This window comes from Neoarius graeffei, chromosome 26 (assembly GCF_027579695.1).
Source record: "Neoarius graeffei isolate fNeoGra1 chromosome 26, fNeoGra1.pri, whole genome shotgun sequence".
NCBI classification, from domain to species: Eukaryota; Metazoa; Chordata; class Actinopteri; order Siluriformes; family Ariidae; genus Neoarius; species Neoarius graeffei.
In genome coordinates, this window is record NC_083594.1 from 37,496,227 (window position 1) to 37,963,475 (window position 467,249).

A 467,249-nucleotide genomic window follows, 5' to 3' on the forward strand; every position below is an offset into this window, starting at 1 on the left:
AGGGAGAGCATTGTTAGCTACCTAGACAGGGCTTTTTCTATTTGTTCAAAACTGAAGACATGGAAGGACATCAGAATGTTTACAGTGCTACACATATGCTCTGCACATGTGCTCAAGACTGTCACTCAGTCAATTTCAAGAAAAACAGTAGACAAAGGATTGAAGGATTTTGCAACATTTGGTTTTGCCAGGTTACAAAACACTACCTCAATGACGGCAGCACTCAAAATCTTCCACTCACTGTGCACTGTAATAATTGGCAAATACAACAACGACACTGTCCTGTGTAATCTGAAGGTCATGCAGGACTTAATAAAGAAATGCAACATTCCTGACATGGAAGAAACTGAAAAATTAGATGACAGCCCCTTAGCTCAGGAGGAAGATGATGAAGAAAGAAGAAATGCCCACACAATTGTTGGCAGATCTCCCATCACATATGAGTTCAAGAGGGTCCTGAAGGAGGTACAGAGAGAGCTCAAAAAAACAGATGCCGAGAGCCCACATGATGAGAAAAATCCATACTTCTGCCCAGGCATTGTTGATGTACTTCTTGAGAACTACCTCAGCATTTTTCCCCTGTGGAGTGGTCTGCTTTTGGGGAATTTGAAAAGATATGCATCTAACAAAGAAGGTGACACATTTGGCCCAGGTAAGACAAGGGGGACAAACTGCCATGTGAAGAGATGGTTTGGAATTGTCAAACAGTCAATTCTGAAAAAGCAGAGGCGACTGAGGCCAGGGACATTTGTCAGGAAAATGTATGGCTCTCTGCAGGGGAGATACAGAGAACACATCATGTCTCATAACTTCTCTGAGCAGTTACTCTTTAAACTCATGCTACCAAAAGACCTCACTCAATCTCAGGAGAGTTGGGCAAAGCGAGATGGAGCAAAGCCCCAGACTTCCAGTTCCAAATTTTATACTGCTCCAACCACTATTCCAGTTCCAAAGAGACCAAAGTCAACTCTGAACACTGGCAAAGATCTTCAAAAGAGCGCAGATGGGAAGAACAGCAGCCAGCGATGTCCTCACAAGTAAAGGGTCCACGTCTGCCACAGAGGTACTTTTTTGCTGATCACTAAAATGAAATGACTGCTCTAAACAGATTAAAACCAAGTCAGTGTAATTTGCACTTTCCAGAACTATACAAGCATTGTTAAGGAAGCATTTAGAAACATTAAGCATCAGTGAGGCAGTTGTATTCACATCCATGGCTGTCCGATAAAAGTATGTTTTAAGAAGGGACTTAAAAAAGATCACAGACTCAGGACAGTTTAATGTTGAAAGTATTGCAAATGCTTTATGAAGTGATTACAGTTTCATTGTAGGTTGACGCCCTTTGGACATGCAAACCAACTGAAGTTATTGTGGCTGTTGTACGACATGCTGAACATACCCCGTAAGCACAATTACACCCTGTGGCACAGAGAACTTCAGAGTTTGAGGCCTGATGAACTCATCATAGGCAAGGCAAGTTTCTCATTAGAACTGATGTCACAGATTTATCTAAAAGTAATCTACCATATTTTCCGGACTATACGTCACTCCGGAGTTTAAGTCGCATCAGCCAAAAAATGCATTATGAAGATGAAAAAAAACATATATACGTCGCACCGGACTACAAGTTGCACTTTTTTGAAGGGTTATTCTATCCATAGAATCTGTGATTCTATCTGATAAGCGGCACGTGGTTACTGCGCGACTGCATTGTTTATTTAATAAACGAACAGCTGAGCAGTGATAACGCGCCCTTTGCCCTGTAAGTAGCCTAGTCTGATTATTTTAAATATCTACTACTATCTTTAATACTATCACTATCGTTATTACTAATAGCCTATATTATTATAACTAATATTAGTAGCCTATTACTGATGCATTAATCAGTTTGCTTTTAGAATATTTTTACCGGTAGGGCTTATTATCGCCCCATGGCTCTTTCATCTTTGTTATTAAAGCTGTAGTCATCATCGAGGAGTGTCATTCTTCATTTTTGTCGAATTTTATTTCATCAAATCAGAGGTCAAGTAGGCTATAGGTATATCATCTCCAAAGACAGGCACGGTAGTAAAAACAACCGTCTAGTGAAAAAAACAACAACAACCGCTCAGAGAAAAAAACAGGCAGAAAGTGCGCCTGCCAGTTAACGTCATATCCAATGCCGGGGTGGCCCTATATTTAGCCGGGACCATCCCCGGTCCAAACCATCAATGGTGGCCTGCTTGGAACATGGGGAAAATAATTTTCACTAATTTTGGTCACTGATCTTATTCTTGCATTAATCATCAATTCAACTGCACTCTGCATTTTCACATGGCAGCCCAGACGCCGACAGCATCGCAGCAGATTAAATAGGCGCTACCAAATAAGGAAATTCTCCCCTCCCCTCTATTGCAGTTGGTTTGGTCCAAGACTCCTCCTCTGTATTGCGGGGAACTTAAACAACATTGGCGCGAAACAGCGCGCGTCAGTGATGGAGGGCAGAAAGAGGCCAGGTGGAACCGAAAGGGCGAAGCTTAAAAAAAGGAAGGAGGTGGCAGCAAAATGTGCCAAATTGACAGATATATTCTCAAGACCAGCTGGTAGGTTACGAAAGATATGGAGTATGATAACCCTGTTTGTCGATTTTATCAGTCTATGCTAGGCCTATAATGTGTCGATAGTTTGCGATGTCAATTCAGCTTTTTGATGTCATGTGAAATCTCGCAATTTACACGGTATAGATGTGGTGTATGTCTTAATTCTAAGAAGAACCGGACATTGCTTTACATTATTAACAATTTTAGATGAACAGGTCCCAAATGTGCTGTTGCGCGTTATTTCCTCATCCAGCCTATTTCATCTCGCTGTCACACCGTGCATTTCCACAGGCGTGCGCACATTGTGGTTATGAACACATAGGCCTAGAAGTCATATTTGATGTTAAATAATTGTTGTTAAATATATAACTTAGAAGAGGTGTATGCGTATGCCAATATTCTAAGCAGAATCGAACACTTGCTTTAGCCTACATTTCATTTAACCATTTTTGAGTTGCCTAATGCGCCCTCACGCTTTATCTGCCGGTTGCTGAGTACCCAGCATTGTTGATTTGACATTATTTTCGAGGCGTATGCGGCATGTAATGCACAAGCATTGGTTCAAATGCACGCGAGATGGGTGCTTTCGTTATTTTAAGACTATGTGACTAAAAATGTGTTGTGTAATTCGTCTTAAATAACGTGAAACAATCAGCCATACTCGCTGCTTTGCTATTTGGAGTGGCAGTCAGCTGGATTTCGCACCCGACGTAAAAGTTCATTCCCACACCCGGGCCGAAGATGCCGATTTCTGAAGATGCATGTCCTTTGGATGTGTTTTCAAATATTTTCAAATTCCTCCTCCATTTCAAAGTGGCCTGAATGTGAATTAAACTCCCGGACTGAAAACAGGGCCCACTCCGGCCCTGGTCATATCAGATAAAAACATTAAACGTTATTCAGACCATTAACACCATAACATCAGAGACGAAGAATAAAGTTCATCTTGGAAGGAGAGTTATTTTTAAAAATGCAAAACAAAATCATTTATAATAGCCCAGAGAAAAACTGGCTGAATATGTACCGTAACATCAAGTTATTCAATAGCCTATAGACCCTTTTCACTCACGTGACCTTCGTAAACGTGACCGCCATTTTGGACATGAAGAAATAACGGTTTATGGCACAGACCCTTTCGGTTCTCGCTCATCTAGCTGCTACAATGACTGCTTAGACTGCAACAATAATACCTAACACACATTTAAGTATCCGTCGTAAAGACATGAAACTCGTCGAGTGACGAGTGTGTTCATTGATAAGCTAACACAATCTAAAAGTAGACATACCATCACACTGCCCTGGCGCTGTGTACAGTTTACCTTCTATGGTTTGTGCACTCACTATTTGCCATTACTTTCTCCAACCCAATGTTCGAACTATGCCGATATTTTCGGGGGGTCCCTTTTTTCCCTTGGGGGGTGCTTGCGCTTGTCTCAGAGCGCGGATCTCCAAACACATAAGAAGCCTATCTTACTTACATATCACGCGGACTCCACACCTCCACACACGCATCGCGTCTGAAGTCATAACTCATCAGGGGAAATCGTGTCCACATTGGCATGTTCAAAAAACAACCTCGCGTCAACAATGATACCACACGCAAAAAAAAAAAAAAAAAACAGTCAGGCTACTCAACACATCTGATCCACAGCAGCACCAAAGCATCACTGGAAATCATGTCAACAACCAATCTTCCATTTCAACATGCGTCAACAAACAAATGGCACCACAAACATGAACGAATTGGTCAGGCTACCGATTCCAAACCCACAGCAGACGAATAATTAAATGCATCTTACCTTAAAGCAGAATCGACCACAAAGGAAGTCTGTTGGCACACTTCCTTTCTACTAGTTTGTGTCCCCAACCTGGCAGCAGCAGTCGTTGTCATATCGGTTTATTTTATCTTTGATGTAAACACAACACTTCAGATATGCAAATGCTTCCCGTTACACACGATTGCTATGTCAATAGACATCATTTTGCCAGTATTTTAGAGACCATCCATCTTCTCCGTCGGTCAGCATCTGTCGGGATCCGATAAAATGATAAATCTTGCCTTGTGTGTTGATGGTTACTGCATCCAGGTGCACAACAATATAATGGCATGATGGAAGTCTTGCTGAAAGTAAAAACTTTCTTTGATGGCTATATTCCTTTCGATGCTTCACCGTCGTTCCTCGTTGTTGGCTGTGGTAGACTACTGGTAGTTCATGTCCAAAATGGCGGCCGCGTTTGTCATGACGTCACATGAAAAGGGTCTATAGGCCTAAAATCAGGGCTTAATTTGAGCCGGAACATGACAGAACAAGATCCGTAACCTCCGTTGTCGGATCCGGCAGCTATTTTCATTTCATTCGGTGTTCCGGCAGCTATTTAAATGGATCAGATCACCTCCGTGACCATCACAAAGGGAAAAAAATCAAACAATAAATTAAATAAGTAAATAAAAATTTGTTTAGTGTTCGGTTTTGATTTTGATATCTGTTGTTGATTTCTCTCCTATGACATCCACAAAATCTATGCGAAAGGGGAAGAGGGAGGAACATGGGGTGTATACTTCCGCTCAATAGAACACCGGGTTTTTTGTAGCCGTTAGCTTGCGCTGTGGAAAAAATGGCAAAAAAACAAGAAAGCTTACTAAAATTTTTAAAATGAATTATCCAACTTGTTTTGTAAACCCTTTATTTCTTAATTATTACTTGAATTGATTGCACTTATGTTTGCTGGCACTGCTTTTAATGAACAGGAGAAAAACAGGGAGGCAGGGCTCGAAATTAACTTTTTTTCTTTGTGTCCCCCAGTGGTCCCGAATTCTGTGTTGTATTGTCCCGAATGGAAGCAATAGTGTCCCCATTTTTTTCCTCTCTGAAATAACCAGTGGTTAATATTATCATATGAAGTTACTATTATATTTGTAACTATGCAATTTTGAACCCTTTATATCATTTTTACAATAAGTCACAAGACACAAGCGACACATGTCCTATACATCATCTACTTCAAAATTACAGTTATTGCATTTTCAGTTTATTAAACTTTGGCGATCTCACAAAGGGGCCAACTAGCTCATTCAGAAAATGTTTCAACTCCCTACATCTGCAGTACACTTTAGTTGAAAATAAGACCCCTTTTATGTTCATTTCATCTACTTATACCTTGAATATCTGTTGGCACTTATAAGGCCAACTTATAATTTTCACCATTACCGTTATCCATAGCCCTGTGATGACCTGGCGACTTGTCCAGGGTGTACCCCGCCTTTCGCCCGTAGTCAGCTGGGATAGGCTCCAGCTTGCCTGCGACCCTGTAGAACAGGATAAAGCGGCTAGAGATAATGAGATGAGATGAGACCGTTATCCATTTTTATGAACTTTCCGTTATCCATTACCGTTATCCATTTTTATGAACTTTCCGTTATCCATTTTATGAACTTTCGCTGCCGAAAGCAACATCAACATAGTGCCAGGTCCGAGCCTAGTTGTGCTGCTGACTGACTAAACTTTCTGAACTATAAAGACACCAAGAAAACTCACTTATTCTGTTGAACGGTATCTTCCGTCAATATCATCCACATCATTCCTGTTGTATTTTATAACGTTAACGTTTTATAACGTTAACAGTGTTCATTAAGTTCATTCAGTTGCTAGCGTTGCCTGCAGACCAGGCGATGACACTTTGGATCCTGAAGGTCCCGGAGACGTTATGTCTGGGCTTTCAGTTTCTTCCCCGCGGTCGGTCCGCTTCAACCACTTAAGCATTTTTGTTCTGGCAAGAGTCGGCGCAGCGTGTGCGGTAGCAATTCCATTCCAAGTCCATATAATGCGGACTCCGGCCGAAGATTCTAGAACAGAATAATGCGCTGCTCTGTAGCCTCCGGATGCAGGTGCATCGAAAGTGTAGCTACTATGTATTTTTCGCTGTTAACGTTTTAAAATTAAAATTGACAAATTAGGTGAATGTCTACGTATGTGTTACGGCTTTGTCAATAATATTAATGTAGAACTTTTTTTCTAGATCTATTTTTTTTCCATTGTCCCAGATATGATAATTTTGTGTCCCAATGACATTTTTTATGGTCCCCGGGACCTCGGGACACCGTTAGTTTCGAGCGCTGCAGGGAGGGCTCGGAAAATGACCGCAGGTTGGAATCGAGCCCGGATCCCTGGATTTATGGTATGGCACCTGAGCCACAAAGTCCCACTGGCACTGTTTTTAAATACCCTACTTAAATCCTTAAAATGAGTCATTTAACTCATGTCTTGTGTGATCTGATCTCCAATGGTGAAATAAACCGGTTGTGATATGAGTACAGTCTTATTTTAGAAGATAAATTTAATATATAATTGAATATATAGCCTAATAAAAAATAATATTTTATAACATAATATCACGACATATTACTGTCTGTAACTGTTCGTCACTAAAGCGTTTTCTAAGATCATAATGTCTGATATTATTATTATTATTTTTTTTTTTTACATACACAATAAGCGTGTGTGCGTAAAGTTATAGTAAACCTAGCCTGGGCCCGCCCATCCTAAGCGTGACGCAACACGAGGGCCTGTTGCGAGCTTAGTCTGACCAGGCAAGCTATCTACAGCTCTTCCAAGCTCCCGAAAAATCGGGAACCAATCAACTTTGAGCATCTCCAACGGCCCTGGGTAGAGGCGTGTTCAAGGCACTGACGTAGTAGAACTGCGACCGGAAGCCATAGATTGTTTACAGAATCTATGCAGGAAGCGCTTCATTCACGCTTCCGCATCTATTACGCATAGATGCTGTATTGAAAGCATTCAACGGGAAGTTCTCATTGAAAACGGAGCAAAGAGCAGCCCTGGAGGTATTTATTGAAAGGAAGGAAGGTTTCACCTTGCTCCCGACTGGCTTCGGTAACAGTTTAATCTACCAGTTAGCCCCGTCGCGTCGCATACGTCAGAGGAAAGAGTGATGTGATTGGTTTAAGCTTCGTCACAGCCTTTTCTGGCTTCGACCAGTAGCAAACTGAGGCATTTCAGGGAGGCGGGTCAACCACAGGCTCTGGGAAACGGTTGGGCTTAATATCTTGGCCAGACCAATAGCTCGGAGAGCTTTGAAGTCGCGTTAGCCAGGCTATAGACCCCTTTCACATGACGTCACCGCGCCGCGAGATTTTGTTAGGCACCATATTGGAAGACCAAGTACATGCACTCACAATATAAAACAAAGTACGAGCGAGAGTAAAGTGACACGATGGTTGATAATTCTGGTTATGTGAGTACATTACCAGTTGCAGAAAGGGCACGGTATGTGGAGAAACTGGCTGTGATTGATGGGTTTGACCCATATGATAAGACTCAGAAAAAATTATGTGAATCCAAGCACACAGTTTAACGCAAAAGTTCGTTTATATCCCGACCTTGTCAGCTGTCAGATTTATGTTAATGGACCCAGTAAGCTGGTAAATAATATTTTTTTTTTCTTTACCAAATTCTAACAGAAAACGAGAGCGCCCGAAAGGGAAAACCGAGCCGAGCCGCCTCACGGCTGTAATGCAAATTGCTTTCCTCCTCGGTATACAAGTGCGCTTCCATGGTAGGGAAAAAGAAACTACATTCTGCCACCTATGTAGTCCCCTATTTAAACAAATAGGAGTCATTCAGGATTCAGCCATGTTTTTGCTCCGTGTTTTTACTCGACCAAAGTTATACAGTATTATGAGCTTTAAATTGCATAAATAAAACCATTTGGTGAAACTTTGAAGAAGAGATTGTACTGGTTTAAAGTTTTTACCTAACGTTTTCATGTCGACTCCAATTAATACACTAGTAGAATCGATGACTAGTTTAGTAGGCCAAAACCTTTCAATTTTTGACTGTACCAGCCTGAAAAAACTTGCGACAGTCAAATGGAAAAAAAGCAAGCTGGTCATGTTGTACTGGACTAATCTATGACTGATGAGTATAGTAAGTGATACTAGTACTGATACAATAAAACAGACGACTGTAATCTGGTAGGCAGCACGATTTATATAATTTCTCTGTGTCAGATACATAAGGAGGACCGGACACCAATTCTGCCATCTGTTTGCTACCCAGACATTGTAAACTATTTGTTGTTTACACCCAGTGCCTACACTGCTGATGACTTGAAAGCCTACAAAGGGCTACAGGCTTACAATTATGTTGTTAGTGGCTTGGTTCATGATATTACAGCTGTTATTAAGAATAACCTACACATAGTTATGGCCAAGGTAATCTTGTTGATATTTATCTTTTAATAATATATCTTTTCAGTTGAAAAATTAATACTTTTTGTTACTATTAAGGTATCCATAATTTAGGTTAATTTATCCAAATTATACATATGTATTTATGATATATGCCTACACAACAACTATGTTTTATTTATATAATAGGAGGGAGAGCAAGCCCCAAACCATCCTAAATTATTATTATTATTATTATCTCATCTCATTATCTCTAGCCGCTTTATCCTTCTACAGGGTCGCAGGCAAGCTGGAGCCTATCCCAGCTGACTACGGGCGAAAGGTGGGGTACACCCTGGACAAGTCGCCAGGTCATCACAGGGCTGACACATAGACACAGACAACCATTCACACTCACATTCACACCTACGGTCAATTTAGAGTCACCAGTTAACCTAACATGCATGTCTTTGGACTGTGGGGGAAACCGGAGCACCCGGAGGAAACCCACGCGGACACGGGGAGAACATGCAAACTCCACACAGAAAGGCCCTCGCCGGCCCCGGGGCTCGAACCCAGGACCTTCTTGCTGTGAGGCGACAGCGCTAACCACTACACCACCGTGCCGCCCATTATTATTATTATTATTATTAAATTGTAGAAGTCTGGGAGGCTTGCTCCTCATACAGTTATCAACTTGAGGCCAATTTAGCATGTTTTAAATCTGAATTTCTTGCGTTTGCTTACCTCAAAGTGTCTGCAGATCATGCACAGACTTATCCATTATATCCACAGTTTTTTTGCTAAGTCTCACACAGGTTTCTTTCAAGTCTACTGTTGGGCCAATAAATCATAAATAAAACAGCTCAGATTTGTTTGTTTAAGTCGTTTGCCACTCCACTTTATTCTCGTGGGTTCACATACCGCTGCCGTTATTTCCCCCTAATCACGAGTTTGGTCTTCCAAAATGGTGCAGGGTCTGTTTACTTCCGGTTTTGGGTGACGTCAGTGAAAGGGGTCTATAGTAAACCACCCCCTGCCTTTTTTTTTTTGAGTCGCCGGACCCACCCACCTCCTGCGTTCCGGGACCTCCCACTTCACAAATTAAGCACTGCCTAAAATCATTACATAACTTATTTAAATAACTATAGGCCTATCATTAATAAACACAGGTCAATCAAGTTGACGATTTCACTCCAAATCAGCAAATCCATTGAATTCCTCATCCTCGGTGTCGCTTCTGAACAACTCTGCCAACTCCAGCGGCAGACGAAGCGCCATTTCCTCTTCTTCTGCGTAGCTGTCGTCAGACTCGGCATCAGCTCCAGTTATTCCGCGGTGAAAAAAAAAACATATATACGTCGCACCGGAGTATAAGTCGCATGGCCAGCCGAACCATGAAAAAAAGTGCGACTTATAGAGGGATCCCGCATGACGTCACCGCGCCGCGAGATTTCGGTAGTCGCCATATTGGAAGACCAAGTACACATCTATGCAAGTACATACATACATAAAACAAACTACACCTGAAATGTAGCCAGGGCCGGTTCTGTCCTAATCTGGACCCGGGTGCAACATCGCGCAACCCCCCCCCCCCAAAAAAAAAAAAAACACACCAGTCTAAATCAGGACAACCAGTGTTTGAACTACGGGGGTACTCGGGGGATCCGAGATCCCCTGAAACAGACATGAGATCCCTTGAAAACATGATTTGGGAAATGTTGGGGGGTCTCTAAAATATTGGCAAAATGATGTTTATTGACATAGCAATCGTGTGTAACGGGAAGCATTTGCATATCCGAAGTGTTGTGTTTACATCAAAGATAAAATAAACCGATATGACAACGACTGCTGCTGCCAGGTTGGTTGTTGAGTAGCCTGACTGTTTTTTTTCTTGCGTGTGGTATCATTGTTGACGCGAGGTTGTTTTTTGAACATGCCAATGCGGACACGATTTCCCCTGATGAGTTATGACTTCAGACGCGATGCGTGTGTGGAGGTGTGGAGTCCGCGTGATATGTGCGTAAGATAGGCTTCTCATGTGTTTGGAGATCCGCGCTCCAAGACAAGCGCAAGCACCCCCCAGGGAAAAAAAGGGACCCCCCGAAAATATCGGCATAGTTCGAACACTGAGGACAACCATCACATAACTATAACTATAAACATTTTAGATCAACTATTTTAACTAAATGGGCTATAATAAATAAGCCTGCAGGCAGCCGCGGCGGGCTGCCTCAGAAAAGTAACCATTTGTCCTACCTTAAAACTCGTTTTGCATTTTCTGCCTCCTTTTTTGTATTTTCGACCCTGCGTTTATTTTCTTTCCTTTTCTGAAAACCCGATTTGTGTCCAGACATTTTGTTCTGCTACCAACGAACTAACTCGTCAGGTCTCGTCTCTCGAGTCCGCAATGAAGGGCAACAATTGATACATTTTTACAAACAGCCAATAGGGAGGTTGCAACGTTCAGGCTCTCCTTTGCTCACAGACACTCAGTAATGCACTTATTCTCTGTCTCCTGGCAGAAAACTCCTTAGTTTGCTCCCCTTGTGTCTCAATCACAGCTGGTATTCTGAAGAACGACTTCTTTTCACCTTTCCCATCAGCTTTGTTAGAACACCCTAACACAGCACAAAAGTTTACCATTGTAGGTTTATGATGAATCAAGTGCCTCGTGGGTTTAAATTCCGCGCGCTGCCATTATTTCCCCCTGATCACGAGTTTGTTGGTCTTCCAATATGGCGCAGGGTCTGTTTACTTCCAGTTTCCGGTGACGTCAGTGGGAAGGGTCTATAGTCCGAAAAATACGGTACTTGTTGATGGATCAATCCTTTAAAAAATTATGTGAAAATGTTATGAGTTGTGCTGCATAAAATGATTTAACAAGTTAATTGTCGTGAAAGAAGGTCTGAAGTGTGACTTCGGACAAACCAGTCTTTAGCTAAAGTATTCAACAATGTGATTAAATATGACTTTAGACTCTACATTGCCATTACCAACACACCAATATTTTTGTGTGATTAATTTTCTCCAAAAGGTGATAGAATGTTACATTAGAGCCATCCTCAATTCTAAGGATACTGCTGGCCGACTGTACCTCATGAATCACTACACCGTGGGTGCAATTGTACATGGCACAGAAGAGCAGAAGGCAAGGCAAGGGTTAAAAAAGGTGAGTATAACTGTAATAATTATTATGTTATCACTGTAGTAGTCTTGCTTTTAATCAATACATTTACAATAGCCACTTCACCTTTTTGGTTGGTCCTGTGGAGGAAAATACATAATATATTCTCATCATGAAATCTTTGTTTTTTGTCCGGTCACATTTGATGACTATGATGGAGCCACTGGATTTGTCAACATAGAAAATGTGCACGAAGTTTGTGGTGAGTATAAAGCTACTTATAGTACTATGTACTATAACAGCATTTATTTATGGCTCATGGTTTGTCCTAGGGTTGGGCGGTATTACGGTAAGAAGGTATCCCGAGGTATCCAAAAGTACCAACGGTATCGGTCTCATTCCCGTCATTTTAAAAAAATATATAATATCTAAATAAATATGGAGTACATGAGGTCATAATATAAAATAATAAATTGAAGATCATCCCGAATAACTGTGTGATCGTATTTTCACTAATTCTATCAATTTCCTAAAGAAGTTCTCATCGCGTGCAGGGTTGTTTATGTCGTTACCATGGCAACCCTGCATGACATTTGGAGTCTGACAGAAAGCTTCGCAAGAGACTGAGACCGCGGTTGAAAGATGGCAAGTCAAGATAACGAGTTAGTGGCAAAAAAAAAAATACAACATCGGCAGTGTGGCAGTATTTTGGTTTCAAACCAAACGAAAAGGAAGAGCCAGCAATAATGTAAATGACCGCGCAAAATCGAAAAAAATCTAATATGTCCCCTAAGGCACACCATAGCCTGGGGTACTCCACTTCCACGAGATCTCTCCAATGAGTTGTGTTTTGAGTAGGTTACATGAGTAACAACAAGGTAAAATAATATAACGTATGACATTTGGGATGTGGGTAATAAACGTTTGAAATGTCATCTACTGAAGAAACGGAAGAAAACATCGTAGCGTAAACTGTTCGGTTTCTGGTGGGAATTAGCAATGCGCTTGCTATCTTTGTTGGGTGTGTTAAACCGTATGGATTTAAGTGGAATAATTGTAAGGAGTTATGTGATCAAGACAACGTTTTAAGCAAGGTAAGGCCATTTGATTATTAATTCCCCCGCCATGGCATGACGTGGGCCCATATGATTTTGCCTTGTGCAGCTATCACGCATTTGAATTAGGTTCGCCTCATTTGCGCTGAAGAATATGGTTTATCGCGCAGTCTAAACGGACTTGGGTGTTGGTTGATTCTTTTTCTTTTCTTTTTTTATTTCCCATGCTTGAAAGGGTATGATCCTGCTCATCGTGTACTTTTTTTTGATGGAGTAGGTGAAATAGTGCTGCAAATGGCGTTTCAACGCAGACGTGTGTAAACGACAGTTGAATGCTATTTTCAAGATGAAGGAAGAGTTGCGTGATGCTTTGAAATATCTCTTAATCCATCCATCAATGCACAAAATTCGCTTTGCTGCTTAATCCATACCACAATGCACATAATTCGCTATGCTGCTTTTAAATAGTACATTTGAGGCATAGGCGCAGGTCTGGACAAGGTCCGCCGGTATCGGCGCACGTTACACAGTAGGCCGAAACAAAATATTTTTTTCTCGGTAATACCGTATACCCCGGGAAAACACAGAGACAGTTTAAAGGTATCAAAATTTGGATACCGCCCAACCCTAGTTTGTCCATTTAAAAGTTATCAACCTTGTAATTGCTATAAAGGTTTATGAATACCTATAATCAAGTAAATACATCTACATAGATTACTATGAGTTGAATCTTCTTTTAATAAAAAGTTCATGTACTTTTGTCAAATTTTAGAATTAATTAACTCACAGACAATGAGAGGCTTACTGTGCATCAATTTGTCAACTGCAGTTTTGAAGTTTTACATAAATAAAGCTTATTGTTTTATTATTGTTGCTGTTGTTGTTAACGACACATTCGAAGATGGTATATGGTTTAATGATGCTACCTTTTCATATTACAGTATCTTCATGCCCTTTCAAACCACATTTTTGTGATTGATCCTCTGCAAGGGTCAAATGAAGTTGAGGACTCCAGAAAGGCTGGCTACAGATTTGGGTAATATTAAATAGATTACGGGAAGTAAATAGGTTACACACACATTCTGTATAGCCATAGAGTAAGTGCAAAGGTAAAGCAAAAATGTATTTTACTTTCAACCTGTGTAGACAGTATTTCAAGATGCGCCGGAACAGACTAGGAAAGGAGGACTGGGTTAACATCAAGTGGCAGCCTGGCAAGATAACCCACACCTTCCAGAAAGATGTCACCAGTTGTGGGATCTTTGTCATGCAGGTGATTCTTGTGTTTTCTTTATGATAAAAAAGCATGTCGTTTTACTATGTAAGATGATCATACACAGTACATGTGGTGTTTTGCCATCTCTACAGATGGCCAAGATGACGGTGACACAGTTTCCAAACATCCCAAAGAGGTTTCACATTAATGCATCAAAAAAATCTCTTCAAAAACTAAGAGGAGACATGGCAGAAGACATTCTGAAAGGATCAGGTATTGCTCAAAATATTACATTGATATGTCAAACACTTCCTACAAATTTAACAGTAATAAAGGCCTGTATTTTTTTTTTCAGTTTCAAAGGATGAGTTCTGTTCCTTCTGTGGCAATGAAGACCTGCCCAAGACTGCTGTTGATGCTGTCTGGGTGAGACTTAGACATCAATAGATAATCTGAATAGTGGATAATCAGTAGATAATCTGGGGTTAAGAACCAGACACAACATTAAAGTATTCAAATATTATATACTTTTATGCATTACGTAGAGGTAACATTTTCTTAATATGTTTAATAAATTTATCCCTGTAGATTCAGTGTGGAACTTGCACAAGATGGTTTCACATGCAGTGCCTTGGAATGACAGCGGCAACGACACCAAACAAAGATACCCCTTGGTATGGTGTACTGTGCAACAACCCTAAATAAAGAGGCTGTAGGTGAGTTTGGTGAGGTCTTACCTGAGATAGGAGACTTTCTATGTAAAAATAGGACTGTGGATTTCTATCATTATGTGTGTGTCTATTCTAGGAGCGTTCATTTTGCCGTAGTTATTTTCCATATAATTGTATTGTATCACAGATAATCAAAATGTTGTTTTTCAGTCTCAGGTCTCAGTTCATGTCTTATGGCCACTGAGTGACTGAATTTCTTTGTTTGTTTTTTTGCCGTGTGTGTGTATATACTGTACATGTATATTTTATATATAATATGTGCGTTACTTGAAGATGAAAAGAGTAAACTAGTTTTGATGGCTATTATCTTTATGTATGTGTGAGTATATTTCTATTCAAGGCAAAGACAATACAAAATGTCATAGCTGCACCGGTTAAAACCAAATCACGTGGTACTTTATACCAATGTAACTTGTAATCAGTGCTTGTCAAAAGTGATTGCATATATTTCACTCATTGGTAATAAAAACAAATGAAGGTTCACAAATAATTTCCTTGAAATTATTTTTCATTTGAGACTGTAAGGCATGAGTAAACTGTTCAGAGTGAATCACACTTCAACTCCTGACCACAGGAAGGCCTCCCAAACCAAACTTTCATCCTTCACAGAAGACGCAGTTTAGTAAATATAAGATGGATTGTGTGTTTGAATCTGTACGTCAATTTAACCAGTGTTCTGGTTTGCTGAAAGCAAATGGGGCAGCTTCTTATATGGTTTTGTTAAAATAAATCAAAGTAAAACTGTTTTAAAAAGTAGATTTTGACTGACCACCAGGGATCTCCTGGTGTTTGAGGAGAATTTGCGGCCACTACACTTTATCTTACAATTAAAAAGGAAGACATTTCTCATAGGCGGCACGGTGGTGTAGTGGTTAGCGCTGTTGCCTCACAGCAAGAAGGTCCGGGTTCGAGCCCTGTGGCCGGCGAGGGCCTTTCTGTGTGGAGTTTGCATGTTCTCCCCGTGTCCGCGTGGGTTTCCTCCGGGTGCTCCGGTTTCCCCCACAGTCCAAAGACATGCAGGTTAGGCTAACTGGTGACTCTAAATTGACCGTAGGTGTGAATGTGAGTGTGAATGGTTGTCTGTGTCTATTGCCGCTTTTCCACTACCAACTCGGCTGAGTTGGGCTGAGCCGTGCCGTGCTGAGTTGGGCTGAGTCAAGCTGAGTGGGGCTGTTGGAGTTGCATTTCGACTACAACCGCGCTGAACCGTGCTGGCTGGAAGTGGGTGGACACATTGGGTGGAGTTAGCGAAAGTGGGTGGACGTCAGGTGATGTCGTTAGGCGGCGCAAACAGTGACATCAGTGATCTTTTAAGCAGTAGTCTCACGACCCGGATAGTAAACAATAAACATGGAGGACATGGAGTCGTTAGTGTTGCTGGTCTTGGTGCTGTGGCTTGTTGTCACCAACAACGCCAACAGATACTGGCAAGAGCGTATAGATGAGGCGAGGCGCATAAGGCTTCAGAAATTCTCGTAATTCGTAATTCTCCTTCTTCCGGGTTTACGGTGTTTACAGATCCCAGCGTGCTCGCGGGGCATGTGAGGACACTCCTCCTCACCAATCAGTGCACAGGGGAGTGTCTCCTCACGCCCCTAGCCTCACTCAGCTCGGTTTGGCTCACTTCAGCCCCACTCCAAAACCGTGCGAGGGGTGCTGAGCAGGGCTGAAGCGAGCCGAGTCGTGCTGTTCTTAGATAGTCGAAACGCGAGCCATGTCGGGCTGAAGTGAGCTGAAGCGAGCTGAAGTGAGCTGAAAAAGGGTAGTGGAAAAGGGCCATAAGTGTCAGCCCTGTGATGAGCTGGCGACTTGTCCAGGGTGTACCCCGCCTCTCGCCCGTAGTCAGCTGGGATAGGCTCCAGCTTGCCTGCGACCCTGTAGAACAGGATAAATCGGCTAGAGATAATGAGATGAGATGAGACATTTCTCATACCAAGTGTTGTAGTGTAATCTGTAGGGGATCAATGAAGTGTTTAGTGAGTTTGGTGACACTACACTGTATCGTAGTGAAGTTATTGATTAATATTCCTATTAAAAATTCCCAGAAATTATGAAAAATGCCTTTCTTTCAAACCAAGTATTGTAGTGTAATCTGTAGGAGATCAATGAAGTGTGTAGCGAGTTTGGTGACACTACACTGTATCATAGTGAAGTTATTGATTAATATTCCCATTAAAAATTCCCAGAAATTATGAAAAATGCCTTTCTTTCAAACCAAGTGTTGTAGTGTAATCTGTAGGGGATCAATGAAGTGTTTAGTGAGTTTGGTGACACTACACTGTATCGTAGTGAAGTTATTGATTAATATTCCTATTAAAAATTCCCAGAAATTATGAAAAATGCCTTTCTTTCAAACTAAGTATTGTAGTGTAATCTGTAGGAGATCAATGAAGTGTGTAGCGAGTTTGGTGACACTACACTGTATCATAGTGAAGTTATTGATTAATATTCCCATTAAAAATTCCCAGAAATTATGAAAAATGCCTTTCTTTCAAACCAAGTGTTGTAGTGTAATCTGTAGGGGATCAATGAAGTGTTTAGTCAGTTTGGTGACACTACACTGTATCGTAGTGAAGTTATTGATTAATATTCCTATTAAAAATTCCCAGAAATGATGAAAAATGCCTTTCTTTCAAACCAAGTGTTGTAGTGTAATCTGTAGGAGGTCAATGAAGTGTGTGTTGTGAGTTTGGTGACACTACACTGTATCGAATTGAAGTTATTGATTAATATTCCTATTAAAAATTCCCAGAAATGATGAAAAATGCCTTTCTTTCAAACCAAGTGTTGTAGTGTAATCTGTAGGAGACCAATGAAGTGTGTAGTGAGTTTGGTGACACTACACTGTATCATAGTGAAGTTATTGAATATTTTTTGTAATGTCTCTTTTCGGTGTTGCACTTTGTAGACGGTCCCTGCGCGCTGCTCTCACAGCCGGCTGCACATGAACACTAATGTTGCTGGTGTGGCTCCGAGGATGGCTCGTTTTGATGAAAGTTAGGTTGTAGCTCGTTGTCTATCTTACTACGGTTGAAAATATGCGTGTTTTTTTTTTTTTTTTAACGTTTAAGAGTTATTGATCCCGGAAGTTCGAATCTGCCTATATCTTTCCAACTTTACTGAACTCAAAATAGCCAAAGCATCTGTGTCTACTGTTGTACAAATAGCAGTTCCTCGAGGAACTAGGGTTAGTTTAATTTTCCTCCCTCCATCCCTCTTTGGATTTTAAATATAGTTTTTCCCCATGTCCAAATAATGAGGTAGGGTGGCATTTAGAAACCCATAGCCTGAAGCTGACTTTCTTTATCAATGCTGCATCAAATTAATTTTGGTTATGTTTTTCTGTTTCCATGTACAGGTGTCTGCGCCGCAGGAGGAATATAGGCCACAATTATAAATTATAAATAAATCATAAAATGTTTCTAAGAACTTGTTCAAGTGTGTTCTGTTCCTTATAAATGTTAAAAGTTATGCCTCATTAGATAGCTTGACAAACATTAGGAGAGGTGCATTGTTGCATGCATTTTTATATCCTGTTGTACATTAAACAGGACGTAGCCTACGCACATTGATATAAATTAAGTTTCACTTTCATGGTTGAAGTATGCATGTGTGTGTTCATCCTAGGCAAGAGCCCCGATGCTTTATTGTTAGCTAGTTTAATTTAGCCTGTTTTGCTTAATTTGTAGCCTTCCTGTTGTACATAAAACAGGAAGTAAAGTTGGATGAATCATCGCCGAAAATTAAACTATAAATCGACCGAAATCCGTAGTTGAATAAAGAGTGAAAGGGGGTCTATTCTCTGTCGGCCACCATCCACTTTTCAACGTCGTTTCAACGCAAACTCGTATGAGCAAAGCGGTGTTGAATCAACGCCGGTGATCCACGATGATTCGACGGCGTATGGTCGAAGAACATCCCGATGATTCCCCGTCGAATCAACACCCTTTTGCTATCTGGGTCCTTATTCAAATACTGCATCATCGGCACAAACAGAAACCGCCTTTCCACCCTCTGCTTCAACTACAGCAGGGGTCACCAAACTTTTTTCTCTGGGGGCCACATTGTCGTTCCTGACTGTGATGGGGGCCGGGGTCGGGTCAGCTATATCACATAGAATTGTATAACCCAGACAAATATGACCACCAGCAGGCCTCATTGTGTAGTAGAGATTACTAGCCTGGCACAGCCATCCCCGCTACTATATCCCCACTACTATATCCCCACTACTATATCCACACTACTATATCCATACTACTATATCCCCACTACTATATCCATACTATTATATCAACACTTGATTCCTGGCACATATTTGTTTATCTTTACAAGTGGTTTGCAAAAGTAGTAATCAAGTCTTCACACTTTGTTTTAATTTGAAATACCACAGATATTCCATTTATTTATTTTCTAATAAAAATAATATCAAAGCTGTCAAGGTAAGAAACATCTGCCTAGTTGAGGTGATTGACACTGGCAAAGGTGAGTGGAAAATTATAAATTGTAGGTAAGCCTGTTGATATTATTAATAATTGTATGCAGCACTTAATAAAGGTCAAATAAATAGGCCTATAAAATAAATACATTTTAAAAAACAGTGAAATTATAATAATATGAGCAATAGATCACAGCAGTTGTGCTGTGTCCTGCACGTCATTGCTCTCATCCATAGCCAAAGCAAAAAACTCGAATTCTGATGCTTTCTCATTCAGCTGGTCAGACACGGTGTCCCCCAAATCTTCGGTTCGCCTGGTCATAGCAGGTGCGGAGAGACTCACCGCGTTGAGCGCATCCTTCTTGTCGGGACACACCTCCTCGGCCACAGCAAGCATGCATACTTTAACAAAGTCCCCATCAGTAAACAGCTTTCCATGGCTAGTAGGTGAGCTACCTTATAGCTAGCTCGGAGAGCAGCCTGGTTGATCTGGGTTTGGCGAAGGAATACATTCTGTTGTGCAGCCAGTCCGCATTTCATCCTCCGAATCCTGTCTTCTCTTGTTTGCCCTCGCAAACTAGCATACTCTTTGTGGCATAGTTCGAATTACGTGGGAGCCAATGGGAGCTGAGCTCCCATTCCCTCAGGCTCCCATGAAAGAAGCAAACTTAATTTTCTGTGGAAGTCTCTCAAATACGTCATATATCACCATAATAAGCTTGAATAGCCTATATCACCATATAAATATAAATAAAACTCATTTCATTTCCGATCACCATGCAGCCATAACTTTGTATTGAACGTGTTATTAAACCGCAACATGTACGGCTGTACTTCACCACCACACCACTATGCGCGCAAACTGAAATCTGCAGCCTGCGAAATCAATGTGAAGTTAAGTCCGAAGAAGACTTGTCCTCTATCTCACAACGATCTTACTTTGTTTAACTATATTATATATATAATTTGTTTAACTATATATATATATATGTGCAACATCGCGTGTGTGTGTGCATGCGCGCGCCTGTATGTGAAAGCTGTGCACTGCAGTGCGCTGGTCCAGGAGAGCGAGTATGCATTGCTTTTTTTTTTTTTTTAAATAGAGACCCCCATAGGGTCAAATTTATAATTCGAACCCTGCTTTGTGGCGGGTTTCGTAGTGACGACGCAGATTATATTCTTTGAAAACCGGCACACTTTCTTTACATACAAGACAAACTGCACGGTCCTTACACTGAACGAAAAAATAATCGGTGGTCCACTGTTCTTTAAAAACTCTGCACTCTCTGTCACCTTTTCGCTGACCGCTAGCCATTTTGCTGTCCTGAACACTGACAGTTCTTTGCGCATGCGCTGCCTGTCACTGCTTGATCGCGAGCATATGACGAAAATTCGGAAAATATGAATAGTTCATTTTATAACTAAATATCAATTTTAATTGATAAAATCAACAAAATACAAGATGCAGACATGTTATTATTTGCCAAAAAGCAATTTAAAAAAATAGGCCATGACCACTTTTGGGGATTGCCTCATAGGGCCGGTTCAAGTGGTGGGGGGCAGAGGGGCTGGGGGCCGGTCAAAGGGGGGTGGCGGGCCGGATCTGGCCCGCGGGCCGTAGTTTGGTGACCCCTGAACTACAGCATCTGAATTTTAGTATTTAAAAAAAAAAAACGTAAATAACGGTAATTGCGTGCTGACCCCAACACACACACACACACACACCAACATTATAGCACAAAATAGAAAGGGTCTACATAGTCCTAATTGGTACTGTTAGAACCAGAAAAGGTTGTAGTTTTATGAGCAACTTTTTGGAGGTGAACCCGAACAAATTCCTGGCTGTTGTGCACTCGCTGCACACAATGCATATATAGCACAATGCGCCACCCACTCCTGCCAGCTCCACTACGGAAAGTGAAAGTGTCTAATTACTGCCATTATTTAGCCTTGTATAAAACTTCAGAACTGCTATCAGTTAAAAGGACAACAGACTAAGGACAACTAATAAATTTAAGCAACAAGCCAAACACAAGCTTGACACTTATTGTGCAATGAGTTCTTTGGGATGGCACTTCTGTTTCCAGATAGGAACTGCTCCACGTAGAAGACGTTGCTCCTTCTATGTAAATTTGCCTCACAAATTTATCTTTTTATGTATTAATTTATGTATGGAGCAGACATCAAACCAAATCAAACCCGTTCATTCTGTAAGTGTCCTGCCGACTTTAGGCCATAATGGATCAAAACTCCACTTTTTTTAATTTAACTTTTTTTTTTATCGGCTACACTTTAACAGCCTTGAACAACACGCCTCTTGAGAGGCATGCTTTGGTTAGTATTGTTGTGGAATTTAAAAAAAAAATCATTAAAAACATGCTACACTTTGCGAAGCAGAAATGCGGCAAACTTTCAAGCATATGATGTCACTTCCTTTGAATTAACAGTAACTTACCAGGAATGCATTCATGTAATGGTGGACTCAAAGAGCCAAATTTTAACAACTAAACAGAACATGGTCCCGGTCTCGTATTAAAATACAATTTAGACAATAAACTATTGAACATGTTTAGTTTTATAAGGTATCATTTCCAGGAGTGGTGTCATTTTCGTAAATTGACCCACGGAGGGGTCAATTGACCTTTTTACCTAAAAGGCCCACAAGAGGGTCATTTGACCCTTTTTACCTAAAAGGCCCACAAGAGGGTCATTTGACCCTTTTTACCTAAAAGGCCCACAAGAGGGTCATTTGACCCTTTGGACCCCCTGTGGACACTCCTTTTGTTGTGGAAATGTGGCTGTTAGCGGCTCACAGAAGTCACTTGAGTCACAGAGTCGCTTGAGCCGTGTTTTTGCATGTGTGTGTGTGTGTGCCCATATGGTGGATTTATAAACATATGGTGGATTTTTATGCAGTGAATCATCAGGATGAACGAGAATTTGGGATCAAAACTCTTGACATTTATTGTTAAAAAAAATCAAAACAAAACATATTTACAATGAATGAAAAAGCAACTGTTTTCCCAGTTTTCGTGTGGAAAGTTTTCGTGTGGAAGTTTTTCCAAGCCAGGTGTTAAGACTGAAGAGTCGAGAAAATGCAAAAATTCCTCTCGCTGGGAGTGGGCCACTAATAAAAGATTGTATTCCAGTCTTATAGAGATCAGAAAAAAGTTTTCTGAAATCATCTTGGACAAACAGCTGTTCTCTGAAAACATCATTTGCTCCCACATGCACAACAATACGTTTGATAGTTTTGTGCTTGGACATTTACATACAATTACACACACATTGTAAGGTGTGACCCCCTCACCCCTCACCTCACACACTGCCCCTAACAGCCTCATTACCATAACAAACTGTTTTCCCAGTTTTCGTGTGGAAAGTTTTTGCAGAAGTAACTGTTATTTTTGTGTGCCAAAAATAGAAAAAATATATTTACAAAGAAAAAAGCATATTTACAAAGAATGCAAATGAGTGAAATACATTTGAGCAGTCACTCACAATTCTGGCACAGCCATTGCTCCTTTCTGCATTTCCCACATGTATATTTATAACAGCCAACACAGCGCACAGTTGCACGATTGTCCTTGCATTTGATTTTAGCCTGACACTTGGCTCTTTGTCCGAATTGTGGTGTGGAGGGTTGTTGCCGAAGCAATTGCTCCTTTTGGACCTTTTTCATACCCACGTGGGAGTGAGCCAACTCTCTTGCCAGTTCAAACAGGAAATCCACCCGTCTTTCCTTTCTCCCAGTGCATAATTGATAGAGCACGTGGGCATTCAGTGCTGCAATGTCTATCATGTTGTAGAACACTGATATTGGCCAGCGCCTTGTTCCTGCGCGGACAGTGTATTCCCGCACCATCTGGTCCATGATATCGACGCCGCACTTTGTTGTGTTGTAGAGTGTGATGGTGTTTGGCTTCTTTTTGGCGGTTTCCTGTGTCTGAATCGTGCTGTGCATGCTGCTGAGAACATATACTGTCTTCTTCCGCTTGGGCGCATACACAGTCAGTGTGGCACCAGTGGATGAAAATACCTGGGTGGTAAATTCATCGCGGTGCATCTGTCGAGTTGATGGTGGAATTTCTTGGCGAATCCTGTTGACTGTGCCGAGGATGGTTGAATTCCGGCTAAGTAGTCGTTTTGCAAGTGACAGTGATGTAAAGAAATTGTCTGTGGTAACATTTCTGCCCTTGTCCAAGAATGGTTCCATCAGCCTCATGACTACACTCTCAGACACTCTCTCCCCACGAGGCCGAGTGGGGTCCTTGCCAAGATATGGGAGGATGTTGCAGACGTATTTGGTTTTCAAGTCACACGCCACCCAAAACTTGATACCAAACTTGTCTGGTTTAGTTGCAATGTACTGTAGGAAACAGCAGCGAGTCTTGCACGGGAAAAGTTGTTCGTCAATGGTGATGTGTTGACCAGGGATGTAGGATGTGATGCAGTTGGTGACAAACAATCCCCATATGTTTGAAATTGCAGCAAACCTATCAGTCTGTACTCGCTCGCTGCGGGTGTCTCTGTCATCAAAGCGCAGGTGATGCATCCTCTCCCCTCCTTTACTCTCTCCTGCCTTTCACTTTCTCCTCTGTGCCCTCCTCCCTCTCTTATCTGCCCTCCTCAAATCCAAACTTACTCAGTTTCCCTCCACTTCTCACCTCTATCCTCTGCTCTTCTTCTCTCTTCTCTTTCTCTACTCCTGGACCCCTTTCTCTCTCCACTCCACTCCACACCACTCCTTTCTCTCTTCCAGACTCTCTTCCGTGTCCTCTCCACTCCTCAGTTCTCCACCACCCTGCTCTGTGCTCCACTCCTCTCTTTGCCTCTCCTCATACCCCCTCTCCTCTCTTCTCCTCTCCACCACCCTCCTCTGTGCTCCTCTCCTTTCCTCTCCTCTCTTCTCCTCTCCTCTGTGGTCCTCTCATTTCCTTTCCTCTCCATCCCTTTCCTCTGCTCTGCTCTCCTCTCCTCATCTCTCCTCTCTTCTCCTCTTCTCTCCTCTTTTTTCCTTTCCTCTACTCTCCTCGTCTCTTCTCTCCTCATCTTTCCTTTCCTTTCCTTTCCTTTCCTTTCCTATCCTTTCCTTTCCTTTCCTCTCCTCTCTTCGTCTCTCTTCTCTTCTATTTTCTTCTCTCCTCTGTGCTCCTCTCATTTCTTCTCTTCTCTTCTCTTCTCTTCTCTTCTCTTCTCTTCTCTTCTCTTCTCTCTCCTCTCCTCTCCTCTCTCCTCCATGCTCCTCTCCTCTCCTCTCTCCTCTCTCCTCTGTGCTCCTCTCCTCTCCTCTCCTCTCCTCTCCTCTGTGCTCTCCACTGAACCTAACGCTTCAGAAAATCAGTGATCATGTTTCATGTCCAAGCAAAACGTTTAATTCATAATATTATATGTATTATATACAGTATACTGTATTAGTTACTATTTACCTGTGGTGATTTCAGAGGCTGACAGCCCTTCGGAAGAAGCTGTCTGCCCCTGTTTGTCTTGGCTGTTACCAACACAGAAACAACTGTTTTCTTCAATGCTGGCTGAGAAAAGATTGCAAGTCTGTAATGGTCTACTAAGACTTTGTTCAGAACACCAGACGATTTATTTGCAGACGATTTATGTGTAATTCTAAGCTCATACCAAATGAAAAACAAGTTTTTCCAAGCCAGGTGTTAAGACTGAAGAGTCGAGAAAATGCAAAAATTCCTCTCGCTGGGAGTGGGCCACTAATAAAAGATTGTATTCCAGTCTTATAGAGATCAGAAAAAAGTTTTCTGAAATCATCTTGGACAAACAGCTGTTCTCTGAAAACATCATTTGCTCCCACATGCACAACAATACGTTTGATAGTTTTGTGCTCGGACATTTACATACAATTACACACACATTGTAAGGTGTGACCCCCTCACCCCTCACCTCACACACTGCCCCTAACAGCCTCATTACCATAACAAAATGAGTGATTAGTGTATTCGGCAAAAGCTGTGTGGGTCAAATGACCCCTCTCTGGTCCTTCTAGGTAGGCAAGCTGTGTGGGTCAAATGACCCCTCTCTGGTCCTTCTAGGTAGGCAGAAAAATTGTGGTCTTTGTAGTGTTAACAAACTTAATGCAACTTCAGGTGTATCTATCTGGACTGGTGTATCGGGCGTTTCTGTGTAGTGTTGCTGTTGCATGCAGGTGCTGCTACCATACTAATGTGTTTAACATTATGTGAATGTTCCTGTCTATGTGTATGTGTATCATCAGGTGTGTGTGTGTGTGTGTGTTACCTCCCCTGTTCTCTGTGTGGGGCCCGTTCCCGGAGTCCGCCCGTCAGTCTGCTTTGCTGTACTCCTCACAGGGCCTCTGTTTGCTACTGTGGAGACAATCTGGAGCAATGTGTCCCTTCTGATTGCAGCTGTAGCAGGTTGCGCCTTTTATCCAGGACGGGTCACCCCAGGTCATCCTGCCTTGGCCCCTACCTCGACTTCTTCCTCTTTGTCCAGGCTGAGCAGTCTGGAGAAGAGTGAGAGTGGCGGCATGTAGGTCTTGGTCTCTTTGTGTTGACTTTGTCTTCTCCTTCTCTTTCATCAGCCTTTCTGCATGCACAGCGTACTGCTCGATCTTGGTGAGACTGGCAGTTTCCCACAGGAGACAGAGCTGCTTTACTGACTTGGCCACTGCTGGATTCAGACCGTTCATGAAACTGTTCCGCAGGTGCGCTTCCCAGACCTCAGGAGTGCCTTCCACTCCAGCCAGGGTCACAGGTCTGGTCAGGCCACTGTGTTTCTCATGCGCGGCGGTGAGACGGGCAAGAAACGCTGACACCACTTCACCATCTTCTTGCTTACACATACTGATCTTAGTAATGTCTATGTTCAAGGGAAAAGCTTCGATCAGATGAGCACAGATAGCAGTGAGGGTATTTCTATACTCACTATTGCCATCCACTGGTCAGCTTCTGGCCGCTCTCTGGAAACCTTGCTCCAATCTATACCCATCTTGGTCATGAGTAGGTGACGAAGTTCATGGGTGGTCGGTCGGAATTCTCTGCAAAACATCAACAGTTTGTTACCAAATCTCTTTCCTCCTACCTCTCTCAGATTGGGAAGAGAAGCCTTGCTTTCCTTCATGTCAGCTGTCATCCAGGGTCTGTGGACTTGAAGCATGCTGTCAGCTCCAGCCACTTCCACCATTGGAAGATGAAGGACTTCAGACTTTAGGTTACGGCCTTGTGGACCCACTGGTGAGCATGTGGTCAGGTCCAGGAGGGTGTCTCTTCTGTCGCCATATGCAAGACCGGATCTCGTGTGTGACGGAGAAGCAAGGAGAGGCGCTGATGCTGGAGGCGGCTGGTAGAGATTCCAGAGGCTCAGTTTTTTTTCTTTGTCTCGACTTCTCCCCCTTTCTGTGGGTGAGGCACTTGTGGGAGTGATGCTCCGTCTTGCTGAGGAGGTAGTGTGTGTTGGGGTGGTGGGGCAGATTCCAGGTCAGGGTCCATCTGAAATTTCAAACACTGAGAAGAGGGTGAGAGCCCTGCCTGTCGCTTCTCTCTTTTGTACTCTCTTTTAAGTGTTTCTTCTTTCCATGCAGAAAACTCCCTCCAGTCCCCTAAGAACTTAACATTATCTGCAGACTCTTCTTTTTCTTTCCGTTTCAACTTTTCTTCTAACTGTTCTATCTGCCTGGGACTAAAACTACCCTTCTCAGGGAATCCTAAGTCCTTTACCCATATATCAAACTGTGCTAAGCAATCCTCGCCATATGAGGTTTTCATAAACTGGATGTTTGGGCTGTCATAGGAACACCCAATTCTTATTATAGCACATGTAGCCTCAGGCTTACTTGCTTTTTCTTTTCTTTCCCTAACTTACCGTTTCTGTTCCCCATTGTACACTGTTATATCAATAGGTTATGAGAACAATGGCTGAGTTTTTATCAGGATCACAAGAAGAACAAGTTGGACTATGTCCAAAAATGCAACACAATAATCCTTTAGGTATGTTCTTATTAGTAAACAATTTATCTGACATTTGCCTTAAACTAAAGTAGGTATCATTTAGCACAACAACCTCAAAGACAACTCACGTATGTGTACAAAATCTATTTCTCTGTTTCAGAATTTGGAGGAGGACAGTACTATGTTAATTCATCAATATTTTGCATGCACACCGGTGTGTCTTGGCGACTTCGTGACTGAACCTCTCTATCCCGTTCCTACGATGGGCCACTTGTTCACACAAAACAAAGGGAGCAAGATTCAATTCTTTCCCAGTTACGAATCGCTGAACGTGAATCCGTCGAAACACGCACCCGTACTTCCCTCGCTCAAGTAGGTGAGCCGTTACCCAGTTGTCACTTAGGCGGATTTTCTCTTACACAACCCAATAAACTACTCACGGTATATTGTCTCAAAATTGTGTTTTATCCCATAACCCAAAGTCTGAACAAAAATGTTCTTAAAGTGATTAGTTCAGAGTTTAGTAAAGAGAAAAGAATTCATGATGATGTTTTCATGGAGATGTACCTCACTCAAAATATCATGAAGGAATGTGACTCCAAATTTCACAAGATGCCTGGCTACATACAGCACTTTCAAGTTGACCCCTTTGGTGTACACATGCATACTGAAAGAGGAGTAAGCATAGTTGTGCAACACCTGAAAAAGAAGATCCCGCTGATGTTATACCTAGATGCTACAGGTAATGTTGCATCCAAAGTTCCCGGGCAGACCAAAAAAGTCCTTTACTACTCACTCTTCCTGGAGGGGGTCAGAATGCACCTCCCTTCCCAGTCTGTGAAATGCTGACAAACGAACACTCTGTACCACCAATCACATTCTGGCTAATGTAGTTCTTCAGAAAACTGTCGCAGTACACAAAACTAAGAATACATCAAGTTGAAACAGATTACAGCTGGGCACTAATGCAAAGTGTTCTTCTGTAATTCAACAGGGAGAGCATTGTTAGCTACCTAGACAGGGCTTTTTCTATTTGTTCAAAACTGAAGACATGGAAGGACATCAGAATGTTTACAGTGCTACACATATGCTCTGCACATGTGCTCAAGACTGTCACTCAGTCAATTTCAAGAAAAACAGTAGACAAAGGATTGAAGGATTTTGCAACATTTGGTTTTGCCAGGTTACAAAACACTACCTCAATGACGGCAGCACTCAAAATCTTCCACTCACTGTGCACTGTAATAATTGGCAAATACAACAACGACACTGTCCTGTGTAATCTGAAGGTCATGCAGGACTTAATAAAGAAATGCAACATTCCTGACATGGAAGAAACTGAAAAATTAGATGACAGCCCCTTAGCTCAGGAGGAAGATGATGAAGAAAGAAGAAATGCCCACACAATTGTTGGCAGATCTCCCATCACATATGAGTTCAAGAGGGTCCTGAAGGAGGTACAGAGAGAGCTCAAAAAAACAGATGCCGAGAGCCCACATGATGAGAAAAATCCATACTTCTGCCCAGGCATTGTTGATGTACTTCTTGAGAACTACCTCAGCATTTTTCCCCTGTGGAGTGGTCTGCTTTTGGGGAATTTGAAAAGATATGCATCTAACAAAGAAGGTGACACATTTGGCCCAGGTAAGACAAGGGGGACAAACTGCCATGTGAAGAGATGGTTTGGAATTGTCAAACAGTCAATTCTGAAAAAGCAGAGGCGACTGAGGCCAGGGACATTTGTCAGGAAAATGTATGGCTCTCTGCAGGGGAGATACAGAGAACACATCATGTCTCATAACTTCTCTGAGCAGTTACTCTTTAAACTCATGCTACCAAAAGACCTCACTCAATCTCAGGAGAGTTGGGCAAAGCGAGATGGAGCAAAGCCCCAGACTTCCAGTTCCAAATTTTATACTGCTCCAACCACTATTCCAGTTCCAAAGAGACCAAAGTCAACTCTGAACACTGGCAAAGATCTTCAAAAGAGCGCAGATGGGAAGAACAGCAGCCAGCGATGTCCTCACAAGTAAAGGGTCCACGTCTGCCACAGAGGTACTTTTTTGCTGATCACTAAAATGAAATGACTGCTCTAAACAGATTAAAACCAAGTCAGTGTAATTTGCACTTTCCAGAACTATACAAGCATTGTTAAGGAAGCATTTAGAAACATTAAGCATCAGTGAGGCAGTTGTATTCACATCCATGGCTGTCCGATAAAAGTATGTTTTAAGAAGGGACTTAAAAAAGATCACAGACTCAGGACAGTTTAATGTTGAAAGTATTGCAAATGCTTTATGAAGTGATTACAGTTTCATTGTAGGTTGACGCCCTTTGGACATGCAAACCAACTGAAGTTATTGTGGCTGTTGTACGACATGCTGAACATACCCCGTAAGCACAATTACACCCTGTGGCACAGAGAACTTCAGAGTTTGAGGCCTGATGAACTCATCATAGGCAAGGCAAGTTTCTCATTAGAACTGATGTCACAGATTTATCTAAAAGTAATCTACCATATTTTCCGGACTATACGTCACTCCGGAGTTTAAGTCGCATCAGCCAAAAAATGCATTATGAAGATGAAAAAAAACATATATACGTCGCACCGGACTACAAGTTGCACTTTTTTGAAGGGTTATTCTATCCATAGAATCTGTGATTCTATCTGATAAGCGGCACGTGGTTACTGCGCGACTGCATTGTTTATTTAATAAACGAACAGCTGAGCAGTGATAACGCGCCCTTTGCCCTGTAAGTAGCCTAGTCTGATTATTTTAAATATCTACTACTATCTTTAATACTATCACTATCGTTATTACTAATAGCCTATATTATTATAACTAATATTAGTAGCCTATTACTGATGCATTAATCAGTTTGCTTTTAGAATATTTTTACCGGTAGGGCTTATTATCGCCCCATGGCTCTTTCATCTTTGTTATTAAAGCTGTAGTCATCATCGAGGAGTGTCATTCTTCATTTTTGTCGAATTTTATTTCATCAAATCAGAGGTCAAGTAGGCTATAGGTATATCATCTCCAAAGACAGGCACGGTAGTAAAAACAACCGTCTAGTGAAAAAAACAACAACAACCGCTCAGAGAAAAAAACAGGCAGAAAGTGCGCCTGCCAGTTAACGTCATATCCAATGCCGGGGTGGCCCTATATTTAGCCGGGACCATCCCCGGTCCAAACCATCAATGGTGGCCTGCTTGGAACATGGGGAAAATAATTTTCACTAATTTTGGTCACTGATCTTATTCTTGCATTAATCATCAATTCAACTGCACTCTGCATTTTCACATGGCAGCCCAGACGCCGACAGCATCGCAGCAGATTAAATAGGCGCTACCAAATAAGGAAATTCTCCCCTCCCCTCTATTGCAGTTGGTTTGGTCCAAGACTCCTCCTCTGTATTGCGGGGAACTTAAACAACATTGGCGCGAAACAGCGCGCGTCAGTGATGGAGGGCAGAAAGAGGCCAGGTGGAACCGAAAGGGCGAAGCTTAAAAAAAGGAAGGAGGTGGCAGCAAAATGTGCCAAATTGACAGATATATTCTCAAGACCAGCTGGTAGGTTACGAAAGATATGGAGTATGATAACCCTGTTTGTCGATTTTATCAGTCTATGCTAGGCCTATAATGTGTCGATAGTTTGCGATGTCAATTCAGCTTTTTGATGTCATGTGAAATCTCGCAATTTACACGGTATAGATGTGGTGTATGTCTTAATTCTAAGAAGAACCGGACATTGCTTTACATTATTAACAATTTTAGATGAACAGGTCCCAAATGTGCTGTTGCGCGTTATTTCCTCATCCAGCCTATTTCATCTCGCTGTCACACCGTGCATTTCCACAGGCGTGCGCACATTGTGGTTATGAACACATAGGCCTAGAAGTCATATTTGATGTTAAATAATTGTTGTTAAATATATAACTTAGAAGAGGTGTATGCGTATGCCAATATTCTAAGCAGAATCGAACACTTGCTTTAGCCTACATTTCATTTAACCATTTTTGAGTTGCCTAATGCGCCCTCACGCTTTATCTGCCGGTTGCTGAGTACCCAGCATTGTTGATTTGACATTATTTTCGAGGCGTATGCGGCATGTAATGCACAAGCATTGGTTCAAATGCACGCGAGATGGGTGCTTTCGTTATTTTAAGACTATGTGACTAAAAATGTGTTGTGTAATTCGTCTTAAATAACGTGAAACAATCAGCCATACTCGCTGCTTTGCTATTTGGAGTGGCAGTCAGCTGGATTTCGCACCCGACGTAAAAGTTCATTCCCACACCCGGGCCGAAGATGCCGATTTCTGAAGATGCATGTCCTTTGGATGTGTTTTCAAATATTTTCAAATTCCTCCTCCATTTCAAAGTGGCCTGAATGTGAATTAAACTCCCGGACTGAAAACAGGGCCCACTCCGGCCCTGGTCATATCAGATAAAAACATTAAACGTTATTCAGACCATTAACACCATAACATCAGAGACGAAGAATAAAGTTCATCTTGGAAGGAGAGTTATTTTTAAAAATGCAAAACAAAATCATTTATAATAGCCCAGAGAAAAACTGGCTGAATATGTACCGTAACATCAAGTTATTCAATAGCCTATAGACCCTTTTCACTCACGTGACCTTCGTAAACGTGACCGCCATTTTGGACATGAAGAAATAACGGTTTATGGCACAGACCCTTTCGGTTCTCGCTCATCTAGCTGCTACAATGACTGCTTAGACTGCAACAATAATACCTAACACACATTTAAGTATCCGTCGTAAAGACATGAAACTCGTCGAGTGACGAGTGTGTTCATTGATAAGCTAACACAATCTAAAAGTAGACATACCATCACACTGCCCTGGCGCTGTGTACAGTTTACCTTCTATGGTTTGTGCACTCACTATTTGCCATTACTTTCTCCAACCCAATGTTCGAACTATGCCGATATTTTCGGGGGGTCCCTTTTTTCCCTTGGGGGGTGCTTGCGCTTGTCTCAGAGCGCGGATCTCCAAACACATAAGAAGCCTATCTTACTTACATATCACGCGGACTCCACACCTCCACACACGCATCGCGTCTGAAGTCATAACTCATCAGGGGAAATCGTGTCCACATTGGCATGTTCAAAAAACAACCTCGCGTCAACAATGATACCACACGCAAAAAAAAAAAAAAAAAACAGTCAGGCTACTCAACACATCTGATCCACAGCAGCACCAAAGCATCACTGGAAATCATGTCAACAACCAATCTTCCATTTCAACATGCGTCAACAAACAAATGGCACCACAAACATGAACGAATTGGTCAGGCTACCGATTCCAAACCCACAGCAGACGAATAATTAAATGCATCTTACCTTAAAGCAGAATCGACCACAAAGGAAGTCTGTTGGCACACTTCCTTTCTACTAGTTTGTGTCCCCAACCTGGCAGCAGCAGTCGTTGTCATATCGGTTTATTTTATCTTTGATGTAAACACAACACTTCAGATATGCAAATGCTTCCCGTTACACACGATTGCTATGTCAATAGACATCATTTTGCCAGTATTTTAGAGACCATCCATCTTCTCCGTCGGTCAGCATCTGTCGGGATCCGATAAAATGATAAATCTTGCCTTGTGTGTTGATGGTTACTGCATCCAGGTGCACAACAATATAATGGCATGATGGAAGTCTTGCTGAAAGTAAAAACTTTCTTTGATGGCTATATTCCTTTCGATGCTTCACCGTCGTTCCTCGTTGTTGGCTGTGGTAGACTACTGGTAGTTCATGTCCAAAATGGCGGCCGCGTTTGTCATGACGTCACATGAAAAGGGTCTATAGGCCTAAAATCAGGGCTTAATTTGAGCCGGAACATGACAGAACAAGATCCGTAACCTCCGTTGTCGGATCCGGCAGCTATTTTCATTTCATTCGGTGTTCCGGCAGCTATTTAAATGGATCAGATCACCTCCGTGACCATCACAAAGGGAAAAAAATCAAACAATAAATTAAATAAGTAAATAAAAATTTGTTTAGTGTTCGGTTTTGATTTTGATATCTGTTGTTGATTTCTCTCCTATGACATCCACAAAATCTATGCGAAAGGGGAAGAGGGAGGAACATGGGGTGTATACTTCCGCTCAATAGAACACCGGGTTTTTTGTAGCCGTTAGCTTGCGCTGTGGAAAAAATGGCAAAAAAACAAGAAAGCTTACTAAAATTTTTAAAATGAATTATCCAACTTGTTTTGTAAACCCTTTATTTCTTAATTATTACTTGAATTGATTGCACTTATGTTTGCTGGCACTGCTTTTAATGAACAGGAGAAAAACAGGGAGGCAGGGCTCGAAATTAACTTTTTTTCTTTGTGTCCCCCAGTGGTCCCGAATTCTGTGTTGTATTGTCCCGAATGGAAGCAATAGTGTCCCCATTTTTTTCCTCTCTGAAATAACCAGTGGTTAATATTATCATATGAAGTTACTATTATATTTGTAACTATGCAATTTTGAACCCTTTATATCATTTTTACAATAAGTCACAAGACACAAGCGACACATGTCCTATACATCATCTACTTCAAAATTACAGTTATTGCATTTTCAGTTTATTAAACTTTGGCGATCTCACAAAGGGGCCAACTAGCTCATTCAGAAAATGTTTCAACTCCCTACATCTGCAGTACACTTTAGTTGAAAATAAGACCCCTTTTATGTTCATTTCATCTACTTATACCTTGAATATCTGTTGGCACTTATAAGGCCAACTTATAATTTTCACCATTACCGTTATCCATAGCCCTGTGATGACCTGGCGACTTGTCCAGGGTGTACCCCGCCTTTCGCCCGTAGTCAGCTGGGATAGGCTCCAGCTTGCCTGCGACCCTGTAGAACAGGATAAAGCGGCTAGAGATAATGAGATGAGATGAGACCGTTATCCATTTTTATGAACTTTCCGTTATCCATTACCGTTATCCATTTTTATGAACTTTCCGTTATCCATTTTATGAACTTTCGCTGCCGAAAGCAACATCAACATAGTGCCAGGTCCGAGCCTAGTTGTGCTGCTGACTGACTAAACTTTCTGAACTATAAAGACACCAAGAAAACTCACTTATTCTGTTGAACGGTATCTTCCGTCAATATCATCCACATCATTCCTGTTGTATTTTATAACGTTAACGTTTTATAACGTTAACAGTGTTCATTAAGTTCATTCAGTTGCTAGCGTTGCCTGCAGACCAGGCGATGACACTTTGGATCCTGAAGGTCCCGGAGACGTTATGTCTGGGCTTTCAGTTTCTTCCCCGCGGTCGGTCCGCTTCAACCACTTAAGCATTTTTGTTCTGGCAAGAGTCGGCGCAGCGTGTGCGGTAGCAATTCCATTCCAAGTCCATATAATGCGGACTCCGGCCGAAGATTCTAGAACAGAATAATGCGCTGCTCTGTAGCCTCCGGATGCAGGTGCATCGAAAGTGTAGCTACTATGTATTTTTCGCTGTTAACGTTTTAAAATTAAAATTGACAAATTAGGTGAATGTCTACGTATGTGTTACGGCTTTGTCAATAATATTAATGTAGAACTTTTTTTCTAGATCTATTTTTTTTCCATTGTCCCAGATATGATAATTTTGTGTCCCAATGACATTTTTTATGGTCCCCGGGACCTCGGGACACCGTTAGTTTCGAGCGCTGCAGGGAGGGCTCGGAAAATGACCGCAGGTTGGAATCGAGCCCGGATCCCTGGATTTATGGTATGGCACCTGAGCCACAAAGTCCCACTGGCACTGTTTTTAAATACCCTACTTAAATCCTTAAAATGAGTCATTTAACTCATGTCTTGTGTGATCTGATCTCCAATGGTGAAATAAACCGGTTGTGATATGAGTACAGTCTTATTTTAGAAGATAAATTTAATATATAATTGAATATATAGCCTAATAAAAAATAATATTTTATAACATAATATCACGACATATTACTGTCTGTAACTGTTCGTCACTAAAGCGTTTTCTAAGATCATAATGTCTGATATTATTATTATTATTTTTTTTTTTTACATACACAATAAGCGTGTGTGCGTAAAGTTATAGTAAACCTAGCCTGGGCCCGCCCATCCTAAGCGTGACGCAACACGAGGGCCTGTTGCGAGCTTAGTCTGACCAGGCAAGCTATCTACAGCTCTTCCAAGCTCCCGAAAAATCGGGAACCAATCAACTTTGAGCATCTCCAACGGCCCTGGGTAGAGGCGTGTTCAAGGCACTGACGTAGTAGAACTGCGACCGGAAGCCATAGATTGTTTACAGAATCTATGCAGGAAGCGCTTCATTCACGCTTCCGCATCTATTACGCATAGATGCTGTATTGAAAGCATTCAACGGGAAGTTCTCATTGAAAACGGAGCAAAGAGCAGCCCTGGAGGTATTTATTGAAAGGAAGGAAGGTTTCACCTTGCTCCCGACTGGCTTCGGTAACAGTTTAATCTACCAGTTAGCCCCGTCGCGTCGCATACGTCAGAGGAAAGAGTGATGTGATTGGTTTAAGCTTCGTCACAGCCTTTTCTGGCTTCGACCAGTAGCAAACTGAGGCATTTCAGGGAGGCGGGTCAACCACAGGCTCTGGGAAACGGTTGGGCTTAATATCTTGGCCAGACCAATAGCTCGGAGAGCTTTGAAGTCGCGTTAGCCAGGCTATAGACCCCTTTCACATGACGTCACCGCGCCGCGAGATTTTGTTAGGCACCATATTGGAAGACCAAGTACATGCACTCACAATATAAAACAAAGTACGAGCGAGAGTAAAGTGACACGATGGTTGATAATTCTGGTTATGTGAGTACATTACCAGTTGCAGAAAGGGCACGGTATGTGGAGAAACTGGCTGTGATTGATGGGTTTGACCCATATGATAAGACTCAGAAAAAATTATGTGAATCCAAGCACACAGTTTAACGCAAAAGTTCGTTTATATCCCGACCTTGTCAGCTGTCAGATTTATGTTAATGGACCCAGTAAGCTGGTAAATAATATTTTTTTTTTCTTTACCAAATTCTAACAGAAAACGAGAGCGCCCGAAAGGGAAAACCGAGCCGAGCCGCCTCACGGCTGTAATGCAAATTGCTTTCCTCCTCGGTATACAAGTGCGCTTCCATGGTAGGGAAAAAGAAACTACATTCTGCCACCTATGTAGTCCCCTATTTAAACAAATAGGAGTCATTCAGGATTCAGCCATGTTTTTGCTCCGTGTTTTTACTCGACCAAAGTTATACAGTATTATGAGCTTTAAATTGCATAAATAAAACCATTTGGTGAAACTTTGAAGAAGAGATTGTACTGGTTTAAAGTTTTTACCTAACGTTTTCATGTCGACTCCAATTAATACACTAGTAGAATCGATGACTAGTTTAGTAGGCCAAAACCTTTCAATTTTTGACTGTACCAGCCTGAAAAAACTTGCGACAGTCAAATGGAAAAAAAGCAAGCTGGTCATGTTGTACTGGACTAATCTATGACTGATGAGTATAGTAAGTGATACTAGTACTGATACAATAAAACAGACGACTGTAATCTGGTAGGCAGCACGATTTATATAATTTCTCTGTGTCAGATACATAAGGAGGACCGGACACCAATTCTGCCATCTGTTTGCTACCCAGACATTGTAAACTATTTGTTGTTTACACCCAGTGCCTACACTGCTGATGACTTGAAAGCCTACAAAGGGCTACAGGCTTACAATTATGTTGTTAGTGGCTTGGTTCATGATATTACAGCTGTTATTAAGAATAACCTACACATAGTTATGGCCAAGGTAATCTTGTTGATATTTATCTTTTAATAATATATCTTTTCAGTTGAAAAATTAATACTTTTTGTTACTATTAAGGTATCCATAATTTAGGTTAATTTATCCAAATTATACATATGTATTTATGATATATGCCTACACAACAACTATGTTTTATTTATATAATAGGAGGGAGAGCAAGCCCCAAACCATCCTAAATTATTATTATTATTATTATCTCATCTCATTATCTCTAGCCGCTTTATCCTTCTACAGGGTCGCAGGCAAGCTGGAGCCTATCCCAGCTGACTACGGGCGAAAGGTGGGGTACACCCTGGACAAGTCGCCAGGTCATCACAGGGCTGACACATAGACACAGACAACCATTCACACTCACATTCACACCTACGGTCAATTTAGAGTCACCAGTTAACCTAACATGCATGTCTTTGGACTGTGGGGGAAACCGGAGCACCCGGAGGAAACCCACGCGGACACGGGGAGAACATGCAAACTCCACACAGAAAGGCCCTCGCCGGCCCCGGGGCTCGAACCCAGGACCTTCTTGCTGTGAGGCGACAGCGCTAACCACTACACCACCGTGCCGCCCATTATTATTATTATTATTATTAAATTGTAGAAGTCTGGGAGGCTTGCTCCTCATACAGTTATCAACTTGAGGCCAATTTAGCATGTTTTAAATCTGAATTTCTTGCGTTTGCTTACCTCAAAGTGTCTGCAGATCATGCACAGACTTATCCATTATATCCACAGTTTTTTTGCTAAGTCTCACACAGGTTTCTTTCAAGTCTACTGTTGGGCCAATAAATCATAAATAAAACAGCTCAGATTTGTTTGTTTAAGTCGTTTGCCACTCCACTTTATTCTCGTGGGTTCACATACCGCTGCCGTTATTTCCCCCTAATCACGAGTTTGGTCTTCCAAAATGGTGCAGGGTCTGTTTACTTCCGGTTTTGGGTGACGTCAGTGAAAGGGGTCTATAGTAAACCACCCCCTGCCTTTTTTTTTTTGAGTCGCCGGACCCACCCACCTCCTGCGTTCCGGGACCTCCCACTTCACAAATTAAGCACTGCCTAAAATCATTACATAACTTATTTAAATAACTATAGGCCTATCATTAATAAACACAGGTCAATCAAGTTGACGATTTCACTCCAAATCAGCAAATCCATTGAATTCCTCATCCTCGGTGTCGCTTCTGAACAACTCTGCCAACTCCAGCGGCAGACGAAGCGCCATTTCCTCTTCTTCTGCGTAGCTGTCGTCAGACTCGGCATCAGCTCCAGTTATTCCGCGGTGAAAAAAAAAACATATATACGTCGCACCGGAGTATAAGTCGCATGGCCAGCCGAACCATGAAAAAAAGTGCGACTTATAGAGGGATCCCGCATGACGTCACCGCGCCGCGAGATTTCGGTAGTCGCCATATTGGAAGACCAAGTACACATCTATGCAAGTACATACATACATAAAACAAACTACACCTGAAATGTAGCCAGGGCCGGTTCTGTCCTAATCTGGACCCGGGTGCAACATCGCGCAACCCCCCCCCCCCCAAAAAAAAAAAAAACACACCAGTCTAAATCAGGACAACCAGTGTTTGAACTACGGGGGTACTCGGGGGATCCGAGATCCCCTGAAACAGACATGAGATCCCTTGAAAACATGATTTGGGAAATGTTGGGGGGTCTCTAAAATATTGGCAAAATGATGTTTATTGACATAGCAATCGTGTGTAACGGGAAGCATTTGCATATCCGAAGTGTTGTGTTTACATCAAAGATAAAATAAACCGATATGACAACGACTGCTGCTGCCAGGTTGGTTGTTGAGTAGCCTGACTGTTTTTTTTCTTGCGTGTGGTATCATTGTTGACGCGAGGTTGTTTTTTGAACATGCCAATGCGGACACGATTTCCCCTGATGAGTTATGACTTCAGACGCGATGCGTGTGTGGAGGTGTGGAGTCCGCGTGATATGTGCGTAAGATAGGCTTCTCATGTGTTTGGAGATCCGCGCTCCAAGACAAGCGCAAGCACCCCCCAGGGAAAAAAAGGGACCCCCCGAAAATATCGGCATAGTTCGAACACTGAGGACAACCATCACATAACTATAACTATAAACATTTTAGATCAACTATTTTAACTAAATGGGCTATAATAAATAAGCCTGCAGGCAGCCGCGGCGGGCTGCCTCAGAAAAGTAACCATTTGTCCTACCTTAAAACTCGTTTTGCATTTTCTGCCTCCTTTTTTGTATTTTCGACCCTGCGTTTATTTTCTTTCCTTTTCTGAAAACCCGATTTGTGTCCAGACATTTTGTTCTGCTACCAACGAACTAACTCGTCAGGTCTCGTCTCTCGAGTCCGCAATGAAGGGCAACAATTGATACATTTTTACAAACAGCCAATAGGGAGGTTGCAACGTTCAGGCTCTCCTTTGCTCACAGACACTCAGTAATGCACTTATTCTCTGTCTCCTGGCAGAAAACTCCTTAGTTTGCTCCCCTTGTGTCTCAATCACAGCTGGTATTCTGAAGAACGACTTCTTTTCACCTTTCCCATCAGCTTTGTTAGAACACCCTAACACAGCACAAAAGTTTACCATTGTAGGTTTATGATGAATCAAGTGCCTCGTGGGTTTAAATTCCGCGCGCTGCCATTATTTCCCCCTGATCACGAGTTTGTTGGTCTTCCAATATGGCGCAGGGTCTGTTTACTTCCAGTTTCCGGTGACGTCAGTGGGAAGGGTCTATAGTCCGAAAAATACGGTACTTGTTGATGGATCAATCCTTTAAAAAATTATGTGAAAATGTTATGAGTTGTGCTGCATAAAATGATTTAACAAGTTAATTGTCGTGAAAGAAGGTCTGAAGTGTGACTTCGGACAAACCAGTCTTTAGCTAAAGTATTCAACAATGTGATTAAATATGACTTTAGACTCTACATTGCCATTACCAACACACCAATATTTTTGTGTGATTAATTTTCTCCAAAAGGTGATAGAATGTTACATTAGAGCCATCCTCAATTCTAAGGATACTGCTGGCCGACTGTACCTCATGAATCACTACACCGTGGGTGCAATTGTACATGGCACAGAAGAGCAGAAGGCAAGGCAAGGGTTAAAAAAGGTGAGTATAACTGTAATAATTATTATGTTATCACTGTAGTAGTCTTGCTTTTAATCAATACATTTACAATAGCCACTTCACCTTTTTGGTTGGTCCTGTGGAGGAAAATACATAATATATTCTCATCATGAAATCTTTGTTTTTTGTCCGGTCACATTTGATGACTATGATGGAGCCACTGGATTTGTCAACATAGAAAATGTGCACGAAGTTTGTGGTGAGTATAAAGCTACTTATAGTACTATGTACTATAACAGCATTTATTTATGGCTCATGGTTTGTCCTAGGGTTGGGCGGTATTACGGTAAGAAGGTATCCCGAGGTATCCAAAAGTACCAACGGTATCGGTCTCATTCCCGTCATTTTAAAAAAATATATAATATCTAAATAAATATGGAGTACATGAGGTCATAATATAAAATAATAAATTGAAGATCATCCCGAATAACTGTGTGATCGTATTTTCACTAATTCTATCAATTTCCTAAAGAAGTTCTCATCGCGTGCAGGGTTGTTTATGTCGTTACCATGGCAACCCTGCATGACATTTGGAGTCTGACAGAAAGCTTCGCAAGAGACTGAGACCGCGGTTGAAAGATGGCAAGTCAAGATAACGAGTTAGTGGCAAAAAAAAAAATACAACATCGGCAGTGTGGCAGTATTTTGGTTTCAAACCAAACGAAAAGGAAGAGCCAGCAATAATGTAAATGACCGCGCAAAATCGAAAAAAATCTAATATGTCCCCTAAGGCACACCATAGCCTGGGGTACTCCACTTCCACGAGATCTCTCCAATGAGTTGTGTTTTGAGTAGGTTACATGAGTAACAACAAGGTAAAATAATATAACGTATGACATTTGGGATGTGGGTAATAAACGTTTGAAATGTCATCTACTGAAGAAACGGAAGAAAACATCGTAGCGTAAACTGTTCGGTTTCTGGTGGGAATTAGCAATGCGCTTGCTATCTTTGTTGGGTGTGTTAAACCGTATGGATTTAAGTGGAATAATTGTAAGGAGTTATGTGATCAAGACAACGTTTTAAGCAAGGTAAGGCCATTTGATTATTAATTCCCCCGCCATGGCATGACGTGGGCCCATATGATTTTGCCTTGTGCAGCTATCACGCATTTGAATTAGGTTCGCCTCATTTGCGCTGAAGAATATGGTTTATCGCGCAGTCTAAACGGACTTGGGTGTTGGTTGATTCTTTTTCTTTTCTTTTTTTATTTCCCATGCTTGAAAGGGTATGATCCTGCTCATCGTGTACTTTTTTTTGATGGAGTAGGTGAAATAGTGCTGCAAATGGCGTTTCAACGCAGACGTGTGTAAACGACAGTTGAATGCTATTTTCAAGATGAAGGAAGAGTTGCGTGATGCTTTGAAATATCTCTTAATCCATTCATCAATGCACAAAATTCGCTTTGCTGCTTAATCCATACCACAATGCACATAATTCGCTATGCTGCTTTTAAATAGTACATTTGAGGCATAGGCGCAGGTCTGGACAAGGTCCGCCGGTATCGGCGCACGTTACACAGTAGGCCGAAACAAAATATTTTTTTCTCGGTAATACCGTATACCCCGGGAAAACACAGAGACAGTTTAAAGGTATCAAAATTTGGATACCGCCCAACCCTAGTTTGTCCATTTAAAAGTTATCAACCTTGTAATTGCTATAAAGGTTTATGAATACCTATAATCAAGTAAATACATCTACATAGATTACTATGAGTTGAATCTTCTTTTAATAAAAAGTTCATGTACTTTTGTCAAATTTTAGAATTAATTAACTCACAGACAATGAGAGGCTTACTGTGCATCAATTTGTCAACTGCAGTTTTGAAGTTTTACATAAATAAAGCTTATTGTTTTATTATTGTTGCTGTTGTTGTTAACGACACATTCGAAGATGGTATATGGTTTAATGATGCTACCTTTTCATATTACAGTATCTTCATGCCCTTTCAAACCACATTTTTGTGATTGATCCTCTGCAAGGGTCAAATGAAGTTGAGGACTCCAGAAAGGCTGGCTACAGATTTGGGTAATATTAAATAGATTACGGGAAGTAAATAGGTTACACACACATTCTGTATAGCCATAGAGTAAGTGCAAAGGTAAAGCAAAAATGTATTTTACTTTCAACCTGTGTAGACAGTATTTCAAGATGCGCCGGAACAGACTAGGAAAGGAGGACTGGGTTAACATCAAGTGGCAGCCTGGCAAGATAACCCACACCTTCCAGAAAGATGTCACCAGTTGTGGGATCTTTGTCATGCAGGTGATTCTTGTGTTTTCTTTATGATAAAAAAGCATGTCGTTTTACTATGTAAGATGATCATACACAGTACATGTGGTGTTTTGCCATCTCTACAGATGGCCAAGATGACGGTGACACAGTTTCCAAACATCCCAAAGAGGTTTCACATTAATGCATCAAAAAAATCTCTTCAAAAACTAAGAGGAGACATGGCAGAAGACATTCTGAAAGGATCAGGTATTGCTCAAAATATTACATTGATATGTCAAACACTTCCTACAAATTTAACAGTAATAAAGGCCTGTATTTTTTTTTTCAGTTTCAAAGGATGAGTTCTGTTCCTTCTGTGGCAATGAAGACCTGCCCAAGACTGCTGTTGATGCTGTCTGGGTGAGACTTAGACATCAATAGATAATCTGAATAGTGGATAATCAGTAGATAATCTGGGGTTAAGAACCAGACACAACATTAAAGTATTCAAATATTATATACTTTTATGCATTACGTAGAGGTAACATTTTCTTAATATGTTTAATAAATTTATCCCTGTAGATTCAGTGTGGAACTTGCACAAGATGGTTTCACATGCAGTGCCTTGGAATGACAGCGGCAACGACACCAAACAAAGATACCCCTTGGTATGGTGTACTGTGCAACAACCCTAAATAAAGAGGCTGTAGGTGAGTTTGGTGAGGTCTTACCTGAGATAGGAGACTTTCTATGTAAAAATAGGACTGTGGATTTCTATCATTATGTGTGTGTCTATTCTAGGAGCGTTCATTTTGCCGTAGTTATTTTCCATATAATTGTATTGTATCACAGATAATCAAAATGTTGTTTTTCAGTCTCAGGTCTCAGTTCATGTCTTATGGCCACTGAGTGACTGAATTTCTTTGTTTGTTTTTTTGCCGTGTGTGTGTATATACTGTACATGTATATTTTATATATAATATGTGCGTTACTTGAAGATGAAAAGAGTAAACTAGTTTTGATGGCTATTATCTTTATGTATGTGTGAGTATATTTCTATTCAAGGCAAAGACAATACAAAATGTCATAGCTGCACCGGTTAAAACCAAATCACGTGGTACTTTATACCAATGTAACTTGTAATCAGTGCTTGTCAAAAGTGATTGCATATATTTCACTCATTGGTAATAAAAACAAATGAAGGTTCACAAATAATTTCCTTGAAATTATTTTTCATTTGAGACTGTAAGGCATGAGTAAACTGTTCAGAGTGAATCACACTTCAACTCCTGACCACAGGAAGGCCTCCCAAACCAAACTTTCATCCTTCACAGAAGACGCAGTTTAGTAAATATAAGATGGATTGTGTGTTTGAATCTGTACGTCAATTTAACCAGTGTTCTGGTTTGCTGAAAGCAAATGGGGCAGCTTCTTATATGGTTTTGTTAAAATAAATCAAAGTAAAACTGTTTTAAAAAGTAGATTTTGACTGACCACCAGGGATCTCCTGGTGTTTGAGGAGAATTTGCGGCCACTACACTTTATCTTACAATTAAAAAGGAAGACATTTCTCATAGGCGGCACGGTGGTGTAGTGGTTAGCGCTGTTGCCTCACAGCAAGAAGGTCCGGGTTCGAGCCCTGTGGCCGGCGAGGGCCTTTCTGTGTGGAGTTTGCATGTTCTCCCCGTGTCCGCGTGGGTTTCCTCCGGGTGCTCCGGTTTCCCCCACAGTCCAAAGACATGCAGGTTAGGCTAACTGGTGACTCTAAATTGACCGTAGGTGTGAATGTGAGTGTGAATGGTTGTCTGTGTCTATTGCCGCTTTTCCACTACCAACTCGGCTGAGTTGGGCTGAGCCGTGCCGTGCTGAGTTGGGCTGAGTCAAGCTGAGTGGGGCTGTTGGAGTTGCATTTCGACTACAACCGCGCTGAACCGTGCTGGCTGGAAGTGGGTGGACACATTGGGTGGAGTTAGCGAAAGTGGGTGGACGTCAGGTGATGTCGTTAGGCGGCGCAAACAGTGACATCAGTGATCTTTTAAGCAGTAGTCTCACGACCCGGATAGTAAACAATAAACATGGAGGACATGGAGTCGTTAGTGTTGCTGGTCTTGGTGCTGTGGCTTGTTGTCACCAACAACGCCAACAGATACTGGCAAGAGCGTATAGATGAGGCGAGGCGCATAAGGCTTCAGAAATTCTCGTAATTCGTAATTCTCCTTCTTCCGGGTTTACGGTGTTTACAGATCCCAGCGTGCTCGCGGGGCATGTGAGGACACTCCTCCTCACCAATCAGTGCACAGGGGAGTGTCTCCTCACGCCCCTAGCCTCACTCAGCTCGGTTTGGCTCACTTCAGCCCCACTCCAAAACCGTGCGAGGGGTGCTGAGCAGGGCTGAAGCGAGCCGAGTCGTGCTGTTCTTAGATAGTCGAAACGCGAGCCATGTCGGGCTGAAGTGAGCTGAAGCGAGCTGAAGTGAGCTGAAAAAGGGTAGTGGAAAAGGGCCATAAGTGTCAGCCCTGTGATGAGCTGGCGACTTGTCCAGGGTGTACCCCGCCTCTCGCCCGTAGTCAGCTGGGATAGGCTCCAGCTTGCCTGCGACCCTGTAGAACAGGATAAATCGGCTAGAGATAATGAGATGAGATGAGACATTTCTCATACCAAGTGTTGTAGTGTAATCTGTAGGGGATCAATGAAGTGTTTAGTGAGTTTGGTGACACTACACTGTATCGTAGTGAAGTTATTGATTAATATTCCTATTAAAAATTCCCAGAAATTATGAAAAATGCCTTTCTTTCAAACCAAGTATTGTAGTGTAATCTGTAGGAGATCAATGAAGTGTGTAGCGAGTTTGGTGACACTACACTGTATCATAGTGAAGTTATTGATTAATATTCCCATTAAAAATTCCCAGAAATTATGAAAAATGCCTTTCTTTCAAACCAAGTGTTGTAGTGTAATCTGTAGGGGATCAATGAAGTGTTTAGTGAGTTTGGTGACACTACACTGTATCGTAGTGAAGTTATTGATTAATATTCCTATTAAAAATTCCCAGAAATTATGAAAAATGCCTTTCTTTCAAACTAAGTATTGTAGTGTAATCTGTAGGAGATCAATGAAGTGTGTAGCGAGTTTGGTGACACTACACTGTATCATAGTGAAGTTATTGATTAATATTCCCATTAAAAATTCCCAGAAATTATGAAAAATGCCTTTCTTTCAAACCAAGTGTTGTAGTGTAATCTGTAGGGGATCAATGAAGTGTTTAGTCAGTTTGGTGACACTACACTGTATCGTAGTGAAGTTATTGATTAATATTCCTATTAAAAATTCCCAGAAATGATGAAAAATGCCTTTCTTTCAAACCAAGTGTTGTAGTGTAATCTGTAGGAGGTCAATGAAGTGTGTGTTGTGAGTTTGGTGACACTACACTGTATCGAATTGAAGTTATTGATTAATATTCCTATTAAAAATTCCCAGAAATGATGAAAAATGCCTTTCTTTCAAACCAAGTGTTGTAGTGTAATCTGTAGGAGACCAATGAAGTGTGTAGTGAGTTTGGTGACACTACACTGTATCATAGTGAAGTTATTGAATATTTTTTGTAATGTCTCTTTTCGGTGTTGCACTTTGTAGACGGTCCCTGCGCGCTGCTCTCACAGCCGGCTGCACATGAACACTAATGTTGCTGGTGTGGCTCCGAGGATGGCTCGTTTTGATGAAAGTTAGGTTGTAGCTCGTTGTCTATCTTACTACGGTTGAAAATATGCGTGTTTTTTTTTTTTTTTTAACGTTTAAGAGTTATTGATCCCGGAAGTTCGAATCTGCCTATATCTTTCCAACTTTACTGAACTCAAAATAGCCAAAGCATCTGTGTCTACTGTTGTACAAATAGCAGTTCCTCGAGGAACTAGGGTTAGTTTAATTTTCCTCCCTCCATCCCTCTTTGGATTTTAAATATAGTTTTTCCCCATGTCCAAATAATGAGGTAGGGTGGCATTTAGAAACCCATAGCCTGAAGCTGACTTTCTTTATCAATGCTGCATCAAATTAATTTTGGTTATGTTTTTCTGTTTCCATGTACAGGTGTCTGCGCCGCAGGAGGAATATAGGCCACAATTATAAATTATAAATAAATCATAAAATGTTTCTAAGAACTTGTTCAAGTGTGTTCTGTTCCTTATAAATGTTAAAAGTTATGCCTCATTAGATAGCTTGACAAACATTAGGAGAGGTGCATTGTTGCATGCATTTTTATATCCTGTTGTACATTAAACAGGACGTAGCCTACGCACATTGATATAAATTAAGTTTCACTTTCATGGTTGAAGTATGCATGTGTGTGTTCATCCTAGGCAAGAGCCCCGATGCTTTATTGTTAGCTAGTTTAATTTAGCCTGTTTTGCTTAATTTGTAGCCTTCCTGTTGTACATAAAACAGGAAGTAAAGTTGGATGAATCATCGCCGAAAATTAAACTATAAATCGACCGAAATCCGTAGTTGAATAAAGAGTGAAAGGGGGTCTATTCTCTGTCGGCCACCATCCACTTTTCAACGTCGTTTCAACGCAAACTCGTATGAGCAAAGCGGTGTTGAATCAACGCCGGTGATCCACGATGATTCGACGGCGTATGGTCGAAGAACATCCCGATGATTCCCCGTCGAATCAACACCCTTTTGCTATCTGGGTCCTTATTCAAATACTGCATCATCGGCACAAACAGAAACCGCCTTTCCACCCTCTGCTTCAACTACAGCAGGGGTCACCAAACTTTTTTCTCTGGGGGCCACATTGTCGTTCCTGACTGTGATGGGGGCCGGGGTCGGGTCAGCTATATCACATAGAATTGTATAACCCAGACAAATATGACCACCAGCAGGCCTCATTGTGTAGTAGAGATTACTAGCCTGGCACAGCCATCCCCGCTACTATATCCCCACTACTATATCCCCACTACTATATCCACACTACTATATCCATACTACTATATCCCCACTACTATATCCATACTATTATATCAACACTTGATTCCTGGCACATATTTGTTTATCTTTACAAGTGGTTTGCAAAAGTAGTAATCAAGTCTTCACACTTTGTTTTAATTTGAAATACCACAGATATTCCATTTATTTATTTTCTAATAAAAATAATATCAAAGCTGTCAAGGTAAGAAACATCTGCCTAGTTGAGGTGATTGACACTGGCAAAGGTGAGTGGAAAATTATAAATTGTAGGTAAGCCTGTTGATATTATTAATAATTGTATGCAGCACTTAATAAAGGTCAAATAAATAGGCCTATAAAATAAATACATTTTAAAAAACAGTGAAATTATAATAATATGAGCAATAGATCACAGCAGTTGTGCTGTGTCCTGCACGTCATTGCTCTCATCCATAGCCAAAGCAAAAAACTCGAATTCTGATGCTTTCTCATTCAGCTGGTCAGACACGGTGTCCCCCAAATCTTCGGTTCGCCTGGTCATAGCAGGTGCGGAGAGACTCACCGCGTTGAGCGCATCCTTCTTGTCGGGACACACCTCCTCGGCCACAGCAAGCATGCATACTTTAACAAAGTCCCCATCAGTAAACAGCTTTCCATGGCTAGTAGGTGAGCTACCTTATAGCTAGCTCGGAGAGCAGCCTGGTTGATCTGGGTTTGGCGAAGGAATACATTCTGTTGTGCAGCCAGTCCGCATTTCATCCTCCGAATCCTGTCTTCTCTTGTTTGCCCTCGCAAACTAGCATACTCTTTGTGGCATAGTTCGAATTACGTGGGAGCCAATGGGAGCTGAGCTCCCATTCCCTCAGGCTCCCATGAAAGAAGCAAACTTAATTTTCTGTGGAAGTCTCTCAAATACGTCATATATCACCATAATAAGCTTGAATAGCCTATATCACCATATAAATATAAATAAAACTCATTTCATTTCCGATCACCATGCAGCCATAACTTTGTATTGAACGTGTTATTAAACCGCAACATGTACGGCTGTACTTCACCACCACACCACTATGCGCGCAAACTGAAATCTGCAGCCTGCGAAATCAATGTGAAGTTAAGTCCGAAGAAGACTTGTCCTCTATCTCACAACGATCTTACTTTGTTTAACTATATTATATATATAATTTGTTTAACTATATATATATATATGTGCAACATCGCGTGTGTGTGTGCATGCGCGCGCCTGTATGTGAAAGCTGTGCACTGCAGTGCGCTGGTCCAGGAGAGCGAGTATGCATTGCTTTTTTTTTTTTTTTAAATAGAGACCCCCATAGGGTCAAATTTATAATTCGAACCCTGCTTTGTGGCGGGTTTCGTAGTGACGACGCAGATTATATTCTTTGAAAACCGGCACACTTTCTTTACATACAAGACAAACTGCACGGTCCTTACACTGAACGAAAAAATAATCGGTGGTCCACTGTTCTTTAAAAACTCTGCACTCTCTGTCACCTTTTCGCTGACCGCTAGCCATTTTGCTGTCCTGAACACTGACAGTTCTTTGCGCATGCGCTGCCTGTCACTGCTTGATCGCGAGCATATGACGAAAATTCGGAAAATATGAATAGTTCATTTTATAACTAAATATCAATTTTAATTGATAAAATCAACAAAATACAAGATGCAGACATGTTATTATTTGCCAAAAAGCAATTTAAAAAAATAGGCCATGACCACTTTTGGGGATTGCCTCATAGGGCCGGTTCAAGTGGTGGGGGGCAGAGGGGCTGGGGGCCGGTCAAAGGGGGGTGGCGGGCCGGATCTGGCCCGCGGGCCGTAGTTTGGTGACCCCTGAACTACAGCATCTGAATTTTAGTATTTAAAAAAAAAAAACGTAAATAACGGTAATTGCGTGCTGACCCCAACACACACACACACACACACCAACATTATAGCACAAAATAGAAAGGGTCTACATAGTCCTAATTGGTACTGTTAGAACCAGAAAAGGTTGTAGTTTTATGAGCAACTTTTTGGAGGTGAACCCGAACAAATTCCTGGCTGTTGTGCACTCGCTGCACACAATGCATATATAGCACAATGCGCCACCCACTCCTGCCAGCTCCACTACGGAAAGTGAAAGTGTCTAATTACTGCCATTATTTAGCCTTGTATAAAACTTCAGAACTGCTATCAGTTAAAAGGACAACAGACTAAGGACAACTAATAAATTTAAGCAACAAGCCAAACACAAGCTTGACACTTATTGTGCAATGAGTTCTTTGGGATGGCACTTCTGTTTCCAGATAGGAACTGCTCCACGTAGAAGACGTTGCTCCTTCTATGTAAATTTGCCTCACAAATTTATCTTTTTATGTATTAATTTATGTATGGAGCAGACATCAAACCAAATCAAACCCGTTCATTCTGTAAGTGTCCTGCCGACTTTAGGCCATAATGGATCAAAACTCCACTTTTTTTAATTTAACTTTTTTTTTTATCGGCTACACTTTAACAGCCTTGAACAACACGCCTCTTGAGAGGCATGCTTTGGTTAGTATTGTTGTGGAATTTAAAAAAAAAATCATTAAAAACATGCTACACTTTGCGAAGCAGAAATGCGGCAAACTTTCAAGCATATGATGTCACTTCCTTTGAATTAACAGTAACTTACCAGGAATGCATTCATGTAATGGTGGACTCAAAGAGCCAAATTTTAACAACTAAACAGAACATGGTCCCGGTCTCGTATTAAAATACAATTTAGACAATAAACTATTGAACATGTTTAGTTTTATAAGGTATCATTTCCAGGAGTGGTGTCATTTTCGTAAATTGACCCACGGAGGGGTCAATTGACCTTTTTACCTAAAAGGCCCACAAGAGGGTCATTTGACCCTTTTTACCTAAAAGGCCCACAAGAGGGTCATTTGACCCTTTTTACCTAAAAGGCCCACAAGAGGGTCATTTGACCCTTTGGACCCCCTGTGGACACTCCTTTTGTTGTGGAAATGTGGCTGTTAGCGGCTCACAGAAGTCACTTGAGTCACAGAGTCGCTTGAGCCGTGTTTTTGCATGTGTGTGTGTGTGTGCCCATATGGTGGATTTATAAACATATGGTGGATTTTTATGCAGTGAATCATCAGGATGAACGAGAATTTGGGATCAAAACTCTTGACATTTATTGTTAAAAAAAATCAAAACAAAACATATTTACAATGAATGAAAAAGCAACTGTTTTCCCAGTTTTCGTGTGGAAAGTTTTCGTGTGGAAGTTTTTCCAAGCCAGGTGTTAAGACTGAAGAGTCGAGAAAATGCAAAAATTCCTCTCGCTGGGAGTGGGCCACTAATAAAAGATTGTATTCCAGTCTTATAGAGATCAGAAAAAAGTTTTCTGAAATCATCTTGGACAAACAGCTGTTCTCTGAAAACATCATTTGCTCCCACATGCACAACAATACGTTTGATAGTTTTGTGCTTGGACATTTACATACAATTACACACACATTGTAAGGTGTGACCCCCTCACCCCTCACCTCACACACTGCCCCTAACAGCCTCATTACCATAACAAACTGTTTTCCCAGTTTTCGTGTGGAAAGTTTTTGCAGAAGTAACTGTTATTTTTGTGTGCCAAAAATAGAAAAAATATATTTACAAAGAAAAAAGCATATTTACAAAGAATGCAAATGAGTGAAATACATTTGAGCAGTCACTCACAATTCTGGCACAGCCATTGCTCCTTTCTGCATTTCCCACATGTATATTTATAACAGCCAACACAGCGCACAGTTGCACGATTGTCCTTGCATTTGATTTTAGCCTGACACTTGGCTCTTTGTCCGAATTGTGGTGTGGAGGGTTGTTGCCGAAGCAATTGCTCCTTTTGGACCTTTTTCATACCCACGTGGGAGTGAGCCAACTCTCTTGCCAGTTCAAACAGGAAATCCACCCGTCTTTCCTTTCTCCCAGTGCATAATTGATAGAGCACGTGGGCATTCAGTGCTGCAATGTCTATCATGTTGTAGAACACTGATATTGGCCAGCGCCTTGTTCCTGCGCGGACAGTGTATTCCCGCACCATCTGGTCCATGATATCGACGCCGCACTTTGTTGTGTTGTAGAGTGTGATGGTGTTTGGCTTCTTTTTGGCGGTTTCCTGTGTCTGAATCGTGCTGTGCATGCTGCTGAGAACATATACTGTCTTCTTCCGCTTGGGCGCATACACAGTCAGTGTGGCACCAGTGGATGAAAATACCTGGGTGGTAAATTCATCGCGGTGCATCTGTCGAGTTGATGGTGGAATTTCTTGGCGAATCCTGTTGACTGTGCCGAGGATGGTTGAATTCCGGCTAAGTAGTCGTTTTGCAAGTGACAGTGATGTAAAGAAATTGTCTGTGGTAACATTTCTGCCCTTGTCCAAGAATGGTTCCATCAGCCTCATGACTACACTCTCAGACACTCTCTCCCCACGAGGCCGAGTGGGGTCCTTGCCAAGATATGGGAGGATGTTGCAGACGTATTTGGTTTTCAAGTCACACGCCACCCAAAACTTGATACCAAACTTGTCTGGTTTAGTTGCAATGTACTGTAGGAAACAGCAGCGAGTCTTGCACGGGAAAAGTTGTTCGTCAATGGTGATGTGTTGACCAGGGATGTAGGATGTGATGCAGTTGGTGACAAACAATCCCCATATGTTTGAAATTGCAGCAAACCTATCAGTCTGTACTCGCTCGCTGCGGGTGTCTCTGTCATCAAAGCGCAGGTGATGCATCCTCTCCCCTCCTTTACTCTCTCCTGCCTTTCACTTTCTCCTCTGTGCCCTCCTCCCTCTCTTATCTGCCCTCCTCAAATCCAAACTTACTCAGTTTCCCTCCACTTCTCACCTCTATCCTCTGCTCTTCTTCTCTCTTCTCTTTCTCTACTCCTGGACCCCTTTCTCTCTCCACTCCACTCCACACCACTCCTTTCTCTCTTCCAGACTCTCTTCCGTGTCCTCTCCACTCCTCAGTTCTCCACCACCCTGCTCTGTGCTCCACTCCTCTCTTTGCCTCTCCTCATACCCCCTCTCCTCTCTTCTCCTCTCCACCACCCTCCTCTGTGCTCCTCTCCTTTCCTCTCCTCTCTTCTCCTCTCCTCTGTGGTCCTCTCATTTCCTTTCCTCTCCATCCCTTTCCTCTGCTCTGCTCTCCTCTCCTCATCTCTCCTCTCTTCTCCTCTTCTCTCCTCTTTTTTCCTTTCCTCTACTCTCCTCGTCTCTTCTCTCCTCATCTTTCCTTTCCTTTCCTTTCCTTTCCTTTCCTATCCTTTCCTTTCCTTTCCTCTCCTCTCTTCGTCTCTCTTCTCTTCTATTTTCTTCTCTCCTCTGTGCTCCTCTCATTTCTTCTCTTCTCTTCTCTTCTCTTCTCTTCTCTTCTCTTCTCTTCTCTTCTCTCTCCTCTCCTCTCCTCTCTCCTCCATGCTCCTCTCCTCTCCTCTCTCCTCTCTCCTCTGTGCTCCTCTCCTCTCCTCTCCTCTCCTCTCCTCTGTGCTCTCCACTGAACCTAACGCTTCAGAAAATCAGTGATCATGTTTCATGTCCAAGCAAAACGTTTAATTCATAATATTATATGTATTATATACAGTATACTGTATTAGTTACTATTTACCTGTGGTGATTTCAGAGGCTGACAGCCCTTCGGAAGAAGCTGTCTGCCCCTGTTTGTCTTGGCTGTTACCAACACAGAAACAACTGTTTTCTTCAATGCTGGCTGAGAAAAGATTGCAAGTCTGTAATGGTCTACTAAGACTTTGTTCAGAACACCAGACGATTTATTTGCAGACGATTTATGTGTAATTCTAAGCTCATACCAAATGAAAAACAAGTTTTTCCAAGCCAGGTGTTAAGACTGAAGAGTCGAGAAAATGCAAAAATTCCTCTCGCTGGGAGTGGGCCACTAATAAAAGATTGTATTCCAGTCTTATAGAGATCAGAAAAAAGTTTTCTGAAATCATCTTGGACAAACAGCTGTTCTCTGAAAACATCATTTGCTCCCACATGCACAACAATACGTTTGATAGTTTTGTGCTCGGACATTTACATACAATTACACACACATTGTAAGGTGTGACCCCCTCACCCCTCACCTCACACACTGCCCCTAACAGCCTCATTACCATAACAAAATGAGTGATTAGTGTATTCGGCAAAAGCTGTGTGGGTCAAATGACCCCTCTCTGGTCCTTCTAGGTAGGCAAGCTGTGTGGGTCAAATGACCCCTCTCTGGTCCTTCTAGGTAGGCAGAAAAATTGTGGTCTTTGTAGTGTTAACAAACTTAATGCAACTTCAGGTGTATCTATCTGGACTGGTGTATCGGGCGTTTCTGTGTAGTGTTGCTGTTGCATGCAGGTGCTGCTACCATACTAATGTGTTTAACATTATGTGAATGTTCCTGTCTATGTGTATGTGTATCATCAGGTGTGTGTGTGTGTGTGTGTTACCTCCCCTGTTCTCTGTGTGGGGCCCGTTCCCGGAGTCCGCCCGTCAGTCTGCTTTGCTGTACTCCTCACAGGGCCTCTGTTTGCTACTGTGGAGACAATCTGGAGCAATGTGTCCCTTCTGATTGCAGCTGTAGCAGGTTGCGCCTTTTATCCAGGACGGGTCACCCCAGGTCATCCTGCCTTGGCCCCTACCTCGACTTCTTCCTCTTTGTCCAGGCTGAGCAGTCTGGAGAAGAGTGAGAGTGGCGGCATGTAGGTCTTGGTCTCTTTGTGTTGACTTTGTCTTCTCCTTCTCTTTCATCAGCCTTTCTGCATGCACAGCGTACTGCTCGATCTTGGTGAGACTGGCAGTTTCCCACAGGAGACAGAGCTGCTTTACTGACTTGGCCACTGCTGGATTCAGACCGTTCATGAAACTGTTCCGCAGGTGCGCTTCCCAGACCTCAGGAGTGCCTTCCACTCCAGCCAGGGTCACAGGTCTGGTCAGGCCACTGTGTTTCTCATGCGCGGCGGTGAGACGGGCAAGAAACGCTGACACCACTTCACCATCTTCTTGCTTACACATACTGATCTTAGTAATGTCTATGTTCAAGGGAAAAGCTTCGATCAGATGAGCACAGATAGCAGTGAGGGTATTTCTATACTCACTATTGCCATCCACTGGTCAGCTTCTGGCCGCTCTCTGGAAACCTTGCTCCAATCTATACCCATCTTGGTCATGAGTAGGTGACGAAGTTCATGGGTGGTCGGTCGGAATTCTCTGCAAAACATCAACAGTTTGTTACCAAATCTCTTTCCTCCTACCTCTCTCAGATTGGGAAGAGAAGCCTTGCTTTCCTTCATGTCAGCTGTCATCCAGGGTCTGTGGACTTGAAGCATGCTGTCAGCTCCAGCCACTTCCACCATTGGAAGATGAAGGACTTCAGACTTTAGGTTACGGCCTTGTGGACCCACTGGTGAGCATGTGGTCAGGTCCAGGAGGGTGTCTCTTCTGTCGCCATATGCAAGACCGGATCTCGTGTGTGACGGAGAAGCAAGGAGAGGCGCTGATGCTGGAGGCGGCTGGTAGAGATTCCAGAGGCTCAGTTTTTTTTCTTTGTCTCGACTTCTCCCCCTTTCTGTGGGTGAGGCACTTGTGGGAGTGATGCTCCGTCTTGCTGAGGAGGTAGTGTGTGTTGGGGTGGTGGGGCAGATTCCAGGTCAGGGTCCATCTGAAATTTCAAACACTGAGAAGAGGGTGAGAGCCCTGCCTGTCGCTTCTCTCTTTTGTACTCTCTTTTAAGTGTTTCTTCTTTCCATGCAGAAAACTCCCTCCAGTCCCCTAAGAACTTAACATTATCTGCAGACTCTTCTTTTTCTTTCCGTTTCAACTTTTCTTCTAACTGTTCTATCTGCCTGGGACTAAAACTACCCTTCTCAGGGAATCCTAAGTCCTTTACCCATATATCAAACTGTGCTAAGCAATCCTCGCCATATGAGGTTTTCATAAACTGGATGTTTGGGCTGTCATAGGAACACCCAATTCTTATTATAGCACATGTAGCCTCAGGCTTACTTGCTTTTTCTTTTCTTTCCCTAACTTACCGTTTCTGTTCCCCATTGTACACTGTTATATCAATAGGTTATGAGAACAATGGCTGAGTTTTTATCAGGATCACAAGAAGAACAAGTTGGACTATGTCCAAAAATGCAACACAATAATCCTTTAGGTATGTTCTTATTAGTAAACAATTTATCTGACATTTGCCTTAAACTAAAGTAGGTATCATTTAGCACAACAACCTCAAAGACAACTCACGTATGTGTACAAAATCTATTTCTCTGTTTCAGAATTTGGAGGAGGACAGTACTATGTTAATTCATCAATATTTTGCATGCACACCGGTGTGTCTTGGCGACTTCGTGACTGAACCTCTCTATCCCGTTCCTACGATGGGCCACTTGTTCACACAAAACAAAGGGAGCAAGATTCAATTCTTTCCCAGTTACGAATCGCTGAACGTGAATCCGTCGAAACACGCACCCGTACTTCCCTCGCTCAAGTAGGTGAGCCGTTACCCAGTTGTCACTTAGGCGGATTTTCTCTTACACAACCCAATAAACTACTCACGGTATATTGTCTCAAAATTGTGTTTTATCCCATAACCCAAAGTCTGAACAAAAATGTTCTTAAAGTGATTAGTTCAGAGTTTAGTAAAGAGAAAAGAATTCATGATGATGTTTTCATGGAGATGTACCTCACTCAAAATATCATGAAGGAATGTGACTCCAAATTTCACAAGATGCCTGGCTACATACAGCACTTTCAAGTTGACCCCTTTGGTGTACACATGCATACTGAAAGAGGAGTAAGCATAGTTGTGCAACACCTGAAAAAGAAGATCCCGCTGATGTTATACCTAGATGCTACAGGTAATGTTGCATCCAAAGTTCCCGGGCAGACCAAAAAAGTCCTTTACTACTCACTCTTCCTGGAGGGGGTCAGAATGCACCTCCCTTCCCAGTCTGTGAAATGCTGACAAACGAACACTCTGTACCACCAATCACATTCTGGCTAATGTAGTTCTTCAGAAAACTGTCGCAGTACACAAAACTAAGAATACATCAAGTTGAAACAGATTACAGCTGGGCACTAATGCAAAGTGTTCTTCTGTAATTCAACAGGGAGAGCATTGTTAGCTACCTAGACAGGGCTTTTTCTATTTGTTCAAAACTGAAGACATGGAAGGACATCAGAATGTTTACAGTGCTACACATATGCTCTGCACATGTGCTCAAGACTGTCACTCAGTCAATTTCAAGAAAAACAGTAGACAAAGGATTGAAGGATTTTGCAACATTTGGTTTTGCCAGGTTACAAAACACTACCTCAATGACGGCAGCACTCAAAATCTTCCACTCACTGTGCACTGTAATAATTGGCAAATACAACAACGACACTGTCCTGTGTAATCTGAAGGTCATGCAGGACTTAATAAAGAAATGCAACATTCCTGACATGGAAGAAACTGAAAAATTAGATGACAGCCCCTTAGCTCAGGAGGAAGATGATGAAGAAAGAAGAAATGCCCACACAATTGTTGGCAGATCTCCCATCACATATGAGTTCAAGAGGGTCCTGAAGGAGGTACAGAGAGAGCTCAAAAAAACAGATGCCGAGAGCCCACATGATGAGAAAAATCCATACTTCTGCCCAGGCATTGTTGATGTACTTCTTGAGAACTACCTCAGCATTTTTCCCCTGTGGAGTGGTCTGCTTTTGGGGAATTTGAAAAGATATGCATCTAACAAAGAAGGTGACACATTTGGCCCAGGTAAGACAAGGGGGACAAACTGCCATGTGAAGAGATGGTTTGGAATTGTCAAACAGTCAATTCTGAAAAAGCAGAGGCGACTGAGGCCAGGGACATTTGTCAGGAAAATGTATGGCTCTCTGCAGGGGAGATACAGAGAACACATCATGTCTCATAACTTCTCTGAGCAGTTACTCTTTAAACTCATGCTACCAAAAGACCTCACTCAATCTCAGGAGAGTTGGGCAAAGCGAGATGGAGCAAAGCCCCAGACTTCCAGTTCCAAATTTTATACTGCTCCAACCACTATTCCAGTTCCAAAGAGACCAAAGTCAACTCTGAACACTGGCAAAGATCTTCAAAAGAGCGCAGATGGGAAGAACAGCAGCCAGCGATGTCCTCACAAGTAAAGGGTCCACGTCTGCCACAGAGGTACTTTTTTGCTGATCACTAAAATGAAATGACTGCTCTAAACAGATTAAAACCAAGTCAGTGTAATTTGCACTTTCCAGAACTATACAAGCATTGTTAAGGAAGCATTTAGAAACATTAAGCATCAGTGAGGCAGTTGTATTCACATCCATGGCTGTCCGATAAAAGTATGTTTTAAGAAGGGACTTAAAAAAGATCACAGACTCAGGACAGTTTAATGTTGAAAGTATTGCAAATGCTTTATGAAGTGATTACAGTTTCATTGTAGGTTGACGCCCTTTGGACATGCAAACCAACTGAAGTTATTGTGGCTGTTGTACGACATGCTGAACATACCCCGTAAGCACAATTACACCCTGTGGCACAGAGAACTTCAGAGTTTGAGGCCTGATGAACTCATCATAGGCAAGGCAAGTTTCTCATTAGAACTGATGTCACAGATTTATCTAAAAGTAATCTACCATATTTTCCGGACTATACGTCACTCCGGAGTTTAAGTCGCATCAGCCAAAAAATGCATTATGAAGATGAAAAAAAACATATATACGTCGCACCGGACTACAAGTTGCACTTTTTTGAAGGGTTATTCTATCCATAGAATCTGTGATTCTATCTGATAAGCGGCACGTGGTTACTGCGCGACTGCATTGTTTATTTAATAAACGAACAGCTGAGCAGTGATAACGCGCCCTTTGCCCTGTAAGTAGCCTAGTCTGATTATTTTAAATATCTACTACTATCTTTAATACTATCACTATCGTTATTACTAATAGCCTATATTATTATAACTAATATTAGTAGCCTATTACTGATGCATTAATCAGTTTGCTTTTAGAATATTTTTACCGGTAGGGCTTATTATCGCCCCATGGCTCTTTCATCTTTGTTATTAAAGCTGTAGTCATCATCGAGGAGTGTCATTCTTCATTTTTGTCGAATTTTATTTCATCAAATCAGAGGTCAAGTAGGCTATAGGTATATCATCTCCAAAGACAGGCACGGTAGTAAAAACAACCGTCTAGTGAAAAAAACAACAACAACCGCTCAGAGAAAAAAACAGGCAGAAAGTGCGCCTGCCAGTTAACGTCATATCCAATGCCGGGGTGGCCCTATATTTAGCCGGGACCATCCCCGGTCCAAACCATCAATGGTGGCCTGCTTGGAACATGGGGAAAATAATTTTCACTAATTTTGGTCACTGATCTTATTCTTGCATTAATCATCAATTCAACTGCACTCTGCATTTTCACATGGCAGCCCAGACGCCGACAGCATCGCAGCAGATTAAATAGGCGCTACCAAATAAGGAAATTCTCCCCTCCCCTCTATTGCAGTTGGTTTGGTCCAAGACTCCTCCTCTGTATTGCGGGGAACTTAAACAACATTGGCGCGAAACAGCGCGCGTCAGTGATGGAGGGCAGAAAGAGGCCAGGTGGAACCGAAAGGGCGAAGCTTAAAAAAAGGAAGGAGGTGGCAGCAAAATGTGCCAAATTGACAGATATATTCTCAAGACCAGCTGGTAGGTTACGAAAGATATGGAGTATGATAACCCTGTTTGTCGATTTTATCAGTCTATGCTAGGCCTATAATGTGTCGATAGTTTGCGATGTCAATTCAGCTTTTTGATGTCATGTGAAATCTCGCAATTTACACGGTATAGATGTGGTGTATGTCTTAATTCTAAGAAGAACCGGACATTGCTTTACATTATTAACAATTTTAGATGAACAGGTCCCAAATGTGCTGTTGCGCGTTATTTCCTCATCCAGCCTATTTCATCTCGCTGTCACACCGTGCATTTCCACAGGCGTGCGCACATTGTGGTTATGAACACATAGGCCTAGAAGTCATATTTGATGTTAAATAATTGTTGTTAAATATATAACTTAGAAGAGGTGTATGCGTATGCCAATATTCTAAGCAGAATCGAACACTTGCTTTAGCCTACATTTCATTTAACCATTTTTGAGTTGCCTAATGCGCCCTCACGCTTTATCTGCCGGTTGCTGAGTACCCAGCATTGTTGATTTGACATTATTTTCGAGGCGTATGCGGCATGTAATGCACAAGCATTGGTTCAAATGCACGCGAGATGGGTGCTTTCGTTATTTTAAGACTATGTGACTAAAAATGTGTTGTGTAATTCGTCTTAAATAACGTGAAACAATCAGCCATACTCGCTGCTTTGCTATTTGGAGTGGCAGTCAGCTGGATTTCGCACCCGACGTAAAAGTTCATTCCCACACCCGGGCCGAAGATGCCGATTTCTGAAGATGCATGTCCTTTGGATGTGTTTTCAAATATTTTCAAATTCCTCCTCCATTTCAAAGTGGCCTGAATGTGAATTAAACTCCCGGACTGAAAACAGGGCCCACTCCGGCCCTGGTCATATCAGATAAAAACATTAAACGTTATTCAGACCATTAACACCATAACATCAGAGACGAAGAATAAAGTTCATCTTGGAAGGAGAGTTATTTTTAAAAATGCAAAACAAAATCATTTATAATAGCCCAGAGAAAAACTGGCTGAATATGTACCGTAACATCAAGTTATTCAATAGCCTATAGACCCTTTTCACTCACGTGACCTTCGTAAACGTGACCGCCATTTTGGACATGAAGAAATAACGGTTTATGGCACAGACCCTTTCGGTTCTCGCTCATCTAGCTGCTACAATGACTGCTTAGACTGCAACAATAATACCTAACACACATTTAAGTATCCGTCGTAAAGACATGAAACTCGTCGAGTGACGAGTGTGTTCATTGATAAGCTAACACAATCTAAAAGTAGACATACCATCACACTGCCCTGGCGCTGTGTACAGTTTACCTTCTATGGTTTGTGCACTCACTATTTGCCATTACTTTCTCCAACCCAATGTTCGAACTATGCCGATATTTTCGGGGGGTCCCTTTTTTCCCTTGGGGGGTGCTTGCGCTTGTCTCAGAGCGCGGATCTCCAAACACATAAGAAGCCTATCTTACTTACATATCACGCGGACTCCACACCTCCACACACGCATCGCGTCTGAAGTCATAACTCATCAGGGGAAATCGTGTCCACATTGGCATGTTCAAAAAACAACCTCGCGTCAACAATGATACCACACGCAAAAAAAAAAAAAAAAAACAGTCAGGCTACTCAACACATCTGATCCACAGCAGCACCAAAGCATCACTGGAAATCATGTCAACAACCAATCTTCCATTTCAACATGCGTCAACAAACAAATGGCACCACAAACATGAACGAATTGGTCAGGCTACCGATTCCAAACCCACAGCAGACGAATAATTAAATGCATCTTACCTTAAAGCAGAATCGACCACAAAGGAAGTCTGTTGGCACACTTCCTTTCTACTAGTTTGTGTCCCCAACCTGGCAGCAGCAGTCGTTGTCATATCGGTTTATTTTATCTTTGATGTAAACACAACACTTCAGATATGCAAATGCTTCCCGTTACACACGATTGCTATGTCAATAGACATCATTTTGCCAGTATTTTAGAGACCATCCATCTTCTCCGTCGGTCAGCATCTGTCGGGATCCGATAAAATGATAAATCTTGCCTTGTGTGTTGATGGTTACTGCATCCAGGTGCACAACAATATAATGGCATGATGGAAGTCTTGCTGAAAGTAAAAACTTTCTTTGATGGCTATATTCCTTTCGATGCTTCACCGTCGTTCCTCGTTGTTGGCTGTGGTAGACTACTGGTAGTTCATGTCCAAAATGGCGGCCGCGTTTGTCATGACGTCACATGAAAAGGGTCTATAGGCCTAAAATCAGGGCTTAATTTGAGCCGGAACATGACAGAACAAGATCCGTAACCTCCGTTGTCGGATCCGGCAGCTATTTTCATTTCATTCGGTGTTCCGGCAGCTATTTAAATGGATCAGATCACCTCCGTGACCATCACAAAGGGAAAAAAATCAAACAATAAATTAAATAAGTAAATAAAAATTTGTTTAGTGTTCGGTTTTGATTTTGATATCTGTTGTTGATTTCTCTCCTATGACATCCACAAAATCTATGCGAAAGGGGAAGAGGGAGGAACATGGGGTGTATACTTCCGCTCAATAGAACACCGGGTTTTTTGTAGCCGTTAGCTTGCGCTGTGGAAAAAATGGCAAAAAAACAAGAAAGCTTACTAAAATTTTTAAAATGAATTATCCAACTTGTTTTGTAAACCCTTTATTTCTTAATTATTACTTGAATTGATTGCACTTATGTTTGCTGGCACTGCTTTTAATGAACAGGAGAAAAACAGGGAGGCAGGGCTCGAAATTAACTTTTTTTCTTTGTGTCCCCCAGTGGTCCCGAATTCTGTGTTGTATTGTCCCGAATGGAAGCAATAGTGTCCCCATTTTTTTCCTCTCTGAAATAACCAGTGGTTAATATTATCATATGAAGTTACTATTATATTTGTAACTATGCAATTTTGAACCCTTTATATCATTTTTACAATAAGTCACAAGACACAAGCGACACATGTCCTATACATCATCTACTTCAAAATTACAGTTATTGCATTTTCAGTTTATTAAACTTTGGCGATCTCACAAAGGGGCCAACTAGCTCATTCAGAAAATGTTTCAACTCCCTACATCTGCAGTACACTTTAGTTGAAAATAAGACCCCTTTTATGTTCATTTCATCTACTTATACCTTGAATATCTGTTGGCACTTATAAGGCCAACTTATAATTTTCACCATTACCGTTATCCATAGCCCTGTGATGACCTGGCGACTTGTCCAGGGTGTACCCCGCCTTTCGCCCGTAGTCAGCTGGGATAGGCTCCAGCTTGCCTGCGACCCTGTAGAACAGGATAAAGCGGCTAGAGATAATGAGATGAGATGAGACCGTTATCCATTTTTATGAACTTTCCGTTATCCATTACCGTTATCCATTTTTATGAACTTTCCGTTATCCATTTTATGAACTTTCGCTGCCGAAAGCAACATCAACATAGTGCCAGGTCCGAGCCTAGTTGTGCTGCTGACTGACTAAACTTTCTGAACTATAAAGACACCAAGAAAACTCACTTATTCTGTTGAACGGTATCTTCCGTCAATATCATCCACATCATTCCTGTTGTATTTTATAACGTTAACGTTTTATAACGTTAACAGTGTTCATTAAGTTCATTCAGTTGCTAGCGTTGCCTGCAGACCAGGCGATGACACTTTGGATCCTGAAGGTCCCGGAGACGTTATGTCTGGGCTTTCAGTTTCTTCCCCGCGGTCGGTCCGCTTCAACCACTTAAGCATTTTTGTTCTGGCAAGAGTCGGCGCAGCGTGTGCGGTAGCAATTCCATTCCAAGTCCATATAATGCGGACTCCGGCCGAAGATTCTAGAACAGAATAATGCGCTGCTCTGTAGCCTCCGGATGCAGGTGCATCGAAAGTGTAGCTACTATGTATTTTTCGCTGTTAACGTTTTAAAATTAAAATTGACAAATTAGGTGAATGTCTACGTATGTGTTACGGCTTTGTCAATAATATTAATGTAGAACTTTTTTTCTAGATCTATTTTTTTTCCATTGTCCCAGATATGATAATTTTGTGTCCCAATGACATTTTTTATGGTCCCCGGGACCTCGGGACACCGTTAGTTTCGAGCGCTGCAGGGAGGGCTCGGAAAATGACCGCAGGTTGGAATCGAGCCCGGATCCCTGGATTTATGGTATGGCACCTGAGCCACAAAGTCCCACTGGCACTGTTTTTAAATACCCTACTTAAATCCTTAAAATGAGTCATTTAACTCATGTCTTGTGTGATCTGATCTCCAATGGTGAAATAAACCGGTTGTGATATGAGTACAGTCTTATTTTAGAAGATAAATTTAATATATAATTGAATATATAGCCTAATAAAAAATAATATTTTATAACATAATATCACGACATATTACTGTCTGTAACTGTTCGTCACTAAAGCGTTTTCTAAGATCATAATGTCTGATATTATTATTATTATTTTTTTTTTTTACATACACAATAAGCGTGTGTGCGTAAAGTTATAGTAAACCTAGCCTGGGCCCGCCCATCCTAAGCGTGACGCAACACGAGGGCCTGTTGCGAGCTTAGTCTGACCAGGCAAGCTATCTACAGCTCTTCCAAGCTCCCGAAAAATCGGGAACCAATCAACTTTGAGCATCTCCAACGGCCCTGGGTAGAGGCGTGTTCAAGGCACTGACGTAGTAGAACTGCGACCGGAAGCCATAGATTGTTTACAGAATCTATGCAGGAAGCGCTTCATTCACGCTTCCGCATCTATTACGCATAGATGCTGTATTGAAAGCATTCAACGGGAAGTTCTCATTGAAAACGGAGCAAAGAGCAGCCCTGGAGGTATTTATTGAAAGGAAGGAAGGTTTCACCTTGCTCCCGACTGGCTTCGGTAACAGTTTAATCTACCAGTTAGCCCCGTCGCGTCGCATACGTCAGAGGAAAGAGTGATGTGATTGGTTTAAGCTTCGTCACAGCCTTTTCTGGCTTCGACCAGTAGCAAACTGAGGCATTTCAGGGAGGCGGGTCAACCACAGGCTCTGGGAAACGGTTGGGCTTAATATCTTGGCCAGACCAATAGCTCGGAGAGCTTTGAAGTCGCGTTAGCCAGGCTATAGACCCCTTTCACATGACGTCACCGCGCCGCGAGATTTTGTTAGGCACCATATTGGAAGACCAAGTACATGCACTCACAATATAAAACAAAGTACGAGCGAGAGTAAAGTGACACGATGGTTGATAATTCTGGTTATGTGAGTACATTACCAGTTGCAGAAAGGGCACGGTATGTGGAGAAACTGGCTGTGATTGATGGGTTTGACCCATATGATAAGACTCAGAAAAAATTATGTGAATCCAAGCACACAGTTTAACGCAAAAGTTCGTTTATATCCCGACCTTGTCAGCTGTCAGATTTATGTTAATGGACCCAGTAAGCTGGTAAATAATATTTTTTTTTTCTTTACCAAATTCTAACAGAAAACGAGAGCGCCCGAAAGGGAAAACCGAGCCGAGCCGCCTCACGGCTGTAATGCAAATTGCTTTCCTCCTCGGTATACAAGTGCGCTTCCATGGTAGGGAAAAAGAAACTACATTCTGCCACCTATGTAGTCCCCTATTTAAACAAATAGGAGTCATTCAGGATTCAGCCATGTTTTTGCTCCGTGTTTTTACTCGACCAAAGTTATACAGTATTATGAGCTTTAAATTGCATAAATAAAACCATTTGGTGAAACTTTGAAGAAGAGATTGTACTGGTTTAAAGTTTTTACCTAACGTTTTCATGTCGACTCCAATTAATACACTAGTAGAATCGATGACTAGTTTAGTAGGCCAAAACCTTTCAATTTTTGACTGTACCAGCCTGAAAAAACTTGCGACAGTCAAATGGAAAAAAAGCAAGCTGGTCATGTTGTACTGGACTAATCTATGACTGATGAGTATAGTAAGTGATACTAGTACTGATACAATAAAACAGACGACTGTAATCTGGTAGGCAGCACGATTTATATAATTTCTCTGTGTCAGATACATAAGGAGGACCGGACACCAATTCTGCCATCTGTTTGCTACCCAGACATTGTAAACTATTTGTTGTTTACACCCAGTGCCTACACTGCTGATGACTTGAAAGCCTACAAAGGGCTACAGGCTTACAATTATGTTGTTAGTGGCTTGGTTCATGATATTACAGCTGTTATTAAGAATAACCTACACATAGTTATGGCCAAGGTAATCTTGTTGATATTTATCTTTTAATAATATATCTTTTCAGTTGAAAAATTAATACTTTTTGTTACTATTAAGGTATCCATAATTTAGGTTAATTTATCCAAATTATACATATGTATTTATGATATATGCCTACACAACAACTATGTTTTATTTATATAATAGGAGGGAGAGCAAGCCCCAAACCATCCTAAATTATTATTATTATTATTATCTCATCTCATTATCTCTAGCCGCTTTATCCTTCTACAGGGTCGCAGGCAAGCTGGAGCCTATCCCAGCTGACTACGGGCGAAAGGTGGGGTACACCCTGGACAAGTCGCCAGGTCATCACAGGGCTGACACATAGACACAGACAACCATTCACACTCACATTCACACCTACGGTCAATTTAGAGTCACCAGTTAACCTAACATGCATGTCTTTGGACTGTGGGGGAAACCGGAGCACCCGGAGGAAACCCACGCGGACACGGGGAGAACATGCAAACTCCACACAGAAAGGCCCTCGCCGGCCCCGGGGCTCGAACCCAGGACCTTCTTGCTGTGAGGCGACAGCGCTAACCACTACACCACCGTGCCGCCCATTATTATTATTATTATTATTAAATTGTAGAAGTCTGGGAGGCTTGCTCCTCATACAGTTATCAACTTGAGGCCAATTTAGCATGTTTTAAATCTGAATTTCTTGCGTTTGCTTACCTCAAAGTGTCTGCAGATCATGCACAGACTTATCCATTATATCCACAGTTTTTTTGCTAAGTCTCACACAGGTTTCTTTCAAGTCTACTGTTGGGCCAATAAATCATAAATAAAACAGCTCAGATTTGTTTGTTTAAGTCGTTTGCCACTCCACTTTATTCTCGTGGGTTCACATACCGCTGCCGTTATTTCCCCCTAATCACGAGTTTGGTCTTCCAAAATGGTGCAGGGTCTGTTTACTTCCGGTTTTGGGTGACGTCAGTGAAAGGGGTCTATAGTAAACCACCCCCTGCCTTTTTTTTTTTGAGTCGCCGGACCCACCCACCTCCTGCGTTCCGGGACCTCCCACTTCACAAATTAAGCACTGCCTAAAATCATTACATAACTTATTTAAATAACTATAGGCCTATCATTAATAAACACAGGTCAATCAAGTTGACGATTTCACTCCAAATCAGCAAATCCATTGAATTCCTCATCCTCGGTGTCGCTTCTGAACAACTCTGCCAACTCCAGCGGCAGACGAAGCGCCATTTCCTCTTCTTCTGCGTAGCTGTCGTCAGACTCGGCATCAGCTCCAGTTATTCCGCGGTGAAAAAAAAAACATATATACGTCGCACCGGAGTATAAGTCGCATGGCCAGCCGAACCATGAAAAAAAGTGCGACTTATAGAGGGATCCCGCATGACGTCACCGCGCCGCGAGATTTCGGTAGTCGCCATATTGGAAGACCAAGTACACATCTATGCAAGTACATACATACATAAAACAAACTACACCTGAAATGTAGCCAGGGCCGGTTCTGTCCTAATCTGGACCCGGGTGCAACATCGCGCAACCCCCCCCCCCCCAAAAAAAAAAAAAACACACCAGTCTAAATCAGGACAACCAGTGTTTGAACTACGGGGGTACTCGGGGGATCCGAGATCCCCTGAAACAGACATGAGATCCCTTGAAAACATGATTTGGGAAATGTTGGGGGGTCTCTAAAATATTGGCAAAATGATGTTTATTGACATAGCAATCGTGTGTAACGGGAAGCATTTGCATATCCGAAGTGTTGTGTTTACATCAAAGATAAAATAAACCGATATGACAACGACTGCTGCTGCCAGGTTGGTTGTTGAGTAGCCTGACTGTTTTTTTTCTTGCGTGTGGTATCATTGTTGACGCGAGGTTGTTTTTTGAACATGCCAATGCGGACACGATTTCCCCTGATGAGTTATGACTTCAGACGCGATGCGTGTGTGGAGGTGTGGAGTCCGCGTGATATGTGCGTAAGATAGGCTTCTCATGTGTTTGGAGATCCGCGCTCCAAGACAAGCGCAAGCACCCCCCAGGGAAAAAAAGGGACCCCCCGAAAATATCGGCATAGTTCGAACACTGAGGACAACCATCACATAACTATAACTATAAACATTTTAGATCAACTATTTTAACTAAATGGGCTATAATAAATAAGCCTGCAGGCAGCCGCGGCGGGCTGCCTCAGAAAAGTAACCATTTGTCCTACCTTAAAACTCGTTTTGCATTTTCTGCCTCCTTTTTTGTATTTTCGACCCTGCGTTTATTTTCTTTCCTTTTCTGAAAACCCGATTTGTGTCCAGACATTTTGTTCTGCTACCAACGAACTAACTCGTCAGGTCTCGTCTCTCGAGTCCGCAATGAAGGGCAACAATTGATACATTTTTACAAACAGCCAATAGGGAGGTTGCAACGTTCAGGCTCTCCTTTGCTCACAGACACTCAGTAATGCACTTATTCTCTGTCTCCTGGCAGAAAACTCCTTAGTTTGCTCCCCTTGTGTCTCAATCACAGCTGGTATTCTGAAGAACGACTTCTTTTCACCTTTCCCATCAGCTTTGTTAGAACACCCTAACACAGCACAAAAGTTTACCATTGTAGGTTTATGATGAATCAAGTGCCTCGTGGGTTTAAATTCCGCGCGCTGCCATTATTTCCCCCTGATCACGAGTTTGTTGGTCTTCCAATATGGCGCAGGGTCTGTTTACTTCCAGTTTCCGGTGACGTCAGTGGGAAGGGTCTATAGTCCGAAAAATACGGTACTTGTTGATGGATCAATCCTTTAAAAAATTATGTGAAAATGTTATGAGTTGTGCTGCATAAAATGATTTAACAAGTTAATTGTCGTGAAAGAAGGTCTGAAGTGTGACTTCGGACAAACCAGTCTTTAGCTAAAGTATTCAACAATGTGATTAAATATGACTTTAGACTCTACATTGCCATTACCAACACACCAATATTTTTGTGTGATTAATTTTCTCCAAAAGGTGATAGAATGTTACATTAGAGCCATCCTCAATTCTAAGGATACTGCTGGCCGACTGTACCTCATGAATCACTACACCGTGGGTGCAATTGTACATGGCACAGAAGAGCAGAAGGCAAGGCAAGGGTTAAAAAAGGTGAGTATAACTGTAATAATTATTATGTTATCACTGTAGTAGTCTTGCTTTTAATCAATACATTTACAATAGCCACTTCACCTTTTTGGTTGGTCCTGTGGAGGAAAATACATAATATATTCTCATCATGAAATCTTTGTTTTTTGTCCGGTCACATTTGATGACTATGATGGAGCCACTGGATTTGTCAACATAGAAAATGTGCACGAAGTTTGTGGTGAGTATAAAGCTACTTATAGTACTATGTACTATAACAGCATTTATTTATGGCTCATGGTTTGTCCTAGGGTTGGGCGGTATTACGGTAAGAAGGTATCCCGAGGTATCCAAAAGTACCAACGGTATCGGTCTCATTCCCGTCATTTTAAAAAAATATATAATATCTAAATAAATATGGAGTACATGAGGTCATAATATAAAATAATAAATTGAAGATCATCCCGAATAACTGTGTGATCGTATTTTCACTAATTCTATCAATTTCCTAAAGAAGTTCTCATCGCGTGCAGGGTTGTTTATGTCGTTACCATGGCAACCCTGCATGACATTTGGAGTCTGACAGAAAGCTTCGCAAGAGACTGAGACCGCGGTTGAAAGATGGCAAGTCAAGATAACGAGTTAGTGGCAAAAAAAAAAATACAACATCGGCAGTGTGGCAGTATTTTGGTTTCAAACCAAACGAAAAGGAAGAGCCAGCAATAATGTAAATGACCGCGCAAAATCGAAAAAAATCTAATATGTCCCCTAAGGCACACCATAGCCTGGGGTACTCCACTTCCACGAGATCTCTCCAATGAGTTGTGTTTTGAGTAGGTTACATGAGTAACAACAAGGTAAAATAATATAACGTATGACATTTGGGATGTGGGTAATAAACGTTTGAAATGTCATCTACTGAAGAAACGGAAGAAAACATCGTAGCGTAAACTGTTCGGTTTCTGGTGGGAATTAGCAATGCGCTTGCTATCTTTGTTGGGTGTGTTAAACCGTATGGATTTAAGTGGAATAATTGTAAGGAGTTATGTGATCAAGACAACGTTTTAAGCAAGGTAAGGCCATTTGATTATTAATTCCCCCGCCATGGCATGACGTGGGCCCATATGATTTTGCCTTGTGCAGCTATCACGCATTTGAATTAGGTTCGCCTCATTTGCGCTGAAGAATATGGTTTATCGCGCAGTCTAAACGGACTTGGGTGTTGGTTGATTCTTTTTCTTTTCTTTTTTTATTTCCCATGCTTGAAAGGGTATGATCCTGCTCATCGTGTACTTTTTTTTGATGGAGTAGGTGAAATAGTGCTGCAAATGGCGTTTCAACGCAGACGTGTGTAAACGACAGTTGAATGCTATTTTCAAGATGAAGGAAGAGTTGCGTGATGCTTTGAAATATCTCTTAATCCATTCATCAATGCACAAAATTCGCTTTGCTGCTTAATCCATACCACAATGCACATAATTCGCTATGCTGCTTTTAAATAGTACATTTGAGGCATAGGCGCAGGTCTGGACAAGGTCCGCCGGTATCGGCGCACGTTACACAGTAGGCCGAAACAAAATATTTTTTTCTCGGTAATACCGTATACCCCGGGAAAACACAGAGACAGTTTAAAGGTATCAAAATTTGGATACCGCCCAACCCTAGTTTGTCCATTTAAAAGTTATCAACCTTGTAATTGCTATAAAGGTTTATGAATACCTATAATCAAGTAAATACATCTACATAGATTACTATGAGTTGAATCTTCTTTTAATAAAAAGTTCATGTACTTTTGTCAAATTTTAGAATTAATTAACTCACAGACAATGAGAGGCTTACTGTGCATCAATTTGTCAACTGCAGTTTTGAAGTTTTACATAAATAAAGCTTATTGTTTTATTATTGTTGCTGTTGTTGTTAACGACACATTCGAAGATGGTATATGGTTTAATGATGCTACCTTTTCATATTACAGTATCTTCATGCCCTTTCAAACCACATTTTTGTGATTGATCCTCTGCAAGGGTCAAATGAAGTTGAGGACTCCAGAAAGGCTGGCTACAGATTTGGGTAATATTAAATAGATTACGGGAAGTAAATAGGTTACACACACATTCTGTATAGCCATAGAGTAAGTGCAAAGGTAAAGCAAAAATGTATTTTACTTTCAACCTGTGTAGACAGTATTTCAAGATGCGCCGGAACAGACTAGGAAAGGAGGACTGGGTTAACATCAAGTGGCAGCCTGGCAAGATAACCCACACCTTCCAGAAAGATGTCACCAGTTGTGGGATCTTTGTCATGCAGGTGATTCTTGTGTTTTCTTTATGATAAAAAAGCATGTCGTTTTACTATGTAAGATGATCATACACAGTACATGTGGTGTTTTGCCATCTCTACAGATGGCCAAGATGACGGTGACACAGTTTCCAAACATCCCAAAGAGGTTTCACATTAATGCATCAAAAAAATCTCTTCAAAAACTAAGAGGAGACATGGCAGAAGACATTCTGAAAGGATCAGGTATTGCTCAAAATATTACATTGATATGTCAAACACTTCCTACAAATTTAACAGTAATAAAGGCCTGTATTTTTTTTTTCAGTTTCAAAGGATGAGTTCTGTTCCTTCTGTGGCAATGAAGACCTGCCCAAGACTGCTGTTGATGCTGTCTGGGTGAGACTTAGACATCAATAGATAATCTGAATAGTGGATAATCAGTAGATAATCTGGGGTTAAGAACCAGACACAACATTAAAGTATTCAAATATTATATACTTTTATGCATTACGTAGAGGTAACATTTTCTTAATATGTTTAATAAATTTATCCCTGTAGATTCAGTGTGGAACTTGCACAAGATGGTTTCACATGCAGTGCCTTGGAATGACAGCGGCAACGACACCAAACAAAGATACCCCTTGGTATGGTGTACTGTGCAACAACCCTAAATAAAGAGGCTGTAGGTGAGTTTGGTGAGGTCTTACCTGAGATAGGAGACTTTCTATGTAAAAATAGGACTGTGGATTTCTATCATTATGTGTGTGTCTATTCTAGGAGCGTTCATTTTGCCGTAGTTATTTTCCATATAATTGTATTGTATCACAGATAATCAAAATGTTGTTTTTCAGTCTCAGGTCTCAGTTCATGTCTTATGGCCACTGAGTGACTGAATTTCTTTGTTTGTTTTTTTGCCGTGTGTGTGTATATACTGTACATGTATATTTTATATATAATATGTGCGTTACTTGAAGATGAAAAGAGTAAACTAGTTTTGATGGCTATTATCTTTATGTATGTGTGAGTATATTTCTATTCAAGGCAAAGACAATACAAAATGTCATAGCTGCACCGGTTAAAACCAAATCACGTGGTACTTTATACCAATGTAACTTGTAATCAGTGCTTGTCAAAAGTGATTGCATATATTTCACTCATTGGTAATAAAAACAAATGAAGGTTCACAAATAATTTCCTTGAAATTATTTTTCATTTGAGACTGTAAGGCATGAGTAAACTGTTCAGAGTGAATCACACTTCAACTCCTGACCACAGGAAGGCCTCCCAAACCAAACTTTCATCCTTCACAGAAGACGCAGTTTAGTAAATATAAGATGGATTGTGTGTTTGAATCTGTACGTCAATTTAACCAGTGTTCTGGTTTGCTGAAAGCAAATGGGGCAGCTTCTTATATGGTTTTGTTAAAATAAATCAAAGTAAAACTGTTTTAAAAAGTAGATTTTGACTGACCACCAGGGATCTCCTGGTGTTTGAGGAGAATTTGCGGCCACTACACTTTATCTTACAATTAAAAAGGAAGACATTTCTCATAGGCGGCACGGTGGTGTAGTGGTTAGCGCTGTTGCCTCACAGCAAGAAGGTCCGGGTTCGAGCCCTGTGGCCGGCGAGGGCCTTTCTGTGTGGAGTTTGCATGTTCTCCCCGTGTCCGCGTGGGTTTCCTCCGGGTGCTCCGGTTTCCCCCACAGTCCAAAGACATGCAGGTTAGGCTAACTGGTGACTCTAAATTGACCGTAGGTGTGAATGTGAGTGTGAATGGTTGTCTGTGTCTATTGCCGCTTTTCCACTACCAACTCGGCTGAGTTGGGCTGAGCCGTGCCGTGCTGAGTTGGGCTGAGTCAAGCTGAGTGGGGCTGTTGGAGTTGCATTTCGACTACAACCGCGCTGAACCGTGCTGGCTGGAAGTGGGTGGACACATTGGGTGGAGTTAGCGAAAGTGGGTGGACGTCAGGTGATGTCGTTAGGCGGCGCAAACAGTGACATCAGTGATCTTTTAAGCAGTAGTCTCACGACCCGGATAGTAAACAATAAACATGGAGGACATGGAGTCGTTAGTGTTGCTGGTCTTGGTGCTGTGGCTTGTTGTCACCAACAACGCCAACAGATACTGGCAAGAGCGTATAGATGAGGCGAGGCGCATAAGGCTTCAGAAATTCTCGTAATTCGTAATTCTCCTTCTTCCGGGTTTACGGTGTTTACAGATCCCAGCGTGCTCGCGGGGCATGTGAGGACACTCCTCCTCACCAATCAGTGCACAGGGGAGTGTCTCCTCACGCCCCTAGCCTCACTCAGCTCGGTTTGGCTCACTTCAGCCCCACTCCAAAACCGTGCGAGGGGTGCTGAGCAGGGCTGAAGCGAGCCGAGTCGTGCTGTTCTTAGATAGTCGAAACGCGAGCCATGTCGGGCTGAAGTGAGCTGAAGCGAGCTGAAGTGAGCTGAAAAAGGGTAGTGGAAAAGGGCCATAAGTGTCAGCCCTGTGATGAGCTGGCGACTTGTCCAGGGTGTACCCCGCCTCTCGCCCGTAGTCAGCTGGGATAGGCTCCAGCTTGCCTGCGACCCTGTAGAACAGGATAAATCGGCTAGAGATAATGAGATGAGATGAGACATTTCTCATACCAAGTGTTGTAGTGTAATCTGTAGGGGATCAATGAAGTGTTTAGTGAGTTTGGTGACACTACACTGTATCGTAGTGAAGTTATTGATTAATATTCCTATTAAAAATTCCCAGAAATTATGAAAAATGCCTTTCTTTCAAACCAAGTATTGTAGTGTAATCTGTAGGAGATCAATGAAGTGTGTAGCGAGTTTGGTGACACTACACTGTATCATAGTGAAGTTATTGATTAATATTCCCATTAAAAATTCCCAGAAATTATGAAAAATGCCTTTCTTTCAAACCAAGTGTTGTAGTGTAATCTGTAGGGGATCAATGAAGTGTTTAGTGAGTTTGGTGACACTACACTGTATCGTAGTGAAGTTATTGATTAATATTCCTATTAAAAATTCCCAGAAATTATGAAAAATGCCTTTCTTTCAAACTAAGTATTGTAGTGTAATCTGTAGGAGATCAATGAAGTGTGTAGCGAGTTTGGTGACACTACACTGTATCATAGTGAAGTTATTGATTAATATTCCCATTAAAAATTCCCAGAAATTATGAAAAATGCCTTTCTTTCAAACCAAGTGTTGTAGTGTAATCTGTAGGGGATCAATGAAGTGTTTAGTCAGTTTGGTGACACTACACTGTATCGTAGTGAAGTTATTGATTAATATTCCTATTAAAAATTCCCAGAAATGATGAAAAATGCCTTTCTTTCAAACCAAGTGTTGTAGTGTAATCTGTAGGAGGTCAATGAAGTGTGTGTTGTGAGTTTGGTGACACTACACTGTATCGAATTGAAGTTATTGATTAATATTCCTATTAAAAATTCCCAGAAATGATGAAAAATGCCTTTCTTTCAAACCAAGTGTTGTAGTGTAATCTGTAGGAGACCAATGAAGTGTGTAGTGAGTTTGGTGACACTACACTGTATCATAGTGAAGTTATTGAATATTTTTTGTAATGTCTCTTTTCGGTGTTGCACTTTGTAGACGGTCCCTGCGCGCTGCTCTCACAGCCGGCTGCACATGAACACTAATGTTGCTGGTGTGGCTCCGAGGATGGCTCGTTTTGATGAAAGTTAGGTTGTAGCTCGTTGTCTATCTTACTACGGTTGAAAATATGCGTGTTTTTTTTTTTTTTTTAACGTTTAAGAGTTATTGATCCCGGAAGTTCGAATCTGCCTATATCTTTCCAACTTTACTGAACTCAAAATAGCCAAAGCATCTGTGTCTACTGTTGTACAAATAGCAGTTCCTCGAGGAACTAGGGTTAGTTTAATTTTCCTCCCTCCATCCCTCTTTGGATTTTAAATATAGTTTTTCCCCATGTCCAAATAATGAGGTAGGGTGGCATTTAGAAACCCATAGCCTGAAGCTGACTTTCTTTATCAATGCTGCATCAAATTAATTTTGGTTATGTTTTTCTGTTTCCATGTACAGGTGTCTGCGCCGCAGGAGGAATATAGGCCACAATTATAAATTATAAATAAATCATAAAATGTTTCTAAGAACTTGTTCAAGTGTGTTCTGTTCCTTATAAATGTTAAAAGTTATGCCTCATTAGATAGCTTGACAAACATTAGGAGAGGTGCATTGTTGCATGCATTTTTATATCCTGTTGTACATTAAACAGGACGTAGCCTACGCACATTGATATAAATTAAGTTTCACTTTCATGGTTGAAGTATGCATGTGTGTGTTCATCCTAGGCAAGAGCCCCGATGCTTTATTGTTAGCTAGTTTAATTTAGCCTGTTTTGCTTAATTTGTAGCCTTCCTGTTGTACATAAAACAGGAAGTAAAGTTGGATGAATCATCGCCGAAAATTAAACTATAAATCGACCGAAATCCGTAGTTGAATAAAGAGTGAAAGGGGGTCTATTCTCTGTCGGCCACCATCCACTTTTCAACGTCGTTTCAACGCAAACTCGTATGAGCAAAGCGGTGTTGAATCAACGCCGGTGATCCACGATGATTCGACGGCGTATGGTCGAAGAACATCCCGATGATTCCCCGTCGAATCAACACCCTTTTGCTATCTGGGTCCTTATTCAAATACTGCATCATCGGCACAAACAGAAACCGCCTTTCCACCCTCTGCTTCAACTACAGCAGGGGTCACCAAACTTTTTTCTCTGGGGGCCACATTGTCGTTCCTGACTGTGATGGGGGCCGGGGTCGGGTCAGCTATATCACATAGAATTGTATAACCCAGACAAATATGACCACCAGCAGGCCTCATTGTGTAGTAGAGATTACTAGCCTGGCACAGCCATCCCCGCTACTATATCCCCACTACTATATCCCCACTACTATATCCACACTACTATATCCATACTACTATATCCCCACTACTATATCCATACTATTATATCAACACTTGATTCCTGGCACATATTTGTTTATCTTTACAAGTGGTTTGCAAAAGTAGTAATCAAGTCTTCACACTTTGTTTTAATTTGAAATACCACAGATATTCCATTTATTTATTTTCTAATAAAAATAATATCAAAGCTGTCAAGGTAAGAAACATCTGCCTAGTTGAGGTGATTGACACTGGCAAAGGTGAGTGGAAAATTATAAATTGTAGGTAAGCCTGTTGATATTATTAATAATTGTATGCAGCACTTAATAAAGGTCAAATAAATAGGCCTATAAAATAAATACATTTTAAAAAACAGTGAAATTATAATAATATGAGCAATAGATCACAGCAGTTGTGCTGTGTCCTGCACGTCATTGCTCTCATCCATAGCCAAAGCAAAAAACTCGAATTCTGATGCTTTCTCATTCAGCTGGTCAGACACGGTGTCCCCCAAATCTTCGGTTCGCCTGGTCATAGCAGGTGCGGAGAGACTCACCGCGTTGAGCGCATCCTTCTTGTCGGGACACACCTCCTCGGCCACAGCAAGCATGCATACTTTAACAAAGTCCCCATCAGTAAACAGCTTTCCATGGCTAGTAGGTGAGCTACCTTATAGCTAGCTCGGAGAGCAGCCTGGTTGATCTGGGTTTGGCGAAGGAATACATTCTGTTGTGCAGCCAGTCCGCATTTCATCCTCCGAATCCTGTCTTCTCTTGTTTGCCCTCGCAAACTAGCATACTCTTTGTGGCATAGTTCGAATTACGTGGGAGCCAATGGGAGCTGAGCTCCCATTCCCTCAGGCTCCCATGAAAGAAGCAAACTTAATTTTCTGTGGAAGTCTCTCAAATACGTCATATATCACCATAATAAGCTTGAATAGCCTATATCACCATATAAATATAAATAAAACTCATTTCATTTCCGATCACCATGCAGCCATAACTTTGTATTGAACGTGTTATTAAACCGCAACATGTACGGCTGTACTTCACCACCACACCACTATGCGCGCAAACTGAAATCTGCAGCCTGCGAAATCAATGTGAAGTTAAGTCCGAAGAAGACTTGTCCTCTATCTCACAACGATCTTACTTTGTTTAACTATATTATATATATAATTTGTTTAACTATATATATATATATGTGCAACATCGCGTGTGTGTGTGCATGCGCGCGCCTGTATGTGAAAGCTGTGCACTGCAGTGCGCTGGTCCAGGAGAGCGAGTATGCATTGCTTTTTTTTTTTTTTTAAATAGAGACCCCCATAGGGTCAAATTTATAATTCGAACCCTGCTTTGTGGCGGGTTTCGTAGTGACGACGCAGATTATATTCTTTGAAAACCGGCACACTTTCTTTACATACAAGACAAACTGCACGGTCCTTACACTGAACGAAAAAATAATCGGTGGTCCACTGTTCTTTAAAAACTCTGCACTCTCTGTCACCTTTTCGCTGACCGCTAGCCATTTTGCTGTCCTGAACACTGACAGTTCTTTGCGCATGCGCTGCCTGTCACTGCTTGATCGCGAGCATATGACGAAAATTCGGAAAATATGAATAGTTCATTTTATAACTAAATATCAATTTTAATTGATAAAATCAACAAAATACAAGATGCAGACATGTTATTATTTGCCAAAAAGCAATTTAAAAAAATAGGCCATGACCACTTTTGGGGATTGCCTCATAGGGCCGGTTCAAGTGGTGGGGGGCAGAGGGGCTGGGGGCCGGTCAAAGGGGGGTGGCGGGCCGGATCTGGCCCGCGGGCCGTAGTTTGGTGACCCCTGAACTACAGCATCTGAATTTTAGTATTTAAAAAAAAAAAACGTAAATAACGGTAATTGCGTGCTGACCCCAACACACACACACACACACACCAACATTATAGCACAAAATAGAAAGGGTCTACATAGTCCTAATTGGTACTGTTAGAACCAGAAAAGGTTGTAGTTTTATGAGCAACTTTTTGGAGGTGAACCCGAACAAATTCCTGGCTGTTGTGCACTCGCTGCACACAATGCATATATAGCACAATGCGCCACCCACTCCTGCCAGCTCCACTACGGAAAGTGAAAGTGTCTAATTACTGCCATTATTTAGCCTTGTATAAAACTTCAGAACTGCTATCAGTTAAAAGGACAACAGACTAAGGACAACTAATAAATTTAAGCAACAAGCCAAACACAAGCTTGACACTTATTGTGCAATGAGTTCTTTGGGATGGCACTTCTGTTTCCAGATAGGAACTGCTCCACGTAGAAGACGTTGCTCCTTCTATGTAAATTTGCCTCACAAATTTATCTTTTTATGTATTAATTTATGTATGGAGCAGACATCAAACCAAATCAAACCCGTTCATTCTGTAAGTGTCCTGCCGACTTTAGGCCATAATGGATCAAAACTCCACTTTTTTTAATTTAACTTTTTTTTTTATCGGCTACACTTTAACAGCCTTGAACAACACGCCTCTTGAGAGGCATGCTTTGGTTAGTATTGTTGTGGAATTTAAAAAAAAAATCATTAAAAACATGCTACACTTTGCGAAGCAGAAATGCGGCAAACTTTCAAGCATATGATGTCACTTCCTTTGAATTAACAGTAACTTACCAGGAATGCATTCATGTAATGGTGGACTCAAAGAGCCAAATTTTAACAACTAAACAGAACATGGTCCCGGTCTCGTATTAAAATACAATTTAGACAATAAACTATTGAACATGTTTAGTTTTATAAGGTATCATTTCCAGGAGTGGTGTCATTTTCGTAAGATTAGCAGTTTAAATGTCTTGGAATGGCCTAGTCAAAGCCATACCTCAAGCCAATTGAGAATCTGTGGCATAACTTGAAAATTGCTTTACACCAATGCAACCCATCTAACTTGAAGGAGTTGGAGCAGTTTTGCTTTGAGGAATGGGGAAAAAATCCCAATGGCTAGATGTGCTAAGCTAATCAAAACATACCCCAAGAGACTTGCAGCTGTAATTGCAGCAAAAGGTGGCTCTACAAAGAGTTGACTTTGGGGGTGAATAGCTAAGCACACTCCAGATTTCTGTTTTTTCATCTTGAAAATTGTTTTTATTGTAACACAAACAATAATTATCTTTAAAGTGGTAGGCATGTTGTGTAAATCAAATGGTGCTAACCCAACAAAATCCATTTTAATTCCAGTTTGTAATGCAACAAAACAGGACAAACACCAAGGGGGATTAATACTTTCACAAGACACTGTATATCGAAGATGCGCATTGCAAAGAAGTTCTTAGCAAAGCTGCTCTTAAGACTCCTTCTTACGAGTGAGTTCAGGAAAACTGTGTACAGAGACAATGTTCATTGCTTAAGCGCATCTTTAAACTTGCTCTTTTGCCCTAAAGTGCAATATTATCAGGAAACCTACCCCAGCTAACCACTGCACCACCCTGCTGCCCCAATCAGATAAATCAGTAGGAAAATACAGGTGGAGAAGCCACTAGCTGTCATGACAGAGTTAAATGAAGCATGTTGAAGCATGAGGCGACTTCACACAGCTCCAGGGATCTATTAAAGATCTGGGTGAAGATGGGAGCCAGCTGGTCAGCACAGACCTTCAGACAAGAGGGTGTGTCACCCTCTTGTCTGAAGGTCTGTGCTGACCAGCTGGCTCCCATCTTCACCCAGATCTTTAATAGATCCTTGGAGCTGTGTGAAGTCCCCTCATGCTTCAAACACTCCACAATAATCCCGGTTCCTAAGAAAACCAATATCACAGGACTGAATGACTACAGGCCTGTTGCCCTCACATCTGTAGTCATGAAGTCCTTCGAGAGACTGGTGTTGTCACACCTGAAGGACATCACAGACCCCCTGCTGGACCCCCTGCAGTTTGCCTACCGGGCAAACAGGTCAGTGGATGATGCAACAAATAGGGTCTACACTACATCCTGCAACACCTTGACACTGCAGGGACGTACGCCAGGATCCTGTTCATGGACTTCAGTTCGGCATTCAACACCATTGTTCCAGACATCCTCCACACCAAGCTCACCCAGCTCACTGTGCCCTCCTCCACCTGTCAGTGGATTACAAACTTCTTGACTGACAGGAAGCAGCAGGTGAGGATGGGGAGCATCATATCCAGCACTCAGACTATCAGCACTGGCGCCCCCCAAGGGTGTGTGCTCTCCCCACTGCTCTTCTCCCTTTATACCAATGACTGCACCTCAAGAGACCCATCTGTTAAACTCCTGAAATTTGCGGACGATACAACGGTCATCGGCCTCATCCGAGATGGTGACGAGTCTGCATACAGATGGGAGGTTGAACGGCTGGTCTGTTGGTGCAGTCAGAACAATCTGGAGCTGAACACGCTCAAAACTGTGGAGATGACAGTGGACTTTAGGAGGAGCCCCCCCACTCTGCTGCCCATCACCATCACCAACAACACTGTGACTGCTGTTGAAAGCTTCAGGTTTCTGGGTTCCACAATCTCTCAGGACTTGAAGTGGGAGACCAACACAGTCACTATCATCAAAAAGGCTCAGCAGAGGTTGTACTTTCTGCGCCAGCTCAGGAAGCTCAACCTGCCTAAGGAGCTGCTGACACAATTCTACTCTGCCATCATTCAGTCTGTTCTTTGCTCTTCCATCACCGTTTGGTTTGGATCGGTCACCAAACAGGAGAAGAACAGACTGCAACGGACAATAAGGTCTGCAGAGAAAATTATTGGTGTCAACCTGCCCTCCATCCAAGACCTATACTTGTCCAGAGTCAGGAAACAGGCAGGTAACATCTCTGCGGACCCATCACACCCTGGTCACAATCTGTTTAATCTTCTCCCCTCAGGGAGGCGATATAGATCATCTCTCTCATCTCTCGTTATCTCTAGCCGCTTTATCCTTCTACAGGGTCGCAGGCAAGCTGGAGCCTATCCCAGCTGACTACGGGTGAAAGGCGGGGTACACCCTGGACAAGTCGCCAGGTCATCACAGGGCTGACACATAGACACAGACAACCATTCACACTCACATTCACACCTACGGTCAATTTAGAGTCACCAGTTAACCTAACCTGCATGTCTTTGAACTGTGGGGGAAACCGGAGCACCCGGAGGAAACCCACTCGGACACGGGGAGAACATGCAAACTCCACACAGAAAGGCCCTCGCCGGCCATGGGGCTCGAACCCGGACCTTCTTGCTGTGAGGCAACAGCGCTAACCACTACGCCACCGTGCCGCCCCTACTTATATTATATTTATACTTATTTATATTTACTATTTCATCTTTGCACTATGCACCATATTGCACCAAAAGGGAAAATCATTTCTGTGATGAACAGCTAAAATCCAGATTCATATATCAGTAATATCACTTGTAAAATATCTGCACACTCATACCATCATTCTGTGCACACTGTATACTTTATATTTATTTATCTATTTCATACTTGACTTACCTGGATTACTTTGCACTATGCACCTATTGCACCATGTTTTTTTGTTTGTTTGTTTTGTGTATATGCTTTTTATCTGTTTTGTACTATGAGAGCTAAGTGAAACCGGAGTCAAATTCCTCGTGTGTGTCCACATACCTGGCAATAAAAGTGTTTCTGATTTCTGAAAATACAAGTTATGATAATGTCTTTAGAAACACAGGTATCTCCCCTTCTGACTATGACTATTGCTAGATATGTTGTAAACAATTATCTTGTCTTGGAGTAGTGGTTAATCATGGGAACTTATCATAACTATATATAATTGCAGATATAATATGGACACAAGTGTTTTACTGGTGTCAGTAACAGCGTGGAGGGCATAAGCTCGAAACAACCTGCAAACATGGCCACCACGGACTACACTTCCCAATAATCACAGCGCCCTCTGTCTCCAAACTATTAATTACACCTATCTCTCATTACTTCTGTAATCAATGCCTCTACTTAAACTCCATTCTCACTCACAGTCAGTGTGAAGTATCGTTCAGTGTTTACTCTCCTGTTATTACCAAGCCGTTTACTTTCTGCCTGCCAGTTCACTTCTCGACCTTTGTTTATGTTTTCCTGACCTCGTCTCTCAGTCTCACCTTCCACATTCTGTTTGCTGATTGACCGACCCTTGCCCGTTTCTTCAACCACATCTCCAGTCTATCATCTTGGCTTTGTCTACAGTCTGTTTCTCCCGCTATCCCCTGTGCTTGCATCCGTAAGTGCCTGCACCCTGACAGGATACTTTGCCATCGATGGATGCAGCAGAGGAGGCAAAGCAGACTGCTCTAAGTGCTCAAGGGCCCCTCTTAGGAGAACAACAGATGTTCAGCGACCTCAACACCAGGATGGCGCAGCTTGCTGCTGTGATGTCACAGGCCCTCCTAACACATCCTGAGTCCTCCATGAGCTCCCCTAAGCTTCTCTCACCACCCGAGAAACACGCTGGTGATGCAGTCAGCTGTAAAGGATTTCTGCTCCAGTGCTTTCTGTATTTTTCTGCATTCTCCATCATCTCTGAGGAATAGAAAGTTGCCCAATTTCTCTCACTGCTGACTGGTAAAGCCCTGCAATGGGCCAGTGCTGTCTGGGAATGTGGAGGTGATCACACAACCTCTTATGACCACTTCCGAGAGCTATTTAAACAAGTATTTGACCATGAACCAGAGGGTATCAAAGTCGGAGAAAGTCTGCTGACCATCAAGCAGGGAGAAAGAAGTGTTGCAGAACATGCTCTGGACTTCCACCCCTCGCTGCAGGCAGCAGTTGGAATGAGCCAGCTCAAAAGGCAGTGTTTTGTCAGGGTTTGCACCCGGAAGTGTTGAGTGAAATCGCATGTTGGGATGAACATCTAACACTGGACTCCCTCATAGATCTCGCCATTCGTTTGGAGCATCTACTCAGCAGTCACCTGTCTTTGCAAGGTGCTATCACGCTCAATCCCATCACCAACATGCCCACACTGATGGAGATATCACGGGCTCAGCTAAAATGCTCTAAGAGCGAGAGAAGGAGGTGTGAAGGCTTATGTTTCTACTGCAAGGATCCCAATCATCCCATCTCCAAGTACCCTGTTCGTCTGCCTCGCCCCAGTTCAGCAGAAACCTCGTCATGCCTCAGTCATCCCCAACTGATCCTGTCCTCCACGTCTGTAGAAAGTTCTCAGCCTGATTCTCTGGACAAGTTCCCACATGCTACATGGACTTGAAGGAAGTATTTAGTAAAGGTAAGGCCTGTGGCCTATCTCTTCATTGCACTTATGACTGCACCATAGATCTCCTCCCAGGTACCACTCCACCATGCAATTGAATCTACCCACTGTCCCAAAAGGATCAGGCAGCCATGGAGAAGTATGTACAGGAAGCTCTGAACCAAGGGTACAGCCACCCTTCCATGTCTCCTGCATTGGCTGGTGTGGCAGCGGGGGCGTGGCCAAGCATCGGTCTGTGACAGGAGGGCAGAGTCAGGGAAGGTAAGTGGCAGAATCACTACACCTGATGTCAATTAACCTGTGTTTGTGTGTCTTCCCAGTGACCGTGCCCTATATAAAGAGAGAGAGAGCAGAGGAAGGCAGCTCTCTCTGGAACCAGTCAACTGGTGTGTTCTGTGTGACTGGATATATTTGTCTCTGAAAAGAACAAATAAATAGCATTATGGAACTTTATTCTGGCCTGCCGTCTTTCTGTGCTCCTCCCCCTCCTACGAACTGCCACAGTGGTGCCGAAACCCGGGACGGAGCACAGGAAAAGAACAGCCCCATGGAGTCCTCCCCCTTCACAGACCTGGTCCACGCCCTCGCCACGGCCCAGCAGAGCCAGCACCAGGCGCTAATCACCCTCTGGAAGGAGCAAGAGCGCCGGTTCGAGGCCCTGGTGCTGGCGCAGCAGGAAGATCGTCAGGCGTTCCGGCACCTCCTCGCGTCGGCGGGGTCCACCAGCGCTCCCACCGCGGGCCCGTCCCCCCTCACCCTAACCAAGATGGGCCCGCAGGATGACCCCGAGGCGTTCATCACGCTCTTCGAGCAAGTCACGGAGACCTCGGGGTGGTCGATGGAGCAGTGCGCGGCGCGCCTTCTCCCCCTGCTAACGGGAGAGGCGCAGCTGGCCATGCTACAGCTCCCCGCCAACCGCCGGCTGGCCTATGCGGACCTTCGCCGGGCCGTCCTCCAGCGGGTGGGGCGCACCCCCGAACAACAACGACAGCGCTTCCGCGCTCTGCGGCTGGAGGAAGTCGGCCGGCCGTTCGCGTTTGGCCAGCAGCTCCGGGACGTCTGCTGGCGGTGGTTGAGGGCCAACAACCACGACGCCGAGGGAATCCTCGATCAGGTGGTGCTGGAGCAGTTCATCGGCCGCCTGCCAGAGGGAACCGCGGAGTGGGTCCAGTGCCACCGCCCGGCGTTGCTGGATCAGGCCATCGAGTTGGCGGAGGACCATTTGGCGGCTGTTCCGACGGCAGGACAGCGGACATCCTCTTCTCTCCTCTCCTCTCTCTCTCTCCCCTTCTTTCCTCCTGTGTCTCGTCCTCGCCCCGTTCCCCCACCGCGGAGGCGGGGGCCGGCCCCACCCCAGCCGGCCCGTCGCACCCACGGTGTCCTCCCGTCTTTCCCTTCTGTGTCTGTCTCTTCCCCCCCCTCAGGTGAGTGAGCCCCAGGGTGCCGGTGCAGAGAGTAAGCCCGGGCCGGTTTGCTGGCGCTGCGGGGAGCCGGGCTACCTCCAACAGCAATGTTTGGCAATGGAAGCGGGCGCGGTGGTTCGGATCCCCGACACGCCAGGAGCTGCCCTCAATCGGGCCGGAGCATATCGCATACCGGTGAGTATCCAAGGGGATACATATCAGGCATTGGTGGATTCTGGTTGTAATCAGACCTCAATTCACCAACGCCTGGTGCAAGATGATGCATTGGGGGGAGCACAGGGGGTGAAGGTGTTGTGTGTGCACGGGGATGTTCACAGCTACCCGTTGGTGTCGGTCCACATTTTGTTCCGAGGGGAAAAATTTATAGTAAAGGCGGCGGTTAATCCTCGCCTCACCCACTCGATAATTTTGGGGACTGATTGGCCAGGATTCAGGGAGTTGATGAGTCATCTAGTGAAGAGTGGGTCCTGCCGTAGGTCAGCAAGGGGAGGTCCCGGTGTCGCTTTGGCGGGAGCAGCTGTCGCAGAGCCGTCCACGTCATCTTTGCGTCAGAGTGAGGAGCCACAGGCTCCTCCTCCCTCTCTTGGGGAATCCCTTGCGGATTTCCCATTAGAGCAGTCGCGAGACGAGACTCTGCGGCATGCGTTTGACCAAGTGAGAGTAATCAATGGTCAAACGCTCCCACCAAACGCCACCCCATCCTTCCCCTATTTTTCTATTATGAAAGATAGATTATACCGAGTGACGCAGGACACTCAGACGAAAGAGCAAATCACCCAGCTTTTGATTCCAAAAAGCCGACAGGAATTGGTATTCCAGGCGGCTCACTTTAATCCCATGGCTGGACACTTAGGGCAGGATAAGACACTAGCCCGAATAATGGCCTGATTCTATTGGCCGGGGATTCGCGGCGACGTCCGTAGGTGGTGTACGGCGTGCCGCGAATGCCAGTTAGTAAATCCAGCGGCCATTCCAAAAGCGCCTTTGCGCCCCCTACCATTAATCGAGACCCCGTTCGAAAGAATTGGGATGGCTCTCGTCGGGCCATTAGATCGGTCAACACGGGGTACCGCTTTATATTAGTTCTGGTGGACTATGCAACGTGATACCCGGAAGCGGTGCCTCTTCGCAATATCTCAGCACACAGTATTGCGGAGGCACTCTTCCGCGTCATCTCCCGAGTTGGAATCCCGAAAGAGATTCTGACTGACCAAGGCACCTCGTTTATGTCACGAACACTGAGCGAACTGTATGGGCTATTAGGTATTAAGCCAATCCGCACCAGCGTTTATCACCCACAAACGGATGGTTTAGTTGAACGGTTCAATCGCACCCTCAAGAATATAATTAAAAATTCGTGAGGACGCACGTACCTGGGATAAATGGCTTGAACCCTTGTTATTTACAGTGTGAGAGGTCCCCCAAGCCTCCACGGGGTTCTCCCCGTTTGAATTGTTATACGGGCGTAAGCCGCGTGGCATTTTAGATGTGCTGCGGGAAAATTGGGAGGAGGGACCTTCACCCAGTAAAAATGAAATTCAATACGTTATTGACCTGCGTGCAAAACTTCACACACTCACACACCTAACCCAGGAGAATTTGCGGCAGGCCCAAGAACGGCAAACCCGCCTGTATGACAGGGGTACGCGCCTTAGGGAGTTCACACCGGGAGATAAAGTACTCGTACTGTTGCCCACATCGAGCTCCAAATTGATCACCAGGTGGCAAGGACCCTTTGAGGTCACACGGCAAGTCGGGGACGTCGACTATGAGGTGAGGCGAACGGAGAGGGGTGGGGTGCTACAAATTTACCACCTCAATCTACTCAAACTCTGGAACGAGGAGGTCCCCATAGCGTTGGTGTCGGTGGTTCTGGAGAAGGCGGAGCTGGGGATGGAGGTTCAAAAGGGCGCATTGGCATCGCATACCTCTCCAGTCCCCTGTGGAGACCACCTCTCCCCGACCCAACTCGCGGAGGTCGCCCAGTTGCAGACCGAGTTTTCGGACGTGTTCTCGCCCCTGCCCGGCCACACCGACCTCATAGAGCACCACATTGAGACACCCCCGGGGGTGGTAGTGCGTAGCCGCCCTTACAGGCTGCCCGAACACAAGAAAAAAAGTGGTTCGGGAAGAACTCGAGGCCATGTTCAAGATGGGCATCGTCGAGGAGTCCCACAGTGACTGGAGTAGCCCAGTGGTCTTGGTTCCCAAGGCTGACGGGTCGGTCCAGTTCTGTGTGGACTACAGAAAAGTCAACGCGGTGTCTAAATTCAACGCGTACCCAATGCCTCGTATTGATGAGTTGCTCGATCGGCTAGGCACGGCTCGCTTTTACTCGACACTGGATTTGACAAAGGGTTATTGGCAGATCCCCTTGACTCCATTATCCCGAGAAAAAACGGCCTTTTCCACACCGTTCGGCTTACACCAGTTTGTCACACTTCCTTTTGGGCTGTTTGGGGCGCCCGCTACGTTTCAGCGGCTGATGGACAGGGTCCTCCGCCCCCACGCCACCTATGCGGCCGCATACCTCGATGATATCATTATTTATAGTAATGACTGGCAGCGGCACTTACAACACCTGAGGGCCGTCCTTAAATCGCTGAGGCGGGCGGGTCTCACAGCCAACCCAAAGAAGTGTGCGATTGGGTGGGTGGAAGTACAGTATCTGGGCTTCCACTTGGGCAACGGGCAGGTGCGTCCCCAAATTAACATGACAGCAGCAATTGCGGCCTGCCCGAGGCCCAAGACCAAAAAGGGGGTGAGACAGTTCCTGGGGCTGGCTGGCTACTATCGTAGGTTTATACCTAATTATTTGGACGTCACCAGCCCGCTGACTGATCTCACTAAAAAGGGGGCACCAGATCCGGTCCAGTGGACGGAGCAATGCCAGCGGGCTTTCTCTGAGGTAAAGGCTGCACTGTGCGGGGGGCCACTATTACACTCCCCTGACTTTCCTCTCCCTTTTATGTTACAGACGGATGCGTCGGACAGAGGGCTGGGGGCCGTGTTGTCCCAGGAGGTGGAGGGGGAGGATCGTCCCGTGCTGTACATCAGCAGAAAGCTGTCGGTACGTGAGGGGTGCTACAGCACGATAGAAAAGGAGTGCCTCGCGATCAAGTGGGCGGTCCTCGCCTTCCGCTACTACCTGCTGGGACGCCCTTTCACCCTCTGTTCGGACCACGCGCCCCTCCAGTGGCTCCACCGCATGAAGGATGCCAACGCGTGGATCACCCGTTGGTATCTGGCACTCCAACCCTTTAATTTCAAGGTGATCCACAGGCCGGGGGTGCAGATGGTTGTGGCGGACTTTCTCTCCCGTCAAGGGGGGGGGGGGGGAGTCGGCTGCAGGCCGGACGGCCGCCCGGCCTGAGTCAGGCGGTGGGGGTATGTGGCAGCAGGGGCGTGGCCAAGCATTGGTCTGTGACAGGAGGGCGGAGTCAGGGAAGGTAAGTGGCAGAATCACTACACCTGATGTCAATTAACCTGTGTTTGTGTGTCTTCCCAGTGACCACACCCTATATAAAGAGAGAGAGAGCAGAGGAAGGCAGCTATCTCTGGAACCAGTCAACTGGTGTGTTCTGTGTGACTGGATATATTTGTCTCTGAAAAGAACAAATAAATAGCATTCTGGAACTTTATTCTGGCCTGCCGTCTTTCTGTGCTCCTCCCCCTCCTACGAACTGCCACAGCTGGTTTCTTCTTTGTGGAGAAGAAAAGAGGTGGTCTTCGGCTATGCATTGATTACAGAGGTCTCAACCTAATCATTGTCAAATACCCCTATCCTCTTCCTCTGGTCCCTTCAGCCATCAAACAACTATGGTTTGCAAAGGTTTTTTCCAAACTGGACTTACGCAGCACTTACAACTTGATCTGACTCAAAGAAGGGGATGAGTGGAAGATGGCCTTCAGCACCACTGCCAGCCATTTTGAGTACCAGGTAATGCCGTATGGCCTTTCTTCAGCTCCCAGTGTATTCCAATGCCAAATAAATGATGTGCTCTGAGACATGCTGGGGAGGTATGTCATAGGCTACATCTGGGAAATATGTTACTCATATTTTTCATATGAGCTACATCCAGGATATGGAGAACCAAAGAGGAAATCAATTAATTGTTTTGATAAATTTGGATACTTTTTGTTGGTGAATGTGTCTATATAATTAAAAGAAAATCACACGTTGGCTTGAAGATATGAAGCTAATCTTCTTGTGTTGAAAATTTTGCATTTTTCATATGAAATACATTGTGCATCTGAGTGATATATTTTTTTCAGATATTTCAGTCCAATGACGTCACTCTCAGTGTTTTCCCACTGACTGGACGTGTGTTTGTCAAAATGGCGAACCGGTTCAAAATTAAAAGTCTTTTGATTAATGTACGTTTGTTTTTTTGTAGATATGTCTATATAGTATAAAGAACATTACACAGTGCCGTGAATACATCACTCGTTTGCTTAGCTCAATCGTGATTATATATATATATATATATATATATATATATATATATATATATATACACATACTGGGTGCGATTTGCTGGGGGGGATGGTGGGGATCATCCCCCCCCCCCCCCCCCCCCTGGTTTTTATCTCTGCTGAAAAAAAATCCTCGGGGACAACCCCGTCAATAAAACAAACAAACCAAAAAAAAAGTTGACATGACAGGCATGTTGTGACACAGTTTTCTATGGTCTACATTGCACTCACTTTCAAAATGACCCGAAGTGGCAGCTTTGATGTTCACGAACGTCCCCAGCAAATAGATACATTGTAGATAATAACAATATCTTTGCGTTCTATCGCAGGGATGCAAACAGCGTGCCTTTTGGCGGATGCCGCCTTTTTCACGGCCGATTTTTTTTTTTTATTTGGGGGGGGGGCGTTGGAGTGTCTGATTATAATTTCAAAGTAAATTCTGTATTAAAATTACTAAATAAGCAAATCAGTTACAGTCCATGAAACAGGAAGTATAAGGATGAGAAAAAACAGTTTAAATCGGAAAGCTGCGCACAATGTGAACTGCGCCATCAGAGCAAACTGTTCATTTAGTATTCATGTATTTTAGTGATTTTCGAGTCACTGTCCATTTAATCCGGAGGGAGAGAAACATCACAGCAATGCGGCAAGCAATGCGAACTTTGTTGTGTGTTAGTGTTCGTGTATTTAGTCAGAGAGATAGGAAGATGAATTTACTATCTCTGGTTTAGTGTTCGTTTTCATTTAGTGTTATTCATTTGATATCATCGGATGTTATTGAGCTGTTAGCCTATTGTTACCTTAATTTGTGATGTTTCATGATTAAAAAAAAAAAACATCCCCCCTTCTGGTTTTTTTTTGACAAATCGCACCCTGTATATATATATATATATATATATATATATATATATATATATATATATATATATATATATATACATACTGACTGATTCACCACTCAGATAAACTTCATATCTTCAGGCAACCATGTAAAATCCTCTATGTATAAAAGAGAGGTATATGGCCTTTGGTTAAAAGCTCAAGGAAGTTCACCTAATGGGTCCTTTGTTTTAGAACTTGTAAATATAAAGGAAATTCATATGTTTGAATAATCAACAATTGTTTATCAGTGCAAATAAGTTCAAAAGTATATATCATGATCTTAATATTACAAGGTTCTATCTCAATGAAGAGCCATTTTGGGATAGCTAGCTAGCAAAACTAGCCAGCAAAACTGTAAAGTACTGAAATCTGCAAGACCAGTGTTTCTCAACCACTGGGCCGTGGCCCATTAGTGGGCTGCAATTTTTTTTTTCCAAGTTTAAAGCCAAATACTAAATAGTTCAGGATGCCGTAGTGTCCCAAATTCAGTAGCTGGTTTGCCGTACACTTTTCAAGTAGAATAAATACATTTGTGGGTAAATTAAGAAGCCTTTATTTTTGTCTCTCACACACACACAAACCCAGAGAGAGAGAGCAAGGATAAATAAATAGGTTTGTGGGTAAATTATATGGCTCTATGATGCCTGCTGGAAGAGCAGGGAGGATTGAGAATTGAGCGGCTGTGGTTTGTTTACACCCAATATTACAACTTGTAGCGTCCTAGCAAACATCTCAAAGATGCAGACCAAAAGCCCAGAAATTCCTCCTTACCCGGGAATACTATACACAATTTATCTTGTAGTGTCCTGATCCCCAGATCTTTAACCCATCCGCATATAAAAAGTTGTACACCTCCATGACCTTCCAGGTTTTCATCTGTTTGTCTATGTAGAACAATGTCTGCAGCACCAGGTAGTTTGAGATGTCGGGAAACTCAATGGATGGATAATTTTCCAACTCATACTGAATAACTTTATTTAAACACTAAGTTGATCAGCAGAGCTGGTGGGGTCATGCATGTACAGATACAAATAATTACAAATACAAAAGACTAAAAATATACACATATCTTAAAAAAACCCTTAAACTCTATTGATTTTCTGTTAATTATCATATTAAATGTATTAATAGTATGCATACAGTGGTGCTTGAAAGTTTGTGAACCCTTTAGAATTTTCTATATTTCGGCATAAATATGACCTAAAACATCATTGGATTTTCACACAAGTCCGAAAAGTAGATAAAGAGAACCCAGTTAAACAAATGCGACAAAAATATGATACTTGGTCATTTATTTATTGAGGAAAATGATCCAATATTACATATCTGTGAGTGGCAAAAGTATGTGAACCTCTAGGATTAGCAGTTAATTTGAAGGTGAAATTAGTCAGGTGTTTTCAATCAATGGGATGACAATCAGGTGTGAGTGGGCACCCTGTTTTATTTAAAGAACAGGGATCTACCAAAGTCTGATCTTCACAACACATGTTTGTGGAAGTGTATCATGGCACGAACAAAGGAGATTTCTGAGGACCTCAGAAAAAGCGTTGTTGATGCTCATCAGGCTGGAAAAGGTTACAAAACCATCTCTAAAGAGTTTGGACTCCACCAATCTACAGTCAGACAGATTGTGTACATATGGAGGAAATTCAAGACCATTATTACCCTCCCCAGGAGTGGTCGACCAACAAAGATCACTCCAAGAGCAAGGCGTGTAATAGTCGGTGAGGTCACAAAGGACCCCAGGGTAACTTCTAAGCAACTGAAGGCCTCTCTCACATTGGCTAATGTTAATGTTCATGAGTTCACCATCAGGAGAATGCTGAACAACAATGGTATGCATGGCAGGGTTGCAAGGAGAAAGCCACTGCTCTCCAAAAAGAACATTGCTGCTCATCTGCAGTTTGCTAAAGATCACATTGACAAGCCAGAAGGCTATTGGAAAAATTTTTTGTGGACGGATGAGACCAAAATAGAAATTTTTGGTTTAAATGAGAAGCGTTATGTTTGGAGAAAGGAAAACACTGCATTCCAGCATAAAAACCATGCTTCATTCATAAAAACTTGCCATCATTGATGGAACAATGAATTCTGCCAGCGAATTCTAAAGGAAAATGTCAGGACATCTGTCCATGAACTGAATCTCAAGAGAAGATGGGTCATGCAGCAAGACAACGACCCTAAGCACACAAGTTGTTCTACCAAAGAATGGTTAAAGAAGAATAAAGTTAATGTTTTGGAATGGCCAAGTCAAAGTCCTAACCTTAATCCAATCGAAATGTTGTGGAAGGACCTGAAGCGAGTGATTCATGTGAGGAAACCCACCAACATCCCAGAGTTGAAGCTGTTCTGTATGGAGGAATGGGCTAAAATTCCTCCAAGCCGGTGTGCAGGACTGATCAACAGTTACCGGAAACGTTTAGTTGCAGTTATTGCTGCACAAGGGAGTCACACCAGATACTGAAAGCAAAGGTTCACATACTTTTGCCACTCACAGATATGTAATATTGGATCATTTTCCTCAATAAATAAATGATCAAGTATAATATTTTTTCTCATTTGTTTAACTGGGTTCTCTTTATCTACTTTTAGGACTTGTGTGAAAATCTGATGATGTTTTAGGTCATATTTATGCAGAAATATAGAAAATCCTAAAGGGTTCGCAAACTTTCAAGCACCACCGTAACTATTGTCTTTGTATTTATTTACAGCTACAATAGGATCAAAATTTATTCTACTAATGTCAAATTTAGCTAGTAAATTTTTCTTTCACAGGAAAAATCCTTCTTTACTAGCATGTAAGGATCTATCCCATTGAGTGGTTCCTGTATCCACTTCATTTGAGTGTACTTCTTGGTTTTAATAACTTGCTTGTTTGCTGTACACAAACATGGCAATAACTTATCATGTTAATCAGCCAGACTCCACTTTTGGATCATTAATCCCTTTTGACTGAGAATGCCCTGGGTGCATGATTTGACTTCTGGCAAATCCATACAGTTTTAAATACAATACCTACAATTAAAAGAACTGGTTTTATTGCATTTATTTAATACCCGGGCTCCCATCTGTAAATGGGATGTTGCATCACATTAATACACTTTACAATAGATTATTAGATTCTAATAGAATAGATGAGCCAAAATAACTGGGGATCTTTTTTAATGGACCCGGACTCATTGCAAGTATGAATAGGTGGGCCTCAGTGCAGAAAAGGTTGAGAACCCCAGTGCAAGACCTACTTTAAGATTACTTCAAACTTCCATTTTGGAAAGTCTGAGACAATTACAAAATACACTAGCCACAGATAGAAACTTATTATTCTGTAAGATCAAATACTGTTTGGTTTTATAAGGTTGTTTCCATTCCTAATTTTGAATTAAATAAATTTTAGTTTAATTTTAACAATATTAAATTACATTACAACTAAAAAACCTATACAAATTAAAATGCATTAGAACATATAGTGCATATTTCTGTGCAACCACACAAACATGACTTACTAGTTACATGTCATGCTAGTAAACCAGTTCCTGGTTACGATGGAAACTTCAGTTTAAGAAGCACATTGCATGTAGCGTTCTAATATCTGTAATATATCTGATGTTAGCTTTCTGCTGCACAGAAGTCTTTATGTGGCAAAATATTTATATATTATAAAACCAATAAGACACCAGGTTTAGCTGTGATTTAACTTTTCAAATATTACACCAGATACTTTGCAAAATGTAAAACACACACACACAAAAAAAAAAAACCAGGAGGAAAAAAAAAAAAGAGTGATGAAGTTTGTGCTTAACACATTTTCTTTTTACCAAAATGCCAGAGTACATTTTTGAAGGAATGATATGCCATTATTCATTTTTAGTATCATACTTTAAAATTAAAAATTAGCACAGACACAAAAGGTAGAGAAAATGACAGCTTTACTATAAAGAAAGGATTTTTTTCTAGCAGATTCATTTGCAGCATCTCATCGTACATGGTGAATCACGCATGGTCATATATCATTTTTCTTTTTACTACAATTAGGAGTAACCATTTGGAGTGGTGTTCCTAGACAAATGACTCAGAAGACAGTATTAATAATTATAATAATAATAATAATAATAATGTGAAAAACAGAAGTCTGATTCAGGATGTCTTCCCAAGTCCCGTACAATGTTTCTGGTACAGGCTCAGAATCCACCCCAAAACTGATCAGGATGAAAAGGTTACCAAAGGTGAAAGAATAGCTGAATGAATTATTATTATTATTATTACTACTGATAATAATAATAATAATAATAATAATAATAATAATAATAATAATAACTTAATTAACAATTATGAAATGTGATTATGTTTTGGATTAATCAGATTTTTCAGACAAAATCAATTTAAGATTAAAGGTATTTGTTTAAATGTTGATATGTGTTATTGGATTTCAGTTCTTTGACACTCATTATTTAAACACACCTTTTCTTTAATTTAGTAGCATATGCTGACTATAGTATGCATTTTTCCAGAAAATCAGTGCCCAGACAAACTGAACATGTACAAAAAAAGGGGAAAAAATATTGAAATATAATATACTGTTATAAACCTGGCCAGTCCACTAGTTCCTTCTCTCTACTCCATGGAAAAGGAAATAGTTTATGACGGCATAATTCATGTGCTTTCGTTTAATCAATGCATGCAAGTCATCAGGCTGCACCTTCATTTTAGTGACACTGATGATAAGGAAAAACAAGACAGGCAGAATAGTTGGTAGTTAAGGTATTGGAGAAAGCTGAATGATGTCCAGCAATACTGTATTCAACATACCCTAACCGACTTTTTCTCGCCATTTTTCATTTTGTACAAATCCCTACTGCCATGCTGAAGTCTATTTCAATGTTTCATTTCCTCAAGGGATGTCTGTTAGTTGGCCCTTGGAAGTCTGAGGAACTGCCAAGAAGGTATTAAGTTCTGATGATGCAATTCCCTGATTGGGGGGGTGGGGGTGTTTAAGCAAGTGTATAAACATTTGTTCATAAAAATAAACAAGAGCAATTAAATATTACAACAATTACACAGAGTTTATGTGTAAACAATAGCTATAAAATAAAAAAAACATACAACAAAACAGAGCTTTATTATGGAGTCAGTACTTGACACTAGCATTAATTTACTCTGCTAGTTAGTTAGCATACCAACTGGTTAGCATTCTTGTTATTTAGCAAACTGATATGGTTGTACATGGTTTACAGGAAATAGAGTGCATAAACTGCCAAAGAAATCTTTTTAATTACATTGTGCTTGCTGCCCACCGAAAGAGCCACTGCCCACCACAAGTGCCGCATGTGGCCACTCGTGATGCATGAATCATGACAGAAAGTCAATGAGGGTGTGTTAAAGGCAGTATTAGAACACAGGGTAGGTAAGTGGATGTCACAGGAGGAGTATATTATGAAGAAGCAAGCCCAAGTGTGATATTGAGGTATAGTGATGGTGTGAAAATTGAAGGGACAAAAATCTTGCTTCCCATAGTAACATATGCATACCAAGAGAAAGGTAAACCCCAGAGATAGGGCAAAATGCTACAATAGCAAAGCCTTTCAGCTTTCAAATTTCCTGTCCATAGATTTGTGAAACTAACAGGCTATGGAAAGGACAAATATGCACAAAAGAAAAAGAAAAATTGGCTAAACAAGGTGACATCATTCAGGAGACCAAGACTGAGGTAAGAATAAAAGCTGAATCCAAAAAAATTTCCAATCCAAGTGTATGATTTTGAACTGCATTCAGTCCAAAATAGGCTATATTTGAAACTCACATAGTATTTAACAACACAAATAAGATAGATAACATTACAGACCTAATAAATTGAGAAACAAAGACATAACTTAGTTTCAAAGCAAACTCGTTTGCGGAAGCTGACCAGCAATTTGATTAATAAAAATAAACAAATGTTGCAGTCAGTGTCAACTATCAATTTATTACAGCTGGTCTTTAGCTTAGCTAGATGTGGACACACCTGTCTTCCGCTGACTTTATATATAACTACTTTTGTCATAAAGTTAATATACAGACACACACGTTTATGATATATATGACTTTATGATATTTGGCCTAATACATTAACAATGTGGATCTGCTCTGACAGATTTGTATGAAAACTGGGGGCGGGGGGCGCTCTTGCTGGATCTTGGGGGAATCAGCACTGTCCAGATCCCATAATTAAAACACTGTTACTGTTCCATTTCTAAATGCGAAGTCAAAAATCTACAGATGGGTGACAAAGAAAACAAAACAAAAACATACATGCATACTTTGGCAACCACAAATCACCAGAACAGCTTCAGTGGACACAGGTGTAGACTATACTGGAACTGTATTGGAGGAATGAATGCTATTCATCCAGTGGATAAGTGAATGCACTCAAGTAATATTTTAAGAATGGTGGTAGAGTGCATTGTCTGACTGTTACTCCAAAAATTCCCATAGGTGTCCATTTGAGTTGAGATCTGTTGATTGTGAAGGCCACAGCATATGCTTTCATCATTTTCATCCTCATCAAATTAGTGAGTGAACTTAGTCACAGTCTTGTGAACTGTGGATGGGGGTGGTTTCATCCTTGAAACATATCACATCCATCAGGTTAGAAATATTTAATAACTGAATAAAGACGGTCAATCAGAGCAACTTTGTATTGATTTGTGATAATGCTTCCTTCTAAGGGAATAAGTGTACCCAAATCATGCAAGCAAAATGACCTCCACAGCATAAAAGAACCACCAGGTTTCCCTTTAATTTGCCACCCATCTGTAAATCAGTATTTACATTAATGAAAGACAGCACAAAGCTGTATCTGAGTAAAATAAACAAACAATATTTTTTCTGTGGCATGTAAAAGTGATAAGAAACTGAGATATATCAACACATTGGAACAGTAATACGATAACAGTAATACAAAAAAAAACCAGCACAATTAACATTTAAAACGTACATTTAATCGCAACATCCACTGTCCTTGTCCCACCATCCATTATTACACAGTATGGGTCTAATATGTATATTTTTAAAGTACATATTACTGTACCTTACATTCGGTGAGAAACTATTCAGTGACCTCATGAGACAAGCAGTTAAAATTGGGTGTTCAATAAGTTAATCAGTAATATATTAACTATATAAATTGTAAAATTAAATACAAATAAATATTTAATTATACATACACTGAGCCCTCTGCCTGAAGTAACTTGATTGGTGCTATGATACTACATTTGCAGAAGCCAGGTGGTCAAGCCCACCACTGTGAGTGGTACTTCAAGTTGCTTTTTAGGCAGTGCTGAAACCAAATTCTGAAAAAAAAAAAAGCATGCTAAATTGTATGGTCACCTGTTTAAGCAATTTAAATAATCTTTTCATATAACCTCTCACAATGCAATGTTTTAATAGTAAAATGAGACCTGTGTCTGGATCCAATTTTTTGTTTGTTTCTGTAAGATGTGGGAGATATAAAAGATTAAAATGGTTGCTAATATCAAGCATGGTTTTGATGTTAAAAATGTTCAATAATGACTTAAGTTTTCTTATGCAAACCATATAGCATTACTGCTTCCACATCTATCCATCTATTTTGTGCCTAAACACCCTATAACAAACTTACTAAAACAAGAAGACCACAGCCCAAAATATTAGGAAAAAATAGTGGATGTCAGATTAATCATCATCATCATCATCATCAGCAGCAGCAGCAGCAGCAGCCCCATAATCCAATATATAGCGCCAGCTATTAAAAAAAGAAAATTCATACAATTGTGTTTTATCGAGCTAACAGAGATAGACTTCTTTTTAACCTCTCTATTGTCTCTTGCACAAACATGACCATGCTCCAAAATAATGTGTTTTTCGTTTGTTTGTTTGCTCTGTTTTTTTTTTTGTTTGCTTTTTTGATAAATGATGATGCTTGCCTACGGCTCCATAAACATCAGCGGTGATAATTAGAAATGCTATAGATGCAGCCAATGGAAATATATTTGCAAAAATAGGCATCAAACTACAGCAGACATGCCCACTGCTAGGGCATGGGTGCCAGGAAGTATAGCATTTCAATGACTTAACAGTGGCTTAACACTAACTTAATGTTTTTTGCATTATGGAAGAAAAAAAGAAATTTGACCACCCAATTTCAACCAAAAGTAAATTATGGAAATGCATAGTGCATAGATTTTTTTAATGATACAGCAAGCTGTGCCAGCACTAATTACAGCATTCATATATCTTTTATTGATACATCTATCATATTTTTGGCATTTGCCAATGTTCCTTTGTTGATTTGGCCCACTACTGATATGTCACAGGACTGCTGCTTGTGTCTGCTTTTCTCTGATATTAGAAAGTGTGAAGGTGGGTTCAGGATTTTGAAAAATAAAAAATAAACCCCAGAAAATGCTTGAAAGTCTCAGGTTTCAATTGTCTTCCCTGTGCCCCATTGCCATAAAGGCACACTGAAGTCCAAGTTCTGAATTCCCTCCACAAGGGGTTTGTTTTCTCACCCCTGCTTTCTTCATAGGGACTGTGCATCTCAACATTAAGTGTGTATATGTGGTTCCAGATTTCTCTCTATATATATTGAATTAACTGTGTGTGCATTTGGCCTTCTGTTCATTCTGGAAGAATCTACGCCAGAGAATAGATGGCATTGACAGGTGATGTAGCCTCTGAGCTCTCATTCCCCTCCGTCTCCTCCTTATCCTTCCTGACTGTGTATTGACCTATGAAGGAGCCATCCTCATTGAACTGGCCATCTCCTCCCTCTCCATAGTCTACTAGACTGTCGTCACTTTCCTTGACATTGCCATCTAGAGAGGTCTGACTTCCCTGCAAAGGCTTGTTGTCCTCATCGCTGCTGTTGGGGTAGAAAAAAAGACAAATGGTTATGCTAACATCCCACTTTGCAGCTCTTCCAAATCTTATATTCATGAAACTGAATTTCAGTTTGAATGACAAGTACTGTAAACTGAAGCACGGACACCGCAAAGGCCGTCTATTCTTATGCTCACAAAGCAGAATTGCAGCTAGTAGTATGTAGTCTGTAAACTGAATTGTATCCACTGAATTGCACCGTTCCATTCCTATGCTTACTGCAACTAGAACAACAAGTGAAGAGTATACAGAACGGGGTAATTCAAGCTGCCATTCTCCTTTGTTACCTCTACATTTTTTCAAGCACAAAGGAGAATCTGTACTAGATAGCAAAGAGGCAACCCCCTATGTTTTACCTGTAGTTCAGGAGAAAAACAATAGTGCAAATGAATTCGAAACTAAAACATGAAAACAAAAGATTAATTTAAAAAAGACTTTCAAAGTAAACAAAGGAGGTTATGGGTCAGAGAAGTAGGTGGGGTAGATCTTTTATTTATGAACTAACTGTGTGGTTTATACAGAATCATTCTTCATGGTTCAGGCATTATTTAGTAAATAATTAGGACATGTATGTCCTTTTAACTGCACGTGGGTGCTCTTTATGAGGAGAAAGCCTAATCATGCAAGAAGTTTAATACCTCAGCAAGGTGCCAAAAAAGATGCACATTAAAAAATGCTGATGTTAACCCAAGCTTTTACCATACATTTTTAAATGAATTGATTGCTCTCATTTTGTAGAATATCATTGGGCCATGCACTTATTTACAGGAAACAAGTCAGATTGTTTTTTTTCCCCTGTGAGAACCAATAATACTGTTAATTCCTCTATACTAAAACACATTAATTTAATTTAAACTTCACATAAGCAATAAGCATTGCCTCAATATACCATATATTGTAACTTTTGCTTATGAAAATTATGATAAGGCTAGAAGACATGGTTCCTTGCTCTAACAACTCATCAGTTTCAGACCCACACCAATATCAGTGATACTGTGATTATAGGATCAGTGGAAAAACATTGGGAACAATATTAAAGTGAATTTATTAATTCCTTAATTTAAACTAGATTTAAACCATATTGGTTTCGTAGGTATACCACAATCGTCTAGCCTCTATCAAAATGAGATACAGACCAACCTGAAACTGGTTATCTAGAGTTTTTGTTTTAATCGATTAACCACCAGTTATGAGCGATACCGTAATGAGGTTCCAAGAGAAATATCTTACTGTATATGACTTAATGGGAAAAAAAATCATAAACCTTAAATGATATCCTCTATGTTAATAATGCATTAATGGATTATGTGCTTGAAGACTGAAAATGAACACTGAGATTATTCAGGCATGTCAGGGTTAACTAATAGCCAGAGATTGAAAACCTCTGAGGTGAAAAACGTGAAATACAATCTTACTATATTTTACAATGTTTAAAAAAAATTATTTAGTTGATGCATAGGGTCAAACCAGAGGTCTAACAAAGAATTATAGTAAAGAATCTCAGTGAAATTCACATTTCTTAAATAACTCACTCCAATACTGTCTATGATGGGTTGTACTGACCAACATGGTAATTGATTAAAACCAAAAACTCAAGGCAGTCAATGTATAAACTGGGAAGTAGTAAGTCTAAAGCAGCTGTTTCCTTTACTTTCATACCTTTTTCTTTCAAGAGACCTTCATGGACCAAGAGGGAAAAATGACAGTTAGAAAGAAAATAGTTAGAAGAAGCCACTGCAAAGGGACCGAAAATGTACTAATAGCTGAACATATACATCTATCCAGCATTTTATTTTCTGTTACCTTTGTTTCCCTAACAGTTTGTTCAAGCTAAAAGCTACACAGATGTTGTTTCTTCTGCTATATACTCTCGTGAATATAAAAATACTATAACAAAATAACAGTAAAATATGCCTTCTAAAACTCAAGATAGTGGTCACACTTTCACAGAACCTGGAAAAGTGAATATTTTACCATGCATAATCCATAGCTTTGAATTAATTTTGCTGCAGGCCAGATTAGAGCAGTGCCATCGTTCAACCACATGCAGGAAAACCGGTCTGTTTCAAGTTGTTAGCTGTCTTGCCAGATACAAGAACAGTACCTCAAGGGTCTCAAACCCTGACAAATGGAAAGGCACATTTGCCTTCACTGATACTGCAGTAAATCAAATTGAGCTCTGTGTCACAGGCTTTTTAAAAGTACTGTCTTCAAACAAGAAAGTAATCACTCACTTACAGTAAACTGTCTTTTATGGAAAGTGCTTCTGCACCTGATTACCTGTTTTGATTCACCATTATTCAATGTTGCTGTTACTGTAATTTGTACTAGACTCTAAGAACTCTATCACTGACTATAATTGCATTGAATTAAAGATATGTTTAACAAGTGTTTGACACCCTTGAAGAACTAGACCATGGATCTGATATCAGCTGTAGCACCTCCCATCTAGCTGTCCAGAAACAACCAATAGCTGACATGCTCAGGCTCAGAGGGATGCTGTGTGGAAAACAAATACCTGTCTTCGTTCCTTAACAATGTTTGTTGATTGGGGGGGACAAGGATTTAATTTGAGAGGGACAGAGGTGTTAGTACCAGAACTATTAATTTCTTGCAAAATACTGAGCCACTCATCATAAAATATGTAATATATAGTGATTATATTAAGATGAATTCTAAAAAGGTGATAAAACTCATAATTGGCTGCACTTTTTCCTTTTTAGTGCACCAGTTACCTCATGTTTATGACTTGCTTTGTGACGTTCCACAGAAGTAAACCACCTTTATCATAGTTTCTGCATAACATACAGTGCCTATTCATGCAGTTATAAAAATATTATGGTCTAGGTTATTTCATAAAGGCATTGGAAAACATTCCTGCCCATATTGCTAATGATTTTCTCTCATGACTACTGCTTAGAATAAAGCCATAGATATGATTAGTGCCACACTGCAAAGTCCTGTTAGCTTCTAAACAATGCATACACCATCTGTGTGGTCACACACTATGCTATATGTTATATAATGACAAAAGGAACTTATTGTTTGGTTTTAAGGTCCAGGTCAGACTTTTTAGAGCTGACATCAGCAATGCAATATGGTTCCCTTCTATAATAACAGCACTGATACACTGGTGAACCACTCCAGGGTCATTACCCAAGTACCTCTCTCAGCAAAGCTTGAGCTTACCTAATGAAACCTTTTTTTTTTTTTTTATGAATATGATCTAACAGTATTGTGGTTAGTGTAAAACACTGGGTTAAAGTTTGTTTAATTAATTAATGTTAAAATGTGTTACCAATCTTTAAATTAGATATGTTTGCAAAGTTAATTATTATTTATTAGTTTTGATTAGAATATAGAAAGTAATGTCCCCCTCGTGTCTCTACGTTTTCCAAGCTAACCTGAAACAGGCAGAAAAAGGCACTCACCATCAGGTAAAGTACACATACATGCACAACATAATATCCATATAATCATAAAGCAGAATAGAGATCAAACTGGAAACTTAATTGTGATTATATGAAGCTACTGTTAAAGCAGGACACACACTTACTGGTAATCAAATGATCCATCCTGGTCTTTGTGGTCCACATGGTCCAAAGGCAGGTCCTTTTTATCTCTCACTGAGGTCAGTGAAGGGGAATGAGCTCAGAATTAGCAAATAAATTTCAGTTCAATGAATCCAAATCTTTTATGTACCAGATCTACTGAATTACATTGTAGTGAAACACAGTGAAATATATTGTATACTGCATGGCATTCTGTATGTTACCTGGATATTTCCCTCCTCGGCTCCTCTTGATAAAGCAAACAATGAGCAGGATGAGAATGAGAAGTGCAAGGGCACACATGAGACCAATGAACCAACCCTGTGTGGCAATGTCGACTTGGTCTGTACTATAGGCTGTCAGATAACACACACACACACACACACACACACACACACACACACACACACACACACACACACAAATTGAGGAGGGATTTGGAGAGCACATAAAAGACAGATTGTGCAAGAGAAAGAAAGGAAACTGAGGTTTCTGACATTGAACCATAAGAATAATATGAGGCTAAATTTATTGATGCTGAATGAACCTAAATTATTTTCCTAAGATTTATGACCACAAAACCAAACCTGAGTCTTTAATTAATCTCTTAATCTTTCTGTAGGCAGAGGCTTCACTGAGAACTACTCTTTATCAAAAACAGATTAGCAATAAGAAGACTGAATTTGGATCTGCATTATCAAACCCTGATCTGTGATAGCAAAATTAGCCCAGAAACCACATTCTCTCCAGAGTTCTGAAGAAAACACACATAGACACACACACACACAGACACACTAACCAAAGAGAACACTTCCTTGATGCATTCTACTACTACCCCATTCAAATTACTGCATCCTGTTTGCCTGTAATATGGGGCCATGCTTCTTAGCGCTATAAACAACATTAGCTTTTGTGTTTTGCAAGCAATGTTAGCTTTTGTGTTTGTGCTTTGTAATCTTAAATTTAATCTTGACTGTCCCTGCATGTGTTTTTGTGCTTGTGGCATATTATGCTAAGAAAGGCCTATAAAGCTACTCTGAACCAGATACACTCATGTCATAAACCAGTCCAAGCCTTAGGGAAAACAAGTCTCAGAGAGAAACTGAGGATCGATATCATATTCTGCATGTTATTACAAGAGATGACCTTGAGGATTTCATTTGGTTGACCACACCCAAGGCACACAAGCATTTCAGGATGACAGGATCATCTTAAAAACTACTATGCACATTTTGATTTTCAGTACCGCACTAAAAACCACCATAATCAATAAAACCTGGTGGTATTTACAAAAGCAAAAGAGGCCTAACTGAATGATTCATTTATCTATGAAACTTTAAAAGTGACCTTTATAACTTACTTAAACTTACTTTATGATTTCACAGTAGAACATTTTCAATTGTGCAATGAGTGTGATTATTACTTTTGGATGGCAGTAACTGTACAGTTAAGAACATTTAAGTGTACCAGGATAATGTCGTTGTGCAAAATATTACAGTTGCTACAGGCTTTAGTCACCTATTACTATTCACACAACTCTCAGTGGATATGTTTTACTAATGGCTACAATAGGTAGAGCAATTTTTCTGCTACAAGAAAGGGATTCTGGGATAATTAGATTTCATTCCTTATATTATAGACTATGTCTGTGATAAGATGAATGATAATAAACCCCATTATACTTGACTTTTTGATAAACTACAGCCTGTTGCAACTAGAATCACCAATCGTACAAAATGAAATCAATTTTAGAAATCAGCTGTTCATAATATCCAAATATTTCTTCACCAGACATTGAACGAAACAACTAAACCCAGCATTGCATCCTTTATATGGCCAGCCCTCACCTCCGCTGGTTTCGAAGCTGACATACTCGCTGGTGATGCTGGGCTGTTCGTGGGAATACACACGGAGCCGGTATTTAGCTCCAGCTATCAATCCAGCCAGCTTAATGGGGGGTTCATGTTTTAACAGCACACTTTTCATAGACCCATTACCTTAGGAGGAGATACAAGACAAATTGTCTGTGAATCCAGGACACAACAACCTGCCAAAAGCCATGACTGGAAGCAGCCTTTACTTCCATGAGATGGAAGGTGCTGTGGATGTATTGAGACTAGAAGATGAAAGTCAGTACTCATACTGTGTGTCAATTACGTAACTTTTAAGACTGATCATTTGAGGAATTTCAAAAGTGTCTAAAGAAGTCACAGCCTAATAGAAATGTCACCCTAGACAGTATGGCACAGTACAGCATGGTAACAAATTGAATTCAGAGGTATCTATATCCATATACACTGATCAACCATAACATTAAGACCACTGACAGGTGAAGTGAATAACATCTCATTACAATGGCATCTGTCAAGGGGTGGGATATATTAGGCATCAAGAGAACAGTCAGTTCTTGAAGTTGATGTGATGGAAGCAGGGAAAATAGGCAAGCATAAGGATCTGAGCAACTCTTACAAGGGCCAAATTGTGATGGCTCAATGACTGGGTCTGAGCATCTCCAAAATGGCACATCTTGTGGGGCATTCCCGGTATGCAGTGGTTAGTGCCTACCACAAGTGGTCCAAGGAAGGACAACTGGTGAACCAGTGACAGGGTCGTGAGTGTTGAAGGCTTACTGATTTGCATTGGGCATGAAGGCTAGCCCAAATGGTCCAATCCCACAGAACAACTACTGTAGCACAAACTGCTCAAAAAGTTAATGTTGGCTAAAAAAAGAAAGTTTTCAGCATTAACGCTTTGGGGTCTGAGGATATTTTCTGGCACTAATGATTTTGGCATGCTCTGATTTTGTTGTCAGTTTCAACAAATCTAAGCAGTATTTTCAAGGTCATATGACTTTTTTGTATTCAGCTCAAGTTCAGCTACAATAATATCTATGTAGTATGTATGTCCTGATTGTACTTAAAAAAAATTACAGTTAAATGAATATGTTGTTAAAAGCAGTTTTAGAATTTTGTTGGAATGTATGAAAAAACTGACCTTACCCATTGTGACGAACTCTTTTGATCACGAGGTGATTCTCTTCAGTCTTAGGCATGTATCAAGCACAAAAACTTAAATCTGCTCCATTGATTTGGACAATTAACTGGCCATCAAAAAAAAAAATATATGTCCTATTGTTTTGGGATAAAGAGTTGGCAGTGGGAGGGGATTCAATGAGAAGGGTGAAAATCTCCATTCCATTCAGTGAGATGAGTGAAAACCCTTCCCACTGCCAACTCTTAATCCCATCAGGTCAAGTCACAATGGGTAAGGTAATGTTTTTTCGCACATTCCAACACAGTTCTAAAACTACTTTTTACAACAGCTTCATTTATCTGGTATTTGACTTTATTTTGGTATTTGACTCTATTCAGTGTGTCTTGAAATGAACTCTTGTACTATTTTTGCTCAGTTCAGAGCCACAACCTATTCTGTTACTCTGTTACACAATTACTCTGCAATTTTGTTCCCACTTCAACTCCAAATTTTACTCTCTAAACTCAAAATAGAGCAAAATTAACTATTTTTGATGAAAATACTTTTAACTCTGGAAAAACTGCTCAGTCATTTTTCCTGTGCATGCACTACAGCACACGCATATCAACCGATCTGCTCATAATAAACAGAAGAAATATTTACACTTACCCAAGTTGATATTCTGCTGGATTGAGTCTCTCTCTCTCCCTCTCTACATGTATACAGTATATATATATAATTTTTTAAAAAAGGCACTACTCTTCATCAGTGTCTCAGTTCTCAAGATTGAATTGAATCGCTGTCCTGATTCATCCGAAGCGCATTAAATCCGCATGCCATCTCGCAACAACTTTTACCACCAAATAGCCTGAATTATGTCTGACAGATTTTATCCTGTTTACAGTAGGCGTTCTCACTGCGAAAGAGAAACCAATGGAAACCGAAAGAGTGAAAGTGATTATCATGCCGTTACCATGTGAATAGTCTTTTATGAATACATAAGTGGGCGCTCAGCACTCCGACTCCGGTGTGACTGAATAAGGTGACAAGTTTTATGTTTCATCTAATTTAGGTAATTTTAAAAATATAATATTATTTGGCAGTGGGCACATAGAAAAGTGTAAAGTATAAAGTTTGTCAATATGTTTATCATGCTTGTATGATAAAAACTCAAAGATATTTATCTAAATACATGGCCTACTCATTCTAAACCTGTCGAGTTTTCCTGGCGAAGCTCTTGACCCCAAAGGGTTAACTTTTTCAGCAGTTTGTGCTACAGTAGCTCTTCTGTGGGATTGGACCATCTGGACCAGCCTTCGTGCCCCATGCAAATTAAATGAGCCTTCGACATCCATGACCCTGTTGCCGGTTCACCGGTTGTCCTTCCTTGGACCACTTTTGGTAGGTACTAACCATTGCATATCGGGAACACCCCACAAGATGTGCTATTTTGGAGGTGCTCAGACTCAGTCATCGAGTCATCACAATTCGGCCCTTGTCAAAGTCGCTCAGATCCTTACGCTTGCCCATTTTCCCTGCTTCCTTCACATTAACTTCAAGAACTGACTGTTCGTTTGCCGCCTAATATATCCCACCCCTTGACAGATGCCAATGTAATGAGATTATCGATGTTATTCACTTTGCCTGTCAGTGGTGTTATGGCTGATTGGTGTACAAAGCCAAGTGTGCCAACAGTTTAGATTGTATTTACAATGCTAATTTACATTTAATTTTAGTAAGCAACAAGAAAGCATTACTATAAATAAATAAATACAATTGTATATTAAAACTGTGATATTGCCAAGCAATTTTGATAAAGCATATTTTAAACAAGAAAACTCTGGCAGATAATTACTATGCTAATGAGCCATATTGAGACATTATCAGAACATTAATGGTCAGAACATTTATATTAATGTTCTTTGATTCTGAATCAGGACTGCCAATCAAGGGTTAATAGAAACAATTGAGCAACAGTCTCAAATGTCTACAGACCTTTCTCAAATGAAAATGCACACCAACATCACATCATGCCTTCTCAGAGAAAAGCCAAGCTAGCATAATGGTGTTAAGAGCATGATCATTACTTGAGTGGTATTCCAGAAGCTGGTGACAGCATGCAACATGCTAAAATATGAAGCAGTTACACAATGCTTGTCAAGAATTCAGCCTTTTCCACTCCCTGAATTTTACCACAGCACATGCCTTTACTGTGAACAACCACAGCAACAATAAATTATGGGGCAAGGGTGATGACTAGCTAAAGCTACAAGGTGAGCCAAACTGAGGATATTTGCTCAGTGCTGTTCATTTTTAGTGTCCCACAGAAACGTAATGAAATACTGACCTATCATTTGTAGCTTTAGCCTTTTTTTTGGGGGGGGGGGGGGAGAGAGAAAAAAACCTAATGGTTTTTCCATTAAAAAAAATGATGGGCATGCTATATTTTCTTGGTTGTCTTCATGAGCATATTAACGCACAGAGAATGTATAATGCATTGAAAAGCAGTATATAATGTGTTAAATTTTTGTGTGAGGTATAAACTACAACAAATCAAGGCAACGCCAGACAATCAATTCTCCTGTCCACCTTCACAAGCCATTTCACAGTATGGCACACACAGAGCATGTGGTAGCCAGGTACTTCACAGGACTAGAGTGTAGGAGAAAGGGAGAGAGATAGAAGGTAGGCTCATCAATTATCTAATTACATATCCTGTTTTGTGAGTGGAGAAGTCTGCAGAGGTTACTTTGCAATGTTTTTGTGTGTGTTTGCTTGATACCATACCATGATATCTAATCCACCCACTACTCCTCTCCACAAAATACAGGTTCATATTCATATTTTGTAAGGCCTACTTAGATGAAACCACTAACCAGCATACATTTACACCATCTCAGAGTGTGATTGCATCATCATACCCTCATGTACATGTTTCAAGATCGAGCCTGTGATTCTGATAGCCCCCTTGAGATAAAGTTGGATTGAAAACCTTTACCCCTTCATTATCCCTCTCCCCTAAAAGACAAAAGAGGAATACAGTAAAGACCTAGGTTGTGCATTAGATGCCAGCCAGGTTGTTGCAGTTTGCTCACTAGACAAGAACTGTGAGCCAAGCTAAGCAGCAGTGAGGCAGCCATACAAAGAAATATTAGCGTAAAAGGCACATGGGGTGGAGGTAGACAATCAGATTCAAATGGTAGTGAAAAATATAGAGATGTGAAGAAGGAAAGACCAAGAGAGAAAGAGGAGAGAGAGAATGAGACAAAGGGAGACTGTTATCCACCATCAGCTTCTTACTACATAGCTCCTGAATCGCCTGCATAAATGCAGTGAAACTTTTGTATCACAAGAGCGAGCTTTAATTATATGTCATATGTTAATCCCAAAGTACTATATGAAAACATACAGGATTAAAATTAGGGATATAGTTACAAGCATCTGTCATCTGTATCCTAATCCTAATCTGTAAATTAGGCAGAAATGTATAATGGTTGTTAGTTACATAAGGAAGGGGAGATTTTCATCAGAGAGAAATGTTTTGAGTGGTGATATCTCTAAGCATTTGGTTTAATGAAGATTTTTCTCTTTTGGGACATTTTACTACCTGCTCACTCAAAATAAGTGGTCCTTTTTATTACTATTTGTCTCGTTCTCTCATTTTCTTTCCTCTTAATCACACTTTCTTTGTCCCACATTTACTCAAATCTCTCCGTTTCTGCAAGCCACCAGAAAGAATAGGAGCTTCCTAAAAGGAACTTTAAAGACTTGTGAGGACACAAACCCAAAGCCCAGCGAAATTACTAAGACAGGCTCGTTTCACCTCTCAGAGATGGCAGATGAAACAGCACTGCTGCTTTGTTCTTTCTAAAGTGCATGGATTGAATACCTATAAGGGTCTTTGTAAAAGAATGTGCATAATACGTGTAGCTGTTAGATATGATAAATGGTCCACTTTCTAAACTTTCACAGAACAAATGGAGCTGGAATTCACAGCAGTATCTGTGACTAAGCCTAACTCTGCAACAAACTTGGCAAGTTTTTCAGATGATACTGGTCTTGATTTATGTCCTAGCAAGCCCAATCAAAAGTACTGAGGTTCCCTTCATAAGCTCTCAGTGAGAGAATCTGGGTCTTACTGTCCAATGTGAACTCTAGCACAAACTCGCTGCTGTCAACCGTGAAGTTGTGCTTCCAGCTGACGTTAGCATAGTCACTGTTAGCATCCACGGTCAGATTCCAGATCTTTACATGCGGAACTAAGCAGAACAGGTGGGAGAGGAGTACATTTCACAAATTTCAACCACTGGAGGAAAGTGACAAGAGCGAATACTTACTACACCAGCATGTTAGAGTCACACTACTTTAATACCATTTTGTTAAAATTTCCAAATTTAATGTGATGAAGGCCCTTCTAAAGCCTCTACATCACATTCTGTAGGGACTATCTTTTAATCTCATAAAGGAATAACAAGTGAACTGGCTGACAGAGTACAAATAATTATATATATATACATATATATATACACAGTGGGGCAAAAAAGTATTTAGTCAGCCACCAATTGTGCAAGTTCTCCCACTTAAAAAGATGAGAGAGGCCTGTAATTTTCATCATAGGTACACTTCAACTATGAGAGACAGAATGGGGGGAAAGAATCCAGGAAATCACATTGTAGGATTTTTAATGAATTAATTGGTAAATTCCTCGGTAAAATAAGTATTTGGTCACCTACAAACAAGCAAGATTTATGGCTCTCACAGACCTGTAACTTCTTTAAGAGGCTCCTCTGTCCTCCACTCGTCACCTGTATTAATGGCACCTGTTTGAACTTATCAGTATAAAAGACACCTGTCCACAACCTCAAACAGTCACACTCCAAACTCCACTATGGCCAAGACCAAAGAGTTGTCAAAGGACACCAGAAACAAAATTGTAGACCTGCACCAGGCTGGGAAGACTGAATCTGCAATAGGTAAGCAGCTTGGTGTGAAGAAATCAACTGTGGGAGCAATTATTAGAAAATGGAAGACATACAAGACCACTGATAATCTCCTTCGATCTGGGGCTCCACGCAAGATCTCACCCTGTGGGGTCAAAATGATCACAAGAATGGTGAGCAAAAATCCCAGAACCACACAGGGGGACCTAGTGAATGACCTGCAGAGAGCTGGGACCAAAGTAGCAAAGGCTACCATCAGTAACACACTACGCCGCCAGGGACTCAAATCCTGCAGTGCCAGACGTGTCCCCCTGCTTAAGCCAGTACATGTCCAGGCCTGTCTGAAGTTTGCTAGAGAGCATTTGGATGATCCAGAAGAGGATTGGGAGAATGTCATATGGTCAGATGAAACCAAAATAGAACATTTTGGTAAAAACTCAACTTGTCATGTTTGGAGGAGAAAGAATGCTGAGTTGCATCCAAAGAACACCATACCTACTGTGAAGCATGGGGGTGGAAACATCATGCTTTGGGGCTGTTTTTCTGCAAAGGGACCAGGACGACTGATCCATGTAAAGGAAAGAGTGAATGGAGCCATGTATCGTGAGATTTTGAGTGAAAACCCCCTTCCATCAGCAAGGGCATTGAAGATGAAACGTGGCTGGGTCTTTCAGCATGACAATGATCCCAAACACACCGCCTGGGCAACGAAGGAGTGGCTTTGTAAGAAGCATTTCAAGGTCCTGGAGTGGCCTAGCCAGTCTCCAGATCTCAACCCCATAGAACATCTTTGGAGGGAGTTGAAAGTCCGTGTTGCCCAGCGACAGCCCCAAAACATCACTGCTCTAGAGGAGATCTGCATGGAGGAATGGGCCAAAATACCAGCAACAGTGTGTGAAAACCTTGTGAAGACTTACAGAAAACGTTTGACCTCTGTCATTGCCAACAAAGGGTATATAACAAAGTATTGAGATGAACTTTTGTTATTGACCAAATACTTATTTTCCACCATAATTTGCAAATAAATTCTTTAAAAATCAGACAATGTGATTTTCTGGATTTTTTTTTCTTCTAATTTTGTCTCTCATAGTTGAGGTATACCTATGATGAAAATTACAGGCCTCTCTCATCTTTTTAAGTGGGAGAACTTGCACAATTGGTGACTGACTAAATACTTTTTTGCCCCACTGTGTGTGTATATATAAAATTATCAATAGTAATTTGGGGAAAATGTCTTTAAGGGCAAAGGTCAACTCTCATTCAAGCCACTGGTCAAAAAAGGCCATTTAAGCTTGCCAAGACATCCATATCATGAATACATCATATGCAATGTCAAACTTAGTTCAGTCAGCTAGAACTGCAATTGAATAAACTGCCTTCTACTTTTACACTGGCTTTCTATCCTGAAGTCTGTGCAAATACCCAGCATGAAAGGCAGGGTGGGGTGGGTTGTAGTGGTCGTGGTAGTACTGGTAGTGGTAGTTGTAGGAGTAGCTGTAGTTGGAGCAGGAGTAGTGGGGATGGCATCTGTTGTAGGGGCAATGGTAGTAGTTGTTGAGGTTGTAATGGTTGCACTTGGGATGGTAAGTAGGGAAAAGGGGGGAAGAAGAGTTGCAAACACCACAGCATCTGTAGAATCAATTGCTGAGAGAGGAAGAGAACAGCAGTTAAGCATATCAAAATGTAGTTAGCAGCACAAAAGAGACACAAGCAGAGACCATGAACTACAATGCTGGACAGAATTCCCACAACTATAATTTAGAAATTCTTCTACTTCTGCCATACAAAATAAATTGTAAGGAAGCTTCTAACTTGCAATGAAATTACAGACAGACAGACAGACAGACAGACAGACAGACAGATAGATAGATAGATAGATAGATAGATAGATAGATAGATTCAGTTTATTACAAAGTATTCTGAATTGCATACCGGCACCAGATTTCACACTTTCCACTCATTTAAGATAAGTACACTGGATTTCAGTTCCAGTCCTGGAGAACCCCAGCTCTGCTCTTGATGGGTTTGTTAATTAGCTGATTAGTTGAGTCAGGTCTATTAGTCTTTATGCATTAGAAATATATTGCGACATATTAACAGCACAATTCAACGTGATATTAATATACTGTATGTCAAAATTTATATTGAAGATATACACACTGGCCATTTTATTAGGAACACCTGTGTCCCTGCTCATTCATGCAGTCATCCAGTCACGTGGGAGTAGTGCAATGTATAAAATCATGCAGCTACACGTCGAGCTTCAGTTAATGTTCAAATCAAACAGAGTGGGGGAAAATGTGATCTCTATAACTTTGATTTTTGGTGCCAGATATGCTGGTTTGGGTATTTCAGAATCTGCTGCCATTTTCATGCACAACAGTTTCTACAGTTTATATAGAATGGTACAAAAATAAATAAATACAGTAAGCAGCAGTTCTGCCAGAGGAAATGCCATGTTGGTGATTGAGGTCAGAGAAAAATGGACAGACTGGTTTGAGCTAACTCAAATAACAACTCTTTACAACTGTGGTGAGCAGAAAAGCATTTCAGAACGCACAAAATGTTATGCAAAACTAGGTTTGTGTGATAAACAAAATGATCATCCCTACATGATATTACATTGCCATGATATCCAGTGACATTTATTACAAATTATATTCACAGACCTGCCTTTTATGCATTTTCCATAGGAATTGTGCAAAAACATTGGAGAATGCTAATACAAGTTATCACTCAAACATATGTCAGATGAGCAGTCTTTGTCTTCCCAATAAAATGAGTCAAGTAACATACAAATCTGGAATGATTTGTGCAGGTATTTTGAACTTTATTATATATTTAAGAGTGTGCTACTTGCATAATTACATAAATATATAGATACTGCACAATGTAGAACTGACAGATGCAACCGTCTAGTTTATTTTATTTTATTCTATTATTGTATTCTATTGTTAAGCTTAATTTGTGCTGGACAGTGCTGTTGTGACACTCGATTTTCCCTTAGTATTAATAAAGTATTCTGTATTTGTATTCGTAAATCTTCAATTAACAAACATTTCCTGGAAACCCCATACCCTTCCCCAATCTCATGTGCTCTTGTCTCATGTTGAGATGTTTGCATGGGCAGGTAAATAGAGAATATTTTAAGTTCATTAATGTTGAAATAAAATCCATCAATGTATGTTCAAGTTAGCTAACATTAGACAAGCATATATTTAACATTGATGTACAATGTTTATTAAGTATGGAACATGTTGGAACATTTAGAGTGGCCTGAGTGTTTTCTGAAAGAAAAGAAACATCAAATATTGGGTGTGGCAGACTCAAGAGTTACTTCATTTTGGTTGTTTGAATTACCACATGAACTGATGCAAAACTGCCACCAAGTGGTGATATTGTTTAAATGTTGTTCCTCATTGGATAATATAGTTGTGGGAAATCCATCACGGAAAACATGTCCACCACCATTAACCATACCATTTTACAACAATTCAGAAGGGGTCAAAGTATCTCTGTACACAACATTAATGAAAATATAGTGAATAATATATGATTGAAAAGAGACTAGACACCCTTACTCTTTCAGATCTTCAGCTAGTCAAAGCCTTCAAAATAATGCAACATCACAGAACCACACCTTTCCTTTTATTAATCCATGCAAATGCAGCCACAGAGACTAAGCATTAAAGCAAAGCTCAACAATTCTGACATCTCATTAGAGCCACTCAGCAGGCAAAATGTGAAATATGTATGATGGTTAAGAACAGCCAGCAGGATATGAAACTGCATAAACACTAAGGTTATGCCTATCAGAGCTCAGTGACAGTACTATTTACCAAATCATTATGCTTTCTACAAAATACAGTGGATGTGAGCTCTGCATTCCCAATGGCCAGCAAGCAAGCATCTCACTGCAATCTTACCTTTAGAATACCCTGGAGTAACAAAAGATAAATATGGAGCTAACTATAACTGTATAGAATAAAATGAAATAAAAGCATAGAGGCAAAAGTGCAAGCATTGATTGTACATGAATTTAAGCAGTGAATAAACAATTCCTAAACTTCTTACTTAAAGGAAGTTGTAGGAAGCATGCTCAGATATTAAGATGAAGATCTTTAAAGCCTTTGAAGCAAAGCAATTTACTCAATGAGTAAGAGTTGAGTTTTTCAAAACGGCATTAAACCTTAAATACTCCTACATGGTATTTGTGGTTATACAACCCCAATTTACAAAAAGTAGGGACAGTAAATTGAAATTTAAATTAAAACTGAAAACAATGATGTTAAATAATCTTTGACCTGTATTGCATTCAAAACAACACAGATGCACTTTTTTTATGTTTTACCTCATAAATTTTATTGTTTTGTCAAAAATAAACATCTCAATTTTGATTCTTGCAACAAATTTCAAAAGAAAGTTGGGACAGTAAAGCATTTACCAATTTGTAATGTTGCCATTCCTTCTCACAACACTGAAAGGCTGTTCAGGGACTTAAGACACCAAGTAATGAAGCATTTCAGGTGTTATTTTGTCCCATTCTTCCTGCAAACAGGCCTTAAGGCGTGCAACAAGATGGGGTCATCGTTGTTATATTTTTCATTTCAAAATTTTCCATACAATTGTCTATTGGGCGGCACGGTGGTGTAGTGGTTAGCGCTGTTGCCTCACAGCAAGAAGGTCCTGGGTTCGAGCCCCGGGGCCGGCGAGGGCCTTTCTGTGCGGAGTTTGCATGTTCTCCCCGTGTCCGCGTGGGTTTCCTCCGGGTCCTCCGGTTTCCCCCACAGTCCAAAGACATGCAGGTTAGGTTGACTGGTGACTCTAAATTGATCGTAGGTGTGAATGTGAGTGTGAATGGTTGTCTGTGTCTATGTGTCAGCCCTGTGATGACCTGGCGACTTGTCCAGGGTGTACCCCGCCTTTCGCCCGTAGTCAGCTGGGATAGGCTCCAGCTTGCCTGCGACCCTGTAGAAGGATAAAGCGGCTAGAGATAATGAGATGAGATGAGATTCTCTATTGGGGACAGACACCCTCTCCTTCCACAGCCATGATTTTTGTAATGTATGCAGAATGTGTTTTTGCATTGTCTTGTTGAAATAACCCTGGAAAACATGTCATCTTGAAGGCAGCATATGTTGCTAATGATGGTCCTTTTCATCTTTGCTCTGGAGCACATGGTATCCGTTTCTTCCAAAAAAGACCTGAAATACTGATTTCTCTGACAACAATACATGTTTCCACTGTGTGATGGTCCATCCCAGATGTCTCCAAGCCCAGAGAAGTCGACGGCGCTTCTGGACACAGTTAACATAAGGCTCCCTTTTTGCATAGTAAATTTTAACTGGCATTTGTGGATTGCTTGAGAAAGGTTTGCCAAAGTAATCTTAAGCCCACATGGTTATATCAGCTATAGATAAATGATGGTTCTTGATGCAGTGCCTTCTGAGGGATCGAAGACCACAGGTGTTCAGCTTAGGCTTGCACCCTTGCCCTTTAGATACCGAAATTCCTCCAGACTCCTTAAATTGTTTTATTATTATTATTATTATTATTACTACTACTACTAATAATAATAATAATAATAATGATGATAATAAAAATAAATGTTTATTACTTATATAGTGCATTTCGCATGCATATATGATCAAATGTGCTTAAAATACCATACATAAAAAATAAAAGAATACACATATAAATGAAATTATATCCTAAAAAAATAATATAAAAAACATAAAATATTGCTTAGCTGTAATATTATAATTGAGAAATATCAATTACTAAAAGCTAAATTAATGTGTTTTAAGTTTAAAACTAGATAAATTATAAGCATCTCTTATACGCTACCAAATTAACTTGGTAGTGTATTCCAAAGCTTTGGAGCTGCTGATGCAAATGCCCTATCACCTAATGTCTTTTTAGTTATGAATGGTAATTGTTTCAATAAAAGCTCATTATTAGATCTTAAACGATACTTGAACACCTCTTTGATCTCAATTAAACTAGATATATAATTGGGGCACAGTACTTAATAGCTTTAAAAGTAATTACTAAAATTTTAAAATTTATCCTTAATTTAACTGGTAGCCAGTGCAAGGAACATTAAAATTAATCATAATTATGCACCATAGAGGGTGAAATATCCAAATCCCTTCCAATCTTTCTTTATGGAACATTGTTTTTAAACATTTCAATATTTTTCTCCTGTATTTTTTGACAAACTGGAGATCCTGAGCCCATCTTTGCTCCTCAAAGACGAGGCCTTTCCTGGATACTGATTTTGTACCAAATCATAATTACAATCACTTGTTGACATCACATGTTTCAAATCACATCATTATTTGTTTTACCTCATTTTTAGCCCTAAACTGACCCATCCCAACATTTTTTTTTCCAAAAGTGTTGCAGGCCTGAAATGCAGGGATGGATGTATATTAACAAATGAAATGAAGCTGACCAGAGAAAATATGAAATATCTTGGGTTCATACTGTCTGCAATGAAATACAAGTTAAAGTAAATTTAGAAATCACTGCTTTCTTTTTATATTTGCATTTTCCATACCCTCCCAACATTTTCTGATTTGGGGTTGTATAACATTGATGGAGACACTTATCTCAGCAGTAATACCCAACAGCTCTCTGTTTCTAAGGCATTTCACAATATAAAACCCTTATAGGAAATCGCTCATTCATGAAGGCATCATTTCCTGCATGCTTAAGTGTGAAATGAGAAGAGCATGCTGGGACAGGCCACATGAGACATGTGACAGTAAGGGGCTCCATGATAATGGTGCTCTCAGGGATCAGGGGTCAACTGAAAAGGAATTACTGTAAAAGTAAGAAGTAAAAGAAAACTCTTATTTACCTGAAACTAAATCTCAAACCTATAAGCAAGTATAGGCTAGTAAAAACAATCTTGCTGGTGAACATAACACCATTTATTTAAGCAAGTATTAGTGTCAGTAAGTGGTAACAGCCGTGCAATGAATGTGTCCCATCCCTGAAAGCACATAGTGATATGGACAGAAATATAAGGGCTGACATACAAACTGAAAGATAGCCATTATAGTAGCCAGTGCAGTTAAGACCACTTCATTAAAGTGTACATGTTTTTGTGGAATACTCCATCACACCAACATGTACACCTCACTGTGTAAATCATCAGCATTTTTCATCCCCAAGTCTTTGATAAGTTAAGCATAACGGACTGTATTCAGTGTTGAGTTAAAGTAGCATTAAGTAAGAATTTTACCTTAAAATATCACCTTCAAAAGCATTCTGATGGTACACTGACTTGTAATAGGGAGAATGGCTTGTTTTCCATCTTGTCTCCGTGCCTGGTTCACCAGTTATAGCACGATGTAATTCTGGTGGCATGTCCTGGAGACATCTCGTGAGAACTGTGAAAAACTTTACAGCACAATGAGAACTGCATAACGCTTTACAGTACCACAGCTATGTACATCAGTACGAACATCATGGCTGAGGCAAAGAAACCAAACACTGTTGGAGGAAGCCAGGAAGAGAAAAAGAGAGAGTGACTGAGCAAAAGACCAGACAAGATTAACCTTGGACTGGCTTTTACTCATTGGTATGAGCTAAGAGAGAAAAAAAGGCTACAAGACACTAGATTTTGATCATAAGCCAAATCAGTCCATTTCAACAGAGGTTTAGCTGCTAGCTACATCTCAAGGTGATGTTAGCAAAGATAATCGGCACTGCTAAGGGCTCTTGCGTTGGTTGCTTTTTAGCTTTGTTGCCAAGCCTGCCACCCAAGTAACTTTGCCAGTCTCACGCCAAATAAGCCATGAAAGCTTACAACTTTGCAAACCTATCTTGGCTAGCTTGTAATAAATTACACTGCCCAATGTATATTGTGTACAATATGTGCCTATATTATGTCGCCAACAACATTTTATTGTTCCAGTAAAATATAACAACCTATTAACTAAAGTAATCCTTTTATTAAAAATGAAAAAAAAAGAATAACAGATGGGCCTTTTCTTAATAAATTTTTATAAACATTTCTATTACCTCCATTTGCTTCTCTTTTCAGCAGTCTGTAAAATGATAGCTCTGATTTCTTATTAAATCTATTTGTATAGTCAAGTGACAACACCCCCTTCCTATCTTAGATCTGTTTTTGTTGTTGCTGTTTTGTGTGTGTGTGTGTGTGTGTGTGTGTGTGTGTGTGTGTGTGTGTGTGTGTGTGTGTGCGCGTGTGTGTGTAGTGTTTTTTTGCAGCATTATAGCCGTGTTATTGCTGTCTATTGTACATTATTGCACCCACTGTTCTCTAAACAATGTAATTACAGCAAGGAAAAACTAAGAGATTACTCAGCCTGATAATTATTGTGGTTCATTTTTTTATTTCATTGATTCAAATCATCATAAATTCAGATCAAGATTTATCACTGCATGATTTATTATGACATGGCTAATGGTCAGAGCTTTTTTTTTTCAATCAAAGTTTGCACAAGTATTGCACACAACTCGGAATACTATCAGCTAAGTTAACATAACCAGAACCATACTAACACTGATGTATCTAATGCTGGGTGATGTTAATGGACAAAACTAGTCAAATAAATTAACCTTACAAATCTTGGATGCCCCTGACACAAAGTGAGGCAAACTTGGGTGGAAAGCTAACCAAAAAAGCTTGACAGCAAACGATGAAAAAGCACTTATTATCAGTGCCGATGTCCGAGTGTTATCTAATTAACAATAGCTAACTTTGCTAACATCACCTCAAGGTGTAGCTAGCGGCTAAACCTCTATTGAGATGGACTGATTTGGCTTATGATCAAAATATAGCGAATCAACAACTTTGATACCAAAGCCAAACACCAAGCAAGTGCAACAGCACAAGACATAGAAAGGCAGCTAATGTAATATTACTTACTAGTTCAACAGAAAGAGGGCCAGCTTGGCATGGGTCTTTCAGCTTTTTATCTCTCTTAGCTCTCGCAAGCCAGTCCAAGGTTTACTCTTGTCTCTTTTTTGGCCACTCTCCCTTTTTTTCTTCCTGGCTTCCTCTGACAAGGTCTTCTTTGGTCTTTTGGCCTCAGCCATGATGCCCATACTGAGAATACCAATCTAACTGTCTGAAGACCCATAGTTGTTGATGTGTGACATGGTGCCATAAAGTGTTACACAGTTCTTGCAAGAGGTCTCTGGGACATGCCACCAGAGTTACCCAATGCTATAACTGGCAAACCACGCATGGAGACAAGATGGAAGAAAAGCCATTTTCCCTATTACAAGTCAACGTATCATCAAATTGATTTTTGAACCTGATATTTTAAGGTAAAATTCCTACATAATGCTGCTTTAAAAAAGAGGACTATCTCAGTTATTCACTATTATCCATTATGTTAAACATAAATACTACAATATTTCAACCTGAAATTCAAACTCAAACTGAAATTTTGTTCCTTTTGCTGTCTGAGGGAGTTTTTCCTTGCCACTGTCACCTGTGAGATCTGACTTTATATCTGGAGTTCGGAAAAGCAGCTTTTGACGATGTCCATTGCTGAAAGTGTTGACAAATAATATTGAATCAAAATGTTAATAATTATGAAAAAAATATCTTAAAATCACAACTTTTCACAGCTTAAAATAAGTTGCTTGTTTTATAGGGGATGGCTTTGACACAATAAAAGATCTCTTTCCCTAATACATGTATTTTAGAAAAACCTGGCAACTTGAAGGCACGTTAACTTTAGGTTCCTGTATAACAGATGTTTGAACTTGTATTTATTGGTGCATTTTTGAACTTCAATGTCATCAGCTCTGAATACAGCCCAAAGAGCACTGTAATTTTACAGCCATAGTGGTGTTGAGTGAACAAAGCAAGCAAAATCTATTCAGAAATGTCCTTGTTATCTGGTTACAACTGCACAGTGCCAGAAGGGAAAACAGGGAGACAACCAGAAAAAAAAAAAAACATATAGGCAAATTTACAGACCATTCCTCATTACCTACACCTGTAGGGTCAGTACCTGAAGTCATAAAGTCTTCTTTTCACACCAAGGGAGAGACAGACAAGAAAGGAAGGAGGAAGGGGACAGGTCAGAGCATACTGAGAAAACACAGAAGAGGTAAGCAGTATGAAAAAGAAAGGACAGAAAGAGAGAGAAAGAGAGGATTCTCACAAAGAAGACAAGAAAATGACAGACAGAACCACAGAAAAGAATGCTGCACAGCAAATTCCCCAGTGTTGAATTAACACCCAGAGTGTTTATATTGGTCCAATTGGACCAATATAAACACTCTGGGTGTTAATTCAACACTGGGGAATTTGCTGTGTGGGTGATTGTGCTCTCAGCAGCCGTCCATTCACTGACCCTAACAAGAGTCAACAGTAGCAACTGACTTGAGCTGACCTAGATGATGTCACCTTTCAGTGAAAGGCATTCTTTATACTATTTTAGTATTACAAAACAGGCTTCTGTTCAGTGAGCATAAGAGCAAAGATGCCCCAAGAGGGACCTCTTACATGCTTTCCTTGTTCTTGCCTAATTCTCTATTTACACAGGCTGATGCACCCACACTTATGAACCAGAGTTTGTAGCAGTGAGTCTGTGCTCTAGTACTGAAAATTAATACAGTTTCATAGCAGGATTAGTTTCTTAAAATGTAAAAAGGTGTGTAGGTACATGGATTTACTTTTTCGCACTGAGAAAGTGCAAGTTTCTCAAAAAAGCAAGAAAAGCAAGTTCTACATTCCAGTGTAAAGTAGTACACATATTATAAACTGCTCTAACTTGTGATTATGCAACAATTTGCAATTTGACTCTTGTGTATGCCATTCTTTGTTGAAGCGCCCACTAACTCATGAGAAATATCTTCCCAAGTTTACTGGCATTAATAACAAGGATTTTTCATTCCACACTAACACATACAGCATATGCTGTATGTGTAACAGCTCACCTTCATTGGCAAAGTGAGGCGATTCCTCAGCATAGGCCTCGCCAGAGCCGACCTGCGTCCGAGCAGACAGGGAAAATTTGTATCGGGTAAAGCGGTCAGGCAGGCGCATGGTGTACTCTGTCTCATTAGGGAAGAAACTCAGGACCTGCACATTGCCCTCCTGTGTCCCATTCACTAGAAATTACAAAAGGTGATTTGACAATTTTCAGAAAATTGGTGTAGTCATGTCATTTGTCAAGTTTGAATTATTTTTAGGTTAGAGTAGCACAAGTTAATTCCTTTGCACATCCTTACTTCTAAATTAAGAAACCAAGGCTGATAATGTAACAATTATGTTATTGCTATGTTATTGTTATGTATGTGAAAGGTCAATATTTTGTGCTTTAGATCTTGGGATAGCTTGACTGCTTGAGAGTTTGAACTTGTTTGAACTTTTTATGCCCTTAATAAAGTAATCAGGTAAATATACTGATGATTTTGCAGCATTACACACATTCTTGAGATGCCATCAAATCAAAAAAACAAGAAAAAAAAAACGTCAACAGCAATGCAAACTTTTGAGCTTGCTAATAAAGACAATCACTTATTTACACTTAACTGCAGTAATAACTGGGCCATATTATAACTGGCACCATTAAGTACACCATTAACTAAAAGCACCAGGTAACTAAAACACAATCAAACAGTGAGTAAACTGAGTTTTGAAGATTAGCTTTAAATTACTGGTAAATGATTTATATGTTCATTTATTTATTTCATTTTAGCAACAAGATGTATACATTAGATTAGATTAGATAAATACCTGGAATTAATACAATTTAACACAAATCTATATTTATAGTCAGACTTGAACGAAAAGAAATTCTGACTCTTATAATGGCAGGCAATAATCAAATCTTTCCTGGATGACACTGATTTTTCAGATTAGAAGTAAGCTAACCTGTCTTGTATTGGAGTGTGTATCCGATTAGAATGCCATTCGGCTCTAGAGGTTTATTCCACTCTAGGCGAATGGTGCTGCTGCTCCTCTGGACAATCTTGAAGAACTTAGGAGCCCCTGGCACTATTGAGCATTCAGAAAAGAGTTCATTATTCATTTGTAAAATTTAGGATTCAAGATGATAGTAAAAAACATTACTGCTGTACGGCAAAGACTTCAATGACATTTTAGGCTTTTTTTTTTAATTCAGTCCTTTCATTTTAAAAACAAATAAAGGGAAAGTAAGTATAAAGGAATGTCCTACAGCCTTCCTTGGTCTGAAACTCCACAGTGATGCTATGTGGTCCCTCAAATTTATTGTTGGCCACCACCATATACATCTTGTATTTGCTGTAAGGAACGAGTTCCATTAGAACGCCACTGTTCCGAGACACATCGTTGAAGAAACTTTTAATTTTCTTCTCCTTGTTGACCTTCAAATCTTTCACCAGGCTGGCCTCCCTCCAGTAATATAGCTAAAAGAGTGTACAAGAAAAGTGAATAAAGTTCAGATAGATAGATAGATAGATAGATAGATAGACAGATAGACAGACAGACAGACAGACAGACAGACAGACAGACAGACAGACAGACAGATAGATAGATATTACAGGTGCAAAGATATGAAGTTTATCTTCGAGTGGTGAATGTATATATCATGAGTTCACTTCACTTACTCATGATATATTTTTCAACATGAAAAGACAAACTTTGTATCTTTGTGTCACTGTGTAATGTTCTTTATATTATATGGATACATCCACACACAAAAAAAATTCGCCATTTTGAGAATGTGCCATTTTGAGAATGTGCATCAAGTCAGCAGGAAAACACTGGGAGTGACATCATTGGAGTTAAATATTGGTAAATATGTAATTCCGGGGTGGCACGGTGGTGTAGTGGTTAGCGCTGTCGCCTCACAGCAAGAAGGTCCGGGTTCGAGCCCCGTGGCCGGCGAGGGCCTTTCTGTGCGGAGTTTGCATGTTCTCCCCGTGTCCGCGTGGGTTTCCTCCGGGTGCTCCGGTTTCCCCCACAGTCCAAAGACATGCAGGTTAGGTTAACTGGTGACTCTAAATTGACCGTGAGTGTGAATGGTTGTCTGTGTCTATGTGTCAGCCCTGTGATGACCTGGCGACTTGTCCAGGGTGTACCCCGCCTTTCGCCCGTAGTCAGCTGGGATAGGCTCCAGCTTGCCTGCGACCCTGTAGGACAGGATAAAGTGGCTAGAGATAATGAGATGAGATGCAATTCCGGTCCACAATGTATTTTGTATGAAAAATGCAAGTTTTTCAACACGAGAAGATGAACTTCATATCTTCAAGCCAACATGTGATTTACTTTTTATGATACACAGTCACACACAAAAAGTACCCAAATTTACCAAAACAATTCATATTGAGAAATATGTCACAGTTGCCATCCGAATGTAGTTTGGATGAAAAGTACAAGTGGTGTCTTTCCCAGTGAAACACTCATGTCCATATATATATATATATATATATATATATATATATATATATATATATATATAAATAAATATAAATACACACACACACACACACACACACACACACACACACACACACACACACACACACACACACACAGCCTCATTAAATGCACTCATTGGACATGAATCCAGCTCAAATAGGTGCAGTAGGCCCTGAGCCATTTTAAACTATGGTTCACATACTTTGATTAGAAGTCGCACAATAAAACCTTTTCTTTCCTGATACAAATAATATTAGTATAAATATGAATATGATTATAAAAAATCGCGCATGCTGATTGATTGAGAAATTCAGACTATTTCACGATAATCACCTAGAGTGGCTTGGCAAAATGGCAGCCAATTACTTTGTCGCCATAAGCGAGGAAGAATTACAAATTATGAAAGAAAATGTTCCTAAAAGCACTAAAGATACTATGTATTTTGGTCTAAAACTATTCAAAGGTAAGGTGGAATTGTGATATATTTTATCTATTTCAAAGCAAAGTATTTTATGTGACTTGGCAAAGATAAGTGGCAAGTCTGTGCCATGTCATTATTACATTTGCATAGTGCTTTTGAAGTTTTAAATAAGATTTTTTTTAATATAATTTGTTTTATTTTTTTTAATAATCACCTGTGTATTTATACTAAAACAATGAGCTGCCTCAGGCTCAGTGAATATCAGTGAAAAACTTATTATTATTATTATTATTATTATTAATATTAATTTTTATAGCACCTTTCACAATCCCAAGGTCGCCTTTACAAAAGGGATGGGGAAAAAAGACTAAGCAGTAAGAGAGGAAGAGAAATGTTCATGGAAAAGATAAGTCTTCAACTGAGATTTGAAAGTAGGGAAAGAAGAGCAGTCATGGAAAGGCTGAGGAAGAGAATTCCAGAGTTTGAAGGGAATGGCACTGAAGGAGCTGCCCCTATGGTGGAAAGTCTGGTGCGTGGGACAGCAAATAAATTGTTGCTGGAAGACCTTAGTGAGTGAGTGGGGGTGTAGGGGGTCAGCAGTTCCCTAAGGTATGCCAGAGCAAGATTATGCATGGCTTTGAAAGTGACAAGCAAAATTTTAAATTTAATACAGGACAGAACCCGTAGCTACTGTAGCTGAGAAAAGATGAGGGTGATGTGAACAGAGCATTTAGTATGGATTAAGAACTCTCACTGCAGACTTCTGAATATATTGTAGTTTTTGCAAAGACTTTGCAGGAAGGCCTATGAAGAGTGAATTACAGTAATCTAAACGGGACAAAATGAAAGCATGAACCAGAGTTTGTCCATCATCACTAGTCAGAAGGGGACAGAGACGAGCAATGTTATGGAGATGAAAGAATAACAGTTTGGTGAGTGACTTATATGAAAATCAAAACTGAATGATGGATCAAATAGTTTGCCAAGATTTCTGACAACAGGAGCAGGCTTAACAAGCACATCATCAATACTAATAGAAAAGTTGGATGATTCAGATAATAGGGATTTGAGACCAACCAGTAAGACTTCAGTTTTATCAGTGTTTAACTCAACAAAGTTTTCTTGCAATCAAAGCTGTAAATCTGAGATACAGATAGTTAGTGTTCTGGGACAGGAGTCTGCAGATGAGTCTGTACTAAGATATAGCTTTATATCATCTGCATAGCAGCAAAAGTTAAGGCCATGATTACAAATAATTTGACCGAGAGGTAAGAGGTAGATTAAAAAGAGAAGAGGTCCAAGAACTGATCCCTGAGGGACCCCACACTTAACAGAAGAGGTGTTAGACTTGTGTGAACCTAGTCTGATAAACTGTTGTCTGTTTGTAAGATACAACCTGAACCATTGAAGAGCTATGTCAGCAATATCAATAGAAGAGAGATGGAAAATGAGTACCTCATTGTTAACAGTATCAAAGGCAGCACTTACAACCCCAATTCCCAAAAAGTTGGGACAAAATACAAATTGTAAATAAAAACGGAATGCAATAATTTACAAATCTCAAAAACTGATATTGTATTCACAATAGAACATAGACAACATATCAAATGTCTAAAGTGAGACATTTTGAAATTTCATGCCAAATATTGGCTCATTTGAAATTTCATGACAGCAACACATCTCAAAAAAGTTGGGACAGGGGCAATAAGAGGCTGGAAAAGTTAAAGATGCAAAAAAGGAACAGCTGGAGAACCAAATTGCAACTCATTAGGTCAATTGGCAATAGGTCATTAACATGACTGGGTATAAAAAGAGCATCTTGGAGTGGCAGCGGCTCTCAGAAGTAAAGATGGGAAGAGGATCACCAATCCCCCTAATTCTGCGCTGACAAATAGTGGAGCAATATCAGAAAGGAGTTCGACAGTGTAAAATTGCAAAGAGTTTGAGCATATCATCATCTACAGTGCATAATATCATCAAAAGATTCAGAGAATCTGGAAGAATCTCTGTGCGTAAGGGTCAAGGCTGGAAAACCATACTGGGTGCCCGTGATCTTCGGGCCCTTAGACGGCACTGCATCACATACAGGCATGCTTCTGTATTGGAAATCTCAAAATGGGTTCAGGAATATTTCCAGAGAACATTATCTGTGAACACAATTAACCGTGCCATCCGCCGTTGCCAGCTAAACCTCTATAGTTCAAAGAAGAAGCTGTATCTAAACATGATCCAGAAGCGCAGACGTCTTCTCTGGGCCAAGGCTCATTTAAAATGGACTGTGGCAAAGTGGAAAACTGTTCTGTGGTCAGACGAATCAAAATTTGAAGTTCTTTATGGAAATCAGGGACGCCGTGTCATTCGGACTAAAGAGGAGAAGGACGACCCAAGTTGTTATCAGCGTTCGGTTCAGAAGCCTGCATCTCTGATGGTATGGGGTTGCATTAGTGCGTGTGGCATGGGCAGCTTACACATCTGGAAAGACACCATCAACACTGAAAGGTATATCCAGGTTCTAGAGCAACATATGCTCCCATCCAGACGACATCTCTTTCAGGGAAGACCTTGCATTTTCCAACATGATAACGCCAAACCACATACTGCATCAATTACAGCATCATGGCTGCATAGAAGAAGGGTCCGGGTACTGAACTGGCCAGCCTGCAGTCCAGATCTTTCACCCATATAAAACATTTGGCGCATCATAAAACGGAAGATACGACAAAAAAGACCTAAGACAGTTGAGCAACTAGAATCCTACATTAGACAAGAATGGGTTAACATTCCTATCCCTAAACTTGAGCAACTTGTCTCCTCAGTCCCCAGACGTTTACAGACTGTTGTAAAGAGAAAACGGGATGTCTCACAGTGGTAAACATGGCCTTGTCCCAACTTTTTTGAGATGTGTTGTCATGAAATTTAAAATCACCTAATTTTTCTCTTTAAATGATACGTTTTCTCAGTTTAAACATTTGATATGTCATCTATGTTCTATTCTGAATAAAATATGGAATTTTGAAACATCCACATCATTGCATTCCATTTTAATTTACAATTTGTACTTTGTCCTAACGTTTTTGGAATCAGGGTTGTACATCAAGGAGAAGAATGTTGAGAGAACTGTTATCAGCAGACCAGTGGAAATCATTAACAACATGAAGAAGAGCTGTGTCAGTGCTGTGTGTATGGAAACCAGATTGAATGGGCTCAGAATGTGTGTTAGGTTTTGATCTGTCTGCAGTGAAGGAAGTTGAATTGACAAAGTATGACCTAGGAATGTAGACCTCTGCCGCTGAAGAGATTCTGCCTCATGGACATTCGGGAGAGTCTGCCTCACAGATCGATCCAGGAGCAAACAGACACTGACACAGACACAGCTGTTCAGAGATGTTTCTCCCGAATCAATCCAGGAGGCAGAATCTCTTAGGTGGCAGAGGTCTACATTTTTAGATCAGACTTTGTCAATTCAACTTCCTTCGGTACAGACAGATCAAAACCTAACACACATTCTGAGCCCATTCAATCTGGTTTCCATACACATCACAGCACTGACAGCTTTTCTGCATGTCATTAATTATTTCCACTGGTCTGCTGATAATGATTCTCTCAACATTCTTGAACCTAACAGTTTTCTGGGGGCTCAAGTCCGGGATCTCCACGTAGAAGGTAAGAGAATTTTTTTTTCATTAAGTTCATTGGGTTCTCTTCTTCCATCTGAAGAGCTGAAATCTGGTTATCCAAATTTCCAGGAATAAGAAGGTTGTTGAGTCTTACTCAACCACGTATATTCTAAAGCTGCTATATACTGTGTGGATATGGTCACAATGGTGTTCCCAGAGACAGGTTGAGAGGTTTATACACTCTAAGCTGAGAATTATTTCCCAATATTATAATTTGTTGAAATTTTACGTCACTCCGTCTAGGAAATTCTCCTCCTTTGTGCTTTGTCTTTTGTGTGTGTTATGTTTTGTGTGCGTCAGAATAGGTGGAAGTGGTCAGTCTAAGAATGAACAGAGGACTCCAAATTGATTCATATACGACAAAGTTATTTTGTGGAACCTTTTGTTGATAATTTGATCGGATGGACAGGCGGTCAACTCAACCTGGGTAAATTTTGATGAGAGCTATTTTTTTTAAGTTTGATGGTAAATGATAAGCTACCATAACCATGCTCATAAGAAAAAGGTTTATAACACTGACAGAGAAAAGCGTAACTCAAAAAGTGTAAAGTTGACTAAATCTGTAAATTTACGTGCGTGCAGGCTTCACTGACTCCTTCAGTCCCACTGTTAAAAATATCTGAGTTTTATTCAGCACATCACTATCAGTCCTGAGCATGACTCTCTGAGCTGACTCTCCCTGCTGAAAAAAAATAATAAAATAAAATTAAAAAATAATTAAAAAAAACAAATGTAAAGGCTGTCCACTTTAAGCAAGCTATAATGTTTGAACAGTTAAGAATAAATTTCAATCTGCTTCTGATCTTGTTCAAGTAACAGGTGTTAAACCACCTCAAAACTGCATGGAACGAGCATGCTTCGGATGGTCGGCATTTCACTATGCTTTTCATAAAAATCTTTTTGAATAACTTGCTTTGTGAAAATGCTTCTGTTTTGAGAATTTCCACTGCAGGTGCCCTCAATGACAAGAGCCACAAGGCTCAAGACTTGGCATGGAATTTGAAGTTGGAATATTTCTTACGTCACTGGATGGCATGAGCTCAAATTGTTAGATTGAGTAGTTTTTCTAGGAAAATTAAAATACAACCTTGTTATAGAAGAGTTTCTAATGTGAAGAAAAAAAATTCGAGTAACTACAAGATTTCTCTCTAGAACACTGCATTAACAGCTATTGTACTGGATATTCAGAAATGAAAGAAATGCAATATACAACCTTAGTTCGAAAAAAGTTCGGACACCGTGTAAAACAAATAAAAACAGAATGTGAAGATTTGCAAATCATGGAAACCCTATATTTCATTACAAATATTACAAAGACAAATGTTGAAACTGAGAATCTTTTTTTTTTAATATATGCTCATTTTGAATTTGATGTAAGCAGTAGGGAGAGCGGGGTAAGATGAGCCAGGGGGTAAGATGAGCCACCCCCTGTTTCTAAGAAACAGTAAACAAATGTGACCATGTGACCACATTCAAAGGGGGCGGGACCATTTACTTACACTTGTGGAGAGGAGCACCACATGTCAAACTAGGTGAGGGAGATATTTATAAAAATGTGTTTTTGTGCTTTCTAAGTCAATTCCATGTTTGTCCACAGTGAAGATGATTTAGAGAAGACAAAAGTAGAATAATATTTAGACACATTAGGGTTAAGTTAGTGGCTTTCTAAGCTATGATATGAATGCTAATAAAAATAATTTTGATTAGCCTAATCCCCTTTATTAGCATTTTTCTACAAAATGGTGGCCACGGGGTAAGATGAGACATTAGATGTGGGGCAAGTTGAGCCACTGGCTCAACTTACCCCATTGGTGGCTGAGCTTACCCAATATGGATGACACTTAAGTTTTCACATTTACTGGTCATATATGACAACAACAACAACAAATAAACAAACAAATAAATAACATGTTAATATAAATAATATGTTTAAAAGGTTTTTAATAAATAAAATAATGCCCTCTGTTATTACAGGTGTGCATGATGCCACGCTCATACAAAAGAAAAACAGACAGGGCCGCACAGTCCTGTGCAGTTTTGGAGAGAGCCGCAGAGGAAGTCAGGAAAGGCAGGCCTATTTGGGCTGTGGCGAGGGATATGCATTTGGACAGGATGACTCTGACTAGGTTCATTGAAAAGATAAAGAACGGAGAGGTAGAGACAGGTTATACCAAGTTGGCATCAGCTCATATGGTATTCATTCACATTATGGAGGCAGACCTTGCCAGCCACATTAAGACAATGTCTTTTCAGTTCCACGGGTTAAGCCCTGTAAAATGCAGGCAGCTTGCTTATGAATTTGGAAAACTAAACAATGTGACAATGCCAGACAACTGGTACAACAAGGAAAGAGCAGGTCAGTTTTTGAAAGAAACAATCGAAAAGATAGAGCTGTTAGTATATATATAAGTAATTGTACGATTCATTGCATTGAATTAATTGTATGTCAAAATCTATGAATAGGAAAGGACTGGTTCCTCTCTTTCATGAAACGACAAAATTTGTCTTGCCGAATGCCAGAGGCAACTTCAATTGGCAGACAAACGGCCTTCAACAGACATACTGTGGGAGAGTTTTTTGACAACCTCGCCACAGTGATGGACAGGTAGGCCTATACCATAATAATAACAACAACAAAAACAACAACAACATATCAATATAGGCCTATGTTTATTTTATTTCTAGAAAAAAATTAGCATGTTTTTATTTTGATTTTTATAAGTTGTTTACTTTGTTAACCTAACATGTTTTGTGTTGGCTCAATTTACCCCACACAGTGGCTCATCTAACCCCGTGCATGGGGTAAGTTGAGCCACTTGACATTTTTTTTTTCAAGAGGTAATATCACTCTAACCATAAGAGCTAATCAATTATTTTTTGCTCAGATAGTAACAGTACACTTTGAAATTTGGTATGGTGTGTAGACTGGAAGCAAAAATGGCTTTAACATGTAGTTATGATGAAAAATGTAAAAAGTGGCTCATCTTACCCCGCTCTCCTACATTTCAGAAAATTTGGGACAGGGCAACAAAAGACTGAAAAAGTTGTGCAATGCTATTAAAAAAATCCTAATTTGGTTAATTGGCAACAGGTGAGGAACATGATTGGGTATAAAAAGAGCATCCCAGAGAGGCTGAGACAGTCAGAAGTAAAGATGAGAAGGGGTTCACTGCTCTGTGAAAGACTGCATGGGCAAACAGTACAACAATTTAAGAATAATGTTCCTGAATGTAAAATTGCAAAGAATTTGAGGATCACATCATCTATAGTACATAATATAATAAAAAAAGACTCAGAGAATCTGGAGAAATCTCTGTATGCAAGAGACAAGGCTGAAAACTGGCATTGGATGCCTGTGATATTCAGGCCCTCAGGTGACACTGCATTAAAAGCAGACACATATCTGTAGTGGAAATCACTGTATGGGCTCAGGAACACTTCAGAAAACTGTTATGGGTAGCAAGATGTGGTGAGTTTGGATCCAAAAGCAGAACACAGACCAGAAAATCAAATCAATAAAAAATGATTTAATTGAAGTCAAAGAGTAAACGAACAAAAATAGCAAAATAATCCAGACAAAAAACGAGGCAGGCAAGGACAAAAATGCTAGCATGAAAAAACATGAAAAATAGTCCTGACAAAAAAAAAAAACTGGAGACAAAAAAACGTAGAACAAAAAAACATGAAAAAAATGACAAGCTGAGAGTGCAAAAAACTGTGGCAATGAACAGGCAAAACAGAGAGCAAAAATCCAAGAAGCAATAAGGACACAGAGACGACGTGAAAAACCAACGAGACATTCTGGCAAAGTCCCCTTCTGAGAACGGCGTTTAAATACACAGCACAGAAAACCAGGAAGTGAATACAGGCCAGATGGAAGTCCCGTCCTGGATCCAGATTAGCGCTGAACTGGGAGAGAATAAATCTCTGGAGTGGAAGTCCAGGGCGGAGCATGACACCATCAGTGAAAATAGTTCATTACTGCATCCACAAATGCAAGATAAAAGCATATATAACCAATATCCAGAAACACCGCCACTTTCTCTGTACCCGAGCTCTTTTAGGATGGACTGAGGCGACGTGAAAAATTGTCCCAAGGTCTGATAAGACAAAAGTAGAAATTCTTTTTAGAAAATAATGGACACCACGCCCTCCAGGATAAAGAGGAGAGGGACCATCCAGCTTGTCATCAGTGCACAGTTCAAAAGCCAGCATCTGTGATGGTATGAGGGTGTATTGTACATGCCATTGGGACAGTGGTGCTTGAAAGTTTGTGAACCCTTTAGAATTTTCTATATTTCTGCATAAATATGACCTAAAACATCATCAGATTTTCACACAAGTCCTAAAAGTAGATAAAGAGAACCCAGTTAAACAAATGAGACAAAAATATTATACTTGGTCATTTATTTATTAAGGAAAATGATCCAATATTACATATCTGTGAGTGGCAAAAGTATGTGAACCTCTAGGATTAGCAGTTAATTTGAAGGTGAAATTAGAGTCAGGTGTTTTCAATCAATGGGATGACAATCAGGTGTGAGTGGGCACCCTGTTTTATTTAAAGTACAGGGATCTATCAAAGTCTGATCTTCACAACACATGTTTGTGGAAGTGTATCATGGCACGAACAAAGGAGATTTCTGAGGACCTCAGAAAAAGTGTTGTTGATGCTCATCAGGCTGGAAAAGGTTACAAAACCATCTCTAAAGAGTTTGGACTCCACCAATCCACAGTCAGACAGATTGTGTACAAATGGAGTAAATTCAAGACCATTGTTACCCTCCCCAGGAGTGGTCGACCAACAAAGATCACTCCAAGAACAAGGCGTGTAATAGTCGGCGAGGTCACAAAGGACCCCAGGGTAACTTATAAGCAACTGAAGGCCTCTCTCACATTGGCTAATGTTAATGTTCATGAGTCCACCACCAGGAGAACACTGAACAAGAATGGTACAGTATGCATGGCGGAGTTGCAAGAAGAAAGCCAATGCTCTCCAGAAAGAACATTGCTGCTCGTCTGCAGTTTGCTAAAGATCACGTGGACAAGCCAGAAGGCTATTGGAAAAATGTTTTGAGGACAGATGAGACCAAAATAGAACTTTTTGCTTTAAATGAGAAGCATTATGTTTGGAGAAAGGAAAACACTGCATTCCAGCATAAGAACCTTATCCCATCTGTGAAACATGGTGGTGGTAGTATCATGGTTTGGGCCTGTTTTGCTGCATCTGGGCCAGGACAGCTTGCCATCATTGATGGAACAATGAATCCTGAATTATACCAGCAAATTCTAAAGGAAAATGTCAGGACATCTGTCCATGAACTGAATCTCAAGAGAAGGTGGGTCATGCAGCAAGACAATGACCCTAAGCACACAAGTCGTTCTACCAAAGAATGGTTAAAGAAGAATAAAGTGAATGTTTTGGAATGGCCAAGTCAAAGTCCTGACCTTAATCCAATGGAAATGTTGTGGAAGGACCTGAAGCGAGCAGTTCATGTGAGGAAACCCACCAACATCCCAGAGTTGAAGCTGTTCTGTACGGAGGAATGGGCTAAAATTCCTCCAAGCTGGTGTGCAGGACTGATCAACAGTTACTGGAAATGTTTAGTTGCAGTTATTGCTGCACAAGGGGGTCACACCGGATACTGAAAGCAAAGGTACATACTTTTGCCACTCGCAGATATGTAATATTGGATCATTTTCCTCAATAAATAAATGACGAGTATAATATTTTTGTCTCATTTGTTTAACTGGGTTCTCTTTATCTACTTTTAGGACTTGTGTGAAAATCTGATGATGTTTTAGGTCATATTTATGCAGAAATATCGAAAATTCTAAAGGGTTCACAAATTTTCAAGCACCACTGTAGGTTGTACATCTGGGAAGGCATCATTAATTCTGAATGATGTATACACATTTCAGAGCAATATGCTGCCATCCAGAAAAAAAAATCATTTTCAGGGAAGGCCTTCCTTCTTTCAGCAAGACAATTCCAAACCACTTTCTGCACATATTAAAACTGCATGACTCTGTCGTAAAAGAGTCTGGGTGCTAAACTGGCCTGCCTGCAGTCCAGACCTGTCTCCCATTTAAAACATTTGGCACATTATGAAGTGCAAAATATGACAAAGGAGACCCCAAACTGTTGAGCAACTGAAATTGTATACCAGGCAAGAATGGAACAACATCTCTCTTTCAAAACTACAGCAACTGGTCTCCTCAGTTTCCAAATGTTTACAGAGTGTTGTTAAAAGTAGAGGTGATGCAACACAGTGGTACACATACCCCTGTCCCAACTTTTTTGAAATGTGTTGCTAACATCAAATTCAAAATGAGGATATATTTTTCAAAAAAAAAAATTCTCAGTTTCAACATTTGATATGTTCTTTGTACTATTTTCAGTGAAATATAGGGTGTCCATGATTTGCAAATTTTTTGCATTCTGTTTTTATTTACAGTATACACAGTGCCCCAACTTTTTTGGAATTGGGATTGTAAAAAATTAATAAAACAATAAACTCCACAAAAGCATACTCATTATAAATTAGATATCACTTCAGTAAAATTATGGTAAGTGCTCATCATTTTGTTATTATTCCTAGCTCCCCTTTAATCTATTAGGTTGTGACATTTTGACGAAGCTCAGTTGTTCCATCTCTTTTGAACAAAGCCATACTCTTCTGTGCACACCAGATAATCTACAACCCCAATTCCAAAAAATGGTGGGACATGGCGTTGTCGTTGTTGTCGTCGCAGCCACTCACAGGCAAGTATGGTGGCTCAATGGATTAGCAGCACAGAGACTCAGCTGTCACAGGCCAAATGACCATAGGTGCTGACTACACCCAAAAGCAGACTCACGGGAGCTAGCACAAAACAAGAAGAGTAGACGTCCCAGATGAGTGCGGAAGCAGGTTTAAAAAAAAAAAAAACTCACAGAGTCCTGAATGCAACCCTGCAGCAGGAAAAAGAGCTTGCAGTACAAAACAAAAGTGAAGAGTCCAGAGCACTTCCACGACAGGAGAAATGTGCTCGCAGCCCCAAAATCGAACAGGAAAAGTAATCCAGAAAGGGGGAGCAGAGTAATCCCAAAGCACACAACAAAGTAACCCGGGTTCTGCCCAACTGCATGGGTTCCAGTTCAGGGGACGCAGTGGCCTCAGACGAGGAAACTGCGGCCTTAGGTTCAAACCTGAGGCTCCTGCTCAGGTTCCATTGGCATAACTGGGTATCCATCCAACCAGCTAGGTACACGAGGCCATCCAGAGTCTTGGGGAGGTTGTGAGGGATGATCTCATCCAATACAGAGCTGTTTAGTCCATGAAAAAATGCATCATACAGGGGCACTGGCATTCCAGTCCACAGCTGCAGCCAAGGTACAATACTCAATGGCATAGTTGTAAACTGGCTGGCTTCCTTGCTTGAGCCCCAATACTCAAAGGAATGAGCAGCAGGACCCAGGCTCCCCATTTAAGGCTGTGAGGCAGGCAGGCATGGCTCTCGGTGGGGTTGTGGAGCCGGAATGACTGTTGGACCAATGGGTGAGCTGACTGGCACAGGTGCCGGTTGACTGGAGATCACATGCTGAAGGCTTTCTATCTGAGAGGAGAGTTTCTGTAATGTGTCTGTGATGGCCATCATGCTCTGGCAGACAGCTGCAATCTCCTGCTGATGGTAACTCAGAATAGAGCCTTGTTTGGTCAATGCTGCTCTGACTGTTTCTAAGTCTGCTGGGACCATTCCCCTTGGCAGGATTGTTAATCCTTGAAGTGTGAGGCACAGGAAGAGGAGAGTAGCAGCCAGGGAAAAAATTCCAGAATGGAAAATTAGGGAAACGGGAGCTAGCGCAAAACAGGAAGCGTAGAAGTCCCAGATGAGCGCGGAGGCAGGGAAAAAAGTCACAGAGTCCTGAATGCAACCCGCAGCAGGAAAAAAAAGAGCTCACTGCATAAAAGTGAAGAGTCCTGAGCACTTCTGTGATGGGAGAAATGCATTTGCAGTCCCAAAAAACAAACATGGAAAAGTAATCCAAAAAGGGGGAGCGGCGTAATCCCAAAGTGCACAGTAAAGTAGCAATGTAACAGAGTCTGAAGCAAAAATGGGGGGGGGGGGGGGCACAGGCGAAATAACAGTGTGAGGCGAAGACAATCTCGCACCAAGAGAATCTCTAAGCGGTATAATATAGAGTCATAGATGAGCTGATGAAAGACAGGTGTGCTGGCCGCAGTGCAGGGGAGGCTCAGAGAAAACCAGGGAGTGGAGTAAAAGACCAGATCAGGACCTACACGTTCTCAGCTAGCTCATGAAACTCAACCATGTCCTAGCTGCAGGGTCCGAGAGTGCCGTTGAGCGGTGGCATTCCTCCATTCACAATGCGCAGTTTCCTCAACAAGTCAGGTGTTTTCAAAATGTAGAACACCTTTCCGAGTTGTATTTCTCCAGATCTGTCTATCTGCCGTGAGTTGTTCCCACTCGTTAAGGGTGATTCTGCACTTCAACAAGGAGTGCTTTAAAAGGTCCTTGTGTCTTTTCTTTGGAGCACCAACTGATCTAGTACCATGAGACAGCTGTGAGAAGTACAGTTGTTTTGGTAGGCGATAGTTCAGCATTCTGTAGATGTGTCCAACCCATCTGAGCCAATGAAGGAAGATGGTTGATTCCAGGCTGGAAGAAGACACTCTCTCAAGTACAGCAACACAACCTTGTTTAACACCAGCATTGACTGAAAAAGGCTCACTGGGTTTACCATCGTGTAGAACAGCAGTAGTCATGTCATCGTGCAGGAGATGGATCATTTTCACAAGCTTCTCTGGATATCTGTACTTTACAAGAATTTGCCATAGAGTATCCCGATGAACAGTGTGAAATGCTTTCATGAGATCTCTTTAAGTAATGTAGAGTGGGGAGCGTTGTTCCCTACACTTTTCCTGTATCTGGCAGAGGGCAAAGATCATAATAATGGAATCATGTGAGGGTCTGAACCCACACTGACTTTCTGGATGCACCTCTTCGGCAAGTGGAGTCAGGTGATTCAACAGGATCTTTGCAAAGCGCTTGCCCATTGCTGACAGAAGTGAGATACTGCAATAGTTACTGCAGGAAGATTTATCACCCTTCTTGAACAAAGTCACAATTAGGGCATTTCTGAGGTCAGGGGGAATTTGTTCTTCTGTCCAGAACCTCTGAATGAGCAAAAAAAGATGCTCAGTGAGTTTGAGGTCCACCCAATTTGATCACTTCAGCAGGAATGCCATCAGGTCCTGAAGCTTTACCATTCTTCAAAGACATAAGTGCTTTTTCAACTTCCTCAAGGGATGGAGATGTGGCTAGTTCATGTCTTACAGAGTGCTGTTCAAGTTCATCCAGTGCATTTGGATCCACCTGAGCACTGCGGTTCAGCTGGTTGCTAAAATGTTCTCTCCAGCGCAATCTAATTGAGTCAGGGTCCTTAACAAGTTTGTTGGTAGAGGTCCTAAGAGTCGGCCTATGAGTGCTAGGACCATAAACCATCTTGGTTGCTGCAAAAAAAAAAAGCATGGCTCTTGTGATTATCTGCAAGCTTTTATAGTTCAGCTGCTTTTATCTGCCACCATTGATTATTGAGTTCTCTAATGTGCCTCTGTAGATCAGATTTTGCATTAGTGAGTTCCTGTCTGCAGGAGTGTGTCTTTGGATGTTGTTGCCAGTTGATAAAGGCAGCTCAATATCAACTAATGAGTTTAAGAAGTTCTTCGTCGTTATCGTCAAACCAGTCTCTGTGTTTTTTCCTCTTTAGTCCAATCATCTCGGAGCAAGCATCGAGAATAGCATCTTTGAGAGTGTTCCACATAGTATCAACAGGTTTCTCCTCCTCTAGGGCAGGGAGTTTATCATTTAGTGATGCCTGAAAATCTTGTTTAACTGCATGCTGGTTGAGGGCTTCCACATTAAGTTTGATACGGGGGTGCTGTGGGATCTTCTTCCGAAATTTCCACCTAAAAACAGACTTAACCATGTGGTGATCAGTGAAGCAGCTACTGCTACCAGTAACTGCACGTGTACCCATCAGACACTGTCTTTCTTTCTGTCTAGTAATTATAGTCAATGATGTGCCAATGGCGTGAGCATGGATGTCGCCATGTACCCTTGTGCCTATCTTTCATGCAAAATAAACAGTTGGTGATGAGTAAACTATGCTCTGTGCATATAGTAAGTAGCAGGAGTCCATTCGAATTCATCTTACCTATTCCATTTGATCCTATGGGAGGCCACAAATGTTTATCTTGTCCAACATGGACGTTAAAGTTGCCAAGTAATAACAAGTTGTCAGCAACTGGTGTATCTGTGGGGAGTTGGTCCAGTGCGGTGTAGAAGGCTTCCTTGATGTCATCGTCTGCATCTAGCATTGGAGCATAGGCGCTAATGACTGTCATATACTGATTGTGTGCCAGCTCAAGTTGCGTGATCATAAGTTGTTCGCTAATGAAAGAGGCAGCTCTTTCAAGTTTCCAATCAGTTTTGTACATATCGTGAAACCAACCCCATGTACATGGCAGTCTGATTTAGGAAGCCCCTTCCAAAAGAAGATGTATCCAGCACTATCTTTGCGCAGCTGACCTTCGTCCGGTAACCTTGTCTTGCTGAGGGCAGCCACATCAATGTTCAGTCGCTTTCGCCACGCTGAGCTTTGTTAACCTGGCCTTTGTATACTTTTCACCATCGCCAGGTGAGACGATGTGCCGGCTACTGTAATATAGATTCTCATCAGGATCAAGTGGATAGGGGTGGGTCCCTCAGCAATGCGCACTGCTACCACTGTGGTCAAGCCCTTAGGCCAAACGGATAGGGGAAAGGCCCGTGATTAATACCTAGTCCTGGGTGCGGCAGAGGTTTTCTCTGATGGCGTACCACAGCTGCAGCCTCTCTCCTTTCCCAGTGTCTCAACTGTCTTGCCCCGGATCAAGAAAGTCGAAAAGCCAAGTTTAGTTCCAGTTTGTGTGCCCAGTGCCATTTACATGCACACACTGCTAAATGGATTACACTTCAGGGATTACAGACCATGCTATCACATATGGGGTTTTAACCAATGCGCTGGCACCGGCATCAGTGAGACATGAGCGAAGTCCAGACAGCGAGCTGAGGCAGCATTGCGGGTGTCCAGGCAGCCTATTTAGGGACAGCACTGCCTGTCCTGGAAAGGGAAGCCCCTAGAAAAGGTGGGGTAAAGAAAGCTTACCTGGCTGGCTCACCATGGCCAGCAGGTCTCCATAATAGTGGTAGAAAGATGAAGAATATGAAATTGATACAGTAGTTGGGACTTGTCCAGGGTGTACCCCGCCTTTCGCCCGTGGTCAGCTGGGATAGGCTCCAGCTTGCCTGCGACCCTGTAGAACAGGATAAAGCGGCTAGAGATAATGAGATGAGAATAAGATGAGACTTGAAATGTCCACACCATGTCGGACAATGGTAAGAGACCTGAGTGTGGAACAGCTCATTGCAAAGGAACTAGGTCGCTACAGCATCAACATTGCTGCACTCCAAGAGACAAGGCTTGAAGGCCAAGGACAAGTGCAAGAGAATGACTACACCTTCTTCTGGAGTGGGAACACGGATGGAAGAAAAAAAACACAGGAGTTGCTTTTGTCGTTTTGCATAAGAGAGCTGGCAAACTGCCATCACTACCAGTGGGAATATCTAAGCAAATCATAAGTTTACATGTACCCACAGGGAATGATCACTACCTAAACCTGATTGTGGCAGCGGGGGCGTGGACAAGCGCCGGCCTGTGACAGGAGGGCGGAGTCAGGGAAGGTAAGTGGCAGAATCACTACACCTGACGGCAATTAGCCTGTGTTTGTGTGTGTCTTCCCAGTGACCGCGCCCTATTTAAGGAGGGAGAGTGAGAGCAGAAGGGAGCTTCCCCAGAGGAGACTACAGTGTGTGTGTGTGTCTCTGATTGTTGATTTAAATTGTCAGACTGAAAAGTACGGCAATAAAGCCTTCTGTTCACCCTGATCTCTGTCCTGCCGTCCTCTGTGCTCCACCCACCCGCAGGGAACATTTACAGTGGTGACGAAACCCGGGAAAAGTGGAGCACCAAGCAAGCAGCCCCATGGAATCCTCCCCGTTCGCCGAACTGGTCCATGCCCTCGCCACGGCTCAGCAAAGCCAGCACCAGGCGCTCATCGCACTCCGAAAGGAACAAGAGCGGCGCTTCGAAGCCCTGGTTCTGGCCCAGCAGAAAGACCGCGAGGCGTTCTGGCACCTCCTCGTGTCGGCGGGGTCCACCAGTGCTTCGGCCGCGGGCCCGTCCCCCCTCACTGTCACCAAGATGGGCCCGCAGCACGACCCCGAGGCATTCATCACGCTGTTCGAACAGGTCGCAGAAGCCTCGGGGTGGCCGATGGAGCAGCGCGCGGTGCGCCTTCTCCCCCTCCTAACGGGAGAGGCACAGCTGGCCGCGCTACAGCTCCCCGCCGACCGCCGGCTGGCCTACGCGGACCTTCGCCGGGCCGTCCTCCAGCGCGTGAGGCGCACACCTGAGCAACAGCGCCAGTGCTTCCATGCTCTGCGCTTGGAGGAAGTCGGCCGGCCATTCGCGTTCGGCCAGCAGCTCCGGGACGCCTGCTGGCTGTGGTTGAGGGCCAACGATCGCGACGCCGAGGGGATCATCGACCAGGTGGTGATGGAACAGTTCATCGCCCACTTACCAGCAGGAACCGCGGAGTGGATCCAGTGCCACCGCCCGGCGTCGCTGGATCAGGCAGTCGAGCTGGCGGAGGATCATTTGGCGGCTGTTCCGGCGGCAGGACAGCAGATGACGTCGACCCTTCTCTCCTCTTCTCTCTCTCTCACTCCCCCTCCTTCTGTGTCCCGTCCTTGCCCCATTCCCCCACCGCGGAGACAGAGGCCGGCTCCACCCCAGCCGGCCCGCCGCACCCGCGGTGCCCTCCCGTTTCTCCCTTCTGCGTCTGTCTCTCCCTCCCCCTCAGGTGAGTGAGCCCCAGAACACCGGTGCAGAGGGAAAGCCCGGGCCGGTTTGCTGTCGCTGCGGGGAGCCGGGCCACCTTCAACAACAGTGCACGGCAATGGAAGTGGATGCGGTGGTTCGGATCCCCGACACGCCAGAGGCCGCCCTCGATCGGGCCGGAGCGTATCGCATACCGGTGAGTATCCAAGGGGATACATGTCAGGCGTTGGTGGATTCTGGTTGTAACCAGACCTCAATTCACCAAAGCCTGGTGCAGAACGAGGCATTGGGGGGAGCACAGGGGGTGAAGGTGTTGTGTGTGCACGGGGATGTTCACCGCTACCCTTTGGTGTCGGTCCACATTATTTTCAGAGGGGAAAAATTTATAGTGAAGGCGGCGGTTAATCCTCGCCTTACCCACTCTTTGATCTTGGGGACTGATTGGCCGGGATTTCGGGGTTTAATGACACGCCTAGTAAACAGTGGGTCCTGCCATTTGACAGGGGGAGGTCCCGGTGTCGCTTTGGCGGGAGCAGCTGTCACAGAGCCATCTATGTCATCTCCGCGTCAGAGTGAGGAGCCGCCGGCTCCTCCTCTCTCTATTGGGGAATCCCTTGCGGATTTCCCATTAGAACAATCGCGAGACGAGACTCTGCGACATGCGTTTGACCAAGTGAGAGTAATCGATGGTCAAACGCTCCAGCCGAACGCCACCCCATCCTTCCCCTACTTCGCAGTTATGAAGGATAGATTATACCGTGTGACGCAGGACACTCAGACGAAAGAGCGAGTCACACAGCTTTTAATTCCGAAGAGCCGCCGGGAATTGGTATTCCAGGCGGCTCACTTTAATCCCATGGCTGGACACTTAGGGCAGGATAAGACACTAGCCCGAATAATGGCCCGATTCTATTGGCCGGGGATTCGCAGCGATGTTCGTAGGTGGTGTACGGCATGCCGTGAATGCCAGTTAGTAAATCCAGCGGCCATTCCAAAAGCGCCTTTGTGCCCTCTTCCGTTAATCAAGACCCCGTTTGAGAGAATTGGGATGGATCTCGTCAGGCCATTAGATCGGTCAGCACGAGGGTACCGCTTTATATTAGTTCTGGTGGACTATGCAACGCGATACCCGGAAGCAGTGCCTCTGCGCAATATCTCAGCATGCAGTGTTGCAGAGGCGCTCTTCCGCGTCATCTCCCGAGTTGGAATCCCGAAAGAGATTCTGACTGATCAAGGCACTACATTTATGTCACGAACACTACGCGAACTGTATGGGTTATTGGGGATTAAGCCGATCCGCACCAGCGTGTATCACCCACAAACGGACGGTTTAGTGGAACGGTTTAACCGCACCCTCAAAAATATTATCAAAAAATTCGTAAGTGAGGATGCACGTAATTGGGATAAGTGGCTCGAACCCTTGTTGTTCTCAGTGCAAGAGGTTCCCCAAGCCTCCACGGGGTTCTCCCCGTTCGAATTATTATATGGGCGTAAGCCGCGCGGCATCCTGGATGTGCTGCGGGAAAATTGGGAGGAGGAACCTTCACAAAGCAAAAACGAAATTCAATACATTATGGACCTGCGCGCAAAACTCCACACGCTCACCCACCTAACTCAGGAGAATTTGCGGCAGGCCCAGGAACGGCAAGCCCGCCTGTACAACAAGGGTTCGTGCCTTAGAGAATTCACTCGTACTCGTACTGTTGCCCACGTCAAGCTCCAAATTGATCGCCAAGTGGCAAGGACCCTTTGAGGTCACACGGCGAGTCGGGGACGTTGACTATGAGGTGAGGCGAACGGACAGGGGTGGGGCGCTACAGATTTACCACCTCAGTCTGCTTAAACTCTGGAACAAGGAGGTCCCCGTGGCGATGGTGTCAGTAGTTCCAGAGAAGGCGGAGCTGGGGCTGGAGGTTCAAAAAGGAACATTGGCATCACATACCTCTCCGGTCCCCTGTGGAGACCACCTCTCCCCGACCCAACTCACGGAGGTCGCCCAGTTGCAGGCCGAGTTTTCGGATGTGTTCTCGCCCCTGCCCGGCCGCACTAACCTCATAGAGCACCACATAGAGACGCCCCCAGGGGTGGCAGTGCGTAGCCGCCCTTACAGGCTACCTGAACACAAAAAAAAGGTGGTTCGGGAAGAACTTCAGACCATGCTCGAAATGGGCATCGTCGAGGAGTCCCACAGTGACTGGAGCAGCCCGGTGGTCTTGGTCCCCAAGGCCGACGGGTCGGTCCGGTTCTGTGTGGACTATAGAAAAGTCAACGCGGTGTCTAAATTCAACGCATACCCAATGCCTCGGGTTGATGAGTTGCTCGATCGACTAGGCACGGCTCGCTTTTATTCAACACTGGATTTGACGAAGGGATATTGGCAGATCCCCTTGACTCCATTATCCCGGGAAAAAACAGCCTTTTCCACACCGTTCGGCTTGCACCAATTCGTCACACTTCCTTTTGGGCTGTTTGGGGTGCCCGCTACGTTTCATCGGCTGATGGACAGGGTCCTCTGCCCCCATGCCACCTATGTGGCCGCATACCTCAATGATATCATCGTTTATAGTAATAACTGGCAGCGGCACTTACAACACCTGAGGGCCGTCCTTAAGTCGCTGAGGCGAGCGGGTCTCACAGCCAACCCGAAGAAGTGTGCGATTGGGCGGGTGGAAGTACGGTATCTGGGCTTCCACTTGGGCAACGGGCAGGTGCGTCCCCAAATTAACAAGACAGCAGCAATTGCGGCCTGCCCGAGGCCCAAGACCAAAAGGGGGGTGAGACAGTTCCTGGGACTGGCTGGCTACTATCGTAGGTTTATACCTAATTATTCGGACGTCACCAGCCTGCTGACTGATCTTACTAAAAAGGGGGCACCAGATCCAGTCCAGTGGACGGAGCAATGCCAGCGGGCTTTCGCTGAGGTAAAGGCTGCACTGTGTGAGGGGCCACTATTACACTCCCCTGACTTTTCTCTCCCTTTTGTGTTGCAGACGGACGCGTCGGACAGAGGGCTGGGGGTGGTTTTGTCCCAGGAGGTGGAGGGAGAGGACCGCCCCGTCCTGTACATTAGCAGGAAGCTGTCAGTGTGTGAGGGGCGCTACAGCACAATTGAAAAAGAGTGTCTAGCGATCAAGTGGGCGATCCTTGCCCTCCGTTACTACCTGCTGGGGCGCCCTTTCACCCTCTGGTCAGACCACGCGCCCCTCCAGTGGCTCCACCGCATGAAGGATGCCAACGCGCGGATCACCCATTGGTATCTGGCACTCCAACCCTTCAATTTCAAGGTGGTCCACAGGCCGGGGGCGCAGATGGTCATGGCGGACTTCCTCTCCCGTCAAGGGGGGGGGGGGGGGGGGGGGGTCGGCTGCAGGACGGACAGCCGCCCGGCCTGAGTCGGGCGGTGGGGGTATGTGGCAGCGGGGGCGTGGTCAAGCGCCGGTCTGTGACAGGAGGGCGGAGTCAGGGAAGGTAAGTGGCAGAATCACTACACCTGACGGCAATTAACCTGTGTTTGTGTGTGTCTTCCCAGTGACCGCACCCTATTTAAGGAGGGAGAGTGAGAGCGGAAGGGAGCTTCCCCAGAGGAGACTACAGTGTGTGTGTCTCTGATTGTTTATTTAAGTTGTCAGACTGAAAAGTACGGCAATAAAGCCTTCTGTTCACCCTGATCTCTGTCCTGCCGTCCTCTGTGCTCCACCCACCTGCAGGGAACGTTTACACTGATCAATGTGCATGCACCTACCATGACCTATCCTGATGAAGAAAAAGAAGCCTTCTATCATGAATTAGCTGATGTGGTAGACAGGGTACCTCAAGTAGAGAAGCTTCTTTGACAAAACTCAATTGTTCCATCTCTTTTGAACAAAGCCAGACTCTTCTGTGCACACCAGATAACCTACAACCCCAATTCCAAAAAAAGTTGGGATGCTGTTTAAACTGTAAATAAAAACAAGATATGATAATTTGCAAATCATGGAAACCCTATATTTCCTTGAAAATACTACAAAGACAACACATCAAATGTTGAAACTGAGAAATTATACTTAAAAAATGCATGCTTATTTTGAATTTGAGGTCAGCAACACATTTCAAAAAAGTTGGGACAGGGGAATGTTTACCACTGTGTTACATCACCTCTACTTTTACCAACACTGTAAATGTTTGAGAACTGAGGAGAGCAATTGATATAGTTTTGAAAGAGAAATGTTGTCCCATTCTTGCCTGATATACAATTTCAGTTGCTCAACAGTTCAGCGTGCTAACCACTACACCACCATGCCACCCCCTAAAACAAGTGTCCTTTGTTATTGAGATGAAGATAGGTTGCAGAGTCCTGGCCTCAGGAACTGGCTGTCCTGTGTTGAGCAGCCATGCACTTGTGAAGCGGTTGTTTTGTTTTCCCCAATGTACAGGTCTGTGCATTCCTCACTGCATTGAATTTGTGTTTGTGTCTGGGTATTATGTCCTGAGGGTGGACCAATTTCTGCCCCAGAGTGTTACTGGGTCTGAACTGTACAGGGATGTTGTGTGCAGGCATGCCAGTTTAGCACCCAGACTCTTATTACAGAGCCATGCAGTTTTAATATGTTACAGTGCTTTGAAAAAGTATTCATACCCTTTGAATTTTTTCACATTTTTCCACTTTACAACCACGAACTTAAAAGTTTTTTATTGAGATTTTATGTGCTAGACCAACACAGAGTAGCACATAATTGTGACGTGAAACAAAAATGATAAATGGTCTTCAAAATTTTAAACAAATAAAAATCTGAAAAATGTGATGTGCATTTAGTATTCAGCCCCCCTGCGTCAATACTTTGTAGAGCCACCTTTTGCTGCAATTACAGCTGCAAGTCTTTTGTGGTATGTCTCTACCAGCTTTGCACATCTAGACACTGAAATTTTTGCCCATTCTTCTTTGCAAAATAGCTCAAGCTCAGGCAGATTGGATGGAGAGCGTCTGTGAACAACAATTTTCAAGTCTTGCCACAGATGCTCAATGGGATTTAGGTCTGGACTTTGACTGGGCCATTCTAACACATGAATATTCTTTGATCTAAATCATTCCATTGTAGCTCTGGCTGTATGTTTAGGGCAGACCTGGGCATTTTACGGCCCACGGGCCACATCCAGCTCTTTGGTTCATTCTGACCGGCCCATGTAAGGTTAATTAGAAATTACAAAATAAACTTATTTTCTAATTTTACCCCATGCATTAACTGAATGTGCATTGCTTTTATTTTGAAGTTGAGTTCAACAAAAATGCAATGCGCGCGACATGAACATGACATGAAATCCCACGAAACCTAATCCCGCAATAACTACTTCCGTAATTTGTCCAGACCAACCACAAACTTGTACGTCATCCTTCAAACGGTCCAGCCAATCACATCATGTGACGTCACCAGCAGGCGCCGGAGCCCGAGCCGATCTGTAGATCTTATACCTACACCGAATCGACATTGTTGGGAGCAGATCACAAGAAGACTTTAGCCCCCAAAATGTCCACAAAAAGAAGAAAGGTAGATGCCGAATGCAGGGCTTTCAACAAAACATGGACTGATAAGTATTTATTTACTGAAGTCAGAGATAAAGCCGTGTATTTAGTTTGCAGAGAGCAGATCGCCGTGTTCAAAGACTTCAATTTGAGTCGGCATTACCAGACAAAGCACGCTGAGAAATACTGAAACTTGACTGATGCTGAAATAGCGCGGACATCGGAAGCTTTGCTGGCTAAGCTAGAAAAGCAGCAAGGCTTTTTTACCAAGCGTCACACATCCAGGGATGCAGCAACTAAGACCAGCTTTGTGCTTTCCCACAAAATCGCTAAAAACAGTAAGCCATTCTCGGAGGGGGAATTTGTGAAAGAGTGCTTGGTGGACTTGGTGCTTGATATTTGGAGTAGAAAGACATAGACCAGTGGCGAGGAGCTGAAAATAAAGGGCATACCCCTCCAGGCAGTAGAACAAAGTGGGACCTGTTTTATTTGAAGGGTATGGGTGTCTACTTCATAAAAAACATGGTTGTACAAAATTAATATTGTAACAACATATGGTCCTTATTTGCCGGACCATCTGCAAAATTCTGTATCGCTATACCAGAGGCATTTCCTCTGCAATGAATGCACATATTGATGTGTGGGCATCAATATACTGTATCATTTACGTCCATGATATGCTAATGCAACCTTTCTGGGCGTTTAATTTGATTTTCATCAATTTATGGGTGTATTAACCCCTTAGAATCCAAATATTTTTGAGTTTTTTTCAGGTTGTTCGTTGAATATTTCAATTATAAATGATTAATTGTCAGGAAAATAAGGGAAAACTTATATCATTCTATAGTTTTAGATGTCTTTTATTCAAAAATACCAGTTTGAATTGTTCAGAATGGGTACAACACTGCCAATTAACCCTTTGTTTGCGACTGCGCATAAACCCAGATTTAACGTTGAAATCACAATTTGAGAAAATGAAGCCGATATTTTCTCTATGGATGGGTTGTACATTACTAAGGAGAGAAATCATTATTTCAAAGATGCAAATGTAGTCTGAGACATGTTTTCAAGCAATTTAACCCCTTCCTAGCTAATACAGGTTGATCGGGTCATTGGTCATACAAAACATTGCCGACATCTTTGATCATGAAATTAGGTTTGCTAGCATAAGATATTTTTGAAAAGCACTATCTTACTAAACATCTGCTTCATCTTCTATAAAAACCTGTTGATGTTTTTGTATTGAAACAATACACACATATTATTTGGATGGTGTGTACAACAACACGAAAACGAATAGAATATATTTTGTTCATTTTGTGCAGATCTGGGGATTCTTTTGTGCTGTTAACCCTGAACAGTTACTAGTAAATAATAGGCCTTCATTTCGATCAAACATGACTTTCAATAATTATAACCCTTTTTATTCTCAGGTTGAAATCTAGTTCACTCATTATGTCAAGGGGTGGTCAAGTAGAGATTCATGTAGAAAATGCCATGCTGTATGTCATTCACATCTCTGCCAATGTCTCCTGATCATGGGGGACATTCGGACAGGAAACACACTCACAAATGTCAATGCAGAAGAGCCCTGCCGACACACAAACACACTCGGTACCTTCTGAGCAGTTACCGTCCGTACAGTAGAGGTGAGTGATATCACAGACTTCGGCTGGTGCTGATTCTTTCGTGTACAGAACCTGATGCAATCCTGGGATAGTGGCCAGACTGAGGTTTGGTGGCCACAGCAATTACATAATCCAGCGTTGGCTGCCCATAGAAACACAGAGTTCCAATCACTGTGCATGAAGCCATGTGCTGCTTAGGACTGTTCAGCATGCAGTAATTAATATGGCCATAGGCCTTCCTCCCACAACTCTTACCTTAGTTGGGATGAGAATTAGGTTCAAATTACAGAAAACTTTGGCCATACAGAATTTTGCAGATGGTCCGGCAAATAAGGGGTTAATCCATATGTTGTTACAATATTAATTTTGTACAACCATGTTTTTCATGAAGTAGACACCCATACCCTTCAAATAAAACAGGTCCCGCTTTGTTCTACCGCCTGGAGGGGTACCACCTCTTTTTAGAGGGCTTTTCAAGGGTTGGCCGCTGCACTAACAACATTGTGATGTCTTTATTGTGTTTTGGGGTGAATGCGACTGAAAAAAATGGTACAAATGTTCACATTTTGTTAACCATTGTTTTGGGAAATTTGATTGAATAAATGACATTTTTTGTAAGGCAACCTCGTTTTTTCCATACTCTTACCAGTCTTAGCAGCTTGTAAAAACAAATGTTATTTACTGCTTTATATAAAGAAATACAATTAATATTATACAGAATTTAGTTCAGCCTTTTGGTCCGGCCCTCCACAAAATTTTCTGTTTCTAATGTGGCCCCATGGAAAAAATAATGGCCCACCCCTGGTTTAGGGTCATTGCCTTGCTGGAAGGTGAATCTCCTTCCCAGTCTCAAGTCTTTTGCAGCCTCCAACAGGTTTTCTTCCAGGATTGCCCTGTATTTAGCTCCATCCATCTTCCCATCAACTCTGACCAGCTTCCCTGTCCCTGCTGAAGAAAAGCATCCCCATAGCATGATGCTGCCACCACCACGTTTCACAGTGGGGATGGTGTGTGCAGGGTGATGGGCAGTGTTAGTTTTCCGCCACACATAGCGCTTTGCATTTAGGCCAAAAAGTTCAACTTTGGTCTCATCTGACCAAAGCACCTTCTTCCACATGTTTGCTGTGTCCCCTACATGGCTTCTGGCAAACTGCAAACGGGACTTCTTATGCCTGTCTTTCAACAATGGCTTTCTTCTTGCCACTCTTCCAAAAAGGCCAGATTTTTTTTTTCTCTTTTTTATCAGACATCTAGTTTTTGGGTTTGTTTACCTGACATGTTTCGACGTACAACTGTCGTCTTCCTCAGAGTGTCCCCGGATGTTATTGGTGACGCATCTTTTATCAGCTGATGTTTCTGAAGGCGATAAAAGATGTACGACTTATAGTTGTCCTGTGCACAGATTCTCCCACCTGAATTCTCCCATTCTCAGTGGAGTCAAGCAAAACTCCTTGTCACCAACGAAGGCAACTAAGCCCCCAGCAACTACAGAGGATCATGCTGACTCATCTGCCCCCAATACAGTTCAGGAAAATGATCAGAGGGTGGATCTATCACCACACACATCCCCGTCACTTTCCAAGGCTAGCAACATGATATCTGAGCTAACGGGTAAGCTGGCAGAACTATCAGAAAGACAATCAGATAAACAAGCATCACCACAACCTCCTGAGACTGGCAATAGGCAATCACCAACAACAACAGTGGATGTAACCCCAAGCCCCTCTGTATCTCCTTCACCCCCCAGACTGCGTTTTCCTGAGAAAATGGAGAGACTATTGTCTTTAAGCTGAGTGTCTTTGGCAAGCCCAAGAGGACACTCAAATCAAGTATCGTACACAGAGCTGTCTCATGGTCAGGCCTTGTGTACCCCAATATCTTTAATGATATATCCTACTGCTACAGCACCCAAGAAACGGAGGGCACCACCTCCCCCTGTGATTACAGATAAGACTCAAGGACCATGTGCACAGCTACAGTTCACCGGCAGCAGTGAAGACCTTCATGTTGGAACGAACTGATATAATCTGGGTCTAGATGGTAGTTTTGAAAATAAGCTGGGACCCACAACGTACTTTTCTATTCCTGTGCTAACAAGAAGGAGAGGTGTTCTTATTCATCCTATCAATGGGGTAAACTTGTCAAATCTCCTTCCAGTTCCAAAACAACCACAGAACGCTTCTGTGGAAATTATCCCCACATTCACTGTAAAACTAGCTCTTCAGAATGTAAGATCACTTAATAAGCCTTTTTTAATTAATGACTTCATCGGTACACACAAACTGGGTTTTATGCTTCTTACTGAAACTTGGCTTGAACAATCAAGTAGCTCTATTACTCTTATTGAAGCAACTCCCCCACTCTTTGATTTCATGAGTGTTGGAAGAGCCAATAAACGGGGAGGAGGAATAGCAAATATATACAAGGCATGTTTTCAGTACAAACAGACAACTCTTGGTGATTTTACATCTTTTGAATACCTAAGTGCAATCCTAAAATGTTCTTCTAACATATTAGTGTTGACTATTTACAGACCACCAAGACTTTCTGCACCACTGTTCCTAGAGGAGTTTGGGGAACTGTTGTCAAATATTTATTTAGAGTTTGACAATCTTATTATTTCTGGGGATTTTAACTTCCATGTTGATAATCCAGATAACACGTATGCAAATGAATTTCTTACACTGATTGATGCCTTCAACCTAACACAACATGTACAAGGGCCAACACACTCCCATGGCCACACCCTCGGCCTTGTCATCACTAAGGGTCTTAATGTATCTACTAATGTCATGGACCTGGGTATATCTGATCATTTCTGTGTTTTCTTTGATGTTTCCATTTCCCCTCACTTTCAAAACAAGTCTGTGACTGTAAAAAAGAGGGTAATTACCAATGGTACAGCAGCTCTTTTTGAGCAGGCACTCTCAGAACTCCCATGTCAATCTTCAGATTGTGCAGATGATCTAATGGAAATTTTTAATTCAAGAATGAATCATATTATGGATGCTATTGCTCCTTTAAAAACCAAAAGAGTCATAGACAAAGGAAAAGCACCCTGGAAACTAAATCCAACAGTTAAAATGTTAAAGAGGGAATGTAGAAAGTCTGAAAGAAAATGGCGTAAATCTAAACTCCAGATTCATTATCAAATCTACAAAGGGATGTTATGTAAATACAACTTAGAAATTTCTAAAGCAAGACAGTCTTTTTTTGCTGACATTATTAATAGGAATATCAACAATACCCGTGTGCTATTTTCTACAGTTGAAAAGCTAACAAACCCATCAAAACAAATGCCTTCTGAATTTCTCTCAGTTAATACATGCAACAACTTTGCATCTTTTTTCAAAGGAAAGATTGATAAAATACGTATGAATATAGCCACACAGGTGCAAACACTTCAAAATCTGGAACCATTGGATAAAGAGAGAGGGGGTTGTAATACAATGTCAACATTTAGTTTAATTGATGTTGAGACTCTGAGAAAAACAGTACAAAGTCTCAGCTCCTCCACATCTGAACTGGACATTTTACCTACAGTCTTTTTCAAATCTGTTCTTCACCTAATATCAGACGAGGTACTTCAGATTATCAACACCTCCTTACGAACTGGCATGTTTCCCTCATCTCTGAAAAAAGCGGTTGTAAAACCCCTACTGAAAAAGAATAACCTAGATGTCTCAGTACTCAACAACTACAGGCCCATATCCAATTTGCCATTCGTTGGTAAAATAATTGAAAAAAATGTTTTTAATCAATTAACTACCTTCCTGACATTAAACGGATGTTTTGATAAGTTTCAGTCAGGTTTTCGTGCCAATCATAGCACTGAAACAGCTCTTACTAAAGTAATGAATGACCTACGTCTTAATTCTGATGCTGGTAGAACATCAGTCTTGGTGCTTTTAGACTTAAGTGCTGCATTTGACATGGTAGATCATTCCATACTGTTACATCAACTGGAGCATTGGGTTGGGTTTACTGGTATAGTAATCAACTGGTTAAAATCTTACCTACAACAAAGATTTTTTTATGTGGCCATTGGAGGCCACAGTTCATCACCCGTGTCCTTGAACTGTGGGGTTCCCCAGGGCTCAATCCTGGGACCATTACTATTCAACCTTTATATGCTCCCACTTGGACAAATTTATTAAGAATAACTCAATAAACTTCCATAGCTATGCAGATGACACTCAGCTTTACTTAGCTATGTCACCTAATGACTATGCCCCTCTTGAGTCTCTTCATAGATCCATTGACCAAATTAACACATGGATGTCTCACAATTTTCTTCAGCTGAATGCAGATAAAACTGAAGCAATTATATTTGGCAAAAAGGAAGAAAGGCTTAGGATTGCCACTGTTCTTGAAACTAAGGGGCTTAAAGCAAAGGATACTGTCAAAAACCTTGGTGTCCTTATTGACAGCGAACTTAACTTCAACAGTCATATGAAAGTGGTAAAAAAGTTTGCATTCTATCACCTAAAAACATTTCTAAACTCAGGGGTCTCATGTCAAATCATGATCTAGAAAAACTTATTCATGCTTTCATCTCCAGTAGGGTTGATTACTGCAATAGCCTTTTCACAGGTCTTCCAAAAAAGACCATCAAAGAGCTTCAACTAATCCAAAATGCAGCAGCAAGGGTTCTTACAAGAACAAAAAGGGTAGTCCATATCACTCCAATCCTAAGGTCTCTGCACTGGCTCCCAGTGAGCTATAGAATTGACTTTAAAGCATTACTTCTTCTATTTAAAACATTAAATGGGATGGGACCCAGCTACCTACTGGATATGTTTCAATTATATGCACCAACTAGGTCTCTAAGATCACAAGAGAAAAACTTGCTAGTAATACCAGCTGTCAAAACGAAGTGTGGTGAAGCAGCCTTTAGTTGCTATGCTGCTAAGCTTTGGAACCAACTTCCAGATGATATTAAAAATGCTCCTACTGTTGTTAGTTTTAAATCCAGGCTCAAGACAAAGCTGTTTTCAGATGCTTTCACTTGATTAATTTTTATCTAAAGTGTAATTAATTTCCTTTAATATAATTTCTTTTAGGGCGGCACGGTGGTGTAGTGGTTAGCGCTGTCGCCTCACAGCAAGAAGGTCCTGGGTTCGAGCCCCGGGGCCGGCGAGGGCCTTTCTGTGTGGAGTTTGCATGTTCTCCCCGTGTCCACGTGGGTTTCCTTCGGGTGCTCCGGTTTCCCCCACAGTCCAAAAGACATGCAGGTTAGGTTAACTGGTGACTCTAAATTGACCATAGGTGTGAATGTGAGTGTGAATGGTTGTCTGTGTCTATGTGTCAGCCCTGTGATGACCTGGCGACTTGTCCAGGGTGTACCCCGCCTTTCGCCCGTAGTCAGCTGGGATAGGCTCCAGCTTGCCTGCGACCCTGTAGAAGGATAAAGCGGCTAGAGATAATGAGATGAGATAATTTCTTTTAATTTTGATTTTAATGATTTTACTTTATTTTAATTTCTTTTTAATCTTGGATTTTAATGATTTTACTTTTACTTTAATTCTTTGTTACTGTTCTTATGCTTTTATTTTTTGTGAAGCACATTGAATTGCCTGTGTGTATGAAATGCGTTATACAAATAAACTTCCCTTGCCTTGCCTTGAGCTGTGGATTTCTGCAGCTCCTCCAGAGTGATCATGGGCCTCTTGGCTGCTTCTCTGACCAGTGCTCTCCTTGCTCGCTCTGTCAGTTTAGGTGGACGGCCATGTCTTGGTAGGTTTGCAGTTGTGCCATACTTTTTCCATTTTTGAATGATGGATTGAACAGTGCTTCTTGAGATGTTCAGAGCTTGGGATATTTTTTATAACCTAACCCTGCTTTAAACTTCTCCAGAACTTTATCCCTGACCTGTCTGGTGAGTTCTTTGGTCTTCATGATGCTGTTTGTTCTTCAGTGTTCTCTAACAAACTACTGAGGCCTTCACAGAACAAGTGTATTTATGCTGAGAGTAAATTACACACAGTAGGACTCTATTAACTAATTAGATGACTTCTGAAGGCAATTGATTGCACTGGATTGTATTTAGAGGTATCAGAGTACAGGGGGCTGAATACTAATGCACACCACATTTTTCAGATTTTTATTTGTTTAAAATTTTGAAGATCATTTATCATTTTCGTTTCACTTCACAATTATGTGCTACTCTGTGTTGGTCTGTCACATAAAATCTCAATAAAAAACTTTTAAATTCGTGGTTGTAAGGTGGAAAAAATGTGAAAAAGTTCAAGGGGTATGAATACTTTTTCAAGGCACTGTACATTACATTAATGGCATTTAGCTCTAATCCAGAGCGACGTACAACATACCCAGAGCAGTCTGTGGAGCAGTTTGGGGTTCGGTGCCTTGCTTAAGGGCACTTCAGCCAGTCCTGCTGGTCCAGGGAATCGAACCAGCACTCTTAAAGCTGCTTCTCTAACCATTAGGTCATGGCTTCCCCATGGTGTAGAAAGCAGTTTGGCATTGTCTTGCTGAAAGAAGGAAGGCCTTCTCTGAAAAAGATATTGTCTGGATGGTAGCATATTGCTCTGAAATGTGTATACATCATTCAGCATTAATTATGCCTTCCCAGATGTACAAGCTCCCCATGTCATGTGCACTAATGCACCTTCATACCGTCACAGATGCTGGCTTTTGAACTGTGCACTGATAACAAGCTGGATGGTCCCGCTCCTCTTTAGCCTGGAAGACATGTTGTCCATGATTTCTAAAAAGAATTTCTAATTTTGATTCATCAGTCCTCGGGACAATTTTCCATGTCGTCTCAGTCCATTGTAAAAGAGCTTGGGCCCAGGGAAGGTGGCAGTGTTTCTGAATATTGTTTATATCTGGTTTTATCTTGCATTTGTGGATGCAGTAATGAACTGTTTTCACAAATAATGGTTTTCTGAAGTGTTCCTGAGCCCATACAGTGATTTCCACTACAGACACGTGTCTGCTTTTAATGCATTGTCACCTGAGGGCCTGAAGATCACAGGCATCCAATGTCAGTTTTCAGCCTTGTGTCTTGCATACAGAGATTTCTCCAGATTCTCTGAATCTTTTAATAATATTATATACCATAAATTATATGATTCTTTGCAATTTTACATTGAGGAATATTATTCTTAAATTGTTGCACTGTTTGCCCACGCAGTCTTTCACAGAGTGGTGAACCCCTCCCCGTCTTTACTTCTGAGAGACTCAGCCTCTCTGGGATGCTCTTTTTATACCCAATCATGTTACTGACCTGTTGCCAATTAACCAAATTAGGTTTTTTAGCGTTACACAACTTTTTCAGTCTTTTGTTGCCCCGTCCCAAATTTTCTTAAACGTGTTGCTGACATCAAATTCAAAATAAGCATATATTTTCAAAAAACAATAAAATTTCTCAGGTTCAACATTTGATATGTTATCTTTGTACTATTTTCAATGAAATATAGGATTTCCGTGATTTGCAAATCTTCACATTCTGTTTTTATTTGTATTTTACACAGTGTCCTAACTTTTTTGGAATTGGGGTTGTATTTTTTGCTTCTGCTGTTTTCTTTGGGTATGACCTGAAGAACAACAAATGAGCTGAAGTCTCTGTTCCTCAAATTTTGAATCAGGTCCCTCAAAATCTCTGGGTGTCACACCCCAAAAAAGGCAGACATGTACAGGTACCATTATACACTGCCAGTCTGAAAACATCTGTTTCTGTGTATGTATTAATCAACTGGTTATATTTGTCAGGCCTTGTATATCAAACATCATTTTTTTAAATCTATTTCTAGTCAACATACCCACTTTACTGTCATTGAGCTTTGCAGTGCATTTTTCAGTGTCCCTGTGAGTGTTGACACTCAACCCATATTTCAACAACAATATACATGGACCCGCCTACCTCAAGGGTTCATTGACTCCCCTGCAGTTTTCTCTGTTGTTTGAGACTCACTGAATTCTCTGACCTTCCTTGATGGCTGTAAATTGCTCTAATTTGCAGATGACATTCTATTCTCAGCTGAAGATGAGTCCAAGTGTGAACAAGCCTCTCTGGCTCTTCTTGTGCACCTGGCTAGGTGTGGACGATACCTCGGCTTTGACACCTCTCAAGGTGAACATCATCTCTCATCTGACAGAGTCTCCGTCATACTTGAGGTGGCTCCTCCCTCAAATAAGACTGCCATGTTGTCTTTTCTTGGACTCATTATCTATTGTTGTCAGTACATTTCAGACTGTTCTCATCATGACAAGCTCCTGAGAAAGTCCTGTCTCAAAGAGCAGCCCAGTGACATTGTATGGTCCTCTGAAATGATGCACTCATCCAGTTATCTGAATGATCATCAGCTATCACATCAGCTCCAGCACTGGGTCTACCTGACTCCAGTCTGCTATTCTGCCTGTACATTTTGGAGGACGGTGTGATCGCAGCGGGGGTCTTGGCCCAAGAGCTTGGCAAAGGTTATCGTCCTGTAGCTCATCTATCAAAGACCCTGGACTCAGTGGTCCAGGGCATGCCCACATGTTTACGTACTGTTGCAGCCTTTGCGCTCATGGTGACTAATGCTGAAAAACTGCTACTGTCTCATCCTCTGATTTTACATGCATCACATCAGGTACGCTCAGTTTTAAACAATATTCAGACAGAACATATGGCTGCTCAGCGACTTTCTGGTTATTAGTCTATTCTGTGTTCCACTCAAACTTTGTCTATTAAAGCTGTTGCATCAGATAATACCCCAGCTCTTTTGTTACACTGCCTGTCATCTTCCTGCAGGGACAGCCCAGATTCAGTATGGTTGGAACATGACTGTATAAATGAAACTGACACATTTCTTCCTGGTATTAGAAAACAGCTGATGAGAACAGTCATCCTCACTGACTCCCAGCCACAGTGGATACATGCAAGTCATCTGAAAAACAGTGTCCTCTATCATCCCTACCTCTTCTCATCTCACCCAAAAAGACAGGAGCAATACAGCAATCAAAAAGTCCTTAAGGGACCTCATCTAATCTGACCTTTGACAGGAGTGATTCAGCAATGAAGAAGTCATTAGGGGATCTCTTCTCAGCTCACCATTTCCCATACACATATAGCAATCTTTGTATTAGCTTTCTCATAACACTCACTTATGACCCCTATGCTGGCACGACTTGTGAATGCCATTTATATAGCCGTACCATTGCAAGACCTCAAACTTAAAGACAAAGAAAGTCCAGTGTGAGCAAGCATACATCAGATCCTTTCAGGATCTAAGAGGGCACTGATCTAAATATATGTTTGGCATGCTTGGAACTGGAACAGGCTGTTCTGATTGCTACCTGTTTTGGTTGGTTAAATCCTTGAGATTTATCTTCGCTCACACATTCTGCTCTCTGCTTAATGAAGGTTACTTTGACCAGTAATGTCTTTCTTCTTTTCATAAGATTATGGTCCTAACGGGTGATGTAATGGTGCAGTACATAATGTCTCTCTTCTTTCATAAAGTTGTGTAGTCTAAACCAGTGATGTAAATGGGTGAAGAAGCATTACATTACTCTGTCTCACACAGACAACTCAGCTTCTTAAAGCATCATCATCCAGTCACATAGCTACAACACACTCTTCAATGTGAATATATACTCATGTTTGTCCTACAGTAAACTGAGAAACATCTCTGAACAGCTGTGTCTGTGTCAGTGACTGTTTTCTCCCGGATATCCATAAGGCAGAATCTCTTAGGCGGCAGAGATCTACATTCCTAGATCATACTTTGTCGATTCAACCTCCTTTGATAAAGACAGATCAAAACCTAACAGTGTTTTTTTCATTAACTCATTCCCTACGGCAAGCCACTGACAGTGGCTCAGCGAATTTTCCCATTCCCTACGGAAAGCCGGTACTATCGGCTTTGGTAACGTCATACGGAATTCCCTCGGAAACTCCCATAATAAAGCAGTACACGTGAATTTGACCAATCAGAGCCGTAGAGGACTGCACATAGACCACATTTGGATATTATAATTAGCGGGAAACCCCAGAAGTCACGCGTAGGGAAGGTTTATTATAGCAGGGATAGACTGCTATAATATTATTATAGTATTATAATATTATAATATAATATTATGACTGATGCTTGTGAAACCTACCTACTTGTAAAAAGTATGAATACTTTTTAAACCTGTGCACAACGTGTGGACTTTTATATGTGTCAATGTATCTGCCATGGCTTGTCTTTGGTTTTGTTTGTGTACCGTCCCTGTTCACTCACACTATATTACCCAAAATGCACCACACCGTTAGTTACATCGGCACGCTAATTGCATGTATCTCCATTGAACCGGCAGTGGCATCTACCCGGTGAGTTTTGATCATTAGCGGCACACATTACAAACCATAAACACAGTTACTTTACCATTTAAATGCAGTTTAATCCAAACATCCTAGCGAACAGTAAGATAACTTCTGATTCTGCTCCATTTTCCATTCCGTTGTTGATATTGGTTTCTCCACAACTCACACACTTGCATTCATTAGCACTGATGTCTCCCTGGTCCGTCTGACATGGATTCCCCGTAGGAAGCGCGCGCCTCGGGTGAGCGATGTTTTTAAGTTCCACCTTGGGCTAGGGAAAGTTTACTGGTTGTAGGGGTGAGTGTTGTGTCTTTTGTGATGTTTGTGTCATTTATGTTAACTGTGGGGATGGGAAATGTATGTAGGTATAGTGGTAGATGTTTGTTATGCATTTTAATGGTGAATGGAATGTTGACATTTTTAATCTTCACTGTCAATGTTGATTTGTTTTGGTTTGTACCTCTGTGGTGAATGGATTCATCCAATCATTTACACTGGTTTTCATTGGTGGTTGTGTTTAGGAGGTAAGTTGGCCAATTATAGGATTATTACTTTTCCTATCCCTGTCAATTATCGTATTACTGTGCATTGTATTTCAGCCAATCATAGCACTCCACATATTGTGGGCTCAGCCAATCAGAGGGTAATTGGTGGGATATTTAAAGGGCTGTATTTTCTTTGTTGTTAGTTTTTTTTTTTTGACAGGCTCTGGTGGAGGTGAGACCCTTGTAATTCAGAATTGAGAATTGAGAACTGTGAACTGTAAGCACTGTTGTTGCAACTTGTCGTGAGGTTGCCTTCCAGTTCTATGTGTGTTTATTTAGTTATGCCTATGATGGCCCGTTTGGTTTCATTTTGAGTCTTTTTGTTTGCATTTTGAGTACTTCTCCGCATTGTAAAATAAATTACACTCATTTACTTTTAAAACTTTCGTTCTCGTTGTACTCATTTGGTGGTGACGCTTAGTGGAAGTGGGACAGCAACGGTACCCTTTCACATTTTGGTGTCAGAAGTGGGATCCTAATGCTCTCCAGGTGGAGCAAAGGAGAAAGCTCACCACCAGTGGGTCATGTATCGGCGCCTAACAAGGCAAACCAGTGCGATGAACGAGCCAATTGACGAGGGGAAGTTGGAGCTACAGGAGGGGTGAAAGAGGTCATTTTGGCGGGAGAGCCAGAGACTCCAGGCCTGCAAGCCCTCTTCCAGCTCATCCACAAGTCAGTGGCGGCCCAGGAGAAGGAGTCAATCAAACAGGAGCAGAGGTGGCGCAGGGTGCAGATACAGATGAACCAGTTTCGGGAGGATCTGGAGGAGGGGCGAAGGACTGCTAGGGATGGAGGTCAGCGGCGAACCGAACAGGGTTACGACCAGAGGGAGGAGGACGAGGAACATCCGTTCCCAGTAGAAGAGCTAGCCGCGCCAGAGGACCAACATGCAGACCAGCCTGCCCCAGCAGCACCGTGCGTCCCACCACCATCACCACCACCACCAGCGGCAACACCAGTAGCCTGGACGCGAGCAGCTGTTCCAAAGTTGGAAGAAGGTGACGACATCGAACAGTATCTCACCACTTTTGAGAGGCTTGCCGCGGCCTACAGGTGGCCACGAACAGATTGGGCGGTGTACCTGATCCCTTACCTGACGGGCCAGGCACGTGCGGCTTATGTAGCAATGGACGTTGATGAGGCGATGGACTACAGCAAAGTCAAAGAGGCCATACTCATGAAATATGACATTAATGAGGAGATCTACAGGGAGAGGTTCCGTGAGCCAGATATCTGCCCAGGGGAGACGCCCAGGGAGCTCTATCATCAGCTGAAGGACCTCTACAAGAAGTGGATCAAGCCAGCAGGGAAGACTGTGGAAGATGTCGGGGAAATCATCATTTTGGAGCAGTATCTGCGTTCCCTGGCCCCAGATGTGCATGTGTGGGTGAAGGAGCATAGACCGACAACAGGCCAGCAAGCTGCAGAGTGGGTGGAGGCGTTCCTGTCGGCCAGACGTGGACCCAAGACCTTCAGGTTCCAGAGGGCCAACCGACCAGTGGCTCGAGGTAAACCTGGGGGGTTTGGTAGTGGAGTTGGTCCTAGTACATCTGGGCAGGGTAGGCCTACAGACACCACCACACACCCTAGTACACACTCTGCACAGCGTAGGATATACACAACACCCACCACACACGGTAAACCACCTACGACATCCACCAATACACCTGCTAGAGTCCCTTTTGTGTGCCATTTTTGTAGTCAGGCAGGACACATAGCCAGAAATTGCCCCGTTCGAGTAGCCAAGGGGACAGGTATGTGTGGGCTACCTAGGCCTGGGGGGGAGCAGGTAGATTGTTTGGGGAAAGTACAGACCGCCCCTGTTGTTGTTAATGGCCATTCTACTGTAGCATTGCTGGATACTGGTAGCACCCAAACCCTTGTACAGCCCCATCTAGTGGAGGCCCATGAAGCCTTGGGGGAAAGGAAACTGCGGGTGTGCTGTGTAAATGGGGATGAGCATACTTACCCGGTTGCAGATGTATGTGTGGAGGTTGGAGGTCAGGCCTATAGGCTAGCTGCTGGGGTAGTGAAGGGGTTAAGCCATCCTGTGGTGTTGGGCCAGGATGTGCTGATACTACCTGAACTGGTGCAGGCCTCAAAGTCAGTTAGCATGGTGGTGACCAGAGCCCAAGCGAAGGGGGGTGCAGCGGAAACCCCTGGGCAGGCTGTGAACAAAAGCCTCCTAGACCTCATGCCATACAGCAACACAGAGATTGATCCCCCAAAGCAGCCCAAAGTTCTAAAAACCCGCAGGCAGAGGAGGAGAGAGATGATGTTGGGCACAGTGCAGAACATGCCACTAGAGGGGGCGGGTCAAGAGTTACAGGGGGCTGGATTTTGGGAGTTACCTAGTGATTTTGCTACTTTGCAGAAGGGTGATGTTTCTTTGAAGGATGTTTTTAAGAAAGTGGTTGAAATTGATGGAGTCAAAACTGGTGTAGCCAAAGAGTTAACTGGGGAGTACTATTTTGTGAGGGAGGGTCTGCTCTATTACCAACCAGAAGAGGGCAGAGTAGAGCAGCTTGTGGTGCCAAAGACTTTGAGAGCGAAAGTGCTAGCATTGAGCCATGACATTCCATGGGCAGGACATCTAGGTAGCGTGAAGACCCTTGAGAGGTGTGGGTGCAATCAGTTAATTATTGATATTAAGTGATCAAGCTCGTTAAATCAGTCTCATTAAATTTTGAAGGTTAATAATTAAAATGAATCAATCCCATTGAATCATTTACTTTGACTCACTTGAAGTGAATCATACCATAGAATCAGTCTCATTTGAAGTGAATCATTTAGTGAATTGTTCAATGAATCGTTTAGTGAATCATTTAGTGAATCGTTCAATGAATCATTTAGTGAATCATACCATTAATCCTGGTGCTTAATAAATTACCAAACAGCTAAATTATGGTACATTTCCAAATTATTAAGATCACTTACCATATTATATAACATTTGCACCCTTTTGAATTCTTTGAGAAGATTGGGGACTTCAGATATTGTTCACAAATAAACAGTTTGTTTAATAAATGAATTTATTATACAAAGAAAAATAATAAATCAATATATACAAGCAGTGAGGTGTGTGTGGGTGTGTGTGTAGGACTTGACCATGTGTTTAGCCTCGTGTAGCTAACTACACGTGGTGGAGGCCTAGCTTGTTGGTAGCTAAACAAAAGAATGTTATCTAAACAGAACAAAGGATTAGCTCTGTGTTTAGCCTTGTGTTGCTAGTGTGAGTTTGCTAAAGGCCCTATGGCCTAGCTAAAGTGTGTTTGTTAGGCCTTATGAGGCCTACTGAGCACGTGTTGCTAAAGACAAAGGGAAACTGTAGCTAATCCACTAGCTCATAACCATACTGAATCCACTGAAATCTTAATGAGATCAAGATGTATAATAATGAAATTATAATGTTAGTAAGAATAAAAGAGAGAAGCATGCGCAGCCTAGCTATTAAACAATTGAGAGAACATAGAACCAAATTAAATCAACACGCTGCGTGTCTAACAGTGTAACAGATAAACCTGGGTTTAAATTCACACCATTTCAAATAAAAGCAAATTCCTAAGACTATCCTAATTATGCCCAAATGCCAAAATCTTACTTAATCCTGCCTTTAGCAAGATATGAAGAACTATTCGCCGGTGTAGTTTCGGGCCTCGCCGTGGGAGCACGTGAGCCGCTCGTGATGGAGGCGCAGAAAACTTTCAGGTCCAGCGGAGCACTTGGGTGGTTCCCGTGGAAAGCAGAGGATTCTTGGTCCGAACCTCAGCGTTCGTGAGGAAAAGTCTCTGATCAGAATAAGATGCACAGCGCTTTTGAGTTAAAAAGGATTCAATCGCTTCTTAACTTTTAACTGCCTGGGCTGCAGTCGTGACGTCACTTCTAATGCAAGTAAACCGGTTGTAACTCAGGTTGAGTTTAAAGATCGCGTGACTCTAGAGTTTACCTTTGCCAAGGGTAAGAAAGAAAATCGCGCTGAGTGATGGATCTTGCAAGAAAGAAGACGTCTTTTTGGGTGGAGGGCATCCCTTTGGTGCGTCTAGCTCCCTTGAAAACCGGACGCGAGAGACAAAATGGCAGAGCTTCCGCTTGGATTTATGCGTGCATGGCAGACTGACGTAGATGATCCCGCCCACGCGTGACATAGGTCACGCGGAAGTTGCCTGGGAATTGTAGTTCTGACACAAGATGGCGGCATGATACCTACAGAGGATAGCCGCACGTTTCCACTGGCCAGGGTTGTACGTAGATGTCCAGCAGTACTGCAGGAGTTGTCCCACATGCCAGCTAGCCAGGTCAAGGTCAAACAAGGTCAAACCCTCACCACTCATGTCACTACCCATTATAGGCATACCATTTCACCACATAGCAGTCGACATTGTAGGACCACTAGAACGCACACAGTCTGGTCACAGATTCATACTGGTAGTATGTGATTACGCAACACGATACCCTGAGGCATTCCCATTGCGTAAAGTCACGGCAGGTGCCATTGCACGTACATTACTACAGTTGTTTTCACGTGTAGGCCTACCACGGGAAGTGCTTACAGACCAAGGCACAAACTTTTTGTCAAAAACACTCAGACAAATGTACAGTCTGTTAGGCATTAAGGGTATTAGGACCACTCCCTACCACCCCCAGACCGATGGGCTGGTGGAGAGGTATAACCGTACGCTGAAAAGTATGCTGCGGAAGTTTGTGGCGGCAAATGCAAAGGATTGGGACCAGAGGCTGCCCTATCTTCTATTTGCCTATCGGGAGGTGCCCCAAGCATCCACTGGATTTTCCCCCTTTGAACTTTTGTATGGCCGCCAGGTGAGGGGGCCGTTGGACCTCCTGAGAGAGGCCTGGGAAAATCCTCGACCAGAAGGGGGCAGCAGCGTCATCAGCTATGTCCTACATATGCGGGACAAGATGGAGGAGCTGGCAGACCTGGTCAAGGACAACATGCAGCATGCCCAGCAGACTCAGGCCAAGTGGTACGACCAGAGAGCCAGGCAGCAGACTTTGCAGCTGGGCCAGAAGGTTCTCCTGCTCCTGCCAACCTCAGAGAACAAGCTCTTGGCCAAGTGGCAGGGGCCCTACCGTGTGTGTCATCAGCTGGGTCCAGTGAATTATGAAATTGAGATGCCTGAGCGACGAAAGGCAAAGCAGACGTTCCACGTCAACTTGTTGAAGGAGTGGCACGAACGGGACCTGCCACTCAGCCATCAGCTGCTGGTGCGAGCGGTGGCGGAGGAAGATGATCCATCTGAGCAGTTCTTCCCGTCCAGGGCGGCCTCGGCAGAGCTGGACTACAGCCACCTTACACCACAGCAGCAGCAGGAGTTGCAGGCAGTCATTCCAGAGGGCCTGTTTCAGGACCGGCCGAGCCGGACGTCTCTGGAGCACGATGTCCCGCTGAGGGACTCCACGCCAGTGAGGCAGCAGATGTACCGCGTTCCTGAGCGCCTGTGGCCCATTCTCCAGGAGGAGTTGGCCGTGATGCAGCGCCTGGGGGTCATCGAGCGGTCAAGCAGCAGCTGGAGTAGTCCGGTTGTCCTGGTTCCTAAAAAGGATGGGACCCTCTGCTTCTGTGTCGACTTTCGTCAGGTGAATGCGCAGTCACAGTTTGATGCCTACCCCATGTCGAGGCTGGAGGACCTCATTGAGCGGCTGGGGAAGGCTCGGTACATCACCACAGTGGATTTATGTAAGGGTTACTGGCAGGTGCCAATGGCTGAAGGAGCTAAGCCATACACTGGCTTCAGAACCCCTCAGGGACTGTTCCAATTCATGGTAATGCCCTTTGGTCTCCAGGGGGCGCCGGCCACTTTCCAGAGGCTAATGGACCAGGTCCTGGAGGGCACGTGGGCCTTTGCAGCAGCCTATCTGGACGATATTGCCATCTACAGCGCCACCTGGGAGCAGCACTTGGAATACTTGCGGGAGGTGCTGCATCGGTTGCACCAGGCGGGCCTCACCATCCAGCCCAAGAAGTGTGCTCTTGCTCAGCAGGAGGTGCACTATCTGGGGCACGTTTTGGGCAGTGGGGTGATTCGTCTGCAGAAGGACAAAGTGGACGCCATCCGTGACTGTGACACACCGCAGACCAAGAAGGATGTACACTCGTTCCTGGGTCTGGAGGGATGGTACAGGCGATTCATCTCCAACTTCGCTGCTCGAGCTGCACCTCTCACGGACCTGACTAGGAAGTCGGGGTCGAACTCTGTGCCGTGGGAGGAGGGGCACGAGCGGGCGTTCATGGATTTGAAAGGGGCACTGCTCTGCGAACCTGTCCTGCAGAGTCCGGACTTCAATAAGCACTTCACAGTGCAAACTGATGCCTCTGGGGTAGGGCTTGGGGCAGTCCTGCTTCAGGGGGAGGCAGAGGATCAGAGACCTGTGGCTTATATAAGCTGAAAGCTTTTCCCACGTGAGACCCGGTATTCGGTGGTGGAGTTGGAGTGCCTGGCGGTTAAGTGGGCGTTGGACACATTCAAATACTATTTGCTGGGGAGGGAGTTCACTCTGGAAACTGACCACAGGGCTCTGCAGTGGTTGGGGAAGATGAAGGACTCCAATGCACGGGTGACCAGGTGGTTTTTGGCTTTGCAACCATTTAGGTTTGAGGTGAAGTACAGGGCTGGCAAGTTAAACCCTGTTGTGGACTTTCTGTCTCGTCACCCCGGTGCCGAGCCATCAGAGGGGGAAGGAAATGTAAAAAGTATGAATACTTTTTAAACCTGTGCACAACATGTGGACTTTTATATGTCTCAATGTATCTGCCATGGCTTGTCTTTGTCTTTGGTTTTGTTTGTGTACCGTCCCTGTTCACTCACACTATATTACCCAAAATGCACCACACCGTTAGTTACATCGGCACGCTAATTGCATGTATCTCCATTGAACCGGCAGTGGCATCTACCCGGTGAGTTTTGATCATTAGCGGCACACATTACAAACCATAAACACAGTTACTTTACCGTTTAAATGCAGTTTAATCCAAACATCCTAGCGAACAGTAAGATAACTTCTGATTCTGCTCCATTTTCCATTCCGTTGTTGATATTGGTTTCTCCACAACTCACACACTTGCATTCATTAGCACTGATGTCTCCCTGGTCCGTCTGACATGGATTCCCCGTAGGAAGCGCGCGCCTCGGGTGAGCGATGTTTTTAAGTTCCACCTTGGGCTAGGGAAAGTTTACTGGTTGTAGGGGTGAGTGTTGTGTCTTTTGTGATGTTTGTGTCATTTATGTTAACTGTGAGGATGTGTCATTTATGTTAACTGTGGGGATGGGAAATGTATGTAGGTATAGTGGTAGATGTTTGTTATGCATTTTAATGGTGAATGGAATGTTGACATTTTTAATCTTCACTGTCAATGTTGATTTGTTTTGGTTTGTACCTCTGTGGTGAATGGATTCATCCAATCATTTACACTGGTTTTCATTGGTGGTTGTGTTTAGGAGGTAAGTTGGCCAATTATAGGATTATTACTTTTCCTATCCCTGTCAGTTATTGTATTACTGTGCATTGTATTTCAGCCAATCATAGCACTCCGCATATTGTGGGCTCAGCCAATCAGAGGGTAATTGGTGGGATATTTAAAGGGCTGTATTTTCTTTGTTAGTTTTTTTTTTTTTTGACAGGCTCTGGTGGAGGTGAGACCCTTGTAATTCAGAATTGAGAATTGAGAACTGTGAACTGTAAGCACTGTTGTTGCAACTTGTCGTGAGGTTGCCTTCCAGTTCTATGTGTGTTTATTTAGTTATGCCTATGATGGCCCGTTTGGTTTCATTTTGAAAGTCTTTTTGTTTGCATTTTGAGTACTTCTCCGCATTGTAAAATAAATTACACTCATTTACTTTTAAAACTTTCGTTCTCGTTGTACTCATTTGGTGGTGACGCTTAGTGGAAGTGGGACAGCAACGGTACCCTTTCACACTACTTCAGAATTATACAAAAATAATTCCATATTTAGAAAGGATAGGTTTCAAGGACTCGGTAAATGTATACTTTTCTACCTCTAAAATAATTTGTTATGGAGATAGAGACATTTAACTGAATGTACCTATTAAATTCGTGATTTTCACAAAAAGTATTCCATCAAAACGTGACTGAAAAAAATTGAAGTATTCCGTAAGGAATGAGTTAAGAAAGGTACAGAGTTGCATAGCTACCACTCTTTCCATCAATTTTGCTAGAAAGGATAGATTTGAGATGGATGTATAACTGGAAAGAGATGTTGGATCCAACTCAGGAGGGGTAATTGCAGCAGTTTTAAGGGCACTAGGGACAGAGCCAGAAGAGAGACATGTATTTATCACTACGGCAATAGGAGTACTAATCAGGGTTTTTTCTAGAAAAATTTAGTATGAGGGCGCTCACCATGGCGAGGGAGCGAAGCGGGGGGGATGGTGCCGGTTGTCCCCCCCTGCCGTGCAAAGCCTTTGAAAAATGCTCCAATGGGACATTCTGAGGCTATCTGAGAGGGAAATTGTAACAAATTGTCTGTCAACATTGAAAAAGAAAGAAGTAATCTTCTTCTGCCCCGGACAGTCTTTGGCTTTCTTCCGTTTCGTGCCGCGGGATGACATCTTTTTGATGACACTTGGGCATTTAAACAACTCGCGCACTACTTCTGTCAAAAGCTCCCGCGCTGGTGGGTGAAAGGTCATTCAGTCTTCAGAAATCTCGCTCTACAAGTCAGCTGACCTTATATGTAACCCATGTCAAATCTCGTGAGAGCAGCCGTGACAACTAAACAACATGGCGCCTCAGTCTGGAAAACGCCAATTCGGATTGTTTTTGCATCGTCTGGCGGTGTATCTACTATGATTGGAATATTTTTGGAGCAATTATAATGTATTTGATGATCAGACACATTGTCACATAGTGTTGCTGGGATGTTTTCACGGAGTCGGTAAGGGGGCGCACGCCGAGAGTAAGAGGGCGCAGCGCCCCTGTTCCCCCGTTTAGACGAAAGCCTGCTAATTATAGATGAACGTGTCTTAAGTAGTGGGGTGAGGACAGGGTCAAGCAGACAGGAGGAAGGATTAGACTTAATGAGGAGTTCAGTGACAGAGAGTCAACAGGTGTACAGCAAGTGAGTTTTGTAGGTGGAATAGGAACATCAATGGGTGAAAATGAATGGGAACTAGAAGGAAAACATCAATAGATTTGGTCAAGTTTGTTATTAAAATAATGTAAAAATGCCTCACATTACTTAGCTGTATTAGAGCATGCTAGTACAGGAGGTTGAAGGAGTTAGTTAACAGTTCTGAAGTGTGTTCTTGGCCTAGAAATAGCACTATTTCTTATGGAGGAGTTATAGTTGGATCGAGCAGCATTTAGGACATCCCTATACTTGTGGATATGTTCAGTGTATAGTAGTGAGTGGACAGTGAGGCCAGTTTTCTTAAAAAAATGCTCAAGGCTAGTGACCTTCATTACTCTAAACTCAGAAGTAAACCAAGGACAAGTGCAAGTGGCTGGAACAAGCTTATTCTTTAAAGGGGCTAGATCATTGAGTAATGCAGAGATAGTGTAAAGGGAAACCATATCATCAGGGGAGAAGAGTTTATGTAAGTCAGACAGGGATGGGGACAGAAGAGAAGCAGGAAACCAACTGGAATTGATAGACCTAAGATTACAGAAAGTGATAGAGATTTAATCTAGAGGAGGAGATGTAATGTGAAAGATGCATTCAATAAGTTTACAATCAGAGATACCAGAAACTGAACCAGAGACAGAGATGCCACTCAAATCAGTTGAACAGATCAAATCAAGAATATGACCATGAATGTGAGTTGAAAAGTCAATATGCTGTACGATGTCAAAACACTCTAATACTGAAATGAACTTGAATGTGAAGGAGCAGTGAGTGTCAACATGTCACCAAGGATAATTATGTCAGGGCAAAGGGATGAGATAATTGTAAGGAGTTGATTAAAGTCTGACAAAAAGCTAGCAGCAGCTTGGGGAGGGTAATAGACTAACAACAACAGGAGGGGAGGAAATAACCTTCAGATCAACATATTCAAAAGATTTCACATCAAATAATTAAAGTTCTTTAACTTTTAAACCAGACTGATAAACCACAGCCAAGCCACCTTCTCTTCCTTTTAATCTGAGTTTTGATAGGTAGCTGTAGCCAGCAGGAACCATCATGTTTAAATGTAAATAGGTCACCAGGTTCTTGCCAACTTTCTGGAAGAAAAACATGTCTATGTTTTTATGGGTGGTGAGGTCATAGGTCAGCAAGGCTTTATTGGTAAAGGACAGAGTGATCAACAGGGTGAGACTGAAGTTGAGACAGCTGGATGGGGAAGGTGCAGATAGTTTTGGAAGAGGACAAAAGATAGTCATGATTAATTTCTCAGATGACTTTAGTGTTGCACTGGCAAATTTGATCGTATATCAATACATAGTGGATGTTCATTATGTCTAACTATTACAAATATTTTAAGTTCGTTTCTTAGACAAGTATATTTTTTAAGTTTGTTACCTTGTTAACAGTTTCGGCGAGAATCTCCCGCCTTCTTCAGAAACAGTCACCAGATGTCGAGTGGTGACGTGCCTTATCAGCTGATGTTGCGTGCAGGAGGCGTGAACGTCCCGCCCAATTTGACAGGTAGTCCACGCCTCCTGCTGTCAGGTCGCTCCTCCAGGATGGCGCTCCAGGTGTGCGACAGTGCATACGCTCCCTCGTCCCGGTTCATCGTCCTCTGTGCCCGCTTGCGTATCTCCACTGCCTCTAAAATCCAACGCTGGAATCTATTTTCTTCAGCGCGAATGACTCTGGCCTCTTCCCAATTCATTATGTGATTTTGCCGTTTGCAGTGGTCTGAAATGGCTGATTTTAGGTTTTCTTGGTGTGCTTTTTCTTTTTCGGATCTTGTGAGTCTTCTTGTTGTTTCTTTTTCACATTCTAATTGGTGTTCTTTCCTTCGAGTATGGAAGCATCTGCCCGTTTCACCAATATAGACTTTATTACATGAACGGCAAGGGATTTCATAGATGACGTTGCATTTATTGTCCAGTTGTATTTTGTCTTTGGGGTGAACTAGCAGCTGTCGGAGGTTCTTGTATGGTTTGACCGGGGTGTTGATGTGGTATTTCCTCATGGATCGTTGGATGCGTTCTGTGACTCCTTTTATGTACGGTAGTGTGACAAAGCCTCGGTTTGTTTTGTCGGTGTTTTTTCTTGTTTGTTTATTTTCTTTTATTTGTGTCTGTAATTTCCCTTTCCGAATTGCCCACGGTGGATATTGGCAGTTTTTTAATGCCTGTTGGATGTGTTGTTCCTCCTCCTGTCTGTCTTTCTCCTCCGTGATGGTCTGTGCTCGGTCGTATAGTGTTCTGATTACTGACATTTTGTGTGCGATGGGATGTTCAGATGTCCAGAGAAGATATTGGTCTGAAGAAGGCGGGAGATTCTCGCCGAAACTGTTAACAAGGTAACAAACTTAAAAAATATACTTGTCTAAGAAACGAACTTAAAATATTTGTAATAGTTAGACATAATGAACATCCACTACGTATTAAAAATAAGTTATGGAGAAGATTGTGCCAAAGAGGTACGCTACCTGGAAAAGCTAGGAAAAAAATTGGCGCGACAAAGAAACCATCTCCGCTTCAATCTCCGCTGCCGCGACGAAGGCGTCATTCCAGCAAGCCTCTACATAAAAAATCCGATACCAACAAGAAACGCGGAAAGGACCATCGAAAGAGCGCGAATGACTCTGGTAAGAGAAAGAATCAGATGCACGACTAACAAAATCAACAATTTAAACACAGAAATAGCACAAAGAAAACAAGAATTCAAACGCCGGTTCAAATTCAGCAGTGACATGGAAAAAAATATGGAAGAACATCTGAATGCAATACAAGAACAAGAGTTTTCAAAAACAAAAACACGCCATATTAAAAAACTGAACAGACTTATCAATAAGAAACAAAATAAATGCAAGGACAAGCAAACAAACGAAAACTGGATTTGCAACCTGTCTAAACATACACTAACAACAGCAGAACGCACTATACTCTCACGGGGACTAAACTATGCCATCACACCAAATAAAATCCCGCATGAAGAATTCGTATTAGCCACGGAACTAGCGTGCAACATGATACAGGACCAAGGACAGAAGGCCGCATTAAGGAATGAAATAGCAGGCATCCTCACCTCAGCTAAACCGCCACCCAGAAACATAACCAAACAGGAAATGGAAGCCATCAGAACACTCACAAAGAACAAGAAAATAACAATATTACCGGCTGATAAAGGGAGGACCACGGTTATCATGGACACTAATCAATATGCAAAACAAATGAATGAAATGCTCACGGACCCAAACACATATGAAGTATTAAAAAAAGACCCGACGGAGGAAAAGAAAAGAAGACTAAAGCTATTACTCAAACCGTTACTGGATGACAACAAAATCGATAAACAAACATACAACCACCTCATCCCCACAGCAAACATCACCCCCCGGATATACGGCACACCGAAAATTCATAAACCCGGAGCACCACTAAGACCCATAGTAGACAGTATAGGATCAGTTACTTACAACCTTTCCAAGACGTTGGCAGACATAATCAAACCACTCCTCGGACTCACGGAATACCACTGCAAAAACTCAAAACAACTGGCGAAAGAATTAAAGGAAATCAAGATAAAAAAGGATGAAATGTTTGTATCGCATGACGTCATATCCCTCTTTACAAAAACACCGGTCACAAACACTCTCAACATAGTAGAAAACCGGTTAAAAGCAGACAGAACCCTGAAAAAACGCACAAAACTTACAGTACAGGACATAACAAAACTATTACATTTCATTTCCACTTCCACATTTTTCCAATTTAGAGGCATAATCTATAGACAAAAAGAGGGATTTGCAATGGGGGACCCGCTATCTGCCACTCTATGTAACTTTTTTATGGAGGATCTGGAAACCCGAGCCATAGAAACAGCACCGGATGACTGCAAACCTATCTTCTGGAAAAGATACGTTGATGACATTCTTGAAATAACCAAAACAGGCCACACACAACAACTCACGGATCATTTAAACTCCATAGACAAGACAGGCAACATCAAATTCACACACGAAGAGGAAACGGACAAGACAATAGCTTTTTTGGACTTAAAAATACACCACACAGAAGAAGGGAACATTAGAATTACAACATACAGAAAACCTACACACACCGACCAATATCTTCTCTGGACATCTGAACATCCCATCGCACACAAAATGTCAGTAATCAGAACACTATACGACCGAGCACAGACCATCACGGAGGAGAAAGACAGACAGGAGGAGGAACAACACATCCAACAGGCATTAAAAAACTGCCAATATCCACCGTGGGCAATTCGGAAAGGGAAATTACAGACACAAATAAAAGAAAATAAACAAACAAGAAAAAACACCGACAAAACAAACCGAGGCTTTGTCACACTACCGTACATAAAAGGAGTCACAGAACGCATCCAACGATCCATGAGGAAATACCACATCAACACCCCGGTCAAACCATACAAGAACCTCCGACAGCTGCTAGTTCACCCCAAAGACAAAATACAACTGGACAATAAATGCAACGTCATCTATGAAATCCCTTGCCGTTCATGTAATAAAGTCTATATTGGTGAAACGGGCAGATGCTTCCATACTCGAAGGAAAGAACACCAATTAGAATGTGAAAAAGAAACAACAAGAAGACTCACAAGATCCGAAAAAGAAAAAGCACACCAAGAAAACCTAAAATCAGCCATTTCAGACCACTGCAAACGGCAAAATCACATAATGAATTGGGAAGAGGCCAGAGTCATTCGCGCTGAAGAAAATAGATTCCAGCGTTGGATTTTAGAGGCAGTGGAGATACGCAAGCGGGCACAGAGGACGATGAACCGGGACGAGGGAGCGTATGCACTGTCGCACACCTGGAGCGCCATCCTGGAGGAGCGACCTGACAGCAGGAGGCGTGGACTACCTGTCAAATTGGGCGGGACGTTCACGCCTCCTGCACGCAACATCAGCTGATAAGGCACGTCACCACTCGACATCTGGTGACTGTTTCTGAAGAAGGCGGGAGATTCTCGCCGAAACTGTTAACAAGGTAACAAACTTAAAAAATATACTTGTCTAAGAAACGAACTTAAAATATTTGTATATCAATACAGTCGGGATCAGTGAATCAGAGCCATACAGTGTCTTGCAAAAGTATTTATCCCCCTTGGTGTTTGTTCTGTTTTGTTGCATTACAAGATGGAATTAAAATTGATTTTTGGAGGGTTAGTACCATTTTATTTACACAACATGCTTACCACTTTAAAGGTGCAAATTGTTGTTTTATTGTGACACAAACAATCATTAAGATGAAAAAACAGAAATCCGGAATGTACATAGGTATTCACCCCCTTTAGTTTGGAACCCCTAAATAAGAACCGGTCCAACCAATTCACTTCATAAGTTATATAATTAGTTGATTAAGATCCACCTGTGTGCAATCAAAGTATCACATGATCTGTCACATAATGTCTGTATAAATCACTGGTTACGAATGTAACCGTGGTTCTATGACTAAGTGGAAGACCGCCAGGGCGGTGCTGAAAGCACTAGTGGAAGCATCTTTGCATCCGTGCGTTTCGAGAACCGCATACAAAAGTTGTCATCTCATGACGTATGACGTGCCTGCCTACATAAGGCAACATCCCACGTCATTTGGCCTCAAGATCATTCTCGCACAATCCGAGTGACCAAAGACCCTGGCGGTCTTCCACTTAGTCATAGAACCACAGTTACATTCGTAACCAGCGTTCTATTTCCTTCACTCCAGACCGCCAGGGCGGTGCTGAAAGCACTACTGGAAGACAAATACCAACCCAGTCACGAGGAATTCAGAAGAGCATCACCACCTTCTGGAATAACAGCTGCACACAGCAATGGCATGGACGCAACATTTAGCCTGTAGTACCAGGCAAATGTACATGTATTGGACCAAGCTGCAGCAGCACAAATGTTAGAGAGTGGTACGCCCCGGAGAGCTGCCCATGATGTTGCCTGAGCATGCGTCAAATGGCAGCGGACAGGAGAGGGCACAGTACGTCCCATAGATTCACAGGCATAGGTGATTGCCTTCACAACCCAACGGGAGAGCCGCTGCTTGGACAGAGGCCTTGCTCTCTGAGCACCACCAAAACAAACAAACAATTGGTCTGTCATACGAAAGGCTGCCGTCCTATCAAAATAAAACCTCAGAGCCCTGACAGGGCACAAGTCTGCACGTACGTACGTCCTGTCCGCCGGTATAGCAGTCAGCAAAATCGGCTGGTTGCTAAACTGGGGAGATAAGACTTTCAGGAGGAAAGCTGGGTTAGGCCACAATGAAACACTGTCAAACATAGGACCCCAACGAAGACAAACAGTACTCACTGAGAGGGCATGTAGCTCACTCACATGCTGGGCTGTTGTGATGGCAAGAAGAAAAGCTGTTTTAACAGATAGCCACTTAATGTCAGCTGCTGACAGGGCCTCATAAGGAGGCAAGCAAAGGGATTCGAGCACAGTGTTCAGATCCCATGACGGACTCCACACAAAATGAGGAGGATTAAGACGAAATGGCCCTCTCAAAAAGGCTATCACTAGCCGGTGGGACCCAAGTGAAACATCTCCAACCTCTGAACGGTGGGCTGTTAGTGCTGCAACATACACCTTAAGTGTAGATGCAGCCCTGCCAAGCTCTAAAAGGTGCTGCAGGAAATCTAAAGTCTGTGGAACAGAGCAGCTTCGGGGGGGGTCGATGTTGCGTTCCGCACACCAATCACAGAGCACCTTCCACTTGCCTGCATACAAGCGTCGGGTAGATTCTGCACGTGCATTCACCACAGTGTTCCTGGTCCCTTCTGAAAACTCCAGTAGTAGCCCCAGGGCCCCAAGGGCCACACCCAGAGCTTCAGGCATTCGGAACATGGGTGTTGAATCCTGCCCTCCATCTGCATCAGCAAGTCGGGCCTGTTGGGCAGCTGACAAGGGGGTCCCACTAGTAGTGACAGCAGGAGCTGGAACCATGGCCTAGATGGCCAATGACGGGCTATCAATAGCACATGGTGACTGTGATCGCGCATACGGCAGAGAGTCCTCCACAACAGTGGTAGAGGGGGAAAGGCATAAAAGATGGCCCACGGCCAGTCGTGGGCCAGAGCATCCTGGCCCAACGCTGTCGTTTCTTTCCCCAGGGAAAACCATGTTGGACAATAAGTTGTCTGACTGCTCGCAAACAGGTCCACAGTCGCTCTCCCATAGGTTTTCCAGATCTGTTCCACCGTGTCTGGATGCAGTTTCCAATCCCCTTGAGACACCTTGCCGCGTGACAGAGCATCTGCCACACTGTTTAGGCATCCAGGTAGATAAGATGCTCTTATGGAAAGGAGGTTGTCCTGAGCCCATACTAGGAGACTGTGAGCCACCTGAAGCGCAGCTACAGACCTTGTGCCCCCCTGATGATTCATATAGAAAACAGTTGCCACATTGTCTGTACGTACCAATACATGTTTGCCCTGTAGCACTTCCTGAAAGTGGCGCAACGTCAGAAACACCGCCATCAACTCCAGTGTGTTGATGTGGGACGTGCGCCACGGAGCAGGCCAGGTGCTGTTTACACCTTGCCGACGCCAGACTCCACCCCAACCCATGAGGGAAGCATCTGTCCGGATAACCTCCCACCTTCCCAGTGGGGGACCAAGTGGAACTCCATGAGTGAGAAAGTGTGCCTGGGACCAAGGTCTTAGCGTGAGCATGCAACAGCGTGTTATTCTCACCCTCATGTGTCTGTCTCGCACTGGACACCGACGTAGTTGAAGAAACCATCTCTGAAAAGCCCTTAGCCACAGAAGACCCAGAGGAATGACTACTGAGGCCGCTGTGAGTTTCCCCAACAGCTGAAGGAGAGAAACATAACGCTGAGTTCCCCCGACATGAAGGTGGTTCACTCCAGTGAGAATTGAACTTATTCTGTCTGGCGTGGGACTGGCCAGCATAGTGTTTGAATCCAGGGCAAGGCCAATGAAATGTGTTGCCTGGACTGGGACCAGTTTGCACTTCCTCTGGTTCACCCTGAACCCCAGAGCCGTAATGTGTAGTAGCAACCGGTGAGCATGTTCCCTGGCCTGTTCAGGCGATGCCGCACAAAGAAGCCAGTCGTCCAAGTAAGGGAGCACTCTTATGCCCTCCTTCTGAAGGGGTTCTAGTGCTACTTGGACGCATTTTGAGAACACCCTTGGTGCCAGAGAAAGTCCAAAGGGGAGAACTCTGAACTGAAAAATCTTTCCCATGAACGAAAAACGAAGGAAGCGCCTGTGGTCCGCGGCAATGGGTATGTGAAAATAGGCGTCCTCGAGATCTACGGTCACAAACCAGTCCTGGTTTGTGACCGCTTGCAGTACATCTGATGTTCGTAGCATTCGAAAAGGAAGCACCTTCAAGAAACGGTTTACCCTTCTTAAATCTAAAATCGGCCTGAACCCGCCGTCTTTCTTTGGAACGAGAAAATAAACTGAAAAGAACCCCCCTGGGTGAACAATGGGGTCGACCATCTCTATGGCTCCTTTTTGTAGTAACAACTGAACTTCTCTCGACAAGGCTTCTGTCTGTCTTGGATTGGTTACAACTGTCTGCCTCACACCCGAATGCACTGGTGGCCGGCGGCGGAATTGCAGGTGGTACCCTTCTGAGAGGGTTGTGAGTAGCCATTGGTTGGTTGTTATTTCACACCAACGCACTAGCTGGCTGCCTGTAAAAACTCCTGCTACTGGCCCTGACCTGTCAGTGGTCCTGTCTACGTTTTTCGGAAGGGATGGGGGGGGGGACGGCGGGGAGGACCTGTCTGTCAAAAAGGGCGAAAACTCACGTGTGGCTGAGCGCCACCCTGCCTGGCCGAGGGAGGTGAGGGATTGGGGGCCCACTGCTGGGGTCGATGGGGAGACCTTTGTGCAGCTCTAGGGGCCACATGCCTAAAGCGTAAGGCAGAAGGGTTGGGCGGAGCTCTGAAGGTGGGTGCTACGCCCACATGACGGGAGTGAGACTCTGTAACAGACACACGTCTGTCAAGGGCCTCTTGTGCTGCTGGCTCAAAGACCTGTCCAGGTGCCAGTGGGAGGTGCCTCAGGTTGTTCCTGCATACTTCTGGCAGAGGCGATTGAGCCAACCACACTTGTTGACGGGCTTGCAGCAAGGTGCCCAAGGTAGTGCCACACTGGTTGGCAATGACACCCATAGCGTGCAATGCAAGTTCCAGTACCTCAGCCATCAGTGGGTCTGCCGATGATGTGTTGAGTGTTGAGTGCAGCATAACAAGCATGTGTGCCAGTGAGTTAGACACCCTGCCAAGAAAGGCAGTAGAGTTGTAAGCACGAGAAAGTAGCTCGTCTGTGCGGCGGCACTCAGCGTTAGGGCAACGCACCTGCTCCCAAAGTGCTTCATCGGGAGACACAATGAGCGAAGCAACGCTTGATTTGACTACTGGCATGCTACCCAAACCAACAGCACCGGGGTCCTGCATCGCCACAAGCATGCGAGACATCTGGTCTGGACGGGCAGATTTCGTAGCAGCCTCCAGGGCTCACGACATTGTGGAATTACCAGAGAGGCGCGCTGAACACGGCACAGGAACATGTTCTCAGATCCAGTAGGAGGCGCTGGGGTGTCCAACTGGAAACGTGCAAGCAAAGTCTTCAGTGTAGCCTCCACCAAACCCACCACTGAGGCAGACTCCCCAGATCGCCCAGAGGTAACATCACTTCCTGAATCACGGGGCTCAACACCTGGCAGGACTTCGCTTGGTGGCTACACCAAGGAAGAAGACTGACTGAAAAAGGTGTCTGAGGCAGCCACAGACATCACTTCCTCTTGATCAGGTGGCTGAGAACATGAGCCAACGGGTGACAAGGAGGCAGGCAGTGCAGGCTGTTCCTCTACAGTACTTACCTGTGCCCCTACTGTAGGGGGGGGGCCTTGCAAGCAGAGGCAGCAGACGCTCCACTGTAGATGAGAGCAGTTCCACTTTACGCTCTAACTCAGAAGACTTAGATTTTTTGCGCTGTTTTGCATGCACTGGTAGTGAAAGCCTACGCTTACGCTGTGTCTGAGAATCCAAGAGAAGAAAACTGCTAGACGCACGTTCCATACCAGCCAACCACGCCTGTCTAACAGTAAGCGGCATTAACGCACAGGAAGGGCATGGATCAGACATTGCCTCCCTTAGATGTTGCATGCCAAGGCACTCTGCGCAGCGATCATGTGCATCCAGCACCTCCATTAGGTTGGGGCAAGTGGAACACCTCACTGAGTAGACACTGAACTCAGTGTCTACTCACCCACAATTTTTTTTTTTTTTAAGAAAAGAAGCAAGGTGTAGCGCTGCTTGCTAGCCTGGCAACCAAGGCTAGTGAGTTCGCAAGCGCAACTTTACCGCTACAGACAACGATTTACTAGCAACCAGAAAACCGATGCTCATGTAAAATTGTAAGTACACATTAACGTTATTGGCAACCAATTCGCTAACTCACTCAACACTGACAAACCTGCCGGCAACCGAACAGTTTGTGACAAGACCAATATAATAGCTGTCCCTGAAAACTTGGCAGCCAAGATTCAGTGACTATCGATACATAAAACAATCTCAAAATAATGTTAACCAAGTTACCTTAGCGACCAAACAGCTCACGTGGAGTCGAGTCCCACTGAAGTCCTCTTCAGTCATGAGCTGCACTGTAGATTGTCGCAGGTATTCCCACAGTTAACTGATAACACACACAGAATTCCAATAGAAGAGATGCGATTCCAACGCAAGAAAAAAGAAGAGGCCAAATGACGTGGGATGTTGCCTTATGTAGGCAAGCACGTCATACGTCATGAGATGACAACTTTTGTATGTGGTTCTCAAAACGCGCAGATGCAAAGATGCTTCCACTAGTGCTTTCAGCACCGCCCTGGCGGTCTGGAGTGAAGGAAATAGAACAACCTGTTCTGGAAGGACCCTGACTCTGAACCACTACTAAGCAAGCAACAGGAAAACCAAGGAGCACTCCAAACATGTCAGAGACAAAGTTATGAAGAAGTATAGGTCAGGGTTGGGTTATAAAAACAATACCCCAAACTTTGGGATATTGTTTTTATAACAGACCACCATTAAATCCATTATAGCAAAATGGAAAGAATATGGCACCACTACAAACCTGACAAGAGAAGGCCACCTACCAAAACTCACAGACCAGGCAAGGAGGGCATTAATCAGAGATGCAATAAAGACACCAAAGATAACTACTGAAGGAGCTGCAAAGATCCACAGAGGACATGGAAGTATCTGTCCATAGGACCACTTTAAGCCATACACTCCACAGACTAGGGCTTTATGGAACAGTGGTCAGAAAAAAGCCATTGCTGAAGAAAACACATTTGGAGTTTGCCCAACAGCATGTGGCAGACTCCCCAAACACATGGAAAAAGCCTCTCTGGGCAAATGAGACTAAAATGGATATTTTTGGCCATCATGGGAAATGCCATGTGTGGCGCAAACCCAACACCCTGAGAACACCTTTCCTACATTGAAGCATGGTGGTGGCAGCATCGTGATGCGAGGATGTTTTTCATCTGCAGGGACAAGAAAGCTGGTCAGAACTGAAGGAAAGATGGATGTCACGAAATACAAGGCAATTCTTTAGGAAAACCTGTTTGAGTCAGCCAGAGGTTTGAGATTGGGACAAAGGTTCACATTCCAGCAGGACAATGACCCTAAACATACTACTAAAGCTACACTGGAGTGGTTTAAAGGGAAACATTTAAATGTCTTGGAATGGCCTAATCAAAGCCCAGGCCTCAATCCAATTGTGAATCTGTGGCATAACTTGAAGATTGCTGTACACCAACGCAACCCATCTAACTTGAAGGAGTTGGAGCAGTTTTGTCTTGAGGAATGGGCAAAAATCCCAGTGGCTAGATGTGCTAAGCTAATAGAGACATACCTCAAGAGACTTGCAGCTGTAATTGCAGCAAAAGGTGGCTCTACAAAGTACTGACTTTTTTGGATTTTTTTTGGGGGGGGATACCTATGCACACTCCAGATTTCTGTTTATTCATCTTAATTATTGTTTGTGTCACAATAAAACAACAATTTTCACCTTTAAAGTGGTAGGCATGTTGTGTCAATCAAATGTTGCTTAACCCCCCCAAATCCATTTTAATTCCAACTTGTAATACAATAAAACAGGACAAACACCAAGGGGGATGAATACTTTTGCAAGACACTGTTGATAAGTGAGGGTCCTCTTCTCAAGCGGTGGATGTAACTTGGGTGTCGCACAATTCCAAGTGACCAGCGCAGATTATACAACATGAAATCCAGGCGGGTATGGCAATCAAGGTATTAAAGTTTGGTCTGAGAGTATATGAGCTGCAGTGCCATTTAGTAAAGTATACAAATACGCTGCACAGCTCCAGGCTGAAAACAAAAACAGGTGGTGATACTCTATGCCAGCAGTTGTCATAAGGAGAGATGGGGGGGAAAAGCCACACAGCAACACAATGCTAACTTATACAATGCATGTTAGCCAACAAAAAACTCACTACACGACCTGCTAGAAACGGTGAAAAATGCAACCAGGTAAAGCTGCACTTTCAACAAACAAAACTGGCAACAGTGATGAAGCAAGAAAGTAGAGGTACCGTATGCTCTCAACCAGTGTTTCTCAACACTGCCATCTAGTGGGCTGCAATTTTTTTCCCCAAGTTGAAACAAATTTTTACTCCTAGTAGGGTACAATTGCTGGTTTGCATCCGACATCACATCCGCCTCATTAAGCTCCGGTTACATTACAGCTCACAGTGCTTTATTGATGAAAATGAGGCATTTTGGTGATGATGCATGGCAATATACACGTGGGCTAAAAGTTGTGGTCACACAATAGGTGAACACTTGACTATCATGCCTTTGTGCACTTGAGTCTGGTGCAGCTCGAGCAGCCACTCACGGAGCGCATTGTGCATGCTCTTGGGACCCAGTCGTTATGGGAAACACCTGATACTAATTTGCATGCAATCAGCATGCAAAGATATGGACACTGTTTTCAAAGAGGCTTTGCAAAGTATTTTCACTGTCATGTTTGTTTCTATCTATGTTTATAACGCTGTTTAAATACTCTGCTTTCGTTTGTGTTTTGTTTTTGTAAATATCACGTGTGCTAATAAACACACTTCCTGCACTTCGATCCATCTATCTTGTAGTATCCTGATCCCCAGATCAAACTCAGCCACATATAAAAAGTTGTTCGCCTCCATGCTCTTCCAGATTTTCATCTGTTTGTACATGTAGAATGATGTCTGCAGCACCAGGTAGTTTGAGATGTTGGGGAACTCAACGGATGGATAACTTGTAGGAAAAACCCTTCTTTGTTAACATGTAAGGATCTATCCCACTGAGTGGTTTCTATATCCACTTCTTTTGAGTATACTTCTTGATTTTAATAACTTGCTTGTTTGTTGTACACAAACCTGGCAATGAGTTCTTGTGTTAATAGACCAGACTCCACTTTTGGATCATTAATCCCTTTTGACTGAGAATGTCATGCATGCATGGTTTTATGTTGGCTTCTGGCACATTCATATAGTTTTAAATACAATACCTACAATTAAAAACAGTTTTTTTATTGCATTTATTTAATTCCTGGGCTCCCATTTACAACAGGGAGTAATGTTGCATTCCATTAATACACTTTACAATAGACTGTTAGATTCTAATATAATAGATGACTCAAAATAATTGGGGATCTTTTTTTTAACGGGCCCCAACTTGTTACAAGTATGAATAGGTGGGCCTCAAAGCAGAAAAGGTTGAGAACCCCTGCTCTAGACAAGAAGGTATGTTATAGACAAGCAAAATTAAACTGCCAAAGCAAGTGGAAAGGCAGAGCGAAAAGTCAACAAAACAAAAGCAAACACCGGTGAGAAGCAGCAGCCAAGTGCACACGGCATACTCTCAAATGGAAATGACAAAAAACCCTGAAGCTTTGAATGCTAGATGATGATGATGATACTAATCCACTCATTTTTAAGGACAAGGCTTTAAAATAAGAAAGTTGTATGTTAATGTTGTTATATTGTTAGATATATATTGTTTAGCTGTATCTAAATATAATAACTTTTCACTAATTGATTACTAATTTATTAGTAAAATAAATATGTAAATAAACAATATGTATGTGTCCATTAAAACATTAACAGTAAAACATAAAGAAGACATCTCCATATATCTTTAAAAGGGAAAAAAAGAGTATGTTAGCTTATTACATAATTGAACTGGATTTGCTTTCTGCTGGATATTGTATCTGTGACATCTCTAACACTGATGTGACAGATTTTAAAGTAGCAGTGCTGAACATTCTTTCTTTTTGCTCCAGTGCAATGATAGACATGGAGGCTATATCCACTTCATGAATGTCAGTAAGGAGGGTAAGAACTCACCCTGTACTCTTTAAATTCTCCATTAATGGATCTGGTCTCAACTGGGGTCCAGTGTACATTCACTTTATTGCTGTTTAACTTTGACACCCTGAGGTCTCTAGGTGCCTCTGTAGGCCCTGGCAGAAAAGTGCAAAAACTGAAGCATATGGTATTCCAAGTACATATAAGATAACATAATTAAAATGCAAGTACTTACTGTCCTCCCCTGAATAGCCAATGACAACGCTTGACTCAGGGCCTGGACCAAAGTCATTAACTGCCTGGATCTTGATCTCATAGGGGACATAAGTGTCTGTATCACCAACCACATGCTTTGTATTGGAAGTGGTGATGTTATTCCATTCCTCCTCCAAGTCCTTCCTCCTCCATGAAACCACATAACGTAGATTAGGTCCATTCCTTTGGTTATCATGTAGGGGCTGTGATCAAAAATGTTCATATTAGTTCAAAGAAAGTGTTATTGCAGTAAATAGTTAAGCCTTGTTACATATTTTATATAGGTATTATAAAAGTTAAGTGATGTACACAAAGTTTCTATTTTGCACTTGCTTCTGGTCTGTTGTTAGTTTTGTGGTATATGTATCATTGTTAGCTACTTGAACAACAAGATACTTGAATTGTATTCTGCTTCACTTGTAAATCATTTTGGAAAAAAAGCCTGTGCCAATGAAATAAAAGTACACAAAAGTACTATAAAGAGTATCCCCAAGAATGGGATTTTGTGTGTTTCTTTCCATTAACAATGTTTCTGTTGCTAATGACTAATACCTAGGAACATAAAATATACTGATTAAAAGATAACCTTTCTCCAGCTGTAATGCTATATAAACCAAATTTATTAGTATGTTTAAAGAGATGAACAGAAGATGAGGGATAAACTAGAAACAGATTACATCACGAATTACCTGCCAAGTGATCTCCATGTTGGTTTTCTTGGTACCCCACCCTTTGAGGCCACTGGGGTAAAGAAAAGGAGCTACAAAACAGAAAGCTACACATTAGCATCCTACTAACAGTTTTCAAACATAAAACTCTGTGCAATTCCTTTAAAATAATTTCTAAAAATTATTCATTATATAATCATATTTGAGATCGCATTAGAGGTCATTTCAACCCCCAAAAATCTCACCATATTTTATTTTAAGGCACACAATTTAGTAACTATTTTAAATTTGATAAATAAGATAAATCATTTTAACAACAGTGAGCAAGATCAACCTGGAATCACCATCACTCCTGGGAATTTAAGGGGTTAAAATAAATTTGTTCAAAATTATTTTAGTCCTCATCACATGACCTACATCTATTATCTGCTTGAACAATGCCCACACACCTAACCTCAATACAGTGGTGCTTGAAAGTTTGTGAACCCTTTAGAATTTTCTATATTTCTGCATAAATATGACCTAAAACATTATCAGATTTTCACACAAGTCCTAAAAGTAGATAAAAAGAACCCAGTTAAATGAGACAAAAAATATCATACATGGTCATTTATTTATTGAGGAAAATGATCCAATATTACATATCTGTGATTGGCAAAAGTATGTGAACCTCTAGGATTAGCAGTTCATTTGAAGGTGAAATTAGAGTCAGGTGTTTTCAATCAATGGGATGACAATCAGGTGTGAGTGGGCACCCTGTTTTATTTAAAGAACAGGGATCTATCAAAGTCTGATCTTCACAACACGTTTGTGGAAGTGTATCATGGCATGAACAAAGGAGATTTCTGAGGACCTCAGAAAAAACATTGTGGATTCTCATCAGGCTGGAAAAGGTTACAAAACCATCTCTAAAGAGTTTGGACTTCACCAATCCGCAGTCAGACAGATTGGGTACAAATGGAAGAAATTCAAGACCATGGTTACCCTCCCAGGAGAGGTCGACCAACAAAGATCACTCCAAGAGCAAGGCATGTAATAGCGAGGTCACAAAGGACGCCAGGGTAACTTGTACGCAACTGAAGGCCTCTCTCACATTGGCTAATGTTAATGTTCATGAGTCCACCATCAGGAGAACACTGAACAACAATGGTGTGCATGGCAGGGTTGCAAGCAGAAAGCCACTGCTCTCCAAAAAGAACATTGCTGCTCGTCTGCAGTTTGCTAAAGATCACATGTACAAGCCAGAAGGCTATTGGAAAAATGTTTTGTGGATGGATGAGACCAAAATAGAGCTTTTTGGTTTAAATGAGAAGTGTTATGTTTGGAGAAAGGAAAACACTGCATTCCAGCATAAGAACCTTATCCCATCTGTGAAACATGGTGGTGTCAGTATCATGGTTTGCTGCATCTGGGCTAGGATGGCTTGCCATCATTGATGGAACAATTAATTCTGAATTATACCAGCGAATTCTAAAGGAAAATGTCAGGACATCTGCCCATGAACTGAATCTCAAGAGAAGGTGGGTCATGCAGCAAGACAATGACCCTAAGCACACCAGCTATCAAAGAATGGTTAAAGAAGAATAAAGTTCATGTTTTGGAATGGCCAAGTCAAAGTCCTGACCTTAATCCAATCGAAATGTTGTGGAAGGACCTGAAGCGAGCAGTTCATGTGAGGAAACCCACCAACATCCCAGAGTTGAAGCTATTCTGTACGGAGGAATGGGTTAAAATTCCTCCAAGCCGGTGTGCAGGACTGATCAACAGTTACTGGAAACATTTAGTTGCAGTTATTGCTGCACAAGGGGGTCACACCAGATACTGAAAGCAAAGGTTCACATACTTTTGCCACTCACAGATATGTAATATTGGATTATTTTCCTCAATAAATAAATGACCAAGTACAATATTTTTGTCTCATTTGTTTAACTGGGTTCTCTTTATCTACTTTTAGGACTTGTGTGAAAATCTGATGATGTTTTAGGTCATATTTATGCAGAAATATAGAAAATTCTAAAGGGTTCACAAACTATCAAGCACCACTGTAGGAATATGAGGATTTTTTTGTGCATCTATAAATATTGTTGAAAATATGAAAGTCAGTCTCTTAATTATACTGTATTTGACAAAAAATATTTCTGAATAAATGTGACAATGCAGTCAGTATAGCCACTGCTAAGAGCAATGGAGCAGGAACAGGAATATTTTTCTTAGTATTCTACTGTAATATTTTCCCCTTCGCCCTCAGTCACTTACGTGCTCCACTGGTCTGGTAGCGGGATGATGGCTGGCTCGGTCGGCTCTGACCCACATTATTGATGGCAATCACTCTGAACTGGTAGTTCACAAATGGAGACAGATTCAAGTTCACAGAGTTCTGATCACCTGCGTAACTGGACATATTTTGCCATTCGCCTGGTCTCCACCGGTCCTCTTCATATTGAACAAGGAATTCTGCAAAAATGGGGCAACCCAAATTCTACAACTGTTTGCTCGTCTATAAATTCTTAGAATGTTAGATATTAAAGTAATATCTGAATATTCACATGAAATATTTCTGTATTTGTGCATGAAGAGTAATGACGGAATCATACGTGTAACAGGACTGTTGTTCTCATTGCCAGGGATCCAGGTGAGCCGGACAGAGCGTGCTGATAGATCAGAGAGCTCCAGATCCTGTGGAGGATCAGGACGATCTGGGGGAAATGCAGGACAAATGTGAGCAATAATATATTTTAGCATTCTATGTCGTCTTTCCAAAGGGTACTGTTAATAAAGTCAGCATCTGAATTATTATTACCAATTATCAGAACTTGAAATTAACAGCTATCCATCAGCAAAAAGATTAAAAAAAAAAAAGTCATCAGCAGCTGGTGGCAACTCACTAGCCACTTTTGTCTGTTTGATAACCTTGTTATATTGGTCATAAAATAAATAAATCAGTGCTATAAAAGGACATCTCCATGCACATGCACATTTTCTGGGTTATCTCAGAGAAAGATAGATTTAGAGAGACATTAAGACAAAGCTAGCTCAGAAAAATGTGCAAATATATAGCTGCTATGAAAATGCCAGGTCAAGTGATAATTGAAGAGTGTTAAATAAATAAATAAATAAATAAATTGAGGGGGGCATGAAACTATCAATGAAAGGTTGTGTGTGTGGCATCTGTATGACCCAGCTAAAAGCTAACATTTTGTCAAAATGTTCAGTGTGCTGGAAAAGTACAATAAAATTTATGATGCTCGTGTTAACCTCCATATCCATAGTTAATATATTTGCACACACTCGTATGTGCACAGTGTTGTTGCACAAAGAGTTTGCTACAGGCTCATCTCATCTCATTATCTCTAGCCGCTTTATCCTTCTACAGGGTCGCAGGCAAGCTGGAGCCTATCCCAGCTGACTACGGGCGAAAGGCGGGGTACACCCTGGACAAGTTGCCAGGTCATCACAGGGCTGACACATAGACACAGACAACCATTCACACTCACATTCACACCTACGGTCAATTTAGAGTCACCAGCTAACCTAACCTGCATGTCTTTGGACTGTGGGGGAAACCGGAGCACCCGGAGGAAACCCATGCGGACACGGGGAGAACATGCAAACTCCACACAGCAGCTGATGGGATTTGGAATACAGAATCAGGTCCATAAATATTTGGACACCAACAAAGTTATTGTTATTTTAGCTGTCTAGCACAGGATCTTGGAGTTTAAATTAAATAATCAATGCAAGCTCAAAGGGCAGGCTGTCATTAGGCTTGAATTCTCAGTCTACTGATGGCTTGCTTCACTGGAAGGGATAGCTCTTTGGATGTCACTTTGCGAGTTAACAGCAACAGACTCCAAATGCAAATGCTACACCTGAAATCAACTTTTACTTTATCCACTTACTTGCAAGTCAATTAATGAAGGAATAACACACACATGGCCGTGGAACAGCTAAGCCAACTGTCCATTTACTTTAAGTAATTGTCCAATTAATTTTTTTTAGAAAGTGGGGGACCACAAATGAAACATGCTGTGATTCCTACATCATTTACCAGCTTTGGATATAAATAGCTTCAAATTAAAGCTGGAACTCTGCAATTTTAGATAATTTTCATGATTTCATTTCAACTCCTATATACAGTGGTAGACAGCTAAAATAAAAATAATTTTGTCAGTATCCAAATATATGTACCGTATTTTCTGGACTATAAGCCGCTACTTTTTTCCTAGGTTTTGAACCATGCGGCTTATACAAAGGTGCGGCTATTCTGTGGATTTTTCTTCCACCGCTAGGGGCGCTCTAACCGGAAGTAGAATCAAAAATAAGATAGACGAAAAATCAATGCAAAGAAGAATTAGCAGATCTTTAGCAGATAGAACACGCACGACAAATTACTAACTGGTAATTATTTTCAAATCCAGCGAAGATGATTAAAGTGACTTGTGGTTTCAAACACAGGAGAAATGAAGGTAAATAAATACCGGTTATTTTCTCTTGGTTCTGTTCCGTTTTAATCAGCAAAGTTGCTGCCGTGTTAAAAGGCACTGTTTGGAAAGAATCTGTTCAGGTACATACATGTACATTTACAGTACAAAATCGTTCTGTACATGCAGTAAATATCTAATTTTTCAACATGGATATCTGCGGCTTATAGCCCGGTGCGGCTTGTATATCTTTTTTTTTAATTTTTTAAAAAAAATAGAGCGGATGCGGCTTATATACAGGTGCGCTCTATAGTCCAGAAAATACGGTACCTAACTATGTATACAATCCTGATTCCAAAAAAGTTGGGACAAAGAACAAATTGTAAATAAAAATGGAATGCAATGATGTGGAAGTTTCAAAATTCCATATTTTATTCAGAATAGAACACAGATGACATAAATGTTTAAACTGAGAAAATGTATAATTTAAAGAAAAAAATTAGGTGATTTTAAATTTTATGACAACAACACATCTCAAAAAAGTTGGGACAAGGCCATGTTTACCATTGTGAGACATCCCCTTTTCTCTTTACAACAGTCTGTAAACGTCTGGGGACTGAGGAGACAAGTTGCTCAAGTTTAGGGATAGAAATGTTAACCCATTCTTGTCTAATGTAGGATTCTAGTTGCTCAACTGTCTTAGGTCTTTTTTGTCGTATCTTCCGTTTTATGATGCGCCAAATGTTTTCTATGGGTGAAAGATCTGGACTGCAGCCTGGCCAGTTCAGTACCCGGACCCTTCTTCTACGCAGCCATGATGCTGTAATTGATGCAGTATGTGGTTTGGCATTGTCATGTTGGAAAATGCAAGGTCTTCCCTGAAAGAGACGTCGTCTGGATGGGAGCATATGTTGCTCTAGAACCTGGATATACCTTTCAGCATTGATGGTGTCCTTCCAGATGTGTAAGCTGCCCATGCCACATGCACTAATGCAACCCCATACCATCAGAGATGCAGGCTTCTGAACTGAGCGCTGATAACAACTTGGGTCGTCCTTCTCCTCTTTAGTCCGAATGACACGGCATCCCTGATTTCCATAAAGAACTTCAAATTTTGATTCGTCTGACCACAGAACAGTTTTCCACTTTGCCACAGTCCATTTGAAATGAGCCTTGGCCCAGAGAAGACGTCTGCGCTTCTGGATCATGTTTAGATACGGCTTCTTCTTTGAACTATAGAGTTTTAGCTGGCAATGGCGGATGGCACGGTGAATTGTGTTCACAGATAATGTTCTCTGGAAATATTCCTGAGCCCATTTTGTGATTTCCAATACAGAAGCATGCCTGTATGTGATCCAGTGCCGTCTAAGGGCCCGAAGATCACGGGCACCCAGTATGGTTTTCCAGCCTTGACCCTTACGCACAGAGATTCTTCCGGATTCTCTGAATCTTTTGATGATATTATGCACTGTAGATGATGATATGTTCAAACTCTTTGCAATTTTACAGTCAAACTCCTTTCTGATATTGCTCCACTATTTGTCGGCGCAGAATTAGGGGGATTGGTGATCCTCTTCCCATCTCTACTTCTGAGAGCCGCTGCCACTCCAAGATGCTCTTTTTATACCCAGTCATGTTAATGACCTATTGCCAATTGACCTAATGAGTTGCAATTTGGTCCTCCAGCTGTTCCTTTTTTGTACCTTTAACTTTTCCAGCCTCTTATTGCCCCGTCCCAACTTTTTTGAGATGTGTTGCGGTCATAAAATTTCAAATGAGCCAATATTTGGCATGAAATTTCAAAATGTCTCACTTTCGACATTTGATATGTTGTCTATGTTCTATTGTGAATACAATATCAGTTTTTGAGGTTTGTAAATTATTGCGTTACGTTTTTATTTACAATTTGTACTTTGTCCCAACTTTTTTGGAATCGGGGTTGTATACGATTTCATTTAGCAGCAGGTAACAGCTTGCTAGGTTTTAGTCCCCTTTGTATAATCATAAGTGGCCAATTCTTCACAAGTTACAGATAACACAAACAGTATAATAAGACTATAGATGCACATATTGCTGATGCTTTGTGATGATGTGCCCTGTCAAGTGCTTATTGAAAACAAATTGATGATGACAGCCATGTTTTTAGCATAGTCTAGATATAGGGTGACCAGACGTCCCGGTTTTACCGGGACAGTCCCGATTTGGGGTTGTGTGTCCCGAGTCCCGACAAAAGTCTGTCGGGACACGGATATGTCCCGGTTTTCGCCACTCGTGACGATTGCGACTGAGCAGCGTGGGAATCATTAGCGGAGAAATGTCTGCATTTACTATTTTGATGAATTGACAGGAATCGCAAACTTTCCTGGTTACTGCCCCCTGGCCCTGTGGCATGGGTGTTTATTTAGCCACATTATTCCAGACAACAGAACGTGTTGCCATGCAACAATAAAATAAACATTAACTGGCGCGAATGTTCTTTGTCTAGCAGTTAGCAGCAGTAATGCCGCAGCAATTATGCCGAAAAGAAAATGTACCTTTTCCAAAGATTTACAGGGCACCTACCCCTTCCTCCGAGAGGTGCAGAACAATGTGCACGAAGCCTACTGCACACACTAAGTATTTTGTTCTCGTACTGAGTTGGGTAGCCTATGTTGCAAATGCTGTGCGCTCCTGTGGGGGCTTTCCTTGGGCTGTCGCCCCTCTCCTCCTTTATTGCTGTTTTGTTTGAGTGTATATTCTCAAATCACTTGTCTCTTTTTTGTTTCTGTTTAACATACCATTCTGACAGTTTGGCCATATTGCTGTGTTGAACAGCTTGTTGCACCTTCCATTAAAGTGTTCACTTTTGTACACATCATCTTGCTTTATTCATTCAGTTGTGGGGAATGGTTAGTAAGGTTGATTCTGACCTAGGCTATGTTGAGGTCACATATCTACTTTTTAAGTTCATGCTATAGTGCATACAATTTTAGAGATATAGCCTACATATGCATATGCATTATTCTTGGTGTTCTCACAAACAGGTGAAATAAATCAGTTTAAATTTGGCCTATGGACATAGCCTGGCCTATTCTCAGCCATTACAAAATCTGTTGTCTGACCATAATTTAACTGATCTGTATACCACTATGCTATTAAATAACAAAATGCCTGTTTGTTTAATTTCATGTGAGATGTTGATAAATGTGAGCTTCAACAAAATGATAAGAGCACCTCTCTGAGTGTCATATTTACGTAAAAAAAAGGTGTGCGTGCACGAGCATGGTCGCGCGCAAAAGTGTCCCGGTTTCAGACTAGGGAAATCTGGTCACCCTATCTAGATATCATTGTGATTCACTTACATTCAGTTACAGATACGCAAAGAAGGGGTATTGCATGTTTTCCACCTGTAACCTTCTGCACATGTTCAGGACACCTTTGCAAAGTGATGTTTTATTGAAACAAAAGTAGCATGTGGTAATATAAAGTGTTTATCTATTCCAATTGTACAATTGGGACATATTAACTTGCATCTCTCCAACTACTTTCAAGTAGCATGTGGTAATATAAAGTGTTTATCTATTCCAATTGTACAAATGGGACATATTAACTTGCATCTCTCCAACTACTTTCATGTAAACAGTATGTTCGGAATTGCCCAAAGACAGAATTCATTCTATATATATATATATATATATATATATATATATATATATATATATATATCTCAGCTGGATAGTACAGTGGTAATGCTCACTGACTACGATGCGGGAGATCGGGGTTCGAATCCCGGTCGGGGCAAAACATCATCCAGTAAGGGTCCTTAGGCAAGACCCCTCATGATATATCAGCCTACCTCAGGAATGAGTGAAGATGTCACCTGGGTCAACAAGGTCTGCGTCAGTTGCTAGGGAACCAGGGCAAATGGACGATGGACGATGGACGAGGACAGAAAATACAGAATTGCTGGAATGCTACTATACAAGCAATCCCAGAGAGAGGGGATACATGCAGCAAATGTGGGACCATTGGATACTTCGAAACCCACAATCAAGGCTAACAAAGAAACGGCTATTAGCCCAGTGTTCCAACATCCGTAATCGAAATCTACTATCACAACTAGAGATTAATGAAATACAATGTACAGTACACAGTACAGTAATCAAGGTGGGCTCGGGACATAACAAACAGTATCCACCATGGAAGAGACGATTAGAAGCCAAGATAAAGGCAGCACGGAGAGAAGTTAGCCAGCTAGCCGAACTACAGAAAGGGAACATGGTGAATAAAGGGGCACCCAGGAAGTACAACTCACTCTCCATACCAGAGGCACTCAAAACTGCCAAACAGTAACTAACTGGCAAGGAGGGAGAGGCCAGGTTGCTGGACAGCACCAGCAACAGCAAGGAGGGAGAGGCCAGGAGAATAAACAAGCTGTTCTCCACTGAACCAGCCAAGGTGTAACCAGCCAAGGTGGCAGGGAAACAACAACCGGTCAGACCCACCAAGAGCTGAGGTGGAATACTGGAAAGACATATGGGAAAGAAAGGCACCACACAACACCGATGCCAATGGTTAGTGGACCTAAGAGCTGACCACAGCAACCTCCCAGAACAAGAACCAGTAACCATCTCAATGGCAGACGTCCAAGAAAGAGTGTCAAAGATGAAGAGCTGGACAGCACCAGGCCCCGATATGATCCATACGTACTGGCTGAAGAAGCTAACTGCACTCCATGAACGCCTAGCAGCACAGATGAACCAGCTGCTGAGGGATGGAACCCACCCAGAATGGCTAACCCAAGGCAGGACAGTCCTAATCATGAAGGACCCCCAGAAGGGACCCATCCCATCCAACTACCGGCCAATTACCTGTCTCTGCACAACATGGAAGGCCCTGTCAGGCATCATTGAGGCAAAAATGAGTAAGCATGTGGCTCAATACATGAGCGAGGCACAGAAAGGAATTGGCAGTAACACCAGAGGAGCCAAGCACCAGCTACTGGTCGATAGAACAGTCACCCGAGACTGTAAGAAGAGACAGACCAACCTGTGCACTGCCTGGATTGACTACAAGAAAGCCTACGACTCAATGCCACACACATGGATACTGGAATGTCTGGAACTGTATAAGATCAACAGGAACCTAAGGACCTTCATCCAGAACTCAATGGAAATGTGGAAGACAATTGTCTTTTTACAAATTTGACAATTTTGACAATTGAAGACAAGTCAACATCAAGTGTGGCATATACCAAGGAGATGTGCTATCACCACTGCTGTTCTGCATAGGCCTGAACCCCCTCAGTCAGATCATCACGAAGAGCGGCTACGGGTACCGATTCCATAGTGGGGCAACAATCAGCCACCTGCTCTACATGGATGACATCAAGCTGTATGCCAGGAACGAGCGAGAAATAGACTCGCTGATCCACACCACCCGGATCTACAGCGATGACATAGGGATGTCATTCGGATTGGACAAGTGTGGCCGGATGGTCTCAAAGAGAGGCAAGATGATCCGGACTGAGGGGATTGACCTACCAGAGGGCAACATAGGTGATATCCAAGACAGCTACAAGTACCTTGGCATCCCACAGGCTAATGGAAACCATGAAGAGGCCACAAGGAAGTCAACCACAGCCAAATACCTCCAGAGAGTAAGGCAGGTCCTGAAAAGTCAGCTGAATGGTAAGAACAAGGTCCGAGCCATCAACATGTACGCACTACCAGTCATCAGATACCCCGCTGGTATCATAAACCGGCCAAAGGAGGAGATAGAAGCCACAGATATCAAGACTAGAAAGCTCCTCACCATGCATGGAGGGTTCCACCCCAAGTCCAGCACCCTGAGACTATACACTAAGCGGAAAGAGGGAGGCCGAGGGCTAGTGAGCATCAAGACCACAGTCCAGGATGAAACATCGAAAATCCAAGAATACATCAGAAAGATGGCCCCAAAGGATGAACTGCTAAGTGAATGTCTCAGGCAGCAGAACCCTGATGAGAGTGCAGAGGAGGAACAGACAACCTGGAGGGACAAACCCCTACATGGCATGTACCACCGTCAGATAGAGGAAGTGGCTGATATCAAGAAATCCTACCAGTGGCTGGATAATGCAGGACTGACAGACAGCACAGAGGCACTAATCATGGCAGCATAAGAACAGGCCATAAGCACAAGATCCATAGAGGCCAGGATCTACCAGAGTAGATCAGACCCAAGATGCAGACTGTGCAAAGAAGCCCCTGAAACAGTCCAGCACATAGTAGCAGGGTGTAAGATGCTAGCTGGATCAGCGTACATGGAGAGGCACAACCAAGTGGCTGGGATAGTATACAGGAACATCTGCAACCAGTATGGAATAGAAGTACCCAAGTCCCAATGGGCCATACCACAGAAGGTGGCTGAGAACAACAGGGCCAAGGTTCTGTGGGACTTCAGCTTCCAGACTGACAAACAGATCCTGGCTAACCAACCGGACATAGTGGTGGTGGACAAAGAGCAGAAGAGGGTGGTGGTAGATGTAGCGATCCCAGCTGACGCCAACATCAGGAAGAAGGAACATGAGAAACTTGAGAAGTATCAAGGGTTGAAAGAGCAGCTGGAACGGATGTGGAAGGTCAAGGGTTGCGTGGTCCCCGTGGTAGTGGGGGCACTTGGGGCAGTAACCCCCAAACTGGGAGAGTGGCTCCAGCAAATCCCAGGAACAACATCTGAAGCCTCAGTCCAGAAGAGCGCAGTCCTAGGAACATCGAAGATACTGCGCAGAACCCTCAAACTCCCAGGCCTCTGGTAGAGGACCCGAGCTTGAGGATGACATGATACCACCCCCCGCCGGGGGTGAGAAGGAGATTATATATGGTTATCAATCGCAACATTTACATGCACACATTTTTATATATATATATATATATATATATATATATATATATATATATAAAAATAATGTAGAATAGAAAAATTTCACTCTGACACCCAACTTTTGAACATGATTAAAAATTTATTCTCGACAAACGTTTCAACCTTTGGCCTTCTTCAGTGTCATAAAAAACTACATAGTACTATGGGCATGGTCTTATATATACAAAATTGTAAATTCTATACACTTCAAAATAAAAGACAAAGACAAAAATAAACTATTAATTACAAAATTTAATAATTAAATATTATTAAAAATAGGGCGGCACGGTGGTGTAGTGGTTAGCGCTGTCGCCTCACAGCAAGAAGGTCCGGGTTCGAGCCCCGTGGCCGGCGAGGGCCTTTCTGTGCGGAGTTTGCATGTTCTCCCCGTGTCCGCGTGGGTTTTCTCCGGTTTCCCCCACAGTCCAAAGACATGCAAGTTAGGTTAAATGGTGACTCTAAATTGACCGTCGGTGTGAATGTGAGTGTGAATGGTTGTCTGTGTCTATGTGTCAGCCCTGTGATGACCTGGCGACTTGTCCAGGGTGTACCCCGCCTTTCGCCCGTAGTCAGCTGGGATAGGCCCCAGCTTGCCTGCGACCCTGTAGAACAGGAGAAAGCGGCTAGAGATAATGAGATGAGATGAGATTATTAAAAATAATGCGATTTTTAGATTTATATTCTTTTCGCTTGTTTAACCCATAAGGGGCTAAAGTAAACAATTGCGACATCCAGTACGCTTCCCTATTCAGAAGCACATTGTCTAAACTATCTTGAGCAGTGTTAACTATTGTTTCTATACAAATGAATTCAAAATCATTCAAATTATGGGGATTTTTTATCCCAAATTATGGCTACACGTTTTTTTGTTGTTTTTCATACTAGATTTATGGTTACGAAAACGTACTTTAAACTCTGTAGTACAAGAGCCAACATACTGGAGATTACATTTACGGCAAGTTGCTAAATATGTTGTGTTGCGGGAAGTACAAGAAAGATGCTGGCGGATTTTGTATTTCCTTCCGGTTACGAAGCTGACAAAAAAATTTGACTCTGCGAAAAAAAAAAAAAAAAAAAAAAATATATATATATATATATATATATATATATATATATATATATAAAATGTGTGTATGTAAATGTTGCAATTGATAACCTTGTCCCAAACATAGCAGACATCATGTGAATAAGAGCTTTTAAGTTTAGATGGTTGATTCAAAGCTATTTGAGAAAACCAAGTGTGGCAGCAGCGGAGGGGTGTCAAGTGCCAGTTTGTGAATGGAGTGCAAGGCCGGGGAAGGTGAGTGGCAAAACAATCACACCTGTGTCTAACTGATGTGGTGTGTGTGTGCCTTGCAGTGATGGCCAAGGGCTGATAAGGGGAGAGACAGCTGAGAGGAGGGAGTTCTCCCGACCATACTGTTCATGCACGTGTGTATGTGCGTGTCACTCACTCCTTAAAAGCAGAAAAGCTACATGTAAAATAATTAAAACATGGAAATTAGTAACCACGACGCGCCTGTCCTGTGCTTCAGTGTTCCACCAACACTCAGGGACTTTCACACTAAGCTCTGCCAAGGAAGGATTGATTGGCATTTTAAAAAAATACTACTGAGTTTCAGACTTTCCTGAGTATCTGGATAGCTATTTTGTGAAGATAAGCTAAAATATTATACTACCATTATGCAAAAGTAAGTTTTGAAGATTGTGCAATTAGGATGAAATTTACTGACTGGAATTAATTTTTTTGGACTAAGCCAAGGACTCAGACAAAATAATTTTTCGTGTAACATAGTGAAATGTATAGTGCACTTAAAAAAAACTGAATATAGTGCACAATGAGAAAAGTAAATCTGTCAATCATACAGTCATTCATTTTCAAAAATAAATAAGCAAAAACAAATCCACAACAACAAATAGCATTTGGGGCGCAGACAGAAGAAGAATCATTACCTGCTAAGGCACTAGGTTTTGAGGGAGCTAGGGATTCATCCTCTGTGAGGTCAAAGGTAAAATGTTATGGGTTAGTGAGTCTATTAGTAAAGCAAATTAACCTTATATACAGTGTTGATGCTGCTGGGCATAGAAAAGAGAATATATACTATAAATAGAATAGATACATATCAAGTGTCAGTTAAGATGAAAAAAGAAGCTTTACAGGCATGCATTCTATCTTATTACAATGTCTATAGGTCAACAAACTAATTTAACTAAAAGAAAATAAATATTCAAAAAAAACCTTAATTTAACACAGATAGTTAAGAGTAAATACTGGCATCTTTTAGTTACCTATACATGACAATATCCTAAGTAATGTGTTAAAATGGTCAATAATGAACGTTAAAGGAAAAGTCCAGGATTTTTAAATTTGGGCCCTATTTTCATGTTTTGGGGTCCAAATATTTACTAGGGACAAAAACAACTGAAATTGGTCCAGTATTGAGTTAAAACACTACAACCAGTAACCGCAAAATGGCTATACAATGTAATCCTGTAGGGCAAACATCTGTATCAAAGTAAAGTGCTTGTTTTTACCACTGGCAGGCTCATAATGTTATTACAGTGCCTTGAAAAAGTATTCATACCCCTTGAACTTTTTCACATTTTTCCACCTTATAACCACGAACTTAAAAGTTTTTTATTGAGATTTTATGTGATAGACCAACACAGAGTAGCGCATAATTGTGGAGTGAAATGAAAATGATAAATGGTCTTCAAAATTTTAAACAAATAAAAATCTGAAAAATGTGGTGTGCATTAGTATTCAGCCCCCCTGCATCAATACTTTGTAGAGCCACCTTTTGCTGCAATTACAGCTGCAAATCTTTTGTGGTATGTCTCTACCAGCTTTGCACATCTAGACACTGAAATTTTTGCCCATTCTTCTTTGGAAAATAGCTCAAGCTCAGCCAGATTGAATGGAGAGCATCTGTAAACAGCAATTTTCAAGTCTTGCCACAGATGCTCAATGGGATTTAGGTCTGGACTTTGACTGGGCCATTCTAACACATGAATATTCTTTGATCTAAACTATTCCATTGTAGCTCTAGCTGTATGTTTAGGGTCATTGTCTTGCTGGAAGGTGAATCTCCTTCCCAGTCTCAAGTCTTTTGCAGCCTCCAACAGGTTTTCTTCCAGGATTGCCCTGTATTTAGCTCCATCCATCTTCCCATCAACTCTGACCAGCTTCCCTGTCCCTGCTGAAGAAAAGCATCCCCATAGCATGATGCTGCCACCACCATGTTTCACAGTGGGGATGGTGTGTGCAGGGTGATGAGCAGTGTTAGTTTTCCGCCACACATAGCGCTTTGCATTTAGGCCAAAAAGTTCAACTTTGGTCTCATCTGACCAAAGCACCTTCTTCCACATGTTTGCTGTGTCCCCTACATGGCTTCTGGCAAACTGCAAATGGGACTTCTTATGCCTGTCTTTCAACAATGGCTTTCTTCTTGCCACTCTTCCAAAAAGGCCAGATTTGTGGAGTGTATGACTTATAGTTGTCCTGTGCACAGATTCTCCCACCTGAGCAGTGGATTTCTGCAGCTCCTCCAGAGTGATCATGGGCCTCTTGGCTGCTTCTCTGACCAGTGCTCTCCTTGCTCGCTCTGTCAGTTTAGGTGGACGGCCATGTCTTGGTAGGTTTGCAGTTGTGCCATACTTTTTCCATTTTTGAATGATGGATTGAACAGTGCTTCTTGAGATGTTCAAAGCTTGGGATATTTTTTTATAACCTAACCCTGCTTTAAACTTCTCCAGAACTTTATCCCTGACCTGTCTGGTGAGTTCTTTGGTCTTCATGATGCTGTTTGTTCTTCAGTGTTCTCTAACAAACCACTGAGACCTTCACAGAACAAGTGTATTTATGCTGAGAGTAAATTACACACAGTAGGACTCTATTAACTAATTAGATGACTTCTGAAGGCAATTGATTGCACTGGATTGTATTTAGAGGTATCAGAGTACAGGGGGCTGAATACTAATGCACACCACATTTTTCAGATTTTTATTTGTTTAAAATTTTGAAGACCATTTGTCATTTTCGTTTCACTTCACAATTATGTGCTACTCTGTGTTGGTCTGTCACATAAAATCTCAATAAAAAACTTTTAAGTTTGTGGTTGTAAGGTGGAAAAATGTGAAAAAGCTCAAGGGGTATGAATACTTTTTCAAGGCACTGTATGTGTCTGACAACATGGAAAGCATCCCTACAGAGATACACCTGTGTCTGTTTACCTCAGCAAAAGATAACTGAGTAGAAGATGACTTTTTCTCCACTCATTGTTTTACCTTTCACTCCATTCAGTGTCTGTAGTCGATTATTGCACAGGGGATATTTTCTGATGTTTACAAAAAGGAGACGTCGTGCAGAATTTGTGAATAAGTCTATTTCTAAAGTAATAAGCCTGATTATTTAGCTGATTATTACAATATGAATGAGTGTCTGATAACATGGAAAAATTCACTTTTAGAAACATCAGAAAACAGCCCCTGTGTAATAATCGACTATAGGCACTGAATGGGGTAGCTGTGTCAGAGACTGGAGGAAGAGGAAAGTAAACCAATGAGTGTAGAAACAGCCATTTTCTACAGTTTGCATACAGTTATTGAGTTAATCCTGGAATTTTCCTTTAACACTGAAACAGGACAATTTCTGCTTTAATTCTGTAACTTTACTTTAATCCAATGTGTGCTTGTGTAAGACTGCATGAGCATATGTACAGACAGGTGACAAATTAAATGAAAGACAATAAAGTGTATTAATAAGATGTTATTTTTATTTATGTCTCACTTTTCAAGCTATTTCAATTTCTCAATTTAAGAAAATTTTGCGCTCATTTCTCTAAAGATAACATGCCCATGATTAAGTGTAATGGATAAGCTGGCGAAGCACTCAGCTGGTACTGCAGGGCTGCAGCTCAGGTGTCGTTCATGAGTCTCTGTTTTGACAAATCTATAATTAAGGCGTAGGTTTTCATTCCCTCTAAGAGGACAAGTGAAACAAAACCTCGCCAGGGAAATGCCTACAGCATAACAGAGCCACCATTTTTTTTCTTTTAATTTATCACCTATGTGTGTAGTGTATGCATAGTGTGTCCATGTGACCAAGAATGTATGCATGTCTATAAAAATCTTTGCGCACGTGTGTGTGTGTGTGTGTGTGTGTGTGTGTGTGTGCGCGCGTGTGCGTGTATATGCACACGCGCACATGTGCATACCTAAAACAGTAAGGCGAGCCGAGGCAGAGTCGTGATCCAACTCTGTAGTAACTGTGCAAGTGTATGTTCCCTCATCATCAGGCTGGATGTTGCTAAAGGACAGAGAGTCTTCCTCCTTCTTAAACTTGCTCCTAAGTACAGCACACATTTTCAGTTAGATATAAATTACATACAATAAATCAATATGAACTGAGTGTGGTGGTAATGCATGTCACAATGGAAGAGTGTCATGAGGACTGTAGTGTGTATTGCATACAGCCAGGTAAAATGCAGGGGCTTGTCATTTTTGAGCCAAGTGACAGTAATGGGGAGTGTGGAATCGTGTTTAATCTTGCAATCAAAACGAGCCACACTTCCTCTATTGGCAGAGAGGTGCTCTGGAGCACGGACAATTCGCGTTGGCTCTGGAAGGAAACAACAAAAGTAAACATTGTTATATCCTTAACCTAGCTCTTTTGATTGTATAGCAATAGCACTGAATTTTTAATTTTTTTTTAAAAATTGAAAAAACTGCCTTCTGAAATTACCTTAATCTCACATTTTAGCAATATAAAAAAATAATCATCAAAAGAGGCACACAAAAATCACCTTGTTTTTTCTCAGATCTACAGTGTCTTGCAAAAGTATTCATCTCCCTTGGTGTTTGTCCTGTTTTGTTGTATTACAAGTTGGAATTAAAATGGATTTTGGGGGTTTAGCACCATGTGATTGACACAACATGCCTACCACTTTAAAGGTGAAAATTATTGTTTTATTGTGACACAAACAATAATTAAGATGGAAAAAAACAGAAATCTGGAGTGTGCATAGGTATTCACCCCATTTCGTATGAAACCCCTAAATAAGAGCTGGTCCAGCCAATTAACTTCAGAAGTCACACAATTAGTTGATTAAGATCCACCTGTGTGCAATCAGTGTCACATGATCTGTCACATGATGTCTGTATAAATCAACCTGTTGTGGAAGGACCTTGACTCTGAAACACTACTAATTGAGCTATATGAAAACCAAGGAGCACTCCAAACATGTCAGAGACAAAGTTGTGAAGTATAGATCAGGATTGGGTTATAAAAAATATCCCAAACTTTGAATATCCCAGGGAGCACCATTAAATCCATTATAGCAAAATGGAAAGAATATGGCACCACTACAAACCTGACAAGAGAAGGCTGCCCACCAAAACTCACAAACCAGGCAAGGAGGGCATTAATCAGAGATGCAACAAAGACACCAAAGACAACACTGAAGGAGCTGCAAAGATCCACAGCGGAGATGGGAGTATCTGTTCATAGGACCGCTTTAAGCCATACACTATGCAGAGTGGGGCTTTATGGAAGAGTGGCCAGAAAAAAGACACTGCTTAAGAAAACACATTTGGAGTTTGCCCAACAGTATGTGGAAGACTCCCCAAACACATGGCAGAAGATTCTCTGGTCAGATAAGACTAAAATTGATCTTTTTGGCCATCATGGGAAATGCCCTGTGTGGCGCAAACCCAACACCCTGAGAACACCATTCCTACAGTGAAGCATAGTGGTAGCAGCATCATGCTGTGGGGATGGTTTTCATCTGCAGAGACATGAAAGCTGGTCAGGATTGAAGGAAAGATGGATGTCACAAAATACAGGGCAATTCTAGAAGAAAATCTGTTTGAGTTGGCCAGAGGTTTGAGACTGGAACGAAGGTTCACATTCCAGCAGGACAATGACTCTAAACATACAGGTAGTCGTCGACTTACGACTGCGTTTGGTTACGACTGACCGGTTGTAAACCGATCTGGTCGTAAGTTGGCCTATGTTAAATGAACGTAAGTATATTGTGATGTGTAATGATATTGTAATCATCTTAAAGTCTTATTTTATCAACATTCTCTTATTTCATTACCTTGGGTCATTATTTGGTTTAAGTCAAACACTGCATACTACACTGCGTACAGTACAATTCGTTTAATATGTGCAAAACAAAAAATATGAAATACAGGTGTGAAAAATAGAAAACATTTTAGTTTGAAACATACCAAAATACAAATGTAAAACATAGCAAAATACAAAACTTAGTGACCGCTGGCATGACTGGTGCTTGGCTGTGGGTCGTCTACATCATCATCATCAGCTGTTGCAGCGGTCGGGCTGGCGGGAGGATTTGCTCTTTTCATAAACACGATAAGCCTCGTCTGAATTGTTTGTTTTCTTTTTCTCCTCATAAATTTCATGATATGGACGAAGCGCGTCATGTACCATCCGTTCAATCCTTGCAAATTGTTCTATGTTTGGGTCCATTGCTTCAAACAGACACGGGATAAGTTTACTGTACTGGGATACTGCTCACACTGAGAGGCTGGATGCTGGGCGATGCCAAGAGCTGGGGCGGAAACTGTCATACGCTCAGCTAGCTCAGCTGGGAAACACTCGCTAGTCGTAACCAGACAGTCATAAAGTCGATCGGTTGTAAGTTGCATAGGTCGTAAGTCGACGACTACCTGTACTGCTAAAGCTATACTGCAGTGGTTTAAAGGGAAACGTTTAAATGTCTTGGAATGGCCTAATCAAAGCCCAGACCTCAATCCATTTGAGAATCTGGCATAACTTGAATATTGCTGTACACCAACGCAACCCATCTAACTTGAAGGAGTTGGGGCAGTTTTGTCTTGAGGAATGAGCAAAAATCCCAGTAGCTAGATGTGCTAAGCTAATACAGACATACCCCAAGACACTTGCAGCTGTAATTGCAGCAAAAGGTGGCTCTACAAAGTATTAACTTTTTTTTTGGGGGGGGGAATACATACGCACACTTCAGATTTCTGGTTTTTTTTCCCCCCTCTTAATTATTGTTTGTGTCACAATAAAACAACTTGCACCTTTAAAGTGGTAGGCATGTTATGTAAATCAAATGGTGCTAACCCCCCAAAAATCCATTTTAATTCCAGCATGTAATGCGACAAAACAGGACAAACAGCAAGGGGGATGAATACTTTTGCAAGACCCTATATATATATATATATATATATTTTTTTTTTTTTAATTCAAAACATAATCAGTGGCATTTATTACAAAAATTTGGCCAAGCAAGTTTTATTGCTAAGTATTATTCCACTTTTAGTAATTTATTTTCTTTATTTATTGTTTGTTTGACTCAAGCAGTGTAATATTATTCTGTCAGCCTTGGATCCAAATACACCTTTTTTTTTTTTAACAAATTTTCTTTAGTTAACTTGATTTTTTAAAGTCTCTGGAGTTGAAGGGCTAATATTTAGAGTTGAAAATATAATTCAGCTTCGCATGAATGTTTGAACAAAATTCACACTTTTAGACATTAAATTCACACTTTGTCTTGGCATTAAGGCCTAATTTATTTGGACAATTCTGTAATACTTTATTTTAGATTCCTCACCTTTGACTTCCAAACGGACCTGATCTTCAGCTTTGCCCAGGATGTTGCTTGCCACAAAAGTGTAAGTTCCCTGGTCTTCAACTCGAACTTGCTTGATCTCCAGGGTACCATTTTCATGCAAGCTATACTTCCCACCATTAGGAACTATACCCTGGCCATTCTTAAACCTGGATGAACACACACACTTGGCATGGCACATTCTGAATCTCAACCTTACACAATTGTACAACTTCTTTATAACTTACCACCGCACAAATGGGTAAGGTGAGCCAAAAAATGGACAATCCAGAAAGGCTTGTTTGTTCTCGATCACCTTAATCAACTGGTTCTTGGGTCCCAATAACCGGGGTGCCATATCTGTAAATAACCGGAGTGCCATATTAGTTGCTATAAATCAGTTACAGTACTTTTCACTTCCATTTATAGTTCAGCACTGTAATGTGCCATCCCTCTACTCCTACACTGAATTCAGCTCTAAATACTTAGTTCTTCAATAGATCTCTCACCCAATATGTTGACAAATGCATTGGCCAGCAAGTAGCCATGTTCGTTTGAGGCATTGCACTGGTATACAGCACTGGTGCCAATTTGCACTGAGCTGAAAATGATTGCATCACCAACTACCTCCCTGCTTGGATTTTCCAGTGAACCTGAAGTTTCAAACATAAAAAAACCAGACAAAAAGTTTGTGTTGGGCAGCATAGTGTTGTGTTATAAAAAGTAAGGACTGAAGTGCAGACTCACCCTCTATTGGCTCTCCATTTACGAGCCACTGGATGCTGGGTTTGGGGTTTCCACTGGCTAAACACTGCAGCTGACCATTCTCATTGGGAGCTAACACAAGGTTAGATGGCTTATGTAGCCAAAAAGGAGCAGCTAAGGGAGGTAAAACATAAAACTTACAAATGCATCTGGATATACTTGACTTTTTTTTTCTAGGTCGCTTTATTAATTGCCAAGCACATCAAAATGCATCAAACAATATTCTTTGGGTCTGACCTTTGACCTGAACAGAGATGGTGTGGCGGATGCTGCCTATCTTATTACTGGCCATGCAGATGTAGTCTCCAGAATCCTCATCCGACACAGGCACTATACACAGGGTTTTATTGAAGTTCTCAAATTTGACCTTTCTCTCTGGCAAATCCCCTCCTTTCTTAAACCATTTGATTATAGGAGTAGGACTGTGAGTGGATCAGAAAGCACGTGTCAAAAGGCATAATTTTGCACATAAACATCAGAACAGCTACCTATTGTGTTTGTCTTCAGAATAACTCACACTCCAGCAGCTATACACTCCAGGAGAAGCTCCTCTCCACGGAGCACCATCTTAGAGCTGGACATTCCCGAGGGAGAGAGAAAGGTAGGTGTTGATTCTTGAATATTACGTGCTGCAGGACAGGAGAAGATTCATTTACTGTACTATACTGAATACACAGAACTAATGACAAAAATACCAAGAACCAGGGTTAGGATCAAGGTTCTATGCCTTATGGTCTGTGCTCCCCATTGTGTTTTAGCAAAGCAGAAGAAGAAGAAGAAGAAGAAGAAAAAGAAAAAGAAGAAATAATTCTAATAGCACGCACGCACACACACACGTCTACATTTGTGGGGACACTCACTGATATAATGCATTCCCTGGCTACTTACCCTAACCTTAAGCATTACAACTAAATTCCCAGCCCAAACCTTTACCCTAACCCTACCCTAAACTTAATTCAAACCTAAAGTAAACCTTCCCTAAACTTTATTCAACCCTAAAACAGATTGATTTTTATTTATTTATTTTTTTAAGAATTGAAGACCAGGCAAAATGTCCTCACTTCCCAAAAATGTCCTAACTCTGTTGGTAAGAAACATGCTCTAGTCCCATACACGTCAAGTTATACGTTTTCCCCGTATTTTGTATGGGAAAATGCAATTTTTTGGCTAATACGGCATACACTGATTTTCATACGGCAAATTTACGTTTTGTATCGGAGATTTTTTCCGTTACTCCAAGAAAATTTTCTTAGCATCCACCATTTATTTTTTCAAACACACATGCACAATGAAATGGAACTATTTTTGATTTGTGGTTTTATAGTGGCACGTGATTTTCTCGTTAAGTCCAGTGGCTCAAACTACCCAGACTTCTGTGATGGCTGCAGAAGTTATGTTCTGCCAATTTCTCGTGGAACATAATATCCCCCGACTGTGGCAGACCATTTTTCGCAGCTAGCAAAAAAAAAAAGTTTCCCGATTCAAAGACTGCACAGGTAAGCATTTGTGTTTTGTTTTTTAATTTAAAAAAAATGTTTTTACTGTTTGCATGTAGGAAAGCTTCCTCCATTATCATGATAATTTAGGGAGGCGATACTGGGAGTTGCCGTTTATACAACGGCAACTGTAGTTACCCGGCGATTTCTGGTTTCGCTTCCCTAAACATTTTAATTGCTGATAGACATTATATGTAGACACAGATGACCAACACCCGTTACTACCATCAGTCGTCAGTAAACTGGAAAAGTATTGAATGAAGAGTAATGATGGTAACAACTGTTGGTAACCTGTCTCTAAAATGTGTAGTAGGGGATGGAAGCAATTTAACACCATCTACATGTTTGCCGTGCTCTGATTTTCTTTTATTGACCAGGAAAATAATAGATGTATATTGGGGAAAGGTCTTTGATGTAAAAACTGCTCTGGGTGTTGCCAGGTTTCCAATGCTGAAACAACTTTTTACTACTTTGCTGTGCCTCCCACATAGCAATGCAGCTAGTGAGAGGGCTTTTTCATTGGTTAGGAAAATTCATAATGAGTACAGAAAAAATATGGCTACAGACACATTAATTGCATATCTGCAAATTAAAATGAACTGTGATGAGGAGCTACAACTGCTACCCAAGCAGTGATGTTATAGCTAGTGCCAAATTTTATTTAATTTCCCTTTGGGGATGAATAAAGTTATCTATCTATCTGCAACATCTTTGTACAACAAAGAACATTCCAAAAAAGAATAAGATTTAAATTCTTGTTATAAATTACTGGGAAGATTTTCAATTTTGACTTCATAATTTATTAATATTTTCACTTATCCTTGTTTACATAATATACTTGATGTGGTTCAATCATCTTTAGTTGGGTCTAACACTGCTTGTGGTGTCAACACTTTTTTCTCAAATGGAACTTTTACTAACCTTCATTTACTGTTTGACATGATTATATACAATTTATTACATGTAACCTACTATTTTAATTAACATACCTACTTAGTACTGCTGTTATAGTTCAAGTAATTTTCTTTGGTGGAATGTAATATTGTAGGTGATATCAACAGTTGTCAAATAGAACTTTGTGTAATTTTTATGAACTATTTAATATTAATACATTTTATCTGCAAAATTTACATCAATAATTCTGGTATTACTGATACAATGTATATTAAATAATTAAGTTTATAGTTCAGTCATTCTCTTTAGTAGATAACTGTTTACTTGACTGGACATATAGTCCTTTTTAATTCAGTTGTTTTCTCCGGGATCTAAAATGTCTTTTTATTCAGTACATGCTTATTTGATCCCTTTAACTTGATGCAGTGTGATAAATATGCCTATTATGAGTGTATAATGTGGAATAAAACAATCGGTGCTTTGGATTATATATTGGAATTTTTTCTTGTGTATAAGGGCTCATGGGTGTATGTAAGGGAAAAGTACAGATTTTGTAAGGGCATGGGTAACTAAAGGTTGACATGTATGTAGTCCTCAATATGTAGCTAGTATAACACACACACGGCAAGGTTGTAACATTCTGTAATAACTGGAACAAGGCCTGTTAGTGACACAGTGACATTAGCTTATAAACGTGACAAACACATGTTGTACAACTTTCTTCTGATCACATAGAACCTGATCTGATTCATGGAAGAATTTCCAAGGCGGTCAGATCTTAATAGGGAAAATTAATTAATTAAACATAAAAGTAGTTGTAAAAAGTCTGTTGAGTCTTCTTGGGTGAACTAATGTACTTTGCAATTCTTGTATTCTTTCAAGGTAATTAACCTAAACTTACATCAGAAAGAAAAATTAATGATAGATGTAGCTGAATGGCTTGTGGTGATTTTAATGATTTGTGGCTGAAATATGCACTACCATTTAAGGTGAGTTCCAACAGAAAGTCTTTGCAAGTTATTTGAGTCATAGCATGCCACAAAACCCACTACAATGCTTATGGTTCTAAGTGTATTTATATTTGAAACCATTGTTGTTTCTATGGGTTTTTTTTTTATTTGTCCTATTGCTGGTTTGATTTGTATTTTATATCTGTTTTTTCCATATTTTATCCTGTTCAAAAATATATGGGTTGAATTAAGTGGCTCTTCATGGCTATTTGAATATACTGTACTGTATGTTCTCCAGCCAACACTGTATGCTGAAAAGTTATGTTCTCTCAAGGTTTTTAACCCTTTCACCACTACCTAACTTTTCCAGAAGGGGTTTACCTACTACAATGATACCAGAATAGTGGTTTGCAGTGGTGAAAGGGTTAAATAAAATACAGGGAGCATTCATACAACATAGAGCATTGTCCTGCATATGTTAGCCACAAACTACGGCTCAGCTATAGTTGTAGCTTACATTAAAATTAAGATTATTGTGAAATCATTACAGTGTTAGTTAATTATTCTCTTCATCTACATCCCCTTGGAAATTTGCATATTACTCAGATCAAGTGTTATGTTACTCGAAAAAAGGTGACTGGTTGAGCATGACTAATCATAGTTGTGGAACCCTCTTATCTCCACCCCAAAGTCTCATAAATCAATTACTTACCATTTCACACTCATGAGATACTCTCTTTCAATAACCACACTCGCTGATACTACTCTGTGCATTCATGTTGGCCACTCCCTATTAAAGATCCCATTTAAAAATTGTAGTAATATCAGTTACCTCATCACACTAGCATGCTAGCTAACGGAGCTCACATCAACTAACTACAGGTTTTTGTTGTTGTTTCTAACTGATGTTAGTTAGCCAACAAGCTAGCTAACTAACTATAACCAGAGCTAACATTAGCTAAGTTAGATAGCTAACTGAAACTTCTTTTGATTTGTTTTGTCATAATTATGGTACTGTAATAACTAATAATTATAGGATATGTTATGAAATGTACATGACATTAAATTAGTAGAAACCTTGGTTATTATTAACCTGTAGGACTGCTGGAGTTGGACCTGTGCTCCTTGTGTTGTTTTGTTAGGATTTCATTCCATGTGCTTTTGTTTTTGGTATGTCATGTGCTTTCTGTTTCTATTTATGTTCTAGTCCTTTTTCCACCCTGTCCTCTCATTGGTTGATTGCCCTAATGTGTTCATCTGTTCTGTGTTTCACCTTGGTTAGTTTGGTTGTTTGCTTCTGTTTTTTTTTGTTTTGTTTGGCCTGTTTTTTCCTTCTGTGCAAAGTCTTACTGTGCATTTTTAGCAGAGGTGGGTAGTAACGCGCTACATTTACTCCGTTACATTTACTTGAGTAACTTTTTGGATGAATTGTACTTGTAAGAGTAGTTTTAATGCAGCATACTTTTTACTTTTACTTGAGTATATTTGTGAAGAAGAAGCGGTACTTTTACTCCGTTACATTGGGCTATATTCTGCTCATTACTTGCTACTTTATTTTTATTGATCCGTGCGATGCGTGGTCTGTTTGTTTATGTTTTGTCAAGACTTCCAGCAGAGGCTCTGTCACATGACAGCATCTCACCGATCAAATGTAGCAGCCAGAGCCATAGTGGTAGCAACTATGGTTTAACTCCGTTTCGCCAATCAAACAGAGCCAAGCCGCCGCGCGCGCCCGCCCGCCCGCACACAAAATTCCCGCGGCAAGACCAGTCCAGGTGGAAAAGAGCACGGAAGCAGAAGAAAAATGGCAGAGACAACAGCCTGCGTTTCTCATCAAGCCGAAGAGGCACACCCCTGGCCACACATACAAACCATGTTCACTCTCCAAACAACAAAAAACAATAGTTATGTTATGCGGTGTCACATGTGTCTCCCCAAACCAGTGGACGTTTCAGCTTATAAAAACTCAACGTCGAATTTGAGGAAACACATTGCGGTAAGTAGGCTATGTGCTTTTGGCTGTCTTCGTACGCAGACGTTAGCCCTGTTGTAACATCATAAATAACTGTAAAATACATTGTTTTGTGGAAATGTATTGACGCACTGCGGCCTCAGACGGCAAGATAACACACACACACACACACACACACACACACACACACACCAGAGAACCAAGAAATAAAACTACAAAAAAATCTTCCTAACAATCACTTTTTATTGATGTGAAACCAAAAAATGCTCATGAAAATAAGGTTGCTCGCCTAATGTCAGCTCCTCAATAGCGTTACAGTTGTACACGGCTCTGGTCAAAAACTGGGAATGGAAGACTAGTGAAAACTTACTAAATAACAAAATGCGTAACATATTGTTTGTGAAATCTCCATTTTTCAAGCTACTGTATTTGTTGTGGATTAGAGGGATTTATGAAGACTTTAGGCGTTTTTTTCTGTGAGATTTGTTTTATTATTTGTCTACAAGTGCTTGTTCACAAAAGGAAGGGCATTAGCTTGTTAGCTTGACTGCTTGCTAGCTTGACTGCCTTTTTCTTCTTTTTCTTTGTAACCTCTACCCATTGTTTTGTTATGATGTTACTTTGTAAAGATTTAATTAATTAATATTTAATTTATTATTGTTTTCACCTGTTCACGGCTTAAAGGTCACAGCTTCACAGTGCAAAATTGAGAGCCAGCTGCTGTTAAAGCTGAACAGTCACTTCATGGAGTGAACATGCACGTGCACGCACACATGCGCGCGCGCACACACACACACACACACACACACACACTCAGTGTTATTATTTATGTGCAGACTGCCTTGAGCTTCTTGTTGTTATTGTTAATACACAGAACTACACACGCACAGTTTAAATATATATGAAATCTCTGCCTGTTATGACATCCTGATCAATAAACAAAGAAGTTACCCAGCAGTTACTCAGTACTTAAGTAGTTTTTTCACTTAGTACTTTTTACTCGTACTCAAGTAATTAATTGGACGACTACTTTTTACTTTTACTTGAGTAATATTATTCTAAAGTAACAATACTCTTACTTGAGTACAATTTTTGGCTACTCTACCCACCTCTGATTTTTAGCATTAAGTCTGAGGCTTATAGTCAGTTGTTATTTCCTGCTTCCATGTTTTAGTTTTGACCCATGCTAGAGTTTTCATTTTCTGATTATGAATTGACCTTGTTTAACTTGATCTACCAGTGCTCAGACCCCTGCTACAGACATTGACAAGGATTCTTAGAGTTCCCAAAATAAAACACATTCAGTAACTGCAGGTTATACATATTTGTCAGCTAACCAAATAACAGCTGACAGAGAGCACTATTAAAGTTTTGGATAAAATGTGGCTTAATTAGAACAGGTACAGCTAAATGTCTCCTATCTAAAATACATTCTTGTAATAATAACCAGAACAGATGGTCGGGCAATTACTGTGACATGACAATGTTATATTGGCGCATGGTTATTAGAGGCATAAATACTAGCCATGTTAATAAACAGAAAACTGAAGCTAGGACTGGTTAGCGAGAAAGAAGATATGCTGAAGCTGTAGATAACCTTTCTGGGACTCACCACCATATGTGTAAGTGTCATTTGAAGAATATACAGTGTCATTATAAGGTTCCTCTGTGGACAGAATTAGATTATCAACATCCAGAAAATTTGTTGTGCTCTGACACTGCTTGAGACTATTTATTCATCCTGATTCTGTTCCTTTTAACCATAACAACTGAGTGGGAAACTATCAGAATTAATTAGCAAACTTTCTACACAAAGTTCTACTCTGGACTAATAAGCCCTGTCTTTTTATTTTACGAGTCTGAGATTTTGGGCACCAGATTCAGGTCATATATCAATATTAGCATGCACACAATTGGAAAAAGATTGAATAAATAATAAACTGGAGGAAAATCATTAACAATATAACCATTATTTCATCTGAAAAATAAATCTGCAACAAAAAAAAAGTATAAACAATTTACACAGAATTCCATACAAGTGAGTAGTGGTCTCATCCATTAATGGCTTTCTGCAAAGGTCCAGTAAAAAGAAGAGCTCAGTCAGCTTTCAGGAAGTTGGGATTGGGCTCCTTTTGTCATACGCCTCATGCTAAGAGCTGATTGGATCAATTGCATCAATTCTGTATAACACTCAATAGCCCTCGGTGAAAACCCCACATCATGTTACATCTCTGACTTGCAATAAACAGCCTCATCATATTTCAAAAGGTGCAATTATGTACTGGCAGACTTTAAAAACCAGGAAATGTTTTACTGGTAAGATTATAACTATGTGATTGATCTTTTTGGATGGACAATTATCTCAAAACTTTTCACAGATATTCCTTCATCCACAAGCCATGTGAAAGAAATCTGAAGGGGGAAAGGATACAACCAACCCCAATTCCAAAAAGGTTAGGACACTGTGTAAAGTGTAAATAAAAACAGATGATGATAATTTGCAAAATCATGGAAACCCTATATTTCATTGAAAATGCTACAAAGACACATTGAATGTTGAAACTGAGAAATTTTATTATTTATTGTTTTTTTTGTTTGTTTTTATAATATATGCTCTTTTTGAATTTGATACAAGCAACACATTTCAAAAAAGTTAGGACGGGGCATGTTTACTACTGTGTTACATCACCTCTACTTTTAACAACAGTGTTATTATTTTGGAACTGAGGAGACCAATTGTTGTAGTTTTGAAAGAGAAATGTTATCCCATTCTTGCCTGATATACAATTTCAGTTGCTCAACAGTTCAGTGTCTCCTCTGTCAAATTTTGTGCTTCATAATGTGCCAAATGTTTTAAATGGGAGACAGGTCTGGAATGCAGGCAGGCCAGTTTAGCACCTGGACTCTTTTACTACACAGCCATGCAGTTTTAATATGTGCAGAAAGCAGTTTGGCATCGTCTTGCTGAAAGAAGGAAGGCCTTCCCTGAAAAAGATTCTGTCTGGTTGGCAGCATATTGCTCTGAAACGTGTATATATATCATTCAGCATTAATGATGCCTTCCTAGATGTACAAGATACCCATGGTCATGTGCACTAATGCACCCTCATACCATCACAGGTGCTGGCTCTTGAACTGTGCACTGATAACAAGTCGGATAGTCCCTCTCCTCTTTACTCGAGGATGTGGTGTCCATGATTTCTAAAAAGAATTTCTACTTTTGATTTGTCAGACCTCGGGACAATTTTCTACTTCACCTCAGTCCATCATAAAAGAGCTTGGGCCCAGAGAAGGTGGCAGTGTTTCTGGATATTGTTTATATATAGTTTTAACTTGCATTTGTGGATGCAGTAATTAACTGTTTTCACAAATGATGGTTTTCTGAAGTGTTCCTGAGCCCATACAGTGATTTCCACTACAGATATGTGTCTGCTTTAATGCAGTGTCACCTGAGGGCCTGAAGATCATAGGCATCCAATGTCAGTTTGCAGCCTTGTCTCTTGCATACACAGATTTCTCCAGATTCTCTGAATCTTTTCATGATATTATGTGCCATAGAAGATGTGATCCCCTAAATTATTTGCAATTTTACATTCAGGAACATTTATTCTTAAATTGTTGCACTGTTTGCCCACACAGTTTTTCACAAAGCAGTGAAACCCTCCCCATCTTTACTTCTGAGAGACTCCACCTCTCTGGGATGCTTTTTTTTATACCCAATCATGTTCCTGACCTGTTGCCAATTAACCAAATTAGGGTTGGTTTTTTTTAGGATTACACAACTTTTTCAGTCTTTTGTTGCCCCTGTCTGTCAGGGTGCAGGCACTTATGGATGCAGGCACAGGGGAGAGCAGGAGAAGTAAACTCTAGACACAGCCAAAACAGTAGACAAGAAGCATAGTCAAAGAAACGGGTGGAGGTCGGTCGATTGGCAAACTGGATAATGTAGACAAGACTAGGAGACATGGTCGAGGTAAACATAAACAAAGGTTGAATACTAGAAGGCAGGCAGAAAGTAAACAGCCTGGTAATGACAGGAAGGAAACACTGAACGATACTTCGCAGTGCATGAGAGTGAGAATGGTGTTTATAAAGGGTTGTTGATAATGACAGTGAGAGACAGGTACAATTAATAAGCTGGAGACAGAGGGTGCTGTGGTTCTTGGGAGTTGTAGTTCATGGTGGCCATGCTTGAAGGCTGTTTTGAGCTTGTACTCTCAATGCTGTTACTGACAGAACCCCCCCGAGGAGCTCTCTCTGGGAGGAACATTCTTCCTTGGACGTCCTCTCCCTCTTGGTGCCGGTTTTCTGGGGTGTTGGCTATGAAATTTCTGTATCAGGAGAGGATCCTGGATGTCCCTTACGCCTACCCAACTTCGCTCCTCGGGTCCATAGCCCTCCCAGTCTACCAGGTACTCTAGTTGTCCTTGTCTATGTCAGAAGTTCAGGATCTTGTTTACCTGGTAGATGGGTTCCCCCCCTCAAAGTTTGGGGGGGGTGGCTTTTGGGTGGGATTGTTAGCTGATAGTGGGCCTTGGATTGCTGGTTTCGAACAGGAGACATGAAAAGTGGGTGCAACTCGGCTGTGAGGTGGAAGCTCTAGTATTTAAATGAGACTTCATTGATGCGACAAAGAACCTTGTACAGACCAATATAGTGAGCCTGTAGCTTCTTACATGTGTTGGGTTCTTTCAGGTCCCTTGTGGAGACCCATACTTGATCTCCTGGAGTGCATTCCAGGTTCTTGCTCCTGTGTTTGTCAGTGTATTGCCTGTATTTAACACTGACTGTTTCTATTCTCTGGTGTACCTCCTCCCATACCTGTTGGCTCCACTTGAACCAGGTGTTAACTGCTTGTACCTGGATGGGTGCATCACCCCATGGGAACAGGGAGGTTGGTAGCCGAGTATGCACTAGAATGGGGTTAGTTGAGTGGCAGAGTGAGTTCTGTACATACTCAGCCTATGGAAGGAATTGTGCCCAATCCCCTGGTTCCGCATGCAGAAGATTCGCAGGAAGCACCCTATTTCCTGGTTGGCCTGTTTGACTTGGCCACTGGATTGCGGGTAGTAGCCAGAGGTAAGACTTACTGAAATTCCCAATCTTTTCATGAAGCATGACCAGAGTCTGGAAATGAACTGGGTGCCCCGGTCACTGGCAATGTCCTCCGGAATGCCAAAATATCTGAAAACATGATGGAAGATAAGTTCGGTGGTTTGGAATGCCATGGGTAGACCTGATAACGGGATGAGTCTGAGAGCCTTGGAAAACCTGTCGATGATGGCCATGATAACTGTGTTGCCTTGGGAAGGTGGAAGATCAGTGATGAAGTTGACGGCCAGATGTGACCAGGGTCTTAGAGATACAGGGAGGGGGTTTCATTTTTTGGTGGGTGGGGTTCATGGTACCTTGGCTTGTGCAAGCTCTGAACATAAGGAGATAAAGTGGTTGATTTCAATCACCATATCCTCCCACCAATATTTATTCCTAAGTAGCTGGTGTGTACGTTGGCTGCTGGGATGGCCTGTGGCAGGGGATGCATGAGCCCAAGTGATGAGTCTGCCTCTGAGGTTGTGCAGGATGTACAGGAAGCTGGGGGGAATTCTCTAGAGGGGTCTGTGGTTGAGATCTTTTGATTTCTTTGTCTAAGTCCCAGGTAATGGCCTGAACAAAACACTCAGGTGATAGGAGGGGGTGTGGTTCGGAGTTGTGTAGTTCGGAGCTGTGGATTCTGGAAAGTACATCAGCCTTGGTGTTCTTGGTGCCTGGACAATATGATATCGTGAATTTAAAATGAGTAAAAAACAGAGCCCATCTGGCTTAATGTGGGTTGAGGTGCTTTGCTTTCTTGAGATATTCAAGGTTCTTGTGATCGGTTAGGATTACAAAGGGGTGTGTGGCTCCCTCCAGCCAATGTCTCCATTCTTCAAGGGCTAACTTAATGATGAGTAGTTCTCTATTGCCGATGGCATAGTTCCTCTCTGCGGGTGTGAGCTTCTTAGAGAAGAAAGCCACTGGGTGCAGTTTGGGCTTTTCCCTGAATTGCTGAGAGAGCACTCACCCTACTCCAGTCTCTGATGGAGTAGGGTGGTACTTCTGCAACAAAAGGCTTAGTGGGGTCAGGATGCTGAGTATGGGAGCCGTGGTGAAAGCAACCTTGACTTTTCTGAAGGCCTCCTTGGCTGCTGGATTCCACTGGAGGCATTGAGACCTGTTCTTTAGGAGAGAGGTCAGAGGTGCAGCAATGGTGCTAAAGCCCCTAATGAAGCACCAGTAAAAAGTGGTGAAGCCCAGAAAATGCTGTAGTTCCTTAACCGAAGCAGGGGCAGGCCAAGACATGATGGCTGAGACTTTAGATTTGTCCATGCTGAATCCCTCAGCACTGATAATGTATCCCAGAAATGAGATCTGGTGTACATGAAATTCACACTTCTCGGCTTTTACATACAGATGATTTTTGAGGAGGCGGGAAAGTACAGATCTGATGTGTTTTTGATGGCTTTCGTTGTCATGGGAGTAAATTAAGATGTCATCAATGCAGGCAATGATATACTTCCCCAAAATGTCTCTGAGAACGTCATCGATCAGGCACTGAAATACACTTGGTGCCTAAGAAAGGCCATAAGGTATTACCTGGTATTCAAAATGGCTGGTGGTGGTACTGAAGGCCATCTTCCCTTCATCCCCCTCTCTGATTCTGATCAGGTTATACACACTACGCAAGTCCAGTTTGGAGAAGGTTCTAGCAGAGCGTAGTTGCTCAAGGGCCGAAGATACAAGTGGAAGAGGGTTGGGGTATTTCACTGTGATTTGGTTGAGACCCCTATAATCGATGCACGGATGAAGACCTCCTCCCTTCTTCTCCACAAAGAAGAAGCCAGCAGATGCAGGTGAGGTGGAAGGTCGAATGTACCCCTGGTTCAAGGCTTCCTGTACATATTCTTCCATGGCTGCTTGCTCAGTCTGGGAAAGTGGATAAATATGATTGTGTGGAAGAGTGGTATCTGGGAGATCAATTGCCCAGTCATATGGGTGGTGAGGAGGTAGGCCACATGCCTTACCCTTGCTGAATACTTCCTTTAGGTCCATATAACATTCAGGAACGTTGTCGAGTGAGTCGGGCTGTGGACTCTCCACTGATGTAGATGAGAGGGTTAGTTGGGGATGAAGCAAAGAGTTTTGAAAACAGGTTAATGACCATTAAAGAATGTATTTATGCTGCCAGGATATCAGTGGATCATGTAATTGAAGCCAAGGTTAGCCTAAGATGATGTCGTGGTGTGCTATCGGTGTGACATACAGTGAAAGAAGTTCTGAGTGAAGAGCTCCCACCTGAATTTGAAGGGGGTAGTGTGAGTGGTGACAAGTCCATCCCCTATAGTGGTGTTTCTCAATCTATGGGCCGTGGACCGGTACCGGTCCGTGAGAAGATTACCGTCGGTCCGCAAGCCTGCCTCTGCACTAGTAGTCAGTATTATAGTTTCAAACTACTGGTCACTGTCAATCAGATTATGTAGAAGAGCGATTGGCTGGCTATGCTCTCAGTGCTTTTGTCACTGTGTGCCACATAGCGTAAGTCCCGCCCCCCCCATTCTAGAATGTTAAGCGTTCCTGCCCGCGCGAGGTTGCACACTTGCACTTATTCATTCATTCTGTCCCAAGTCCAGCCATTCGCACACACAAACTTTATGAGAGCAATATCATGGCATGTTCAAAGCAAGCTACTCTTGACTCTTTCTTTGGAAAGCGCCCATCTGACAGTGCAGATACACAACATGAGCCAGAGGCAAAAAAATATCGCCCATTCACTCACAATTACGACCCTTCATACATACAATTCGGCTTTATTTCAAGTGATAGTTGTCCCCCGAAACCAATCTGTGTTATCTGCCAAACCATGCTAAGCAATGAAGCTATGAAGCAATCCAAATTATGCTGGCATTTGGAAACGAAACATTCGCATCTCAAGGATAAATCAGAGGATTTTTACAGAAGAAAACGTGATGAATTGGCCACCCAAACTAAAGTGTTGAAAAGTAATTTGACCGAGAATGAAAAGCTAACAAAGGCATCATACATGATTTCACACCACATTTCCAAATGTCAGGCACCCTTCACAATTGGGGAGAAGCTAATCATGCCTTCGATTGTTACTGCTTGTAGTGAGGTGTTGGGTCCGGCTGCTGCAGCCAAAGTAAAAGAGATTCCTCTGTCAAATGACACGGTCTGTCGTCGAATTGATGATATGGCGGCAGACACCGAAATGCAAATTTTAGAAAGGGCGAAGTCATCTGACTGGTTTGCCATTCAATTGGATGAGACCACGGATCTCTCTAACTTGGCTATGCTTCTGGTCTACATCAGATATGCTCATGAGGGCCGGTTTCATGAGGATTTTTTGTTTTGTAAGGTGCTTCCAGGGACCACAACCGCTGGAGAAATATTCCGTATGCTTGATGGGTACATCTCTGGGCATGGGTTGATATGGGGGTGTTGCATCGGTGTCTGCACAGATGGGGCAGCGGCTATGACCGGCAGGCACAACGGAGTTGTTGCTCGGGTAAAAGCCGTTTCACCATCAGTGAAACGTTATTCATCGAGAGGTACTTGCCTCTAAACGCCTGTCCACAGAGCTTAATGAAGTTTCAAATCAAGTGGTCAAAATAATGAACTTCATTAAGGCCAATCCGACAAATTCCCGTCTATTTACAGCTCTGTGTGATGAGATGGGTGCAGATCATGTTCATCTGCTCTTGCACTCTGAAGTTTGTTGGCTGTCATGGGGTAAAGTGGTGAACAGAGTGTACGAGTTGAGGCATGAGGTTGAGGCATTCTTGATAAATAAACAGTCCAATCTTGCCGATCACCTGCGAGATCAGCCTTGACTTATAAAGGCAGCTTATCTTTCTGACATCCTGGACCATTTCAATATGCTAAACCTGTCGATCCAAGGCCAAGCGTGTGACATTTTTCAAACCAATGATAAAATCATGGCTTTCAAAAAGAAGCTCTCAGTCTGGACCAACAGAGTTAATAGAGGTGTATTTGACGTGTTTGTCTGTCTGTCGTCTCTGGCTGATGAAGGTGTGGATTTGGGGCAGGTGCCGGCAGTGATCGCGCAACACCTTACCGAAACACTGTGTCATTTTGATTCATACTTCCCCTCAAAATCCCATCTCATGGAAAAGCAAATGGGGAAGAGATCCGTTCACCAACCCAGAAACGAACGCTCTGTCACCTGTGGTGCAGGATAAACTTCTGGAGCTTTTGTGCGATGCTGGTCTGCAGTCGAGATTTGGTTGACTTTCTCTGTCTGAATTCTGGCTGTCATGCTGCGATGAATATCCCCAGCTAAGTGAGATGGCAGTGAAAACACTAATGTCTTTCCATTCAACGTACCTCTGTGAGACCGCATTTTCACATTTGACAGCCACAAAGACAAAATACAAAAACAGGCTCAACTCAGAAAACACACTCCAAGTGGCCTTGTCACCCTGTCTTCCTTGTTTCAACCTGTTAGTGGCGAGAAAGCAGGCACATCCTTCGCATTAGAATGCTGACTTTTCTTTTACCAAATCTCTGTGGGTGACTGAGCCTGTCATTTGAGGTTAAAAGTCAGCACGTAGCCTATGTTCAGTTCTCCCTTCTTCATACTGGGACTGTGTAATCAGTCAGTATTAGGGCTACAGTGGGTCTTTAGGTTTCTCGGTTTGAGGCCCCATGTTTCTGGTAGACCTTTTTATAAGTGTATGTTATTGAGGCACTGTTTGGCAGTGCTTCAAGTTCAAAGGTGTAGTTTAAAACAGGGCTTTTCAAAGTGTGGGGTGCGCCTCCCCTAGGGGGCGCCAGAGTTCTTCAGGGGGGGGCGCAACGTCAGGAAAAATAAACCAGAATAAGTTACTATTGCGGACATTTAGCGAACTTCAGCTAGCCTTTGCCAGAGACAAAATGGATCGATTTTTAGTACCTAAAGCTACAGTGAGTGAGGAGACAGAGTCTGGGCCAAGCAAAGAAAGAAGGAAGTATGACCACGATTATTTAAAGTTTGGATTTTCATGGACTGGATCTGAAGATGCTCCACTGCCACAGTGTGTTGTCTGCCAAGAGGTGCTAGCTAACGATGCTATGAGATGTTTAAAATGTGTAAAACAAGATTTTTTTTTTTTTAAAGCACAGATGTTTAAAATGTGTAAAAAAAGATGTTTTCAAAAAGCACAGATGTTTAAAATGTGTAAAAAAAGATGTTTTAATAAAGCTCATGTTTAAAATGTGTAAAAAAAAGATGTTTTCAAAAAGCACAGATGTTTAAAATGTGTAAAAAAAGAGGTTTTAAAAAAGCACAGATGTTTAAAATGTGTAAAAAAAAGAGGTTTTAAAAAAGCTCATGTTTTAAATGTGTAAAAAAAGAGGTTTTAATAAAGCTCATATGTTTTAAATGTGTAAAAAAAGAGGTTTTCAAAAAGCACAGATGTTTAAAATGTGTAAAAGAAAAAAAGTGTACAACAACCATTTTTTTAAAATACGAATGGAACATTAAGTATAGCAACAACAAAAATTGTGTGTGTGGGGGGGAGGGGGGGCACTGTTGTTTATTTGCGCTCTGAGGAAGGGCTGACTCTCCCACACTTTGAAAACCCCTGGTTTAAAAAAAAAATCTAAAACACAAAAGTAAAAAAAAAAATCTTGGTTTAATGGTTCTTACACAAATGGTAATAAGAGATTAATAATAATAATAATTATTATTATTATTGGGCCTACATATCAGTATATTTATGTAATTTGGCAATAATCTCAAAGCCAAAGTGGCAAATCTCAATGGCCTGGTCGATAATTCAGCAGGACGTGTAGAATTGCCGCGAGGCAGATGAACAGGGCATTTAGAAATAAGATGATTAGGATCACCACAGTAGAAACACAAATCCTCACATTTTCTTTCCTCTCTCTCTGAATGTTTTAGATGAGTCTGATATACCTCCATGGGCGTGTTAGTGGCTGGAGGCACCGTGGCAGCAATTTGTAAAGCTGGTCTACTGCTGATTAGATGATCCAACTGAATAGCTAGATTGATGAGAGAGAGTTTAGAGTTAAGTGTTCATCTCGACATACCAGCTCACTCAACACTTCTGGGCACAGACCTTGGCGAAAAGCAGCCTTTAAAGCTGGCTCATTCCAGCCACTGCCAGCAGCTAGAGTTCGAAAGTCCAGCGTGTCTTCGGTGACTCTTTCATTTCCCTGCTTAATGGTCAACAGACTCTGTCCAACTTCGATGCCCTCAAATTCATGATTGAAGATTCGCTTAAATAATTCCAGGAAATGATCATAAGATGTAGTGTGCTCACCTCCGCGCTCCCAGACAGCACTTGCCCACTGAAAAGCCTTGCCAGTCAGCAGCATGAGAAACTTTGGAATCTTATGATCATCGGAAATGCCAGGGAGGGATGAGAAATAAAGGGAGCATTGGAGAAGAAATCCCTTATAGCTGGCAGCAGCGCCAGCATATTTCTTGGATAATGGGAGGAGCTTTGTGGAGCTTACGGAGGCTTCGGGGTGTGTTAGGAGTGCCTGCAACATCACAGCAGCGAGCTGCGCCATCTTGGTGTTGAGGTCGCTGAGCATCTGCTGGTGTTCTCCTAAAAGGCACCCTTGAGCGTTAAGGGCAGCCTGCTTTTCCTCCTCTGCTGCATCCATTTGACAGTGACGTATCCTGTCAGGGTGCAGGCACTGACGGATGCAGGCGCAGGGGAGAGTGGGAAAAGCAAACTGTAGACAGAGCCAAAACAGTAGACAAGAAGTGTAATCAAAGAAACGGGCAGAGGTAGGTCGATCGGCAAACTGGATAACATAGATGAGACTAAGAGACGTGGTCGAAGTAAACATAAATAAAGGTCGAATACTAGAAGGCAGACAGAAAGTAAACGGCTTGGTAACGACTGGAAGGAAACACTAAACAATACTTCGCAGTGAGTAAAAGTGGTGTTTATTATATAGGGTTGTTGGTAATGACAATAATGAGAGACAGGTATATTTAATAAGCTAGAGACAGAGGGCATTGTGGTTCTTGGGAGTTGTAATTCATGGCAGCCATGTTTGAAGGCTGTTTCAAGCTTGTGCTCTCAACACTGTTACTGACACTGTCCTCACTTTTCTGAAACGTGTTGCTGACATCAAATTCAAAATGAGCATATATTTTTCAAAAAACAATAAAATTTCTCAGTTTCAACATTTGATATGCTGTGTTTGTACTATTTTGATTAAATATAGGGTTTCCATGATTTGCAAATCTACATATTCTGTTTTTATTTATGTTTTACAGTGTTCCAACATTTTGGAATTGGGGTTGTAAAATATGACAACATATCCAATCTGAAACATGAAGCAATGCACTGTAGTAAATACACACCATCAATAGATGGCCACATTCTACCTCAGTATTCATTATCTGATGCACATACTTAAATCTTAAATCCAATACGATGATAATATACACAAATACTCACTAATCAGCTGATCCTGAGTCAGCCCTTACTCACTTGTCTGCACTTTGAGGATAAAAGGATTCTTCTGTTGGATTGTGTGTGTGAAGAGAAATCGGGCATTGCAGCTGTAATCAGTGTTAGCATCCTTAGCGAGCACATTAGAGAAGTAAAGATCTCCATTCAGACCCATGGACACTCGAGTGTCCTGCAGTATCGGCATCATTCCTGGGAAAAATGAGCAAAAAACATTCATCAACTGTAGCCTTTAGAAATGAAAGCCTTTGTGATTCTGAAAGCTTCTGAAACTAATGTGAATTACACTGTGACAATGGTCTGTCTCATGGCTAGATAATAAGATTTGATTTTTAAAAGGAATATCAGAGGTTCTCAAGCTTTTTGCAGCCAATGACCCCTTTAACTATAAAATTATTGTTACAGCCTCATCAGAATACATATACATTTTATTAACATAATCCAACTATTTATATATCTGACTCATTCCTTAAGCATGTAAAATAATATTCTGGCTATTTATTTAAGCCACAGAGCTTTTTATTCCTGAAATTATTTGAGATCCAACGCAGATTTTTACCCAATCTGCATGTCTTTGAACTGTGGGGGAAACCAGAGCAAACAGAGGAAACCCACGCAGACACAGGGAAAACACACAAACTTCATACAGAAAGGTCCCTGTCGACCACAAGATTCAAACCCTGAACCTTCTTGCTGTAACATGACAGCGCTAATCACTTCACCACTAACAATGTGACTTTGCTAACCATAACATATTACACCGAGTGTACCTTGATAATAATAAACTATGCATATATGGGCTCATGTGCACTTGCTGTTAGTATCCTGATTGCAGATCTACTAAAATATCCCAGGGGTCTTATTTCTGTTCTCTCAGCAGTTTGCCAAGCAATGCAGTCATACACAGACATGCACTCACACACAAATTCACTACCTCAGCAGTAACACAGGCACACGGGAATGAGACACACACACACACACACACACACACACACACACACACACACACACACACACACAAATCAAGAGAGACAAATATAAATTAAGATAGGGACAGGTGGCTCATACAATCAAGTCAGGCTGAAAGAGAGTGAAGGAAAGTGTTGACTTACTACTGTCCATCCAGAATGTTTTAGGTGGGGGAAGGCCAGGAGGGGGATTACAGGCCAGGACCAAAGATGATCCCTCATTTACTACCACTGGCTCCAAAACCTCTTTAGGCCACAGTGGTGCCTCTGAGGACCAAAGAAAAGTGTTAGAGCTGGTCATTTCATCACAGAAAGCATTGCAAGTTACTGTACTTCAGTGCCACACCCTTGGGTTGTTGTACTGCCAATGATTTGTATGTCATCTTTTCTACAGGTATCATGAATGCCAGTTATTATTTGATTAATGCCTCAGTAAGCATGATCTGTAACGTTATCTTGGTGATATTAAAGACCAGTAACTTCAGAAAGGTTAATCATGAGTACATTCTAGAAATATAATGTATATTCCTGACAACAATTTAACTATTGTCATTGTGTACAGTGTTGGGGAGTAACGAGATGCATGTAACGGCGTTACGTAATTTAATTACAAAATAAATGTAACAGTAATACATTACAGTTACTGGAGAAAAATGTGTAATTCAATTACAGTTACGAAAATATTCAGAATTACAATTTGAATTATATCTGAATATTGTCAGTAAAACCTTGCCAAAATCTCATCTCATCTCATCATCTCTAGCCGCTTTATCCTGTTCTACAGGGGCGCAGGCAAGCTGGAGCCTATCCCATCTGACTACGGGCGAGAGGCAGGATACACCCTGGACAAGTCGCCAGGTCATCACAGGGCTGACACATAGGCACAGACAACCATTCACACTCACATTCACACCTACGGTCAATTTAGAGTCACCAGTTAACCTAACCTGCATGTCTTTGGACTATGGGGGAATCCGGAGCACCCGGAGGAAACCCACACGGACACGGGGAGAACATGCAAACTCCGCACAGAAAGGCCCTCGCCGGCCACGGGGCTTGAACCCGGACCTTCTTGCTGTGAGGCGACAGCGCTAACCACTACACCACCGTGCCGCCCCCTTGCCAAAATATTAAATAATAATATTTTTACTGTTTCGCACGTTTTCCTTATAAACATCCTTCTTTGCCATTTCCCTCCACAGCCAATATTTTGATAGCCATTCTGGACCTTCTGATAGGCTCTCCTATCACGTCTACATTTGCAGCGCCATCACTTCTGTTACTTGCCTGTGCATGCAGCGACCTGAATTTCAGTTGCCATACTACCAGAAATGTCACATAAAAATGCATTCCACTGCTGGAAATTTAGAAAACATTTCCGATATGTCACGGAAAAGGGCATAAATTTAACTGTGCAATGTAATGCTTGTTTGCCGGCTGTCAAGATGTTGTCCACATCGAAAATGTCCATGTCGAATCTCAAGAAACATCTAGAGGTAAGTGCTGCTTACTATAACTGCAAACGAAATATCAACTTAAGCAGGGAATTGCCAAGACTACCTTCACAGAGCCATACAGAGACCGTTCTGTATCTTAACCGTTCCACACGCTTATAGTGTGTCCAAATGAAAATGTATGCCTATTTTAGATCCATATTTTCGTTTCACAACATTACGCTAGCTACTCTAGATAGCTATCCATAGCTGAGGAGATCTTTGAGCCATATATGCCACACTTCCCCTCCCATTTGCATTAAAATCTAATGTACTATTCTCATGCAATAGGCTACATATCGATATATTGTTAGTTAATTCATGTTGGATCTGATGTTAGCACTCCTGACTTGCTATAGCTGTACGTCATTGAGAGTTTGCTAGCTAACAAACCCCTGAGTGATGCTAATAAACCCCCCGAGCGCCTTGCCACTCTGCTAACCCCATGCTTTATATTGGCTCAAAGGCATGGTTTTAGGCTACTTCATGATTTGTGATTGAAAATTGACTTTAGCAGAGTAGTGATGACATAATCAGATGAAATATCATATCCTAACGAAGAATAGACAGAAAATAAAATGTAACCACATAATATTTTCTTGAGTGTAAAGTGTAAATGCATTCGTGATGCACCACCTACTGGTCAAATATCTGCTCCTTAATTTTGTGTAAATTATGACCACGATTTATTACTGCTGCTGCTACTACTAGGCTACTACTACTACTACTAATAATAATAATAATAATAATAATAATAATAATAGCATTAGTGTTAATATTAATGTTATGACTTGTTTAAATGATTCTGTCTTGTTTTGTAATTAAGTGGAAAACAAGATTTCATGATGTAATACATTTTAATTAAATATTTATTTCTTCTTTTCAGAGGAGACATCCAAGCATTCTGCTGATGCATGATACATGGCATCAGTCTGATGTACAAGAAGATGAACTGGCAACCTCTACTCAAGTGACTTCTCAACCCCCTTTGAAGCAAGCAAGGATAGTGACAGGATTCAGCATGTCACAGGAACATGTGAACAAACTGGTATTTGATTTTGTGGTTGATGATGTACAGTGCTTTTCAGTAGTGGAGCAGCCATCATTCCGAAAGCTGGTTGAGGGTCTTAGTGCCGGGAGAAAACCAATGTGTCGAAAGACCCTGATGCAGCGGATTGATAGGGAGTTTGCAATTATGAAATAATCTGTAATCTCCAAGCTTATTGATGTGGACACTGTCTGCACCACAGCAGACATTTGGTCAGCACAAAACCGTAGCTTCTTCGGAGTGACATGTCATTGGATTGACAAGGACATGCTAGAGAGACATTCTGCAGCTTTGGCATGCACCCGCCTTAAAGGTTGACACACCTACGATGCAGTTGCAACAAAACTAAACAAAATTCATGCGGAATACAAGATTCAAACCAAAGTCAGATGCACTGTGACTGACAACGGAAGCAACTTCGTAAAGGTATTCCGTGAATTCGGTGTTAGTGAAGAAGGGACAGATGATTACAGTGATGGTGTGACATTTTCTGATGTCAGTAGTCTTCTTCAGGAAGAGGAAGATGAGCATTTTTTTCTTCCACAACACCAGCGCTGTGCGGTTCATACACTAAATCTGAGAGCCACAAATGAGGTTCACAAAGCAGGAGGGAACAGTCAATCACGTAAACTATACAGAAGTGCAATGGCTAAGTGCTCATCTATCTGGACCAAAGCACATAGATCTTCGTTGGCCGCAGAGGCAATTCAGGATATAGCCAAAATGCAGTTCACTGTTCCATCAGTCACAAGATGGAACTCAGAATTCAGGGCCATTACAAAAGTTGTAGGGCTCTCGGAAGACCAGTTGAGGGACATCTGTGATGAGCTTGACGCGCCAATGTTTCACCCACAAGAGGCGGCATTCCTCAAAGAATACACTGAGGTTCTGCAGCCTTTAGCTGTTGCCATTGACATTCTCCAGGGCGAGAACAAATGTTACTTAGGATTTGTAGTCCCTACTTTGCTGAGCCTCAAGACAAAGTTGTCTGAAACGCTACCTCATGTTACTTACACTGAGCACATCATCACAACTATCACTGAAGCTATAGAAGTGAGGTTTGGATCAGTGTTAGCCAGTCATGAAGCACAGATGGCAACCACAACTCTGCCAAAGTTCCGTTTATGTTGGATCAGCCCTGAAAAGAGAGATGACATGAAAAGAATGCTGCAGCAGGAAGCTGTTGCTTTTGAACAACAACAAAACCCAGTTTCATCAAGAGATGACGACAATGGAAGATCTGATGATTCAGATGATTTTTTTGTTTTCGAAAATGGCAAAGATATGGCATCTGACAGCACAGCCCACAGTGAGGTGAGGAAATACTTGGAGGACTCAGACACCAGCATGAAATCTCTGCGGGCATTTCCAATAATTAAGAAGCTTTTTGTGAAATACAATACTACACTCCCCTCCAGTGCACCTGTGGAGCATCTTTTCAGTCAAGGAGGCAAAGTTTTGACGCCCTCCAGAAATAGAATGACTGATTATCACATGGAACAGGTCCTACTCCTATGCTACAATAGAAATCATTATCCTAATTTGGTCCATGATGACTAATGGAGGATATAGGGCACCTACTAGAGCCCTGCACTCCTGCGGGAGTCCCACGGGACCCGCGGGACCCGACGCAAAGAAGTGCGGCGTGGGACAAATTTTGAAAGCTCATTGCGGGCACGAGCGGGAGGGGGAGAGCACAATGCGGGAGCGGGCAGGAGAGGTGATAAGCTGCAGTCCCGCGAACTAAAAACGTGTTTAAAATAAAATTTATAAATTATTAATTTATGTCTATCATATATAATTTGTGCTGAATATTTTATTTGGCATTAATAAAAACATTTTAAGATGCCTAAATTTGCGGATGTGGTCTAACCTCACGTACGTTTCTGAATTGGGAAACGCATCCCTGAACGTGAGCTGTAGATATTTATGCTTAAATCCACTCAAAGTAGGGGACGGGGCACCATCACGCTGTGTCTTTAAATTATATTAATTTCTTATAGGCCTACTTGTATTTCCTAGAATGTAAATGTGAGGAGTGACATATAAGCTATGTGCAATGTACAATATTCTTAATATCCACTGTAGATTTTGGTAGGTGTGTTGGGTATCTCTGTAAAGCCTCAGCTGCGCATGCTGCCTGGCAACGCGCACCCTCGCTACGTGCGCTAGGTGAAGGATCGGTCAGTGGAGAGCTCAGCTAAGCTCAGCATGTTTAATTCCCCAAGCCAATGACAAGAACTTTCGTGAGAAATAACGCGAACGTATGCATCATGCGGGATTTGCGGGCGGGAGCGGGACAAAATATGGCAGGCGCGGGCGGGACTGAAAATCATAATTCTTTGCGGGAGCGGGACTGCACAATGCGGGAGCGGGCGGGAGTGGGACTGAAAATTCTGTCCCGCGCAGACCTCTAGCACCTACCTTTACCACTCCATCGTCCAGTTTCATTTTTCTCCAGTTTTTGATTTTGATTTGCTCAGAAGCAAAATTTTTAAGTTTTTGTCTTGCTAATGGGGCATAGTGTCCAAGTTTGATAGGGCGCAAGCAGTCTGATTTACAGTGTCAAAAGTGATTTATTCTACAGTGTCAACAGTTTTATGTGAAGTTTTATCATTGGCAAAGAGCTAACACAGAGACACATCTCACAAGAATTAAGAGCAGCTTATTCAGTTCTGTCGCCTACAATGTTAAATGTTTTAAATACGTTACAATTAAAAAAAAAAGGTTGTGGGCTTTGTATCTGTATGTCAACTCAGATTGATTTTACAGTAAAATGTGGCTTGAAGTCTGACCTTGTGGTGGTTATTATTATATTATCTTTATAAAAGATGTGATGTTAAGTGATGTTAATTCATGTATTAAAAGGGGTTCAGTAGACAGTGTTTAGTATTGTTTTGAGCTTAACACTGCCAGGTTTAAAAATTTGAAAATGGTTAACGGCACAGAATACTCATTCAAAAATTAGAAAAGTAATCAAAAAGTAATTGAAAAGTAATTAGTTACATTACTCAGATATAGTAATTGAAATAGTTACACTAGTATTACATTTTAAACAGGGTAACTTGTAACTGTAACGAATTACATTTCTAAAGTAACCTTCCCAACACTGATTGTGTACATATGTTGTGCATGTGTATCTCTAGGGATATGACCATAGTGGAAATTAGGGGGAAAAAAAAGTTAAGATTGTGTGTTATGTTCAAATAATTGCTACTGTGCTACTTTCCATATCCACATAGTTTCATTCTGTGCTACACTATACATTGACATGTGCCCTCCAAAATAAACACTGGATTTGACAGTTACAGTGCCTTGCAAAAGTATTCATACCCCTTGAACTTTTTCACATTTTTTCACCTTACAACCACGAACTTAAAAGTTTTTTATTGAGATTTTATGTGACAGACCAACACAGAGTAGTACATAATTGTGAAGTGAAACGAAAATGATAAATGGTCTTCAAAATTTTAAACAAATAAAAATCTGAAAAATGTGATGTGCATTAGTATTCAGCCCCCCTGCGTCAATACTTTGTAGAGCCACCTTTTGCTGCAATTACAGCTGCAAATCTTTTGTGGTATGTCTCTACCAACTTTGCACATCTAGACGCTGAAATTTTTGCCCATTCTTCTTTGGAAAATAGCTCAAGCTCAGCCAGATTGGATGGAGAGTGTCTGTGAACAGCAATTTTCAAGTCTTGCCACAGATGCTCAATGGGATTTAGGTCTGGAATTTGACTGGGCCATTCTAATACATGAATATTCTTTGATCTGAACCATTCCATTGTAACTCTGGCTGTATGTTTAGGGTCATTGTCTTGCTGGAAGGTGAATCTCCTTCCCAGTCTCAAGTCTTTTGCAGCCTCCAACAGGTTTTCTTCCAGGATTGCCCTGTATTTAGCTCCATCCATCTTCCCATCAACTCTGACCAGCTTCCCTGTCCCTGCTGAAGAAAAGCATCCCCATAGCATGATGCTGCCACCACCATGTTTCACAGTGGGGATGGTGTGTGCAGGGTGATGAGCAGTGTTAGTTTTCCGCCACACATAGCGCTTTGCATTTAGGCCAAAAAGTTCAACTTTGGTCTCATCTGACCAAAGCACCTTCTTCCACATGTTTGCTGTGTCCCCTACATGGCTTCTGGCAAACTGCAAAAGGGACTTCTTATGTCTGTCTTTCAACAATGGCTTTCTTCTTGCCACTCTTCCAAAAAGGCCAGATTTGTGGAGTGTACGACTTATAGTTGTCCTGTGCACAGATTCTCCCACCTGAGCTGTGGATTTCTGCAGCTCCTCCAGAGTGATCATGGGCCTCTTGGCTGCTTCTCTGACCAGTGCTCTCCTTGCTCACTCTGTCAGTTTAGGAGGACGGCTATGTCTTGGTAGGTTTGCAGTTGTGCCATACTTTTTCCATTTTTGAATGATGGATTGAACAGTGCTTCTTGAGATATTCAGAGCTTGGGATTTTTTTTTATAACCTAACCCTGCTTTAAACTTCTCCAGAACTTTATCCCTGACCTGTCTGGTGAGGTCTTTGGTCTTCATGATGCTGTTTGTTCTTCAGTGTTCTCTAACAAACCACTGAGACCTTCACAGAACAAGTGTATTTATGCTGAGAGTACGGTAAATTACACACAGTAGGACTCTATTAACTAATCAGATGACTTCTGAAGGCAATTGATTGCACTGGATTGTATTTAGAGGTATCAGAGTACAGGGGGCTGAATACTAATGCACACCACATTTTTTCAGATTTCTATGTGTTTAAAATTTTGAAGACCATTTATCATTTTCGTTTCACTTCACAATTATGTGCTACTCTGTGTTGGTCTATCACATAAAATCTCAATAAAAAACTTAAGTTTGTTGTTGTAAGGTGGAAAAATGTGAAAGTTTAAGGGGTATGAATACTTTTGCAAGGCACTGTAAATGTACGGTGAACCCTGCGATGACCTGGCGACTTGTCTAGGGTGTACCCAGCCTCTCGCCCATAGTCAGCTGGTATAGGCTCCAGCTTGCCTGTGACCCTGTACAGGATAAGCGGCTACAGATAATGGATGGATGGATGGATGGATGGATGGATGGATGGATGGATGGATGTAAGGTGAACAATAAGCATTACTGCTTTTGCATACGTTTTCTATTTTGTATACATGTTGCAATGAGTTGCTCCGTTTCTGTTTGCAATTTAATTCTTGTGATTTATGCTTAAGAAACTTTACATAAGTATTTTTATTCATAAGATAAAGCTCACTAGCCGGCTCGATAACAGTGCAACTGGGCAAAATGTGCCATGTTAACAAGTGACAAGATTTTTCACTTAATATCAAGAAAGGCAAATAAAGAATTTGAAACATGTAAATGTAAAATACTGCAGTCGTAATTAATACAGTGCTTAACAAATTTCAAAATATGCCACACAATCACATCTATTTGTAGCAAGCATCTACATTTTCCTCAGCATTGGAATAAATTTAGATCAGAAAATGTGACCTTATTATTGAAGTTCAAAATGAGCTTTACTGTTCTCACATTTATGTACTCAGGAAGGCTGATAAAACAGATATTCTTAACACTGAAGGTACTGCAGCTGAAGGCTAATTTTCCAGAGGATTTTATTTTCTAGTACTACGCATGTATTTTGTTTTACGTATGCATTTTTTTTTGTATGTATGGTAGAACTTCTTGCTATTTGTCACATGTATATCAAAATATTTAAAAATGATAACTATGCTGTTTTATCACATGAAGTGCAAAGAGGCGCAGTGCACAGGAAAAGAACCACATCATGTTGGGATAAAGGAGCAGCTGACGCAAGCATATTGCAAATTCTCACAGTCTTGGCCAATTCCAAACTGATCAAAAGAATACGGTAGAAAATGTCTCTCAGCTGTACAGATCAACATTGTCTTTTTTGAATCTATGGTACATAAACTATAGATAATAGTAAGACACTAATAATGACAACATTTCCACAAACTAATTAAAAAATAATTTAGAATTCATTTTCAGGTCCAAGTTGCATTGACCAGTCAATGCTCACTCATGTCAGGATTGCTCGCCACACAATACAAAGTATAAGAAGTATGCTTAGTACTAGGGATGTCCCGATCCGATCACGTGATCGGAAATCGGGCCCGATCACATGGTTTCAGACTCGATCGGAATCGGGCATTGCCTCCCGATCAGGGATCGGATATATATCTATATAATATATTCTCATTTTTAACACATCAATAGCTATGCGTTGGCACAGAGTGAGACCAGACCTCTTGTCTCAACACAGCAACATCAACGCGTGTGGCATGACATCACTTTGTAGCGGAGACGCTATTGGTTATTGGCTGCCTGTTGCCGGCAAAGTTGAACACGGAAGCAGTTCGAAGCGGAAAGCAAAGCATGAGATCATTTTTTTTTTCGTTGGATGACAAAAGAAACGGGCTCAAACCTGAAAGGGTAGAAATGCTTGTTTTCATCAAGAAAAACGTTCATTTCCTTAATTGAAATTACTGTACACCACTGTGAGATGCGTTCTTAAAAGCAAATTACCGGCACTGTGGCACTTTATTTTTTTTATTTGTTTACATTCCTGCCAGGTATTTTAAAGTTATTTTTTTAAATTTGTTATTTATTGTTCAAACTGCCTCACGTAAGTGCTCTGTTTGCTAACGGAGTTGTTGGATGTTAAAATAAGGTATTAAATAAAAAATGAGGAACATCCTGGATCCGTTTCTTTCCTCGTCTTTATTTTTTATGGATTATAAGAAGTATCGGATCGGGACTCGGTATCGGCAGATACTCAAAATCAAATGATCGGTATCGGATCGGAGGGCAAAAAAACCTGATCGGGACATCCCTACTTAGTACAGATCTCATTGTTACTTAATGGGTTAGCTTGTTACTTAATAGTGTTAGCATTATCTTTCATATGTCATCTTTGGTCCAGAACATGTGGCAGCTCATATTTTGGTGTTGATTGTAGTGCCACAGGTATTCATATATAAATTTTAACACAGATCCCATGCTTACTTACTGGAAACTCGTAGCAGTATTTTCTTGGATATAGCAGTGCCAAAGTCATTCATAGCAAAGCACTGGTATTCTCCTTCATAGTCCTCAGGCTTTCCGCTATTCCTGAAGCTGATCTCCAATGTACCTGAGCGTTTCTTCATGGACACACGGGGATCCTTCTCCACATTGAAGAACTTCCCATTTCGTCGCCACCAAAACCTGGGCAAACAAATGACATGCAGTTGAAGAAGAAGAAGAAGAAGTTGTTTCAATGTTTCAAAGTGTTTCATAATTTCAAGGTCATTACACAGACTGGTGCATGGTTTGAGAGCAAAGAATATTACCCTCATCAAAATACTCATATCAAATTGTTGCTGATTAGAGACCATAGGCGTTCAATATCTCACGTTCAGAGAATGATCGACTGAGTGCATTATTCTAGCACAATACCACTGTGGCTAGGATCATGGAAGGTTTTAAAAAGCTCAATATACTGACAGAAAAACAGCCCATCTTAATCTGAACAATCTGCAAACATTCACGCAAGCTGGTGGAAGAAATTAGAGGAACTAGCGCCAATTATACATTATCAACTCTCTGAAACTGGAGGTGGGCAGGGGGACTAGCATTTCCCATGTCAATGTGAAGTGCAGAAAGTAATAGCACACACTCAACTTTCTGTGCTAATGCTATCAAGTTTAATTATAAAAAAGAGACAGAAATGTGTGTGTGTGTGTGTGTGTGTGTGTGTGTGTGTGTGTGTGTGAGAGAGAGAGAGAGAGAGAGAGAGAGAGAATTAAATCTGAATTTAAAAAATCCTTTATTAAAAAAGTTAAAACACTACAGACATACAAGAATCTCACTGTCATTTTGTAAAAAAAAAAAGTTTTAAGTAAACAAAACAATAAATAAATACAGTGGTGCTTAAAGATTGTGAAACCTTTAGAATTTTCTATATTTCTGCATAAATATGACCGAAAACATCATCAGATTTTCACACAAGTCCTAAAAGTAGATAAAGAGAACCCAGTTAAACAAACGAGACAAAAAAATTATACTTGGTCATTTATTTATTGAGGAAAATGATCCAATATTACATATCTGTGAGTGGCAAAAGTATGTGAACCTTTGCTTTCAGTATCTGGTGTGACCCCCTTGTGCAGCAATAACTGCAACTAAACATTTCCGGTAACTGTTGATCAGTCCTGCACACCGGCTTGGAGGAATTTTAGCCCATTCCTCCATACAGAACAGCTTCAACTCTGGGATGTTGGTGAGTTTCCTCACATGAACTGCTCGCTTCAGGTCCTTCCACAACATTTCCATTGGATTAAGGTCAGGACTTTGACTTGGCCATTCCAAAACATTAACTTTATTCTTCTTTAACCATTCTTTGGTAGAACGACTTGTGTGCTTAGGGTTGTTGTCTTGCTGCAGACCCACCTCCTCTTGAGATTCAGTTCATGGACAGATGTCCTGACATTTTCCTTTATAATTCACTGGTATGGGGGCGTCGTGGCTCAGGTGGATAAGGCGCCATACCATAAATCCGGGGACCCGGGTTCGATGCCGACCTGAGGTCATTTCCTGATCCCTCCCCATCTCTCTCCCACTCATTTCCTGTCTCTACACTGTCCTATCCAATAAAGGTGAAAAAAGCCCCCCCCAAAAAAATCTTTATAATTCAGAATTCATTGTTCCATCAATGATGGCAAGCTGTCCTGGCCCAGATGCAGCAAAACAGGCACAAAGCATGATACTACCACCACCATGTTTCACAGATGAGATAAGGTTCTTATGCTGGAATGCAGTGTTTTCCTTTCTCCAAATATAATGGTTCTCATTTCAACCAAAAAGTTCTATTTTGGTCTCATCCATCCACAAAACATTTTTCCAATAGCCTTCTGGCTTGTACATGTGATCTTTAGCAAACTGCAGACGAGCAGCAATGTTCTTTTTGGGGAGCAGTGGCTTTCTCCTTGCAACCCTGCCAGGCACACCATTGTTGTTCAGTGTTCTCCGACTCATGAACATTAACATTACCCAATGTGAGAGAGGCCTTCAGTTGCTTAGAAGTTACCCTGGGGTCCTTTGTGACCTCGCCGACTATTACATGCCTTGCTCTTGGAGTGATCTTTGTTGGTCGACCACTCCTGGGGAGGGTAACAACAGTCTTGAATTTCCTCCATTTGTACACAAGCTGTCTGACTGTGGATTGGTGGAGTCCAAACTCTTTAGAGATGGTTTTGTAACCTTTTCCAGCCTGATGAGCATCAACAATGCTTTTTCTGAGGTCCTCAGAAATCTCCTTTGTTCATGCCATGATACACTTCCACAAACATGTGTTGTGAAGATCAGACTTTGATAGATCCCTGTTCTTTAAGTAAAACAGGGTGCCCACTCACACCTGATTGTCATCCCATTGATTGAAAACACCTGACTCTAATTTCACCTTCAAATTAACGGCTAATCCTCGAGGTTCACATACTTTTGCAGTGGCATAGCTGAGGGGGGGTTCTGGGGTGCCTGTGACCCCCACCCTTTGTCGGACCATACATTTTTTTTCAATAGCTGCATAAGAATATTCGAAAAGCGCCCACTGTAATTTTTCTAACTTTTTTTTTTAAACTAGATTGTCACCTCAGCCTCATTAGGGTTTCTATAACCTTGACTTCCTGTGGTTTGGGCATGAAAACCCAGTTTGTCAGAGTGTATGCAGGAGAGGCGGATGTAAGTGCAGATATGTTCAATAATGCACAGTGTGATATGAGCATAAAGTGCGTGAAACGCACACAACAGGCAAACAGTCCAAAACAGCAGGCAAAGTCATAATCGAGGAAACAGGCAGGAGATAAATCGAGGAGCAGACAGAATATCAGAGGCAAAACTATACAAGATCAAGGGACAAGAAACAGGAGTTGAAAAACCAGGAGGTCAACAAGAACAGGGACAGGAAACAAGGCTCTCTAAGGCACACTAGACGCAGTGTAATACTTCGCATCATCCTTGCATGGGCGCAGTCCTTAAATAGCCTAAACATAGTTCATTGATTAAAGACAGGTGTTCTTTGTTAACGACGCGCGTGCCAGAGCTCGTTAGGCGCGCGTGCAGCCCGAGGTGTGCCTTCAGGTGCACGGGCCAAAGCGTGCAGGACTGAAACAGTTCTGCACAAGCGCAACACAATCACACTAGAAAGCATGGTCAAGCTGCCAGTGTAGCTGCAGTCTTTTTAGTTGAGAATTACGAGTATTTCCTCGTGTTAATAATTTGCCATGTCAAAACAAGCGAAACTTTCCTCCTCCTTCTTTCGATGTGAAGAGAGGTAAGCAATTTATTATATATTTTTTTCCATCAAAGTTGCATTTTGTGGCTTCAAAGCTAAGTTTTAGTGTGCCATTTCTAGAACACAACATCAAGAAAACGTGGAATAAACAGCAAGAATGGAAGAGCCAGTTTCTAAGGTACCTAAAACTAGCAATGGTAATTATTTTTTGTTACATAATGTACTCAGGCTGCCAGTCAGTGTGTGATCCCCCCCCTTTCAAAAGTCCCTGTTTTGCCACTCACAGATATGTAATATTGGATCATTTTCCTCAATAAATAAATGACCAAGTATAATATTTTTGTCTCATTTGTTTAACTGGGTTCTCTTTATCTACTTTTAGGACTTCTGTGAAAATGTTTTAGGTCATATTTATGCAGAAATATAGAACATTCGAAAGGGTTCACAAACTTTCAAGCACCACTGTAAGTAAATGAATAAATAACACACAGAGGAAACAAAACATCTTAAACAGTAGGTACAGAAAACTCTAATAAGTTATTAAATTGCACCTTATCTTCTATGACAATACAAGAAGCTCTTTTCTGACAGCATATATTCTTGAAAAATCAAAGAATTCAAGAAAAAAATCCAAATATTTAAAACCATCCCTGGACCAAATTAAACCACCTGGGAGGCTTGGTGTGCCATCAGACCAGTTTCTGGCTAACAAAACCACACTTTTTCCCCAGTTAACCTTGGCAGAGGATAAAAAATTAAAATCGTTAAACACTTCCAACATGATGTCCACATCCCTTTGGCTTCCAATGAGTATGCACACATCATCCGCGTAAGCCAATAACTTGAAAGAGGATTTACATTCTGGAATTTGCAATTTAGCGCTCAAGTGCACTAAAAGAGGCTCAATCGCTAAGAAGTATAACATACCAGACAAGGGGCAGCCTTGTCTAATTCCCCTACCTTAAAGTGCATATCCTGGACCAATTTTGTGTTTTGTTTTTTTTTTATATGAAAGTATGTCCCTTTATACACTCATCCAGAAGGGTAATTTTGCACAAGGCCATCTGTCTACAGCAGAAAAAAATAAAATAACAAAATGCATCTGGAAAAATCTCAAGGGAGTCTGGAGCCAGATTCGTGACATCACGTGCGGATCCGCCAGCAGGCTGAGAGAGCTTGCATGGGTTCAGTGCACAGTCTGTGTAGACCAAGTTTAGCAGCTAGCGATTTTGCATTGAAATATGGAATTGTCGCCTGAGCTTCTAAACCCATGGATTCATGTATCAATGCTCATCTATCTATTGTTACATAAATCATATTTTTTTCTAATTACTATTATGTATTTATATATTTCTTCATTTAGAAGAGTACTGGCTACTGTAGGAGAAAGATTTCATAAGCTACGCACATGGAATCGGCTAAGCAGGGTTGTATATACATTTAATGTGTTTGACAGGTCCCAAGATCTCAAGCCCTGACACACACATCCCTTGATACATGTGAAGTAAGTGTATTATCGCCCAGCACTTTCATGTTGTTTAATTTTGTGTGTGTCAATAAATAACATTATCCATGTACCACACAAACACAAGAACACCTAATATAGAGTATAGTCTCTCTTATTTCTTACCCTGGCAAGAGTCGACTTGTGAATCGCCGATTTTCTTGGTCTTTTTCTCGGCTTTGCTTTGGTCCTCGGCTTCCGGGTGCCTCGCACGAAGCGCTCCCATTTCTCTCTCACTGTCCGGTCTTTTGGAAAACGATGAGTACTAATCCCATCAAGATTGGTGTTGCTACACCCTCCTACGATACATCTGTTAACCATTTTAATAATTACGTGATAACGTTGAAGAAATTTGCAGAAAACCACCAGGTCATTTTCTCAAACAAACCAGCGCTGACATAGGATTCAGAAGGAGGCGTCCCGCACATGACGTCACAAAAATCAGTGTTTGCCGGGAAATCCAAATGCCAAGTTTTTTCAGAGGCAGACGAATTCGCCTCAAATGGCTTGATTTCAAGTGAATTTTTCTGGTATTGCGCAAGGTAAAAAAATTGCACAAAATGCAAAATGTGACAGATATTTGACCAAAGTTTAACATAAAATAGGAGAATTACATTGATCTTGCTCCTGAATTTACCTGTGATATGCACTTTGAAGGGAGCACACAAATCACCATTAATTTTCAGAATACTTTTATTGTCAGGGTACAGAGCTCTTATTTTATTTATGAAATCAGGATTAAAACCCAAAGCAGTCAAGATGCTCCAAAGATAATTATGCTCGACCCTATCAAATGCCTTTTCTTGATCAACTGAGACAAGGCCAAAATCCAAATATAAAAGTTTTTTCCAATTTCTAAAACATCTCTAATAAAAGAAATATTATCATGGATAAGCTTACCTGGCACACAACAGGTCTGGTCAGGATGAATCGCTTCTCCCAAGACTTCACTAAGCCTACTAGCAAGTACCTTAGAGAGCAGCCAATATTCTGCACAGAGAACTGAGACAAGTCTCCACAATCTTTTAAATCTCCCTTCTTAGGTAGCAAAGTCAAAACTGCTCTGCGACAACTGAGTGACAGCCGCCCCTTGTCTAAGCTGTCCCTGAACACAGCCAGTAGGTCTGCACCTACTTCTGGACAGAAAGACTTATAAAAGTCATCCGGCAGACCATCTATCCCTGGTGCTTCGCCACACTCCATGCTTTGAAGGGCCTTGTCCAACTCATCTAATGTCAGCACCCTTCTGAGGTGCTTCATTTGCTTTGCTAGAAACCTTGGGAAGATTCTCCAGAAAAGGACTGTCAAGAGCCTGCTCATAGGAGAGTTCACTCCTATACAGTTCCTTATAGAAACCAACTGCTCTCTTATGAATTTCACTATGGTCAGACAAGAGTGTTCCATCTTCTGAAACCAAGGCATACAGTTATGTCCATATATATTTGGACACTGACACAAATTTTGTTTTTTTACCTGTTTACTGAAACATATTCAAGTTATAGTTATATAATGGACATGGACAAAGTCCAGACTTTCAGCTTTCATTTGAGGGTATCCACATTAAAACTGGATGAAGGGTTTAGGAGTTTCAGCTCCTTAACATGTGCCACCCTGTTTTTAAAGGGACCAAAAGTAATTGGACAATTGACTCAAAGGCTATTTCATGGGCAGGTGTGGGCAAATCCTTCGTTATGTCATTCTCAATTAAGCAGATAAAAGGCCTGGAGTTGATTTGAGGTGTGGTGCTTGCATTTGGAAGATTTTGCTGTGAAGAAAACATGCGGTCAAAGGAGCTCTCCATGCAGGTGAAACAAGCCATCCTTAAGCTGCGAAAACAGAAAAAAACCCATCCGAGAAATTGCTACAATATTAGGAGTGGCAAAATCTACAGTTTGGTACATCCTGAGAAAGAAAGAAAGCACTGGTGAACTCATCAATGCAAAAAGACCTGGATGCCCACAGAAGACAACAGTGGTAGATGATTGCAGAATAATTTCCACGGTGAAGAGCAACCCCTTCACAACAGCCAACCAAGTGAACAACACTCTCCAGGAGGTACAGTGGTGCTTGAAAGTTTTTGAACCCTTTAGAATTTTCTATATTTCTGCATAAATATGACCTAAAACATCATCGGATTTTCACACAAGTCCTAAAAGTAGATAAAGAGAACCCAGTTAAACAAATGAGATAAAAATATTATACTTGGTAATTTATTTATTGAGGAAAATGATCCAATATTACATATCTGTGAGTGGCAAAAGTATGTGAACCTTTGCGTTCAGTATCTGGTGTGACCCCCTTGTGCAGCAATAACTGCAACTAAACATTTGTGGTAACTGTTGATCAGTCCTGCACACCGGCTTGGAGGAATTTTAGCCCATTCCTCCATACAGAACAGCTTCAACTCTGGGATGTTGGTGGGTTTCCTCACATGAACTGCTCGCTTCAGGTCCTTCCACAACATTTCGATTGGATTAAGGTCAGGACTTTGACTTGGCCATTCCAAAACATTAACTTTATTCTTCTTTAACCATTCTTTGGGAGAACGACTTGTATGCTTAGGGTTGCTGTCTTGCTGCATGACTCACCTTCTCTTGAGATTTAGTTCATGGACAGATGTCCTGATATTTTCCTTTAGAATTTGCTGGTATAATTCAGAATTCCTTCTTCCAACAATGATGGCAAACCATCCTGGCCCAGATGCAGCAAAACAGGCCCAAACCATGATACTACCACCACCATGTTTCACAGAAGGGATAAGGTTCTTATGTTGGAATGCAGTGCTTTCCTTTCTCCAAACATAACACTTCTCATTGAAACCAAAAAGTTCTATTTTGATCTCATTTGTCCACAAAACATTTTCCAATAGCCTTCCAATAGCCAGTGGCTTTCTCCTTGCAACCCTGCCATGCACACCATTGTTGTTCAGTGTTCTCCTGATGGTGGACTCATGAACATTGGCTAATGTTAATGTGAGAGAGGTCTTCAGTTGCTTAGACGTTACCCTGGGGTCCTTTGTGACCTCGCCGACTATTACACACCTTGCTCATGGAGTGATCTTTGTTGGTCGACCACTCCTGGGGAGGGTAACAATGGTCTTGAATATCCTCCATTTGTACACAATCTGTCTGACTGTGGATTGGTGGAGTCCAAACTCTTTAGAGATGGTTTTGTAACCTTTTCCAGCCTGATGAGCATCAACAACGCTTTTTCTGAGGTCCTCAGAAATCTCCTTTGTTTGTGTCATGATACACTTCCACAAACATGTGTTGTGAAGATCAGACTTTGATAGATCCCTGTTCTTTAAATAAAACAGGGTGCCCACTCACACCTGATTGTCATCCCATTGAATGAAAACACCTGACTCTAATTTCACCTTCAAATTAACTGCTAATCCTAGAGGTTCACATACTTTTGCCACTCACAGATATGTAATATTGGATCATTTTCCTCAATAAATAAGTGACCAAGTATAATATTTTTGTCTCATTTGTTTAACTGGGTTCTCTTTATCTACTTTTAGGACTTGTGTGAAAATCTGATGATGTTTTAGGTCATATTTATGCAGAAATATAGGAAATTCTAAAGGGTTCACAAACTTTCAAGCACCACTGTAGGCGTATCAATATCCAAATCTACCATAAAGAGAAGACTGTGTGAAAGTAAATACAGAGGGTTCACTGCACGGTGCAAGCCACTCATAAGCCTCAAGAATAAAAAGGCTAGATTGGACTTTGCTAAAAAACTTCTAAAAAAGCCAGCACAGTTCTGGAAGAACATTCTTTGGACAGATGAAACCAAGATCAACCTCTACCAGAATGATGGAAAGAAAAAAGTATGGCGAAGGCGTGGTACAGCTCATGATCCAAAGCATACCACATCATCTGTAAAACACGGCGGTGGCAGTGTGATGGCTTGGGCATGCATGGCTGCCAGTGGCACTGGGTCACTAGTGTTTATTGATGATGTGACACAGGACAGAAGCAGCCGGATTAATTCTGAGGTATTCAGAGACATACTCTGTGCTCAAATCCAGCCAAACTGATTGGTCGGCGTTTCATAATACAGATGGACAATGACCCAAAACATAAAGCCAAAGCAACCCAGGAGTTTATTAAAGCAAAGAAGTGGAATATTCTTGAATGGCCAAGTCAGTCACCTGATCTCAACCCAATTGAGCATGCGTTTCACTTGTTAAAGACTAAACTTCAGACAGAAAGGCCCACAAACAAACAGCAACTGAAAACCGCTGCAGTAAAGGCCTGGCAGAACATTAAAAAGGAGGAAACACAGTGTCTGGTGATGTCCATGAGTTCAAGACTTCAGGCAGTCACTGCCAACAAAGGGTTTTCAACCAAGTATTAGAAATGAACATTTTATTTACAATTATTTAATTTGTCCAATTACTTTTGAGCCCCTGAAATGAAGGCATTGTGTTTAAAAAATGCTTTAGTTCCTCACATTTTTATGCAATCATTTTGTTCAACCCACTGAATTAAAGCTGAAAGTCTGAACTTCAACTGCATCTGAATTGTTTTGTTCAAAATTCATTGTGGTAATGTACAGAACCAAAATTAGAAAAATGTTGTCTCTGTCCAAATATTTATGGACCTAACTGTATATAAGCCTTTTTTTGGCCATTTTTTTTCTAAATTAAAAAAGAATTTAGAAGGTGCATCCATTAATTCTTCACTCTGAAAACATGACCTGACCAGAGCTCCTTGTGCTGTGATGCCCAGCAAGTCAGCCAAAAAGTTCTTTTTTGTTTTTAAATTTTTCATGTATTCTTCTTCTTCTGGCTGCTCCCAATTAGGGGTCGCCACAGCGGATCATTCGTCTCCATTGCTCCCTGTCTTCCGCATCCTTCTCTACCACATCTGCCACTTTCATGTCCTCTCTCACCACATCTATGTATTTCCTCTTTGGCCTTCCTCATTTTCATGTGCCTGGCAGCTTCATCCTCAACATTCTCCTTCCAACATGCTCTGCATCTCTTCTCAGGACGTGCCCATACCATCTCAGTCTCATCTCTCTTAGCGTAATTCCCAAGCTCTCCACATGTGCTGTCCTTCTGACGTGCTCGTTCCTTATCCTGTCCAACCTTGTCACTCCCATTGCAAACCTTAACATCCTCAAATCCACCACCTCCAACTTTGCCTCCTGTCTCTTCGTTAAGGGTACGGTCTCCAATCCATACATCATAGCTTCACTACTTACCTTTCACTTTTGCTGGGACTTTCCTATCACAAATGACTCCCGAAATCCTTCTCCAACTGCTCCACCCTGCCTGCAGTCTCCTTCTCACCTCACTATCACAGCCCCCATTTTCCTGCACAGTTGACCCCAGGCACTTGAATTCACCAACTTTCTTTACGTCTACTCCTTGCATCTTTACTACACTCTCATCTCCATTCTCATTGATGCACATGTATTCTGTTTTGCTACTGCTCACCTTCATTCCTCTTCGTTCCAATGCATACCTCCATCTCTCTAACCCAACTCAACCTCATTTCTACTTTCACCACATATCACAATATCGTCCGCAAACATCATGTTCCATGGTGACTCTTGCCTCACTTCGTCCGTCAAGCTATGGCAAACAAGAAAGGACTCAAAGCAGATCCTTGATGAAGTCCCACCTTCACCTTGAACCATTCAGTCATTCCAACTGCACACCTCACTGCTGTTTCACTGCTCTCATGCATGTCTTGCACCACTCTGATATACTTCTCATTCACTCCACACTTTCTCATACAATACCATAACTCATCTCTCGGCACTCTATCGTATGCCTTCTCCAGGTCTACAAACACACAATGTAGCTTTCTCTGGCCTTCCCTGTACTTCTCCATTAACATTCTTAAAGCAAAAATTGCATCCGACATGCTCTTCCTTTGCATAAACCCATATTGCTGTTCACAAATTGCTACCTCTCTTCTCAATTTCGCCTCCAATGCCCTTTCCCATAACTTCATGGTGTGGCTTATCAATTTTATCCCTCTGTAATTACTGCAGCTCTGTACATCTCCCTTATTCTTGTATATTGGGACTAGCACACTCTTTCTCCATTCATTTGGCATTTTCTCATTCTCTAGGATCTTATTAAACAATCTCGTTAGGAACTCCACAGCCGTCTCACCCAAGCATCTCCAAGCCTCAATCGGGATACCATCTGGTCCGACTGCTTTCCCAGTCTTCATTCTTTTCATGGCTGCCCTCACCTCATCCTTACTAACCAACTCTGCTTCCTGATTTGCTGTCTCCAATGAATCTGACCTTTTCTCTCTTGGATTCTCCTCATTTAATAAATCCTCAAAGTACTCTTTCCACCTTCTTCATACACTCTCTTTGTTTGTCAGCACATTTCCATTTACATCTTTCATCACTCTTAGGGGCTCATTTCACCGAGTACGATCTGGAAAAATCGCGCGCGACTATGATCACAGCTATGTTTTCCCGTACTCACGGGCAAAATCCATGCGACCTAAACCCATTATTTTCTGTGTACGCTCTATGTTCGATGTTATCTCGTTCGACCTTCGATGTGTACGCTCTACCTGCGTCCTATACGCTCTGTAGACGCTTTACATACGCTCTACTTGCGTCTATCCACTCGATCTGATGCGATCTTAACACGACCAAGGCTCGTTCTGTTCGACCAATCTGCGACACAGCGTCGATCTCTCGGCGATCTATCCTCGCAAGTGTGCGACCTCGGCTGATCAAGGCTCAATCTTGGCCGATCTAGCTACGTACGAGTTGCAACGTACCCTCGATCAATACGATTTAGCCTGCGATATAAACGTTCTAGCCTCGCTCTGTACGGTCAATTCTCAGTCTTTTCTAGACAGATTCTCGCCTGAGCTACGCGCAAATTTGTCATGGTCGCCCAGATCTGCGTGCGACTCACTGCAACCGTATAAAAAGGCCCGGCGATCAGTGGCCGACCATCAGTTTTTGACCAGCCTCCGAAGGGACAACATGGACCCAATCACTCTGCATCATGCTATGTTATTACAGCACCGTCAGGGGTGAAAGTAACTGTTATTTCTTGCCGGTACTATTATTTTGAGTCGGTACTATTATTTTGAGTCATAGTGCGCACGCACAGCATGTGCCGGAAAATACACCTAATTATTTATTATTGTCTACTTATCAAGCATTCACTAGGACTTCTTATCACTCAGTAGTACTAGTATAGTACTTTTTTATCACACTATCACTCTTTCATCCACCTGTATCAGTTTTTGATTATAAATAAATTGCAAACACATCATTTCAACAACACAATTTAATAACATTTTTTTTAGCTGAACAGTTGAAAACTAACTTTTCATTTTGGACATTGGACACAGAACAGTGTAACAGAACAGAAAAGTGAAAGTTTTTAGGTAAAACACTTAAAATAAATTCCAAAGAGGCTTGAACATTTGAGAAAGTGCGTGCGTTCTACACTAAGTGTGTGTGTTCTCAGTGCGCGTGCCATGCATTTGGTAGCCTAGTTACTCTGCTCGCGCCAACCAGACAGTAATCTAGAATCTTTGCCCCAACTTCCACTCGATTTACAAATTCTGATCAAAGTAATTTTTAAATAGCCTATCATGAAACATTAACATGTTTCTTTATATGCCTTTTTATTTGGGAGACTTTGCAACTCACGTCTGTCTGCTAAAACACTTTGATTACCAGCTATTACCACGTTATAGCACAAGATCTGGTTAAGCCGTACGCGCGCTGTAACCAGCGCGCGTATGGCTTAATTTTTTTTTTTAGTTTTTAAATTTTTTTTTCAGAGACAGTATATTTTTCTTTCCGGTACAGCCAAATCTTTCAGTGGTACGCCGGACCGGCCAGGACCGGCTTACTTTCACCCCTGAGCACCATGCCCTACAACTGCAGCAAAACTCTCTGGTTATGCTTAACGCGCCCTATTTACATGACATTCAGTACGCGTAGCTTTAATAGGATTAGGCGAAGGTAAGTCACAACTTAAGCGATGGTCGATCTTTATTGGTTGAAGAAGGTCGCACCTTAATCCTCTTTAGAATCGAATCGTGGGAAGAATAGGGAGTGTACAGGTCTAGGGAAGGTCTGGGACAGGTTGCGCGGAGCGAGGCTTGATCGCAAAAGAGTGAAGCCTGATCGCATGGATCGAGTGAGTGTCAAGGACGGGCCGAGCAGCACAACCATGCGCGCAATCAGTTCTCGCTCAAGAAGACTGAGCATCGCTCATCCCCGTTCTAGCCTCGATTGTCTCTCGACCAATGCGTCCTTTCCTCGACCTTGTTCACTCTTTCGATGCTCTCTGTGCGACTTTTAAGTCGAGGCTCAGTTTTTTGACATGTCAAAAAAACGAGCTACGATCTCTTTGTCGGGGAGACCATTCCTCGACCACGTACAACCACGGAAGACCAAGGCGTGACCAACCCTCGGTCAACCGTCAACTGCGTATGACCTGCGGCGACCAAGCTATGCTCTGAGATCGCAGCTCGGTCTTCCGGGAAGATTTCTCGGTGAAATGACCCCCTTACATCCCTCGCTCCCCTGTTTCTCTGCCTAGCTAGTCTGTACAGGTCTTTCTCTCCTTTGGTCCCCAGTCTTTCATACAACTCCTGGTATGCATCTGCTTTCGCCTTCGCTACCGCTCTTTTTGCCTTCTGTCTCATCTCTCTGTATAACCACCTGCTTTCCTCGTCTCTCTGATCGTCCCAATTCTTCTTTGCTAGCCTCTTCTCTTTTATAATTTCCTGCACTTCTTTGTTCCACCACCATGTCTCCCTGTCTTCCTTCCTCCTTCCCGATGACCACCCGAGCACCTTCCTTGCTACCTCTCTTACTAGTATAGACCCTTTTCAGTCACGTGACCTTCGTAAACGCGACCAGCATTTTGGACATGTAGTGGATCTCGGCTCGAATCAGTTTGAATGCGAGGAAGGCGACAAACGAAAAACATAAAAGAAAAAGGAGCGAGATGCAGAAAACACCTTCACTATCCAGCGACGTAGGGCATTTACAGGGCGAGCAGAGGGAGAGATATTTGCAAAAATTGAGGTTAGCAGGCTTAGAGAACGACGTTTACCTGCTTCCACCAGGATTGTTCCCCCTCAAATTAAGCAGCGCGCTCCGGCTTGCTCCCCCTCAAATTAAGCAGCGCGCTCCGGCTTCTGGCTTGGGGAGCAAGCCAGAGCGCGCTCCGGAACCTCGGCCGGAGCACTCCGGGAGCAAGCCGGAGCGCGCTGCTTAATTTGAGGGGGAGCAAGCCGGAGCGCGCTCCGGAACCTCGGATGTTGGCTCCGGCAGCTATTTACACTGGATCTGGTGTAAATAGCTGCTGGATCATAATTACAGTAAACTAGTAAATACAGTAAAGGAAAAACTTGAGACTGAAAGGTTTTAACAGTCATCCAAATGACTGAACGTAAACATTGATACAGTAACATACTAGCTACTATGTTGTTGACATTAGCTAGTCAACAATAGCTACTACAGAAGAACAAAGAGGTTACAATGGGTTATTTTAACCTATTTGGTTACACACTCGCCGCCACAGAATGTAATGCCTTTTCTGGCTAATTTTATTCGTCTTACCTCCAACAAAGTGGTCACTACACAAGCGTTGGTATGCCGAGGGCTGCCAATCTTTCCTGTTAATAGCCGCTATCCATCTTCTCCGTCGGGATCCGATAAAATGATAAACCTTGCCTTGTTTGTTGATGGTTACTACATCCAGGTGCACAACAATATAGTGGCATGATGGAAGTCTTGCTGAAAGTAAAAACTTTCTTTGCTGCAGTTCCTCAATGTTGGCTGTGGTAAACTACTGGTAGTACATGTCCAAAACGGCGGCCGTGTTTGTCGTGACGTCACGTGAAAAGGGTCCATAGCAGTAATATCCCAATCTTCTGGCAGACTTCCGTTACCACTCAATGCTTGTCTCATTTCTTCCCTAAACTCCTTCTGATGATCAATCTCTTTTAGTTTCCACCACTTAATCTTCGGCTCCACTATTTCACGCTTCCTCTTTTTCACATTCAAGCTCATCCTGCACACGACCACTCGATGTTGTCTTGCTACACTCTCCCCTGCCATCACTTTACAGTCTCCAATCTCCTTCAGGTTACCCCTTCTGCAGAGTATGTAGTCCACCTGTGTAGATCTTCCTCCACTCTTAAACATTACCCTGTGCTGCTCTTTCTTCTTGAAGTATGTATTGACTATTGCCAAATTCATCCTCTTTGAAAAATCAACCACCATTTGCCCTTCCACATTTCTCTCTCTTACACCATATCTGCCCATCATGCCCTCATCTCCTCTGTTTCCCTTGCCAACACGAGGAAAATACGTATGTATAATTCCATGTATAATTGATTTCCTGTATTTTCTACTAACTTTTGGAGTTCCATTTTCTCATTTTCCAAAGTTTTCATACATTCAGCTATGTCTCTCATGACATGGGAAATATACTGCTGACACAACTGTTTTATCTGAGCTTTGGCAAAGTCCTACTATTGTTACACAGATTGAAAAGAGGACTTTGTGGTCCTAAAATTCCTCCCTAAGGACTTAGAAACATCCCTAAAATGACCATCATTTAATAAACTAATGTTAAAATGCCAGTATGTACCCTTATGCCTGGTGGCACTTACATAAAAAGTACAAAGTACCATACTGTGATCAAAGAACCCTACTGGTAGGATAAGGCAACTTCTAAAGGAACTGAACTGATGTTTAAAACCATAAAATCTGTTCAGTCTTGCCAAAGATAGCATTATTATAGGAATGAACCCATGTACAGTGGTGCTTGAAAGTTTGTGAACCCTTTAGAATTTTCTATATTTCTGCATAAATATGACCTAAAACATCATCAGAGTTTCACACAAGTCCTAAAAGTAGATAAAGAGAACCCAGTTAAACAAATGAGACAAAAATATTATACTTGGTAATTTATTTATTGAGGAAAATGATCCAATATTACATATCTGTGAGTGGCAAAAGTATGTGAACCTTTGTTTTCAGTATCTGGCGTGACCCCCTTGTGCAGCAATAAGTGCAAATTAATGTTTCCGGTAACTGCTGATCAGTCCTGCACACCGGTTTGGAGGAATTTTAGCCCATTCCTCCATACAGAACAGCTTCAACTCTGAGATGTTGGTGGGCTTCCTCACATGAACTGCTCGCTTCAGGTCCTTCCACAACATTTCCATTGGATTAAGGTCAGGACTTTGACTTGGCCATTCCAAAACATTCACTTTATTCTTCTTTAACCATTCTTTGGCAGAACGACTTGTGTGCTTAGGGTCATTGTCTTGCTGCATGATCCACCTTCTCTTGAGATTCAGTTCATGGACAGATGTCCTGACATTTTCCTTTAGAATTCGCTGGTATAATTCAGAATTCACTGTTCCATCAATAATGGCAAGCCGTCCTGGCCCAGATGCAGCAAAACAGGCACAAACCATGATACTACCACCACCATGTTTCACAGATGGGATAAGGTTCTTATGCTAGAATACAGTGTTTTCCTTTCTCCAAACATAATGCTTCTCATTTAAACCAAAAATTTCTATTTTGGTCTCATCCGTCCACAAAACATTTTTCCAATAGCCTTTTGCTTTGTCCACGTGATCTTTAGCAAACTGCACATGAACAGCAATGTTCTTTTTGGAGAGCAGTGGCTTTCTCCTTGCAACCCTGCCATGCACACCATTGTTGTTCAGTGTTGTCCTGATGGTGGACTTAACATTAGCCAATATGAGAGAGGCCTTCAGTTGCTTAGAAGTTACCCTGGGGTCCTTTGTGACCTCGCCGACTATTCCACGCCTTGCTCTTGGAGTGATCTTTGTTGGTCGACCACTCCTGGGGAGGGTAACAATGGTCTTGAATTTCCTCCATTTGTACGCAATCTGTCTGACTGTGGATTGGTGGAGTCCAAACTCTTTAGAGATGGTTTTGTAACCTTTTCCAGCCTGATGAGCATCAACAACGCTTTTTCTGAGGTCCTCAGAAATCTCCTTTGTTCATGCCATGATACACTTCCACAAACATGTGAAGATCAGACTTTGATAGATCCCTTTCTTTAAATAAAACAGGGTGCCCACTCACACCTGATTGTCATCCCATTGACTGAAAACACCTGACTCAAATTTCACCTTCAAATTAACTGCTAATCCTAGAGGTTCACATACTTTTGCCACTCACAGATATGTAATATTGGATTATTTTCCTCAATAAATAAATGACCAAGTATAATATTTTTGTCTCCTTTGTTTAACTGGGTTCTCTTTATCTACTTTTAGGACTTGTGTGAAAATCCGATGATGTTTTAGGTCATATTTATGCAGAAATATAAAAAATTCTAAAGGGTTCACAAACTTTCAAGCACCACTGTATATTGTTTTTGTGTCAAATGAAAATTTCTCCATAAGGCAACAAGATCATGTGAATTAATTAACACAATGAGTCTTCTGCATGATGGCATATGAATATATGAATCTCTACATGATTTCGATCTATACCCAGCTCAGTACAATTAAAATCCCCACACAAAAGTAAAATCTCTTCAGGATCACACTTCTTTAACACATCATCCAAGATATTTAAAAAAAAATCATTGTCATAACCCACTGTTGGTGCATACACAAAAACAAAATACTTATTTTCATACTGAGCTCCGACTTTCAAAAGTCTACCATTAATAACTTTGTCAACTTGATATGAACAGGGGATACAATTACATGAAAAAAGAATAGCAACGCCACCACTGTTTGACGTATTGTGGCTTAAAATAGGTAACCCATCAAACTCCCTTGCCCGGTCGGCATTATTACTTGCATCCGTATGGGTTTCTTGCACAAAAACATCAATTGCCTTTTCTTTGTTTCAAAAAGCATCACCCTCTTGACATGTCCCCTTGCTCCATTCAAATTTAACGAAGCAATTCAAAATTCACTCATAAATAAAAAGTAAAATAAGTAATACTGTATAAACATATTAATTTAGAAATAACGGGGGTTTAAGTCTGACTGTTATCATCATTATTACTTAACAAAACTCTTAGCTTTGTGAGAAATTTACTCAAACAGTAACCTTGTTTAGTAAAACTTTCTTCAGCCATGTATTGCCTTGTTTTTGCCATAAACTGCTCAACATCAGGGAAAAAAAATCATCAATTCTAACATGTCTAGCATATTTGGTCTGTCTCAAAAAGCCTGTAATGTCATCTACGCTATACTTGCGACTTGCAAAGTCACTTAGACATAGACGGCAAGTTATGCTGCAATCAGATGATTCACTCTCATTTTCTCCATCAATGAAATTAAAATCAATTAAAGTATCTTGCCTTTTAGCCTGTGTATGGGGCTTGGATCGTCTCCTCATCTTTTGAGGTACTTTAAGTACATTTTCCTCTGTTTCCATGAAATCACTATCATCCTCAGTCAACTCAGTGCAAGTTTCATCAACATTATCCACTGACACATTACTATTTTGTGAGTTGTAAGTACTCATTCCTGGCTCAGCCTCAGTCTCAGCCTTATCTTCTCCCACTGACTACGTTTACATGCACATCCAAATCGAGCTGCTGTCGGTAATCGAGCTGAAGGTCCCAGCAGGGTGCCAGAGAAATCCAATCCTACATGCACAGTGTTTAAATCGAGCTATTGTTATGAGGTGCATTGTGCACCCGAGCCACAGGTGGCGCTACACGCCCCATCGTGTTGGTACACTTCCGGTTGTCGTCATGAAGAAGAGCTATTCAAGAGTATAAACAAAGGGACTACAGGCGGAAATTAGCATGCACTGCTATAACCTGGTACAGACATCGGTCCTTACCACAAGGATAATGTTTAATTTGTGCACTGTCCCTTTTAAAAATAAAATAAACTCTAAACTCTAAGAAGAGTGTTTGTAGTTTGTATGTACGAACAGAAGTGTTCCTAATAAAGTGGGCGGCTAAGGTGAAGTGTCATGCCGACCGAGGCTGTTTTTTCGACACAATTCACAGCTATGCAACAGCTGTACAGATGTATTTGGTGATGCAGTAAGTGAGCTAAATTTTAACAGTGCAAACAATGCCACAAAAAGAAAAGATTCATGCCGTTGTCATGATTCGTTGTCATGCCGACCGAGGCTGTTGTGTTTCCCTTGTGGTCTTGTCACTTCCGGAAGGGGCAGTGCTGAAGTAAGTAGCTCGAATACGTAGCTCAATAGGGTATACATGCGCTAAGTAGCTCGGCAGAAATCGCATAATCTAGGTCGTGTAGCTCGATTCCAAGAAATCAAGTTCAGTTCAATTTCAGCCGAATTAAGGTGTATACATGGCATTTTGAACTTCGATTTCAGTCGAGCAACGGCAGAAATTCGATTCTCTCTATGTGCATGTAAACGTAGTGACTGTTTCAACAGACACACCTTGGTTAGAGGGTCTAACTCCAGGTGTCTCAACATTAGAGGACCCTTCCCCCAATGTCTGAGCCCCTTCCACCCCAGCACCCTCTTCATTTGTGGGTGCTTTATCACTGGCAAGCTGTCCCTCTTCGCCATTCTCACTGTGCTTATTTAAACCATTAACATTGGCAGATTCACTGGGTTTTTTCGGGGTCAAGCTTGCATCAAACGGCCAGTCTGCCCAAAGCACTTCATCGCATTACTAGTAGCATAGACTATATAATTGAAATCATCCACTGGCACATTCAAAATCAAATCCAGATCAGTGTTATCTTTTAATACTATGTAAACATACCACCTAAAGGACACAACATGTTTTAAGAGAGGAGATTTACTAGATATGGCAATTTTCCTGATTGGTGAAACTAGTTTATCATCGCAGGATAAAGATTGAGCAAGGATTTCATCCTTAATGAAAGGCGGGACATTAGAAAGAATTACTTTCTTTTATGGGGTAGATAAAGGGAGCATGGAGGTGAAAATACCACCAATCACTACCCCACGCTCAACCATTTCATTTGACAAATCTACAGTCTCAAGGAACAAGCCACCTGCTTGATTCATACAGGCTGCAGACAGAATTTTGTCATGCTCAACAACCTCACCTGCAGCCAAACTACATTCTTCAATGCTGGCAGTAAATGTTACCTTAAAGTGTACCGGTACTGGTCATGGTTACAACATTAATCGTGCTTTATGCATTACTTATAGACAAAAGACACGCACATTCAGTAAAAAAAAAAAACACCATAAAAGCATTTTTGTGGACAATTTTATTCTGTGAATTACCCACGGAGGCAGAATCACGGGGAGCAGCCATTGCCAGCCAGAAGTGGCATACAGTTGTTGATTCCAGGTTATCGGATGCAAGTAAACAAGCAGTGTTCTGTGGGTCCAGATTGCCAGTTCCCAGTCAAGTAACTTCAGAACGTGTTGAATAAATAGAGATCTAGTACTTGTAATAGATCTTTATTTTATGGCACATGTATATTATTTCATGGCATTATGTGCAAGTAAATTTGGTTGTACTCTGGGGTCGAGAGCTTCGCTGGCGAAGCTTGACAGGTTTAGAATGAGTAGGTCATGTATTGAGATAAATATCTTCGCAAGTTTTTTATCATACAAGCATGATAAACATATTGACAGAAACTTTACACTTTCCTATGTGCCCACTGCCAAATAATATTATAGTTTTTCAATGACCCAAATTAGATGAAACATAAAACTTGTCACCTTACTTGGTCACACCAGAGTCAGAGGGCTGAGCGCCTACTTCCGCATTCATAAAAGACTATTCACATGCCCGGTGTCCGAAATCACTCCCTACTCACTATATAGTGAGGACGGCATTTTGTAGAGTTGTCCGAAATGATAGTGAGGATTATTACACCCTATATAGTGCATTCAAAGTATCCCACAATGCAACATGAAAAGTAGTGTACAACTGATGGTCACTAACCAAGCAATATATCCCATCATGCATTGCGGTCGCGTTGAAAGAAATCAAATTAAAAGTCTCAGATTTGATTTAATAAAAGGCAACGGCAAAGAAGAAAGTATTCAACCTTGATTTTAAAAAAAAGTGAAGATGCAGGTACTTTGTATTGATTAATGTGGGAAATACGCTCAGTATAGTATGTATTTATCACAAAAATACATGCATGTATTTATTATTTTGAAAACCCACCAGCCAGCTGATATGGTACGTTTTAATTGTGCAACAGTAATGACGTAAATACCAGCGCGACGGACTAGTGTCCGAAAGCATTTTTTTTCATTTTACCAATGAGCTCACTATATAGTCCTCTATATAGTAATCCCCTATATAGGGAGTAGTGAATGAGTGAGCGATTTCGGACACAGGGATGGTAACAGCATGATAATCACGGTCACTTTTTCGGTTTCGACTGGTTTCTCTTCCATGGTGGGAACACCCACCGAAAATAGGATAAAATCTGTCTGACATAGTTTGGGCTATTTGGAAGTAAAATTAGTTGCGAGATGGGATGCAGATTTTATGCGCTTCGGATGATTCAGGACAGCGATTCAATTCACAAGTCATTTTATGATTCAGGACAGTGATTCAATTTCAGGACAGCAATTCAATTCATGATTCAGCTCATGATTTAGGACAGCGATTCGGTTCAATCTTGAGAACTCCAACACTAATGAACGGTGCCTTTTTTATTTTTTATTTTAAACTTCGACTCGATCCAGCCAAAGATCAGCTCGAGTAAGTTTAAATATTTCTTCAATTTCTAATGAGTAGATTGGTTGATAATGTGTTATCTTAGACTGGTGTTTGCAGCACAGGGTCAGTGACTAGTCCACTGCAGCCCAGCCAATCGGACAAACCAATGACTGTGCGTCACTACCAGTGCCGGAACAGCCCATGAAGGAGGCAACATGTCGCTGACCATGCCTGACTGATGGAGCAGTGACTTAAAACTCACGCGTACTTGACAAGAGCTTATGGCGAACGTTGCATGACGGAACCACTGGTATCATACATGATCTTTTGAAATAGCTAGTAATTAAAATTCACTACAGGTACCCTTTAATAGCATGCCACCGTGTAAGATAATCAAACTTCCCCATACCTGAGGCAGCCATATTCCCAGCTCAGGAGCAGATGCCCAGGTAAGAGAGAACACACAACACACTCTGCTAAACAAAGACAAGACCCCTCTAAACTCAAAGCATACAAAAGAAAAACATGTATATATAAAAAAGATAGTCAGAAGAAAGAAAGATAGAAGAAGAAAACAAGCAAATTTGGCACAGCAGCCACACTCAAACAACGCTCACTCACAAACGCTCCAGCTCCGCCCACTCACTCAGTCGATGTACACAGAGAGAGAGAGAGAGAGAGAGAGAGAGAGAGAAGGTTGAGTGGAGACAAAATGTGACAAAGATCAGGATTGTGGCAGATCCAGAAGGACAGTGAGATCAGACAAAAGAATGCCAACATGAGAATAAGGCCTAATTAATGAAAAAGGAGGCCTAGTTTTGAAGTATGGGCAAATGCACACCAATGTCTATTCACAACATCCAGCATAGAAGACTGAGCCAAAAAGGGGGAGAAAAAAAATAGAAATACAAGAAAGTGGAAAAGAAACAAAAGGAGAGCAAGAGAAACAGATTTGTGCATGCTTACGTTGGCACAGGATTGCCCTTGGCTTCACACTCAATGATGATGTTATCTCTCGGATCCACAATATAGTCCTTTGCTGACTGGTTCACAATAGTAGGGGGCTGTTTCACTGAAGTGGGAGGAGAGAGAAACACTTATAAGAAAATATCTCTGGATTACGACAGTGGTGCTTGAAAGTTTGTGAACCCTTTAGAATTTTCTATATTTCTGCATAAATATGACCGAAAACATCATCAGATTTTCACACAAGTCCTAAAAGTAGATAAAGAGAACCAAGTTAAACAAATGAGACAAAAATATTATACTTGGTCATTTATTTATTGAGGAAAATAATCCAATATTACATATCTGTGAGTGGCAAAAGTATGTGAACCTCTAGGATTAGCAGTTAATTTGAAGGTGAAATTAGAGTCAGGTGTTTTCAATCAATGGGATGACAATCAGGTGTGAGTGGGCTCCCTGTTTTATTTAAAGAACAGGGATCTAGCAAAGTCTGATCTTCATAACACGTTTGTGGAAGTGTATCATGGCACGAACAAAGGAGATTTCTGAGAACCACAGAAAAAGCGTTGTTGATGCTCATCAGGCTGGAAAAGGTTACAAAACCATCTCTAAAGAGTTTGGACTCCACCAATCCACAGTCAGACTGATTGTGTACAAATGGAGGAAAATCAAGACCATTGTTACCCTCCCCAGGAGTGGTCGACCAACAAAGATCACTCCAAGAGCAAGGCGTGTCATAATCAGCGAGGTCACAAAGGACCCCAGGGTAACTTCTAAGCAACTGAAGGCCTCTCTCACATTGGCTAATGTTAATGTTCATGAGTCCACCATCAGGAGAACACTGAACAGCAACGGTATGCATGGCAGGGTTGCAAGAAGAAAGCCATTGCTGTCCAAAAAGAACATTGCTGCTCATCTGCAGTTTGCTAAAGATCACATGGACAAGCCAGAAGGCTATTGGAAAAATGTTTTGTGGACGGATGAGACCGAAATAGAACTTTTTGGTTTAAATGAGAAGTGTTATGTTTGGAGAAAGGAAAACACTGCATTCCAGCATAAGAACCTTATCCCATCTGTGAAACATGGTGGTAGTATCATGGTTTGGGCCTGTTTTGCTGCATCTGGGCCAGGACAGCTTGCCATCATTGATGGAACAATGAATTCTGAAATATACCAGCAAATTCTAAAGGAAAATGTCAGGACATCTATCCATGAACTGAATCTCAAGAGAAGGTGGGTCATGCAGCAAGACAACGACCCTAAGCACACAAGTCGTTCTACCAAAGAATGGTTAAAGGAGAATAAAGTGAATGTTTTGGAATGGGCAGGTCAAAGTCCTGACCTTAATCCAATGGAAATGTTATGGAAGGACCTGAAGCGAGCAGTTCATGTGAGGAAACCCACCAACATCCCAGAGTTGAAGCTGTTCTGTATGAAAGAATGGGCTAAAATTCCTTCAAGCGGGTGTGCAGGACTGATCAACAGTTACCGGAAACGTTTATTTGCAGTTACTGTATTGCTGCACAAGGGGGTCACACCAGATACTGAAAGCAAAGGTTCACATACTTTTGCCACTCACAGATATGTAATATTGGATCATTTTCCTTAATAAATAAATTACCAAGTATAATATTTTTGTCTCATTTGTTTAACTGGGTTCTCTTTATCTACTTTTAGGACTTGTGTGAAAATCTCATGATGTTTTAGATCATATTTATGCAGAAATATAGAAAATTCTAAAGTGTTCACAAACTTTCAAGCACCACTGTATGGTCCCCCAATAAATTTCTTATGGTCAGAGACTCCAGTTCTCAATTTTTCAGAACATACTCTTATTGCTTGTTATCCATCATATGCACACATTCCTAACATTTGTGTGTCCGTTCCCTTAAATATTATTTATATTGTTATAACTTAAAGGAATTTGAATATTTAGAACCTTATTCTTAGTGTGAAACAAATTGAAAATGTAATTAAAACACCAAAATCCTTCACATGTCCCCCAAACTGACTGCTTCTGTTAAATCTAAGCTTGACTTTGTGGAAAAATGCAGAGCTCAGCAGATCTGCTTGGGGTGGAGCCTATTTCTGGGCCAGAAGCAATATAAATAACAAAAAATTAAAAATGAAATAAAATGTAATTTTTTTAAATCTAGGATTATTCTAGTTCTCGGAGCATATTTAAAAGAAATACACATTGCACCATTAAAAAATGATGCTTGAATGAGCACTAGAGAAGTGGGTCCCCATGCCAGAATATCACTTGCTGTGTGGGAAAGGTTTAATTCTATACTAAAAATTGCTTGTTTAGAAGCAGGTAGATATTAAAATTCAGCACATGGTTTTGGAGACAGTTGTAATTTTAGCTTTACTCAGTATTAATCTATTACTCTCGGGAAATTAAGACAGTGTCCAACAATAGTGCAGCAAAATGAGTGGTTTACACTTTACACCAAATCATCTCAAATGAAATGTTAATTGCAGTAAAGTACTCTTTCATTGAACAAGTTAGTCTATGTTAATGAGGCACTTACAGTCTTGCTGGATCCTTGCTGTTAGTTCCATGAAATGGTGAGAAAGGGAGAGAGAGAAAGATCACATGAAGCCCAGAATGACTGATTAGTATACCTTAGTAAAAGCCAAAGACTAAATATAGCTACAACAGACACAATTGTTTACATTATATTGCCAGACAACTACAATTATAATTAACAAAGTATATAACAAAGTATATTTTAGGAATCCAGATTTCTATTATTATTATTATTAGTATTATTATTATACACAATGTCACGTAAGTGCAACTGAACAGGACATACCTGTTATCATAGTTCCAACGTGTGGAGAACAAAGATATGGGAATAAAAACAGGAACAAACATTAAGTATATTTCTATAGTAGCCCAGTGATTATGAGCAAAGTAAGAAGTGACACAAATTAATACGACATTAAATAACAATGAATCACTATCACTGACAATGCTTAATAAAGTCATTTCTTTGTATTTTAACAGCATATTTGCATTTGTTATAGCTTGTCTTTGGTTTAAATGACAGCGTTAGTAGGGGGTCTAACACAGACAATAACTACAATTATGATGATGTATGACTGTGTGCAGTCCAATCTGCCTTTCTATTGTGCCACAGTAATTATAAAAGATGACCTTCATTTAAAGGGCAAGACATCTTTAACATGAGGAATTTATGTGTTCCTAGTCATTTGATAGTAATGTGGTGACAGGTGCAACTTTGTCACTATTCTATTTATCATCATGCATATGGTAAATAAAAGCACATGTCTGAAACCCCAGGCAGCAGGACATCATAAGGGGATGACTGTGTGGGTGTGTGTTGGTATCAAAGAGAGAGAGAGAGAGAGAGAGAGAGAGAGAAGCCAAGGTCAGCTGGATGAAGAAGAAGAAGAAGAAGAAACCTTTATTTGTCACATGCACACTTCAAGCACAGTGAGATTCATTCTCTGCATTTTAACCCATCTGATGCAGTGAACACACGCACACACACCCAGAGCAGTCAGGGTACCTTGCTCAAGGGCACTTCAGCCCAAGGCCGCCCCATGTTAACCTAACTGCATGTCTTTGAACTGTGGGCGAAACCAGAGCACCTGGAGGAAACCCACACAGACACGGGTAGAACATGCAAACTCCACACAGAAAGGCCCCCATCGGCTACTGGGCTCGAACCCAGAACCTTCTCGCTGTGAGGTGACAGTGCTAACCACTACACCACCGTGCCGCTCAACTACTACACCATCGTGCCGCCTCAATGACATCACTCATCAATAGCTGTCTCATAGGAAGGAGGGGGTTGTGAAAAACTGAATGGAGAACATATTTAGGTCTATGTGCTTACAGTTAACCATCCAGGGAAAGGTAAAATGACCAACCAATCAAAAGGAGAAATACACTCTGAAATGGGCTAAGGATTTTTTTTTATCTATTATTTCATCCAAAACTCACACTGAAAACTTGATAAAGGATGAGTTTCCGGAAAACCATGCCACACTGAGATAAAAGGACAGCAAGCAACATAGTGAACACCATCTCTACCAGTTAAGATGATCCTAAATTTATAGTGCCATGAAAAAGTATTTGTCCTGATTTATTCCATTTTTGCATCTTTGTGACACTTAAATGTTTTAAATTTTCAAACTAAACATAAGACAAAGACAACCTCAGAAAACACAAAATACAGTTTTTAAATGATCATTTCAATAATTGAAGGGAAAAAGTTATCCAACACCTAATTCCCCCTTTAGTTAATCAATCAAATAACCAATTTCACTGGTAATTGGGTTCAATTAGACTAGCTAATGCATATTGTATGAGGATCTGAACCATTTAGTGTGACAGCTGTAAATGAAAACAACATGCTTTCTTCATACACTACCATTCAAAAGTTTGGGGTCACCCAGACAATTTTGTGTTTTCCATGAAAAGTCACACTTTTATTGACCACCATAAGTTGTAAAATGAATATAAAATATAGTCAAGACATTTTTCTGGCCATTTTGAGCATTTAATCGACCCCACAAATGTGATGCTCCAGAAACTCAATCTGCTCAAAGGAAGGTCAGTTTTATAGCTTCTCTAAAGAGCTAAACTGTTTTCAGCTGTCCTAACATGATTGTACAAGGGTTTTCTAATCATCCATTAGCCTTCTGAGGCAATGAGCAAACACATTGTACCATTAGAACACTGGAGTGATAGTTGCTGGAAATGGGCCTCTACTGTATACACCTATGTAGATATTGCACCAAAAACCAGACATTTGCAGCTAGAATAGTCATTTACCACATTAGCAATGTATAGAGTGTATTTCTGATTAGTTTAAAGTGATCTTCATTGAAAAGAACAGTGCTTTTCTTTCAAAAATAAGGACATTTCAAAGTGACCCCAAACTTTTGAACGGTAGTGTATGTTTTATTGTCTAATGTGGAGAATTCTCAATGTTCACACTGCCCCCCCCCAATTTAGCTCAAGTTAAGCAGACATTAGCATTAGATATGCATTTCTGGTTCTTGTTTATGGAGAAAAAGTGAGTTGGTTAGTTGGATTAAGATGTAAATAATGTCATTTTCATTTCACTGTTTTTGCTATTTCAAACTGTCTGCCTTTTCTCTTGCTTTCTGTTTGCTGTTTCAACCAGTGTCAGCAGTCTGCACTAAAACATGAACAAGGCTACAATTAAACGTGGCTAAATACTAAACATTTAGCTCACTTAGCATTGCTGAATAGCTAGATCAAGACTACATATCTATTTGTTTTTTCCTATCTACAGTATATTCACTGTATGTTTTATAATACATCAAGAAGTCGTATTTTGAGTATGACTCATGACTAAATATCATCATCATCTTGTGAGTGCTTAAATGCAGTCACTGCAATTGTGCATTGACTGAATCCAGGTATACGTGGTTAGCATGAGATTAGCGTGGTTAGCTCGAGAGAGAATTGTAGTCTGTGTTGGCCGAGGTGACAAGTTTTAAGGTGGAATAAGAAATTGTGTGAGCAAATGTACAAGTGAGCAAATGTCAGTCTAATTAAAGGTGTTAACTGCAAATTCATCTGAAATTTTCTTTTTTTTGTCATTGTGCATGGCATTTTCCTTTGTCTCACAAGAATATCATACGGATAAGAAGTGATCATTTTGATGTGCTGAGGGTCGCTTTTCTCAGTGTTTGGACTGTTTTCCTACCTCTTGAGGTAAACAGTGTGGCCCAACAGAAATAGCCCCTAAAAAGTGTTCGGCAAACTAGCTACCGGATTTGGGACACTACAACATCCTGAATTATTTAGTATTTGGGACTTCTAAATACACCGGAGATGCTAAAGGCTTACAAAAGTACAGATGCCTACCAATATTCTGAGGCAGGGTTCATGCATGCCCGAATGTTAATTCCCGAAAAAGAAAAATACTTTATTACGACAAAGATAAGCACAAACGTGGACTTCTAATAGTGATAAACAAGCCAGAGTCTAGATCTAGCATATCTTATGGTGTTTAACCGAGTCTACATTATCAGTACATAACAAACATGCTTCTAGTCGAGCCAAACATGAGGTCTAATCAAATATATCGCATTCAAAGCCCACATCCAAATATACATTTTAATGTTGCACAGAGCTTTCACACTAACCTGATGTAAATTGTTCTCCATACACATGGGAATGCTTTGCTGGCATCCAGTCTTCTAACTGCAGCTCGCCATTTTTCTCGTCTTTCTGGGTTCACCAGGAAGCAGTGAAAAGTTAAACCAGGCTTATCTCCACGTCTGTTATTACATCCAAAAGCACTACAGCTCTCTGGCATTGTTCTTCTAGATGTAACTTCTACAAGTTTATCTGTAGATGTACTGAATTGGGCTTACTATTACTAATGTACACTTGTGCCGGTCGTTGTCAAACACAAAGCTTGGCCGGATAAACAAATCCGCAATTACAATGACATCATGTGAAAGGACCCTATAACTCCATACTCGCAACCATGGAGTCAAGCCCATGCATTCTAACGATAAGATAGCTAAGCGCAAGCTAGAATGATTTAGTTGTGTCCAGAAAAATTACGTCATCTAACCTTGCTATATTTTGCAGTTGCACTCACTAGACAGGCTTTCCTTTTCTTTTCTGCTGACTTTTAGCTGGTGGGAGAGCGGAGTCCACCATGTTTGCCCATGCTGACTTGTTTTGGTTAAAAGTACAGTGGTGCTTGAATGTTTGTGAACCCTTCAGAATTTTCTATATTTCTGCATAAATATGACCGAAAACATCATCAGATTTTCACACAAGTCCTAAAAGTAGATAAAGAGAACCAAGTTAAACTAATGAGACAAAAATATTATACTTGGTCATTTATTTATTAATATTGGAAAATGATCCAATATTACATATCTGTGAATGGCAAAAGTATGTGAACCTTTGCTTTCAGTATCTGGTGTGACCTCCTTGTGCAGCAATAACTGCAAATAAACGTTTCTGGTAACTGTTGATCAGTCCTGCACACCGGCTTAGAGGAATTTTAGCCCATTCCTCCGTACAGAACAGCTTCAACTTTGGGATGTTGGTTGGTTTCCTCACATGAACTGCTCGCTTCAGGTCCTTCCACAACATTTCCATTGGATTAAGGTCAGGACTTTGACTTGGCCATTCCAAAACATTAACTTTATTCTTCTTTAACCATTCTTTGGTAGAACGACTTGTGTGCTTAGGGTCATTGTCTTGCTGCATGACCCACCTTATCTTGAGATTCAGTTCATGGACAAATGTCCTGATATTTTCCTTTAGAATTTGCTGGTATAATTCAGAATTCATTGTTCCATCAATGATGGCAAGCTGTCCTGGCCCAGATGCAGCAAAACAGGCACAAACCATGATACTACCACCACCATGTTTCACAGATGGGATAAGGTTCTTGTGCTGGAATGCAGTGTTTTCCTTTCTCCAAACATAACACTTCTCATTTCAACCAAAAAGTTCTATTTTGGTCTCATCCGTCCACAAAACATTTTTCCAATAGTCTTCTGGCTTGTCCACGTGATCTTCAGCAAACTGCAGACGAGCAGCAATGTTCTTTTTGGAGAGCAGTGGCTTTCTCCTTGCAACCCTGCCATGCACACCATTGTTGTTCAGTGTTCTCCTGATGGTGGACTCATGAACATTAACATTAGCCAATGTGAGAGAGGCCTTCAGTTGCTTAGAAGTTACCCCAGGGTCCTTTGTGACCTCACTGACTATTACACGCCTTGCTCTTGGAGTGATCTTTGTTGGTCGACCACTCCTGGGGAGGGTAACAATGGTCTTGATTTTCCTCCATTTGTACACAATCTGTCTGACTGTGGATTGGTGGAATCCAAACTCTTTAGAGATGGTTTTGTAATCTTTTCCAGCCTGATGAGCATCAACAATGCTTTTTCTGAGATCCTCAGAAATCTCCTTCCACAAATGTGTTGTGAAGATCAGATTTTGATAGATCCCTGTTCTTTAAATAAAACAAGATGCCCACTCACACCTGATTGTCATCCCATTGATTGAAAACACCTGACTCTAATTTCACCTTCTGTTAGGACTGGGACTGTTTTGGCCTCTAGAGGCCACTGTTATTTCCTTTTCTGGTCATGTTTGTTTTGGGCCTCTAGAGGTCACCACTGTGTTCTGTGTTTTGTTTTTGTCTTATTGCCTGTTTCCTGCCCTGCCCTGTCCTTAATTAGTTTGTGTATAAATACCCCTCTGTTTGTTCCCTTGTCACGGAGTCTTTTTCCTATGTTATGCTGTTAGTGCTAGTTCCCTCTGTCCCATGTACCTTGCCTGTGTCTTTGTATTCTTGGTTTTTGCTTCTTTCTTTTGGACTTTGTTTTTGACCTTTTTGATCTTCTGAGCGTTTGAGTTTTTTCCTTTTTCTTATTTGGATTTTGGACTTTGACCCTTTGGATATTTTTATTTTTGTTATCTTCTGAGCTTTTGGATTTTCTTTTAGCTTTTTTGCATCGGATTGTAAATATTGTACATAGTGTAAATAAACTGTTTTTTGATACTCTACTTTTGCCTCACGCCTCTGCACTTGAGTCATCCCCCTGGTGGCCTAGTGGGGGTTTGCTGGATTATCACGCCAGCTACCCGGGTTCGAATCCCAGCAAAACCCTAACAGAAAGACTCTGTCTTGACTGACTCAGCAGAGGCTTCTTCATCTGTCTACCCGGCCAACCTTCAGGGAATGATGGCTGCGTTAACACGCCTCGGATCCACCATGGACACTCATGGATGGACTCTTGCAAGCCAATGTGAGACCCTTGCTCACCACGAGGCACTGCTTCAGCAGATTGGGAGAACCCTGGCACAGCTGACTTCTCTGCCCCCATCTCCTCCGCCTGATTCTGCTCCTGCTCCACCATCCACTCCTTCTCCAGTGCCTCCTGCCATGCTGCCTTCTTCACCCCGCGAACCCAGCCTTCCTGCACCACAGAGGTATGACGGCAAGCACAGTGAGTGTCGAGAGTTCCTTACCCAGTGTCAACTCACCTTTGAGCTTCAGCCTACCACCTACACTACGGATCGCCGCAAGATTGCCTTTGTGATAACCTTGTTAGCTGGTAAGGCACGAGCCTGGGCTACTGCTATCTGGCAGAGACAGGGACCTGAGTGCTCTGATTTCCAACTGTTTACTGAGGAGATGCTGCATGTCTTCGATCAAGCAGACATCAGTAAAGACGCAGCCAGAAAGCTCATGTCCATCCGGCAAAGGGGAAGCGTCGCAGACTACGCCATCTCGTTCCGGACGCTCGCAGCAGTAAGTGGATGGAACGAGACTGCCCTGGTGTCAGCCTTCCACCATGGTCTGTCGGACCCCATCAAAGACGGTCTGGCTTCTATCAGATGCCCAAGTGACCTCGAAACACTGATCTCACATTCTACTCATCTGGACAACAGGATGAGAGAACGCCGCCAAGTCCTGAGCCTCCCCGGCCTCCCTGCCTCTACCTGGAGCCGGTCTACCTCCTCCAGTGACTGTCCAGAACCCATGCAAGTGGGCCGTACTCGCCTCTCCGCATCTGAGAGGGAGTGCAGAAGGAGGGACAAGTGCTGCATCTACTGTGGCAAGCCTGGTCACTTCTGAGCATCATGTCCCGAACTCTCGGGAAAAGGACTGCCCCGTCCAGCCGAGGGAGGGTTGTGACGTGGCCTACCCTCTCTCCCGGACTCCCTGGCCAAGGAATCTACATCCTGGTCTCCTGGGGTGAGTCCGTCCACTCTTGTCAAGCTTTGTTAGACTCAGGGGCGGCTGGAAACTTTATGGATATTCACTTCGCCCAAAGTATCAATGTCCCGACTGCACCTCTTGAAGTCCCACTGTCTGTGTCTGCCCTGGATGGCCAAGCCTTAGGTGACGGAAGAGTCACCCAAGTAACTTCTCCAGTCTTCCTCCAGTCTCAAGGTCACAAGGAAGAAATATCCCTGCACCTGATTCCTTCACCTGAGTTCCCAGTTATTCTAGGTCTCCCTTGGCTTACCCGCCACAACCCTCGTATAGACTGGGTCACTAGCCAGGTTGTGGAGTGGGGTCCTGCTTGCTATGCCTCGTCTGCTCTCTAGCTCTCCTGTGTCTCCTGCCGAGCCTCCTGATCTCACCGAGTTATCTCAAGTTCCCACAGAGTACTGGGATCTCAAGGAAGTTTTCAGCAAGAGCAGGGCCGCCATTCTTCCTCCGCACCGTGCCTACGACTGTGCCATCGACTTGCTCCCTGGGACTACCCCTCCTCGTGGCAGACTGTTTTCCCTCTCTCAGCCAGAACGCAAGGCCATGGAGGAATACCTCAAAGACGCCCTGGTCTCTGGGTTCATTCGACCCTCCACCTCACCCGCTGGTGCCGGCTTCTTCTTTGTCGGCAAGAAGGATGGGGGGCTCCGGCCATGTATTGATTATAGGGGCCTGAACAAGATCACCGTGCGCAACCGCTATCCCCTTCCACTGATGTCCACAGCATTCGACCTGCTCCAAGGCGCCACTATCTTCAAGTTGGACTTACGGAACGCATACCACCTAGTCCGTATCCGACAGGGAGACGAGTGGAAGACCGCCTTTAACACCCCGTCAGGGCACTACGAGTACCAGGTGATGCCCTTCGGACTCACCAATGCACCAGCTGTTTTTCAGGCCCTAATCAACGACATCTTGAGGGACATGATTAACCTGTACGTTTTTATCTACCTCGACGACATCCTTATCTTTTCCAAGACCATGCAGGAGCACCGCCACCGTGTCTGCCAGGTTCTCCAGAGGCTGCTACAGAACAATCTGTTCACCAAGGCCCAGAAATGCGAATTTCATGTTCCCGAGGTCTCCTTTCTGGGTTTTATTGTACGGACAAGCCAACTCCAAATGGACCCAGCCAAGACCCTGGCCGTCCGGGACTGGCCCACTCCCAAGTCCGTCAAAGAGGTTCAGCGGTTCTTAGGATTTGCTAACTTCTACTGCAAATTTATCAGGAACTTTAGTTCTGTAGCAGCACCCATGTCGGACCTCACCAAAGGGACAGGTGGATCTTATGTCTGGTCTCCTCAGGCGGAAAAGGCGTTCAAAGACCTCAAGGACCGCTTCTGCATGGCACCCATTCTGGTCCTCCCGGACACCTCCCAACCATTCATCGTGGAGGTAGACGCCTCAGACAGTGGTGTCGGCGCAGTGCTCTCTCAACGTTCGGAAGGAAAGCTACACCCCTGTGCATACTTCTCCCACCGCCTGAGTCCTGCGGAGTCCCGGTACGATGTGGGGGATCGAGAACTGCTAGCGGTCAAACTGGCCCTTGAGGAGTGGAGGCACTGGCTGGAGGGAGCGCAACATCCATTCCTGGTTTGGACGGACCATAAGAACCTGGAGTACCTCCAGCAAGCCAAGAGATTGAACCCACGACAGGTGAGGTGGGCCCTGTTTTTCAGTAGGTTTGACTTCACCCTATCGTACCGCCCCGGCTCCAAGAACACCAAACCTGATGCACTGTCCAGGCTGTTCTCTGCCACTAACAGGGAGAGTGAAGTCGGGCCTATCATCCCTATATCCCGGATTGTGGCTCCTGTCCGCTGGGGTATTGAGGAGACCGTTCGACAAGCTCAACGCCGGGACCCTGATCCTGGGACGGGGCCACCGGGCCTCCTGTACGTCCCTCGTCATGTCCGGGCCAAGGTTCTCCAGTGGGGTCACTCTTCCCCTCTCACTGCCCACCCAGGAGCTCGGAGGACCCTGGACTTCCTGAAAAGACGCTTCTGGTGGCCTAACATGGAGAAGGAAGTGAGGTCATTCGTCCTGTCCTGTGAGGTCTGCACCAGAACCAAGAACCCGCGACAGCATCCCCAGGGTCTCCTGCATCCTCTGCCTATTCCCCGGCATCCCTGGTCCCACGTGGCGGTCGACTTCATCACGGGTCTCCCCGAGTCTCAAGGTAACACTGTCATATTGGTCATAGTGGACAGATTCTCCAAGGCCTGCCGCTTTATTCCACTGTGCAAACTCCCCTCTGCCCTTGACACTGCTAAATTGTTGTTCACTCATGTCTTCCGAGTTTTTGGTCTCCCTCAGGACATCGTCTCTGACCGGGGGCCCCAGTTCTCCTCCCGAGTATGGCACGGCTTCTGCAAGAGCATCGGGGCCACTGCCAGCCTCTCCTCTGGGTTCCACCCCCAGTCCAACGGCCAGACGGAGAGGCTCAACCAGGACCTGGAAACCACCCTGCGAGGCCTGGCTATGGATAACCCGACATCGTGGAGCACCTGGCTGCCATGGGCAGAGTACGCCCACAACACCCTGCAGTCATTGGCCACCAAGCTGTCGCCGTTCCAGTGCCAATTCGGGTTCCAGCCACCTCTGTTCCCGGACAGGGGAACAGAGGTGAAATGCCTCCAGGAGGAGGACGCTAGGGTGCCCTCGGTCAACCATTACATGAGACGGTGTCGCAAGACCTGGAGCAAGGTCAGGAGGACACTCATCCAGACCTCCAGTACCAACCAGACTCAGGCCAACTGCCATAGGAGACCTGCCCACACTTTCCGCCCTGGGCAGCGGGTTTGGCTGTCCACCAAGGACCTTCCGCTGCGGGTGGAGAACCGCAAGCTTGCTCCTCGCTACATTGGCCCCTTCAAGGTTGTATGCAGAGTTAACCCTGTCTCCTACCGGCTCCAGTTACCACGTACGCTAAGGATCAACCCCACATTCCATGTTTCCCTGTTGCGGCCCGTACTGACGTCCACGTATGCCCCTGCTCCTAGGAACCCCCCCCCCGCATCTTCCAGGGTCAGACTGTGTTCACCGTGCGCCGCCTGCTGGACTCCCGCCGGGTTCGCGGGGGCCTCCAATATCTTGTGGACTGGGAGGGCTATGGCCCTGAGGAGCGCTGCTGGGTCCCAGCTCGGGACATACTCGATAAAGAACTTTGTCGGGACTTCCATTCGGCCCATCCTGATCGTCCTGGGAACGTCAGGAGATGCTCCTGGGGGGGGGGGGGGGGGGGTCCTGTTAGGACTGGGACTGTTTTGGCCTCTAGAGGCCACTGTTATTTCCTTTTCTGGTCATGTTTGTTTTGGGCCTCTAGAGGTCACCACTGTGTTCTGTGTTTTGTTTTTGTCTTATTGCCTGTTTCCTACCCTGCCCTGTCCTTAATTAGTTTGTGTATAAATACCCCTCTGTTTGTTCCCTTGTCACGGAGTCTTTTTCCTATGTTATGCTGTTAGTGCTAGTTCCCTCTGTCCCATGTACCTTGCCTGTGTCTTTGTATTCTTGGTTTTTGCTTCTTTCTTTTGGACTTTGTGGATTTTGTTTTTGACCTTTTTGATCTTCTGAGCGTTTGCCTTTTTCTTATTTGGATTTTGGACTTTGACCCTTTGGATATTTTTATTTTTGTTATCTTCTGAGCTTTTGGATTTTCTTTTAGTTTTTTTCCATCGGATTGTAAATATTGTACATAGTGTAAATAAACTGTTTTTTGATACTCTACTTTTGCCTCACGCCTCTGCACTTGAGTCATCCCCCTGGTGGCCTAGTGGGTTTTGCTGGATTATCACACCAGCGACCTGGGTTCGAATCCCAGCAAAACCCTAACACCTTCAAATTAACTGCTAATCCTAGAGGTTCACATACTTTTGACACTCACAGATATGTAATATTGGATAATTTTCCTCAATAAATAAATGACCAAGTATAATATTTTTTTTCTCATTTGTTTAACTGGGTTCTCTTTATCTTCTTTTAGGACTTGTGTGAAAATCTGATGATGTTTTAGGTCATATTTATGCAGAAATATAGAAAATTCTAAAGGGTTCACAAACTTTCAAGCACCACTGTAGGTCAAACAAGCCCCACGGTGGTCATATGATATTGCTGCTCACTTGCTTTGGCAATTTTCAGAATCGTAAAATGTGGGACGTATTTTATCTCAGCAAAACAGTTACACATAGGATACAAAGTGTATGCAGCATCTCAAAACTCCAAGAGCTATAAACATAGAACATTTTGCCCAGAATTCAATTTTGCAGTCAGCACCTTTAATACATCACTAACAACCCCCCACCCCCCATTTTATCACCAGCCACCACTGACCTGAGAAGATGAACACTCTTGCTCTTCCCAGTTGAAAACTTATCAGCCAACAATAAAGGCCTATTTTATAACATTTAAGTGTTTTATAGTGCTTTAGATATCGTTTCTTTTCCAGTATGTAAATTTTCTGTCTGATATTTTTCACTTCAAAAAAAAAAGTGGAGTTTTAAAGAAAGGCAGGCAGGCACTGGCACAATATAACATGAAAAAGAACCCATTACAGTTGTTATAGGTGGTTATCTAATATACCGTGTGTGTGTGTGTGTGTGTGTGTGTGTGTGTGTGTGTGTGAGAGAGAGAGAGAGAGAGAGAGAGAGAGAGAGAGAGAGAGAGAAAGAAAAACAATGACAGAAAATGACTGAATGTATTAGGATTCAAGGATATTCAATGTGTCTGTTGGGGAGAGAAAGGTGGGGACAGAGAGAAAGAAAGAGAGAAAGGGGAGGGGTAGGGATAATTCCCCATTCTCTGCTAGTGCAAATTGCTTGACAGCTGACATCTGCACATCTCTATTTTAACATGAACTGCAGCATTATCATAGCACCAAACACCTCCATATCAGATGGCTTTCTGCAATCACTATTATCCATTAGTGAGGACAGATTGCCATTAGGCTTTTACCACACCAATTATGCCAATAATTATTTACTCCATAAGTAGTGATGAGTATCTGCCTGTGTTATGATTGTATGACTATGACTCACGGTCTGGAGGGACATTGATGGGAGCCACCTCCTTCCACAGCAGCACAATGATTGACAGCACAGCCAGAGGAGCCCACTGCCCCTGCGGCCACATCTCTCTCCTCCGATATGCTGGCTCCAACCTTCGCACTGCTACTGACTGAGATATACACCTTTGGGGGGAAAAAGACTGTATTTTATAAGAAGAATTATTCATTTTACAAATACTGATAGTGATAGGATATTTTTGATGTTTTTTTGCATTTAACATTTAACAGTAATAAAATACAGTATATTCTGTGCTGTGTGTGTACGTAGGTATCCAAAGGTCTATTAAAGAGAGCCATTTTGATTTCAAGACCAAACATGTCTAATAAAATGCAAACATAATACTTATTACTGAAATATACATTGCTTAAAACTGGGTTAGATATGTTTTAGAATTTTTGAGAAACATTAAATTAAACTATAACTGAAGCTCATATACTATGATTCTTTTTCTTTCCTCTTTTAATTCAAATAGATAATAAATATATCTAGTCACAGTAAAGCAATGGCAGTATCAGGATTAAAAAACAAAACAAAAAAAATCACATAATTACGTTTATTATACAGACACGAGTGCATTACTGGGAAATATGCCACTTGTAGTTTTTATATGAACTACATACAGGACATGGAGTAACATATTTTTCAATATCCTCACTCATGAGGATATCAATGAATTGTTTTGATAAATGTGCATACTTTTTGTTTGTAAATGTGTCCATATAATAAAGATAAAATCACACATTGGCTTGAAGATATGAAGTTTATCTTCTCTTGTTGAAAAACTTGTATTTTTCATTAGAACTACATCCTGGACCTGAATGACATATTTTACAATATCTTCACTCCGATGACATCACTCCCAATGTTTTCCTGCTGACTTGATGCGTGTTGTCAAAATGGCAAACCGGTTCAAAATTAAAATTCTTTTGATTAACTTGCATATTTTTGTGGATGTGTCTATATAATAAAAAGAATATTACACAGTGTAGCAAAGGTATGTGTCACGAGCCAAATGACCATAGGTGCTGACTAGACCTACATGTAAGAGCAGATTCACGTGCACAGGAGTGGAGTAGAAAATACCTTTAATCCTTGAAGCATGAGTCACAGGAAGAGGAGAGCAACAGCCAGGGAAAAATCCAGAACAGAAAATTAGGGAAAAGGGAGCTAGTGCAAAACAGGAAGAGTGGAGGTTCCAGACGAGCGTGGAAGCAGGGAAGAATGTCACTGAGTCCTGAATGCAACCCAGCAGCGGGAAAAAAAAGCTTGCAATGCAAAACAAAAGTAAAGAGTCCAAAGCACTCCCATGGCAGAAGAAATATGCTCACAGTCCCAAAAAATGAACGGGAAAAGTAATCCAAAAAGGGGGAGAGAAGTAATCCCAAAGTGCACAGCAAAGTATCAAAATAACTGAGTCCAAAGCAAAACTGGGGGGGAACAGGCGAAATAACATAGCATGAGGCGAAGACAATCCCGTGCCAAATGAATCTCAGAGCGGTATAATATAGAGTTGTGGATGAGCTGATGAGAGACAGGTGTGCTGGCTGCAGCACAAGGAAGGCTCAGGGAAAACCATGGAGAGGAGTAAAAGATTGGATCAGGACCTAGATGTTCCTGTTTGGCTCATGATAGTACCCCCCCCGGGTGTCCTAGACAGGGCCTCTGGGTTCTTGTGGTGGAAGTCGCTGATGAGTGAAGGGTCCAAGTTGAAGCGTGCTGGGACCCAACACCTCTCCCTCTGGGCCATATCCCTTCCAATCAACCAGGTACCGGTACTACAACCCCCGACCTCACCGACGGGCCTTTAGCAACTTCTTGACAGTATAGGCCTCACCTCCATTGATAAACCTGGGGAGAGGGGTCTTGGAGGGAGGGGAGAAAGATCTGGAGATCAGGGGTCTTAGTTGAGACACATGGAAGGAAGGGTGAACACAATGCAAAGACCTAGGTAACATCAGTCTGACAGTAGTGGGGTTAATAACTTTGAAAATGGGAAATGGACCAACAAACCTGGGTGCCAGCTTACAGGAGGGGGTTTGAAAGTGAAGGTTAGCAGTGGATAACATAACCCTCTGTCCGGGATGGTAAACTGGGGCTGGTGTGCGGTGTCGGGCTGCCTTCCTCTTATATAATTGGCGAGAGTGTAGCAGACAATACCTGGCACGTGCCCACACCCTGCGACAGCGTCAGATGAAGGCTTGGGCAAAAGGGACAGATGCTTCCTTCTCTTGCTCGGGAAAGAGAGGTGGCTGGTTCCCGAGACAACACTGGAATGGGGTCAGTCCAGTAGAGGATGATGGGTGGATACTGTGTGCATACTCAGTCCAAGGCAGAGCCTCACTCCAGGAAGATGCATCACCTGAGGTCAAGCATTGTAGGGCTCTAAGCTCTGATTAGTGCGCTCAGTCTGACCATTAGTCTGAGGGTGGTATCCTGAGGAAAGGCTAGGGTTGGCTCTAATGAGTTTACAGAATTCCTTCCAAAAGTGAGCAGAAAACTGAGGATCTCTGTCAGACATGATGTCCAGTGGCAGGCCATGAATCCTGAAAACATGGTTAATAAGGAGTTCAGCAGTCTCTTTAGCAGATGGCAGCTTGAGGAGAGAGACAAAATGAGCCACTTTAGAGAAACGATCAACAATAGTCAGGATACAGGTGTTACCCTTGGAATTGGGGAGGCTAGTGATAAAATCCACAGCAATGTGGGACCAGGGATGATGAGGTACAGGTAGTGGTCTTAATAGTCTGGCCATGGGCTGGTTACCAGTCTTGCTTCTGGAACACACATCGCAGGCTGCCATAAAAGTCTTGATGTCCTGCCACATCGTTGGCCACCAGAAGCATTGCCTGAAAATAAAGAGGGTTCGGGCCACCCCAGGGTGACAAGCGAGAAGAGAACTGTGCCCCCACTGAAGCACCTGGTAACGTACACAAAGGGGCACAAACAGAACATTAGATGGTCCATTACCTGGACCTAGATTGCTGGCCAGAGCCTCCTGGACAACCTTCTCAATGTCAAACCAGGTGGCGGCCACAAGGCAGTGGGCGAGAAGGATAGGTTCTGTGGCGTCTTGCTGAGAGTCAGGAGAGAACTGTCTGGAGAAGGCATCTGGCCTGGCATTCTTGGAACCCGGTCTGAAGGAAAGCACAAAGTTAAAGCATGAAAAGAATAAAGGACCACCTGGCTTGGCACGAGTTAAGTTGCTTTGCAGATTTGATGTACTCAAGATTCTTATGGTCAGTCCATATCATAAAAGGGGTCTCAGTCCCCTCTAACCAATGTCTTCATTCCTCCAGGACCAACTTGATGGCCAACAGTTCCCGATCAACTATGCTATAGTTGCACTCAGCCTGAGTCAAGCAGTGTGAGAAGAACGATAAGGATGACAAGACGCACCCGTGTGTTCTTCTCACACCGCTTGACTTCGGCTGAGCACAACTGTAGCATGGGACAGGACTGCCCCGACTCCCATGTCCGAGGCATCCCCCTCAAGCATGAATTGAGCTGTAGGGTGTGCAATGATAAGGACAGGTACAGTGGAAAACATGTTCTTGAAGGATATGAATGCATTCTCAGTGTGAGTGAAAGGGGTGCTTGAAGGATGCGAGTTCTGTAAGATGGGCAGCAATGGAACGATAATTCCTGATAAAGCTTCGATAAAAATTAGCAAATCCCAAGAAGTGTTGCAGCTCCCTGTGGGAGGAAAGAATGGGCCAGTCCGAGACTGCCTTGACCTTGTCCAGGTCCACTTGGACCTTACCTGGGGAGATGATGAAACCCAGAAATGAGAGTGTGCACTTATGGAACTCACATTTCTCAGCCTTAGCGAAAAGTTGATTTTCTAGTAACCACTGCAGAACCTGTCTGACGTGGGAATGGTGAGTTTCGAACATGGGAGAATAGCTCAAGATGTCATCGAGGTAGATGAAGATGAACTGCTTGATGAAATCTCATAAGATGTCATTGTCCAGTGCTTGGAAGACAGTTGGTGCATTAGTGAGCCCAAATGGTAAGACCAAGTATTCGTAGTGCCCAGTGGGCGTATTGAAGACAGTCTTCCACTTGTCCCCCTCCCTAATGCATATCAGATGATAGGCATTGTGGAGATCCAGCCTGGAGAAAAACTGGGCCCCTTGCAGCAGCTCAAATGCCATGGACATGAGAGGTAGTGGGTAGTGGTTCTTCATGGTGATCTCATTTAAACCTTGATAGCTGATGCATGGCCTGAGAGACTTGTCCTTCTTGACCATGAAAAAGAAACCTGCTCCTTCCGGAGACAATGAGGGATGAATGATGCCAGCCACAACAGACTCTAATGTATACTTGTCCATTGCCTGTCTCTTGGGGGGAGAGAGGGAATAAATGTGACCCCTAGGGGGAGTAGTACCAGGAAGCAGCTCAATAGTGCAATTGTAAGGTCGATGAGGAGGGAGAGAGGTGGCCCGGGCCTTAGTGAACACCTGACTAAGGTCCTGGTATTCCACAGGGACGTTAGAAAGGTCAATGTACTCGTCAGGACTGGAGATTGAAAGGTGAGGGGAGTCTTGGCAAAGGACAGGCAGGTGGTCAAGTAGCAGGTGCTCGAAGAGAGGACTGTACCGTTACTCCTATTCAGATGAGGATTATGCAGGCACAACCAAGAAAGACCAAGACCAACAGAGTCATGAGGATTTTTCATGGCGAAGAAAGAAATGGATTCCACATGGTTCCCCAAGACCTTAAGAGTGAGTGGCTCTGTGACATGGGAGACAGGACTGAGTCCAGTACTGTTGAGTGCCCTCGTAGCTAGAGGGTAGTCGAACTTCCATAGGCTGACCCCCAGCTCCTCTGCAAAGGTCGTCTTGATGAAGCTTTGGTCTGCTTCAGAGTCAATGAGTGCCTTAACTGGGTAACACCTGTTTAATGGGGAATGAGAGGTGAAATGTCCAGGTTTGCCAAAGTAAAACATGGTCTCACAGCAGTGCCTTCTCTCCTCGGGAGTGACCCTGGTTCTGCCTAACTGCATGGGCTCCTGTTCAGGGGAAGCGGCGGCCTCACGCAAGGAAACAGCGACGGTAGGTTCAAACCTGAGACTCCTTCTCAGGTTCCATTGGCGTACCTGGGTATCCACCTGACCAGCTAGGTCCACAAGGCCGTCCAGAGTCTTGGGGATGGTCGCAAGGGATAATTTCATTTAATACACAGCTGTTTAGTCCATGAAAAAAATGCATCATACAGGGCACTGGCATTCCAGTCCACAGCTGCAGCCAAGGTACGAAACTCAATGGCATCGTTGTAAACCAGCCAGTTGCCTTGCTTGAGCCCCATTAGTCACCTAGCTGCCTCCTTGCCCTTGGGTGACTGGTCGAAAACCTTTTGCATCTCTTCAGAGAATTCCTTGTAACTCAAACAGCAGGGGGCCTCAGCATCCCAGACTGCTGTTCCCCACTCCCGAGCCCTTCCAGTCAGAAGTGTGATAATATAGGCAACTTCAGAGCTCTTGGAAGGGAAAGCAGAGGCATGGAGTTCCATCGACAAGGAGCACTGGGAAAGGAATGAGCAGCAGGTCCCAGGCTCCTTATCGTAAGGTTGTGGGACAGGCAGGCATGGCTCGCAGTGGGGTTGTCGAGCTGGAACGACTGCTGGAACAATGGATGAGCTGACTGGCGCAGGTGCCAGTTGACTGGAGATCGCATTCTGAAAGCTTTCCATCTGAGAGGAGAGTTTCTGTAATGTGTCATGGTCTGGCAGACAGCTGCAATGTCCTGCTCATGGTAAGCCAGAAGAGAGCCTTGTTTGGTCAATGCTACTCTGTTTCCAAGTCTGCTGGATCCGTTCCTCTTGGTGGAATTGTTCTGTCATGGGCCAAATGACCATAGCTGCTGACTAGACCCAAAAGCAGACTCCTGTGCATGGGAGTGGAGTAGAAAATGTCTTTAATCCTTGATGTGTGAGGCATAGGAAAAGGAGAGCAGCAGCCAGGGAAAAATCCAGAATGGAAAATTAGGGAAAAGGGAGCTAGCGCAAAACAGGAAGAATAAAAGTCCCAGATGAACACAGAAACAGGGGAAAAAAAAGTCACTGAGTCCTGAACGCAACCCAGCAGCGGGGGGGGGGGGGGGGGGGGGGGACCTCACAGTGCAAAACAAAAGTAAAGAGTCCAGAGCGCTCCTGTGGCAGGAGAAATGCGCTCGCAGTCCCAAAAAATGAATAGGAAAAGTAATCCAAAAAGGGGGAGCAAAGTAATCCAAAAGCACACAGCAAAGTAGCAAAGTAACAGAGTCCGAAGCAAAACTGGGGGGGGGGGGGGGCAGGCAAAATAAAATAGCATGAGGCAAAGACAATCCCGTGCTGAGTGAATCTCTGAGCGGTATAATATAGAGCCGTGGATGAGCGACAGGTGTGTTGACTGCAGTGCAGGAAAGGCTCAGGGAAAACCAGGGAGTGAATAAAAAATGGGATCAGGACCTACAGTGGGGCAAAAAAGTATTTAGTCAACCACCAATTGTGCAAGTTCTCCCACTTAAAAAGATGAGAGAGGCCTGTCATTTTCATCATAGGTACACTTCAACTATGAGAGACAGAATGGGGGGAAAGAATCCAGGAAATCACATTGTAGGATTTTTAATGAATTAATTGGTAAATTCCTCGGTAAAATAAGTATTTGGTCACCTACAAACAAGCAAGATTTCTGGCTCGCACAGACCTGTAACAACTTCTTTAAGAGGCTCCTCTGTCCTCCACTCGTTACCTGTATTAATGGCACCTGTTTGAACTCATCAGTATAAAAGACACCTGTCCACAACCTCAAACAGTCACACTCCAAACTCCACTATGGCCAAGACCAAAGAGCTGTCAAAGGACACCAGAAACAAAATTGTAGACCTGCACCAGGCTGGGAAGACTGAATCTGCAATAGGTAAGCAGCTTGGTGTGAAGAAATCAACTGTGGGAGCAATTATTAGAAAATGGAAGACATACAAGACCACTGATAATCTCCCTCGATCTGGGGCTCCACGCAAGATCTCACCCCGTGGGGTCAAAATGATCACAAGAACGGTGAGCAAAAATCCCAGAACCACACGGGGGGACCTAGTGAATGACCTGCAGAGAGCTGGGACCAAAGTAACAAAGGCTACCATCAGTAACACACTACGCCGCCAGGGACTCAAATCCTGCAGTGCCAGACGTGTCCCCCTGCTTAAGCCAGTACATGTCCAGGCCTGTCTGAAGTTTGCTAGAGAGCATTTGGATGATCCAGAAGAGGATTGGGAGAATGTCATATGGTCAGAGGAAACCAAAATAGAACTTTTTGGTAAAAACTCAACTTGTCGTGTTTGGAGGAGAAAGAATGCTGAGTTGCATCCAAAGAACACCATACCTACTGTGAAGCATGGGGGTGGAAACATCATGCTTTGGGGTTGTTTTTCTGCAAAGGGACCAGGACGACTGATCCGTGTAAAGGAAAGAATGAATGGGGCCATGTATCGTGAGATTTTGAGTGAAAACCTCCTTCCATCAGCAAGGGCATTGAAGATGAAACGTGGCTGGGTCTTTCAGCATGACAATGATCCCAAACACACCGCCCGGGCAACGAAGGAGTGGCTTCGTAAGAAGCATTTCAAGGTCCTGGAGTGGCCTCGCCAGTCTCCGGATCTCAACCCCATAGAAAATCTTTGGAGGGAGTTGAAAGTCCGTGTTGCCCAGCGACAGCCCCAAAACATCACTGCTCTAGAGGAGATCTGCATGGAGGAATGGGCCAAAATACCAGCAACAGTGTGTGAAAACCTTGTGAAGACTTACAGAAAACGTTTGACCTCTGTCATTGCCAACAAAGGGTATATAATAAAGTATTGAGATGAACTTTTGTTATTGACCAAATACTTATTTTCCACCATAATTTGCAAATAAATTCTTTAAAAATCAGACAATGTGATTTTCTGGATTTTTTTTTCTCATTTTGTCTCTCATAGTTGAAGTGTACCTATGATGAAAATTACAGGCCTCTCTCATCTTTTTAAGTGGGAGTACTTGCACAATTGGTGACTGACTAAATACTTTTTTGCCCCACTGTAGGTGTTCCTGGCTGGCTTGTGACAATATTAAGTTTATCTTCTTATGTTGAAAAATATTTCACTCGTTCGCTCAGCTCACTCATGAAATGTATTCAACACTCGGAGAACACAACTCATTCACATCGGATTTGTATGGCAGATGATCTAGCTGCTGTAATGTATGTGATACCAACATTAAATATGGAAATAAATGGTTAGAAAGTACAATATGTCATTCATAAATAAATGGTATAAGTGGAATAAAACACTTGGGTCCAATATGTTACTGAAAGTTTTAACACAGCTTTGTTGAACACTTGATCCTGATGGGTCAATTACAGCATTCTATGGTCTGTTCTTTCTGGATAACAGACCACTGCTATGTATAACAGAATTTTGGTATGGACCATGTCATTAGTGGAAGCAGTAAAATCATTTTAAAATCAATATTTTGTGTCAAATTATTGAAATCTCTAGTAAGTATTCATGGAATAAGCCGGATAATGTAAAGTGAGCCGGTCATTATCATGAAACAAACCCCTTTAGGTATTTATTTTACAATAATAACCATCTTTCTATACATTAGCCCTTACAGTGGTGCTCGAAAGTTTGTGAACCCTTTAGAATTTTCTATATTTCTGCATAAATGATGTAAAACAACATCAGATTTTCACACAAGTCCTAAAAGTAGATAAAGAGTTCCCAGTTAAACTAATGAGACAAAAATATTATACTCGGCCTTTTATTTATTGAGGAAAATGATCCAATATTACATATCTGTGAGTGGCAAAAGTATGTGAACCTTTGCTTTCAGTATCTGGTGTGACCCCCTTGTGCAGCAATAACTGCAACTAAACGTTTCCAGTAACTGTTGATCAGTCCTGCACTCCGGCTTGGAGGAAATTTAGCTCATTCCTCCATACAGAACAGCTTCAACTCTGGGATGTTGGTGGGTTTCCTCACATGAAACTTGATAAAAACATTCAAGTTGACGTCCTTTATCTTGATTTTGCCAAAGCTTTCAACAAAGTCGACCACACGATTCTTCTGAGCAAGCTACAATCCTACGGCATTGCTGGGTCTCTCTTGGACTGGTCTGAGGACTATCTCAGTGCTCGTTCTCAAAGAGTTGTGATTGATGATGTTGCTTCTTCTTGGGCTCCAGTTACTTCTGGAGTACCTCAAGGCAGCATCTTAGGTCCCCTTCTCTTTGTCTTGTTTATTAACTATCTCCCCGATGTCATTCCTGAGGAAACTACAGTCGCTTTGTATGCTGACGACACTAAGATACTTCACACAATTTCATCCAGTGGCGACTGTGAAGACCTACAACGCACACTATTAAAGCTTATCAATTGGAGTTGCAACAACAACATGAAATTTAATGCGTCCAAATGTAAGCTTCTGACGGTGACGCACAAGAAAAACCCGATCTCACATGATTACCATCTCGGCCCTAATGCGATCAAACATACACTAGAGGAAAGAGATCTTGGAGTCATCTTCACTAGCAACCTCACATGGGAGAAACATATTCAAACCTTCTCAGCAAAAGCCAACAAACTACTTGGCCTATTGAAGAGAACATGCCCACAATTTACTGACATTAAATGTAGAACACCACTCTACTTGGCGCACGTTAAATCACACCTCGTGTTTGCCTCAGAAGTATGGTCACCCAGCCATTCAAAGCTAAAAGAATTACTCGAGAGGATTCAAAGGCGAGCCACTAGATGGGTACTAAGAACTAATATCGGAGAGACATCTTATAAAGAAAGATTAAAGGCTCTAGATTTACTTCCTCTCTGTTATGACAGAGAAATTAAGGACTTGATATTCTTCTACAAGTCATTGTATGGACAAACACATCTTAATGTTCATAATTTTGTTAAGTTTTCAAACCATGGACGTACTCGTCTGACTCAAAACCCTTCCCTTGTTCTTGAGACACCTTTATGTAAGACTAGCACATTTAAAGTGTCTTACTTTAATCGTATAATATGTCTCTGGAATACTATTTGTAAACAAGTGTCTCCTAGCACTTTCTCTAGTCTTGCTAAGTTTAAGTCATACCTAAGACTTAAGTACTCTTCACTTCTTAATGACATAATGTAGATCTAACATGCACATGGTCTCTAGTACACCAGTGTCCTTGTCACAGATGATGTTAGTATTTTTTCTTAAGTTAGAATTTTTCTAGGTTAGTTTTAGTGTTATTTAGATTTGTATTATCAGTTTTAGATTTTATTTTATATTTTCTATTCTTTTTCATTGTTATTCTAAAGGGAAGTGCCAAGCATGGGACTCAGAGTCCCATTCACACTTTTTGTATTGGGTAGTATAGACAGCTTTTGTAATCATTTTATTTTTATATGCCCAATAAATATCTCATCTCATCTCATTATCTCTAGCCGCTTTATGTTTTTAAAAAAATGAACTGCTCGCTTCAGGACCTTCCACAACATTTCGATTAGATGAAGGTCAGGACTTTGATTTGGCCATTCCAAAACGTTAACTTTATTCTTTTTAACCATTCTTTGGTAGAACGACTTGTGTGCTTAGGGTCGTTGTCTTGCTGCATGACCCACCTTCTTTTGAGATTCAGTTCATGGACAGATGTCCTGATATTTTCCTTTAGAATTCACTGGTATAATTCAAAATTCATTGTTCCATCAATGATGGCAAGCCATCCTGGCCCAGATGCAGCAAAACAGGCACAAATCATGATACTACCACCACCATGTTTCACAGATAGGATAGGGTTCTTATGCTGGAATGCAGTGTTTTCCTTTCTCCAAACATAACGCTTCTCATTTAAACCAAAAAGTTCTATTTTGATCTCATCCGTCCACAAAACATTTTTCCAGTAGCCTTCTGGCTTGTCTATGTGATCTTTAGCAAACTGCAGATGAGCAGCAATGTTCTTTTTGGAGAGCAGTGGCTTTCTCCTTGCAACCCTGCCATGCACACCATTGTTGTTCAGTGTTCTCCTGATGGTGGACTCATGAACATTAACACTAGCCAATATGAGAGAGGTCTTCAGTTGCTTAGAAGTTACCCCGGGGTCCTTTGTGACCTCGCCGACTATTACATGCCTTGCTCTTGGAGTGATCTTTGTTGGTCGACTGCTCCTGGGGAGGGTAACAATGGTCTTGAATTTCCTCCATTTGTACACAAGCTGTCTGACTGTGGATTGGTGGAGTCCAAACTCTTTAGAGATGGTTTTGTAACCTTTTCCAGCCTGATGAGCATCAACAATGCTTTTTCTGAGGTCCTCAGAAATCTCCTTTGCTCGTGCCATGATACACTTCCACAAACGTTTTGTGAAGATCAGACTTTGATAGATCCCTGTTCTTTAAATAAAACAGGGTGCCCACTCACACCTGATTGTCATCCCATTGATTGAAAACACCTGACTCTAATTTCACCTTCAAGTTAAGTGCTAATCCTAGAGGTTCACATATTTTTGACACTCACAGATATGTAATATTGGATCATTTTCCTCAATAAATAAATGACCAAGTATAATACTTTTGTCTCATTTGTTTAACTGGGTTCTCTTTATCTACTTTTAGGACTTGTGTGAAAATCTGATGATGTTTTCGGTCATATTTATGCAGAAATATAGAAAATTCTAAAGGGTTCACAAACTTTCAAGCACCACTGTACATATCTTCCTTTGGAATTCTTTATGCATTTTCCTAAGGTAATAGGCAGCCTTTTATGTAACAGGATCACCACCTCCCTGCTTTTGGAATTAAAAGAAGAGTAAAAAACTTGACCCACCCAGTCTCCTCTCAGTTTTACATGTTCAAGGTCATTTAAATGGGTCTCTTGTATAAAAGCTATGCAAGCCCCTTCTTTTTTAAGGGATGAGAGAATTTTACGCCTCTTAACTGCATTATTACTTCTCTTCATGTTCCATATTATCAGCTTAGTGACACTCATCTTAAAGGGCATATCACGGGTAAATTCAGGAGCAAGATCAATGTAATTCTCCTATTTTATATTAAACTTTGGTCAAATATCTGTAACACTCTGCATTCTCTGCAATTTTTTTACCTTGTGCAAAACCAGAAAAATTCAGTTGAAATCAAGCCATTTGAAGCGAACTGGTCCACCTCTGAAAAAACTTTGCATTTGAATTTCCCGGGAAACACTGATTTTCGTGACGTCATCCCTCTGAATCCTATGTCAGCGCTAGTTTGTTTATGAGAAAACAACCTGGTGGTTTTCTGCAAATTTCTTCAACATTATCGCGTAATTATTAAAATGGTTAACAGATGTATCGTAGGAGGGTATAGCAACACCAATCTTGATGGGATTAGTACTCATCGTTTTCCAAAAGACCGGACAATGAGGGAGAAATGGGAGCGCTTGGTCTACACAGGCTGTGCACTGAAACCGTGCAAGCTCGCGCAGCCTGCTTGCGCTTCCGCAGATAACGTCACGATTCTGGCTCCAGACTCCCTTGGGATTTTTCCAGACACGTTTTGTTATTTTATTTTTTTTTCTGCTGTAGACAGATGGCCTTGTGCAAAATTACTTTTCTGGATGAGTGTGTAAAGGGACATACTTTCATATAAAAAACCCAAAATTGGTCCAGAATATGCCCTTTAACTGTGATGTAGAGTCCATGTACAGAAATAAATGTGTCCACAAGGTCCTGTTGCTCTTAAGCACTGAAAATAAACAGAAATACATACTGCTGCCATGTGAGAAGTCGTCCCCAAACGATGACTGAACACGAACAGAAATAATCAAAACCCACTCCAAAAGAGGAAAATGTGACCAGTAGGTCTCACACATACAAAGACAACTAAGAAATTCCCAAGGGGTATTTATTAGGGGTCATGATGCTAAAGGAGGCCATCACTAAGGAGAGAGCACAAGAAGAAAAAGGAACACAAAATTCTCCCAGAAAGAACCCCCGCTCCCATCTCAAATAGGCAAAGATATAACCAGATATCACATACATAGTCCAACCTGGCAAACCATTTTACAATTTTTTTTTCTCCCCCTTAAATAAATGGGACAAAACTCAGTAGCCTCAGGGTCTCTGTCAAACACAGAGCCATGCATGTAAAATTAAACTAACCCTTTTGTTCAGTATGCAATAATGTGACCACCAATGATGAAGAAAAACACAAAGCACAGAGTACTGATAATTAACGCATAATAAAAAGGGTATTAATTGAACAGTTGTAAAACAGACTTAACCAATTTTGATCAGTACAAGGCACCCATAATAATAATAATAATAATAATCATCATCAAGGAGCTGCAGAGCTCCCTCCAAAATAACTGGGCTTACTGAAAATTAACAACCTGGAGTTGAGTTAACTCTGAGTGTAGTCTTGTCAGAAGAGGTCCGTATGGAGGCGTCATGGCTCAGGTGGATAAGGCGCCACACCATAAATCCGGGGATCCGGGTTCGATTCCGACCCGAGGTCATTTCCCGATCCCTCCCCGTCTCTCTCTCTCCTGCTCATTTCCTGTCTCTACACTATCCTATCCAATAAAGGTGAAAAAAGCCCAAAAAGTATCTTTAAAAAAAAAAAAAAGAAGAGGTCCGTATAACAGAGAGACTCTCAACACGAAAAATCTATAAATATATATGAAGCTGGCATGACTGTTTCATGTCATGTTTATTTACATGGCTCACCAGTAAACAAGGTCAGTTGAGTGTGTCCAGAAAACGTCAGGCCTCCTTTGTGTTGTTAAAGCTGCGCTCCATTCCATTATGCTGTACCACAAGCCTTGCTGGGAACTGCATCGTGAATCTGAATTCCTTGTCTATGAATTTTCAAACCACATCATTATTGGAGCGATGCTTCAGTTGGACCATGCTGGACAGGTCCTAATGGATGAAAATACATGATCCCCCATGCTCCAGGTTTATTGCCTTCCTTGCGGCTGCTAGGATCCGAGGTTTGTCCTGGGAGTTGTATTGTTCGATGATCACCAGTCTGGGGCGGTCACTCCTTGGCCTGGTGGTCCGATGAGCTCAGTCTATCTTTATACGTGTTTTAGTGGCGGGCAAACCGAGCGTCTTTGGCAGCCAGGATTCGAAGAACCCAGGAGGATGTTCACCCTCTGTACCTTCCTTCAGATTTAAGATCCGTATGTTGTCGCGTCTGCTATGGTTCTCCGCATCACCTATCTGGTTGGCCATGGTCACCTGCCAGTTCTCCACCTGTGCAAGGCGGAGCTCGAGGGTGGCAACCCGGTCCTCCACAGCAGAGATCCACTGTTCTGTTTCAGTGATACGTTTAGATTGACCTTCCAGGCTGCTGGCAATTTTATCCAAGGTGTCAGTTAGCTTCGAAAACTTCTGCTCCATAATTTCACTTATGTTTTGAATAACTTCCCGCACCAGCTTGGACATGTCCATAGCGCTAGTTTCCATCATGCTAGCACCAGTCAGGGATGGAGGCGCCATGTTGGGTAGCGGTGGGTGATCCGTGATCTTCGACTGGATTGTTTGCCTCAATTTGACAGGCCTTTCTCTCTAAGGCTGTCTGGCAGGTTTAGTTGCCATGTTATAAAGTCGTTAGTGTAGCTTCAGATAAGTAAAAGGCACTTTTAAGCTGAAAATATTAGGACCAGAGCAGGCTAGCCATCGGCTAGCCATCGTCACGTGACCCCGTGACAGCTGTCTTTTGAGCTAGGTATGTGCAGAGAGGTCTGGGATTTTGATGGATTGAAATATTAATTTGAACTGCATCTCTGGTGGATCTCCAAGCTTAAAGAACTCCAGCCAATTAGAAATGCTTAAATGTAACCTGTAAAAAAAATAAGTTTTTTGTCATATTTGCTAAAACTGTCTGTCACTATGTGCTGACAGTAGTACATGAGAAAGATAAACTGTGAAAAAAAAAATCAGGCTCCTCTGGCTCCACCTAGTGCTCCTAAGGCCATTTGCAAGAATCAAAACAACCAATCAGAGACAGAAGGAGTGCCTGACAGAATATAAATCACTGCTTGTGCACATGATGTGGGCAGCCCCCCACCTCGCCTGCTGCATGTTCTCACTTATTAACACCTGAAAGGATTCAAAGTCAATGCCAAGTTAGCCACATTTCTGTTTGACAGGTGCCTGATTTATGTGTGGTTTGATTTAAAAAAAAAAATTTAACCACAATCTAAGATGGTAATGGTTCCAGTAACACCCTGTAGCATATATCTCATTTTACTTAGACATTGCAGTTGGGCTAACATTAGCTTGTTTCCGAATCTAAGGCTACTGGTTATCCATCATCTACGCTGCTTATCCATTCGGGGAAGGCTGGAGCCCATCCCAGCTGACATCATGCAAAAGGCGAGGAACACCCTGGGCTCCGGGTTATCACCAATCTATCGCAGGGCTAACAGAAACAATCATTCTCACTCACATTCACACATAACCAGCTGACCTAAAGAAACTGGAGCACCTGGAAGAAACCATGCAAACTCTGCACAGAAAGCCCCAAAAAGGCTCCAGTCAGTCATGAGGTTTGAACCCAGAACCTTCTTCCTGGAAGGCAACAGTGATAACCAGTCATATCAGTTTGGTGTTTGTCTTGATGTGTATGTTTGCCTGTGCTCTCATGGCTAAATGTTCTCATTAGTGAGAACATCTTATTTAGCACTATTCACGACAGTGTCTGTTATCAAACAACTTCAGTTGCCATGATTGATAGTCTGTGCATGCATGGCAGCCTCCTCTGCATGGAGGAGCTTTGGAGGCAGGGCTGGAGCGCAGCAAAGGGGGAAAGGGAGAGACCTGGATGTTGTACTCATTCAAATTTTCAAAATGAAGTCCCCTGTCTTCAAAATTCTATCAAATGCAGCTTTAAAGTGCACAATTAAAATGCAAACAGGGAGAGAAATAGAGCTTATAGTTAGGGGGTTGCAGTAGGAAGGCTCTGTCTGAGGATGCATAGTCCTAAAATATAAAAATAATCTCTCTCTCTCTCATTATAGTTGTAGAGCACGCAATGAGATGCCACAACTTTGAATACACATCAGCCCTCGTCACACAAACACACAAAAGGACATAATTTCACACTATAAATACTTTCATGCCCATCACAGGTAATTACAAGCAATTATAGAATTAAGGCCTCCCTGTTCCAGATACTTCAGTTCCTATCTCTCTTTTTCTCATTCATTGTCCCCAAACCTATGCTGCATCCTCTATTTCAGAGGAAAAGGCAGAGAATAAGATTTTTTTTAAATAGAAGAATATTTAACTAAAATAAAGAGTAGAAAACTGTCATGTACTGTAGAGAGGCTGCTTTTTCAATAAGCTGTTACTATCAAATTGGGGCATCAGCATTTTGGTAAATTGGGATGTTTGGATACTGTTGCCCCCCACTCTCAGGTTCGTTGACAGTGGAGTGGTTGGCCACCTTATGTCCTAGGGCACCCTCATGTCTGTGTTACCTTCTGGCTCTCCCTTTATTTATGCTGTCATAATCAGTCTTGCTGGAGTCCCTGCTTGCACTCAGCGCACAATGTACACTGCTTTATTTGTAATCCTGATCCATCCTAATGCCCTGCCTCTGGCTGAATTTCTCATCGCTTCACTCCTATGGAGGATGGCCCCATACCGGTATGAACACCCTAAAGATACACTTAGAAGATGGCTTTGGACAATAAATACAAACAGTTTTGCTATGATGGCTTAGGAATACAACTGCCATGATAACTTTAGGACTGATAACTTCAACAAAATAGACTTCATGTCAAAACCATAATGAATTTCCTGGTTGAAAATTTGCACTTTTTTGACCATATAGCACACAGTTACAGAAGCAAGTTATGTATATCATCAGTATCTGTTATCACCCAAATGAGGATGGGTTCCCTTTTGAGTCTGGTTCCTCTCAGGGTTTCTTCTTCATTTCATCTCAAGGAGTTGTTCCTTGTCATCATTGCCTCAGACTTGCTCATTGGGGATACATTTATAAATTCATACTGAAATCAGTACATTTCTGTAAAGCTGCTTTGCGACAATCTTTCGTCAATATTATGTTAAAAGCACTATATAAATAAAACTGAATTGAAATTGTGTTATAATTGTCTTACCTCGAGATAAATCAACACCCCCATTAAACAAATACAGCATACAATATATCCACACACACAAAATGCATGGTCATAAATCTACTGTACAACAGGGTTTCAAAAGAAGAACCAGCATAATGGCCACACCTCTCAATGCAACTGGGGTCTGCACTAATGGTGATGATACACGGGACAACTTTTTGGGCAATGTTGCCGAGCAATGTTGCTGGCAACGGGCAACTAGACGAGACACAGGGCAACTTTTCAGGGCAACTAACAATGGGCAACAACAGTTAGCAACAGCAGTTTACAGTTAGCTAAAAAAAAAATCGATGTCTTAATTTTTGCTGTGACCATTTAATCAAGCTGTCTGTTGTTTTTTAGAGCTTTGGTGAGGTAAATTCCTCCATATAGAATATTAAAATAACAACTTACCGGCGTAAAAACAGATGAGGAGTCTCTCCATCTCTTCACTCCACTGAGCGCCCGCCATATTTGTTTGAAATTTCTGATCCGAACCTCACCGGAGGTCACATGACTCGATACTCGCGTTCTGATTGGCTTATCTCAAAAAGTTGCCAGAGATTATCAAAACCATTCAGAAAGAAACAATGTTGCCCAATCTCAATAGAAAAGAGTCAAAACGCAATTGCCCAGCAACATTGCTCGGCAACATTGCCCAAAAAGTTGCCCCGTGTATCATCACCATAAGGGTGTAACCAGTCATAAGATTTGAATAGATCATTGATTTAAAAAGCAACAATCAACAGATTTGTATGGAATATTATTAATTATAAATAAATTATAATTGATTACAAAGTCGGTCATGTCTATCAGAGGGTACTCAATGAAATTTTATGATATTTTTGTAAACTCAGTGGTATATTGAAACGTTGCCTTAAGAATCAAAATTGTATTGTGTGGAAGACTGATGTTTACACCCCTAGTATGTACATGGTGTATCTATACATACTGAAGAAAAATGTAATACATGTCTAATTGTAATTTTGTAAATTTCAGAGTGAGTAGCAAAACAATCTAATACAAGTATACTTACACAAAAACAAGGGGGAAGTCTTGGCTGATGGACTAATGGATGATGAAAGCAGAGACTATTAGACCTGTTAAAAAAAAAAAAAGCAAACACAATTTAAATTGTTTCAGAATACAGGAAAAAAAATATTTCCTGAGGAACTTTTTCCCACAGGCCATTTGGGGCCTGAACTACTGAAGACTAGACCTTGGATTATTGAATAAAACCCACACCTCCTATATTCCAGTTAATATAACCGTATTATCCTGTACTTATAAAATTTATTATGTTTTAGCTATTTTTCTGCAACTACCTCATCCTGATATTGCACAGTATTATTTTGCACAAACTGTACAACCACATATATCTGCTCTTTAGTCCTCATATAGTCCAATCTTTTTTCTGGCATATAACTTTTATATCCTTTATATTATATTTTTCATGATATTTGTATTGTATTTTTCATTTTACTTGCCTGCAAGTAAATTCTGTTTTATGCGCATTCTGTTTTTGTGTCACTAGACATTCGTAAAAGCATTTCACTGCATGTCATACTGTGTAATACAACAGCACATTCTTTAATGTTTTACCTCATGCTTTTTTTTCCAAAATGAACACGTTTCAATTTTGATTTTTGGAACACATTTTTTAAAAAACAAAACAAAAAAAAAAAAAACGGTTGGGACAGTAAAGCATTTACCACTTTGTAATGGTCCCATTCCTTCTCAAAACATTTAAAATATGTTTAGAGACTGAAGCCACCAAGCAACGAAGCATATATGTTATTTATATATGCTGGGAGGTCCGTATCGTGAAATACCGTTACCGAGGTCTTGAAAGTACTGACCGAGGCCCTCTGGGCCAAGGTCAGTATTCAAGGCTGAGGTCACGGTATTTCACCATATGGACCGACCTTAAGCTGGTAAATAATATATTTATTTTTTTCTTTACAGAAAAAGAGAGCGCCTGAAAGGGAAAACCGAGCTGAGCTGAGGCGAGCCACCGTTTTGAATCCTCATTCACGGCTGTAATGCAAATTGCTTCCTCCTCGGTATACAAGTGCACTTCCATGGCAGGAAAAAAAAAACATTTCGCTGCCTATGTAGTCCCCCTATTTATACAAAATTGAGTCATTCAGGATTCAGCCGTGTTTTTGCTCGGCGTTAGCAAGTTAGAGGTTTTTAGCTTTCTCCTGAAATGTTTTATTTTATTTCTTCTTCCTCAGGGTAGTAAAACTCGCTTTCGCTGTGAACACTGTCGTTATCACTATCCATGATGTAAAATCAATGCTATTTTCCTGAGAAATGCTGGCAAAAATTTATAAGATTTTTGATAATCTTATAAATAAATCTTATAAAAAAAAAGATAAATGTTGACAAAAAATGCTACTATGTTTGTTGTTGTTGTGAATGAGTGAGTCGCCAGAGGTCTGTAACTGGGGTCCGTATCGTAGGATACGGACCTGCTCGCCAGTCAATCAGAGTGCAGGATTTGATGGAAACCGCACCGCGAAAAAAATAATAGGTGTTATTTGTCCCATTTTTCATGCAAACAGACCTTAAGGTGTGCAACAGTATGAACTTGTCATCATATTTTTCATTTCAAAATTTACCACACATTCTCTGTTGGGGACAGAAGGGACAGGCACCCTCTCCTTCCACAACCATGCCTTTGTAATGTGTGCAGAATGTGGTTTTGCATTGTCTTGTTGAAATATCCCTGGAAAAGATGCCATCTTGAAGGCAGGGTATGTTGTTCCAAAATCCAAATGTACTTTTCTGCATTAATGCTCCATCACACAAGTGTAAGTTACGTCTGACATAACCCCATAACATGACAAATCCTGGCTTTTGGACTCATTGCTGGTAACAGTCTGGATGGTCCTTTTCATCTTGGATCAGGAGCACACAGCATCCATTTCTTCCAAAAAAGACCTGGAATACTGATTTGTTTGAGCACAATACAAGTTTCCACTGTGTGATGGTCCATCCCAGACACTTCCAAGTCCAGAGATGTAAACAGCACTTCTGGGCACAGTTAACATAAGGCTTCCTTTTTGCACAGTAAAGTTTTAACTGGCGTTTGTGGATGTAATTCTGTATTGCAGTGCTTGACAAAGGTTTGCCAAAGTAATCCTGAACTCACGTGGTTATATCAACTACAGATGAATGACAGTTCTTGATGCAGTGCCTTCTGAGGGATTGGAGAACACAAGCTGAGGCTTGCACCCTTGCCCTTTATACACCGAAATTCCTGCATATTCCTTGAATTGTTTAATTTTAATTCTTTAATTTTAATTCTTTGTGATATTTTGCACCATATAGAGGGTGAAATATCCAAATCCCTTCCTATCTCTCTTTGAGGAACATTGTTTTGAAGAATTTCAACAATTTGTCTCACACATTTGTTAACAAACTGGAGCTCCTCAGCCCATCTTTGCTCCTCAAAGACTTGGCCTTTCCTGGATACTGATGTTGTACCAAATTATGCTTATAATCACCTGCTGACATCACCTGTTTCAAATCACATCATGTTATTTAATTGTTTTACCTTATTACTAGCTCTAAACTGCCATGTCCCAACATTTTCGGAATGTATTGCAGAAATGCAAGAATGGATGTATATTAATAAAGGAAATGAAGTTGACCAGAAAAAAAAAAAAAAAAACACGAAATATATTGGGTTTATACTATCTGCAATGAAATACAAGTCAAAGTATATTGAGAAAATAATGCTCTTTTTTATTTGCATTTTCCATACAATCACAACTTTTTCTGATTTGGGGTTGTAGAATCATTAGAATTTGAATTCAGAATAACACTAATGACAACCATAACCATATCTATCTATCTATCTATCTATCTATCTATCTATCTATGATGGCACACGTTGTCGGTTCTGCTTTTTTTGTGGCTGACGATAATAAACTTCTTATAAATTGGTTTATTAGTCTTCTTCGTCTTCTTTCAGCTGTTTCTGTTTGGGGTTGCCACAGCAGATGATGTCCCTCCATCTCCTCCTGTCCTCCGTATTTTTTCTGTCGCACCAACCATCCTCATGTCCTCCTTCACCATATCCATAAATCTTATCTTTGGTCTTCCTCTTTTCCTTCTACCTGGCAACTCCATCTCCAGCATTCTTTTCCCAATATATCCTGGATCTCGCTTCTGAATGTGTCCAAACCATCTCAATCTTGCCTCTCTCACTTTGTCTCCAATCCGTCCTACATGTCCTGTCCCTCTAATATACTCATTTCTAATTCTGTCCAACTTTGTCACTCCCAGTGAAAATCTCAACATTTTAAAAACTCTGTTAGCTTCATTTCAGCCTCCTGTCTTTTGGCCAGTCCCACTGTCTCCAAACCATACAACATAGCTGGTCTTACTACTGTCTTGTACACTTTCCCGTTCACTCTTGCTGGTACCTTCTGTCACAAATCACTCCTGACACTCTCCTCCATCCATTCCAACCTGCTTGCACTCTCCTTCACTTCTCTTCCACACTCACCATTACTTTGTACAGTTGACCCCAGCTATTTGAACTCATCTGCTCTGACCACCTCTATTCCTTGTAGCTGTACCATTCCACTGTCCTCACCCTCATTCAAGCACATGTACTCTGTCTTGCTCCTACTGAGTTATATTCCCCTTCACTCTAGTGCATACCTCCATGTCTCTAAGTTTTCTTCCACTTGCTCCCTGTTCTCACTACAGATTACAATATCATCTACAAACATCATTGTCCATGGAACCTCTTGCCTGGTGTTGTCTGTCAACCTATCCATTACCATTGCAAACAAGAAAGGGTTTAGGGTCCAGCCTTGGTGCAATCAAACATCCACTTTAAATGCCTCCGCCATTCCCACTGCACATCTCACTTCTGTCACACTGTCCTCATACATATCCTGCACCAATCTCACATACTTCTCTGCCACTCCTGATTTCCTCATGCAGTACCACAACTTCTCTCTTGGCATCCTGTCATATGCCTTCTCTAAATTCACAAACACACAATGCAGTTCCTTCTGGCCTTCTCTATAGACCCCTTTGCATGTTTGTAAACAAACCGACCGTTGCCAGGATGCGCGCGCAGCCTGGACCCAGAAACAATGGCGCTGCCCATAGACCGGCATTATGAGCTGTCAGATTATGCCAAACAATTGTCGTTACAAGATCGAGAACGCTACATAAATAAGTTAACTCTAACAAGTGGACATCGCCTACCGGATCCGTATTTAATTAAAGAGTGGACGGACGATGTTAGTAAGTTCCCTGGTATACAATGGCCAGATATATACTCGTACCTTATTGACAAGACTTCAGTGTACACCCACGAAAAACTTCGTGCCTACAAGTCTTTAGACACATATGATTATGTGCGGGCATGTACAACTTGATTAACAATGGGACATTCATATTCATTTTGTTTTAATCAAATTATGCCAGTGATGTGATAGCAATGTGGCTTTAGCTACAACAGCAAATATCAACACTAAACAGCAATTTGCAGGAGGTAATGGCATGAAAGCACCGGCACTTTAAGGGGGGGGCTTCGGGGGGCTCAAGCCCCTGGGCCACAGCCAATCAGGGGCCTTGTAATATTAATAAAATAATAAACTGTCGGAATCGTGGGCCTACATTAATGTACGGATAGAAATAAGGTTAGAAATAAATGAGCGCACAGTAGCCTGCTGTAAGAGACATGGTGGATGTGGTTCGCGAAACGAACACCCACAACTGTACCAGAATAAAATGTAACAAAATGTAATGTCACGCATGAAAGTGCGCCAAAGACTGCAGCCTACTGAGACACAAATTTAGAGGCTTTGAAAGATGAAGCGTTCACATGTTAGCGCGGCGCATAAAAGGAAAAAAAGAGAGATGCAGGTAATGATAGAATCGTTGCCTAAAGTCACAGACTTTTTTAAGGTAAGGATCACCAATCTGTTCAGAATATCAGCTACTTATCAGTTATCAGCCGTACCAGCAGCTAGGCTAGATATGCTATGATCTGTCCAACAGTAAAATAAATCAGTTGTGATTTGAATACGTGTCGTGTGATTTGAGTTATAATCCTGTTAGTATAATAGCATATTTCGATGGGGATAATAAAATGTTTAAAACGGCATCTACTGAAGAAATTGATGAAAAGATTGTAGCCTATAATGTTCACAGTTCGGGCAGCAGACAGAGTAAGCATACTGAGGGGAATAGCAATACAAAGCTAGCGCATATCCACATTTCTCGCTAGCTGTGTTGGGTGTGTTGTTAACCCGTGTGGATTTAAGTGAAATACTTGAGAAGTTCTGTGGTCAAGACAACGTTTTAAGGTAAGGACACTTGATTATTAATGTTTGCCCGCTGTGGCTTGTTGTTGACGAAAGGCCCACATGATTTTGCCTTATGCAGCTACTGCTAGCGTCATGCTTTGAACTAGGTTAAGCTCATTTGCGCTAAAGGATGGGTTTATTGAAGGACTTTGATGTAGCTAGTTTCTTTTTAAAAAATCGTATGCTCAAAACAGTATGCCTGTGTTCATCATGTTTAACTTTTTTCTTGATGGAGTGCGTGAAATATTGTTGCAAGTGGTATTTCGATGCAGTCATGTCAAAAAGGCAGTTGAATGCACGGTCTTATTCAAGGAGAAGGAAGACTTGCATGATGCTTGAACATAGATCGGTAAAATAGACCCTAGTAGGACTCGGTTTCGTGTATTTCGGTCTGTAGAGTTATGAGTTTGGCCGCTGTCCATGGTGTTTACATTTCATGTGGCCGCCGAGCCAAGTACCTTGACTTGCAGTGAATGTTTGTTTTCATGCCGCCGAGCTATTTTTATGTATTTTATTTTTTAAAAGGACTTGTCTGTAGGTGTGTGTGTTTTATGTTTACAACACATAGGTCTACATTATAGCGCACGCGCGCTTGTGTGGTTATCTCTGGCCATGCCCCTGCGTGAAAGTTACGCAGTATCACTGTCCTGTCCGTGGTAATAATCAGAAGCGGCTCTGTAATGATAATGCGCACATTCTTCTCTCCCTCTGTGGTCGGATGTGTTGAGTGATGTGAGCGTGGGCCTTGCGCAGCTACGCTGAGCCAAACGTAACCTATCGTAGGCTTCTAGGCTAATTATGCGCTTACACTGTAAATGCTTGACACGTATTGCAAATAAAATAAGAGTGTTTTCCTGGCCAACGGTAAGGGTAGGGTTGACAGGTAGCCTATGAGGGGCCTAGCCCCTGGGCCACGGGTGTTGATAAAGTGCCCCTGCATGAAAGGAATGATAGTGTAAAGAGTGCAGCTAAGAGAAATCAGAGCTGCGTAAAAAGCGAGAGGCAGAGACCAGAAATGAAACTGAACGGGGCGGGAGCTAGGTTAGAGCAGTCAACGCAAGTTGGCATTTAGAGTGAGGGCACACAATTTTACCTTTCCATCCTTGCTTTAAAATTGTGATTTTCGGCATACACAAATAATGATGGCACAAAATCTGGACTGCTTGAGTCAAGCGAGACCTCTCCTACAAACAAAATTGCATGCAAAGCTAAGTTAACATGCTAACAATATTCATTACATTGTGTAACTATGACCCAGCTAATCAGACAAACGTTACCCAAGTATTTTGCTACATCAATAAACAAAGAATAAAAAAGAAAGATCTAATAAATAGCCTGATCTTACCTGTGACGAAGTGGGCGCTGCAAACCTGCGCATTTTTGATAGTGCTTTCATCCCAGTCTATACGTTTGATGGCTTGTAGCCATAGACGTCGGCAATTTTTTTGGAATGGGTGAGATCCTGCTGGAATTCTGAACATTTTAACCCCATCACTGCTACAATTCTGACACCCGAAAACACAACAACTAGGCATTTCTGAGTCTTTTTTGGGTCCAGGCTGCGCGCGCAATTTCCGCTTACGTATGAATGACGTTTACTGCGAAGGGGTCTATAATTTTCCATTGACATTCTCAAAGCAAATATTGCATCTGTAGTACTCCTTCCTGGCATGAAACCATATTGCTGTTCACATATCTTCACCTCTCCTCTTAGCCTAGCCTCCACTACTCTTTCCCATAACTTCATGCTGTGGCTGGTCAAATTTAAGCCTCTATAGTTACTGCAGCACTGGACATTGCCCTTGTTCTTGAATATTGGTACCAGGATACTAAATTTTGACTTACAATCTTCCTCCTTCAATTTCCACCATCTGATTTTTGGTTTAGTTTTCTTGACTCTCTCTCTCTCTCTCTTTTTTTTAACCTCTGTCATCTTCCCAACCACCATCCAATGCTGCTTAGCTACACTCTCCCCTGCTATCACTTTGCTGTCTTCAATATCCTTCAGATTGCATCTCCGACATAAAACACAGTCCACCTGAGAACAGCTTCCTCCACTCTTATATGTTACTCTGTGCACTTCTTTCTTTTTAAAGTATGTATTCACCACAGCCATTTAGTGCTTCTCTAAATATATGTTTCAGCTATGATTCTCATAGCTGCTCACTGCTACCTGAAAGTAAGAGTTTACCTTTACAGATTGCTGTAGATTGGCAGAATGGCAAAAATAACTGCAAGGGACAGAGAAATAATGCAGGATAATGATAAAAAAAAGTTGTTGCAGAAGAATGCACTGTACATACTAGTCTCTCAGGACACTGAAAGAAAGAATGACCTACGCATTCTGTGGCAGTGTTGAAAAGTTAACTACATAAAACAACTTTGGTAAGACATTCTTTCATATGTTTCACATGTTAAGACCATTTCTGTTAATACTGTAATATATCCATCCATACATCTATCATCCGTAAATGCTTATCCTGTGCAGGGTTGCGGGTAAGCTGGAGCCTATCCCAGCTGATTATGGGCAAGAGGCGGGGTACACCTTGGACAAGTCACTAGATCATCGCAGGGCTGACACATGGAGAGAAACAACCATTCACATTCACTTTCACACCTCCAGTCAATTTAGGGCCACCAATTAGCTTAACCTGCATGTCTTTGGACTGTGAGGGAAACTGGAGCACACCCACACAGACATGGGGAGAAAATGCAAACTCCACACAGAAAGGCCTCATTCAGCCACTGGGCTCGAACCCAGAACCTTCTTGCTGTGAGGCGACAGTGACCACTACACCACCATGCCGCCCTACTGTGATATAGTCCTTTCTAATTTGACGGTAGCTTGAGTCATAGTCTTTTGTTGAAAATACATAATATTATTTTTGTCATTTAGCACAGGTGGAAAATACTTGAATAACTATACTTCATTACTACACCTAAGTATTATTTAGGTGTATTTATACTTTACATGCATTTTATTTAAAAATGAATATTTGCGCTCTTACTTAATTGTATTTCCAAGAAAAAAAAATACTCTTTAATTCTTACATATTTATTTAGACATGAAAAGTGGCAAGAACAAATCACAAATGTCTCCTCTTCTCTCAGCTCTTCTTCTGTGCACTACACATCTACCAAATGGGCTCAATTTTAGCATCCAGTCATTTCAGTTTATCATCCAATCAAGTACCTAAATATAGAAAAAAAAATCTACCCATGATCATGCCAATTTGTAATCTGTGGTGACCTGTTTGTGTTACACAATGTTAAAAGTTATAGCGATCCATGTGCCTTTGAATAAGTTACCACACTGTAGCGTCCACCTTGAGGAAAAGTGTCCTATCTCTACCACATAAAATTTTTCATTATGCTGCAGTAAGTAAGGGTGTGTATAAAATGAGGGGTCAGTGCCGGCTGGTAGTCTTTCAAACAGGGAAGGCTGATCGGTTACGATATTTCCAGATTTTAAAAGAAAAAAGAAAAAACACATCAATTTTGCCCATACTCTTGCCTCTGATCTGGCTGATTGTTGGCAGGGTCACAAACTGTGAAATAACAGGTTCTTTTGGCCCATTAGCCTACTGTCCAATATACATGATGGTGGTGTTGGGGGGGTATATTTTAACATTTTATATTTTAAAATTGTGGCATGTTGTTTAAAAATTGATCATTATTGAAAGCAGCTGTTTGTCAGGAACCTCAGCAGTAACAGCAGAGTGTTCTGGAATAGGCACAAGCACTGACCTTGGGGAGCCAAACATAGAGCTGGGTGCCACATATTTCATTCAATGACACTTTCCCTATATTTTACTTATTTTGACTGAGAAATGTTTTACTGACAATTTTGATAACCCTTCACTTTTAATCCAGGTCTGTAGTGTGAAATGTTCTCGGCTGTGTTTTTGTTTAAAAATGTTTTCCAAATTGTAGCTGTGTTTAATTCATATCCAGAAAAATATATATTCCAATATAATATACTCAGCATAAACATTTTAAATAGATTCTATATTTTTGGTCCATCCATGACATATTAGTAAAGTAGCCTATTTACTGTTGTTGATGTGGGTCACTTGCTATTAGCCAATTCACTTTCTCGTACCAGGAGAGCTGAAAGGAACGAGTATTATTCCCTACCTTTTTCACCAAGTCAATTTTAGGCGTTGGTCTACCCTGCTCTTTAATTTTAATTTTTTCCTCAAAAGGAAGACTGGCAAATGGCTTCGCCAAAATTAAATCAGCAATGCTTGGCATCCGTGCACAGCTTTCTTGCTAGCTGACTAGCCCCCTCAAGTTCATGTTCAGTCACTCAAATAAACGAAATTTCTGGAACTAAGATAGCAAACTTGACAACACTATATTTACACTTTATTTACAATGAAAATATATACAAACTAAAAAAGCTGGTAGAAACCGTATGTAATGAATGAAATCGAAATGTAAGCTGATCTCTTACAATACACCACACCACTTGCGAATCCGCATGGGACTGAACTGAAATTCACCGCTGCCTGTCTATATTTGAAACGAGCTGTCAATCAAAGAAAATATCCGGCTGCTTTCACCAATCACCAGTCTCCTCGCGGAAAGCTTTGCCATGTCCCTCCCATGTGAGGCTCGGAGTCCGTAGGTGGGCATTTTCGCAGTATTTGTCCAATAATCATCTTGCATTTTGAGATTGAAAAGCGCATAGCTCCCAAATGCCATTGAAGTCCACTGAGGCTGGGAGTCCGGTGGGCGGGCGTTTTCGCAGTATTTGTCCAATAATCGTCTTGCATTTTGATATTGAAAAGCGCATTGCTCCCAAATGCCATTGAAGTCCACTGAGGCTGCGCTGCATCGCATTGTCACGAGGGGGAAAAACTCACGCACACATTAGGCGAACTGGGGAAAGCTATAACGGAATGATTTCGCACTGTAGTTGGGTTGAGCACATATATTTCTATGATTCTGGATCTGAAATAGCAATGTTATAAGGTCGGCTATAACATAAGCCTAGCGCAATTCATCCTACACGATGTTCGTCATTTTTAGAGGAGGCTGAGCCTCCCTCGTTGTCTTAGAGCAGGGGTCACCAAACTACGGCCCGCGGGCCAGATCCGGCCCGCCACCCCCCTTTGACTGGCCCCCCAGCCCCTCTGCCCCCCACCACTTGAACCGGCCCTATGAGGCAATCCCCAAAAGTGGTCATGGCCTATTTTTTTAAATTGCTTTTTGGCAAATAATAACATGTCTGCATCTTGTATTTTGTTGATTTTATCAATTAAAATTGATATTTAGTTATAAAATGAACTATTCATATTTTCCGAATTTTGGTCATATGCTCGCGATCAAGCAGTGACAGGCAGCGCACGCGCAGAGAACTGTCAGTGTTCAGGACAGCAAAATGGCGAGCGGTAAGCGAAAAGCTGACGGAGAGTGCAGAGTTTTTAAAGAACAGTGGAACACCGATTATTTTTTCGTTCAGTGTAAGGACCGTGCAGTTTGTCTTGTATGTAAAGAAAGTGTGCCGGTTTTCAAAGAATATAATCTGCGTCGTCACTATGAAACCCGCCACAAAGCAGGGTTCGAATTATACATTTGACCCTATGGGGGTCTCTATTTAAAAAAAAAAAAAAGCAATGCATACTCGCTCTCCTGGACCAGCGCACTTTTGCGCACTGCAGTGCACAGCTTTCACACACAGGCGCGCGCATGCACGCACGCACACACACACACGCGCGGTGTTGCATGCATATATATATATATATATATATATATATATATATATATATATATATATATAGTTAAACAAATTATATATATATTGTATATACTATATATATAATTATATATATTGTTAAACAAAGGAAGATCGTTGTGAGATAGAGGACAAGTCTTCTTCGGACTTAACTTCACATTCGATTTCGCAGGCTGCAAATTTCAGTTTGCGCGCATAGTGGTGTGGTGGTGAAGTACAGCCGTACATGTTGCGGTTTAATAACACGTTCAATACAAAGTTATGGCTGCATGGTGATCGGAAATGAAATGAGTTTTATTTATATTTATATGGTGATATAGGCTATTCAAGCTTATTATGGTGATATATGACGTATTTGAGAGAGTTGCACAGAAAATTAAGTTTGCTTCTTTCATGGGAGCCTGAGGGAATGGGAGCTCAGCTCCCATTGGCTCCCACGTAATTCGAACTATGCCACAAAGAGTATGCTAGTTTGCGAGGGCAAACAAGAGAAGACAGGATTCGGAGGATGAAATGTGGACTGGCTGCACAACAGAATGTATTCCTTCACCAAACCCAGATCAACCAGGCTGCTGTCCGAGCTAGCTATAAGGCAGCTCACCTACTAGCTACCCATGGAAAGCCGTTTACTGATGGGGACTTTGTTAAAGTATGCATGCTTGCTGTGGCCGAGGAGGTGTGTCCCGACAAGAAGGATGCGCTCAACGCGGTGAGTCTCTCCGCACCTACTATGACCAGGCGAACCGAAGATTTGGGGGACAACGTGTCTGACCAGCTGAATGAGAAAGCGTCAGAATTCGAGTTTTTTGCTTTGGCCATGGATGAGAGCAATGACGTGCAGGACACAGCACAACTGCTGTGATCTATTGCTCATATTATTATAATTTCACTGTTTTTTAAAATGTATTTATTTTATAGGCCTGTTTATTTGACCTTTATTAAGTGCTGCATACAATTATTATTAATAATATCAACAGGCTTACCTACAATTTATAATTTTCCACTCACCTTTGCCAGTGTCAATCACCTCAACTAGGCAGATGTTTCTTACCTTGACAGCTTTGATATTATTTTTATTAGAAAATAAATAAATGGAATATCTGTGGTATTTCAAATTAAAACAAAGTGTGAAGACTTGATTACTACTTTTGCAAACCACTAGTAAAGATAAACAAATATGTGCCAGGAATCAAGTGTTGATATAGTAGTATGGATATAGTAGTGGGGATATAGTAGTATGGATATAGTAGTGTGGATGTAGTAGTATGGATATAGTAGTGGGGATATAGTAGTATGGATATAGTAGTGGGGATGGCTGTGCCAGGCTAGTAATCTCTACTACACAATGAGGCCTGCTGGTGGTCATATTTGTCTGGGTTATACAATTCTATGTGATATAGCTGACCCGACCCCGGCCATCACAGTCAGGAACGACAATGTGGCCCCCAGAGAAAAAAGTTTGGTGACCCCTGTCTTAGAGCAATCGCCCGTGTGAGGTGTCTCCTTCCAAAAAGCTAATTTGGAAAAGCATGCTGAAGTAAAAGATTTGCTAATTTGTTAACATTTACTGGCTATATTTAACTAAGTTGGTCTGTTTGCTTTGAGTTCAGTGACTTGTATAATTGGCTATGCAGCAAGTCAAATTGTAGCTAATAGTAAATACTGGTTATTTGCAGGACATTTTATTTCTGATTACCGCATTATCAAACTGCACAGCATTACTCATGACATACAGTGCTCAGCGTAAATGAGTACACCCCCTTTGAAAAGTAATATTTTAAATAATATCTCAATGAACACAATTTCCAGAATGTTGACAAGACAAAGTTTAATACAACATCTGTTTAAATTATAACGTGAAAGTAAGATTAATAATATAACTTAGATTACACATTTTTCAGTTTTACTCAAATTAGGGTGGTGCAAAAATGAGTATACCCCACAACAAAAACTACTACATCTAGTACTTTGTATGGCCTCCATGATTTTTAATGACAGCACCAAGTCTTCTAGGCATGGAATGAACAAGTTGGCGACATTTTGCAACATCAATATTTTTCCCTTCTTCAACAATGACCTCTTTAAGTGACTGGATGCTGGATGGAGAGTGATGCTCAACTTGTCTCTTCAGAATTCCCCATAGGTGTTCGATTGGGTTCAGATCAGGAGACATACTTGGCCACTGAATCACTTTCACCCTGTTCTTCTTCAGAAATCCAACAGTGGCCTTAGATGTGTGTTTAGTCAGGTTGGAAAAGTGCAGTGATGAAGGGCACGGAGTGATGGTAGCATCTTCTCTTTCAGTATGGAGCAATACATCTGTGAATTCATGATGCCATCAGTGAAATGCAACTCCCTGACACCAGCAGCACTCATGCAGCCCCACATAAGGACACTGCCACCACCATGTTTTACTGTAGGCACCATGCATTTTTCTTTGTATTCCTCACCTTTGAGACGCCATACAGTTTTGAAGCCATCAGTTCCAAAAACATTTATCTTGGTCTCATCACTCCAGAGTATAGAGTCCCAGTAGTCTTCATCTTTGTCCGCATGGGCCCTGGCAAACTCTAGGCTGGCTTTTTTGTGCCTGGGCTTTAAGAAAGGCTTCTTCATGGACGGCATCCATGCATGCCATTCCTCTGCAGTGTACGCCGTATTGTGTCACAGGAAATAGTCACCCCAGTTTGGCTTTCTACTTCTTTAGATAACTGCAGTGAACTTGCATGCCGATTTTCTTCAACCCTTCTCATCAGAAGACGCTCCTGTCGAGGTGTTAACTTCCGTGGACAACCTGGACGTCTCTGTGAGATGGTTGCAGTTCCATCTTTCTTAAATTTTTGTACCACTTTTGCTGCAGTATTCTGACTGATAAGTAAAGCTTTGCTGATCATCTTGTAGCCTTCACCTTTGTAGTGTAAAGAAATTATTTTCTTTGGGGAATTCTGAAGAGACAAGTTGAGCATCACTCTCCATCCAGCATCCAGTCACTAAAAGAGGTCATTGTTGAAGAAGGGAAAAATATCAATGTTGCAAAATGTCGCCAACTTGTTCACTACATGCCTAGAAGACTTGGTGCTGTCATTAAAAATCATGGAGGCCATACAAAGTGTAGTAGTTTTTGTTGTGGGGTGTACTCATTTTTGCACCACCCTAATTTGAGTAAAACTGAAAAAATGTGTAATCTGAGTTATATTATTAACCTTACTTTCACATTACAAGTTAAGCAGATGTTATATTAAACTTTGTCTTGTCAACATTTTGGAAATTGTTTGTGTTCATTGAGATATTGTTTAAAATATTACTTTTCAAAGGGGGTGTACTCATTTACGCTGAGCACTGTATGACCATCAAACCTACAGAGACTGAAAGTAGGTTTGAGGCAAATGTCATGTCTGCACCTGCTTGCACTCAAGAGTCCACTTCCCAGAATTCACAACAGCCTTCAAATATGGCTGCCATGGACTACAACACCCATCCTGCACCTCACCACTCACAGTCGCCTGATTTCTAATCACATGCACCTGCTCACAATCACCACCGCTCAGTACTTAAGGACTTCAGTTCATGCAGTGTATTGTGAAGGACATGCTTGGTTCCTTGGTCTGACTTTACCAAGCGGGTTGTTAGTCTGCTGTTGATTTTGCTCTGTGACTTTGGTCTTTTGCCTTTGTGCCTTGCCTGACCATTGCCTATTTTTGACTCTGCCATTTGTCTCACAATTTGGATTTGTCTATCAGTTTGCTGGAATAAACTCCCTTTCAAATTTTATATTTATCGGTCACCTGTGTTCCTGACGGCAAAACAGGATAGTTTCTTTCAAAGCAGCTTTTAGCACCTTTAAATTAATGACATCAGTTAAACATTTAGCTTTTACTTTTTAATATTTGAGTACATTTAAATGTAGCACTTTTTAGTTTTTGATTCATCATCTCTACTTTCACTTAAATGTAATTTCTCAGCACTATTTCTCACCCCTGTGGTTTATTTGTTAATTTAACTTTAGATGTTGATTATCGTAGGTTTAGTTGATAAAAAAAAAAAAACTATAGCCTTGTAATTTTAGCAAATTTATAGGTGGTACAATGGTGTAGTGGCTAGCACTGTCGCCTCACAGCAAGAAGGCATACACAGCAATTCTTGCCATCAAAAATTATCACTTTTGTCAGTAATTAAAAACAAACAAAACCATGTAATGTAAAATGATCAATGATCTGGTTTATTTTTACACCCAAACACTTGACACTCAGGCATCTTTAGAGTTGTTTACAACAATTTAGAAATGAAGTGTCCACGAGCTCCACTAGCCTCTGTATGTTATGTGGGGAGTAGGTGACATCATGATTTATACTCGCGCCACGATATTTGAACCTCAGAGACAAAGATGGCAGTGCCCAGGGGCATTGTTTTTCTTTAAAAAAAAAAAAGTCTGGATACAGGTACAAATATGAACAAGTGAACACTCGAACACGTCTTGTATGGATATTATCGGTCAGTAGACAGAGTTTATCTTTTGGGTTTTGTTTGGCTTTAACAAGGCAGTTTTCCTTGGGCATAAAGCACCCTAGCTTATGAAGCTAATCTAATTGACCATTCATAACATTTGTCACTACATTTTGTGAGAAATTTTGAGTACAATGTTATATTGTTTAATGTTTTCTTATGTAAAAAAATGCTGGGGTGTAAACTTTTTGTACTGACCTTATAGTGCCATATTGCTACATGAACTGTCTTTCAGTCTTCCATTATAAGAAGGTTTCTCTGAGTAAACACTTTCCATTCTTTTCTCATTGTCAGCAATACTGTCTGCGCTAGCTTATGATTAGGTGAAAAAAAACATTGCGGAATTCTTCTGAAGAACATGGCCTCAGAACTGAGCTGATATGCTACATGTATACAAGCACTGAGGTCAAACTCAATCAGTTGTCTACTCAAAATCAGTTTCTCTTGAAAATGAAGAACAACTTTGGGACAGACTGACAGATGCTAACAAAAGGCATTTCACACAATAGGTTCCTGAAGCATTCAACCAGCAATTAAAGTAAAAGAAAAAATGAATTTAAAAAATATATAAAGTTATAACAAGGTTTCTCTTATTTTGTTTCTGGTTCTGATTGGTTCCGAAGTTTATCAAGAAGTAGAGCGGGTAATCGAACTTGATCAGGATAAGTGCTGATTGGTTACAAAGTTTCGCTATTGTTACACTCATTCTTACTGTACATGATGACATAGTGGCTTTGCTACTCGTTTCTGTGTAACTTTGATAACGCAAGAGCAATTGTTCATATCAACTGATCATGATTCACCGTTCTGGTGATTGTAATGCTTATGCGTATGTGCATGTGCAGTGCGCTATTGTTATACTCATTCTTACAACATGATGACGTAGTGACTTCATAAACTATTCTTACAATGTACAATGCAACAATGTGAACTATTCTTATGAACAAAGTCTTAGTGGAGAGAAATAGCACTGGTAGCAAAAACATCAGCAAAAGTTAATGCTGACACCTTTCTGTTTTAGTCAGCGTTAACTTTTTCAGCAGTTTGTGCTACAGTAGCTATTCTGTGGGATTGAACAGTATGGGCTAGCCTTCAAACCCCATGCGAATCAGTGAGCCTTCGACACCCATGACCCTGTCACCGGTTGTCCTTCCTTGGACCACTTGTGGTAGGTACTAACCACTGCATATCAGGAACACCCTACAAGGTGTGCCATTTTGGAGATGCTCTGACCCAGTCACCTAGCCATCACAATTTGGCCCTTGCCAAACTGCTCAAATTCTTACGCTTGTCTGTTTTTCCTGCTTCCAACACATCAATTTCAAGAACTGACTATTTTCTTACTGCCTAATATATCCCACCCCTTGATAGGCGTCACTGTAATAAGATAATGTTATTCACTTCACCTGTCAGTGGTTTTAATGTTATGGCTGATCGGTGTATTGAAAATGTTAGTCTTATATAATAAATCTGTCAAATAACAAATGTTATAATTAGTGCTGTCAAGCGATTAAAATATTTAATCGCGATTAATGTTGCGACTGTCATAGTTAACTCGCGATTAATCGCAATTTAATCGCACATTTTTGTCACATGAAAAACCATTGTAATTCTCTTATCAGCATAAAAAAGTGAATGGGCTTGCTCACCGTTCGAACTACGGGGGTACTCGGGGGATCCAAGATCCCCTGAAACAGACATGAGATCCCTTGAAAACATGACTTGGGAAATGTTGGGGGGTCTCTAAAATATTGGCAAAATGATGTTTATTGACATAGCAATCGTGTGTAACGGGAAGCATTTGCATATCTGAAGTGAGCGCGCGATGGAGAGCCGCGCTCTGAGACAAGCGCAAGCACCCCCCCAAGGGAATAAAGGGACCCCCCGAAAATATCAGCATAGTTCGAACACTGGTTGTACCAATGTTTTTTTTTTTTTTTTATTGCAGAGCATAACACGTCTTGTCACAGCCACTGCAAAGTGGGGCTGGAGCCGCCGATGGGAAAACGAAACCTTAGCCGAGCACCGTGGCTCTTCGGGGGAGGGCAGAGGACTCTGGCTGTGCGGGGCGTGGCATCATGTCACAGAGCGTTAATCTCGTGATTAAAAAAATTATCGCCGTTAAAATTGAGTCAAGTTAACGCGTTAATAACGCGACATTTTTGACAGCACTAGTTATAATGCAAGAATATGGACGTTGAAATGTAAATAAATCATCAAAAGTGAACAGTGGAGCTCTGGCTAGTTCATAAAATTATTTTGATGACCTAGGTTTTTAACCATATCATTCAAAGGACAAATTTAAGATCGTGGTTGTGCTGAGTGCTGTCTTTGTGGACAAAATGTCATAATATACAGTCATGTAAAACACATGTGTACACAAGCATGCATTTGTCCTCACTGCTTTGGGCTTGATGTGAGGCTTGGTATAAAGGTCATATAATGTTCTTGACTTGGCCATCTGTCCAGTTCTGTTCATTAACTCTCTGTAGTGTCACAAACTCATGCCTCATCTCCCATCTGCCACCCTCCAGGGCTATTTTGCTGCCCTGACCTCTGACTCAGTAAATTATGGGTCTGGGCAGGTCAGGAGGTCACAGTAATAAGACCACTTGGTTAGAGTGAGTGAGTCAATGGCTTGGACCATAACCTAGAACTTCATCAATGAAATAGACTTTAATCATATTGCTATAGGGACAGCTGTTACAGTGATACTGTTAATGAAGCTAGTAAATAATAAAAGTTTATTCGTCTTTATGTTCCTTTTGGTTCAAATTGCTGAAGTAGATGAGCTAATATAGATAAATTTAATGAAGACACAATCACAATTTTATTGCAATGAAATCAAAACGCTTAAACTGGGAAAAGGGGATGTCTGCATAGTGATTTGGATTATGCTGTAAAGGAAGCCAGAGGAAAAAATTTATTAAAAGGATACACAGATCTCAGTAAAATGAATGGTACAGATCTCATGCTTGGCAGGAGTGATGGCTAGATGCTGCAACGTGACCTATTTTTAACAGGAGGAGCAGGAGGGTGAATATGTGGGTGTGCAGAGGAGGGAGAGAAGAGAGAGGTTTCTGTAGTAAAGGGGTTGGAGGAAGGAAGATTGTGGAAAGGGGAAGACGCATCTTCTTTTACCCCCGAGGACAAGCCTGAGGAAGTAGCATGTTCAATCAAACAAATCAATCTAAACTGCCCCTTACCCATGCAAAGCTTTGCTTCGCCTAATGTATGAATTAAAAATAAGTGGCAATATAACTGGAACATGCACACACATTCTCCACTCTCATTATATAGCCATGTGATAGTTTCCCTGATGTGGGTGAAGTACAGCAGGCAGCTGATAATGTTCACACACGTTTATTGACAGCTTTTCAGCTTCACTTGGCTCACTCTAGGACACGCACGTACACACACAGTTGTGTTCTGGTCCCAGGCACTCTCCTCTGCTCTGCTACTCATTTTATGCTCCACCCTCACTGCAACACACACACACACACACACACACACACACACACACACACACCCATTAATTGACAACAGGTGTAACAACTTGACCACTCATCTTCCCCAACCCCTCCCTCCATTCACAAACCGATGCTTGGCCACACCCCCTCTGCCACAAGCCACCATCATTCTCTGCAAAGCTTTGAAACAGAAAGAAACCAGTTCAGGGGCGGCACGGTGGTGTAGTGGTTAGCGCTGTCGCCTCACAGCAAGAAGGTCCTGGGTTCGAGCCCCGGGGCCGGCGAGGGCCTTTCTGTGTGGAGTTTGCATGTTCTCCCCGTGTCCGCGTGGGTTTCCTCCGGGTGCTCCGGTTTCCCCCACAGTCCAAAGACATGCAGGTTAGGTTAACTGGTGACTCTAAATTGACCGTAGGTGTGAATGTGAGTATGAATGGTTGTCTGTGTCTGTGTCAGCCCTGTGATGACCTGGCGACTTGTCCAGGGTGTACCCCGCCTTTCGCCCGTAGTCAGCTGGGATAGGCTCCAGCTTGCCTGCGACCCTGTAGAAGGATAAAGCGGCTAGAGATAATGAGATGAGAAACCAGTTCACAAATCAAAACTGTCTTGATGTGTGAACTGTTTTCTTTCTGTTTCAAAGCTTTGCAGAGAATGATAGTTCAAACTGTCCAAACATCAGTGCCAACTTGTCACTTAAAGAAATCTTACCTAGTTTTGGCACAAACTTTAAAAAAAAAAAAAAGGCTAGAATTTTGGTGTCACCTGACACAATTTGGTTAATCACTGAATTGAGACAGATTAGAGTTATCAGGGCTTTAAGTTGCCCAATGCATTGATGCATGATTATAATGAGAGTAATGGGGGAGTGGACTCCATGAGGCAAGGAAATACGATTATGGGTCATTGAGCAAAAACCAACCACAAAAGTGAAGCACCCAACACTCAAATTCAAAATTAATTTTAAAATTTTAGAATTCACTTTCATGCGTTTTGAACTTGTACATGTTTTGTTTATGGAAAGATCAGGTCATCTGCATCTGAATTCTGGAAAGCTGCCAAAAGTATGAAAAATCTGGTTGAACAAAATTATAATTTTCTGTCAATAATATACTTAGACACGGCTATGAAAAAAAAAACATTTTATCAAAATGAGGAGGAAAGGTTTAATCTGAGCTATTTTCTATCCTAACGTTGGCATTTGCCTCCAAACATCATGTTGTATCCAGTGGGGTTTTTTTCCCCCCGTTTTGTTCCCCTCCGCTCACAATTTGATCAAGTTTTGGGATAGTTGCCTGCCTGTTAAAAAAAGAGAAAAAAGAAGAAAAAAACCCACCCACCCCTATGCCTAATCAATTCACTTTGTGTCCAAATACCAGAATGCATAACATCTGTGATGATCCTGCACCATCACACTGTCATTAAAACAGAGAAGAGTGCTTACGCATACTGTACAGATGACCAGGGAAAAAGTTTTAATATGTTTAAACAACTTTATAAAAGACATTATTCACAAAACATTTAGTCAACAGAACTGACTCAATTAGTCAAAGATCATTTCAGAACCAATTTTAGCACAAATCAGTTGAGTGAAGAGAAATAATGAGACATGTCTAAATGCTGTGACTTTTACCTCAGACAGAGACTGATGTGGATGAAGCTGATAATCAAAGTAACAATTAATTTTCCATCGTAAATGTCTATAATTCTTCACAATTTGACAGTAATGTTATTTTTCTAGAAGTAGACTAGGTTATAAATGCAGAGGTTGTAGTCAGAATAGAATGTTGTAATACAATTTCTTACTTTTCACTTTTGGGCATAGCCAGATTTTGAAATGTTTCAATTTTATTGTGATTAAAATGCAAAAGAGAAACATAGTTGAAATTAGTTTGTAGTTTTCAGTTTATAGAGCAGAAACTGTCAAAATTTGTGAAGGGTTTTCCTACGTTGCCACACATACCGGTACAACACCATAATGCTCAGTGTTAAAGCTAACACACACACCCCAAACAAACAAACACACACACACACACACACACACAAATCCTCTCTTTTATACTGACAAATAATATCCACACAAGACATGCTCAATTATTCTTTTTTTCACATTTGTACCTGTATACTGTGTACAGATTTTATTTCAAAACAAAACAAAAACAAGTGATGCCAGGCAAAACAAACCTCGCTCGGCAGCACTTATGATAAATATGATATCGCGAAAAAACGATTTTGACCTTTTTGGTGACCTTGATTTTGACCTTGTGTGTGAACATACTTGGCCAATAAACATGGTTCTGATTCTGATTCATTTGCAGACTGTACTGCTCTCAGCCAATCAGACCACACCATACTGCTCTTAACCAATCAGAACACACCATACTGCTCTCAGCCAATCAGAACACATGAATATGAAGGAAGATATAGTGAAAAAATTATTTTGACTTTTTTTGGTGACCTTGACCGGATGACCCTCAAAATGTTGGAGGTTCTATTTGAAACCAATGCCCATCTATCCTGAAAGTTTCATGAAGATTGGTCCAGCTGTTTTCCCATAGTATCATTAACAAAAAAAAAGAAAGAAAGAAAACAAACAAACCCCAACGAAAACAATATCTTGCCCCCTGGTGGACTCCGTCCTGGGCAAGGTAAAAATGTCCCTGTGAGCTGCCATCTTATTCTCTTTGAGATTCAAATATCATGCTCTGAGTACAAATTACATGAGAGAATCAGTGATTGTGGCATAACTTACTCACCACATGAGTTACCAAGGCTGAGATCTAGTGGATATATTAATAATAATTTACATTTATAGTGCGTAGGCTGCATAAATATGATCTCCTGTGCATCACAAAGATTAACAAAAACCCAGCAATATGTGGGTTAAAATAATATTGCTTCTAAATTGTTGTAAACAACCCTAAAGATGCCCATATGTCAAACATTTTCAAAAAATTTTAATTTTCCTTGTATTTTTATGTGACGTGCTTTTGTTTATTTTTATTCACTGAGAAAAGCAATCTTTTTAGACGACTAGAATGGTGTTGCTATGACAACGGGCGTTGTTCACTAGTATCTGTGTCAGTACTGTGTACGCATTAGATTTACGCTTCATAAAAGTGAAGTCTATTGATTTGCATATTTTATTGCCAGTAAAAATCACATGGTTACAGAAAATCTTTGATTAGATTTTTAGAATTAGAAGCCTTTATTTGTCACATATACATAACAGCACAGTGAAATTCTTTCTCTGCATTTAACCCAATTGAAGCAGTGAGCACAGACACACGAGTAGTGAACACACACGTACCCAGAGCAGTGAGGAACTGCGCTACAACACCCAGAGATTTTTTTTTTAATTAGAAGCCTTCATTTAATGACTCTGTGTTACTAAGGTAAACGGTGTACTACTGTGTCAGCTACATCAAAAGAGTATATCTGATTTCAGTGCAAATGGCTGCGCCCAGGGAAGCCTATTCATAGCAATATTGTAACTTTTAAAATGGATAAATTGCTGTTATAAAGTTTTATTTTTAATTAAGCACATCACAATACTTGCCATGACAGTTTATTTTTGGGGTTTTGTTTGGCTTTAGGCACACATTTTACCCACGTTCCAATAATTATGCTGATTACTCAAAGTTTCACATACAGTATTTACATATGCTGACATATTTTCATCTCACTGAACTGGTGAGCAGGATAAAGCCTTCCAATATCTGTCTATTAGTGGTGCCTCAGACCAATACTGACGTTACTAGGTGACAGATTTTTTTTTTAGTACCATATCCCCTAAACTTTTTGGAATCATATCCCCTATTGACTGTTCTTCGTCTCTGCTTTAAGACTCATCTTAAAATATATTTATTCTTCCAACACTTTCACTCTTCTCCCTCCTAATCTTTTTTTTAATTGTAAAGCAATTTAAAGTGTTAAAAAGGCACCAAATGGAACCGATTCTAATTATAATAATTTTGAATATTATTAATTTACAATATATTATAATATTGGTTTATAAAATATAATATTAGTTGACACTTTCCCTATAATGCTGTACAGTCGCTGTCACTTTCCCTCAAGTTTAAGTTGACTCTATGACTCTCACCCTCACATCACATCAGTTTTCACACACCTATTGAGATGTAAGAAAAAAGAAATTTGCCTACTGCTATGCAAACTTTCGGGCGTGCACATGCACATATTGCTGGGTTTTTGTTAACTGGTGACCTCAAATGACAAAATAGCGAAAGTATGTTTCCATGATTCAACCATAAACAAGCTCTCATTAAAGTTCAATATGCAGAAAAAAAAGTAATAATTTTAACATTAAACGTTAAATGTGCCTACATGAATTACAAAAGTTATTTTAAATTGGTGCGTTTTACATTAAAATGACTCGGCTTCACCTAAAGGCAAATCATTCTACCTCACTTCTTTTATGGATTTTCCTGCTCAAAAGGGCTAAGTTTGGTCTTCTGGTACTTTAGTGCTGACATTCAGCTGGTGGGCAAGGTAGACATGATTAGCCACTTCACTAATTAGCACCTCCATCTCATAATTGCTGACTTTTTCTCTTTCATGGCTTTTGCTTTTGTGTCCTACAAAGAAAGTAAAAATCAGGCATCTAGAGTAATTTGTGTATTCCAAAAAGGAATAGGCTATCTCTGTGTGAAAGCAAAGACAAAGCCAGAGGCTTGTGCACGTGTTCTTAGTTTTATGGTGATAGGGATTTACGTAAGATTTGCATGGGTGGTTTTATAAACCAAATTCTTCCAAAGCTCTGTGCATTTGCCATCTTTTTAGTTAACTATATGCAAAGGTTAATACATGTGACCCATGGACTTGAGTACAATGGTTCATGTATACATTTTTTCCCTTTTTCAAGCAAAGCAATAAAGTGGGCAAGATGTCATTACTAAATCAAACAAACAGTTCTTCCATTTTGTTTAATCTTTTCTCCCTCCTGACTTTTTCTTTCACTCTATTTCCCTTCCCCCAACTGCCTGCTTTCAGAAAGCAAGAACAAAACACAGGCTCATTATCCAAACTGCATCTCACTTCCTGTGAGCTCTCTCATCTCAGACTCCACCCACACCAGTAGTGGCAGACCTGGTCGTTATGGGCCCTTAGCAACAGCATCGGGTCAAAGAGTATTAAATATGTATGTGTGTGTGTGTGTTCAAGGCTAGTTCCTTTGGGTGTGTGACATCAGAGATACACTACATATGCTGGTTTTAATACCGTACCGTATGTGTGATAGGGGAAATGGTGTGGTAGTGTGTAGTTTAAAAAGCCTCTCTGAAAACAAGATATTTGTAAGATTTATTTACATCAGAGCGACTGAGACATGCCTCAATTATAAAGGCAAAGCCCAATAAAAATAATTTGCTAAATGGTTTTTAAAAAAGGATATTTGTTGACGTATTGCAAAACAATGTGTGTGTGTGTGTGTGTATAACACACACTTGCATTTGACATTTATGTGCAAAAATGAGCTAATTAGCAAAAACTAACATATTGCAACTCTGTTTGAACACTAAGCTCCACGCTGTATGTTTTATGGATATAAAAGTCATGAATAGGCCACTTATAAATATTTAATGTGACCTGCTTTCCTTTGGCTGTCTTCTGATCTAAAAGACTATTTTAAATCTAAATATGGAACAAAAGCCGAATTTTTTGAGGACTTGATGAATGTAGTTATCGGTATTCAAAATGGTGATTTAGATAGGGAGCTTTACAGGAATAGCTGCTGGGTCTAATTTGTACAGCACCATCTGCCTGTAGTCAGGGTGGTGATTAGAGATGTTCTGAAGCTCCTGATAGGTTTGACGGCACTGTGCCATCTCCTGGGATTTGTATCCCTGTCTTTCCCCTTTCCCCACCTCTCTTCCACTCCCTCTTTACTCACTCCCCATATATGGAGGATTTGTGAGCAAAGCAAGAGGTGAGAATAAAGTCCCTTGAGACCCTACAGTCTCTGTTCTCAGCAGGGTGTGTGTGTGTGTCGTGACAGAAGGGGAGTGAGACCTGAGCTGATAACAAATCCATTAATTAAACCCTTAGAAATCTATCAGCTGCATAATATCAAGTAAATGAAGCACCTCCTCGAGCAAATTTAAGAGGTGGCAATCTTCTTTCTATTGTGATTCTATTCTCTAAAGTGAATTACAGATTTGGGGTTTAAATTTGAATGATATAACAAGCCCTAGGTTTGACTAAGTGCTCAGTCTTTTTCGGGCAAGACCCTTTTTTCAGTCTTGCCCAGTTATGATCTAGTTGTTACTTTGCATGGTCAGAACAATCAAAACACTATTTGTGAGCATTTTCTTTTTCCAATATTCTCTGCTAAATTGCCAAATAAAGGCCCTTCCAGGAAAATTATAAATTATTATGAGTATCAGAAGAATGGCTGTGAGACATAAATGAACAACTTCATTCAGATGAGTACTGAAGGAGAAATCGCCTGTTTCTCCTCAATGGTCTTTTGATTTGATGCTTTTCTAAGGGCTAATAGGTCACTAGACTAGATCCACTTAGTATATACACCATGCCAGCATTTTGCTGTCAGTTTAGCTACATGTAGTATACTTAAACATTCATCAGCATGAACCATGGATTGCAGCCAGACCCCCCCCCAAAAAAGAGTACAATGTAAATCTATATTATTAAGAACGTTAATGTTACATGGTGTAGTGGTTAGCACTGTTGCCTCACAGCAAGAAGGTTCTGGGTTCAAGCCCAGTGGCCGACGGGGGCCTTTCTGTGTGGAGTTTGCGTGTTCTCCCCATGTCTGTGTGGGTTTCCTCCAGGTGCCTCGGTTTCCCCCACAGTCCAAAGACATATGGTTAGGTTAACATGGGGCAGCCATGGCCTGAGATTGGGCTGAAGTGCTCTTGAGCAAGGCACCTAACCCCCAACTGCTCCCTGGGTGCTGTAGCAGAGCTGCCCACTGCTCTGGGTATGTGTGTGTGCTCATTGTTCACTTGTGTGTGCATGCGCGTGTTCACTGCTTCAGATGGGTTAAATGCAGAGGAGGAATTTCACTGTGCTTAAGTCTGTGCTTGAGTGTATGTGTGATAAATAAAGGCTTCTTGTTACCTCAGGTGCTACTGGACATTAGCATTATTCATCTTTCTGTGATGAACTACTCTTCTGTGACAGTGCAGAATAATACCGAGTCACCAAGTCATGCACTTCAGTTCATTTTGTTCCAACATATTTTAAAACTATTTGGATAATATATGTCAGGTCAGAGTCGTTGACTCTGCTACTGGTAACACTGCAACCCAGTACAACCTGCCGCATGGACGGCATCTAAACCGGCTCCCCCACCAGCTCCTTTCTGGTGAGGAGGGTGGCATGTCACCCAGCAGGACGAAAAACAAAACCTGTCAAAGGTGCAGATGAGCTCCTTGCAAGCCAACAGGCAACATGCAAACACCGTGTGAAGAGGTGGGGCTCTCAAGCCTTGGAAGGCAATCCACCTAGGAAAAGGCCACTCCGAAGTACAACCTGCATCCTTGCGAGTCACTTTTCTCGTGGCAACTTTTGCACCAGACAGCACATGACTCGTATTGGATGAGAGAGTGGGACTGGGAGTCCACACACCTTTCTCACTATAATCCACTCAGGTGCAGGTCATCCTGCGACACTCTGTTGACATTCAAGTTTTTCATCCAAAGGGACGTCATGCCACCATACCCAGCACCTACACTCCAACTATGGCCCACGCTGAAGAAGTGAAAGAAGCTTTCTACGAGGACTTAGACAGGGCTATCAAGGAAACACCTAGGAACGACAAGCTTATTATCCTCAGTGACTTTAATACCAGAGCTGGTTGCGATTTTAACATCTGGAAGAATGTGATAGGTAAACATGGCATGGGAAAGACCAATGCAAATGGGCTTCTCCTCTTAGAGAAATGTAAATCAGCACAGCTTGATAAATCACCAATACTATCTTTCAACAGGCTAATAAATATAAGACTACGTGGATGCACCCCCAATCCAAGCAATGGCACATGTTGGATTATGTCATTGTCAGACAGAGGGATACTTGTGGTGTAAAGCTGACAACAGCAATGCAGGGAGACGAGTGCTGGTCGGATCACAGAATGATCAGGAGTAAAATGTCTCTCCATGTAGCTCCAAAGGTACTGAACAGGAGAGTCAAAACACTGTGTAGACTTAATACTTCAGGACTTAAGGCAGTGGTTCCCAAAGTGGGGGGCACAGAGCCATTGCGGGGGGGGGCACGGGGCGTGGATGGAATGAATGAATGAATCAATAAATTACACTGCTAGGATAACATGGAGAAGTTTTTGGCGGGGGGCACGGGGCTCCCACGTAAACGCAAATCAGAGGATGAAGCATCGCCAAATGTGTTTCCAAAGCAAGTTCATTCCAAGGCACATATCTTGTCTTTGGCTTCACCTGTTCAATGGTGGGTAATGAGGAGAGACCGCAGTGTGTTGTCTGTCTTAAAGTGCTAGCTTGTGACAGCTTGAAGCCGAACAAGCTAAGACGCCACTTGGAGACAAAACATCCAGAGCACAAAGACAAGCCAGTTGAGTTTTTCAGACAAAAACTCGTAAACTGCCGTGCTCAACAGTCCCTATTTACTAAAGCTGCATCCGTGCCGGCAAATGCTCAACTCGCCTCATATAAAGTTGCCTACCGAGTGGCACAGTGCAGAAAGCCGCACACAATAGCGGAGGAATTAGTACTTCCCTGTGCTATGGACATGGTATCAACTATACTTGATGACACTGCAGCCAGCAAACTAAGGGCTATTCCTCTGTCCAACAACACCATCAGCAGGCGCATTTATGACATGTCAAAGGACATAGAGGAGCAGCTTAATGACAAAGTACGTGACAGCCACTTTTCTCTTCAGATGGATGAAGCCACTGACAGTAACAAAGACTGTTTATTAATTACTTACGTCAGATTCATAGATGGAGATGACATGAGGGAGGAATTGCTTTTCTGCAAAAACGTTACTAGCAGAGCCACAGCAGAAGAACTATTTAAAATAATTGACTCTTACTTGAAAGAGGCCAACCTGAAATGGGAGGACTGTGTGGGGATCTGCACTGACTGGGCACAGGCTATGGCTGGGAAACGGGCAGGGCTGCAAGCGCTCATCAAGCGCGTCTCCCCCAATGTGCAGTGGACGCACTGCATGATACACCGCAAAGCACTGGCATCTAAACAGCTGAGTCCCGAGCTGAATGATGTAATGACCGACGTTATTGCCACCGTCAACTACATCAAAACACGACCTGTCAAAGCCCGGATTTTTTTCAGCACTGTGCGAGGAAATGGGCTCCGACCACACAGCTGTTCTGGTTCACAGCGAGTCCCGATGGTCACGTGGGAAGGTGCTGTCCAGGGTCTTTGAACTGTGAGATGAAATCCGCATCTTTTTGAAGGAAGAGGGCAATGATCTTGTCCACAAATTTTACTGTAACAAGTTCCTCATGAAACTTGCATACCTCAGTGACATGTTTCTGAAACTCAGTGAAGTGAATTTGCAGTTGCAGGGCACAAATACACACCTCCCACATCTGGCAGATAAAATCACATCATTCACCAGAAAACTTGAGATGTGGCTGCAGTGAGTGAAGGTTGGAAATGTGGACTCATTTGAGAACCTGAAATCATTCATTGAAGACAACAAACTGCAGAACACAGTGATCCCATGCATGAAAGCACACATCTCTGCCCTTCAGAACCATTTCCAGAAATATTTCCTGATGCAGGATCCCAAAGAATATGACTGGATCCGTGACCCCTTCAGTGCAACACCACCTGCCGACTTCAGCACATCAGAGGAGGAACAGTTCATTGATGTCACCTCTGATTCAACAATGAGGCTGCAGTTTCAGTCAAAGACACTAGCTGCATTTTGGATTGGAGTGGAGAAAGATTACCCACTGCTAGGTAAGAGAGCCCTGGCTATACTTCTTCCTTTTGCCACATCCTACCTATGTGAGAGAGGTTTTTCTGCTGTGGCCTCAATCAAGACAAAATACAGATCAAAGCTGGACATTGAAAATGAACTCAGAGTGGCAATCTCAAAACTGCAACCCAGATTTGAGATGATCTGCAGCATGAAGCAGGCCCACACCAGTCACTGAAAAGATGCGAGGATTAAAGGTGTCATTTTTGCACAACAAATCTTTAGGTTTTTGTTTTTTTCTTCTCAGGGAGTTGGTCATGTTTTAAAACCCATTTTTGCAGAGAGGCAATGTTTGAAAACTGCATTGATAATGTTGAATATTAAAAAAAGAAACCTGTTACACAGTTAAGGTGCTTGAAAACAGTTATACTTAAAATAATTATATTGCAACCTGTAGTTTATGGCAGTTTACTTTTATTTGTTCAAAAAAGGTTGAGGTTTGTATTAATAAACTGCAATGGAGTCTGAAAACAAAATGTGTGTCCTGTTTATTTAAAACAAAGGATCGAAGGAACAGACCTGCCAGACAACATTGATCGCATGGATATTGAAACAGCATAGAAACAGTTCAGAGATGCCATGTATTCTGCCAGTGTTGATGTCCTGGGATTTGTGAAACGTCAACATCAAGACTGGTTCGATGAAAATTATAGAGAGATCTCCGAGTTATAAGAATGTATGCACAGTACTCTCAAAATTTATACTGTGGACAAAACATCTGCTGCAAAGAGGTCGTCATACCTCGATCCAAAACACACTCTCCAGAAAAGGCTACATCAGATGAACGTTTGGTGGGACAGAAAGGCCAGGGAGCTTCAAGAAGCTGCTGATAGGCACATCATCAAGCTGTTCTATGAAGGACTCAAAGTTTTATATGGTCCAAGGTCTAATATTGGCAGTTCTCCCATTTCTTCATCTGACGAGGAGACACTTCTTACTGACAAGGGAGACCTCCTGAACCACTGGGTGGAGCACTTCAACACCTTGCTAAACCATCTATCGTGAATGTCTGAGGAGGCTCTAAACGCGGTCCCTCAGAGGCAATTACTGGAGGGACTAGATCTTCCACCAACGCTGGATGAGGTCACAAAGGCTATCAAGCAGACCTCCTCAAGGAAGTCCCCTGGTCCAGATGGCATTCCTGCCAAGATATACAAGTATGGCGGACCTTACATGAGGAAGAAACTTACCCAACTGTTTGTACGGATTTGGGAGAAGGGAGCAGTACCACAGGAATTCAGAGATGTTTCCATTGTGCACCTCTACAAGCGTAAGGGCAACTGGTTGATATGTGACAATCATAGAGGTATATATCTCTCCTCTCTATTGCAGGAAAGATACTAGCATGTGTCCTCCTAAATAGAATGTTAGAGCAGCTTGTTGAGTCAATATATCCAGAATCACAGTGTTGATTTAGAGCCGGGAGAGGGACCACATGCATGATTTTTGCTCTGAGGCAGATCCAAGAGAAGTGCAAGGAACAAAACATGCACCTCTGCATGGTATTTATCAATCTATCCAAGGCTTTTGATATGGTGAATCGTGATGGCCTTTGGTCAGTTTTACAAAAGCTTGGTTGCCCCGAAAGATTCTTAGAGATCATCAGGTCCTTTCATCAGGGAATGCTGGCTCGGGTTCAGGAATGCAAGGAGTCATCTGATCCATTCCCTGTTACCAATGGAACCAAGCAAGGTTGTGTTCTTGCTCCAACCCTCTTTTCCATTGTGTTTTCTCTGATGCTACTGGATGCTTTTTATGAATTAGACAAGGGGGTGTATATTCAGTTTCATTCAGATGGTGGCTTGTTCAACTTAAGATGCCTGTACAAAGACACGATCAATGCTGATTCGTGACTTGCTCTACACTTATAATCGTGCTTTAGTCGCTTACACCCTTGAGGACATCCAGTTAATAACAACTAAGTTTGCTGGTGCATCAGAGAGGTTTGGTTTGACGATCAGCATTACAAAGACGGAGGTCATGTATCAACCAGCTCCTGACAGAAGTTCCGTAAACCTGGTTGTTACCATCAACAATGTACCACTTAAGTCTACGGAGAAATTCTGCTATCTGAGCAATATCTTGTCAAATTCAACAACCATAGATAAGGAGATTACACAGCGCATAACTAATGCTAGCAGTGCATTCGGAATGCTCAGGTATAGACTGTGGGATGAGCATAGTGTCAGACTGAGTATGAAAATGAACATGTATAAGGCCATGGTTCTTACTATCCTTCTGTGTAGCTGTGAAACTTGGACAACCTACCGTTGTCATATTAAGCTACTGGAGCAGTTTCAACAACACTGTCTAAGATCCATATGTGGCATCAAGTGGCAAGACAAGGTCTCTAAAGTGGAGGTCCTAAAGTGCTGTCATGTCCCAAGTGTAGAAAGTCAAATCATCAAAGCACAGCTTCATTGGGTGGGACATCTCACCAGAATGGAAGATTCCAGGATACCCAAAGCCATTTTCTTTGGCCAACTTAGCAATGGAAAGAGAGCGGTTGGCAGACCCAGACTGCGATACAAAGACACTCTCAAGCAGAACTTCAAGGCGTGTGATATTAGCCTGGATAGCTGGGACAGCAGTGCTGAGGTGTGTGCGACGTGGCATGACGTGTGCCTGAAGGGTATTCAGATGTTTGAGGAGAACAGAACCAGACTTCTAATCGCCAAGAGGGCCAAGAGGAAGGCTAACTCCGCTGCAGAGAACTCCCCATATATTTGTGAAGCTTGTAAATTGCCAAATCACATATAGGCCTCCTGGCACATAAAATAACTCCTCATCATTAACTGTGTCGGTAGATACTCATGCGTTGTCAATGATGTGAGAATCCATCATCATCATCATCATCATCCTCCTCCTTTGGATAATAGATAATAGTCAATAAGAAGAACTGTTATAAAGGTACTGTATAAGACCAAACTTATGTGAACACCTGACCATGACACCCATATGTACTTGCTGAGCATCCTCTTCCAAAGGTATGGCATTAATATTGAGTGTCTACTGGACAGTTATAACAGCCTCCACGCTTCTGGGAAGGCTTTCCAGTAGACTTTGCAATGGTGCTGTGCAGAGTTCTGTCCATTCAGCCACAAGAGCATTGGTGAGATAGGGCACTGATGTCTTCACCTTATCATTTATCACTGACGCCACTTAGGTTCTTCCACACAAAATTTGGCAAACCGTATCTTTATGGAGCTCAATTTGTGGACAACTACATTGTCATGCTGCAACAGGTTTGAATCCATTAGTTCCAGTGAAGGGAAATTGTAATGCTACAGCACAAAAAGACATTCTAGATAATCACATGCCTCCAAATTTGAGGGAAAATTTTGGGGAAGGTCAACATGGGTTATGGGCAAGCGTCCACATACTTTTGGCCAAATAGTGTATAAAATTTAATGCTCAGGTTATGGACGGGGTGAGGGTTTGTAGCTTTTCTGATAAATTTATTCATATGAAATCTAACCACAATACCTGATTTGAATTCATGAAACTCATGAGATATGGTTGGTCCATTTATATATTTCTTTTAAGTGCTCACACTAAAATTTGATCTAGATGGTCAGGGAATAAAGCTTAATATAAAAAGTGCATTCACCAGGTACCATCCTGTAGTAAATTTGTAGCAAACTGTAATTTAATTAAACCGAAGCTAAAGTTATACCCTGAAACACTGCTAGTCTACACCTTAGCTACAGGGGAAATGTAGGCTTTTTACCCCTTTTTGACATATGTATTATCTACAGTGTCTTGCAAAAGTATTCATCCCCCCCCCCTTGGTGTTTGTCCTGTTTTGTCCCATTACAAGTTGGAATTAAAATGGATTTTTGGAAGGTTAGCACCATTTGATTTACACAACATTCCTACCACTTTAAAGGTGCAAATTGTTTTTTATTGTGACACAAACAATAATTAAGATGAAAAAACAGAAATCTGGAGTGTGCAGAGGTATTCACCCCCTTTTGTATGAAACCCCTAAATAAGAGCTGGTCTAACCAATTCACTTCAGAAGTTACATAATTATTTGATTAAGATCCACCTGTGTGCAATCAAAGTGTCACAAGATCTGTCACATGATGTCTGTATAAATCAACCTGTTCTGGAAGGACAGATAGTGGAGCACACCCAGCATGCTCCACTATCTATGGACGGTGCTGCAGTGGAGAGGGTGAGCAGCACCAAGTTTCTGGGTGTGCACATCTCTGAAGACCTGTCCTGGAGCAACAACACCGCATCACTGGCCAAAAAAGCCCAACAGCGTCTGTACTTCCTCCGCAAACTGGGGAGAGCAAGAGCCCCGGCCCCCATCATGCACACTTTCTACAGAGGCACCATCGAGAACATCCTGCATCACCATGTGGTACGGCGCCTGCACCGTGTCCTGCTGCAAGACTCTGCAGCGCATCATGAGAGCAGCTGAGAGGATCATTGGTGAATCTCTCCCTTCTCTAATGGATATTTATAATTCCCGCCTCACCCAAAAAGCCATCAGGATTGCAGGTGACCCCATCCAACCATCTCACAACCTCTTCAGCCTGCTGCCGTCGGGGAGGAGACTGCGGAGTCTCCGGGCCAAAACCAGCAGGTTCAAGAACAGTTTCTTTCACCAGGTGGTCAGGAGGCTCTACTCCCTCCCTGTTCTGCCACTCCTCCCCCCTCTGCCCCCTGCCCCAGATTCTGCTCGCACACCCCCCTGCCCCCCCTTCAGCATCTGACATGTCATCCTCACAGTTCCCCCCCAACACACACACACACACACACATCTCAACGTTCATTAACACACTGAACTCAGGGACCGCACATCTCACTTTACCTCGCTCATTTGCACTATTCCGCACTACCTCACCTTAACAGCTGCTAATTTGTTTATACTGCTTATTTCATGTTTACCTGCTATACCTCAAGTGCCCTTGACTGTTTATTTGCACCAATTTACGTGTGTGTGTGTAGATATATATTATGTATAATATACATTATGTATGTGTATGTATATGAGTGTTTAGTCTATGTCTAGTTCTTATCTAGTGTTTATACTGTTTATATTGTCTGAGTGTTTAGTCTTTGTCTACAGGTAGTTCTTATCTAGAGTGATTATACTGTTTATATTGTTTGTTTGTTTGTTTGTAGGAACACCATTCCTACAGTGAAGTATGGTGGTGGCAGCATCATGCTGTGGGGATGTTTTTCATCTGCAGGAACAAGAGAGCTAGTCAGGACTGAAGAAAAGATGGATGGCACTAAATGCAGGGCAATTTTGGAGAAAAACCTGTTTGTCAGCCAGAGGTTTCAGAATGGGATAAAGGTTCATGGTCCAGCAGGACAATGACCCTAAACATACTGCTAAAGCTACAATGGAGTGGTTTAAAGGGAAACATTTAAAGGTCTTGGAATGGCCTAGTGAAAGCACACACCTCAATCCAATTGAGAATCTGTGGCATAACATGAAGATTGCTGTACACCAACACAACCCATCTAACTTGAAGGAGTTGGAGCAGTTTTGCCTTGAGGAATGGGCAAAAAATCCCAGTGGCTAGACGTGCTAAGCTAATAGAGACAGACCCCAAGAGACTTGCAGCTGTAATTGCAGCAAAAGGCGACTCTACGAAGTATTGACTTTAGGAGATGAATACCTACGCACACTCCAGATTTCTGTTTTTTCATCATAGTTATTTGCAGCAGTGGGGGTGTGGTTGAGCGTCGACTGTGAACAGCAAAGAGGCAGGTTGAACCAACAGGTAACATGTGATGAGGTGCACCTGTGGCAAATTACTGGATGTCTATTAACCGGTGTGTGTGTGTGTGTGTGTGTGTGTGTGTGTGTGTGTGTGTGTCTTTCAGACAGCCAGGAACGAGGGGGGGGGGGGGGGGGGGAGTGCAGTGTCACCCCACGTATGTGCATCTTGAGTTGTCGCTGGAAAGTGGAAAAATAAAAAGAACTGTTCTAAAGCCTGCTTCCCATTCCTCTGTTTCCCACAAGCAACATAACGGTTACACTGGTGCTGAAACCTGGGACTGAGGAACAAACGCCGCCATGGGATCCGAACCAGTCAGAGAGCTCCTCCAAACGCTCGCTGATGACTTCCAGCACCAGCAGCACACCCTCGTCACACTGACGATAGATCAGGCTGGCGCTTCCAGGCTCTGCTGGAAGCCCAGGCAGAGGACCGGTAAATGATACGGAGATGGATCCAGTCTGCGGGTGCTACAGCCGTTGTTCCTGCGGTCAGCGTGCCCATCCAGCTCATGAAGATGGGGCCGCAGGACGACCCCAACACCTTCCTCAAGCTGTTCGAGCATGTTGCGGAGGCAAGCTCATGGCCAACCTCACAGTGGGCGGCTTGCCTACTGCTGCTCCTGTCGGGGGAAGCCCAGCTCACGGCTCGACAGCTCCCGGCCACCAACACGCTGGAGTACCCCCACCTGAAGCAAGCCATCTTACAGCGGCTTGGCCGTGGCCCAGAAGAGCAGCGCCAGCGCTTCTGCTCATTGGCTTACAGCGAAGTGGGCCAGCCATTCATGTTCGCACAACAGCTCTGGGATGTCTGCCGGCAATGGCTGCTGGCCAGCAAGTGTGACGTTGAATCCATCATCAAGCGAGTGACACTGGAGCAGTTCGTTGCCCAGCTGCCAAGTGGGACATAATCGTGGATCCGGTATCACCGACCAACATCGTTGGGGGAGGCGGTCTGACTAGCTGAGGAGCATTGGTGATGTATCCGGAAGCAGGCTGTGCTACATCTTCCTCTCTCTCTTGCTCACTTTCTCCTTCTCCCCTTCCCTCTCCTCACCCCTCCCCTACCCCAGCCCTATGGAAACGGGGGCCAACTCCCCTGAAACCCACTCTCTGCACCCGTGTCTATCCCCATGTTTCTACTCTGCCTTCTCCTTCTGTGTCTGTGCTGCCATTAACCCCCCTCTCTCCACAGATGAACTCATCCATGCCCACCAGAACTACAAGCAAGTCTGGGCAAGTCTGTAGGTGCGGAGGGAAGGCAGGGAATCAGCGCTTCTGCAAGGAGGTGGGGCTACTGATTCGCGTCCCTGATGTACCTCAGGTCTCCCCTGATCGAGCAGGGGCATACAGGATAGTTGTGAGGATGCAAGGGGGTACACATCAGGCTTTGGTGGATTCGGGTTGTAATCAGACCTCCATACATCAAAGCCTGTCTCAATGCGGGGCACATTTCGTGAAGGTTTAGTGTGTGCACGGTGATGGACACAATTATCCACTAATGCCCGTCACTATCCACTTTCGGGGAGAAAATAATATATTTTCTGGCAATTCCCTTGTGGGGACCATCCGAATGTCCCCACAAGGTTGAAATTGTCAGATTTTACTATTCTTGTGGGGACATTTGGTCCTCAGTAATATACTAAAAAAAAAACACACACACACACACACACACACACTGAACAGGGCAATAGCTATTTAAAATTAAATTTACTTTCAGAAACTATGTAAGAAAGAATGTCTTTGTATGCAATAGCATTATGGTTTCCTTTCATTGGAACTACGGGCCCCAAAATCTGTATCATCATGACAATGTCACTGTGCACAACGAGGTCCGTAAAGACATAGTTTGCCAAGGTTGGTTTGGAGGCATTCAAGTGGTCTACACAGAGCTCAACCTCAACCCCACCGAACACCTTTGGGATGAACTGGAACACTGCCTGCACATCAGACCTAACCTCACTAACACTCTTGTAGCTAAATGAGTACAAATCTCCAAGTAACATTCAAGAGCTGGTAGAAAACCTTCCCAGAGGAGTGGACACTGTTATAGCAGCAAAGGGGCAGCCAACTCAATATTAATGGCATGCTTTTGGAATAGGATGTTCAACAACAACATACACTTTGGGCCATATATTTTAATTTGTAACAGATAAAATGCTTTAATAATGACTGAATAATGAGATGCGAGTATAAAATGTGAGGTGTGAGGAGTTAAAAAGGTAATTTTATCCTGAACAAAACCTAAACCATAACATTGCATGACAGTGACTAAATCACTCGTGCTACCATCCTAATTATGTAAAATCTAAAGGGATTAGTCATTAGTGTTTGCTCACAAGTGGGAAGAGGTGAGCTTTGTGCTTAATTTGGTATTACACTTGCAATATAATCCATATGATACAATATAGAATCCACATGATTCATAAATTATGCAAAGGTGTTGTTTGGATTAGGGGCAGAGTTTGGTGTTTATATCTTTGGTTCAGATGAAATCAAAACAGTGACTGAAAAGCCAACCTCACCACCCTTGAGCATTCAAATTTGTTCAAATTATTCATGAGATCCTGTTCTTCAATGGATGTCTTTAACCCCTTAAATTTCCAGAACCAGCATTTCTGACCCTAACTACATACTTTTTTTGTTTAGTTTCATTATACTTTATGTGCTTTAAGACGAATAACTGTTGTTTACTGACAATGACCACAAGGACAGTACATGGAATTAGCTCAGGTGCCTTGCGATGAGGGACATACCGATACAAATGACAGAAATAGACTAGACCATCTAAAAAACAGCAGTGAGCATTGCTTTCTGGGCATTTGATAGTTGTACAGCATTCATCAGCACATTTACAGCATACAGGTAGTCGTCGACTTACGACCTACGCGACTTACGACCGATCGACTTTACAACTGTCTGGTTATGACTGGCAAGTGTTTCCCAGCTGAGCTAGCTGAGCGTACGACAGTTTCCACCCCAGCTCCTGGTTTATGAAACGAGCAAATGCTCCCGCCAGCCCGAGCGCTGCAACAGCTGATGATGACGTAGACGACCCACAGCCAAGCACCAGTGATGCCAGCGGTCACTAAGTTTTGTATTTTGCTATATTTTACATTTGTATTTTGGTATGTTTCAAACTAAAATGTTTTCTATTTTTCACACCTGTATTTCATATTTTTTGTTTTACACATATTAAACGAATTGTACTGTACGCAGTGTAGTATGCAGTGTCTGACTTAAACCAAATAATGAGCCAAGGTAATGAAATAAGAAAATGTTGATAAAATAAGACTTTAAGATGATTACAATATCATTACACATCACAATATACTTACATTCATTTAACATAGGCCGACTTACGACCAGATCGGTTTACGACCGGTCAGTCATAACCAAACGCAGTCGTAAGTCGACGACTACCTGTATTCTATAGTTTATCAAATACTATGCAAATACATGTTGCATTTTAAAACATTTTAGCATTTTTTCTAAGAAAACTAGAAATTCACATAATCTGTCTATTGAAAAATTGAGGCAAGAGTTTTCATTGTTCCAGCATAAATCCACTTTTCTTTTATAAGCTTTTCTCCAGAATCCTTAACCTTTTTTCTAAGACCAGGATTTGTTTTTCAGTCTCTGACACACAATTGCACAATCTTCCCTCTGTTTGCTTCCCAGAACACAATCACACTGTTGTGCAACTCCCATGTCCAGCTGTTTGGCTTATTCACCAGCATTAGTACTACTGCACAACATCATACGGCCACTATTATATAATTATGTTGGTCTGTCAAAAGAATCTACCCAAGGTGCAATCAGTGTTATTTTTAAATGGAATTTGTATTCGTAGAAACTTATAAACACTGGCATGATTGGTATGGCATTCTAGTATTTCTGGTACAACCCCGATTCCAAAAAAGTTGGGACAAAGTACAAATTGTAAACAAAAATGGAATGCAATGATGTGGAAGTTTCAAAATTCCATATTTTATTCAGAATAGAACATAAATGACATATCAAATGTTTAAACTGAGAAAATGTATAATTTAAAGATAAAAATTAGGTGATTTTAAATTTCATGACAACAACACATCTCAAAAAAGTTGGGACAAGGCCATGTTTACCACTGTGAGACATCCCCTTTTCTCTTTACAACAGTCTGTAAACGTCTGGGGACTGAGGAGACAAGTTGCTCAAGTTTAGGGATAGGAATGTTAACCCATTCTTGTCTAATGTAGGATTCTAGTTGCTCAACTGTCTTAGGTCTTTTTTGTCGTATCTTCCGTTTTATGATGCGCCAAATGTTTTCTATGGGTGAAAGATCTGGACTGCAGACTGGCCAGTTCAGTACCCGGACCCTTCTTCTACGCAGCCATGATGCTGTAATTGATGCAGTATGTGGTTTGGCATTGTCACGTTGGAAAATGCAAGGCCTTCCCTGAAAGAGACGTCGTCTGGATGGGAGCATATGTTGCTCTAGAACCTGGATATACCTTTCAGCATTGATGGTGTCTTTCCAGCTGTGTAAGCTACCCATGCCACACACACTAATGCAACCCCATACCATCAGAGATGCAGGCTTCTGAACCGAGTGCTGATAACAACTTGGGTCGTCCTTCTCCTCTTTAGTCCGAATGACACGGCATCCCTGATTTCCATAAAAAACTTCAAATTTTGATTTGTCTGACCACAGAACAGTTTTCCACTTTGCCACAGTCCATTTTAAATGAGCCTTGGGCCCAGAGAAGACGTCTGCGCTTCTGGATCATGTTTAGATACGGCTTCTTCTTTGAACTATAGAGTTTTAGCTGGCAACGGCGGATGGCACGGTGAATTGTGTTCACAGATAATGTTCTCTGGAAATATTCCTGAGCCCATTTTGTGATTTCCAATCCATGCCTGTATGTGATGCAGTGCCGTCTAAGGGCCCGAAGATAACGGGCACCCAGTATGGTTTTCCGGCCTTGACCCTTACGCACAGAGATTCTTCCAGATTCTCTGAATCTTTTGATGATATTATGCACTATGATGAGATGCTCTTTGCAATTTTACACTGTCGAACTCCTTTCTGATATTGCTCTACTATTTGTCGGCGCAGAATTAGGGGGATTGGTGATCCTCTTCCCATCTTTACTTCTGAGAGCCGCTGCCACTCCAAGAAGCTCTTTTTATACCCAGTCACGTTAATGACCTATTGCCAATTGACCTAATGAGTTGCAATTTGGTCCTCCAGCTGTTCCTTTTTTGTACCTTTAACTTTTACAGCCTCTTATTGCCCCTGTCCCAACTTTTTTGAGATGTGTTGCTGTCATAAAATTTCAAATGAGCCAATATTTGGCATGAAATTTCAAAATGTCTCACTTTCGACATTTGATATGTTGTCTATGTTCTATTGTGAATACAATATCAGTTTTTGAGATTTGTAATTTATTGCATTCCGTTTGTTTGTTTATTTTACAATTTGTACTTTGTCCCAACTTTTTTGGAATCGGGGTTGTATACACATCCCTTTTCAGAGTATAAAAAAACAGCATAAGTCAATGGAAGCAAGAGAAGTATGGTATGCATGATAGAGCATGTTAGGATACTACACGCCATCCACATGTGACAGATGTCTTGGGAGTCAACACTACAGATCAGTAGAGCAAGATGCCATTTGATTGCATTTCCTAGGCTGGCAAGAAGGTCTAATAAGAAACTGATCTAGAACCAAACAGTGTTTGCCAAATCCTTACCACAATGTATCAACAGACCAAAGATGAGCTGCTTAGAAGTCTTGATCATAGAGGAATCATGAGAAAGAAACAATATGAAAGATGAAGAATAAGAGAAATGAGAGTAGAAATGGGGGGAAACTTGGTCCTCTTCGTTTTCAGGACTAAATCTTGTGTAATTCTGTGTGTAATCAAATGGTAAGAGCTATTCTAATTAAGCTCTTTTTACAATTTTATGGTGAAAGTAGCTCATTAAATGATTAACTACCTTTTAACAATCAGATCCAATTTTGCTGTTTAACAAAGTCCTTTGTGCACTGTAAAATTAAATGTACAAACAAACTATTTTCCATTTTTGTTTGTACAGGTTTATACAGGAATCTGACATTTCTTTGTCACAATCTGAAAGCTATATACATGAATCTAGACTATTTTCTGAATAAATCTGACAAAAATCTGGTTCAGTTTAAGCTGAAACAAAAGTGGCTCGACGGTCTGACAGAAAAATGACAACTAAGCAATAGATCCAGGCAGACAAATAAAGAATGAAGGGTGGCAGTTGGAAATCATTAAAAACTGATGCTTTGTTAGATTATAAGGCTTATGAAGTGCAATCTACAGATCACCATTGGTTATAAGAGTTCAACAGTTCTACTCATCTCTGTCAGACGAACTCATGAGTAAGTGTTGGAACTGAAAGACTCTATTCAAGACATAGTATTACATGCAATAACCCTTCCTTAATATGATATACATTAGGTGTTTTCTTCTGAGCACAGTAGTGAAAGTGTGCAGCATTAAGGGTGCATCATAGGGATGATGTGCAGACACCATGGCATTAAAAAAAATAATTTGTCACAGGCATACAATTATATAATGACAATTTTTCAGTCAAAGACGCAGATATCATAAGGGAAAAGTCTACCACAAAGGGTCAGAGCTGGAAACCATATCATCTCCAGTTTTGTTAAATGGATCCTCCAGTGGATTTATTCTCAAACTTATTTTAAGTAAAAGTAGTCACAGGTTTCAAAAATCAAATTTTCATTTTCAGGAGACCGAGTAGTGTTTGAGAAAAATACATTTCCTTTAAAATGTCAGATGGGCTTCCTGCAGTGGTGACGTACGTGATGACATCAGGTAATGGTCACTTGGAGCTGTTTATATTCTCTGTTTACATCGTAGTTTTACAAGTATTTTTACTTAATTTTTTAGTGTTTTAAACAAGTCATTGTGTAGCATATAAACGCCACAATTATGCTAAAAAGAAAGCACAAGCTGGAACTAGACTGCATTTCTGCAGAGAAAATGCCAAGTGTGCTTGATCAGCTGGAACAGAGGGTCATTAACAGAAACTGGATCAGACATGAGACTTCGCGCTGCAAAATCTTTTTTTTTCACATGATCTACAGAAAGTGTGTGTGGCAAAGTCTGTGTAGTGTGTGTGTGTGTGTGTGTGTGTGTGTGTGTGTGTGTGTGGCTGCGCGCTCTAAAATCTGTTTTAAACCATGCCACATACTCTCTAGTAATCTACCCAGCACCATGTAGATCATGTAAAAAAAAAAAGATTTTAGAGTGCGAAGTGTCATGTCACGCTGCAAGTTGAGCCATTTTAAGCCAATATTTTAGAGCACGCACACACACACACTATATGTAGATCATGGGGGAAAAAAAGATTTTGCAGCGTGAAGCCTCATGTCTGATCCAGTTTCTGTCAGTGACACTTTGCCACAGCTGACTAAGCACACTTTGCATTTTCTCTGTGGAAATGCAGTCTAGGTCCAGCTTGTGCTTTCTTTTCAGCATCATTGTGCCATTTATATGCTACACAATGAGGCATACTTATTTAACAACTGATAAATTTGGTAAAATACTTGTAAAACTAGCAAAACTATTATGTAAACAGAGAATATAAACAACTGAGTTGCTCCAAGTGACCACTACCTGACATCACTGCATATGTCACCACCGCAGGAAGCCCATCTGGCATCTCATCTCATCTCATTATCTCTAGCCGCTTTATCCTTCTACAGGGTCGCAGGCAAGCTGGAGCCTATCCCAGCTGACTACGGGCGAAAGGCGGGGTACACCCTGGACAAGTCACCAGGTCATCACAGGGCTGACACATAGACACAGACAACCATTCACACTCACATTCACACCTACGGTCAATTTAGAGTCACCAGTTAACCTAACCTGCATGTCTTTGGACTGTGGGGGAAACCGGAGCACCCGGAGGAAACCCACGCGGACACGGGGAGAACATGCAAACTCCGCACAGAAAGGCCCTCGCCAGCCCCGGGGCTCGAACCCAGGACCTTCTTGCTGTGAGGCGACAGCGCTAACCACTACACCACCGTGCTGCCCCCCATCTGGCATTTTAAAGAAAATTTATTTTTCTCGAACACTATTTGGTCTCTGAAAATGAAAGTTTGATTTTTGAAATCTGCGACTACTTTTACTTAAAATAAGTTTGAGAATAAATCAGCTGGATAACCAAAGCAGTCCGACAATTATCCAAATTTCACTGACCCCACAGGATAATCAATACAATGCTCTGAGCACATTGCCTTCTTTCTCTACAAACTAAAGTGACATACCAGGAAATGTAGGCTTACTGGCAACACAAACATTACCTCTCACGTGAGATTTCCTTTCCTAGTTAGACGAAGCTGGCCCACATCTCGAATCTTCAGCAATGGTAAATTCCTTCGTCTCATCCAATGACAATCAGTGCATGATTTATGATGCTAACTCTCTTGGTTTAAATCCAAGTCTGGGTCACTGTGTCTTACTGTGTCCTGAATGAGCAGACTAGTAAAATAGAGCATGCATAAGGATGTGTCTCTGTGTGTCTAAGCGCTCTGCTATTGACGCTGCTTCAGGAAAGCTGCTCTTGGTGCATCCTTACTGTTGTGTATTCAGAGATTTCTCTCTCCTCCTCTCTCTCTCACACATGCACAGCAAACACAGATTCCCATCTGCTGCTGCCCACTTGGCCATCTCCCAGCCCACCTCATGAATAATAAACAGCCCCCTGGGCTTGCACCCACCCCCAAACCCCCATCTTGACAGAAACACAAGTACATGCATTCACAGAGATGCACACACACACACACACACACCTTATCAGATGCATACATATACAAAGAGATTAAAGGTATTTTTTCTTGGAGCTTGACCTCTGCACCTCAACCCACTTTCACACCACTTTTTTCTGCACCCACTCACCTCTACCCTGACAATTAATAATGTGTTAGAAACATGCAAAGCCTCCTTCACACAATAAGATGATCAGTATGCCCAAGGATAGGGAACCATCAGTGTCAGCTACACCATCAGAAGACCAAATCTGATGCCACTCCTTTCATCCAAGAACAGGAATCTGACCAGGATAAAGACCAAGTGACATTTTTCCAATAATATTCAACTGTCCAGTTTAGGTGATTTTCCGAAACTTGTATGAGGGTTCAAGTTGTTGCGTGAAGGTTGACTCAGGCTATACTGACAGCTTCGATATAGTCACGGGAGTAAGACAAGGATGTGTCCTGTTCCCTCTGTTGTTCATCACCACTATAGACTACGTAATGCGCAAAGCCATGGATAACCCTAACTTTGGTTTAGTATGGAAAGAGGGCAGACGCCTCACAGATCTGGACTTTGCAGATGACATTGCTTTAGCAGCTGAGTCGCATCTGATTCTCCAAGAGATGACTACGAGCACTGAGACAAATTCAGCGAAAGTAGGCCTGAGAATTAGCTGCAGCAAAACCAAAGCAATGCAGGTTGGAGAACAGCCTACAAACATACAGTTGCACATTAATGGTGAACCAACAGAGAACGTTACTCAGTTCACATATCTGGGTAGTGTAATTACCGCTGAGGGAGATTCAGACACAGACATCAATTCCCGTATTGGCAAGACAGCGTCAGTCTTTAGGAGAATGAACACAGTTTGGAACAGCAGGACACTATCCAGGAAACTCAAGGTAAAGCTACTCCAATCAGTAGTACTTCCCATTGCTCTCTATGCCAGTGAGACATGGAAAATCACAGCAAAAATGAAAAGAAAGCTTGATGCATTCCAACAACGGTGCCGCCGAAAGATACACAACATAACATACAGAAATAGAATTACAAATGAGCAAATGTATCAAAGGAGCGGGATAAAACCCCTTAGCACCACCATCACAGAGAGGAGAATGAAGTACACAGGACATGTCTTTAGAATGCCGGTGGAGAGGCATGCAAAAACAGCGCTGCACTGGCAACCCAACAAAGGATAAAGGAAGCGGGAAAGACCAAAACTAACCTGGAGACATATGTTACAAAGGGACCTCGACCAACTGGGGGTTAGCCTGAGAGAAGTGGAAACCCTAGCCCAAAACCACCCTGAGTGGAGAAGGCTTGCTGCCCAATGTGTCACTAGACATGGGAGGATCTAAGTAAGTAAGTAAGTAAGTAAGTTTAGGTGAACATGAACCCGCTGCAGACTTTGATTCCTGTTCTCTGGAACCCGGTGTGGTCTTCTGCTGTAGCCCATCCACCTCAAGGTGTGTTGTGAACTCACCACAGGACTGCCACTCACTGAATATTTTTTGTTTTGCCACACTATTCTGTGTAAACTCTCAAGACATTGGAGAAAAATTTCAGGAGATCAGCAGTTTCTGAAAAGATATCAAACCTTCCCTATTCTGATGTTTGATGTGAACAGTCACTGAAGTTCTTGGACCTGTATGTGCATGATTTTATGCATTGCTCTACTGCTAAATGATTGGATAATTGATTAGATAATTGCAGCAATAAGCAGGTGTAAATGTGTTCTTATTAAAGTGGCTAGTAAATGTACATAAACTATGATAAAGACCAATGGTTTAATGTAAATTGCATTAAATATTAAATAGAAGTGCCAAAGTGGGTTCATAAGTCAGTATAAGAGATAAATCATTGTTGAATGTTCTTCGTCAGTGTTGTTTATTCAAATTGAAATAGGCATGGTGGTGTAAGTGGTTAGCATGGTCGCCTCACAGCAAGAAGGTTCTGGGTTCAAGCCCAGCGGCCGGCGGGGGCCTTTCTGTGCAGAGTTTGCATGTTCTCCCCGTGTCTGCGTGGGTTTCCCAGTGCTCCGGTTTCCCCCACAGTTCAAAGATATGCGGTTAGGTTAATATGGGACAGCCTTGGGCTGAGGTGCCCTTGAGTGAGGCACCTAACTCCCAGGTGCTATTAGCATGGCTGCCCACTGCTCTGGGTGTGCATGTGTGTGTTCACTGCTTCAGATGGGTTAAATGCAGAGAGGAATTTCACAAGTGTGTGATGAATAAAGTTGTGCTTTCTTTCTTTCAAAGTCAAGGACACTGCAGAATTACATAACTAGAGGATGAAACTTACGCAAATATATGGACAAACAACTAACTACCCACTTTCTGTCTATTATACAGGAAGTCGTCGACTTACAACCTAGCGACTTTACGACCGTCTGGTTATGACTGGCAAGTGTTTCCCAGCTGAGCTAGCTGAGCATACGACAGTTTCTGCCCCAGCTCCCAGCAGCGCCTCTCGCCACGTACAACAGTTTCCGCCCCAGCTCCAGACACATGCGCAGTCTCTCTTGCGTTCCCTCGCGCACTCCGTCATACAGTTTCAACCCCAGCTCCTGGCTTATGAAACGAGCAAATGCTCCCGCCAGCCCGAGCGCTGCAACAGCTGATGATGACGTAGACGACCCACAGCCAAGCACCAGTGATGCCAGCGGTCACTAAGTTTTGTATTTTGCTATGTTTTACATTTGTATTTTGGTATGTTTCAAACTAAAATGTTTTCTATTTTTCACACCTGTATTTCGTATTTTTTGTTTTGCACATATTAAACGAATTGTACTGTACGCAGTGTAGTATGCAGTGTTTGACTTAAACCAAATAATGAGCCAGGTAATGAAATAAGAAAATGTTGATAAAATAAGACTTTAAGATGATTACAATATCATTACACATCACAATATACTTACATTTATTTAACATAGACCGACTTATGACCAGATCAGTTTACGACCGGTCAGTCATAACCAAATGCAGTCGTAAGTCGACGACTACCTGTACCTATGACCTGAAAAGGACATTCAGTACTCCAACAATTTAAATAAGCTTTTATTAATTAGACACAGATTGATCTTTATACAGTATATTGATTCAATGTCATTACCTCCACCAACTTTGTTGAAGAAGTTTATATGTTTTCGCCTCTGTTTGTTTGCTGTTCCCGACATAACTCAAAAAAAGTAGTGAATGGATTTTGATTAAATTTTGAGGAAAGGTGGGCCATGGGCCAAAGAAGAATTGATTATATTTTGATGCAAATCCAAATATGGATCCAGGATTTGATGCCAATCCAGATATGGATCCAGGATCCAGATATGTATGCAAATCCAGGATTTTTTTTTTTTGTCTGTTCCCAACGGAATTCAAAAAGTAGTGCACAGATTTTGATAAAATTTGGTGAACAGCATTAGTATTATCCTAGGTTCAAGTGGTTTGATTTTGATACGGATATGTGGCTTGGCAGAGGTATGCACTCTATCAAGTGTCCTCCTAGTTTCATTTGAACTCCCTTTGAGCCTTTGAACAACTGAGTGTCTGGTTAACATCACAAGATGCCATGAGATAAATGTTAGTTACACCAGAAGGCTAATACTGAAAGCTTAACCCTGCAACAGGTACAGTGATGTTAGCGTAGCTGATTGCCCAGCAAGAAGGGGGGGGACAACAGGTAAGCAACAGCCAACTTTCTATAATGCCTTATGATATAAAGGTGTCTGTGTCCCCTGGTGAAAAATAAATGTGCTAAGTGTACTAAAATTTAGCATACTTTTGTGTACTTGAAGCCACACTAATCATCAATATACTTCAAGTGTGTTTATGATTAGTTAACTTGAGGCATGCTATTTTGGAACTCAACTCAACCTTATTTATATAGCACTTTAAAACAACCGTAGTTGAAAACAAGGTGCTGTACATAAAGACATAAAACAATTAAAAGCAATGAAATAAATAAAACAGACAGTAGAATAGTTGTTTCATTGTTTTTAAAAGCAATTAGAAACAATAAAACAATAAATAAAAGCAAACCATAAAACACTAAAACAAGAGCAGAACCTCATGTGGAGTTAAAAGCCAAGGAATAAAAATGGGTTTTAAGACTAGTTTTAAAAATGGACAGTGGGGAGGCTTGCCTAATGTGCAATGGTAGCTCGTTCAATAATTTTGGAGCAGCAGTGGCGAAAGCTCTGTCCCCTCTGAGCTTCCGTTTGGACCTCGGTACCTCCAGGAGCAGCAAATCAGCTGACCTGAGGCACAGAGCAGGAGCGTAGGGTTGAAGGAGCTCAACAACTAATTTTGTACTAAATATATTTTAATTGTAATTAAATTGTAGAAAAGTGCAAATTGAAGTGTATTTAGTGTACTTTCATGTGCTAAAGTGGAAGACAAAGTATATTTTGTATACTTTAAGTATATGATTTTATATGTACTAATATATGCTTAATTAGTACTTTGTATTATAAGTACCTTAAAAATTAGTACACTTTAGAAATTACACATAACTTTCACTTAAAGTATATTTTAGTATAATATATTTCTATAAAGCGTAATATAGTCTAATTATTTTAAAGTGTGTTAAAAGTGTTAGCGTGAAAGCGTGATGTTAGTATACTTTTTATATATTTACAAAAAGTACAATTTGTGTAAGTACCTTTTCAATATACTATTGAAAATATGAATATACACTACCGTTCAAAAGTTTGGCGTCACTTTTTCCTTATTTTTGAAAGAAAAGCACTGTTCTTTTCAATGAAGATCACTTTAAACTAATCAGAAATACACTCTATACATTGCTAATGTGGTAAATGACTATTCTAGCTGCAAATGTCTGGTTTTTGGTGCAATATCTCCATAGGTGTATAGAGGCCCATTTCCAGCAACTCTCACTCCAGTGTTCTAATGGTACAATGTGTTTGCTCATTGCCTCAGAAGGCTAATGGATGATTAGAAAACCCTTGTACAATCATGTTAGCACAGCTGAAAACAGTTTAGCTCTTTAGAGAAGCTATAAAACTGACCTTCCTTTGAGCAGATTGAGTTTCTGGAGCATCACATTTGTGGGGTCGATTAAATGCTCAAAATGGCCAGAAAAATGTCTTGACTATATTTTCTATTCATTTTACAACTTATGGTGGTAAATAAAAGTGTGACTTTTCATGGAAAACACAAAATTGTCTGGGTGACCCCAAACTTTTGAACGGTAGTATACTTTAAATACAATAAAGTACTTTTTTTTTCCGCCAGGGTCAAGGGCTCTATTGTGTGACAATTGTACAAAAAAAAAAAGTGCTCATTAAGTCTCATAAACAAATGCTTCATTTTCATGCTGAACTGATTAAACACTGGAGTGACCCATCTTTGTTGTTCCTATCGAGCTCCTGGTCAGAGGAATGTTAAGTACAAACACTACCTGTTGCAAAGGTTTTCTTGTTTTTCTCTCTTACAGTCATACAACTGCAGCTCTTTAGATAGCAGTGTAGGCATCCTTTAGCTGTGGGAGAAGTCTTACATTCCCGCATTGCTGCTGACGTCCATTGTGTGGGCTTCAGTGTTGGTAGATGCAAAACAAAGGCCCAGTGGACTAAATGACCTGGTTGTTTTGACTGTAGATCATTTTCACAGCTCTGTAAAGCATGGATAATGACATGGAGAGACATATGAAGTGGACAGAATTTGGTGCCAAATGGAATTATTAGCGAAGATTCATTTACAGTTGTGGTCAGAAGTTTACATACAATGGCATGAATGTCATCTTGGATATGAATGTCACGGTGATATTTGGGCTTTCTATTATTTCTCTGAACTGTTCTTTTTCTGTGGCAGAATTATTGTACAGCATACGTCTTTTTTTTAAAGTATACATACAGGGTCAAAAGTATACATACAAGGTCAAAAATTTACAAACAGCACAGCTAATATTTGGGTAAAATGTCTCTTCTCAAGATTCACCTTGACCAAACATTTTTTTGTTTACCATGAACAAGCTTCTGGCAGAATTCTGGTTGGGTATTTCACGACTCTTCATGGTAGAATTGGTAGGAGTTCAATTTTTTTTATTTTTTTTCCTTCTTGGCATGGACTCGACTTATATGCATGGTCCATATATTTTCAATAGGGCTGAAGTCAGGGCTTCTTTAAAGCTTAATGTTAGCCTGCTTTATTCTCCATAACCAGCTCTGATGTGTGTTTGGTTTCACTGTCCTATTGTGACTCCCAATCATGTTCAAGTTTCCAATGGTTTGAGGTTATTCTGAGGTAGTCCTCCTTCTTCATTATTCCATCCACTTTGTGCAATGAACCAGTTCCACTGGCAGTAAAACAGCCCTAGAGCATGATGCTGCTACCACCACCACTAACTGGTACAATGTTCTTCTGTACATCGTGGTCATTGTGGCCAAACAACTCAATCTTTGTCTCATATGACCATACAGCTTTCCTCCAGAAGACTTTGTCCATGTGGTCAGCTTCAAACTTTAGTTAAGCTTGAAGGTGTCAATTTTGGAGCAGGGGGTTATTTCTTGGATAGCAATCTCTTAGTCCATGGTAATCTGAACTGTAGACAGTGATCCATCAGCTTCCAGGTCATGGCAGGGCTGTGCTATGGTGGTTCCTGGGTTGTTCCTGACTATCTGAACCAATTTCCTTTCAGTGGCGGGTGACAGCTTGGGTTTTCTTGAAGCAAACTGGCTTAGCAAAGTGACTACACCTCCCAGTAACTTACATACAATTGTTTGAACTGATCTTGGGATCTGCAGTTGTTTAGAAATGGCTCTAAGAGACATTCCTGAGTTGTGTACATCTGCAATCCTCTTTCTCAGATCTGCACTGAGCTCCTTGGACTTTCCCATTTTACTGTGTTGGTCAATCCAAAGAGTGCTGTAAACAAACCCTTTTTATGAAGGCACAGAGAAGCTACCAGCTGTAGTCAATCATAATCACTAACAGGAAGTTAAGAGGCCTTGGTCTTGGCAAGATAAGAGACATTTTGGAAGTCTCAGCATAGCTGAATTAATAATCTAAGTGAGTGGATGTAAATTTTTGACCCTGTATGTACAATAATTTTAACCCTGTGTTGATTTCAGAAAATCCAAAATAAATTAAAACTTCTGCACCAAATTCATGGGCTTTTTTTTCTATTAAATAAATATCTTGTACAATCATTTTGCTACAGAAAACTAACAGTTCAGAGAAATCACTGAAAGTCCAATATTGCCAAGACATTCATATCCAAGATGACGTCACTGTATGCAAAGTTCTGACCACAACTGTAGGTGTTTCTAACACACACACACAGTACCTTGCAAAAGTATTCAGCCCCCCTTGGTGTTTGTCCTGTTTTGTCGCATTATAAGCTGGAATTAAAATGGATTTTTGGGGGGTTAGTGCCATTTGATTTACATAACATCCCTACCATTTTAAAGGTGCACATTGTTGTTTTTTTATTGTGACACAAACAATAATTAAGATGGAAAAACAGAAATCTGGAGTGTGCATAGGTATTCACCCCCTTTCGTATGAAACCCCTAAATAAGAGCTGGTCCAACCAATTCACTTCATAAGTCACATAATTATTTGATTAAGCTCCACCTGTGTGCAATCAAAGTGTCACATGATCTGTCACATGATGTCTGTATAAATCAACCTATTCTGGAAGGACCCTGACTCTGCAACACTACTAAGCAATCAACATGAGAACCAAGGAGCACTCCGAACAAGTCAGAGACAAAATTGTGGAGAAGTATAGATCAGGGTTGGGTGATAAAAAATATCCCAAACTTTGAATATCCCAGGGAGCACCATTAAATCCATTATAGCAAAATGGAAAGAACATGGCACCACTACAAACCTGACAAGAGAAGGCCGCCCACCAAAACTCACAGAGCGGACAAGGAGGGCATTAATCAGAGATCCAACAAAGACACCAAAGATAACACTGAAGGAGCTGCAAAGATCCACAGCGGAGATGGGAGTATCTGTCCATAGTACCACTTTAAGCTGTACACCCCACAGAGTGGGGCTGGAAGAGTGGCCAGAAAAAAGGCATTGCTAAAGAAAACACATTTGGAGTTTGCCCAAAGCATATAGCAAACTCCCCAAACACATGGAAGAAGATTCTCTGGTCAAATGAGACAAAAATGGAACTTTTTGGCCATCATGGGAAATGCCCTGTGTGGCACAAACCCAACACCCTGAGAACACCATCCCTACAACGAAGCATGGTGGTGGCAGCATCATGCTGTAGGGATGTTTTTCATCTGCAGGGACAGGAAAGCTGGTCAGGACTGAAGGAAAGATGGATGGCACTAAATACAGGGCAATTCTGGAGGAAAACCTGTTTGAGTCAGCCAGAGGTTTCAAAATGGGATGAAGGTTCACAGTCCAGCAGGACAATGACCCGAAACATACTGCTAAAGTGACACTGAAGTGGTTTAAAGGGAAACATTTAAATGTCTTGGAATGGCCTAATCAAAGCCCAGACCTCAATCCAACTGAGAATCTGTGACATAACTTGAAGATTGCTGTACACCAACGCAACCCATCTAACTTGAAGGAGCTGGAGCAGTTTTGCCTTGAGGAATGGGCAAAAATCCCAGTGGCTAAATGTGCTAAGCTAATAGAGACATACCCCAAGAGACTTGCAGCTGTAATTGTTGCAAAAGGTGGCTCTACAATGTATTGACTTTGAGGGGGGTGAATACCTATGCACACTCCAGATTTCTGTTTTTTCATCTTAATTATTGTTTGTGTCACAATAAAAAAAATGTGCACCTTTAAAAGTGGTAGGCATGTTGTGTAAATCAAATGGCACTAACCTCCCAAAAATCCATTTTAATACCAGCTTGTAATGCAACAAAACAGGACAAACACTAAGGGGGATGAATACTTTTGCAAGGCACTGTACATACATTTTATATAATATGTTTTGTGTGTGTGTGTGTGTATTTATGTATTACAAGAAGTCTTTTATTACAAGAAGTCTCAACTCATTGTGACCAAGTTTCCAGAGACCGACTGAGTGATTAATTCACTAAATTAATAATTCCTTTTTGAATTGATTTAATAATTGTTTTCACCTACCGGTTAGGGATTGGGCATTTTGTGTACATTTGATTAATTATGTTTATAAATTAAAACATACAACCAAACAAGGTAATACATTATTTATGCCAAAATTATATACCAAACTGATCCTGAGTAAATATTATACAACCCCAACTCAGGAAAAAGTTGGGACGGTATGTTGAAATTGAAATTAAAACTGAAAAAAAAACAACAATAATAATTGTAAGTTATCTTTGACCTGTATTGCATTGAAAACAACACGTTTTACCTCATAAATTTTATTGCTTTTTTATTTGCTTTTTCAAAATAAACATTTAAATTTTGATTCTCATTTCAAAAAAGTTGGGAAGGTAAAGCAGTTTTGTAATATTGCCATTCCTTCTCATAACACATAAAAGTCTAGTGACTGTTTAGGGACTGAACAAACCAAGTGATGAACCATTTCAGGGTCATTGTCGTCATATTTTCTGTAACAAAATTTGCCACATATTCTCTAATGGGGACAGAGGGGTTATGCCTTTGTAATGTGTGCAGAATGTGGTTTTGTATTGTCTTGTTGAAATATCCCTGGAAAAGATGTTGTCTTGAAGGCAGCATATGTTCAGTGCATTTTTTGTGCATTAATGCTGCCATCACAGAAGTACAAGTTACCTTTGCCAAGACACTGACATACTATGACAGTGTCCCCATACAATGGCAGACCCTGGCTTTTGGACTTGTTACTGACAACAGTCTGGATGGTCCTTTTTGTCTTTGGTCTGGAGCACACAGCATCCATTTCTTCCAAAAAAGACCTGGAATACTGACCACAATATAGGTTTCCACTGTGTGATAGTCCATCCCAGATGCCTTGGAGCCCAGAGAAGTCAACAGCACTTCTGTCCACAGTTAGCATAAGGCTTCCTTTTTGCACAGTCGAGTTTTAACTGCCATTTGTGTATGTATGTAACTCCATACTGTAGTGCTTGACAAAGGTTTGCCAAAGTAATCCCGAGCCCATGTGGTTATCTCAGCTATAGATAAATGATGGTTCTTGATGCAGTGCTGTCTGATCAAAGATCACGGGTGTTCAGCTTAGGCTTGCTCCACTGCTCTTTAAGCACCAAAATTCCTCCAGATTCCTTGAATCGTTTAAAGACATTATGCACCACAGAGAGTGAAATATTCAAATCCCTTCCTAAATTTTTGAGGAACATTGTTTTTAAACAGGGGCAGCACGGTGGTGTAGTGGTTAGCGCTGTCGCCTCACAGCAAGAAGGTCCAGGTTCGAGCCCTGTGGCCGGCGAGGGCCTTTCTGTGCAGAGTTTGCATGTTGTCCGCGTGCTCCAGTTTCCCCCACAGTCCAAAAACATGCAGGTTAGGTTAACTGGTGACTCTAAATTGACCATGAGTGTGAATGGTTGTCTGTGTCTATGTGTCAGCCCTGTGATGACCTGGCAACTTGTCCAGGGTGTACCCCGCCTTTCGCCCGTAGTCAGCTGGGATAGGCTCCAGCTTTCCTGCGACCCTGTAGAACAGGATAAAGCGGCTAGAGGAGATGAGATGAGATTGTTTTTAAACATTTCAATATTTTTCACAAACTCGAGATCCTCAGTTTCCCTTTGCTCCTCAAACACTAGGCCTTTCCTGGATACTGATTTGGTACCAAGTCAGGGTTAATTTACCTGTTGACATCACCTGTTTCAAATCACATCATTATTTAATTGTTTTACCTCATTATTAGCCCTACTTCTTTTAGAATGTATTGCATGCCTGAAACACAGGAATGGATGTACATTGGGGTAGTTTTTCGGTAACGGAATTTCATTCACAGCAAAATGTGGTAACTTTTTTAGTTGCAGTACTCAAGATAATGGTATTAGATAAAAAATTTCACATTGTATGGGGTATGTTTTGACCCTAAAAAAGCAAAGAAAAATTGGCTATGTTTAACTCTGAATACAGAATCTTTTATGAGGAAAGAAAAGTCAGTAATAGAATTACGTCAGAAAAAAAATGAACTTTCATTTCTGAAAATTCAAACCAAGATTTCTCTGAAGCGGCATTGCTATAATTGGGGTGATGATTTTTAAATATGGTTTTCAGTGAATTTTGCCTTAGATTCCATACTTTAGTAATACCACCGAGCTGACAAGTTAAGGCAATCTTAATAATTTCATAATTTTGGCCTCTCTGCTGAAGAACTGCCTATTAACAAATGAAATGAAGTTGACCAGAGAAAACATGAAATATCTTTGATTCATACCCCAGGTTCTCGCTGGCACTTGTCATGCTTTTCATTGACGAACATAATCCATCAGTGACAAAGAAAAAATTATTAGCAGTTATCACAGTGACAAATGTATTTGTCATCATTATCACAAGTAATCTTTTACAGAAATCCCTTCACAGGTCCCTCCATTTGCCAAAATCCAACCCCAGTGAAGAGACTTCCCCAGAGTGTAAACAATGAGCATGTGCTTGTGACCAATAAAAATCAACTACACATAACGACCAAATGGGTGCCAAACTTTTGACCAATCGCAATGCATCTTAATCAGCCTGGTGTGGTGGTGTAATTATCTCCATGAACCAAACAATGGCACAGTCTAAGCTGACAAAGTTTTTTGGGTAGGCTTTTTCAAGCACTGAAAATGATTTAAGGGCTGAAACAGCCACAGGGGAGACACACAGAGCCCCTACCGTCCCCGAGCACATCGGACAGCGTCAGTAATACAGGGGTTGGTTTAAAAAAAAAAAACGCCAACGTGAAAGTGCCGTCAGCCATGGTACAGTAAGTGACTGAAGGGAGCTATGTTTCAGGGGGCATGGTGTGTTGAGTCCCTGTGGCGAACATATGATAAAAAAAATGCAGTGTCATTCTGTGTTCGGTCTATAAATCTACGGGAAATTTGAATTCCTTCACTGTTGGTTGTTCCAAGATTCTTCTCGACTCCGTTCAATTGTAAATCAAGTGTTCTGTTGAAGTAAAGGCAAAAGGGAGTCCTAATACCGCTTTTGAATAATTCCATGCAAAAACAACCTTCAGTAAGCTCAAACTAAAGAGGTTTACTTTAGCTTGATGGTGCACAGGGTGCCCAAAATCGAGTCTTTATTAGAGGCTGTAGTGGAGCCTAAATTTGATATTTAATGGAGAGCCCTGTACAAATATTTGAATGGTACCAGTTTAGTTGGCATAAATTTGTATCAAGTCCACTTTGATATGTCCGTAACTAAGAAAAACTACAGACTAAGTGAAGAGAAAATCAGAAAAAGTGAAGAATACTTCTTTGACTTGATTTTTCAAGGAAAAAAGTGGAAAATATTTTTCAGAACCCAGGGGGAACGCTGCATATTGTCTTCAATGAAATACAAGCCAAAGTAAACTTAGAAATCACTACTTTCTTCTTTTATATGCATTTTCCTTATGTCCCAACTTTTTCTGATTTGGGGTTGTTCACATCCATTAACACTGCAGCAAATGTGTGCTACTCTTTCTCATAGCTTAAGTGTATTTATTTATATTACAATAATAATAGGAGACCATTTATGACCTTGGTGAAATAACTAAGTATGTTTTAATTGCTTTGGTAAAAAGTACAGTGGAGAAAGTAAATATTCAACATGTCGACTATTTTTCTCATGAACATGTATTCCAGTGCAGCTATTCTTAACCTGAAATGTTGAGCAAACACTGGTATTAACTCAATAAAACTACAGTGTCATGTCTGTACTCCCTCAAGATGCTAAAACCCAGAGTTCACGGCCTTCAAACATGGCTAACATGGACTACAATCATGAACAAGCACTGCACCACCCTCTCTCTCCAGAATTCTGATCAGCGCAACACCTGTTTCATATTCCAGCCAATCACCAGACACTATGTAAGGACTCTCATTCATTCAGCTCACTGCAAAGTAATGTTGTTGGTTGACTTTACCAAGCCTTCGTTCTCTATATTGATTTCCTGGTTTGATCTCATCTCATTATCTGTAGCCGCTTTATCCTGTTCTATAGGGTCGCAGGCAAGCTAGAGCCTATCCCAGCTGACTACGGGTGAAAGGCGGGGTACACCCTGGACAAGTCACCAGGTCATCACAGGGCTGACAGACACAGACAACCATTCACACTCACATTCACACCTACGGTCAATTTAGAGTCACCAGTTAACCTAACCTGCATGTCTTTGGACTGTGGGGGAAACCGGAGCACCCAGAGGAAACCCACGCGGACACGGGGAGAACATGCAAACTCCGCACAGAAAGGCCCTCGCCGGCCACGGGGCTCAAACCCGGACCTTCTTGCTGTGAGGCGACAGCGCTAACCACTACACCACCATGCCGCCTCTGGTTTGATCTCTTTCACATATTTCTGACTGCCTTTCTGCTCTGCCTCAGATACTCTGTATGTGCCTTGCTCAACCCTTACTTCATCTAGACTTTGCTATTGGATTCCGATTTGGATTCGTGTTCTAGTTTGCTGAATAAACTCTCCCACTTGCTTTTACATCCATCTGCTGCCTGCTCGTCTGACACACAGAAAAATAAATTTTAAGATTTCAATCCATAAAAAAAGTTATGTGCAACAAAGTGGAATGGCACAGGAAAAAGTACTGAACACACTAACTGAAATTTATTTGATTTTTGGTAGAGAGGTTTTTGTTTGCTATGACACCTTAAAGATGCTTACTGTATGAAGAAACTAATCTCTCAGTGTTCAGGTGGGATTTTGACTCATTCTTCTATACAAACAGTCTTTAAATGAAATGCTGATGAGCTTCAGTTCATTTTATAAATGTTCTTTTGGGTTGAAGTATAATGATTGACTAGGCCATTTCAACACCTTTATTTTCTTTGTATGGAACCAATTAAGAGTCTCCTTTATTTTGGATCTTTGTCCTTCTGGAAAGTCCACCCACTTCTCACAGCCTTGTCAATAACTGCCAGCGATGTTACCACGCGGGCTACTTGCAGTGCTTTTTTTTTTTATTTAAATTTTCCTTGTATTTTTATGTGAAATGCTTTATTTGATTTTATTTATTGAAACAAGTGATCGTTTTAGACGGCAAGAACCATGTTTGTGCTATGACAACAAACATTGTTTACTAGTACAGGTAGTTGTCGACTTAGGACTGCGTTTGGTTACGACTGACCGGTCGTAAACCGATCTGGTCGTAAGTCGGCCGATGTTAAATGAAAGTAAGTATATTGTGATGCGTAATGATATTGTAATCATCTTAAAGTCTTATTTTATCAACATTTTCTTGTTTCATTACCTTGGCTCATTATTTGGTTTAAGTCAAACACTGCATACTACACTGCGTACAGTACAATTCGTTTAATATGTGCAAAACAAAAAATACGAAATACAGGTGTGAAAAATAGAAAACATAGCAAAATGCAAAACTTAGTGACCGCTGGCATGACTGGTGCTTGGCTGTGGGTTGTCTACATCAGGTGTTGCAGCAGTCGGGCTGGCTCTTTTCTGTATGACTCGGGATTTGCTCTTTTCATAAACATGGTAAGCCTCGTCTGAATTGTTTGCTTCTTTTTCTCCGTAATTATCATAATTACCAACACAAACGGACGATACCGTAATTACCAACACAAACGGACACGGGAGAAGTTTACTGTACCGGGATACTGCTCACACTGGGAAACACTCGCCAGTCGTAACCAGACGGTCGTAAAGTCGATCAGTCGTAAGTCGACGACTACCTGTATCTCTCAGTACTGCGTATGCTTCTCTCAGTATTGCGTATGCTTAATAGACAAGTAAATAGACAAGTAAAAAGTGCAATGTGTGTTAGCTTTTGTTTAGATTAATAGAATTACATTTGAATGGAAGTTTCAGTAACATATTGGCATTGAGTTTAAAGTGCTGATGACACGTTTTTGACATCTTTGGTGATGTTTTATAACATAAAAAGTAATTCCCGATGATCCATATATTAATTCACGAAGGCGCCTATTTTACAAGTTATGATGATAAACGCGGCTATTTGGGCAAATTTGACGGGGCTGTAGCACCCAGGAGACGAAGGAGGAGGAGGAGCTATATGACGTCAGCGAAAGAACCTTCCTCCTAACTTACCAGTTTGTTGTTGATGCGACAGGTGTTCAGTTTATCATTATTAGTATTTTTATTAGACATTATTATACATTATTATATATATAGTTATTATGCCTTCGCGTTGTGTTGCCGGCTTTTGCTCCAAAACCCACAAGGATGGGGTAAGTTTATTCAAGTTTCCCAGAGATCCCGAGCTGCATGCGAAGTGGGTGAAGCAAGTCAGGCGCACTCGTGACAAGTGGGAGCCCTCACCAACATCCGTCCTGTGCTCTGAACACTTCGATTTGGATTGTTTTGACACCCTTCCCAGCTTAAAAGAATCTCTTGGGTGTTCAGTTCAGCACAAACGTGTGTTACTACACAGTGTTGCCAGATTGGGAGGTTTCCCGCCCAGTTGGGCGGTTTCAAGTGCATTTTGGTGGGTTTTGAACATATTTTGGGCTGGAAAACGTCAGCAGTATCTGTTGCCAGATACTGCTGACGTTTTCCAGCCCAAAATATGTTCAAAACCCACCAAAATGCACTTGAAACCGCCCAACTGGGCGGGAAACCTCCCAATCTGGCAACACTGCCAGTATTCCAGAGGGGGTCTACTAGTAGCTATGCCGGATCCAAAGACAGTCCTCCTGTCAGAACATATGTTGTGAAATGACATAAGATAAAGGTACGTAGAGCTATAGATTCTACATGATAATCATAAATGTAATCATAAAGTCGGCGTGATATCAGTCATGTATTTGCTTGTGAAAGCTTGCGGCTTTCATGTAACTGCCACCTAGCAATGAGAGGCAAAGGGTAAAGAGGGTAGACTATCATAGATTCTATTTGGAAGAGATCAACACAATTCTAGACTCCCAGAAGAGGAAGAGCTAGCACTAGAGAGTTCACTGGCATTTTCATGTGCCATTTCCATAGAGTAGAACAGCCAGTGAACCGCAGCATGTTCTTCCGCTGACGTCACAACATGGCCGCGAGCCATGGACCCAGTTTTCTTGCGCTGTGCAATTAAAAGTTGGATATTTGCGTAACAACAGCTTCTTTTCACGTAATTATAACAGAAATCTAACATGTTTGCCATGTTGTATAGTTTATTTAAGAAATTGCATAGAGTCATGTTCGTGTCATCAGCACTTTAATAGTAGTATAAATCATTAAGAATAATTTACACTGACTCAAGTTTTAACTCAAACTCATTTAAAATATTTTGTCTCTTTAATTCTGATATTTAAAGTTTATTAAATATTTTAGTTTTGCACGGCATGGTGGTGCAGTGGTGAGCACTGTCGCCTCACAGCAAGAAGGTTCGGGGTTCAAATCTCATGGCTGACAGGGGCCTTTTGGTGTGGAGTCTGCATGTCCTCCAGGTACTCCGGTTTCCCCCACAGTTCAAAGACCGGCAGATTAGGTAAACATACCCAGCCACTGAGGTTGCACAAGCCAGTGCAGACTTAGTGCTGGCCCCAAGGACGAATAGATCGGGTAGGGTTGCGTCAGGAAGTGCATCTGAGGTAAAACCTATGCCAAATCAAATACATAGAACAGATCTTCTGTGCCAACCTGTAATGGGAGCAGCCAGAAGAAGATTAAATATTTTAGTTTCACAAGACCTCTATTTTCTTTGTTATTGCTGTTGTTCTAATCTTGAAGCAGCTCTTCTTAGGGTTGCCATTTTCCTATTGAAACCTCAGCCCCTGCAGAATTTTGAAGACTGTCTAGACCTTCACAATAATAATTGAATATTCAAGAATTGCCAAGGTGGCACAGTGGTGTAGTGGTTAGCGCTGTCGCCTCACAGCAAGAAGGTCCGGGTTCGAGCCCTGTGGCCGGCAAGGACCTTTCTGTGCGGAGTTTGCATGTTCTCCCTGTGTCCGCGTGGGTTTCCTCCGGGTGCTCCAGTTTCCCCCACAGTCCAGAGACATGCAGGTTAGGTTAACTGGTGACTCTAAATTGACCGTAGGTGTGAATGTGAGTGTGAATGGTTGTCTGTCTCTATGTGTCAGCCCTGTAATGACCTGGCAACTTGTCCAGGGTGTACCCCGCCTTTCGCCCGTAGTCAGCTGGGATAGGCTCCAGCTTGCCTGCGACCCTGTAGAACAGGATAAAGCGGCTAGAGATAATGAGATGAGAAGAATTGCCAAATTGCCAGGAAATCATTCAAGAGGCTCTACTTTCTTTTTCATTAATTTTATATTTTCACATATCCACCTAAATCCTGAGAGCAAGAACATTTTATTTACTCTTAGATTCAAAATATTGTATTCTGGATCATTTAGAATGCACTATTTTACATCTGTATTTTAACATTTTTCTGGCGGTGTACCCCTGGACCCCCACAACTACCACCTTTTTTTACATCACGGTGGTGGCGTTGCTTTCACATTAGGTCTGCCTACTACTCTTTTCCAAACGCCCCCTACTCCAAAAATTATTGACAGGGCTGTTCTCATCCTCATCACCCTAATTGATGGCAACAGATTCCTATCAAGAATTTTCCAGTACATGACTCCATAGATTTTTGCTTCAATAATTTGGATTCTGCTAGTACCACAAGAAGAGAAACAGCCCCATAGGCTACCATGATGCATCGACCTCTGAACTTTACTGCAGTTATGATATTTTTAGGGTCATATGCAGAAACGGACATGGCACTTTGAAAAGTTTTTTTTTTTTTTAAAGATATTTTTTGGGGCTTTTTTCACCTATATTGGATAGGACAGTGTAGAGACAGGAAATGAGGGGGAGAGAGAGACGGGGAGGGATCGGGAGACGACCTCGGGTCGGAATCGAACCCAGATCCCCGGATTTATGGTATGGCGCCTTATCCACCTGAGCCACGATGCCCCTGGCACTTTGAAAAGTTTGATTTATTTTTGTCTTGTCTGAGCACATTATATTCTATATTCATTATATTCTTGTCTTGACTATTGCAATTTTCTTTTATGGTCTCCCTGCCACACTGCTCAATCACCTGCAGTACATCCAAAACTCAGCAGCTAGAGTCCTCACACTCACCAAGCGCACTGCTCATATTACTCCTGTTTTACAGCAACTGCAAAAGCATTGGTTGCCAGTTATTTCTTGGATCAAATACAAAATTTTGCTTTTAACCTATAAAGCTCTTCATGGTTTCATCCCTTCTTATCTCTGTGAGCTAATTCATTTGTACTGTCCCTCCCACTCCCTCAGATCTTCTGTCTGTGGACTTCTGACTGTTCCACGTTTTAAACTGGCATCTATGGGTGGCAGATCTTTCAGTGTTGCTGCTCCTAAACTTTGGAACTCGTTACCACAATCACTTCATGACTGTTCCACTCTCTCTTCCTTTAAAGCTAACTTGAAAACTTTTCGCTTTACCTCACACTACTCTTCCTAGTGTGGCTTTTTTTTTTTTGGTAACTCCTGTGTAAAGCATCCTTGGGTTTGTGAAAGGTGTTATATAAATTGAAATTATTATTATTATTATATTCTCCCAGTAATCTACAGGCTTCTCCAAACATTCTGTAGCAAACTTCATACAAGCTTCAACAAGCCTTGTCTTCAATAAGGGAGTCTTCTGTGGTGATTGAGAATGGAGACTGTGGCTGTGGAGTGCAGTGCCTATTGTTTTCTCTGTGACAACTGTACCCACTGCTTCCAGAGCTCTTTGCGGGTGGTCCTCAGCTCTTGGGCTACTGTTCTGATTAACATTCTGACCACATAGTTGGAAATCGTGCAAGGAGCACCTGTGCATGGCCAGTTGATGGTTTAGGGATGTTCCTTCCACTTGCAAATGTTTCAGACATGGCTTAAGGCCCTGTCCACACGGCAACGGATTCAGGTGAATCTGATAAAATTGTTTATCGTTTCGGCCTGGCGTCCACACGGCACCGGCGTTTTGGGTGCCCCAAAACAAAATATTTTGAGAACGGGTTCCAGAGTGAAAAAATCTGGCAACAGCGCCATTGCGAAGTCGTCTGGATGAGTAGAACGGATTTGTTTACGATGACATCACAACCACATGACTGTCAGTGCTTCACACCGGGTAGAAGTGTAACGAACTCGATGCGAGTTGTCAACAAATCCTATAACTTGGTTCATGAAACGCGCTTACAAAATATTTTCACTGTGAATATTTATTGTGTAATGGTGCAAAGTGAGAGAGAGAGAGAGAGAGAGAGAGAAAATAGCCCTTAGGGCAGAGTCTTTAGTCCAAACACTGCGGAAGCTGTACCAAACCACACACCGCCTGTGCACTTTCCAAAAACAAAAACAATCCCGCCAGCAAACATAGGGAAAAAAAAAAAAGGAGTGATCTCACCTCTTCAGATGTTGGTTTAAGTCCGACAATACATTCCTCAAAAAGGGCGTAGAAGAACAAAATAATCCATCAACGTGTAGCATTCAATTTATTCCGGACCATTAAAGAATTCTGGAGGATATCAGAATGTTGGCGTACCGGCTTCCATCTACCCCCATTCATTCCTCTTTCCGTGTCTTTCATTTTACGCTACTGATTAATAATCAAAACTTTGTGTGGCTAATGCTACAGAAGAAGGGGTATATGCGCATGTGTCTACTTCTATTGTTCTGGTGTCCCCAATGGGACCATCTTACAGCGCACGTAGTGGTGTGGCATGTGTATTGCATCGTTTTCAGCAAGCGTTGCCATATGGACCTGAAATTTTACTGATCCGTTGCCCATGTGGACGCGATATTTAAAAAAAAATCTTGTTGCCGTTGTCGTGTGGATGTAGCCTGAGTGTTCACACAATGCAAACACAAACAGTCCTCATGAACAAGTTTGGGAAATCAGGTCTGTCGTCACTTAAATAAACTCACATGTTCAAACTTTGGATTAATTTGTTTCATTTATCATTTTAACAAGTCTTTATTTTGTCCATTGTGGGAGACTCAAACAAGGTGCAAATGACAGCAGTGAATCTTGGACATTGATATCTGTCTTACTGCAAAGTGTTAAAATAAGAAATTACTCATTCTCAAAAAATTTTATAGCATTTCTTCCAATGTCAACTAACAATACTGCTGTACTAAAGCCTCTTAATGCCAAGAACATCTTAACGAGGAGAGAGAGTATTCATTGTGCTGCTCTCTCTACCATTTAACGATGATCTTTGTGCAGTGATGCTTTTGGGAAACTCAGGCCAGGTCTTCTAATGCTACTGTCAGCAATCTAATTCTCATATACACCGACTCTGTATTGAGGCACTGCAATTTTAGCTTCCTAAGCAATATCTGCCAGTGTACTGCTCAGCATAAAGTACCTATACTAACAAGGCCAGTGCAAGAGTAAATGGAGTCAAAGAAAATAATAATGTTCATACAAATGTGACGGAAGGTAATTTGAATGCAAATTCTTCTTCTGGAAGACAATATGCACTGTTTAAATATTTAGGAAGCTGCAATGAACCAACAAAAGGCAACAGAGGAATAAAGAAAGTCACTGAGAAAAACAGAAAGAGTATAAGGTCATAAAACACAGGAACAGTTTCTATTATACAGAACTCGTACACTAAACCCAAACAAGAAGGAACATTATCAAAACACAAGGCCTCATAGAGTGGAACATAGCTGTGACAAACAGTATGCTCATTTCTTGTGTGTTTGTGTACAAGTCAAAAGTTTGGACACTCACTCATGCGTAGTAATGAGTAGGTGTAACAAAACTTTTGACTGGTAGTGTGTGTGTGTGTGTGTGTGTGTGTGTATGAGATATTATATATGAGAGAGAGAGAGAGAGAGAGAGAGAGAGAGAGAGAGACTAACAAAAAGCCAGTTTCCGATAGCTATCTCTCTCTCTCTCTCTCTCTCTCTCTCACACACACACACACACACACACACAGTCTTGCAAAAGTATTCATCCCCCTTGGTGTTTGTCCTGTTTTGTCACATTACAAGTTGGAATTAAAATGTATTTTTGGGGGGTTAGCACCATTTGATTTACACCACATGCCTACCACTTTGAAAGGTGTAAATTGTTTTTTACTGTGACACAAACAATATCCCTCCATCTATTATCTGTAGCCGCTTATCATGCACTACAGGGTTGCAGGACACAAACAATAAGATTAAAAAAAAACCCGGACTCAGGAGTGTGCATACAGTAGGTATTCACCCCCTAAAGTCAATACTTTGTAGAGCCACCTCTTGCTGCAATTACAGCTGCAAGTCTCTTGGGGTTTGTCTCTATTAGCTTAGAGCATCTAGCTACTGGGATTTTTGCCCATTCCTCAAGGCAAAACTGCTCCAGCTCCTTCAAGTTGAATGGGTTGTGTTGGTGTATAGCAATCTGCAAGTTATGACACATTCTCCATTGGCTTGAGGCATGTGCTTTGACTAGGCCATTCCAAAACATTGAAATGTTTCTCTTTAAACCACTCCAGTGCAACTTTAGCAGTATGTTTAGGGTCCTTGTCCTGCTGGAATGTGAACCTTTGTCCCAGTCTCAAACCTTTGGCCAACTCAAACAGGTTTTCCTCCAGAATTACCCTGTATTTAGTGCCATCCATCTTCCCTTCAATCCTGACTAGCTTGCCTGTCCCTGCAGATGAAAAATATCCCCACAGTATGATGCTGCCACCACCATGCTTCATTGCAGCAGTGGTGTTCTCAGGGTGATGTGAAGTGTTGGGTTTGTGCCACATACGGCATTTCCCATAATGGCCAAAAAGTTCAATTTCAGTCTCATCTGACCAGAGAATCTTCTTCCATGTGTTTGGCAAACTCCAAATGGGTTTTCTTAGTTTTTTTTTTCCTTTCAGCAATGGCTTTTTTTCTGGACACTCTTCCATAAAGCTCTGTGGAGTGTATGGCTTAAAGTGGTCCTGTGGAATAGATACTCCCATCTCTGCTGAGGATCTCTGCAGCTCCTTCAGTGTTATCTTTGGTGTATTTGTTGCAGCTCTGATTAATGCCCTCCTTGCCCAGTCTGTGAGTTTTGGTGGGCAGCCTCATCTTGTCAGGTTTGTAGTGGTGCCACGTTCTTTCCATCTTGCTATAATGGATTTAATAGTGCTCTGTGAAATATTCAAAGTTTGGGATATATTTTTTTAATAAACTAACCCTGATCTATACTTCTCCACAACTTTGTCCCTGACCTGTTTGGAGGCTCCTTGGTTCTCATGTTGCTTGCTTAGTGGTGTTTCAGAGTCAGGGTCCTTCCAGAACAGGTTGATTTATATAGACATCGTGTGACAGATCATGTGACCCTTTGATTGCACACAGGTGGCTCTTAATCAAATAATTATATGGCTTATGAAGTTAACTGGTTGGACCAGCTCTTATTTAGGGGTTTCATACAAAAGGGGATGAATACTTATGCACACTCCAGATTTCTGTTTATTGTGTCACAATAAAAAACAATTTGCACCTTTAAAGTGGTAGGCATGTTGTGTAAATCAAATGGTGCTAACCCTCCAAAAATCCATTTTAATTCCAACTTGTAATGTGACAAAACAGGACAAACACCAAGGGGAATGAATACTTTTGCAAGACACTGTGTTACACTATATATAAACACAGACGAGTGTTTTACTGGGAAATAAGCCACTCGTATTTTTCATATGAACTATATCCAGGACATGGAAAGCTACAACTGTGACATATTTAAATAATATTGGCTGGCATTGAGTGCTATATCAGATATATTCCATTCAGCAAGCATGATATTGAACGAGTCAAAAACGAGTAGCTGAATGGAATATATTTGATCTACCACAAAAAAAGCCATTATTATTATTATTATTATTATACATACCCACTGGTATGAGCTTTTCCAGTTTTTCGATGTCCATTGGTATGTTTTTCTCTTGTAAACAGAGGGGAACTCTCAGGGCCTTCTCGGCCTTTAGAGAAGACCCAAATGTATCAGCACTTCAGATGTTATATTTCATTTCTTTCATTCTTTAATTGCTTTCATTCTTTCATAATTTCATGATAATTATTCTCTTCTAATTTGGCCTCATTTTCTATTAAATTTGCTTCAGTAATGAAAGGGTTACTGTCCTGAAAACATTAAAATAGAGTTATCCAATTAGATTTTTTTGTTTGTTAAGAAGGCTGAGAAGAGTTTAGAGCTGGCTCACTCACTGGTTAGGACTTCATTGCCCAGACAGAAGGCCATGGCAGTATATTTTTATGTAGAAAGTGACAGATGAATTCACCAATCAGATTTTAATTTATAATTGAAGGGACCAAAAATTTATCGTCCTAGGCCTTCTCGAAAGCCAGCGCGAGCTTAACCGTGAGTCACCACCATCAGCGCAACAGTGAAGTAATCTTCCAGCTGGTGTAGCATTCAGGAACATTACTGATGAATATCAGTAATGTTCGGGAATGCTAATAAAGTAGTCAAGCCAGTGCTACTGAGCGTAAGTAGCACAGGCTATCAACCGAGAAACTAAAATTTCTGTCTCCAGATGCTTCTTCCACACACGCTCACCACAGTATTTTTCACTCAAACTTAAGTTTTAGCCTGCCACTAATCCCTTGCAAAATGCTTTGCCCTGTTGCTTTTTTGGTGTGCCTGGCTAAGTTTTGGCTGAGCTGAAGTCCCAGCTCTAATAGTAATGGTTCGCCACTGCTTGTAAATATGCATGAAGAAAATCTAATGAAGTTTTGGTAGCCTTTCGGATGTTCAACGCGTCTTTCTCTTTCCCGGCAAACAAAGAAATGCTTGTGCGCATGCGCAGCAGAAAACTCTCTCTCATTAAATATTTCCATCAGCTCCAACATGTAATGTCATGTTGTCTTGACAACCAAGCAGTATCGTAAACCTTATTCAACACTCATTCTCCATTGGGTAGAATGACGTAATACCGTACACGTAGGATAAGCGATATGCTAACAATATTGCATGCTATCAAACCAAATGAATGAAACCTGCTAGAAGTGAATATAATACGTTTTTATGCCATCGAAAAAGTGTCCTGTATGTATAATAACTCCTGATATTTCACTCTGATGACATCACTCCCAATGCTTTCCTGCTGACTTGACGCACATTGTCAAAATGGTGAACCGGTTCAAAATTAAAATTCTTTTGATTAACTGTTTGTTTGTTTTTTTGTGGATGCATCCATATAATATAAAAAAACATTACAGGGTTGCGTGAAGATATGAAGTTTATCTTCTCGTGTTGAAAAATATATCACTCGTTCGCCTCGCTCACTCATGATATATACATTCACCACGTGAAGATAAACTTCATATCTTCACACAACCATGTAATATCCTCTACACACACACACACACACACACACACACACACACACACACACACACACACACACAGTGGTCTGCTGCTGTTGGAGCCCATCTGCTTCAGGTGAGTTATGCTGTACATTCTGAGGTGCTTTTCTGCTCACCATGGTTGTAAAGCAGAGTTATTTGAATCGTCATATCCTTCCTGTCAGCTCAAACCAGTCTGTCCATTCTCTTCTGACCTCTCATCAACAAGCTGTTTAACTTTAGAAGTGCTGCCCACTAGATGTTTTAGTTTTTTGCTCCAAACACTATAAATCTGTACGATTTGATGCATTGCACTGCTCTTGCATGATATAAAATAGTAGGGTTCAAATAAGAAGATTGAAATACACTTACTGCTTCTTATCCAAAGTCAGCCGGGATTGGCTCTAGCCAATCTGTGACCCTATTTGATAAGCAGTATGGATAACACTGATCTTCAGCCAAAATGCTTTTGAAATAAATATAGTCAAACTTCACTAATTCTGGGTCGCTGAAAGCAAAAATGAAACTTAAAATTGCTCACTGGCTCTAGTTTTCAGGATTGGCTCTATGAATAAATCTATGATTGGGTTTGGATAGTACTTTTTTGGCAAAACAATGAATGATGCAATCTGAAGCCGGTATTGCATCATAAATGTTATTCCTCGAAGTCACTGATGATGGGATCATAAGTCAATTTGCATCACTCTGCTGAACAAATTGCCCTACATCAGCTCAAAAAATAAATAAATAAATAAATAAAAAATCATACAGTGCTATGCACTCGAGATTAAGTCTTTGACAAGCTTGACAAGAGATGCTCCATTTCATGAATACAAGAGACAAGCTGCCAAAAAGCACTGAGTACACACTGAATAAGGACTAAACCTATTCAGTACTTATACATAATTGTTTTTTGCTATTTGGTTCATAATACATTTTATTTATATCAACTTTTTGCTCATTTTCTAGTGTTACATAAAGAGAACAGGTGAAATATCATGTAAACCAACCATAAACACGAGACCGAGGTTTACAATTTATACTTAAAATGTTACTATCTACACAATGTGCATAAGTATAAAATGTAAAATCTTAAATATCTTGGAAACCATAACCAATCAGCTGTTTTAATTGTCATATTTGAATTCAACACACCATATTTCATAACAAACAGCCAATTTCATCTCTGAAGCAGACAACTTATGAAAAATTGTTGACCAGTGTAATGGATGTTTCCTATGTTTGGAAGTATATTTGGCTCCTCACGATGTTCAAATCTGAAGTGATCAAAATGAAAATCGCTTTTGTTAGCACAGACAAAATACTGTACATTCTCCTATTGTTAGAAAACATGAATCATTGTGTATATAATGCTTGTTTATATGATAAAACTTTACTGATCCCACAAAGGGAAGTTTTGGTGTTACAGCAGCAGTATTTCTAGTCATTTCTAGACTGTCCTTAGAACCTCACAGAATTCTTTGGCAAGTCTCCCTGAGTAGAACCTTTTTTTTTTTTTAAATATATATACGTAGAACAGTATCACTGCGAATCGATACAAAGTTAACCTGACTGATCTTTTCCAGGATGATAATGTCCCCATCCACAAGCTACAAGGGTTGACTGAATGGTTTAATGAGTATGAAAATGATGTAAATCATATGCTATGACCTTCACAGTCACCAGATCGCAACCCAGTAGAACACCTGTGGGAGATTTTGGAGAAATGTGTTAGACAGTGCTCTCAACCATTTTCATGGAAATACTAACTGAGGGAATGGTATTTGGAAAATTGTGTTCATCTTTTCAATATAGTTCCCAAGATTTATAGACTTTCTCCCAAGGAGCACTGACCCTGTTCTGAACTTGTCTGGAGTTTTTTTTTTTGGTGTGCGTGTGTGTGTGTGTGTGTGTGTGTACTAGGGTGACCAGATTTCCCTAGTCTGAAACCGGGACACTTTTGCGTGCGACCATGCTCGTGCACGCACACTTTTTTTTTTTTTTACGTAAACGTGACACTCAGAGAGGTGCTCTTATTTTGTTGAAGCTCACATTTATCAACATCTCATATGAAATAAAACAAACAGGCATTTTATTATCTAGTAGCATAGTGGTGTACAGATCAGTTAAATTATGGTCAGACAACAGATTTTGTAATGGCTGAGAATAGGCCAGGCTATGTCCATAGGCCAAATTTAAACTGATTTATTTCACCTGTTTGTGAGAACACCAAGAAGAATGCATATGCACATGTAGGCTATATCTCTAAAATTGTATGCACTATAGCATGAACTTAAAAAGTAGATATGTGACCTCAACATAGCCTAGGTCAGAATCAACCTTACTAACCATTCCCCACAAATGAATGAATAAAGCAAGATGTGTACAAAAGTGAACACTTTAATGGAAGGTGCAACAAGCTGTTCAACACAGCAATATGGCCAAACTGTCAGAATGGTATGTTAAACAGAAACAAAAAAAAGAGACAAGTGATTTGAGAATATACACTCAAACAAAACAGCAATGAAGGAGGAGAGGGGCAACAGCCCGAGGAAAGCCCCCACAGGAGCGCACAGCATTTGCAACATAGGCTACCCAACTCAGTACAAGAACAAAAGCACAGGAACAAGGCTAATGCCGCTTTTCCACTACCAACGCGGCTGAGTTGGGCTGAGCCGTGCCGTGCTGAGTTGGGCCGAGTCGAGCTGAGTGGGGCTGTTGGAGTTGCATTTCGACTACAACCGCGCTGAACCGTGCTGGCTGGAAGTGGGTGGACACATTGGGTGGAGTTAGTGAAAGTGGGTGGACATCACGTGATGTCGTTAGGCGGCGCAAACAGTGACATCAGTGACCTTTTAAGCGGTAGTCTCACGACCCGGATAGTAAACGATAAACATGGAGTTGTTAGTGTTGCTGGTCTTGGTTCTGTGGCTTGTTGTCACCGACAACGCCAACAGATACTGGCAAGAGTGTATAGATGAGGCGAGGCGCATAAGGCTTCAAAAATTCTCGTAATTCGTAATTATTCTTCTTCCGGGTTTACGGTGTTTACAGATCCCAGCGTGCTTGCGGAGCATGTGAGGACACTCCTCCTCACCAATCAGTGCACAGGGGAGTGACTCCTCACGCCCCTAGCCCCACTCGGCTCGGCTCGCTTCAGCCCCACTCCAAAACCGTGCGAGTTTTGGGTGCTGGGTAGGGCTGAAGTGAGCTGAGTCGTGCTGCTCTGAGGTAGTTGAAACGCGAGCCATGTCGGGCTGAAGTGAGCTGAAGTGAGCTGAAAAAGGGTAGTGGAAAAGGGCCATAAGGCGACTGTCAATCCACCCACCCTAAACAAAATGCATTAGCCTACGTAGATTTACAAGAAGAGTTTTAATGTGATCCTGTATATCGGCGTTACCACCGTGGGTTACGGAGAAGGAACACTTACAGTGTGTGCAGTAGGCTTCATGCACATTGTTCTGCACCTCTCGGAGGAAGGGGTAGGTGCCCTGTAAATCTTTGGAAAAGGTACATTTTCTTTTCGGCATAATTGCTGCGGCATTACTGCTGCTAGCTGCTAGACAAAGAACATTCGCGCCAGTTAATGTTTATTTTATTGTTGCATGGCAACACGTTCTGTTGTCTGGAATAATGTGGCTAAATAAACACCCATGCCACAGGGCCAGTAACCAGAAAAGTTTGCGATTCCTGTCAATTCATCAAAATAGTAAATGCAGACATTTCTCCGCTAATGATTCCCACGCTGCTAGGTCGCAAACGTCGCGAGTGGCGAAAACCGGGACATATCCGTGTCCCGACAGACTTTTGTCGGGACTCAGGACACACAACCCCAAATCGGGACTGTCCCGGTAAAACCGGGACGTCTGGTCACCCTAGTGTATACCATATAGTATACTGCATAACACTGCCTTGATCAAGGACACACGCTGTGTTCTACATACAAAGTACCATCACCAATTCCTTGTGAGCACAGACATTTTAAGAACACTTAAACTAATGTGTGTTCAAAGATTAAAAGCCTTCAGTTAACAAAAGCACAATTTTAATATTATCCTATCTTTTTCTAAACCCACCTGCCTTTTAACATTAATAATGACCATGTTGCTGTATAAACAGCAATTAGATTACATGCTTTTTATATACTGTATGCTGCGTCTGTGTCCTGTGCAATTTCAGGAAAACAATGCGCAGTTCAAACACTACATAATAGTTCAAGCGGTTTGTAATCATATTTGAATAACGCTAACAAGCCTGTTAGAAATGGATCTATGGAGCCAAATTCAACCATGTACATACAAATAGCCATTAAGTCTGAGGATTATGAATATAAAAGGAGCCTTTGGATTTGTGACAGCTGGTGTACTTGCTGTCAGTCCCATACCCTCTATTCCTTCCTCTGTCTCTTGCCCTCTTAAATTGATCTTAGGCCCATGTGCTCTTGTACTGAGGGAGACAGAGAGTGGTCTAAGGGTCAGATTAATGGGAGCAGCTGAGAACAGCTGCTGCCACAGGCAAACTAGACTCAGTTGTATCCGCCTGTCTTCCTCTTCCAGCCTTTTTATTCATCTTTCATTTCCGTTCATTTGTGCTAGAAATTCAAATGTATTAAAAAAAAAAAAAAAAAAAAAAGAGTCAGATATTGGAAGTAAATCAAGCCACGACTGTAAATCAATTAATTCAGTTGGCTTTAAGCCAACAGTTGCATTTGCACAGTAGCATTTTAATAGCTATAGTACAACCCCAATTCCAAAAAAGATGGGACACTGTAACACAAGTAAAAACAGAATGCGCAGTTTTGAAAATCATGGAAACCCCATGTTTCATTGAAAACAGTACAAAGACAACATATCAAATGTTGAAACTGAGAATTATTAAAAAAAAATTATATATATATATATATATATATATATATATATATATATATATATATATATATATATATATATATATGCATGCTCATTTTGAATTTCATGTCAGCCACACATTTCAGAAAAGCTGGGACAAGGCAACAAAAGGCTGAAAAAGTTGTGTAATGTGAAAAAAATAAATCTGGTTAACTGGCAACAGGTCAGTAACACGATTGGGTATAAAAAGAGCATCCCAGAGAGGCGGAGTCTCTCAGAAGTAAAGATGAGGAGGGGTTCACCGCTCTGTGAAAGACTGCATGGACAAACAGTGCAACAATTTAAGAAAAATGTTCCTCAGTATAAAATTGCAAAGAATTTGGGGATCACATCATTTCTGGTATGCAATACCATTAAAATATTCAGAGAATCTGGAGCAATCTCTGTATGCAAGAGACAAGGCTGAAAACTGACATTGGATGCCTGTGATCTTCAGGCCCTCAACACTACATTAAAAGCAGACGTGTCTGTAGTGGAAAATCACTGTATGAGCTCAGGAACATTTCAGAAAACCATCGTCTGTGAAAACAGTTAGTTCATTACTGCATCCACAAATGCAAGTTAAAACCATATATAAACAATATCCAGAAACAATATCCGCCACCTTCTCTGGGCCCGAGCTCTTTTACAATGGACTGAGGTGAAGTGGAAAATTGTCCCGAGGTCTGACGAATCAAAAGTAGAAATTCTTTTTAGAAATCATGGGCCCCACGTCCTCCAGGCTAAAGAGGAGCGGGACCATCCAGCTTGTTGTCAGTGCACAATTCAAAAGCCAGCATTTGTGATGGTATGAGGGTGCATTAGTGCATATGGCATGGGTAGCTTGTACATCTGGGAAGGCATCATTAATGCTGAATGATATATACACGTTTCAGAGCAATATGCTGCCATCCAGACAATATCTTTTTCAGGGAAGGCCTTCCTTCTTTCAGCAAGACAATGCCAAACTTCTTTCTGCACATACAGTATTTCTGCACGGCTCCATAGTAAAAGAGTCTGGGTGCTAAAATGGCCTGCCCACAGTCCAGGCCTGTCTCCCATTTAAAACATTGGGCACATTATGAAGCACAAAAATATGACAAAGGAGACCCCAAACTGTTGAGCAACTGAAACTGTACATCAAGCAAAAATGGGACAACATTTCTCTTTCAAAACTACAGCAATTGGTCTCATCAATTCCCAAACGTTTACAGAGTATTGTTAAAAGTAAAGGTATGCAATACAGTGGTAAACATGCCCCTGTCCCAACTTTTCTGAAATGTGCTGCTGACATCAAATTAAAAATGAACACACATTTTTCAAAAAGCAATACAGTTTCTCAGTTTCAACATTTAATGTGTTGTCTTTATACTATTTTCAATTAAATATAGGGTTTCTATGATTTGCAAATTAACTCATTCTATTTTTATTTACAGTTTACATGGCATCCCAACTTTTTCGGAATTGGGGTTGTAGTTTACTGTGTGGAAGTTCTTTTACTTATTTATTTCTTTTTTAAAGTGTGCACATTTGTGTATTATCCTTACACACCAGCAGCTAGAGTTTAAAGGAGATAAGCAGAGCCTTTATTTTTAAATACATTTCTGAGTGGATAGTATCTCTATCCTTGACTCTTGTATGCTGCATAAATGGGAATAAAAATATATATATTTTTGAGAGTTAAAATCGACCGCAAAGTTGGCATTCGAGCTGCCCCGCTGAGCCAGCCAGCCCTGAGTGTGTGACGTCACAGCAGGAACCGGTTTTAAGGCCGAGGCCTTTTACAGCTATAGAGCAAAGTCATATAAATAAAAATTTATGGTGAAAGTAAAAAATACTGTTACCGACTTGCTCAACTAAGACTGATTTGACTTCACTGATTGTGGGTTGACTCATTAAAACAGGATAGGTGTTATAACTTCTGCAACATACATGTACATGCATGCATTTTCACTGATAAAATGTAAAAGGTAAATTAAATAATCAGATGAACTGAGAATCACATTCTGAAGCAAATTAAATAATCTTATACCGGTAACTTAAACACACAATACAAATTACATGTATTAATCTAAATCCAGGTAAACAATGTGTTTTTGTTGTTTTGTATCCAAATGAGAGTCGGAGCTTACCCGTCTGTGTTCTCACTTCTTGAAGGCCGATCTTATGGCCGATTGTTTTTGAAGCAATCTGACTTTCAGTTGTTTGTTCAGTTCTCCGTTCATTCGCTTCTTCCATGTAAGGGCGAGATGGCAGCAATATCCAGTTTAGAAATAAGAGGGCTGCTCCACTCATTCACTTTTCTTCATACTCCGCCATTACTGCTGGGCTCAAGCGATTACTAAAACCTGGGACGGAACAGAATGTCACTGGTTTTAGCAACAACTGCAGGGAGGTCACTGCCCGAGTGATGTGTCCTGTCCCGTTCCGTTCCATCCCAGGTTTTAGCAACAACCCTCGGCTCACTCCAGGAGGACTGGTGCAACTGAACTCCCTTTCCTTTTAAAATAAATAAATAAATAAATAAATAAATAAATCCTTTTCTTGTAGTTTTCTTTAATTGTTGGTACTGCACCCTCTTTCAATACGGGCTTATAGCCAACGCTCCTCAACAGATCAGAGGTCTCATATGAGTCTTCAGTAAAATGTGCAGAGCAGAAGAGAGACCACTTCGTAGGTGCCCAATGTGCCCATGACCTTCTCACAAAACGCGTCCAAATCTTTGCAGTTTGAACATTCTTGGGCCATGAATGTAACGTAAATCCAGCTTCTGTCGTGTTGCTGCACCGGCCAAAAACACATCTACGTGGTGATAAATTAGCTCAAAATGGAGGATCGGAGTTGCAGTCAGCTCTGTGTTTTAGTATAGCGGAAATGGCGATGAGACCGATAGACTTCCTGCTGTGACGTTACAGACGTCATGGTCATTCACTCAGATCGCTACCTATATAAATCACTTTCATCATAAAAATACTAGATTAGATACTAGAAAAATATTAGATTTATTGTTAACGCTTAAAACTATTTCCGTGCCATTCTTGAGGTCTCAAGGCATTTATAAACGAAAGTGAGGCCATGGCTTTGCGTATATGCTTTAAGTATATAAATGTTATAGAATTGTCAAGTACATAAACAGAACTCATGTCACATAATAATTAAAGTCACCTTTGGGTAATGAATGGGGTCAGAAGTGAAGATCAGGTTATCCATTTACAAGAGCAGATGTCACATACGCTTTAGACAGAAAGACAAAAAGCTGAGACCAATATACACAGCAGAAACCTGAATAGCCAAACATCTTTGCCATATGCCCCAGGCAATCCACTTGAATGTAATATGGGAACATATCAGGTTGGAAATTGAATGAGGATCCAATAAAACGGGGTGCTGGAAAGGTAAAATGTCAGTGTGGCTTGATTACAACATTTCAATTCAATAATTTGTTTTGAACTACAGGTACAGGTTGATTGTAAGTGAACATGACAGAGTTAACAGAGGGCATACAATATAATTAAGGTAGGACAAGAATGAAAACAGGAGATAAGCCCATGACAGGTACAATCTCTGTTTGATAATGCCTATACAGTACCAGTCAAACGTTTGGACACCGCTTCTAATTCAATGTTTTTTCTTTATTTTTATTAATTAAAAGACACTTCATTTATTAAAGTAATGATGGACTGTCATTTTTCTTTATTTAGTTGAGCAGTTCTTGACATTATATGGATTATTACATTTGTGGAATAGGGCTATTTACTGTATTTTTATTATGTGCTATTTATCATTTGATGATCTCTAATTAAGAAGGCAAGAAATTCCACTAGTTAACTTTTGAAAAGGCACAGCTGTTAACTGAAAAGCATTCCAGGTGACCATGCCTCATGAAGCTGGTTAAAATAATGTCAGTAGTGTGCAAAGATGTCATCAAGGTAAACGTTGGCTATTTTCAAGAATCTAAAATATGAAACATTTTTAATACACATTGTGTACCACATAATTCCATATATGTTCCATATGTTATTTCATAGTTTTGATGTCTTCAGTATTGTTCTACAATGTTGAAAATAGTCAAAATACAGTAGCAAAAAGAAAAAACTATGAATGAGTAAGCGTGTCCAAACATTTGACTGGAACTGTAGATTAACGTCTTGCATTTTAATGACAGATCTGCAAACCCTTGTGGTAGTAGTACCCCTCTGCTTTAACATAATCATAATATTAATTATGTGTGCCATACAGACCATGCATTTAAAAAATTGTCATTGTAAGGAAACATTAGTGAATGGAACAGATTAAGATACAGAAGCTGGCCAGTTAGTAATTTGTCAGCCAGTAATTCAACTACTATGTTGATGTCCGACGAGGTCACTCTTCAGACCTATTTTATACTCACGCAAAGTAAATGGTTGAAACTGAGACTGTGTTAACAGTAACAAAAGCACTTCCCTGCATGTCAGTTAGAATGGCTGCCACATGCAGGCCTATTCATTCTCTCCTCTCTAGTGTGTGACTTCAGCCTCCCCATCAACAAGAGGTCATGTTGGTGCTTCAGTTAATTGCTGGCCAGACTCCCATATAGCCTGCAGAAGTCCGGACCATACAGGGGAAGCCTTGGTTTCCTGCCAGTGTGCTCGTGCACCCCCTTCTCTAGCACAAATGTGCACACACACGCAAGACAATGTTTCAGGGGACAATAGAGCAAAGCAGCTGGACAGCAAGACCACAAAGTAGTCCTGCATAAATAATTATGGAACAAAGAAAAGCCATCTGTAGTATAGACCAAACATCTGCTTCAAATCAATAAGAAACCTAGTAAAGAATTGTATACATTTCATTTGTTCTTAATGTCTAAATGCTTGTAATTATTTTTCTGTTCTTTAATTTGTGCAAGTGTAAGATTCATATGCCAGTATCAGCTTTTCAGCTGTATGACAGAGCAATACTTGATGCTGATGTCCCCTCCCTGTAGGATGACACTTATGAAGACTTCTCCTGTATGTAAACATTAATGATCATCTGTTCCCCCAAACATGCCTCGGAGAGTTCTGCTAAAGAGAGTTGGGGGTTGGCTACAGGAAAAAGAAATGGTGAGCCTGCCAAGCACTAAGCCCCTCAAAGTACATGTCAAGACATGCAGAGAAATATTGGCATGATGACACCTATTATTCCCTGAAGAGACATGAAAAAATAATGGTGACAGAGACATTATAGCATACAGTGTGCTTGCTTGAGAAACACTGAATTTCAGAATCCCCTGTGTGAAACACCTGAAGGCCTGCTTATTATTTTGGGGAATGAAACACTTACAGTACGCCAAAACCATGGTTACTATATTTAACGCTTCATTTGGTGGGACAGTCACTGTCAGCAACTGCCATCTATATTGATAATTGTATTTTTTTTAAGGAATCCCTGCTATATGTCAATATCTTTATATATAATCTGACAGATTTATTACAAGGGCGGCGCGGTGGTGTAGTGGTTAGCGCTGTTGCCTCACAGCAAGAAAGTCCGGGTTTGAGCCCCGTGGCCGGTGAGGGCCTTTCTGTGTGGAGTTTGCATGTTCTCCCCGTGTCCGCGTGGGTTTCCTCCGGGTGCTCCGGTTTCCCCCACAGTCCAAAGACATGCAGGTTAGGTTAACTGGTGACTCTAAATTGACCGTAGGTGTGAGTGTGAATGGTTGTCTGTGTCTATGTGTCAGCCCTGTGATGACCTGGCGACTTGTCCACGGTGTACCCCGCCTTTCGCCCGTAGTCAGCTGGGATAGGCTCCAGCTTGCCTGCGACCCTGTAGAACAGGATAAAGCGGCTAGAGATAATGAGATGAGATTTATTACAACATAGGATCCTAAAATTATGAAGCGAGAATAATTTTTTTTTTTTTTTAAATGTAGACATAACCCAACACCCTTCAGTACTACAATACTGCTGCTGGTTTGAACCATTTTTAGCTAATAAATATGGTTCACTGCTGGCTTACAGTTGTTACAGAACAAGTTAATTTTGTGAAATTTACAGTTGGGTCATCGAGCTCCATCATTGCGGGAAATTTGGAGGCAGGTGGTGTTGTGCCAGTCAAAAAGACCTCAGAGAAAGGCTATATTCACATTACAAGCCTCATTGTTCAATTCCAATTTTTTGCTCAGATCAGATTTACCTATCTTGGTGATTCACATTCATAATTACAAGTGACCTGTATCTAACTGCAGTGTGAACACATCTGTCCTTGGAAACGGCACCCATGCACACAGTAATATGTTTGTGCATGAGTCATCTATATCACCACCAACAAAAAATGTCTCATGGTAACCAAACAAATTGATGTGCTAGTAGCTAATGTATACATTATATTTTGCTCTGGAGGACAGCAAACAGTTTGCCAGCTATACACGATCAGTTCGAGAAGGTGAAAAAAAAAGCCAGCTAGCTTTTATTGTTTTTGCAGCTATCCCCCATTGTTGTTTTGCTGTGCTGCTAGTGATGGCTGATGAAGACAGCACTCAATGCATGCATACAGGCATGGCCAGTCTGACCACCTGCATGTTTTTTGAACAGTGCGAGGAAACAGGAGCATCCACAGGAAATCCACATAAACACAGGGAGAACATGCAAGAACACTGCACAGACAGTAAACTGAGCTGAAGCTTAAAGTGGGGAGCTATGAGGTGGCACAGGCGAAGTGGCCAAGTGGTTAGAGCGCTTGACCACTAAGCGAACGGTCCCCGGTTTGAGCCTAGCCTCGGACGGTGATCTGGGGCTCGCCTCCTGTCCACCCAGCAGTGAATGGGGACCTGGTGGAAACACTGGGGAAGTTAAAGGCAGCGAGGAAAGGAACTGGCCACCTTACCTCACCATGCCGACAGCCTAGACAGAGTGTGCTCTCTAACAGGCACTCCCCAACGTACGTATGAAAAAACGTATATGGGACTCTTTGACTTTGACGAGGTGGCAAAACCACCTTCTGCACCACTGTGCCAAAACAGTTTATGTTTATTCATATAAATCAGGAAAGCAGGTTAAAGAATTAAATTCAAATTTCTTTCACAGAAATGCATTCAGCTTTACTTCCAATCAGCACAATATCTTTTCTAAGGAAATCTATTCATCTCTAATGAATACCGAATTGCAGGATTCAGAAAGACTAAAAAGGGCTCTATGAAAACATTTCAATAGAGTAATCAGTGACAATTTGGAGCACACATGGGCAAAACAAGTGGTATACATCATCTTATGCCAAAAATAAATATTTCTTAGAAGCTCCCTTCATCCCATAAGGGTGTCTGCCCATCCCCCTGTATATGCTACACTGAACCCCCTTCATACTACACACTACTTCACATTGAGTTATCGCAACTCTGAATTTAATATCACATTATTTTCTTTGTCAGTACTGCACTCTGACATTTACCACTAACCTACTATGGGTCATTAGGCAATCATTCTGCACTTTTCAAATGGATGTTAACCACTTTGTGTGAATCAATGGACTGATATGAGGTCAAGGAGCATTAATTTCCCTCAGTAACAACCTTCAAAAGAGAGAAGCGCAAACATTGACCTTTAGTTTATGACCTCCAAAAGGGGGGGAAAAAAAAATGTACGGTAGCTCACAACCTCATCAGTGAAAAAGCAATCAGCAACTTTTACAACCAGGGCAATAAGAAACAGATTCAGACTTGAGGTATTCCTTCCGTATGATAAATGCAAAGATAAGGGACAAGAATGAGAATGGCCAAGATTTACACAAGTATCACTTCTTGACCTTTGCTGAGAAAGGACCTTCACTTCCACTGTCTGATTACATGCACCCCTGTCCATTGTAGCTCAATGTAAACGCAGAGCTGTAGCCTATAATGAGTTATAGTAAACACTTTAGTGACACTTTAACAACAAAACTGACCTACTGACTATATTGTCAGCATTTACTAAATTATAAAAGTCTCCAGCTGGACGCTTAATTAATAGAATATCTTAATGAATAGCATAACCTGCATAGCAAGATACTGTTAAATAAATATCTTATGACCAGTGTGTGAATTAGTACAACAAATGGCTTGGGGGGACATGGCTACATATCATTGAGGGGACTGAAAAATATTAACAAGTCAGAGATCATAAATGAACCGACACTATTTTCACTATTACATTTTTATTTTAAAAAATCATTCACTGTTACACAAATAGTACTAGTGTTGTATGTCAGTTTTCATTCTGTCATATTCCACTCTTTTTTCCTATAATGTATTATATGGTCATAACTGTCTATTCTATATAGAATATGGATAGTATTCTGTTGTATTCTATTCTGTATCTTCATAATGCTTTCTATTCTATTGTCATTTTCCCTTTTTTCTTTTAATTTATTCTGTTGTATTGTCATGACTGTCTATTCTATTCTACAAACTAAATAGAATATATATAATATTTTGTCATATTCTTTTCTACATCTTCAAAATGCTTTCTATTCTATTCTGTCATATTCCCTCCTTTTCTCTTATAATGTATTCTATTATATTGTCCTAATTGTCTATCCCTTTTGTCATGTTCTCTTCTGTTCTGTGACCATGCATTCTCTTCTCCATGTTCTATCTTAATGTATACGATCTTGTCATATTGGGGAGTCTCAGGTCCAGGAGGACTTGAGTATTAGGGAAAGTGGAGTTACCCCTTAATCATCGTTGCTCTCAGGTCTGCTCTGACCCAGAGTGGTAGCACCTGCCTGGGTTCCAGTTAAATAGTACATTGCCAATAAGGCACTGGCAGCAGGGTGCTTTTCGGTGCAATGTGGCAGATAAACCCAACAGGGTCAATGGCACACCACCAGATGGCATGTGGAAGAGCCACTCAAATGGCCAATGGATGGCATCACTCAGCAAGTCAGTTGTCACTGTGGGGCAACTTCCAGACCTGTCAGGTCTGTGGCACTTCTGTGTACCACTTGGCATCAGGTCTGGAGGGCCAGAGAGGCAACACGATGGGGGCACGACAGTTTGTCTTACCTTCCCATGCAAGGCACTTTATTAGGCGAGGAGAATAGTATACGGGAACTCATGAGGCATTCCATGGCAGCTTGGCCAGGCCATTTGTGTCACCGCTGTGGGTGGCTCTGTCGAAGGCCTCGCGTCCCACCTGTGTTTCTGTGCATCCTGGTGAGGCAGTCATCGTTGGCGATGGACAGCCGACAACTAGTGTTGTACCAGTCATCAAATTACTCTCATTTGCAATGGATGTTATTCCATTTGTTCTGTACGTTTATAAATCACTAAATACATTTTAAATAATTTTTGGGTAACTTTTTTTTATTGCCATTTTCCACATTGGTATTGGCATATTCTTATAAGACTACATGTTAATTCAAATAATTTTTCCCTTAACCCCTAATTATTCAGTCACTGATCTTTTTTATACAATACTCTTAATAGCAATGTATTCCTTAATTCTTCATTTAGTAGTCTCATTAACCATACTGCAGTCTCTCAAGCTGAATGCTTTGCTCTGAAGACTTCATTTGTCTGACTAATATTCCTTTGTGCAGCTCTGTCTCTTTCAGTCTCATTTATACACACACAACACCACAGGATTTGAAGAGTTCAGCATATGGCATAGAGAAGGGCACATGCAATTTTAACTGGCTTTGGCATAAAAAGTCAACAGCATAGATATTCTGCATAAATCTCTTTTGTGCCATACTTGCATCATGGAGAGGTGCTAAATATCTCTCTTTAGCAGCTGGAATAATAAGTTGACTTACAAAAAAAAAAAAATCAATTGTCAGGTTGATATGCCATTAACAGATGAAAAAGAAGTAGATTACATTGGTATGTTATAAAATAAGAAATGTGCTGAATTTGTAGTTTTATCTTTAAATCACTAGAAAACAACAAAGTTCCTTCTTATCTTCTATGTCGGTAGAATAGCTGTCTTGACTACCCCCACCCCAGCAATATCTCTCACACACACACACACACACACACCCCTACCTTTCTTTCTCTTTCCCATTTGCCAACATAAAGAAATCCCCTTGTGATATATATTGCCTAAAGCAATTCGATTCAACTCAAAACATTCCAGGATGAACAATCTTCTGGGAGCCAAATCTGTCTGTCTAGTCTCGTAATTTACATTCTGCTCACCCCTCAAGAAATTTAACAAGACAGTGAAAATGACTGCTAAGTCTCATTTTCTTGTTCTGTGTATCTTTGCTATCACATCCACCCTTTTTCTGTTAATCTTTTCCCTTTCGTACATCCCTCTCTTTCTTGGCCCAGTTTTGGCTCAACAATGGGTACAATTGAGTGTCTCCCTGAGGGCCAAGCTGGGTGAGTTTAAATATCAAAAAGCTAAAGAGGACATCAGGGCAGACCCCAAGGAGAACTGCTTTAGCCAAGCTACCATTGTCCATCTGCTGGTGTGAGGAGAAAGAGGGGAAATGTTAACCAGCATGGCTTAGAGACAATGACAGAATGTGTTCTGCATGTTATCACTTTCATTTTTCTTCTTATTGTTTTTGAGACAGGCAAGCATGCCTCTGTCAGCTGTCAAGTAATACTGCCTCTCAGAATATCTAATTTTTTTTAGCCTCACTATTTTCCCAATTTGGGCATTTGTCAGTTCCCACCCCTAGTTAATACTTTCCTTTTGTGTGACAGATACCAATCAGGGAGGGTGAAGGTCAGCGATGCATCTGGAGGGCACACTGTAAAAAATTATTTGTTGGTATAACTTTTTTTTTTTAAAGTATGTAACCTGGTTGCCTTGAAATTTTGAGTTAGTTGAAAATAATATAAGTTGGTGTGCCAAATTATTATATTTTCAACTTACTTTAAGTTGTACCAACAAATAATTTTTTTTACAGTGCACCATAACACACGGAGGAAAAGTACTAACTGCCGTCTTCAGGCACATGAGCTCCAAATGTCAAGGATTGGTTAGTGTTGCTCAAAATGACAGAGGAGACAGTAAAGCCATCCCTCCCACCTAGACAGCACAACCAGTTTTGTATCTTGGACTCCAGACCACGGATAGCTATGGCAACTTCAAGGTTCAAACTCACGACTTCCCACTGATAGAGCCAAACCTTTTCTTTTGGGCCACTTGGGAACCTGCCTCACACACACACACACGCCATATACACAACCTTTCCAAGCCATTCCCACTGCTCCTCACAATCCTTGAGATGTTTGTTTGAATTTTGAGTGTTTTTTTTTTTTTTTGCATTGTCTGTATGTGCTAAAGAACCATTGCACTGAGATTACATTGAAGGCATAGCTCACAGTATGAATGTGTCAATGGAACAGAAGAGCTGATTCATTTAAAGTGTCATGTCACAGCTGATCTCGCTGTTCCAGTGACATCCCAAAGTCTCACCATAATACTGGCACCAAACCAGCATTATTTGTCCAGAGACTGACCCTGCTATATGTTACATGTGGGTTGCTATGCCTGATGTGCATCCAGAGATAATAACGTGCTTTCTAAGCCCTTGGCCTTCCACTACAGTGGTCTCCACTCCCTCATCTTGTGACCCCAATGACATCAACACTATTAACACTGCTTGTTACTGTATCTACCACAGACCAGCAGGAATATTCAGATTTTTGTAATGGGGGATGGGGAATAATATATTAAAATAAAAAGCGAGCTCTCAATATTGTATCATTAATGTTGCCATTGTTCTATGAGCAGGTGTTGTGACCAAGTGGGGTTTTATGATCAGAGGCCTGGATCTGGTTACTACACTCCAATACCGCTATAATGAATTCCTTGGGGGATGTCCAAATAGTTCATTATCCTGAAAAGTTCGTAATACCAAAGTGGACCCACCAAACACTCACTCTTGCATAAAACAAGACCAAATGTGTTTCATTTATATTTACGCTTAATTCACTTACATATTTACGAAGTAAAGGAAATAAGTCACTCTTTTCAATGTCAAAAATAATGCAAATATTGTAAACCTTCAGTTAGTAAAAGTACAATGCTAGTGTCCCATCAGTTTTACTTGCCAAAGAAACTTGTAATCCTGGACTGCTTTTTGTTCAGTGTTGCACATTCTATATATGGTTCTTTATGTCTTCTAGGTTGTGATTCTAACCAATGCAAAGCAGTTTCATGTCCTGTAATGGCATCTAAAACGTTAAGCACATTCTCCTTATCGCTAATTTCTCCTTCTGAGTTTCTAACACAGTTCAATGACCGAATTAAAGGATCACGAATGGAGGCAATGATTTACTTCATCTGTTATGGACTGGAGACCAGAGGTTTAAGCTGAGATACATGAAAGGTAGGGTGAACACGTTGCATGGTGAGTGGTAATGCCAGTCTAACAGAACATGGGTTGATTACCTTCTTGATGAGGAAGGGTCCAAGGAACCTGGGCGCTAGCTTGCGAGAGACGGTCCTAAGTGGCAGGTGGCGCGTGGAGAGCATAACTCATTGACCTACTCAGTAGGTAGGTGCCTTGGAGTGATGTTTGTCAGCCTGCCTCTTGGATGCGAGTGCGGAGCGAATGAGTCTTCTCCGGGCCAATCCCTACGTCCTCCTGCAGTGGCGTATAAAAAGCTGGGCTGAGGGTACGCGACCTCCTCCTCTTGGCTGGGGAACAGTGGTGGTTGGTAACCTAGTGAGCACTGGAACAGAGAGAGACCTGTGGCAGAGGAAGGGAGAGTGTTATGGGCATATTCAATCCAGGGTAGGTACTTGTTCCAAGAACTGGCATCCCTGGATGCCATCCACCTGAGTGCAACCTCCAAAGTCTGGTTCGCCCGTTCTGCCTGGCCGTTGGTCTGTGGGTGGAAGCCTGAGGAGAGACTACAGGTGGCCCAGATGAGTTTGCAGAAAGCTCTCCAGAACTGTGCAGTGAACTAAGGACCCCAGTCAGAAACAATGTCGGTAGGCAGAAAACATGGTGGACAAGTAGTTCTGCGGCCTCTTTGGCTGAGAGGAGCTTGGGCAGAGGAATGAAATGGACGGTCTTAGAAAAACGGTCAATAACAGTGAGGATGCATGTGTTGCCACCTGAGTTGGGAAGTCCTGTGACAAAGTCCAGGGTGATGTGGAGTTGGGAAGGGTCTTAGCAAGCCAGCAGGGGGTCGATTGGCTGTCTTGTTCCGGGAGTATGTGTCACAGGCTGCCATGAACTCCTGGACGTCCTCCTTGATAGATGGCCACCAAAAGAACTGCTGGATGAGTGCCAGGGTTCGGGTGGCTCCTGGATGACAGGCCAGCTTGGAGCCATGACCCCACTGCAGCACCTGGGTTTGCACAGAACAGGGAACAAACAGATGTTTAGGAGGAGTGTTGTTGGGGTTACCTTCAGCGGAGTCCCGCTCCAGGGCGTTCTGCACGAGCGTCTCAACCTCTAGAATGGCGGCTCCCACCAGGCAACATGGTGGAAGGACGGTCTCGGGCAACTTGGACTCCTCTTGGTGGGAAGAGAACATCCTGGACAGGGCGTCAGGTTTGCTGTTCTTGGAGCCTGGGTGGTAGGAGAGTGTAAAGTTGAACCAGGAGAAGAAGAGAGACCAACAGGCTTGATGGGAATTAAAGGTGTTTGGCGGAAGGCAGAGTGGAGTTCAGGCAGGAGGCCAGGCAGGAAGGACTCCAGCCTAAGATGGTGTGATCAGTCCAGTTTAAGTGGGGGTTGTGCTGCATCAACCAGGGTAGTCCAAGAATAACGGGAACGTGAGGGTTGTTCATGACGTGAAGTTGTATCATTTCTGAGTGACTGCCTGAAATCCTTAGGGTGAGCGGGGTGGTGAGGTGAGTGATGGTGGTCAAGCCAGTGCCATTGAGTGTCAGGACGGTGAGAGGGACCTCGAGGGCGAGTAACGGGATTCCGAGATCCTTGGCGGTGATGGAGCAGATCAGGTTCCTGTCTGCCCCTGAGTCGACGAGTGCCTGAAGATGGTGATGCTGGTTGTTGTGCGTGATAACGGGGAGCAACAGTTGGTCAGCAGGGGACTGGTTCTGAGCATTACCCACCAGGGCCCCTTAATTAACTGGTGGGCTCATCCTTTTTAGCGGGCAGGCTCGGCAGATGTGTCCTTGCTGACCGCAGTAGAAGCAGGCCCCTGTGTTCCACCAGTGCAGTCGTTCCTCGGCTGACACCCGTCACCGATCTACCTGCATGGGTTCGACGGATGAGACGGGAGGTGGAGAGAAGTTGAAGCGGCTCTTCTCTCTCCTCCATTGTAGGACCCGAGCGTCGATACGATTGGTGAGGTCCAGGAGAGTCGCAAGGTCCGACGGCAGTTCCCGAGATACCATTTCGTCCTTGATGACGTCGGACAAGCCATGTAGGAATGCGTCGACCTGGGCACTCTCGTTCCAGTTGCATGACGCCGCCAATGTCCGGAACTCGACGACATAGTCCGAGGTAGATCGGGGCCCCTGCTGCATCTCCATGAGCTCCTTAGCCGCTTCCCGACCGGACAGAGAGTGGTCAAATGTTCACCTCATTTCCTCGGGGAACTCCTTGAAGCTGGAACAAAAGGATGCATCAGCAGTCAGACCACTGTTCCCCATTCCCTGGCCTTGCCAGTGAGGAGCATGATGACATAAGCTACCTGGGCGCGTTCTGCGGGGAAAGCCATAGGTTGTAGCTCCAAGATCAGCGAACACTGAGACAGAAAATATCTGCAGGTACCTGGTTCCCCACTGTAGGGCTGAGGTGAAGGAAGTCTCGGTTCGTGGCAAGCAGTGGTGGCGGGAGATGAAGGAGGCGGCTGGGCAGGGGTATGCATGGCTTGGGAGTGCTGGAGTTGTGTGGCTAGAAAGTTGAGCGAGTTGGACAGGGTGGCCAGGTTCTGGGTGATCTGCTTGAGTTCCTGTTGGTGGGTCCCAAGGAGGGCTCCTTGCTGCTGCATAGCCGTTCTCAGATGGTTCAGTTCTGCTGGATCTATGTTGGCCAGAACGTACTGTTATGAGAGGTGAGATGTGGTGAGTAGGATCCAAGAGCAGAACACAGACCACTAATTCCAATGATAAAAAATATTTAATAGGAGTAAAAATAAACCAAAATCAATCCAGAAAAAACTAGGGACAAAAAACAAGGCAGGCAAGGACAAAAAACGCTAGCATAAAAAAATAGTCCAGACAAAAAAACTTGACAAAAACGTAGCACAACAAACATGAAAAAAGACAAAAAACATAGTGCAAAAAACTGTGACAAGGAACAGGCAAAACAGAGAGTAAAAATCCAAGAAGCAATAAGGGCGCAGAGACGATGTGAAAAAAACAACAAGACGTTCTGGCAAAGTCCCCTTTTGAGAACGGCCTTTTTAAACACAGCAGAGCAAACCAGCAAGTGAATGCCAGAAAGATGAAAGTCCTGTCCCGGATCCGGATTAGCGCTGAACTGGGAGATAATAAATCTCCGGAGTGGAAGTCCAGGGCGGAGCATAATGGTTCAGTTTGTTTTGTTTTTTTTGAAGACTCCAACTCGTCACTAAAGGCAGGGGACATGAACTTAGTTTGTTATATGCGAAAGTTTGTAGAGTTCGTATTAAAGGAGTTCGTTATAGCAGAGTTCAGTGTATTGAAGTCAAAATACAAAAAAAACTACCAAACAGTAACAACAGTACCAAACTTTTGACTGGTACTGTAATCTCATAATAAAGACCTGGACATGGATTTACGCAAGTGTGTTTTCAGAATTTCTTGCGAACATATATCCATAGGCGGTACGGTGGTGTAGTGGTTAGCGCTGTCGCCTCACAGCAAGAAGGTCCAGGTTCGAGCCTCGTGGCCGGCAAGGGCCTTTCTGTGTGGAGTTTGCATGTTCTCCCCGTGTCCGCGTGGGTTTCCTCCGGGTGCTCCGGTTTCCCCCACAGTCCAAAGACATGCAGGTTAGGTTAACTGGTGACTCTAAATTGACCGTAGGTGTGAATGTGAGTGTGAATGGTTGTCTGTGTCAGCCCTGTGATGACCTGGCGACTTGTCCAGGGTGTACCCCGCCTTTCGCCCGTAGTCAGCTGGGATAGGCTCCAGCTTGCCTGCGACCCTGTAGAACAGGATAAAGCAGCTAGAGATAATGAGATGAGATGAGACATATATCCATATATGCTTTGCCCAAACACCATGTGAGTTTTTTTACAAGGTGCTTTTTAGACATTTGCCCTTTAATGAGCGGTCAAGTGGCCCTAGTTTCAGCTAAGAACAGTTTACACAAAAGGTCAAAACGAGCCCAGGGGTCAGATGCACAGTAACAACAAAGAGAGACAAACTGTTAATGGATTCCCTGCTATCAACTATACAATAAATCAAACAAACGCAAAAAGAAACTACATTAGTTTATTAATTAAAGTGGTAGAATTGTAAGGCCAATTTAAATTATTCCTCACATGAAACTGATCTCAATGAAAGATAGTCATATACAGGCCTAGAAATTCATATATTTTTTCACCAGCCAGCCGGACTAGTTACCTTCCAAAGTAACTAGCCAAACAGAAAATCAACTAGGCAAAATTTGTTCATGTATGAATTTTACTTCTGTCAAAAATAACACAAAAGAGAGTAGTTACCATTGTTCATGACTAATGTGCATTTATTTCAAGACCCGAGTATTTTGATACTGTTGTTAAATACATAAATGAGAACAACACAGAGCACCATAATATAATATCAACAAATAATATACTGGAAAACTTCAACTTGGTGTATGAGTATTGAAAACAAATATACTTACTATCATGACTATAGCACCCAAAATATGTCCAACATGCTTTCTGTATTTAACCATTTATGAGAGAGAAAGCATTAAGAGCTTCATATTGACTAGGAATCAACTTGAAAAAACTTAATTATTCCATAAAAATCATATCGCAGCCAAGGCTTACCCTGGTCCCACGTTTGCTTATAAGTCCTTTGTCGTTTCTCCTTCTCGTACGCTTTATCGGCAGCCTTTTTCCCCTCTTCAGACCGAGGTCACTTTGTCCCCGTCTCTGGCGGTTTCTGTACACCTTTCAGAAAATTCCACATCGCAACGTAACTTTGGCAGATGTAGATGTAAACAACAACAAAAAAAACCACACGTGTTTAAATGGGCGATAATGTGGCCACATCTATTGAATTTGAGAACGTGATGTGGCAGCGGGGGCGTGGCCAAGCGTCGGTCTGTGAATGGAGGGCGAAGTCAGGGAAGGTAAGTGGTGGAATCATTGCACCTGATGGGGATTAACCTGTGTTTGTGTGTCTTCCCCAGTGACCGCGCCCTTTAAAAGGAGAGGAGAGCAGAGAAAGGGAGCTCTCCCCAACCAGAACGTGTGTGCGCGCGCGCGCACGGCTGGGAAGTGATAAAAGGCTGAAAAGCTAGCAATAAATAGTTCATTGAGAACTCAGTTCTGGCCTGCCGTGCTTCTGTGCTCCACCCACCTGGTCCAATACTACACATGATTACCGCAATATTCAACGAGATGCGTTACATGCATGCGTAGTAGTGAAAAAACCGACAGCCTGACTCATACACGATATGATTCGGAATTCTTCGGTAGTTTCCGTCCTGCCGATAAACACATTGATTAACACAGACACGGCACATGCTTAATATGTGGCGGCTTTAGTTGACGGTGTGTCTGAATCTTCGCTTCATATATATTTTTTATTTTCAACTAGCCAGCCGGGCTGGCTAGTGACAGGAATTACCCACCAAATGACAAATTAAGTCGCCTCGGGCGACCGGACCACTGCGAATTTCGAGCCCCGATATATACTGTAAACTGAGCAGCACAGTATCTTCCCCCCCCCCCACACACACACATTCAGAATAACTAACTTTGTCCATACATTAGTTACTTTTATTTAAATGTACCTTGCATTACTTATATCTTAGTAAGCATCATAATTAATAAAATATTGAAATTAGAGTCAGGAACTAAGAACCTGCACAGTTGTAGTTTGATTGACAGCTTAAAAACACGTGACAAATTAAAGAGAAAACTGGTGGCTCTGTTATGAAGTGGGGTCATTTAATTTTAATTCTTATGTCACCTTTATCTTATAATGAAACATTTCTATCCAGATGGGTGTGGTCTCTTACAGGATGACATTGTCCCTATCCAAAGGGCACAAGGGGTTATTGAATGGTTTGATGAGGATGAAAATAATGATAATCATATGCTATGGCTTTCTCAGTCACCAGCTTTCAACCCAAATGAACAACTATGGGAGATTTTGGGTCAAGATTTTGGGTCACCACTACCATCTTAATACCAATTATCTTTTGAAAGAACAGCATTCATTCCTCAAGTACTGTTCCAGAGACTTAGGCGCCATTTACACATACCCGGGTATTTTGAAAAACGCAGACCTTTGCCTTCATTTGTGCCTTTCGTTTATACACAAACGGAGTTTTTTCCTCTGAAAACGATTCTTTCTAAAAACCCCGGCAAAAGTGGAGATTTTTTGAAAACTCCATTTTGCGTTTGTGTGTAAAGAGACCAAAACGGAGTTTTAGGCAATCTTCGCGCCACAAAAGAGCGACCATTGTACATATGACAAGCATGGAAACACTCAGAGTAGCAGCATTTCTGTTATTAAGAGCTATATTCGCCTGTTTGCTTTTGAGAATAAAGCTCATAAAACTCATTGACCAGCAGAGATGCATTAGGGCTTGGAGGGCAGCAATTGCGGAGCTTCTGGTGACCAAAAGAGCCTGACCATACCACCACCAGCGTCGGCGATTTTGGGTTCGACCTGGACGGACTGCTATCTGGTGGGAGAATTTCGAGAATGGCGTTGTCGTCCCGGAGGAATGGCAGGAAAATTTCAGAATGTCGCGATCCTCACTCCTGTCACTCGCAGAGTTGGTACGTCCGTACATACAGGGTGAGTGTACTCACATGCGCACTTCTGTCGATATCGTCAAAAAAGTTGCCTGCACACACTGGCGTAGTTTAACAGCTCGACAGCATATTTATGCGGATCAATATAAACGTAATTTTTAAAAAAAATGCAGCTGTGTGCACGAAGTTATTTTGGAAAACGGAGTTTAGAAAATACGCGTTTTTAAAAATACCCGGGTATGTGTAAACAGCGCCTTATAGAATTGATTCCAAGATGGTTTGAGTCTATTCTTGTGACTCGTGGTGGCCCAAAATTTCTTTATTTTATTAACTATATAGATTACAGTCACAGTAATTAACTATTATTTAATAAACATGAGGTTCACACACTACCAGGTTGTGAATATCTCAAAGAAGAAAGGTAAATGTCAAACTGACAAATTTTATTGACAGTAGTATAAAGCTGAAAGAAGAATATAACTCTTCTAAGGATACATCACAGGTATATGAAACTCCAAAACTAAAGAGTATCTTATGACTCTGAGAAATGGAAGCAATATTCAGTGTTTTGTGGTGTTTTTGGGGTTTTTTTTGTTCCCCCCAATTCCAGACAAGACCTCAGCTGGGATGTCTCGCTACTCAAGCCTGACTTCCGAATGCTTGCAAATTCAGTCTATAAAGCAGCTGTCCGGATATGATGTCTACAAATTGATCATCTCTGGCAGTTTACAGTCCATTTGCAACCATTAAGGATATGTGCTATTGGCTCCAGCTAGTAAAGCGAGTCATGGAGTAGATACATGGCCGAATGAGGGAATGCAAGATTATATTTAGTTGGGAGCATATGTAAGAATGTTCTTACACAAAAATAATTAACCTGATGCAGAAACACATGCAGGACCTTCAGCATCTAATACGTTTGGTCAGGAGGTTTAAATTTGTATTTATTTATTCATTCATTCATTCATTCAATAATGAATCATGAAAAGCTATATACCACACAAACCATGAACAGATAATAGACAGGACAAATGAGAGAATGAATAAAGTAATGCAAAATTCTGTTTATTTGGGAGAATCTACAAGTATGTTTTCACACAAAAATGACAAAGCTGAGGCCAAAAGTTTACATACACCCAGGCTAAAGACATTCAAACTCAATTTTTCATAACTACACACATACGTTATGATGTAGAAGTTATGTAGAAGTCAATTAGGGCAATTTCTAATTGAGGGTTATTTCCATGTCATTTCACAACAATAAGATTTATTTAAGCTTTTGTTTAGTATATCAGATACACTTTGTTAGTAGTTGGTGGAATTGCCTTTTAACTGCATTGCTTAACTTGAATCAAATGTTTAGAATATCCTCCCACAAGCTTCTCATAATATATTGCTGTAAACTTTGCCCATTCATCCTGACAGAACTAGTGTAACTCAACTAGGTTTGTGGGCCTCCTAACTCAGACATGCTTATTTTTAGGTCAGTCAACAAATTTCCTGTGGAATTTAGGTCAGGGCTTTGTGATGGCCACTCTAATCCTTTGACCATGTTATCTTTAAGCAATTTTGTTGCAACATTGGAGGTATGCTTAGGATCACTGTCCAGGTGGAAGACCCAGTTGCAACCAAGTTTTAACTTCTCACTGATGTCTTGAGGTGTTGCTTCAATATTTCTCGATAAACCTTCTTCCTGATGTTATTTTCTGAAGCAGAACACCCCCACAACAGGATGCTGCCATCCCCATGCTTCACAGCTGGTATGGTGTTCTTCAGAATAGTTATTGGTGCTTTTTCTCTTCCATACATAACACTGATCATTATGTCTAAACAGTTTAATTTTTGTTTCCTCGGACCACAGAACATTCCTCATCCTGGTGATCATCTGCAAACTTCAGTCTGGCTTTTTTTTTTAATGCTGGTCTTGGAGTAGGAGCTTCTTCCTTACACAACAGCCATTCAGGCCATGGCTATGTACAACTCTCTTAAGATTGGCTGTATCTTTGGTTTTATCTTGGTGTTCAGTTTAACCTTTCAGACCAAAGTTTGTTCATCTCTGGGAGTTCATTTGTGCCTCCTTCCTGAATGATGCAGTGTCTGTGTGGGCCCAAGTTTTTTATATTTGCAAAGAATTGTTTGTATAGAGGGGCAGCATGGTGGTGTAGTGGTTAGTGGTGTTGCCTCACAGCAAGAAGGTCCGGGTTCGAGCCTCGTGGCCGGCGAGGGCCTTTCTGTGCAGAGTTTGCATGTTGTCCGCGTGGGTTTCCTCCGGGTGCTCCGGTTTCCCCCCACAGTCCAAAGACATGCAGGTTAGGTTAACTGGTAACTCTAAATTGACCATAGGTGTGAATGGTTGTCTATGTGTCAGCCCTGTGATGACCTGGCGACTTGTCCAGGGTGTACCCCGCCTTTTGCCCATAGTCAGCTGGGATAGGCTCCAGCTTGCCTGCGACCCTGTAGAACAGGATAAAGCGGCTAGAGATGATATGAGATGAGATGAGATACGGTATGTTTGTATAGATGCTTGCGGTACCTTCCATTTCTTTTTAGAATCAGAATTACTTTATTTAGAAATTGCTCCTAATGAGTAAGTCCACATTTTTTTCTAAGTCTTGGACTTTTCCATGGTACCAAGGGCAAAAACAAACACTGGTTCAAAAGATAGGCCCTTAAATACAGTGCCACGAAAACCAGCCATGGAATGAAAGGTTGCAAGTGCAGTTTGACAGCTTTTAATAAAAAAGTTCAAAGTTGCAGACAATTCGAAAACAATAGGCAGAAATGTAGTCAATAAGCAGGCATGGGTTGAGCGATTTGCAAACAGGCAAAAACAGGATAATACAATACTCAAAGTCAGTAAACAGGAACAGATCAAAACACAGAATGAGCAGGCATAAACAAATGCCTTGGTAATGAGCAGTGAAAACCAGAACAATACTTTGCAATGAGCTAGCGTAAACAGAGTCCTAAAATACGGTGGCGTAATGAGGCTGTAATGATGAACAAGTGTGCCTTGTCAGTACTCAAGTGATGGACAGCAGTGAGGAGCATGAAAGGAACTGTAAGGCAGGGCGTGTTGTGTGCAGTGAATAAAAGTGCAGGGGACATAGAATGGACAGTGGATGTGACAGAGCCCCCTCAATGAGCTTCCTCTGGGAACGGAACATGTGCAAGGGTGACCTCTGGGACAGGGACCAGGTTTGCTGGGTGTGTGACATGAAACACTCTAGTGAGCATGGAGTTTGAGGATGTTCTTGGCTGAGACCCAACCTTGCTCTTTGGGGCCATGTCCCTCCCAATCTAGGAGATACTTGAGGCCCCCATTCCTCCTGCTTGAATCTAGGAGGGCACAAACAATGTCAGCAGGCTAACCTTCAATTTCAAGGGGCTCTGGGAAAGTGCATGGCTGAGGTATGGGATGCAAGTGGTCCAGGTGTGAGAGTCTTGAGCTGAGAAACATGGAAGGATGGTGAAATATGGCTGTGAAGGGGTAATTGAAGAGGGTAGGTAACTTCATTAATTCTTTTGAGAGCTTTATAGGGTCCAATGTAGTGGGAGTTCAGCTTATGACAGCTGGCCAAGTTCTGGAGGTCCTAAGTAGCCAGCCAGACTCTGTCCCCAGGCTGGTATATGGGGGTTTCTCCCCGATTGCGGTCAGCATTTCTTTTGGGTCTTTGCGTGGTCTGATCAGTACATTGGTGGGCGGCTTCCCACACTTGCTCGCTCCTGTGGAACCAGTTGTCAACTGCTAGCACGTCTGTGGAGCTGTCATTCTCAGGGAACAAAGCAGGCTGGAAGCCTAGCACACACTGGAATGGTGCAAGATGGATAGCAGAGTGCAGCAAGGAATTTTAAGCATATTCAGCCCAAAAGAGCAAACATGACCAATCTTGTTGGTTGTCAGCATGGAATAAATGAAGGAATGTGCCATTTTCCTGATTCAGTCACTCAGCTTGGGGCTGGTACCCTGACGTGAGGCTCACAGCGATGCCCAGTTTTATCCATGAAGACTTTCCAAACTTGAGAGATGAACTAGACACTCTAATAACTTACAATATCTTCTGGGAGACCAAAGTTTCTGAATATGTGGTTAAACAATATTTGGCTGTTCAAAGGCTGTGGGCAGACTGGCTAGCGGTACCAGGCACAACAAGTGAGAAAAGTGGTCACAGATGACCAAAACGGTGTTCTGCCCTTGAGATACTGGGAGGTCAGTCAAGAAGTCCATAGCAATATTGGTCCAGAGATGCTGAGGAGTAGGTCAGGGCATAAGCTTTTCTGCTGGCAGTGGCCTGGGAACTTTGGCTCTAGTACAATCACAGCAAGATGAAACAAATGTATTGATATCAGAGATCATGTTAGGCCATTAGCGCTTGACCTTTTGAGCTGGTATTTATGGTGAATCCCTGAGTGGCCTGTGGCTGAAGAGGTATGAGCCCAGGTGATGAAGTGAGCCCTGAGGCATGGAGGGACAGATGTGAGGTTGGCTGGACACTCAGTGGGAGTGTGATTTGGTAATGTGCAGGCTAATTCATGGTCGATCTCCCAGATCATGGCATTTACAAAACAGGAGGGGGCAGAATAGGTTCAAGTGTAGGTTCAGGTTCATGGGGACCATGTTGATGAGACAGAGAGTCAGCTTTAGTATTGCGGGAGTCAGGACAGTAGAACAGACTGAAGTTAAATCAAGTAAAGAAGAGGGATCACCAGGCTTATCTCGGATTCAATCTCTTGGCAGTACATAGGTACTCTAAGTTTTATGGTCCATCAGAGCTGTGAAAGGATGCTTGGCAGCCTCCAGCCAGTGCCGCCATTCTTCAAGAGTCAGTTTGATGGTTAAAAGTGCTCTATTGCTGACATCATAGTTTTGTTTGGCTGGAGACAATTTCTTTGAGAAGGCAGCCCCTGGGTGCAATTTAATACTGAAACATTGAGACAATGCAACACCAACTCCTGTGTCTGAGACATCCACCTCCACCGTGAATAGTTTTTCAGGCTCTAGGTGCTTGAGAACAGGCACTAGGTGCTTGAGAACAGGCACTGATGTGAATGCTCGCTTAAGAGCTTTGAAACAACATCAGCTGTGGGGTTCCAAGCCAGTTTCTTAGCCCACTTCTTGAGCAGAGATGTCAGGGGTTTAGCGATGCCACTGAAATCCTGTATGAAGCACCAGTAAAAAAGTTGACAAACCCCAGAAAGCATTGCAGATCCTTGACAGTCTGTGAAGTGGGTCAGGCTGTGACAGCTGATACCTTGGAGGGGTCCATGGTGACTCCCTCGGGACTAATGATGTACCCCAGGAAGGAAATGATGAAGGACATGGAACTTACATTTTCCTCCTTTGACATAAAACTAGTCCTTAAGTAGACATGAGAAGAACTGTTTGACATGCAAGATTTGACTAACTTGAAGGGGAGTAGATCAGAAGGTCATCAATATAGCTGATCATGAATTTCCCCAGCAGGTCTATGAGCATGTCATTTATCAAACATTGGAAGACAGAGGGGTGCCAGAGAGCCCATATGGCATGACTGTATACTCAATGTCCACTGCTGGTGTGAAAGGCAGTTTTCCACTCATCCCTTGAGTGGATGCACACTAGGTTGTAAGTGCTCCTGATATCCAGCCCAGTGAAAACTTTTGCTGAGCATAACTGCTTAAAGACTGATCATGTGAGAGGCAGAGGGTAAGGGTATTTCATGGAGACTTGGTTCAATCCCTGATAAAATCAATGCACGGACATCGACCCCCACCTTTCTTTTCTACAAAGAAGAAGCCTGCAGAGGTGGAAGGTTGAATGTACCCCTAGGCAATCGTTTCCTGTACGTTCTCCTCCATAGCCTGTTATTCAGAGAGAGACAAAGGGTAAATGTGAGGTGGAGTAGTACCAGGGAGCAGATCAATGATGCAGTCATATGATCAGTGCAGGGGAAGACCACTGGCTTTCCTTGTGCTGAAAACTTTGAGTATATGGTACTCCATGGGAATTTGCACTTTTTCTGTGGTTTCTGAGCTTTACACTGGGGTTGAAGCAAGGCAGAGGCGTGGGCATAGAAGGCAGTTTTCTAGGCAGTGTGATGATCATTGAAGGATTTCCTACCTGGCTCAAGAGGTAATTGGGTTATGCAGCTCCATCCATAGCATGCTCAGTACAATGGGGTGAGCAGGTGTCTATGTAACAAGTAAGCTCATGGTTTCTTTGTGCAGAATGCTGACATGAAGTACCAGTGTCAGAGTGGAATGTGTAACTGTACCAATGGGTACCAACAGATACCAATGCTAATGGGTCCACCATCAATAGCAAGAATGGGCAGAGGCTTGGACAAAGGAAGTAACAGGATCTGGAGTCATTCTGCCTGTGATGATCAGTGAAGTTGCCTGTGGCTCTGGAGTCCATTAAAGCTGTAAGGGCAGAGAGGGAGTCAGAGTATTCTCTTTGTACTGGCACCATCAAGAATTTGCAAGAGACAGACTGGAAATGACTCACAGGGGCTGGTTGAGAGACCACAGGGTTTTTCTCTCTGCCGCCTCCTTGACAAGAGTCTTTCAGCATTGTGGGCAGTCAGATATGAGGTGCTCTGTACCACCACAGTAGACGCATTGACCCTCTTATCATTGCTTTATGCTTTCGGTGATGCTTAGCTGAGTGCAGGCAATTTGCCTGGGCTCTGGGTTAACAGGTAGAACTTATGAACATACGAGACCTGACACCTTGGATCGGTATGGAATGAGTTGATCCAGACATATAGCAAGATCAATGACAGACTCGAGGATGACCTGGTTGTCATGGCAGAGGAGCTCCCTGACAATATCTGCATTCAGTCCATGGTGGAAGATGGCCTTTAGTACAGGCTTATTACATCAACTTCCTGAAGATAATGTCCAGAACTCGAGTGTGAACTCAGCAGCACATCGTGATCCTTGCCGAATGGCCAGCAAAATTTTGCTGATCTCTACACCTCCAGGTGCATGATCAAACACGTCGGAACATTGAGACAAATTGTTCATAGGTGAGCATGGCTCCATGGTTCTGCTCCCAGACAGCAGGAGCCCATCGGATAGCTTTGCCTGTTAGCAAGTTTATGAACTTAACCACCTTATCCTGATCCAAAGCTCCTTCTTGAGTGGTGAAATACATGGAACATTGCAACAGGAAGTCCTGGCACTGAGTGGCTTCGTTGCAGAACTTATCTGTTCATGCATTCAGAGAACTGGTGGGGACTGAACAGGTCTGCATGAAGCAAGGCATATAGACCTGTGACAATATGTCAGCCAGCTGCATCAGCTTTTCCTTGGTGACATGGAGATGTTGTTTGTCCATAAGCGGGGCCTGGTTGACAAGCGTGCTGCTTAAGTTCTCCCATTCTGCTGCATCCATATTGCAGTGAAGTATTTGGTCAGAAAACCAGGCACAGAAGTAAAGGAGGCAAGTGCAGTTTGACAGCTTTTAATAAAATTTCAAAGTTGCAGACAATTCTAAAAAAGTTGGCAGAAATGTAGTCTACAAGCAGGCATGGGTCGAGCTATTTGCATACAGGCATAAACAAAGTGGATAATGGATAATCCAAGACTCAAAGTCAATAAATAGGAACAGGTCAAATACAGAAAGAGCAGGCATAAACAAACAGCTTGGTAATGAGCAGTGAAAAGCAGAACAATACTTTGCAGTGAGCTAGAATGAACAGAGCCCTAAAATACTGTGGCATAATGAGGCTGTAATGATGAACAGGTGTGCAATGTAAGTACTCATGTGACAGAGACCGGTGAGGAACATGATGTAAATTGTAATGAAGAGTGTGTCGTGCAGTGAATGAAAGTGCAGGAGGAGCCACATATGCAATCCCAATTAACTAATTGTGATGACTAGCCAATCAGAAACTTTGACAATTCATTACCTCATTTTCTGGTATCTTCAAGACTACTTCAATGACAAAGGCGTATGTGCATTCTGTGTGACATACTTCCTGTTTTCCGAGTTGTTTGTTTGCGATGAGTCTTTTTTCCGCAAGTGTTGGAATTAATCACTAATCTTTTTGTGGCACTCACCAGCCACACAGCAGAAGACCTGCAACAGTTCCTTAATAGCTTTACCGCAGCCTGCAATGTGTTCAGCCTCACCATCAGCCTAAAGAAAATGCAGGTGATGGGACAGGATGTAGACGAACTGCCCTCTATCAGCATTACTGACTACGAGCTAGAGGCAGTCCAGGAGTTCATGTACCTGGGTTCTACAATATCCGACACCCTGCCCCTGGAGGCCGAGCTCAACAGATACATTGGAAAGGCTGCAACCACACTATCCAGGCTGACAAAACAAGCCTGGGCAAACAGCAAGCTGACAGAGCACACCAAAGCCCAGGTTTACATGGCATGTATGGTGAGCATGCTCCTTTACAGCAGCAAATCGTGGTCCCTGTGCTCCCACCAGGAAAGAAGACTCAACGCATTTCACGTGTGCTGCCTGAAGACCATCCTGGGCGTCTCATGGAGAGACCATGTACCCAACAGTACAGTGCTTTAGAGAGCAGAGGTTCTGTCTATGTTTACCCTCCTGAAACAGAGACACATGCATTGTTTGAGACACGTCACTTGCATGAAGGATGGCCGTATCCCCAAGGACCTCCTCCATGGAGAGTTGGCAGTAGGGAAAAGGCCAACAGGAAGACCCCAGCTGCGTGTCAAAGACACTTGCAAACAACCTCAAGGCACTTGGCATCAACATCAACACCTGGGAGGCAGTCACTGCAGACAAAGATGCCTGGAAGCACGAAGTGCAAAAGGGACTCATGCAGTTCGAAACGGAGCTGATGTGGCAAGCTGAGGAGAAATGACTCCAGAGAAAGGCCCTGCCACCAGCAGAAAGATCTGCCTCAACCTTCACCTGCGCCCACCGCGGCAGGGACTGTCACTCCCACATCGGACTCCACAGTCACAACAGACACTGTTCCCGGATAGATGCCCAGGGTGCAACTCCATAATCCCTTGGGATTGATGGATGCCTACTCCTACTACAGGCCCCCGGCACCATATTCTAAGTTTCTTTCTGAATTTGTGGCTTTCATCTCAGACCTTGTTATTTCCTTAGACAAAGCTTCAGTTGTCAGAGATTTTAATATTCACTTCGATAACCAAGAAGATCCTCTGAAAAGAGTATTCGTGTCCATTTTAGATTCAGTAGGGGTTAATCAGAGCATCATAGGATCTACCCATAATGGTGGTCACACTCCCGATCTAATACTAACATTTGGTTTAAATATAGAAAATATAGTCACACTTCCACAGTCTGAAGTCACCTCAGACCATTATCTCATCTTATTCAAAATATGTCTGAGCAATAATATACAATAATATATGCACCTCACCACAGTACTGTATTAAACGTACATTCACGTTAACTACTGCACAGAATTTTATAGTCTCCCAGAGTTATCAACTTTGACTGGATCACCGTCACCCCCCACAGAACTTGATCAGGCAACTGAATGCTTAGAGTCAGTGTTCCGAAATACTTTAGATAAATGTAGTTCCACTTAAAAGAAAAATGATTAGAGAGAAAAAATTAGCACCCTGGCATAATGATTACACTCACACTTTAAAACAGACCACTCAAAAATTAGAACATACAGTAAATGGCATCAAACAAAATTGGTAGTGTTCAAATTGGGATGGAAAGAGAGCTTCCCGAAGTCAAGAAAAGCTCTTAGTGCTGCTAGATCAATGTATCTCTCCACCCTAATAGAGGATAACAAAAATAATCTGAGATTGCTATTTAATACTGTAGCAAAATTAATGAGGAAAAAGACCACTAGACACATGCACACCTGCAATATGTAGTAGCAGCAACATCATGAATTTTTTCAATGACAAAATTGAAAATATCCAACAAAAAAAATCAAACTACAAATATTAAGGCCAGACAATTTAAGTAACCCTGTAGCTAACAATATAACTGTATCAGATCAGCAATTAGAATGTTTTACTCCCCTTCAAGAAACCGAACTAATTTCATTTAACTCCACATCAAAATCTTCAGCTTGTGTACTAGATCCCTCACCTACATGACTCTTCAAGCAGATAACACCAGAAGCAATTGAATCTCTTCTAAAAATAATCGATTCTTCACTTAGAATTGGATATGTACCCAAATCCTTTAAACTAGCAGTTATCAAACCCCTGATTAAAAAAAAAAAAACTGACCTCAACCTCTGTCAGCTATCCAATCATAGGCCAATATCAAACCTCCTCTTTATCTCCAAGATCCTAGAAAAGCTGTGGTACAGTAGTTATGCTCATATCTACATAGGAATAACATCCATGAAATGTATCAATCAGGATTTAGACCTCATCATAGCACAGAGACAGCACTGGTTAAAGTAGTATACAACCTACTGTTGGCATCTGGCCAGGGCTGTGTCTCCCTGCTTGTATTGCTTGACCTTAGTGCAGTCTTTGACACCACTGATCATTCCCTTCTCCTGGATAGGCTAGAAAATGTTGTGGAAGTTACGGGAACGGCCCTCTCCTGGCTCAGGTTTTATTTAACTGATCGCCATCAGTTTGTTGATATAAATGGTGATTTTTCTAGACATACTGAGGTAACGTTTGGTGTTCCACAAGATTCTGTCTTAAGCCCACTGCTTTTTCCTTTATACTGTATATGTTACCTCTGGGTGATATTCTTCCTAAATATGGTATTAGTTTCCACAGTTATGCTGATGACACACAGTTGTATGTTTCTCCAAAGCCAGATGAAAGACACCAGCTTAATAAAATTGAGTAATGTGTAAAGGACATTCAACACTGGATGCTTATTAACTTCCTTCTGCTTAACTCTGACAAGACAGAAGTACTTGTACGAAGACCACATGCAGTAGATTTTGGTTTTCTGATTACACAATAACTCTGGATGGCCTTTCTGTTTCTTCATTCTTTTCAGTAAAAGACCTCGGTGTGATCATTGACTCCAGTCTTTCATTTGAAACTCATATCAATAACATTACCCGGATAGCTTTCTTTCACCTCATAAATATTGCTAAGATAAGAAATATAATGTCACTACACGATGCAGAAAAACTAGTTCATGCTTTTGTTACCTCTAGGTTGGATTATTGTAATGCCTTACTGTCTGGATGTTCCAATAAGTACATAAACAAGCTCCAATTAGTTCAAAACATAGCAGCAAGAGTCCTTACTAAAACTAGAAGATATGACCACATCACCCCTGTCTTATCCACACTGCATTGGCTCCCAATCAAATTTCATATTGATTATAAAATACTACTATTGACCTTTAAAGCACTTAAAAGCATTTAAACCATTTAGGTAAATGGTCATACACCACAGTACCTGAGTGAACTTCTGGTCCTTTATGACCCACCACGCCTACGTAGATCAAAAGGTGCAGGCTGTTTGCTGGTACCTCATATAGTGAAGGTCACATCAAGGGGCAGAGCCTTTTCTTACAAAGCCCCACAGTTATAGAATAGCCTTCCAAGTAGTGCTTGGGACTCAAACACAGTCTCAGTATTTAAGTCTAGGCTAAAAACATATCTGTTTAAGTCAAGCTTTTTGTTAATAGTTTTTATTAGGTAAAAGAGTAGATCTGGAGGGTCCTCAGGCATAGAGTGTTTTGGTAAACTGGGATGCATGGATGCTGTCAGTCCCCCACTCTCATTTGGGTTTGTTGACAGTATAGTGGCTGGCTGCTTTATGTCCCAGGGAATCCTCATGTCTGTGTTACCTTCTGGCTCTCCCCTTTTAGTTATGCTGTCATAGTTAGTCTTGCCAGAGTCCCTGCTTGCACTCAGTGCAAAGTGTATCCTGTTTTTACTCTTTAGGTGACACTGGGCATACCTAACAACCTGTGTTTTCTCTCTCTCTTCACAACCCCCCCCCCTCTGAGTTACAGAGTTGTCGATCCTGAGCTGAGACAGCAGTAAGATGCTGACATCTTCTGCTCCTCGGACTCACCTGATCCATCCTGATGCCCTACGTCTGGCTGGAGTCTCATTTCATCGCTCCTGTGGAGGATGGCCCCATATGGACAGTTGAAAGTTGCACTTGGAAGATGGCTCTGGACATTTACAGTAATACACTTATGTCTGAGGACTACAGTTGACTTGCTAACTTTAGGACTGCAGTTGTCATGAACAGTTTTGCACTCAAGTTTCCATCAGTGAACAGTTTATAACTTCAACAAAACAGACTTCATGTTAAAAGTATAATGATTTTCCTAGTTTCACAGTTATACTTTGTGACTATATAGGACACAGTTATAGAAACAAGTTATTTATAATCATGCTATTTATCATCACCCATATGAGGATGGGTTTCCTTTTGAGTCTGGTTCCTCTTCAGGTTTGTTCCTCATGTCATCTGAGGGAGTTTTTCCTTGCCACCATCATCACAGGCTTGCTAACTGGGCATAAATTAGGGATAAAATTAGCTCATGTTTAAAGTCTTTAATTTTCTGTAAAGCTTCATTGTGACAATGTCTGTTGTTAAAAGTGCTATACAAAAACTTGACTTGACAATTTAAATCAATAGTCATCCTGGCATATGTAAACTTTGGCCTACTGGAATTCTGATATGGTGAATTAATGCTGAGATAATCTGTCTCTAATTAAATTGTTTCAAAATGGCCTCTGATGTGAATAAAGCAGATGCCCCAGTTGGCTTGTCAAAGGAAATGTATAGGAACCTTAAATGTGTGGATTTGTGAAAAACTGAATGAATTCCTTTAGCCTCGATGTATGTAAATGTGTGGCTTCAACTGTAACAACAACTTATAGTACCATTACATGTAGGTAGCGTGTGACACTGGATGGTCAAAACATTGCAGCTTGGCCAGATTTTTCTTAAGGTTTCAAACTAGAATAATATTGTAGCTGCTCTACTCTTAAGATCAACAGAATATATCCTGAAGCTATTGGAGCTTATGAGATTTTCCATTAAGGTCCACTCAGGGCTCTGCAGAAAGCAATGGATGTTTCATCAGAATCACCTCTCTGCCCTTCCCTCTGTCTTTTCTTATAAAATGCAGGATGATTTCATCATACAAGTAAGTGTGACATTTCACTGCTGAAAGTCCGGAAATTTAAACTGCTCTTATTTTCATCACTCATCCATCCTTGCTGTTCAACATACTGACAATATCTGCCTTAATATTTAAGCCTAATTGATGAGGTTATCCTATGAAAGCAGGCATTTGGAAGAATATCATTGTGTATTTTTAAGTAAGCCCCAAAAAAGCTGCCAGGTTCAGAGGGTTCGTAGAGTCCCTTGGGGTAGAAAGGCATACTCAAAGACACGGGCAGAAATATGAAAGCAAGGAGACAAGGAAATAATGCATTAGTTGCAGGCCTAAAATTTAAATGTTTGCAGATATAGTATTATAAAACTGATATCATGATATTCATATCCTGCTATTCTTTTCTCTTCATATATGAAAAAGTGTATGGAATCAGATTTCTGCCAAAAGCATCAAACAAATCTTCAAAGTATGTCTATTAGTTATGAAAAAATTCCCTACTGGAGTTCAATCACATTTCATTCATATGACCATTTGTAAAGTAAAGACTTTCCTTCTTTCCTTAATCCATTTCAGTTAAAGAAAAAATCCCTGAATATGGAAATACAAATTTTGATGAAAGGGGAAGGCCCTCTGCAGCCAGTTACTTCACACATCGAGTATGCATTAAAATCTAATTTTGGAGCACTTTTTTTTTTTTTGCCATTGACACTGATATTTTTCAATGTCAAACAATTCAGCAAATTTGCCATTGTGACAGGCTGAAGGTTCAACAGAATAAAGACAGCATGAAGCAACATTCATGTAAATCTGTTAATAATTCCACATAATAGCACAATTACAAGAGCTGAAGATAAAACAACAACAAACACCACAGTCATCAAATTATAAAAACAAATTAAGGAGGTGACTACTACCTGCATACCAATAAAAATGCATTATCAATAAAAAATTATGCATTTCTGCAACACCACCTCCTTAGGTAGACTTTTTTTTTTGTCCTAATTGTAAGGTATTAGTTTGACCTGATGAATACATTTTAAGCAGTGGTGTAGTGGGGATTTTTTTTCCCAAGAGTGAAAGCTGTTTTAATGACATCATGAGGACAATGTGAGGACACACACACACACACACACACACAAAAGCAGACTTAAAATAATCACCACATACAAAAACTACTTAGGCTTTCTTTAGCTACTGTATTACAAAAACTAACATTATCAACAACATTCTTCATGTGTGCAGCTTGCTTAGTTCAACCAGACACAAATCATGGCTATTCATAACAATATAAGACACACAGGATGTGTGAGCCAATTCACACTGAACTCATAGGACTATAGTCGAGTATGTGTAATTACAGGCCAGAGTAGCACAAAGTTAGATGGGGTGTCATATGACTGCCATTGCTTCATATTCAAAATCACTTACATTGCTTACATGTGCTGTAATGTTAGTCATTTCGATTACATGCAGGTGCATCTCAAACTACTGGAATATCATGAAAAAGTTCAATATTTTACATCAGTTATTTAAGAAAGTGAAAACTTAATATATTCTAGACTCATAACACGTAAACTAAGATGTTTCAAGCATTATTCTATTTTAATTTTGATAATTATGGCCTACAGCGCAAAAAAAAAAAACATCTCAAAATATGAGAATATTTCATTTTGAGTTTGAGTAAAATAGTATAAATACCATGTATCTCTTGGTCTAGTTCAATACATGCAGCCACAATCATGGGGAACACTGCTGACTTGTCAGCTGTCCAGAAGACAATAATCAACACCCTACACAAGGAGGGTAAGCCACAGAAGGTCACTGCTGAAAAGGCTGGCTGGAAAAGGCGCACAAGCAACAGGGATGACCACAGCCTTGAGAGGACTGTCAAGAAATGTCAGTTCAAGAACTTGGGAAAGCTTCACAAGGAGTGGACTGAGGCTGGTGTCAGTCCATCAAGAGACACCATGCACAGACGTCTTCAGGAAAAGGGCTAAACTGTCACAATCCTAATATCAAGCCACTCCTGAACCACAGACAATATCAGAAGCATCTTACCTGGGCTAAAAAGAGAAAGAACTGGATGGTTGCTCAGTGGTCCAAAGTCCTCTTATAAGATGAAAGCAAAGTTTGCATTTAATTTGGAAATCAAGGTCCTAGAACCTGGAGGAAGAGTGGAGACGCACAGAATCCTAGGTGCTTGAAGTCCAGTGTGAAGTTTCCACAGTCTGTCATGATTTGGGGTGCCATGTCATCTGCTGGTGTTGCTCCACTGTTTTTACCAAGTCCAAAGTCAATGCAGCATCTACCAGGAGATTTTAGAGCACTTCATGTTTCCATCTGCTGACAGGCTTTACACAGTGCCAAAACTACTACCAAATGGTTTGCTGACCATGATATTATTGTGCTTGCTTGGCCAGCCAACTCGCCTAACCTGAACCCCATAGAGAATCTATGGGGTATTGTCAAGAGGAAGATGAGAAACACCTGACCCAAAAATACAGACGAGCTGAAGGCCACTATCAAAGCAACCTGGGCTTCAATAACACCTCAGCAGTGCCACAGGCTGATCGCCTCCATGCCATGCCGCACTGATGCAGTAATTTGTGGTAAAGGAGCCCCAACCAAATATTGAGTGTATAAATTAACATACTTTTCAGAAGTTGGACATTTCCGTATATCCTTATTTGATTGATCCTAGGAAATATTCTAATAATTTCAGATACTGGATTACTGATTTTCATGAGCTATAAGCCATAATCATCAAAATTAAAACAAATAAATTATTGAAATATTTCACTTTAAGTGTAACAAATATAGAACATATGAAAGTTTACCTTTTTGAATTAAATTATGAAAAAAATAACTTCATGATATTCTGATTGTTTGAGATGCACTTATAATGCAAAGTTTGTTCATAATTCACACCAAGTACTTTATCCAAGGGCATGCCTCCTCTTTTCTGGACCACCTCTCCTCAGTCCATACAGTGAAAAGTGAGCTGCCCACCACCCCGTGCTATTGTAGTGGAGGAGGTTGGGGGAACATTGTTGTTAGTTGTTTGTTGTGATTGACGTTATATTTACAAAAATAAAAATCTATATTTTTCTGGCAACTTGCCATTTTAACCACACTTCTGGGTTAATAAGGAGTGAGAATGAGCTGCAGCAATAGCCTATTTTTTGTTTGTTTTTTAAATTTTCCTGTAAGTATACGCAGGCTAGTAGAGTATCACAGCTTGATGATGATCTTGTAACATCATTTGTTGAGGGGGGAAAGAACTAGGGTTGGGCGGTATCCAAATTTTGATACCTTTAAACCGTCTCTGTGTTTTCCCGGGGTATACGGTATTACCGAGAAAATAATAATATTTTGTTTCGGCCTACTGTGTAATGTGCGCCTATGCCTCAAATGTACTATTTAAAAGCAGCATAGCGAAATGTGTGCATTGTGGTATGGATTAAGCAGCAAAGCGAATTTTGTGCATTGATGGATGGATTAAGAGATATTTCAAAGCATCACGCAACTCTTCCTTCATCTTGAAAATAGCATTCAACTGTCGTTTACACATGTCTGCGTTGAAACGCCATTTGCAGCACTATTTCACCTACTCCATCAAAAAAAAGTACACGATGAGCAGGATCATACCCTTTCAAGCATGGGAAATAAAAAAAAAGAAGAGAAAGAATCAACCAACACCCAAGTCCGTTTAGACTGCGCGATAAACCATATTCTTCAGCGCAAATGAGGCGAACCTAATTCAAATGCGTGATAGCTGCACAAGGCAAAATCATATGGGCCCACGTCATGCCATCGCGGGGAAATTAATAATCAAATGGCCTTACCTTGCTTAAAACGTTGTCTTGATCACATAACTCCTTACAATTATTCCACTTAAATCCATACGGTTTAACACACCCAACAAAGATAGCAAGCGCATTGCTAATTCCCACCAGAAACCTAACAGTTTACGCTACGATGTTTTCTTCCGTTTCTTCAGTAGATGACATTTCAAACATTTATTACCCACATCCCAAATGTCATACGTTATATTATTTTACCTTGTTGTTACTCATGTAACCTACTCAAAACACAACTCATTGGAGAGATCTCGTGGAAGTGGAGTACCCCAGGCTATGGTGTGCCTTAGGGGACATATTAGATTTTTCGTTTGGTTTGAAACCAAAATACTGCCACACTGCCGATGTTGTATTTTTTTTTTGCCACTAACTCGTTATCTTGACTTGCCATCTTTCAACCGCGGTCTCAGTCTCTTTTTTTTTTTTAGATAGGACAGTATAGAGAGACAGGAAATGAGCGGGGGAGAGAGAGACGGGATCGGGAAATAACCTCGGGTCGGAATCGAACCCGGGTTCCCCGGATTTATGGTGCGGTGTCTTAGCCATCTGAGCCATGACACCCCCGATCTCAGTCTCTTGCGAAGCTTTCTGTCAGACTCCAAAATGTCACGCAGGGTTGTCATGGTAACGACATAAACAACCCTGCACGCGATGAAAACTTCTTTAGGAAATTGATAGAATTAGTGAAAATACGATCACACAGTTATTCGGGATGATCTTCAATTTATTATTTTATATTATGACCTCATGTACTCCATATTTATTTAGATATTATATATTTTTTTAAAATGACGGTAATGAGACCGATACCGCTGGTACTTTTGGATACCTCGGGATACCTTCTTACCGTAATACCGCCCAACCCTAGAAAGAACTGAGGTTTTTTTTATGACAAGGAAGACAACATTGGAGAGGTCTGCTTGATGTGTGCACTTATTACCATTGGCAATAATGTTGTTTTAATATTTTTTCCCAATTTTTTAAAATAAATTTGTAAAAATAAATAAATAAATAAATAAAATCATACTTGGAGAAGTGGGAGAAGGGCATTCACCCAAGTCCAATGCCCACTATATCCCTGATTTTTAAGCGACAATGGAATCAAAACATTTATTAAAGTGATACAGATAAAATTAATTTTATAGGAATATAAAATGGGATACTAGTTTTAAAAGAGGGTGACTACTGTCTTTTTTCGTATCCTGAAGACACTAAATGATCTGACATCTCTAAATGACAGAATTGCACAAACGTGCCCTAAAGCTTATTTGACTAACAAAAGTACAACCAAACAGACACATGCTGCTACCCAGCAACACTTGAGCCAGTGAGTTTTTCCATTTATAATCAATGAGTTATTACAAATGACATGCCAATCCAATGTCTGTATACATATCTAATGACATAAGTGCATTATCCTAAATCACAAACAAGGTACATCTATGTTGTATGGAAGCTAATGGTTTAGGGAACAGTACAGGCTTTCTGAATAACTGAAAGGAATTAATGCATATGCTAGAGGCAAAAATGCATTGATTCAAGCCCATACACAGCTGGCAATCTATTCTTGTTTTGCTGTTCCTTTAAATCATAACCAGACAGTGCATTTACTGGGATGAACCCAGACAGAGTGGTCTTTTGGGGTTTTTTGAATCTTCCATTTCAGTTTTGCCATGCTTCTTGTTGTTCCAAAGCCCGGGAGCAATCTAGCAAAACACAAAGTTCTGTTAAAACAAGCAAAATGCGATTGCTGATCTCTTTTAATCATGCCCTCCTTCAGACGCACCCTTCTCCCACTAACTCACCCCTTGTCGGGAGCAAGCTGCTGTTTCAGAGCTAAAAATAGAGCATCGGAAAAACAAAGGCCAACAAACTAAAAGGTGTGCATCTAGTTGCAGTATGAGAAACCTGAGCTTACATGGCATTTGGCTTCAGGGTGGAGGAGAAAAAGACAATTCTATATTAAGATATGGATGTTCTTGGGAGGAGGGAAAGGTGTAGTGCATGCCACATCCTACATTTTAAAAAAGGCCAAAGAAAGCCATTCCCAAAATAAATACACATATGACATTTTAACATTTTGTTACACTATAAATCTTCAATGTAGCCTACATTCAAGCAGCTGCTGTGGAGTGTGCATCCTGTACAATAAAATAAGGTATTGTCTGTCGTATTTGGTTTGGGACATTTATTGTACTATTCCTGGGGGGGGGGATGAGCTGAGCTGGTTCCTCTAATGCTGTTTTAATTGCAAGCATCCAAAACCTGCCACGACCAGCATGGTATGGCAAATGCCACTCTATACAATCTCATGTACATGATTCCAAGTAGGAGGATTACTTAAAATGAATCCACATGGCAGAAAATTACTATAACAGGTGAAACAGATTTGAACTCTCCTCAAGCTCCAGACTATCACTGAACAATATACAAAAACAAGAGCACTATAATGAAATCTGCAGTTTAAAATATTACTTTTGTTATATTCAGATAATTCAGAGCATACCAATATTTACCCAGATATTATTTCTAGTACAACACAAAGTAGTTAAAATGTCACCATCTAATGGCGTCTGACGGTACTGCAGGTGAGAGCAAGCAGGGAAACTGCAAGTCACTATCTGCAAGTTTCTATGCACTAAAATAAATAATAAAATGCGTGATTTTATAAAGACACTGAGTCTAAGCAAATACCTATAATATGGCAATGCTAGCTTGCAGCAAAATCTATTTTTCATACTTTTTGAGGGCTGTCTTTTTGGAGCCAGTTTTCATCCTAATCTGAAAAAGAATATTTCCAAACACTTACTGTGATCCTCTTGTATTTTTATATGGATACATAATATAAGACCTCCTTTAATTAACCTCACACAATAGACCGAATGATTCTCTAATATCTTTTCTTACCCATTCAGGTGAACATATCTCTGTTAACAACCAAGCATTCTGGGATCAGACAACATGGGTCATGTTTCACTTTATGGTGAATTAGGCCTTGGTGGAACAAAATATTCCTGCAATCTGAATAGAAATGATGACATCTCTCGTCATTCACACCAAAAGGGTCCAATTCAGTGGGAGTTGTGGGAGTGGGGCTGTGGCAAGGTCACATGCTTATAGATACAATCTTAAGTGGGCTTCATTGCATATTTAATTCATGGTGGAAAAGTTCTTCAGTCAGTCAAGCAATTCTGGTAAGCTAGAGCTTCCCATGCTCCTGGAAATAATTACAAATGGGAACATTATACCTGTGGAACTTAAGTTATAATAATAGGTGACAAAATGAATGACAAAACATGAACTCTGAAAGCATCCTATTTGCAAAAGAAAGTCTATAAATATGTTGCAAATAGAATTATTCATAATCTAATAAAACCTCAAAAGGAGTATCTGTTTAGTTTTGGTATTGGTTCCCTGGTATTTGGTCCCAAACCTGCTTCTCTAACCTTTAGGCCATAGCTTTCCCATTTACCAGACCAAATCAGAGGAAATGTCTATTTCTATATTGTTTTAATAACTTACGACAGGTAAACAACTGCTTAACAAGTTATAATTAGTATAATTGCATTTTCACTGTTTCTGCAAACACATTCTCATACATAAGTAACAATTCTCGTACATCAATCCATATGAAAAGTTACAAATGTTAACATTTTAGACGACTGTTCCTTCTTGCTTGACGGAGGTGAAATTTCTGATGAAATCAGGTATGCATCATGCAGTTGTACTACAGCATTTACGATCACATTCTGATACTATGAAATACGGAAAACTGTGATACTGTTGTACAATCTCCATTTAGGGAATTCTTCATATCGTCTCATTATCTTATGCACTGTCAAAGATCCTTTAATAAGTTGTGATCTGTATGAGTATCTACAATTTCAGGGGGGAAGAAATGGTACTATACTATACCCTTCCTTGTAGCCTTATCTTTTGTACATTTAATGGTCATCTTTGGGTGGCACAGTGGTGTAGTGGTTAGCACTGTCACCTCACAGCAAGAAGGTCCTGGGTTCGAGCCCAGCGGCCGGTCAGGGCCTTTCTGTGTAGAGTTTGCATGTGTCTGCGTGGGTTTCCCCCACAGTCCAAAGACATACAGGTGGCTCTAAATTGACCGTAGGTGTGAATAGTTGTTTGTCTCTGTGTCACTCCAGGGTGTACCCTGCCTCTCGCCCATAGTCAGCTGGGATAGGCTCCAGCTACAGGGTCGCAGACAAGAACAGGATAAGCGGCTACAGATAATGGATGGATGTTCATCTTTCACCTGGAAATGTGGATATAGCCTAGTGTACAATGTACCTTTAAAAAAAGATTCAAGGTATATAATTGGACCGTAATTACATTTTACAGTAAAGCTTTAAAAGATACGCTACACGCATCATTCTAGGCAAAACATGCATAGCCTACTACGAATGGTACAAAAGGTCGAAGCTTGACAGTAACACCCGTTGGATATTACAGGCCTGCTACAGAGTGTATATTTAACAGAACGTTTTCTGAGTTATTCGGAAGGTATTACATTAAATCAGTTCATGTTTCCGGGTGGCACGGTGGTGTAGTGGTTAGTGCTGTTGCCTCACAGCAAGAAGGTCCGGGTTCGAGCCCCGTGGCCGGCGAGGGCCTTTCTGTGTGGAGTTTGCATGTTCTCCCCGTGTCCGCGTGGGTTTCCTCCGGGTGCTCTGGTAAATTTCCCCCTACAGTCCAAAGACATGCAGGTTAGGTTAACTGGTGACTCTAAATTGACCGTAGGTGTGAATGTGAGTGTGAATGGTTGTCTGTGTCTATGTGTCAGCCCTGTGATGACCTGGCGACTTGTCCAGGGTGTACCCCGCCTTTCGCCCGTAGTCAGCTGGGATAGGCTCCAGCTTGCCTGCGACCCTGTAGAACAGGATAAAGCGGCTAGAGATGATGAGATGTTAGAATGGTTATAACTTCTGCACCTCCATCACTATAGGCCCCTTTTTGGTAGTGACAGAGGGGTGAATCAGTCTCTCTCTCTCTCTCTCTCTCTCTCTCCTCCCAGTCTGAGGCGGCTGCAGTCGGCCTCAAAAGCAACTTGTCACATATTTCATAGCATTTTCACATAGACCATATTTCATTAAAGTGGCTGTTCGGTTCGTGTAGTTAACCCAGGATGTTTTGAAACTCATTCTTACAAACAGCCACGGCGTTTCTCCGAATAGGACAGCTTGTTTATAATTTGCGCAGACAAGCAAAAGATGACACCGCACCACAGAACGATGCGCAATTAAGGCTGAGGGTGAAGAGGAAGAAAAACTGAGGACTATCATATCAGCTCGGTCATCACCATCATACCCAGCGTTTAGTAAAGAAACCGCAGAATCACAGGCTTTGTGTGTTATCTTGTATCTGTGCACCTGCTTTTAGCTTGTGCGGTGAGGCCGCTGCGTCTCTCTCTCTCTCTCACACACACACACACACACACCACGGAATGACCGCAAATTAATACTAACGCTTTGCTTCTTACCTGCAGAGCACGTATTCCTCTGTAGAGATGCACAACGCGACGCTCAGACCTCGGCTTAATGCGGTCCCGTTGAGTGTAACATGGATGTCTTTCCTTTCTTGTCTCCAATACAGTCGTTTCCTCAACGGAGCGCGCACCCGCTCATCCCACGCGCGCGCTCCCGTTTCCCATTCGCACTGAAAATGAATGTAGAGCGGGAGCGCGCATGCCTACTGGACAGGTGTGAACGCCAAGGAGCTGCCTTATTCTCATATCTGGCCCTGATAGAAATTGGCGAATCTCTCGTCCTAATTTTCAGACCAAACAAAATCACTGACCTCATTTGGTAATAATATTTCAGGTCGGCGGCACGGTGGTGTAGTGGTTAACACTGTCGCCTCACAGCAAGAAGGTCCGGGTTCGAGCCCCGTGGCCGGCGAGGGCCTTTCTGTGTGGAGTTTACATGTTCTCCTCGTGTCCGCGTGGGTTTCCTCCGGGTGCTCCGGTAAATTTCCCCCACAGTCCAAAGACATGCAGCTTAGGTTAACTGGTGACTCTAAATTGAGCGTAGGTGTGAATGTGAGTGTGAATGGTTGTCTGTGTCTATGTGTCAGCCCTGTGATGACCTGGCGACTTGTCCAGGGTGTACCCTGCCTTTCGCCCGTAGTCAGCTGGGATAGGCTCCAGCTTGCCTGCGACCCTGTAGAACAGGATAAAGTGGCTACAGATAATGAGATGAGATGAGTGCATTGTATCAGGGTGGCACAGTGGTGGTGTCGCCTCACAACAAGAAGGTCCTGGGTTCGAGCCCAGCGGCTGGTGAGGGCCTTTCTGTGTGGAGTTTACGTGTTCTCCCAGTGTCTGCGTGGGTTTCCTCCAGGTGCTCTGGTTTCCCCCACAGTCTAAAGACATGCAGGTTAGGTTAATTGGTGGCTCTATATTGACCATACGGTGGTGTAGTGGTTAGCACTGTCGCCTCACAGCAATAAGGTCCTGGGTTCGAGCCCAGCGGCTGGTGAGGGCCTTTCTGTGTGGAGTTTGCATGTTCTCCCTGTGTCTGTGTGGGTTTCCTCCGGGTGCTCCGGTTTCCCCCGCAGTCCAAAGACATGCAGATTTAGGTTAATTGGTGGCTCTAAATTGACCATAGGTGTGAATGTGAATGGCTGTTTGTCTCTCTGTGTCAGCCCTGCGATGACCTGGCGACTTGTCCAGGGTGTACCCCACCTCTCGCCCATAGTCAGCTGGGATAGGCTCCAGCTTGCCTGCAACCCTGTAGAACAGGATAAGTGGCTACAAATAATGGATGGAGTGCATTGTATCTTAAAGGAAATATTTCAGTGGAACCCCATACTTAAAGGTGCTGACTGCATAGTTGAATTCTGGGTAAAATGTTCTATTTCTATTGCTGTTGGAGTTTTGAGATGTTTCATTGCTGCACACAATGTGCATCCTATGTGTAAATGTTTTGCCGAGATCAAATGTGTCACGCATTTTACCATTGTGAAGATTGCAAAGCTATTGTGTATTTTTTTTTAAAATAAGAAACAAGCAAAATACAGCTCTTCTCCTTTATTGAAGCACTTTTAACAAAAGCAAGTAGCTACAGCTTTTTGGCTAACTTAAAAAACAGTAATACAGCTTCCAGTAAATCTGGGATTCCATTATTTATTGCTTTTGTTGACTAGAAGGCTGCACATGACTAGATACCATGCGAAGCCCTGATGAACTCTCTTGAAATCAGACTGAAATGCCCTCAAATAGTAGCAACCCTTAGAGCTTTACACACTAGCACAAATGTGTACATCAAAGGTTCCACCAGACTGTTTGATACTCGAGTCGGATATAGACAAGGTGCCCTGGAGTCTCCGACTCTTTTCAATATCTACATGGACTTTGTGGTTAGGATTGCTCATCATGAAGTGGAGAGGTTATATCCAGAAACAGGCTTCAAAATCAAGTACTGCATTCCTAATGAGGTATCACCAAGGGAACTCCAGAAAAACGCAAGAGTGAGAGGGGAGAATAGAATAACGGCGCTTCTATATGCAGATGACCAAGCCATTTTTGCAGAGTCAATTGAGGAACTACAAACCATCCTCCAGATTTATGATAACAAGTATACTCGGTTCGGACTGAAAATGTCATACACCAAAACAGAAACGATGGCCTTTAATATTGATGAAGCCATCAAGAACCAAGACAGCCTTTTCTATGTAAATGGCAATAAAATAAAGAACATAAGAAAATTCCGATACCTAGATTACACCATCACGAACTCCAGCAAGGACACGCAGACCCTTGGCTCAAGAATTGGATCCGCATTTTAAAAAATGGAATGAGCTTACCTTACGGATCAGTGTATACCTTACCTTACGGATCAGCGTATACACCTGTCTACTACAGTAAAGTTCCTCACTGCATGTGTGAGATCCCGACTCTTGTACAGTGTGCAGACATGGCAACTGACTACAAAAGAAGTCACAAAGCTCGAGGTCGTATGGAATGGATTCCTGAGGAAGATGGTGAAGGGTGGATACAGAAGACAGAAGGATGATAGAACTGAAGAAAATGTGAATGATGATAAACAGGATTGGAGATTCAAACTGTCAAATGCACCCTATGCCGCATTACTGAGATTCAAACTCTCCCTACACCGCATTACTGAGACAAAACTAATCAAGTCCTTCTGCTTATACCAGCAATTAAAATACCTGGCGCATGTCTGCAGGATAGATAACAGAAACATAAGGAAACAGATACTTTTTGACAAATGCTCCCCAAGTTGGATGAGGTTGGAGAGACTGTTGGGGATAGATGCCCCACAGATAAGGAGAATGATGATGGATAGGACAAAATTTCAGCATCTATTGGATACAATAGACACACCCTAAGGAGTCAAAATCTCCAGAAAAGGGAACACGATGATGATGAGCTTCAGACATTAACAGAGATCACCTTAACATGCACCCCTGGGTATTTATACAATTTCCAATAACCAATCAGATGCATTTATCTTACAGTGACTAATTGCACAAGCAACCAAGTGGTCCGTCAAGCTGAGCTCCAATAAAATTGAAGAATACTGCTTTTACTGCGTAACTGTACACAACAATCCTCCCCTGAAATCTGTCAACCCCTTTAAATGAAAAGGCTTCTTTTTTTTTTTACAGATTTAACCTGTCAGGTGGTCTTCCGGGGCGGCACGGTGGTGTAGTGGTTAGCGCTGTCGCCTCACAGCAAGAAGGTCCTGGGTTCGAGCCCCGGGGCCGGCGAGGGCCTTTCTGTGCGGAGTTTGCATGTTCTCCCCGTGTCCGCGTGGGTTTCCTCCGGGTGCTCCGGTTTCCCCCACAGTCCAAAGACATGCAGGTTAGGTTAACTGGTGACTCTAAATTGACCGTAGGTGTGAATGTGAGTGTGAATGGTTGTCTGTGTCTATGTGTCAGCCCTGTGATGACCTGGCGACTTGTCCAGGGTGTACCCCGCCTTTCGCCCGTAGTCAGCTGGGATAGGCTCCGGCTTGCCTGCGACCCTGTAGAAGGATAAAGCGGCTAGAGATAATGAGATGAGGTGGTCTTCCATTACGTTTTGGTGTACAGTAAGGCTGTGGCTGCTTCTGTAAGGTCTCTGAAACAGTCACAGTCTCCAGAGTTCCCTGTACACTCCCATCATTTGGTCCATTTGACCCACCATCATCAGAAAAAATAAAATCTGGCAAACCCTCTTCTGTAACTACAGACTGAATTTAAACTTGCAGCATTTGATTTACATGTCTTTTACACACCTTCCCATTGACATCAACTAAGTAAGTGACAGGACCCAGTACCCTGATAATTGTTCTTGGTAACCATTTTTCACCTTCCCCTCCCCTGTAGATTTGAACCAGTACTTTCTGTTGAGGCCTGAAGGTTCTAACCTGCGCCCCTCTAGCAGTTTGGTTGTATTGTGCATCTTGTTTTTCTTGCATTGTCTCTGTAAAATTAGGTTTAATTAGAGACAGCCGTGTTCTCAACTCTCAATTAAGGAATAATTCAGCAGGTGTTTGACTGGTTTGTCATTAGCATCACTTCAGGCCGCTTGGAATAGCTGTCAACACAAAAAAAATTGTGTTTTCCTTTCTCTGCAAATTCAACATGAATTCACTGCCAAGGCCCTTCTGCCCACCTCCATGGATGCACTGGAGCAGTTGCTGGTCTATTTCTGATCAGCTGGCATAACCAACATGTGCTTACTAGATCCTCAATGTCCTTATCAAGGTTAGGTCACCAAAATGGCTACAGGCAGTAGCTTTCATTTTTACCATACCTGGATGATTTTCATGCCATTCAGCCAACATTTGAGGTCTAAGCACAGAAGGTATAACTACCCTGAATCCCTACGTGACAGTCACTTTCCACAGTTAGATCAGTATTTCTCATAACTTGCGCTTGAGCATGGAGAAGGCTTTCTCTGCTTCCTCCCCCCACTTGAACAGGGTCTTAATCGAGGTCAACACTGTGAGAGGTCCGGCCACCATGCTGAAGTCGCAGATGAAGCGCCTGTAGAAATTGGTAAACCCCAGGAAACGCTGGAGCTCTCATCGCAAGGATGGGGTAGGCCAGTCAGCGACTGCCTCAAGCTTGAGGGGATCCATCTGGATCCTAGCCAGGGAGATGATGAACCCCAGAAACGAGACAGAGCTCTGGTGGAATTCACTCTTCTCCGCTTTGACAAACAATTTATTCTCTAGCAGGCACTGGAGGACCTGTTGGACTGTTGGACATGGCCCTGATGTTCCTCCAGGGAGCAAGAGAAGATCAGGATGTCATCCAGGTGCACGAAGACAAAGATGTTAAGAAAGTCCCTTAAGATGTCATTGACGAGTGCCTAGAAGACTGTGGGCATGTTGGTCAGGCCAAAAGGGACCATGAGGTACTTGTAGTGGCCCGTGGTGGCGTTCGAGGCCGTCTTCCACTCGTCCCCCTCCCTGATCCTCACGAGATGGTAGGCATTGCGTAAATCCAACTTAGTAAATATCTTGGCTCCCTGGAGTAGTTCAAAGGTCGTGGTCATGAGCGGTAGTGAGTAGTGGTTCTTGACCATGATTGAGACCTCGATAGTCAATGCAGGGGTGGAGCGACTTGTCCTTCTTTTCCACAAAGAAGAATCCCACCCCTGCTGGGGAGGAGGAAGGGCAGATGATCCCAACTGCCAGAGACTCAGAGATGTACTTCTCCATGGCTTGCTTTTCGACGGGAGAGAGTAGAGTTGCCCTTTGGGTGGTGCCGTCCCAGGCAGGAGGTCGATTCCACAGTCATAGGGTCTGTGAGGAGGGAGGGACACTGCTTGGGTCTTGCTGAACACGAGTCTTAAGTCCAGATATTCCGGAGGCACTTGAGAGAGGTCGGGAAACTCGCTGGCTGAAGGCAGCAGTGGTTTGGTGGGAGGCAGAGTGGAGTTCAGGCAGGAAGCTAGGCAGGAATGGCTCCAGCCTAGGATGGTGTTGTCGGCCCAGTTAAGGTGGGGGTTGTGCTGTGTTAACCAGGGTAATCCTAGGATGATGGGTAGATGGGTATGTGGGGGTCGTTCATGACATGGAGTTGGATGGTTTCTGAGTGGTTACTGGAAATCCTCAGGGTGAGTGGGGCGGTAAGGTGGGTGATGGTGGTCAAGCCGGTGCCATTGAGTGTCAGGACAGTGAGAGGGACGTCGAGGGTGAGTAGTGGGATTCTCAGATGCTTGGCGGTGGCAGAGCAGATCAGGTTCCTGTCCACCCCTGAGTCAATGAGGGCCTGGAGATGGTGATGCTGGTTGTCGTGAATGATGATGACAGGGAGTAACGGACGATCAGCGGGGGGCTGGTTCCGAGCATTGCCCACCAGGGCCCCTCAATTCACTGGTGGGCTCGTCTTTTTAGCGGGCAGGCTCGGCAGATGTGTCCTCGCTGACTGCAGTAGAAGCAGGCCCCTGCGCTCCACCAGCATTGTCGTTCCTCCGCTGACACCCATATCTGGTCTACCTGCATGGGTTCGACGGACAAGGTGGGAGGTGGAGAGGAGGTGAAGCTGGGGTGGGTCTTCTCTCTCCTCCATTGCTGGATCCGGGCATCGATGCGGTTGGTGAGGTCCATGAGGCTGGAGAGGTCTGACGGCAGTTCCCGTGATACCAGCTCATCCTTAATGGCGTTGGCCAAGCCATGCAGGAACGCATCGACCAGAGCGCTCTCGTTCCAACCGCATGATGCAGCCAACGTCCGGAACTCGATGGCGTAGTCCAAGGTAGACCAGGACCCCTGCCACAGCTCCATGAGTTCCCTAGCCACCTCCCGGCCGGACAGAGAGCAGTTGAAAGTTCACCTCATCTCTTCGGAAAAATCTTTGAAACAGGAGCAGAAGGGAGTGTTGGCGTCCCAGACCACTGTCCCCCACTCCCTGGCCTTGCCGGTGAGGATTGTGATGATATATGACACCCGGGAGCATTCTGTGGGGAAGGTCAGAGGTTGCAGCTCCATGAGCAATGAGCATTGAGATAAGAATGATATGCAAGTACCTGGCTCTCCATCATAGGGCTGAAGCGCTGGGAGTCTTGGCTCGCAGAGAAAAGCAGTGGCCAGAGCTGAAGTTGGAAATGGCTGGGCAGGGGTAGGCAGGTCAGGTCAGAGGTCAGAGGTTGCAGCTCCATGAGCTGCAACAAATGGCAAAAATAGCTTGATAGTGCTGCATCTGTGTGGTGAGGAGGTTGAGTGAGTTGGACAGGGTGGCGAGGTTCTGGGTAATCTGTTAGAGGTCTTGCTGGTGGGTCCCGAGGAGAGTCCCTTGTTGCTGGATGGCTGTTCTCAGATGGGTGAGTTCTGCTGGATTCATGTTGGCCAGAACGTACTGTTAGGTGGTGGAGGTGTGGTGAGATAAGGATCCAAAAGCAGAACACAGACAGTAATCCAATAAATAAGGTGATTTAATCCAGGGAAAAAAGGGCATGGCAAAAAGGTAAACAAACTGGACAAAAAACAAATGGCAAAAATAGTCCGGGTAAAAAGAGACAAAAAAACCTTGACAAAAACATGACAGGCAAAGACAAAAACGCTAGTGCAAAAAACAATGAACAAGAAAAAAAAACCCGCTTCGTGCAAAAAAACATGAACCAGAAAAATAGCTAGAGCAAAAAACCATGAGACGCAATAGAGGCACAGAAATGGCTAGAGTAGCAAATGAGAAGTTCTGGCAAAGTCAGAGTCTGAGAATGGCCTTTAAATATGCAGCGGTGAAAACCATGAAGTGAGTTCAGGTGAGCACTTGCTGAACGGGGAAGCAGGCAGGATGGAATTCCCATCCTGGATCCGGATCGGCGCTGACATGGGAGAACCGTAATCTCTGGAGTGGATGTCAAGGGCGGAGCATGACAGTTTACCTCTTGCTAGCTTTGAAAACAAATCCTGTGTTTTGGGTAGTGGATACTGGTCCACGTCCAACCACGGATTGAAAGTTACTTTATAATATCCACAAATGCAAACTGATCCATCCTTCTTTGGTATGCACACTATATGCACAGCCCACTCACTATGTTGAACTGGTGAAAATACCCCTTGCTGCTGTAGTTCATTCAATTTCCTTTCCACAGCTTCTTGTAGGCTTCCCGTAGGGTACAGGAGAAGCCTTACAAAATGTTGCCATTGCTTCCAGGGATACATACAATTTAGCTTTCACTCCCTTAATGTACCCCAAATCCAAGCTGAACACTTCTTTGTACTCAAAACACAATTTTGCGACAGGATCATCTATCCTGTTTACCTTTGACCAATTTAGTTTGATCCTCTGGATCCAGTTATGACCCATTAGAGCCTGGCCTTTATCTCGGGAAACTAATAATGTTAATTGTGGGGGCGTCATAGCTCAGCTGGCTAAGGCGCCATACCATAAATCCAGGGACTCAGGTTCGATTCTGACCTGAGATAATTTCCCGATCCGTCCCCGTCTCTCTCTCTCTCTCCCGCTCATTTCCTGTGTCTACACTGTCCTATCCAATAAAGGTGAAAAAAAGCCCAAAAAATATCTTAAAAAAATAATAATAATGTTAATTGTAGCTGTTGCATTCAACACAGACATACATTTTGCCCATTAACTCTAAAGGCTGGTCTGTGTATGTCTTCAACACAACATTACATGATTTTAACTTTACCTTGCTAAACTTTGAACAACACAGACTCTCAATCACTGATATAGCAACACCAGTATCTACCTCCATGCATATTTTAACCCCATTGCGCCTAACCATCACACAATAGGGTTTTATATACCCATAGTCTGCTTTTACAGAATAAAGTCCCACATCAGTCCTATCCTCCACTGCACTTTTCAGTGAGGGCATCGTACCCTGAAACGACTCCCTTCCATTGTTGATCAAGTTCAGTTCTTTCCTGCTCCTTGAGTGCACAGCCTGGGTTGTTGCTTTGCTGCTACCCCGCTGTCGACTCTCCTGTTGAACACTGGAACTCTTTTTCTGGCATGCTGTCTCCAGGTGTCCTATTTTCTTACAAAAACAGCACTGGAACTCTTTAAATTGACAATCACTTGCCAAATGTCCTCTTCCTTTGCATTGATGACATTCCGCTGAGCTGGGTCCCTTTTCTTGTATCCTCTGGCATTGGTGCGTTGAGCTCACAGTCCTTGAGCTCCCTGCTGGGTTGCTTTCTACAGGCCCACTTGATCAGCTTGTAGCTGCAGCGGTGGCTTGAACCTCTGCATGCTGACCACGGTGCACTCGAAGTTGTTGGTGACCTCAAGCATTTTCACCTAAGTCAGAATTCCCTTACAGGCGGTGTTTAAAAGTTTGCTGTGCAACTCTTTGTCACTAATGCCACATATGAACTGATCACATAGTTCTTCCAGAGTATCGCCAAGATTGTACAGAGTGGCTAATCTGTTCAATGCAGCAATATACTCTGCAAGTGTTTTACCCACTAGCTGTTTCCAGTTCCAAAAGGTGTATCTTTTGGCCAGTACATTCTTTTTTGGAGAATAAAAGTCCCTTAAAGCCTTTAACAAGACTCCCAAGCCTGCCTCACCAGGCTTAACAGGCGCTACCAAGTCTTTTAATAAAGCAAAAATCTTTGGTCTGACCACAGACAGAAAAACAGAGCATTTCTTCTCTTCTCTTCTCCAATGCCATTTGTTTCTAAAAATTCGTGAAACCTTTGCTTGTAGGTTTTGAAGTCTTCTACTGTTTTATCGAAAACTAGGCCTGTTTCACGACTATACAGCACCATTTTCGATTTTGGTCATTAACTTGCTAGCGAATGACTCACTTTCATTAACCACAGGAGCTACCTACAGGTGCTAATTAAATGGAGATCCCATCCTCATCACCAATTTTTGTGTATTCTTAAAAACAGTGGTACAGCTTCCCTAGCTGTCAGACATTAACAGAGAGCATTTTAACATGCTCCCTGGATATTTATACAATTTCCAGTAACCAATCAGGTGCGTTTATCTTACACTGACTAATTGCATAAGCAACCAAATGATTCGCCAAGCTGACCTCCAATAAAATTGCAGAATACTGCTTTTACTGTGTAACTGCACAACATGAAGCAAGTAAGCAGCAATATTACATGATCACCATGGGGCATGTTTGACCCACTTTTACCCAAAACAAGTCAGTATGGACAAACATGGCGGACTCTGCTCTTCCGCCAGCTAAAAACCAGTGGAAACAAAAAGGAAAGCTGCTTAGTGAGTGCAGCTGCAAGATAGAGCAAGGTTAGATGACATGGCATTTTTCTGGACAGATAACTAAATCATTCTAGCTAGTGCTTAGCTATCTTAGTCTTAGAATGCATGGGCTTGACTCCACAGTAGTGAGTATGGAGTTATACACCTAATGTTTTGATCTTACAGAGAAAGAAACGATAACACAAAAGCAGTAACAAAGAAAAGATATATTCATCTTTTGTTTCATTGATCTATTTGTGAATGTCAACCACAAATTACATACCTGCAACTCAAAACTCTCCAAGGTTGATGCAGAGTCATAGTCCTTTCTGCACATTGCCATCTTGATGTGACACCGTTCCACAGTTATGCTAATTAGTTAAAGGTCCTTGCATTTGGATATTTCCGTAGGGCCATACTATTTCCCTCAAGGGGTAGGAAAACAGTCCCAAAATGGAGAAAAGCAACCCTCAGCACAAAAAAATGATCACATCTTGTCTGCATGATATTGTTCTTGCGAACCATAGGAAAATGACATGCACAATTTAAAAAATTGAAAATTTCATATGACTTTGCAATCGGCACCTTTAAGAGAATACATCAACCTGATTTTTGATGGCTTAACCATACCCGTATGAAAGTGTACCATCACAGGGAACCTGATCACAAGTGCAAGGCAATGTATCTCATCAACACTTGATGACTGGACAATGAAATTTGTATCTTATGTAAATAAAAGATAGATGGGGGCGGCACGGTGGTGTAGTGGTTAGCGCTGTCGCCTCACAGCAAGAAGGTCCTGGGTTCGAGCCCCGGGGCCGGCGAGGGCCTTTCTGTGCGGAGTTTGCATGTTCTCCCCGTGTCCGCGTGGGTTTCCTCCGGGTGCTCCGGTTTCCCCCACAGTCCAAAGACATGCAGGTTAGGTTAACTGGTGACTCTAAATTGACCGTAGGTGTGAATGTGAGTGTGAATGGTTGTCTGTGTCTATGTGTCAGCCCTGTGATGACCTGGCGACTTGTCCAGGGTGTACCCCGCCTTTCGCCCATAGTCAGCTGGGATAGGCTCCAGCTTGCCTGCGACCCTGTAGAAGGATAAAGCGGCTAGAGATAATGAGATGAGATGAGATAAAAGATAGATGGGTTTTTATTCAATGCTTATTTTTTATTTGCTTTTAAAAAATAATGTGGGATTATTTACTAACATGTTTTATGAAAAATATTCACAACAGTATCATATAAAACTAGTTAAATCAGTTTTATTAAGCCACTAGCTTGTTGGATGATTAACAGTTTCTGTCATGTAAAGACAATAGATGGATGTAAGTGCAGGAAGAGTTTTATTGAAAGCACAATAGCAAACAAAGGCAGAGTCGAAAAACAAGCAGTGGATGAGTGAGGCACAGACAGGCTATCAGAGGTAATAGCATCCTCAAAGTCCAAAAACACAAACGGTCAAAACTAGGAAATCCAATGCGATCCAAAATACAAGGCTTGATAACATCAGACACAGAGTACAGAGCGTATACGTCGCAAAGTCTGTGTGTTACTGAGATTCCTCAATATGTATGTGCTGTGATTGTGCTCTAATCAGGAACAGGTGCATGATAATTAGTACTAATGGTGCTGCATGCATGCCAAAGCGTGTAGAAGTGACAGATGCAAAGAGACAACTATTTGACATATCAAATTATACTACAACCCCGATTCCAAAAAAGTTGGGACAAAGTACAAATTGTAAATAAAAACGGAATGCAATGATGTGGAAGTTTCAAAATTCCATATTTTATTCAGAATAGAACATAGATGACATATCAAATGTTTAAACTGAGAAAATGTATCATTTAAAGAGAAAAATTAGGTGATTTTAAATTTCATGACAACAACACATCTCAAAAAAGTTGGGACAAGGCCATATTTCCCACTGTGAGACATCCCCTTTTCTCTTTACAACAGTCTGTAAACGTCTGGGGACTGAGGAGACAAGTTGCTCAAGTTTAGGGATAGGAATGTTAACCCATTCTTGTCTAATGTAGGATTCTAGTTGCTCAACTGTCTTAGGTCTTTTTTGTCGTATCTTCCGTTTTATGATGCGCCAAATGTTTTCTATGGGTGAAAGATCTGGACTGCAGGCTGGCCAGTTCAGTACCCGGACCCTTCTTCTACACAGCTATGATGCTGTAATTGATGCAGTATGTGGTTTGGCATTGTCATGTTGGAAAATGCAAGGTCTTCCCTGAAAGAGACGTCGTCTGGATGGGAGCATATGTTGCTCTAGAACCTGGATATACCTTTCAGGATTGATGGTGTCTTTCCAGATGTGTAAGCTGCCCATGCCACACACACTAATGCAACCCCATACCATCAGAGATGCAGGCTTCTGAACTGAGCGCTGATAACAACTCCGGTCGTCCTTCTCCTCTTTAGTCCAAATGACACGGCATCCCTGATTTCCATAAAGAACTTCAAATTTTGATTCGTCTGACCACAGAACAGTTTTCCACTTTGCCACAGTCCATTTTAAATGAGCCTTGGCCCAGAGAAGACGTCTGCGCTTCTGGATCATGTTTAGATACGGCTTCTTCTTTGAACTATAGAGTTTTAGCTGGCAACGGCGGATGGCACGGTGAATTGTGTTCACAGATAATGTTCTCTGGAAATATTCCTGAGCCCATTTTGTGATTTCCAATACAGAAGCATGCCTGTATGTGATGCAGTGCCGTCTAAGGGCCCGAAGATCACGGGCACCCAGTATGGTTTTCCAGCCTTGACCCTTACGCACAGAGATTCTTCCAGATTCTCTGAATCTTTTGATGATATTATGCACTGTAGATGATGATATGTTCAAACTCTTTGCAATTGTACACTGTCGAACTCCTTTCTGATATTGCTCCACTATTTGTCGGCGCAGAATTAGGGGGATTGGTGATCCTCTTCCCATCTTTACTTCTGAGAGCCGCTGCCACTCCAAGATGCTCTTTTTATACCCAGTCATGTTAATGACCTATTGCCAATTGACCTAATGAGTTGCAATTTGGTCCTCCAGCTGTTCCTTTTTTGTACCTTTAACTTTTCCAGCTTCTTATTGCCCCTGTCCCACCTTTTTTGAGATGTGTTGCTGTCATGAAATTTCAAATGAGCCAATATTTGGCATGAAATTTCAAAATGTCTCACTTTCGACATTTGATATGTTTTCTATGTTCTATTGTGAATACAATATCAGTTTTTGGGATTTGTAAATTATTGCATTCCGTTTTTATTTACAATTTGTACTTTGTCCCAACTTTTTTGGAATCGGGGTTGTACATAGACACAAGTATTTTACTAGGAAATATGCCACTCATATTTTTCATATGAACTACATCCAGGACATCGAGAACTACAACCGTTACATATTGTTCAATATCCTCACTCGTCAGGATATCGATGAATTGTTTTGATAAATTTGCATGCTTTTTGTTTGTGTCTATATAATAAAAAGAACATCACACATTGGCTTGAAGATATGAAGTTTATCTTCTTGTGTTGAAAAACTCTGATTTCAAAACTGTATTTCCTGTGACTTGGTGTAGATAAGTGACACGTCTGCGCACATTACTTTTGCATGCCACTTTTGAAGATTGAAAAATAATTTTTTGAATATGATTTTTTTTTAAAACTTTTTGAATCATGACCGGTGTATTTATACGAAAACAATGATCTGTTTCAGGCTCAGTGAATATCAATGAATAAAAACCTCAACTTCGTCTCAGTTATTATTCACCAATTTTCACCACGCCTTTGGCGAATAATTGTTAAACGTGTTCCATATGTTATTTCATAGTTTGGATGTCTCCAGTATTGTTCTACAATGTAGAAAATAGTCAAAATACAGAAAAACCTACAAATGAGTAGGTGTGTCCCAACTTTTGACTGGTAGTGTATGAACCCAGGTCAGGAAAATGAAGGAGCGGAAATCAAACCAGTGCCACAACCAAGATTACAGATGTCTTCATGACATCTTTGCTTATTCGTCTTGTCTCGTCTCGTCTTCTTCCGCTTTATCCGGGGCCGGGTCGCGGAGGCAGCAGTCTAAGCATGGAAGCCCAAACTTCCCTTTCCCCAGACACCTCGGCCAGCTCCTCGGGAAGAACACCAAGGCGTTCCCAGGCCAGCCAAGAGACATAGTCCCTCCAGCGTGTCCTGGGTCTTCCCCGGGGCCTCCTCCCGGGGGGACATGCCTGGAACACCTCCCCAGGGAGGCGTCCAGGAGGCATCCGAAAGAGATGCCCAAGCCACCTCAGCTGATTCCTCTCGATGTGGAGGAGCAGCGGCTCTACTCCGAGGTCCTCCCGAGTGACTGTGCTTCTCACCCTAAGAGAGCGCCCAGCCACCCTGCAAAGGAAACTCATTTCGGCCGCTTGTATCCGCGATCTTGTTCTTTTGGTTATTACCCAAAGCTCATGACCATAGGTGAGAGTCGGAACATAGATCAACCGGTAAATTGAGAGCTTCGCCTTTTGGCTCAGCTCCTTCTTCACCACGACGGACCGGTAAAGCGACTGCATCACTGTGGAGGCTGCACTGATCCACCTGTCGATCTCACGCTCCATCCTTCCCTCACTCGTGAACAAGATCCCGAGATATTTAAACTCCTCCACTTGAGGCAGGACTTCTCCACCAACATGGAGAGGGCAAGCCACCCTTTTCCGGTCGAGAACCATGGCCTCGGACTTGGAGGTGCTGATTCTCATCCCAGCCACTTCACACTCGACTGCAAACCGCCCCAGTGCATGCTGAAGGTCCTGGTTTGAAGAAGCCAATAGGACATCATCCGCAAAAAGCAGAGATGAAATCCTGTGGTTCCCAAACAGGATTCCTTCCGGCCCCTGGCTGCACCTAGAAATTCTGTCTATAAAAATTATTAACAGAACCAGTGATAAAGGGCAGCCCTGCCGGAGTCCAACATGCACTGGGAACAGGTCTGACTTACTGCCGGCAATGTGAACCAGACTCCTGCTCCATTCATACAGGGACCGGACAGCCCTTAGCAAAGAGCCCCGAACCCCATACTCCCGAAGCACCCCCCCACAGAATACCACGGGGGACACAGTCGAATGCCTTCTCCAGATCCACAAAGCACATGTGGACTGGTTGGGCAAACTCCCATGAACCCTCGAGCACCCTATGAAGGGTATAGAGCTGGTCCAGTGTTCCGCGACCAGGACGAAAACCGCATTGTTCCTCCTGGATCCGAGGTTCGATTATTGGTCGAATTCTCCTCTCCAGTACCCTGGAGTAAACCTTCCCTGGGAGGCTGAGAAGTGTGATTCCCCTATAATTGGAGCACACTCTCTGGTCCCCTTTCTTAAAAAGAGGGACCACCACCCCAGTTTGCCACTCCAGAGGCACTGTCCCCGACCGCCACATGATGTTCCAGAGGCGTGTCAACCAAGACAGCCCCACAACATCCAGAGACTTGAGATACTCAAGGCGGATCTCATCCACCCCCGGTGCCTTGCCACCGAGGAGCTTGCAAACCACCTCAGTGACTTCGGCTTGGGTAATGGACGAGTCCACCTCTGAGTCATCAGCCTCAGTCTCCTCAATGGAAGACATGACAGTGGGATTGAGGAGATCCTCAAAGTATTCCTTCCACCGCCCGACAATGTCCCCAGTCAAGGTCAACAGCTCTCCACCCACACTGTAAACAGTGTTGGCAGAGTACTGCTTCCCCCTCCTGAGGCGCCGGACGGTTTGCCAGAATTTCTTCAAGGCTGACTGATAGTCCTTCTCCATGGCCTCCCCGAACTCCTCCCAGTTCCGAGTTTTTGCCTCTGCAACTGCCCGAGCTGCAGCACGCCTGGCCTGCTGATACCTGTCAGCTGCCTCAGGAGTCCTGGAGGTCAACATGGCCCGATAGGACTCCTTCTTCAGCTTGACAGCATCCCTTACTTCTGGTGTCCACCACCGGGTTTGGGGATTGCCGCCACGACAGGCACCGGAGACCTTGCAGCCACAGCTCTGAACAGCTGCGTCCACAATGGAGGTAAAGAACATGGTCCACTCAGACTCAATGTCCCCCGCCTCCCTCGGAAGCTGGGAAAAGCTCTCCCGGAGGTGGGAGTTAAAGACCTCCCCGACAGAGAGCTCGGCCAGACGTTCCCAGCAGACCCTCACCATACGTTTGGGCCTGCCAGGTCTGTCCAGCTTCCTCCTCTGCCAGCGGATCCAACTCACCACCAGGTGGTGATCAGTTGACAGCTCAGCCCCTCTCTTCACCCGAGTGTCCAAGACATAGGGCCAGAGATCAGATGAAATGACAACAAAGTCTATCATCGACCTCCGACCTAAGGTGTCCTGGTGCCACATGCACTTATGGACACCCCTATGCTTGAACATGGTGTTTGTTATGGACAAACCGTGACTAGCACAGAAGTCCAATAACAAAACACCACTCGGGTTCAGATCGGGAAGGCCGTTCCTCCCAACCACGCCCCTCCAGGTGTCACTGTCGTCGCCCACGTGAGCACTGAAGTTCCCCAGTAGCACAATGGAGTCCCCAGTCTGAGCACCCCTCAGTACCTCTCCCAGGGACTCCAAGAAGGCCGGATACTCTATCTTTGCTTATTCCTTCCAGGTATTGTTTGATGAATAACAAAGTAGGTGGCCCCATCTTCTTGTTTCAAATTGCTATGGGCAGTTAATGTGGTTGGTACCATAAAAAAATGAGAGGAGATTCTATGTAAGATGGATGTAACTGCCCTGTTGTCTCTACTTATTTTCCATTACATTGCCATTACAAATTGGGAATGTAACAGTCTACTTTGAAAGGCCCAGTACATCCCGAAGTCACATCAACATATCTTATTTGAAAAACTATGAATTAACAAGAAAAAAGTTTTCCACAACACATCCCCTTTAAGGGTTAAAGGGGCTTTGTGAGGGCAACCAGAAGAAGGAATGAAAAGGACAGGGAAAAATTGAGCAACCTGACTTTACTGCAATCACTTCTTGTGGTAAACCCTCTCTATTTTTCTGGTGAAGTATTCTTGATTGTTGACTTTCACACAGATACCTGTACCTCCTGTAGAGTGTACTTGATCTGGCCAACTGTTGTGAAGAGGTTTTTCCTCACCAGGCAAAGAATTCTTCTGTCATTCACCACAGTTGTTTTCCATAGACTTCTCAGCTTTTTTGTGTTCATGCGCTCACCAAATAGTTGATTAGTTGAATAGATGCCACACCTAATGTTTTTGCCATCTCTCTGATGGTTTGTTTGAATTTTTGATGGCAAGATTCCATGACAGTAGCAGCTCTTTGGACTTCTTTTTGAGAGTTGTCATAGATTCCAAATGCAAATGCAACACTTGAAACTCTAGACCTTTTATCTGCTTATTTGTAAGTGCAAAAAATGAGAGAATAATGCACACTAACAGAAGATTTAAGACTAATATCCAAGGGTCAGGTTTATTTTAAAAATGATATTAATTAATAATATTATAACATGAAAAGTAGACCCACTCAACAATCACAAACACTGGTGGAGCATATACTGGCTTTATCAATGCCCCTCTGTTCTATTCACATTGTTCTTTCCCAGCCTCAATCTACATCATCTCATATGACTCAATAACAGACTGGCACAGATCAGCATTATATGCAGCCAGGCACAAGGAGGCATATATTACACAGTGCTTATATCTATACTGCACAGCTTTAGAACCACACAGGAATAAGTGGATAAATTTGATGCCTCATGGCTCCACTGTCCCAGTACAATCCTGAGTATGGGTTACAATCTGTGTGGAGTGTCCATGTATGCAATAACCTGGGAAATTACTGTTCAAATAGTTCAACAGAGGATACAACTACCACCGCATTGCACTCTGCTTTGACACACCTGGACTCCAACACTGATGTGAAGATGTTGTTTGTTGACTTTAGTTCAGCATTCAACACTGTCTGTCCATTCATGCTGGTCACTCAACTCTGTGAACTTGGTTTTATTTACTCAACATGTAACTAGCTCCTGGACTTCCTAATCGACAGGCCACAGTTGGTCAGACTGAATGATCAAACCTCTGGCATCCTAACTCTAAACAGGGTCCCACAGGACTGTGTCCTCAGCCCCCTTCACCTATGACTACAAAGTAACATACTATATAGTAACGCCATCGTCAAGTTTATAGATAGAACAGGGTGGCAGGCTGAATAACTGATGATGCCAAGCCCACCTACAGGGAGAAGACTGATCACATGGTTTCAATCTCCATAAAGATTGTCAGTAGATGGAAGCATGACATGATCTAAAATCTCCTGGCAGGTGGCTGCATTGAGTTTGAACTTGATAAAACACAGTGGACCAACACCAACAGATGAACTGGTACCCCAAATTATCACAGACATGATCTTCTGAGGCGGCACGGTGGTGTAGTGGTTAGCGCTGTCGCCTCACAGCAAGAAGGTCTGGGTTCGAGCCCCACGGCCGGTGAGGGCCTTTCTGTGCGGAGTTTGCATGTTCTCCCCGTGTCCGCATGGGTTTCCTCCGGGTGCTCCGGTTTCCCCCACAGTCCAAAGACATGCAGGTTAGGTTAACTGGTGACTCTAAATTGACCGTAGGTGTGAATGTGAGTGTGAATAGTTGTCTGTGTCTATGTGTCAGCCCTGTGATGACCTGGCGACTTGTCCAGGGTGTACCCCGCCTTTCGCCCGTAGTCAGCTGGGATAGGCTCCAGCTTGCCTGCGACCCTGTAGAACAGGATAAAGCGGCTAGAGATAATGAGATGAGATGATCTTCTGAAGGCTGCAGACATCCCTGTTGCTTGAGCACCTTTTCCAGCCAGCCTTTTCAGCAATGACCTTCTGCGGCTTACCCTTCTTGTGAAGGGAGTAGCCGATTGTCTTCTAGACAATTGTCAAGTCAGCAGTCTTCCCCATGATTGTGAGTACTGAACTAGACTGAGAAATACATGGCATTTTATACTGTTTTAATCAAAATTGAAATTAAATTTTCTAATAATCTGAGATACTGGATTTCTGATTTTCATGTGCTGTAAGCCATAATAATCAAAATTAAAACAAAAAAGGCTTTAAATATTTAATCCATCCATCCATCCATTATCAGTAACTGCTTATCCTGTGAAGGGTCGTGGGCAAGCTGGAGCCTTCCAGCTGACTATGGGCGAAAGGCGGGGTACACCCTGGACAAATCACCAGATTATCACAGGGCTGACACATAGACAAACAACCATTCACACTCAAATTCACACCTACGGTCAATTTAGAGCCACTAATTAGCCTAACCTGCATGTCTTTGGACTGTGGAGGAAACCGGAGCACCCGGAGGAAACCCACACAGACATGGGGAGAGCATGCAAGCTCCAGTTATTATAATAGAAATAGAAGAAATGAAAAAAAGAATAAAACAATGAACTCCACAAAAGTATATTCATTACAAGTTAGACATCACTTCAGTAAACTTGTGTTATCGTAAGTGCTCATTGCTTTATTATTCCTAGCTCCCCTTTAATCTGTCAGGTCATGATATTTCGACTAAGCTCAATTGTTCCATCTCTTTTTGAACAGGGTCATACTGTTCTGTGCACACCAGATCACCTAGCTTTTGCTTCTGCTGTTGTCTCTGACTATGATCTGAGGAAGACACAGGCACTAAAGTCTCTGTTCCTCAGATTTTGAATCAGGTGCCTCAAACTCTCTGGACATCACACCCCAATAAGTGCAGACATGTATAGGTACTCCCATACACTGCCAGTCTGAAAACATATGTTCCTGTGTATCCACTGTTCAATTGGTTATATCTGTCAGCCCTCTTGTACCAGATATAGTTTCCAATTTTTTTTCTATTTCTAGTCAACATACCCACTTTACTCTCATTGATCTTTGCAGTGCATTTTTCAGTGTCCCGATGAGTGTTGAGACTCAACCCATATTTGTCTTTACTTTTAAGCAGCAACAACGTACACGGACTTGCCTTCCTCAAGGGTTCATTGACTCCTCTGCAGTCTTCCCTACTGTTGTTCAAAACTCACTGAACTCTCTGACTCTCCCTGATGGCTACACATTGCTCCAATATGCAGACGACATTCTGCTCTCAGCTGAAGATGAGTCCAAGTGTGAACAAGGCTCTCTGGCTCCTCTCATGCACATAGCTAGGTGTGGCTTTAAAATGTCATGGTCCAAGCTGCAGTTCTATCAGCCCTTGCAATACCTCAGCTTTGACATCTCTCAAGATGAACATTGTCTCTCATTTGATTGACTCTCTGTGGTACTTGAGGTGGCTCCTCCCTCAAATAAGATTGCCATGCTGTTTTTTTTCTCAGACTCATTAACTATTGTCATCAGTACATTCCAGACTGTTCTCATCATAAGATCCTGAGAAAGTCCTGCCTCAAAGATCAGCCCAATGATCTTGTATGGACATCTAAAATGATGCACTCATGCAATTATCTGAATGATCATCAGCTATCACATCAGCTCCAGCACTGGGTCTACCTGACTCCAGTCTGCTATTCTACCTGTATGTCTTGGAGGATGGAATGACTGTGGCAGGGGTCCTGACCCAAGAGCATGGCAGAGGTTATCGTCCAGTAGCTTATCTATCAAAGACCCTGGACTCAGTGGTCCAGGGCGTGCCTGTGTGTTTACATGCTGTTGCAGCCTCTGCGCTCATGGTGACTGATGCTGAAAAACCAGTACTGTCTCACCCTCTGATTTTACATGCATCACATCATGTCAGGAGTGGCAAGCTGAAGTGAAGCGAGGACCCAAGAGCAGACTCAGAAAACAGGCAATGTAAAGAGAAAACTTCTTTAATGAAGTAGATGGCAGAAAGGCAAAGGTACCATAGGGCTCAGGCAAAAATCAGTAGTCAAAAAAACAGGCCAGGAGGTCAAAAAACACAGAGGGGCAGGTAGACATGATCAGGGACAAAAAACAGGACAGAAAAATCTTCACAAAAACTGATGAACACAGTGACAAGGGAAATCCAGGCAGAGGCAGCAAAAGACACAATTCAAAAGAACAGGCAAGCAAAAACAGGGACAAAAAAACTTGACAGAAAAAACTTAACAAAAAACCAAGGAAAAATTCAGGCAGGGGGAATCAAGAAGACACAATACCAATAAGCTGTAGCAAGGAAAGTCTACAAGAGACAGTCTAGCAAATAGAGTAGCTCCAAACAGTTCTTAAAAAGCCCTGACTGATGGGAGAGGAGTGGTAGCAGGTGTGGGAGTGCCACTTCAGGAAATGGCCTTCAGCAAGGCAGGACTGAATTGTTGTCCTGGATTTGGCATGGAGCTAGCATGGAAGTCCCACAGTCTAAAGCATGGATGGACTGGACCCGACTGTGACAGAGCAAGTATGCTTGATTTTAAACAATATTCAGACACAACATATGACTGCTCAGCAATGTTCTGGTTATGAGTCTGTGTGCCACTCAAAACTTGTCTATCAAGCCTGTCATGTCAGATAATACCCCAGCTCTTCTTTTACACCATATATTGTTGTCCTGCAGGTACAGTCCAGATCCAGCATGGTTGAAACACAACTGTACAGATGAAATTACCTCCACCTCATCACTGAGTATGGTGTGCACGTGTTTGTTGACAGCTCTTGTTCAAAACCTAGTGATTTAGTTCTCCTGCATGGATATTCTATTTATACAGATTCCTGTTATGCCTTCGGGGTAGCTCATGATTTTTTGGAAAATTTGGCACTCATGTGGCTTTAAGGCCACATACGGTAAACGTATATCACATGCCTCTCTTGTTGCAGATCTTTTAGAAGTATGTTCCCTGCCTAAATAATTATCTATCATCAAAACAAAGGTCATGACTCTGGTGACTCAACTGAGGCCAGGGGAAACCACTTAGCAGACTAAGTCGCTAAGCGGGTGGCCAAAGAGGGAAAACCTTTCCCAAATGTTTCTGAATCACCCATTTATTCAATGTTTCCTCATTTTTATTTGTCTTGTGACAGATTAGACATCACTTTTCTACAGACTTAGGCTACTGAGGCTGACTTGACCTTCTACCGTCCATCCCTTGCAAAATTAGAATAATTCCAATTTGAGATCCAAATTGTCTCCTTTTGAGGTAATAATGGGCTGACCATTCCCAACCCCTTGAACCAAAAGTAACCCTGGTGTTTCATGTACATATGATCTGGATATGATTCTTGGTGATTCTTTAAGCTTTGATTGAAAACTTGAACAGTATACTTGATGTCTCTGTCTCTCCCTCTGCCCACAGAAAAGCCTATTCACACATTTCTTCCAGATGATTATTAGTGCACAGCCTGAATGAGAAAAGCTGACGAGAACAGCCGTACTCACTGAGTCCCAGCCACAATGAATACATGCAAGTCATCAAAAGTATCATCCCTTCCTCTTGACATCTCACCTTTGACAGGAGCAATATAGCAATAAAGAAGTCCTTAGGGAACCTCTTCTCATCTCACTTTTTCACATACACATATAGTAATTTTTGTATTAGTTTTCTTATAACACTCCCTTACGACCCATATGCTGACATGACTTGTGAATGCCACTTATATAGCTGTACCATTGCAAGATCTTGAAATTCAGACCAAGGACCATCCAGTGTGAGCAAGCATGCATCAGATCCTTTCAGGATCTAAGAGGGCATTGATGGAGATATTTGTTTTGCATGCTTGAAACTGGTACAGACTGGTCTGATTGCTACTTGTTCTTGAAACTGGAACAAGCAGGCTGTTCTGATTGCAACTTGTTTTGGTTAGTTAAATCCTTGAGATTTATCTTTGCTCACACATTCTGCTCTCTGCGTACTGAAAGTTATGTTGACCAGCAATGTCCTTCTTCTTTTCATAAGACTATGATCCTGATGGGTGATGGAATGGTACATACTGTCTCTTTTCATTCATAAAGTAGTATAGTCTAAACTAGGTGTTATCTAGAGACCCATTGACTTCTAGTATTGGCCCTCAAAAAGACGGGTCAATGGGTCTCTAGATAACACCTAATTTTCTGCAACAACGGGCTTCAAAATTCCCATTTGGGGAGCCTTGGGAGCACATTGCGCGCGTGGGCTTGGGACCCAGTCATGATGGGAGACACCTGATGCTGATTTGAGTGTGATCAGCATGCTGTTTTCACAGAGACTTTGTGAAGTATTCTGTCAGGTATGGGGCAGTAGACGGGTCTAAGTGCAGGAAGAGTGTTTATTACCAGGTGTGATATTTACATAAACAAAACTGAAAGCAGAGTCATAAACATGGCTAGAAACAAATGTGACAGTGATAATGATAATACTTCACAAAGCCTCTGTGTCCTTACAGCACGTGTTGATTGAGCTCAAATCAGTATCAGGTGTTTCTCATAATGACTGGGTCCCAAGCACATGCACAACGCACTCTGAAGGATCCCCAAATGTAAATGTACTTTAAAGCTGTGTCCAAAATCATTCACTACTCCCTACTCACTATCTGGGGAATTCTATATAGAGCAGTGACTTTCAACCACTGGGCTGTGGCCCATTAGTGGGTCGTGAAGTGCGATCTAGTGGGCTGCAATTTTTTTTTTCAAGTTGTAGTTAATTTTTTACTCATAGTAGGGTACAATTGCTGCTTTGCATCTGACATCACATCTGCCTCATTAAGCTATGGTCACACTATAGCTCGCGATGCTTTGTGATGGGTTATCGATGAAAATGAGGCATTTTGATGGCAATATACACGTGAGCTAAAAGTTGTGGTCACATAGTAGGTGAACACTTAACTGTCATGCCTTCACATGCTTGAGTCTGGCACAGCTCAAGCAGCCGTGCACGCTCATGGAGCGCATTGTGCATGCACTTGGGACCTGGTTGTTATGGGAATCACCTGATACTGATTTGAACGTAAATCAGCACGCACAGATACAACAGCTACTGTATTTTCACAGAGGCTTTGTGAAGTATTATCACTGTCATGTTTGTTTCTAGCCATGTTTATAACACTGTTTAAATACTCTGCTTTCTGTTTTGCTTTTGTAAATAAAACACTTGGAAGATGGCTCTGGACACTTACTGTAATAAATTTATGTCTGAGGACTACAGTTGCCTTGCTAACTTTAGGACTGCAGTTGTCATGAACAGTTTTGCACTTAAGTTTCCATCAATGAACAGTTTACAACTTCAACAAAACAGACATCATGTTAAAACTATAATGAATTTCCTGATTACACAGTTATACTTTGTGACTATACAGGACAGAGTTATAGAAGTGCATTATTTATAATCACATTATCTGTCATCACCCAAATGAGTCTGGTTCCTCTCGAGGTTTCTTCCTCATGTTGTCTGAAGGAGTTTTTCCTTGCCACTATCGCCACAGACTTACCCATTGGAGATAAATTAGGGATAAAATTAGCTCATGTTTAAAGTCTTTAATTTTTTGTAAAGCTGCTTTGCAACAATGTCTGTTGTTAAAAGCAATATAAAAATAAACTTGACTTAAATATCACGCCTGCTAATAAATACTCTTCCTGTACTTAGATCTGTCTATTGCCGTCTATCTTGTAGTGTCCTGATGCCCAGATCTTTAACCCAGCCACATACAAAAAGTTGTACACCTCCATGCTCTTCCAAGTTTTCATCTGTTTGTCTGTGTAGAATGATGTCTGCAGCACCAGGTAGTTTGAGATGTCAGGGAACTCAACGGATGGATAATTTTCCAACTCATAGGAAAACTCCTTCTTTGTTAACGTGTAAGGATCTATCCTATTGAGTGGTTTCTAAATCCACTTGTTTGTACTTCTTGGTTTTAATAACTTGCTTGTTTTCTGTACACAAACATGGCAATAAGTTCTTGTGTTAATTGACCAGACTCCACTTTTGGATCATTAATCCCTTTTGACTGAGAATGCCTTGCATGCATGGTTTTATGATGGCTTCTGGCACATCCCATACAGTTTTAAATACAATATGTACTTATCTACCGGAGTGACCTCAGTCGGACATCATTGACCATACTTCTCCATAATTCACAGTCTGCCATTGCTATTGGCAAGTGATACTTCTCAAGATTGGTGTCTTCTACCAGTTGATCAATAAAGGTTCAGGCCGGTTGTCCTCTACTGCATTTTCTGTGGATTGGCTCCCAAATAATCACCTTGTGGATTATCTCCTCCTTACTTCTCCAACAATGGCCAGAAAAATGTAGTCTCCTTTCTGCTATTGTTGTTAAAAGTTTTGAAAGATCTGCATAGAGCTCTTTGTTTGTAATTCAATGTTGCTACAGTACTTCACATTTTGAACTGCTCTGAGCATCCTGGTGTATGCTCCGTTGAGTTTTCTAGTAAGTGCACTAATCAGTGTCCATCAGTTGGACCCATACAATAAGACTGTTTCAACAGTTGCCCTGAAGAACAAATACAATACCTACAATTAATTAATTAATTAATTAATTACAATTAATACACTTTACAATAGATTATTAGATTCTAATAGAATAGATGACCCAAAATAATTGGGGATATTTTTTAATGGGCCCGAGTCATTACAAGTATGAATAAGTGGGCCTCAAAGCAGAAAAGGTTGAGAACACCTGATATAGAGGACTGTATAGTGAGCTCATTGGTAAAATAGAAAAAAAAAGAACACTTTCGGACACTACTCCGCTGTGCTGTTATTTATGTCATTACTGTCGCACAATTAAAACGTGCTAGATCAGTTGGCTGGTCCATTCATCCATCCATTATCTGTAGCCGCCTATCCTGTCCTACAGGGTCGCAGGCAAGCTGGAGCCTATCCCAGCTGACTATGAGCGAGAGGTGGGGTACACCCTGGACAAGTTGCCAGGTCATCGCAGGGCTGACACATAGACACAGACAACCATTCACGCTCACACCTACGGTCAATTTAGAGCCACCAATTAGCCTAGCCTGCATGCCTCTGGACTGTGGGGGAAACTGGAACACCTGGAGGAAACCCACGCAGACAGCATGCAAACTCCACGCAGAAAGGCCCTCGCTGGCCGCTGGGCTCGAACCCAGGACCTTCTTGCTGTGAGGCGACAGTACTAACAACTACACCACCGTGCCGCCCCAGTTGGTTGGTGGGTTTTCAGTAATAATATCTCATCTCATCTCATTATCTCTAGCCGCTTTATCCTGTTCTACAGGGTCGCAGGCAAGCTGGAGCCTATCCCAGCTGACTACGGGCGAAAGGCAGGGTACACCCTGGACAAGTTGCCAGGTCATCGCAGGGCTGACACATAGACACAGACAACCATTCACACTCACACCTACGGTCAATTCAGAGCCACCAATTAGCCTAACCTGCATGCCTTTGGACTGTGGGGGAAACCAGAACACCCGGAGGAAACCCACGCAGACAGCATGCAAACTCCACACAGAAAGGCCCTCGCCGGCTACTGGGCTCGAACCCAGGACCTTCTTGCTGTGAGGCAATAGTACTAACCACTACACCACCGTGCCGCCCCAGTTGGCTGGTGGGTTTTCAATAATATTATATAAAATATAATAAATACATGCATGTATTTTTGTGATAAATACATATTATACTGAGCATATTTCCCACATTAATAAATACAAAGTACTTTGTATCTGCTGCATCTTTCAGTTCTTTTAAATCAAGGATGAATACTTTCTTCTTTGCCGTGGCCTTTTATTAAATCAAATTTGAGGCTTTTGATTAATTCCTTAATCTGCACTGTAACTTTTATTCTGTCGTCTGCCATTTTTCTTTCAGCACAACTGCAATGCATGATAGTATATATTGCTTGGTTAGTGACCATCAGTTGTACACTACTTTTCACAATACATTGTGGGATACTATGAGTCCACTATATAGGGTGTAATAATTCCCACTATACATTTGGACAGCACTACAAAATGGCAAACTCACTATATAGTCCACTATATAGTGAGTAGTGAGTGATTTCAGACACAGGGTAAGTCTCAGTGAAGGTTAGGCTGTGAAAAGTTGCTGTGTTACTCATGTCCACTTCACTGGATAAGAATGAGCACCTTGCTCCAGTTCTGAAATTATCATTATTATTATTATTATTTATGGAATTCTTACCTTGGTGGAAATTAAGTGAGCACCATTGGGTTTTTGACCTCTCCATTCAACACTGAGTCCTGCTGAATGTTTTTTTCTCCCCATTTTCCCCTTCTACATTTAGAAATCTCTCTAATCTAGGGCCCCCAGATGAATTACTTTTGATAAATTAAAAAATCTGATGTCTTTGTTTCATTCAAAACGATTTGCACATCCAAAAAAAGCAGCAAAACCTTCCCATACTGATCAATAACAATTAACTCGGCTGAATGAAGCATGACAAATGTGCCCCCTGGCAGCGTAGTTACCATTGCTATGGGGTCAGGTGATGGTGCAAAGCCTTTATTAGAGAAAATTATGATAAAACAAAAAACAAGCAACGTTAGTTGCACTGGCAGATCAAAATAAACACCAGTGGAATCTGCATCGCACATGCGTGTTTCTCCGGTACAATGTTTGCTCTCTCTTATTTCTGAAGCAGGACATGATTTGCTGCTCAGAACTGATAGTGCACTCCCATTGGCCAGCATGCATCATGGCAACCAACAATAGTCCTTGTTTCATACTACAGCCAGGTTCAGCTGCCAGCTCTGACTGCCCGCCATGTTGTTGCTGAGGATGCAATGGTGATGTACATGTAAAGGTTAGCTTCTGTGGTTGGGACAGCCATTACCAATTTACCACACCATGCTAATCAGGACTGAGCATTGCAAAATTTGGCACAAAGGCTACATGTGCAATAAAATGGCATACAATTAAGAATTTTTTTGAAATGATTTGAGTTGACTGATTCTTTTCCAGAAATTTACTACCTAAAACACCTTATTCTTCTCCCACATGCTTTTTCATGCCAAGGTTGCACCAGAGGGCCCCAAATTTGCTTCAATATTTCTTTTTTATTTGCCCCCGGACCACCCAGCAGTCCTGGACCCCCCTAGCAGGTGCCCCCGCCAACACCCTTCTCTCAATTTCTAGATAATACCCTGAGTATAAACCAGTAATGTAATGCTTCATCACCCATTTATGTTACCCTATCAGACATAGATAATTTAGGTTTGTCAATCACAACATCATCATCCAATCACATAGCTACAGCACACTCTTGAATGTGAATATATACTCATGTTTGTCCTACAATAAACTGAGAAACATCTCTGAGTAGCTGTGTCTGTGTCAGTGACTGTTTGCTCCCGGATCGATCCGTGAAGCAGAATCTCCTGAATATCTGTGAGGCAGAATCTCTTAAGCAGCAGAGGTCTACATTCCTGGATCATCCATCCATCCATTATCTGGAGCTGCTTATCTTGTACAGGGTCGCAGGCAAGCTGGAGCCAGCTGACTATGGGCAAGAGGTGGGGTACACCCTGGACAAGTCACCAGGTCATCACAGGGCTCATTCCTAGATCATACTTTGTCAATTCAACTTCCTTCGGTACAGGCAGATCAAAACCTAACAACCGGCAAATTAAAAATGAACTCTTTTAACCCTATAAAGTTGACTGACACATCATTGAAGCGATTTCCTTGGAATAAATCAGGGCTAGCTACCAGCCTAGAGTCGCTTTTTATATGCGAAATGATGTAATTAATACATCAATTGATGCATCTTGTGGCACACAAGAGGGTGTTACTTCATTACACATCTCATCTCATCTCATTATCTCTAGCCGCTTTATCCTTCTACAGGGTCGCAGGCAAGCTGGAGCCTATCCCAGCTGACTACGGGCGAAAGGCGGGGTACACCCTGGACAAGTCGCCAGGTCATCACAGGGCTTCATTACACATTTGAAGGTTAAATTGCACAAAATATTTAGAATTTGAGCGATATTATTGACACCTAAACCGTCCCTGACAACATGTTAGCAGTACTGTTAATTCATTGATGTCAGGAGGCATTTCGAATGTTTCCTAAAAAACAAACACTTTTAGTTGTCGTGTTGTGTTAATCTGATGATAACACAGGAGATGATGATGAGAGGAACAAGGGCCATTCATCACTGCTTGCAGCTGTATTTAAAAATTGCAATCATTGGAAAATTGTGTTTCTTTTTTTTTATCCTATTTTAGCAGTTGGAATTGTAGTTGCAGTTAAAAGAATTCTGGAACACCCCTAATGCCCACGTCCTTGGATACATCTGATGTCTTTCAGACAGACTCAGACGTCTGGTCTACTGGGGACAATTCACCACTTCACCCCCAGAGGGCAACCTCCACAAATTCTCATGCTTTCCTTCAGTTTTTACTGGGACTTCCTGTTTGTAGTATATAAAGCTTTTCTGATTACCTACAGATTTATCTTAGTGCTATGCTTTGTTATTCCTGATATATACTCCTGCTACACTTCCTGGTTTTCTTGATTTGTTGATTCAGGTTCTGGTAATCCTGTATGATGGCAAAATAAGGCTTTCTGTAGTTTTGAAACTTTTTGAGCCATTTAATTTAAAAATTGGTTTGCTACTTGAAGCTTAATTCGTAGTGTATGTGGGTGACATCTTAGTGAAGAGGATATTGTGCACTTGTAGAAGACACTATTAATGGATCTTTTTTGTGTGATGTCATGCACATGTGCATTAAACAGACTGATTTTCTGAAATTGTCTGTAATGATGATTGTGTATTTCAATTGACAGGTCAGATACTGTAACAGTCAGTGGCGGCTGGTAGTCTTTCAAACAGGGGAGGCTGGTCGGTTACGATATTTCCAGATTTTAAAAGAAAAAAGAAAAAACACATCAATTTTGCCCATACTAATTGCCTCTGATCTGGCTGATTGTTGGCAGGGTCACAAACTGTGAAATAACAGGTTCTTTTGGCCCATTAGCCTACTGTCCAATATACATGATGGTGATGTTGGGGGGGGGGGGGGGGTATATTTTAACATTTTATATTTTAAAATTGTGGCATGTTGTTTAAAAATTGATCATTATTGAAAGCAGCTCTTTGTCAGGAACCTCAGCAGTAACAGCAGAGTGTTCTGGAATAGGCACAAGCACTGACCTTGGGGAGCCAAACATAGAGCTGGGTGCCACACATTTCATTCAATGACACTTTCCCTATATTTTACTTATTTTGACTGAGAAATGTTTTATTGACAATTTTGATAACCCTTCACTTTTAATCCAGGTCTGTAGTGTGAAATGTTCTCGGCTGTGTTTTTGTTTAAAAATGTTTTCAGAATTGTCCAATCCAATCCACTTTATTTATATAGCACAATTTTAACAAACACAGGGTTTCCAAAGTGCTGTACACCACAACAGTAAACATCAGCAATAAGTAAAATAAGTATAAAATAAGTAAAAACAGTAAAATAAGTATAAGTAAAAACTCATAACCCACCCAACACTTCTACATCACATCAACACACCATCCAGTATCCAAAGGCCAAATAAAAAAGGTGGGTTTTTATCATAGTTTTAAAAAGAGACAAAGATGGGGCTTGTCTAATGTGGAGTGGCAAAGCATTCCACAATTTTGGGGCTGCTACAGCAAAGGCACGTTCTCCTCTGTTTTTTAACCTGGTTCGGGGTACAGCCAAAAGCAACTGGTCAGCTGACCTAAGAGAACGGCTGGGAATTGTAGCTGTGTTTAATTCATATCCAGAGAAATATATATTCCAATATAATATACTCAGCATAAAACATTTTAAATAGATTCTATATTCTTGGTCCATCCATGACATATTACTAAAGTAGCCTATTTACTGTTGTTGATGTGGGTCACTTGCTGTTAGCCAATTCACTTTCTCGTACCAGGAGAGCTGAAAGGAACGAGTATTATTCCCTACCTTTTTCACCAAGTCAATTTTAGGCGTTGGTCTACCCTGCTCTTTAATTTTAATTTTTTCCTCGAAAGGAAGACTGGCAAACGGCTTCGCCAAAATTAAATCAACAATGCTTGGCATCCGTGCGCAGCTTTCTTGCTAGCTGACTAGCCCCCTCAAGTTCAAGTTCAGTCACTCAAATAAACGAAATTTCTGGAACTATATAGCAAACTTGAGAACACTATATTTACACTTTATTTACAATGAAAATATATACAAACTAAAAAAGCTGGTAGAAACTGTATGTAATGAATGAAATCGAAATGTAAGCTGATCTCTTACAATACACCACAGCACTTGCGAATCCGCATGGGACTGAACTGAAATTCACCGCTGCCTGTCTATAGTTGAAACGAGCTGTCAATCAAAGAAAATATCCGTCCGCTTTCACCAATCACCAGTCCCCTCGCGGAAACTGCCATGTCCCTCCCACTGTGAGGCTCGGAGTCCGTGGGCGGGCATTTTCGCAGTATTTGTCCAATAACCGTCTTGCATTTTGAGATTGAAAAGCGCATAGCTCCCAAATGCCATTGAAGTCCATTGAGGCTGGGAGTCCGTGAGACTCCGTGGGCGGGCGTTTTCGCAGTATTTGTCCAATAACCGTCTTGCATTTTGAGATTGACAAGCGCATAGCTCCCAAATGCCATTGAAGTGCACTGAGGCTGGGCTGCATCGCGCTGTCACGAGGGGGAAAAACTCACACACACATTAGGCGAACTGGGGAAAGCTATAACGGAATGATTTCGCACTGTAGTTGGGTTGAGCACATATATTTCTATGATTCTGGATCTGAAATAGCAATGTTATAAGGTCGGCTATAACATAAGCCTAGCGCAATTCATCCTACACGATGTTCGTCATTTTTAGAGGAGGCTGAGCCTCCCTCGTTGTCTTAGAGCAATCGCCCGTGTTGAATAGAGCAATTTACTGTATGTTTATTATTTACTGTTTGATTGTCTCAAACACATTTAGAGGAATTTCGTTCCTTTTTATTAACTTTTGACAAGGCACACCTGTTTAACTGAAAAGCATTTCAGGTGACTACCTCATGAAGCTGTTTAAGATAATGCCAATAGTGTGCAATGCTGTCATCAAGGTAAACGTTGGCTACTTTGAAGAATCTAAAATATGAAACATATTTTGTCTTTAACATGTTTTTGATTACCACATAATTCCATATGTTATTTCATAGTTTTGATGTCTTCAGTATTGTTCTGCAATGTTGAAAATAGTCAAAATATAGAAAAACCTATAAATGAGTAGGTGTGTCCCAACATTTGATTGGTAGTGTATATTTCCACTCTTTCTATGAAGTGTGCTACTCCTATTCAAGTCTTCCATGAATAAAATCCTGGCTGAATAAGAACACTATTAATCCCAGAGGGAAATTCAAAAATTCACTTGTCATAAGGTATGGAAAAATATGTTTAAGAGTGTGTGCTTGGGATACAGTAGAAAAGATGTGCTTGTGTTACTTTGTGATGTGAAATTTCAAGAAGTTGTATTAAGAAATTAAATTTTTTCAGCTGTGTAAGGCTTTGTAATGCCTGAAGGTATTACACACCCTAGCAATTGCAATCTTCATTTTGCAGTAGGGGAGAGCGGGGTAAGATGAGCCAGGGGGTAAGATGAGCCACCCCCTGTTTCTAAGAAACAGTAAACAAATGTGACCGTGTGACCACATTCAAAGGGGGGCGGGACCATTTACTTACACTTGTGGAGAGGAGCACCACATGTCAAACTAGGTGAGGGAGATATTTATAAAAATGTGTTTTTGTGCTTTCTAAGTCAATTCCATGTTTGTCCACAGTGAAGATGATTTAGAGAAGACAAAAGTAGAATAATATTTAGACACATTAGGGTTAAGTTAGTGGCTTTCTAAGCTATGATATGAATGCTAATAAAAATAATTTTGATTAGCCTAATCCCCTTTATTAGCATTTTTCTACAAAATGGTGGCCACGGGGTAAGACGAGCCATTAGATGTGGGGCAAGTTGAGCCACTGGCTCAACTTACCCCATTGGTGGCTGAGCTTACCCAATATGGATGACACTTAAGTTTTCACATTTACTGGTCATATATGACAACAACAACAACAACAAATAAACAAATAAATAATATGTTAATATAAATAATGTGTTTAAAAGGTTTTTAATAAATAAAATAATGCCCTCTGTTATTACAGGTGTGCATGATGCCACACTCATACAAAAGAAAAACAGACAGGGCCGCACAATCCCGTGCAGTTTTGGAGAGAGCCGCAGAGGAAGTCAGGAAAGGCAGGCCTATTCGGGCTGTGGCGAGGGATATGCATTTGGACAGGATGACTCTGACTAGGTTCATTGAAAAGATAAAGAATGGAGAGGTAGAGACCAAGTTGGTGAAAGTGCATTACTTCATTGGCCAGATAATCAAATTGGATGTCTTCGAAATAGAGGCAAGATTTCTCAAAAGAAGCCGGTCATGCCATGGCTCTGCAAGAAAGCCAACCTTTGTCTTCAAAGAGAAAGATAAGGCTGTCCTGTCAAGACAGGATATTGTGAAAAAATTGCCCCGCCCCTTTACTGTTGGTGGGACAGCACGGAGGGAGAGGCAAATGGTGTTCCCTTGCAATTTGAATGCTTGGAACATTGAATAATGATGAAATGATTGAATGATTGATGGAATGATTGCTGCATGTTTTAGCAATGTTTTAACCTACTGAAAGAAATACGATTTTTTGGCACTGCTCTACTGTTTTAGTCATTTCTATAATATAGTATATCTCTCATTCCCTCTCTAACCATCCCTCTTTCTATCTATCTATGCATATCTCTCTCTGTCCATCTATCTATCCCTCCCTATCCCATCTCGTTCTATCACCTCTCTCTTCATCTCCCCTTCTCTATGCAACGGCCCTATCCCCCACTTGATTGACTTGACTTGATTCATTGATTGCACTTCAAATAATAAAAGTTGTTTACTTTGTTAACCTAACATGTTTTGTGTTGGCTCAATTTACCCCACACAGTGGTTCATCTTACCCCGTGCATGGGGTAAGTTGAGCCACTTGACATTTTTTTTTCAAGAGGTAATATCACTCTAACCATAAGAGCTTATCAATTATTTTTTGCTCAGATAGTAACAGTACACTTTGAAATTTGGTATGGTGTGTAGACTGGAAGCAAAAATGGCTTTAAAATGTAGTTATGATGAAAAATGTAAAAAGTGGCTCATCTTACCCCGCTCTCCCCTAAATATTTATGGTGATATATTTTTGAATGACTCCATCAATAAGTTGTAATGCTGCTTTACACAAGACCACCAGACACCTCCTACAACACAACCCATTACTAATGTGTGGTTTCAGGTCCTTTTAAAACACTGATTCCTGACATATTTCAAAGTTTCACCTCAAAAACCCAACCAGTGAGGTGATTCCAACTGCAGCACAGCCATTCAGGATTACCAGAATCAGACTGAAGTACCCAAGTGGTTCAAACACCATAAGTCATGTGGCTTTTCCCAGACTGACACAAGCCACAGTACACATACACAACGTTGTCCTGTTTGTGTCTGAGTATAATCCTGTTTGTGTCTGGGTATACCCAGACACAAACAGGACAACGTAGTGCACGGGCGATTGCTCTAAGACAACGAGGGAGGCTCAGCCTCCTCTAAAAATGACGAACATCGTGTAGGATGAATTGCGCTAGGCTTATGTTACAGCCGACCTTATAACATTGCTATTTCAGATCCAGAATCATAGAAATATATGTGCTCAACCCAACTACAGTGCGAAATCATTCTGTTATAACTTTCCCCAGTTCGCCTAATGTGTGCGTGAGTTTTTCCCCCTTGTGACAGTGTGATGCAGCCCAGCCTCAGTGCACTTCAATGGCATTTGGGAGCTATGCGCTTTTCAATCTCAAAATGCAAGACGATTATTGGACAAATACTGCGAAAACGCCCGCCCACCGGACTCCCAGCCTCAGTGGACTTCAATGGCATTTGGGAGCTATGCACTTTTCAATCTCAAAATGCAAGACAGTTATTGGACAAATACTGCGAAAACGCCTGCCCACAGACTCCCAGCCTCACAGTGGGAGGGACATGGCAAAGCTTTCCGCGAGGAGACTGGTGATTGGTGAAAGTGGCCGGATATTTTCTTTGACTGACAGCTCGTGGGGCGGCACGGCGGTGTAGTGGTTAGCGCTGTCGCCTCACAGCAAGAAGGTCCGGGTTCGAGCCCATGGCCGGCAAGGGCCTTTCTGTGTGGAGTTTGCATGTTCTCCCCGTGTCCGCGTGGGTTTCCTCCGGGTGCTCCGGTTTCCCCCACAGTCCAAAGACATGCAGGTTAGGTTAACTGGTGACTCTAAATTGACCATACCTGTAGGTGTGAATGTGAGTGTGCATGGTTGTCTGTGTCTATGTGTCAGCCCTGTGATGACCTGGCGACTTGTCCAGGGTGTACCCCGCCTTTCGCCCATAGTCAGCTGGAATAGGCTCCAGCTTGCCTGCGACCCTGTAGAAGGATAAAGCGGCTAGAGATAATGAGATGAGATGACAGCTCGTTTCAAATATAGACAGGCAGCGGTGAATCTCAGTTCAGTCCCATGCGGATTCGCAAGTGGTGTGGTGTATTGTAAGAGATCAGCTTACATTTCGATTTCATTCATTACATACGGTTTCTACCAGCTTTTTTAGTTTGTATATATTTTCATTGTAAATAAAGTGTAAATATAGTGTTGTCAAGTTTGCTATCTTAGTTCCAGAAATTTCGTTTATTTGAGTGACTGAACTTGAACTTGAGGGGGCTAGTCAGCTAGCAAGAAAGCTGCGCACGGATGCCAAGCATTGCTGATTTAATTTTGGCGAAGCCATTTGCCAGTCTTCCTTTTGAGGAAAAAATTAAAATTAAAGAGCAGGGTAGACCAACGCCTCAAATTGACTTGGTGAAAAAGGTAGGGAATAATACTCGTTCCTTTCAGCTCTCCTGGTACGAGAAAGTGAATTGGCTAACAGCAAGTGACCCACATCAACAACAGTAAATAGGCTACTTTAGTAATATGTCATGGATGGACCAAAAATATAGAATCTATTTAAAATGTTTATGCTGAGTATATTATATTGGAATATATATTTTTCTGGATATGAATTAAACACAGCTACAATTTGGAAAACATTTTTAAACAAAAACACAGCCGAGAACATTTCACACTACAGACCTGGATTAAAAGTGATGGGTTATCAAAATTGTCAATAAAACATTTCTCAGTCAAAATAAGTAAAATATAGGGAAAGTGTCATTGAATGAAATGTGTGGCACCCAGCTCTATGTTTGGCTCCCCAAGGTCAGTGCTTGTGCCTATTCCAGAACACTCTGCTGTTACTGCTGAGGTTCCTGACAAAGAGCTGCTTTCAATAATGATCAATTTTTAAACAACATGCCAGAATTTTAAAATATAAAATGTTAAAATATACCCCCCCCCAACATCACCATCATGTATATTGGACAGTAGGCTGATGGGCCAAAAGAACCTGTTATTTCACAGTTTGTGACCCTGCCAACAATCAGCCAGATCAGAGGCAAGAGTATGGGCAAAATTTATGTGTTTTTTCTTTTTAAATCTGGAAATATCATAACCGACCAGCCTCCCCTGTTTGAAGGACTACCAGCCGCCACTGACGTAGTGTATGCCATTCAGTGCAGTGAGGAATGCACGAACTCCTATATTGGGGAGACAAAACAACCGCTTCACAGGCGCATGGCTCAACACAGGAGAGCCAGTTCCTCAGGCCAGGACTCTGCTGTCTACCTTCATCTTAACAACAAAGGACACTCATGTTAGGATTGCAACGTATGCATTTTAGCCAGAGAGGATCGTTGGTATGAGCGAGGAGTTAAAGAATCCATTTTTGTCAACCTGGAACGGCCATCACTGAACAGAGGTGGGGGTCTAAAACATCATTTATCAGCCACTTACAATGTAGTCCTTGGCACACTTCCCAGACAACTGAATGCACACCAAAACCCAGCTGTTTTCAGTGACTCACAGGAGGACAGAGAGAATCAGCATTCCATTGATCACCCTAATGGGCAATCCATTGATCATCCTAACGACTCTCGAGGCCGTTCACAACCAGCCCCCAGTGACCCACACCAACAGGATGACTCAATGACACCTTAGATGAGCTTTTCATCCATGAGAGGATAAATACCTGATGCTCCCTACCAGTCAGACAGAACTGAAGAAGCCTTTCGGATGAGAGGTGAAACGTCTTCAAGAATCTTCAAGCAAGTCCAGTTACTCTCTTTTACCACCCACAGTTCCGCACAGAAAAGCCCTCGCCGGCCACGGGGCTCGAACCCGGACCTTCTTGCTGTGAGGCGACAGTGCTAACCACTACACCACCGTGCCGCCCCTGTCATCAATTTAGTACATGAATTGGTATTCTCCCTCTTCCAAATTACGTCTTCTCCATATACCTTTCACCATACTTCTCAAACACTGAAACCAACACACTTCCATCTTCCTTATCTACCCTTCTTTTGGAAGCCAAACTTGTACTCCATATACCAAGCAAGATCTAACATCTAAGGTCTAAGATCTAGATTTGTCTTTTGTATCGCTGTTCTGGTTTTGACCCCGTTTGTGTTTTTGGACTGTGAGTATTGCATTACCTCTGATATCCTGTCTATGCCTTGCTTGACCACTGCCTCTTTTTTGACTCTGCCTTTGTCTATGTTTTGAATCTGTTTGAATACTCTAGAGCAGGGGTTCCCAACCTTTTCTGCTTTGAGGCCCACCTATTCATACTTGTAACGAATTTGGGCCCATTATAAAAGATCCCCAATTATTTTGGCTTTTCTATTCTATTAGAATCTAATAATCTATTGTAACATATATTAATGGGATGCAACATACCTCCCTGTTACAGATGGGAGCCCAGGAATTAAATAAGTGCAATAAAAACAAACTGTTTTTAATTGTAGGTTTTCTATTTAAAACTGTATGGATGTGCCAGGAGCCAACATAAAACCATGCATGCAGGGCATTCTCAGTCAAAAGGGATTAATGATCCAAAAGTGGAGTCTGGCTGATTAACACAGTAATGCATTGCCATGTTTGTGTACAGCAAACAAGCAAGTTATTAAAACCAAGAAGTACACTCAAAAGAAGTGGATATAGAAACCACTTAATGGGATCGATCCTTACATGTTAACAAGGAAGGATTTTTCCTATGAAAGAAAAATTTACTAGCTAAATTTGACGTTAGTAAAATAAAGTTTGATCCTATTGTAGCCATAACTAAATACAAAGACAATAGTAATGCATACTATTAATTAACTTAATGTGAAGATAATTATCAAATAATCTACAGATTTAAGTGTTTTTTTTAATTGTGTATATTTTTAGTCTTTTGTATAAGTAATTATTTGTATCTGTACTTGCACGACCCCACCAGCTCTGCTGATCAATGTCAGTACTGCACGTGCTCCAAGCGTACGCTCACATGCGCCACTGTTAATGATACACACCTGTGTGTGATTAAGACGCTTTGGGGATTGTCAATGCACACTCGGTGCGAAGTATTGAGTACATTATGTTACATTACCGAGCCTTATTCTCCATGTATGATTTCCTGGTTTTCTGATCCTTGTTCCTGTTCCTTGTTTCCATTTTTCTCTGTGCCCGTGATATTCTGTTTGTGCCTCACCCGACCCTTTGCTTGTCTCCAGTTTATGATCTTGCCTGCTGATTTGGATTGTTTGCTTGATTGTCACACTGTTCTTAATAAACACTTCTGCCCTTGCATCACTCTCCTACCAATCCCTGACAATTAACTTATCATGTTCAAATAAGGTTATTCGTTCATTCATTATGAGTTGGAAAATTATCCATCTGTTGAGTTCACCAACATCTCAAACTGCCTGGTGCTGTAGACATCGTTCTACACGGACACACAGATGAAAACCTGGAAGAGCATGGAGGTGTACAACTTTTTATATGTGGCTGGGTTAAAGATCTGGGAATCAAGACACTACAAGATAAATCCTGTATCGTTTTTGCCTGGGTAAGGAGGAATTTTTGGCTTTTTGAAAGTGTCTTTGCGATGGTTGCTAGGATGCTACAAGCTTTAGTATCGGGTGTAAACAAACCACAGCCACTCGATTCCCAATCCTCCCTGCTCTTCTCTTCCAGCAGGCATCACAGATCCATATAATTTACCCACAAACATATTTATTCAGCCCGCTGCTGTGTGTGTCTGTGTGTATGCACGTGCATGGGTTAAATGTGACAAAATAAAGGCTTGCTCTTCTTAATTTACCCACAACTGTATTTATTTAACTTGACAAGCGCTTGGCAAATCAGCTACTGGATTTGGGACACTACAACATCTCATCTCATCTCATTATCTCTAGCCGCTTTATCCTGTTCTACAGGGTCGCAGGCAAGCTGGAGCCTATCCCAGCTGACTACGGGCGAAAGGCAGGGTACACCCTGGACAAGTCGCCAGGTCCACTACAACATCCTGTACTATTTAGTATTTGGCTTAAAACTTGAAAAATTTTCACGCCCCACTAGATGGTGCTTCGCAGCCCACAAATGGGCAGTGGCGCAGTGGTTGAGAAACACTGCTCGAGAGTATGCTGTTCTCATGGGCCCTGTATAACATTCCTTCACTGCATCACTGATTTTTACAACACCCTCATGTTGAAATTAGAGGTTTCAGAACTCACCAAAAAAAAAAAAACCCTATGGAGAAAAAATCCAGGACCGTGACGTCGCCCGGTAGGACGCAGCCGGGGCCCCACCCTGGAGCCAGGCCCGGGGTTGGGGCTCGTATGCGAGCGCTTGGTGGCCGGGCCTTTGCCCATGGGGCCCGGCCGGGCTCAGCCCGAAGAGGTGACGTGGGCCCGACCTCCTGTGGGTTCACCACCCACAGAGGTAGCAGTAGGGGTTTGGTGCAGTGTGGATTGGGTGGCAGTCGAAGGCAGGGGCCTCGACGACCTGATCCCCGGACACAGCGGCTGGCTGTTGGGACATGGAATGTCACTTCGCTGGGGGGGAAGGAGCCTGAGCTTGTGCGGGAGGTTGAGAGGTACCGGCTAGAGATAGTCGGGCTCACCTCCACGCACAGCTTGGGCTCTGGAACCCAGCTCCTCGAGAGGGGCTGGACTTTCCACTTCTCTGGAGTCGCCCATGGTGAGCGGCGGCGGGCTGGTGTGGGCTTCCTTATAGTTCCCCAGCTCAGCCGCCATGTGTTGGAGTTTACCCCAGTGAACGAGAGGGTCGCCTCTCTGCGCCTTCGGATTGGGGAGAGGGCTCTTGCTGTTGTTTGTGCCTACGGGCCAAATAGCAGTATAGAGTATCCGGCCTTCTTGGAGTCCCTGGGAGAGGTACTGAGGGGTGCTCAGACTGGGGACTCCATTGTGCTACTGGGGGACTTCAATGCTCACGTGGGCGATGACAGTGACAACTGGAGGGGCGTGGTTGGGAGGAACGGCCTCCCCGATCTGAACCCGAGTGGTGTTTTGTTATTGGACTTCTGTGCTAGTCACAGTTTGTCCATAACGAACACCATGTTCGAGCATAGGGGTGTCCATAAGTGCACGTGGCACCAGGACACCTTAGGTCGGAGGTCGATGATCGACTTTGTAGTCGTGTCATCTGATCTCCGACCCCATGTCTTGGACACTCGGGTGAAGAGAGGGGCTGAGTTGTCAACTGATCACCACCTGGTGGTGAGTTGGATCTGCTGGCGGAGGAGGAAGCTGGACAGACCTGGCAGGCCCAAACGTATGGTGAGGGTCTGCTGGGAACGTCTGGCCGAGCACTCTGTTGGGGAGGTCTTTAACTCCCACCTCCGGGAGAGCTTTTCCCAGCTTCCAAGGGAGGCGGGGGACATTGAGTCTGAGTGGACCATGTTCTCTACCTCCATTGTGGATGCAGCTGTTCGGAGCTGTGGCCGCAAGGTCTCCGGTGCCTGTCGTGGCGGCAATCCCCGAACCCGGTGGTGGACACCGGAAGTAAGGGATGCCGTCAAGCTGAAGAAGGAGTCCTATCGGGCCATGTTGACCTCCGGGACTCCTGAGGCAGGCGACGGGTATCGGCAGGCCAGGCGTGCTGCAGCTCGGGCAGTTGCGGAGGCAAAAACTCGGAACTGGGAGGAGTTCGGGGAGGCCATGGAGAAGGACTATCGGTCGGCCTCGAAGAAATTCTGGCAAACCGTCCGGCGCCTCAGGAGGGGGAAGCAGTACTCTGCCAACACTGTTTACAGTGCGGGTGGGGAGCTGTTGACCTCGACTGGGGACATTGTCGGGCGGTGGAAGGAATACTTTGAGGATCTCCTCAATCCCACCGTCATGTCTTCCACTGAGGAGACTGAGGCTGATGACTCAGAGGTGGACTCGTCCATTACCTAAGCCGAAGTCACTGAGGTGGTTTGCAAGCTCCTCGGTGGCAAGGCACCGGGGGTGGATGAGATCCGCCCTGAGTATCTCAAGTCTCTGGATGTTGTGGGGCTGTCTTGGTTGACACGCCTCTGCAGCATCGCGTGGCGGTCGGGGACAGTGCCTCTGGAGTGGCAGACTGGGGTGGTGGTCCCTCTTTTTAAGAAAGGGGACCGGAGAGTGTGCTCCAATTATAGGGGAATCACACTTCTCAGCCTCCCAGGGAAAGTTTACTCCAGGGTACTGGAGAGGAGAATTCGACCAATAGTCGAACCTCGGATCCAGGAGGAACAATGCGGTTTTCGTCCTGGTCGCGGAACACTGGACCAGCTCTATACCCTTCATAGGGTGCTCGAGGGTTCATGGGAGTTTGCCCAACCAGTCCACATGTGCTTTGTGGATCTGGAGAAGGCATTCGACCGTGTCCCCCGTGGTATTCTGTGGGGGGTGCTTCGGGAGTATGGGTTCGGGGCTCTTTGCTAAGGGCTGTCCGGTCCCTGTACGAACGGAGCAGGAGTCTGGTTCACATTGCCGGCAGTAAGTCAGACCTGTTCCCAGTGCATGTTGGACTCCGGCAGGGCTGCCCTTTGTCACCGGTTCTGTTCATAATTTTTATGGACAGAATTTCTAGGCGCAGCCAGGGGCTGGAAGGAATCCTGTTTGGGAACCACAGGATTTCATCTCTGCTTTTTGCGGATGATGTTGTCCTGTTGGCTTCTTCAAACCAGGACCTTCAGCATGCACTGGGGCGGTTTGCAGTCGAGTGTGAAGCGGCTGGGATGAGAATCAGCACCTCCAAGTCCGAGGCCATGGTTCTCGACCGGAAAAGGGTGGCTTGCCCTCTCCAGGTTGGTGGAGAAGTCCTGCCTCAAGTGGAGGAGTTTAAGTATCTCGGGATCTTGTTCACGAGTGAGGGAAGGATGGAGCGTGAGATCGACAGGCGGATCGGTGCAGCCTCCGCAGTGATGCGGTCGCTTTACCGGTCCGTCGTGGTGAAGAAGGAGCTGAGCCAAAAGGCGAAGCTCTCAATTTACTGGTTGATCTACGTTCCGACTCTCACCTATGGTCATGAGCTTTGGGTAATGACAGAAAGAACAAGATCGCGGATACAAGCGGCTGAAATGAGTTTCCTTCGCAGGGTGGCTGGGCGCTCCCTTAGAGATAGGGTGAGAAGCACAGTCACTCGGGAGGAGCTCGGAGTAGAGCCGCTGCTCCTCCACATTGAGAGGAACCAGCTGAGGTGGCTCGGGCATCTTTTTCGGATGCCTCCTGGACGCCTCCCTGGGGAGGTGTTCCAGGCATGTGCCCCCGGGAGGAGGCCTCGGGGAAGACCCAGGACACGCTGGAGGGACTATGTCTCTCGGCTGGCCTGGGAACGCCTCGGTGTTCTTCCCGAGGAGCTGGCCGAGGTGTCTGGGGAAAGGGAAGTTTGGGCTTCCATGCTTAGACTGCTGCCTCCGCGACCCGGTCCTGGATAAGCGGAAGAAGACGAGACGAGACGAGAACCACACTTAGGCTACTTAAAGTATATGACTTTAGCCTGACTGTAGCCTTCTGTTGAGGTTTATCTTCTAGCTACTGTATGTTTCTGAAAGTAAGCACAACCACATTGATTATAAACTAGCCTATATTCAAGCAATTCATTGCGAACAATTTGTGAAATTTATTTGAGCAATAAATAATTTAAAAAAAAAGCACCACAGATGTTAACTCTGCTGATAACATGTACTATATTTTTGGGTCTCCTATCAAACAAGGTTAGTATAAAGTCAGCTAGGTACAGTGGTGCTTGAAAGTTTGTGAACCCTTTAGAATTTTCTATATTTCTGCATAAATGTGACCTAAAACAACATCAGATTTTCACACAAGTCCTAAAAGTAGATAAAGAGAACCCAGTTAAACAAATGAGAAAAAATTATACTTGGTAATTTATTTATTGAGAGAAATGATCCAATATTACATACCTGTGAGTGGCAAAAGTATGTGAACCTCTAGGATTAGCAGTTAATTTGAAGGTGAAATTAGAGTCAGGTGTCTTCAATCAATGGGATGACAATCAGGTGTGAGTGGGCACCCTGTTTTATTTAAAGAACAGGGATCTATCAAAGTCTGATCTTCACAACACATGTTTGTGGAAATGTATCATGGCACGAACAAAGGAGATTTTGGAGGACCTCAGAAAAAGCGTTGTTGATGCTCATCAGGCTGGAAAAGGTTGCAAAACCATCTCTAAAGTATTTGGACTCCACCAATCCACAGTCAGACAGATTGTGTACAAATGGAGGAAATTCAAGACCATTGTTACCCTCCCCAGGAGTGGTCGATCAACAAAGATCACTCCAAAAGCAAGGCATGTAATAGTCAGCGAGGTCACAAAGGATCCCAGGGTAACTTCTAAGCAACTGAAGGCCTCTCTCATATTGGCTAATGTTAATATTCAGGAGTCCACCATCAGGAGAACACTGAACAACAATGGTGTGCATGGCAGGGTTGCAAGGAGAAAGCCACTGCTCTCCAAAAAGAACATTGCTGCTCCTCTGCAGTTTGCTAAAGATCACGTGGACAAGCCAGAAGGCTATTGGAAAAATGTTTTGTGGATGGATGAGACCAAAATAGAACTTTTTGGTTTAAATGAGAAGCGTTGTTTGGAGAAAGGAAAACAATGCATTCCAGCATAGAACCTTATCCCATCTGTGAAACATGGTGGTAGTATCATGGTTTGGGCCTGTTTTGCTGCATCTGGGCCAGGACGGCTTGCCATCATTGATGGAACAATGAATTCTGAATTATACCAGCAAATTCTAAAGGAAAATGTCAGGACATCTGTCCCTGAACTGAATCTCAAGAGAAGGTGGGTCATGCAGCAAGACAATGACCCTAAGCACACAAGTCATTCTACCAAAGAATGGTTAAAGAAGAATAAAGTTAATGTTTTGGAATGGCCAAGTCAAAGTCCTGACCTTAATCCAATCGAAATGTTGTGGAAGGATCTGAAGTGAGCAGTTCATGTGAGGAAACCCACCAACATCCCAGAGTTGAAGCTGCTCTGTATGGAGGAATGGGCTAAAATTCCTCCAAGCCAGTGTGCAGGACTGATCAACAGTTACCGGAAACATTTCAAATCAAATCAAATCAAATCAAGTTTATTTGTACAGCGCTTTTAACAATAAACATTGTTGCAAAGCAGCTTTACAGAATTTGAACGACTTAAAACATGAGCTAATTTTATCCCTAATCTATCCCCAATGAGCAAGCCTGTGGCGACGGTGGCAAGGAAAAACTCCCTCAGACGACATGAGGAAGAAACCTCGAGAGGAACCAGACTCAAAAGGGAACCCATCCTCATTTGGGCAACAACAGACAGCCTGACTATAATATTAACAGTTTTAACAGGTATAACCCTCAACTGTCCTCATGGGGCCGTCCTTCACAGGAGTGGGGCGATAAAACTCCGACCAGACACAGGGCACCAGGATGGATCAAGCAGGTCCGAGGGGCAGAAGAGGCCAGCATCTCAATCCCAGGATCAACATGTAACTCAGAGGGACAGATGGGGGGGGGGAGAGAGAGAGAGAGAGAGAGAGAGAGAAAGAAAACACGTTGTTAGGTATGCCCTAAAAATGACAAGTATTAAATCTGTGTGGTAGGCTCGCAGAGACGAGAGTCTTTACATCAGGCATGACGCACAATGGCATGTTAATATGGTAAAAAATATATCATGACCTGCTCTGGCTGGATGCTTGATTGGGTGATGGGAGCACACTCCTCAGCAATGATGAGATGCAGATGGGACCCTTAGGCCTGGCCAAGACAAGTCAGTTACATTTCACCGGGTCTGGGACATGCGACAGAATGTCTGACGGCCGATTCCCTGCAGGCTACGATAGCCAGTCGAGGTCCCCACCGTCTCCACCAAAAGATTTCCTGTTGACTCCATGTAACTCAGAGGGACAGATTTGGGGTGGGGGGGGGGAGAGAAAGAAAACACAGGTGGTTAGGTATGCCCAATGTCACCTGAATAAGTAGGAACAGTATACATATTGCACCGAGTACAAGCAGGGACTCCGGCAACTAACTATGACAGCATAACTAAAAGGAGAGAGCCAGAAGGTAACACAGGCATGAGGGAGCCCCGGGACATAAAGCAGCCAGCCACTGCACCGTCAACAAACTCGAGTGAGCAAGCGAGTGGGGACTGACAGCATCCATACATCCCAGTTTACCAAAACACTCTATGTCTGAGGACCCTCCAGATCTACTCCTTTACCTCATAAACACCATTAACAAAAGGCTTGACTAAACAGATATGTTTTCAGCCTAGACTTAAATGCTGAGACTGTGTCTGATTCCCGAACATTACTTGGAAGGCTGTTCCATAACAGTGGGGCTTTGTAAGAAAAGGCTCTGCCCCCTGATGTAGCCTTCACTATACGAGGTACCAGCAGATAGCCTGCACCTTTTGATCTAAGTAGGCGTGGCGGGTCATAGAGGAGCAGAAGTTCACTCAGGTACTGTGGTGCGAGACCATTTAGTGCTTTAAAGGTCAATAGTAGTATTTTATAATCAATACGAAATTTGATTGGGAGCCAATGCAGTGTGGATAAGACAGGCGTGATGTGGTCATATTTTCTAGTTCTAGTAAGGACTCTTGCTGCGGCATTTTGAACTAACTGGAGCTTGTTTATGCACTTATTGGAACATCCAGACAGTAAGGCATTACAATAATCCAACCTGGAGGTAACGAAAGCATGGACTAGTTTTTCTGCATCATGCAATGACATTAAATTTCTTATCTTTGCAATATTTCTGAGATGAAAGAAAGCTATCCGGGTGATGTTATCAATGTGAGTTTCGAATGAAAGACTGGGGTCAATAATCACTCCGAGGTCTTTTACTGCTGCACGTGAAGAAACAGAAAGGCCATCCAGAGTTACTGTGTAATCAGAAAACCTACTTCTAGCTGTATGTGGTCCTAGCACAAGTACTTCAGTCTTGTCAGAGTTAAGCAGAAGGAAATTTATAAGCATCCAGTGTCTAATGTCCTTAACACATTCCTCAATTTTATTAAGCTGGTGTCTCTCATCAGGTTTTGCAGAGACATACAACTGTGTGTCATCAGCATAACAGTGGAAACTAATACAATGTTTATGAATAATATCGCCCAGAGGTAACATATATAGAGAAAAAAGCAGTGGACCCAAGACAGAACCTTGTGGAACACCAAACTTTACCTCTGTACGTCTAGAAATATCACCATTTATATCGACATACTGATAACGATCAGTTAGATAAGACCTGAGCCAGGAGAGGGCCATTCCCTTAACTCCCACAACATTTTCTAGTCTATCCAGAAGAATGGAATGATCAATGGTATCAAATGCTGCACTAAGGTCAAGCAACACAAGTAGCGAGACACAGCCCTGATCAGACGCCAACAGTAGGTCGTTTACTACTTTAACCAGTGCTGTCTCTGTGCTATGATGAGGTCTAAATCCTGACTGATACATTTCATGGATGTTATTCCTATGTAAATATGAGCATAACTGCTGTGCCACAGCTTTTTCAAGGATCTTGGAGATAAAGGGGAGGTTTGATATTGGCCGATAATTGGACAGCTGACAGGGATCAAGGTCAGGTTTTTTAATCAGGGGTTTGATAACTGCTAGTTTAAAGGATTTGGGTACATAGCCAATCATAAGAGAAGAATTTATTATTTTTAGAAGCGGTTCAATTACTCCAGGCATTATCTGTTTGAATAGATGTGTCGGTAAGGGATCTAGTACGCAAGTTGAGGCTTTTGATGTAGAGATTAATGAAAGTAATTCAGTTTCTTTTAGGGGAGTAAAACATTCTAACTGATGATCTGATACAGTTATATTGTTAACTACAAGGTCACTTTCATTGTCTAACCTTAAATTAGTAGTTTGAATTTTTTGTCGGATATTCTCAATTTTGTCATTAAAAAAATTCATGAAGTCGTTGCTACTACATACTGCAGGTGTGCATGTGTTGATAGTGGACTTATTCCTGGTTAATTTTGCTACAGTATTAAATAGGAATCTAGGATTATTTTTGTTATCTTCTATTAGGGAGGAGAGATATGTTGATCTCGCAGCACTAAGAGCTTTTCTATACTTCAGGAAGCTCTCCTTCCACGCCAATTTGAACACTACCAATTTTGTTTGACGCCATTTACGTTCCAATTTTCGAGTGGTCTGTTTTAATGTGCGAGTGTCATCATTATACCAGGGTGCTAATTTTTTGTCTCTGACCATTTTCCTTTTTAGAGGAGCTACATTATCTAAAGTATGGCGGAATGTTGACTCTAAGCATTCAGTTGCCTGATCGAGTTCTGCAGGGGCTGACAGTGACCCAATCAAAGTTGACAGCTCTGGGAGATCATTTATAAAGCTCTGTGCAGTAGTTGACGTGAAAGTACATTTAATACAGTAGCGTGGTGAGGTGCATATATTATTACTCAGACATATTTTGAATGAGATGAGACAATGATCTGAGATAACTTCAGACTGTGGAAGTATGACTATATTGTCTACGTTTAATCTGAATGTTAGTATTAGATCAAGGGTGTGACCACCATTATGGGTCGGTCCTATGACATTCTGCTTAATCCCGACTGAATCTAAGATGGACACAAACGCTGTTTTTAAAGGGTCTTCTGGGTTATCAAAGTGAATATTAAAATCTCCGACAATCAAAGCTTTGTCTAAGGAAATAACCAGATCTGAGATAAAATCTGCAAATTCAGAAAGAAACTCAGAATATGGCCCCGGGGGCCTGTAAATAATAAGCAATGGAATTAACTGGGTAGACTTATTTTTCGAGGCTACATACATTATATGAGTATGAAGAACTTCAAATGTATTAAATTTATAACCAGGTTTGTGTGTTACACCTAGATAATCGTTATAAATAACCGCGACGCCTCCTCCTCTGCCAGTTAGACGAGGCTGGTGTATATAACTGTATCCAGGAGGACTCGCTTCATTTAATGCTATATATTCATTTGGCTTAATCCATGTTTCTGTTAAACACAGTACATTAAACTCCTGATCAGTAATGAGTTCATTAACCATTAGCGCTTTAGATGTAAGAGATCTAATATTTAATAGCCCCACCTTTAGATCAAAGGTGCTGGCAGCAGCTGTACAGTCAGTCTGATCTAATTTTATATTGATTAGGTTACTGGAACAAACTCTCTGAAAATTTCTACCTTTTTGTTGAGCTCGGGGAACAGACAGTCTCGATGTAGTGGGCCCTGAGTGATGACTCTGTGCAGCTAGCAGACAGTCGGTTTAGCCTGTTCGTCTGCTCCCTGGCCTTGGCTCTGGATTGTCAGAAATTAACTAGGCCTGTTCTGAGACTATGACCTATGCTGCAGGAAATGAGAGCAGCACCTTCCCGAGTGGGATGGATACCGTCCCGCCCTAACAGGCCAGCAGTGCCCTCAAAATTAGCCCAATTATCTATAAAGCCCACACTGTTTTCAGAGCACCACCTGGACAGCCAGCAGTTCAGCGACCATAACCTGCTGTAAGCTACATCGCCACGCCGCATTGGGATGGGGCCAGAGCATACTACAGCATCGGACATCGCCTTCGCTAATTTAAACACCTCTACAAAGTTACTCTTAGTAACCTCAGACTGACGAAGGCGTATATCATTAGCTCCTGCATGGATAACTATCTTTGAGAACCTGTGCTTGCCTAGGACCCTAAGATTACCTGCTATGTCCGGCGCCCTGGCTCCCGGTATACACCTGACTAAAGCTGCTGGTGCCCCTAAAGGCTGAGCTAATTTCACGTGCCATATGATAGAGTCCCCTATAACCAGAGCTCTTTCAGGTTTCTCAGTGGGTGCATCACTAAGGAGAGCAAACCTGTTCGACACGTGACGCGGAGAGGAGTGGTGCTCCCGTGGGCGAGCCTCAGCGGTAGCTTTGGCTCTACGCTTATGCCGCCGAGCCGTCACCCATTCGCCCCGCTGTAAGGGCTCTAATGCCGGAGTTGGGGGATTGCTAACTCCACCTAGGGCGTCCAGACTTTCCCTAACAGAAACTACACTGTTCTCACGCTCACTAACCTGCTCTAAAGCCTGGACACGCGCTTCTAGCACTGAAATCTTCTCCGTCAGAGAGCTAACTAATCTGCACTTATCACAAGTAAAGCTAATAGAGCTATCGCTAGTGACGGAGGAAGAATGACTAAACATCCTGCACTCAGCACACTGAACAGGCTGAAGGGGTGCCATGATGAAAAGATTCACGTACCTTAAATGAAGATCTGTTGATATTAAAGCAGATCAGATGGCCTCCGCTTGTGGACTTTACACAGGAGGAGAAAAAAAGAAAGCTTCCGGTCTCGGCGTTCTTCCGAAAAAAGAAAGAGAAAAAACCGGAAAAAAAAACCGGAAAAAGGAAAGCGAAAGTGAAAAGTACAAAAATGAAAGCGACAGTATAATAAAAATGAAGACGATACTGGAAATTTATTTATAGAAAAAAAGTTAAAAAAGGATTAGTAATTAACGCCGGCACTCGCGGGAAAAAGGACTCGGCGCGAACAACTCAGGAAACATTTAATTGCAGTTATTGCTGCACAAGGGGGTCACACCAGATACTGAAAACAAAGGTTCACATACTTTTGCCTCTCACAGATATGTAATATTGGATCATTTTCCTCAATAAATAAATGACCAAGTAGAATATTTTTGTCTCATTTGTTTAACTGGGTTCTCTTTATCTACTTTTAGGACTTGTGTGAAAATCTGATGATGTTTTAGGTCATATTTATGCAGAAATATAGAAAATTCTTTTTTTTAATTCGGTGTTGTTTGAATTCTGTTTTTTTGTGTAGTTGTATTGTGATTGTTTTGTATAATTGTATACGAATTAATTAAAAAAAAAGAAATATAGAAAATTCTGAAGGGTTCACAAACTTTCAAGCACCACTGTACAATTGTGTGAAGGAAGATATATATAGTGGAGGAAATAATTATTTGATCCCTTGCTGATTTTGTAAGTTTGTCCACTGACAAAGAAATGAACATTCTATAATTTTAATGGTATTAACTGAGAGACAAAACATCAAAACGAAAATCCAGAAAATAACTTAATATAAAATATATAAACTGATTTGCATTTCTTTGAGTGAAATAAGTATTTGAACCCTCTAGCAAACAAGACAGTATTTGGTGGCAAAACCCTTGTTGGCAAGCACAGCAGTCAGACATTTCTTGTAGTTGATGACCAGGTTTGCGCACATGTCAGGAGGAATTTTGGTCCACTCCTCTTTGCAGATCATCTCTAGATCATTAAGGTTTTGAGGCTGTTGCAGCTCCCTCCATAGGTTTTCTATGGGATTAAGGTCCGGAGACTGGCTAGGCCACTCCATGACCTTAATGTGCTTCTTCTTGAGCCACTCCTTTGTTGCCTTGGCTGTATGTTTTGGGTCATTGTCATGCTGGAAGACCCATCCACGACCCATTTTGAGTGCCCTGGCAGAGGGAAGGAGGTTGTTACTCAGGATTTTATGGTACATGGCCGTGTCCATTCTTTCGTTGATGCGGTGAAGTAGTCCTGTGCCCTTAGCAGAGAAACACCCCCAAAGCATAATGTTTCCACCTCCATGCTTGAGAGTGAGGATGGTGTTCTTCGGGTCATAGTCAGCATTTTTTCTTCCTCCAAACACGGCGAGTTGAGTTAATGCCAAAGAGCTCAATTTTGGTCTCATCTGACCACAGCACCTTCTCCCAATCACTCTCAGAATCATTCAGGTGTTCATTGGCAAACTTCAGATGCGCCTGCACATGTGCCTTCTTGAGCAGGGGGACCTTGCGGGCACTGCAGGATTTTAATCCATTACAGCGTAATGTGTTACCAATGGTTTTCTTGGTGACTGTGATCCCAGCTGCCTTAAGATCATTCACAAGCTCCTCCTGTGTAGTTCTAGGCTGATCTCTCACCTTTCTCATGATCCTTGATACCCCATGAGGTGAGAGCTCGCGTGGGGCCCCAGACCGGGGTCGATTGATGGTCGTTTTGTATTTCTTCCATTTTCGAACTATTGCACCAACAGTTGTCTCCTTCTCACCCAGCTTCTTGCTTATGGTTTTGTAGCCCAGTCCAGCCTTGTGCAGCTCTACAATCTTGTCCCTGACATCCTTAGACAGCTCTTTGGTCTTGCCCATGTTGGAGAGGTTGGAGTCTGATTGATAGATTGATTCTGTGGAGAGGTGTCTTTTATACAGGTGTCAATTTAAGACAGCTGTCTTTAATGCAGGTAATGAGTTGATTAGGAGTGTCTAACTGGTCTGTGGGAGCCAGAAGTCTTAATGGTTGGTAGGGGATCAAATACTTATTTCACTCAACGAAATGCAAATCAATTTATATATTTTATAAAATGTGATTTTCTTTTTGATATTCTATCTCTCACTGTTAAAATAAACTTACCCTTAAAATTATAGACTGTTCATATCTTTGCCAGTGGGCAAACTTACAAAATCAGCAAGGGATCAAATAATTATTTCCTCCACTAATATTTTATATATATATATATATATATATATATATATATATATATATATATCTCAGCTGGATAGTACAGTGGTAATGCTCACTGACTACGACGCAGGAGATTGGGGTTCGAATCAAAACAAATCATCATCCAGTAAGGGTCCTTAGGCAAGACCCCTCATGATATATCAGCCTACCTCAGGAATGAGTGAAGACATAACTGATAGAGTCATACCAGCTCAGACCTCGCCCGGGTCAACAAGGTCTGCGTCAGTTGCTAGGGAACCAGGGCAAACTGATGAGAAATGGGCTACTGGAACAAGACATCGGTGGACGAGGACAGAAAATACGGATTTGCTGGAATGCTACTATACAAGCAATCCCAGAGAGAGGGGATACATGCAGCGAATGTGGGACCATTGGATACTTCGAAACCCACAATCAAGGCTAACAAAGAAACAGCTATTAGCCCAGTGTTCCAACATCCGTAATCGAAATCTACTATCACAACTAGAGATTAATGAAATACAACAACAATGCTACGGCAAGGGGGAGCCAGGAAGACAGGTCAGTGGGGAGATGTCATCATCCCCACAACCAGAGATTGGGTACCAAGCCCCAACAGCTAACAGCCTCAACACAAGAACTGCTGACCTGAGAAGGAAGATTGTGACCCAACTGGAAACCTGGAGCCCCCGACGAATACCGAAGCTGAGTTGCCAAGTACCTTCAGAAGATCTACTAGTGGATGTGAATGCTGCTCTGAAGACAATCTCCACAAGAACCATCACTGAGACCACAGTACAGCAACAGTAATCATGGAGATGCTTGGACACAAGGTGGGCTCGGGACATAACAAACAGTATCCACCATGGAAGAGACGATTAGAAGCCAAGATAAAGGCAGCACAGAGAGAAGTTAGCCAGCTAGCTGAACTACAGAAAGGGAACATGGTGAATAAAGAGGCACCCAGGAAGTACAACTCACTCTCCATACCAGAGGCACTCGAAACTGCCAAACAGCGACTAACAGCTCTGGCCACCCGGTTGAAGAGATACACCAAGGAGGGAGAGGCCAGGAGAATAAACAAGCTGTTCTCCACTGAACAAGCCAAGGTGTACTCTCAGTGGCAGGGGAACAACAACCGGTCAGACCCACCAAGAGCTGAGGTGGAAAAATACTGGAAAGACATATGGGAAAGAAACGCATCACACAACACCGATGCCCAATGGTTAGTGGACCTAAGAGCTGACCACAGCAACCTCCCAGAACAAGAACCAGTAACCATCTCAATGGCAGACGTCCAAGAAAGAGTGTCAAAGATGAAGAGCTGGACAGCACCAGGCCCCGATATGATCCATACGTACTGGCTGAAGAAGCTAACTGCACTCCATGAATGCCTAGCAGCACAGATGAACCAGCTGCTGAGGGATGAGACCCACCCAGAATGGCTAACCCAAGGCAGGACAGTCCTAATCATGAAGGACCCCCAGAAGGGACCCATCCCATCCAACTACCGGCCAATTACCTGTCTCTGCACAACATGGAAGGCCCTGTCAGGCATCATTGCAGCAAAAATGAGTAAGCATGTGGCTCAATACATGAGCGAGGCACAGAAAGGAATTGGCAGTAACACCAGAGGAGCCAAGCACCAGCTACTGGTCGATAGAACAGTCGCCCGAGACTGTAAGAAGAGACAGACCAACCTGTGCACTGCCTGGATTGACTACAAGAAAGCCTACGACTCAATGCCACACACATGGATACTGGAATGTCTGGAACTGTATAAGATCAACAGGAACCTAAGGACCTTCATCCAGAACTCAATGGAAATGTGGAAGACAACCCTAGAGGCCAACTCAAAACCCATTGCCCAAGTCAACATCAAGTGCGGCATATACCAAGGAGATGCGCTATCACCACTGCTGTTCTGCATAGGCCTGAACCCCCTCAGTCGGATCATCACGAAGAGCGGCTACGGGTACCGATTCCATAGTGGGGCAACAATCAGCCACCTGCTCTACATGGATGACATCAAGCTGTATGCCAGGAACGAGCGAGAAATAGACTCGCTGATCCACACCATCTGGATCTACAGCAATGACATAGGGATGTCATTCGGATTGGACAAGTGTGGCCGGATGGTCTCAAAGAGAGGCAAGATGATCCGAACTGAGGGGATTGACCTACCAGAGGGCAACATAGGTGATATCCAAGACAGCTACAAGTACCTTGGCATCCCACAGGCTAATGGAAACCATGAAGAGGCCACAAGGAAGTCAACCACAGCCAAATACCTCCAGAGAGTAAGGCAGGTCCTGAAAAGTCAGCTGAATGGTAAGAACAAGGTCCGAGCCATCAACATGTACGCACTACCAGTCATCAGATACCCCGCTGGTATCATAAGCTGGCCAAAGGAGAAGATAGAAGTCACAGATATCAAGACTAGAAAGCTCCTCACCATGCATGGAGGGTTCCACCCCAAGTCCAGCACCCAGAGACTATACACTAAGTGGAAAGAGGGAGGCCGAGGGCTAGTGAGCATCAAGACCACGGTCCAGGATGAAACATCGAAAATCCGAGAATACATCAGAAAGATGGCCCCAAAGGATGAACTGCTAAGTGAATGTCTCAGGCAGCAGAACCCTGATGAGAGTGCAGAGGAGGAGGAGGAACAGACAACCTGGAGGGACAAACCCCTACATGGCATGTACCACCGTCAGATAGAGGAAGTGGCTGATATCAAGAAATCCTACCAGTGGCTGGATAATGCAGGACTGACAGACAGCACAGAGGCACTAATCATGGCAGCACAAGAACAGGCCATAAGCACAAGAGCCATAGAGGCCAGGATCTACCAGAGTAGATCAGACCCAAGATGCAGACTGTGCAAAGAAGCCCCTGAAACAGTCCAGCACATAGTAGCAGGGTGTAAGATGCTAGCTGGATCAGCGTATATGGAGAGGCACAACCAAGTGGCTGGGATAGTATACAGGAACATCTGCAACCAGTATGGAATAGAAGTACCCAAGTCCCAATGGGCCATACCACAGAAGGTGGCTGAGAACAACAGGGCCAAGGTTCTGTGGGACTTCAGCTTCCAGACTGACAAACAGATCCTGGCTAACCAACCGGACATAGTGGTGGTGGACAAAGAGCAGAAGAGGGTGGTGGTGATAGATGTGGCAATCCCAGCTGACGCCAACATCAGGAAGAAGGAACATGAGAAACTTGAGAAGTATCAAGGGTTGAAAGAGCAGCTGGAACGGATGTGGAAAGTCAAGGGTTGCGTGGTCCCCGTGGTAGTGGGGGCACTTGGGGCAGTAACCCCCAAACTGGGAGAGTGGCTCCAGCAAATCCCAGGAACAACATCTGAAGCCTCAGTCCAGAAGAGCGTAGTCCTAGGAACATCGAAGATACTGCGCAGAACCCTCAAACTCCCAGGCCTCTGGAAGAGGACCCGAGCTTGAGGATGACATGGATACCCCCCCACCCCCCCACCGGGGGTGAGAAGGAGATTATATATATATATATATATATATATATATATATATATATATATATATATATATATATATACATACACACACGCACGCACGCGCGCGTGTGTGTGTGTGTGTCAGGGACCAAACAGCGAGGCAAGAGGACACAGGAGTTTTTGGTTCAAAAGGCAGGGTTTTATTTACCCAAAATTGTTTTAAAAATATACAAAGACCAAAATTAATTATAACTAGGCCTATAAAAGAGGTCAACAAAATATAACTTGACTTGAGACACAAACATCTGACATGACATTACCTAAACAAAAACTGACCTAACATAATGAAACAAAAGGGAACATATACAGTGGCTTGGCCAAATCAAATAACACAGAAGGGGGAAACAAAAATAAACACTAACTACAAACAGATACAAAGCAAAACTAACTAAAGCCAAAATCCCCCTCGGGCACATGGTGAGACGTGGTACGACCTAATGAGCAGGCTCCAATGCCGCTTTTCCACTATAAACGCGGCCGAGTTGGGCTGAGCCGTGCCGTGCTGAGTTGGGCTGAGTCGAGCTGAGTGGGGCTGTTGGAGTTGCATTTCGACTACAACCGCGCTGAACCGTGCTGGCTGGAAGTGGGTGGACACATTGGGTGGAGTTAGCGAAAGTGGGTGGACGTCACGTGATGTTGTTAAGCAGCGCAAACAGTGACATCAGTGAGCTTTTAAGCAGTAGTCTCACAACCCGAATACTAAACAATAAACATGGAGGACATGGAGTCGTTAGTGTTGCTGGTCTTGGCTCTGTGGCTTGTTGTCACCGACAACGCCAACAGATACTGGCAAGAGCGTATAGATGAGGCGAGGCGCATAAGGCTTCAGAAATTCTCGTAATTCATAATTCTTCTTCTTCCGGGTTTACGGTGTTTACAGATCCCAGCGTGCTCGCGGGGCGTGTGTGGGCATGTGAGGACACTCCTCCTCACCAATCAGTGCACAGGGGAGTGTCTGCTCACGCCCCCAGCCCCACTCAGCTCGCTTTGGCTCGCTTCAGCCCCACTCCAAAACGGTGCGAGTTTTAGGGGCTAAGCAGGGCTGAAGCGAGCCGTGTCGGGCTGAAGTGAGCTGAAGCGAGCTGAAGTGAGCTGAAAAAGGGTAGTGGAAAAGGGCCACAAGATGGCCTGACCAGAAAGGGACTGGCCCCAACACTCAAAGTAACTCAGAGAAAGCTCAAACAAAGAAACACATGATTAGTGACAAACAAACATACTGTAGCTTTCACAACCCAATGTGTGCACTCCATATAAAACAATGTAAGGTTAAAGCAAATAAACTATAAATCAAATAAACAGTGTTGTGTCAATTATTAGAGTATGATCGTATAGATGACTGTAAATGATAGACTGTGCAGCAAATTTGTAGTGAAAATTCATTATGTCTGATAATTATAACTATTCTTTTAAGTTCGTTTCTTAAGACACGTATTTTTACGTATGTTACCTCGCTTGTTGACCCTTGTCAACAAGCGAGGTAACATACGTAAAAATACGTGTCTTAAGAAACGAACTTAAAAGAATAGGAATAATGTGCAGCAAATTAATAAGGTGCAAAGGTAGAATGTGGGATGATATTACCCTGTGTGGCTGTAGCCCTCACAGTATATATTTTATTAAATTCTTTTTTTTTAATTACTTGTACAGGTAGTCGTCGACTTACGACTGCGTTTGGTTACGACCGACCGGTCGTAAACCGATCTGGTCGTAAGTCGGCCTATGTTAAATGAACGTAAGTATATTGTGATGTGTAATGATACTGTAATCATCTTAAAGTCTTATTTTATCAACATTTTCTTATTTCATTACCTTGGCTCATTATTTGGTTTAAGTCAAACACTGCATACTACACTGCGTACAGTACAATTCGTTTAATATGTGCAAAACAAAAAATACGAAATACAGGTGTGAAAAATAGAAAACATTTTAGTTTGAAACATACCAAAATACAAATGTAAAACATAGCAAAATACAAAATTTAATGACCGCTGGCATCACTGGTGCGTGGCTGTGGGTCGTCTATGTCATCATCAGCTGTTGCAGCGCTCGGGCTGGCAGGAGCATTTGCTTGTTTCATAAACCAGGAGCTGGGGCAGAAACTGTATGACAAAGCGCGCGAGAGAGACTGCGCATGTGCCTGGAGCTGGGGCGGAAACTGTATGACAGAGTGCGCAAGGGAGCGCGAGAGAGACTGCGCATGTGCCTGGAGCTGGGGCGGAAACTGTTGTACGCGGCGAGAGGCACTGCCGGGAGCTGGGGCGGAAACTGTCATACGTTCAGCTAGCTCAGCTGGGAAACACTTGCCAGTCATAACCAGACGGTCGTAAAGTCGATCGGTCGTAAGTCGCATAGGTCATAAGTCGACGACTACCTGTACATTGTATTGACTAACCCCATTTCCAGAAAAATTGGGATATTTCCCAAAATGCAATAAGAACAAAAACATGTGATTTGTTAATTCACATGAACCTTTATTTAACTGACCAAAGTACAAAGAAAAGATTTTCAATAGTTTTACTGGTCAAGTTCATTGTATTTTGTAAATATAAACAAAGTCAGAATTTGATGCCTGCAACACACTCAAAAAAAAAAAGTTGGGACAGAGTTATTGTTACCAATTGTCGTCACACCTGCGCACCTTGGCACGCACAACAGACTTTCTCTCACGCGCGCTCTGAACAGCATGTGCAACGAACTGACTCACGCACAATCTGAACAGCACGCACTTCTAATTACTGACTCCTGCCATGGATTAAGGCACAATCAGCCTGCTCATATAAGGATGCTGAGACTCACTTATTTCGCAAAGTACTGCGTTGCGAGTCACACATTACCAAGCCCTGTTGTCGTGTTGTTCTCCTGGTTTCCTGATTCCTGTTCTGTGTTTTTGATTCTGATATTGTCTAGCCCTGTTTAGCCTCGCCCAACACTTTGCCTATTCCTGGTTATGATTGCTGCCTACATTTTGAATTGTAAGCCTGTTTATTGCTTTTCCTATTTCTTTTGTAATAAAGACTCTCTTCTGCACATACATCTGTCTCCACTCCAATCTACCTGCATTCTCCTGACAGTATCTTCATCACAGTGCTAATATACCTTGCCTGACTGACAATTGTATTACATCACCTTTCCTTTTAATAACACTTTTTATTTGTATGGGAACTGAGGATACTAATTTTTGCAGTTTTGCAATTGCAATTTTTGTCCATTCTTGCTTGATACAAGACTTCAGCTGCTCAACAGTCCGTGACCATGATTGTCTGATCCTCCTCTTCATGATGTGCCATACATTCTAAATAGGACACAGATCTGGACTGGCAGCAGGCCAGTCAAGCACAAATACTCTGTGTATATGAAACCACACTGTTGTAGTCCGTGCAGAATGAGGCCTGGCATTGTCCTGCTGAAATAAGCAAGGACTTCCCAGGAAGAGACATTGCCTTGATGAATATGTCTCTCTAAAATCTGAATATATGCCCCAATATATATCAGCTGTACCTTCACGCACATGCAACTCACCCATGCTGTGGGCACTGATGCCCCCATACCATCACAGATACTGGTTTTTGCACCTTTCTCTGATAAACTGGATGGTCGTGTTCACCTTTGGCACTGAGAACTCGACATCCGGGTTTTTCCCAAAACAAAATGAAATGTGAACTCCTCTGACCACAGCACGGTCCATCTGAGAAGAGTTCAGGTACAGAGGAATCGACAGCGTTTCTGCACAGAATTGATGAATGACTTCCTCCTTGTGTAATACATTTTCAAGTTGCATTTCTGGATGCCGTGGTGGACTGGGTTAAGTGACGACGATTTTCCGAAGTACTCCCAAGCACATGTGGCTATATTTGTCACATTAGCGTAATAGTTTCTTAGGCACTGCTGCCTGAGGGCTCGAAGGTCACGCAAATTCAACAGTTTTTCTGACCTTGCCCTTTATGCACCGAGATGTCTCCGAATTCCCTGATTTTTTTTTTCAGACTGTTATGCACCGTGGATTTTGAAAGAGCTAAAATCTTTGCAATCTTGTGTTGAAATATTCTTTTTGAATTGACTAATAATTCTTTCATGAATTTTGGTACAGAGGAGTGAGCCACGACCCACCCTTGCTTCCAAAGACTGAGCCTTTGGTGTATGCTCCATACACCAAAGCAAATTGGTAACATGATTTGGTAACATACCCAATCATGTTACCAATTCACCTGCTTATTGTGGAATCTTCCAAAATGGAGTAACTTGAATATCCTATAAACTTTTCAGCCTTATTTTACCTCTGTCCCAACTGTTTTTGAGTGTGTTGCAGGCATCCAATTCTAACTTCATTATTTTCAAAATAGAACAAAAGTTAGTCAGTAAAACTACTGTAAATCTTTTCTTTGTACTTTTGTCAGTTAAAGAAAGGTTCACGTGAATTAACAAATCACAGATTTTTGTTTTTATTGCATTCTGGGGGAAAAAATCCCAACTTTTCTGGAAATGGGGTTAATAAAAAGGCTAAATTAGCCAACATGCGAAAATATTTTTCCGTTTTAAAAAAAAATCCTTGTTTGCATTTTATAAAATTTGAATGTGCTTGTACACTGTTGTTCAAAAAGCAAATTAGATAATATAATAGTCATCTGATTAACAATTTCACAAATAAATTGAGTGTAATTTGAGTTAATGTTGAATATGATATATACAGTGGGGCAAAAAAGTATTTAGTCAGCCACCAATTGTGCAAGTTCTCCCACTTAAAAAGATGAGAGAGGCCTGTAATTTTCATCATAGGTACACTTCAACTATGAGAGACAGAATGGGGGAAAAGAATCCAGGAAATCACATTGTAGGATTTTTAATGAATTAATTGGTAAATTCCTTGGTAAAATAAGTATTTGGTCACCTACAAACAAGCAAGATTTCTGGCTCTCACAGACCTGTAACTTCTTCTTTAAGAGGCTCCTCTGTCCTCCACTCGTTACCTGTATTAATGGCACCTGTTTGAACTCGTTATCAGTATAAAAGGTACCTGTCCACAACCTCAAACAGTCACACTCCAAACTCCATTATGGCCAATACCAAAGAGCCGTCAAAGGACACCAGAAACAAAATTGTAGACCTGCACCAGGCTGGGAAGACTGAATCTGCAATAGGTAAGCAGCTTGGTGTGAAGAAATCAACTGTGGGAGCAATTATTAGAAAATGGAAGACATACAAGACCACTGATAATCTCCCTCGATCTGGGGCTCCACGCAAGATCTCACCCCATGGGGTCAAAATGATCACAAGAACGGTGAGCAAAAATCCCAGAACCACACAGGGGGACCTAGTGAATGACCTCCAGAGAGCTGGGACCAAAGTAACAAAGGCTACCATCAGTAACACACTACGCCGCCAGGGACTCAAATCCTGCAGTGCCAGACGTGTCCCCCTGCTTAAGCCAGTACATGTCCAGGCCCGTCTGAAGTTTGCTAGAGAGCATTTGGATGATCTAGAAGAGGACTGGGAGAATGTCATATGGTCAGATGAAACCAAAATAGAACTTTTTGGTAAAAACTCAACTTGTCGTGTTTGGAGGAGAAAGAATGCTGAGTTGCATCCAAAGAACACCATACCTACTCTGAAGTATGGGGGTGGAAACATCATGCTTTGGGGCTGTTTTTCTGCAAAGGGACCAGGACGACTGATCCGTGTAAAGGAAAGAATGAATGGGGCCATGTATCGTGAGATTTTGAGTGAAAACCTCCTTCCATCAGCAAGGGCATTGAAGATGAAACGTGGCTGGGTCTTTCAGCATGACAATGATCCCAAACACACTACCTGGGCAATGAAGGAGTGGCTTCGTAAGAAGCATTTCAAGGTCCTGGAGTGGCCTAGCCAGTCTCCAGATCTCAACCCCATAGAAAATCTTTGGAGGGAGTTGAAAGTCCATGTTGCCCAGCGACAGCCCCAAAACATCACTGCTCTAGAGGAGATCTGCATGGAGGAATGGGCCAAAATACCAGCAACAGTGTGTGAAAACCTTGTGAAGACTTACAGAAAACGTTTGGCCCCTGTCATTGCCAACAAAGGGTATATAACAAAGTATTGAGATGAACTTTTGTTATTGACGAAATACTTATTTTCCACCATAATTTGCAAATAAATTCTTTAAAAATCAGACAATGTGATTTTCTGGATTTTTTTTTCTCATTTTGTCTCTCATAGTTGAGGTATACCTATGATGAAAATTACAGGCCTCTCTCATCTTTTTAAGTGGGAGAACTTGCACAATTGGTGACTGACTAAATACTTTTTTGCCCCACTGTAGCTAGTGCTGAATATTGTTTATGGTACAGTGCTTATTTGTGAAATCTAATTAAACTGTACCTTAATATTTATTATTGACAGTTGTGCATATAAAGGCCAGGGGTTCCAAACTAATTTTGTGTAATGAGCTACATTTCATTTAATTCAGTCCAATATCAAGTAGGAAGATTAAAAAAAATGTGTTTAGTAAACCAAGACATGAACTACTCCTATCATTTATTGTCTGGAATTAATTCATTCATTCATTCATTCATTCATTTTTTCTTTTAGCAGGGTGATTGGGGAAATCTCGTTAATATTCATGACGAAAATGCTACCTGATTATGGTTAGGGTTAGTGCTAGTGAATGAAGTCATTCACCAGCCAATCAGGCAGCACTTTCCTCATGAATATTAATGAGATTGATTGATTGTCATTCATGGCGTAGGCGCCTACCTATCACTAGAGGTAAGTGTATCTCCATCACTAATCCGCATTGTCACTACAGTTACTGTACCATGGCCCTGCTCAGTGGACAGCTGTCACTTGTTAGTAGCAGGGTTTATATATGATATATATAAACACACACACACACACACATACAGTTATTCCACAAAATTGAGTCGTACATGAGCTGATAGCTGACGAAGGTGCACAGCGCCAAGTTGACTATAAGCCATGTATGATGAGACTGAGTGGACTCATTTTTTTCTATCTACATTCACTGGATTTTGAGAAACAGAGGATTTTTTTTTTGCAAATTCGCTAAATAAAAGCTTTATACAAAACGTCTAACAAAATCATTTCTGCTAAGAATGTAAACAAACCGGCGAAATGACAGTAGCAGTTTATGAAAAATGCTATAATAACAATTCTTGAAAAAAAAGATACATGCTTACCATCAAATACTTGCCTATTTTCCAGATTCTGCTGCTTTTTTGTATTTTTTTTTCTTCTTTAGGGTTTTTTGACAGTTGGCAAACCAACTTAAAGGTGCATTACCACCATCAACTGGGCTGGAGTGTGGAAAAGGAGATATTGGTGGGGGGATGGACTATGTTCTTTTAGCTATTTCTGTTTCTCTTAAATACTTGATAATTTTTTGGGTTTTCTTTTCCAGTATAGTTTTTATTTCGGCCTCGGTTGGTTCAGCAGCACACGCCGGCATCTACTCACAGTAGACGAGCTGATATCCTAGTAGTAGAGTAACCAATCGGCGCGCACGACTGCTCATATCCAGTGAATGTGGACAGAAATTTATATATGACACATAATGACAGTGCTCAGTGGCTAATAGACTTGAAAGCTAAATGCAGCAATCTCCATGAACAAGACCCAGTAACCATCACTGTGGCAGACATCCAAGTAAGAGTCTCGAAAATGAAGAACTGGATAGCACCAGGCCCAGATATGGTTCATACCTACTGGCTGAAGAAGCTACCTCACTACATGAGCACTTGGCAGCACAGACGAACCAGCTGCTTGTGGATGGGACTCCCCTGGAATGGCTGACTGAGGGTTGGACAGTCCTGATCCTGAAGGACGCACAGAACGGAGCAGTCCCATCAACTACCATCCAATAACCTGCCTCTGCACAACATGGAAGCTCCTGTCAGGCTTCATAGCGGATAAGATGTGTAGGCACATGACTCAATACATGAGCGAGGCCCAGAAAGGAATTGGTAGGAACACCAGAGGAGCAAAACATCAGCTACTGGTAGACAGTGCAGTAGCTCGAGCCTGCAGAAGCAGACATACCAACCTGTGCGCTGCCAGGATCGACGACAAGAAAGCCTATGACTCGATGCCCCACGCAGGAATCCTGGAATGCTTCAAACTGTACATCAACAGGACTCTAAGAACCTTCATCAAGAACTCAATGAGGCTGTGGAAACCAACCCCGGAGGCTAACTTCAAGCCAATAACACAGGTCACCATCAAGTGCAGCATATACCAAGGAGATGCCCTGTCCCCACTGCTGTTCTGCATAAGACTGAACCCCCTCAGCCAAATCATCACTAAGAATAGCTATGGATACAGACTATGAAATAGAGCAAACATCAGCCACCTCCTCTACATGGATGACATCAAGCTATATGCCAGGTCCAGTGTTGGGCACGTTACTTTCAAAAAGTAATTAGTTATAGTTACTAGTTACTTTTCCCAAAAAGTAACTGAGTTAGTAACGGAGTTACTTTGTCATAAAAGTAACTAATTACCAGAGAAAGTAATTATTCCGTTACATTTTGTTCCCCCCCAAAAAAAAAAAAAAAAATCAAATTCAATTAGTGTAATCATAATAAAAGTGAATGTTAAATGTGTTTAATGACTGAAATGGACACTTAACAGAACCAGTTAGTAACATTATCTACACTATATTAATATTTTTGTGGGACAATGTGAGATAAGACATCTATCAAATGTAATATATTTTTGCAGTTATTAAAATTATGTTACTAATTACTGGCCACTGACGAGGACAAACGCTTTGTTCCTCGACATAATGTGCATTGCACGTAAACACTCTTGCCTTTTATTTCAAGTAATGAAAAGTAATGGCTGTATTTCCAGTGTGAAAGCGCAGTGCTGGTCTGACCGCTCGCCATCGCTGGGTCTTCCAATTGAAAGCGTGCGCAGTAGTGCAGTAGGCGTGGCCTACCTACATATGTTGTCCAAATCTACTCTGATTGGCTTACTGTGCCGTTGTCTCGTGTCTCCCCGCCCCACACGAAAGCAGAGTAAAGAAAGGCTGAACGAGCAGCGTGCCAGATGAGAACAGCTTTAATAAAGTAACGCATAGTATTTTATTGTAAGTAACGGGAACGGCGTTATAACGATGTAAAAAGTAATTAGTTAGATTACTCGTTACTAAAAAAAGTAACGCCGTTAGTAACGCCGTTTATTCTAACGCCGTTATTCCCATCACTGGCCAGGTCTGAGCAAGACATCGACTCGCTGATCCACACCACCAGGATCAACAGCAATGACATCAGAATGTCATTCAGGCTAAATAAATGTGCCTGGACGTTAACAAGGAGAGGTAAGGCAGTCAGAACCGAGGGCGTGGTGCTACCAGATGACATAATAGGAGACATGGAACACAGTTACAAGTACCTTGGAATCCTGAAGGCAAATGGCAACCATGAAGAGGCTGCTAGAAAAGCAGCAACAGTCAAATACCTACAGAGGGTAAGGCAAGTCCTGAGAAGCCAGTTGAATGGGAAGAACAAGGTCCAGACCATCAACACCTACACCCTGCCAGTCATTAGATACCCTGCTGGCATAATAAGCTGGCCAAAGGAGGAGATAGAGGCCACCAACATCAGGACAAGAAAACTCCTGACAATGCACGGAGGATTTCATCCCAAGTCCAGCATCCTGAGGCTGTACGCCAAGAGGAATGAAAGAGGCCGAGGACTAGTGAGCGTTAGAGCCACTATCCCGGATGAAATAACAAAGATCCATGAGTTCATCAGGATGATGGGCCCCAAATGATGAAGTGCTTCATGAATATATCTGTGAAGATACTCAGTCATCCAGGTACATAGTAATCTGTGGTTGGTAGAAGAAAGCAACTGGACTTGCTTGAAAAGTCTTGAAGACATTTCGCCTCTCATCCGAAAGGCATCCTCAGTTCTGTCTGTAATAGGGAGTATCAAGTATTTATCCTCTCATGGATCATCATAGAATCCGAATCAGAATGCTGATGGCATTGTAGGTGGCTGATAGATGTTATAGACACCCACTTCTGTTCAGTGATGGTCGTTCCAAGTTGACAAAAATGAACGATCCTCTCTGGCTAAGATGTCTGCCAGTTTTCTGGAAGTCCTCTCATACTCCCGCACCAGTCGAAGGGAACTCATCTCAAAGTGCGGAATCAGAGCAGCCTACCGTACACACTTTGGGATGAGTTCCCTTTGACTGGTGCGGGAGTATGAGAGGACTTCCAGAAAACTGGCAGACATCTTAGTCAGAGAGGATCGTTCATTTTTGTCAACTTGGAACGACCATCACTGAACAGAGGTGGGTGTCTATAACATCTATCAGCCACCTACAATGCCATCAGCATTCTGATTCAGATTCTATGATGATCCATGAGAGGATAAATACTTGATACTCCCTATTAGACAGACAGAACTGAGGATGCCTTTCGGACGAGAGGCAAAATGTCTTCAAGACTTTTCAAGCAAGTCCAGTTGCTTTCTTCTACCAACCACAGATGCTTCATGAATACCTCAGGCAGCAGAAACCCAAGAAGGAAGTGCAAGAGGAACCATCATGGAAAGACAAACCACTGCATGGGATGTACCACCAGCAGATAGAAGAAGTGGTTGATACTGAAAAATCCTACCAGTGGCTGGATGAAGCTGGACTGAAAGACAGCACAGAGGCATTAATCATAGCTGCACAGGAACAGGCCCTAAGCACAAGATCGATAGAGGCCGGGGTCTACCACAGGAGGCAGGACCCCAGGTGCAGACTGTGCAAAGACACCTCAGAGACCATCCAGCACATAACAACAGGGTGTAAGATGCTAGCAGGAAGAGTGTACATGGAACACCCTAACCAAGTGGCTGGCATAGTGTACAAAAACATCTGTGCCGAGTATGGACTGGGAATCCCACGATCAAAGTGGGACACACCTCCAAAGATGGTTGAGAATGACCAAGCTAAGATCTTGTGGGACTTCCAGATACAGACGGACACACACACACACACATATATACCGTACATGTAGGTGCCTATGCCATGAATGACAATCTCATCTCATTATCTCTGCATGTCTTTGGACTGTGGGGGAAACCAGAGCACCCGGAGGAAACCCACGCGG

General features: G+C 42.0%; 1 protein-coding gene across 20 annotated transcripts; it reads right to left on the reverse strand.

Annotated features, from left to right (window-relative positions):
- Positions 1-94,016: 94,016 nt before the first annotated feature.
- On the reverse strand, positions 94,017-401,208 carry nfasca (neurofascin homolog (chicken) a). Of its 20 annotated transcripts, none has more exons than XM_060910026.1 (35): positions 330,279-330,568; positions 287,205-287,268; positions 269,034-269,185; positions 256,768-256,785; positions 254,234-254,339; positions 231,867-232,063; positions 222,436-222,558; positions 221,345-221,515; positions 210,427-210,480; positions 204,020-204,131; positions 203,740-203,924; positions 203,485-203,616; positions 203,247-203,390; positions 202,986-203,097; positions 202,741-202,907; positions 199,607-199,754; positions 199,351-199,481; positions 196,088-196,129; positions 185,426-185,527; positions 185,088-185,285; positions 182,853-182,923; positions 182,144-182,366; positions 181,948-182,063; positions 122,171-122,381; positions 121,867-121,989; positions 120,927-121,100; positions 119,975-120,013; positions 111,414-111,635; positions 109,191-109,310; positions 103,926-104,075; positions 102,303-102,434; positions 102,084-102,153; positions 101,046-101,057; positions 100,187-100,204; positions 94,017-98,510 (listed from the first exon to the last, which is right to left on the reverse strand). In XM_060910026.1, exons 3-35 carry the CDS (start codon positions 269,125-269,127, stop codon positions 98,282-98,284), a joined length of 4,146 nt encoding a protein of 1,381 aa, XP_060766009.1. In that variant the 5' UTR covers positions 269,128-269,185; positions 287,205-287,268; positions 330,279-330,568; the 3' UTR covers positions 94,017-98,281. The 20 variants fall into 20 exon arrangements, 17 of the variants coding, with proteins under 17 accessions (XP_060766009.1, XP_060765995.1, XP_060765997.1 ...); XR_009651632.1 differs by having other exon boundaries at positions 98,448-98,510; positions 101,046-101,931; XR_009651631.1 differs by having other exon boundaries at positions 98,434-98,510; positions 100,187-101,931.
- Between the last annotated feature and the right edge of the window lie 66,041 nt (positions 401,209-467,249).

Excerpts from the sequence above, each read along its gene's own strand:
- nfasca (XM_060910026.1), bottom strand. The coding sequence starts at position 269,127 with ATGTGGCCGCAGGGGCAGTGGGCTCCTCTGGCTGTGCTGTCAATCATT. Across the intron at positions 221,516-222,435 it reads AACATTCTGGATGGACAGTA|GAATGATGCCGATACTGCAG; the intron begins GTAAGTCAACAC and ends CATTTTTCCCAG. Across the intron at positions 182,367-182,852 it reads ACATGGAGATCACTTGGCAG|CCCCTACATGATAACCAAAG; the intron begins GTAATTCGTGAT and ends TTTTGATCACAG.